Genomic DNA, 576,716 nt, shown 5'->3' with positions numbered 1-576,716 from the left:
ACTTTACACACTGTCCTTCCTCCACCCTCTGTCGCTCCTCCTCCACACACTGTACTTCCTCCTCCACACACTGTTCTTCCTCCTCCACACGCTGTCCTTCCTCAATTACACACTGTCCTTCCTCCTCCACACGTTGTCCTTCCTCAATTACACACTGTCCTTCCTTCTCCACACACTATTCTTCCTCCTCCACACACTGTCCTTCCTCCACACACTGTCCTTTCTTCACACACTGTCCTTCCCCCACACACTGTTCTTCCTTCACACACTGTTCTTCCCCCCACACTGTCCTTTCTCCACACACTGTCCTTCCTCCTCTACCCACTGTTCTTCCTCCTCCACACACTGTCCTTCCTCCTCCACACACTTTCCTTCCTCCCTCACACACTGTCCTTCCTCCTTCACCCACTGTCCTTCCTCCTCCACAAACTGTACTTCCTCCTCCACACACTGTACTTCCTCCTCCACACACTGTCCTTCCTCCTCCACACACTGTTCTTCCTCCTCCACACACTGTCCTTTCTCTACACACACTGTCCTTCTTCCTCCACACACTGTTCTTCCTCCTCCAAACACTGTCCTTCCTCAACACACTGTTCCCCCTCTTTTACACACTGTTCTTCCTCCTTTACACACTGTCCTTCCTCCTCCACACACTGTCCTTCCTTCTCCACACACTGTTCTTCCTCCTTTACACACTGTTCTTCCTCCTTTACACACTCTTTTTCCTCCTTTTCACACTGTCCTTCCTTCTCCACACACTGTCATTCCTCCTCCACACACTGTTCTTCCTCCTTTACACACTGTCCTTCCTCCTCCACACACTGTCCTTCCTCCTTCACACACTGTTCTTCCTCCTTTACACACTGTACTTCCTCCTCCACACACTGTTCTTCCTCCCCCACACACTGTCTTTGTGCCTTTACACACTGTCCTTCTTCCTCCACACACTATCTTTCCTCCACACACTGTCCTTCCTCCTCCACACACTGTCCTTCCTTCTCCACACACTGTACTTCCTCCTCCACACACTTTTCTTCCTCCTTTACACACTGTCCTTCCTCCTCCACACACTGTCCTTTCTCCTCCACACACTGTCCTTTCTCCACACATTGTCCTTCCTCCTCCACCCACTGTCCTTCCTCCCTCACACACTGTCCTTCCACCTTCACCCACTGTCCTTCCTCCTCCACAAGCTGTACTTCCTCCTCCACACACTGTTCTTTCTCCTTTACACACTGTCCTTCCTCCTCCAAACACTGTCCTTCTTCCTCCACACACTGTACTTCATCCACACACTGTCCTTCCTCTACACACACTGTCCTTCCTTCCCCACACACTGTCCTTCTTCCTCCACAAACTGTACTTCATCCACACACTCTCCTTCCTCTACACACACTGTCCTTCCTCTACACACACTGTCCTTCCTTCCCCACACACTGTCCTTCCTCCTCCACACTCTGTCCTTGCTCCTTTACACACTGTCCTTCCTCCTCCAAACACTGTCCTTCCTGCACACACTGTCCTTCCTGCACACACTGTTCTTCCTCCTCCACACACTGTCCTTGCTCCTTTACACACTGTCATTCCTCCTCCACATACTGTACTTCCTCCTCCACACATTGTCCTTCCTCCTCCACACACTGGCCTTCCTCCTCCACACACTGTTCTTCCTCCTTTACACACTGTCCTTCCTCCTCCACACAGTGTCCTTCTTCCTCCACCCACTGTCCTTCCTCTACACACACTGTCCTTCCTTCCCCACACACTGTCCTTCCTCCTCCACACTCTGTCCTTGCTCCTTTACACACTGTCCTTCCTCCTCCAAACACTGTCCTTCCTCCTCCACACACTGTCCTTCCTTCTCCACACACCGTTCTTCCTCCTTTACACACTGTTCTTCCTCCTTTACACACTCTTTTTCCTTCTTCACACACTGTCCTTCCTCCTCCACACACTGTTCTTCCTCCTTTACACACTGTCCTTCCTCCTCCACACACTGTCCTTCCTCCTCCACACAGTGTCCTTCTTCCTCCACCCACTGTCCTTCCTTTACACACACTGTCCTTCCTTCCCCACACACTGTCCTTCCTCCTCCACACTCTGTCCTTGCTCCTTTACACACTGTCCTTCCTCCTCCAAACACTGTCCTTCCTCCTCCACACACTGTCCTTCCTTCTCCACACACCGTTCTTCCTCCTTTACACACTGTTCTTCCTCCTTTACACACTCTTTTTCCTTCTTCACACACTGTCCTTCCTCCTCCACACACTGTTCTTCCTCCTTTACACACTGTCCTTCCTCCTCCACACACTGTCCTTCCTCCTTCACACACTGTTCTTCCTCCTTTACACACTGTACTTCCTCCTCCACACACTGTCCTTCCTCCCCCACACACTGTCTTTGTGCCTTTACACACTGTCCTTCTTCCTCCACACACTATCTTTCCTCCACATACTGTCCTTCCTCCACACACTGTTCTTCCTCCTTCACACACTGTCCTTGCTCCTTTACACACTGTCCTTCCTCCTCCACACACTGTCCTTCCTTCTCCACACACTGTTCTTCCTCCTTTACACACTGTTCTTCCTCCTTTACACACTCTTTTTCCTCCTTTACACACTGTCCTTCCTTCTCCACACACTGTCATTCCTCCTCCACACACTGTTCTTCCTCCTTTACACACTGTCCTTCCTCCTCCACACACTGTCCTTCCTCCTTCACACACTGTTCTTCCTCCTTTACACACTGTACTTCCTCCTCCACACACTGTCCTTCCTCCCCCACACACTGTCTTTGTGCCTTTACACACTGTCCTTCTTCCTCCACACACTATCTTTCCTCCACACACTGTCCTTCCTCCTCCACACACTGTCCTTCCTTCTCCACACACTGTACTTCCTCCTCCACACACTTTTCTTCCTCCTTTACACACTGTCCTTCCTCCTCCACACATTGTCCTTTCTCCTCCACACACTGTCCTTTCTCCACACATTGTCCTTCCTCCTCCACCCACTGTCCTTCCTCCCTCACACACTGTCCTTCCTCCTTCACCCACTGTCCTTCCTCCTCCACACGCTGTACTTCCTCCTTTACACACTGTTCTTTCTCCTTTACACACTGTCCTTCCTCCTCCACACACTGTCCTTCTTCCTCCACACACTGTACTTCATCCACACACTGTCCTTCCTCTACACACACTGTCCTTCCTCTACACACACTGTCCTTCCTTCCCCACACACTGTCCTTCTTCCTCCACAATCTGTACTTCATCCACACACTGTCCTTCCTCTACACACACTGTCCTTCCTCTACACACACTGTCCTTCCTTCCCCACACACTGTCCTTCCTCCTCCACACTCTGTCCTTGCTCCTTTACACACTGTCCTTCCTCCTCCAAACACTCTGCTTCCTGCACACACTGTTCTTCCTCCTCCACACACTGTACTTCCTGCACACACTGTTCTTCCTCCTCCACACACTGTCCTTGCTCCTTTACACACTGTCATTCCTCCTCCACATACTGTACTTCCTCCTCCACACATTGTCCTTCCTCCTCCACACACTGTCCTTCCTCCTCCACACACTGTTCTTCCTCCTTTACACACTGTCCTTCCTCCTCCACACAGTGTCCTTCTTCCTCCACCCACTGTCCTTCCTCTACACACACTGTCCTTCCTTTCCCACACACTGTCCTTCCTCCTCCACACTCTGTCCTTGCTCCTTTACACACTGTCCTTCCTCCTCCAAACACTGTCCTTCCTCCTCCACACACTGTCCTTCCTTCTCCACACACTGTTCTTCCTCCTTTACACACTGTTCTTCCTCCTTTACACACTCTTTTTCCTTCTTCACACACTGTCCTTCCTCCTCCACACACTGTTCTTCCTCCTTTACACACTGTCCTTCCTCCTCCACACACTGTCCTTCCTCCTTCACACACTGTTCTTCCTCCTTTACACACTGTTCTTCCTCCTTTACACACTCTTTTTCCTCCTTTACACACTGTCCTTCCTTCTCCACACACTGTCATTCCTCCTCCACACACTGTTCTTCCTCCTTTACACACTGTCCTTCCTCCTCCACACACTGTCCTTCCTCCTTCACACACTGTTCTTCCTCCTTTACACACTGTACTTCCTCCTCCACACACTGTCCTTCCTCCCCCACACACTGTCTTTGTGCCTTTACACACTGTCCTTCTTCCTCCACACACTATCTTTCCTCCACACACTGTCCTTCCTCCTCCACACACTGTCCTTCCTTCTCCACACACTGTACTTCCTCCTCCACACACTTTTCTTCCTCCTTTACACACTGTCCTTCCTCCTCCACACATTGTCCTTTCTCCTCCACACACTGTCCTTTCTCCACACATTGTCCTTCCTCCTCCACCCACTGTCCTTCCTCCCTCACACACTGTCCTTCCTCCTTCACCCACTGTCCTTCCTCCTCCACACGCTGTACTTCCTCCTTTACACACTGTTCTTTCTCCTTTACACACTGTCCTTCCTCCTCCACACACTGTCCTTCTTCCTCCACACACTGTACTTCATCCACACACTGTCCTTCCTCTACACACACTGTCCTTCCTCTACACACACTGTCCTTCCTTCCCCACACACTGTCCTTCTTCCTCCACAATCTGTACTTCATCCACACACTGTCCTTCCTCTACACACACTGTCCTTCCTCTACACACACTGTCCTTCCTTCCCCACACACTGTCCTTCCTCCTCCACACTCTGTCCTTGCTCCTTTACACACTGTCCTTCCTCCTCCAAACACTGTGCTTCCTGCACACACTGTTCTTCCTCCTCCACACACTGTCCTTCCTGCACACACTGTTCTTCCTCCTCCACACACTGTCCTTGCTCCTTTACACACTGTCATTCCTCCTCCACATACTGTACTTCCTCCTCCACACATTGTCCTTCCTCCTCCACACACTGTCCTTCCTCCTCCACACACTGTTCTTCCTCCTTTACACACTGTCCTTCCTCCTCCACACAGTGTCCTTCTTCCTCCACCCACTGTCCTTCCTCTACACACACTGTCCTTCCTTCCCCACACACTGTCCTTCCTCCTCCACACTCTGTCCTTGCTCCTTTACACACTGTCCTTCCTCCTCCAAACACTGTCCTTCCTCCTCCACACACTGTCCTTCCTTCTCCACACACTGTTCTTCCTCCTTTACACACTGTCCTTCTTCCTCCTTTACACACTCTTTTTCCTTCTTCACACACTGTCCTTCCTCCTCCACACACTGTTCTTCCTCCTTTACACACTGTCCTTCCTCCTCCACACACTGTCCTTCCTCCTTCACACACTGTTCTTCCTCCTTTACACACTGTCCTTCCTCCTCCACACACTGTCCTTCCTCCTTCACACACTGTTCTTCCTCCTTTACACACTGTACTTCCTCCTCCACACACTGTCCTTCCTCCCCCACACACTGTCTTTGTGCCTTTACACACTGTCCTTCTTCCTCCACACACTATCTTTCCTCCACACACTGTCCTTCCTCCTCCACACACTGTCCTTCCTTCTCCACACACTGTACTTCCTCCTCCACACACTTTTCTTCCTCCTTTACACACTGTCCTTCCTCCTCCACACATTGTCCTTTCTCCTCCACACACTGTCCTTTCTCCACACATTGTCCTTCCTCCTCCACCCACTGTCCTTCCTCCCTCACACACTGTCCTTCCTCCTTCACCCACTGTCCTTCCTCCTCCACACGCTGTACTTCCTCCTTTACACACTGTTCTTTCTCCTTTACACACTGTCCTTCCTCCTCCACACACTGTCCTTCTTCCTCCACACACTGTACTTCATCCACACACTGTCCTTCCTCTACACACACTGTCCTTCCTCTACACACACTGTCCTTCCTTCCCCACACACTGTCCTTCTTCCTCCACAATCTGTACTTCATCCACACACTGTCCTTCCTCTACACACACTGTCCTTCCTCTACACACACTGTCCTTCCTTCCCCACACACTGTCCTTCCTCCTCCACACTCTGTCCTTGCTCCTTTACACACTGTCCTTCCTCCTCCAAACACTGTGCTTCCTGCACACACTGTTCTTCCTCCTCCACACACTGTCCTTCCTGCACACACTGTTCTTCCTCCTCCACACACTGTCCTTGCTCCTTTACACACTGTCATTCCTCCTCCACATACTGTACTTCCTCCTCCACACATTGTCCTTCCTCCTCCACACACTGTCCTTCCTCCTCCACACACTGTTCTTCCTCCTTTACACACTGTCCTTCCTCCTCCACACAGTGTCCTTCTTCCTCCACCCACTGTCCTTCCTCTACACACACTGTCCTTCCTTCCCCACACACTGTCCTTCCTCCTCCACACTCTGTCCTTGCTCCTTTACACACTGTCCTTCCTCCTCCAAACACTGTCCTTCCTCCTCCACACACTGTCCTTCCTTCTCCACACACTGTTCTTCCTCCTTTACACACTGTTCTTCCTCCTTTACACACTCTTTTTCCTTCTTCACACACTGTCCTTCCTCCTCCACACACTGTTCTTCCTCCTTTACACACTGTCCTTCCTCCTCCACACACTGTCCTTCCTCCTTCACACACTGTTCTTCCTCCTTTACACACTGTACTTCCTCCTCCACACACTGTCCTTCTTCCCCCACACACTGTCTTTGTGCCTTTACACACTGTCCTTCTTCCTCCACACACTATCTTTCCTCCACATACTGTCCTTCCTCCACACACTGTTCTTCCTCCTCCACACACTGTCCTTGCTCCTTTACACACTGTCCTTCCTCCTTCACACACTGTCCTTCTTCCTCCACACACTGTCCTTCCTTCTCCACACACTGTCCTTCCTCCTCCACACGCTGTCCTTCCTCCTCCACACACTATCCTTCCTCCACCCACTGTCCTTCCTCCTCCACACAGTTCTTCTTCCTCCACACACTGTCATTTCTCCTCCGCACACTGTTCTTCCTCCTCCACACATTATTCTTCCTCCTTTACACACTGTCCTTGCTCCTTTACACACTGTCCTTTCCTCCTCCACACACTGTCCTTCCTCCTCCACACGCTGTCCTTGCTCCTTTACACACTGTCCTTCCTCCACCCACTGTCCTTCCTCCTCCACACAGTTCTTCTTCCTCCACACACTGTCATTTCTCCTCCGCACACTGTTCTTCCTCCTCCACACATTATTCTTCCTCCTTTACACACTGTCCTTGATCCTTTACACACTGTCCTTTCCTCCTCCACACACTGTCCTTCCTCCTCCACACGCTGTCCTTGCTCCTTTACACACTGTCCTTCCTCCTCCACTCACTGTCCTTCCTCTACACACACTGTCCTTCCTCCCCCACACACTGTCCTTCCTCCCCCACACACTGTCCTTCTTCCTCCACACACTGTCCTTCCTTCTCCACACACTGTCCTTCCTCCCCCACACACTGTCCTTCCACCTCCACACACTGTCCTTCCTCCTCCACATGCTGTCCTTCCTCCTCCACATGCTGTCCTTGCTCCTATACACACTGTCCTTCCTCCTCCACACACTGTTCTTCCTCCTCCACACACTGTCCTTCCTCCACACACTGTCCTTCCTCCAAACACAGATGTTCATGTAGGACAGTGTTTGGAGAAAGGCAGTGTGTGGAAGAGGAAGGACAGCATGTGGAGATGTTGTCTCTGGTGAGGGGACCGGGTTCACTGCATGACGTACTGGTTTTTCCATGACATTTTGATGATTGTTTCCAAATGTCAGTAATAATGTAGCTAAACACTAAAAGCTCTATTAGTTTCACAGTAAACCCGATTCTCTGACCTGCAGGAGCCGACGGCTCAAACCAGCTCATAAAGACAACAGTCTGAAGAGGGAAAAGCAACACTGGGAGATGATGAACGGCCTGGTGAGAAGGAATGGAATGTATAGAAAGATGGAAGTGGAAGGAGGAAGTGATTCAATCTGTTTTCCTAACTGACAAATTGAAAAGCATAACATTATTACAGTCCGACTAATATTAGGATAGATATCGTTAAACATGAGGCAGTTCAGCCACTCGGCTGGAACTTACTGAAATGTTTTCTTTAAACTCCTTCACTTTTCAGTCCACCTTATTCTGCGTAATGATAAGTGTTGTGGAGTTCCATATAGCCTACAGTACTTCCACCACATTCCAAACATCTGGACTTTACATTTAGAATTTAGCTCCATCAACCACAGATGTAGCTCCCATTCTGTGGAAGATGGTGGAGATAAGTTAGCTAATGCTTCAAAAAAGTCATAAAAGTAGATAAAGAGAACCCAGTTAAACAAATGAGACAAAAATATTATACTCACTCAGTTATTTATTAAAGAAAATGGTAAAATATTACATATTTGTAATGTTACATCTCTAAAACATGGTGGTGGTAGTATCTTGGTTTGGGCCTGTTTTGCTGCATCTGGGTCAGGACAGCTTGTCTTCATTGATGGAACCATGAATTAATAGTGAATTTAATCATAGAATTCTAAAGTTAAATATCAGGATATCTGTACATAAACTAAACCTCTAGAGACGTTGGGTAATGCAGCAGGACAATGAAACATTAATAAAGTTAATGTTTTAGAAAGTCCTGATCTTAATCTAATGTAAATGTTGTGGGCGGAGCTGAAGTGATCAGCTAATGTGAGGAAATCCACCAGCATCCCAGACTTGAAAGTGACCCAACAGCCACAACTGCGGCAATGACATTCAGTGAGAAGTGATGCCCTCCTTGAGTCATCCTGTTGTGCCAGGGCCGTTGGCAGACGGCTGCACGACGAAGGACCACAACCCCAATTCCAATTAAGTTGGGATGTTGTGTAAAACATAAATAAAAACAAAATACAATGATTTCCAAATCCTTTTCAACCTATATTCAATTGAGTACACTATAAAGACAAGATATTTAATTTTTAAATGGATAAACCTTTCTAATTGTGAATCTGATGCTGTAATACATTCCAAAGAAGTTGGAACAAAAGTTGAGAAATGTTTAAAAACACCTGTTTGGAAAACTCCACAAGTGAGAGTCATGATTGGGTATAAAGTAGCATCCCTGAAAGGCTCAATCGTTGACAAGCAAGGTTGGAATTCAGGGATTTCATCATCTACACATTAGATTGTTTTTGGAGATCATGGACGTCATGTCCCCCAGGCCAAAGAGAAAAAAGGACTGTCTGACTGTTCTCAGAGTTCTAAAGCAAAGTTCTAAAGCAGCATCTCTGATGGTAAGGGGTTGTGTTAGAGACCACTTTTTAAAGATGTCCCCAAAGTCTGCAACAGCATCCAAATTCCCAATTTATTGGTACTGGTCAAATAGATCCTGTTGTGCCAGTACCGTTGGCAGACGGCTGTATGACACAGGAATACATTCACACAGACCGTTAACCCCGACTGCCCTACATCAGAATCTGCGGAAACTGCATGTGAATATTGGAGCTGCCTGGGATGGTTTATCGCAGGACTCCATTAGGAACCTCCACAATGTGTAGCTCAATAACCACCGCCCATATCAATCTAAATTATTAAATAATCATAATCATTTACTGTTTCCGGTATCTTTTCTGCTCCTTCTATACAGCATCAGGATCCCACACTTCTCTCAGGGTGCATCTATTTTTTGTAAGTCTTGTTTACACAGATTCTTGGCATCATCCCAGAAAAAGCCCGAACTTGTTGTCTCTGGCTCATCGCTCGTCTGAGGACACAGATCAGCGCATAAAAGTATACAGGCTTTTTTCATGGTCGCACACAAAAATGCAGATCTGTGAGGACGATTGTTTATCCTGGGTGATATTTCAGAAAAGCCCAGACAGCAAAAGCAAACACACTGATAAAAAAAACACTACATGCCCTAAATAAACTTCAACTATATATGGCAAACAAACAGGACAAGGTCAGAAATGTAAGAAATATTCATTTCAATGGAAATAGTGACTGTGTACTTCGTCATAAAATCAACATTTGTATTCCAGCTGTGAATTTTTAGAGGTAATCTGATGTGATTTCACCTCATGCGTGCATCCAGGAGCATCTTCCACAGAATAGATTGGCTTGATGCAGTCTTATTGCATCCCCAGACCATCATGCCGCCTCCACCATGCTTGACAGATTGCACATTTTTTATTGTTTGTCAAATAAACCTCACACATGTTCTAATCTGTTCACAACACCTTCCAATATTTGATTGCCCAATGTCTTTTCTCTTTGACCCATTGCAGTCTTTTCTTTTCTTTTAATTGGTCAGTGTGAGATGTGTCTTTTTTGTCAACTCTGCCATGAAGTCAATCATCCTAAAAGGTTCCATTTAGTACAAACTGTGATGCGTCTTTGTTTCAAACTGCATCTCTAAGATATTTATCTTCCTGCACAGTTGTGCATCGGGGGCTCCCACTCCTTTTTCTGTTTTTGTTAGAGCAGTGCTGTTTGTGCTGCTCTTCGGCCATATGCCATTTTATATCTTATCCATGATTTTTTATAAATAACAGTAGTTATCAAACTTGCACTACTGACTGGATCAGCTTTCGGGTACCGAGAGATTTTACTGAACGGTGAAAATCTGCGTGTAGCTACAGGATATTTGAAAACTTTACAAGTCAGTCTGCTGTCACTAAATCATTTTAAACTTTTAGTTTCTAACCACCTTCAGACAACATGTAACTGCTTTGGTTGAGTATTTATTTGACATTTTATTTATTTTGTCTCTTTATTTATCTAATTTTCTGTTTTACAGTTTAACCTTTTATTTATTTTATTCATTTCATTATTTTATTTTTTGTTTTCCTTGTGTTCTTTTTGACCTTTTAATATTTTATTTTATTTATCCTTTTATTAATTTATTATGTTTTATATCTATTATATTATTCTAATTATTTATCTCTCTATTTTATTGCTATACATTTTAACCTGTAAACTTATACTTTTATTCTTAATTATACCACAGTTAGTTCTGACCCTGCAATGTGATTGGCTGAGAGGCATTCTATTGGTGCCGTTATCAGCCGGTTATGCACTGTCACCGAAGCTCTCTGTGTATTACTCCGCCACATACAGGTAACCTAGCAAAGATGCAGCGCTTACAAGCCAAACAGCACAGCTACAAACAGAGCAGCAATGGAACTATTTTAACTGGTGGAGTGTTTATAACCAAACATATCTTATTTTCTCCTCCTCTTTAACTCAAAATCTTTCAATAAAGAGTGATAATGTAACTGTGGTATAATCACATTAATACACTCGAGGTTCGTGCTATAACGTGTAATACAACATCAGCACAGCAGTGCCAATATTACACCTTATAGCACTTCCTCTCATGTATTATTGCCTAATTATTTTGTTTCTTCTTAACTAAATATTATAATGTTTGCTTGTTTTTCTAATGCTTTTACTATTTAATTTTTTTCATGAAGTTCCTTATTTTAGCTTAACCTTGATTTTAATTGAAAATAAAAAAGTGAAAATAAAGGTTGATTGATTGAAAGGAGTATTTACTGCAACAGCATAGCAAGATGTTTTCAGTTTCTTTGCAATATGTCCTTTCTTAATACAACAAGAGACTATATAAGGGTGTCTTTAGAAAGTTGGACAGAAAGTAGTTTGCCTTTATCTTCTGATTGATATGAGACAAAAACAATCTCTAACTTCACCAGGGGAGACAGGTGGCTTTAAATATTTGAAAAAGTGTAAAGTTTGGTGGAGGGGGGATCATTATGATTATAGTGTGGTGTTGTTTTTCAGGAGTTGGGCTCCTCCCCTTAGTTTCAGTGAAAGGAACTCTTAATGCTTCAGAAGACCAGGAAGTTCTGGACAATTTCATGCTCGTGTCTTGTATGTTTAGGGTCATCGTCTTGCTGGAAGGTCTCAAGTCTTTTACAGCCTCCAACAGCTTTTCTTCTTCCAGGATTGTTCTGTATTTATTTATCTCCATCCATCCATCTTCCATTTATCAACTCTGACCAGCTTCCTAAATCTGTCCCTGCTGAAGAAAAGCATCCCCACAGCATAATGCTGCCACCACCATGTTTCACAGTGCAGTGGGGATCAGGGTGTGTTCAGGGTGATGAGCAGTGTTACTTTTCTGCCAAACATAGTGCTTTACTTTTTTACAAAAAGTTCAGCTTTGTTCTGATCTGTGAACAGAATCTTCTTCCACATGTTTACTGTGTTCCTACATGACTTGTAGCTACAAACTGCTAAACTGAACTTCTTACGTCTTTCTTTTAATAATGCTTTTTTTATTATTCCACTCTTCAATTAGTGCTATTTAAAACAAAGTGTAAAGTTTGGTGGAGGGGGGATAATTATCTTTGGGATAATTTGGAGCATCAGTGTTTTATCTCATGAATGCGCTTCTGGAAGAATGGTCAAAAATTCCCATAAACACCATAAGCACACTCCTAAACCTCGTGGAAAGCCTTTCGTAGCTGCTCATTTCTTCTTAAACTCTGTGGAACAGGAACGGGATGTGACTACGGACTGGAAGCGCTACTTTTGTACTTTTTCTGCTTTCTTTATCTCTTTTTCAGAATCTACCAAAATCCCCACATTAATTCTGGCTCAATTAATCCCAAATCCACTGTGATTGGAGGGCAATTATTCCGCCCGGCTGATCTGAAGGCCATTGTCACTGTGCAACTTCAAGGGTTCTTTTGTACAGCGGAAGAATGGGAAGCTGACCCCCAAATGCCACAGATCAGGGCCACCGAGCAGTGTGTGTGTGTGTGTGGATAGTGTTTCTTGGCGCTGAATGACGGGGCGAGAGAGGGATCCTAAACCTTATAGCTCTGATGATTGAAGTGATACAGACAGAATTAATTGGACGGAGGGGTTTGAGAATTATGGGCACTTTTTTCAATGTTGAAGTAATTATCACGTATCAAGTAATTATTTAACTCTGAGATAAAAAGGGTTCTAAACTGTTTGGTGCGCTGTTGCTCTTTTTCTTTGGTAAAAAATGAAAAAAAAAAATCAGCTCTTTTACTGACTTTTATAAAAGTATATAAAAATATTACACTACAAGCTATACAAAATAAAACTGTGATGTACTAGATTTTTTTGTTGGTGAAACATTTTTACATTTTTTAATATTGAGACAATTTTGAAGCTGTGAAACCATTTATATATAGGTCTGATTTTGCTATTTATAGGTTTATGTAGTTTGAACAGTGTTGTTTTATTATATAAACTACAGACAACATTTCTCCCAAATTCCAAATAAAAATATTGTCATTTAGAGCATTTATTTGCAGAAAATGAGAAATGGCTGAAATAACAAAACAGATGCAGAGCTTTCAGACCTCAAATAATGCAAATAAAACAAGTTCATATTTATAAAATTTTAAGAGTTCAATATTTGGTGGAATATCATCATGTTCTCCTCCACCAGTCTTACACACTGCTTTTGGATAACTTTATGCCTTTACTCCTGGTGCAAAAAAATCGACCAGTTCAGTTTGGTTTGATGGCTTGTGATCATCCATCTTCCTCTTGATTATATTCCACAGGTTTTTAATTTGGTAAAATCAAAGAAAATCATAATTTTTTAGTGGTCTCTTATATTTTTTCAAGAGCTTTGTATATAAATAGGACAGGGAATGAATGACCTTAAATTACTTAAATTATTAAGCTTTACAGTGTGTACAGCTGTCAACAGTAAATTATTTATAATATATAATATAAAATATTTGAACTAACTAGTTCATTCATTTGAATTATTTGAACAAAACGTAGTAAAGTTGAATGAACTTACTATATTATGTCTTTAAAATTGAATTGAGTAAAATTGAGTTAACCATTTTTTTCTGTGTACTGTATGTCTAAATTGGTCTCCTTTTATTTAAACTAACTTTTGCACCTCTAATGGAAACAAGTACAAAAAGTCATTTTTGTGTTTTACAGTATGCAACATTATACAAACATTTAATAATGCTTTAAAAAGTAACATATAGAAGCACTATTAGTAACATTCCCAAAACTAAAATATAAGAAAACTAAAATTTGGTTAGCTAGGCACATATAGCACCAGTCAAAAGTTTGGACTATTTTTTTTTATTTAAAATGTTCTGTATTGTAGATTAATACAAACTCATCCAAACTATGAAGAAAAAAAACATATGGAATTATAAAATAAAATAAAAAAGTGTTAAACAAACCAGAATATGTTTTATATTTTACATTCTGCAAAGTACAGTAGCTCCTCTTGTTTAGATGATAATTTTTCCACATCTCTGCTGGATTTATGAGGTAGAGTCACCTGGAATTCAGGCTTTCAGTTAACAGCTGTGCTGAACTCATCAAGAGTTAATTACTTGAATTTCTTGTCTCTTAATGTGTTTGAGAGCATCAGTTAAAGTAAAGTAGTGAAGAGGTAGAGTTACAGGTATACAGTGAATAGTGAATATTTGAGTAATGTTCTAATCCAGATTATGAGAAGCAACAACTACTCAACCATCACATATATCATGATGAAACTATTCATTTACTATGTAGGAAAAGGATGATAATCCATCAAAAGTTTGACAGTTTGACTGACAGCTGGTCTCAGTGGTACTCTGGGCCGGTCGGCCTGGTCTCTGAACTTTGCCCTCTTTTTGAGGAGCTGTGTTTCTCTGAATGTGAGACTCTGAGTTCTGCAGGGCTCCTGATGGAGTGTGAAGGCCACAGTGTTTCAGAAGCTCTGGCCTCGGGGGGATCTGCAGAGAAGTGTGTCCAAGCGAAAGACAGACAACCGCCCACTCAGACAAACCAGACAAACGCTGCAATTGATGGATTATAAATTAGCTCTGACTCTGCTGTCTGTCCCCGAGACTGAGACTGTTCAGATCCTCCACAACCACCAGTTTTACCCACGGAGAACCACAGTGCCCCTGACCTGGCAGAGTTCCCTGCCCCCTCCGGAGCCCCAACACGGCACAACTACACTACTCTCTATGAGCCTGGATAAGCTCAAAACGTTTAGTTACTATACCTAAAAAAACTTGATTTAGGGTGTGTCAGTGTGTCTTTGCTATCGTAACAATGGGAAAAGTACACCTTGCATAGTTCAAAACGTAAAAGAAAAAAGTCATGTACTAATTCTCTTAATTAATGATGGGTGTGTTTAATTTTGGGCGTGACATGAAATAAACCAATCAGAGTGTCTCTCGCTCATCATTCCCTTTAAGAGTCAGGTGAGCTCTGACTTTGGCGGATTGCTATTTTAGAGGTGCAGCTACCTGGACGTGTCCAACAAATGCTTCTCAGCAGAGGAAACTGAGCTGCTGGTTCATTTACGGGTACAGCAATGTTATTTTATTTGCTATTCTCTTTATTGTTGATGTAAAAGTTAGGTCCTGTGCACTGCTGCCGAGATAGCGATGAACGTCTGTCTAGGTTGTATTCAGTCAGTGGAGCTCCTGTGTTTTCTGTTACCAAGATAAACAAGCAAAACTCCAGAAATGTACCTGAACACACCTCATTTCCAGACCACCACGCCCATCAGTGTAGATATATTCAGAAGCTCTGCTGCTATTTAAACCAGGCAGGAGGATGGAGGACTGTTTGTGGGGTGTAAGATAGCAATGAGCATCACAATGCACCTTGTGCAGGGTGTAAGAGTTAACAGTAAATTACAAAAAATTACAGCTCAGAAAATGTTGTTTGCTCTTATAACCTACAACATAGACATCTGGCATATTATCATAGTATATGCTATACAATTTACCTAAGGTAGCCTGGGGAAAATGACTACACACTAGTGGTGGCTGTCAGAAACTGGGGGACACACCTAGTATGCAAATTTTTTTTTTCTTAAACAGAACTAAATGTACTTGATTTTAAACAAATTAAAGGATTATAGTATTTTTGTCATACTTACATTTTTCAGATTATCAAACAAAATTTAATATCAGACAAATATAACCTGAGTAAATATAAAATATAAAAAGCATTTTTTTAAATAATGATTATATTTATTGAGGGGAAAAAAATCTATCCAAACTAATCTAACCCTGTGTGGAAAAGGTTTTGCCCCCCCATAAATTAACTGTGATATGCTTTAAATTTTTTACTATAATCAATAACATTAATACTAATCAAGTTAATGAAGTATAATCAAATGCATTATGATACTACGGTAGGCAACATGGCTTGACATAAAGCACACTACTAACCACAACCAGACCTGATTACTGATTACAGACCTGTAGAATCAATGAATCACTTAAATAGAATCTGTCTGACAACATGAAGCAGGTAAAATATCTCAAAAAGTAGCACATTATTAAACCCCCATCTGAAGAAACTCTGATTGAGATGCTGTGGATGATCTTAAACAGGATGTTTATGCTGGAAAATCCTCCAATTGTGTCTGAATTAAAATAATTCTGTAAAGAAGAGTGGAACTAAATTCCTCTACAGAGATGAGAAAGACTCATTAACAGATATCAGTAAAGCTTGATTACAGTTTTGCAAACACTTTTTTCACACAGTGAAAAAGGATTGGTTTGGATAGTTTTTTTTCCTTTAATAAATAAAATTATTATTTAAAAAGTGATTTTTATATATTTAGTAAGGTTATCTTTGTCTGATATTGAAGTTTGTTTGATAATCTGAAAAATATTAGTATAACAAAAAATCAAACACTAAACAAATCTGTATATGTGAAATATGTGTCAGTTCCTCCCACAGGCTAAAAACACATAGACCGTAGTCCAAAATTCATTGGAAAAGCACTGGATGCCCTTGAAAGAATACCTAACAACCCCCCAGTCTGCTGCCTCCACAGCTATAATGCTGTTCGATGATTGGTTCAGGAGTTCAGAAAGTGACAGGAAGGCCACTCACGTTCATCTAAGAGAGAGTGAGGGATACGGTCAGGGCCACGCCCTGGTCCACGCCCTCACTGACCCTGACCACTGGCTGTAATCAGACTGTTTTAGGTTCATTTCTCATTTTTCTCCCCTTGGTTTTGATTCTGCTTTGAATATAAAATGGCTTGCATCTCTGTCACTTTGCCTCTTAACTCTTTGCGAGAGTGATGCTATAGTGCGTATGGGCTGTTCAAAATTATGTAAACTTTTTTATGATTCTAATCCCTCATACATTTCTCAAAAAATCTATTTCCAAAAACTATGTAAAATGTATAAAAAATTAGATCTAAATGCTTATAATAAGCAAATAAATCTGTCAATGGGATAAGCAATTTTTACTTGGTAAAATTTCTTAAGATAAGCAGTATTAGCTAGGCCTTTGCTTTGCACTTAAATGTCTTAAAACTAGTAAGAACGTGTGCAATTAAAGCATTTTAAACTCAATAAAAGCCAAAATCATCTTCCAAAAACTAGACAAAATGTATAAAATATGAGATGTAAATGCTGATATTAAGAATCATATAAAAATATAAAATATAAAAAATGCCAATGAGGTAAGCAATTTTTTACTAGGTCTTTGCTTTGCACTTATATGTAAATAAAGCATTTTAAACACAATATTGTGCCCAATAATAAGACCCAAGGGCGTAGGAGCGGGCTTGATATTGGGGGGGACACATTTGCCAATATGAACCCAAGCCCACCCAATAATTTCCTAGAACATTTGTGGAAATTACTTTTAATTAAAAGTAAATTATTATTATAAGGTGATTTTACAACCTAAACATGTTACTCCACATTACAGCTACTGTTGTTAGAAAAATTATGCAAGCAATGTCTGAGTTATCACCTAATATTTAAAATAATATAACAGATTATTATTGTTATTATTATTATTATTATTGTTATTATTATTATTATTATTATTATTATTATTATGTATTGGCATGTCAATTCTGTTGTATATTTACATTTTCTCCAGCACTTTTATTTTTTTCTACTGAGAGCTCTTCTTAAGATGGTGTCCTTTTATGTAAAAGAATGTAACTTTACGTTTCATAGAGACTTTTATAAACGTCAGGATATGTGGTCTTACTGTGAACTACAAATGAACAGAAGTCACGTTACAGCAGTGTTTCTCAACCCAGTTCTTATATATTCTACTGCATATTAAAACTGTTCTGCATATTCTAGAGCTTCCTCTGGTGGATATACATGATTAATTTAGGCTCCATAGGGGGCTAAAGGATTTTAACAGGTAAACTCAGTAAATGACTGTTTATTAGCTGATCAGGTGGAAAACACTAGTTTAGGGCAGTGATCGGGGTTAAGTAACTGCTTTAAACTACCAACTTAAAGTACTGTACGAAATTCTGGCGATCATCTACATCCAGCTTCTAGATAACTAGTTAGTTAAATCAATGTTCGTTCATTATAGCTCACAGTAAGTCCTGTAATCCTAAATGAATAAACAGTTTGAAAATTAAAGTGATTAGTTGATCAGGTAGAGGGAAACATTACATATATATTTTATTTTTTTCCTTTAACCCTGACTCCCAATCTAGCTAATTCCAAAGATAAGCTTACACACTAACACAGCTGCAGTTTATTAATCACAGTGTGTTTAATCTGTGTGCTGATTCAGAGACGTGTATTTTTAACCAGCTATCAGAAACATATCATCACAGTTGAAGTGGTTAGCCTATCGTTACCTTTCTCTTAGAAAAATCTTCGTATATCCATATCTGTTTTAAAATCAGCTGAAGCTGCTGCGTCCCGATCCCGCTGCTAAATCTCACAGCGAGGGGGCGGGGCTTCCCCAACAGCAAACTGCCTCTGCTCCGCGCGCCGCAAAACCAGCAAGCTGATTGGCTGTTTCTACTGAGAGGCGTGACTTAATACCTGAACCGGCTCCGTGATTGGTCCGGTCTGTCTCCTCATTAATAGTACAGCTGACCTGAGCGAACTGATATCATTTTTGGGGGGGACAAATCCACCTGTTTCTAATATCCCCCCCGGTTCCTACGCCTATGATAAGACCTAGAGACTCTTTTTATTATTAAATTTCTCTCAAACAAGTCTTGATTGATCAGACTAAGTGATAAGTGTACACTTACTCAAATTAAACCATATAAGTGAAGTATAGAAGTATATAGTGAAGAAGAAACAGAAAATCTGAAATTTGTTGCAATTTTTTTATTAACTAACAATTGTAAAACATACATGTAAAACATTTTTTTACGTTTTTACAAGAGAGAGAGAGAGAGAGAGAGAGAGAGAGAGAAAGAGAGAGAGAGAGAGAGAGAGAGAGAGAGAGAGAGAGAGAGCCCAGGCTGCCCTTTATAACCTCCAATCTTCACCCTGGTGCTTCCTGCTCACATAACACTTCTTCAGCTGGTTGAGCATCATTCATGTACTTATTAAAAAAATGAGTACAAAATATTTACAAGTAATATTTAAGTAATTTACTGTAGGCAATCTGGTTACATGACTTAGATACTTTGAATAAGTAAACTGTAAACTGCGTACTCAAATAATCTCTACCTCACTTTATAACGAACCTCTTTCTAGAACAAAAAAGGTAAATTCTGAGGGGACTCTAACCATCAGCCTATATTGCATTAATGAAAAATCACAAGTTATGCGTTATGCACAAAATATGTATTTCCACACAAAATAGTTACACCTCAATATACAACCAATTTTAGTCATCTTGCTCTACTTCACCTTATCTTACTCTACTTCACTCTATCTTGCTCTATTTCACTCTATCTTGCTCTACTTCACTCTATCTTTCTCTACTTTACTCTATCTTGCTCTACTTCACTCTATCTTGCACTACTTTACTCTATCTTTCTCTACTTTACTCTATCTTGCTCTACTTTACTCTATCTTGCTCTACTTTACTCTATCTTGCTCTACTTTACTCTATCTTGCTCTACTTTACTCTATCTTGCTCTACTTTACTCTATCTTTCTGTACTTCACTCTAGCTTGCTCTACTTCAGTCTATCTTGCTCTACTTCACTCTATCTTTCTCTACTTCAGTCTATCTTGCTCCACTTTACTCTATCTTTCTGTACTTCACTCTATCTTGCTCTACTTTACTCTATCTTGCTCTACTTTACTCTATCTTGCTCTAATTTACTCTATCTTTCTGTACTTCACTCTAGCTTGCTCTAATTTACTCTATCTTGCTCTACACTGTAAAACATTACAGCCACATTAAGTTATGTGAACTTATTTTTTCTTTTCAATTCCAATTGCCATGACAAGTTTAGTATATTGAACTCAAGTTCCTTCGTTTTACATAAAAATTACTTAAAATAACATATTGTCTTAACTTCCTGTGAGTTATTCAAATTTACCCAAGTTTATTCACTCAAGTTTATTTTTAAGTTATTGGTTAAAAAAAAGAAAAATGGGAAGAGAGGTAGAGTGATAGGCAGCAAGTTAGAAAAGACTGGAGTACTTTTTACAACTTTAAAACCCTGGGCACATTGGGCTAAACATTTTTTAACCGACGCATAGCAATTAATAATAACAAGGAGCAAAAAACTAAAGGGGATTACTTTCAGCTGCGCAGGGACACGCCTCACTCTATCTTGCTCTACTTCACTCTATCTTGCTCTACTTCACTCTATCTTGCTCTACTTCACTCTATCTTGCTCTACTTCACTCTATCTTGCTCTACTTCACTCTATCTTGCTCTACTTTATTCTATCTTTCTCTACTTCAGTCTATCTTGCTCTACTTCACTCTATCTTGCTCTACTTTACTCTATCTTGCTCTACTTCACTCTATCTTTCTCTACTTCAGTCTATCTTTCTCTACTTTACTCTATCTTTCTCTACTTCAGTCTATCTTTCTCTACTTTATTCTATCTTTCTCTACTTCAGTCTATCTTGCTCTACTTCACTCTATCTTTCTCTACTTCAGTCTATCTTGCTCTACTTTATTCTATCTTTCTCTACTTCACTCTATCTTGCACTACTTTATTCTATCTTTCTCTACTTCACTCTATCTTGCACTACTTTATTCTATCTTTCTCTACTTCAGTCTATCTTGCTCTACTTCACTCTATCTTTCTCTACTTCAGTCTATCTTTCTCTACTTTATTCTATCTTTCTCTACTTCAGTCTATCTTGCTCTACTTCACTCTATCTTTCTCTACTTTACTCTATCTTTCTCTACTTCAGTCTATCTTGCTCTACTTCACTCTATCTTGCTCTACTTTACTCTATCTTTCTCTACTTCAGTCTATCTTGCTCTACTTTACTCTATCTTTCTCTACTTCAGTCTATCTTGCTCTACTTCAGTCTATCTTGCTCTACTTCACTCTATCTTGCTCTACTTTACTCTATCTTTCTCTACTTCAGTCTATCTTGCTCTACTTCACTCTATCTTTCTCTACTTCAGTCTATCTTGCTCTACTTCACTCTATCTTGCTCTACCTCAATGCCTCACTCAACCTCACTCTGCCCACTGTCTGTAAACTGAGTACTTAAGTAAACTCTTCCTCACTCTGCCTCTCTCTACTCTCATTTTGCCTCGCTCTACCTCTTTCTGCCTTGTGCTAAATCACTCTACCTCAATCTACCTTACCTCTCACGCTGCCTCCCTCTACCCCTACTTTACCTCACTCTGTCACACTCTACCACACTTTGCCTTGCTATTCCTTACTCTACCTCCAGCTTCATTATGTCACATGAGCACAGTCTGTAAACTGAATATTTAAGCAAGCTCTACCTCACTCTACCTCTTCATACCTCACTCTGCCTCACTCTAATATTAATTCATCTCACTCTGCCTCACTCTACTTTGCTTCATCTCACTTTACCTCACTTTACCTTGCTTTATCTCACTCTACCTTGCTTCATCTCACTCTGCCTCACTCTATCTTGCTTTATCTCACTCTATTTTGCTTTATCTCACTCTACCTTGCTTTATCTCACTCTGCCTTGCTTCATCTCACTCTGCCTTCCTCTACCTTCCATCTACCATCATCACTCTACCTCAGTCTACCTCACACTGCCTTGCTCTACCTCAATCTAAATCACTCTATCTCATCCTGCCTTGCTTTACCTCTGTGCCTCACTCTACCTCCAACTTCATTACGTCATGTGAGCACAGTCTGTAAATTGATTACCTAATCAGTAATTGCTACCTAATTCTGCCTCTTCCTTCCTCACTTTGCCTCACTCTACCTTGCCTTAACTCACTTTACTTTGCTCTACCTCTATATACAGTGGCATGAAAAAGTATTTTGCCCCCTACAAGTTTCTTTTGTTTTTGCTTTTTGTGTCATACTGATATTTTTCTGATTATCAAACAAACTTTAATATCAGACAAATATAAGGGGTCATCGTCTTGCTGGAAGGTGAATCTCATTCCTAGACTCAAGTCTTTTACAGCCTCCAACAGGCTTTCTTCTTCTTCCAGAATTGTCCTGTATTTATTTATCTCCATCCATCTTCAATCCATCAACTCTGATCAGCTTCCTAAATCTTCGTAAATTTCGTAAAAAAAAAGTTCACCTTTGTTCTGATCTGAGAACAGAATCTTCTTCCACATGTTTACTGTGTTCCTACATGACTTGTAGCTACAAACTGCAAACAGCACTTCTTGCATCTTTCTTTCAACAATGCTTTTCTTCTTCCACTCTTTCATAAAGACCAGATTTGTAGAGAGACAGATTCTCCTGATCCACCTGAGCTGTGGATCTCTGCAGCTCCTCCAGAGTGACCATGGGCCTCTGCTGAGGTTCACCAGAGTAGAAGCAAGGGTTCTCTGGTGATGATAAGAGAATCTTATTGGTAGGATTACTCACTGTAGCCTCCTCTAGCAGAGTCTTCTGTATGAACAGGTCCAGACAGTCCAAAACCCATCGCCATGAAGGCAGTCGGGGTCAACAAACACTCAACAACCAACCAATCAACAACCAAAATATCAAAGCAGGGGTCAAAAAACAAAAGACCCAATAAACAAGAAGAATGCTTAGAACTCAGAACTATAAACACGGCGCTTTCACAAGAAACATTTCAAACTCTCTTTGTCTCTTTTGAAGAGTCCTCATTAGTCCTGGGATGAGTCGCCCCAGGTCGGGGGCGGAGCTTCAGGGAAGTGCATTGGAGCACATTACTCCCTCCACTGTATGTGGGAGGATTTCTGTAGTTCTGGAATCAGACTTAGAGAGCGGAGGCCATCAGTCAGAGAACTGGAGGGATTGAAATCAAGGCTTTCTTAGGCTACGTTCACATTAAAAACCACTTAGCTCAAATCTGATTTTTTTGCTCAGATCAGATTTGTCGGTCTTGACGTTTCACATTTACAAATGTAAGTGATCTGTATCTGTGTGTAATGTGAACGAATCTGTCCCTGAAACTCCTCACATACTGCACATTGATACCTGTATTGATACAACAAGAGTTGTGTGGGTACGAGAGAGAAGCACGTAGCGCTAATGCTAATGCATAAAAGGAAAAAGATGCATGAATTCAGATTTGACCGTTTACATTCATGTCGCATGTTCATGGATTGGACCATGATTAAATATCTGATTTAGGACCACATATGAAAGGGACTCAAATCTGATTTAAAAATCAGCCATGAAAAAAAAACAGTTCTAAGCCACATTGAGCAAAAAATTTGATTTGAGTCACTTCCTAATGACGTCACCAAATGAAAGTCAAGTCATATCAATATATGCGTCATTCCACCGAATGGGTGCCATTTGTTTGTTGTAACTCTTAACTCTAAGTTAAACATATTTTTTTTATCTTTTTACAACTCTAACCATACAAATCTAATAACACATATATTTAACTATTCAAAACATGTACTGGTCAAACTCTTTAAGCTTTACCTTTTTACAAGGTTTCTAATCTGAAGATGTTTACAAAACTCATGTGACATTTAAAAAAACATTTAAAAAACATGTTTAAAAACAAGACCACTAATTCCTTTAATCTTCTCTCAAGAAAGTCTTTATTTTAAAGAAATGGTTATAGACTGCATGTTTAAATAATTGATATTCATGACAAAAAAAAATCACTCCTGTTACGTTTTATGTTTCGAGTAACAGGACTGAAAGTAACAGGAATTAGTTTTTAGCATAGAATTAGCAAAAACATGAAAAATTGTTAAATGGCGGCTATGCTAATAGCATGAGAACACTGAGCACATTCTAGTGATTTTTAAAAAAATTGTATTTTAAAAATAAACCAATAAGATCTAAGAATTAATTTAGATAACAGGACTGAGTGTTGAGATTGAGCTCCTCAGTCATCGTTACAATAACATCAAATATACAGAAAAACTAATGAGGGAACTTAATTCTGGTCTTTCCATGATCTTCAGAAGAAGCAGCTGATGTCACTTCCTGTTGTAGATGTGACTTTCTGTTGTAGAATGTTCCAGATGTTTCAGATGTTCAGGGTAATGTGTTAAGGTAACAGGACTGAGTTACCTGGAACATACCTTTTTTTTAAAGCATAGATGGGATTTGGAGTCACACAACAATGCAATATATATATATATATATATATATATACATCTCTGAAGTATTTTAAAAATTATATTTCATGGTAAAGTTTATAGTTAGAGAGTGGGGAGAATGGGTAACAAATGCTATTTTTTCAGTGTTCTAAGTAGTTTTTTATTAATGTTTTTAATTACATATCTTACATTTGCAATCAGTTCAATGTATAAGACACTATGATGAATAATAAAAAATGTATTTTAAAGTTATTTTGTGTGCACAATTATACATGTCATTTCCTGGGAAAAGAAATCAATCAATCAATCAATTAATCAATCAATCAATCAATCAATCAATCAATCAATCAACCTTTATTTTGACTCGGAAGCACATTAACTAAAATAGAATTAGAATAAAAAGAAATAATTATTATAATAAAGCTTGGTTTAATTGATAAAACATTAAAATCAAAAGAATATAAGATTAATACAACACTAAAAAAGCAATACTAATAAAAAAACTATTTTAAAAGTATATAATAATAATAATAATAATAATAATAATAATAATAATAATAATAATAATAATAATAATAATAATTATTATTATTATTATTATTATTATTATTATTATTATTATTAATGGCACCGATTTGGCGGAGTGTGCAATTTAACAACACTGCAGAAGTTACTTTGTAGTATATTACATTTTAATATCAAAAATCATAAATCATAAAAAAAGTTTAAAAGGAACGTATTTTAAAGAAAGAATTGACTTCATTTTAACACATTTCAGAAGTTTTTAAATAAAGAATGCTAGTTAAGATCACAGTCTAATGCGTAAAAGAGCTGTATAGTTTATTGTATTGGGTTTTATATTGAATATTGACAAGTTTTCTGTCTGTTTTTGATAATTTCCTGATGCTGCTCTTTATTAAATAGATCTACATGATCTTATCATTTATCTCATGATAAACATGCTGTTGTTGGCTGGATTTCTCAGCACTGTCGCTCGGCCGTGGCTGTTTGTACAGCTGATGTTTCTCTGCAGTGTAATATACGGCCGTGTTTGTTTTCAGAGACGGCCCTGGAGCTTCGCTTGAAGTTCATATTTATTTTATGAAGGCGATTCGTTCACACTGAGCCAAAATCACACTTTCTGTTCCATCACTGCTGCTGTACTACACCTCCGGAGTGTTTTCCTGTGATAAAATTGAAGTATTAACCCTTTCAGACCTGATGTAAGGATGCTGTTTTTTTGTCTGAAAAAGCACAGAAAAGAAGACTCTAACATTCTACTATAAAATCTATATAGTAAATAAATCCAATTAACTAAAATATGTAATAGTTTGTGTGTAATATTTTATATTTCATATTTCATACTGACCTTTTAGTTTCGTAAATCATCCCTGAACAGGATTAAAAGATTAAAAAATGTTCTAAGTCACAATAAATTAGTAAAAATGATCTGTTACTTTGCCTTAATGGCTCTAGTACTACTGTTCTTTCAGGGTTTTTGCAGTGGGCGGGGCCAAGTTACTGTTTTATTGGTTTATAAACATGTTCATTGGCTGGTTCCTGGTCTATTTTAATAAACAACAGCTCTCAAATAGTATTATAAACAACAAAATATTTAAAAAATAAAGAAAATACATGATGTCCATAATAAAGGGCACAGGGTCTGAAAGAGTTTAAAAGAAGATATTATGTCCTTTTACAAAAGTTATAATTGTTTGTTTTATAAAAAAAATATGTTTATGAATTTCTTTACACAAAAGATCTCACCAGCTAATCTATTCTTACAAATTTCAGTCCCTTCAGAACGAGCCGCTTAAGAGCTCTGACACTTTTATTTTAAACACCTTTAAACGTCTTTAACCGCCTTAGTTTATTTATTTGATTTATTCTTTTTTTTATTTAATTAATTAATTTTTAATGATTTTTGGGATGTTTTTGGATTGTTTTAAGTCTTATTTTAGTTAACTATTAATTACTTTTAGTCCATGTTTTAAGTTTTATTTATTCATTGTTGCATTCTTATTTTTTAATAATAATACCTATGATTTTTTGATTCTTACTAAAATCCTTATTTTGATCTTATTTGTTGTATATTTGTTGTTATTTTAAAATATGTTATATGTTTTAAAATGAAAATGCTGGGTCTTTTTTTTATTCTTATTTTATTTTTTTACCATCCCGTCCCTGTGTACAATGTAACTCACCCTGAGTGTACTCTGAATTTAAATAAAGGTTGATTGATTGATAAATTGATTGATTAATTGATTGATTGACTGATAAGCTATCGCGTAACTGTGATAGAAGCGCAAAACTCTACTGACTTGCCACAGACAGTAGGTATAGATCCCTCACTCAGACGAAGTCTGCTGGCTAATCCTGCTGTGCACTCCTGTTGGAATTCTGTGTGTAATATTTTATATTTCATACTGACCTTTTTATTTCAAAAATCATCCCTAAACTGATTAATGATTAAAAATGTCTCTAGCACTACTATTTTTCCAATGCGGTGGGCGGAGCCAAGCTACTGTTTCAGAACGAGCCGTTTAAGAGCTCTGACACTTTTATTTTAAACACATTTAAACGTCTTTAACCACCTTTAGACAGCCTACGACTCTTATAGCTGATTTTATATATTTACTTTTTAATGATGTTTGGTATGTTTTTGAGTTGTTTTTGGTTCTATTTAATTTTTAGTTAACTATTATTTTTTTACTCCTTACTCCTTTACTTCTTTTCAGTTCTATTTATTCATCTAAAGTTGTATTCTTATTTTTTAATAACTATGATTTTATGATTCTTACTAAAATTCTTATTTTCATCTTATTTGTTGTTAGATCTTATTTTCAAATATGTTATATATTTTAAAATTAAAATACTGGGTCTTTTCAGTGATTTACTCTTTTCTTTTCCTTTCTTATGTATTGGCTCAGCTACATTGTAAATGAGGGCCACCCACTCTGAATTTAAATAAAGGTGATTAATTGATCAATTAATTTATTGATTGATTGATTGATTGATTGATTGATTGACTGATAAACTGTTTCTGGCCACATTCTGTCACAGTGTTAGTTTCTGCTAAATGGCAAACAAAAACAAGCTAGTTCATGTGTAACTGTGATACAAGCACAAAACTCTACTGACTTGCCACAGACAGTAGGTATAGATCCCTCACTCATTTTTCATACGATAAAATGTGGTATCTCTATCTTCCATTAGTGCAGGGGTCTCGTTGGCGGCTTGTTGGGGGGGTTGAAATGGATGCTATGTTCATGTAATTACCCTTAGTTTTCCCTTTGAAGTACAAGAATCAGAAAATTACTGGCTGATTTCCTTCAGCTCATAGCTGGTAAAATTACTGCCTTCACCCCTTAAATCACTTTGTTCACACCTGCTCAAAGCAACGCCTTCAGGCCGCTTCCATAACGGCAAATTGTTGTAGCTTAATGTTTACGTGAATTCTCCTGCTGTTATTAACCCTTTCAGTCACACGCAGAATTCCTTTCAAAAAAACAGATTTACTGATCTGGACAAATTATAAACCATTTAACTAAATCAGATTAGTGCTGTGATTGTTCTCTTCGCTTGAGTACCATAGAGATTGGATTATGTGCTAAACAGCTTATAAAATGTCCACATTGAGCTATTTTACTAATACTAAATATATTAAAAGATTAAGCCTAAAATCAGATGTAAATAATCAGATAAAAATAATTTAATTACTAATGATTTGACGCCATTATAAAAAAAAACTAAAATTAAAAATATAGCCAGGAAAATGAGTTCCTTTTGTTTTTATTTGGAGCATTTCCCCCTCTGCTTGGTTTGTTTTCACACATGCAAAAACCTAAATGCACCACAATGTGCCCAGCAAATCACATGAGCGGGTTCTGTCCTATGATTGGTCAGAGCTGTATGAGGTCAGAATAAGAAAGTAAATGCAGTAAGAAGAACCTGTGTTCCAGACTAGCATATACAGCTCTGGAAAACAATAAACAATAAACAATACATAAAAAAATTATGAGTTTCTTTGATTTTACCAAATTGAAAACCTCTGGAATATAATCAAGAGGAAGATGGATGATCACAAGCCATCAAACCAAACTGAACTGCTTGATTTTTTGCACCAGGAGTAAAGACATAAAGTTATCCAAAAGCAGTGTGTAAGACTGGTGGAGGAGAACATGCCAAGATGCATGAGATTAAAATTGTGATTAGAAACCAGAGTTATTCCGCCAAATATTGATTTCTGAACTCTTAAATCTTTATGAATATGAACTTGTTTTATTTGCATTATTTGAGGTCTGAAAGCTCTGCTTCTTTTTTTCGTTGTTATTTCAGCCATTTCTCATTTTCTGCAAATAAATGCTCTAAATGACAATATTTTTATTTGGAATTTGGGAGAAATGTTGTCTGTAGTTTATAGAATAAAACAACAATCTTCATTTTACTCAAACATATACTTATAAATATCAAAATCAGAGAAACTGATTCAGAAACAGAAGTGCTCTCTTCATTTCTTCCAGAGCTGTATATATTCCCATTCATTACTTTGTAGGTAAAGGGTACTGAATACAACTGACTGAATACAACCTAGACAAATGTTAACAGTCAGATGTTTATTGCTAACTTGGCAATTCAGATTTACTGAACTTGAATTTTTCTTAAACTATTTTTTCTTTACTTAGTTGAGTAGTTGTTGTTTCTCATAATCTGGATTAGAACATTACTCAAATATTCACTATTCACTGTATACCTGTAACTCTGCCTCTTCACTACTTTACTTTAACTGATGCTCTCAAACACATTAAGAGACAAGAAATTCAAGTAATTAACTCTTGATGAGTTCAGCACAGCTGTTAACTGAAAGCCTGAATTGTGACTCTACCTCATAAAACTGACTGAGAAAATCCAGCAGAGATGTGTAAATCTGCTCATCTAAAACAAGAGGAGCTACTTTAAATAACCTAAAAATATAAAACGTGTTCTGGTTTGTTTGTTTCATATTCTGGTTAGTGGATGTGAGGCAGTAATAGTGCAGTAATGCTGGTGTGTAGAGCGGTTCACCAGTACAGTGTTGGCCTTGTTTCTGTTGCTGCTGCTGCTGCTGCTTACTCTCACCCGGCTAGACAGATCCTCCTCCTCCTCTTCATCCCCCCAGTTATTAGGGGAAGTCCCAGTGAGTAATGTAACTGGGGAGTGGGTGGAATGGGTAAAAGGGCCAGCAACAGGCCCACACACACACACACACACACACCTATCACTAGTTGGACTGGTACCACAGCTGGGCTGGGCCCACATACTGGGACAGAGCCTTTGGACTCTGCAGCAGACTGGAATTTTTCCATTTGTCAGAAGATTGAGAAAGACTTCACGCAGACAGACGTTTACTACAGACACCATTACTGTAACACTTTCATACCACTGAATACTTTCAGATTTCATGCATGTAAATATGACCTGAAACATCACCAGATTCTCACACAAGTCCTAAAAGTAGATAAAGGAGAACTCTGGTGTAAAATGCACTTTTGTTGTAGTAAAACATGATAAAAAGTTCTTACCTTTGATCAATAGCACACCCCCGTTCTCCCACAGTGTTCTGAAATCTAGTAATTTAAACAGTTTATCCAAACACTCTTCAGACGGGGCATAATTTACCCTGATAAATCACTTTTTACACCGTTATCCAGCTCAAAGTAGCTCCACACCTCCTTACTAGAATCTGGAGAGTCCTGACATAAAACGAGGCATTAATAACTTAAAAAGTGAACAAGAAGCTCATTAAAAAGCTTCAGCTCCGAGCGCCAACATCACTGTATTGATAATGACATATATATATATATATATATATATATATATATATATATATATATATATATATATATATATATATAAATATAACTCTTTATATACGTTCATTGACTTGCAGTCTCAGTCTGATTTCTGGTAAATCTAGATTCAAACCACATTAGGAGTTCATTTGAAATGGTATTAGAATCTGATTTGTACAGATATGGTCAAATGTAGGATTAACATTTCAGAAACGTCATATATAGTTTATAGTGTTCGAATCAATAATGCACAAAAACACAATTATTCAGATTTTTCCACAGCTAGGAGGTGCTTCCACATCATACTACTGTCCTTCGCTCTCCACACAACCAGCAAGCTGATTGGCTGTTTTTGCTAAAGGGCGGGACTTTATGTTTGAACGGGCTCCATGATTAGCATTACGAGAAATCCCATTTATACAGCGGTCAGTGGTTTTTCTCATTAATTAAAGGTCTCTGATCTGATTCACTTTTACAGTGTATAATGTGCACTGTAAACCCATAAGTTGTTTGAAGTCAAATTATTTAAGTCTGTTTTACAAAAAATTGGATATTTCTAAACAATACTCTACTAACTATTTTGAGTTAGCTGAATGTTTGTGGGAACATATACATTTAAACTGAGATATTTGAGTTAAACCAACTAATAATAACTGAGTTTATTCTGTTTGTATTAGCAGTTTCTTTTCTATTGGCTTCTGGTACAATCTATTTGCATACTAAGTGTGTGTCCCCTAGTTTCTGACTAACACTCACCATCAGTGTGTAGTGATTCCCCCTAGCTACATTAGATAAACTTGTAGATGATATATTATAATGAAGTGTCTGGTCTCTGTGTTGTAGGCTGTAAGAACAAGCAGCATTTTCTGACCTGCAGTAACTCTGTGTTGCTGTGCTCTCAGTACTGTTCATTCTATACATTGTTCATTTGAATTAATTAATGGTGATGTTATTACTTTTTTTTAGTAGTGCCCCCTTAATTTAGAGTACGACTACAATATGCAAATGTTGAGTAAAAATAATTTAATATAATCACTGTAATAAACTTAAAGACGTAAGATAGATCAGTTGTTTTGTTTAATAGTTGCTTTAATTTAATTTAAGTTCAGTTTCAAGTTCATCACATTTTGAGTGTGAAGTTCTTGTGGTTTATCTGTTGAACTTAAAGATGAACGTCAAAAAAATAATTCATTTGATTCAAAGATAAACCTGCAGTAAAACCTGTATTAAGTATACCCTACATATTGAATTAATTAACAAAAAACTTAAATACTACAGAAATTTGGAATCACTTTAGCTGATTAAGTCAAACACACTCAAAACTGAACACTCGACATACAAACTCAACTCATTCATGTACACTGAATTTTTTTAACAACCATGTTATTTAAAGTGCGTTTTTATCCATTCCCTATTAAAACAACTTAACATAAATCATTTAACTCCAATCATGTTTTTTACTTCATTTCGGAGGTTATGACATCAGATCACTCCTCCTGCAGTTTTGCTATCAGTCAGTCTCACTCTTCTCCCATTACTTCCCGTAACCACTATTCTCCTCAGGGTATCTTCTCTGAGCTACTGAGGGAAGGTTTATATAATGGATAAATGATGATATGCATTAAGGAATAAAATCTTGATTAGAAACTTTAGCTTTCGGCTTCAATTTTACTTAATGTTAGAATATTAAGTCGTTTTGACTTACCCTAACATAATTTAATATGTTTTATACTTTAGAGTTTAATAAAAAGTATATAAATAAGTAAAGCATTTTGGCTGAAAATTCTGAAAACTCAGAATAAAATTATTTAAATGAAAACTATACATGGCTATAATAGAAAATATCATTATAAAAAAAAAACAGTACAAATAAAAAAGTGTAAAAAAAAAACTTTTTTTTTTCTCTTTGTTTTAAAGAATTTTTTGGTGCTTGGGTAAAATAATATAAATATAATATGTTGATAGATTTTAAATCAAAATAATAGATTCTAGCTGAATCATAAATATAAGTAAAACAAAAACTAATATATTTAGCTGTCACAAATTAGAGTATCTCTTTTTTAGTGCAGGTATTAAAATGATCTTTTTGGCATATTTTGAGTTAATGTGAATTGATTCAGTTTAGTTAAAGTGGTTTCAGTTTGATTCGTTTCAGTTAAATATGGTGAACATTAGAGTGTTTAGAAAATCACCTTTCTCATTGGTTTCTGGGACCATTTATTTGCATAATGATTGTTTCTTTCCTCTTTATTGCTCACCATCAGTGTGTAGTCATTCCCCTCAGGCTACCTTCCCTTACGTGGTTAATTAAAGTACTGTAATCTTATAACGTGGGTATTTGGTATGAAAGTTAAAGGCTGTAAGAGCAAGAGTTAACTCTTTCATTGCTGAAAATTTTTGTACAGGAGGTCATTTCTGCAAAAAATTCCTTAATATGTCCTTAAATGGGGAGATATAGTTTATTTTAATATTTTGATTCAGTGTAATGTTGTCGTTTGACTACTAGTTGGTACTGGAAGTGTCTTCATATGAGGCCAAAGGGTCAACATGTTAACTGATTAAGTATCATGATGCAGAGAAGCAGTAATGTCCCCATTTGAGGACGCAGGGTCTCAGGAGGATATAGAGATGACATTCAAAGAAAGTGTTACCATATATTTTGCAGCACTGTAAATATATTTAATTAGCCAGTTAGTGTTGCATCTCCAGAAATAACAACGCCCAGGACTGGATACTGGATTTAATAGATTTAAAAAGCACTGTTTAAGTAATTTTAACAGGTGCATCATTTGTACTCAGATCAGTGTGTTTTTTAAACTCAAATTATTTACATTATTAACTCTTAAATGGTTTAAGACTCTTCATTTCCTCAAACCACTTGTTTACTTCACTTAGAATTTTTTTTTACATTTAGGTTTTACAGTGCAGTATTGTCATATATATATATATATATATATATATATATATATATATATATATATATATATATATATATATATATAAATATTTAATTTTCCCCAATTGTTAAATTTTTCTTTATTTTTGCAACTATTTTGCAAACTTGAATTTGCATTAGAGCTAGATGAGTTAAATTTACCGTTGTGTTGATTTCCCTGCTGTTTCTGCTGTATCAGGTCTTGTAGCAGGCTTGTTGGAGGTGAGATAGACGGCTGTATCTGTGGATCACTGAGTGTTTTGAGGAAATAAAAGCCAATATTTGGATACAGGATTAGCGTTCGCCGGCAGACGCTATTAAACGGATGCTAATCTGCTTACAAACAGGATCTGAGAGAAGGATTCTGATAGACGACGAACAAACAGTCCTGAGAGTCGACCTCCTGAGATAAACAGGAAACCTCCACCTTAGTCTCACGCTGTGCTTCTCAGGAGATCAGGCCTGAACTAATAAAGTAATAAAGTTTAATGATGTTAGAGTTAAAGATAACCTGAGTAAATATAAAAAGCACTTTTTAAATGATGATTTCATTTATTAAAGGAAAAAAAAAAGTTATCCAAACCTACCTGGACCTGTGTGATAAAGTAACACAGTAAGAGCTATTATTCACAAATGGAGACAACATTACTCCAAAAGGGCATGAACAACTCATCCAGGAGGTCACAAAAGAACCCAGAACAACATTTAAAGAACTGCTGGATCTCACTCGCCTCACTTAACCTTCCTCTAGTGTTAGGGACGTGACCGACCCGTTTTAGATTTTAAATGCATAAAAATTCTACATACATTTGTTTATTGCATCAAGACTTTTTGACTTTGTCAGGAACTTATTTTTAAACAAAATTAAATAAAAAAAGAACTATTTTACTAAATTGTAAAATGCTCTCGTTAAAATTATAACCTTTGTGTTGTTAGGGTCAATTTCGACCCAGGTATAATATAAGCTTTAAAAAACAATATTAAGTCCCAAAACTGAACTCAAACACAATATAAACCAACAGCCCACAGCCAGATCTACCTCCAACAACTTGAGTTAGGTACATGTCCATGCATGTATGGCCAAATCAGTTTAAAGTTGGTGCTTTGCAGAGTATGCATCTCCAGTTTACAGCATGTGACAATGAGAAAAAGATTTGATGTAAGCCAAGTTCTGGATCATATATTTGATGGTAACGAATCAGAGGACACACAGCAGCAATCTGATACAGATGAGTAGGTTTCTGAGGAGGAAGATGATGTGGATTATTGACCGGAAGACACAGACACATCTGATCAGTCTGATGAGGAGAACATCAGTGCTAAAACTGCTCCCTTTTGTGACAAAAAGCCCAGAATCATCCAGGACTATAACAAAAGCTCAAAAACAAAGGAGCAGTGGACACCCTGGACAAGCTGACTGCCACCTACACCTGCTAGCGAATGACCAGAAGAGGGTCAATGGTTGTATTTTACAACATCCTTGATGTGTCTGCATACAATGCATTCAACATCAACCACAACAGCCACAACCCCACAGTAACCACCGGATTCAAAAAGAAAGAGGTTTCAGGTCTGCCCTAGCAATAAGGACAGAAAGACAAACACATTGTGCTTCACCTGCAAAAAATACTTCTGCAAAGAACACACAAAAAGTGTCACTTTTTGCCACACATGCACCTAACAATACTAATGCATCTAAAAACTAGAACTTGATTTCTGTTGGTTTGATTTGCTTCATTGGTTGTTTGTTTGACCTGATGGAAAATTTCCATTTTATTATTATTATTATTATTATTATTGTTGTTGTTATCATCATCTTTTATTTAAATTAAAGTTCTATATATAAAAAAAAAGGATTTCTGTTCTTTACTTTTCTTAAAGTATTTTATATATGGGTCAAAATTGACCCGTAACACCATAGATGTTACTAGAGTTAATATTATAAAATATATATATATGTATTTATTTTTTTACATTTAAGAAATGTGTTCTAAAACCCTTCAGTAATAGTCAGGGAATATAACAACCTTTTTTAAAGTTTTATTATTCTCTTGAGGTTCATTTGACAATATTTTTATATTGAAAATCAGGGGTATGCTCTCAAATGAAAGGCCCAGGGGGCCACAACAAAAATAAAAAAAATAAACCTTTCATGGATGATAAACCCTAACAAGGTAACTAAGAGGTGAGAAACAAATTGGATCATAAATAATTGTTTTTAGGGTATCTTAGGGCTGATTTAAGACACGGGTCAAATCCGACCCATTAACATAAGCAATAGTAACAGAAAGCTAACACTAGAGGAAGGCTAAGATCAGTTAAGGCCAGAACTTTGGGTAAATATTCTTTGCATGACTGGCGAGACAGAAGTGGAACTTTCAAAAGATCATCATACTGAACGTAGTAAAACATGGTGGTGGTAGTGTGTGTGTGTGTGTGCGTGTGATGGTCTGGGGCTGCTGGATAACTTGCTGTAATAGATGGAAGCAGGAATTGTAGGTTCTTACTTGGGTTCTGCAGCAGGACAATTTTCTGATCACCTTAAACTCCATAAGTGTTAAGTAACGTAGTAAAAATACTTCCTTATGTTACTTAAATATAAATACTTTGCTATCTATACTTTACTGGAGTAATTCTTTTACATTTTCACACAATTATCTGAACTTTCAACTTCTTACATTTGAATAAAAACAGCCTTGTTACTCCTATTTTTTTTATTTCAGCTGGTTTTCATTCCAGATTCACATCGTTCAATAAAAGCCCTATCCAGATAAATCTCTCCATCCAGATAGAGTGAATCTGATTGTGATTGGATGTAGAGAAGTATAAACATTGACCATTCCGACTCCCTATTGGTTTATACTGTGATCCATCACAATTGCACACTTCTTCAAAACTCCAAATTTAGTAAAAGAGTTGGATATTAATTGAATATAAAGGGCAGTAGAGTATGATTTATTGATTTGAGATCAGCTCCTTTCTTTTGACCACATAAATAATGAAAGGCATTGTTGCCAGTGTGAATATCAGGGAGAAACCCCCGTTTTTCTCAGAGCATTAATTTGGTTGGACTTCCGCTGCAGGGAAAAGGTTGGCGTCTGAACAATCGGAGCATTGAGACGTGTGAGAAGCTCTCAGGCCACAGAAAGGTCGAAAAGTCCGCCGTCTGCGTTTCCCAGGCCAGGTTTATCAGAGCGGAGCATCACTACAGCCTGAGAGAACTCAGAGAACATCCACACAATGCAGCAGCTCAGAGACTCACACTCACTTTCACCATCAGGAGATCTTGTATCAGCTGGAGATTGTTAGCAATGATTAATAAAAATAAACTATTACTAAACTATATTTATCCCTTAAAAAGAATTGAGGAAACTGGTTGCCTTAAAAAAGTTAATTTATATGCAATGAAAACTTAAGTTAGCAATACTCAAAGCGACACTAAACCCCCTGATTTAATCTGACTCCACCCTCAGCTCAAATCTGAAAAATGCTAAAAATGTGAGGTGCAGTTTGGAAGAGGCACTGGGTGATGTATGGGTTTAGGGGCGGGGCACGAGGAAGAGCTGATTGGGCTGAGCAGTGTGCCTATTACTTATTATTACTTATTACTTCAGAGAAACAAATTTCAGTTATAAATGAAAATAATATGATTTAGGGTTTAGCTTTAGTTTAGTAAAAAATTATTGAACTTTTTTTTTGTTACACCAATTAATTTCCTCAACAATTCTATTTAGTATCTTATGTTCCTAGTAAAAGAAAATGTTGAATTCTTCTTTCTTTTCTTTTTAATTGTATTATTTTATTTTTTTTCAGTAAAAATACTTATTTAATAAAACAAACCAACAATCCTAGAATTTTGAACGGAATTTCAGTTCAAAAGTAATTATTTGAAATACAACAGCCATTTCTCTTGTAACTGCAATACTCTTAAAAGGTAACTGAACCCTTCTGATTTTATCTGACTCCACCCTCAGCTCAAATCTGAAAAATGCTAAAAATGGGAGGGGTAGTTTGGGAGGGCACTGGGTGATGTATGGGTTTAGGGGCAGGGCAGGAGGAAGAGCTGATTGGGCTGAGCAGTGAGCCTATTACTTATTATTACTTATTACTTCAGAGAAACAAATTTCAGTTATAAATGAAAATAATATGATTTAGTTTCACCAATTCATTTCCTCAACAATTCAACAATTGTATTTAGTATCTTATGTTCCAAGTAAAAGAAAATTCTTGAATTCTTCTTTCTTTTCTTTTTAATAGTTTTTTTTTAGGTAAAAATAAAATAAATAAAACAAACCAACTATCCCAGAATATTGTTTTTCAGTTCAAAAGTAATTTTGAACTGAAAGGGACAGCTGATTGGTCTGAGCAGTGCGTCTCTGGTAGCAGTGAGACGCAGATGATTGGATGTTATACATTTAAGCAGGACCAGTATGTTTAATTACTGACAAGGAACACATTTCCGTTGTTAATGAAAATAATATGATTTAGGGTTTATTTGCTCTTTAAAACATCAAGTCATTACAACTGGAAGGGGGGGTTGATTTAACCTTTTTTAGTTTTGTTACAGCAATTCATTTTCTCAACAATTCTGTTTAGTATCTTGTGTTCCAAGTAAATGAAAATGTTGATTTATTCTCACTGTTCTTATATAGAGCCTCAAACACTGTAAACCTGAATACATCTAGTCACATCATTTAGTGGTTGCCTTAAGATTTCTAAGTAATGTTCACTAAAAACTGAAAAAAGCAATTAGACTAAAAACTTTTAGTAATTACGTCTAAATAATAAATACATTTCATAGTTTTTTATTGTGTTTATTAATTGCTTTGCATAAGGAATTCGACTTTGTATGTTATGGTTTGTTGACTACAACTGCATTTAGTTTTTTCCTTTGATTTCATTTAAGAACAATTCAGATTTGGATAAAAATAAAATGCAAGAGAAAGTACTTAGAAATCTTCATTTGATTGAATATGTATTCGCACTGTGAAACATGGTGGTGGCAGCATCATGGTGTGGAGATGCTTTTCTTCAGCAGGGACAGATTTAGGAAGCTGGTCAGAGTTGATGGATGGAAGATGCATGGAAGAGATAAATAAATACAGAACAATCCTGGAAGAAGAAAATCTGTTGGAGGCTGTAAAAGACTTGATACCTTCCAGCAAGACAATGACCCTAAACATACAGCTAAACAGAGCTACAGTGGAATGATTTAGATCAGAGAATATTCATGTGTTAGAATGATCCAGTTAAAGTCCTAAAGAACTAAATCCCATTGATCTTCTGTAGAGAGACATGAAAACTGCTGTTCACAGACGCTCTCCATCCAACCTGACTGATCTTCAGCTGTTTTATAAAGAAGAATGAAGGAAAATCTCTGTAACTGCAGTGAAAGGTTGATCTATTATTATGTGTAAAATCTCAATAAAATATATTTAAGTTTGTGGTTGTAAGGTGACCCAGTGTGAACTTTGTATTCTAAAGTCTCATAAATATGATGCATTAACTTAAAAATCCCAATTATTTTGCTTTATTGTAATAAAATATACGTTCTGAAACGTGTATAATGACCAGCAGTGACTGGCAGGCCTCCACGTGGAGGAAACTGGGCTGAGGTCAATCAGAATGTGTAGAAGTTACTGAGTGAAGTGGAGAAAGCCTGCAGACAATAGAGGCTCCGCCGAGTTTTATGGTCTCACCAGGAAAGTTCTGGAGGTTTCTCTAAGTGCTGTAATGGCTCTTTTCCTCCTTCTTTAACTCACCAAAGAGTCTTGGCTTATTTATAACTCCAGGATCATTTTCTCCATGACTGCCTCGACAAATGAGGCCAAAAATGAGGAGTTTAATTTCCAAAATCTCCTCCACCCACCCTTTACATATCTCCATAAATCCCAACCGAGCAGACTCTCCATCTGAAAGAAGCTTTGTATAGATCTGCTAGACGTTCATGACAGAATCTGTCAACCAGTGATTCTTTAAAGAACTATGTCCTCAAACTTATAACCATTTATAATATGAATCAATTACAAATATTAATTTGGTGATTAATTGCAATTAATTACAATTTTTTTTCTCCTGTATTAATGTGTAGGTGTCTCAGAATCAAATACTCACCATCATTGTGTAATCATTCCCGCAGACTATCTTATCAGACTAAAAGGTGCGCTTAAAATCCTGTAATTTTCCCAAAATTCGACAGTGCTCCTTATATATGAATTCTACCAGTCAGGTGTTAAGGTGTTCACTGAAGTACAGAGTTATACAGGTGTTTCAGTTTATTTATTCTCCAGCACTGAGACTAGAGCATCATTAGCATTATCATTAGCATTAGCCGCACTGTTGCCGTTCAGAGGTGAGTATGAATAGTGTGTAAAAACAAGCTATGTGGGACGAACCACTAGATAATATCCTCCTAAGTTCCCGGAACACTCAGAGTTCCTCAGTGTAGCGCAGCTAGTGCTAGCAGTTAGCTGCTAATGTTAATGCTGCTGCATCCAGCCTTAGTGAAAGTTTTCAGAAGAGAAATCTGTGTAGATTAACATCCAGCACTTCATTGACTTTGAAAAAAAAGTTTTTTTTAAGAATTACAGTTTTATTTACTTAGCTTAGCCTTACTTACCTTAGTTACCCCACCCCCACCATCACCCAGCGATGAGACCTGCTGAATTACAAAGGAAACATGGAGACACCCCTGTTCCTTACTAGTGTCGCTTAAAATGTGTTCTATACTCCAGTGCAACTTATAGTTTACACAAATTTAACCCAATTTTGACCCAGATTTGCTCAGCAAAAACTGTAGAGTTGAGGTTAAATTCGATACATCAACTCACAGATGCAGCCTTGTGCTGATCCCCATCACCCTAGGAGTGATGAGGGAAAAGAGAGAGCGTCATCTACTGTACCCACCCAGAGAGAGAGAGCAAGAACAATTGTGCTCTCTCGGGGCTCCGGCAGCTGATGGTGAGCTGCATGACCGGGACTCAAACCAGCAATCTTCTGATCATAGTGGCAGCACTTTGACCCGCTGGACCACTCGGCACCATGAAAAAAAAGAAGAATTTAAAGAACTTTGAAAGTTCTTGAAATCAAAAACCATTACACTGATGAAACTGGCCCTCATCAGGGCTGCTTCAGGAAAGCAAAAGAAGAGCAAGAGTTTCCTCTGTTGTACAGAAGTAGTTGATCAGCCTCAGCCTTCATCTTTTCTTAAAGCAATTGTTTTCTTTTCTTTTTACCTCATAAAGCTGACTGAGAAAATCCAGCAGAGATGTGCAAAACTGAAAAATGTAAAATATAAAACCTATTCTGTTTTATTGATGACTGGTTTGTGTATTATGTGCTGTGTGAGTGTGTGTAAGTCTGTTTTAGCTGGAGGGGAATGAAGATGGCTGTTAATCTCAGGAGTCTGGAGGTCTGGATGGAATGGCGTTAGTTAGTTAGGGAATGCGTAATTACGCTCTCAGCTCTTTGATCCCTCTGTTTCCAGCAGGTCTGAATAGTGGTGAGATTGAGCGGAGCTGCAGTGTATCCCTGAGCACTCGCTCGCTTTCATCTACACCCAGCCCAGCCTGAAAACTGAGCTGCTGCCTGGCCTCGCTCCAGCGCCGCAGTGAGCCCCTCTTCTGTTGTTGTTGTGTGTGTGTGTGTGTGTGTGTGTGTGTGTGTGTGTGTGTGGTGTGAGTACACAGGAACAAGTGGGAGGCATAGTTTCAGGTTTTTTTGCCAAATATGTGTGTGGGAGAGAGTGTTAAACAACAGCCTGGCTCTTTGATTTCAGTCTGTGTGTGTGTGTGTGTGTGTGTGTGTGTGTGTTAATGTATGTGTGTAACATGCTTTCCCATGTAAAGTTAATTTTTTCAAGAAACATCAATAATAATATGCGCTGTAACACGCTTCTTGTAAATTGTAAAATTACAGCATAGTACTGTATAACTGTACTGAATTTACTTAAATACTTTAAATCAATTCGTTGACTTAATTAGACTTTAAACTTTTAGTTATTAAGCCTGAATTGTAAGTTAATTAAACTGATGATTTCTATTATATTAATAAATGCTTTGCACAATGCGTCTCTTTTAATTTAATTTAAGTAAAATATAGATTTGAAATAAACATATGCAACTTGAGATAAAATGAGGCAGAGTGAGGTAGAGCAAGGTAAGAGTGAGGTAGAGTGCGGAGGAGTGAGGTAGACAAAGGTAGAGAAAGGAAGAGCCAGTTTAAAATGAGGTAGAGAAAGGTGAAGCAATGTAGAGCAAGGACAGTGTGAGGTACAGTGAGTCAGAGTAAAGTAGAGTGAGATAAAGAAATATTAGAGTGAGGTAAAGGGAGTTGGAGTGAGCTAGAGTGAGGTAGAGAAAGATTAGAGTGAGAGTGAGGTAGAGTGAGTTGGAGTGAGCTGGAGTGAGGTAGAGTGAGTTAGAGTGAGGTAGAGTGAGTTGGAGTGAGCTAGAGTGAGTTGGAGTAAGGTGTAGTGAGTTGGAGTGAAGTAGAGTGAGTCAGAGTATGGTAGAGTGAGGTAGAGTGAGTTGTAGTGAGTTAGAGTGAGGTAGAGCGAGTTGGAGTGAGTTAGAGTGAGGTAGAGTGAGTTGTAGTAAGGTAGAATGAGGTAGAGTGAGTTAGAGTGAGGTAGAGTGAGTTGTAGTAAGGTAGAATGAGGTAGAGTGAGTTGGAGTGAGCTGGAGTGAGGTAGAGTGAGTTGTAGTGAGGTAGAGTGAGGTGGATTGAGCTAGAGTGAGGTAGAGTGCGTTGGAGTGAGGTGGAGTGATCTAGAGTGAGTTGGAATGAGGCAGAGTGAGCTAGAGTGAGGTAGAGTGAGTTGGAGTTGACTAGAGTAAGCTAGAGCGAGTTGGAGTGAGCTACAGTGAGCAAGAGTGAGTTGGAGTGAGCTAGAGAGAGTTGGAGTGAGCTAGAGTGAGGTAGAGTGAGCTAGAGTGAGTTGGAGTGAGGTAGAGTGAGTTGGAGTGAGCTAGAGTGAGGTAGAGTGAGTTGGAGTGAGGTGGAGTCAGGTAGAGAAAGATTAGAGTGAGGTAGAGTGAACTGGCGTGAGGTAGAGTGAGTTGGAGTAAGGTAGAGCGAGGTGGAGTGAGGTAGAGTCAGTTGAAGTGAGCTAGAGTGAGTTGGAGTAAGGTAGAGTGAGGTAGAGTGAGGTGGATTGAGCTAGAGTGAGGTAGAGTGCGTTGGAGTGAGATGGAGTGATCTAGAGTGAGTTGGAATGAGGCAGAGTGAGCTAGAGTGAGGTAGAGTGAGTTGGAGTTGACTAGAGTAAGCTAGAGCGAGTTGGAGTGAGCTACAGTGAGCAAGAGTGAGTTGGAGTGAGCTAGAGAGAGTTGGAGTGAGCTAGAGTGAGGTAGAGTGAGCTAGAGTGAGTTGGAGTGAGGTAGAGTGAGTTGGAGTGAGGTAGAGTGAGTTGGAGTGAGCTAGAGTGAGGTAGAGTGAGGTGGAGTCAGGTAGAGAAAGATTAGAGTGAGGTAGAGTGAACTGGCGTGAGGTAGAGTGAGTTGGAGTAAGGTAGAGCAAGGTAGAGTGAGGTGGAGTGAGCTAGAGTGAGGTAGAGGGAGTTGGAGTGAGGTAGAGTGAGTTGAAGTAAGGTAGAGTGAGGTAGAGTGAGTTGGAGTAAAGTAGAGTGGGGTGGAGTGAGATAGAGTGAGTTGGAGTCAGATAGAGAAAGATTAGAGTGAGGTGGAGTGAGTTGGAGTGAGGTAGAGTAAGTTGGAGTGAGGTAGAGTGAGGTAGAGTGAGTTGGAGTGAGGTAGAGTGAGTTGGAGTGAGGTAGAGTGAGGTGGAGTGAGGGAGGTAGAGAAAGGCGGGGAGAGGTATATGTAATTTTATATAGAATAAAAATTAAAATGAAGCTTTTCCAGAACTTTATCTTCCATATCGTTTATTTACAGTTTTTTTTAAGTATTTTATATTACATTGGTTTTAGTAAGAATTAAATAAATTTTTTTGTTTCATCAACTGCTTTGCATAATAATTCTACTTTGAATCTGATTATCAGGTGAATACAACTTATAGATTGGTATTTAGTCTTTTCTTTGATTTCCATCAAGTATTTTTTTTTTAAATACTCGTAGAAAATTTGTTAAAAACACTTAAATGCTACACACTTACAAAATATAGATTTATTTTTTTTAAGTCTAACATAATGCAAAAATATTTTTCCATTACCCCTTGTCAATAAGAGACAATGTGCAATTATTTGTAAATACAGTTTTTACTTTTCAGTCTTTGCAGTTCTTTATTTTGTATATATTGTACTGTTTATTTTATCTATTTTTTGCCTTGCTCTCCCTTTGCTGCTGTAATACTGTGAAATTCCTCACAGCTGTAAAACAATATTTTATCTTATCTGAAAGAAAAAACATTTGCATGAAAGCACAGCAACATAAAGTTACTGCAGCTCAGAAAATGCTGCTTGTTCTTACAGCCCACAACACAGAGACCAGACACTTCATTATAGTATATCATCTACAGGTTTATCTAATATAACCCAGGGGGAATCACTACACACTGATGGTGAGAGTCAGAAACTGGGGGACACACCCAGTATGCAAATAGATTGTACCAGAAGCCAATAAAAAAGAAGCTGTTAATGGAAACAGAATAAACTTAGTTATTATAAGTTGATTTCTCTCTCTCACTAACTCTCTCTCTGTCTCTCTCAGTGTGGTGGATCTCAGCTGTCGCTGGTTGTTGAGCAGCTGGTGGGATTTGATTGATGTTGTGGTACAGCAGCAGCAGATCTCACGACCCTGTGATCAAACCATCCTGCACTGCTTCCTCCCCAAACCCAGCTGCTGAACACAACAGCACCAGTGACCTTCACCCAAAAACACCCAAAAACACCCAAAAAAACACCAAGAAGCTCACAGAAACTCACACAAACACAGTGTTAGCCAGCATTTCCTAACAATATTCACCCTCATAAAAGAAAAGAGCGATTAAAGAGCCACTAAACCCTAAATTATTTATTTTTTCATTAATGGTTGATATTAAACAAACCACTCCTGTTTAAAATATTTGATAAACATTTCCTAACCTTTAAAAAACACTTTTATTGTAGTAATTTCTGTCTCTGCAGCACCCCCACAGCTTCAACTGTACTATAGGCGAGGATGATGTTTCCGTGTACTTTGGTACACAGACACTCACAATATGCAAATCAGTCAGTTAATCAATAATACCAACCCACTGCTGACATCCAACCATCTGCTCACCATCTCACCGCTATCAGAGGCGAACTGCTCCGCCCCTAAACCCATACATCACCCAGTGCCCCTCCCAAACGGCTCCTCCTATATTTTTTTAGCCATTTTCAAATTTGACCTGAGGGTGGAGTCAGCTAAAACCAGGGGGTTTAGTTACCCTATGAAGTATATTCTGTATGTGAAAAGATATATGAAACATACTTTTAGCATTAAAATGTGAGCATACTTAAACTCAGTTTGGAACACTTTATGGCAATCTAAGTTTATTTCATTTATACTTAAGCTATATTTGTTTGCAACTTAAAAGCATTAAGTTTTATTTTTTGTAACAAACTATGCAAAATATGTATATTTTGTATATAACATAAATATGAATAGATTTAAAGCATATTATGAATGTACTACTTTGTGTACTGATGTACACATTGTTTTACACCTTTATGCTACTAAAAATAAACTACACTAAACTAAGTGCACTTTAAGCTGCAATTGATGCCATAAAATGTAGAGTGTATATTAGTATATTAATGTGATATAATTACAGATTATCCTGTGATATAATCGGAACATTCAGTTTAGTGTTGATTATTCTTTTGTTTTCTTTGTTTTAATAGTGAAAAAACAAAATTTTGATTTGGATATATAGATATTTAAGTTTTTAAATAATTTTAGTATCAGATTTTCAACATATTTCAAGTATTACCAATATAATATATTTGCCATTTTTGAAGGTAATGCTGTGTAAGATTATTGAGGAAAACAAAGGAGGTACAAAGGAGGCTCTATTCTGAACTATAAACCCATTCGTAGTTTGAACTAAGTTGAATTAAATCTGTTTTACATAAAATTGGATATTTATAAAAATTACTCAAGTATTTTTAGTAAGCTTTTGTTCTTAATGGTTTTATTTTTTCTCCTTTTATTACGTTTAATTTTATACTTTAAGTAGTTTTAAGACCAGTACTTCTACACTTTTACTAAAAGTACTAGTATCTATACATATCTATACGTATTATATATTATTGTGATGTTACCAGAGCCCCACCCACTTGAAGAAATGTTACCATTTCGGTCTGCTGGATAAGAACTTTAGACAGTACACAGCAAGATTAGCCAGCAGACTTTGTCTGAGTAAGGGATCTATACCCCACTGTCTTTAATATATACTACCTGAGTAATGAGTAGAGATACTTTTCACACCAGCAGTTTACAGTGGCAGATCCCTGAAAACTCATTGCTTCTGTTCAAAATAAATTACACGAGACTCAGAGAGGCGAAAGGAAGCGATGCCAAGGCTGGTGCCAGCGAGAGGTTGGCAGTCTGCCCCGTTAAGCCACAGATCAGTGTCTTTAATTGGCAGATAAACAGTATAACTCTTTCATAATCTGAATTTACACTGCTGCTACAGCCAGGCTGGAACATGCTGACAGAGCGAGTTAACAGCAAGCAGAGCTGCCTCCCTCTTTCTTTTTATAAAGAAAAACACAGGTTTTTAACAGTACAACACAAACGTATAGTGAACAGTATTATCTACGGCCGGGCCAGAGGAATTCTGATTTAGACTCAGATTCAGACTCAGAGCTTCAGTCAGTATTTTCTTATTTGAACTGTGTGGTGCATTATGGTAATCCACCAAGACCATTTCCACACCCCGGCTGCCAGGTATAGAACACAACAGCGCAAAGCGAGTGTGCTGCAGCCATGGAAACGAGCAAGTAAACAGATTTAGCTGAAGAAGATTTAGGTTCTACACAGCCTGAAAAGCTTCAGCATGTGACTGTTTTAGTCAAGGTTTAACTTATTTTATTTCCTGTTTTACCTTTTTATTTTTTTTTATAGATTTTATTTTCTGTGTTACTTTTTGTCCTATTACCTTTCTATTTATTTTATTTATTTATTCATTTTATTTTATTTTGCCCTTTTGGCTTTTTACCTTTTTAATTATTAATTATTTAATTATTTTATTTATTTTGTCCTTTTATTTGTATTATTTTCTCGTTTAACTTTTGGCCTTTTACCTTTTTTAATTTATTTTTTACCTTTTTTGTTTTTTTTGTGTTACCTTTTGGCTTTATACATTTTTGCTTATATTATCTGTTTATTAATTTTATTTTCAGTTTTCCCTTTTTATTTATTTTATTTATTTTTTTTACTTTATTTTACTTTTATTTTATTTTCTGTGTAAAATTTTGGCTTTTTTACTTTTCTATTTATTTTATTTATTCTGATCTTTTATTTGGATTGTTTTCTCATTGAACTTTTGGCCTTTTACTTATTTTTTTTCTGGTATTGATCTTATTTTCTTATTGAACTTTTGGCCTTTTACCTTTGTAGTTATTTTATTTATTTTGTCCTTTTATTATTTTATTTTATGTTTAACCTTTTGGCCTTTTTCCTTTTTTATTTATTTTATTTATGTTTTTCTTTTATTTGTATTATTTTCTCGTTTAACTTTTGGCCTTTTACCTTTTTATTTACTTTATAATTTTTTTTCTTTTATTGATTTTATTTTCTGTTTTACCTTTTGCCCTTTTAACTTCTTATTTATTTATTTTTTGTGTGTGTGTGTGTGTGTGTGTGTAAAAAACATGGTTTTGTACTTGTGACTATAAAAATATATACATACATAATGTATTTTGGCTGAAAAGGAAATTATGGAAAGTTTATAAAATTGACTAAAAGAATTAAAATGATTTAATTAGTTTGTTCAAATGAAAACCTGTACATGGCTGTAATAGAAAATTATTTTAAACATTTGTGGGAACATAAACATTTAAACTGAGATCTTTGAATTAAACCAACTTATAATAACTGAGTTTAGTTTGTTTTCATTAACAGCTTCTTTTCTTTTGGCTTCTGGTGCAATCTATTTGCATAATGGGCGTGTCCCCCAGTTTCTGACTCTTACCATCAGTGTGTAGTCATTCCCCCTTACCTAGGTACCTTAGGTAGACTAGTACTCTAGTACTAGTACTCTAAATTCACTTTTTCCAGGACTTTAGTGTGAATATTTTGAAAATAAAATTGAGTTCAAAAGGAAATTAAGAAGGAGTTGACATATTTATCTTTTTAGAACACCAGATATTGAGCAGAATTTTGGAGAAAATTAATTGGTACAATAATACAAAATTAAATCAGTTTCCCTTTTAATTGTAATAAATAGATATTTTATTGTATTCTAAATTACTTTTTAAGGTAATTAATTAGCTTTTTTTTTTTTTTTAGTGAATTCAGTTTATCCAGGCTCACAGTGTGCAGTCTCTCTCACTCTCTGAGCTCCTGGGTTTCTCTCAGGGTGGTGATAAGTCTGTGGGATCTGCGGTGGTAATTTATTGGTTGGAGGTGTGTGTGTGTGTGTGTGTGTTTGAGACACTTGATCTCCTGATAGATGATTGATACTGGGTGGAAGTTCTCCCTGTAGAGCGGCCCTGCTTCTTCCCTTCACCCCCATCAGTTAGCATTGCCTCAAACATCTGTCTGCTATTGGGAGGGGGAGGGGGGTGGGTTGGGGTGCGGGTGTTTCTCTCCAAGGTGAAACACAAGGCCCTCACGCTTTTAACACTATAAAAAAAGAGCAATGAGAATTCACACTGCAGAAACGATTCACTGGCTTAATATAAAATAACACAAGTTAACAGTAGAATATTCACACAAAATAAAAAAAATAACTGAATAGAGAATTCTGAGTAAAATCTACACTGTTGCAGTAAAAACTCATTTCAGGAAAGTCTTTAAAGGGCAACTAATGCTGGCCTTACCCTAACCATTTTCATAATCGGGATAAAATCACGAGAGTCTGTTTAAGCTGTCCATACACTACACGACTTTTAAAAAAAAAAAGACTCTAAAAAGAATTTTGACAGACTGAAGTCTGACTCTCTATTACATCTAAAGACTCGTCACAGACTTTTTACTCACAGACTAAGATTTTACAAAGACTGGGAATCACTCACTGCAAAACTGCAACTAGATTCTATCTGAGATTATTTCCCATCATGCTTCTGGTGGATTCACCATCAGTGTGTAGTCTTGCTCACCAGGGATACCTTACCTTGGCTAGGCAGACACGGCTTAAAAAATGTTAGACTGATGGTCTAAAATGTTGTAGGTTGTCAAAACTAGTTATGTTTTTTTTGTAAGTGCTTTTGATGAGAAAATTGACTTGTAGAAATGAAACAGATAATGTCATTCTCTGTTACAAAATAAAAACACAAGCTGAACTACTTTCACGCTATAAAAACTTTAAACTTGGATTAATAAATAGGCTTCAGGAAAACATACATTTAAAAAAAAAAGTTACTAAAAAAAATGTTACTAAATTGTGCAACTTACGTATCAAAAACAAATTAGTAGAGTTCATCTCTTATTTTAAGTGAGACACAAAAAATAAGGTCAAATTTATCGTACATTTCTTAGTGAGCGACACAAATATGTAGCTTTCCTATTGGCTCCTGACATCATTTATTTGCATATTTGCAATTTTCTTTAGATCTTTTTCACGTTGGATTAATTTTCCCTTTTAATGGAAAAAAAAATTATCCTGTGTTACAAAATAAAGACACAATCTATCACAGGTTAATAAATATACTTATATAGGAAAATATACTTCATAAAAGTCTACTAATATTACTAAATTTGTGCACATTATGCACTAAAAACTAAAAGTAAAACACTCACTTTATTTGAGTTGTGTAGAGTTCATCCCATATTTTAAATGAACCACAAAAAGCTTTCCTATTGGCCCCTGACATCATTGATTTGCATAAGGGGAAAAATGTGTGTTCCCCAATCCTGACTGATCAGTATGTAGTTTTGCCCATCAGGCTTCCTTCACTTGTGTTTTCATCTGTTTTTAATATAGCTGTTCTCTGATTGGCTGTAGTGCTGCAGGTTTGGATATGTAGGTTATGATTTTTTTTAGAAGGGCTTCTTCATATTTGAATAAGTTTTGGTTTGAAACAGGTTTTATTATTTTTATCCTGTGTTACAAAATAAAAGCACAAGTCAAACTTCTTTATTTGAGTAAAAAAGAGTTTACACCATATTTTGGTTGAGATAAAAAAATAAGGTAAAATTAATCTCTTATTTTCTTTTCTTATTTCTTAGTGTGCGGCACAGAAAATTCAGCGTTCCTATTGGCTCCTGACATCATTTATTTGCATAATGGGCAAAATGGGTGTGTCTCCCCCCAAACCTTGACTCACTATTAGTGTGTAGTCTTGCCCAGCAGGGTTACGTTCACTTGGGTATTCCTATATGTATTTATAAATGTAACCTTTTAATTAGAGAGTTTAGTTGGTTAAAAGGTAACAGCTCATTGTTTTTTTTTTTTTTTCAGGAAGTTCTCTAAATAGTACTAACATTGTGAAATGTATGTGCTGGAAACAAACTTTCTAATAGCACTGCACTGCCTTTATTTGAGTTGAGTAGAGTTTATGCCATTTTGAACTAAGCAGATTTTGGAGTTCAATAAAACCAGCAAAATAAACGTTTATTAAATAACTCTAATAAATATACAAAGAACAAAATCAATACCATGAATTGTAAAAGTTATAAGAGATTTTACTGCAGTAATTTGTAGTAATGGGAGGTCAAAACTTAGGAAAAATGTCTATTCAGTTTTGAATAAACCAGATTTTGGAGTCCAATAAAACCAGCAAATCATACTTACCAAGTAACTCTATTAAATCTACGAAGAACACATTTCATACCATTAATTGTGAAAGTTATAAGAGATTTTACTGTAGTATTTTGGAGTAATTGGAAGTCAAATATAGGAAAAATGTCTATTCGGTTTTGAATAAACCAGATTTTGGAGCCCTTTAAAATCAGCAAATCAAACTTTTATCAAGTAACTCTATTAAATCTACGAAGAACACATTTCATACCATTAATTGTGAAAGTTATAAAATATTTTACTGTAGTATTTTGGAGTAATTGGAAGTCAAATATAGGAAAAATGTCTATTCGGTTTTGAATAAACCAGATTTTGAAGTTCTATAAAAGAAGCAAATCAAACTTTTATCAAATAACTCCATTAAATATACAAAGAACACATTCCATTCCATTAATCATAAAAGTTATGAGAGATTTTACTGTAGTATTTGGAGTAATTGGAAGTCAAATACAGGAAAAATGTCTATTTGGTTTTTGAATAAACCAGATGTTGGAGTCTTTTAAAACCAGCAAATCAAACTTTTATCAAATAACTCCATTAAATCTACGAAGAACACATTCCATACCATTAATTTTAATTTTAAGTTTTGGAGAATTGAGAGGTCAAACTTAGGAAAAATGTCCCTTTTTGGAACAGGAGCATAGTGCACTCATAGGGGTAGACACTTTTTTACACAACTGAATCTGCCTGAGATATTTAAGTGTTTAAGTGTAAACCCGTGAGGAGCAGGAGGCATATTTATAGTGAAAGAAACACAGAACAGAAGCCCATCCACTGCCATCTGCTCTGAAGTTCCCCTGAGATAGATCTCCATTAAGCGCTCAATACCAGCCCAGCTGACCCGGCCCTTTAAATCTGATCTCAGCTCTGCACAGGCCACGCCCCCTCTCTCACATCAATCCAAACACGGTTACTGTCACCACAGCGACAGAAAACACCACAATTACAGAGCTGTTCACCAGAAGCTGCAGATCACAGTGACCTTCATTATCCCATTAAAGAGGCACTAAAACCCTTGATTTCATCTGACTCCTCTCTCAGTCTCAATCTGAAAAGGCCTTAAAATTGGGTGATGTATGGGTTTAGGGGCGGGGCCTATAGCACAGTTGAACCTGAGAGGAGCTTAAGAGGTGGAAATCACCACAATAAACACGTTTTTTTTAAGGTAAGCTAAGTTTTAAGCTGGACTGATATGTTTTATGACTTTAAATAAATACATTTCAGCTATTAAAATGATTAAAATAAGTTTTAGGGTTTAGTAACTCTATAATTTTTATTTAATCTATTATAGATTTCCACTTTTTACGCTAAGAAAAAAGGCTGTCAACTGATGAATTTAAGTTGAAACCTCAAACTCAATTTGATGAGTTAAGATACAGGAATAAGTAAGTTTTTATGACTTATAGCTCAGATATTTTCTGCAGTTTACACTGTTATCCAGGATACGTTGAATTTATTTGAAGAGTTTGAGTTTGAGCTCATTCATTGCCTCATATTTAGTAAGTTATGTTTTACTGGAAAAAATGAGTTATTATGCCTAAATTGTTTTTTAATTTTAATTTAATCAATGTTTTGTTATATCAAAAATATGTGCTTTGAACATTAATTTGACTTTAGACTTCTTAGACACTTTATACTTTATATACAGGAGAATAAAATAGATTTGTATTTAGTCTTTTCTATGACTTAAACAAAATCCACAAGCTAACCTCAAAAAACTTTGAATATCATTGAAAATTTGCTTTATTTCAGTAATTCAGTTGAAAATGTGAAACTCATATATTATACAGATGTATTAAACACATAGTGATCTATTTTAAGTATTTATTTATTTTATTGTTGATGATTGACTTACAGCCAATAAAATCCCAAAAATCAGTGTCTCAGAAAATTTGAATATTATATAAGATCAATTGGTACTTTTGGCAGTGTGCTGGAAAATAAAATCCGCATCTTCATCACCATCACTGATTGGTGGAAACTTCACACTAGACCTCGATCAGCTTGTACTGTGGTCTCTCCACTCTTTCTCCAGACTCTGATCCCTTGATTTACAAATGAAATGTAAAATTTACTGATGATCAGTGATGGTTTAGAGAGCATTAATTTTTGTTTTTTTATTGGCTGTAAGCCATAATCATCAACAATAAAGAAATAAACACTTAAAATAGATCATTCTGTGTTTAATACATTTAAAGCAACTTTTCAATGACATTCTAGTTAATTGAGATGCACCTATAGATATCAGATACTCATAAGAAGAAATTAACCAGATAAAGAAAATGATATAGAATAAACAGTGAGGCTCAATCCCATTTCACCCCTTGTTTTTGAGTGTTACCCTTCCCCTTAGAACAGAATTAGAAGAGGAAGTGGTGAAATCCTCCCGCTAGAAATTGGGAAAATCTATGTCATCAGCAGAGGTGGAAAGTAATGAATTACATTTACTCAAGTTACTGTAATTGAGTAGATTTTATGAATTATTTGTCATTTTTAAAGTAGTTTTTAAAATAGGTAATTTTACTTTTACTCAAGTACATTTTGACACAAGTAATTTACTTTGCTACATTGGAAACTTCCCTGTTACTAAGTAAAAAAAAAAGAGGGGAAAAAAAAACAATTGTCTGAATAAAAAAAAAAATTGGCATGGATGCTTGCGTGTGGAATAACGAGGCAATTACGTCCTCATGCAATACAAAATGTGCCCCGCCGGACAGAGCTGTTCAGCTTTCCAAACTTCCACATCAAACCTGCTAAAGTATGTGGTGTAAGTATTTTTATCATTAAACAATCTGATTAAATGTTTAAAAAGAATATGTAAATAACGGTTAAAGCACAGCAATGGCAAGTTAAAAAATAATAATGAACTGTAAAACTATAAAATTACAGTTTATAGTCACCTAAATTACCATAACTTTTTAATAGTAAAGAAAAAATGGATCATATGCCACTTGTTTTATGGGGTGGTCTAAACAAATACTGCCGGAAAGGTCCAAATTATTATGTGAACATTTTAATTTATGATTTGTTTGTACTTTTTTACATCAAATAATTAAAAGTAACTATGTAACTTTTACTTAAAGTACATTTTAAATTGAGTGCTTTTTACTTTTACTCAAGTAGATTTTTAGTAAAGTAAACGTACTTTTACTTAATTACAATTTTCAGTACTTTTTTTACCTCTGGTCATCAGGAGCGCTAAACTTCAGTAATCTAGCTGCGTACTAGCTACATTTAGGGTATTGTATGACTTTAGAAAGGTAGGGAGATGGTTTCTTAATTCCTCTGTGATGGGGAGCTGAAATTAGCTTTGATTAGCTTTTATTTTATTTTTCCGTTCCGCCTTAAATGCTGCAGCCCCTGCCGGCTGCTACACTATTTAAGGTGGAATGGGAAGGTTAGCTAGCTAGCTACTGAGACAAACTACTAGTGATCTATCTTTTTAATGCTTGTTATGAAGAATTTGGTCATATAGAGCTAATCGTCACTTTTAACAGGGAAAAAAAATGAAATTTCTGGGTTTCTTACCAGTGATTCTCATATCCCTCTGTATCTAAAAAATCTCTGTATGAAGAGTTAAGAAGCCACATCCCTTCCCCTAACCTACCCCTCCAGCCTAACAAGAATCAGGACACCCCTACCCCATGCCAAGGGAGAGTTAGCAGTTTACAGTTAGTTTTAATAAATAAATTCTTGGTAACACTTCCTATGAACCCTGTATTCATAATGCATTATATGACATGCATAATACCTTAAAGCTAGTAAAGAGCACTCATTATGCTCTATAAGACATTACATAAGGCATAATAACATTCACTTCGCATTTTAAAAAAAATAAAGCATATGAAAACTCACTTTATTTGAAGTCAGTAATGATTGTATATAAGGCTTTATAATGTGTTATACACTTTTATAAAAGCCTAATTTGAGAAATCATAGCTGCAGATTATAATGCATTATACCAAAATATACCAAATATGTGTTATAGTGCATTACAACACACAACATTGTGCAATGTTCTTATGAACAGATATTATAAGGCATTATAAGCCCTTTCTTTATAAACCCTTACAGTTTATAATGTGTTATGAATTTCACTGTAAGTACTTATGAGTTATTATACAGGCTTATTACAGTCATTGTAAGCTGTTATGCATGTCATATAATGCATTACAAATGCATTCATAAGGCATTTTGAATACAGGCTTCATAGAAAAGTGCTACCACATTTCTTCTTAGGTAGCCTGGAGAATGACTACACACTGATGGTGGGTGTGAGAAACTGGAGGACATCGGTTTACTCATTAATAATGTCTCTTAAATTAATGACAGGTAGTGTGTGTGTGCGTGTGTGTGTGTTTGCCTGAGAGTTCCCACCATTTTCCTTGTTTCCCCCCAACAGCGACAAATATTTAGAAACGAATTTTACTCTACAAAATATTTACAAACACACGCATCCGACGAGCTCAAGAGAGAAAGACCTGCTACTGACTCCAACTGCAGTCAAAAAATAATAATAAAAAAATAAAAATGACCTGATGGGTACATATGCATCACTTCTCAGATAAATCACAATTATTTAATTTTTATTTGTTAAGTGATAAGTGATTTTAATATTAGTAAAAGTGAAAGTATATTAGAGTTTATTGGGAACACTGTTAAGGTACGAATGAAAGGAGACTCTAGTCTAGTTGGATATAAGATGGGATTGAGAGGGTTGGGTATGGAGGTTCTACAGGTTCTGTATGGATCCTGCAGCACATTTACCCACAGATGTTGCTACAGCTGGGCCTGTAGATCCTGTAGCTCTACACTCGTAGGTTGAAGCTGAAGCTGCTCCATAAATAAATGCTGAATTGGTGATAAATCTGGAGAGCGGCAGGACCAGGAAGTGCTGCAATCTGGTGGAGACGTTCCTGGGAAAGGCTTGCTGTCTGTGGTTGAACATTATCCTGCTAAAAAATGCTGTTAGTGTTCCTCATATTCCTACAAAAACTACTGAACTACTGAAAATTCACCATAGTAATATTAATAATAATAGCAAAGTGTGCATCTAAACCATGCATAGTTCAATTTCACTACTAACCACATTCAGGCCTGATTACTGATTACAGACCTGTAGAATCAAGAAATCATTTAAATAGAATCTGTCTGACAACAAGAAGCCGATAAAAGATCTCAAAAAGCAGCACATTATTAAACCCCCATCTGAAGAAACTCAAAAAAAATAAGTTATTGATCATCTATCAGTCTGGAAAAGATTATAAAATCATTTCTAAAGCTTTGAGACTCCAGAGAACCACAGTGATTCACTATTATTCACTAATGGAGAAAACATGGAACACTGGTGAACCTTCCCAGGAGTGACCGGCCGACCCAAATTACTCCAAAAGGGCATGAAGAACTCATCCAGGAGATCCCAAAAGACCCCAGAACAACATTTAAAGAACTGCAGGATCTCACTCACCTCGTTAAGATCAGTGTTAATGATTCAATAATAAGAACAAGATAAAAACACTGCTGACCAAAAACAACACAACCACCCGTCTCACATTTACCAAAAAACAACACAACCATGATCTCCAGAACTTTCTTGACTGACGAGACAAAAGTGAAACTTTTTAGAACGTTTGTGTCTCGTTGCATCTGGCGTAAAACTATAAAACACATAATTTCAGTAAAGGATCATCATACTGAACATAGTAAAACATGGTGGTGGTAGTGTTATGATGATCTGGAGCTGCTGGATAACTTGCTGTAATAAATGGAAGCAGGAATTCTGCTGTTTATCAGAAAATCCTCCATCTGTTCCTTAGTGAAGCTCAAGCTCAGGAGTACTTTGGTTCTGCAGCAGGACAATGACCCAAATCACACAAACAACAAGTTCACTGTCTCTGAATGGATTAATAAACTAAATTAAGGTTTTGGAGGGTCTAGTTAAAGTCTGATTGAGATGCTGTGGATGATCTTAAACAGGACGTTTATGCTGGAAAATCCTCCAATGTGTCTGAATTAAAACAATTCTGTAAATATTTGTTGTTTTTTCTTGTCTGTATATGACTGGAACGCTATTTGGTTATCTTGTGCTTTGTAATTAGAGAAAAATCAAAGGGAGCTTCTTCTTCTCACGGCCGGCTCGTAAATCTGGAGCTACAGTGTGGTCTCCCACTAGTGTTTTAAATAAGAAAAGAGAACAAATAAGAAAGTAAAAAAATGAACCATAGTAATGAGAAGAATGTTTTAATTGCAGTAATTAGTGTCTGAATATGTAATTACACTCCCTGCATTCCTTATACAAGTATTGTATGTCTGGTATGGCTGGGTTGTGTGGGTTGATCACTGGGGGGTCTGTGTTCTCTATTTTCTATGTTTTATGTTTTATCCACTAAAAAAAGTCAAGTGCTGAATTAACTCCCACAGAGATCAACTCTTTTCATATATCTCCACAATCCTCAGAGTTAAATTAACACTTTCAGAATAACTTATTTACATACATACAGTTGTGTTTCATTGAACTCCTTAATTCATAAGCCAACGATAAAAAGAATGAAGTGTAGTTGTGTGGAAGTCTGTAGTTGTGTTCTGGTCCACACCCCTGATGTTCTGTTTGATTTTGGTGCACCACCCTGAAATAAATTGGTGTTATGGAGGGGATTTTCTAATACTCCCTCACTCTCCATTTCCCTCAAAGGAAAAACAACATGCTGTGTGGAATTCTCTCATCCACGCGTCCAATCAAATGTTTTCTTTACTCTCTTCTTCTGCATGTCTGGAATTACCTAAGACCTAATTCAGTCTTCCTCTTGCTTTCTAATAACCACAGCTGGGCTGAACAACTTTATAATGTATGCTCATTGCTATGTTACACCCTGTGCCAACAGTGTATTTTCACTCCTTCCTCCTGTCTGGTTTAAACAGCAGCAGAGCTTCTGAATATATCTACTAATGAGGTGTGTTCAGGTACATTTCTGTTTTATTTCATTTTTTGCTTGTTTATCTTGGTAACAGAAAACAGGAGCTCCACTGACTGAATACAACCTAGACAGACGCCAACAGTCAGACGTTCATCGCTATCCTAGCAGCAGTGCACAAACCCAACTTTTACATCAACAATAAACAGAATACTAAATAAAAAAAATGAGCTGCTGGAGCTCCTTCACGCCATCAACCAGCAGCTCAGTTTCCTCTGCTGAGAAGCGTTTGTTGGACACTTCCAGGTAGCTGCACTGTTAAAATAGCAATCCACCAAAGTCAGAGCTCACCTGACTCTTAAAGGGAATGATGAGCAAGAGACGCTCTGATTGGTTTATTTCACGTTACGTCCACAATTAACCACACCCATGATTAATTAAGAGAATTATTAGATGGTGTAGTTTTTACTGGTACTGTGACAAATCTAAATCTAAAATAAAAAAGTTGAGAAAATTCAAAACTTTAAGGCAACTTACTGCCCTATATTTTTCGAGTTTTGAGGCTCAACCACATGTGGTTTGCCAACTAGAAATCTTTAGCCCAGATAATTAATTTTTTATATGTATTGAATCATCAAATATTACCTCTCACCAACTTAAACATTTAATTGTATCTTTCGTTGGCCTGATTTAAGTTTTACGAAATGTGCATTGTATAAGACTATCCTTTAGGATCAACTAAAAAAAATAAGTTGAAAAGGCGTACATTCATTTAATCATCTAGCGGGTGCAACACTATATTTTGGTTAATTTAACAAAGCAACTGGGGACTTGGAATTTATTTAATCTATTTCATACATGCTTTTAATATAAGATTGAAAATAATGCAAATGTTATCAGCTAGACTCAGCATATAACAGCATATAACTTTCCCCACTTCACCACTTCACAGGCTGTTAATAGTACTGTATATAATACATTTGCAAATTCCATGGGAAGGCAGTCTGTGGGGAATGACTACACACTGATGGTGAGTGAGAGATATCGGGAGGACACGCCCAATATGCAAAAAGCATGAATTTAGAGTACATTTCAACATTTTTTGTTCAGCTGACTTAAAAATCACCTGAAGGAGTTTTGTTTTTTTCAGTGTACTGGATTCCAAGTCAATAAAACCTTGGATGTTTCCTATAGCCACAGCAACTGTTAGCATTAGCGACCATGATATGCTCATAAGATCCTTTGCTCTTTCTGGCCCTGGTTTAGCAACATAGCAGATGAAAAAAAAAGAAACTGCAACCTGGCCAATCCCAGAGATTAGTGAATAGTGAACTACAGCATGTTCCACTCAGTGTTTCTGTATTTTCTGTATTTTCTGGTGGTTGTTTTTTATTAGTTGTTAGTTCTTCTCCACCATGGATGTCTCTTTTTTACCTCTTATCTCCTAATAAGCAGCTGTTTTGCAGATGCAGGAGCGGACGGGGTGGTCGTGCGAGAGTAACAGAGCTGCTCTCGCGCTGAGGGGGAGCAGCACAGGCGTGGTGTGACAGAGCAGAGTTACGCCGGGGTTCAGTGTGGGTGTCGTGGCCCCGGGGCCGAACTGATTCACAGTCTTCTTTAAAGGATGGCATAAAGCACCGGGTCGGGTTCGGTTTACAGTGTCTTTTGATGTGTAATTATTCCTCACGTTACCTTATTAACCCTCTAACTCTCTCACGCTCTCTCACGCTCCCTCACGCTCTCGCGCTCACGTCTACCTGACATGTGCCAACCCTGTAATATACGGCGGGTCGGTTCCTCCCGCAGTCATTTGTTTCAATTAGCACCGCGGCGTAACGCGGAACACGTGTGCGGCGCTGGTGTAATGAGGTGGCGGAGAGCTCGGCCTGATCGTGCGACTCTACCTCCCTCACATCTGGGGACCTTTTTTCACCACTCCTCTGTTATTCAGGGGGACATTCACCACCATATTACCCCTCAGACCCCCACTGAGATCCTGCAGGATGAGAAGAAAAAAGAGCAAAATGTCTCATTTGAAGACATTAACAGAAGAACCACATTTCATTTATCTAAAAACATGCTGTCAATGGTGAGATCTACAAATATATTTGTGGCTGTGTGGGCAGTGTGCCAAGTCCTGCTGGAAAATGAAATCCTCATCTCCATAAAAGTTGTTCTCAGCAGAGGGAAGCATGAAGTGCTGTAAGATTTTGCGGGAAAACAAAACTGCACTGACTTTAAACTTGATAAAACAAGACAATACAAAGAAATATACTCATATACAGTATTTTTCCGTTTGTTTTACATCAATGTAGCTTAGTGGTTAGCATGTTGGCCATGCATGTGGCTGGGGTCTTGGGTTCAAGTCCCTGTCTGGGTCTGGGTGGAGTTTCCATGTCCAAAAACATGGAGATCAGGTTAATTGGATTCTCTTAATTGTCATGGTGTGTCTGATGGGTTAATTGGATTCAGTCCTCCAGATAAAAACAAATATGTTTTTATTTGGCCTAATATAGGTTCTATAGAATGTGTATTGCAAGTTTTGCTGTGACCATTATATGTCCTAATCTATCTATCTATCTATCTATCTATCTATCTATCTATCTATCTATCTATCTATCTATCTATCTATCAGTTGTATAAGCATGTGATAACATAAATGTAACAAGCTACACTCAGCAACACAAAACACAGTAACTTGCTCTTACAGCCTACAACACTGAGACCAGGCAGTTATTTAAGCTATAATGTGTAATATTGGCACTGCTGTGCTTTGGTTGTAGATCAGCAATATTGCACATTATAGCACGAACCTCGAGTGTATTATTGCGATTTTATCACAGTTCCATTACCAATGTTCATTGAAAGATTTTAAAGAATTAAAGAGGAGGAGAAAACAGGATCTGTTTGGTTATAAAAACTCCACCAGTTAAAATAGTTCCATGGCTGTTCTGTTTGTAGCTGTGCTGTTTGGTTTGTAAGCGCTGCATTGTTGATAGGTTACATGTATGTGGCGGAATAATACATGGAGAGCTTTGGTTACCGTGCATTACCGGCTGATAGTGGCACTCATAGAATGCCTCTCAGCCAATAAAGTTGCAGCGTCAAATATAAATCCCAAGAGAAGGCAGCCTGTGGGGAATGACTACACACTGATGGTGAGTAAGAGGTGAGAGAACACAACCAATATGCAAATACCTTCACCCCCATCAGGTGAAAACTCCTGCAGAATTGCTCAGCATGTGCAGTAGTGTAGAGTAGTTGGCTCGGTCTACAAAAACCCGCTATTTTGAGTTGGTTAATTCTTTACAGAAGCTAACTAGTAGTGATGGGCACAGCAGCTCTTTTTAGTGAAGGAATTCTAATGATTCAGTTCATCTAAAAGATTTGTTCATAAGATCCGTTCATTCGAACGAATCTTTTGTTCTGTTCGTCTGTGCTGTACCATTGTGTGTAGAAGCTCCGGTGAGTTCAGATAGTTCCAGATAAAGTCAGATTATAAGTAATTCAGTGGGTATTTCTGTTTTGTAAGGAGCTTAAAATGTTAATAAGAGAGTTAAAAGGTTATTAAAACAACCAGAGTGTAAATATGTGAGGTATAAGTTGAGTTAAAGTATTTGTTTTAACTGCTAAAGCTGTAGGCTAGCAGGCGGAAGCTAGCAGCGATTAGCATTTGGGATTAGCATTAGCAATCGGGTTAAATGTGTAAATATATCACGTTAAGGGTAAAATATGGCTGTTTTTTAGCTTAGCTAACAGTAAATTGCCCCAAACTGAAATATACATTGTAGTCTGGGGCTTGTAAAAGCTGATTTTACTGATACTGTGTTTTTGTTTTAATATTATTTCATGCTGGGCTTGTTTGGTGGTGAGGGCTAACAGTGCTACTCTGTTTAAAACACACTGTTTTATCAGTTGCAGAAGAAATGTCTTGTTTCAGTCGTGATTACAATAAAGTAAACATTTCATGCTAAAAGAGACAAATTGATGATGGTTGTAATTATTTTCGTGGGCTTTTTACTTTCTGATGGAAAAAGTAGCAGAGGTGGGTTTACATTTATTAACCTCTGCAACTGTAGGGGGAGCCCACGAGCAGAAAATCTCAATCCTACCTAGTGGAGCTTTAAGAGTCTATATTAGTTCAACTTTTGGTGATACTCATTTAACTTAGAATTAAGGGCTATAAAAACAACTACAATATCCAAATGCCAAATGAAAATACTTAATACTTAATGTAATCATTGGAATAATCTTAAAGAAGTAAGATAGCAGACAAACCAAGTCTCCCTGAAGCTGCGGGAGTCTCCCACATTTTGGTAGCGGCTCCCTGATGCCCGCGAGTCACATATAATCTCCCGGAATTCAGAACGAGTGCCCCAAACGCGCACACAGGCCACAGACTTTTATTCTCTAATCGCGTGTGGGAAGAGAGAAAACAGAGAGGGTTCTGATTGACCTGTTCTCTGCAAAGAGTCTGTGAGACAGCCAATCAGTTTTTAGTGTGGGCGGGCAGTGGAGCTTTCTGTCTGTTGGTGGTGGTGCAGGGAGGGTTCGACTGGTTGCTGGTGAGAAGATGAAGGGAAATGAACTCATTGGTGGGCCTCCACTCCACAGGTCCAACATCACTGCCCTCTAATTACCAGCAAAATACCTCCTCAAACCAGACCCCCGCTGTTCCCCCACCTTACACAGACACTATATAACAAAAGTAATAACTCTGGGGTCTGGGGGGTAAACACACACACACACACAGACACACACACACACGCACACACATGCAGAGAACCTCTTTGAGGTTTCCTCAAACCAGCTGCTAATAACAAACGGGGGTCTCCAAAGGGACAGAGCTAAACAAATAAAATAGTGCGAGGGAAATAATAGTTTGCATCCCAACGTTATTGAAACGTTTCTCAAAAAACGTTCCCAGCAACATAAATACTGACGTTCTTAAAGCGTTAAACGTAACAGTCCAAAAACTAAAACTTAAAACTTTAAGTAAAGTAAAGTTGACTTTAACATTAACATTAACTACATGACTGTTTGAGTTGCCAGTTGTTGTGATGTTTACATTACACAACTGTTTAGCAACACAGGGTCAAAAAAATAGCAGAAAACATGTTGTAGAAAATCTGGATAAGCAGATTCAATACTCTGTGACAAGGAACAGAAACAGGGGGGTATTTATACAAACATGACCAGGCGTAGACAATCAGAAGTTTGGTGAGTTAGAACATCATAACGTCAACCGAGTAAAATCAGAGTTTATAAATGTCTAATTAGTTTTACACTGAAATATGATCTTACATCCTCAACACAGAACTATATCAAAGGTTTCAGCACCACAGACATAATGTTTTAATCTTTTAAACTCCCATCATAAATCTCAGTGCTCTGACTGTATCTCTAGCATTAAATTATCAAACAGCCAATCATCTCACAGTAGCAATAAATTACTAAATCCTATTTACTGTAGAAAAATTGACATTTTCCAGTACAAAATAATAAAATACATTATTCTACTTTCTAAAATTAAATACATACTCAGAACAAGTTATTAATTACTTTAAAGCTTTTAGCTTTTAGCTCCATTCGCACCATTCATAGAGGACTCACTCTAGTGTTTAACAGTGATTTATGATAAAACAGGGAAAATTCTTTATAAACATTTTGCTCTGGCCATGCAGACAAAGGGTTTTGGACCCTTGGTTCGCTCTTTGTAAATAATCCCATTGGCTGTGGGTAGCCCTGCTTTTGACTCCTAGTCGCCAACTGGATCAGGTATTTAGCATGCTGAATACAGCGGCTCGGCTACTGAAGCGTTTTTCAGTAGCTCACACAGCACGACTGAGGTTTTGTTTTGGGATCAATAAAAAAACTGTCTGCGACTGAAAAACTGGGCTAAAATCGTGTAGTGTGAACATGGCATTAAAAACCTTAATTAATAGCATTCTTAAAGGAGAGCTCTGGTGTAAAATGGACTTTTGTTGTAGAAAAACATGATAAAAAGTTCTTACCTTTGATGAATAGCACACCTCCGCTCTCCCACAGCGTGCCGAGATCCAGAAATTTTAACAGTTTATCCAACAAACACCCTTCCGCATAGCCTATCTCTGCATGCGGGGTCTATGTATATATATGTCTATGTTATTATCAGTACAGTAAACAGTGGTTTTTAATAAGCTTCTTGTGCACTTTTTAAGTTATTAATGCCTCGTTTTAAATGTCAGGACTCTCCAGATTCTAGTAAGGAGGTGTGGAGCTGGATAACGGTGTAAAAAGTGATTTATTAGGGGAAATTATAACCCGTGTCGCCCAGTCTAAAGGGTGTTTGGATAAACTGTTAAAATTACTGGATCTCTGAAAGCTGTGGGAGAACAGAGGTGTGCTATTCATCAAAGGTAAGAACTTTTTATCATGTTTTACTACAACAAAAGTCCATTTTACACCAGAGTTCTCCTTTAATAACTGTTGGAAAACTAGTTTGTTAGACACAAAACAAAAATATGCAAATTATTACTGGTGTGGTTTGATTAAATAACAGGAAGTACTTTTCTACCAAAAGGCCAGTTTTCACCAGTTTTAGTGGAATCGTCAAAGCGTCACACCATACGTCATCAACTAAGGGCGCTGTACAAACAGACACGCCCACAGATGTCGTCACGGTTCACCCTGAAGAACCTAGTATTCTTCAGTTAATGCTGCAAACGAATGTTCCTGATTCTGAAACCTACTTTTTTTGGTGGAAACTGTTTTAAAATTAGGTTTGCGAACCAGAATGGTGCTGGAAATGTGATGAGTATAAAAGTCCCTGAAGCTACCTTTGAATAGATCTTGTGTACCAGACATGCCTCTACGTTTCCTCTACAATGTTTGGAGAAAGGAAATCACTGCATTCTAGCATAAGAACCTTCTCCCATCTGTGAAACATGGTGGTGGTAGTATCATAGTTTGGGCTTGTTTTATTGCATCTGGGCCAGGACAGCTCGCCTTCATTGATGAAACAATCATTTCAATCAATCAATCAATCAACCTTTGTTTCTGCTCGGGAAAAACATTGAGGGTGACCCTCATTTACAATCTTGCAGAGCATTTATAACATCAAAGCAATTGAAAACATTTTATAATAAATTAGAAATAATTAGGAATAAAATAGTAAAAAAAAAAAAAAATAAAAAATAAAAGAAGTACTAATTTTAAATCAACATTTAATATATATAAATGAAATATATATGTAAAACAGAAAATTCTAAAATACCATAAAAACAAATTAATGCATAAAAAGTATAACATTTATAAAATATGAAATAAGTAAAAAGATAATATTAAAAGTATAGTAAAATGTTAAAAATGATAAGAAATGATAAAATCAATAATAGAACTAAGAACAAGAATGAAAATCTAAAACATTAGTATACAAACATAAAAGTAATAATAAATAAATATAAATAAAAAATTAAAATAAGAAAAATAAACGAATAAAAAAATCATTTAAAACACTCATTTAAAAAATTTAAAACAGAAACTAAAAGTATAAAATGGTTCAGTGATCCCAGTGAGTTGAGCTTTAATGTGTGAATTTGTGAATTATATTAGAGAATTCTAAAGGAAAATATCAGGATATCTGTACATGAACTGAATCTCAAGAGAAGTTGGGTCATGCAGCAGGACAATGACCCTAATCACACAAGTCGTTCTTTTAAAAAATGATTAAGGAAGAATAGCGTTAATGTTTTGGAATGGGGCCAAGTCAAAAGCATGTAGTAAAGTAAAGTATACATGGATTTACTTTGAAAAATGACATTAAATAATTAGCACTGAGTGTGAGCAGCAGGACCGGTTGATGGAAGTGGTTTCTTCCTGTAGCAGCCGTTGCTGGAGCTTAGCGGCCAGCTGTGAGTATTATTATAGTATAGCTGCAGAGCGCAGGAACACACCTGAGTAAATACTGCAGAGTTCAGCATGAATAAGTAGATTTAACTGCTGTTACACTTCAGACTTTATTCTTCTGCAGCAGATGATTGTAGGATTGGCCTGAATCCAGTGAGTCGTTTCAGTTTAGAGGATCTATCTTTCAGCAGAACATCTATCCACCAATCAAAGACCTCGCCTCAACACAACATTCCTCAAATCATACCAGAGCTTATACACATTATAAACACTGTAAACCCACAATTAGTCTAAAATCACATAAATTAAATTAAAAAAACATTTGTGGGCACAGAGATATTAATCTATAATGTAGAAAATAATTAAAAATAGTGTGTCCAAACTTTTGACTAGTACTGTAAATGTAAAATACACTCAATATTTTGATACTGAACAGCTGAGACACTATAAAATAAGGTAAAGCTTACTTTGCATTTCTAGGTACAAAAGTACATCTTTCCTATTGGCTTCAGGTATATATTCTGGTGTATATATATATATATATTTTTTTTATATATATATTTAAGTATATATATGAGTTTAAATAAAGGTTGATTGATTGATTGATTTGCATAATGGACGTGCCCTCCAAACCCTTAACCCTTTACTCACCATCAGTGTGTAGTCTTGCTAGGGCTCTCAAGTTTTGAAGTTTAATGTGAGTGAGATTGGGGGGGGGGGGTAGGTTCGCACAGTTCTGCTTCAGTTGTTCATCGACGTGTGTTTCAGAACTTTCGAATCGGACAATTCTTCGCGCCTGACACTCTGGCTGAAACTCCACCCTTTTTGACTAGGTCTGCCTAACAACAGAGCGATCTATATTCTGATTGGCTCAACCAGAGGTGGAAAAAGTACAGAAAAATTGTAATTAAGTAAAAGTACCTTTACTTTGATAAAATTCTACTCAAGTAAAAGTAAAAGTACCTATCTAAAAGTCTACTCGAGTAAAAGTTAAAAAGTACTCAATTTAAAATGTACTTTGAGTAAAAATTACATAGTTACTTTTAATTATTTGATGTAAAAAAGTACAAATCATAAATTAAATAATTATTAAATTAAATAATTTGGAACTTTCAGGCAGTATTTGTTCAGACCACCCTATAAAACATTTTCAAGAACAAGTGGCATAGGTTTCTATGATCCATTTTTTTCTTTACTGTTAAAAAAGTTATCGTTATATATGTGAATATAAACCATATTTTTATAGTTTTACAGTTCATTATTATTTTTTAACTTCCAATTGCTTTGCTTTAACTGCTATTTAAAAAAAAATAACATTCAAGCACATTGTTTATGTTAAAAATACTCACCACCACATGCTTTCGCAGGTTTGATGTGGAAATTTTGAAAGCTGAACAGCTCTGTCCGGCGGGGCACATTTTGTATTGCATGAGGACGTTATTGCCTCGTTATTCCACGCGCGCGCATCCATGCACCAATTATAATTTTTTTTTTTTATTCAGACATTTGTGCTTTTCTAGCATTTTATTTTTTACTCAGTAATTGGGAGTTTTCAAATGCAGCAAAGTGAATTACTTGTGTCAAAATGTACTTGAGTAAACGTAAAATTACCGATTTTAAAAACTACTTTAAAATTGACAAATTACTCATAAAATCTACTCAATTACAGTAACTTGAGTAAATGTAATTCATTACTTTCCACCTCTGGGCTCAACGAGAGTACATGATAATATGCAGCCGATGGATGGGCAAGCATGAGAAATACTGAGGTGCGTGTGTCACACGCTCAAAGTGTGAGACTTGAGAGCACTGTCTTGCCCACAGTGACTACCATCCGTTTGGGTACTCAGCAATATGTTATATGGTGGATTACTCGTTGACTATTGTGTTGTTGGCTATATGAGCAAGTTACTATTTTCTTTAGTGTGGTTTCATGATTGTTATTAGTTAAAAATAAAAAAAAAACTCTTCCAGGGTTTGTTTCCCTAAAGCATAGTGGTTAACTACCTTAGTAACTTACGTAGTTGGACGATGCAGTTGCTATGTGAGTGTTTTCCAAAACCGTAGTCTGAAGCAGGGAGGTAACGGTGTTAGTAACCAGCGAAGTCAGATCTATCGTTAAATCACACTGGTGTTTCCCAAAACTGTATATCCACCCAACGTTCACAAACGCTGTCGTTAAGTTGCTTATTTAGAACTACGGCATAAGAGCTGTAATTAAAGTTTTAATGTTTCTCCTGATTAAAGGAGGACGCAGTAAATGGAAGCATGTCAATAAGCTGAAAACTATTATTAATCCTCTGATCGGAACATATAAACGTAAATATTATACTTCTTGTGGGACATTCCAGGATTTTGGTACATTTCAGGGGTGGTCACTTCTGAAAATTTGATCTCCAATTTGATCATTTTTAGTAATTTTTTAATAGACTATCAAAAAGTTTGATTAGTCAAGCTCAGGTATCAAAGCAGTTTTTTAATTAGATTATGCAATATATTTGGTAACTTACAGTAACAGGGTTGCGAGTAACAGGGTTGCAAATCTAGGCTAAGTTGTGGTTTACCGCAGGAACAGATGCTAACTGTAAAATGTAGCTATGTTTACAAGATCAAGGACAAACATGGTTATATAAGTATATAAAGTAAATTCTGACTCTACTCATTATTAGTCTTACAATATGAGTAACAGGGTTGCGTTCACTGAGTGACACACACAACTTGGACAAACATATTTGGAAAAAAAACTTGAAAATTGTTAGAGCACTTACTCTTGGTCTTGCCATGTGGGCAGAAAATGTCCTTGTGATGTCACTTCCTTTGTGCCAGTAGACAAATATTTTTAACTCTTTCTCTGCCAGGTAAAATTCCTTATGGTAACAGGGTTGAGCGCATGTCGTGGGACACAACTTAATATCATAAAAACTGTAACATGCAAAACAATGTAGACCAAAGAAGTTGTTTTAATAAGTAAAGGAGACGCATATCAACAATATACAAGAGGAAGTCATTTATTTAGAGCTTATTTTAATTGTTAAGGAGTTGGTCACCCAATGTGTGGGACAAGAGAAAACGGCCATTTTTTGAGGTGGTCCAAAGGTATTCGGTCTTTTGAATAATATCTAAGCAGCTTATTTTTCCACCATATTTTACAGTTTGTCTTATAACAAGTAGATTTTTCACAAAAAATTGTCATTTAGATATTTTGGATATGTACATTTGAAATTTAAGTGGTGGGACAGGAAATGTACCAAAATCCTGGAATGTCCCTTGTATGTATTTCTCTGTTAATCATCATGGTTGCAATCATCAAATTCCATCGCTACAGGACATGTGTGCACCGGCTGTGTAACGAAATCCAAACTGTCCTTTAATCAGTCGATTAATCAGTGAAAACAATCGTTGCTTTTATGGCAGAGAAACATGTTTTCAGCAGCAGGGATTTGAAATCACACTTCGTGATGTAACTTGATTGAAAATAGTCTATTTTTTCCTCTGAAAGCAAGTTTACAATTATTTTTTTTGTATTTGATTTGTTGATTTTATACATATTATTGGTGATTGTGCTGAGTTGTATGATTGCAATATGAAAAAAACACTTTATAATAAGAGTACATGTCATGACATTAATTCAGGCATTCATTAAGGATGACGTCATGAGGAATTATACAGGAACAAATACATGAGTTATGTTTTAAACATTTAATAACTGTAAGATTAAATTAGTCACCATTAACTAATGTCTGTATGAATGAATGTAGATGAATGGAATGAAGGCTTTATTCAGTGCATGAATATACCAGGAATTAATGTGTTAATTAAGCCCATCCTCATTTAATTCTGTAAAACGTCTGTCTTTGTAGCGTTTGTGGGGTTTTTGTTAGCACCACCCAGTCATATTTTTATTTTTTATTTAATTTTAACATTTTTAATCATTAATATATGAAAATATACTTATAAGAACATAAACTTACATGTTTTAAGCTGTTGTTGAGTATACAATATACACCCACCTGCATGTCCATCCTGTCTTCTTTTCCAGAATGCTAGTTTTCTATATCTATTACTACAGTACACATACTTACAGGTGAATGCCGCACAAAATGTGGTGGTCATTTCAATATCATTGCTTGGCAGAATTTAATACTGTTTTAATGTTTTCCCTTAATATAAAGTGTTCCCAGAAGTGAGTATGTCCTGAATAATAGTATTCGCGTCACAGTTCTCATATTTTGGCACAGCATCACAAAGTTGGTGAGTTTTTTCCCATTTCTCTCTGTGGAAATCAGTCCAAACATGTTTAGAAACATCATAGTTCGGACTGCGGTGCTTCAAACCAACATAGTTCAAACTACAGTGGTACACAGCAAAAACAGAAGAGTTTAAATTTCAGAATTAAACAGCTGAGAGTTTATTTTCACTCTCAAAGTGTAATTTTAACTCTTTCAGTGTTAAATGGTTTTCAGTGTTGGAGTTATTTGACAGAGTTGAATATTTCAGTGTTAATCCCACTAAACCCAATAAATACTGACCAACTCCACAGAGATTTAATTAAACTCCGCCCAGTTAAACATGTTATTTGCATAATGGGTGTGTGCCTCAGATCCTAACTTACCATCAGTGTGAAATCTTGCCCACCAGGGCTACCTTCCATTGGGTATTGTGTTATATTGGGGACTATGTTTAATGGTTGTTTGTCTAGCCAATATATTGTAGGCTATAAGAACAAGTTACCATTCTTTGTACAGTAAATTGTGATAAAGTGTTGGTAATGCACTAAGAAATGAAATGGAAAATTATACGCTAACCTGTCCTGAATAATAATGAAATAATGAAAAGTCATATCAATTGACTTATCTTCTTTTCATTTATAATTTTTTTTAACTCTTTCATACAAATGTGAGTTAAAAAGGAGCTCTGGCAAAAAGTTAAATGTTTAACTATTTTGAAAGTGTTGATTTAACTCCCTGAAAAAGAGTTTAAATCAACTCTGTGGGAGTTCATTTAACACTTGCCTTTTTGCTGTGTACATACTCCAAACGGTGTAAAATTAACACTTTAGGTGTTGCTATAGCACTAATGAACAACACCAGCATAAGTAAATAGTACACTGCACAGTGTCATATTAACACTAAACATTTAACACTGCTATCAGACTCATTTTTACTGTAGAGTGGAACCATATATGCTCCAAAGGAGTGTTAAAGTTAACTCTTTAGGTGTTGATCCAGCACTGCTAATTTTACATGAACAAAGTATGATGTTTTGGGGAAACAGCAGTACTTCAGATGTTTATTAGTTTAAGAATTGCACGTTACCATGTTGGTTTAATGGTTGCCTCTGTTGTTGTACAGGAAACACACTTCTGAATGAAACTCATTATTATATAGATGAATAAATGCATACTGGCAATCTCTCGCCTCATTCTTCTTTTGAGTATTAAACAAATGTCCAAAGGTAAGATAACCCTGGTAGACAAGACAAGACAAGACAAGACAGAGTGAGTTAGGGGTGGGGCTACAGCTTTTGTGGCCAACAGGGAGGATGAACTCTTTGTGTAACATATTAAGAAAAAGACTTTAGGTCATATTTTCTCACTATATGGCGTAAAATCTACTGAAATAAAGTAGTTTAACAGTTATATATAGATGTGGGTGATTCCTGGCCTCAGTTCTCTCTCTCTCTCTTTTCTCCTCTGTTCATCTGGTTTTGATAGATGCCAGGCCGGTATGGGAGGGTATTAAAGTGAGCTGGCTCAGGCAGCAGGAGAGGTAAATGGAAGGTAGTGAAGCCTTTTGAACCTCTGTCACATTACAGAGCCATCTTAAACACATCCAGCTGCCCAAAGTTCACCAGAGACATTAAAGTGTTCTCCCAGAGCATGATAAAACCTCCCAGACTCTCACTGTGATCTCTGTGGAGGAATTTAGTTCCTCTCTTCTTTACAGAATTATTTTAATTCAGACACATTGGAGGATTTTCCAGCATAAACGTCCTGTTTAAGATCATCCACAGCATCTCAATCAGACTTTAACTAGACCCTCCTAAACCTTCATTTAGTTTATTAATCCATTCAGAGACAGTGAACTTGTTGTTTGTGTGTTTTGGGTCATTGTCCTGCTGCAGAACCCAAGTACTCCTGAGCTTGAGGTCACTAAGGAACAGATGGAGGATTTTCTCCTTCAGGATTTTCTGATAAACAGCAGAATTCCTGCTTCCATCTATTACAGAAAGTTATCCAGCAGCTCCAGACCATCATCACACACACAAAAACACACACACACACACACACACACACACACACACACACACACACACACACACTCTACTCTACACACTACCACCACCATGTTTTACTACGTTCAGTTTTGGAGTAATTTGGGTTGGCCGGTCACTCCTGGGAAGGTTCACCAGTGTTCCATGTTTTCTCCATTAGTGAATAATAGTGAATCACTGGATTTTATAATCTTTTCCAGACTGATAGATGATCAATAACTTTGTTTCCTCATCTGTTGTTGAGTTTCTTCAGATGGGGGTTTAATAATGTGCTGCTTTTTGAGATCTATTATCTGCTTCATGTCTTAAATTCATGTTTAAATAACTACTATAATAAGAAGTCCAAATTAGAATAAAAAGTGAGGTTAACCTAAAAAATGAGGTAATGTCTGCTAACATTTCTTAGAAGTATTATTATTTATTTTATTTTTTTCCTCCCAGTTTATCTGGCCAACTTCCTTATCCATTGAGCTGCTACTCAGCTGCATATCCCCTAATTACTAGTGATGCTGCAACACCAGGAAGGTAAAAAAGACTAGTACACGCCTCCTCCGATACATGTGAAGTCAGACTCTGCCTCTTTTTGAGCTGCTGCTAATGCAGCATTACCGAGTAGTATCACAGCGCTAACGCTCTGAGGAAAGCGCAGCGACTTGGTTCTGATACATCAGCTCACAGACGCAGCCTTTTGCTGATCCACATCACGCTAGGAGTGATGAGGGGAAAGAGAGAGCGCCATCTACTGTAACCACCCAGAGAGAGCAAGGACAACTGTGCTCTCTCAGGACTCCGGCAGCTGATGGCAAGCTGCATGACCGGGATGATCAGGAAAGCCTGGGTATATTTTTATTACATGAACAAAAATCTCCACTGGCTCCTGGAGCGAGACCTAACAGGGCTAACAGGGCCATTATCCACAGATAATTAGAGATAATGATGATGTGGAGATAGAGAGAGGGTTCTGTTGTGACCTGTATCTGTATGAGGCTCATCTTTATCCAGCAGGTTTAATCATGTCTATCAGCAGCCTGAGGATTAACCTGCCAACTAGCTTTCTTTAAAACTCAAAACGTCAAAACATTTTGAGTAAAAATGCGGTATAATTAAATTCTTGAGCTGGATTCCAACTCACACAGCAGATAATGGAGAATTTTACTGTTGAGAGTTGAGTATTTTTTTAGTGTTAACCCAAATAAACCAATATACTGCCCAACGAACCATCCCTTAAACTCACAACACTCAAAAAATAGCAGTTGCTTTTATTAACCACAGATAAAGATAGAATTAAGAGAGCGCTTCTGTTTCTGAATCAGTTTCTCTGATTTTGCTATTTATAGGTTTATGTTTGAGTAAAATGAACATTGTTGTTTTATTCTATAAACTACAGACAACATTTTTCCCAAATTCCACATAAAAATATTGTGATTTAGAGCATTTATTTGCAGAAAATGAGAAATGGCTGAAATAACAAAAAAGATGCAGAGCTTTCAGACCTCAAATAATGCAAAGAAAACAAGTTCATATTCATAAAGTTTTAAGAGTTTAAAAATTAATATTTGGTGGAATAACCCTGGTTTAATCACAGTTTTTTTCATGCATCTTGGCATCATGTTCTCCTCCACCAGTCTTACACACTGCTTTTGGATAATGTTATGCCTTTACTCCTGGTGCAAAAATTCAAGCAGTAAAAATTAAAAATAAGAACACTGAAGGAGAATGTGACCAAACTTTTGACTGGTACTATATACATTAAAAAGTAATATAAAAATAAATAGTACAGTGTTCGTTTCAATGGAATGTAATCTTAGAACAGGTGACTTGGCCTGTGGTCCTGCAGCCTGACGGCTTGAGGGAAGAAACTGTTTCAGAACCTGCTTGTTCTGGGCTTCATGCTTCTTAAAGCAACTTTTTCTCGTTTGGTGGAGCCCAATATGATCCTTCTGGTGCTCAAAAGTTCCGGTTTAGGTCTGGAGACATGCTTGGCCAGTCCATCAGCTTTATGCTCAGTTTCTTCTGCAAGCCAGTGGTCGTCCTGGAGGTGTATTTGGGGTAATTATTACACACACAACTACTGTGCCCACCACGATGTAGAATGACTGTACTCAACTGTACTCTCTCTGAGTCCGGCTGCTGATGGAGAAGTCTCGGATCATAGTGATAGTGCCTTACTCTGCTGGACCACCCAGAGACTGATAAAATGATCTTGTTTTTTACAAGAGTTATTTTTTTCACAGTGTACTGCACTTCACACAGCTCCTCAGCATGCTCCTGCCTCAGTCTCCTGCCACTGACCACCAGCGTTCTGATGATGAAGAACTCTCCTAACTCTCTGCTCACTCGCGGTCAGTAGTGGTGAACCACATCAGAGCACTCCTGAGGCAGCGTGGTTCCACCACACACTTATATTTACTGTGTGCGGTGCCGCCGTGCCACAGTGGAGACCACAATAACACACATGTTCCCAACATGGAAACTAGGAATACAGTCCATACGTACAAAACCACACCATCTACTGAACCTTTCACTCCCTCGCTCTCACAAACACTCTTACATCCTCCATTCTTTACACAGGCAGTTCACTGCATTCCAAATTATTATGCAAATGATTAGTGCTGGACGATATGGCCAAAATTTCTATCACAATATATTCCTTAATTTCGGTCGATACGATATAATTTCAATATCGATATAAATACTTTTTTTAAGGCCACAGAAAAACTGCTAAGAATCCCTGCAATGTAAATCTGTACACTACTGTCTGAAATTTTAACTTAGGTCTTTAAAGCCTCCTCTCACAAAAACTGTATAATACTTTAGGAATAAAAAATGGTCAGAATAAATCAATGCTCACTTTTATTTGCATGTAGTAAAATAAAAACCTGACATCTCTGTCAAACACAAACCTATAACCTATATACATATTACCAATATAATTAACTTTACGTTACAACAGAGGCAGAGCTTCTTATTCTTTTGTAAACAAATTTAACAGATCAAAACAAAAGTGCTTCAACCAGGATAAGGAATACAAAAAGCCTTCATATATATAAAAGGAACATGGTATCCCCGTCAAATAAACAAACCTATATACCAATAACTATGAATAACTTAGATACTGGATTTTAGGTGTGGACCGGAGCGCGGCGGAGCTTCATTGCGGGGTATTTTAGGGGCGGACCGGAGCACAGCTGAGATCCGCTCGGTTATGGTCAGTTTCGGTTGGTTTCGCTCCTTCGTGGGGGATTTTAGGTGCGGAGCGGAGCGGGGCCAAGATCCGCTCGGTTAGGGTCGGTTTCGGTTCATCGCGGGAGGTTTTAGGTGCGGACCGGAGCGCAGCCGAGCCTTATCGCGGGACATTTTAGATGCGATGCGATGCGGAGTGGAGCCTAGCCTAGCCTAGCCTAGCCTAGCCTAGCCGTCTACGTGCCTGTATGATTACGTCATTACGTACTGACGTAGCCCAGCTACGGAGGCTGATTCTGTTCAGCTCTGCAGTGAACTGACACCGCTAAAAGAACGCCTGTCTGTGATAGATTCTGTAAATAATACATATCGATATGCCTCAAAAAATTATACTACCATTATTGAAACATTTCTGATCGCGATAAATACTGATATCGAAATATTGTCCAGGCCTACAAATGATATTTTCCCTGATTTTCCTAAATGATCGACGCATATGACAGTCAGTATAAAAAAAAGTCATCACCCGTTCAAATTTTATTGAACAAACCTCCCTCACTCTCTGACAGTGTACTGTACTGTACTGTACTCATATAGAGTCACTGATAGTGTGCTGTACTGTACTCATATAAGCTGCGTTCCAATCTGAAGGGAGCTGCCTAGGTAGTCATTGCCTTCAAAGGCAGCTCCCTCGTTCGGCAGCATTTTCATCCATAAGGGATCTTATAAGGCAGCGCATTCGGGACACGCTCTGGAGTCAGCATACGCCATCACGTCTAGTGCGCTGCGCTCGTGAGCTGTTTATAAATAACTAAAGTTAATGATCACTTACCTCGGGATAAATCTCAATTATTTCTCTTTTATTCATCCAAATATTACAGATAAACTTAAATATTCATGATTTACTCACTTCATACTCAGAGTATGGTCAGTTTTATTTATGTATTTAATTTATTTTTGATTAGATGCTTCGTAGAAATGCATGAGTAATGAAACCATAATATAATAAATATTTTGTATAAGCTATCAGTAAATTATCAAACTAAACTACGTTTCACACAATAGTACATTCATACACAGTCAGCTAATTTATTTTTAAATCACTGAGTTACAGGTTATTCTACAGTTGTTCCCTCTAACAACTAAACTATTTACGCATTAAATCACTGAATTACAGGTTATTCTACAGTTGTTCCCTCTAACAACTAAACTATTTACGCATTAAATCACTGAATTACAGGTAAATCTAGTTATTCCCTCTAACAATTAAACTATTTACACATTAAATTACTCAGTTATACGTAACAGTGACTTAAAACAGTTAAAACTTTTTTATACTGGACGGCCAGGGTATCTTTGTTTCCTAGCGGGGGTTTCCTCAGCGTGTACTGTACTGTACTCATATAGAGCTGCTGATTGTGTACTGTTCTGTACTCATATAGAGCTGCTAACAGTTTACTGTACTGTACTGTACTGTACTCATATAGAGCTGCTGACAGTGTACTGTACTGTACTGCACACATATAGAGCTACTGATAGTATACTGTACTGTTCTCATACAGAGCTGCTGATAGTGTACTGTACTGCACACATATAGAGCTGCTGATAGTGTACTGTACTGTTCTCATACTGAGCCGCTGATAGTGTACTGTACTGTACTGCACTCATATAGAGCTGCTGACAGTGTACTGTACTGTACTCATATAGAGCTGCTGACAGTGTACTGTACTTTACTGTACGCATATAGAGCTGCTGATAGTGTACTGTACTGTACTCATATAGACCTGCTGATAGTGTACTGTACTGTAGTCATATAGAGCTGCTGATAGTGTAGTGTACTGTACTGTAGTCATATAGAGCCGCTGAAAATGTATTGTACTGTACTCATATAGAGCTGCTAACAGTGTACTGTACTGTTCTGATATAGAGCCGCAAATAGTGTACTGTACTGTACTGTAATCATATAGAGCCTCTGACAGTGTACTGTACTGTTCTCTGACAGTTCTCAGACAGTGTAATGTACTCATATATAGCCGCTGACAGTGTACTGTACTGTACTCATATAGAGCCGCTGACAGTATACTGTACTGTACTGTACTCATATATAGCCGCTGACAGTGTACTGTACTGTGCTCATATAGAGCCGCTGACAGTATACTGTACTGTACTCATATAGAGCCACTGACAGTATACTGTACTGTACTGTACTCATAAATAGCCGCTGACAGTGTACTGTACTGTGCTCATATAGAGCCACTGACAGTATACTGTACTGTACTGTACTCATATAGAGCTGCTGACAGTGTACTGTACTGTGCTCATATAGAGCCACTGACAGTATACTGTACTGTACTGTACTCATATAGAGCCACTGACAGTATACTGTACTGTACTGTACTCATATAGAGCCACTGACAGTATACTGTACTGTACTCATATAGAGCCGCTGACAGTATACTGTACTGTACTCATATATAGCCGCTGACAGTGTACTGTACTGTGCTCATATAGAGCCACTGACAGTATACTGTACTGTACTGTACTCATATAGAGCTGCTGACAGTGTACTGTACTGTGCTCATATAGAGCCACTGACAGTATACTGTACTGTACTGTACTCATATAGAGCCACTGACAGTATACTGTACTGTACTGTACTCATATAGAGCCACTGACAGTATACTGTACTGTACTCATATAGAGCCGCTGACAGTATACTGTACTGTACTCATATATAGCCGCTGACAGTGTACTGTACTGTACTCATATAGAGCCGCTGACAGTATACTGTACTGTACTATACTCATATATAGCTGCTGACAGTGTACTGTACTGTGCTCATATAGAGCCACTGACAGTATACTGTACTGTACTGTACTCATATAGAGCCACTGACAGTATACTGTACTGTACTGTACTCATATAGAGCCGCTGACAGTATACTGTACTGTACTCATATAGAGCCACTGACAGTATACTGTACTGTACTGTACTCATATAGAGCCGCTGACAGTATACTGTACTGTACTGTACTCATATAGAGCCGCTGACAGTATACTGTACTGTACTGTACTCATATAGAGCCACTGACAGTATACTGTACTGTACTGTACTCATATAGAGCCACTGACAGTGTACTGTACTGTACTCATATAGAGCCGCTGACAGTATAGTGTACTGTACTGTATTCATATAGAGCCGCTGACAGTATACTGTACTGTACTGTACTCATATAGAGCCGCTGACAGTATACTGTACTGTACTCATATAGAGCCACTGACAGTATACTGTACTGTACTGTACTCATATAGAGCCACTGACAGTATACTGTACTGTACTGTACTCATATAGAGCCACTGACAGTATACTGTACTGTACTGTACTCATATAGAGCTGCTGACAGTGTACTGTACTGTACTCATATAGAGCCACTGACAGTGTACTGTACTGTACTGTACTCATATAGAGCCGCTGACAGTATACTGTACTGTACTGTACTCATATAGAGCCGCTGACAGTATACTGTACTGTACTCAAATAGAGCCGCTGACAGTATACTGTACTGTACTGTACTCATATAGAGCCGCTGACAGTATACTGTACTGTACTCATATAGAGCCACTGACAGTATACTGTACTGTACTCATATAGAGCCACTGACAGTATACTGTACTGTACTCATATAGAGCCACTGACAGTGTACTGTACTGTACTGTACTCATATAGAGCTTCTGACAGTGTACTGTACTGTACTCATATAGAGCCACTGACAGTGTTCTGTACTGTACTGTACTCATATAGAGCCGCTGACAGTGTACTGTACTGTATTGTTAGCATGACAGACAAGATCATACAACATGAGATCAGCAGGCAGGAATTCTAAACTGGAGCCAAACACAGAGCACCATACAAGGAGTATCACTTTCCCTCTCACACACACACACACACACACACACACACCTGTGAGATTCTGGGTGGTGCGGTGGTGCTTTGAGAGGAGTTTCATGTGAATGGAAGACGTCTTACACACACACACCCTCACACACACACACACACACACCGCTTTTGCAGCTGCTGCCCTCTTTGTATTGTGAGCTGACACGGCAGGAAGTATTCACCCAAATCTGTTTGGACATGCTCCCTGTAGCACAAATCCCTCACACCCAAGGTTATACAGCAACACACACATACACACACAACTGCTATAAACACATCATTCAGACAGTTAGAATAAGTGTGTGTTCTATACAAAAGTCTCTATTCTTACCAGTTTCAGACCCTTACAGAATGAGCAGTTTAAGGGTTTTTATGCAAATAAGCTGTCGCTGACCACGCCCCATGTTATCGCTGAGTGTAAGCTAGTTCATAATTCACAACAAAATTTACATCTCCCTAATCTGCTAACTCACCACAGTGGTGAGTTAGCAGATTAGGAAGATGTAGGGAGATGCAGATACAGATCCCTCCCTCAGACGAAGTCACAAACAGAAAGACGGATATTCTCCTTCGGTATTGTCTGGTAAACAGTAGATTTCCTGCTTCCATCTACAACATCTACTCCAGCAGCTCCAGACCATCACACTACCACCACCATGTTTTACTACGTTCAGTATGATGATCTTTTACTGAACTTATAATATAATATTTAATACCAGATTTAACGGGACACACACCTTCCAAAGTGTTTACACAAAATAAAATAAATGAACGTACTTACAATTTAGGTATAATAACTAAGAGGGTTTAGTCTAATTAATACAAGTTTCCTTACATTATTTAAGAAGATTACAGTGTGAATATTTATGTTATAAAATATTAAAAATATATATATTTACCTAAAATGAAAATAAAAAGAAATCAGTAAAAATAAGATTTACTTGGAACTCAAGATGCTAAGCAGAATTGTTGGGCAAATTAAGTTATACTAACTAAATTAACTAAATTAAATTTTCATTGCCCATTATTTAACTTTTTTAAGGCAACCATTTTCATCATATTTTATAAGTAAATTTAATTAACCCTCTGACGCATAGCGGTTACTACAGTGGACAGCTGTTTAAATGTCATTTTTTCCTAAACGCAGTGGTTTCTATGGTGGAATTGCATATTAGTCCTTAGAATGCTCTCTACTGCCCTCCTCCATTGAGGTTCATTCAGTGGTTAATTGTTGTAACTACAAGTAAACATCATTGGAATCCGAGGTGGCCGGCAGAAAGATACTTTTGTTGACCTCTTCTGGACTTTCCTGTCAATTCTTCTTTTCTAGAAGAATTCTAGAAATAAAAAATATCCTGCTATGCAGGAGTATCTAAGTAACAATATTATTATTTTAGTTTTTATAAAAAATATATTTTTATTTTATTTTTAAGTATATTTTTTAACATAAGTCAAGTAGTTAATTTATGTTTTTGTTATGACTGTTTTGGTTGCAATTCGATTTATTTTGGGTATATCTATAAATAGTAACACTTTATTTTAAGGAACACAAATTAGGAACACAAATTATTATTTGCTTAATAAAGCCTTAATTAGACATTTGTAAATTATGTATTCACTACTTATTAGGCTTTATTCTGTGTAAGTGTTATTGGTGCTTAAGTAGGGGTCTGTTATGTGGAAATGATTAATAATGGCTGTATTAGTTCTTATAGTGCACAATAAACAGCTATGTTGGCACCCTGTTAAGCAGAATATTAAACATTAACTAATAGCTAATTCTACATGTTATTAGTGTAGAATCGGCCACAGTTGATCTGTGTGAGTTTGGTAAGGTTATGGCTGTGCTGCAGTTTATTGAGTTAATAAGAGGTTAATAAGTCACTAATAAACCAAGATGTGCACCATATTCTAAAGTGAGGTTCTGTTCATCACTAGTTAGACACTTAAAAGAACTGAATAAATATTTAATCAATAACAGACCCCTAATTAAGCACCAATTACACTTATACAGAATTAAAGCCTAACAAGTAGTGAATACATTGTTTACAAATGTCTAATTGAGTTTTTATTAAGCAAATAATAAGACATGAATAAGCGCCTAATTTGTGTTCCTTAAAATAAAGTGTTACCCTATAAATTAATTGTAAAACATTATGTTTTTTGCAGATTAGTTGTACTTTGTGTTAGTAAAAATTATCTTTTTGTCATATTTGGTTGCAATTCGATTCATTTTGGGTATACCTATAAGTTAGTTTGTGTTAGAAAAATTATCATTTTGTCTTATTTTTAGACCACAAGTGCAGCAAAGATAAGATAAGATAAGATAAGATAATCCTTTATTAATCCCACAATGGGGAAATTTACCATGTTACAGCAGTGCAGAGTAAAGGACAGAGAAACAGGTCAGGAAAAGGTAAATACAAATAATGATAAATCTATATATACAGAAAACCTATTGTAGGAAAATATATAAAGAGTTTAAAAAATTATATATAGTAAAAGAAAAAAAAATATATATATATATACATCTAGTGCATAGAGATATGATTATGGTAGGGTGGACCAGTATTATTGCACAAGAGTAACAGTGAATAAATATCAAATAAATAATAGATAAAAACAAAAGTGAGAAAAAAAAATATTGCACATTAAATAAATTGCACAAATGATGATCACAGTACTCGTAGTGAGATGGATATTGCACACGGTAAGCATTACAGCTACACTGAGTAGTATGTAGGTTTGTATGAAGTCCTGAGATAGTAAACTAGTGTTTACTGGGAGCGCGGTGTGTTGTAAAGTCTGACGGCGTGTGGAACGAAGGACCTGCGGTATCTCTCCTTCACGCAGCGTGGGTGCAGCAGCCGGGTACTGAAGGAGCTGCTCAGTGCTGTCAGAGAGTGATGCATGGGATGGGACAGGTTCTTCAGCATGTTGTTAAGCTTAGTCCTCATCCTCCTGTTTCCCACCACCTCCACTGGGTCCAGAGGACACCCCAGGACAGAGCTGGACTTCCTGATGAGTCTGTCCAGTCTCTTCCTGTCAGCGGTGGAGATGCTGCTGCCCCAGCAGACCACTCCATAAAAGATGGCTGATGCCACCACGGCATCAAAGAAGGTCCTCAGTAGTGTCCCCCGCACGCCAAAGGACCGGAGTCTCCTCAGGAGATGCAGTCTGCTCTGACCTTTCCTGTAGAGAGCAGCCGTGTTGTCAGTCCAGTCCAGCTTGTTGTTAAGGTGGACACCTGGGTACTTGTAGGACCTCACTATCTCAATATCCGAGCCCTGGATGTTCACAGGCACCGGAGGAGAAAGAAAGAATACAGAATTATAGAATAGTCGAGAAAGTTCAGTAATAATAGGTATAGTAACAGCATTAATGAGGAGTGGCTGATATAGGATAAAGACATCCTATATAGAATGATGAGGGACCTAAGTAAAATGTGAACACAGTACCTGCCCATAGAAATGTTAGCAAGGCATCTGCCTGCACTCAACCTCGCAAATATGTCTGGAAAGTCCAAGACAACGACTTTGATGGAGACTTGCCACCTTTTCTAGCATACAATGTAATATGTGCTCATGGATTTATGATAAAACTCAGATTGATTAATTATTCCATTAAGTTTATACTGTTTTATGTTGGGTGCTGAAGCGCACATAGTCCACTGTAGTGGACATGTCTGTAACTTCCTAAAAAAAAAATACATATTTAAATACAAAAAGTTCACATTTGTTTTTGTCATGCTCTAAGAAGAGTAAAGACACATAAAATAAAAATCTTGACTCAGGATTCATAATTCATGCATCAGAGGGTTTAATCTAGGTTTACAGTGTGTGGTTTTAAATCTTCACCGAACTCAAAGTAGTTGAGTAATGTTTTGATGTTGTTTTGCCCTTTAGAGCTCCAGTAGGAAACAGATCAGGCGAGGGAGGCTGGAGTTAGGAGGTTACAGCACCTGGATGTTATTTGCTTTAATGGACTCCAAGCTTGCTCACCAATAGCTGACCTGGGGGGGTGTTGCTTTGTTGGGGTTTCTCCTCCTCCTCCTCCTCCTCCTCCTGCTTCTCTCCACGGCTTTGTTCTTCAGTGATTCCAGCATTTTTCAGTCTCCAGTTGTGTTTAATGATCTTTCACCAGGACATCCTTCACTATATTACACTACACCAAACACAATCACTGTACAGAAACGTGAGGAATTTACTGACACATCAGGCCAAAAAATACTGACATTACAACTGTTACGCTCATTCTTTAAAAATAACCCATTAAAATAAAAATGATCTCAGGCAGGTATCCATCAAAATCAGTTTTTGAAACCTTCTTTCTCTTTTAAAGCACTGTAAGCATGTTTTAAACCCATATTTTAAGAACATTAAATAATTCAGAAACTCCTACATGTCTGTCTCCACACTGCAGCTATCTTTCCGTGTTTTTCTCGCCCTCCTCCCCGTTTAACAGTTGGACCCTGACATGAAGGATCAGTCAAACATCGCATTTCAACATTTTTCCATTCTTTAATTTTCACCGCAGAACTTGACATGTTTTAAGAGGTGCAACCTAATATTGCCTGAACTCCAGGACCCACCACAAAGATCTCTGGGTAAAATCGGGGGGGGGGGGAGGAAGTGCTCAGACAGGAAGACGGGTGTGTATGGAAAAGCACACTGTACTTGGCTGCAGAGTGCCCTTAAGTAACAACACATGGCAGTGATGGAATTCTAAAACCGTGGCGTCGCCGGTGTTCACTCTGGCCCGAGATCCAAATACGGGAGAGGGGATCAGGACCATCAGAAAGATCAGGACCATCAGGACCATCAGGATCCGTTTATTCAGACACTGGGCATCACAATGGGCAGAATTCACGGGGTAATTCTGCCAGTTTCTGACTCTGCTCCCACTTCAGTCTGGGAAGAATGTGATCTCACAATAATGCTCTTTCAGGAGGCCCATCCCTCTCTTCCCCTCCTCAGAACTGAAAAATACCACTGTTCTGAGAGAGAGAGAGAGAGAGAGAGAGAGAGAGAGAGAGAAAAGGAGGGGAAAAGGGGAAAGAAGAAATAAGAAATGGAAATAAAGCTTGTGGTTGTACAGTACATGTACGCTAGTTTCCGCAGAAAAAAAGGCTGCAGATAAAGCGCCTTGCAAAAGTATTCATACCCCTTAAACCTTTCAAACTTTTGACACATTTTAGGCTTCAAACATAAAGATATGAAATTGTAATTTTTTGTAAAGAATCAACAACAAGTAGGACACAGTCGTGAAGTGGAACGAAATTTATTGGACGTTTCAAACTTTTTTTAGAAATAAAAAGCAGCTGAAAAGTGCCGTAAAAAGTGCAAAAGTATGCAGTATTTTTTCTGAGTGCAACCGAATGCATTCAGAAGTTCATGCATAAATACATTCACAATAAATTTCAATGAAATAGATTCATGTTTGTGGTTGTAAGGTGACAAAATATGGAAAAAGTTCAAGGGGTATGAATACTTTTGCAAGCCACTGTAGATGTCAGGCTAAATACAGTTATATCTACAAAAATTTGTATGTAATTAAACTCAAATGTAATTAAAGTAATTAATGTGTAGACTTCCCGGTTTAATTCAAAGGGTTGAACAAAAGTATTTTACTACAAATCCTCAGCATTACAGGAGCTTAAAACTAATTGGATACTTTTTTAATTTTTAAAACGTTGTTAAGAATACTTTGCAGGCTATGACTGTCTGAAGCAGCTTTCTTCAGTATTCTACTTTTTTATCTTAAATAAACTTCTGGGTTGCTTTCAAAGTGTGTTTTTAGAGCATTGTCCATCTGTACTTTGAAGATCCATCCAATCAGATTTCAGCATTTGGTCGAATATGAGCAGAAAGTTAATGAAGTCTGGAACTTCAGAATTCGTCCTTCTGCTTCTGTCTTCTCTCCCATCTATAATAAACACTAGTGACCCAGTGCCACTGGAAGCCATACACGCACATACCACCATACTACCACCACCATGTTTAAGGGTGTACTCACACTAGGCAATCCGAACCGTGCCCGGGCACGGTTACCTCCCAAAGCACGGTTCGTTTGGCTAGTGTGATCGCTCCGAACCGTGCCCGGGCACGGTACGCTGAACCGGTTCACTTGGACCCGGGCACGGTACAGATGCAGTGTGAGCGCAAACCGTGCCCGGGCACGGATCAAGATGACGTCAGTGATGCGACGCTACTGTAAACGGAGGACGTTTTATACACAATTCTGCATATAATATTTTTGAAAAGGGTTCTAAAGAGCACCATAATGGTTAGTGTTACCCATAATAAATTAGGACTACTATCTACAAGTCCTAAACAACAAACACATTTTATTATTACTTGAGTTTTATGTTTCGCTCCTTTGGTCACTATTTATGTATATAGCAAGTACGTGTCTTACCTTACTGATGAACGTGAATTATAGTCCGCGAGTAAAGCTGCAAATTTCTCCCTGGACGTCTGCTGCTTGTGTAAAAACCTTTTTACACGTGCAGCACGATTAGCAGTAAATCGCTGTGTTGCACAATCAATGAATCTCTGGTTCAGTTGCGTATTTGCACGCCCAAAACGACTCCAGAGAAACAAAAACAACAGTACAATCCTGAAATCCATTGTTTTGCGCGTGCATACTGTTCTTCAAAACAAAAGTCACCTGTTGATGACGAAAGCGTGCTCGGGCACGGATCGTTTAGCGCAGTGTGAGTGCCGGCCTGCGGGGGAGTGGGGAGGGGGCCGAACCGTGCTCCGGCACGATTCAACCCAACCGGGCCTAGTGTGAGTACACCCTGACAGAGGATGTGGTAAGCTTTGGGCTAGGGCTACCTTCCCTTGGGTATTCAGTTATATCTCATATAATGGTTGTTTGCCAGGCCACAGTGTTGTAGGCTACATGAGCAAGTTACCAGAGGAAGCAGACACATTCTATCCAGTGCAGTGCCTTGCAAAAGTATTCGCCCCCTTTAACTTACAACCACAAACTTTAATGTATTTTATTGAAATGTTTGTGATAGAACAACACAGAACTGAAATGAAAATGATGTAGAATTTAAGGTGGAATACCTATAAAGGTAAGTAACCGAGATGTAGCGCTTGAATTGAACTCTTTGTCTCCTTCGGTATTTAAGATGGACCTTATGCCGTTACAGGTGAAGAAATTTAAGGTGGAACTGAAACTTTCTGAAGGATTCAGTTTAGCAGTGAGAAGTAACTTATTCACTTAAGGTTGAATGGAGCATGGAGGACTATTAAGGGGAGTTTATATTAGTACATTTAATGAGTACACAGGTGAAGCTAACTGCTGGTCCCGCAGCACAGTCTAGGTTTTGGTTTTTCAAATTACAGATGCAGGTCTTTTGTAGTTTGTCTCTAACCAGATTTTTGGTGATCTAGAGGCGATTGCTCTAAGACTGCAAGGGAAGCTCAGCTTCCTCTAAAATGTCAAAAAAAGTAAGTGATCAAATATATACTGTTGTGTGTATATGTAATTGACAAAATATGCGCTACAGCGCGCTGAACTTTAATTCAGAATCAGCTTCTTATCACTGGTAACGACGCAACTTTCCTCTAATTCATTCCCGCTGCTTCACAGCGCCGCTATAAACAGTGTGGACGCTGAACGTCCACAGAGTTCAATAGCGAAGCAAAGCGTGCAGCAAAACGAGACGAGTCATTGGATATATGCTGGGCTTTGTCCCACCCATCGGAAGCTCAGCGTCTCTGGGGGTCTATGGGGCAGTGGTGAACGCTCAGCTCCTGCATGATGATTGGATGATCTGTCTGAGGCTGAATCCCTTTTTGATTGACAGCTAAATGAGCGAATCAGCAATCTTTTGTGTAAACTCGCTCCCTGCTCTGCTCCCTGCTCTGCTCCCTGCTCTGCTCCCTGCTCTGCTCCCTGCTCTGCTCCCTGCTCTGCTCCCTACTACTCTGGTCTGCTGCTGTGCTGGTCTGCTGCTGTGCTGCTCTGCTGCTGAAAGCTTGCTTTAATCTTCAGCTTCTACACTTTTCTCTGTTTTCTTCTCTTTTACTCTCTTCACACTTACTAATCCACTTTTAGTCTGCTTCCTCTTTGCTCTACACACCTATTAATCCACTCTCAGTCTACTTTTATAGACTTTTTCCTCAGGTTTGCTGGATTAGCTGTTTGCTGCTGCAGTTTGTTTGTGTAAGTTTCTAATTTCAACTGAAACAAGGTGAGTGCTTTTTTTCTCCATGGCTTCTGCTCAGGTTTACACCTGTTTAGAGTGTGGCATGTATAGCTTAGATCCCTTATCCACCGATACTGGTAACAATAGTGGTATTTGTACTAAGTGTGAGATAGTTAGCTCCTTGGTGGATAAGGTGAATAAGTTAGAGCTGCACGTCCGGGGTTTAATAAGGGATAGACAGCAGGATTCACTGTTAGCAGCCCCGGGTGTCTCAGGGAGAGTTAGTACCCCCTCGACTCCGGCCTTAGAGCCCTCACAGCGGGGCGAATGGGTAACGTCTCGGCGGCATAGTCGAAAGGCTAAGGCTAATGCTACCGCAAAGGCCACAGCCAGCCCACCTAAACACCACGCTCCCCCAGTTCACGTGTCAAACAGGTTTGCCCCGCTCAGTGAAGCACCAACTGAGGAGCCTGTTAAAGGTACTCTGGTGATAGGAGACTCTATCGTCCGACACGTGAAATTAGCTACTCCTTTAGGGGCACCAGCGGCAACAGTTACTTGTTTACCGGGAGCCAGAGCACCGGACATTAGTGGCAACCTTAGGTTAGGGAATAGGAGATATTCGAGGGTAGTAATTCATGTAGGGGCCAATGATATTCGTCTGCGGCAGTCTGAAATAACTAAGGCTAATATTAAAGAGGTGATTAAACAGGCCCAGACGCTGTCCGAGGAGGTAATCTGCTCTGGCCCCATCCCAATGAGGCGTGGTGATGAAGCTTACAGCAGGCTTTCTTCGCTGAACCGCTGGATGTCCAAGTGGTGTGCAGAAAATCATGTGGGCTTTATAGACAACTGGCTACACTTTGAGGGCAAGCCTGGTCTTTTAGGTAGGGATGGTGTCCACCCCACGCGGGAGGGTGCTGCCTTACTTTCATGCAGCATAGCTCATAGTCTTTTAGTTAGTCGGCAGAGTAGTATTAGAAGCTGCTGACAATCCAGAGCCGGGACCAGGCCGCAGACAGAGAGGCTTAACCGACCGTCTGCGAGCTGCAAAGAGACGTTACCTAGATACCAATGTATTCAGACTGTGTCTGTCCCCCGAGTCAAACAAAAACATCAAAAAACTAAAACAGTAAATCTAAATAACTTAACTTATATTAAACAATCATATCCAGACTGTAGTACTAACATTTCAAGCCTAAAGATTGGTTTACTTAATATTAGATCTCTAAATTCAAAAGCAGTTCTGGTGAATGAAATGATAACTGATCAGAAATTCGATGTTCTGTGTCTGACAGAAACCTGGATTAGGCCAAACGAATATGTAGCATTAAATGAAGCCACCCCTGCAGGCTATAATTATATACACAATCCGAGATTGTCCCGTAGAGGAGGTGGGGTCTGCATATTTTTCCAAAGTACCTTAGTTAGCAATCAGAAACACTATGAAAATTTTACTTCTTTTGAGCTTCTTTACACCAGTATAATTAATCCAGTTACAAAAAAGAATGCATTTTCTTTAATTAACATCTACAGACCACCAGGGCCCTATTTAGAATTTTTAAAAGAATTTAGTGATTTTGTCACAGACTTAGCAGTAAGTAATGATAAAGTGATTATAGTTGGAGACTTCAACATTCATTTCGAAAAATTGGATGATCCATTAAAAAAGGCATTCACATCGATTTTAGACTCAGTTGGTATTATTCAAAATATAACAGGACCTACTCATTACTGTAATCATACTCTGGATTTAGTTTTGACCCTGGGTGTGAGCAAAGATAACCCGAATATTCGTTCTCAAACCTCCGCAATTTCAGATCATTACCTTATTTCATTTAAATTACATCTTAGTCATAATATACGTACATCCCCTAGCTACTCTGTAAAACGTTCAATTACGCCTTTTACAGCCCAACAATTTACAGATAAGCTTCCAGACTTATCAACTCTAATGTACTCTCCTGTAGACCCAGTAGAACTAGACAAACTAACCGAAGGTTTAGAAAATACCTTTCGCTCTACCTTAGATGTTGTAGCACCCCTTAAACACAAAATAGAGAGACAGAAAAAGCTCGCACCGTGGTACAATGATCAAACTCGTACCTTAAAGCAGTTAGTACGAAATTTAGAGCGTAAATATCGATCAACTAAACTGGAAGTGTTTCACTCTGCGTGGAAAGACAGTCTTGTTAAATATAGAAAAGAACTTAATAAAGCCCGCTCAGCATATCTGGCCTCACAGATCGAGATAAATAAAAATAATCCTAGAGTTCTCTTTAGTGTTATTTCCAAATTAACTAAAAACCAGGCAGGTACTGAACCTCAGATTCCAGCCATTTACACCAGCAACGATTTTATGGACTTCTTCAATAGTAAAATTGAAAACATTCGGGATAAAATTAAACAGATAAATATTACATCCTCTCTGTCATCTGGTCTGGCTGATCTAGAACAAAACCCTGTTACTGAAGTTGGAAGGTTGGAAGTCTTTAACCCACTTCCACAGCTAGAACTAGAGAAAATTATCTCCTCTTCAAACAGCACAACCTGCACACTTGATGCTGTTCCCACAAAATTATTAAAACAGGTACTGCCAGATATAATTAAACCTCTGTTAATGATAGTAAACTCATCGCTCACCCTGGGCCATGTACCCAAAGCCTTTAAAACAGCTGTAATTAAACCTCTGATCAAGAAATCAAATCTTGATCCTAGTTTACTGTCTAACTATAGACCTATTTCAAACTTACCGTTTATTTCTAAGATTTTAGAAAAAGCTGTAGCCCAACAACTTTGCTCTTACCTGCAAAGAAACCAGATCTATGAAAAATTTCAATCTGGATTTAGGCCTTATCATAGCACTGAGACAGCTTTAGTTAGAATAACAAACGATCTACTTATAGCCGCCGACCAAGGCTGTGTTTCCCTACTGGTACTTCTGGATCTGAGCGCAGCCTTTGATACAATAGATCATACTATCCTTTTAGAAAGACTAGAGAACATGGTCGGTGTAGCCGGAACTGCCTTAGCATGGTTTAAATCGTACTTAACTGATCGCTATCAGTTTGTGAGGATAAATGATATGTCTTCCAGTTATACCAAGGTAAGATATGGAATTCCACAAGGCTCTATATTAGGACCGTTATTATTTACATTATATATGCTCCCACTGGGCAAAGTTATTAGAAAACACAATGTGAATTTTCATTGTTATGCGGATGACACGCAGCTCTTCATATCAGCCAAACCTGACGACAGAGTGAGATTAAAGAAAATCGAGGATTGTGTAGAAGATGTAAAATCATGGATGTCGCACAACTTCCTCCTATTAAATAGTGATAAAACAGAAGTTCTCCTATTAGGCCCCAAAGCTGCTAGAAATAAATTATCAGACTTAATGCTAAATCTGGCTGACTTCTCAGCCACCCCTGGTTCAGCAGCTAAAAACCTTGGAGTTATTATAGATTCAGATCTAGCATTCGATAAACACATATCTAATGTTACTAGAACAGCTTTTCTACACCTCCGTAACATCGCCAAGCTAAGAAATGCCCTATCACTGCATGACGCAGAAAAATTAGTACATGCCTTTATTACCTCAAGGCTAGATTATTGTAATGCGCTACTGTCTGGATGTTCCGGCAGTAACTTAAATAAACTTCAGCTAGTTCAAAATGCTGCAGCCAGGGTCCTTACTAAAACGAGAAAATTTGACCATATTAGTCCAGTACTATCAGCACTGCACTGGCTTCCAGTCAAATTCCGCATAGACTATAAAATTCTCCTGTTAACGTATAAAGCCCTACACGGACTCGCTCCTGAGTATTTACAAGACCTCATCTCCTGTTATGAACCACCGCGATTACTCAGATCTCAGGGTGCTGGTTTATTAGTAGTTCCTAAAATTCAGAGGAGCTCTGCAGGAGGAAGAGCTTTCTCTTATAAAGCGCCTCAACTCTGGAATAATCTCCCCGAATATGTTCGGGACTCAGACACAGTCTCAATCTTTAAGTCTAGACTGAAAACTTACTTGTTTAGTTTAGCTTTTGGTAATTAATGTTTTTCCCTTTAGATAAGGCTGCAGATTCAGGGGTTCATGGACAGAGGAAATTGTGGTAAACTGAGATGCTGGTGCTGTTGTTCTCCCACTGCACACGGTCACTCAGGTTTGTGGACGGTGGAGTGGGTGGATGCTGGTGTTTCAGGGTGCCTCCATGTCTATGTTACCTTCTGGCTCTCTGCCTTTAGTTAGGCTGTTTTATTCAGTTCTGCCGGAGTCATTTGCCACACTCTGATAATGTTTTAATATTCTCAGTTTTGCATAAATCCAGTCAAAACTAATTCCATCTCTCTGCCTTCCTCCGAGTTACTGACTGCCCACCTGTCTGACCCGATACCGATGTTGGACCCTCAGGCTCTCGCGTCTCCTGTCCGGCCAGACTGATGGAAGTTTCTGAAGTCAGCTCTTCTCCACCACCACCACAGATCAGCTGCTCATCGACCATCTTACTCTCCACTACAGATTACATCCAAGCCATTAGTGGCGCTATTACACTCCTGAGTACATAAAACCTATATGGATGTATAAAAGACTTTTTAAATTTTTATTTAAAAGCCGTTTGACCAGTGGTAGGATGGTCCCCCCTTTAATGTGAGTCTTGGTCCTCCCAAGGTTTCTTCCTCCTCCTGCAGCTCTGAGGGAGTTTTTCCTTGCCTCCGCGCTCACTGGGGGTTCTGTATTCTGTATTTTCTATGTGTAATGTTTTGCCTGATTCTTTGTCCTGTAATCATGTTTCTGTAAAGCTGCTTTGTGCCAACACCTGTTGTAAAAAGCGCTATACAAATAAATTTGATTTGATTTGATTTGATTAAACATCCGCGCTGGGAGCATTTTTATTTTTCATTCTGTTCTGAGTTGAACCTGAGACTTTCCTAATTCTCTTAACGGCATTTTCTTTATTAAACACGACAAGACACAAATCGACCTTCTATTTCTGGTGTTTTTTTTCGTAGCTGCTTGTGTTTGGAGACTGACTTCTATCACTCTTTTTGACTTCTATTGCAGTTTCTGTCCAGCGGGTGCTGCTGAGAGTGAAACAGCAGGGCAGATCAACTCCTCAGATTAATTTAGTGTAAAAGGTGGGGAAAAGTAACAGGTCTTTTCAGCTGTCCTGTTATGACAAAGTGAGCTGTCTGACTGGAAGTGCTGTAACAAATAAAATGTACTGTTGGCCATCATGCCTCTTGATGAAACCATCTCAGAGAGGGAAAAGTTACATATAAATAAACTGAAACATTTTAAGATGAGATTTTTTACTCAATTCTTCTTTATAAAACAGCTGAAGATCAGTCAGGTTGGATGGAGAGCGTCTGTGAACAGACTCTGTAACTCCACTAGAGGGAGCTGCAACACAGGGAATCAGACCCTGCATATTGGTTAATACGGTCTGTAGCATTTTATAGAGATTTGGGAGACAGATTTTTAAAAGATAAATTAAGGCTTTTTTTTAATAGCTAAACAAATTCAAATCAAATCAATAAAATTAATTTGTATAGCGCTTTTTACAACTGGTGTTGTCACAAAGCAGCTTTACAGATACATGATCACAGGACAAAGAATACAGAATAAAAAAATACAGAATACAGAACCCCCAGTGTGCACGGAGGCAAGGAAAAACTCCCTCAGAGCTGCAGGAGGAGGAAGAAACCTTGAGAGGACCAAGACTCACATTTAAGGGGGGACCATCCTACCACTGGTCAACCAGCTTTTAAATTAAATTTAAAAAGTCTTAATACATCCACATAGGTTGTATATATTCAGGATGTAATCTGTAGTGGAGAATAAGATGGACGATGAGCAGCTGATCTGTGGTGGGTGGTGGATGGAGAAGAGCTGACTTCAGAAACTTCCATCAGTCTGGCCGGACAGGAGACGCAAGAGCCTGAGGGTCCAACATCGGTATCGGGTCAGACAGGTGGGCGGTCAGTAACTCGGAGGAAGGCAGAGAGATGGAATTAGTTTTTACTGGATTTATGTAAAACAGAGAATATTAAAACATTATCAGAGTGTGGCAAATGACTCCGGCAGATCTAAATAAAACAGCCTAACTAAAGGCAGAGAGCCAGAAGGTAACATAGACATGGAGGCTCCCTGAAACACTGGCATCCACCCACTCCACCGTCCACAAACCTGAGTGACCGTGTGCAGTGGGAGAACAGCAGCACCAGCATCTCAGTTTACCACAATTTCCTCTGTCCATGAACCCCTGAATCTGCAGCCTTATCTAAAGGAAAAAACATTAATTACCAAAAGCTAAACTAAACAAGTAAGTTTTCAGTCTAGACTTAAAGATTGAGACTGTGTCTGAGTCCCGAACATATTCAGGGAGATTATTCCAGAGTTGAGGCGCTTTATAAGAGAAAGCTCTTCCTCCTGTAGAGCTCCTCTGAATTTTAGGAACTACTGAGAAACCAGCACCAGCATTCAAGCAGAGGAAATTCATAAGGAAAAGCGTAACTCTGATTAATCACAACGTTTTCTCCTTAAGACGAAACTTTTAATAATAGGTATTTTAATGTTGATAAAATAATCAGTTTTAGATTGTCAATAAAATGTAATTATATTTATATTAATAGTGGCAATTACTTAAAAAAACTTAAAAAATAATTGCACTGATCACAACAACAATTTGGGGTTTATTCATGAATAAATTCATGGTTCTTGTTTTAAATGTTTTAATGGAAAGACATGAAAGACAGTAATAATAGTATAGTGTGGTTTAGGTCTTTTAAATGAGAATATTGTACTGTTCTGAGTTACTGAGTTTAACTCAGCGTTTTAATGGAGGAAATAAACATTAGTGTAGCTCCATATTCCACACTCAACAACCTGAAAAGAGGAAGCATGCCATTAGCTGTGTGTGTGTGTGTGTGTGCGCGCAAGTTTAACTAATATTTAGGCATTTATATTGCACAATGATTTATATATATATATATATATATATATATATATATATATATATATATATATATATATATATATATATTTTTTTTTTTTTTTTTTTTTTTCCCCTTGATTAACTTAATTATCTTTGGGTCATTATCCTAGTGCATCTCACAATAAGTTTGATTGCATCTTTCTCTGTCCAGTGACTTATGAGTTCACTGATGTGAAAAATAATCTGAAATATTTATTTTATTCATTTTTTTTATTATTACTTTTATTTTTTTATTTAATTTTAATGTCTTGTATTTTCATTCTTGTTCTTAGTTCTATTATTCATTTATTCACTTTTTAATATTTTACTTTACTTTTACTATTATCTATTTACTTATTTTATATTTAATATATTTTTTACTTTTTATGTCAATTTTTTTATGGTATTTTAGAGTTTTCTGTTTTACATATATTTTTCTATTTTATTTCTTATTTTTTCTAAATTATCATTAAAAGTGTTCAATCCCTTTGATGTTATAAAGGCACAGCAACATTGTAAATGAGGGTCACCCTCAATGTTTCTTCCCGAGTGAAAATAAAGGTTGATTGATTGATATGGACATTTTGTCTCAGAATCATCTTTTATCTTTAAAGCACTGTATAATATAAACTTCAAAACATTATTTGCTAATCTTCTCTTAATAATCTGTTGACCTACTTCATGTGGTGCCCCCGATCCCCATCAAACAATCCCCTCCACACCCCATTCCACACAAGTGCAGGCTGCAGTCAGTGTGTTAATCTCTGCTTTTATAATCTGCTTTATCTCTGCTGCTCCACTCTCTCAGTTATCAGTTCACTATCAGCGTAATGTCCCTCAGTCTCCACATCGCTCTACGCTTTTCACCATCTGTTTCACCATTTGTGACCTCGTTCAGGATCTCAGTCAGTGTGTCGGGCTCGTCTGGGCGGCTCTGGCTGTTTTCGTCTCCACATCTGCGCGGTCCTGATGCTGAACGCCATCCTCAGCATCATCTCAGCATCATCTCAGCATCATCTCACTACTATAACTCACTATAACTCACCAAATCTCACTATTATTTTGCTCATTTGAGGAGAACAGAAGAGACAGACGAGATCATCTTCACCTCTTCACTACATTTCTTTTTTCTTCTATACTTGAAGAAATGAATTTGATGGAATTTATCAGGAGATAACAGGGATGTTCATCTTCTCTAAGGTATGTGTTGCTTTGGCTGTGAATATTGTAAAATATAAGTCTCTTAAATATAAATACCTGAACATGTGTGGGCACAAATACATACAAATACATTCAAACAGATATCTTTGAATTAAACCAACTTATAATAACTATAATAATAACTAATCTGTTTTGCCATTGGCAGCTTCTTTTCTATTGGTTTCTGGTACAATCTATTTGCATACTGGGCGTGTCCCCCAGTTTCTGACTCTCACTATCAATGTGTAGTGATTCCCCCCTGGTTACATTAGATAAACTTGTAGATGATATATTATGATGAAGAGTCTGGTCTTTGTGTTGGAGGCTGTAAGAACAAGCAGCATATTCTGAGCTGCAGATCATTTATGTTAATTAATGATTTTAAGAAAAGAGTACTAATGTAAGCTTGTTTTTCATTTACTGCATCTCATTAGTCTGAATCTATTAGTCTAGAGCAGGGGTCACTAATAGGCGGGCCGCGGTCCGGATCCGGACCCAAACCGATAAACTACTGAAAAAGATTTATTTCTGACTGTGTTCATTAAAAGCGGCGGAACGTTTATTGTCTTTATGGTTTACGTGCTTTACAGCGCATTAAACTCACAGACCAATCACGTGTGCTGTAAGATCACCAAACGCTCTCCTCTCAGATCTGTGCAGATGCGAGAGCGCGGAGCCACACAGGCGAAGCAGGCGGTGAGAAGTGGGAGAATAAAGTGAGAAAAGCTAATACAGATGGTGCGCACCAGAAAAAAAAACATTAAAATACTACCTTTATAAAACATACTAGTACTTGTGTTACTTGGAGGAATTAAAGAGAAACAACCGAGACAAGAGTGCAAAATATTTTATTTTACTGCACCTGATCAGAACTCCTCAGCACGCTCACAGGCGCGCTCTCTCTACTCCCAAACAACCCTACCTCAACACTACAGCAAACCCCAGGGGACAAAAAGCATTGGCAACTTCCCCCATTAGTTTTACCCATATAATAAAGTCTGATACAGTAATAATATTAAATTAAATAAAACTGCAGACAACAATATTAAATAAATGAAAAAAACAGCAAACATTTCTCCATATATTATGATTTATCCGTCATGTAATTATTATTATGACAGGCAGGCCTACATCTAATATAAATAAAATCAAATTGAATAAATAAAGCATTTTGAAACAAAGTGAACATACAGATTCACATTAATAGACTCGATATGTTAAATTATTGAGGGTGTTTCTATTTATTTTATATTCAGTTGATAATGTAATAATTGTGACAGGTCTATTTAAAACAATAAATATTGTTGAAATATACTAGTATGTGTCATTTGTTTTGTCTTTCAGTTGTTGATGACATAAAACACTGACAGAACTACTATAGGCTTCTTCAGTAAACAGTATATAATACTGAATCATGAAGCAAGTTAAAATTGGCAACGGTCCGGACCTCGGTCTGGAGAAATCTTCTCTAACTGGACCAAGCTGAATTCTAATTAATTACCCCTGATATAGAGTCTATATTAACTCAACTTTCCTTTGAGTTTATTGTTTACTTAGATTTATTTAGTGGTGCCCATTTAGTGTAGATTTTTTGGCTATACAACATTTGCAACTACAATATGCAAATGTTGAGTAAAAATAAGTTAATATTAATCACTGTAATAAACTTAATGAAGTAAGATAGAGCGGTTGTTTTGTTTAATAGTTACTTTAATTAAAAAAGTGAAGTTTCAGGTTCAGCACATTTTGAGTGTGAAGTTCTTGTGGTTTTTCTGTTGAACTTAAAGATGATCGTTTGTTCAACTTCATACAGTTTTATAAATTACTAAAAAAACTGAATTTTAACTTTTTGAACTTATTTAAGGAAGCGAATTACCTCCAACTTATTAGGGTTTAAAGTGTAGAAAGCATACTTATACTACATTAAACCTCTACACTAAACAGGGTTAAACAATTAAAAATAACACAAGTTAACTTTGAAACATTTACAAAAAATAATTAAGTAAGCAACTGAATGGAGAATTTTAAATAAAATCCACACTTTTACTGACTTTCTAGCAGTAAAACATACTTTAGGAAAGCCTTTAAATGTCTCATTCCATAGTTTTTTTATTAATCTAGTTGTGTCTCTTTTATGACTTAATGTCATGTGAAGAAAAAGTGCTCCGGTGATCCGGTATAACACTGCTTTAGTCTGGTGGAGGAGGGGAACGATGGGATTTTGGTTCTTGCTCATGAATATTCATAAATGCAGACATATCACCTCTGATTGGCGAACAACACTGCAATACCAGGAAGCAGCGAGACGGACAACAATTAGAAACATTTTAAAATAAAGACATTTTTACACTAAAAAAAGTCTTTACAATGTCATATATTACGTTACAACATGTGTAATAATGCCCTGCTAAGTGCAGTTCAGCCCCTGACCTAGTCTTAGAGTCTCTGTAAAACACCAAATCCACCGGAGATCCTATTTAAACCTATAGTTATTTACACACAGAGGTGGGTAGTCCAGGTCCAGAAAGTAAAAATCCATCCTTTCTTCACTGAAAGCATGCTATAAAGATTTCATGCTGGTTTAGTTTTCTCCTTTAATGGGGAAATAAGGGAAGCAGAGTGGTTTTATTCTGTTTTAAGAAGCAAAAACACAAAATACTTTCTCTGAATAAAAGCTAGAATACATAGAGAATGAATCTTGTTCCTCAATCCTCTTTTAAATACTAACTGAATAGCCCTGAAGGGAAAGACTACACACTGAAGGTGAGGTAGAGGTGGGGGTACGCCCATTATTCAAATGAATGATGACAGGAGCCAATAGGAAAGATGTAGGTAAGTTTTGTATATATATATATATATATATATATATATATATATATATATATATATATATATATATATATATATATATATATATATATATACTGCTCAAAAAAATAAAGGGAACACTCAAATAACACAATATAATTCCAAGTAAATCAAACTTCTGTGAAATTAAACTGTCCACTTAGGAAGCAACACTGATTGACAATCAATTTCACCTGCTGTTGTGCAAATGGAATAGACAACAGGTGGAAATTATTGGCAATTAGCAAGACACACTCAATAAAGGAGTGGTTCTGCAGGTGGGGACCACAGACCACTTCTCAGAACCTATGCTGTCTGGCTGATGTTTTGGTCAGTTTTGAATGTTGGTGGTGCTTTCACACTCGTGGTAGCATGAGACGGACTCTACAACCCACACAAGTGGCTCAGGTAGTGCAGCTCATCCAGGATGGCACATCAATGCGAGCTGTGGCAAGAAGGTTTGCTGTGTCTGTCAGCGTAGTGTCCAGAGGCTGGAGGCGCTACCAGGGGACAGGCCAGTACACCAGGAGACGTGGAGGAGGCCGTAGGAGGGCAACAACCCAGCAGCAGGACCGCTACCTCCGCCTTTGTGCAAGAAGGAACAGGAGGAGCACTGCCAGAGCCCTGCAAAATGACCTCCAGCAGGCCACAAATGTGCATGTGTCTGCACAAACGGTTAGAAACCGACTCCATGAGGATGGTATGAGGGCCCGACGTCCACAGATGGGGGTTGTGCTCACAGCCCAACACCGTGCAGGACGCTTGGCATTTGCCAGAGAACACCAGGATTGGCAAATTCGCCACTGGCGCCTTGTGCTCTTCACAGATGAAAGCAGGTTCACACTGAGCACATGACAGACGTGACAGAGTCTGGAGACGCCGTGGAGAGCGGTCTGCTGCCTGCAACATCCTTCAGCATGACCAGTTTGGCAGTGGGTCAGTAATGGTGTGGGGTGGCATTTCTTTGGAGGGCCGCACAGCCCTCCATGTGCTCACCAGAGGTAGCCTGACTGCCATTAGGTACCGAGATGAGATCCTCAGACCCCTTGGTGCGGTTGGCCCTGGGTTCCTCCTAATGCAGGACAATGCTAGACCTCATGTGGCTGGAGTGTGTCAGCAGTTCCTGCAAGATGAAGGCATTGAAGCTATGGACTGGCCCGCCCGTTCCCCAGACCTGAATCCGATTGAGCACATCTGGGACATCATGTCTCGCTCCATCCACCAACGTCACGTTGCACCACAGACTGTCCAGGAGTTGGCGGATGCTTTAGTCCAGGTCTGGGAGGAGATCCCTCAGGAGACCATCCGCCACCTCATCAGGAGCATGCCCAGGCGTTGTAGGGAGGTCATACAGGCACGTGTAGGCCACACACAATACTGAGCCTCATTTTGACTTGTTTTAAGGACATTACATTAAAGTTGGATCAGCCTGTAGTGTGTTTTTTCACTTTAATTTTGTGTGTGGCTCCAAATCCAGGCCTCCATTGGTTAATAAATTTCATTTCCATTGATGATTTTTGTGTGATTTTGTTGTCAGCACATTCAACTTTGTACAGAACAAAGTATTAAATGAGAATATTTCATTCATTCAGATCTAGGATGTGTTATTTGAGTGTTCCCTTTATTTTTTTGAGCAGTGTATATATATATATATATATATATATATATATATATATATATATATATATATATATATATATATATATATATATATATATTAAAACTGTTCAATTTAGGTAATAGTTACTCAAAATATGAGGTAAACTCAATTATAATTGCAGGAAACAAAAGGTTCATTTCTTGTTTTCTATTGTTTTGAGACTATCCTGGTCTCTAAATGTTAAATGTTTAATAGTTTCCTATTAAAACCAGCTTTATAATCTATTTCTAAACTCTCTAAGATAAAACGATGCCAGAAGTAAACCTGGATTTTATATCTAATTAAAATATCTCATAAAAATAAAATAAAATACAGTCAAAAGTTTTCTCCTCATCCAGTGTGTTTTCTTCATCTTTTCTTTGTCTTTTTTACACAATAAATTTAATATTGAAGACTGTATTAAAGTTGTACAAAACACATGCTGAATTATTTTTTAATAATAAACTAGAATCTGTTTTACAATTTAGATTTATCTGTTTTCGGACAGATCTGCAGACTCTTGGTATTGTAATCTCAGTATCTTCATGAGGGAGAGACACCTGGAATAGTTTTCTTAGCATCTTAAAGGAAGGAGTTTCTGGAGGTGCTGAACAATAGTTGCTGTTTTTTTCCTTCAGCTCATCCCAAATAAATCACCTCAAATCACCTTCTCAGTTCATCAGGTTTAGATCAGGGGAATAATGTGCAGGAATAACTGTTTACTGTTTACTACATAATTCTATATGTGTCCCTTAATCGTTTTCATAAATAAAAATAAAAAACACTGAATGATGATGAGTGACTTCTGCTCATCCTCATCCCTATGTCTTCAGGATGGTATAATGACTCGTCTTTCTGTAGATTCAGTGTGATCTGTGGAGTGTGATATTGGGATGATATTGTTGAAGCATTGCTGCCACCCAGTGGCACCTCCTGCCAAATCTCTCAGGCGGGGGGGGGGGAGATATTACAGTGATATGATTTTTATAATGACCTGTTCAACATTAACAGCTGTATAACTAGACACATGGCCACCAAATATTGCATATTTCCACTCCTCCAGCTGGACTGATTATGTATATTTATAATATCTTATACATTACTTGTTATTGTACCAGTGCTTATTTTTTGTACTCTCCACTGGATTGATTATTATGTATTGCATTTTTGCACACCTCAAACTGGACTAATAACTTTTGTAATATTGCATTTGAACAATACTCCATTGAACTGTTTATAATTATATATATATATATATATATATATATATATATATATATATATATATATATATGTGTTTATATATATATATATATATATATATATATATATATATATTGTTTCTAAGTCTATTTATTACTTTTTTTAATTTGTTTTAATCCGGGTTCCGAGTGGTCCAGTGGTCTAAAGCGCTGCCACTATGATCAAGAGATCAGTCTGCATCCCAAGTCGCTGCGCTTTCCTCCAAACGTTAGCGCTGTGATGCTACTCGGCAATACTGCATCAGCTGCAGTTCAAAAAGAGGCAAAGTCTGACTTTACATGTATCGGAGGAGGCGTGTGCTGGTCTTCACCCTCCTGGTGTTGAGGCATCACTTGTAAATTTGGGAAAATGCCTAATTTTTCACTTTTTTCTAACTTTTTTTTTACAGTGTAGTATATACAGTTCTGTAAAAAAAAAATGAAGAGAGCACTTCAGTTTCTGGATCAGTTTCTCTGATTTTGCTATTTATAGGTTTATGTTTAAATAAAATGAACATTCCTGTTTTATTCTATAAACTACGGACAACATTTCTCCCAAATTACAAATAAAAATATTGTCATTTAGAGCATGTATTTGCAGAAAATGAGAAATGGCTCAAATAACAAAAATGAGGCAGAGCTTTCAGACCTCAAATAATGCAAAGAAAACAACAAGTTCATATTCATAAAGTTTTAAAAGTTCAGAAACAATATTTGGTGGAATAATCCTGGTTTTTAATCACAGTTTTCATGCATCTTGGCATCATGTTCTCCTCCACCAGTCTTACACACTGCTTTTAGACAATTTTATGCCATTACTCCTGGTGCAAAAATTCAAGCAGTTCAGTTTGGTTTGATGGCTTTTGATCATCCATCTTCCTCTTGATTATATTCCAGAGGTTTACAGTTTGGAAAAACTCATCATTATTAAAGGTGCTCTCTTTTTTTTCCCCAAATGCTTTCCACATCGGGGGGCAGGTGATCATGCATTTTGACTAAATATGTCATCTCGACGTCCTGTGAGGGCAAAGAGCTGTTCTAACTGTTTAACATATGAAAGATGCCTAATTATATCGCAGTGTTTATCTCAAGTGTTGATCCATCGTGAACCAATCCTCTTCCGTCCCACTGCTAAGCAACACACACTCATCCCAGCGCATTAGCATAGCGCTAAGTGTTTCCTCCTCCTGCTGGAGGAGGTTTGTAGATCAGGGCTGTGTGGAGAGAAACAGCAGTGCCTACTTGTGTTTCAGGGACGAGGGTTAATAAAAGAGATTAGAGCTTAGTTTCGATAGCTTGCTGTAAATGAAATCAGGTTAAATGGGAGACTGAGGAGGAGAAAATTCATCAGTAGCGTCGCTATGAGTTTCCTGTGCTGCTCCTGCTATTGGACGGGTATAAAAGACTGTTTTAACTTGGAGCCTGATGAAGAAAATGTGTCCTCAACTGGTGGCCCTGGTGGAAGTGGAGAAAACATTCATATTGTTGTGGAAGATCTCGGGGTGGACAACCTCAGCTTCATCCTCAGAGAAGTGGAGGACTTTTCTAATTTACCTGCTCAGAAACCGCAGATGAGTCGCTCGGCAAGTTCGGTCTCTTCGTTTCAGAGAGGGCTGCGGAAGGTGAAGTTGGCGCCGTTGTCCTCGATGCCTCTCCAGTCCAGAACCAGAACCCAGGACAGCCTGACCAGTGACGAGTACGGATCCGCTGTGGATTATCTGCTGTTTAGGACAAGCAGTTCCAGTGATGGAGGTCTGCTCACGCCTCCTGTGATCAATCTGATTCCTCCTACGCCCTCGGACGTCTTGGACGATGATCAGTTTTTTGACGTTAACTCGGAGGAGGACAGCGTGGCTCACACGTCTGGAAGTGAAGGCGTGGACAGCGTGGGAAGCATTGCCACCACAGATAATGTACCTAAGGTAGATGTAGAGGAAGCTCAGGAAGAAGATCAGAAAGCTGAACCAGAGGAGCTGGATACTCTCGACCCTCAGAATGAAAATCCAGAGACTAGTTTAAAACAGAGAGCAGATATCAGCGAGGAGGAGAAGAAGAATCAGAAGAAATTCTTGCGCTCCTCTTTCCAGGTGCCACCGTGTCCCATCCTGTTCCCACGAAAGCGTAAGAGCCTATAAACAAAACTGTATGAATATATACGTAAGATACAAGACTTTTATTCTATTGCTAGGGATTATTTTACTTGTTGGGCGTCAAGAAAGGTCTGTGTTTATATTGGCAGGAAGCTTCAATGCCGGAATCAATTTACTGCAGTTTACAGAACACAACCTGGGTGAGTCTGTATGCAGTCGAGAGTATCGTTTATACACACTGTAAAACCCAATGAATTCAAAAGACTTGCAAGAGAAAATGCTGTGTAACGTACTGTAGAGTGGGAAGGATTCCAGGGTGAGGTTTGTAGTACTGGTGGGAATGCTGGCCACACCACGTAAAGGCACCAGTTTTGAAGGGCATGGCTTAAAGGAGAACTCTGGTGTAAAATGGGCTTTTGCTGTAGTAAAACATGATAAAAATTTCCTACCTTTGATGAATAGCACACCTTTATCCAAACAACCTTCAGACTGGGCGACACAGGGCATAATTTACCCTGATAAATCCAGCTCAAAATAGCTCCACACCTCCTTACTGAATCCGGAGCCCTGACATTTAAAACGAGGCATTGATAACTTAAAAAGTGCACAAGAAGCGTATTAAAAACCACTGTTTACATCCCATATAACACTAGCTTCAGCTCCGAGCGCCGCCATCACTGTACTGATAATAACATAGACATATATATACACATAGACTCCGCATAGCGTAGCAGTCGGCACCAGCAGTGATGGCGGAGCTTGGAGCTGAAGCTACATGGCGTTATAAGAAGTAAACAGTGTTTTTAATAAGCTTCTTGTGCACTTGTTAAGTTAATAATGCCTCATTTTAGATGTCAGGGCTTTTTTCGGATTCTAGTAAGGAGGTGTGGAGCTACTTTGAGATGGATAACGGTGGAAAAAGTGATTTATCAGGGTAAATTATTTCCCCAGTCTGAAGGGTGTTTGTTGGATAAACTGTTAAAATTTCTGGATCGCTGTGGGAGAACGGAGGTGTGCTATTCATCAAAGATAAGTACTTTTTATCATGTTTTACTACAACAAAATCCATTTTCCCCTTTACATCCATTTTTCTCCTTTAAGTACTGGTCTGGATTGTAGGACATGGCTTGAAAATAGGCCAAAAACTAGCAATTAGCATAAGTGAAGCTCAGTGATGATCAGTGATTATCTGTACTTTAATTTCGCCAATAATGACAAAGAATTTGGCAACAAATAAAGTTTTTTTAACTTTTTACTTTAGGTTTATATCTGATAAATAGTTGATAAACTGTGCTTTTTCTTTGTTCAGATGATCTGAGCAGTAAGGACAGCTCTAATCGAGACTTGCTCATGACGAAGCTGAGATTACTAACTTTCCGTGACAACATGGATTCAATTCTTCTACAAAAGGTAAGAAAAATTAGAGAATTGTACACAAAACATGAAATTTAACAACAGCCCTGCTCCCCATTCACACCTGAGACCTTGTAACAGTGAAAAGTCACATGACACCAGGAAGGGAAAATAGCTAAATTCTCTTACAGTTTCTGTGATACTCTGTAATTGATGGAGTATATTATACTAATCCTTCTTTATCTTTATTGCTTGATTGAGACATTACTACTTTATGTTACCAGCTATCCTTGTAGATCAGGTCATAGTAAACATAAGGGCAAAGTAGATCATTTTCTACACTGAAGATATTTGATAAGCAACATAAGTGTTGATTTGATCTAAAACTGGTCAAATGTTCTATTTATCTGATTATCTACCTGTATCATATCTACTAGAGGCAGATTATATTTACCCAGTATTAGGGATGTCAATATCAATGTGCAGGTCCATAAATATTTGGACACCTAGACAATCTTCTTGTGTTTTGCTTTGCATGCCACCACACTAGGTTTAAAAAAAAAAGAAGATGTAATTAAAGTGTAGATTTTCAAGCTTTTAGAAATTACAACCAGTTTTTTTTTTTATAAAAAACACCCTTATTTCAAAAGTAACCAAACAGATGAACTTTGTTGAGAATCCTTTGCAGGCTGAAGTCTGTCTGAAATCTGAAACCTATGAACATCACACTCTAAAAAACAATATGAGTACTTTTTTGTACTCAAAGGTACACTGTTCATAGTTGTACCCTCAATAGTATAATATTGGTCTTTACAGAGTCAAATTTGTTCCCTTTGAAGTATACAATCATTCCTAACAGCAATAAGTACAGATTTGTACCATTTAACCAGCCAAAAGGTACATTCAGTATTCTGTATCACTGCACTAATAAACAATATATATTTTATTTGCACATTTTTTATTTGAAAGCCAGACAATTTTGGATCATCAAGTTTTTGAGCCATATTCAGTTGATGATGATGTTTATAATTTTTATAATCTTTACTGGCACAAAAAACATGGGTACAAAAAAGGACTTTCACTGAAAGGTACTTTTTTGTACCTCAATATAAGGTACAGCCCCAGCGACAAGCTTTGTACTCTTTTAGGTACAAATCTGTACTTACTTTTCTTAGTGTGCACTATACGCTGAGTTTCCTCCTTTATAATGCTTTTCCAGGCTTTACTTGTTGCTGAAGACAACAAGTAATTTTACCTTAAACAAGATATGACATGGATTTAAGTGCATTGGTGAAAAAAGTGGGAAAAATATCATTAAAAATTGTGAATTCTGGTGAAATGTGGGAAAAAAAATTCTATATCGCTATATATATATATGGCAAAAAAAAGGAAATGCATTACATTTTTTTGTCCCAATATTGTTTAATTAGGTTTTCTCATAGGATCATACAGCTCTGGAAAAAAAGAAAGCACTTATGAGCAATTATGAGCCTCTTTGATTTTAGCAAATTATAAACCTCTGGAATATAATTAAGAGGAAGATGGATGATCAAAAGCCATCAAAGCAAGCTGAACTGCTTGATTTTTTGTACCAGGAGTAAAGCAGCATAAAGTTATCCAAAAGCAGTGTGTAAGACTGGTGGAGGAGAACATGATGCCAAGATGCATGAAAACTGTGATTAAAATCCAGGGTTATTCCACCAAATATTGATTTCTGAACTCTTAAAACTTTATGAATATGAACTTGTTTTCTTTGCATTATTTGAGATCTGAAAGCTCTGCATCTTTTTTTTGTTGTTTCAGCTGTTTCTCATTTTCTCCAACTTATTCCGTTTTTCATGTCTATTAAGAAAATTGTACATATTTTGGTCTGCAGGCGACAGCTACAAGATCCTGCAGTTTGGGAGGAGTTCCACAGAGTCACACCTTTCGATCTGTTCATCACAGAGCAGAGGATTCTTCTAAAAATGATGGGTCTCTGAGGCAGAGGAGAATAACCGTCGGTAATGAGACGTTTGGTTTATAAATGTGTTTATCTTTGCTTACGTCCACAGTGTGATTTTCTCATTTGATGAAGATGAACATTTCCATAACTATCAAAAGCATATACATTTATTTATATATTTATTTATTTAATTTGTTTCAGCATCATACATCCCTCAGCCGCAGGACCAGAATGGAAAGTTTGAGGAACACACAAACCAGGTAATGCCTAGTTTTACAGTATATCTCTGTAACTACCTGTGTTTAACAGCTTTAAACTGACAGTTTGTGGAAACTACCTGTGAAAAGTATTTAAAAAAATGTTATGTTAGCCAATTATATAAGAAATATGCAAGAAAGTGCCTGTAAAATGGTAATGATCTCTAATCAAATCTAATCTAATTCTTGGTTGAACAACACACACTGTTGTGGTAAGACTACACACTGATGGTGAGTTACAGTAGCATTGAAGGGGTGGGCACCAATTATGCAAATAAATGAAGCCAGGAGCCAATAGGAAAGATGTCATTTTTGTGTTATGTACAAAAGAAAGGTCGGTGTGTGTCATAACTCTCCAATTTTTCAAGTGTGACCCTTTCCCTTATAAGGGAGGAATCCTCCCACTAATAAAATAATTGAGAAAACAGGCAACCCAATGTAGGAAATGTAGGAAAACAACTCAGTTATTAGAATCACCCTTAGGGGGCCCCTACTGACAGCAGAATACAACCAGACTGGAACATGTTCAGCAGCATCCATGCACACCAGCTGTTCACTGATACCATAGCAACACCTTAGCAACCACCTGGCACCAGAAACTACATATATATATATAAGAAATATGCAAGAAAGTGCCTGTAAAATGGTAATGATCTCTAATCAAATCTAATCAAATAAATGAAGCCAGGAGCCAATAGGAAAGATGTCATTTTTGTGTTATGTACAAAGAAATGTTAAGTTACATTTACCTTAATTTGTTTAGTCTATCTCAGATGTTTAGTCTAGATAATGTTTACTCAGAACTCCTACAAATTAATGCTTTACAATACAATACACAATGTTTAGTCATATTTAATATAGTTCCAGTCAAAAGTTTGGATACACCTTAAAGTCAGTGTTTTTTCATTATTTTTAAATGTTATTTGTTGTAGATTCATATTAAACTCATCCAAACTATGAAGAGAAACATATGGAATTTTTATATTTTAGATTCTTCAAAGTAGTTCCTCTTGTTTAGATGATCAGTTTTGAACATCTATGCTGGATTTTTGAGGTAGAGTCTCCTGGAATTCAGGCTTTCAGTTAACAGCTGTGCTGAACTCATCAAGAGTTAATTACTTACTTGAATTTCTTGTCTCTTAATGTGTTTAAGAGCATCAGTTGTAAAGTAGTGAATAGGTAGAGTTACAGCTATACAGTGAATAGTGAATATTTGAGTAATGTTCTAATCCAGGTTATGAGAAGAAATGAAGGTTATTTAATCCAGAAAGAAGAATTTCAAGATGTTTGAATGTATACTCAAGTGCAGTTTCAAAAACACAGTAAATCATGTAATAACGATGAAACTGGCACTCATCAGGACTCCAGATAAGAGAACCTAAAAGCTTCTTCAGAGAGTATTTAGGTTTTAAGTTACTAAATGATTCCTTATGTAGTCTGGATCACTCCTCTATTCATTTACTATGTATATTATATTTATGATTTTGTATATATTAACCCTAATAAACGTTTCTACAATGTGTCTGATGCTTTCTGAAAGCTGATTGGTTGTGTGAATGTTTCAACAGCAGAACTTAATTGAGCTTCGACACAAACCGCTGGTGGAGATGAACACGGAGGAGGTGTGCCAGTGGTTCAGCAGCATCGGCTTTCAGAAGTGCCTGCCTTTCATTAGAGGTCAAATCTGGAGTTTACTGTTTATATATTTACTACACTGTAAAAAGAGTATTTGAGTAGTAGGTGAAGTAATGCAATATTGTATTCTACAATATCTAGCAATACTGTGCTCTACTGCAGCTGCTGATCTCAGTGTTTTAGGCTGTAAGAACAAGTTACTCTTTTCTCTGCTGCAGAGAAAATATATTTATTTTATATTTACTGAATATCACAGCCGAAACTCACGCAGAATTATGATATTAATACCTGTAACATGATAGATTTAAGTCTTATATCAGTAAAACTGTGTTCCCAGTTCTGATCACATTTTAACCCCTTCAGACCACGTTTATCACAACGGACATTATATATTCTTGCACTCAACACAGATTGAGACCTATTGTCCATCAGAATAGACGTTTATCAACCAATCAAACAGCAGTTTAGCCCTGAAAAGTAAAGCATGACTGCATCCTAGATAATCAGTAAACACATTTATTTATTTTACTGTGTAAGGACACTTTATAAAATAGAAGAACTTATATTGAATTAAAAGAAGTTATAATTATTTTACTGCTATGGACATAAAAAGTCAAATAATACATATGAATTTTATTTATTTATTAATTGAATTTTTATTTTTGATTGCATTACATTATTATTATAACATACATACATTATTATATATATATTTTAACACTAAAATATAATTCAGCTCTGAAAGTCTGGCCAGTTATAACCACACCCACCAAATATTACAAATCCAGCACTGGATCCTGGATTAAAGATCCAGATTTAAAATAGTTCTTTAAGTAATGAATAATAAATTATGTAAAGTTAATTATTTCCTAAGACACTTAGTTCAGTGTCTTAATTAATATCAAATCATTTGAGTTATTAACATGTAAACTATTTAAGGTAGCTTTCTTTGCATTTCAGTTGCGTTAATGCAAACTGTTAACTTGAAAACAATCAGATGAAACAGGCTGATCTGACTTAAAATAACTGTGTTCATTTAATTTGTTAACTTGATTCAGAAAAACTTAATTTAGAGATGTGTTTCCAATTTTCCATGGAATTAATTTTGCAATCTGTTTCCCTATCCTACCTATTCTCATGTTTATTGCTCATCAGTTGACTTATCATGATTTAGGCCCAATCATATTTCTCTTTTGTACACGTATCTCCAATTTTTCAAGTGTGACCCTTTCCCTTATAAGGGAGGAATCCTCACTAATAAAATAATTGAGAAAACAGGCAACCCAATGTAGGAAATGTAGGAAAACAACTCAGTTATTAGAATCACCCTTAGGGGGCCCCTACTGACAGCAGAATACAACCAGACTGGAACATGTTCAGCAGTATCCATGCACACCAGCTGTTCACTGATACCATAGCAACACCTTAGCAACCACCTGGCACCAGAACCTACATAGGACACTAACACTTTCCCAACCTCACATACATTCAAGTACATTTACTCATGATTGGGTATTCACATAATCTATCTATCTATCTATCTATCTATCTATCTATCTAGTAACCAACACGGATACCATAGCAACACCTAAGCATCCACCTAGCAACTGCTTAACAACACCTTAGCAACCACTACAGACACTATAGCAACCACCTAGCGACCAATTGGCAACAATTTAGCAACCACCATGTGTTCCATAGTAACACTTTAGCAACCACCCACCAACTATTTAGGAACACCTTAGCAACACCCTAGCAACCTCCAGGGACACCAAAGCAACACCATAGCAACCCCCATGAATGCCATAGCAACACCTTAGCAACTGCCTAGCAACCACTTAGCTAAAAAAGAGACAAGGAACAGCACATTACACCTCAATCTTGTTCAAACAACTATATAAGATTTCAGGTGGTTATAGTGTTTTTATATATGAGTGCTTTGCTGTTTGAATTACACTTGATTTGGTGGGGTATACTTTGCTTTGGGCCCCTAAGTGCTTTAAAAAGGGGCCCTGGATATACAGTAGCTACAGCAATGGAACGCTAAAGTTCAGCAGCCTAACTGCTGCTGCTGCTTAACTAGTTTACTTTAGGGCGTATTTTATCGTATGTCTTTAGAAAGGCAGGGCAGGCGGTGCAGGAATTAGTTATTATTGTCTGTTCCTTAATTGCTCTGTGATTTGGAGCTGAAATTAGCTTTTATAGCTTTTTTATTTGCTTCTGTTGCATTTAAGGTGGTACAGGAAATTAAGCGAGTTAGCTAGCTAATGAGATAAACTACTAGTGATTATTTATGCCTAAATATAAAAAAAAAAACATTGAAACTACACATTTAACTATAGTAATATAGTGGTTATCATAATTTTTAACAAGGTAAATCTTTAAATTTGTGGTGGCGCCTGAAAAACTACCTAAAGGTTCCTAATAAACTAACTGCACACTTTTAAAGTTCTTAGTGTCTTTTTTTTTTATTTTGTAAAAATAATGATTTCTTAGAATGGGTAATTCTATGCCCTGATCACTAGCACTGTAAGCCTGTTTGGAGCATCGGATAAAAGTGCTGTATTTAGGAATGCTGGGGGTGAACGGAGGTGGAATATTTGACAAAAGTTTATACTCCTTATCACGTTTTACTATAACCCAAGTTCATTTCACTCCAGACTTCTCCTTTAAACTTACTGGTATTTGTTACAGAGGCAGAACTAACAGGTTCCCACATTACCTGCATTGACCTCGATCTTCTGGATGTTCTCCGAGTGTCTGGTCTGGAGGAGCGAGAGCGACTTCTGTCTGCCATCTACAAGGAACTTCACCCACCCAACACCACCACCCAGAAACTGGACATCCTTCTAGGTAACAGACCATAATTATGACCAATCCGAAGGAGCTTAAATGGGGTATGACCTATTTCATTAAATACTTGTTAACAGAAAACACAGGAGCTCCACTGACTCAATACAACCTTGACAGACGACAACAGTCAGGCATTCATCGCTATCTTGGCAGTAAATTGTCAACAAGGCATCCAGGTACCTGCACTGTTAAAACAGCAAAAAATCTGCCAAAGTCAGAGCTCATCTGACTCTTAAAAGTAATGATGAGTAAGTGACACTCTGATTGGTTTATTTCATGTTACGCCAAAAATTAGTACATGCTTTTTGAAGAGTTTTGAGCCGAGCAAGTTGTACTTTTCCGTCATTACAATAGCAAAGACACACCAATGTAGGGCTTTATACGCTAACAGGAAAATGTTATAGTCAATATGAAATTTGACTGGAAGTGTAGTGCTCATAGCTGATAGGACTGTGATAGTATGGTTAAAGATCTCATTCTATCATTTTTTAAATTAATTTTAAAATGTCTAGTTGCGTCTCTAGTATGAATTAATATCATGTGAGCTGGTTTTTGTGAAAAAAAAAACTGCTCTGGTGATCTGGTATAACCTTGCTTTAGTCCAGTGGAGGAGTGTGTGGGGGACGAATGGTAGGATTTCGACTCTTGCTCATGAATACTCATACATGCAAACATATCGCCTCTGATTGGCTAACAGCACTGCAACACAAGGAAGCAGCAAGGCAGACAACAGTTAGAAATGTTTTAAAATAAAGATATTTTTACACTAAAAACAGTCATGTTAATTTACAACATGTGTAATAAAGCCCTGCTAAATGCAGTTCAGCCACTGACCTAGTCTTAGAGTCTCTGTAAAACACCAAATCCATCAGAGATCCTATATAAACCTATAATTACTTACACACAGAGGTGGGTAGTCCAGGTGCATAAAGTAAAAATCCACCCCAGGAACAAAACCCTGAGGTGGATTTTTACTTTTAACTAGTGTAACTGTTTTATCTCCATTGTACTTTGCTGGTGGTGTTTCTCCACAGACCATTCTAACAATTCTAACCATTTGTTTCTTAGCTCTGAACTACTGGGTAAAGTATATAAACACTGATGTGTTATTCACACAAATAACACAGGAATTAACTGCACTGTTAGCACTGTTAGCTCCTATCTGACGAGACAGCGTCGCTGCCTGGCTTAAGCTCTGCCTGTGGGCGGTCCTGATCTGAGGTGGGCGGGGCAATGAATACTAATTTGCGGGTTGACGTAGAAACGGTGCTTTTCCTGATCGACTCATTTTTCTGAATATTTTCTTTTACTAGTTACTGCAGACAATGGAGGTTGAGGAAGAGTTTGATGTGCAGCATCATAAACAACTCAGAGAGACCTGCTGTATTTCACAAACAACAAGAACAAGAGGATTTTAGTGGAAGTAGAACTTTAAATGTTCTAGTTTTATTAAAGGGGAAGGACCCTTTTAGAAAAAGAGACTCACAGGGATCCATTAAGACTTATTCTTTTTGTATTTTAACTTTTTCTTACACAGAAACGTTTGGTCCGAACCATATCGACAGATTTACAGCTGCTTTGGTGTCTCTGACCAAGTCAAAGTCTTCACCCCAGATCAACTGTCTGACAACCAACCAAAATTCACATAAATTCAGGTACGAGTAAAATAACCCTAAATAATATATACAGTGTATAATTTCTCACAGATTTCCCTAAAATACGTATTTTCTCTTATACCTCATGCATTTATATTTTACAGACAAAAAGGACAGCAGTTTGGGGCTCACAGGAACACTCATCTTGTAGAAATCACAATTTATGGTAATGTTTAATATGATGATAAAGGCTAAATACTGTATCTCACACAGATCACTGAATATATGATACTTTAATACAGTGTCATATCATAGTCAGTGTACAGATACAGTACAGATACTTCTTATAGGCTTAGGCCATTTTTATTTAGAGCAACAATTCTGTTCCTCACATCCTTAGAGAGTTCTTTGCCATGAGGCGCCATGCTGGACTTCCAGTGGCCAGGTTAAGAGAATTTAACCTAAAACATCAAATTTACCAAATTTAACAGCCTGGCACTCTTTCACACCTAAGACTCACATGTCTCGTTAGTGACATTAGTGTCGCATTTTTGTAGATAAAATATACTTTTGTGAGATATTGTACATATAATCGTGTGTGCATGTGTTCCTTCATAATATAAATACAAAGAGGCTAAAGCAGAAACGTCTGGCAACTATTAGGAGGTGATGATCTGATGTATAATCCATATATACAGCTCTGGAAAAAAAATAAGAGAGCGCTTAAAAATGATACGTTTCTTTGATTTTAGCTAATTAAAAACCTCTGGAATATAATCAAGAGGAAGATGGATGATCACAAACCATCAAACCAAACTGAACTGCTTGAATTTTTGTACCAGGAGTAAAGCAGCATAAAGTTATCCAAAAGCAGTGTGTAAGACTGGTGGAGGAGAACATGATGCCAAGATGCATGAGATTAAAACTGTGATTAAAAACCAGGGTTATTCCACCAAATATTGATTTCTGAACTAAAACTTTATAAATATGAACTTGTTTTCTTTTTTTTTTTAATCTTTTTTTTTGTTATTTCAGCCATTTCTAATTTTCTGCAAATAAATGCTCTAAATGACAATATTTTTATTTGGAATTTGGGAGAAATGCTTCCTATATATTCCTCTGCCTATTCATGTCCCTAAAATATTTTATATGTTAATGATGTAGGCAAAGCTACAGAAGAGAAGTGGGAGCACATTGTATTTATTTAATTTAAAAACTATTATTATTATTATTATTATTATTATTATTATTATTATTATTATTATTATTATTATTATTATTTCCTGATTTAATATGATAATCTCTGATCTGTTTGATGTGATATGCTGTATTGTGTTTGAGACTAAGGGCTTTCTGGTGTTATGTTAGCTTTAGAACGGATAGTACATTTAAGAACGCCGAAAGATACGAGTGTTGGGAAAGTGATGGAGTCCTGCCTGAGGATGCTCGGAATAAACGAAGATAAAGATCAATTCAGCCTGAAGAGCAAGCAAGGTATGATATATATATGTCTAAAATAAGTGAATTACGTGAAGATAATGAGCTAGAATAATGTTTTGTTTCTTTGTTTCTGGAATATTATCTCAGTTTATTACTGTATGATGATGTAATTGCTAAATCTCTGCCTTTATATATTTTATGATTTCATTCAGAATGGCTCATAAACAAAACAGTAAATCATTCATTTAACTTTCATTAAATTTAACAGTGTAGAAATGTTCAGACTGAATAAGCTAAGATAGAGGTTTATGAATACTATAAAACAGAAATAGCCAGTTGTTTCAAATAAAACTCAATAAAACTCTGTCTAGTTTTTTTGTTTATTTATTGATTTAGAAAGTTATCCAACAGTAACTTGAGTCATTAGTGATTTTATTAAACGATGAACTAAACCAAACTGGGTTTAGTGAAAGTAGCTACTGTAGACGCACCCAGGCGTAATTAAAGCTGTTTTCATGTGGGTCAGCCAGACGTCTTCCTGTAGCAGTTTTCTCCAGTTTCTCTTTTGAAGGTGTATAAAACTCACCGCTCTGATGGTGAAAGTGTGAATGTGTTGTGTGTAAGTGTGTAAATGCTGCTGTAGTAGAGCTCTTTTTAACAGTATATGATTTTTTTCAGTTTTTAGTTGATTTGTTTTTCTAAAAGGCCCCATGCCAAACTTTCTACACTGGATTCTGTACTGTTTCTGGTTATTGGCTGGACCTAAAGAGCTTAATTGGCAAAAAGTAAGGAGAGAAAAAAGATCTAAAACTTTTTACCAGTAGTGTATATTAATATCAATGTAAATTTGGCTTAAAGATCTCCAAAATTACAGCACACTGTGATGTAATTATAACCAATTCTGAATAATTATTATGAATTTGTCACATCTTTGCCCTGTTTCCTGTCTGTTTTCATGTCTCTGTGTGTGAACCCCACTTGTATCATGCTCCTCTGTGTTGTTCCCCAGTAATTTTCCATTCACCTGTGTGTAATTTGTAGCTCCGCCCCCTAGCCCCAGGTGTTTCTACTTCCTGTGTGTGTTTCCTGTTTGTATATATAGTCCTCCTGTATCAGTTTGTCTGCGGCGGTCTTTGCACTAACCCCTGTTGTTTGTCATTCCCGTGTTTGCTTTCTCGTGTTCTCAGTCATTGCCCTTGTTTATTTTTTGTTTATTTCTCCTTGTTTATGTTTTGTTTATTCGTTTGTTTTCCTTGCCCAGTTTAGTTTATTTCAGTCTTGTTTCAGTTACTCGTTTGTTACTTTGTTTAGCCTCCCTGTTTGTATGTTAGCTTTATCTCTCGTTTGTTCTGGTTTATTTCTTTATTTCTTTGCTTGCTTGTTTATTTGTTTAATAAATACTCCCTTACCTTCTTTTTTTACGTTCACCTCCACATCTCCCTGCTCCTGCAAATCCTGACAGAATTAATGAATTAAATGTTATTTATTGTGTTTCAAAGTGTTTTTCCTGTGTTTTATTAATTGTAATTATGCTTGGATGGATGGTAATCTTTTTTATTATTATAATTTTTAAAGATTCTTCAGAGGAATTCTCTGTGGAGCAGCAGATGGGTAACCTGCCGGGTTCAGAGACCAGACTACTGGAGCTGGAGTTGTGTAAAAAGGTACAAAAAGCAGCAGTGTTTCAATCAATTACATTATAAATACTTTATTACCTATACCTTCATTATATATACACTTTACTGGAGTAATTATTTTACATTTTCACACAATTATCTGAACTTTCTACTCCTCACATTTTAATAAAAACAGCCCTGTTACTCCTATATTTTTTTTCATTTCAGCTCATTTTTAATTTCGCTTCTCATCGTTCAATAAAACCACTATCCAGATAAATCTCTCCATCCATATTCCAGAGTGAATCTGATCACTGATTGTGATTGGATGTAGAGAAGTATAAACATATACCATTCTGACTCCCTATTGGTTTATACTGTGATCCATCACACCTGCACACATCCCGCCCCTTTTATACTTTAAGTAGTTTTGAATCCAGTACTTTTTTAAACACTTTTACTTAAAACGTAAAAAGCTTGAGTTAGTTCTTCAACTTCTACTGAAGTATTTTATTCCACTGCAAAAAAACTAAATCTTAGCAAGTGAAATTGTCTAAATTTAAGGCAATAAATCTCTTTTAAAAATGTTCTTCTCTAATAAGATTTTTTGTCTTACTAAGTATTAGATTATTTTGCTTATTTAGGGATAATTATCTTAATCATTCTTACGTAGAATTTGTACCTTATTTTAAGTAATTTAAACTCAAAATCACAACTCACAATCAAGCAGCAATCAAGTTATTCTGATTCTTGTGTCCAAAAACAGTGACTTTTTTGCTTGATTTAGGTGTTACTTCACTCATTTTGAGACTTTGCCATGGCTTTTTGTAAGAAATCTTACTAAGAATATTTTGCTTACCCCATTGGCAGATATTTTTGCTTCAAATACATATATTTGTCTTAATTTGCATATATTTTGTCTAGTTTTTGCCAATGGATTTTTTGCAGTGTAATATATTTATTATATTTAATATACTTCTACCTACAGGGTAATAAATGGAGATACGTTTCACACAGATCAGAGACATACTACTAAATACTGAAACTGATGAGTAAAGTATTTATTTTATCTACTATAACTATAGTAAAATGTTGTATAATTTAAGGTGGAATAGCTATAAAGGTAAGAAACTAAGTTGTAGCACTTGAATTTAACTATTTGTCTCCTTTGGTATTTAAGGTGGAACTGAAAAATCTATAATGCAGAAGGTGAACATTTGACAGCTATGAAAGCTGCAGCACTTAAGGTGGAACTGAAACTTTAAAGGACTCAGCTTAGCAGCGGGAAGTAAAAAAAAAACCCTTTTTCAGGTGGAATGGAGGACTATTTGTGGGAGTTTAAACGAAATGTTTATAGAAGAAACATTATGCTTTTGTTTCCCTGTTTTTTTCTCTTTTGCAGGAGAAACCGAGTAATTCTCCAGAATCCCCTGAATTCTGCACATTAAATACGGCTGAAAACAACGTCCAAATAATAAACCAGCAAATCAGAGATGAGAAGCTCCAAGAGCTAAATCAACAAGTAGACTTCCTCCAAAATATCATCCTGCAGGTAAACTTTTTACATCAATTCCATTTATATTTTAATCTCTTCACAAAGAGAAAAAAAAATAGACTAGACTAAACCACACAATGAAGGAACACATAAGGAATCATGTAGTAACTTAAAAGTAAAGTTAAATAAACCAAAATACTCTGTGAAGAAGCTTGTAGATGCTCTTATCTGGAGAGCTGTTTGTTAACTTGTGGTTTCTGAGGCTGGTAACTCTGATGGTCTTTGCAGTGACTGCACTTAAGGATACTTTCATAGTTCTTAAAATTTTCCTTTTCTGATTGACTGACCTTTCATAAAGTATTTTTATATATATTTTTATTTATTTGAGTTGTTGTTGTTGCTTCTCATAATCTGGATTAGAACATTACTCAAATATTCACTGTATACCTGTAACTCTACCTCTTCACTACTTTACTTTAACTGATGCTCTCAAACACATTAAGAGACAAGAAATTCAAGTAATTAACTCTTGATGAGTTCAGCACAGCTGTTAACTGAAAGCCTGAATTCCAGGTGACTCTACCTCATAAATCCAGCAGAGATGTGTAAAACTAAAGAATGTAAAATATAAAACATATTCTGGTTTGTTTAACACAATGTTTTTCTTTATAGTTTGGATGAGTTTAGTATTAATCTACAATACAGAACCTTTTAAAATAATGAAAAAACACTGAATTTAAGGTGTGTCCAAACTTTTGACTTCTACTGTACATGAAAAATATGTACATACTACACCATGCCAGTAGGATTCTGCTGTTTTGATTATGCACTTTAAGCTTGGATAAGTTTAATTTAATTCAATTATTTGAGAAAAAACAGTTTGTGACATCAGTTGCTTTGCACAATAATTCTAAGGTAAAAAATAAGGTAAAAATAGCTTAGTATTTAGTCTTCTGTTTGATTGAAATGAACTAAAATATAGATTTGAAATGCTACAGAGTGAACAGTATAGAGCACACAGCCAACACAGAGTTATCTCCTACAAGCTCACCAAAGATAGTCTACCAGCCAGAGGGAATGACTACACACTGATGGTGAGCGTCAGAAACTGAAGGACACTCCCAGTATGTAAATAGATTGTCCTGAAAGCCAACAGAAAAGAAGCATCAGACTGGGGTTATTAAATACGGTTATTAGATTATGATTCGATTTAATGGACAGGTACATTTAAAAAAAATAGAATATCACTGAAAAGTAACTTTATTTCAATGATTCAGTTGAAAATGTGAAACTCATATATTATATAGATGTATTAAACACAAAGTGATTTATTTTAAGCATTTATTTCTTTTATTGTTGATGATTATGATTTACAGAAATGAAAACACAGAAATCAGTGTCTCAGAAAATTTGAATATTATATAAGAGCAACTGGTACTTTTGTGGGCAGTATGGGCAGTGTGTCAAATCCTGCTGGAAAATAAAATCCACCAGCAGATGACATGGAGAGACATGTCATCTGCTGGTGTTGATCCACTGTGTTTTATTATCAAGTCTAAAGTCAGTGCAGCTTTGTTTTCCCACAAAATCTTACAGCACTTCATGCTTCCCTCTGCTGACAAACTTTTATGGAGTTTTTTTTCTAGGGATTTTTTATGGATTATTTTCCAGCAGGACTTGGCACACTGCCCACACTGCCAAAAGTACCAATTAGTCTTAGTACAAATTCAAAGCTCTTACAATCGCCTACAAGGTGATGACAGAACAGGCTCCTTCCTACCTGCACTCGCTCCTGAACGCTTACGCTACCTCCCGGCCGCTGCGCTCCTCCAATGAATGTCGCCTCGCTTTGCCAAACACTCACACAAAGCAATCCAGACTGTTCTCTTACAGAGTTCCACAGTGGTGGAACAAACTACCTTCCACTACCAGATCAGGAGAATCTCTCGCTATCTTTAAGAAACTCCTGAAGATAGAGCTCTTCAAAGAGCACTTACTCTCCTAACACCCCTAACAAACTAACTAATTCTAACCTCATCTCCTTCTTCCTCTTCTCTACTCCTCTATCCCATTATTTCCCTCTGACCTCCTTAAGGCCCTATCTATAGATGTTTTATTTTTAACTTCTATTATTTTTGTACTTAACCTCTTCTATTATTTGCACTTCAATATTGTAAGTCGCTTTGGATAAAAGCGTCTGCCAAATGTAATGTAATGTAATGTAATATCTTACATTTTTTAAATCTAATTAACTCAAGTTTTCATTGGGCGCCGAGTGGTCCAGCGGTTTAAAGCGCTGCCACTATGAGCGGAAGGTCGCAGGTTCGAACCCCCACTCATGCCGCTTTGCCATCAAGCTGCCGGCGCTCAGAGGGAGCACAATTGGCCCTGCTCCCTCCGGGTGGATAGATGGCGCTCCTCCCCACATCACTCCTAGGGTACAACACAGGGCGTCTGTGAGCTGATGTATCGGAACTGAGTCGCTGCATTTTCCTTCGTTCGCGCTAGCCGCTTGACAATGCTGCATCAGCAGCAGCTTGAAAAGTAGAGGCAGCTGACTTCACATGTATCAGAGGAAGCATGTGTTAGTCTTCACCCTCCTTGTTGGGGCATCACTAGTGATAGGGGGAGTCCTAATGAGTCGGTTGGGTAATTGGCTGTGTACATTGGGAAGAAAATGGGAAAAATTAGAAATTTCTATAGTTTTCAGTAAACTTGTGATTAATGACTGTGTATTATACTGTATATATAATTCTCAGGTGCAGGAGCTTCACCAGGGTCTGGTGGTGTTTTGTGCGGAGCTGAAGAGCACTGATGGACAGCTGGACACTGAGACGCTGGACAGTCTGGAGCTCCAGAGACGTCTCAGCCAGGCTCAAAACCAACTGCAGGAGAAGAGACATCATCTACAGATGCTGAGGGACAACACAGATATCACACCTGTGCAGAAATACAGGTATTATTAACACTGCGTTTAAACTGGAGATTTGTGGAGAGCAGAGGCCTTCAGTTGCTTAGAATTACCCTGGGGTCCTTTAAGACCTTACCGACTATGGTGACACACTTGGAGTGATTTTGTTGGTTGATCACTCCTGGAGAGGGTAACTTTGGAGTCTAAACCCTTTACAGATTATTTAATAACCTTCTCCAGCCTGATGAGCATCAATCTACTTTTTTATAGACGTGTGTGCAAATCTAATGATGTTTTAGATCATACTTATGCAGAAATATAGAAAAGTGTTCATAGATTGTAACGTGTATTTGTATATGTGGAATTGCAGGAGAGCAGAAGTGTGTCTGCTTGAGAGGATGAGACTGAACTGTCAAGTGTTTAAAGAAGAGATAACGCTGGTGCACCTGAATCGACACATCGCTCATCTTCACTCAGCGCTGGAGGAAATCCACAGAAAGGTGAGATAAATCTAAAATATTTACCTTACAGCACTACTATATAGGATATTTTCAGGAGATTCTGGACATGAAGAGTCACTACACTTCAATACATTCTAACATTAATAGATGAAACATGCTGCTCTGTAATAATAAAATATACCAGCCCTGATTAACATGATTAAAAATGAGATGCAAATATGAACAGAATTTAGATATATTAAGATTTTGATAATTTTTTGACCAAAGGTTTGCTTAGTGAAGTCCAAACAGTACAAAAATAAAATAGTAAAATAAATAAATAAATAAAACAGTAAAAATAAAATTTAAATAAAAAAGGAAAAACAATCCATATAAAATAAAATAGTCAAAATAAAAAAGTAGTACAAATAAAATAAAATAATACAAAAACAGTAAAAAAAAAATTAAGACAGTCCAAATACAATAAAATAAAAAAAGGTAATATAGTAATAATAAAATGGCCAAATAAAATAAAACTGTCCAAATAAAAAATGGTCCAAATAAAATCATTGTCCAAATAAAAAAAGGGTTAAATAAAAAAGTGGTATAAATAACAAAAATGGTCCAAATAAAATAAAATAGTAAAAAAACAAAAAATAATAATAATATAGTAAAACAAAATTGTCCCAATAAATAAAATACTGTATTTTCTTTATTAATTTTAGTATACATCTTCTCATTAAAACACTCTGACCAGGGGAATTTTATTATGAAAATGTTAAAATGTTGATGTTTTACGTGGTTTTCTGACTGTAGGGTTAAATCTGTGAGATCTTCTGTGTGCTGTAGTGGCTGTTTGTGTTCTCCATCATCCAGTTATTAAATATATTTATACCTGTATCACCTGCAGGAAAGAGCAGCCAATCAGACGGCTTCGTTGGGTCAGCTGGTGTCTCCGCAGTGTCCGGCGATGCTGGTGGCTGTAGAGGAGAGCGCCGGGCCGGACGGGCGCTACACCTTCACTGTCTGCAGGGTGGAGGGAGGAGGACTTCAGGTGGAGAACGCTGGAAACAGCAGCCTCTATCTGAACGACAGGTACTTCTTTTACTCTACGTTTCTGTACACCTGACCTTCTGTACGAATCTGCCTGAGATCAGTTCATGTTAGCATGTTGTAGCATTCTTCTGCGCTAGTGGTGCTGACACTTATTGTGATTATACCACAGTTCCATTATCACTGTTTATTGAAATAATTTAAAGAGTTAAAGAGGAGGAGAAAATATGATCTGTTTGGTTAAAAAACTCCACCAGTTAAAATAGTTCCTGCCCTGTTTGGTTTGTAAGCGCTGCATCGTTGTTAGGTTACCTGTATGTGGCGGAGTAATACATGGAGAGCTTCGGTTACAGTGCATTACCGGCTGATAATGGCACTCATAGAACGCCTCTCAGCCAATCACATTGCAGGGTCGCAACTAACTGTGGTATATTATACTGTATATTCTTCAGAACGAAAGAAGCTGGGCATGTTCAGAGCATTTAAAGACTAAAGTGTGTGTGTGTGTGTGTGTTTCAGGCTGGTGGAGGTGAACGGGGTGAGTGTGGTGTGGAGCAGTGAGGAGGATTTAGCTGCTCTTCTTCAGAGACCGGTTTCTCAGCTGGTTATTCTACGTCAGCCGGCGTCTCCACCCTCTGTAGATCAGCCCCAGCAGCCCCAGCCCTGCCAGCCCTCAGCCGTGGGTGGATGCCAGGATGGAGCAGAGGCACAGTGACCCCGGCACGGGTCTGAACTCATAAAAAAATAAACTGAAAGAAAAGTGACACTACAGATGTTACAGAAGCAGGAATTAAATCTGTAGTGAAAGTTCAACTAGGAGACGCTATGTCACGTCTTTATCCAACCAATCACCAGCTTCCCATGCTACCATGTCTACCTGCGTCTTAATTAAACCAATTCTGTACAGAAAAGTGGAACTAAATGTGAAAAACTTGTAACTGCAGTTGTTGCCGCCAAGAGTGACACAATCAAGTTATTTGATTTTAGTGGGTAAACATTTTTTCACACAAGGTTTGATTGGTTTGGATAGTTTTTTTCGTTTAATAAATAAAATTATCATGTAAAAAGTGTGTTTTATATTTACTCAGGTTATATTTGTCTGATATTAAAGTTTGTTTGGTAATCGGAAAAAAGATCTTATGACAAAAAAGCAAAAACTAAAGAAATCTGTAGGGGCCAAATACTTTTTCACGCCTCTGTATATTTGCTTTATCACTCTTATGAGTGATGACCAAATTCCTGTGACTGTCTGCCACGCCCACCTTAGCAACCTCATAACAATCAAAACTATTGTTACATGTAAACGTGTTGTTGCTAATGTTGCTAAAGTAGTGGCCCACTTAAACAAACTCCACCCTATAATTAATGATACTTTAATGCCTATGAATGTTGTATATGTACTTTATTATGAACCATTTAGTTCACTTAAATCCATTTTTATTTACTGTAAATAAGCAGTTTTGTAATTTTTGTTGCATATTTGTGTTGGGTATTATACTGAATACACAACATTCAAATACATTTTTATAAACGGGTTGTAATGTGGCATTTTTATCATGCACACATTATAGGTATGGATTGTTATTTTTCTTTCATCTAGATTGAACAGCATGAAAATAGTGAGATATTGCTGGTTCATGTACTGCAAAATAATAGTACAGTCATGGCAATTAGAACAGAATGTATGGCTAATTCATAATCACAGTATTCTTTAAAGCATGATATTGATAGATTTTCATTCACAAAGTAAAGGAGAGAACTAAGCTGTTAAAAGCTGCCACTATATTCACAATCACACCAATTCCACCTTAAAAGCTGCCACAATATTCACAATCACACCAGTTCCACCTTAAAAGCTGCCACAATATTCACAATCACACCAGTTCCACCTTAAAAGCTGCCACAATATTCACAATCACACCAGTTCCACCTTAAAAGCTGACAATATTCACAATCACACCAGTTCCACCTTAAAAGCTGCCACAATATTCACAATCACACCAATTCCACCTTAAAAACTACAACTATATTCACAACCACACCAATTCCTCCTTAAAAGCTGCCACTGTATTCACAATGTCACTAGGTCACCATAAAGGCTACAACTATATAAGAGGCTGAATTTAGCTTCTTATTCGCCAGTATCTTTTTGAGATTTCCGTTCCACCTTAAATGCTGGCTGAACAAACATTCGGCCGCCTGTAGATGGCGCATTTTAACAGTAAAAACAGCATGTAAGCAAAGCGCTGTGCAAACACTCTGAATAAAGGAGAGAAGACAATGCGAGGGACAGAGTTTAACTCTGAGTGAAATATAATGTAAATAAAATTAGATATGAATTAAAACGTTATTGCTCTCACTTTTGGCCTAATTCCCAGGCCATTATATCTTCAGTCTTAAGTAATCTAGAAAACTATCATACCTAATACACAATACATAAGACTGTCAAAATCCTGAAGGACAAATAATACTGTTGACTTTTTTCACAATGACCTTGTGAACACAGCATGTTATATAATATTAAATTAATATTAATAATGAATGGTGAAATAGCACTTTTTGCCTAATTCCAAGACCATTATCTCTTCAGTCTTAAATCGTCTCACAAAAATGACTATCAGACCTAATACCCAATACCCCACGCTGTCTAATTCCTCAAGAACAACAAATATTACTGTGGAATTTTTCCATAATGACCCTGTGAACATAGCATGTAATATAATATAATAAATAGTGAAAGCACTATTAGCCTAATTCTATGACCATTATCTCTTCAGTCTTAAATCGTCTCACAAAAATGACTATCAGACCTAATATCCAAAACCTTACACTGTCAAAATACTGAAAAAGAACAAATTTTACTGTACATTTTTTCCATAATGTCACAATCCTAAAGAAGAACAAATTTTACTGTGGTTTTGTTCCATAATGACCCTGTGAACATAACATGTAATATAATAAAATGAATGGTGAAATAGCACTTTTCTCATAATTCCAAGACCATTATCTCTTCAGTCTTAAATCGTCTCACAAAAATGACTGACACCCCTAATACCCAATACCCCATACTGTCAAAATCCTAAAGAAGGATAAATATTACAAACAGTACTTTAGACAGTCTACTCATTCTCCGCATTAAGTTTTCATGTTGCCACCGTTGGCTTCTAAATTATGATGTGATTCAGTTGCACACCTTAAATGACCTTTTATCTCATTATTATATTAATGTTAATAGACTTTTACATTCCTACAGAATAAGAAATTCAATTCAGAAGTTCATAGTGAATTCACTATTTACCTATCGTACTATAATGGTCTTAGAAATAAGTGAAAAGTGCAATTTGCCTATTCATTCTATTATATTACATGCTATGTTCACAAGTTCATTATGGAAAAAGTCCACAGTAATATTTGTTCTTTTTCAGGATTTTGACAGTGTGGGGTCTTGGGTATTAGGTCTGATAGTCATTTTTGTGAGACGACTTAAGACTGAGGAGATAATGGTCTTGGAATTAGGCGAAAAGTGCAATTTGCCTATTCATTATATTATATTACATGCTATGTTCACAGGGTCATTGCGAAAAAATCAACAGTATTCAGGATGCCTACATCTCAGACAAATTTCTGGAGCCCGACCCGACCCGGCCTGAGGAATGTGGTGGAAAATCTCGGGTCAGGTCAGGTTCGGGCAATCTAAGCTCTAATTTAGCCTCTAACAAACAGAATAAAACAATGGAAATCAGCTGCAATTACCTGTTAGCTTCAAAACTAAAGAAGGACATTTAGGACAACAAACAAAACAAGTAATAAAGAACATTCTCAGATACTGTTCACTGAATTCTCACTTTAATCAGATTAAAACATTAGAGACATGACTCTGATAAGTGTACATTTTATAGTCCATATAAAATCATACAACATAGAATTAAACATCTGCTGCAGCCCAAAAATATTTTGCCCTTAGCCCTTGGAATATAGTGTAATTAATATAATTAACAGATCTACAGCAAGCTAGTATTTATAGCACATAGCGGCCTGATTTCTTCTCAATCTAGACAGATTAATCACTACCCGACCGATCGATCCATTTATTATCTGCGCAGGAAAACGCTTTTACTCGAGTGTAATTAATTAATATTTTACTTAATAATCATTTTTAATAATAATGAATTAAAGTTTAAAGTTTTAGCATTTTCTCTGTACAAAAACTATATTTAAAGTATATTCAATGTACTTGAATATTTTTTTTTACTACTTCACTACTACTGTAGTAGTAAACTACTACAGTACTAGTGATACTAGTACTGATACTACTGATAGCCATTGCAACAGAGATGGAGAAACATGGCCTTTAACAGAAACTGAGATATTCTGAAATTCTCTACTGCTTCATATAGTGATTTGTTTACGGCGTTCCCAGAAAAATTGAAAAAAAAACAATTAAACAAATTCAGTGCAATTCTTGTTTAGATAAATGAAAATTTAAAACAAGGCTAAATGAAATGCCTAATAAATAAAATCTACACTTTTCTGGTGCTTCCTTTGTATGAATTCTATCAGTCAGGTATTAAGGAGAAGTAAGCCCAGCTAGCACTGCCGGAGCAGCATTAGCATTACCCACTAACCACTAGAGGTTAGCCGCTAATGCTAATGTTCTAGCCTCAGTGCTGGAGAAATTCGGTAATCTAAGGTTACTGTAAATAAACAGAAGCACTTTACTCACCCAAATAAACAGTTTTCAGGAGAGAAATCTGTGTAGATTAACATCCAGCACTCGTTTACAAATAGTATTTTTATTTATTACAGTTTTGTTTGTTTAGCCTAGCTTTACTTAACTTAACCATTCTTTAATGGTTTAAGGTTTTAATGAAAAATGGCTTTAAGCTTTTAATAGTTTCAAAGGATAAACGTATATAATACAGAAAATTAAAAAAAGAACCATCAACATAAAAACCTCATGTCTTAGACACTGCTTATAATGTATTTACTATTAGCATATTGCTGCTGAAAAACAAGAATTCATGTGCATTCATTCATTTATTCACTCATTTATTCATTCATTCGCGACTCCTAGCCGACACACTCCACCTTCAATCGCCAGTGATTGTCCCGCCACAGCACCAGGGGGCAGTCTGGATATATGAGTCTGAGGAAGTAGAGATTTTCACACGTTTACAGTTTTAACCTTTTTATGTGTTTTTCATGATAATTCTGTTTTTTGAACTACCTAACTAACCAGCTATCACATTAGTACCCATTCTATCACTAGAGAACTATTGAATACGGCTAGCCATATGTATGTTTTGTTTTTTTGCCATAGCTAGCTGCAGTGTTTAAAATGGGGGATTACATATATTTTTTTTTTATTAACCTAAATTAAAGCTTTGCAGGAGGTGAGACAGGTAAAGGTAACTAACTGTACTGTATTGTGCAAGTTGTCGTACCTTGGCTTTGCTGTCGTGGGCAGACATATACCCAACACACATACTCTCGGTAGTATGGCTCCAAAGGAACTCTACTAAACACAGAAGAAAACTGCATTGTGATTTAGTTCATCTTCTACTATTCCAGTCATTTCAGATTAGTCTGTTTAGTTTTTGAGATATTTAGGCAGGTATCGTATTGAGTGGGGCTGCACGATATATCGTTTAAGCATCGTCATCGCAATGTGCGAGAATGGTCACATCGCAGGATGGGTGATTAAATCAAACACGTCATGTGGTAATGTTTTGATTCTTGACACAAGAAGTAGATACACAGCACTGTCACTGTGTCTGTGTGAGTGACAGGCTGCTGCTGCCTGAGAAGCGTGAGGGGGAGGGGCAGGAGTGAACACGAGGTAACCATATGGCCTCCATCCACATGTTTGGGCACGTGCTTGTAAACATGAGCACGTGTGGAAAGCTGTGCACCTCAGTCCAACACAGCTTTGCGGCGCAGATATTTCCAGTTACAGCTGAAGTCACGTTTTTAATCCCAGAAAAACAAATGCTCTTATTTACCTTTTAAAAAGCCATTTAAATGCCTGGTTTAAGGGCCGATTACTCTTGTTTTGCTGTTTTCCTCTGGTTTTAAGAGCTCTGCGCTGAGCTCTTGATTGGTCCGGACGGTGTATGGGTGGGGCGGTGCTGGTGACCAGTGATGGTATAGTTACTTTGAAAAAGTAACCCGATTACTGATTACTGATTACTCCTTTAAAAAGTAACTTAGTTACTTTATGGATGACTTGATTTTAAAAGTAACTAAGTTACTTTACAAGTTACTTTATTAGTTACTTTAAGCAGCTGCAGACACATAAACGCCGCCTTAACATAAACATTATAACCAGTTTTGCCAGTACTGCCTTTTTTGGAAAATGGATTTTAACAGCAACAATGTATCTCTTGACATTTAAAGCTGAACTTGCCAGTCCCATTTCCATACCTGGGCTGCCAAGTATAGAACACAACAGCATCCAAACAGTGTGCTGGAGCCATGGAAATGAGCAAGATGGCCATTTTTCTGCTAAACAGGTAATCACTCGTATTCGCACTGCCCAGCACTGATTGTTTCTACAATGTTATATTGTTATTGTATTGTGTTGATGAGTAAGATGACGTACCCAGTAGATCCTGAAAATCGTCAGTACTCTGCTCATCTCCATGTTTGCAGCATTTCAGAACAATTACTCCACCTAGAACACCATCCTCATTGACCAGGAACGGTGAACCTGCAACACACACTTAACTGTCAACTGTGATTAATCACACTTTTTTTTTTAGTTTAATTTCACTACTAACCACAACCAGGCCTGAGTACTGATTACAGACCTGTAGAATGAAGAAATCACTTAAATACAATCTGTCTGACAACATGAAGCAGATAAAAGATCTCAAAAAGCAGCATATTATTAAACCCCCATCTGAAGAAATCCAATAACAGATAAGAAAACAAAGTTATTGATCATCTATCAGTCTGGAAAAGATTATAAAATCATTTCTAAAGCTCTGAGACTCCAGAGAACCACAGTGATTCACTATTATTCACTAATGGAGAAAACATGGAACACTGGTGAACCTTCCCAGGAGTGACCGGCTGACCCAAATTACTCCAAAAGGGCATGAAGAACTCATCCAGGAGATCCCAAAAGACCCCAGAACAACATTTAAAGAACTGCAGGATCTCACTCGCCTCAGTTAAGATCAGTGTTAATGATTTGTGATGCATTACGTACCTATGAACTTGTTTTGCATTGCCTCCAGCAGGGCTTGATGTGCATCTTCAGTCTGCACAGCTGAGGAACATTCTCTGGCTAACATGGTGCGAATGAGGTGCTCCCCACAACCTGCAACTCACCAGAGTAACACCATCAGCACACCATCATCATGACACCATCACCATAACACCATCAGCACAAGCCTGCCAGGCTCCCAAAATTACTTTATAGAGTTTTAATTACCGGAAAAAAAGAAAATGCTTAATAAAAATTCCAGCCAGCAGGACCTGCTTCTGTGCTACGTGGACAGAGAACTGGATATAATGTTAAGAATATACATTTTTATTTTATTTTTTTTTATCAGCATGTGTTTACAATATGTTTGTCCAACTCAAAAATATTACATTATAATGCAGTTTAATTTCCTGAGAATTTTGAAGATTAATTGTCACTAAAAGGATAATACATTTTTTTAGAACAGGGCTAACCTAAACTAAAGCTTTACTAGATGAGTTTTGTTATTACTTGCCATTCTCAGTTAACTGTTAAAATATTAATCTGTCTTATGCTATACGTTTTTAAATGAATAAAAATCTGCCAACTATGAAAGTTGCAGTGAAAAAATAATGTTCTACTATATATCTTTCCTTTTTTAAATAAAACTTTTTTTTCTGTTTTTGTTTTTTTTAACTAAATATTGAGCACTGCTAAACACTACTGAGATATTATAATTCAGTTAATTTAGTAAAATTCAGTGAATTTTAAAATAATCTTGTCTGCCAGCTGTAAACCCCACTACACTATTATTACTGCCCACCTTCTCAAAAATACAGGTAAATACCAACATTTAAACATATTTAACATAATCATGATTAATTACAGAACTGAATTAAAAAAAACTTAAAAACATTTTGTTGTACGAAATCTCTACCACATATCACTCCACAAAGCACAAGCAACGTAATTCAGTTTAGTTAGGTGGTTGCTGTGGTGTTGCTAGGTGGCTGCTGTGGTGTTGCTAGGTAGTTGCTGTGGTGTTGCTAGGTAGTTGCTGTGGTGTTGCTACATTGTGTTGGTAGACAGTGTTGGTAGACGGTTGTCGGGTGTTGCTAGGTGGTTGCTGTGGTGTTGCTAGACAGTTGCCTTGGTGTTGGTAGACAGTCACTCTGGTGTTGCTAGGTGATTTCTGTGGTGTTGCTAGGTGATTTCTGTGGTGTTGCTAGGTGGCTGCTGTGGTGTTGCTACATGGTTACTATGGTGTTGGTAGACCGTTGTTGGGTGTTGCTAGGTGGTTGCTGTGGTGTTGCTAGACAGTTGCTTTGGTGTTGGTAGACAGTCACTCTGGTGTTGCTAGGTGGTTGCTGTGGTGTTGCTAGGTGATTGCTGTGGTGTTGCTAGGTGGCTGCTTTGGTGTTGCTACGTGGTTACTATGGTGTTGGTAGACGGTTGTTGGGTGTTGCTAGGTGATTGATGTTGTGTTGCTAGGTGGCTGCTGTGGTGTTGCTATGTTGTGTTGGTAGACGGTCTTGGTAGACGGTTGTTGGGTGTTGCTAGGTGGTTGCTGTGGTGTTGCTAGGTGGTTGCTGTGGTGTTCTTTGACAGTTGCTGTGGTGTTGCTAGGTGGTTGCTGTAATGTTGCTAGGTGGTTACTGAGGTGTTTCTAGGTGGTTGCTGTAATGTTGATAGGTGGTTATTGAGATGTTGCTAGGTGGTTACTGTGGTGTTGCTAGACAGTTGCTTTGGTGTTGGTAACCAGTCGCTGTGGTATTGCCAGGTGGTTGCTGTGGTGTTGCTAGGTGGTTGCTGTGGTGTTGCTAGGTAGTTACTGAGGTGTTTCAAGGTGGTTTCTGTAATGTTGCTAGGTGGTTGCTGTGGTGTTTCTAGGTGGTTGCTGTAATGTTGCTAGGTGGTTGCTGTGGTGTTGCTAGGTGGTTGCTGTAATGTTGCTAGGTGGTTACTGAGGTGTTTCTAGGTGGTTGCTATGGTGTTGCTAGTTGGTTGCTGCAGTGTTGATGTGGTGTTGCTAGGGGGTTACTATGGTGTTGGTAGACGGTTGCTTTGGTGTTGCTAGGTGGTTACTATGGTGTTGGTAGACTGTAGATGTGGCGTTGCTAGGTGGTTACTATGGTGCTGGTAAAAGCTGCAAAGTATGAAAGATGCAGTGAAAAAAAAAGTCACTTTATAGGTCAAGCATGTAGTATAACCTTTTCTTTTTTTAATGGAAAACTTAATAATATTATAAAATAATATTATTAACACTAGGCGGCCCTGTGAAGGTGATGAAGAGTTGTTCATACCTGAGGTACTCACAGCTGTAGCGTAAGGCTTGGAGTCGTGTGCGTTTTCAGCCCAGCAGCCGCAGCCGTAATGAGCCGCCTTAAACAGAGAGACAGAGAACAGAACGCTGTTTTACTGAGAATATAATTATTCGCAGTGCCAAAACCTTTGCTTAAAAGCTGGGTGGTTGCTAAGGTGTTGCTATGGTATCCATGGTGGTTGCTGGTTGGTTGCAATGGTGTTGCTATAATAAGTTTGTTTATTTGTAGCATTTTCTCCCTCGGTTTGGTTTGTTTTCACACAGGCACAAATCTAAACATCAAAATGTGCTTCAACGATCCAACCCTGTGAACACGTTCTCTCCTCTGATTGGTCAGAGCTGTCTAGCGTGGGAGCAGGATAGTAAATACAGGAAAAAGATTTCAGTAGTTAATTAGTTAATAGCTGTAGTAATGCATTATCTGAGTAATAAATCAGTTTAAACTGCACCTGAACAGCCGTTTAGCTCAAACATGAGGAGACGTATATTAGATAGTCGTGTCGGTATAATGGTCATAAACGTTATAATACTGAGAGGCCGCGGCGTGTCAGGGTCTCACCTGGCCGACTCGGCCGGGATGTTTCATAGCTAAACCTCCACTAGAGACGGCAGCCGCCACGTTCCCATCCTGATCCACGACCACCGCGCCCACCGTATCCAGAGAGGACGAGAATGACTGCTTAAACTCACCCACCTGTACACAAAAACACACAGCTTTACTAAACACAGCTTTACTAAACACAGCTTTACTAAACAGAGATTTCTTAAATACAGCTTTACTAAAAATACAGCTTTACTAAAAACACAGCTTTACTAAAAACACAGCTTTACTAAAAACACAGCTTCACTAAACACAGCTTTTTAATAACAGCTTTACTAAAAATACAGTTTTACTAAAAATACAGCTTTACTAAACACAGCTTTACTAAACACAGCTTTACTAAAAACACAGCTTTATTAATAACAGCTTTACTAAAAATACAGCTTTACTAAACACAGCTTTACTAAACACAGCTTTACTAAACACAGCTTTACTAAAAACAGCTTTACTGAACACATCTTTACTAAACACATCTTTACTAAACACAACTTTACAGAACACAGCTTTACTAATAACAGCTTTACTAAAAATACAGTTACACTAAAAATACAGCTACACTAAATATAGCTTTAGTAAACACAGCTTTACTGAACACAGCTTTACTGAACACAGCTTTACTGAAAACAGCTTTCCTAAAACAGCTATGCTAAAACAGCTATGCTAAAACACAGCTATACTAAAAACAGCTTTACTGAACACAGCTTTACTGAACACAGCTTTACTGAACACAGCTTTACTGAACACAGCTTTACTGAACACAGCTTTATTGAACACATCTTTACTAAACACAGCTTAACTAAACACAGCTTTACTAAACACAGCTTTACTAAACAGCTTTACTAATAACAGCTTTACTAAAAATACAGCTACACTAAAATACAGCTACAATAAATAGAGCTTTACTAAACACAGCTTTACTAAAACAGCTTTACTAAAACAGCTTTACTGAACACAGCTTTACTAAAACAGCTTTACTAAACACAGCTATACTAAATACAGCTTTACTAAATACAGCTTTACTAAAACAGCTTTGCTAAACACAGCTTTACTGAACACAGCTTTACTGAACACAGCTTTACTAAAACACAGCTTTACTGAACACAGCTTTACTAATAACAACTTTACTAAACACAGCTTTACTGAAAACAGCTTTACTAAACACAGCTTTACTAATAACAGCTTTACTAAAAACACAGTTACACTAAAACACAGCTACACTAAATATAGCTTTACTAAACACAGCTTTACTGAACACAGCTTTACTGAACACAGCTTTACTGAAAACAGCTTTACTAAAACACAGCTATACTAAAAATAGCTTTACGGAACACAGCTCAGCTTTACTGAACACAGCTTTACTAAACACAGCTTTACTGAACACAGCTTTACTAAACACAGCTTTACTAAACACAGCTTTACTAAACACAGCTTTACTAAATACGGCTTTACTAAAACAACTTTGCTAAACACAGCTTTACTGAATACATCTTTACTGAACACAGCTTTACTAAAACACAGCTATACTGAACACAGCTTTACTGAACACAGCTTTACTAAACACATCTTTACTAAACACATCTTTACTAAACACATCTTTACTAAACACAGCTTTACTGAAAACAGCTTTACTAAACACAGCTTTACTGAAAACAGCTTTACTAAACACAGCTTTACTAAACACAGCTTTACTGAACACAGCTTTACTGAACACAACTTTACTAAAACACAGCTATACTAAAAATAGCTTTACTGAACACAGCTCAGCTTTACTGAACACAGCTTTACTAAACACAGCTTTACTGAACACAGCTTTACTGAACACAGCTTTACTGAACACAGCTTTACTGAACACAGCTTTACTAAAACACCTTTACTGAACACAGCTTTACTGAACACAGCTTTACTGAACACAGCTTTACTGAACACAGCTTTACTGAACACAGCTTTACTAATAACAGCTTTACTAAAAATACAGCTACACTAAAATACAGCTACAATAAGTAGAGCTTTACTAGCTTTACTACTTTACTCTCTCAGTCTGAATTAACTGAATAAAATGTGTGCCCTCATTTCTTGGACGGAGGGACCAGACAAAAATGCAGAGAATTTGTGCAAAACCAGCTGAATAACTGACTGACCCAAATAAACCTCCACGCAGTCCTTCTACAGTTATCAGGCAAGGTGAGTCCTTAATTTAAACAGTTGCAAATCATAACACAGTTTAAAGAATACACATGCTAATAATAAGGCTAAGTATTTTTTTAGCAATGTAAAATTATAGTGATGTGTAAATTCTTGCTAAACTGCTTAGTCTACACAATTTAAGTTATGAGTTCTAACTAGCTACCTTAGCTTTAATTTAACTAACTAACCTAGCTTTATTTAACTAGCCAACCTAGCTTTAAGTTACATAACTAACCTATCTTTAATGTAACTAGCTAATCAAGCTTTAATTTAACTAGCTAACCTAACTTTAATTTAACTAACTAACCTATCTTTAATTTATCTAGCTAACCTAGCTTTAAGTTCTCTTTCAAGCATTCGTTTCGGTGTCTCACTATGGGATACGCCCCTTCCACGTATGCCTCAGAAGCTCTATTCCACTACGCCAGCCAATGAGGCTGGCTGACAGCTGTGACGCTCATGCTCCCACCCCCCCTATATAATACGGTGGCACAGCGTCACCTCCTCATTCAAAACTTTCTTCTCGCTTCACTCCAGAAGCCTCCACACACACACTCTCTCTTCTACAGGCCGCCTAAGCTAAACAGTCCACAGACGGAGTTAATACCTCCATCGCCGGGCGCTTAGCGACTTTGAAGAGAAAGAGGATTTATTTAGGTCTTCACCATAGACCGAATATTTTCCTGTTTAGTCGGGTTGTCTCCAAACGACGGCTAAACGAACTAGCTTAGCTAACGAGCCAAGCTAAGCTAAACACCAAATTAGCTTTAGCGCTGCGGCTAGTTACTAGCTCCCTGTGCTAACGGTGAAATAGATTGGCCACCACGCCATCGTCCCCCGAATAGCGCAGTTTAGCACAAATTAGCACACCAGCTAATTGTTAGCAGCAATGCAGGCAGTGCCGAGTGGGGATAGTGAACCCGCACGGTCGTGTCCCTGCGGGAATAAAATATCTAGCAGGGACACGCACCACATATGCGCCGCTTGCCTCGGGCTGCGACACGCCCAGGCAGCGCTGAAAGATCCCGGTTCGTGTGATCACTGCGCGCGGTTCACTGTCAAAAGCCTACGCCGCAGGCTGGCACGCCAAGTCAGCCTGTCGAGCGGGGACCCGCTCATATCAGGCGATGCGAATCCGCCCAGTACACAGCAGGTCGCCATGCCCGCTGCATCATCCACTCCCGCGGGGTTAAGCTGGGGTGACCAGCTAGACACCCTCGCCCCCCTCCCCACTCTGCTGGATGCAGAAGAGGATGAACTGGAGGGAGAAGAGGATGATTTGGACGACGGATCCGAATTTCTCATCTCTGACGAGGATGATGAATTCAGTGATTCCCCGTTCCTCCCCTCCGCCCAGATGGCTACATTCCCATGTGCCATGGAGCTCACTGATGAATCGGGAGAGACACCACCCTCTCAGTTTCTGAATGTGGACCTCCAGGATGTGCTCAAGCGTGCAGCTGAAAAGCTGAACATCCCGTGGCCGGCCGTGCTAGCGGAGATCGCTAAGTCACGCTACGAGGGAAAGAGATTGCCTAGGGCGAAGCGGGCAGCGAGACAGCTACTCCCCATATTTCCAGAGCTTATGGAGGAGTTAGCTACATGCTGGAAGGAGAAGCCCTTTACGGGAAAAACTCCTATCCAAGGAGCATCTGCTCTTGATCTGGAGGGTATGGAGAAAGAAGGCCTTCTTCGCATGCCTCCCATGGAGCCCCTGGTAGCAGCACACCTGCACCCCAGCCGCTCAGCAGTCTCCAGCCCCACGCTGCCCTCCAAAGCAGACCGCTTTCAGCCCAGCATGACCGATCGGGCTTATAAAGCGGTCGCCCTGTCTGTGAGAGCCCTTAACGGCATCTCCATGCTTACAGCCTACCAGGCTGAGCTGCAGGACGACACGTCAGCCACGCCAGGGTCACCTCAGTGGGAGGAGATTTGAGTGATTACGGATCTCTCCCTCCGTCTTCAGAGATGTGCGGTCCAAGCGGCAGGCAAAGCCATGGCCACTATGGTTGTCCAGGAAAGAGGCAGGTGGCTGAACTTAGCGAGTCTCTCAGACAGGGAGAAAGAGGCCATTCTGGATGCACCAGTTGTGCCCGGGGGCATCTTCGGCTCCGCTCTCGAGCTGATGCAGAAGCGGTGCGAAGAAAAGAAACGGGATGATGAAGCGCTCCAGCTGTGCCTACCCAGGAAATCACAGCCTGGCCCCTCACCCCCCCCCCCCCCCCCGCTCTACTTTCACGCAGGCGGCGGCCCGTCCAACTGTCAGCTTTCGCATCCTCAAACGGCCGTAACCCCAGATGGACAAGCCGGGTCAAAGCGGAAGCGCTGAAAGTAAGGCTGCTTGGTCTAGGAAGCCCCAGCCACCCCCACAAGCTGCCCAGCCGCCCTCCAACCCACCTACGGGGATAGTGAGGAGGCAGAAGAAGTCAGCCTGATGGGTATCTGGCGCCAGGAGGGAGCCAATCTACCCCCCGTTTAGCTGGCTCCCCTCCCCAATGTTCAGGCGGAACGCAGTTCCAGCGCTCCCGTATGTTCTGTGTGCCAAACATGCCCAGTTCGCACACCAAGCACACCCTCACTCATTGTAGCAGTGATGTGTTAAATAAAGCGAAGTGTTTCTGTGTTTTATGCTTGTCACATGTTATGAGTCAAAATAAAACACAAAATGTTGCAAAACATAAAATGCTTAGAACAAAAGCTTCAGAAAGTTTCCCTGCTTTCTGGGCTAGAAAGCATCACACACGCGATCCTGACACGGTCGTGTCGCGCATGCGCAGTGGACGGCAGTTGCAGTTGCACTCCGTTTCCGCTAGAGGGCGCGAACGCCCCATAGCTGAACAACGGGAGCACATGCGTCTTATCTCGCGAGGTGCTCAGAGCAAAGCGAAATGTCTGCAGGCTGCAGTTCAACATTCAGCCTCCCCGTTTCAGGGGTATTTCAGGGGTAAATTTCCCAATTACTGAAGGAAAGAGCAATGAGAGTAGCATCACCCAGACAAGTTCGGGGCATGTTCTACTCCCGGTTCTTACTAGTGAGACCTATTTTGCATTTACATGCTCTAAACAATCATTTACGGACAAGCACGTTCAAAATGATAGTTTATTTAGCTCTGCTGAAGCTTATATTCCCACCTTTGGGCATGATGGCCTCAGTTATAGACGGTGTCCCTCTGGACCGATGGTTCATGAGGGAGTTTCGGCGCTGAGTGGCCTCGCTCAGGTTGGACCAGTTACGTCACATGCGCTAGAAAGTGAAAATCACCCGAACGGCGCTGATGGCTTTGTGTCAGTGGAAGCGCGAGCGCTTCCTAACACAGGGTGTCCCTATGCGCACAGTACATGCCAGACAAGTAGTGACAACAGATTTGTCTGTTTGGGGGTCATGCACAAAGAGAGGACAGTGGATGGCAGGTGGAATCACCGGCAGCTATATATGCACATAAACTGTCCGTAGATGCTGGCGGTTCAGCTAACACTCAGACTTTTTCTCCCTGTTCTAAAGAGATGCCACGTTCTCGTGAGGACAGAGAGTACGGCAGCAGCGGTGTATGTCAGTCGCCAGGCAGGGCTGCGTTCCCATCCGGTACGCACGCTGGCACGCAGACTGATTTTATGGAGCAGTGTCTAACAGATTTCGTAGCGTTACGGGAGAGTAACGCTGAATCTGTTTGCGTCACTAGTGAATGCATAGTGCCCTCTGTTTTACTCGCCGCACAATCGGAGTGCCACTCTGGGGGTCGGCGCTTATCCACGCGAATGGATGCACACACTGTTTTATGCGTGCCCACTGATAATGTTAATCTCCCCAACTCTAGCCAGAGTAAGAGAGAGAGGTCTGACTGTAATCTTAGGGGTTCCACATGGGCCGGACAAGCTTTGGCTGACGGCAGTGGTGTTCAGATAAACTTGAAACTCCGTTTCAATGTTCTGTGGGGGTTATACTGTCTTTCCTCCAAGACCTGATTGATAAAGGCAGGTCTTTCTCCACAGTTAAGGTTTACCTCGCAGCTATTGCTTCGTGCCATGTGGGATTTGAAGGGAAAACAGTAGAACAGCATCCTTTAGTGTGCCGCTTTATGAAGGGGGCACGGCGGTTGCTACCAGTCTCCAAACCCTTGTCTCCATCTTGGGATTTGTCATTGGTGCTTGAAGCCTTGTCGGCAGCACCTTTTGAACCTCTGGACCAGGTAGACTTTAAGATCCTGTCTATTAAGACAGCATTCTTGTTAGCCTTGGCCTCAGCTAAACGCGTGAGTGAGATACATGCATTTTCTGTGCACTCCTCATGTATGCAGTTTTCGCAGGGGGATACAAAGATATGTTTGCGTCCAAACCCTGTTTTTATTCCCAAAGTCATTCAGCCTTGTCTCCCTTTGGAGCTGCAGGCATTTTATCCACCGCCTTTTACCTCACATAACCAGCAGCGGTTAAATGTTAAATGTCCTGTGCGAGCGCTGCGTATCTATGTGGATAAATCTAAAAGCTTTAGGAAGAGTGATCAGCTTTTCGTATCTTGGGCTAAGCCGTACACAGGGAGAGCTATTACTAAACAAAGACTATCGCACTGGATTTCAGAACTGATCGCTTTGGCATACACCAGACGGGTGCTAGCAGTCCCGTCTGGCATCCGGGCACACTCCACGAGAGGCATAGCGACCTCATGGGCGGTCTTTAGTGGCCTTTCTATTCAGGAGGTGTGTGCAGCGGCGAGCTGGTCCTCGCCTCATACGTTCACCAGATTTTATAAACTGGACATAACAGCACCTACTATAGCACATGCGGTGCTGAGCGCCGGCTCGGGGAACAGTCTCCACTGTGAGGCTTAGCTGGTTGACAGTGTGTTCAGGCAGGCTTGTCTGACAATACAGGAGTTAGGATATCCCATAGTGAGACACCGAAACGAATGCTTGAAAGAGAACTTTAGGTTACTTGCGTAACCCCGGTTCTCTGATAGCATGAGTGAGGTGTCTCACCAGACCACCCTCCTTGCAGCGTGAAGCGAGGAAGAGGTGTGCCTGTTTTTTGAATGAGGAGGTGACGCTGTGCCACCGTATTATATACGGGGGGTGGGAGCACGAGTGTCACAGCTGTCAGCCAGCCTCATTGGCTGGCGTAGTGGAATAGAGCTTCTGAGGCATACGCGGAAGGGGCGTATCCCATACTGAGACACCTCACTCATGCTATCAGAGAACCGGGGTTACGCAAGTAACCTAAAGTTACCTAACTAACCTATCTTTAATGTAACTAGCTAACCAAGCTTTAATTTAACTAGCTAACCTATCTTTAATTTAACTAGCTAACCTAACTTTAATGTAACTAACTAACCTAACTTTAATGTAACTAACTAACCTAGCTTTAATTTAACTAGCTACCTTAGCTTTAATTTAACTAGCTAACCTATCTTTAATTTAACTAGCTAACCTAACTTTAATGTAACTAACTAACCTAACTTTAATGTAACTAACTAACCTAGCTTTAATTTAACTAGCTACCTTAGCTTTAATTTAACTAGCTAACCTAGCTTTAATTTAACTAGCCAACCTAGCTTTAATTTAACTAGCCACCTTAGCTTTAATTTAACTAGCTAACCTAGCTTTAATTTAACTAAGTAACCTAGCTTTAATTTAAATAACCTAGCTTTAATTTAACTAAGTAACCTAGCTTTAATTTAAATAACCTAGCTTTAATTTAACTAACTAATCTAGCTTTAATTTAACTAGCTAACCTAGCTTTAATTTAACTAACTAACCTAGCTTTAATTTAACTAACCTAGCTTTAATTTAACTAGCTAACCTAACTTTAATTTAACTAACTAACCTATCTTTAATTTATCTAGCTAACCTAGCTTTAATTTAACGAGCTAACCTAACTTTAATGTAACTAACTAACCTACCTTTAATGTAACTAACTAACCTAGATTTAATTTAACTAACTAACTAACTAACCTATCTTTAATTTAACTAGCTAACCTAGCTTTAATTTAACTAGCTAACCTAACTTTAATGTAACTAACTAACCTACCTTTAATGTAACTAACTAACCTAGATTTAATTTAACTAACTAACTAACTAACTAACCTATCTTTAATTTAACTAGCTAACCTAGCCTTAATTTAACTAACTAACCTAGCTTTAATTTAACTAACCTAGCTTTAATTTAACGTTACCAAACTTAGCTTTAATTTAACTAGCTTACCTAACTTTAATTTAACTAACTAACCTATCTTTAATTTAACTAGCTACCTTAGCTTTAATTTAACTATCTAACCTAGCTTTAATTTAACTAACCTAGCTTTAATTTAACGTTACCAAACCTAGCTTTAAGTTAACTAACTAACCTAGCTTTAATTTAACTAGCTACCTTAGCTTTAATTTAACTAACTAACCTACCTTTAATTTAACTAACTAACCTATCTTTAATTTAACTAGCTACCTTAGCTTTAATTTAACTAACTAACCTACCTTTAATTTAACTAACTAACCTATCTTTAATTTAACCAACTAACCTACCTGTAATTTAACCAACTAATCTACCTTTAATGTAACCAACTAAGCTACCTTTAATTTAACTAGCTAACCTAGATTTAATTTAACTAACTAACCTAACTTTAATTTAACTAGCTAACCTATCTTTAATTTAACTAACTAACCTAGCTTTAAGTTAACTAGCTAACATAGCTTTAATTTAACTAACCCATCTTTAATTAAACTAACTAACTAACCTATCTTTAATTTAACTAGCTAACCTACCTTTAATTTAACCAACTAACCTATCTTTAATTTAACGAGCTACCTTAGCTTTAATTTAACTAACTAACCTACCTTTAATTTAACTAACTAACCTATCTTTAATTTAACCAACTAACCTACCTTTAATTTAACCAACTAATCTACCTTTAATGTAACCAACTAACCTACCTTTAATTTAACTAGCTAACCTAGATTTAATTTAACTAACTAACCTACCTTTAATTTAACCAACTAATCTACCTTTAATGTAACCAACTAACCTATCTTTAATTTAACTAGCTAACCTAGATTTAATTTAACTAACTAACCTAACTTTAATTTAACTAGCTAACCTATCTTTAATTTAACTAACTAACCTAGCTTTAAGTTAACTAGCTAACATAGCTTTAATTTAACTAACCCATCTTTAATTAAACTAACTAACTAACCTATCTTTAATTTAACTAGCTAACCTACCTTTAATTTAACCAACTAACCTATCTTTAATTTAACGAGCTACCTTAGCTTTAATTTAACTAACTAACCTATCTTTAATTCAACTAGCTAACCTAGCTTTAATTTAATTAACTAACCTATCTTTAATTTACCTAACTAACCTAGCTTTAATTTAACTAACTAACCTATCTTTAATTTAACTAACTAACCTATCTTTAATTTAACTAGCGACCTTAGCTTTAATTTAACTAACTAACCTAGCTTTAATTTAACTAGCTAACCTAGCTTTAAAATATGTTATAACTAGCTTGCCTAGCTATCTAGCGTTATCCCATGAAATAGCTATGCTAATTTATTGTGTAGTAAGGATTTAACTGTACATTATTAAACAATCAGGTTAAATTAAGCTTGTTACGAACGAGTTCCGAATACTTCAACTAAGAGTATTCTGACCCACTTGGTAACTAAGTAGCATTGTGTTGCTTGTTTGTTTATTTCTCATTTTCTTCCTTTGATATAAGATGAAACTGGGGAAGGAAGGCACCATCACTGTCTCAGCCCATTGTTGGAAGACTGCAAAAGCACAAGCTACAGCCAGTGGGACGGCACGAGTGCTACTGATGGAACCCTTTAATGTTAATGTTCTCCTGAACTTAAAGCATACCTTCATCTGTTTTTGTATTATACATATAGTAGTATGTGGTAGTATATATTCTTGAATATATAGTTAAGTGTATTGTTAAATATGTAATTAAATACATTGTGATATATGTGGTAATATATGGTATGTGTATTATAGATTGTAATATTTGGAGATATGTTTTGGAATATATAGTGATGTGTATTGTTCAATATATAATAAAATACTTTGTGATATATATGGTATGTGTATTACTGACAGTAATATATTAAAATATGTTCTTGAATATATAGTGAAGTGTATTGCTTAATATATAATTAAGTATATTGCAACATATATGGTAATATATGGTACATGATCTGGTAATATGTGGAAATATGTATGAATAAATATATAATTCAGTGTATTGTAAAATATACTGTTCGGTACAACTAAATATATGTGGTAATATTTAGTAATATATATGGTTAAATAAATAATTAAGCATATTGTTACATATAAAACTAAACATATTATATATTACATTCCCATATATACAATATATGAAAAGCAGCAATACCTTATGTATTTTTAAATATATTGTAATATATTAATTACTATATAACACCATATATTAGTCAATATATTTTCAGTATTTTTTTATCTAATATTTTATCTTTTTTCAGTCACATATTAATCAGTAGCACATACGGTATCCATTAAAATGATTGAACTTGTTGGATCTTTCTAATTAACCAGTAAATTGTGAAATTAAATAATTCCATATATTGACAGTTAATATATTGGGACATATATTTTCCTTCCGTAAGGGTAAACACAGCTTTACTAAACATAGCTTAACTAAAAACAGCTTTACTAAAAACAGCTTTACTAAAAACAGCTTTACTAAACACAGCTTTACTAAATACAGCTTTACTAAAAACACAGCTTTACTAAAAACAGCTTTACTAAACCAGCTTTACTAAAACAGCTTTACTAAAACAGCTTTACTGAATACAGCGTTACTAAATACAGCGTTACTAAATACAGCGTTACTAATAACAGCTTTACTAAACACAGCTTTACTAAATACAGCTTTACTAAACACAGCTTTACTAAACACAGCTTTACTAAACACAGCTTTACTAAACACAGCTTTACTACTGAAAACAGCTTTATTGAAAACAGCTTTAAGTCACCATTTCTGAGATAAAAGATACAAAGCTTTTGCATGACTTCAGCAATATGTATGTTCAAAAAGGCTCAAAAATCACTGATATAACCTTTTTACTAGACATTAATCACAGATTTATAGTCGTTAAATTGTTAAATGTATGTGTAGAATTAAGCACTTTCATTTTCTAATTATTTCTATTTATAGAACAATAATAGTGCAGAAAAATAATTAAAGAACAGATAATTAGTGTTTTTCTAGAATTTATATTTGCGTTAAATTAAATTACTCACAGTTCTACTGGAGGTTCGCTGCTTCTTTAGAACTGTATGTTCTGTTTTCTCTGCCAGCTCCATCTTCCTCTTGTTCCTCCTGTAAGCAGCCAGACTAAATTCTGGAAAATACCAAAAATAAAATCTTAATATTTCATAAACTTTGTTTATTTCATAAAGTTTGAATTCTGACCCATCATAATCTGGTCACTGGACTTCCTAAACTACTACTGGGATCAGGATTAATTTCACACAAGAAATCAGAAAAATGAAATTTTATAATTAAGGTGTCAGGTATTCAATTTTAGGGGAAGAAATCTTTGTATAAAATACTGTATTAATCACCAGTGCACCTTATAATCTGTTACGCCTTATGTAGGAATGGTATATAAGGAGCAGTAAAGGCTTATAAACTTATACAAGAGTTTTAATGAAGTTTCTCCAGCACTAAGGCTGGAGCAGTATTAGCATTACCCGCAAACCACACTAAGCGCTAGCTCTTTCACCGTTCAGAGGTGAGTATTTTGGACTGTAGTCTGTGTTTACACCGTGTTAAAACAAGCTACATGGGACGGACCGCTAGCTGATAGCACTATGGGTTAGCGCTTAAAATGCGCCTTATAATCCGGTATGGCTTATATAAGAAAATAGACCAGAAAATAGAGCTTCATTGATAGTACGCCTTTTAATTCGGTGCACCTTATAGTCCATAAAATTCGGTAGATTGCAGTGCTGATACATGGGTGTTGCTATTGTGTCTGTGGTGGTTGCTATGATCTTGCTAAGTAGTTGCTTAGTGGTTGCTAAGGTGTTGCTATGGTTTCTGTGTGTATAAGCAGTTTTTTTAATAAACTAACTGTGCAATTTCAAATTTCATTGAAGCTTAGTGCTTCATTTTAAATGTTAGGGTTCCCAGAATTCTACCAATGAGAAGTGTGGAGCAGCTTTTAGCTTGTTAATGGTGTAAAAATAGTAATTTCTTTGCATCACCAGCGCTGTAAGCCTGTTGGGAGAATCGGCTAAAATCCTTAGGTAAGCTATCAACCATGCAGCTTGATTTAGGGCGTGTCATTGTGTCTTTGCTATCGTAACAACAGGAAAAGAACACCTGCGCAGCTCGAAACTCCCATAAGTCATGTACTAATTCTCTTAATTAATCATGGGTGTGGTTAATTTTGGGCGTAACGTGAAATAAATCAATCAGAGTGTCTCTTGCTCATCATTCCCTTTAAGAGTCAGGTGATATCTGACTTTGGCGGATTGCTATTTTAACGGTGCAGCTACCTGGATGTGTCCAACAAACGCTTCTCAGCAGAGGAAACTGAGCTGCTGGTTGACGCTGTGAAGGAGCTCCAGCAGCTCATTTACGATAACAGCAATGTTATTTTATTTACTATTCTGTTTATTGTTGATGTAAAAGTTGGGTTTGTGCTGCTGCGTGTGTTCACACGCACTTGTGGTGCTAAGATAGCAATGAAAGTCTGACCGAATTACCGGTTGACTGTTTCCAGGGTTTAAATCCGTCAGTGGTGCACCTGTGTTTTCTGCTGCCAGAATAGCAATAGGCAAAAAAATCTACACCTTCAAAAGACTCTTGGAAACTGGAGAAAACTGCTACAGGAAGACATCTGGCTGACCCACATGGAAACAGCTTCAGCTGACAGCAGTGTATATGTAAAATACTCACTGGTGGCCATCTTCTCTGAAGGACATGGAGGTATTCCATGACTGAGAGCCCATTGCTGAGCTCCTATTCCCACTAAAAAGCTGACAGACAGACAGACAGACAACAGAAATAAATCTATTTGGAACATAACTACATTTTCAATTATGCTGCAACACAGGAAAGATCTCAAATTATCAAAAAACGTGAAGACAAATCATTTAGTTTTGGATTGGTATGTTATATTGGATGTGGTAACACATTAAGGAAATATTAAACTTGCTCATTTATTTATAGAGGAAAATGATCCAATGGTGAAATTAGAGTCGTTTTTTTTTTTTTTTTTTTTTTTACATAATAACAAATTGTTATTATCTTGCGATGTAAATCTTTGTTTATACTGCAATAAAGGGTTAAATAGCTTTTAAATTAAACATTATAAACTCATTTCTACCAACTATACAGCAAGATATTAAATGATTTAATAATCGCTCACCAGGGAGGGATCCTGCCAGCAGAAAGCTTCCCTTTTTGTGCTTCACTCAGTAATCTTCTAGCCACCAACACCGGATTCCTGATTCCTAAAAATAACAATGTTGGATTAAATGGTTAATATATAGTAAAGTGATCTATCAGACTATGAAAAAACACATAAGGAATCTCAGCTTAGACATGGAACTACAAATATGGGCATAAATAAGAAATTTTCTTTCCACTTTGCTCAAATCCAAATCCAAATTTGTTTATCTTGACGGTTCACATTCACTGTAAATGTAAGTGATCTGTATAATATATGTGTAATGTGAACGAATCTGTTCCTGAAAGTCTCATATGTGGAGCATCTTTAGCTGGAGTGGAGGGTAAACAGCTGCTCTGAAGTTCATGCTCAGGTCCAGGAGGTAAAAAGAGGTCAGGTGGTTTGCTTTTGCTGTTTTTGCAGCTATAGCTGCACAGCTGCACCAAGAGATGCAGTGTGGGTACGACAGAAAAGCACGTAGAGCTAATGCTAATGCTAATACTAATGCATAAAAGCAAAAAGATGCATGAATTAAGATTTGATCGTTCACATTCATGTCGCATGTCCGTGGATCGGATACGTGTCTGATTTAGAACCACATATGAAAGAGACTCTGATTTGAAAACATCTGATTTGGCTCATTCACACAGCCATGAAAAAATCAGATCAGAGCCACATTGAGCAAAAAAATCTTTTGATTTGAGTCACTTCTTTATGTCCAAGCAAAAGTTCATTTTAACAGTTTCAGATTTAAAAGCTCTATTTGTTTCGGTTAGTGCTTTGGTTTTGTACAGAGTTTGGTCTCTACTACTACGTGTTAATTCATCATTCTCCAAACAGAACACGTGCTTCTAAAGCATTACCAAACCCACCACTTAAAGCGCCCACCGCTCCATAGTCTAATGATTTCCCGTCCATTATACTCGCGTCACACTCCACACCCCCCGACAGGTTCAGGTTAGAGCCGGTACCAGCGTTGGTGAACGGTGAATCCTGCAAACAAACAGTAAAACAACAAACAGTTAGAATGTTCTGACTCAACAATTATGTGCAATAGAACTACTGCTTTACATTTTACTTGTATATTTAGATACTAGTACATCTCAAACAATTTATAGAATATTATTGAAAAGTTACTTTATTTCAGTAATTCATATATTATATAGATGTATTAAACACAGAGTGTTCTATTTTAAGCATTAATGAAAACCCAAAAAATCAGTGTCTCAGAAAATTAGAATATTATATAAGACCAATTGGTACTTTTGGCAGTGTGGGCAGAGTGCCAAGTCCTGCTGGAAAATGAAATCCACATCTCCATAAAAGTTGTTTTCAGCAGAGGGAAGCAGGAAGTGCTGTAAGATTTTGTGGGAAAACAAAACTGCACTGACTTTAGACTTGATAATAAAACACAGTGGATCAACACCAGCAGATGACAGACATGTCTCTTCAAACCATCACTGATTGTGAAAAACTTCACACTAGACCTCAAGCAGCTAGGACTGTGTGTCTCCACTCTTCCTCCAGACTCTGCTCCCTTGATTTACAAATGAAATGTAAAATTTACTGATGGTCAATAATGTGCCCAACCCTGTGCTGAGTCATCAATAGTGGGCCACAATATACACAGACTGCATTTAGGTCATTTTGTTTTGCTTCAGCCAATCAGAGGTGGACTTGCCGGTGTGTTTTGGGTCATTGTCCTGCTGCAGAACCCAAGTACGTTTCAGCTTGAGGTCACTAACAGATGCCAGATATTCTCCTTCAGGACTTTTTGATAGAGAGCAGAAATTCATGATTCCATTTATCACAGCATGTCTTTCAGGCCCAGACCATCACACTACCATCACCATGTTTTACTGTAGATAGGACGTTCTTTTTCCAAAATGCGGTGTTACTTTTAAGCCAAATGTAATGGGACATACATCTTCCAAGAGGTTACATTTTTTACTTTTAATAAATCATTAAGATGTTTTCTGGTAAAACTGAGATGAGTCTTAAAGTTCATTTCCAAAAGTTTTGTTGTTTGGGGGATTTATTGCCTTTTCTGGTGAGAATGGGTAATTACACCAAGCATGCGGAAGAATCATTTTAAACTGGGCGAGTGTGATGCAGTCTCCTTTCTGAGCAGATGAATCTGATTCCAGGTTATTTTTAGTCAGAGAGAGACAGAAAGAAAGAGAGAGAGCTCTCAGTCAGAATCTTCACTTCTTCATTTCTTTGCTTTTACTATGAGTGAATGAGCTACTGAGCTCTTAGTTTCCTCTTCTGAAGTCTCCATTGCTCCACCAGCCGCTCACTTTCAGTAAAACTGAACCGGATCCTGTTTTAGAGGATGTATGTGTGACGTAAAAATGTAAAGACGCGTGACGTAGCCAGAAGAAGAACTTCTGCGTAAAAGCGACCCGACACCCCAGTTTTTACAATTAATATATTATTAGGATTAGCAGGGATGGTGGTTCCAGCACACTGGTACCATTAAACACTATATTTTATCCATATTCTACTCCACTCAGAAATTCTTCTGCTTTCAGTTTAGAAACTAAATAATACGGACTGACACTTTAATATTCCTTTTTTTTTGGAATGTTTTGTCATGGATGCTGAGCGCGAGTGAGGCCTGCAGTTCTTCGGATGCTGTTGTGGGTTTTTTGTGACCTCCTGGATGAGTCGTCCCTGAACTTTTAGAGTAATTTTGGTTGGCCAGACACTCCAATAAGCTACTTACATTAACATCAGTTCAAATTTCATAATATTTATTATGGGTGTGATGAGATATCATGCCACGAGATCTCGCGAGATTAAATGTGACGATATTTCTCGTCAGGCCTAAACCTGTCTCGCGAGAGAAAAAAAAACAGTATAATGTGGACTTTTTAAGAGGGATCTGGCAACCCAGTAGCAGCGAGTGTGAAAGCAGCTCTCAGCAGAAGGAAAATTCAGGCATTTTTATAGAACAGAGGTCACTAATGAGCGGACCGCGGTCTGGGTCCGGACCCAAACGTTGTCCAATGCAGACCCAAACCGATAAACTACTGAGAAGGATTTAATTGTGTGGCGCAGTAAACTCACAGACCAATCACGTGTGGGGTAAGACCACCAAACGCTCTCTTCAGACAATCAGATCTGTGCAGACGCGGTAAGGAAAAAAATAAATAAACACGCGGGATCGAACCCGTGTTGTCAGATAGGAGATAGGGAGCCCGAGAACGGGTGGAAAAACGAGAACGGGCGGAAACTAGTCACGCCGAGCGCGACAGAGAGACAGGGGACAAATGTAAACAAAATCTGTCCAGAGACGCATTTCTTCTTCTTCTTCTTCTTCTATATTTTTACATCATTCAGTTCAAACAACCTTACAGGATATAACACTTAATTATTTAATATAATTAAATACCCCTGATATAGAAGATGTTTCTGCTACTTTTAAGTTGTCTGGCTGCATTTTGGCTCCAGTGAAAACAATAAACGGTAACAGAGTGACCAACAAGACACAAACCATATGTAAATACTGTAAGTAAATCCTACACGTGACTGTTTCATAGGCAGCTGTACTAATCCCTTAGCTCTGTACTGTATTTAAAAAATGTTCTGTCTCTGTTTGCACTTCAAGCATAGTCTTAATATGACTGGTTATGGTTATGCATAGTTAAATTACAAGAGATTTAGGAGAAAAAACACAAACCATAGACTTAATATAACTGCTTGTGGTTTGCACTTATTGTTTGCACTATATAAGACAAAGAAAAGTTTTATTTTTATTTTTTATTCTTATTTCTATTCCTTATAGAATCAATGTGTGAGAGAAACCAGTCTGTTAAGTTTGCGGTATATGATTTTGTCCAAAAAAAAAAAAAACATAGTTTTCTTTAAAATTTAATTTTTAAATCTCATCTCGTCTCGTTATCGTGAACCCAATATCGTGTCTCGTCTCGTCTCGTTATCGTGAACCCAATATCGTGTCTCGTCTCGTCTCGTGGTATTAGTGTCTCGTCACACCCCTAATATTTATTCAATAAATATAATCACCTCTAGCTCTGTGAGAGCTGCAGTCACTGCTTCCAGCGCCATGGCTCCCGCTCTCAGTCTGTCCACCGCCTGCAAAACACATTAAACACGTTTTATTATTTTTGTTATGCTGCTTTGTTCTTTTGGCACCTTGTTCTGTATTATATTCAATAATACATTTAGATTTCCTAAAATTATTATAATTACCGCAGTATTTCACTGCGACAGGGTGGACAGCTTAAGCTTTACCTCTTTAAAGGACCAATAAGGTTTATATTTTCAGCAGTAAATCATAAAATGATCAGAATGTGTCATCAGATATTAAGTTCAAGCTTTAGCCAGTATTTTCTAACTAGAACTGTGCAGTATGTGTAGCAAACAGATCTTAGCTGTTACACAGCCTAAAAAGCCTCAGCATTTGTTCAAAAAGTTCAACAAAAAAAGAATAAAACGAGAGTAAATACTGGCAGTAAATTTGACAGATTGAAAAGACTTCAATCCTAGAAGGGCTACAAGACAGACTCCGAGGTGCTACTTTTCTCCTGAACAGGTAGATAAGCTACTTTAGCCAGGTAATTTATCACAACCACCTCTTTTGCCCAACAGTAAACATTACTCATGACCATTCCTAGCAGCTAGTTAACATTAGCTATTTATCTATCTGTTTATTTCCAGTTTTCACTTTCTTTACTTGAGAAAAGCAAGGGCAGGTCATACGTGAGATCTAGATCAGGCTACAGATTTATATGTTATCTGATTAACTAAGCAGTTTATTATTACTTGGATCTGTAAAGTAGTAACTCCAGCTGTAGGGTGTGTATTTTTAAAGCAGCAGAATTTTTCCCGGTATAATAGAATTGGCGTAGGTTAATGCAGCTATCATAAAGCTAGCTATCTAACTGCGGATAAAGTTATATAAAATCTACATGAGCTGGTTTATAATGTTGCAGTTTATTATTACTGGGATCTGTAAAGTAGTAACTCCAGCTGTAGGGTGTGTATTTTCAGAGCAGCAGCTGGTATAACGTAAGGCTAAGGCGTAGGCTAATGCAGCTAGCATAAAGCTAGCTAGCGAACTGCGGATAAAGTTACATAAAATCCACATGAGCTGGTTTACAATGTTGCTTGCCAGGGTAGAAGTTACTGAACTCGTCTTGGACTTGTTTGTGTAGATTTAGTGTCCTCAGCCTGGCAACCCGAGTGAGCTTCGATTTTGTGGAGGGGTTGGCGTGTCTGTGGAGAGGGTTGGCGTGTCTGTAGAGGGGATGGGCGTGTCTGTAGAGGGGGTGGGCGTGTCTGTAGAGGGGGTGGGCGTGTCTGTAGAGGGGGTGGGCGTGTCTGTAGAGGGGGTGGGCGTGTCTGTAGAGGGGTGGGCGTGCCTGTAGAGGGGGTGGGCATGTCTGTGGAGGGGATGGGCGTGTCTATGAATGGGTGGGCGGGGTAGACAACTCTGTCTGGTGTTTTGAAATTGGACTGTTGTAGAGATTTCACACTCAGTATGGAGAAAATATGAGAAAAATTAAGTGAATTAATATTAGTCATTGCTGAACATGCAGCACCAAGTGTCTTCAGTAACAAGAAAATAAAACGATGTGAAGGTTGTGATGCCACTCATATCAAAGACTTCTTTCCTAAAGGGGTAGAGTTATCTATCGATGATATCATGAACAGGGCAAATATAAAATATACATACATTTACACACACATTTTAAATAGGCAAGTTGTTAACTCTAACTGATGCAGGAGGTAGCTTCTCATTTGTTAAACAAACATGTAAAAAAGACTCATCCTGTGGTCTTCAGAAGAGTCAATTTATTGACATGCATCACAATCATGCAACGAAAATATCTAAGGAGATTGTAGCTGAAACTTCTAAAATTGGGTTAAAAACTGCCCAATGAATTATAAAAAGTGGAACAACATTGTCCAGGAAGAAATGTGGTTGGAAAAAAAATCTACTTAAACATTTAGTGAAATAAATCAAATAGTATAAAAGCAACAGTGATATGTTGTTTAATAGTGAAAGTAAGAGCTTTACCATACACACAATGCAGTGAAGAGAACTGAAGGGATTAAATGGACTAAACAGCTGTGTAGCTTTAAGAAAAGCTTGAGTTTAGTAGACAGAGTAAAGATCAGACTCTGGAGGAATGAAAGAAGATCATGTAAAGGACTGATGAGTTCAGATTTACCCTGTTGCAGAGTGATGGAGCATCAGGGTAGATTGTGAGAGTGTGTACTTACCTTCAGGCAAGCTCTTTTGCACACATGCTTATATTCCTTGGCTTTGGATTCAGAATGATACCCCGCCCCTAAACAAGAAATAAAGAAAAAGAAAAAAAAAAAAACGTATTTTTACATATTTCTCTATTTAAACATAAGCTATTCTCAACCAAACAAATACAGTGCTGTGAAAAAAGTATTTGCCCCTTACATATTTCCATTGTTTTTACTTTTTCAGATTTTTTCAGATTATTAAACAAACTTTAATATCAGACAAAGACAACCTGAGTAAATAATATAAAAATCACTTTTAACATGATAATTTCATTTATTAGAGGGAAAATACAATTTAAACCAAAACATTATAGGGAAAATACTATTTAAACCAATTTAGTCCTGTGTAAAAACTGTTTGCCCCCATAAATTATCTGGGATTAATCACACTTTTTTTGGAATCTAATTTTTACTACTAATTTTACTACTAACCACAACCAGGCCTTATTACTGATTACAGACCTGTAGAATCAAGAAATCACTTAATAGAAGCTGAGATGTTGTCACTGAAACAACATGAAGCAGATAAAAGATTTTAAAAAGCAGCACATTATTAAACCCCCATCTGAAGAAACTCAACAACAGATGAAAAAACAGTTATTGATCATCTATCAGTCTGGAAAAGATTATAAAGTCATTTCTAAAGCTCTGAGACTCCAGAGAACCACAGTGACTCACTATTATTCACTAATGGAGAAAACATGGAACACTGGTGAACCTTCCCAGGAGTGACCGACTAACAGAAATTACTCCAAAAGGGCACGAAGAACTCATCCAGGAGATCCCAAAAGAACCCAGAGTTCCAAGACAAAAAACAGGATTAGGATTAGGATTTCGGCTCTTGCTCATGAATGTTCCTACATGCCTCTGATTGGCTAACAGCACTGTGAGGCAGTGAGATGGACAACAGTTAGAAACTTTTTAAAATAAAGACATTTTTACACTAATAACAGTCTTTCCGATGTCATATGTTACTTTACAACATGTGTAATAATGCCCTGCTCAGTGCACTTCAGCCACTGACCTAGTCTTAGAGTCTCTGTGAAATACCAAATCCACCGGAGATCCTATTTAAACCTATAGTTACTTACTCACAGAGTAGAGGTGGGTAGTCCAGGTCCAGAAAGTAATAATCCACCCCGGGGTTTGGCTGAGGTGTATTTTTACTTTAAACTAGTGTAAACAGAACTGTTGTAAACATACACCTATCTATCTCAATTGTACTTGGCTGGTGGTGTTTATCCATAGACTAATTCTAACCATTTGTTTCTTAGCTCTGAATTGCTGGGTAAAGTATATAAACACTAATGTGTTATTCGCACAAATAACACAGGAATGAACTGCATGCTGTTCCTAGCGCTGTTAGCTCCTATCTGACGAGATGGCGTCGCCGCCCGGCTTCAGCTCTGCCTGTGGGCGGTCCCGAGCTGAGGTGGGCAGGGCCATGAATGCTAATTGACGGGTTGACGTAGAAACGGTGCTTTTCCTGATCGACTCATTTTTCTTTTTTTTTTTTTTGTAGTTACTGCAGAAAATGGAGGTCGAGGAAGAGTTTCATGTGCAGCATCATAAGCAACTCAGACAGACCTGCTGTATTTCACAAACAACAAGAACAAGAGGATTTTAGTGGAAGAAGATCTTTAAACTGAGCTAAAGGATTTGCCAACAACCAGGACAATTTTGTAAAAAGTGCAAAAAAAAAAACAAACCTGCGTGCACCAACACGAACCCCGCCGCTCTGATCTCACTGCTGGAGACGGTGTTGTTCTGCTTGGTTCCTGAACAGTTCAGTGGGAACACAGATGCTGTGCAACCTGTGGAGTTCAGTAACTTTTCCATGACCTGTGTGAAGCAGCAGTTGCATCTTGGCCCATCAGTCACTCACAGCATAAACATACCGGTTCCTCATGCTCTGAAAACACAAAGCACAATAAATGTAAAATACACCCCCTCATTTAGTTATTAAACAAAAAACAACCATTAAATAAAATACAATAAAATACATGGTATGACTAATAATGAATATCACTCTATTTTTCAAGATTCTGACGGTTTCGCGGTATTCACAGTATTTTTATGATTTTATTATTTTGCATGACTGGGCTAAAATATAGGTCTGTGAGTTACTGTACTGTTAGGAGTTTTATATATAATATAAAAAAGGCTGTAAGTTAAGGCTTTGTATACTATTCTAAAATAGACCTTAAAAAGAGATACACCAACAACTTTAACACTTTAATTAGATATTTCTTAAAAACTCTATTTCATAAGTTAGCCATTAGAGCAGGGGTGTCCAAACTACAGCCCGCGGGCCATTTGCGGCCCGCTTCCTTTTTTGGAGCGGCCCGCGAGGTATTTTAGAAATAGAATGAAAGTTGGCCCGCTGTTAAGCAGGTTTTTATAATGTGAGATTCAAAGTTTAACGCTAGGTGTCAGAAACGGGCCACAGAGTCTAAAAGCGGAGAGGGTGCGCATTTCTAGCGCAGAAAAATGGGGCAAGGAGTCTAAAAGCGGAGAGGGTGCGCATTTCTAGCGCAGAAAAATGGGGCAAAGAGTCTAAAAGCGGAGAGGGTGCGCATTTCTAGCACAGAAAAACGGGCCAAAGAGTCTAAAAGCGGAGAGAGTACGCATTTCTAGAGCAGAAAAACGGGCCAAAGAGTCTAAAAGTTGCTGTAATTAAGGAGTTTAATATTAAGAGACATCATGAAATTTAACATCAGTTTGAAAAATCTTAGTTTACACAACACTGTCAAAGATAAAGATAGTCAGTCAAGTAAAATGGTGTGTAAATGAAATAATCAGGAAAAAAGTATTATTTAAAGTGGTATGATTCATTATTTGTTTTATTACAGAGTCTGTGGCCCGTGACTCCTTCTGGCCCCCAACAAAGTTTGGACACCCCTGCATTAGAGGCATTACAGTACTAAATCAGCCACAATTTCCTTTTTTATCCAGTTAACAATTACATTCAGTTCAGTGTGCAATAAAAATATCCCTCAAGCTACAGTATTAATATATTTAAAAGGGCTATAGTTACTTACCTTAAAGCCTTTCTGCACCTCAAGTTTTAGGGAGTTTTATCTCTTGTCCTCAATAAATGATTCTTTATACAGTACTGATTCTGGGTTCGTCTGGGGGACAAGAGGAACTTTTCTCAGAGCTGTGCATCAATTGCGTATTTCCATTTATCTCTTCAATTCCTTCTGAGTGAAAAATAGCTGTTTGCTTTTGTTTTTCTAATTTATTTAGATAAAAACACTCTTAAAGTGAGTAACAGCAGCAGGAGCTTACAAAGACTTTGTAAACTTTCAATGAAAGTCAATGTAAAAAGAGTTTATTTCCCGTCATTTTGAAGAGTTTCTATTGGTCTGTTCATTAAGAAATTTTGGCACAGTGTAATGGACCGTTTGTCTGTTCGAATTGTGTAGTAAAATAAAAATCAACAAAAAGGAGATATGTGTTTTTCATAGGACAACGACGATCTGCTTCTTTGGGGGTGCTGTTCTACACAGCGCTCTGCAGCACCTCTAGCAGTATGGCGGTATGTGAAAAATGTACAAAACATTTGGTTAAATTCTAAAGTCCAAAAAGATTTGGCTAAAAGCTAAAGTACAAAAACATCTGGTACTTTGGATCAATGCTAAAGTCCAAAACATTTTGGCTAAAATATTGGAATGCTAAAAATTTAGTATGAAACAGAAGTCTCCAAAAACCTTTGACTCAAAGCTAAAGTACAAAAACTTTTGGCTAAAATCTAAAGTCCAAAACATTTGTCTAAACTATGGCTAATAGAGCAGCGTACAAAGTCCTTGATACATGGTTGCTATGGAGTCCTAGGTCATTGCTAAGTGGGTGCCATGGTGTTGCAATGGTTTACCAAGTGGTTGTTAAGGTGTTGTTAAGTCGTTGCCACGGAATTCCAGGTGCTTGCTTAGGTTTTGCTAAACTGATGCTAGGTGATTGCTATCATATCGGTGGTAATTCCAAGTGGTTGCTAAGGTGTTGATAACTGGTTTTTTTAAACAATAAAAAACAAAAATAGTTACTAACCACTCAGCCTGGATATTTGTTTAATTTTGAATGGATTTACTTCCATTAAAGCTTTTAAACATCGACTGTACTAAAAGCGTACAATGTATCGCTTTAAAAACCAAACCTAATTTTAGTGATACTACCATAAAAACTGTGGGGCACACCAGTTGAGAATCGCTGTTCTAATCCATATTAGCAAAAATTACTCAACTAAGTAAAACAATGAAGGTCAGTCAATTCAAAAAGAAGAATTTTAAGAACTTTAAAAGTATCCTTAAGTGCAGTCACCATAAAGAACATCAAAAATATTATAATAGCCCTCTACGGATGAGATTAGTTTCTCAGGAGGTTCTGGGGTAATTTTCTCTTTTATGGGGAGTTTTTTATCCTCTGTGATTTTATTTGTGTATGTGTTTTTCTCAGACGTCCTCTGAGAAAATTACAGGTTGAATTATCTACTGTTTTTCTCTGAACTCTGTGGTCCTCCGGTTTTGTCTCCTTGCGTTTAATAAAATAGCTATTTGTCCACTGCCGTGCACCATAATTACATTTTGGGCAAGCGTTTCCACGGAGATCCATGTAAAAACACAACAGCAAGTGGAAATGGAGGAGCTACTGAACCTGATGTCATGTGACCGAGAAAGCTTAAAAACTCACTGGTCATCCTGTTTTTTCAATTGCTGTTGTGTTTTTCTCTGAACTCCGTGTTCCTCCGGTAATTTAAGTTGCGTCTGGACGCACATCTCTGAGTAGAATGTGAAATATTTTTCACAGAAGTCCCCCTGAGAAACTAATCCCGTCCGGATAGGGCTAATGATAAAACTGGCACTCATCAGAAGGAAAGGAAGAGCAAGAGTGATTAACCTCAGAAACAGCTCCCATAATAAGAGACAGATAATTTTGGTTTCCTCAGTATTAATTTAGATTGTATTAATAATATATGAATAATAAAATAATAATAAAATAATAAAACAATAATATTAGCAGTGGGTGAGGAGGAGAGTCCTGCAGTGATCTGCTCCCGATCCAGCAGTGATTTATATCTGCAGAATAACTGAATAAAGAGTGAAATAATAGAGAGAATAAATAAATAGAGAGAATAATAGAGAGAATAGAAAGAATAAATGAATAGAGAGAAGAGAGGAGCTCAGGAGGGACAGATCCGGATCTGTAACTGTTATTAACCCCAGTCTCTGAGCTCGTGCAGCAGAGCCGCGGCTATAGACGGGTTATATAGAGATTAAACACGTACCTGCGCTGCGCACGTGCTGAATAAACACCTGGATAAAGGTGATAATCTGAGCTCGCGCCGCCGCTCCTCCTCTACCTGTACTTTTCCTTCAGACCCAGAACCCCGCAGCTCCACATCCCCCTCCTGCCGCCTGCCGGCCCGGAGCGGAGAACCGCGGCTTTACCTCAGAAAAACCCGCTTTATTCACCTAAATCACATTTTATAAACCTTTATTATTCCTCATGATCTCAAAACAGAGCCGCGTAAATAACGCAGTATCGAATAAATCACGTTTAAACCTTTAAAACTCCACTTATAAGCGTTTAAACCCACAGCCCGGTGTTCCACCGAAATGTGCTACCCGTCGAAAAGTGCTTCTTAACGACACTGCGCATGCGCCGATCACGTATATACAGCACTGGAAAAAACGAAAAGAGCGCAAAAGAGATTTTTAAATTTTGTTATTTATAGGTTTATGTTTGAGTAAAATGAACATTGTTATTTTATTCTATAAACTACAGACAACATTTCTCCCAAATTCCAAATAATATTATTGTAATTTAGAGCTTTTATTTGCAGAAAATGAGAAATGGCTGAAATAACAAAAAAGATGCAAAGCTTTCAGACCTCAAATAATGCAAAGAAAACAAGTTCATTTTCATAAAGTTTTAAGAGTTCAATATTTTAGAATATTTTAGAAATCAATATTTGGTGCAATAACCATGGTTTTTAATCACAGTTTGTATGCATCTTGGCATGTTCTCCTCCACCAGTCTTACACACTGCTTTTGGATAACTTTATGCCACTCCTGGTTAAACCACAAAAAGTTTGAATGTTATTTGAATCTAAATAAACTACCTAAAAAGTATAGTATAGTATCATATACTAATAGAATAGAATAGAATAGAATAATATAATATAATTGAAAAGTTACTTTATTACAGTAATTCATTTTGGAATACATCTATATATTATATCGATGTATTAAACACAGAGTGATCTATTTTAAGCGTTTATTTATTTTATTGTTGATGATTATGTCTTACAGCCAATGAAAACCCAAAAATCTCAGAAAAGTAGATTATTATATATAAGACCAATTGATACTTTTGGCAGCGTGGGCAGTGTGCCAAGTCCTGCTGGAAAATGAAATCCGCATCTCATTAAAAGTTGTCAACACTTATCATTTTATTTGCATTTAAATAATTACTATTAAAAGCTTTAAGTCTTAAGAAGGTGAACACGTGCAATTATTAACAGAGTTTTGATGTGATTAATCCGATTAAATTTTTTAAGTCAATTTATATCAGCATAGAGAATAACTGCGAACCACCGATAGAGGGAGCCCGCGAGCCCACAATAAAATAGTACATATTAATATATAATATAATAATATTAATTAAATTAAAAATAGTTAACTAACTACTTAGCCTGGATATACAAAAAAAAAAGAAAACTGATATAGGTCTAAATATTTTCAAGCAGTAAAGCCTTTCAATTAGGTATTAATATTTTTTTGTTTACTTTTCCGCACCTCACATAGAGCTTTTTACTGTTTACTGTGTTCCTACATGACTTGTAGCTACAAACTGCAAACAGCACTTCTTACATCTTTCTTTCAACAATGGTTTTCTTCTTCCATTCTTCCATAAAGATCAGATTTGTGGAGAGCAGGACTTTTATTTGTCCTGTGGACAGATTCTCCTGATACACCTGAGCTGTGTATCTCTGCAGCTCCTCCAGAGTGATCATGGGTCTCTCGGCTGCTTCTCTGATCAGTGCTCTCCTTGCTGGATCTGTCAGTTTGGGTGGGTCATGGTCATGGTAGGTTTGTAGAAACATTTTTGGATGATGGATTGATGGAACAGAGCTGTTTGGGATGATCAAAGCTTGGCAGATAAAATGACAAATCATTTTATTTATGACTTGTTTTACAGGTGTGTACAGGTGTGTAAAATAAATATACACTTAAAGAAAAAAAATAACCATTTAAAAACTCAATATTGAACATTATGAAGAATAATTTTCCACGGTGTATCACATCGTTCTTTTCATTGTTGGGGAACATTTAAAACAAATGAAGGTATGAAGAGATTGTTAAGATTGTGGATTAAAGAAAGAAAGTCTATTGGTTACAGAAGAAAACATGAGTCCTGATGTAACTGAAAACAACTCTGAAATACTTTAATTATCATTTTATAGTTTAAAACACCCTGAAATGAATGGAAGTGCATGTAGTGCTTTTCATCTCCTTGGAATGGAGAGAATGGTTTTCTCGTTCCTCAGCAGCTCAATCTGAAGGCACACCTAGGAGGAGCTGAGGCTGGTGGAGGTCGGTGGAGGCTGGTGGAGGCTGGTGGAGGTTGGTGGAGGTCGGTGGAGGCTGGTGGAGGTGGGTGGAGGTGGGTGGAGGTTGGTGGAGGTGGGTGGAGGTCGGTGGAGGCTGGTGGAGGTCGGTGGAGGTTGGTGGAGGTGGGTGGAGGTTGGTGGAGACTGGTGGAGGTTGGTGGAGGTGGGTGGAGGTTGGTGGAGGTGGGTGGAAGTTGGTGGAGGTTGGTGGAGGTTGGTGGAGACTGGTGGAGGTCGGAGGAGGCTGGTGGAGGTGGGTGGAGGTGGGTGGAGGTTGGTGGAGGTGGGTGGAGGCTGGTGGAGGTTGGTGGAGGTCGGTGGAGGTCGGTGGAGGCTGGTGGAGGTGGGTGGAGGTTGGTGGAGACTGGTGGAGGTTGGTGGAGGTTGGTGGAGGTTGGTGGAGGTTGGTGGAGGTGGGTGGAAGTTGGTGGAGGTTGGTGGAGGTGGGTGGAGGTTGGTGGAGGTTGGTGGAGGTTGGTGGAGGTGGGTGGAGGTTGGTGGAGGTTGGTGGAGGTTGGTGGAGATTGGTGGAGGTTGGTGGAGGTGGGTGGAGGTGGGTGGAGGTGGGTGGAGGTTGGTGGAGGTTGTTGGAGGTGGGTGGAGGTTGGTGGAGGTGGGTGGAGGTGGGTGGAAGTTGGTGGAGGTTGGTGGAGGTGGGTGGAGGTGGGTGGAGGTTGGTGGAGGTGGGTGGAGGTTGGTGGAGGTTGGTGGAGATTGGTGGAGGTTGGTGGAGGTCTCCTGTATGAGGAGCAATATTTATTATTCATTCTGTTTAAGAAATAATGTGTTTGCTGAGCAGCTTGATGGCATAGTGATTGTTTTAAAATATATTTTTTATTAGTTTATCTTTTTCTTATTTTATTTTTTAATTTATTTGTATTTATTTATTATTGCTTTTATTTTTTATTCGAATGTTTTTTATTTTAATTCTTGTTCTTAGTTCTATTGTTCATTTTATCATTTCTTGTCATTCTTAACATTTTACTTTACTTTTACTATTATCTTTTTACTTATTTTATGTTTTATACATTTTTACTTTTTATGTGTCAATTTGTTTTTTATGGTATTTTAGAATTTTTTAGAATATATTTTATTTATATATAGTAAATGTTGATTTAAAATGAGTTCTTATTTTATTTATTCATTTATTTTGTTACTATTTTATTCCTTATTATTTCTAATTTGTTATTAAATGTTTTTAATCCCTTTGATGTTGTACATGCTTGGAACCATTGTAAATGAGGGTCGAAAAAGACATTTATTTTGATAAAAATATTTGATTACTGCTTATTGATTAGCCCTTTAAAAAGTGACTTAGTAACGTAGTTTAAGTTACTTTTAAGTTACTGCCGCTTCAACATAACACTTTAGTCGAAACTCACGTTATTGGAAGCTTTCCTCAACCTTTGCTTCTTGTTCAAATTTGACGTTGTGTTTTTGAAGCTAGGTAGCAATTTGGCGCAGCACAGAATGAACAACCAATCTTGATACTGTCATATTTATCATTTTATTGTCACCGACAGCAACTATTGTAAGTTTCAGCAATAAAGCGATGACTTTTTATAATGTTCAGATTGAAGCTACAATACCTTTTTCCTAAGGAAAATGACAAAAAAAGTAGCGCAGAATGACTTGAAAAAGAACCTTTATCTGAACCTAAACCTTGAGTGTATTATTATGATTATACCACAGTTCCATTTTTGCTGTTCACTGAAAGATTTTAAAGAGTTAAAGAGGAGGAGAAAACAGGACCTGTTTGGTTATAAAAACTCCGCCAGTTAAAATAATTCCATTGCTGCCCTGTTTGTAGCTGCGCTGTTTGGCTTGTAAGCGCTGCATCGTTGCTAGGTTACCTGTATGTGGCGGAGTAATACATGGAGAGCTTCGGTTACAGTGCATTACTGGCTGATAATGGCACTCATAGAACACCTCTCAGCCAATCAGATTGCAGGGTCGGAACGAACTGTAGTATCATAACAAATAACTAACACGTTACTGACATAACTGGATCTTACAGCAATGTGTTTGGTGATCTGAATTGAGTCAACAGCTTAACGAATTAATATTACACGGCTGTACATACTTTAAAGAGCATTAAAACCACATAAAGCCACTAATCTTAAAACATTATCAGCAAAATACACTATGTTACTGAATAAGGTCTTCCAATCCAATCCATGGCAGCAGGTGTGTAAAACAGTAGTGAAAGAATGAGCTCAGTTTATTTATCAATATACTCACAGAAATGTGTTCATGAAAACTGCTGCTTTTGTTTAGAGTCCATGCTAATGCCGTCGTCTGCAGACAAAAAAAAAATCAAACCAAATTAATTCCAGTCAGAAAATTACAATTAAGTTACATTTTGTTTTACTAATAAACACACTGTCAGAATAGACTACTGTAATGTATTAAGAATGAGGTGTTTGTGACACAATGGTGCCACCTCCATTAATCACCATTATGATATGGTGATAAGGTTCTCCTAAAGCGCAATCATCAGGACAATGTGAATCCACACAGATTGTGATCTAGTATGGAACAGGAGCCTGAAACCCTAAGTATTTGCCCATACAGTTTTTTTGTACTTATATTTTTTCAGATTAAGGAACAAACTTTAATATCAAAGACTTTAACTAGATCTATTTTTTATTCTATTTAAATTATTTCTTGATTCTACAGGTCTGGCAGTAATCAGGCCTGGTTGTGGTTAGTTGTAAAATTGAACTCAGCTAATTTTAGATTTACTGATCTAAATTTTATGTTACTAAAATTAACTTGTATAGAATTATATTTGACCAAGAATGAAATCTGAGGTGAAGTCTTGCTGCACTTCTTCAGCGCTGAGCAGCACTTTAGGGACCGTAGGAAAAATACCAGCCAAAAAGAGGAAAACATGACTCTAATTAACTTTCTCAAAATGTAAACTTGTGATGTCAAACTAACGGTAAAACATATGTGCACATTTCTTTGTAAGGTATCGTTGTTTTAACATCACAAAGTCACATTTTGATAAACTTAAACTAATTTATTCATTACTCATTTTGTTTGTTAATTCGCCTACGGTCCCTAAGGTCCAACTCCAACCCCAATCTTGGCCAAATATAATCATATAAAAGTTAAGATTAGTCTAATAAAAGCTAATTTCAGGGGGGCGCCGAGTGGTCCAGCGGTTTAAAGCGCTGCCACTATGAGCAGGAGGTCGCAGGTTCGAACCCCCTGCTCATGCTTTGCCATCAAGCTGCCGGCGCTCAGGTCGGTGGAGGTTGGTGGAGGTGGGTGGAGGTTGGTGGAGACTGGTGGAGGTTGGTGGAGGTGGGTGGAGGTTGGTGGAGGTGGGTGGAGGTGGGTGGAAGTTGGTGGAGGTTGGTGGAGGTTGGTGGAGACTGGTGGAGGTCGGAGGAGGCTGGTGGAGGTGGGTGGAGGTGGGTGGAGGTTGGTGGAGGTGGGTGGAGGCTGGTGGAGGTTGGTGGAGGTCGGTGGAGGTCGGTGGAGGTTGGTGGAGGTCGGTGGAGGTCGGTGGAGGCTGGTGGAGGTGGGTGGAGGTCGGTGGAGGCTGGTGGAGGTGGGTGGAGGTCGGTGGAGACTGGTGGAGGTTGGTGGAGGTCGGTGGAGGTGGGTGGAAGTTGGTGGAGGTTGGTGGAGGTGGGTGGAGGTTGGTGGAGGTTGGTGGAGGTTGGTGGAGGTGGGTGGAGGTTGGTGGAGGTTGGTGGAGGTTGGTGGAGATTGGTGGAGGTTGGTGGAGGTGGGTGGAGGTGGGTGGAGGTGGGTGGAGGTTGGTGGAGGTTGTTGGAGGTGGGTGGAGGTTGGTGGAGGTGGGTGGAGGTGGGTGGAAGTTGGTGGAGGTTGGTGGAGGTGGGTGGAGGTGGGTGGAGGTTGGTGGAGGTGGGTGGAGGTTGGTGGAGGTTGGTGGAGATTGGTGGAGGTTGGTGGAGGTCTCCTGTATGAGGAGCAATATTTATTATTCATTCTGTTTAAGAAATAATGTGTTTGCTGAGCAGCTTGATGGCATAGTGATTGTTTTAAAATATATTTTTTATTAGTTTATCTTTTTCTTATTTTATTTTTTAATTTATTTGTATTTATTTATTATTGCTTTTATTTTTTATTCGAATGTTTTTTATTTTAATTCTTGTTCTTAGTTCTATTGTTCATTTTATCATTTCTTGTCATTCTTAACATTTTACTTTACTTTTACTATTATCTTTTTACTTATTTTATGTTTTATACATTTTTACTTTTTATGTGTCAATTTGTTTTTTATGGTATTTTAGAATTTTTTAGAATATATTTTATTTATATATAGTAAATGTTGATTTAAAATGAGTTCTTATTTTATTTATTCATTTATTTTGTTACTATTTTATTCCTTATTATTTCTAATTTGTTATTAAATGTTTTTAATCCCTTTGATGTTGTACATGCTTGGAACCATTGTAAATGAGGGTCGAAAAAGACATTTATTTTGATAAAAATATTTGATTACTGCTTATTGATTAGCCCTTTAAAAAGTGACTTAGTAACGTAGTTTAAGTTACTTTTAAGTTACTGCCGCTTCAACATAACACTTTAGTCGAAACTCACGTTATTGGAAGCTTTCCTCAACCTTTGCTTCTTGTTCAAATTTGACGTTGTGTTTTTGAAGCTAGGTAGCAATTTGGCGCAGCACAGAATGAACAACCAATCTTGATACTGTCATATTTATCATTTTATTGTCACCGACAGCAACTATTGTAAGTTTCAGCAATAAAGCGATGACTTTTTATAATGTTCAGATTGAAGCTACAATACCTTTTTCCTAAGGAAAATGACAAAAAAAGTAGCGCAGAATGACTTGAAAAAGAACCTTTATCTGAACCTAAACCTTGAGTGTATTATTATGATTATACCACAGTTCCATTTTTGCTGTTCACTGAAAGATTTTAAAGAGTTAAAGAGGAGGAGAAAACAGGACCTGTTTGGTTATAAAAACTCCGCCAGTTAAAATAATTCCATTGCTGCCCTGTTTGTAGCTGCGCTGTTTGGCTTGTAAGCGCTGCATCGTTGCTAGGTTACCTGTATGTGGCGGAGTAATACATGGAGAGCTTCGGTTACAGTGCATTACTGGCTGATAATGGCACTCATAGAACACCTCTCAGCCAATCAGATTGCAGGGTCGGAACGAACTGTAGTATCATAACAAATAACTAACACGTTACTGACATAACTGGATCTTACAGCAATGTGTTTGGTGATCTGAATTGAGTCAACAGCTTAACGAATTAATATTACACGGCTGTACATACTTTAAAGAGCATTAAAACCACATAAAGCCACTAATCTTAAAACATTATCAGCAAAATACACTATGTTACTGAATAAGGTCTTCCAATCCAATCCATGGCAGCAGGTGTGTAAAACAGTAGTGAAAGAATGAGCTCAGTTTATTTATCAATATACTCACAGAAATGTGTTCATGAAAACTGCTGCTTTTGTTTAGAGTCCATGCTAATGCCGTCGTCTGCAGACAAAAAAAAAATCAAACCAAATTAATTCCAGTCAGAAAATTACAATTAAGTTACATTTTGTTTTACTAATAAACACACTGTCAGAATAGACTACTGTAATGTATTAAGAATGAGGTGTTTGTGACACAATGGTGCCACCTCCATTAATCACCATTATGATATGGTGATAAGGTTCTCCTAAAGCGCAATCATCAGGACAATGTGAATCCACACAGATTGTGATCTAGTATGGAACAGGAGCCTGAAACCCTAAGTATTTGCCCATACAGTTTTTTTGTACTTATATTTTTTCAGATTAAGGAACAAACTTTAATATCAAAGACTTTAACTAGATCTATTTTTTATTCTATTTAAATTATTTCTTGATTCTACAGGTCTGGCAGTAATCAGGCCTGGTTGTGGTTAGTTGTAAAATTGAACTCAGCTAATTTTAGATTTACTGATCTAAATTTTATGTTACTAAAATTAACTTGTATAGAATTATATTTGACCAAGAATGAAATCTGAGGTGAAGTCTTGCTGCACTTCTTCAGCGCTGAGCAGCACTTTAGGGACCGTAGGAAAAATACCAGCCAAAAAGAGGAAAACATGACTCTAATTAACTTTCTCAAAATGTAAACTTGTGATGTCAAACTAACGGTAAAACATATGTGCACATTTCTTTGTAAGGTATCGTTGTTTTAACATCACAAAGTCACATTTTGATAAACTTAAACTAATTTATTCATTACTCATTTTGTTTGTTAATTCGCCTACGGTCCCTAAGGTCCAACTCCAACCCCAATCTTGGCCAAATATAATCATATAAAAGTTAAGATTAGTCTAATAAAAGCTAATTTCAGGGGGGCGCCGAGTGGTCCAGCGGTTTAAAGCGCTGCCACTATGAGCAGGAGGTCGCAGGTTCGAACCCCCTGCTCATGCTTTGCCATCAAGCTGCCGGCGCTCAGAGGGAGGAAAATTGTCCCTGCTCCCTCTGGGTGGGTAGATGGCGCTCTCTCCCCACATCACTCCTAGGGTGATGTCAGCAGCACAGGGCATCTGTGAGCTGATGTACCGGAACCGAGTCGCTGCGCTGTCCTCTGAGCGTGCTGAATATTGGGCAATTGGCCGTGTAAATTGGGGAAAATATGGAAAAAATTAGAAATAAAAAGATATATAAAAAAAGCTAATTTCAGTAGAGATTGTTAAATATAAAAGATAGATTGAGGTGTTACTTCATTAACATTAATAACATTAATCAATGACATTAATAACATAATAATAATAATAATAATAATAATAATAATATTTGTTGAGAATAAAAAACAGCCCACATTAAGGGAGCTTGGGGGTCCCAGTTAGAGCTTATATTGTCTGCCTGAACCCGACATGAACCCGACCCAACCCGAGGTCCGAGTTTTTATTTTATATAAAGCTATGGCATGATAATCACAATATAGCTAAATAACAAATCGAACTGTTTATTTTTTTAAGTTGCACAATTGCGCAGTGCACACTGCACTTGTCCTTGCAGTGCATAGCCTTATTATTGTTTTTTTTTTGTGTGTTTTTGCACTTAGACTATAAGCTCAAAATAAAAAGTTTGTTTGTTTAGAATGTATTTTCTATTCTTAAACCATGTTAAATTAGATTAGATTAGAGGAAAATCATTCAGACATCATTCTTGTAGCCAAATTTACCAATGTTTAAGCCTGTGGATCATTGTTTAATAATAGGTCTATACTTCTTCAGTGCTGCAATGTTAATTAACATCATTCTGAACAGATTTAGCTTATTCAAACAGCCTGAAAATGATTTTACAAAGTCCAGTTTTAACACTTTACTTATTAAAAAAATGTCTGGATTTAATGGGGCTCGGGCTTAAAATGAGCAGAATGCGGAGGGCTTGGGCCTGGTCGGGCTGGATATTTTGGGCCCGATTTGAGACCTTGTGAACTTACTGCGTAATGGTGCACTGAGGCAACAAATGAAAAATACATGTTTTAGGACGTAAATGAAAACAAAAATCAAATATATACTTTGGACAGTGTAATAATCAAAAAGTGGTTTGTAGAGGGTTAAGTAAACTTGCAGATCATATATTATGATTAAGAACAAACATCATTTTCTGAGCTGCAGTATATTTCAATATTCATGTTTATATTTAATCCTCACAAACAGTCGTCTTCACCACAGAACAGCCTTCAACACGAGTCATGAGGTGATTAAGTGTTAGGGAGGTGAGTCAGGTCAGTCATGCAGAACTCCAGACACAGACAATAGTGAGTAATAGTGATAAAAAAACAGGGTCATCAAGAGATCAGAACACACCTCCTTTAATCATCCACTTCTCCAGATCCTCCATCTCCAACTCCATTACAGAGGGAACGTCATCTTCAAACATCGGCCTGACAACACACACACACACACACACACACACACACACACATAGAGTACACACACACACACACACACACACACAGAGAATACAGAGAAAGATTAAAGAGGAATTGCATGTTTTTTTCTGCATTATTCAGCTGATACTACTAACAATACATCTGTGCTTCCACTTACTGTGGCCACATTATTGAGAACACCTACTACTACCTTATGCTTCCACTCACTCAGTGTGGCCATTTTATTGAAAACACCTACTACTACTACTACTACTACTATATAGTAGTAGGAAACACCTACTACTACTAATATTACTATTACCTTGTGCTTCCACTCACTCAGTGTGGCCATTTTATTGGAAACATCTACTGCTACTACTGCTACTACTACTACTACTATCTAGTAGTAGGAAACACCTACTACTACTAATACTAATACTATCTTGTGCTTCCACTCACTCAGTGTGGGCATTTTATTGGAAACACCTACTATTACACTACCTTGTGTTCTCACTCACTCAGTGTGGCCACTTTATTGGAAACACCTACTACTACTAATACCTTGTGCTTTCACTCACTCAGTGTGGCCACTTTATTGGAAACACCTATTACTACTACTAACTTGTGCCTCCACTCACTTACTGTGGCCATTTTATTGGAAACACCTACTACTACTTCCTTGGGCTTTTACTCACTCACTGTGGCCACTTTATTGGAAACACCTACTACTACTACTACTACTACTACTAACCTGTGCTTCCACTCACTCAGTGTGGCCACTTTATTGGAAACATCTACTACTACTACTACCTTGTGCTTTTACTCACTTACTGTGGCCACTTTATTGGAAACACCTACTACTACTACCTTGTGGATCCACTCACTCAGTGTGGCCACTTTATTGGAAACCCAGATTGTGTGTTGTGTCAGACTGGAATGGATCAGTAATGCTGTAAGATTGTTCTAGAAGGATGTGAGCTCATGTTACACCCACATGTATGCAAAATTACACACACACACAGAGCTGGTGCAGTTCCTGTTTTAAAGTAACGAGTATCAGGCGGAAGGTTTACTGCATTTCCTCTGTAGGAAATATCACACTTCCTGCTGTTCTCTCGCAGTTCAGAACATTCAGACTGATGAAACTCTTTTTACTAAATATTTTTCACAAGAGTTTATCCTTCTGAGTACCAGTCAATGTTTGAACACACCTGCTCATACAGGTTAATTCTATTTACATTTTTATTTTTATTTTTTTTACATAGTAAATGAATAGTGAAGTAATCTATCTATAAAGGAACACATAAGGAATCATGTAGTAACTTAAAAGTGTTAAACAAACCAAAAAACACGGTTAACTTGCGGTTTCTGAGGCTGACAACTCTGATGAACTTATACTAATGAGTGCCAGTTTCACCATTAGAATGTTTTTGAAGTTTTTTTTAGGTGACTGCATTAGAGGATAGTTTCAAAGTTCTTGAAATTCTTTTTTTTGGATTGACTGACTGTATTAATTGAGTATTTTTTCTGTAATTAGTTGAGTATTTCTTGCTTCTCATGACCTGGATTAGAATATTACTCAAATATTCACTATTTACTGTATATCTGTAACACAACTCTTCACTACTTTACAACTGATGCTCTCAAACACATTAAGAGACAAGAAATTTAAGTAATTAACTCTTGATGAGTTCAGCACAGCTGTTAACTGAAAGCCTGAATTCCAGGAGACTCTACCTCATAAATCCAGCAGAGATGTGTAAAACTGAACATCAAAACAAGAGGAACTACTTTGAAGAATCTAAAATATGAAACATATTCTGGTTTGTTTAACTCTTTATTACAGTTTACTAAATAATTCCATATATTTTTCATCATAGTTTGGATGAATTTAGTGTTAATGTAATGCAGAAGTTTTTAAAACTGCTGTAACACTGCATTATTCCCTGCTGTGGGATTAAAAAAAGGATTATTTTACCTTCTATCTTAAAATACTCATCACACACACACACACATATATCACTGCACATCAGAACAATTCTGTATTGAAGGATCATCTTACAAACCATTGTGCTCTTCATGCTCTTCATTACTTATAACACAGTGTGTTTTTAGTGTTGTGCTGTTTGGCAACCATAGCCTGCTGTACCAAAAAAAAGGAAAGGCTGTGTTGCCTTTACTATTCTGCAATTACTATTAATAAATTAATGTATTCATTTGAGAAATACTGAATTTTATTATGATGCATTTTGTAGTTATTGTTTTTTATGACAATAAGCCACATATGGATGTGTGTTCATTGTTGTTTCAAATTAAAAAAGAATATGTTTTATATTTTATATTCTTAGATGATCAGTTTTGCACAGGTATTGAAGAGGTAGAGTTACAGGTATGCAGTGAATAGTGAATATTTGAGTAATGTTCTAATCCAGATTATGAGAAACAACAACTATTCAACTAAGTAAAGAAAATGTAATGAAAATAAAGGTATGTAATAAGGTAATGTTGAGACTCACATCGGCACTTTCTCTCCTCCTTCAGCATCCAGATATGGATCCTGCTTTAGAGCTGAAATAACAGAATAATAAATTCCTTAATTTAGAGTTATACCAGTTACACACATCTCAATGAATTAATCTTAATCATTTTCTATAGAGCATCATCTTTAATATTAGATCAAATAAAAAATACAATAATAATTTAGTTCAGTTTTGTCACTGTTTAAAATGTTGACCCTTTGATCTACTTTCATCTAGTGGTCAAATGGCATCATTACACTCAATTGATTAAAAAACAAGATGACAGGAATCCCAGTCAACAGTCTCTACAGCCAGTCCAGAGAGAATCACCTATAGATCTTAGCTATATGGTGTGCATTTTTGACAAATCACAGCAATAATAGAAAGCTACAATAAAAAAATATAAAATGAAATAAAAAACTGTCCCCATATGTGGACATTGTTTTGTGCAAAACAACTTCCTGTACAAATACAAAAAAAAGTTTTTTATATATAGTGTTTGGACAATGAAACTGAAACACCTGTAGTCATTTTAGTGTCTGAGGTTTCATGGCTAAATTAGAGCAGCCTGGTGGCCAATCTTTATTAATTGCACATTGCACCAGTAAGAGCAGAGTGTGAAGGTTCAATTAGCAGGGTAAGAGCACAGTTTTGCTCAAAATATTGCAATGCACACAACATTCAAACGATTCTGTGCCTCCACTCAAATTCTGCCGTGTTGTGTTCAGCCGTGGTTTTATGTTTTTTTAGATACAGTCCGGTTTAGCACCGGAACATCCCTTTCAGACAGCTTCCTCTTACAGCATCCACAGTTAATCCTTTTGGATGTGGTTCGTCCTTCTCGGTGGTATGCTGACATTACCCTGGATACCATGGCTCTAGATACATCATAAAGACTTGCTGTCTTGGTCACCAACAATTGCACCAACAATTTGTCCTCTTTTGAACGTTGTCCTCGTTTGAATGTTGTGTGCATTGCAATATTTTGAGCAAAACTGTGCTCTTACCCTGATAACTGAACCTTCCCACTCTGCTCTTACTGGTGCAACATGCAATTAATGAAGATTGGCCACCAGGCTGCTCCAATTTAGCCATGAATCCTCCCACACTAAAATGACAGGTGTTTCAGTTTCATTGTCCAACCCCTGCAGTTTCACTGTGTCTAACGCCATATTTTTTAATTGATCGACACCACTAACCGTAACACATGCCATGGGTCATTTAACATGTTTAGGACACACATTTTCACATGAAATTTCTCGTTATCATTGCATTAAAACTGTGTGTGACAGTAAAACAGTGAAGCATAAATATTAACATTAACATTAATAATGTATACTGGTGATGTAATTGTGAAAATCTCACCAGCTTCTTTCTCTCTCCTCTTCTTGCGGTTGATCAGAACGCCGGCCGCCACCACCATGGCTGTGATGACGAGTGTTATCACCAGCAACACCACGATAATGATGAAAACGTCCCCCCCATACCCCAGCGTCGTGTGAGGAGCTGCAGTTGTGCTGTAATTTTTCACACCTGCGCGTACTCTGTGCTGCGGTGGTGAATCTAAACCAGGTTGTAAAACAGTATTCATGTTTTAAGATCATAAAAAGTTTTAAAATATACACATGTAAAACATCTGAGATGATGTCTAAAGTTCGGCACACCTTTTAAAATGTTGTGCATCGTAGATTAACACTCAAATGATGATGAAACTAGCACTCATCAGGACTTTGCATCAGAAAAGCAAGAGCAAGGGCCCTATCGTACAGCCTGCGAAAGGTGTGTTGCGGTGCTCGTTGCTATCTTAAACCCCGTCGAAAGTCTATTTTCACGCCTTGCGCACACGTCCTTAAAATAGTGTTGGACTTTAGGAATATATCTACACTGATGGGAGTGGTTGGCTGGAAGTGAGGTGAAGTGTTCAGGTACATTTCTGGTGTGTGGAAAATAGAGCTGCGCAACTAACCGAGTTAAACCATGACAAAAGTCAACAGTATACCCTATCTGATCACTTCTTTATCACAGGAAGTAAACATCTCACCCAGAGCCTTCAGTAATCAACTATAAAATAAAATATACTTAAAAAACAGCACAGAAACTATAAGTCATTATTAGTTATATATTTTTCTGACATGTATAAGGTTTTATATTTATGTTCAGTACATGGATATAATAATTGTAGCTTAATATAGCAGACCCAGGCATTCTGCTGTTTTAGAATTCTGTTTTTAATCACTCAAATGCTGGAGTTTTGGAAATAAAACTCCAGCATATGACTTCACTATTATTTAACTGAAATTCACTTTAATATTTTCAATTACTGTATATACAACTTTAAAAAAGTGAAATACACAGATCTATAAAGTTATAATATGTTAGTGTTCATTTCTTTTCACCAGGGCACATTTATTAAAATATAAAATATATTAATTTATTAATTAAAGTCACTTCAAATTAAAGTCACATAAAATATTGTCAAATATAAAGGATATGTTTTGATATAAAGGTGGAGGTTTTGGTGTTCTGTTTTTTTTTCTATGATTTGAAAGTTAAAAGCAAACCCAGCTTTTAACGCTTTTAACAACAAACAGAATAAAGTAGAATAAAATAACATTACTGTTCCCGTAAATGAGCTGCTGGTGTATCTTCACACTGTGAACCAGCAGCTCAGTTTCCTCTGCTGAGACGCGCAAAGGAGCTGCACTGTTAAGATACAAATGCGCCAAAGTCAGTGCTCACCTGACTCTTAAAGGGAATGATGACTGGCACCCTGATTGGTTTATTACACTTTACACCCAAAACACACCCATGCTTAATTAAGAGAATTAGTACATGCTTTTTGCGTGTTTCAAGCTGCACAAGGTGTACTTTTTGCGCTTTCACGATACCTAAGACAAAGGACACGCCCCTAAATCAATCTGCGCAAAGTGGAGAGTGATGGGGTACCTGTGGTTCGGGTGAGGTTCTGTTTCTGGGTCACGTTTTGGTTTTGTGTGGAGTTGACTTTACTCTGGATTGTGGCTGAAACAGATAAACAAAACAATATATATATATATTATCAAAATCAATATCTTATCAAAATGTTTATTACTGCAGTTCTACTCCTGTCGTATTGACTCTAATTCTTCTCTTCTCTGCTGAAACTAAGACTCAGTCCTTAATCATGTTAATCTGAGCTAAAGGCTAAAGCTGCTGTTTTCATGTGGGTCAGCCAGACGTCTTCCTGTAGCAGTTTTCTCCAGTTTCTCTTTTGAAGGTGTAGGAAACAGTCCTCACCGCTCTCTGACTTCATCTGTAATTTCTCTAAAGAATAATAGTTACAGAGTTCTCTTTGTTTCTTTGTCTCTTTCTAGTTATTATGATGATGAAAGTGTGAATGTGCTGTAAGTGTGTAAAAATCACCTCCTTTTTTAATGGGGGTGTTATAAAACGTTTGACCTGTAGTGTATTCAGCTCTGAAAAAAAAATAAGAGACCACTTAAAAATGATGAGTTTCTTTGATTTTACCAAATAAAAAAACTCTGGAATATAATCAAAAGGAAGATGGATGATCACAAGCCATCAAACCAAGCTGAACTGCTTGAATTTCTGCACCAGGAGTAAAGCAGCATAAAGTTATCCAAAAGCAGTGTGCAAGACTGGTGGAGGAGAACATGATGCCAAGATGCATGAAAATTTTGATTAAAAAACAGGGTTATTCCACCAAATATTGATTTTTGAACTCTTAATACTTTATGAAAATGAACTTGTTTTCTTTGCATTATTTGAGGTCTGAAAGCTCTGCATCTTTTTGTTACTTCAGCCATTTCTCATTTTCTGCAAATAAATGCTCTAAATGACTTAAATATTTTTATTTGGAATTTGGGAGAAATGTTGTCTTTAGTTTATATAATAAAACAACAATGTTCATTTTACTCAAACATAAACCTATAAATAATTTTCCAGAGTTGTATATATATAATATTTCTTTATGCTAATTAATCATAAGAAAGTTAACTGAGCCTGGTGATATAGTTTATTCATTTAGTGATATAACACAGTGCACAGCATCACTTACTGCTGAGTTCAGAAGGTAGATTACTTTTTTAATTATGCTGAAATGTAAAATATATGCTCTCTCTCTCACTTGTGCGCACACGCACACACACACTCACACACACACACACACACACACACACACAGTAAATGCACATTTGCTCTTTACAGGAGGTCAAGTGTGGAATATGGAGTTACACATGTGTTTATTTCCTTTCTTAAAACTCTCAGTTAAAGTCAGTAACTCATAAATCAAATTACAATATTCTCATTTAAAAAGCATCAAAACCACCCTGAGATACAGTATGTATTATAATACAGTAAAAAATTAAGCAGACTACACTGAAAAAAATGACGAGTTAAATTTTACTTTAAAAAGATTCGCAAACTTTCTGCACTTGCATTTTTTAAAGAAAATTTAATTTAAGATACATTTAAGTAACTTCAACTCGATTTCAAGACTTAAATGTTACTTAAATGAGTAAATAAGTGAACCTTATTTATTTCAGTAAACTTAACTTAATTTATTTTTACTGAATCAATCCTTTCTTTTATTAACCTTAACTTAATTTATTTTTACTGAATCAATCCTTTCTTTCAGTAAACTTTACTTCATTTCTGCATACAATATTAACTAATTACAATTGCTTCATTTATACAATATTACTCAAATAATTTATGATACATAATATATTATACGACAAATTTAAATAATTTAAATTAAAACACACATATTACACTGTCTCAACACATGGATGGCATGTAATATTTAAATTCTTGTGATCTTGTGATTTAGTCATGATTTTAATCATGACTAAATCACAAAATTGTTAAATACTCATTATTAAAAACCTTAGTATTAAGGAGAAAAAGACTGATTAGTCGTGACTAATAGCAGTAATAATATAACAATAATAATAGGATCAGTACTTCTGTGCAATGCATTTGTTAGTTTGTAAACTATTTCTTATCTTCAATCTGCCTCCATCAAATCTAGTCACTACAGCTCCCATAATCCTCTGCTTCCTGAAACCAAAATCATGGGAAACTATGAACTAATCTGAGATAGATTCTCAGATTTGCATCTCTGAATGACTAATTTCTTACAACTGTTTATCTACAGTATTTTACTGTGGACTACATGCTGTAGAAACCTGATTTTTTTTTACTCTTTTATTGCGAAGTATTGCCAACTTCATTTTATACATTTAATCCAGCATTTTTCTCGAGTTTGTCTGATTTTGTTTTAAGTTTTTGTACCCTGAGGTTTGATTTGTTAGTCTGCTTGTGATGGTTGTCTACATGTGGATAAATTAAATCAGTCTAACTCATTCTGACGAATTGACTTACATGTTTTTGTTGAGACAACCTGTGGATATGATTCAACAGCCACTTTCTCCTCCAGGAGAACTGGAACTGAAAAACAGAAACACAGTGCTACTGATGTGAAGCATCAAAAGATTGCTTGGTTGGAACAGTAAGGATGATTTATATGAAGAATCAATACGAATATTGATTCTTCATATAAATATATAATATAATATAAATTATTATATTGCCACTATATATAAAAAATTATGCTAAAATATAGTCTCTATTTCTCTCTCTTTCTCTTTAACCTGTGGAATATGGAGCTACACTTTATTTTATTTTTTCTTCATTACAACTTTTAGTTAAACTCAAACTCAAATCAAATTACAATATACTCATTTAAAAAAAAAACATAAAATGTTCTGTATTGCAGATTAATACTAAACTCATCCAAACTATGGAAATAAAATATATGGCATTATTTACAAACTGTAAAAAATTGGTTAAACCAGAATATGTTTTTATTTTACATGTAAAGAAGTGAATAGGTAGAGTTACAGGTACACAGTGAATAGTGAATATTTGAGTAATGTTCTAATCCAGATTATGACTACTCAAAAAAAAAAAAAATACTTAAAGCTCAGTCCATTTCAAGAAATTTGAAAGTATCCTCAAGTGAGGTCACTGCAAAAACTACCAAAATTATTATACTGATGAAACTGGCACTCATCAGTAGTTTCCATTGTTGTAGAAGATATCAGAGTTACCAGCCTCAGAAACCACAAGTTAACAGTATTTTTGTTATGTTTAACACTTTTAAGTTACTACATGATTCCTTATGTGTTCCTTCATAGTCTGATAGATCAGTTCACGATTCATTTACTATGTAGGAAAAATAAAATAATAAAAACATTGAATAAGAAGGTGTGTCCAAACTTTTGACTGGTACTGCATTTGACGCATATCTACATATATATATAGAAAGACTTACATGTTTGTGGTGTGAGAGTTTGTGGATATAATTCAGTGAAGGCGGTTTCATCCTGCAGGAGGGGGGCTGTAAAACAGAACACAGTGTCACTGAAGTGAGGCACCAAAACCTAAGCTAAAAGTACTAAAAGCTCTTATAGAGAATCATCTAGCACCTGTTAAACATGAGGCAGTGTGTGTCATCATCCTGATTTTAATTTTACAGAATATAAATTTTAATTTAATTTTACAAAATAAAAAACACAATTGTAACCAGTATAATGATAGATTGTGCTTTAATCTGCATTTCTAAACTCATTTACAGTTATTTTGTGTTATTTTGTATTTTTCACAGCAGCTTTTACTGTACAGTGCAGTCTATAAATATTTAGTCATGTTTTTTGTAACTATTCCATGGACTTAAACAATCAATATAAGTAGTAGTAGGCTTATTTAGAGTAGTATAGGGTGATTTAGAGTAGTATAGGGTGATATAGGGTAGTATAGGGTGATATAGGGTAGTATAGGGTGATATAGGGTAGTATAGGGTGATATAGGGTAGTATAGCGGGATATACGGTGATATAGGGTAGTATAGGGTGATATAGGGTAGTATAGGGTGATTTAGAGTAGTATAGGGAAGTATAGGGGGATATAGGGTAGTATAGGGTGATATAGGGTAGTATAGGGTGATTTAGAGTAGTATAGGGAAGTATAGGGGGATATAGGGTAGTATAGGGTAACACAGGGTAGTATAGGGTAATATAGGGTAGTATAGGGTGATACAGGGTAGTATAGGGTGATTTAGAGTAGTATAAGTTAGTATAGGCTTATATAGGGTAGTATAAGGTGTTTTAGAGTAGCATAGGGTAATATAGTGTAGTATAGGGTAGTATAGGGTTATGTAGAGCAGTATATGGTGATATAAGGTAGTATAGGGTTATATAAGGTAGTACAGGGTGATATAAGGTGATTTAGAGTAGTATAGGGTAGTATAGGGGTATATAGGGGAGTATACGGTAATATAGAGTAGTAAATGGTATTATAGGGTTATATAAAGCAGTATAGGGTTATATATAAGGTAGTATAGGGTGATATAGGGGGATTTAGAGTAGTATAGGAGTAAATAGGGTAATATAGAGTAGTAAATGGTAGTATAGGGTTATTTTAAGTAGTATAGGGTTATTTATAAGGTAGCATAGGGTTATATAAGGTAGTATCAGGTAATATAGGGTAATATAGTGGGACATAGGGTAGTATAGGGTTATATACGGTAGTATAGGGTTATATAAGGTAGTATAGGGTTATATAAGGTAAATTAGTGTTATATAAGGTAAAATAGGGTTTTATATATAAGGTAGTATAGGGTAGTATAGGGATTAAAGGGTTGTATACATTAATAGTATGCTAATTGTAATGTTCAGAAAATGTTCTCTGTAGTAAAAGTCTTTTTATGTCTGAGAGAAATATTGTTTATGTTTAGATGTTGTCCATATTCTAAAGTAAAAGCTTATCTTCTCTTTTTGTATCTTATTATCTGGATATGAGAGATATTTATAGCTGCAACATGCCTGAAGTTTGTGTTTTTATCTCGTTTCTCACTTAAGGAATTTGTTTGCACCCGTTTTTCCTTTAGGAGAGCCTGAGAGTAAACTGTCTGCTAAACACAGTAAAACCAGGTCATGACACGTTTACACCCACAATGTACACACACACACACACACACACACACACACACACACACACACACACAGACCCAAGCTGGGACATTTTACAACTGAACAGCAGGAAGTGTTTTCTCTGAAGTCCACATATAATAGATTAATGCAGTAGTGGGATATCTTCAGAAACTCAGATGTTCATAAAGGATCCTAGTTTTAGAGTCTCTGATTGGATCATTTTGATCATATAAAGATACTGTAGATAGTACAGGCTATGATTTGAACAGAGGTTACAGATGTTTGCGTGTGGCTTGATTGAACTGTGTAAAACACTACAGCAGCAGTAAAACTGTGCTCTGTGCACATCAAAGGTCCAATATGGTCACTGTAGATAAATTATGTGAAACTGTGTTTCTGACTGAAGTAAGCTGTTGCTTTGACAATTCATTAGAGGAAGCATGCATGCCTGTTGTGCTCTTTTAGGCGTACTTTTCCTGTCATTACGATAGCAAAGACACACTGGTTGCCAGCTTGCCAAAAGGTAAAAGCTAAAATATGGCACAAGATGTTTTGAGTAAATTAACACAGCTATCATTTTTTGATCGAATTGGACTGTTTGTTAACAAATCACGCCCTACATTGGATAAATAAATCCCTATATATGGGTTATACTACATTTCCAATATCGCAGCCCTGAATTAATTTGGGGTGTTTTGAGGGATGTCAGTCTTTTCAATCCAGCTCAGTGCACAGCAGTATTGGCTCGCGAGTAATTTGTAGCATTTCCATATAGTAATATTTCACAATTTAAAGTTTAGTAGACATCCCGAGAAATCTCACCTCTTCTGAGACTCATTGGATTCTCCTGCACAATGATAACAGCTCCATACTGTCCACAAATCATTGCACCGTGTTGTTCACACTATAAGGTGCACTTAAAATCCTTTAATCTTCCCAAAAATCATCAGAGCTCCTTATAATCCGGTGCTCCTTATATATGAATTCTACCAGTCAGGTATTAAGGAGCAGTAAAGCCACTCCACTGAAGTACAGAGTTATACAGGAGTTTCAGTAAAGTTCTCCAGCACCGCGACTGGAGCAGTATTAGCATTAACCGCTAACCGTGTTAAGAGCTAGAGGTGAATATATAGGACTGTAGCTACAGCTAACCCCGGCTAGCACTGCTGTAGCACCATTAGTATTAGCCGCTAAGTGTGCTAAGTGTTAAATCTTTCACTGTTCAGAGGTGAGTATATCGGACTGTAGCCTGCTGCTGCTGGAACACCATTAGTATTAGCCACTAACCGTGCTAGCTCTTTCATGCAACAATCACTCTTTGTAAAATAATAACATGAAATAGCTCTATTTGATCATTGGACCTGGATGGACCTTTTTCATAAATGCTAGACTTTTATTAGGCATGTTATTTTAGAGTTCTCTGTGAGGTAGCTAGAATTAGCACTACATGTTGTTTGATTAATGCCAGGTAGGTTAGTGATGGAAGAAGACTCTATAATGATTCTGACTTCTATAACTAAATACGTCTGAGTAAACTACACTATACTTCTGAGTCTTTTATTAAAATATTCAGCTTAAATGCTGATTACACTGTATAACTCATGCTTACTAAAATATACATTAGTTTCTGTATGTTAGTAGATTTGACTAAAATAATGTAGCATCATATTAACCTATGCATCTTCCCTATTGGCTCCTGGCATCAATTATTTGCATAATAGGTGTGTGCCCCCCAATACAAAATCAGTATCAGTGTGAGAACTGACTGAGAACTGCAATGGAGGAACTCTGAAACTCTGAGCTGGATTACCTTTAAATAAAGAATAATGATGATGATGATGATGATGATGATGATGAATGCTCTTGTTCTCTTTTCTCTTTTAATTAAATAACCAGCAGAAGGCCGCCCTTGTTGATAAGACTACACACTTATGGTGACAGTGGTGGAGGGACACACCCATTATGCAAATGAACAGAAATGTCAGAAATCATTAGTTATACTACACTATAACTTTGGTAATATTTTATCAACACTTAGAACACTTCGAAATTATGATTTACAGTTAACATCCTTATTGAAAGTCAGTAAATGAGTAAATAGAACTGCATTTTAAGTAGAGTTACAGTAAATAGTAAACATTATATTTACTTTCCTTTTCTAAGGGCTTTCAGTTTCACAAATTCTAATAGGAAAAATAAACTTTTACAGTGTGTGTATTTCACAGATCTCCTTTCCTCTGTCTTTGGGCCCTATTTTAGTGATCAATAGGCGAGCCATCAGTGTGTCTTCGCTATCATAACGATGGAAAAAGTACACAATATAAAGGCATGTACTAATTCTCTTAATTAATCATGGGTTAATTTTGGGTGCAACATGAAATAAACCAATCAGAGTGTTTCTTGCTCATTATTCCCTTTAAGAGTCAGGTGAGTTATGACTTTGGCGGATTGCTATTTTAACAGTGCAGCTACCTGGACGTGTCCAACAAACGCTTCTCAGCAGAGGAAACTGAGATGCTTGTTTGTTCTGTTTATCGTTGATGTAAATTTAATTAAATTTGGGTTTGTGCTCTTGTGAGTTCATGTGTGTGTAACAAGCGCATCTGTGTTACAGAGATAGCAATGAGCGTCTCACTATTGGCGTCTGTCTAGGTTTTATTCAGTTAGTGGAGCTCCTGTGTTTTCTGTTATCAAGAGAAACAAGCAAAACTCCAGAAATGTACCTGAACACACCTCATTTCCAGACCACCACGCCCATCAGTGTATATATATTCACAAGCTCTGCTGCTATTTAAACCAGGCAGGAGGAAGGAGTGAAAATACACTGTTGGTGGGGTGTAAGATAGCAATGAGCCTCGTGATGGTGTAAGATAGAGCCCATATTGTTTGTAATCTAAATTAGATCATCAGTTCCTGTATTTTGTAAAAGGAATCTACACTGATTGACAGTGAGTAATGAGGAGTTACTCACAGGGAGCTTCTTCAGTTTCAGCATCTCCAGAATCTTCGTCCTCTTTACAGTGAACTGCAGAGAAAAGCAGGACATGGATCATGATTTTGATTATTATTATAAATATAATTATGATTATGATTATGATGAATGAGGCTGTAAAGCATGAGACTTTAGACATAGGATCAGTCAGGACCTGCTGAAATTCAGAGGAAAGATTTTATCTAAGAGAAATTCTTAACAACCACCATCAACTTCTCACACTCAGTTTCACCACAGAGAAAAAAAACACAGTGTCTTATTTCACCTTTAAAACCACAGGCGTGTTATTGATTTCTAAATAAAAAAAAAAAGATTTTTTAATTGGTACCTGTTTTCAGTTATTCAGTTTCTACTGTGAATGATTTACTTTCAGTTACAAATAAATCAGTGTCTACAAGAAATTATTCAGTGACGTATTCAGTATATAATAAAAAAATATTCAGTATCTATGAATTATTCAGCATAAACTATAAGGCATATTCCTCAGAAATGGTGCAATTTCTGTTTCCAGGAATATATATACGTATATGTATATATATACGTATATATATATGTATATATATATAAAACTACTTAGAACACTGAAAAAATAGCATTTGTTACCCTTTCCCCCCACTCTCTAACTATAAACTTTACCATGAAATATAATTATTAAAATCCTTCAGAGATGTCATTTTTTTCATAATAAATCCAGAATATTTAAGTTAAAATACACATTTTATTTGTGTCACTGGATTTCACTCAGTCTTGTTACCGTAACACATTACCCCATCTGAAACATCTGGAACATTCACCAACAGGAAGTCACACCTACAACAGGAAGTGACATCAGCTGCTTCTTCTGAAGATCATGGGAAGACCAGAATTAAGTTCCCTTATTAGTTTTTTCTGTATATTTGATCTTATTGTAAGGATGACTGAGGAGGTCAGTCTCAACACTCAGTCCTGTTACCTAAATTAATTCTTACATCTTATTGGTTTATTTTCAAAATACGAAATTTGCGAAAATCATAGCTACAAAGCCGTAATTAAGTTATTTTAATGTTTTTGCTAGTTCTATGCTAAAAACTCATTCCTGTTACTTTTATTCCTGTTACTCAAAACATTAAAAGTAACAGGAGTGAGTTCCAGTAACAGGAGTGAGTTCCAGTAACAGGAGTGAATTCCAGTAACAGGATTGAGTTCCAGTAACAGGATTGAGTTCCAGTAACAGGAATGGGTGCTAGTTTTTTTCATAAATTATTTACAAGCAAATAGCACCCATCCGGGAGAATGGACCATAAATAATTGCTTAATTATTTTGTATCTATGGGAAATTATTCAGTTCCTACTGGGTTTTTTTCATGCTGTAGTAAGTATTAGTCAGTACCTTCTATAAATGATTCAGTATTCTTTATGAATTATTCAGTACCTCTTACGGATTAGTAAGTACTGTATCTACTAAAAATTGTTTAGCATCAAGTGTTTTAATTGTAAATTATTAAATTACTCAGTACTTACTATGAATTAATCCATATCTACAAATAATTGTAAAACAGCTATTATTATTTATTCAGCATTAGCTATGATATTGTAAATTATTAAATATTTTTCAGTATAAATGATGAATGCATTCATTATAAATTGTGAATTATTCAGTATTCACTGTGATGTGAATTAGTTTAATTAGTTTAAGTCTTTTATTTAATTTTTATGTATTGTATTTCATGTAATTTCTGTTGTAAATATACAGTAACAACAGTTATTGATTCAGTATTTACTATTAATTATTCTAAAACATATTAATTATTCAGTAACTACAAACAATCATTCCCAATTAATTAAAATACTACAAAGAAAGAATAATGTATATAATAATATTATAGCTTTTTATTTCAAAATCTGTTAAATGATGTTCTGTTGTAAAACTGTAGAATGCAATGCATCTTGGGATGCCCTATGAATTATTTAAATTATTTTCATTATTAGCAGCTGCCACCTGTATATATTACCATTACAGTTAAAGTAAAATGGGTGATCTGCTGTATTCTGAGACTAAACAACAGGCAAAAACACATAAATCTGCCACATACTTTTTTTTTTACTGTTAAAAGTAAACTTTACTACCTACTTAATAAATCTGTTGCAACAACAGTTTGTTTGGGAAGCGTTTAGTCCATATTTTGAGACAATATTATCTAAATATAACTTGATCAGCTAGAATAAACATTTATTAGTAGTACAGTAACACAAAAAATACCTATTGCCCCTGACATCCTTCATTTGCATAATGTGTATGTATTTATGTTGTATAATAATGGTCGACTGATTGATCAAGGTGTTGTAGGCTATAAGAGCAAGTTACCAATTTGTTTAATGCAATGCAGTAAAGTTTGTAGTGTCTCTACTGACAGTATTTTACTGTTAATTCACACTAAATTCTTTATAGTCTATGGATAGCTATACAGTACCAGCTATATAGTACCAGTGCATAATGTACACTACCCGTCAAAAGTTTGGACACACTTTAAATTCAGTGTTTTTCTCATTATTTTAAAATGTTTTACATTGTAAATTAGTACTAAACTCATTCAAACTATGACAAAATTATTTAGTAAACAAACAGTGACTGGATTTTCTCAGTCAGTTTAATGAGGTAGAGTCACCTGGAATTCAGGCTTTAAGTTAACAGCTGTGCTGAACTCATCAAGAGTTAATTACTTGATTTTCTTGTCTCTTAATGTGTTTGAGAGCATCAGTTGTAAAGTAGTGAAGAGGCAGAGTTACAGGTATACAGTGAATAGTGAATATTTGACTAATGTTCTAATCCAGATTATGAGAAGCAAAGAAAGAAATACTAACTAAGTGAAGAAAAAAAAACTTAAGAAAAACTGAAGGTTAATCAATCTAAGAAGAAGAATATCAAGAACCTTTAAAGTATCTTCAAGTGCAGTCACCGCCAAGACCATCAAAAACATTATACTGATGAAACTGGCACTCATTAGAAAAAACTAGAAAACTAGAAAATTTGACCATATTAGTCCAGTACTATCAGCACTGCACTGGCTTCCAGTCTAATTCCGCATAGACTATAAAATTCTCCTGTTAACGTATAAAGCCCTACACGGACTCGCTCCTGAGTATTTACAAGACCTCATCTCCTGTTATGAACCACCGCGATTACTCAGATCTCAGGGTGCTGGTTTATTAGTAGTTCCTAAAATTCAGAGGAGCTCTGCAGGAGGAAGAGCTTTCTCTTATAAAGCGCCTCAACTCTGGAATAATCTCCCCGAATATGTTCGGGACTCAGACACAGTCTCAATCTTTAAGTCTAGACTGAAAACTTACTTGTTTAGTTTAGCTTTTGGTAATTAATGTTTTTCCCTTTAGATAAGGCTGCAGATTCAGGGGTTCATGGACAGAGGGAATTGTGGTAAACTGAGATGCTGGTGCTGTTGTTCTCCCACTGCACACGGTCACTCAGGTTTGTGGACGGTGGAGTGGGTGGATGCTGGTGTTTCAGGGTGCCTCCATGTCTATGTTACCTTCTGGCTCTCTGCCTTTAGTTAGGCTGTTTTATTCAGTTCTGCCGGAGTCATTTGCCACACTCTGATAATGTTTTAATATTCTCAGTTTTGCATAAATCCAGTAAAAACTAATTCCATCTCTCTGCTTTCCTCCGAGTTACTGACCGCCCACCTGTCTGACCCGATACCGATGTTGGACCCTCAGGCTCTCGCGTCTCCTGTCCGGCCAGACTGATGGAAGTTTCTGAAGTCAGCTCTTCTCCACCACCACCACAGATCAGCTGCTCATCGACCATCTTACTCTCCACTACAGATTACATCCAAGCCATTAGTGGCGCTATTACACTCCTGAGTACATAAAACCTATATGGATGTATAAAAGACTTTTTAAATTTTTATTTAAAAGCCGTTTGACCAGTGGTAGGATGGTCCCCCTCAAATGTGAGTCTTGGTCCTCCCAAGGTTTCTTCCTCCTCCTGCAGCTCTGAGGGAGTTTTTCCTTGCCTCCGCGCTCACTGGGGGTTCTGTATTATGTATATTCTATGTTTAATGTTTTGCCTGATTCTTTGTCCTGTAATCATGTTTCTGTAAAGCTGCTTTGTGCCAACACCTGTTGTAAAAAGCGCTATACAAATAAATTTGATTTGATTTGATTAGAGTTTCCAGCCTCAGAAACCACAAGTTAACAGTTCCACAGATAAGATCACCTAAATACTTCACAGAGTATTTTGGTTTGTTTTACACTTTTAAGTTACTACATGATTCCTGATGTGTTCCTTCATAGTCTGATAGATCACTTTACTATTTATTTACTATGTAGGAAAAAAATAAAAAAATAAAAACACTGAATGAGGTGTGTCCAAATTTACTGTACAGTATTTATTTATGGTAAAAGCTGTAATACAGTGAGTTACTGTTTTTTAAGACAGACTCAGGAACAGGTAACAGACACAGGAAGAAGAGATTAGAATTAGTCAGTTTTGCATGAGGATGACGAGCAGTGGGGGAGTGTTTTGCATTTGGAGGAAGGCCAGCGTTAAAATACTCAGCCTTAAAATAGTCTTACATACTCTCCCCTAGTGCACACGGTGCACTATACTGCATTCTGATTAAAGGATTTTATTTATTTTATGTTGTAATGTTTTTAAATTGTTGTGTTTTATTTTATTTTTTTTTATTTTTCAGAATTGTTTATTTTCCCTTTTTATTTATTTTATTTAGTCTTTTTATTTGTTTTATAACTGGTTTTACTGTTATTACTGGCCTTTTACCTTTTTATTTCATTTATGTCGTCCTTTTTTATATACTTTTTTTAACTTTATTTTAGTTCCATCATTTACCTTTTTTATAATTTCATGTTATTTTAGTCCTTTAGTTTCTTTAATTGTGTTTTTTATTTAAATTATTTTATTGCTTTACTTATTTATTTTAGCCTGTATGCATATCCTTTTATTATGAATTATTTTATGTCTTCTTAATTAAATCTCCTCTTTAAATATTGCTTTTTTTTCTTTTTTTAAAATTCTTAATTTTTTTCCCATTTTCTCCCCAATTTCCAAATATATTTGTCTAGTTTTTGCCAGTGTTTTTTTTTTTTTTTTGCAGTTTATTGTTTTTTGTTTTGGTAAAATGAAGGCCCATAAGCCCAATGTGATCATGTGAGTCTGAATTTATTGATCATTTCTGAATATATAACTACATGGTTTTTAACAGTTTGTCAAAAACATCGCTACAAAAAATGCATTTACAAAAACCTGAAAAGCAAAAATGCATTTATTAAGCAAAAAAATATCACAGCAAAAAATAAACTTTTCTTAGTAAAATTTCTTGAATCTTTTAAATTTTAACAAAAGTCTGCATTTCTCTAAAGTTTACTGGTGATTTGTGTGCTTATTTTGAGTTTAGATTACTGAAAATAAGGGGAAAACTTTAATGGAGACTGATTAACGTTGTTGTTCCAAAAATAAGCAAAACAATCTTACACATAGCTTAATAAAACAAAAATTATTAGAGAAAAGAATAAAAAAGTAGAGTAAAAAATAAGATTACTTCCTTAGAAATTTGATAATTTCACTTGGTAAAATGTATTTTTTGTATAGTATTTGTATTTTCTCCACAATTTACACGGCCAATTAACCCAATCCACTCACTAGGACTCCCCCTATCACTAGTGATGCTCCAACACCAGGAGGGTGAAGACAGACTGGCAGAGACTAACAGAGTTCAGAGTTCAAACAGAGTTCAAAAAGAAACTCCACCTCTTTTTGAACTGCTGCTGATGCAGCCGAGGAAAAGCGCAGCTCGGCTGCATTGGAACTGAGGTTACTCTCAATGTATTATCGAGGGGAAATAAAGGTTGACTGATTGGTCGGTTGGTTGGTAATTTAATTGGTTGATTGATTGATTGATTGATTGGGTGGTTGGTTGGTTGGATGATTGGGTGGTTGGTGGGTTGGTTGGTTGATTGATTGATTGATTGGGTGGTTGGTTGGTTGATTGGATGGTTGGTTGGTTGGTTGATTAATTGATTGATTGGTTGATTGATTGATTGGTTGGTTGGTTGGTTGGTTGGTTGGTTGATTGAGTGGTTGGTGGGTTAGTTGATTGATTTATTGATTGATTGATTGATTGGGTGGTTGGTGGGTTGGTTGGTTGGTTGATTGATTGGGTGGTTGGTTGGTTGGTTGGTTGGTTGGTTGGTTGGTTGGTTGGTTGGTTGGTTGGTTGGTTGATTGATTGATTGATTGATTGGGTGGTTGGTTGGTTGATTAGTTGATTGGTTGGTTGGTTGGTTGGTTGGTTGGTTGATTGGTTGGTGGGTTGATTGGTTGGTTGGTTGATTGATTGATTGATTGATTGATTAAATTATTGTAAATTATTGTATTATAACAGTGCACTACAGTTCACACTTAGTCTGTTGTAAGTCGCTCTGGATAAGGGCGTCTGCTAAATACCATAAATGTAAATGTAAATGTCTGTGCTCTGGCAGGTTTTTTTTTTGTTTTATTGTAAACAGAGCTCAGATAAGCTGGTTCTCACGACTGCTCTGCGTGTGCCGTCTTGCCTCAGAATCGTCAGTAAAGCTGATAAAGCTTTAAATAAGAACACGAGGAGAAAGTTTTAACAATGAACCTCCTCACACCCAGCAGCTCAGTGCAGAACAACGACTCTATACAACAGAAAACTTGGTTTTTTTCCATAAAAACAAAGAGTCTTCAGGCTGATATTTTCAGTTTTTCACTCTTACAGAAACTTTATTCAGCCGGTTTTCACAGGATTAAACTGTTAACACATTCTGCTGTGTGGATAATCATTATACTCTGGATCAGCATCTACTGTAAAAAGAAATTATTATATAGTTCTCTGAACTTTACTGCTGACTTTTTGTGCTTATTTTAAGTTTAAATTACTGAAAATAAGGGAAACAACTGATTAAAATACACTCACACAATGCGTAATAAAACAAATATTCTCAAAGAAAAGAATAAAAAAATAGAGTACAAATCTACATTTTTTTTGGCTAATCATTGGATAAATTGGATACTGATTATTTGGATAATCATGACACTTTGGATCAACATCTACTGTAAAAATAATTATTATATAGTTCTTACTTTTATTCATAATTTAAGTTATATTCCACAATGCAAACAAATACATCTTAGCAAATGTAATTATCTAATTTCAAAGCAATAAATATAAATCTTTTGTTTGACAATAATTTTTGTGGTACTTAGCATTATACACTGCAACAATCCATTGGCAAAAACTAGAAAAATTCTATGTGAATTGAGGCGTTTATGTTTATACTAAGCAAAGAATCTGCCAATAGGGTAAGTTATTTTTTTTTACTACGATTTCTTAAAAAGTCACTAACTTTTGGCTTTAATTTGGACATTGGTGACTTTTTGTGCTAATTTTTACTTTTAATGACTTAAAATAAACTGACCAGATCAACAGGAAACCTTCTTAAAACTTTCAGCAGAACTCAATGACTTCCTGATAAAACTGGCTCTTATCAGGACCGCCCCATAAAATACTTGTTTTTAGAAAAAGCTTTTATTTTAAGTCATTTTAAGTCATTTCCATTGGTCCATTCATTACAATTCTAAATAAGACTGAGTAAGATCATTATTTCTAAAATCAGAATAATCGTACAACTATTCAAGGAGAGAAAGCTTAGTTATCAGAGAAAAGAAATAAGACGTATTACCCTGAAATTAGATATTTTCTCTTGCTAAGATTTAGTTTGTAAATGTGTAAAATTATTATTATTATTATTTCTGAATTTATAACTACATGTTTTTTCAACAGTTCCTCAATGTCCCCAAAACATACCTACAAAAATACATTTACAAAAACTTAAAAAAATAAAAAATAAAAAAAAACATGTAAATTTTAAACATGTTAAGCAACAAAATCCAATGATTGACTGACCTTTACTGGTGACTTTTTGTGCTTATTTTAAATTTAAATTACTCAAAATAAGGTGAAAATTAGATGAAAGTTAGACTGATTAACGTTGTTGTTGCTAAAATAAGCAAAACGATGTTACACTGACACAATGCTTAGCAAAACTAAAACTTAAATAACTTAATTTTCTAAAGATTTAGAAAAAAATAGGATTATTTCCATTGAAATTAGATGAGTTCACTTGGTAAGATTGAATGTTTGACATTTTTAGCATTTCTCAGGTATTCTGATCTAATGAGAGGACCAAGGGAAATGACCCAAAATGACTTGAAATAAAAGCTTTTTTCTCATGTCAAGTCCTTCCTGGGGTGGTCCTGATGAGAGCCAGTTTCATCATAAAGTCATTGACGTCCATTCAAAGTGGACATTTGGAGATACACTGCTAATTTCAAGGTAATACATATTTTTTTGTCTCTAATATGAATTTTTGTCTTACTACTTTTAAGGTAAGTGTAAATGTAAGTTTGAGTTTGTTTTGCTCATTTTAGAATAAACCTTAAACAGTTTTTCTTAGAATTTTGCGATTAAGGGACACATATTGAATTACTGTGTGTAGTAAACAGTAAAAAAGTGTTATTCCTCCACATTAATCCCCTGATTTAAACCTGATGAACTGAGAAGGTGATTTGAGGTGATTTAATTGGGATGAGCTGGAGTTTCACAGCATGAAGGAAAAACAGCAACTATTGTTCAGCACCTCCAGGAACTCTTTCCTTCAAGATGCTGAGAAACCTATTCCAGGTGACTCTCCCTCATGAAGATACTGAGCTCTACAGTGGTCCTGTAGAGCTTAAATATAGTCTAAATATTAAATTTACAATGTAAAAAATATATAAAAAGAAAGAAAAACACATTAAATGAGAAGAGGGAGAGGCGTGTCCAAACTTCAGTCTGGTACTGTCGAGTTTTTATATGTTTTACAGTGTAGGAGACTTTTGAGTGTCTGCGACATTAAAGATATTGAGTATAATGAATGAAGAGAGAGATAGAAAGTAAGAGAGAAAGAGATAGAGATATAAAGGAAGAGAAACAGAGGAGTTGAGTCCTACCCTGCTGGGTGATCAGGTTGGTCTTCAGTACCAGAATCAGTAGCAATAATTTGAGAGTCATTTCCAAGAATCCTATTGGGCAGAAAAACACCTCAGCCCAAACTCACCTCCGAATCCCTCACTACATCCTCCTTCCTCCCTCTCTCTTTCTCTCTCTCTTTCTTTCTCTCGCTTTAACTTGCTTCCTCACTTCCTTCTTTCTCTCTCTCCTCCCTCATCTTTCTATTACTCTCTTTTTCCTGCTTCTCTTTCTTTCAGCATGTTCTGAGCTGTACAAGGAAATTAAAACTCTCTCTCTCTCTTTCTGTCTGTCTCTCTTTCTCTCTTTGTCTGTGTGTCGGATGTGATGCAATCAGTAGTGAACTTGTTGCTGCAAGTCGAGCTGCTTCCCTGTTAGCTGAGAAAACAAATTCCAGCAGACGAGGTATGCAGCCTGACCAAAAGAGAGAGAGAGAGAGAGAGAGAGAGAGAGAGAACAGGGAGTGGGATAGTAATTAAACACACAGAAACAGCTGAGTGAGAGTGTGCTCCAAACAGCTTGATTTAGGGCGTGTCAGGGTGTCTTTGCTATCGTAACAACAGGAAAAGTACACCTTACGCAGCTCAAAATCAGTTGGAAAAAAGTCATGTACTAATTCTCTTAATTAATCATGGGTGTGGTTAATTTTGGGTGTAATGTGAAATAAATCATTCAGAGTGCCTCTTGCTTATCATTCTCTTTAAGCGTCAGGTGAGCTCTGACTTTGGCGGATTGCTATTTTAACGGTGCAGCTCCCTGGTCGTGTCCAACAAACTCTTCTCAGCAGAGGAAACTGAGCTGCTGGTTGTCGCTGTGAAGGAGCTCCAGCAGCTCATTTACAGGAACAGCAATGTTATTTTATTTACTATTCTGTTTATTGTTGATGTAAAAGTTGGTTTTGTGCTGCTGTGTGTTCATGTGTGTGTAATAAGTGGGGGTGTACACTCGGCTTGGTGCGCCTGTGTTACCGAGATAGGGATGAGCGTCTGACTGTTGGCGTCTGTCTAGGTTGTATTCAGTCAGTGGAGCTCCTGTGTTTTCTGTTACCAAGATAAACAAGCAAAACTCCAGAAATGTACCTGAACACACCTCATTTCCAGACCACCACGCCCATCAGTGTAGAGCAGATCATTCCACGGTGCTGAAGCCGAGCTGACAGAGCCAGACAGAGGCTTGTTCCACGGCGCTGAAAAAGAGAAGCTGCAGGCTAAGCGCATAGAGGGATTTTTAAAGTGATTGTTTCCCAGCTTTTAAATGCCTTATTTTCCACTTTCCTCTGATTTTCAGAGATTGAGTGAATCAAAACAGCAACCAATGACTTATTTTATTGAGCTCTAATTCCAAACAAGAGTGAGCATAGGGCTGGGGCTGATGACATCACTGATATTTCTTTCTATTTTTTCAGTGATTTCCTGGTTGGGAGGGGCTCTTTTCATTAGTAGATAACTATCAAAGAAATTCCATAAACTTATTATGTTGACTCAGTTTCCCAGCAGCCTCTGGCTCAGAACTACAATGACTCTAAGAATCACGTGACTCTCAAGTGCTCTACATCACCCAGCTATTGACTGATGGCTAATCATTTCCACCTGGTCTAGCCAGTATAAATACTCCCTGTATTTGTTTTGACTAGCCTTTACCCTTTGGCCTTATCCCTTTTGTATCGTTTGATTTACTGTTATCGACTTTTTTCTGACTACTCTCTTTGCTGCTCACTGCTTACTGGATATTTTGTGTACCGAACTCTGCTTGCTTGCTGACTACTCTTACGTATGTTTTTATTTACTGCTGCCATTCTGGTTATTTATCTGCCTGTTTTGGACTATTTTTATTTGACAAACCCTGGTAATAAATCCGTGTTTTCTAACCAGCGTTTGTCTCCTCTGGTCCTGGTCTACGTTACATATGCTCTTACTGCAAAATAAAGAATAAACATCATTGCATCATTATCTTTTGTGTTTGTTCTTTTATTATTAATAAACAAACTAATAATATAAAATGCCCTTTTGGATCTTCACACACTGCTATAAAGCACCAGGTGGCCTGGATCAACCCATGATTCATAACACAGCAAAAATTAGTAGTGCTGGATCAACACCTAAACACTACTTCGGAGCATGAATGATATATGGTCCCACTCTACAGAGAGTAAAAGTAACACTGATAGCAGTGTTAAATATAAAACGTATCCTTTTTTATAGTTTAGGTTCTTGGTATTTTTATTTAAAATGCATCACATTTAAACACATTCATAGATATGAATCAAGTTGCAGTAGGACATAACAGACGTAATATCGAACACAGCGCAAAACTTACCTATTGCGTAGTTTAAGGTGGACCAGAAACAAATCCACCTTAAACGGTAGCTACAGAAGTTATCTAGCTAGCCTATATGCTGGGACTTCAAATACCAGAATGTAACAATCGTGCCATTTAGCTAGATAGCTAACGTTGGTTTCCTGAAAGAACTTTTTAATTTTACCTCAGCTAGCTAGTTAACTTTAGGTTGTTTCGTGCGTTAAGCTGGCCATTTCACGCAAGCTAGGGCTAGCTAGCTAGCTAGGTTAGCTAACCTAGCTTTTTTCTGGCAGAGTTTCCTCATTTAATTCAAGTTAATGCTAGCTAACGCTACTTTAGCTGTTTCTTTTTGTTTAACTTGTGATAAGTCTTCCGTCTCACGTCAGCTAGCTGACCAGCTAGATTAGCTGTTTCTTAAGAAGAAGTTTCTATTTCACATCAGCTAGCTGAGCAAGTTTAGTTGTTTAGGAGAATGTAGGTTAATTCTTTTCATTAGTTAGCTTGGCTAGCCAGTTTATTGTAAAAAAAAAATTCCCGTTTTACCTCAGCTAGCGTTAGTTAGGTTAGCTAGCTAGCTAGCTTACTAACTAAAGTCATTCTCTGACTTTGTATTACTACAAATGGTAGAGTCTCAGGCTAGCTTGCTTGCAAAAACATACACTAGAGCTAGGAAAAAAGGTAGCCCAAAAAAGATTCCACAGGATTAATGGAAATGCATTTAAACAATATTTAGGATAAAAACACACATTTAATACATGGTAAAACAATACAAAATATATTTAATGTCTCTACTTGTCAAATTTGTATGGAAGCCCATTACCGCCACCTAATAAAAAATAAAAATAATCCAGCACATTTTTTTATTATTATTACGTAACTGCTATCTCAATATTTTGAGATGTCAATATTCTGAGATAGTAAGTCATTATTTTGAGACAGTAAGTCATTATTTTGAGATACTATCTCATTATTTTGAGATACTATCTTAATATTTTAAGATGTACAGAGACAGAAGAAACAAAGCAAAGACGCAAAATGGATACTATCATTGAGGACTACTTCAGACGTGGATTCACAAATCATGAAATACTAGAGCTTTTAGAGGAATCACACAATATCAAAATAAGCCTCCAGACCTTGGAGAGTAGAGAATCAATTAATAACACACTGGACTCCTATTTTAGTGTGTAGAAGAGTGTGACTGTGGCTCCGACTGTGCTGTATGTTTTATATGTTATATGTGTGTCACCACTTGAATAATAAGGCCGAACAGCGATGTGGAACAAAATTAGTCAACTATTATTATTATTACAGCAGAACACAGCTCACTCCCCACCATAGACATAGGTCGGGCGCCCCCTGCTGTTCGGTTTCAGAAAGCTGTGTAACCCCACCCACCCCCATAGGTTTCAAAACAGGCAAAACAGACAACTTTCAATCACGTTTTTTTCTAATATACTGTAATTCTACCGCCATTATTTAAATGCAACAGCTAATGTAACCTCTGCTTATATTGTCAATCTTTAGATCCACACAGAATTAGTTTTTTAAAACGTTATTCAGCTCCATTCAAAAAGGTGTGGCTATTTTAAAAGGGCTGGGTTACACCTAGCCGGGGTGGGACCAATGACTGTATGGGCGGGATCATAGACTGTGTGAGCTCTGTGGAGGCAGCCCTCAGGGGCGGGGTTATTTAAATGAGTAGGCTGTCTCTCCACAGTCTTTCTCCCTCCTCTGGTCCCTACTGCGCAGAATCGGGTGTCAGGATCGCCAACATGGCGGAAGATTTTGGTTTAATTTTCATTGAATGAATGGGAACGGCGACACGGTGTCCATCTTTTTTACAGATCCTAAAAAACAGCACTATTGAGATAAGATTACGAGCTGGCAGAGTGTGTGATGGGTGGCTTCTTGGTAAGCATTCAAATGAAAGCATTTAACATTTTCAGCTCAGAATAATTCATTTAAAACATGGGTAACTGTTAAATTACTTAGGAGGCAGCAACTACACACTCAAGATATATATATACTGTGTTTACTGTGTGTGTGTGTGTGTTCAGCCAGGGGCTAGTATTAGTCTGTTAGCTTGTTAGCCTGTTGTAATTTGCCGTGGTTGCAGCCAGCAGCAACTATTGTAAGTTTCAGCAATTCATCAATAAAGCAACAATACTTATACTTATCTTTTTACTAATGAAAAGGACAAAAAAGTAACGCACAGTGACTTGGATATCTCATTACTGCAAAAAATGGTGAGAGTAGAGTAACCCATTACTGTACGGCAGGGGTGTCCAAACATTTCTTGTTGGAGAAATATATGTGCAGTCAGGGGCCACAGACTCTGTAATAAAAGAAATAATAAAATATACTACTTATAATAATACATTTTCTTGATTGCTATTATTTGCACATCATTTTACTTGAGGTACTATCCTTATCTATCTTTGACGACGTTGTGACTTTTTTTGTTTTTTTTGGTGGATGCGGAAATTTTAATAGTAGCCCCAAAAAAATGCACCCCGCCACCCCAGAATTTTTACCCGAGACTGGATTTATTAAACAAGCCCAATTTGGCTGAAAGGAAAGGAAATAAAGGAGTGTTTTAGATTGGGTTTATGTGATAACGTCACCGAGCGTTCAAACTTTGAATCTCACATTTTAAAAACCTGCTTAATAGCGGAGCAACTTTCATTTTATTTCTAAAATACCTCACAGGACATTCCAAAAAATGAAACTGGCCGTAGTTTGGACACCCCTGCTCTACGGTGTCTCGGAAAAGCATGCAGCATGAGAAACACATTATAACATGACGCCATCAAAGTGTAAATAATACATTAACTCAATTTTTCTGCAGTAAAATTAGAAATATTCATGTTGAAAAGGTCGGTGTCTAAAGCCTGTAAAATTTCAAATGTTTACAGGCTGAAAGGAGACCCCTGGTGGCATGAGCGTCAACAGCAGAAAGTGTTGTGCTTTATTTGTGTTTAGGACTTGTGTAAAAAATCTAATGATGTTTTAGGTTGTATTTATGCAGAAATATAGAAAATTCTAAAGCTGTAAAGCTAAGCGTGTTAGAGAAGCTCACCTTGCTGCCCACACAGCTGGTCATGTCCCAGGATGAGGCCACTTCTTGAACGGCGTCCTCGCTCCAGCCGGACTGCTGGCCGTGGGCCGCGAGTTCTTGGCACGAGAAGCTATTTTGGTAATTACCGTTACCTGCGATCAACAAAAACATCACCCTCATTTTTTATTCAGAAGATGGAGAGAAAAGCTGAAGGAAATTTAGAGGGAGGAAGAGAAAGAGACTCTCACCAGGTAAAACGTAGCTGTTCTGAGGGCAGTAGGAGTATGGGTTACTGCACTGACTGGCTGAGTTATTCCAGGGGAAACTTCTAAACACACAAAACAACACAAATTCATATAGTCAGATATAGGCCTGTCACGATAAGTTATCAACTTATATGATCATTTTTTAAATCGTTGAATCATTTAGGGTAGTCCAGTCCGAATGGACTTTGTTTTAAAGTTCTTTGGCTCCAGTGTGGGAGAACTATCAATGTGAATGAGCTACTAACCTTAGAACCCTAACAACCATCCAGCCAAATTTTCAGAGCTGAATATTGAATATGAATATTGTTCCCCCAGAGAGATCCTGCCTCAACCCCACACAGTAAACATGCTGGTGTTCCTTACTTGGAATTGGTTAAAATACATACTAATTTGTGTTTTATTTCCTATATATGATCAGAAAAAAAGAATCTGCAAGTGCGTTTGGGTTATGTGCAGAGTTACAAAAAAAGTTGATTTAATGCAAATATTACTTTAATCTATTTGTTGTTACTTAATGTCATCCTTTTGCACTCTTTGTTAACAAGGAGTTAATTTTGTTATAAAGGTCTGTTAAATATTTAGTGCAGTTTTCTCAGAACTCACAGAGTCCCAGTGTGGTTGTACTTTATTTGTTTTATTTATATAGGATATTCAAATATTGGAAGCCCAATATCTGTTTTTAATAATTAAATGTTAATTTCACGGTATGGTGTAATAGTATTATTATGCTAGTATATTATTACTGTGGTACATTGTACCACAGTAATAAGCAGAAGCAGAAAAAAAAGACATTTATCATTTATCGCAATAATTCAAAGGGTTTCATAGTAATTCATAGTAATTCACAGGTTATAACAGCTTCAGCTGTTCTGAGAAGGCTTTCCACAAGGTTTAGGAGTGTGTTTATGGGATTTTTTTTACCATTCTATTTGTGAGATATGATATGATGCTCTAATTTACAGTTAGTTCCAACCTCACAATCTGATTGGTTGAGAAGTGTTTTAGCCGTGCTGATATTTGTGATAACATCACAGCCTTCTCACACTAAACCTGTATCAAACCGCCGACGCGTTGCCGAGTAACATATACACACGTATATACACAGGACACCCACAGCAGCGTTAGCTTAGCACAGGCAAGCGCTCAGCCACGGCACGCTCGCCCGCAGCACTGGCTCGTCTTTCGTAGAAAAAAGGGAAAGAAAATCGTTCGGCAAATGCCGTCTGTCAGCCAAAACGCTAACCAGCCAGGCTAGGCTAAGCTAAGTTAATGCTGAGCTAAAGCAAGCTACGCTAACCTAACCACAGTCCAGCTGAATAGTTAAAACCAAAACCACCCAGCAAAACAAGCAGAAATGTTTAAAAAATGAGAGTATTAGCGTTATTTCACGGTCCTAATGTTTACCATCTTCTCTTATGACCCATTTTTGATTTCAAGCTAACTTTCGTGGTGTTAGTCTGTATGAACCATACACTGTTTTGTAGTTAAGTTTCAGTTTTGTTACAGTTGTTGTTGTGGAACTGCTTTTTGGCGGAAGGCACAGTCCATATTAAAGCATATTCAAACTGAATTTCTTAAAGTTCTTTGATTTATTTTCTTTATTCATTTTGTAAAAAAATAAACTGTTGTATAAAAGCAATAGAACACGAGAGGTCGTGTGTTATCACGAATAACATCACAGCTGTGATCATCTACGGCGAACGGATCACAGCCGTGATGTTATTCGTGATAACACACTCCCTCTCGTGTTCTATTGCTTAATTATTCCAAATGTATTCCAGATAATTTCTTACCTTCCAATAATCCATATTATTCCTGAATACAAGAGTTTACAACCCTAATGTTACTGTTATTACAACACTCATAACTGCACAGCAATCAGAGATATGACAATCCACATTATTCCTGAACACAAGAGTTTATAACCCTGCTGTTACTGTTATTATAACACCCATAACAACTCAGAGCAATCAGACATACAACAATCCAGATTTTTCCTGAACGCAAGAGATTATAACCCTGCTGTTACTGTTATTATAACACCCATAACAACTCAGAGCAATCAGAGATACAACAATCTAGATTGTTCCTGAACGCAAGAGTTTATAACCCTGCTGTTACTGTTATTATAACACTGATAACAACTCAGAGCAATCAGAGACACAACAACTGCAGAGTAATCAAATATATATAAAAATCCAGGTTATTCCTGTACAAAAAATCTTATAACCCTGCTGTTACTGTTATTATAACACTCATAACTGCACAGCAATAAGATACACAACAATCCAAATTATTCCTAAACACAAGAGATTATGACCCTGCTTTACTGTTATTATAACACTCATAACAACTCAGAGCAAATCAAAGATACAACAATCCAGACTATTCCTGAATACAAGAGTTTACAATGCTGTTGTTACTGTTATTATAACACCCATAACAACTCAGAGCAATCAGAGATACAACAATGCAGGTCATTCCTGAACACAGGAAATTATAACCCTGCTGTTACTGTTATTATAACACTCGTAACAACTCAGACCAATCAGAGATACAGCAATCCAGATTGGTCCTAAACACAAGAGATTATAACCCTGCTGTTACTGTTATTATAACACTCATAACAACTCAGAGCAATCAGAGATACAACAATCCAGATTAGTCCTGAATACAAGAGTTTATAACCCTGATGTTACTGTTATTACAACACTCATAACTGCACAGCAAATCAGAGATACAACAATGCAGGTCATTCCTGAACACAAGAGATTATAACCCTGCTGTTACTGTTATTATAACACCCATAACAACTCAGAGCAATCAGAAATACAACAATCCAGATTGTTCCTGAATGCAAGAGATTATAACCCTGCTGTTACTGTTATTATAACACCCATAACAACTCAGAGCAATCAGAGATACAACAATCTAGATTGTTCCTGAACGCAATAGATTATAACCCTGCTGTTACTGTTATAATAACAATTAACAACTCAGAGCAAATCAGAGAAACAAAAATCCAGATTATTCCAGAATGCAAGAGTTTATAACCCTGCTGTTACTGTTATTATAACACTGATAAAATCTCAGAGCAATCAGAGACAGAACAACTGCAGAGTAATCAAATATATATGAAAATCCAAGTTATTCCTGAACAAAAAATCTTATAACCCTGCTGTTATTATAACACTCATAACTGCACAGCAATAAGATACACAACAATCCAGATTACACCTGAACACAAGAGATTATAACCCTGCTGTTACTGTTATTATAACACTCATAACAACTCAGAGCAAATCAAAGATGCAACAATCCAGACTATTTCTGAGTACAAGAGTTTACAACCCTGTTGTTACTGTTATTATAACACTCATAACAACTCAGAGCAATCAGAGATACAACAATGCAGGTCATTTACTGAACACAAGAAATTATAACTCTGCTGTTACTGTTATTATAACACTCATAACAACTCAGAACAATCAGAGATACAGCAATCCAGATTGGTCCTGAACACAAGAGATTTTAACCCTGCTGTTACTGTGATTCTATCACTCATAACAACTACGAGCAAATCAGAGATACAAAAATTCAGATTATTTCTGAACACAAGAGTTTATAACCCTGCTGTTACTGTTATTATAACAGCTGTAACCCCAACCCTATTCCAACTGTCGTATTAATCCTAGCTGTTTTGGTTATCATAACCCTAACCCTAACCCTACCCCTAATCTTCAGCTGTAACCCTAACCCTATTCCAACTGTAAACTTAACCCTAGCTGCTTTGGTTATCATAACCCTAACCCTAACCCTACCCCTAATCTTCAGCTGTAACCCTAACCCTATTCCAACTGTAAACTTAACCCTAGCTGTTTTGGTTATCATAACCCTAACCCTAACCCTAATCTTCAGCTGTAACCCTAACCCTATTCCAACTGTAAACTTAACCCTAGCTGCTTTGGTTATCATAACCCTAACCCTAACCCTAGCTTCAGCTTTAAATAGAACCCTGTTCCAACTGTAGGCTTAACCCTAGCTGCTTCAGTTATCATAACCCTAACCCTAACCCTACCCCTAATCTTCAGCTGTAACCCTAACCCTATTCCAACTGTAAACTTAACCCTAGCTGCTTCAGTTATCATAACCCTAACCCTAACCCTACCCCTAATCTTCAGTTGTAACCCTAACCCTATTCCAACTGTTAGCTTATCCGTAGTTGCTTTGGTTATCATAACCCTAACCCTACCCCTAATCTTCAGATGTAACCCTAACCCTATTCCAACTGCAAGCTTAAACCTAGCTGCTTCGGTTATCATAAACCTAACCCTAACCCTACCCCTAATCTTCAGCTGTAACCCTAACCCTATTCCAACTGCAAGCTTAAACCTAGCTGCTTCGGTTATCATAAACCTAACCCTAACCCTAATCTTCAGCTGTAACCCTAACCCTATTCCAACTGTAAACTTAACCCTAGCTGCTTTGGTTATCATAATCCTAACCCTAACCCTAATCTTCAGCTGTAACCCTAACCCTATTCCAACTGTAAACTTAACCCTAGCTGCTTTGGTTATCATAATCCTAACCCTAACCCTAACCCTAGCTTCAGCTTTAAATTGAACCCTGTTCCAACTGTAGGCTTAACCCTAGCTGCTTCGGTTATCATAACCCTAACCCTAACCCTACCCTTAATCTTCAGCTGTAACCCTAACCCTATTCCAACTGTAAACTTAACCCTAGCTGCTTTGGTTATCATAACCCTAACCCTATTCCAACTGTAGGCTTAACCCTAGCTGCTTCGGTTATCATAACCCTAACCCTAACTCAACCCCTATTTTTCAGCTGTAAGCTTAACCCTTTTCCAACTGTAAGCTTAACCCTAGCTGCTTTGGTTATCATAACCCTAACCCAAACCCTAATCTTCAGCTGTAATCCTAACCCTATTCCAACTGCAAGTTTAACCCTAGCTGCTTTGGTTATCATAACTCTAACCCTAACCCTAGCTTCAGCTTTAACTTTAACCCTATACCAACTGTAGGCTTAATCCTATCTGCTTTGGTTATCATAACCCTAAGCCTAACCCTAATCTTCAGCTGTAACCCTAACCCTATTACAACTGTTATCTTAACCCTAGCTGCTTTGGTTATCATAACCCTAACCCTAACCCAAACCCTAATCTTCAGCTGTAATCCTAACCCTATTCCAACTGCAAGTTTAACCCTAGCTGCTTTGGTTATCATAACTCTAACCCTAACCCTAGCTTCAGCTTTAACTTTAACCCTATTCCAACTGTAGGCTTAATCCTATCTGCTTTGGTTATCATAACCCTAAGCCTAACCCTAATCTTCAGCTGTAACCCTAACCCTATTACAACTGTTATCTTAACCCTAGCTGCTTTGGTTATCATAACCCTAACCCTAGCTTCAGCTTTAACTTTAACGCTATTCCAACCGTAGGCTTAACCCTAGCTGCTTTAGTTATCATAACCCTAACCCTAAGTCTAACCCTAATCTTCAGCTGTAACCTTAACCCTATTCCAACTGTAGGCTTAACCCAAGCTGCTTCGGTTATCATAACCCTAACCCTAATTTCAACTGTAACCCTAACCCTATCCTAACTGTAGGCCTAACCCTAATTGCTTCAGCAACCCTAACCCTAACCTTAGTTACAGCTGTAACCCCAACCCTATTCCAACTGTCGGATTAACCCTTGCTTCTTTGGTTATCATAACCCTAACCCTAACCCTAATTTCAGCTGTAACCCTAGACCCTATCCCAAATGTAGGCCTAACCCATGAAAAATAAAAGCTTTTTTCTTATGTCAACTCCTTCCTGGGTGAGATGAGAGCCAGTTTCATCTTAAAGTCATTGACGTCCATTCAAAGTGGACATTTGGAGATACACTGCTAATTTCAAGGTAATACGTATTTTTTTGTCTCTAATAAGAATTTTTTTCTTAGCACTTTTAAGGTAAGTGTAAACGTAAGTTTGAGTTTGTTTGGCTCATTTTAGAAACAATCTTAATCAGTTTTACTGAATTTTGATTAGAAGACATGAAAACGATTAAGGGACACATATGGAATTTCTGTGTGTAGTAAAGAGTAAAAAAGTGTTATTCCTCCACATTAATCTCCTGATTTAAACCTGATGAACTGAGATGGTGATTTGAGGTGATTTAATTGGGATGAGCTGGAGTTTCACAGCATGAAGGAAAAGCAGCAACTATTGTTCAGCACCTCCAGGAACTCCTTCCTTCAAGATGCTGAGAAAACTATTCCAGGTGACTCTCCCTCATAAAGAAACTGAGCTCTACAGTGGTCCTGTAGAGCTTTAATATAGTCTAAATATTAAATTTACAATGTAAAAAATATATAAAAAGAAAGAAAAACACATTAAATGAGAAGAGGGAGAGGCGTGTCCAAACTTTAGTCTGGTACTGTCGAGTTTTTATATGTTTTACAGTGTAGGAGACTTTTGAGTGTCTGCGACATTATAGATATTGAGTATAATGAATGAAGAGAGAGATAGAAAGAAAGAAAGAGAGAGCGAGAACAGGAAGTGGGATAGTAATTAAACACACAGAAACAGCTGAATGAGAGTTGGCTGGGGCTGATGACATCACTGATATTTTTTTTATTTTTTCAGTGATTTCCAGGTTGGGAGGGGCTCTTTTCTTTAGAAGATAACTATCAAAGAAATTCCATAAACTCATTATGTTGACTCAGTTTCCCAGCAGCCTCTGGCTCAGAACTACAATGACTACAGAGGATCACGTGACTCTCAAGTGCTCTACATCACCCAGCTATTGACTGGCTAATCATTTCCACCTGGTCTAGCCAGTATAAATACTCCCTGCTGCTCACTGCTTACTGGATATTTTGTGTACCGAACTCTGCTTGCTTGCTGACTACTCTTAGGTATGTTTTTATTTACTGCTGCCCTTCTGGTTATTAATCTGCCTGTTTTGGGCTATTCTTATTTGATAAACCCTGGTAATAAACCTTTGTTTTCTAACCAGCGTTTGTCTCCTCTGGCCCTGGTCTACGTTACAAATGCTCTTACTGCAAAATAAAGAATAAACATCATCGCATCTTTATCTTTTGTGTTTTGTTCTTTTATTAGTAATAAACAAACTAATAATATGTAGTGCCCTGTTGGATCTTTTGGAAACCTCTTGGAGGTTTTTTGACGTGGTATTTCAGTATCAAAGTCAAATGTCAGAATTTCGGTGTTGTGACAAAACAAAAGTGAAAAGTGCACACTTTATGAAAGTTCATAACTAATCCATTCCGACATGCACAAGTGAACTATTCTGATGAAACTCTGTGCTGAGTTGGGTCCAATATTCAGTCTCCCCATCCCCAGTTACGTTACAGGTGCTGACAACACTCAGCTTCCTGGAAACTGGCAACTCGTTACAAACAGAACCAGCAGACTGGTCGGGGATGTCCCAGTCATCTTTGAGCCACATGATGCTGTTGCAATTTACAGCAAGAGCCGCTTTTCCTAATGTAATCTGAGCGATCGGCTGCACACACACTGCTATAAAGCACCGTCTGAGGAGGAATTTGCTCTTGCACGGTGGCCTGGATCAAGCCAAGATTCATAAAACAGTAAAATTATTAGTTCTGGATCAACACCTAAAGTGTTAATTTAACACTACTTTGGAGCATAAATGATATATGGTCCCACTCTACCAAGAGTAAAAATAACACTAATAGCAGTGTTAAATATTCAGTGTTAATATAACACTGTGCAGTGTACCATTTACTCATGCTGGTGTTGTTCATTAGTGTTATAGCAACAACTAAAGAGTTCATTTTTACACCATTTTGAGTATATATGGTCCCACACTACAAAAAGTAAATATCACACTATTAAAGTGTTAAACTTAGCATTAATAACACTAAATAGTGAAAATGAAATAAAATAAAGACAAAAACCTATCCTTTTTTATTATTCAGGTTCTTGGTATTTTTATTTAAAATGCTTCACATTTAAACACATTTATAGATATATAATTCAAGTTGCAGTAGGATACAACAGAAGTAATATCGAACGCAGCGCAAAACTTACCTATTGCGTAGTTTAAGGTGGACCAGAAAAAAATCCACCTTAAATGGTAGCTACAGAAGTTATCTAGCTAGCCTACATGCTGGGACTTCAAACACCAGAATTTAACAATCGTGTCATTTAGCTAGATAGCTAACGTTGGTTTCCTGAAAAAACATTTAAATTTCACTTCAGCTAGCTAGTTAACTTTAGGTTGTTCTTGTGATAAGTTGCTTGGTTAGCTAACCTAGCTTTTTTGGCAAGAGGTTCCTCATTTAACTCAAGTTAAATCTAGCTAACGCTACGTCAGCTGTTTCTGGATCACACTTTCCCCGCATTTTTGTTTAAATTGTAAGAAGTCTTCCGCCTCACGTCAGCTAGCTGAGCAAGTTTAGTTGTTTAAGAGAATGTAGGTTAACTATTCTCATTAGTTAGCTTGGCTAGCCAGTTTATTGTGAAAATGTTCCCGTTTTACCTCAGCTAGCGTTAGTTAACTAACTAACTAACTAAAGGGTATTCTTTGACTGTATTTCTACAAATGGCACCAGGTAGCCCAAAAAAGATTCCACAGAATTAATGGAAATGCATTTAAACAATATTTAGGATAAAAAAAACACATGATAAAAAATACATGGTAAAACAATACAAAATATATTTAATATATCTACTTATCAAATTTGTAGGGAAGCCCATTTCCGCCACCTGATAAAAAATTAAAATAATCAAGCAATTTCTTTTATTATTATTATTACGTAAAACCATATTCAGACATGACATTATCATTCACACACTCATATATATACACACACACACACACACACCGATGCACAGACAAAAACTATATATTAAAAATTTTATATTTTGAGATACACTACCGTTCAAAAGTTTGGGGTCACATTGAAACGTCCTTATTTTTGAAGGAAAAGCACTGTACTTTTCAATGAAGATAACTTTAAACTAGTCCTAACTTTAAACAAATACACTCTGTACATTGCTAATGTGGTAAATGACTATTCTAGCTGCAAATGTCTGGTTTTGGTGCAATATCTACATAGGTGTATAGAGGCCCATTTCCAGCAACTATCACTTCAGTGTTCTAATGGTACAATGTGTTTGCTCATTGGCTCAGAAGGCTAATTGATGATTAGAAAACCCTTGTGCAATCATGTTCACACACCTGAAAAGAGTCTAGCTCATTACAGAAGCTACAAAACTGACCTTCCTTTGAGCAGATTGAGTTTCTGGAGCATCACATTTGTGGGGTCAATTAAACGCTCAAAATGGCCAGAAAGAACTTTCATCTGAAACTCGACAGTCTATTCTTGTTCTTAGAAATGAAGGCTATTCCATGCGAGAAATTGCTAAGAAATTGAAGATTTCCTACAACGGACAGCACAAACAGGCTCTAACCAGAGTAGAAAAAGAAGTGGGAGGCCGCGTTGCACAACTAAGCAAGAAGATAAGTACATTAGAGTCTCTAGTTTGAGAAACAGACGCCTCACAGGTCCCCAACTGGCATCTTCATTAAATAGTACCCGCAAAACACCAGTGTCAACATCTACAGTGAAGAGGCGGCTGCGGGATTTTGGGCTTCAGGGCAGAGTGGCAAAGAAAAAGCCATATCTGAGACTGGCTAATAAAAGAAAAAGATTAAGATGGGCAAAATAACACAGACATTGGACAGAGGAAGACTGGAAAGTGTTGTGGACGGATGAATCCAAGTTTGAGGTGTTTGGATCACAAAGAAGAACGTTTGTGAGACGCAGAACAAATGAAAAGATGCTGGAAGAATGCCTGACGCCATCTGTTAAGCATGGTGGAGGTAATGTGATGGTCTGGGGTTGCTTTGGTGCTGGTAAAGTGGGAGATTTGTACAGGGTAAAAGGGATTCTGAATAAGGAAGGCTATCACTCCATTTTGCAACGCCATGCCATACCCAGTGGACAGTGCCTGATCGGAGCCAATTTCGTCCTACAACAGGACAATGACCCTAAACACACCTCCACATTGTGCAAGAACTATTTACAGCAGAAGCAGGCAGCTGGTATTCTATTGGTAATGGAGTGGCCAGCGCAGTCACCAGATCTGAACCCCATTGAGCTGTTGTGGGAGCAGCTTGACCGTATGGTACGCCAGAAGTGCCCATCCAACCAATCCAACTTGTGGGAGCTGCTTCTAGAAGCGTGGGGTGCAATTTCTCCAGCTTACCTCAACAAATTAACAGCTAGAATGCCAAAAGTGTGCAATGCTGTAATTGCTGCAAATGGAGGATTCTGTGATGAAAGCAAAGTTTGATGTAAAAACAATGTTATTTCAAATACAAATCATTATTTCTAACCTTGTCAATGTCTTGACTCTATTTTCTATTCATTTCACAACATATGGTGGTGAATAAGTGTGACTTTTCATGGAAAACACAAAATTGTTTGAGTGACCCCAAACTTTTGAACGGTAGTGTACTATCTAATTATTTTGATATACAAAGTCATTATTTTAAGAAACTATCACAATATTTTGAGATAGTAAGTCATTATTTTGAGATACTATCTGTGGCTCTGACTGTGCTGTATGTTTTATATGTTATATGTGTGTCACCACTTGAATAATAAGGCCGAACAGCGATGTGGAACAAAATTAGCCAACTCTTTATTATTACAGCAGAACACAGTTCACTCCCAACTCTCACTGCTGTCTTACTCTACCCTCTCTCTACTCTTCTCTCTTCACCCACTCAGCGCCCCCTAGTGGTTCACTTAGTATTTCAAAATAATGAGATAGTATCTCAATATAATGATTTACTATCTCAAAATAATGACCTAGTATGTCAAAATATTGAGATAGCAGTTTACTTAATAATAATTATAAAAATGTGCTGGACTATTTTTTTTAGGTGGCGGGAATAGGCTTCCATATATTGGAGAGTTTGAGGGAAAAAGACACACCTGTTGGTATCTATCTGTGAATCATGAATAAAATACCAGCTGATGAGCTTTGAGTGTAGTAAAATTTGGAGGCGGAGCTTGTGAGACAGAATGAAACTGGCAGGAGTTGAAATCTGTTAACTCTGGCAAATAGTTCCAACTTTTTGTGAATTGTAACACTGAGAGTTGTTAGGAGAACACCCAGGGAGTCAAAAAATATGTTTACACTGTGATTTTAACACTATAGATTTTACTGTGTACATCCTAACAAACAGCATGGTTGAGATAAGATTACGAGCTGGCAGTGTGTGTGATGGGTGGCTTCTTGGTAAGCAACTCATTTAAAGCATTTAAATGAAAGAAAGCATTTAACATTTTCAGCTCAGAATAATTCATTTAAAACATGGGTAACTGTTAAATTACTTAGGAGGCAGCAACTACATACTCAAGATGTGGCTGATGACCCACCTTTGCGATACTCCTGTATCAGCCAGAGGGGATGTGGAGTCCTGCACACTGTTGGAGGTGGTGGAGCAACCAGCGGACCCAGAGCCAGGACCAAATATTGCTTAGCCTAACCCAGGTGCCATATAATTAAAGGAACAAACCATAGCTACAGTATAAAAAGGTAAGAGACAGCATTCACTTTTTAACCAATTTCTTTTATTGAGTGGCTGATGCTAGTGAGCGCATCACTGATATTTGATAAGGTGTGTATTAATTGCTCTGATGCTCCTCACAATCTCCTCCTGTGACTGCAGTACAGCATGAGTCAGGACCCGACCTGTGGGCTGAGATTCAGCACTGGACGTGGAGGCTGCAGAAACACCAGACACACTGGGGACAGCTATCAGGGCACATATGGGCTCAGCTGGTGAGGACTGTGTGTGTGCCAATGGATGCTGCTGTGTAGAAATATATAACCAACCAACGTAGCCTTCTTACGGGCAGCTATTAAAAAATAAATAAAATAAAATATATAGTGAACTATACCCGGTATCCAGGGTGACATCAGTGTCTTCTTTACCTGCTGACACCACGCCAGAGAGGAGCACGTCGCCCACAACAGCCACCAACCTTTGCTGAAATGGTGTGAGCTCCTCCACCCCGGTTCTGCTGCCTGTCCTTTCTTCATGGGCAGAAGTTTGTTTCTTTACGCCGGACCATTTCTTTTTCATGTTCATTACAGATCAATTTTTCATTAATTCATTTGTTCCTCAGTTAAATTTATTCGAGTTGTACAGTTTACAGACAAACCAAGTCTCCCTGAAGCTGCGGGAGTCTCCTGCATTTCAGTAGCGGCTCCCTGATGCCCGCGAGTCACATATAATCTCCCGGAATTCAGAACGAGTGCCCCACAAACACGCACACAGGCCACAGACTTCTTTTCTCTAATCGCGTGTGGGAAGGAGAGAGAGAAAACAGAGAGGGTTCTGATTGGCCTGTTCTCTGCAAAGAGTCTGTGAGACAGCCAATCAGTTTTTAGTGTGGACGGGCAGTGTTTTTCCCCTCCCGGACGGGATTTGTTAAGAGAGTGAGAGAAAGCAGATCATGGCGGAGGCAATATTAATAATTATTGTAATATGATATGAAATGTTTTTGATGTTGTGCAATTTTTTGTGATATTGTAACTGTCAATTTTTGTCAAATAAGGGCTTTAAAAAAAAAAAAAAAAAGAAAGAAAGCAGAGGCAGGGCCTTCCAAAAAGACAAATGTTAACTCATTTTACCTCTGAATACTTTAAATACTACAAAATTAATTAATATAAAAGTAAAGTTTCATTATCCTTTGGTGTGTGTGCAAGTTTTTTTTGTTTTTTTGTCTGAGTTTAAAACACTCTCTAAGCGAAAAGTGATGTATGTGATTGATTTACAGCACTAAAATTAACAGCTGTTACCTCACTTCTGTCAGTTATGTTAGAATTTTTCCTAATTTATCCATTTTACCTTAAATGCAGCAGCAGATACATTTAGAGTAAAAAAATCTATCCAATTCAATCAATGTATTACTTCATAATAAATGTAGAGCCTCATCATCATTGTGTTTTTGATTGTGTCTGCAGTAACCACACTTGAGGATACTTTCAAAATTCCTAGAATTCTTCTTTTCGGATTGACTAACCATCATATTTTCTTAAAGTATTTTTTTAAAGTATTTATTTAGTTGAGTAGTTGTTGCTTCTCATAATCTGGATTAGAACATTACACTAATATTCACTATTAACTGTATATCTGTAACTCTACCTCTTTACTACTTTACAACTGATGCTCTCAAACACATTAAGAGACAAGAAATTCAAGTAATTAATGAATCTACAGTGCAGACTGATACTGTACAGTTATTTTAATAACTATGTAATAATGTTAAATCACTTCAAATGAAGACACATCCAAGGAAAGCAAAACAAGTTCTGGTACAAAACTTTTTTTTAATTTTTCTATTGTTAAATCTGCAAAACATCTAGAAAAATATACAACAAAATGCTTAACCGCACAACAACGAACAAATTTCGTTTCTTTTTTTGGAGGGGAAAAAAACAGAACGTAAAAGAACAAAAGAATATTCACATTTTTTCTCCTTTATCGATAAAACCACATTCGTCTGGTATTCCGTTTTCCTGCGCGGGTTACGCGGGGTGTGCGTGTGCAGGGGGGCGGGGTCAGGCGTCTCCACAGTAGCCCGAGTCGTTGGAGAGCTGGGAGTTGGAGCTGCGGTTGCTGGAGGAGTTCCAGATGTCCAGGTTCATGTGGGGGCCGAAGGGGTTGAAGCTGGAGTAATGTTTGGTGGGGCAGGGGGCTCCTGGCTCGCGGCTGAAGGGTGTGTTGAGGGTTGTATGTGTTGTGTGAGGTGTGTGAGGGGTGTGTGGGGTGTGAGGTGTGTGTGGCGAGACGGGGGCCGAGCGCTCGGGCTGGAAGTGGCTCTGATAGGGTTCACTCTGGGGTGTCCAGATAGAGCCGAACAGACTGGAGGAGATGGGCGAGAGACTGCGAGTGCCTGAGAAAAAGGGCTGAGAGAGAGAGAGAGAGCAAAAACAAAAGCAGCATTTATAACCTCGCATCAGTCTATAAATCATTCATTAAATACCGTATTTTCAGATTAAATGGCGCATTTTAAGCAACATTTGTAAGGAACAAGGGTGTCGCCATGTTTTCCTTCCAATAGTAAAGATGGGGGAAGCGCCTAAATAAACATGTTCAAAAGGTCGGTGTTTCAACATGTTGAAAAGGTCGGTGTCTAAAGCCTGTAAAATTTCAAATGTTTACAGGCTGAAAGGAGACCCCTGGTGGCATGAGCGTCAACAGCAGAAAGTGTTGTGCTTTATTTGTGTTTAGGACTTGTGTAAAAAATCTAATGATGTTTTAGGTTGTATTTATGCAGAAATATAGAAAATTCTAAAGCTGTAAAGCTAAGCGTGTTAGAGAAGCTCACCTTGCTGCCCACACAGCTGGTCATGTCCCAGGATGAGGCCACTTCTTGAACGGCGTCCTCGCTCCAGCCGGACTGCTGGCCGTGGGCCGCGAGTTCTTGGCACGAGAAGCTATTTTGGTAATTACCGTTACCTGCGATCAACAAAAACATCACCCTCATTTTTTATTCAGAAGATGGAGAGAAAAGCTGAAGGAAATTTAGAGGGAGGAAGAGAAAGAGACTCTCACCAGGTAAAACGTAGCTGTTCTGAGGGCAGTAGGAGTATGGGTTACTGCACTGACTGGCTGAGTTATTCCAGGGGAAACTTCTAAACACACAAAACAACACAAATTCATATAGTCAGATATAGGCCTGTCACGATAAGTTATCAACTTATATGATCATTTTTTAAATCGTTGAATCATTTACAGTAGTCCAGTCCGAATGGACTTTGTTTTAAAGTTCCCATTTACAGCACAACCATCCAGCCAAATTTTCAGAGCTGAATATTGAATATGAATATTGTTCCCCCAGAGAGATCCTGCCTCAACCCCACACAGTAAACATGCTGGTGTTCCTTACTTGGAATTGGTCTGACAGTTAAAATACATACTAGTTTGGGTTTTATTGCACATATATGATCAGAAAAAAAAATCTACAAGTGCCTTTGAGTATGTCCAGAGTTACCAAAAAAAAAAGTTGATTTAATGCAAATATTACTTGAATATATTTGTTGTTACTTAATGTCATCCTTTTGCATGCTTAATTTTGTTATAAAGGTCTGTTAAATATTTAGTGCAGTTCAGTTTTCTTTATTTCTTTTGTTTTATTTATATAGGATATTAAAATATTGGAAGCCCAATGTCTGTTTTTAATAATAAAATGTTAAAATGGTGTAATAGTATTTTTATGCTAGTATATTATTACTGTGGCTTATTGCCTTTTTTTTCTTTTTTTCTAATTTTCCCCAATTTCTCCCCAATTTACACAGCCAATTACCCAACCCACTCATTAGGACTCCTCCTATCACTTGTGAAGCCCCAACACTCGGAGGAAAGCACAGCGGCTCGGCTCAGATACATCAGCTCACAGATGCCCTGTGCTGCAGACATCACCATACGAGTGATGTGGGGAGAGAGCTCGATCTACTCACCCAGAGGGAGCAGCCAGAGGGAGAACCTGCAACCTCCTGCTCATAGGGCCCAACTCCTGAAACAACCCTACACCATAATCATAATGATCCCCCCTCTACCAAACTTTACACTCAGCACAATGCAGTCAAGCAGACAAGTAATCAGCCGTTCCCCTGGCAACAAAAAAAAACCCAAGACAAAGAAGCATGATTGGTCAATCCAGAGTACACGTCTCCACTGCTCTAGAGTCCGGTGATGATGTGCTTTACACTAGTGCATTGCGTTTCTTGAGTCTTTCTACGCTCTACTGTTTGTAATCTAATCTGAAGCTACATGAAGTTTGGAGGACTGTAGTGACGGATTCTGCAGAAAGTTGGCACACTATATAGTGTGGAAATTTCAGGACTGGACTTGTTGCATGTTGTTGGTTTGAGCTCAGGGATTTGTAGATTGGTGAGTGAATAATTTTTTAAATACTGTATTCACAGACAGAATTAATGAAGAACAGAGTGGTCCAGTCTTACCCGCTGAATGGGCTGGGGGCGGAGCTTTGTGACACTACGTTGAGGGGGTCGGGCATGCTGTACCTAAAGCCATTGGTCAGAGGAACTGAGGGAGGAGCCCACATCTCTTCCTGAACGTACGCACTGCTGGGGTCTGAGGAAAACAAAATATGAATACATTAGTACAGAATTAAAACATGTCATAAACATATCAGTTCTGTATACCAGTCAAAAGTTTGGACACAAACTCAGTATTTTAAATACTATCATTATTTTAAAATGCTCTGTATTGCAGATTAATACTAAACTCACCCAAACTATGAACAAAATCATCTGGAATTACCTTTTTTCATTTTGAGACCTCCTCCTGACTGTGATTGGTCCTAATCATTACATACTTTATAATAAGATGTACCCCTGATTATGATTGGTGTGTATCACTCCATCAACTTACTATTGGACCTCCCCATGACTGCAATTGGTCCTTATCGAGACGTCCTGATCTTGATTAGTCCTTTTCACTTCCTCCATCGTTTTTGAGATCTCCCTTTAACTGTGACCAGTTCTTATTGAGACCTCCCCTTCACTGGGATTGGTCCAAATCACCACCTCCCTTGCTTTGGACCTCCCTCTGACTCTGATTGTTTCTTATCTCTTCCTCCTTTGCTAATGGACCTACATCTTACTGTGATTGGTTCTTACTGAGACCTCTCCCTCATTGTGATTGGTCCTAATCATAACATACTTTATTATAGGACCTCCCCCTGACTTTGATTGGTTCTTATTGAGACCTCACCCTGACAGTGATTGGTTTGTATCAGTTTCTACCTTACTATGGGACCTCCCTCGGACTGTAATTGGTCCTTATAACTACCTTCCTTATTTTAGGACCGCCTTCCGACTCTGATTGTTGCTTATCTGTTTCTCCCTTGCTACTGATCCTCTCTTACTATGGAAAAACCCTCTGACTGTAATTTTTCTGTTTTTTATTGCTTCCTCCTTTGCTAATGAATCTACGTCTTACCATGATTGGTTCTTATTGAGACCTGACCCTGATTGTGATTGGTTCATATCAGTTCCTCCCTTGTTATGGAACCTCCCTTTGACTGTGATTGATCCTTATCAGTTCCTCCCTTGCTACTGGTCCTCCTTTTAACTGTGACTGATTATTATTGAGACCTCTTGCTAATTTTGATTGGTCCCCTTTTTTTGTGATCTCCCTCTGTCTCTGATTGGTTCTTAATTGCTTCCTCCCTTTGACTGTGATTGGTTCTTATCAAGATATCCTTTGTTATGAGCCCTTAATCTGACTGTGATTGGTCCTAATCATTACATATTTTAATATGGGTCCTCAGTCTGACTATGATTGGTCCTTATCATAATCTCCCTTGTTATGGGACCTCCTCCTGATCGTCTTTAATGAATAGTATAAAAATCAGGACATCAGGACGTTTCTTTATCTGGCTGAGAAATAAACATTGATCATGAGTAGAGTAATCACCTGAGGCTCGGTCTAGTCCTGCAGCCACATCAGCAAAGCTGGGGGGCAGAGCGTCTGAGCTTTTCTCCTCCATAAATAGATTATTCATGCTGTGAACACAAGAAAACAAAACAGGTTATTCACAAAAAAAAGGATCTGTATTTCCACAGTTTCCCTTCTTACCCAAATTCAGTCACCTAGATTAACCTGGGCTCTGAGGTACATTATGACTAATGACATGCTGAACTCATCATCTCACTCTCTACTTCTATGATTGAGAAAGTGGGTAATAGTAATAGTAAATGTGATTCTGGATCTTCTGATACATATTGTATATACAGTATGTGTGATGTAAGGCGTTGCTCGCTGATGTACCTCTGAGTTTTGGAGCTGCAGTTGGCTGGGTGGTAGCCCTCTCGCTCTGCTGGATATACACTGTACTGAGCGGGATCTCCTGCAGGAATTAATACAGGTTAAACAAAAGAACGACCTGAGTTACAACAGCCTTCCGAAAAGCACTTTAACCATTCAACAAAAAAAAATTATATATGTCTACCATTTTCCAATCGGGCCACCTTTCTATGTGTTTGTTCTCTCTGCATGTGATTGAATCAATTAATCAATTCTGAATTTGGATATTCTAAATTTTGGAATATTATGAAAATATAAGCCAAATAATTATATAAAAGTGTGTTTTGGCACTAAATATACTTGATATAACACAGTGGATCAACACCAGCAGGTGACATGTCTCTCCAAATCATCACTGATTGGTGGAAACTTCACACTAGACCTCGAGCAGTTTGGACTGTGTGTCTCTCCACTCTTCCTCCAGACTCTGCTCCCTTGATTTACAAATGAAATGTAAAATTTACTGATGATCAGTGATGGTTTGGAGAGACATGTCATCTGCTGGTGTTGATCCACTGTGTTTTATTATCAAGTCCAAAGTCAGTGCAGCTTTGTTTTCCCTCAAAATCTTACACTTCATGCTTTCCTCTGCTGAGAACTTTTATGGAGATGCGGATTTCATTTTCCAGCAGGATTTGGCACACTGCTAAATGTACCAATTGGTCTTATTATATAATATTCTAATTCTGAGACTCTGATTTTTAGGATTTATCATTGGCTGTAAGCCATAATCATCAACAATAAAATAAATAAATGCTTAAAATAGATCAATCTGTGTTTAATACATCTATATAATGTATGAGTTTCACATTTTCAACTGAATTACTGAATTAAAAATGTAACTTTTCATTGATATTCAATTTTTTTAAGATGCACTAGTAGATTCGTACTTGGTTGTAAAGAAATACATCTCTAATAATAATAATAATTATGATGATGATGATGATAATATTCAGTGTGTCTCTTACGTTTCCTGTTGCTGCAGTGAGCTCTGTTGGGGTCTTTTTCTCCCTCAATACTGCTGGTGCTGCTCCAGCTGCCCCAGGACCCCCGGCTGGCCCGAACGCTGCCCGAGGAACTGCCCGAGTCAGAGCCGGACTCCCACTGCCTCCGCTCCGGAACCTTCCTCCGCACACGACCCGCACACACACCTGATACCACACACACACAATATTGTTGTATTTTTTCTTGATACTGACTTCTATCTTCTCAACCAGACATAGTAAATAGGGGCAGCTCCAGATGTATTACTCAGCACCAAAGCAGATCCTGTTCAGGGATTTGACCTTTGACCCAAGATCCTAACAATAGGTTATCTTATTAACTTATTAACTCCAGAGCAGAACTGACACAGGAAATGCTTTGACTGGTAAACTGACAATAATTTGAATATTATATTCTACAATATTATACTACTATTAATGAGAATACGCTGTACATGCTGTCTATAGGAATGTACCAAACCGAGAGCCATAATTTCATTATACTGTGTACCTGTACCTGTAATGACAATAAAAGCCTCTTGAATTGTTTTTGCTTGAATCTAGTCTTACTTTAGTTTTTTTGACATTTTGCTTTTTTATAAGAAATTTTACTAAGAAATATTTGCTTAGCCCATTTGGCAGATTATTTTTTACTTAATATAAACAAATTAATCTAAATTTTGAATATGTTTCTAGCTTCTACAGTGGATATTCCTCACCGTTCTGTTTGATGTCCACCACCGGTGCTGATGCTGCTGCTTTGGGGATCTCCAGCCTCATGCTAACGGCGTAGTTCCGGTTTTTGCCAGAGTTTCGAGCATCTCTGCCCTCAGCCTCCCTTTCGCTCTCCGTCACCATGACAACGCTGTTCTGAAGGAGCCTGCGTAAACACCAGCATCACACGACATACGGAAATAAGCAACCGTGATACTTCTTTAATACAGGGCTGCGCCGATCAGTCGACATAATCTATAATGCAGATTTTAACAATTAGTTCTTTTTTCTATCTGTGTGAGGATGCCCCAGAGGTGCTCAATTAGGGTTAAGTGAGTTGAATAAGTTGAATTCAGCACTGTTCTAGATAGGGCTGAGACAAAATATCAATATTGCAATATACCATATTGCTTTCAGTTGCGATACATTATGAAAATGTGTTATTAAATATCAATATGTTTTAAGTTGCTGCTGCATTACTCCACATGGTGGCGCTATAATCTAATGAATAGGGATAATAAATCTGTGGTAAAGAATTTTTTATTATTTTGGAATATTTCACAAAATCACTCTCACATAGAGAGATTTCACCAGCTCTATTTTTTCAGAATAAGCCGTTTAAGGGCTCTGTCACTTATGTTAGCATTAGCGTTAGCTTGTGCTTAATGGCAAAACATGAACAAGCTAGTTCATGCTTAACTGTGATAAAAGCACAAAACTATCTTGCCGTGAACAGTATATACAGATCCCTCCCTCAGAAGAAGTCTGTTGGTTGATCCTGCTGTGTACTGAGGTTCTCAACCAGCAGATTGAAATTGGTGTTTTTTTTTTCAATTAGAAGATCAAGTGACTCCAAGCGGCTCATAGAAGCAAATGATAGCTAGATGAACTGAGTTTTGCATAACAGATATTACATAAAATCCCCTTTAATAAGTCTAGCCTGAAATAGCAACACTCCCCCTCACTTACCCAGGCACTGTTTCTGCTGTTCTTCTTCGGCTTTTGACAAAGATTTTCTTGGCTTTGTTGCTGGAGGAGGAGGAAGATCCTCCCAATTCATAGTCCTTCTCAACTCTCTTCTTCTGAGAGCTTTCACTCTCTCTCTGCTAAAAAAAAAAAGGGACAAAACTTAATATTATTATGTAAAAGAAAACAGCAGTCAAAGGAACACATTTTTATGCTTTGATAAATTGATAAATGAGACACGGAATATGATTAATTTTAATAGCAGCATTATAAGCATTATAATGTTGGGCTGTCGTATGGTTGAGCTGTGGAATAATGAGACGGACAGCATGCATGTTTTTAAGATTAAAGCAGCACGTTTTTTCATTTTAAATTAAAAGCAGTAGTGTTCCTGGGTGAGGAGAGGGCGAAACATTATTATAATAAATATTGGGTTCAGTATGTTTTTGCTACCATTCTTGCAGAGCCACATATAATCATTCTAAAAACAGGGAGGTCTGGTAAGTCACAGGACCCTTTTTCTGGATACAGCAGTGTTTGTTGGTTATCTTACCTTCAATAATTACTAGACATTATAATGTTAAGCTGTAATATGGTTGAGCTTTGGAATAATGAGAAGGACAGCATGCATGTTTTTAAGATTAAAGCAGCAGTCCTTAAGCTCCACTGACTGAATACAACCTAGAAAGACATCAACAGTCAGACGTTCATCGCAATCTTGGCATTCAATTGTTAATACAGGTGTCCAGGAGGCTGTGCCTTCAAAATATCAATCCACCAAAATCAGAGCTCATCTGGCTCTCAAAGGAATGATAAGCAGGTGACACTCTGACTGGTTTATTTTTTTACATTACGCCCGAAATCTCCACACCCATGATTAATTGTTTCGAGCCGAGTAAAGCAGTACTTTTCTCGTCGTTGTGATAGCAAAGACACACTGATATGCCATAAATTAAGCTGCACAGTGCATGATCTTCATCAACATCGAGTAATTTTACACATATTGTTGCATTTTCTAATTAAAATGTGTGTTAACATGAGCTTTACTCTACCTCCATGTCTGCGTTTTCCCTTTTTTCCTCATCCCTCTTTCTGCTGCACCTGTTTTCCATCTCTCCATCCATTGGCTGAGGCACTTGATTGGCCACAATGATTTCAGGGAATCCAGGAAGTGTTTCCATGGGAAACATATGGTTTGGCGAGGGCTTCTCCTCCCTGACGGGGGCGCTGTAGAGCTCCTTCTTCTCGGCGTGGAGGAGGTCCTCGTGGTTGTTGTTGTTGTTGCAGATGTCCGGGTCCTGCTCAAACGCTCGCTCCTCGCGCTCCTCGTCTGTCGGCGGGTTGAAGGTGCCGGTGTTAGCCGCTACGCTAGCCGACGCCGAGCTGCTCTTATAGCGGCTGTACAGGAAGGAGACTTTGTGTGTTTGTTTCTTCTGAGGCTGGGAGGAGCCTCCTGAACCTTTCTTAGAGGAAGACTGAGAACGAACGGTCCCATTGGCTACTGCCGTGGAGCCCCGCCCCTTTCCTTTGTCAGAGGTGTGGCACGTGTCGGAGTAGCTTTTGCAGCTGCCTTTGCCTCTACTGGAGGAGAAAAATAATGAATATTATATATAGTGACAACTTATAGGAAACACCAAACTGTAATTAGTACTACTGTTACAGAACTACATTAAGTTTTAATACAATATATTTAAATATTCTAGTATACATTAATAATGTGAAATATCAACATGTGCAACACATGTGTAACTGATGCAGATATTGATGTAAATATTTTCTACAGATCTCCTGACTGTTTGAATATTATTTTTTATACTGTATTTTTCACACTATAAGACACACTTAAAATCCTTTAATTTTCCCAAAAATCATCAGTGTGCCTTACAACCCCTAACCCCGAGTAGCAATGCAGGAGCAGCAGCATTAGCATTAGCCGTTAACCATGCTAGCACTTTTGCCGTTCAGAGGTGAGCATATTGGACTGTAGTCTGCGTGTTCACCATGTTAAAACAAGCTACATGTGACGAACCTCTAGCTAATAGCGCCCTGGCGTACCGGAACAATCAGGGTTCCTCAATGTAGCGATGTCAGGTGGCATTAGCCGCTAAACACTAGCGGTTAGCCGCTAATGCTAATACTCTAGCCTTAGTGCTGGAGACATTCAGGAATCTGGAAGCTTACTTTAAATAAATGGAAGTGCTTTACTCACTTAAATAAACAGTTTTCTTCATTTAACTTTAAAAAAAGTCTTTTTTTTTACAGTTTTGTTTAATTAGCTTAGCTTTACTGTACTTAATTACATAGTTCACATACTCATATCCTTACAGATATGGAATATTAGATCATTTCTATCTACTTTTAGGACTTATGTGAAAATCTGATGATGTTTTAGATCATATTTATCCACAAATGTAGATAAACATAGAAAAGATTTACCAAGGTTTAATCACTGCTGTATATGGTTTCACATTTGTGGGCATGGTTTACCTGGCGCTGTTTGAGGAGCTGTGATTGGCTGAGCCGTTCTCTCGGGGGGCGGAGTTATGGTTGCTGCGTGGTGTTGGGGTGGAGAACTCGCGCAGGATGTACTGAGCCTGGTGAAACGCCATGAGACACACTCCGGCCAATGAGAAGCTAAAACACACAGAACAGCACAGAGTTACATTAAACCCTGATAACTCTGATATAAACTTTATTTACCAGAGAGAAACACAAACTGCACCCATCAGAGCAACAGAGACACTGCAGAATGCAGCTACTTTTTCAAAATAGTGCTATTTCTTTAGTTAAAATTTGAGAACAATGCTAATTCTGTAGCTTTAATTTCAGAACAGTGCTATTTTTTTAGATACAATTTTTACAACATGGCTAATTATATAGCTGCAATTTTAGAATAATGCTAATTTTGTAGCTACAATTTAAGAACAATGCTAATGCAAATATTTAAGAATTATGCTAATTTTGTAGCTTTAATTTTAGAACAAACCTAATTCTGTAGCTACAAGTTTACAACAATGCTAATTCTGTAGCTACAAGTTTACAACAATGCTAATTCTGTAGCTACAATTTAAGAACAGTGCTCATTCTTTAAATACAATTTGATAACACTGCTAATCTGTAGCTACAATTTTAAAACAATGCTAATTTTGTAGCTACAATTTGAGAACAATACTAATTCTGTAGCTAAAATTTGATAATGCTAATTCTGTAGCTACAATTTAAATCAAAGATAAAATTTCAGGACAATGCTAATTCTGTAGCTACAATTTAGGAACAATGCTAATTGTGTTACAATTCCAGAACAATGCCAATTCTACAGCTACAGTTCCAGAACAATTGAAATATGTAGCTTTTACAATTTTAAAGCAATTTTACTTCTTTAGCTAAAATTTAAGAATAATGCAAATTCTGTAGCTACAATTTTAGAACAAAGTTCATTTTCTAGCTACAATTGTGTTCATATTTAATTTTATCACTGCTGTTATTTCCTTTTGGCTTCTTGTTGGTGTGTTTTTTTATAATTTATTTTTTTAGAAAAATAAATGTATATTTACAAATGAAAAACTTTAATGTGAAGATCAGACGCAATAATAATAATAAGGAGATAAAGTCTGACCAGGTGAAGACGAGAGTGATGACCCAGAAAGACTCCTCCCAGCTAGGTCCGGGCACCACCTGGGCGCAGAGCGGCAGCATGTGGTGGGGTAGCGTTACATTGAGGGTGAAGGGGAAGGCAGAACCTCGCGCTGTGATCAGAGTCAGATCTCTAATTACCCACGAGGAAGTGAAGTCTGGAGTAAACCTGCAGAAAACAACACAGAACAAAAGCGTTTAACACGTTTTCACTGAACACAAATGTTAAGGTAGGTGATGCATGTTTAATTTCTTTTTAAACGGGTGATTAATGGAGTTCAACACGCTTGAAGAAGAGCACTAACCACCAACTGTAACAGATTATATATATGTGTTATATATATGTGGTCTAGCATTGCTTGTTCTGGCTACTGCGCTTTCGCAGATCTCCATATCTAGGTGGGTCCAGGAGAGTGTGCTAGTGTAGAAGCATTGACCTGCCTAGATCTGTGAAATCGCAGAAGCCAGAACAGCGGAAAAGTGATTTTTTTTTTTTTTTGTGCATTTTTGAGCCAAACGCTACAAACTTTTGATGAATTTTTTGTCAGATTTTATCAGTGATTTTAGAATATAGTGTTGAATTGGTAATTAGACTTGAAGTTTAAAGTATTTTGGTCTCTCTCCTTTCAAAGCAAGGAAGTAACTCTGGTTAAAGAGATGTATAACAATATAACAAGATCATATCATATCATGATACATTTCTTTATTGTATCAACAATATGTTATAATAAGCATATTATGAATATCAAAAGGCTAAAAGAACTTTAGGGTTTAAAAAATCCTGTTGAATTTTATGGAGATTTCATTTTCCAGCAGGATTTGGCACACTGCCCACATTGCCAAAAGTACCAATTGTTCCAACTGATTTTTGGGTTTTCATTGGCTGTAAACCATAATCATCAACAATAAAACAGATCACATATAGTTTAAAATAGAGTTTTATATATTAGAACGAATAACTTTTCAATGATACTATAATGTTTTGAGATGCACTAGTATTTAAAAATGTATTTGAAAAGCAGTTTTTTTTAGGAATTTGTAACTTGAGGATGCATTGTGTCTGACAGAATACTGCAATAAACACGGTCTTAAAAACGTGTAATAAGATGATATATATATTATATTGGTAAAAATTCTGACACGATAAAAAATACTTTTAATTGTTTGCCGTTTGCATGCATTAAATATGCTACACTTTAATATTGTGCTAGACTTGTGTTGTTATATTACTTTGTTTTTGTTATAGTTTTTATTTTGCTACAGTATTAAAATGTTATACATTTATACATTAGAATTATATTGTATTGAATAAATGAAGTAATATATAATACATTTTGCCATATCGTCCAGCCCTAGCTCACAGAGTGACTAGTTGCCTATGAAACCTCTGAGTGCACTAAATTTTAGTGAACTGGAAAAACACTGCTTTTAGCTACAGTGCTGAATTTCACTACAGGAAATGTTTATTCATTTTAACCTTTCAGTTTCTGATCATCACTAGAAAACCTTTGATTGTTTTAACTGAGTTTATCCTTTCTCTTCCATTTTCATTGTTCTAACTTTTATTTATTTATTTTTGTATTTTGATTCTTATGATCTCAGTTCATAATATTCATTTCATTATTTCTTATCGTTCTCATCATTTTATTTTATCATTTCATTTTACTATTAAGATTTTTACTTTATTTTGTGTTTTATAAATTCTTTACTTTTTACGGTCATTTTATTTAGCTTTTCCTATTTGTTATATGTATATTTCATTCGTCTATATTAAATGTGTTTATTTAAAATTTGTATTTCTTTCTTTTTATTTTTCCTATTTCTAATTTCTTATATAATGTTTTTTTTATGTAATTCAGTGTGAAAATAAAAGATAATTGATTGAATTATGAGAGAAAAGAATAGACATTAGTTTTTTTTCTAGAACCAAAAAATGAAACAAAAGAGCATCATCTTTTTAATCATCATCGAACGTATATAATTTCAGCTGCACAGTATTCACCACGACAGTGTTTGTGTTAATCACATTAATACAGGGAAGTGTGATGTGTAGAAGTGCAGACGTACGCGATGGTGATCTCAGAGGAGGAGTTGTAGTCCACGCTGAAGGATCTGCATGGCAGCACCTCGAAGCCGAAGCCCTGGCACTTATAGCCGTTAATGTTCATGGACATGACTGTTAGCGGCAGCTCTCCAGCATTCTCCACCTTAAAACTCTTCTGAATAGCGAACAGGGGCTTAGTGTGACTCCGCAACCCTGAGATACACAGAAAAACCAGTTCAGGATACACCGCGTTATCCCAACTCTACAGAGAAAAGACCACCAGTATTACCAGATCCCATCTAATAACGACACAAACACTGTAGAGAACTCTGTAACTACTAAAAGTAGAAGTTGTTTTCTTTAGAGAAATTACAGATGAAGTCAGAGAGCGGTGAGTTCTGTTTCCTACACCTTCAAAAGAGAAACTGGAGAAAACTGCTACAGGAAGACGTCTGGCTGACCCACATGGAAACAGCAGCTTTAGCTTTTAGCTCAGATTAACACGATAAAGAACTGAGTCTCAGTTTCAGCAGAGAAGAGAAGAATTAGAATTAGAGTTATTCTGACAGGAATAGAAAAACTGCAGTAATAAAGTTATTAATAATAAAGATAAAAATAAAATAATAAAGCAGCTTGTACTGGACAACTAAAAATTAGAGATGAGTAGTCTAAAATATTTGACCTTTAATATATCCTGAATATATTCATACATTAAAACAGAGTTCATGATAAAAAGTACCGCATTTTTCACATTATACGGCGCATTTTATGCGGCACTAGTAAGGAACAGGGGTGACAGCATGTTTCCCTTTCTAATTCATCAGATCTCACCGCTAAGCTGAGTAAACAATTACTATTGTATGTGCTTTGGGGTTGTTTGTCACTACCAGCTTTGATGATCTAGAGACTTTAAAGATTTTTCCTCCGTTCTTCTTTATAAAACAGCTGAAGAACAGTCAATGGAATTTAGTACTTTAGGACTTTAACTGGATCATTCTAACACATGAATATTCTCTGATCTAAATCATTCCACTGTAGCTCTGTTTAGCTGTATGTTTAGGGTCATCGTCTTGCTGGAAGGTCTCAAGTCTTTTACAGCCTCCAACTTCTTCCAGGATTGTCCTGAATTTATTTATCTCCATCCATCTTCCCATCAACTCTGATCAGCTTCCTAAATCTGTCCCTGCTGAAGAAAAGCCTCCCCACAGCATGATGCTGCCACCACCATGTTTCACAGTGGGGATCAGGGTGTGTTCAGGGTGATGAGCAGCGTTTCTTTTCCTCCACATAAAGAGCTTTTTTACATTTAGATCTGAGAACAGAACTTCTCCACAACTTTATCTTTGACTTGTCCGGTGAGTTTTTTGGTCTTCATGATGCTGTTTGTTCACTAGTGTTCTCTACAAACTGCTGAGGTCTTCACAGAACAGCTGTATTTATACTGAAACTAAATTACACACAGCTGGATTAACTCTATTAACTCATTAAATAATTTCTAAACGTTGTTGATTGCACTGGATTTTATTTAGGGGTTTTAGAGTAAAGGGGGCTGAATACTTTTGCACAACACACTTTTGTGTATCATTTTTGTTCCACTTCACTATTATGCAATACTAGGATTTTAAAGGCACCTTAAAGTGCGAAAAATACAGTAAGCAAATGATCTCTTTTGTTTAAAGAGTTCATGTTTAAACATGTTTAAAGCTCTAAATGCATAAAAAAAGAATTTATGCATTAATAAAATGCTTTTGATTGGCTGTTAAATATGAGTGTAGGTCTCACCGTCTCTGCATTCCATCAGGGTGGACTGAGGGACGTTAAAGCGGAGTGAAGCTCCAGCTCCCGGAAGTTTCCCCCCAACACGCAGGAGCTCCTTCGCCCCAAAGCCCTTCACCAGAACCAGGTCAAACACCGTCAGATTATTCCTGAACACAAGAGTTTATAACCCTGCTGTTACTGTTATTATAACACTCATAACAACTCAGAGCAATTAAAGATACAACAATCCAGATCATTCCTGAACACAAGAGTTTATAAACCTGCTGTTACTGATATTATAAAACTCATAACAACTCAAAGCAATCAAAGATATAACAATCCAGCAGCTACAGCTTTAAAAGAACACTAATCTGTAGCTACAAATTTACAACAATGCTAATTCTGTAACTACAAAAGCAAAACAACGCCAATTCTGTAACTCCAATTTAAGAATAATGCTATTTCTGTAGCTAACATTTTATCACAATGCTAATTCTGTAGCTGCAAGTTTAGAACAATGCTAATTCTGTAACTCCAATTTAAGAATAATGCTATTTCTGTAGCTAACATTTTATCACAATGCTAATTCTGTAGCTGCAAGTTTAGAACAATGCTAATTCTGTAGCTACAATTTCAGAACAATGCTAATTCTGTAGCTACAATTTAGAACAATGTTAATTCTGTAGCTACAATTTAGAACAATGCTAAATCTGTAGCTAAAATTTCAGAACAATGCTAATTCTGTAGCTACAATTTTAGAACAATGTTAATTCTGTAGCTACAATTAAAGAACAATGCTTATTCTGTAGCTACAATTTCAGAACAATGCTAAATCTGTAGCTACAATTAAAGAACAATGCTAAATCTGTAGCTACAATTTAAGAACAATGTTAATTCTGTAGCTACAATTTCAGAACAATGCTAATTCTATAGCGCCAATTTTAGAGCAATGCTAATTCTGTAGCTACAATTTTATAAAACTAATTCTGTGCTACAATTTTAAAACAATGCTAATTCTGTAGCTACAATTTTAAAACAATGCTAATTCTGTAGCTACAATTTTAGAACAATGCTAATTATGTAGCTACAATTTTAGAACAATGCTAATTATGTAGCTACAATTTCAAAACAATGCTAATTCTGCAGCTACAATATGACATTAAACATTAGCAAAAATATCACAAAATTACTGAAGACTGCTGTGTTGATTTGAAGATCACGGTACCTGATGAGGATCATGGAGGTGACGGGTTTGTGTTCAGATGGTTTAAACACCACAGAAACACTTTTCGACTCCCACGGCTGCAGAACCACCCTCTGCACCCCGCCGCCCCCTCTGTAACTCCCAGCAGACTGACCACAACAAAAACACACATATTAAACATTCACACTTTAATCACTATTATTATTTTACTATACATTTACAAATCTATCACTATACAACTACACTAACAGCATTCATTTTTGTGCTCTATTTGACTGTAATATTGACTTTTTTGGTAGTAATACAGAAAAAAATTAAGAACAATAGCAAAAAAAATGCAAAAGCATTTTTTTGTTAAATAATTAAATGAACACAGAAAAAAGTTAATTTGTGATTCTTCAACTTTTTACTTTCTACTGATTTCAATCTGAAATTATATATTTTTTCTTTTATATTTGTTAATTCGTTGAATTAATATTAAATTCCATATAAGAATCCAAATTTATGCACAGTTCACAATCCAATACAGAAAAAACCTGCCTCCGTAGGTTAAGTCTTAAAGTGGATAGAACTGTGCAGATTTTTTTCTATTTATAGGTATATATTTGAGTAAAATAAACATTGTTGTTTTATTCTATAAACTACAGACAACATTTCTCCCAAATTCCAAATAAAAATATTGTCATTTAGAGCATTTATTTGCAGAAAATGAGAAATGTCTGAAATAACAAAAAAGATGCAGAGCTTTCACACCTCAAATAATGCAAAGAAAACAACAAGTTCATATTCATAAAGTTTTAAGAGTTCAGAAATCTATATTTGGTGGAATAACCCTGGTTTTTAATCACAGTTTTCATGCATCTTGGCATGTTCTCCTCCACCAGTCTTACACACTGCTTTTGGATAACTTTATGCTGCTTTCCTCCTGATGCAAAAATTCAAGCAGTTCAGTTTGGTTTGATGGCTTGTGATCATCCATCTTCCTCTTGATTATATTCCAGAGGTTTTCAATGTGGTAAAATCAAAGAAACTGAGTATTTTTATTTTTTTTAAGTGCTCTCTTATTTTTTTCAGACCTGTATATTATAAATCTTTTTTCTTCATTGAGGTTTTACTTTGCGAACATTAAACATTTATTACAACAAAAAATATGTAAACATTAAAGATTTTAATAAACATTTTACTGTTAACAGTTGTAATTATTTTATATTTTTAACACAACAGAGCAGCTCCAACTCTTTTAAAATGTATGTAAACATATGTATGCATGTTAACTCAAAAAGTATTGCATATTTTATTCACTACATTGATTGACTACTGCAAGCAGCCGTTATATTGGTTACTTGCTTATCGTCAATTATTCTCATTTATTATGAAAATCCTCAAGTTGTAAATATCTTAAGTAAATTACGATTGCTAAGCGCAAATTTCTTCTTCATATCTTAAAAACTTTTTTCCATCATAGTGGAAAAGCACTAATTCTCATTGCTAATCACTGATTAATTGATTCGTTTGAAAAGGACTTTTTAAATAAATAAATAAATAAAAGAGAAAAGAGAGAATAAGGTTTGTATGTAAATTGCAAAGCTTAAGCTTATAACTCACCTTATAATCAGCAGCAAAGAGAGAAAACTCGGTTGTAGTGATGTTCACTGAGAGGGGACTGATGTTAAACCTGAGCAAAAGAGGAATGAATCACAAAATCACAAATATATTTTTACATTTAATCACAGATATCAACAGCCTAATGTAAATGCCACAAGCTGCATTGCTTTTCCTCACTAACATGCAGAATATGATCCAGAATGAAATGCAAAACCACTATTACATTATATTTCAATGCACTTAATCTCTTTACTAAAAAAAAATACACAAGAGAACCTGACCTGATCCGAGGACCGACCCGAGGAATGTGGTGGGAAATCTCAATTTCGGGTCGCTCCTCGGGTCAGGTCGGGTTCTCTTGTGTATTGTTTTGTCGGGCTCCAGAAAATAGTCTGAGATGTAGGCATTTGTTTTTAAATTCTATTTTTATTTTATATAAAGCTCTGGTGTGATAATCACAATGTTGCTAAGTAACCAATTTTTATTGTTTACGAAAACGAACGAAATAACGAAAATTGAATGTGAAAAAACATTTGTGTTAACTGAATCTAATAAAACCAATAATTAAAAAAAAAAAGGTAACTAACTGGAACTGTATTTTGTGTTTATAAAACTAACTAAAACGAACTGAAATTACTGATAGAATTTCCCTTATTTTTGTGTTTAATTTATTTATAAGCGCTTTTGTACAGCAGAGTTGTATAGTGGGCGGTGTTGTGCCGATTCTGTTCGCAAAGCGGAGTCGGATTCAGCGGGGAGTCAGATTCGGCACAACAGCTGCAGCGTGACAGAAAACAGTGAGAAACTGCAGAATTCTGTTTGGGATTAGAATATGAGCTCGAGGTAGATGAAAGAGAAACAGGAGATTCAGTATGTGAGAACATTTACCTGTGAGTAGCTCATACACCAGAACACGCAAATCTCTCCCTCTCTCTCTCTCTTTCTGTCTCTCTCTCTCTTTCTTTCTCTCTCTCTTGTTTTTTAGATTGATCTTTCTGATGTGTGAAAACTAATAAAAACTAGCAAGCCCAATCTAAAAACAAATCAAAACTTACTGAACTGTAGGAGAAAAAAATAAAAACAAAATAAAATTAACTAATGAAAAATTAAAAATTTAATAACCACGTAGCTCTGGACGCATGTGAACTCCGACATGTCCGCGTTTGACTTGCAGCACTGTGTGTAGCTGTTCTTAAAAATCATTTAAATTAAATAATAGTTCTATGCTTCTATGTTACAGTGTTAATTAACATAATTCTGATTATATTTCGCTCATTCAAACAGCCCGAAAACAGCCAGTTTATGGGGCGGATCGGGTCAGGCTCATTATGACAATTTTTGGTTCGGGTTAGGTCAGGCTCGGGCAGAACGTGCACAGGCTCGGGCTGGGTCGGGTCGGATTTTTTCGGCCCAATCTAAGCTCTACTGTGTAACGCTGTGAATGTTGAAAGGCAAATCACAATGCACAGGATTACAGTTCGTCTAGGAGCAGCGCGGTATTCATGTGAAAATGAAATGCAATCAATCTCCAAATAGAACCCACTCAGAGTAACCAGTCAGAGCAAAACTTAAAATAAAGAGAAGCATCACATAAAAAAATTAGCCAAACACAACCACACCACCCCACTGTGCGGACCCGGGCTCAGATCATTTCCACACCCGGCATGGTCCAAACCAGCGAACGCTACTCTGGACTAGGGGTGTGTCATATCGTATCGTACGCAATAAGATGGTCAACATTTTTGAATATGGTGAACGATATTATACCCTGAAATATGGCGCCATATCACACACCCCTAATTATCACATCAGGGTACTACTTTTTTATCAAAAGAAAACATCACACTGTTCACATTTCTCATTATATATCTACTAGAGGCAGATTATATTAGTCCAGTATCATTTATTTTACTTTAATCCTGGATATATTTAGATATATGGAGTGCATTATTATAAGTATCCTGACATTATGGATCATTGACTTCTGTCAGATTGAAATCTGATAAAATTGTATTTATATATATATATATATATCTAGACTAATGGAGCTCCCACTGTTTTGTGAACTTTCTGCGCTGAGACTAAATCCATATGTTTTTTTTTTTTTACTGACTGTTTTCCTAAAATAAGAAAAAAAATCAAAAATCTGAATACATCAACTTCACATCAATATCACGGTACATCACAATACCGTAGTGTGAATTGTGAGTCCTGTATCGTAATACATATCATATTGTCAAGTTGTTGCCAATACACAGCCTTAATCTATTGTGTGTGTGTGTGTGTGTGTGTGTGTTTTCAAACCATTTGGTAAGCAGGTCTAAGGCCTCCAGAGGGGCTGGATATGAAGAGAGGGTTCTGATCTCCACAGAAACTACAGAACCAGTCGGGTTCTTCAGAGTAAAGTTCTTAATCTGGAACACAGAGACACAGTGTGAACAGGAGTATTCAAATCTAGATAAATATCATATTGTTATATAATAATACAGTAAAAGGAATTACTGTGTTTTTCTGACTATACCCTGTACTTAAAATCCTTTCATTTTCCCAAAAATCACCAGAGCTCCTGATAATCCGGTGCTCCTTATGTATGAATTCTACCAGTCAGGTATTAAGGAGCAGTAAAGTCACTCTACTGAAGTACAGAGTTATACAGGAGTTTCAGTTTAGTTCTCCAGCACTAAGGCTGGGTGCAGCAGTATTAGCATTTGCCGCTAACCGCAGCGCTAGCTCTTTCACCGCTCAGAGGTAAGTATTTTGAACTGTAGACAAAGCGTTAGCTGATATCGCCCTGCGGGTGACCGCAACACTCAAGGTTCCTCAGTCTAGCCCTATCGTGCGGCATTTACGTCCCACTAGCACTGCTGCTGGTTAGCGGCTAATGCTAACGCTTCTGCACCGAGCCTTAGTGCTGGAAAACCTTGACTGAAAATTCACACTTAGTCAAACTACTAGAAAACTAAGTTTACTGTAAACAAACAGAAGTGCTTTATTGACCCAAATAAACAGTTTTTAGGAGAGAAATCTGTGTAGATAAACATTCAGCGCTTGTTATATATATATATATATATATATATATATATATATATATATATATATATATATATATTATATTTAAAAAAAAAAAAAAAAAATATATATATATATATATATATATTTTTTTTTTTTAAGAATTACAGTTTTGTTTACACTATTATTACTGTCTCCTCTCATAAATACATGGAAACACCAGCATTTAAATCATGATTTAATTATCACAGAATATTGAAATAATACCTTGCTCTCATTGACGGGTGTAGCTCCAAAATCTAGAGAGGTAGAAGGATCTGCAGGAAGTCTGGGCCACCTACACACACACACACAATCACAACAATATTCTGTGATTGACTGCAATTAATCTCAGTTTTTATAGTAGATATTTAAATGTTAATAAAATAAAAAATGTAAGAAATGTAAAACATAATTATATTTATTTTTCTGGTGTCTAAAATTAAAATACTCTTTTAGTATATACTCGTATGTTTGATGGGAGATAAAATAAAACCATGTGGCACTAAAATAAAGAATGCATGATAAATTGAATAGAGGAAACTTTTTTTACTCTATTATAAATATCTCAGCTTGGTTGTAAGGATTTCTAAATTAGTATAAAGTATAAAAGAGCATTTTCACACCTGTAGTAGTAGTTTTTACGTTTCTATGATCTGAGTTCTATGACTTGATGAGTTTGTTTGTTTATTTGGAGCGTTTCTCCCTCTGCTTGGTTTGGTTTCACACAGGCATAAATAAACTTAAACGCACTAAAATGTGCACCAATAAACCATGTGAGCACATCAGAGTCTCCTCGGATTGGTCAGAGCTGTCTGGCTCTGTGTAAAAAAGTTAATATAGTAAGAAGATTCTGTGTTCCAGTGTGTTTATCTGTATATCTGTGCAGTATGAAGCTGATTTAACACAGAACACTGAGAATCTGCTGCTGCTCTTTTAAACACAGTGTTTTCAATAGGATGTGAGCAGGGAACGCAGCACTTACCGTGCTCTTATAGTGTAAACAGCATGGAGCAGCAGAGACAGTGTTTGATCATAGCAGTATATTATCAGGCTAATATATCAGATTAAACTGAGCCTTATCAGCAGTTTAGCTCAATTAAAAGTATATAAGTTTATTTGATAGCTGGGTCAAACTTGGTGGTGTAATTAATTAAATAATAAAACGTTACTGATTTCAAGACGTGTGAGAGGTGTGGTGTGTGTGTTTACCTGCAGTGTAGTTCTTTGCTGCAGTGCCAGCGGCTGCACAGCGCTGAGGCCAAATTACTGTCGGTCCTCCAGAGAGCAGAGGAGGATTCTGGGAGGAGAGACTGCTGCCATTCTAAACGTCCTGTAATGAAAATGTTCCCTTTAGATAATGCTGCAGATCCAGGGGTTCATGGACATAGGAAATTGTGGTCAATTAAGATACTGGCTCTGTTGTTGGCTGGGTGGATGTCGGTGTTTCAGGGAGCCTCCGTGTCTATGTTACCTTCTGGCTGTCTCCCTTTAGTTGGACTACATGTTTTATTCAGATCACTTATCACAGATACACTGCTAATACTGCTGCTGTTCTTATTTAACTAAATACATATTAGAGCTGTGTGGATTTATAGTGACTTTTTAACATTCATTTATAAGTTGTCTGACCAGAGGAGGATAGGTCCCCCCTTTATATCGTATATTATTATATATGATAGTACAAGGTATATGTCTTCAATTATCAATTATCCAAAAAAAACTCAGAAAAATAATCCAAAACAAATCAAATAGATAAGAATTGTGACTAAAAGGTGCAAAAATCACTTCAGTTTCTGAATCAGTTTCTCTGATTTTGCTATTTATAGGTTTATGTTTGAGTAAAATGAACATTGTTGTTTTATTCTATAAACTACAGACAACAATTCTCTCAAATTAAAAAAAAAAACATAATTTAGAGCATTTATCTGCAGAAAATGTGAAATGTGTAAAACAACAAAAACTTATCAGACCTCAAATAATGCAAAGAAAACAACAAGTTCATATTCCTAAAGTTTTAAGAGTTCAGAAATCATTGTTTGGTGGAATAACCCTGGTTTTTAAACAGTTTTCATGCATCTTGGCATCATGTTCTCCTCCACCAGTCTTACACACTGCTTTTGGATAACTTTATGCCTTTACTCCTGGTGCAAAAATTAAGCAGTTCAGTTTGGTTTGATGGCTTGTGATCATCCATCTTCCTCTTGATTATATTCCAGAGGTTTCCAACTTTGTAAATATAGCATTCTTTGATTTTACCACCAATCTTTAGGGAGTGAGATTTACACTGACCTGGTTTAGAGAGGCGGAGAGGACACAGCCTTTCACATTCACTACCTGCCTCAAACACCACCTCCCCCCGCTGAGAGAGAGACAGAGAGAGACAGAGAGAGAGAGAGAGAGAGAGAGAGAGAGAGAGAGAGAATTTTATAAGGCTTTTCAAAACATAATAAGCATTAAAACTTTTGTACACAAAAAAAATGTAAACAGCTGAAAAAAATCAGTGTCTCAGAACATTAAAATATTAATATATTAGAACAATTGGTACTTTTAGCAGTGTGGGCAGTGTGCCAAGTCCTGCTGGAAAATGAAATCCACATCTCTTTAAGATTGTCAGCAGAGGGAAGCATGAAGTGCTGTAAGATTTTGTGGGAAAACTAAACTGCACTGACTTTAGACTTGATAATAAAACACAGTGGATCAACACCAGCAGATGACATGTCTCTCCAAACCATCACTGATCACCAGTGAAGTTTCCACAATCAGTGATGGTTTGCATCTTTGACTGGGTGGAGAAGGTATGAACTGGGGGTAAAGAACAGTGAGGAGTATACAGGCGTGGTGGAGCGTACCTTTGATTGGGTGGAGAAGGTATGAACTGGGGGTAAAGAACAGTGAGGAGTATACAGGTGTGGTGGAGCGTACCTTTGATTGGGTGGAGAAGGTATGAACTGGGGGTAAATAACAGAGGAGTATACGGGTTTGGTGGAGCGTACCTTTGATTGGGTGGAGAAGGTATGAACTGGCAGCTCCAGGGAGAAGCCCAGGCTGGTGCTGAGTTTTAATGCAGTGATGTGATTGACAGGCAGCGTTCTGTTGAGGAGATGGAGCGTCAGCAGTTTCCAGCAGCCAGAGGCCACGCCCACTGTCTTAGAGACATTCACTACCTACAAAAAACAAAACATGCACGATTACACACAACTATACACAAAGCCTCCAACAGCTTTTCTTCTTCCAGTATTGTCCTGTATTTATTTATCTCCATCCATCTTCCATCCATTAACTCTGACCAGCTTCCTAAATCTGTCCCTGCTAAAGAAAAGCATCCCCACAGCATGATGCTGCCACCACCATGTTTCACAGTGGGGATGAATGGTGTGTTCAGGGTGATGAACAGTGTTACTTTTTTCCTCCACACATAAAGAGCTTTTTTGCATTTAGACCAAAAAGTTTAGCTTTGTTCTGATCTGAGAACAGAATCTTCTTCCACATGTTTAGTGTGTTCTTACATGACTGCAAACAGAACTTCTTACGTCTTTCTTTCAACAATGGATTTCTTCTTCCACTCTTCCATAAAGATCAGATTTGTGGAGTGCAGGACTTATAGTTAGATACTTATAGTAGATTCTCCTGATCCACCTGAGCTGTGGATCTCTGCAGCTCCTCCAGAGTGACCAACATTTCCACAACTTTATCTCTGACTTTGGTACATCACAGATGGACATCACATGTACAGATTTTTATTTAATTCAAAAATTAAAACCCTTAGTGAATCAGGGGAGAGGATTACCTTAAAGAGAGTGTGTGCAGACTGGGTCAGGGACACATTGGTGATCCTGAAGCTGAAGGGTAGAGGATTTGTGAACCACAAATCCACTCCTCTCTGCTTCTGTCTGAACTGAAGCCACGCTGCAGAGTTCAAACTTCTACAGAAAGAGAGAGAGAGAAAGAGACAGGTAGAGAGAGAAAGAGAGAGACAGGTGGAGAGATATGTTACAGACTGTCATAACCTGAGGGACAACCAGTGTGGACAAAACCGCACAATATAAATTATTATAACTAAATTCTAATATTAATGATTTATTGCTTATTATCACACATTTATTAAGTCTTCACACTCTTATTTCCTTATTTGAATTATCATTAATAATAATTGTAAGTGTTAATCCTGTAAATAATAATACGTCCTGTTGTTGTAATTGTATGTATGTAATCTATCTTTTAATTAATTATTATTATTAATTATTATTATTATTATTTTTGTTTGTTTTCTGTTTTATGCTTTGGCAATAGTGTTGATTGTTACATTCATGCCAATAAAGCACTGTTGAACTGAACTGAGAGAGACAGGTAGAGAGAGAGAGAGAGAGAGAGAGAGAGAGAGAGACAGGTAGAGAGAGAGAGACAGGTAGAGAGAGAGAAAGAGAGAAAGAGAGAGAGAGACAGGTAGAGAGAGAGAGAGACAGGTAGAGAGAAAAAGAGAGAAGGGAGAGGGCAATTATGGCCTAAGAAATAAGATTTGTTCTCACAATAAATCAAATTTTGATTCTAATCAATTATTGTCCCCTACTAAAAATCAAACTACAGGTGACAAAGTAAAGGTTCAAAATTAGATTTACCTGTATAAAAAATATATGTATATAATAATTGTATATAATATTTATATATCTGTTTGGTGTTCAGATGCTTGGAGTCGACTCATTGAGTGAATGTGTTCAGATCATACGCTGACCTCGTATCTACACAACCGAGGAAAAACTCTGACGGACGCTTTACTTTAGAACGTGAGTTTGTGATTGAAAATAGAGAAATAATGCACTTAATGAGTCACAGAAGAAATTTTGAAGAAGAGATTATTATTGTTTTCCACAATTAATCACAGATCCTCACTGAGGGGCGATGACGCTGCAGTTTTTAGAAACAGTAGGATTTATTTCTAGATAAATATATGCTTTATCCCAGCAGGATAAGTGCTGGAACAGGGCTGGAACTGTTTTCACTATGAGCTCAGTCCTCAAACTGAGTGTTTGAAAAATATGTGCAGGTTAGTTTGTGGGAGGCACTGGAAACAAAGATAAGATGGATAAACACTTCAGAAATGAGGAGCGTTTTCAGATATTTTACATTTAAAAGATGAAAAAGTCTGTATGTAAAATTGGCATTAAAATCGCATTAAAACTGTAAATCGAATTAACCAAATGAATGGTGAAAAAAAAACGCCCAGCACTAGCTGGTAGTGATGTGTCTGTTACCTGTGTGAGGTATCCAGCCAGGGAAATGTGTGGACTGTACTGTTGCCCAACATCTGCATGCTGATCTGACTGGAGCATTTTCTGCTTTGAGACGACAAAGAACCTGGGAGAGAGAAGAAAAATAAAATAAACGTTAAATATCTCAGAGTGTAAAATCAGCACTTCCCATGTGCTACCATGTTTATATTAAAGGAGAACTCTGGTGTAAAATGGACTTTTGTTGTAGTAAAACATGACAAAAGGTTCTTATCTTTGATGAATAGCACACCTCTGTTCTCCCACAGCGTTCTGAGATGCAGTATTATGTGCACTTTATGCAGATAAATCAGTTTTTACACAGTTATTCAGGCTAAAGGTAGCTCCACATCTCATTGATAGAATCCAGAGAGCCCTGACTTTTAAAACTAAGAACATGAAGGCATTTTGAGCTTTAAAACTGCACAAGAGGTTTATTAAAAACACTATTTACACAGCGCAGGTAAATATGTACTGATCATGACTTTACATTCACCCCCCTGCTATCCTTAAATTCAGTAACACCCTTTAATTTCTGGGTCAATACGATTCCAGCAATTTCACACACCAGAAAACTATTATAATTACAGATAATTCAACATTTTAGCAAAGTTTATCCGACAGTTTCTGTATGATTATTTGACAAATTATCAGTGGTTCTGGCATTATTATAAGTGTTTTATTAGTATAATATAAGTATTATAAGTATTGTTAAGGAACATTTAGAGAAGGATTATAAAACTGAATGTCACATTGAAGTTCAAACATTTAAAACATCTTATTTTTTACTTAATGTCTTTACCAAATTAAGAAAAGACAATAAATATGAATCACAAAAAAGTGATTTATCGGGGTAAATCATACCCAGTATCACCCAGTCTGAAGGGTGTTTGTTGCATAAACTGTTAAAGTTTCTGGATCTCGGAACGCTGTGGAAGAACGGAGGTGAGCTATTCATCAAAGGTAAAAACTTTTTATCATGTTTTACTACAGCAAAAGTCCATTTTACACCTTTAAGGGTGGGACAATATAGCGATAACATCAGGGGTCGGCAATTAAGTTTGGCCGCGGGCCAGATATTTTCCGAGCCACAAAAAAAAAAATCTGTTTTGTAAAATGAAGTGTAATGCGATAGAGACCGTCAGCTCTTCTGCCCAGAGGGTTGTTGAACCCAATTGTAGAACAGTTGATCTCAAAGCAGGTAAACCCAAGAAAAAAAGAATAAATAAATAAATAAATACACACACACACACACACACACACACACACACACACACCGCTCCTCAATCGTGATCCAACCCATGTCGTCAGGGTAGCGCTCCAATACACTACCACTGCCCTGGTTAGTGAATTGGGACACGACCGGGGAAAAACGCCCTTATAAGGAGATAGGGAGCATGAGAATGGGCATTTATTATAGTTCAAACAACGTCACGGGCCACCTATTGCCGACCGCTGATGTATAATTTTTTTTTTATTTAAAACTAAATAAAAAAAATAAAATAGCTTACGTCTGCAGGACAGCATGGCCACCTGAGTGAGATTACTGGCTGAAGCTCTGAGTGGAATCTGGCTGATCTCTACAGAGCTGTCTGTTCTCGACAGGATCTGAATTTCCTGAGGAAATCAGAAAGAAAGGGTTTATATTCTGGTGCAGATTATTACTCAGTGATTTAATGAGAGTGAGAGTTTACCTTGACGGAGAGCTGTTTAACCCCTGAGTTCAGCATGTAGACTCCTATTCTGGGATCTGCTGTGGACAAAGCAAACAGGTGATGATGAGCTCTGAAAATTAGCACACGCACTGCAACACCACAAACAGCAGCCAGGGGGCAGCCTAACAACACCACACTCACCTCTATAGCAGATAAAACAGAGTACTGAGTAGTGAAGCAGTAAAGTTTTAGTTTTATAGTCACTGGCCTACTGAAATTACTCCAAAAGTGCATGAAGAACTCATCCAGGAGATGGAACTGCAGGATCTTTTTCACCTCGGTTAAGATCAGTGTTAATGATTCAATAATAAGAAAGACTGTAGCCTGTCTTTATTGAAACTCAGACCATCATAGGTAGCTTAAAAATGTGTGGCTGCTTGTGGACAGGCATCTGTGTAAGCACAATTAGTTTGAGATCACCATGTACTTTCAAGATATGACGATTTGTGTGGGTGAAAAACAGGCAGATTTCCGTTCATTTTTTTGAGAAATTATCAAAATATGTGGTTATAGTAAGAGGTTTTTAATTTACCAAATAGAGAAAAGTTATGTACATTTTTAGTGCGCAAGTACCTACTTTTACTTTTACATAAGCCATTAATCACCAGGTTAGAGTGTGTTTTTTAAAAAGAATATTCTAAGCTGAACTAAGGGACCCTTAGGGAAAATTGCATTTCATGGCTACTGTTAAAAGGGGTTAAAGCCAAACTCTGGATATTACTCTGAACATGTGGTCTTAAATTCTTTGGTCGACCTTGGAGTTCTCAGCAAAACCCATCCTGGAAAACCGCTGTATGATTATGGCCATTGCGTTGCAGCTGCCCACGCCATCTTTGTGGAGAGCAACGATTCTGTTTCTCACATCATCAGAAAGCTCTTTGCCATGAGGTGCCATGCTGAATTTTCAGCAAGCAGTAACACCAGATTTAAACTTAAATTAAAAAAAGTAGACTGTGACCTTCTGAAGCATGTTCCTCTCCCTTCTGAAACTGGTTTTAGTTTTCCAACACAGTAACGACCCCAGAAATCAGAAACACACCTCTCAAACAACCACAGCTTTGCTAAAGAAACTAAAGAAACTTTGCTAAAGAGGGTAAAGGCGATGGACTGGCCAAGTATATCTCCAGAACTAAACCATACTGAGCATCTGTGGGGCATCCTCAAACGGAAAGTGGAAAAGCACAAGGTCTTCAACATCCACCACCAGTTCTGTGACATTATGGAGGTGAAAACCTGTGAATCTCTAGTGAACTCTATTAGCAAGGGAGTTAAAAATAACGGTGGCCAGAGAAAATATAAACACTTTGGGCACAATATGTCCATTTTCACATTTTAACTAAGGCTTGTATCACTTTTGTTGCAGTGTTTTAGACATTTAAGTCTGTGTGTTGAGTTATTTTAAGGGAACAGTATATTTACACTGTTATACTGTAGCTGTACACTAACTACTTTACACTGTATCAAAGTGTCATATCTTCAGTGTTTCCCACTCAAAAATCTACTGTATTTTTCTGACTATAAGCTGCACTTAAAATTCTTTAATGTCCCCAAAAATGATCAGAGCTCCTTATAATCTGGTGATCCTTATGTATGAATTCTACCAGTCAGGTATTAAGGAGCAGTAAAGCCAGTCCACTGAAGTACAGAGTTAAAGCTGCTAACCACTATTTCCCTGTTCAGAGGTGAGTATATCGGACTGTAGCCTGCTGCTAACCCAGCTATCACTGCTGGAGCAACATTAGTATTAGCCGCTAAACACAGCGCTAGCTATTTTACTGTTCAGAGGTGAGTATATGAGACTGTTTATTTAGTCTGTATAACATGTGTTTACTGTGTTAAAACAAGATACATGGGACAAACTGCTAGCTGATAGCGTCCTGGCTTACCGGAACACTCAGGGTTGCTCAGTGTAGCGCTGGTGGCATTTACTAGTGTTAACCGAAGTTGGAACTAGCTGTTAGACATTAATGGTAATGCTGCTGCATCCAGCCTTAGTGGACATCTGGAAATCTAATCTTACTGTAAACAAACGTCAGCTTAACTTAAGCTACCCCACCACCACACAGCGGTAAACTTATAAATAAATAAATAATAAAAAAAAACATATGTACATCTTTCGTATTATGTGCTGCTACTTGATGCCTAACAATCTATTATCTATCTCATTGTCTGCAAGGTCTGCAAACTCAGTGGTACGTACATGTGGCTCCACCTAGTGGTGGGAGGACTAGCAGCACCATGATGTTCTCCAGCACGTAGGGCTTGAGTTTATCCAGATGAGCCGGCCTCTCTCCTCTCTCAGCCAGACTGATCTGAAGAGACAGACGACCTTCCTCCTCAGCTCCAAAACACGAGCTCTGAGAGAGACACAGAGAGAGAGAGAGATAGAAGAACTCATTAAAATCATGTTACTGTAATCGCACACACATACAAAGACCACTAGAGTTTCTGAATCAGTTTCTCTGATTTTGCTATTTATAGGTTTATGTTTGAGTAAAATGAACATTGTTTATTCTATAAACTACAGACAACATTTCTCCCAAATTCCAAATAAAAATATTGTCATTTAGAGCATTTATTTGCAGAAAATGAGAAATAGCTGAAACAACAAAAACGATGCAGAGCTCTCAGACCTCAAATAGAGTTCAGAAAACAAAATGTGGTTGAATAACCCAGTCTTTTAATCACAGTTTTTTATGCATTTTGGCACCATGTTCTCCTCCACCAGTCTTTTGGATAACTTTATGCCTTTACTCCTGGTGCAAAAAATTCAAGCAGTTCAGCTTGGTTTGATGGCTTGAGATCATCAATCTTTTACATTACATTACATTACATTACATTTGGCAGACAACAGCAACCGGTAGCCAGTGGAGCTCAATGAGCAGCGGAGTGACATGTGCCCGTTTTGGCTGGTTGAAGACCAGACATGCTGCTGCATTCTGAATCATCTGTAGTGGTTTTACTACACAGGCCGGGAGGCCAGTTAGTACGGCATTGCAGTAGTCGAGGCGTGAGATTACCACAGCTTGTACCAGGAGTTGGGTGGCCTGTTGCGTCAGAAACGGTCGAATTTTTCCAATGTTGTAAAGCGCAAAGCGGCAGGATCGAGCAACTGAGGCCACATGGTGCGTGAAGAGAAGCTGGTCATCAACCATGACACCCAGGTTACCAATCTTCCTCTTGATTATATTCCAGAGGTTTTTAATTTGGTCAAATCGAAGAAAATCATCATTTTTAAGTGCTCTTTTATTTTTTTAGAGAACTGTATGTATTTTTATTCTGTATATATTTATCTGATAGTCGGATCAGCTGCACTGCTGAATTCTCCAGAACGTCTGGGTCACGCTCTATATAACCCACAATCCTGAGTAAGTAGGTGACAAAGACCCGAGATCAACGTCACAGGATTAACACCACCACCTAGAAACACACAGCTGAACACCACCTCATGAACTCCGGCTAAACCAACAGCAAACACAACACTTACAGATTTAGAACTGCTAACACTCACACTGATGACTAAAAACAAACCAAAAACCAAAAACAGCATCACCCTCATAAAATCAAGCGTAAAAGTCCCCTTATTTTGCACCAAATACCTGTACTGTCAATCAAAAACCACCATCCCCAAAACAGAACAACCACTAGCACTAAGTGCATCTCAAAAAATTTGAATATCATTGAAAACTATTTTTTTTTAATTCAGTTCAAAATGTAACACTCATATTATATAGATGTATTACACACAGAGTGATCTTACAGTGTGAAAGACTACAGCAGCAGCAAAACTGCAGTCTGTGTTTGTGTGACTTTTGTGTAAAGATAAAAGCATACAGCTCTGGAAAATAATAAGAGAGCACTTAAAAATGATGAGTTTCTTTGATTTTACCAAATTGAAAACCTCTGGAATATAATCAAGAGGAAGATGGATCATCACAAGCCATCAAACCAAACTGAACTGCTTGAATTTTTGCACCAGGAGTAAAGCAGCATAAAGTTATCCAAAAGCAGTGTGTAAGACTGGTGGAGGAGAACATGATGCCAAGATGCATGAAATTAAAACTGTGATTAAAAACCAGGGTTATTCCACCAAATATTGATTTCTAAACTCTTAACACTTTATGAATATGAACTTGTTTTCTTTCCATTATTTGAGATATGAAAGCTCTGCATCTCTTTTGTTATTTCAGCCATTTCTAATTTTCTGCAAATAAATGCTCTAAATGACAATATTTGTATTTGGAATTTGGGAGAAATGTTCTCTGTAGTTTATAGAATAAAACAACAATGTTCATTTTACTCAAACATAAACCTATAAATAGCAAAATCAGAGAAACTGATTCAGAAACTGAAGAGCTCTCTTAATTTTTTCCAGAGCTGTATAGTTACCAATCTATTATTAACTAAAATATTCTTGTCTATAAACTATAAACAATAACTGCTTTGTTATGGTATACTATTAACATTATATCAGTGGCATTTACTGGTCTTAAAATAACAATAATTTTGTTTATCGCAATAATGTCTGGAATAATATATTGTCTACAAAACATTGTTATCATTACAGACCTACCTACCAAACATGCTTTATCATGTCTTAATGACATCACTCTCCAAACACTACAGTCCATCAAAACTCCATTAAACTGCTTTAATGGATCTTTAAACCATTTGCAGATGATACTTGACAGAATCTTTCAAACTGTGTTTAGAAACAGCACTAAAAGTAATTCTTCTAAAACTCCTAAAACTAAAAAAAAGTGTGAGGGGTGTACCTGTGGGTGTGTGCGGAGAGCTTTGGGGAGAGTGCAGTCTAGCAGCAGGCCCAGGATGGTCATATTTAGAGCATCCTCCTGTTAAAAAAAAAGAGAGGAAAAAACAACATTAATGCAAGAAAACAAGATTTCTATCTCCATCCATCTTTCCATCAGCTTCCTAAATCTGTCCCTGCTAAAGAAAAGCATCCCCACAGCATGATGCTGCCACCACTATGTTTCACAGTGGGGATGGATGGTGTGTTCAGGGTGATGAACAGTGTTACTTTTTTCCTCCACACATAGCGCATTTTTTTACATTTAGGCCCAAAAAGTTTAGCTTTGGTCTGATCTGAGCACAGAACCTTCCTCCACATGTTTACTGTGTTCCTACTGTAGCTTGTAGCTACAAACTGCAAACAGCACTTCTTGCGTCTTTTGTTCAACATTGTTTTTCTTCTTCCACTCCATAAAGATCAGATTTGTGGAGAGCAGGACTTTTAGTTGTCCTGTGGACAGATTCTCCTGATCCACCTGAGCTGTGGATCTCTGCAGCTCCTCCAGAGTGATCATGGGCCTCTCGGCTGCTTCTCTGGATCTGTCAGTTTATTTATACTGAGACTAAATTACACACAGCTGAATTAACTCGATTAACTCATTAAGTTAAGACTAATGAAGGCTCTGAATTGATTGCACTGGATTATATTTAGGGGTTTCAATGTAAAAATCACTTCTAGATCCCAGTGTTAGTATATCAAGAGCATACTGTGTGTTTATATCTGGACGTACATAAAGTTAGAACTCTAGAAAGATGAAAAGAAAAAGGAAGAGAGAGAGAGAGAGAGAAGCTGTATGTTCATGTGTTCTGCAGTAAAACACATACTTCAAAACAAAGCAGAGATCTATTTAAATCTATGCTAGAAAAGGGAAACCACACAGACATCTACATCTTCTCCCAGCGCGGCCGGGGAAACCCCAGAGCCTCCCACAGTACTGACGCTTTCTGGTGGTTATCAAATATTTAAGAATTAATTTAATGATTAAAACACGATTTAAAAAGAAATTAATGAAGCCATATTAAATGCATTTTATAGCACATTTAAAGGATCACAGTGGTGCTTGGAAGTTTGTGAACATTTTAGAAACTTCTATATTTCTGCATTTATATGATATAAATCATCACCAGAAGTCTTAAAAGTAGATCATTTATTTATTGAGGAAAATTATACAAAAACGAACCTTTGTTTTCAGTATCTGCTGTGGTTTTCCTCCTTCACAGCAATAACTGAACTAAACGTTTTCAAGTTAAAATCTCACCCCATCTGTGAAACATGGTGGTGGTAGTATCAGTGTTTGGACCTGTTTTTAAACTAAATCTCAAGAGAACGTGGGTCATGCAGCAAGACAATGACCCTAAGCATGATGTGTTTTTTTTAAAGGTACCAACAAATTTTAGATGTAGTTATTGCACATACTTGTGCCACTCATAGATATAATGTAATTTTGTATTATCCTACTATTTTTGTACTTTTTATATATCTTCATAAAAATTGATAAAAGATCAAATTTATGGACAAATCTAGACAAATTGAAAGGGTTTACAAACCTCAAAATCATGCAGTGCAGCTCTTTAATCCAGATAACTGAACTTTATCTAATTGATTGTTGAACAAACTCAAATTAATTGATTGTTTTTGTTATGTTTGGAGAAAGGAAAACTATGCATTCCAGCCATAAAACCTCATCCCATTAGTTTAGCCACTTATAGATATAATGCAATTTTGCATTATCTTACTATTTTTGGACTTTTTATATAGTTTAATAAAATCTGATAAAAGATCAAATATTTAGAGTGCTTAATTGATCATTACAAAATTGATCGTTAAATAAACTCAAAATAATTGTTTGTTTGGGTTATGTTTGGAGAAACGAAAACACTACACTCCAGCCTAAAAACCTCATCCTATCTGTGAAACAAGGTGGTGGTAGTATCATGGTTTGGGCCTGTTTTTCAGGACTGTCTGTGAAGTGAATCTCAAGAGAACGTGGGTCATTCAGCAAGACAATGACCCTAAGCATGATGGTCTACTAAAGTGTACCAAAAACTTTAGCAGTAGTTGTTGCTGCACCACATACATATTTTTGCCAGAGATCTTGCCACAGATCTGTCATAGATTCATTGTAATTTTCCACAATAAAGTGTATTTTGCATCTCTATCAGCACATAAAGCAGCTCTTTAATCAAGATAACTGCAGTTTATCCAATTGAATGTTGAACAAGCTCAAATGAATTGATTGTTTTTATGTTTGATGAAAGGAAAACACCACATTCCAGTGTGAAGCACGGTGGTGGTAGTATCATGTTTTTTTCAGACCTGTTTTTCAGGACTGTCTGTGAAATGAATGTCAAGTTTAATAAAATCTAATTAAAGATCACACATTTATGGGCAAATACAGAAAAACTGAAAGGGTTCTTAAACTCCAAAATCATGCAGCGCTTTATTAAAATATATTTTGCATCTCTATCAGCACATAAAGCAGCACTTTAATCCAGATAAGTGGTGTTTATTGAATGAAGGAATTCAGTGAGAGAGAGCAGAGCTGCTGCAGCGCGGCGGCGCTTTGAGCCATGCTAATAAATAAATGATAACATGCAAACCCAGCGGAGGAGAGACGCTGCTAACTGACATTTGACTGTGGTCTGCGTTCACCACTACACCACACACACTCTCGCACACTTCTGCACCACACAGCCTGCGAGACGCGAGAGCGCAGCGTGAGAGTGAGAGATGAGAGAGCAGGTCCACTGTCGCCTCGGTTTCAGCAGCAGATCCTGCATATCTGCATGTCTGATGCACATGCAGTAGATCTGCAACAACTAATCAATTAAACTGATTCAAATCAATTATTAAATAGTCGCTAAACTAATTTAATAACTGAAGTATAGATACTCGGGTTAATAGTAATAAAATACTTCTGTCGAAGCTAAAAAAAAGGATCAACTCAAGCGTTTTACTCTTTAAGCGAAAGTGTTTTAAAAAAAGTACTGGTTTCAAAACTACTTAAAGTATAAAAGTAAAAGTAAAAAATAAAGCCATTAAAAACAAAAGCTTAGGCCACGCCCACAGAGTCCTATAGTGCACTATTACCCCCCCTCCCCAAAACACATTTTACTAAAAGCCATAATGTATAACTACAATGTTAAAATATTTAAATATTAAATATTTAATTGTTGATAATATAATTTGGGATTTTTGCACCAGGCTGTTCCCTAATGTTTCAGCTGCATATATGTTTATTAATAATGAATGTATTTTAGTAGAATGTAAATATATTAATGTAGAAGCTTAGCTGGACTGGAGTTTGTCTGGAGTTCTCTTGCTGGAGTGTGTGTGTGGGGGGGTGCAGGTGTGATGGATCACAGTATAAACCAATAGGGAGTCAGAACAGTATGTGTTTATACTTCTCTACATCCAATCACAATCAGATTCACTCTGTCTGGATGGAGAGATTTATCTGGATAGGGCTTTTATTGAACAGGGCTGTTCTTAAAATGTAAGGAGGAGAAAGTTCAGATAATTGTAGGAAAATATAAAATAGTATAAAATAGTAGAGATAATCTACATTTACATTTGAATATCATGCAGTGTGTGTGTGTGTTTTACCTGAGTTTGTGTCAGCTTAATGCTCTGAATGTGAGGAAATATCAACACACTGTCTCTCTTCTGCTCATCTTTAACTGAGCCAGCACTACTGACTCCCACACCAAACACCTGAGAGAGAGAGAGAGACAGACAGAAAGAGACAGAGAAAGAAAGAAATTTTAATAACTACACATAAATATAAAACAGGAACAGAGTGTGTGTGTGTGTGTAATAAGTGATCTTACACTTGCAGCTTTAAACTATTATTGTGGTTGTGCTGTAATCACGAGTCCTTCAGTGGTTGTGATGTTCACACTACATGACTAATCAGTGACAGGGGGTCACAAATTACACAATTATTCACCATGAGAAATCGCACATAGAACACACCAGAACTAAACACACGATAACTAGTGTCTCTCTGAGAAAAAAGAAAATCTCTACATTAAATTATTTTTAGTTTTTAGCATTAGTTTTATATTAAAATATGTACTTATGTCAAATGTTTAATTACTGCAGACATAATGTTTTAAGCTTTTAAACTCCAGTTATAAACCCTTTAAACTCCCAGCATCAGATTACCAAGCAGCCAATCAGCTCACTTTAGCAATAAATGACTAAATCCTGTTTATTGTTGGAAAAGGAAAATTTACAGGTACCATTAAACACATTATTCTACTTTCTAAAATTAAAGGAAAACTACTTATTATTTTAACTAGAAAAAATTGATTCACTCCCATTCTTACAGGACTCACTCGTGAGCGCCCTCTACAGTTTAATAGTGATTAAATAATAAAACAGGGGACAGAAATTGCTCTCCATTATTGGCTCTGGTCATGCAGAAGATGTGTTTTGGACGCATGATTTTCTCTCTGTTGGTAGCCACCGTTCCTGACTCCCAGTCACCCACTGGATCAGATATTTAGTATGCTGTTTATTTGCCGGGCAATGAGATATTGAGTGAATAACTGGTCTGAAATCGTGTATCGTGAACCTGCATTACTGTATGAAGTGTAATCTCTGATCAGCTGACAGAACATATCTCACCTGGTATGTTATGACCCCGTGGGTTGATGTGTTAATAAATAAAGAGTTTTCTACATTGCCCTCCTCTGTCGGGAGGAAAACCAGTTTAAAAGAAGTCTTCCCTCTGGGTGGAATCACCTGCAACAGCACAGAGAATACAAACAGACCGTCACTTATAGCTTCAGAACTCAGGAATTCAGCAGATTTACTCCAGATTTACTTTAAATACTTTAAATCACTTATTTATTGTGTCTTAAAAGTTAAATGCTAATATACACAGAAGCCGGCCTTGACTGGGCTGAGTGGATTAGCCACAATGCTAACAGCCAGGCTACAGCTGCAATAATAACAGACATCCCAAGTTGCAAAAGCTGATTTCAGGGAGGTTCCAATCCCCCCCCCCCCCCCCCCCTCCAAAAAAAAAAAAAAATCAACCTACAAACCAAAGGATAACGTAACTTTCATCTTATATTAATTAATTTTACGTTTTTTTTTTATAAATTTAGAGTATTCAGAGGTTAAATGAAATGAGTTTTATCTTTTTTTCTTTTTGGAAGACCCTGCCTCTGCTTTCCTGCCTATGCTTTTTTTTTTATTTGACAAAAATTGACAGTAACAATATCACAAGAAATTGCACAACATCAAAAACATTTCATACAATATTACAATAATTATTAATATTGCCTCCGCCATGATCTGCTTTCTCTCACTCTCTTAACAAATCCCGTCCGGAAGGGGGGAAAAACACTGCCCACCCACACTAAAAACTGATTGGCTGTCTCACAGACTCTTTGCAGAGAACCGGCCAATCAGAACCCTCTCTGTTTTCTCTCTCTCCTTCCCACACGCGATTAGAGAAAAGAAGTCTGTGGCCTGTGTGCGTGTTTGTGGGGCACTCGTTCTGAATTCCGGGAGATTATATGTGACTCGCGGGCATCAGGGAGCCGCTACCGAAATGCGGGAGACTCCCGCAGATTCAGGGAGACTTGGTTTGTCTGTAATAAGTTTAAGTACAATGCTAACACCCAGGCTAAAGCTGCAATGCTTACAGACACAGAAGCCGGCCTTGACTAGGCTGAAAAGAAAAATCAACCACAAGACTAACACCCAGGCTAAAGCTGCAATGCTAAGATTAGCCACAACGCTAACAGCCAGGCTATAGCTGCAAAGGTAAGATTAACCACAATGCTAAAAGTCAAGCTAAAGCTGCAATGCTAATAGACACAGAAGCCAACCATGCAAGCATGTGCAACCATGCATTAGCTGTGAGGCTAACAGCCAGGCAAAAGCTGTAATTCTAACAGACACAGAAGCTGACGTTGACTGGGCTAAAAACAGATTAGCCACATCCCTAACAGCCAGGATAGCTATGCTAACAGAGCCAGAAGCTCTCCAAATGTCTTTGTTTGGGTGCTTTTCACACACTGATCTCACAATAAATCAATTACCATACACAATCTGAGGTAGGACATGATTCAGTCAGTGTGCACATGCACACACAGACACGCACGCACACACACGCACAGGCACACGCACACTCACCCGTCTGTGGAAGGAAGGCATGTGGAAGTGTGTGCTGGTTGTGTAGATGGACTGCAGGGTAACCGGCAGCTCTGCACTGGGGTTATGAATGTATATGGTTTCAGCTCGCGGGAGTCCGACGGGCCTGCAAGCAAACAAACAAACAAACAAACAAACAGACAAACAAACATTAGTTGTGAGCATCTGACTGCATGTACCCATAACAACATTAGTTATTAGGTACGGTATGTTCTGGCACTCAAACCCATCCTAAAGCTATTGGCTGCAGCTAGTGATTATTCTGGTGGTCGACTATTTTTATCTGTCGATTATTTTTCCGATTAGTCGATTTTGTCAGTGATTATTTTTGCTTTAAAATGACAGAATCATCTGAACATGTGATTTTTACATATTTAGTAAGTAAATAAGTAGTTATGCACAGTGAATTTTGGAATCAACACATTTTTATAAACAATATTTTATCAACGTTTGCTTTATGAACGTTTGAGTGTTTCTTGCATAATTACAACATTTCATATTCAAAATAACATTTTATTGTAACTGAAATTTCCCTTAATTAATTGATGTTGAATCGAATCGGGACCTGTCACAATTAACCATGAAAACACTCCACGTGTGATGTCACAATCAACAATAACACTACTTCATGTGTGATGTCACAATTAACAACGACATTCTGCATTTGATGTCACAATTAACCATGAAAACACTCCACATGGGATGTCGCAATTAACCATGAAAACACTTTACATGTGATGTCACAACCATGAAAACACTCCACATCTAATGTCACAATTAACCATGGAAACACTCCACATGTGATGTCACAATTAACCATGAAAACACTCCACATCTAATGTCACAATTAACCATGAAAACACTCCACATGTGATGTCACAATTAACCATGAAAACACTCCACATCTAATGTCACAATTAACCATGGAAACACTCCACATGTGATGTCACAATTAACCATGAAAACACTCCACATCTAATGTCACAATTAACCATGAAAACACTCCACATGTGATGTCACAATTAACCATGAAAACACTTTACATGTGATGTCACAACCATGAAAACACTCCACATCTAATGTCACAATTAACCATGGAAACACTCCACATGTGATGTCACAATTAACCATGAAAACACTCCACATCTAATGTCACAATTAACCATGAAAACACTCCACATGTGATGTCACAATTAACCATGAAAACACTCCACATCTAATGTCACAATTAACCATGGAAACACTCCACATGTGATGTCACAATTAACCATGAAAACACTCCACATCTAATGTCACAATTAACCATGGAAACACTCCACATGTGATGTCACAATTAACCATGAAAACACTCCACATCTAATGTCACAATTAACCATGAAAACACTCCACATGTGATGTCACAATTAACCATGAAAACACTCCACATGTGATGTCACAATAGAAAATAGCACTACTCTACAATGACAGGAGGAGAGTGAGGAGGGGGCGGGGCTAAGGTAAGGTGTTGGATGTGTGAAATCTGATGTTAAGGTGGTCTAACCACTCAGGACGTGCTGTGGAGAAGGAGCTAAATATATATATTTGATATATGTCAGGATTTTAGTGATAAAGCTGTTCACCAGTGCAGTAACGTACTCTAATCACTGAGTATCAGAAGCTGGTATCATTCATGCCTTTCTAATTACATTATAAACACCTGTCTCTCTGTTTCTCACCACACCTTCACACCACTATACACACTCACACACGCAGATCTGCAGCACCTGTGGAGGAGATCACAGTGAGATCATACGCTGCACCTACAGAGATAAAAGCTGAACAGCAAAGACCCAGACCTCTATTAAAAGCCCAGAGTTCCACTTTCAGACTCAGCCTGACGGGGCACGAAGGTCAAAGGTCATCATCAAAGCTGCAGAGGAGGGGAGATGCTAAAATGCTAACGCTCCTAACAACACATAGCTTCAACACAGTCCTAACAACACACAGCATATCCTGTGCATCACTCAAAATAACATTTTGACACACAAAAACAGACTAGTGTTGTATCTCGATTAAAACAATTATCAATTTAATCACAACACAATCCAGAATTCATCAACAGTGTCCACTCAATCAACAACAGCCCTCCACGTGTGAGATCACAATCAACAATGACATTTAACATGTGATGTCACAATCAACAACATTCCACGTGTGGTGTCACGATCAACTACTCCACATTTGTTGTCACATTAACAACACTCGACATGTGATGTCACAATCAACAATGACAGCTCTCAGTGTGTGATGTCACAATCAACAATGACAGCTCTCCATGTGTGATGTCACAATCAACAACGACAGCTCGCCGTGTGTGATGTCACAATCAACAATGACAGATATCAGTGTGTGATGCCACAATCAACAATGTCAGCTCTTAGTGTGTGATGTCACAATCAACAATGATAGCTCTCCGTGTGTGATGTCACAATCAACAACGACAGCTCTCCGTGTTTGATGTCACAATCAACAAAGACAGCTCCTCATGTGTGATGCCACAATCAACAATGACAGCTCAGTGTGTGATGTCACAATCAACAATGACAGCTCTCAGTGTGTGATGTCACAATCAACAATGACAGCTCTCCGTGTGTGATGTCACAATCAACAATGACAGCTCTCCGTGTGTGATGTCACAATCAACAATGACAGCTCTCCGTGTGTGATGCCACAATAAACAACAAATCTCCACTAGAGGTGGGCAATATTATATCATATACAATATATCGTGATGCAGAAATATCATGATATTAAAAATCCATATTGTGATAACAGGGCTGTTCTGTCTTAAAAGTAGTCTATAATTTACTGTGAAGCTTTAGGTGTATTTATTGTATAATTGTTTTAGTTTGCAGTTTATATGCATGCACTAAATATTCTGCAATATTATTTGCTGCATTATATTATTTTATGCTATATTATTTATTTTGCCACATTATGATTATACTGTTAGACTATTATACTATATTCCTGAAATGAATGAATTATTTTAGTTTTCCTATCGCAAAAATACCCTGAAATATCATGATATTATTTTAGAGCCATATCGCTCACCCCTAATCTCCACATGTGATGTCACAATAACAACAGTCCGCATGTGATGTCACAATAACAAATCTCCACATGTGGTGTCACAATAACAACACTTCACATGTGGTGTTATAATAACAACACTCCACATGTGATGTCACAATAACAACACTCCACATGTGATGTCACAATAACAACACTCCGCATGTGGTGTCACAATAACAACACTCCACATGTGGTGTCACAATAACAACACTCCACATGTGGTGTCACAATAACAACACTCCACATGTGGTGTCACAATAACAACACTCCACATGTGATGTCACAATAACAACACTCCGCATGTGGTGTCACAATAACAACACTCCGCATGTGGTGTCACAATAACAACACTCCACATGTGGTATCACAATAACAACACTCCACATGTGGTATCACAATAACAACACTTCACATGTGGTATAATAACAACACTCCACATGTGGTGTCACAATAACAACACTTCATATGTGGTGTCACAATAACAACACTCCACATGTGGTGTTATAATAACAACACTCCACATGTGATGTCACAATAACAACACTCCACATGTGGTGTCACAATAACAACACTCCACATGTGGTGTCACAATAACAACACTCCACATGTGGTATCACAATAACAACACTTCACATGTGGTGTCACAATAACAACACTTCACATGTGGTGTTATAATAACAACACTCCACATGTGGTGTTACAATAACAACACTTCACATGTGGTATCACAATAACAACACTCCACATGTGGTATCACAATAACAACACTTCACATGTGGTGTTATAATAACAACACTCCACATGTGGTGTCACAATAACAACACTTCATATGTGGTGTTATAATAACAACACTTCACATGTGGTGTTACAATAACAACACTTCACATGTGGTATCACAATAACAACACTCCACATGTGGTATCACAATAACAACACTTCACATGTGGTGTTATAATAACAACACTCCACATGTGGTGTCACAATAACAACACTTCATATGTGGTGTTATAATAACAACACTTCACATGTGGTGTTATAATAACAACACTCCACATGTGGTATCACAATAACAACACTTCACATGTGGTGTTATAATAACAACACTCCACATGTGGTGTCACAATAACAACACTTCATATGTGGTGTCACAATAACAACACTCCACATGTGGTGTCACAATCAACAACAACTCTCCACATGTGATGTCTCTATAACAACAGTCCACATGTGATGTCACAATAACAAATCTCCACATGTGGTGTCACAATAACAACACCTCTCCACATGTGATGCCACTATAACAACAGTTCACATGTGATGCCACTATAACAACAGTTCACATGTGACTGAGACAGAGAAAGAACAAGTAGTCTTATTTCTCCTCTCTGCTAATTTCATCATCCCTGTTCCTCTACACACATGCCTCTGCCTGTTTACTAGCCTGCAGAACACACACACACACACACACGCATGCACACACTTCTTACTGCTGCTGATTTAGAACTACTCTTTAACTTTACGTAGAAGTGTGTGTGTGTGTGTGTGTGTGTGTGTGTGCGTGCGTTCTGTTTAGTGCTGGGCTGTGTGTTGTTGTGAATACGTCCTGCTGCCAGCGGTTGCACTGCTGACCTCTCTGTTTATGATGTCACTAAGGATGCACCGATCATAACAATTATTGACTTATACCATAATCAAATGTTTGTGATTGTGACATTACACGTGTAGTATTATTGCTGATTGTCACATCACATGTGGAGAGTTTTCATTGTTGATTGTGACTGAACACCTCCTTAAAGGGGACTTCATCTGAGGGAGGGATCTATATCTACTGTGTGTGGCAAAGTCAGCAGATAAAGGAGATGTTAGAACTTTCAAATAAGATAAGATAAGATAAGATAAGATAAGATAAGATAAGATAATCCTTTATTAATCCCACAATGGGGAAATTTACCATGTTACAGCAGTGCAGAGTAAAGGACAGAGAAACAGGTCAGGAAAAGGTAAATACAAATAATGATAAATCTATATATACAGAAAACCTATTGTAGGAAAATATATAAAGAGTTTAAAAAATTATATATAGTAAAAGAAAAAAAATATATATATATACATCTAGTGCATAGAGATATGATTATGGTAGGGTGGACCAGTATTATTGCACAAGAGTAACAGTGAATAAATATCAAATAAATAATAGATAAAAACAAAAGTGAGAAAAAAAAAATATTGCACATTAAATAAATTGCACAAATTATGATCACAGTACTCGTAGTGAGATGGATATTGCACACGGTAAGCATTACAGCTACACTGAGTAGTATGTAGGTTTGTATGAAGTCCTGAGATAGTAAACTAGTGTTTACTGGGAGCGCGGTGTGTTGTAAAGTCTGACGGCGTGTGGAACGAAGGACCTGCGGTATCTCTCCTTCACGCAGTGTGGGTGCAGCAGCCGGGTACTGAAGGAGCTGCTCAGTGCTGTCAGAGAGTGATGCATGGGATGGGACAGGTTCTTCAGCATGTTGTTAAGCTTAGTCCTCATCCTCCTGTTTCCCACCACCTCCACTGGGTCCAGAGGACACCCCAGGACAGAGCTGGACTTCCTGATGAGTCTGTCCAGTCTCTTCCTGTCAGCGGTGGAGATGCTGCTGCCCCAGCAGACCACTCCATAAAAGATGGCTGATGCCACCACGGCATCAAAGAAGGTCCTCAGTAGTGTCCCCCGCACGCCAAAGGACCGGAGTCTCCTCAGGAGATGCAGTCTGCTCTGACCTTTCCTGTAGAGAGCAGCCGTGTTGTCAGTCCAGTCCAGCTTGTTGTTAAGGTGGACACCTAGGTACTTGTAGGACCTCACTATCTCAATATCCGAGCCCTGGATGTTCACAGGCACCGGAGGAGAGTGTTTGGTCCTGCGGAAGTCCACCACCAGCTCTTTGGTTTTTCCTGCGTTGATCTGCAGGCAGTTCCTCTGGCACCATATAATGAGTTTTGTGCTTCTATTGTTCTTCTATTTAGAACATGCTAACAGTAATGTGTGGTAAAAACGCTCAGTGTAAACATGGGGCGTGGCCAGCAACAGCTTATTTGCATAAAAGTGACAGAGTCCTTGAACGGCTTATTCTGAAAGGGACTGAAAGTGGTAAGCATAGAGCTGGTGAACATAGATCTATTCTTCTATTCTTTTATAGAGGAGAAAATTATGACATTTTTTTGAGATTATTAAACAAACTTTAATATTAAACAAAGATAATCTAAGTAAATATAAAAAAGCACTTTTTAAATGATTGTTTGATTGATGTTTTTATTTATTAAAGTTAAAAAAAAAATCTATCCAAACCAATCGAGCCCTGTGTAAAAAAAGTATTTACCCCCTAAATCGAATAACTTGTTTTTTCACTCTTAGGATCAACAACTGTAATCAAGCTTTACTAATAGCTGATAACGAGTCTCTCTCATCTCTGTGGAGGAATTTAGTTCCACTCTTCTTTACGGAATTATTTTAATTCAGACACATTGGAGGATTTTCCAGCATAAACGTCCTGTTTAAGATCATCCACAGCATCTCAATCAGACTTTAACTAGACCCTCCTAAACCTTCATTTAGTTTATTAATCCATTCAGAGACAGTGAACTTGTTTGTGTGATTTGGGTCATTGTCCTGCTGCAGAACCCAAGTACTCCTGAGCTTGAGGTCACTAAGGAACAGATGGAGGATTTTCTCCTTCAGGATTTTCTGATAAACAGCAGAATTCCTGCTTCCATCTATTACAGCAAGTTATCCAGCAGCTTCAGATCATCTCACACACACACACACACACACACACACACACTCTATGATGATGATCTTTTATTACTGAAATTATGTGTTAGTTTATAGTTTTACGCCAGATGTAACGGGACACAAACCTTCTAAAAAGTTCCACTTTGGTCTCGTCAGTCTCCCATGGAGACCATTTTCACCCAATCAGTTTTTTTTTTACACAGGGTTAGATTGGTTTGGATAGTTTTTCTCCCTTAATGAATGAAATTATCACTGAAAAAGTGTGTTTTATATTTACTCAGGTTATGGGAAGAAAGGAAAAGTGTTATAATATGCTGAGTGCGGTATTGTGGTCACTTACTGTGTTCCGAAGTCCAGCACGGACGGCTGAAATCGGAGGGGTCTCCCATTGTCCCTCACGTAAAAAGAGGAGCTGAGAAACAGAAAGAATTAATAGCATTAGCACTGCTAGTTGTAAGTTATTATTGCAAAACTTGGAAATACATGCATTTTAATACAGAATTATCGGTCATTAATGTAATAAAAATGTCAGCTCTACACCTTTAAATAAAGTGTTTAATAATACACGCTAATAATAGTACGCTAGTGTGTTGTGAAGCGATTGCTATGGTATCTCCGGGAGATGCAAATGATGCTGTTAGGACAGGATGTTGCTATGGTGATTTAGGTGGACACTGCAGTGTCAGGAGGTTGCTACAACCCCTGGCAAAAAGTATGGAATCACCAGTCTTGGATGAGCACTCCTTCAGACATTTCATTCTGTAAAACAAACTCTGATCAAAAACATGATACAATAATAAGGTCATTCCAAAGTGCAACTTGTTGGCTTTCAGGAACACTCAAAGAAATGAAGAAAAAACATTGTGGAAGTCAGTGAATGTTACTTTTATTGACCAACCACAGGGAAAAAAATATGGAATCACTCAATTCTGAGGAAAAAAGTATGGAATCACTCAAATTGAAGGTAGAAAATAAGGACATACCCAGTCAATTTCCTTTCCCTAAATGGACACCTGCCTCAGAGGTCTGCAGTTAAAAACACCTGCAGTCATGACACCTTGGAGGGCTGCTGGACGAATTAGAGTGGCAAGAACCATGGCTCCAACAAGAGAAATGTCTCTTGAAACAAAAGAGAAGATTGTGAAACTTCTTGAAGAAGGTAACTCTTCACACATGGTTGCTAAAGATGTGGGCTGTTCACAGTCAGCTGTATCCAAGATATGGACCAAATACAAACAGCATGGAATGGTTGTTAAAGCCAAGCGTACTGGTAGACCGAGAAAGACATCAAAGCGTCAAGACAAGCAACTTAAGGCCATTTGTCTTGAAAACCGAAAAAGTACAACTAAACAGATGAAGCATAAATGGGAAGAAGCTGGAGCCAATGTATGTGACCGAACCGTAAGAAATCGCCTAAAGGAAATGGGATTTCAATACAGGAAAGCTAAAAGAAAACCATCATTGACACCTAAACATAAAAGAACAAGACTGCAGTGGGCTAAGGAGAGGCAATCATGGACTGTGGATGACTGGATGAAAGTTATCTTCAGTGATGAGTCAAGAATCTGCATTGGACAAGGTGATGATGCTGGAACTTTTGTTTGGTGCCGTTCCAGTGAGATTTATGAAGAGGCCTGCCTGAAGAAAACAACCAAATTTCCACAGTCCTTGATGATATGGGGCTGCATGTCAGGCAAAGGCACTGGGGAGATGACTGTGGTTAATTCTTCTATCAATGCACAAGTTTACATTGACATTTTGGACAGTTTTCTCATCCCTTCAATTGAACAGATGTTTGGAGATAATGAAATAATTTTCCAAGATGACAATGCATCGTGCCATAGGGCAAAAACAGTGAAGGCATTCCTTGGAGAAAGACACATTCAGTTGATGTCATGGCCTGCAAATAGTCCAGATCTCAACCCAATTGAAAACCTGTGGTGGAAATTGAAAAAAATGGTCCACAAGAAGGCTCCGACCTGCAAAGCTGATCTGGCAACTGCTATCAAAGAGAGTTGGCATCAAATTGATGCAGAATACTGTTTGTCACTCATCAAGTCCATGCCTCAGAGACTGAAAGCCGTTATAAAAGCCAAAGGTGGTGCAACTAAATACTAGTGATGTATTTTGAATCATCTTTTGTTTATCTGTTTTTCATGATTCCATACTTTTTTCCTCAGAATTGAGTGATTCCATATTTTTTTCCCTGTGGTTGGTCAATAAAAGTAACATTCACTGACTTCCACAATGTTTTTTCTTCATTTCTTTGAGTGTTCCTGAAAGCCAACAAGTTGCACTTTGGAATGACCTTATTATTGTATCATGTTTTTGATCAGAGTTTGTTTTACAGAATGAAATGTCTGAAGGAGTGCTCATCCAAGACTGGTGATTCTATACTTTTTGCCAGGGGTTGTATAAGGGGTGTGCGATATGGCTCTAAAATATTATCACAATATTTCAGGGTATTTTTTACGATAACGATATACTTGCCGATATAACAGAAAAATAATTAATTAATTTCAGGAATATAGTATAAGAGTATAACAGCATAATCATGATGGGGCAAAATAAATAATATAGCTTAAAATAATATAATGCAGCGAAAAATATTGCAGAATATTTAGTGCATGCATATAAACTGCAAACTAAAACAATTCTACAATGAATACACTTAAAGCTTCACAGGAAATAATGGACTACTTTTAAGACAGAACAGCCCTATTATCACAATATGGATTTTTAATATAACGATATTTCCGTGTCACGATATATTGTATACGATATAATATTGCCCACCCCTAGTTGCTATGATATTCAATATGATTTATAAAAGTAAGTAAAATGTATACATCACTTGCTGATCTTTCCTTTTATATTATGACTGCAACTATTCTTACAGCTCTGTTAAAAATGAAGAGAGCACTTCAGTTTCTCTGATTTTGCTATTTATAGGTAAACGGACAACATTTCTCCAAATAAAAATATTGTAATTTAGAGCATTTATTTGCAGAAAATGAGAAATGGCTGAAATATGAAAAAAGATGAGGAGCTTCAAATAACTTTAAATAATGCAAAGAAAACAAGATCATATTCATAAAGTTTTAAGAGTTCAGAAATCAATATTTGGTGGAATAACCCTGGTTTTAATCACAGTTTTAATCTCATGCATCTTGGCATCATGTTCTCCTCCACCAGTCTTACACACTGCTTTTGGATAACTTTATGCCTTTACTCCTGGTGCAAAAATGTCAAGCAGTTCAGCTTGGTTTGATGGCTTGTGATCATCCATCTTCCTCATTTTGGTAAAATCAAAGAAACTCATCATTTATTAAGTGCTCCCTTATTTGTTTCCAGAGCTGTATGTTATACACTCGTTTATTTGTCACTTTATTTCTATCACTCGTTCTTCTCATTGACTCCCATTCGTTTTCGCCCATACCAATCCCAGTCTTCCTTTTTCCAGACAACCACCAAACTGCCTGCAAATGGCAGATCACCTAGCAACCACTACGGATACCATAGCAACATCTTAGCAACCACTTAGCAACACATTCAAAGAATGTCTGTATATACAAACTAATAATAATAATATATATCGTAATATTAATTTGAATAAAGGAAAAGTTTACTTTTGAATCCAATCAGAACATCTAACGACAATACTGCTATCTAGTGGGTGGGGCTTAAGCACAACACTAAAAGAACCACTTCTGACACCAATCTATACTAATCTATACTATCTAAACTAATAATAAAAAATGAATACTGCGTTTTTGAAAACCTAAATATTATTTAATGATACAATGTGTTTAAAAATCACCACTGTTGAAACACTTTGTATTGAAATTTGAATTGAACTTTATTGCCCAGCTCTAAGATGCGTAAATAAATCCTGACTGGCCAGATAAACACATGATATAAGGTGTTTAAGTCTTGTGAACAGTTCTGCAGGAGTTAATAAGTAAGCTGCAGGTGTTTAAGGGTTAAATTCCTGGCGAGGCTGAGGGGGGGGCGTGGCGGGACACACCCGAGTTACAGAAACGCTGCAGGACATAAACACAAGAGCAGAGATGGAACCTGTCAGAGTTAAACTCATCACCGTACACCAGAATCTCTACACACAACAATCCTGAAGCCACGCCCACTTTTACAGCCCTCAGACACCGACACTTAGCTGTAAATTATTATACATATCTGCTGGTAGACCCGGAGAAGACCATTAAATGATAATAAAGTAATGATAAGGAAAAAGACAACACATTTTAGTTAATCATAGTTTGGGAAATATATAGTTTTTTCTTCTACTACTGCAGAATTCCACACTGTGTGAAAGGAGTCAGTTACTGAAGCACTGACTGATGTCAAAATGTAAAACTCATATATTATATTGATGTATAATTTCTACTTCTGACCCTGCAATGTGATTGTCTGAGAGTCGTTCTATGAGTGCCATTATCAGCCAGTAACGTACTGTAATCGAAGCTTTCCATGTATTTTACTACAAAAAGAGCAGCAATGGAACTATTTTAACTCCTCCTCTTTTAACTCTTTTAGTAAGCAGTGATAATGGAACTGTGGTACAATCACAATGATACCTTTGAGGATCGTGCTATAATGTGTAATATTGGCACTGCTGTGCTGATCTATGGCACTCGGCCTTTAGACGACACGTTAAAGCACGAACCTCGAGTGTATTATTTATTGTTTATACCTCAATTTCTCTGTGATAGGGAGCTTTAAAAAAAAGCTTTTATTAGCTTTTTATTTTATTTCATTTTTCCATTCCACATTAAAATGCTACAGTCTCTGTCATCTGTTGCTCCATTTAAGGTGGAAAAGTTATCTAGCTACCTACTGAGGAAAAACTACTAGTGACTTTTATTTTTCTGCTTTTTGTTATGAAGAAAATGGCCATAAAACATTGAAACTACACATTAGACTATGGTGATATAGAGGTTAATGGTATTTTTAACAATGAAAATACTGGAATTTGTGTGTTTTTAAGGACCATGTAGCCCCAAACACTTCCCCTAACACATCCCTCCAGTCTACCAAGAATCAGGACACCCCTACACCTAGACATGGACACCCAAAACAGAGCAGTAGGGCTACGTGTTAGGAACAAGTGGTTGATATGTTGTTCTAAGTGGTTATTAGGGTATTATGTTTTATGTTGTTACTTTACAAGCAGCACCAAGCAGCACCTTTCCTACAAGCACCCTGCTGACATTGTGAAAGAACAGCATGAGCAACAGTGTAAAGCTGAAGCAGGGTCATCTGAACACAGTCATAAAGCAGGACTGTGCAGGCGGTGGTGTGAAGGCTGTGAGGACACGCCCCCTCCGAGTGCGTGAGCCTGTGAGAGAGATGAAAAACGAGCAGCAGGCCTTGTTGACACAGGGCTGACACAGCTGTTCCCTGCGGCAGATAAGAGTGGCTAACACCTTGCATGCTAGAGTTGTGTGTGTGTGTGTGTTTAAAGTGCAGGCTCTCCGCAGCAGAAGCACCATTAGATCCTCCACGTTCTCAGAGCAGTGCTGACAGATCCCACCTAAACCACCAACTGCTCCTGTCCTGCAGAAACGCTGAGTAAAGTCCAGAGAAAAACACACACAGCCTATAAACACCACGCTAACCGCTACCAGAACATCCTGCAGATACAAGCCAGCAGCTCCAGGCATGTTCACACCAACCACACAGCTCTGGATATCTCTGCAGAAAACTCAAAGAAATGTCAAACCAATTCTGTTCATCAAGAACAGAAAGCTGAGGCTGCAAAACATTTACAGGATCTGCAGGATCTACAGGTTCACTACAGTGGCTGTAAACTCTTGAGCTTTTACACTTGCTGTCATATTTATGAAGATATAATAGAACAACACTGAGTAGCACTTAGTGATCCATGGTTTAACAAAAAAAATCAAATAAATACCCTATAGAAGTGTGTAATTTAGTCTCAGTATAAATAGAGCTGTTTTGCAAAGGCCTCATTGGTTTTGTTAAAGAACACTAGTGAACAAACAGAATCATGAAGACCAAGAAACTCACCAGACAGGTCAGAGATAAAGTTGTAAAGAAGAGGTTTAAAGCAGGGTTAGGTTATAAAAACATCTCCCTAGCTTTGACCATCCCAAGAACCACTGTTCCATCAATCCATCATCCAGAAAGTGAATGAAAAAGTACTCCAAGACATGGCCATGATCCAACCAAACTGAACAATCTAGCATAAAGAGCCAAGAGACCCATGATCACTCTGGAGGAGCTGCAGAGATCCACAGCTCAGGTGGATCAAGAGAATCTGTCCACAGGACAACTGTAAGTCCTGCTCTCCACAAATCTGATCTTTATTAGAAAGTTAAAAAGAAGAAAACCACTGTTAAAAGACAGACGTAAGAATTGTCACGTACGAAGAAGGTTCTGTGCTCAGATCAGACCAAAGTTAAACTTTCTGTTCTAAATGTAAAGCAAAGCACTATGTGTGGCATAAAAGTAACACAGCTCATCACCCTGAACACACCCTGATCCCCACTGTGAAACATGGTGGTGGCAGCATCATGCTGTGGGGCTGCTTTTCTTTAGCAGGGACAGATTTAGGAAGCTGCTTAAAGTTCTGAGATTTTCCTTCAGTTTTTATTGGTACACAGTATTTTACACACTCTATGTTAACAGATAATAATAAATCTAACATCTACATAATGCTGTACATACTGTACATACAGTGCTCAACTACACACTAGTGTGTCCATTAGAAGCGTATCACTATCAGAGCTGCTCACACACTGTTTACAGTTACAGTTACAGGCTGCTCATTATCATAGCGATAAAACAGACCTGACTATTTCTGTTATGAACATCCTCCACCCAGCCAAACCATCTGGGGACATGCAGGGAGTGTGTGTGTGTGTGTGTGTTTAACACACAGCTCAGGTCAGCTACCACACACACTGACACCAGGGGTATGAAAGCTGTGGACGTATCTGATAGCCTGGCAGTGAAGAGGGTCAGCAGAAGGTCAAACTAACTATTCCTGCCACGACTGGCCAGAGAAAACACAGCATTATACCGACACGGCCTCGCGCAATCCCCTGCACCACTGGGGGTGAGGAATATGGAGACGGTTATTCTTACTGCCTTGTCTGAATGCATGTTTTTGGCCAATCTCAAAAACCTCTCAAAAAAAACCTCTAAAAAAACAGCAAGAAGAGCTCATTAAAGAACCACTAAACCCTAAACCATATATTTTTTTCATTTATAGCACATATAACACATTTATAATGTGTTTCTCTTAAGTAATAAAGTCATGTTTAAAATTTTATAAACATTTTCTAATCTTTACATTGGTATGCGGACACTTACAATATGCAAATCAGTCAATCAATTAAACCACCCCCCCTAGTGACGACAGCCAATTAGCTCTTCCTCCTGCCCTGCCCCTAAACCCATACATCACCCAGTGAACACATACATCACCCAATGCCCCTCCCAAACTTCCCCTCCCATTTTTATGCTTTTTTCAAAATTTGAGCTGAGGGTGGAGTCAAATATATTCAGAGGGTTTAGTTACCTTCTAAAGCTAATATGATTGTGTTTAATTATTTAGAACATGAAAACATTTTTATAATCCAATCCTAAAGTCTAAATATTCTTAATTGAAAATAATGGATTGATTGTGTGTTAAAATAGCAAAATTACATTTTTACATTAATTATTATTATTATTATTATTATTATTATTATTATTATTATTATTAATCAATGGGGAAAAAATCAAGTCAAAAGAACATAGTCAAGAAAAATCTGTTTTCTTTTTAATGGACGGGTCTAATTGATGTCTTTCTGTACGAGGTATTATTACATCATACTCATGCTTATGCTCATTTTTTCAGGGGGAAGAAAAACTCGCTTAGATTATTTTCTCGCTTATAAAGACACCTGAATTCAAGTGGATATAATTTAGAACCTTAGTGAACTTAAAGTCTTAGACTTTACAGGGGACTTCGTCTGAGGAAGGCATCTATAGCTACTGTAAGTGGCAAATCAGCAGATTAAGAGATTTAAGAACTTTCCAATAATTAGAAAGTTTTGTGCTTCAATCACAATTAAGCATTAACTGGCTCATGTTCGTTTTTTGCTACTTAGAAGCTAAACACTAATGTGTGGTAAATAAACCCTCAGCATAAATATGGGGCGTGGCCAACAACAGCTTGTTTGCATAAAAGCGACAAAGCCCTTTAAAGGCTTAAAGGTCTGAAAGTGACTGAAACTGGTAAGAATACAGCTGGTGAGCTGATATAAGAAGACATAGCATAGTGTTTTCAGGTAACAGATAGTTTTGACGTTGTTATTTAATGTTCGTAGCTTTTTTTTATACTAGATTAATCAAATTTAAGTCAAATCATTAATCAAAACAGCAGATATTATAAAACCTCATGTTCTACTTTATTACAGTTAGTATACACTGGCCAGGCTCTAGTTATAAACCTATTTTTTAAATGTACAGTAAATCAAATAAACTGGATTAAATCAACATCTACAAGAATATTCACACACGTACACACTCACTCACACACACTCAGCCGTGTTGAAGTGCAGGGATTATGGTGAGTGGGGGTGTTTAGGGAGGTCAGAGAGGCTGTGGCTGTTTAAACTGTGCTGTACTCTGATAGCGGCGCTCGTGTGTCTGATATGGTGCAGATGTGCGTAATCAGCTAATCCTAGAAGCAGCTCATACATCTCACAGCACACCGCTACTGTACCAACTGCTAACACACCCCAATCACAGCCAAATATAACCGGAGTAAATATAAAAAAAAAAAATGTTTTAATTAGCATTTCATTAATTAAAGGTAAAACAAAATCCAAACCAATCTAGCTTTGTGTGAAAAAGTGTCCCCCCACCCCAAATCTAATAACTTTAAAAACTGTAATCAAGCTTTACTGATAACTGTGGAGGAATTTAGTTCCACTCTTCTTTACAGAATTATTTTCAGCATAAACGTCCTGTTTAAGATCATCCACAACTCCTCAATCAGACTTTAACTAGACCCTCCAAACCCTTCACTGAGTTTATTAATCCATTCAGAGACAGTGAACTTGTTTGTGTGCTTTGGGACATTGTCCTGCTGCAAAACCCAAGTACTCCTGAGCTTGAGGTCACTAAGGAACAGATGGAGCAGAATTCCTGCTTCCATCTATTACAGCAAGTTATCCAGGAGCTCCAGATCATCACACACACACACACACACACACTACCACCACCACCATGTTTTACATTGTTCAGTATGATGATCTTTTACTGAAATTATGTGCTATTTTATAATTTTACTCAAGATGTAACGGATGGACACACCCCTTCTAAAAAGTTTCACTTTTGTCTCGTCAGTCTAAAGAATATTTACCCAAAGTTCAGGTTGTGTTGTTTTTGGTCAGCAGTGTTTTTTATCTCGTTATTATTATTGAATCATTAACACGGATCTTAACTGAGGCTAGTGAGATCCTGCAGTTCTTTAAAGGTTGTTCTGGGTTCTTTTGGGATCTCCTGAATGAGTTCTTCATGCCCTTTTGGAGTAATTTCGGTCGGCCGGTCACTACTGGGAATAATAGTGACTCACTGTGGTTCTCTGGAGTCTTAAAGCTTTAGAAATGATTTTATAATCTTTTCCAGACTGATAGATGAGCAATAACTTTGTTTTCTCATCTGTTGTTGAGTTTCTTCAGATCAGGGTATAATAATGTGCTGCTTTTTTGAGGTCAGGGACAGGATTGTTTGGAATCAGGGGGCCTCTGTGTCTATGTTACCTTCTGGCTCTCTCCCTTTAGTTAAGCTGTTTTATTCAGATCTGCTGGAGTCATTAGATAGATAATCACACCCTGTATATTATGTGTTTGTTTGAGGTCAGGCTGAGCAGCTCGGGTTTGCATACGGTCTCCATGGTCACTGGTATCCGCCCAGCAGAGCTGTGAGTAAAACCTGGTGTCAATTTGTTCCGACATGACTGCTGCTAAACAAACAAATACACACACACACACACACAGAGAGAGAGAGAGAGAGAGAGAGAGAGAGAGAGAGAGATAAACACCAGCAGTCGCTAGAAACCAAACTCCAGTGAACTGACTGATAGGTATATGCTCCAAATCCAGTGTGTAGATCCTATGAATGTTATAAAGCATTATACCATAGTTAGTTCTGATCCTGCAATGTAATTGGCTGAGAGGCGTTCTATGACTGCCGTTATCAGCCGGTAATGCACTGTAACCAAAGCAGCTTCATGTAATTACTCCGACACATACAGGTAACCTAGCAACAATGTAGCGCTTACAAACTAAACAGCACAGCTACAAACAGAGCAGCAATGGAACTATTTTAACTGGCGGAGTTTTTATAACCAAACAGACCAATTTTTGTCCTCCTTTTTAACTCTTTAATATCCTTTTTAATCTTTCAATAAACAGTGATAATGGAACTGTGGTTTAATCACAATAATACACTCGAGGTTAGTGATATAAACTGTAATAATGGCAATGATCTACCAATATTACACGTTAAGGCACTTCCTCTCGTGTATTATTGCTTAAGTATAGAGCTCCCCCTACGCTTCCTGTAGTGTATTACAGTCTGTCAGAATGAGAACTCGGAGCATATGAACATTATAGAGCCACCCCTACACAGCACTACAGCAAAGCCACAATTTCAGGGAATAGCTCCAAATGCACCATTCACTTACACTTACCTGCCTCAGGTGTAATAATCACCTGACTCAACTGGGCTGATTGCACAGGTCAGGCCTGCTGATTACAGGTCTTAGACATGATGATTATCTGGTGCAGAATTGTTGATTACATGGCTTAAATGATCTTGTTACCTGGAAATCCACGGAGCTATGATTTTATGCACTGGAAAAGAATGAGGGAGATGGAGCTGTGTGTGTGTGTGTGTGTGTGTGTTATGGAATGCAGTGTGTGCCAGTGCAGAGCTGCTGCTATTTGTGGGTTTGGCAGAGGGCAGAGAGAGGCATGAGAGGACGTAACACAGCAGGAGAGAAAGAGAGAGAGAGAGAGAGAGAGAGAGAGAAAGAGAGAGAGAAAGAGAGAGAGAGAATGAGAGAGAGAGCGAGAGAGAGAATGACAGAGAGAATGAGAGAGAATGAGAGAGAAAGACAGAGAGCAAACGTGAGAAAGAGAGAGAGCGTACGAAAGAGAGAGACAGTGTACAAAAGAGAGAGAGAGAGAGAGAGAGAGATACAAAAACACAGAAAAAGAGAGAAAGAGAGATAAAATAAGACAGAGAGACATACAGTGAGAGAGAGAAACAGAGAAAGAGAGAGAAACAGAGACCCACTGAGTGAATCAGATCACAAATCGAGTGCAAACTGGAATCAATGATTCAGAACATTGTTTAGAAGTCCATGTGCTGATAGGAAGTTGAGTAGTGGGTTCTGATTGGACAGTGACTACATTTCATTGTGGCATGAATTCCGCAGTGCTCCTAGATGAACTGCAATCCTGCGCATTGTGATCTGGTTTTAAACATTTGCAGCACCACACAGGAGAATACAATGCAGTTGAGCTGATCGCATTTTAAATGCAATAACAACATGAATTCTGTGTTTGATTTCAGTTCAGTTCAGCAGGTCCAGCAGGTCTGAACAATGCTCTCTGTAATGTGTCTGTGAGCCAAATTCTGGCAATCATTTGTTTATGCAAAATCTCCTCCTCCAAATCACACAATCACAGGGATTATCTTCTACTCTGAGCTGATTTGAATTTATGTCAGGATACAGGATTAGACAGGTCTTTATCTTCTCTATATAAAGCTGCTGAAGTTAATCCAACATCTACTCTATTAGACCTGAATTACTGCTGTCAAAACGTTTATTTAGATTAACTAATCACAGAAAAATAACGCTATGAACACTGATAAATCTTTTTCTCTGGTTGTCTCAGCGCTATAGTTCTGTTCACTGTAAAGTGACAGAGGCAAATGAAACGCCTCTCAATTGAAGAGCACAGTGACATCATCCTGATATTAAATATCAGCCTCTAATTCAGCTCAGAATATAGTTGGCCAAGTTATGCCATAATGGGCTTCATCATAAAAGTTCCCAGGCCAGATTGTACTTACAAAAAGATCAAAATATGTCCAAATATCTAAATATAAAGCACTATGTGTGGAGGAAAAGTATCACTGCTCATCCCCCTAAACACACCCTGACCCCCACTGTGAAACATGGTGGTGGCAGCATCATGCTGTGGGGATGCTTTTCTTCAGCAGGGACAGATTTAGGAAGCTGGTCAGAGTTGATGAAAGATGAAAATGGATGGAGATAAATAAATACAGAACAATCCTGGAAGAAGAAAAGCTGTTGGAGCCTGCTTGAGACTTGAGACCTTCCAGCAAGACGATGACCCTAAACATACAGCAAAACAGAGCTACAGTGGAATGATTTAGATCAGAGAATATTCATGTGTTAGAATGATCCAGTAAAAGTCCTAAAAACCTAAATCCCATTGATCTTCTGTAGAGAGACATAAAAACTGCTGTTCACAGACGCTCTCCATCCAACCTGACTGATCTTCAGCTGTTTTATAAAGAAGAATGGAGGAAATCTCACTCTCTAGATGATCAAAGCTGGTAAAGACAAAGCCCAAAAAGACCTGCAGCTGTAACTGCAGCGAAAGATGGAGCTACTAAGTATCGATATTAATAAATATCAAAGTAGGTGCAACTTTATGTTAATCTATCACTTTAAATCTCAATAAAATACAAAACGTGACACAAACAAACAGAAGGCCTTAATTACAATGTCCTGCTCTCACACTTCCTCTTACTGAAATCTTGGTGAGGCTATGCTATGTGTGTATGTGTGTGTCTGTGTCTGTGTGTGTGTGTGTGTGTGTGTGTGTGTAAGCAGCGTTACGGTAAAGATGGTTCTTACAGGAAGTGAACAAATACCCTCAATCTAGAACACCAGCAGCGTTCAGCCATTTCCTGTTTTAAGCTGTTTAGAGTCCAGTGCACGCTTTCATCTGTATTTCATCAACTTATCCTGTACTGTACTGATCCTGATGAGTGCCAGTTTCATCTTATTATAAGTGACTGTTGAATTTTTTTTTTTATTTAGTTGAGTAGTTCAAATATTCACTATTCACTGTATACCTGTAACTCTACCTCTTCACTACTTTACTTTAACTGATGCTCTCAAACACATTAAGAGACAAGAAATTCAAGTAATTAACTCTTGATGAGTTCAGCACAGCTGTTAACTGAAAGCCTGAATTCCAGGTGACTCTACCTCATAAAGCTGACTGAGAAAATCCAGCAGAGATGTTTTTTTTACAGTTAAATAAATAATTCCATATGTTTTACTTTACAGTTTGGATTACATTTTTTATTTGTATTCAACCATGCACAACATTTAAACCACACTTTTTGACTGGTAATCTATATTAAAACATTTGATATAGTTCAGTGTTGAGGATATAAGCGCATAATTCAGTATAAAACTGATCAGACATTAATAAACTCAGATTTTACTCAATTGCTCCATATGAACTCATTCATTTTGGACTCACTTCAGGCGGGTATTCTCCTGTATTGAGATTCTCTGCAGGTTCAGGTGTGTTCTCGTAACAAAACGTGTTTCTGACAGCAACCAGATGAGTCTGTCTTTTCACACGGTGAAAAAAGGTGCAACTGGTGAGCTGTGTTACTAATCACTCATGTAGTGTGAAAACCACAACAAGCGAAGAACTTGCGATCACAGAACCAGTCATGTTTTGCAGTGGAGCTACGAGGCTAACGTACCTAACAAGCAGTGAAATCACACCATCTAGTGATTAGCATGATGCTAACTGCATTCTTAAATCACCACATGCGTATCTAAAACCCAGTGGAGCTGTTTAATGATCTTTAATAATCTTGTTATAATGAGCTTTCTGTCCCTTTATGACTCACTTATCTATAAACAAGAAGTGAAGAACATTACTCATGCTGAAAGTAGCTCTGACGCTAACAGCGCTCAAGCTAACACTCAGTATTCAATGCTGTCATTCTCAGAAATGCTTCTGTTTTTAGTCATTAAGTTAGTGGATCTGATAACTAAAAGCCCTACAAAACACACAACACCTAACGTGCAGATGTTACACTGCATAAGGTCGATTACCTACATATGCAAATATGCTTGGGCACATTTTACACATATCAAACTTAAGCTTCATGGCTTCTTTGTTATTTTAATCCAAATAATTACTATAAAACTCTAAACACAATGTAATAAGTGCATAAATAAAGATAATGCATATCCTTAAAACAGCAGACTCTGTACTAAGTTGCAGAAATCTAGAAGTTGTCAAGGCTTTGACTTTTATTCTGAAATTTGAACACTGTGTTAAAAAAGAGAAAGATACAATCTGGACTACTTTGTACAACAGCAGAAGCCAACAACTTCAGAACCTAACAACACCAGAAGCTAACAACAGCAGAAGCTAAAAACATCAGAAGCTAACAACAGCAGAAGCTAACATCAGAAGCTTACAACACCAGAAGCTAACAACAGCAGAAGCTAACAACAGCAGAAGCTAAAAACATCAGAAGCTAACAACAGCAGAAGCTAATAACAGTAAAGGCTAACATCAGAAGCTAACAACAGCAGAAGCTAAAAACAGCAGAAGCTAAAAACATCAGAAGCTAACAACAGCAGAAGCTAACAACACCAGAAGCTAACAACACCAGAAGCTAACAACAGCAGAAGCTAAAAACATCAGAAGCTAACAACAGCAGAAGCTAATAACAGTAAAGGCTAACATCAGATGCTTACAACATCAGAAGCTAACAACAGCAGAAGCTAAAAACATCAGAAGCTAACAACAGCAGAAGCTAACAACAGTAAAGGCTAACAACATCAGAAGCTTACAACATCAGAAGCTAACAACAGCAGAAGCTAAAAACAGCAGAAGCTAAAAACAGCAGAAGCTAAAAACATCAGAAGCTAACAACAGCAGAAGCTAACAACAGCAGAAGCTAAAAACATCAGAAGCTAACAACAGCAGAAGCTAATAACAGTAAAGGCTAACATCAGAAGCTTACAACATCCGAAGCTAACAACAGCAGAAGCTAAAAACATCAGAAGCTAACAACAGCAGAAGCTAAAAACATCAGAAGCTAACAACAGCAGAAGCTAACAACAGTAAAGGCTAACAACATCAGAAGCTTACAACATCAGAAGCTAATAACAGTACAAGCTAACAACAGCAGAAGCTAACAACAGCAGAAGCTAATAACAGTAAAGGCTAACAACAACAGAAGCTAATAACAGTACAAGCTAACAACAGCAGAAGCTAACAACAGCAGAAGCTAACAGTAGAAGCTAACAGCAGCAGAAGCTAATAATATAACTAATTCATTAGTATATTAATTGAGATATTTGTTACAGATTCTAGATTGTTAACTATGTTTATTTGTTTTTAGCACGTGTTAGCTTGTTAGCTAACTGACATTTTTGGCTAGTTTAAGGAGTTTAAGTTATGAGGTTATTAGGTTGTTCCAGTTGTAGTCAGTTGAGTGTAATGGTAATAGTAACACTGTAAATACTGAATTTAGCTTTGGTGTTAGCGAAGTAGCTAAGCTAGGCTGAACTTGAACAAAAAAAATATATTTTTTAAATTCTGCTACAACTATTGTTGCTAAACATTTATTATGTAAGTGTATAATATAAATGATAAATTTTTTATGTTAAACATTTAGTCGTGTGATCTGTCCTCGTGGCTGTATGTAAACATTTGCTTGGTTTGTTTATTGCTGTGATAAAACTGGCAGACCGGGTTTTGCTAACGCTAAAGCCTCAGTCTCCACAAACACAACCACACCACAGGACTTAACCGACTGTACTGTACTGTGATGGAATGGTTATTACCCCGTTATAACACATCAGCATTAATCAAACTGTAGCGCAGTGGAGTCATGAAGTCGTATACATGCAATCACTCACACATAAAGAGTTTTAACAGTTTTAGTCCCTTTTAGAATGATCCGTTTAAGGGCTCTGTCACTTTTATACAAATATGCTGCTGCTGGTCACACCCCATGTTACGCTAAGTATTTTCCACAGGTTATTGTTAGCTTGTGCTAAATGGCAAAATGTGAACAAGCTAGTACATGCTTAGCTGCAATAAAAGCACAAAACTCATCATTTAAAATCTCCCTCATCTGCTGACTTGCCAAGGACAGTAGCAACAGATCCCTCCCTCAGAAAAAGTCTGGCTAATCCTGCTCCGCACAGTCTGACGTTCTCAACCAGCAGACCCAAACGGAAACGTTTTTTTTTTTTTAACTAGAAGATCTAGTGGGTGGGGTTCTAGTGGGTGTTGATGGGTGAGGGGTGGTGCAGGGTAGTTTTATGCAGGTTCCCTTATTGTGATGTCATAAGAAATCGTCATAAGAAATCGTTAGTGCACCTTATAATCCGGTGCTCCTTATGTATGAATTGTACCAGTCAGGTATTAAGAAGTAAAGCCACTCCACTGAAGTGCAGAGTTATACAGGAGTTTCAGTTTAGTTCCCAATTAGCATTAGCATTAGCCGCTAACCACTATTTCCTCGTTCAGAGCTTATCGGCCTGTAGCCTGTAGGCGCAGTATTAGCATTACCCTATAACCACGAAAACTCTTCTTTTGTTCAGAGGTGAGCATATCGAACTGTAGTCTGCGTGTTTACCGTGTTGAAACAAGCTATGTGGGAAGAACCGCTAGCTAATATCACCCTGGGCTTACGAGAACACTCAGGATTCCTTAGTGTAGCACTGCCAGGCAGCATTAGCTGCTAACTGCTAGTAGTTATCCACCAATGCTAATGCTCCAGCCCTAGTGCTGGAGAAATGTGGTATTCTAAGGTTACTGTAAATAAACGGAAGCGCTTTACTCACCCAAATAAACAGTTTCAGAAGATAAATCTGTGTAGATTAACATCCAGCACTAAGAATTACAGTTTTGTTTACTTAGCTTAGCTTTAATTAACTTAGTTAACAAGACCTGCTGAATAGACCAGAAAATAGACCTTTACTGATAGTGCGCCTTATATTTTGAAAAATACGGCAAATTTGTGCTTTAGGAAGACAGTGGTAACTGTGATGACGTGAGATTTTTCTGGAGACAGTTATCGTACTGTGGAAATCTCATACGGCTGCAGTAATTGGTCGGATTCTCGGCACGTTTGAGGCAGTAGTGAGATTAAAGTGAGCGGCGAGAGCACAGCACAGTTCAGATCTAACAGACTAACAGCTCATAACAGAGCATGTGATCAATATTACACAACAGCTGCTGCACACACACACACACACACACACACACACACTCATCAATACCAGCAAACAGGGCCAAAGTTCAGAACAGACTGCTGCACTGATTCTGGAACTTTACACACTTCTATTCAATAATAGAATCAACACTGAGAGTGTTTTTACACCTGTAGTTGGCTTCAATGGTCTGAATCGGTTGATGATTTTATTTACTTCAAGCGTTTTCTCTTCGGCTTGGTTTGTTTTCACACAGGCACAAACCTTAACGCACTAAAATGCGCCCCAATAAACCATGCAAGCACACAGTCTCCTCTGATTGGTCAGAGCCGTCTGGTGCAGGAGCAGGAAAGTAAATACAGTAAGAAGGTTGTGTGTTCCAGATCCAGCGTGTATATTTGTGCGGTGTAAAGCTGTGGTGTAGCAAACTGAGTTGTGTGGCTGCGAGCAGTGAACGCTGTACACACACCATGTTCAGTGTGTAAACAGCTTAGAATGAAGCAGCAGAAAGAGTGGCTAATAAATCAGGTAAAACTGCAACTGAACAGCAGTTTACGTAGCTACAAATAATAAATAATATTTGACAGTTGGGTCGATTCAAGTCTTACTTAAGTTATCTTACAACAAAACATTAGTTACCTCATTAGCAGATTTATTAATATTGCTTAATATAAAGCTCTGCAAAAAAAATAAAAAAATAAAATCCAAATAAAAATGGTCATTTAGTGCATTTATTTCCTGAAAATGAGAAATGTCTGAAATAACATAAAAAGATGCAGAGCTTTCAAACCTCAAATAATGCAAAGAAAACAATTTCATATTCATAAAGTTTTAAGAGTTCAGAAATCAATATTTGGTGAAATAACCCTGGTTTTTAATCACAGTTTTCATGCATCTTGGTGTCATGTTCTCCTCCACCAGTCTTACACACTGCTTTTGGATAACTTTATGCCTTTACTCCTGGTGCAAAAATTCAAGCAGTTTAGTTTGGTTTGATGGCTTGTGATCATCCATCTTCCTCTTAATTATATTCCAGAGTTTTTCAATTTGGTAAAATCAGAGCTTTTTTATATTATATTACAATATTATATACAATATGCCAGTGCAGTGACTCATTTGCAGTGCACACCCACACGTACAGGAGAGTTCAGCATGCGCTCCAGTGCAAAAAGAAGACAAAAAAGACAACGGCTGAAATTTGATAGTCAAAGCAAATTTGAATAAACAAAGGTCTGGTAAACAGTGAGAATAAAGCCTTTACACACAAACTACAAACTACAGCGTAAAACACACATTAAAACTGAAGCTGCAGAGCAGCTCTTTAACTATAGTGTGTGTTAATAAACCCAGAGGACATGAAGAGATATAATGGATTTTGTTCAGTGTAAAAATAGCCAGTATGGATATTAATGGAGCTGGTGGTTTTCAGTGGAAAGCTGGAGTCTGTAGAGAGGCTGAGTCACTACACTGAATAAAATGAATGAACACACGGTTATTCATCAGGTGATTTACAGCTGCAATTTACTTAAAACTCAAACAGCAGCTGATCAGGAAAGACGTTTTTTTAAGGTTTATGCTGCTTTAGATTTAGTAATGTGATAATGAGAGTTTATGCTGCTTCAAGTCCACGTCAGCAGTTGGTCTTTGTGGGTTTAGAGCTCCTAATGACGATGTGGTCTCTGTTCTCAGTGTAGCGCTGTCTGGTGGCATTTACTAGGACTACCACGTTAGCTGCCTAAGTGGAAATCTGGAAATCTAAGCTTACTGTAAAAAAAAACGGAAGAGCTAGAATTACAGTTTTGTTTACTTACAGTAACTTAGCTTTAACTTAACCTAGTTAACTGCTACCCGCCTCCCCCCACCACTACCACCACCCAGTGGCGAGACCTACTGAATTAGAAGGAAACATAGCAATACCCCTATTCCTTACTAGTGTCACATAATGCATCTTAGATTTTGGTGAGCCCTATAGTCTGTAAAATACTCTATTTATAATTACTACAAAAAACAGAGTATGAGCGATGTTAGGTAAGCCATATTTGTACTTGTTATTTTGTTTCACCACAACCAGCACGTCCATTTCATATCAGCGTTCTCCTTTAGGTAAAGAAGACATGTCTCAGCTGAGAGACTGTATCTACTGCGAGTTGGATTTTTTGGCCAGATTTTCTTTAAAACGTCTATTAAAAGCAGTGTGTGTGTTTTTATTGCAGTTGTTTATCTGGCCCCAGTGCTATGTCTGAATTCCTCGAGTCCATTCCCAGAGCGCAGTCCGTACACTGCAGCTCCTGCTGGATAAACATTTGCCTCTCAACGATCTGTGTGTGTGTGTGTGTGTGTGTGTGTGTGGGTGTGTGTTACAGAGGCTGGGCTGCTGAATACTCTCTGTAGAGACTGGCCCTATGAAAATCCATTATATAGTTTTTCCACTTCAATGTTTAGGGCATTATTTTCTTCTGACTAACAGATGTATTATTATTATTATTAACTTAACTAGTTAATTAACAGCTATGCTAACATTACAAACACTATTAATACAATTCGATATTTTAGTTGGCATTAGAGGTGGGAAACACACTGCATCTCACAATACACCATTATCACGATACTGTGATTCTGCGATACTCGATATGTCACTGGTGTTGCACAGAATACAATTCTTCATCATTAAAAGCAATACAATAGCCCATTTATTTAGTATTCTCAGCTTAATAACTCAAGAATGTTTACTCCTAGGGTGATGTGGATCAGCACTAGGCTGGGTCTGTGAGCTGATGTATCAGAACCGAGTCGCTGCGCTTTCCTCTGAGCGTTAGCGCTGTGATGCTACTCAGCAATGCTGCATCAGCAGCAGTTCAAAAAGAGGTGGAGTCTGACTTCACATGTGTCGGAGGAGGCGTGTGCTAGTCTTCTTTACCCTCCTGGTGTTGTGGGGGATATACAGCTGAGTAGCAGCTTAATGGACGGGACAATTGGCCTAGCTAATTTGGGAGGACAATGAGATGAAATTAGAAATTAGAAAAACAATGACCCAACAAGCCTTATAGTCTGCTGTGAATTAGAACAGGCACAAAAATCTAGATTTAACATGCCAGAACTATGCTACATTCAAACCTGTTAAACTAAATAATATAAGCTTACAGAAACTGTAAACAAAAAATATGAAATATTTATCACAAATCAATGACATATAACAAGCAAAAATCATTTGATGTATCGGTGTATCGCTATATCATCACTCCTCTAGTCATAGAATAGCTGCCTGATTACTGATTAAGAGTTATTTAGGATAGAAGTTAGATAGCATCAACGCCGCCATCACTGAAACAAACTGTAAACACACACAGAGCTGTGTAAAACAGCTCCAATGTTTTTTTCTCTGTGTGTGAGAATGTGAGTGTGTGTGTGTGTGTGTGTAAGAGAGTGTGTGTGTATGTGTGCCTGTTCAAACAAGTGTGACATAACCCTTCCATTCCCTCTGGTTAAAGTGTAGGAGAAACAGTAGAGAACTGTGAGGTGTAATTCAACCCAACCCAAACCCAACCACAGGCCATCTGTGGATTCCTGCCAACTGAGAGAACCTTCACAAGAAACTACCTCAAAAACACACACTTAGAGTCCTGCTAAATACACCCCCCCCCACACACACACACACACACACACTCCAAACACTTACATCAGCATCATCATGACAGTGTACAAGTTAGTAGTGTTGTCACAAAACCAAAACTGAGACTTTCAATAAGATGCCTGCCCAAATATCTCAATACCAATACTGAAACTATACCACAGCAAAACACAACAGAAACTAATGCAAAAATAAAAAAAACAGGGAACTAAAGAAATTAGTAAGAACATAAAGGGGTTATGGGATTTCTTTGATAGTTAACTTTGTGAGTTGTTTGAGAGGAGAGCCCCTCCCAACCAGAAAATCTCACACATGCTCCCGTTTGGAATCAAATCAAGAAATGTTTAGTGTTTTGATTCACTTGATTACTAAAAATCAAAGGAAACTAAGTGGAAAATAAGGCATTTAAAAGCTGGGAGACATTTAAACTTTAAAATATGTTGATATTTCCTGAATTATAATCATGTGATCTGGTGCTGTTTGGACACAATGTGTGACTCAGTGAATCGGTTCAGAAGTCAAGTGCAGATTGGAATCAATGATTCAGAACATTGTTTATGTGATCATGTGTGGATATATGAGGCTCTGATCTGTAAATAAATTCAGCCGTGGGAAAACTCAAAGACGACACAGAGCTCTCCTCAGACACTGGATTATAGTTGATAACTGAAAACTGAGAAATAAAGCAGTGAATCAGCCACAGAAACTTACTGTGATAAAACTCTCAAGTTATACAGTGGATTAATCACAAATCATTAACAAAGAGCGACAACTCTGCAGTTTATACAAATGCTAGCATTTCTTTCTAGATCCTTCAACTCATATATATGCTTTATGCTGATGAGTTTAGAGGTTCTTAAGTTATTAGGCTGAGAAAACAATAAGCTGCAAGACTGTAAATTAGTATTAGTAATTATTGTAGGTTTATATTTAGTAAAGTGAATAAACAGAGGAGTGCTGGTCACTGAAGGTGTGCCTGTCTGATTAGCGCTCTGCAGCCAGTAGTGCTAACCACAGTGTGCTGGAGATAGATAGTGGGCCTATGAGTAGCTGTGTGTGTGTGTGTATAGACAGCAGTAGAGGATGTGGGGAAAGTACAGAGTAAAGTGAAAGTAACGATTCTTCTGTTTTCTGTGAGCTGGATGATAACAGTCTGTGCATGCATGCACGGCTGCAGGGGAGGGTGGGATCCCATTCATTTTATTGCAGAGAGCTGCTGTGTGCCACGGTACTGAATTAGACATTACTAATTAGTTATAATCTAATTATAAAGTTATAAAAGACAATGACGATTACTTTGACTAATCGTAGCTTCATACTATAGAATACAAGTCTACAGTGTGAACGAGAGCAATTAAGCATTTAAGCTAGATTAAAATCACCTCAGAAATCACCCTGAACACCATAGCAACCACACCAACCTCGTATCTACTAAAATACCACAGGAACCACCTAGAAAACCATAACAAGTACAAAAGGCCAACACGAATCCAAAATGTACTGCTGCAGAACCCAAGTACTCCTGAGCTTGAGGTCACTAAGGAACAGATGGAGGATTTTCTCCTTCAGGATTTTCTGATAAACAGCAGAATTCCATCTGTTACAGCAAGTTATCCAGCAGCTCCAGATCATCATCACATCCACACACACTACCACCACCATGTTTTACATCGTTCAGTATGATGATCTTTCACTGAAATGATGTGTTTAATAGCTTTACTCCAGATGTAACAAACACACACCTTCCTAATAGTTCCAATTTTGTTGTTTTTGGTCAGCAGTGTTTTTTATCTCTTTCTTATTATTGAATCATTAACACTGATCTTAACTGAGGCGAGTGAGATCCTGCAGTTCTTTAAATGTTGTTCCTGGTTCTTTTGGGATCTCCTGGATGAGTTCTTCATGCCCTTTTGGAGTAATTTGGGTCGGCCGGTCACTCCTGGGAAGGTTCACCAGTGTTCCATGTTTTCTCCATTAGTGAATAATAGTGAATCACTGTGGTTCTCTGGAGTCTCAAAGCTTTAGAAATGACTTTATAATCTTTTCCAGACTGATAGATGATCAATAACTTTGTTTTTCATCTGTTGTTGAGTTTCTTCAGATGGGGGTTTAATAATGTGCTGCTTTTTGAGATCTTTTATCTGCTTCATGTTGTCAGTCAGATTGTATTTATGTGAATTCTTGATTCTACAGGTCTGGCAGTAATCAGGTCTGGTTGTGGGTAGTAGCGAAATTTCTAAAAAGTGATTAATCCTAGTTTATTTATGGAAGGTAAACTCTTTTTCACACAGGGCTAGATTCGTTTGGGTAGTGTTTTCCCCTAATAATTGAAATTATTATATAAAAAGGGCTTTTTTGTATTTACTCAGGTCACTTGTTTGATATAAAGTCAGTTTGATCATCTAAAAAAGTGTAACAAAAGCAAAAACAGGCAAATACTTTTCACAGCACTGTACTTTACACACAAAACTTCTGTACGCTGCGTAGTTTAAATTGAGAGAACATTAAAATAACTAAACACTCCACAGCTCAAGTGCCATCAGCTGATTGGCCAAATCAATTCAGTTTGTTCAGAGTTAACACTTGCCAGGACATTTTTGTCTTAAATATGTACAAAAATAAAACACACACACAGAACGCAGTGTGCCCATTTTAGGTGTGGTGAGGCACAGTAGGAGTGTATCAGGAAGAGGGTCTCACACACACACACACACACACACACACACACACAGATCTGCTATTTCCATTACTGATGCTAACCAGCAGCAGCTGTGACAGCTTTCTACTAACCACACACACACACACGCACAAGCACGCACGCACACGCACGCACACGCACGCACACACAAAATATTTATCTATTACGTGCTGGGCTAAAATAAGCTCAATATACTGAAATGAAAGAATGAATTAAAGTGAAAGTTTGATAAAATATTCCATTCAGAGTTCATTCATGTTAAGCATGCTGAGCAGATGCTGATCCAGGATCAGCTTCCCAAAAGCAGAATGTCACACACACACTCTCTCTCTTAACACTAGTAGGCCTGTTATGATAATTACATCACTTATCGTAGCGTGAATAAAGAAATAAACGGTAGCAGAGAGTTCTCTTTTCTTTGATCTGTCTGAGGAAAGGATGATTCCGCGAGCACAGCACCCGCTATCCCTCCTCTCCTCCCCAGACACAGTGTGATGTAATCAGGGATAACTGTGGCGTGTAGGGGTGTGTGTGTTGGGTGTGTGTGTGTGTGGGGTGTGTAAAACTCACCTTTCCTCCTGGGGGAGACTCTCAGGACTCCTCTCCTCTACAGCCTATACAAAAATAAAACACACACACACACGTTATTACATCACACAGGTACACACATCTGATTATCACACACATATAACCACTTTACTTACTTTCCATAACATGGACATGACATTAATAATATGTGATAATGGTGATATTGGTCTATAAACAGTGCAGAATTCTGCAGTAGGTGCAGAATAAAGCATATATTTAGATTTTTGTGTCTTTAAATGGATATAATTGCTTTGTTATGCTATTCTATTACCATTATTATTACTTTAGTATCATTTATCAGTCTTAAAATTACTTAAAATTATTATTTTCAGGGCGGATATATCATCCACAATAAATTGTTATCATGACAGTAGCAAATATGAAAAATACGTGTTTTAGGGACTGTTTCTCTTCACAATAATCATTTCGGTCTATAATAACTTTCTGCAAAGGAAGATTTAAAAACATTAAACTCTTCTTCAGACGTGCGAGTCCATTCACAACCATTGTGACTGGGTTCACCACACTGAAAGGGCTATAATACTTTAGGGCTTGGTATGATCACTGATCCCCCAAAATCAATTTGATTCCGATTTATTTTTCCAATTATTCTGACTACTGCACTTACGCAGATCTCCACATCATCATTTGTTCACATTAAAGACACTAAAGAAAGATTCCTTACTCGATACTAAGGCTGCACTCAAATGATATATCGTGCAGCCCTACTCCCTATACATCACAAGACAGTTCTCTACGATACTTTAAAGCATCTGTGACACTAAACAGGATAAATAACTCCTAAATAATCAAATTGGTGTCAGTTTCACAGAAATTACCAACCAGTATTCTTCACAGCAGGTTTATTAACCCTATTTATTTGATTATATTTTTGGTTAACTGTAGATCTGATCAGTTAACCTCAACCTGATCAATCCAACCTGTGACCATTACTTAACCCGATTAGTTAAATCTTGCAAGTAGTGGTGAAACGGCCACAGATAATCCATGGTCTATACAGGAGTAAAATAAAAATGGTTTGTGTGAGTAAATGAGGCTGAATGTGAATGAGGAGTGGTTTATATACATTTTTTTGGAATTGAGGAAATACAAAAGAAAGCACGCAAAGATTAAGTTTTGCTTAATATGTTCCCTTAAAGTACTTTACAGATACTTAAAGCCACCAGATCTCTAATGCAGCACAGATATGATTTACCCAAGCTCAGAACTTCAATCACAACATGTCTGTTTATTATAAAGCAGAGGAAACACTGCTGTGTGGAAACAGCTCTTCTCCTTCTACATACACACTCGTCCATTACGTAACATCCCACAGCTCTGGCTACCGTTTCACACAGCACTGTTTCATTAAAACAATCCCCCGACGCTAACCAGCACGCTATATGCTAACTCAGCCCACCTGAAGCTCTGATTCCTACAGGAACCTTCTCACAAGAACAAAGCCAAGAGCTCCTCACCAGGGCTCGGAAATTACAGGACATCTTTATAATCTACTGTATCGCATTTTTCACACTATAAGGTGCACTTAAAATTATTTAATTTTCCCAAAAATCATTAGAGCTCCTTGTGATCTGGTGTTCCTTATGTATGAATTCTACCAGTCAGGTATTAAGGAGCAGTAAAGCTGCTCTGCTGAAGTACAGAGTTATACAGGAGTTTCAGTGAAGTTTCTCCAACACTAAAGCTGGAGCAGCATTAGCATTAGCCGCTAACTGCAGCAGTAGTAGGACTGTAGTCTGTGTGTTTACCGTGTTAAAACAAGCTACGTGGGACGAATCGCTAGCTGATAGTGCCCTAAATTACCAAAACACTCAGGGTTCCTCAGTGTAGCACTATTGGGTGGCATTTACTAGCGCTAAGCGCAGCTACTAACCACGATAAACTATTGGAAATCTAAGCTTACTGCAAACAAACAGAAGCGCTTTACTCGTTTTCTGGAAAGAAATCTGTGTAAATGTACATCCAGCACTCGTCTGACTTTAAAAGATTTTATTTGTTTTAAGAATTGCATTTTGTTTCACATTACATGGCGACACCCTTGTTCCTTACTACTGTCACTTAAAATGCGCCTTATAATTGGGTGCACCTTATAATCCGTAAAATACAGTATATACTCTCAGCAACAAAAAAAACGCAGTAACTTGCTCCTATAGCCTTCAACACAGAGACAAGGCTATAGTTAACAATACGATATATAAACCCCAGGAAAAGCAGCAGCAGTGTGGGGAATTACTACACACTGATGGTGAGTTAGAGGTATTGGGAGGACACGCCCATTATGCAAAAAGCTTGTCCAACCTCAGGTGAAAACCCCTGTAGAATTGCTCAGTAGACCCTGTTTAACTAAAGAGTTAAACTGAGCATGTGCAGGAGTGCAGAGTAGTTGTCTTGGATTTAAATAGGGTTAAACTACAATTATTAAGATAAACTTTTACCAAGAAACGTATTAATGTTAATTAAGGCTATAATTTTGCTATAGTTACCATGCAATTCAATATTTATGTTCAGCTGATTAAAAAAAAAAACATAAAAGAAAAGTGTAGCATGTTGAACATGTTGAACAATAAAAAAGTGAAAAAGTTTATGAGGAGGTCAGTGATCTCAGATGTGATTACAGTGAGCATCTTCAGCACTGCTGCTGCTTTTTTCTGTATGGCTGAGATACGCTTCTCTCAGTGCTGGTGTTGTAGCTAGGTTATGTACGTATGTTTCAGAGTTGATGGGTAAACACAGTTTTATGTCTATGTGTTTACATTAGCTTAGCTTTTTAGAATGCGCCTGAAACAACTGCACCTAGATTGTTTCTGCTATCTCTGCAATGTGCAGAATAATAATGTTAACAGAGTAAACAAAACACCAGGTGTGAAATGGATTTGGGGTATATAATGAGACAAGATAGCCAAATTTTTACTTGTGCTGAATAAAGGATTCTGTTCTCATGACTGATTCTGGGCTCATTAGGGGGGCAAGAGGAACTTTTCTCTTTCCTCTTTTCTCTGCACAATTCCATTTGTCTCTGTTCTTCTATTTCACAGGGATGAAAACACTGAGGAACAGCAGCAGGAGCTCCTCAGATAAAGTGCTGTTCTCATTTCTCTTCAGGCAGGACAGAGCGAGACAAGCATTTGACTCCAAAGAGCTGAGCTACCATTACTCCATTGTATTAGCTTGTTATGTTAACTGGCTAGCGTTAGCTAGGGAGCTTCTTTGGTGGTGCGGTTGTACACGGAGCTCAGCAGCGCCTCTATGGCGGTATGTGACAAAAGCACACCGGTTTTAATTTCCCCTTCAGTATAGTGGATGAACCAGTACACCCAGCAGCATAAAATTCAATCTATAAAAATAACAACATCAACAACAACAATTAAGCAATAACACACTCAAGGCTCATACTATAAGTGAGATATATGCACTGGTGTGCTGGTCTACAACACAAGGATTGGAAAGGAAACGTTAGAAGGAAAACAACTGCATCTTTTAATGTGAAAACGTTGCAAAGGTTTGGGGTAAGAAGTTCCCCAGACTAGAAGCCCACTTTAGCAATAAATATCCACTATAAAGACTTGTATATTTAAAAGTTTATTGAAGTTTATTTGCACCTTGTTTCCAGAGTTTTAGGGAGTTTTATCTCTAGTGCTGAATAAATTAATCTGTACCCAGGACAGATTCTGGGCTCATCTAGAACTTTAAAATTTGGCATTTACACCATTAAAAACTGCGTCGATTCACCCCAAGTACCACTGAGCAAAGAGACTGCTGTTTATTGATCAACCGATATATTGGCCGGCTGATTAATAGGGCAGATTATTGCCATTTTGTAGAAAACCGGCATTGGCCGATATTTAATTAATGCCTTCAGGCAACACTCTTGTATGTTGTGCTGTTGGTAAGCGCTGTTAGAGCACCACTTGTGTCTATTAAAACACTCAAATTAACTCAACAACCATGATTTTATTATTTTTTCTTCTTTTTTTGTCAGTGGCAGTTTGAAACTAAGCTATGTTAGAGAATGATTTCTAAAAAGTTACATATATTCTCATTATTCAAAATGGTACAGTCTGCCATCTTATCCACAAGCTTCTTTCTGGATGCACTTAAACTACAAAGGAGACATTTAAGTGAAACCAAAATAAAGGTAAACCATTCCTTTGTCATCTGTAGTTTGATTTAATAGGGTATTTATATGTAATATTACTGACTGACTAAGGTTAGATTGTATTGTTGGACTTATATCTGTCAGTATTTTACCCATATTCTGTTTGTTTTAAATAAAATGTAAAAGTTCATTCTTTTTGTACATTGCACACTTTCCAAACCTAAAGGTTATTATTATCATTATGGCAGAAAAAATAACTAAAATGCTGTTGTGACAAAAAATATCAACTTTATATATCGTCCACTTGTGCTCTCTAAATATCGGCATCGGCCACTTAAGGAAAAAAAAAACAGTATCGGACGATCACTACTGCTGTTCCTGTTTACAACTTCCTCACAGACATGCACTTTAGCTTCACAGAAAATGAGTTTTTCCCTAAGGGGGGGCACCTCCCTCCCACACACACACACACACTTTCACAATTCTTTAACTGCCAACTTCTTGCCAAACCCAAACATTTATTAAAACAAAACAAACCAAACTAAAAGAGCGTAAAACGATCACATTAAATTTCCATTCTGTTTTATTGTGGTCGTCCTCAGGGCCGCAGCACAGCTAGCGGTTAGCTCATAGTTCCTACGCTGTATAAACAGCACACCACAGAAACAGCACGTTCGCTAATCGCTACGTACGAGTGGAACAATTTCTCACCACCTGTTTATGAGCTATCTCCACCGCCTCAGACGCAGCGCCGCAGCGTGAAAACGCCACAGCGCCGGCATTAGCATCTGAGCTAATCCTCACATCCTCACCACAACAACATGTTCAGCATTCCTCCTCTCCCCGCTCACTTCCTAAAACACCGCACTAATTACACAACCGCAAAAATCAGATTACAGTCTGAGAGACCCTGACCCAGCCGGCCTGTACATCTCCGCACTCAATATCACACTAACAGCGTTAGCATTCTCACATTTACACAACAAAAACAACAACTAGCTTCTTACAGCATCCTAATCAGTTACTTTAAAGCATCAGGATGGACCATCAGATATTAGAGAAACTATATTAAACTACATAGAAATATCATTTAACTATTCCATGGTTCTTGCTCCATGTTAAAGGTCAAATTTAATGCTTTTTAAAGACCTTTTTAAGACCTCAACAAATATAATTAAAGGCCCAAAAATGTAGTCATGACTTGTTAAGCAGAAAATAATTGTATTGAAATGAAAACTGTTTCCCATTTGTTATCAATTTTCTTTTTCAATTTTGTTCCATTGTAATGCACAACATGTTAGCATGTTCACTAGCTCAATACTAATGTTAGCTAGCTCTACGTTAACCGTAGTTCTCTCCCCAGTAACACTAGCTAACTCGCCCCTAACATTAGTGTGTTAGCTAGCTCACTGCTAATATCAACTCTGCTAACCTTAGTTCTCTCCTCATCAACATTAGCTAGCTCTATGATAATGTTAGCTAGCTCTATGCTAACTTTAGTTCTCTCCCCAGTAATGTTAGCTAGCTCACAGCTAATGTTAGCTAGATTTACGCTAACCTTAGTTCTCTCCCCCAATAATGTTAGCTAGCTCTACGCTAATGTTGGCTAGCTCTATGCTAACCTTGGTTCTCGTCCCAGTAACGTTAGCTAACTTGCCCCTAACATTAGTATGTTAGCTAGCTCCCTGCTAATGTTAACTCTGCTATCCTTAGTTCTCTCCCCGTTAACATTAGCTAGCTCTACACTAATGTTAGCTAGCTCCATGGTAACCTTAGTTCTCTCCCCATTAACGTTAGCTAGATAGCCGCTAATGTTACCTAGCTTTACGCTAACCTTAGTTCTCTCCCCAGTAACATTAGCTAGCTCACAGCTGATGTTAGCTAGCTCTATGCTAACCTTAGTTCTATTCCTAGTAACGTTAGCTAACTCGCCCCTAAGTATGTTAGCTAGATCGCTGCTAATGTTAACTGTGCTATCCTTAATTCTCTCCCTGTTAATGTTAGCCAGCTCTATGCTAACTTTAGTTCTCTCCCCAGTAACGTTAGCTAGAAAGCCGCTAATCTTAGCTAGCTTTACGCTAACCTTAGTTCTCTCCCCAGGAAAAAATAGCTAGCTCACAGCTGATGTTAGCTAGCTCTGCACTAACCTTAGTTCTCTCCCCAGTAACGTTAGCTAGCTAGCTGCTAATGTTAGCTAGCTTTACGCTAACCCTAGGTCTCTCCCCAGGAAAAAATAGCTAGCTCACAGCTGAGGTTAGCTAGCTCTGCAATAACCTTAGTTCTCTCCCCAGTAAGTTGCCGCTAATGTTAGCATGTGTTTTCTCACTGGCTTTAAACGCACCATATAAAAGTGTAATACCTACAGCAAATTTACAGTAAATTTAAGACAATTTAAGGCATTAATTATCAAGATTTTAATTTAAGATATTTAAAAAAAAATTAAGGACCCGTGGAAACCCTGTATTCAAAACATGTACTGGTTAATCTCAGACAGCTTTACTTTATTACAAGGATTCTAATCTGAAGATGGTTATGAAACTCATGTGAGATTTAAAAAGCATGTTAAAAAGCAAGACCACTAATTCCTTTAATTTTCTCTCATGAAAGTCTTTATTTTAAAGAAATGGTTATAGACTGCATGTTTAAATAATTGATATTTATGACAAAAAAAACACTCCTGTTACTGGAACTCACTCCTGTTTTTTATGTTTTGAGTAACAGGAATGAAAGTAACAGGAATGAGTTTTTAACATAGAATTAGCAAAAACATGAAAAATAGCTAAATGGCAGCTATGCTAATAGCATGAGAACGCTGAGCACATTCTAGTGATTTTCCCCAAATTTGTATTTTAAAAATAAACCAATAAGATCTAAGAATTAATTTAGGAAACAGGACTAAGTGAAAACCTCTTTTTAAACAAGTATACCGTAGGTCTATAAACTTACATAAAATCACTCTCACATAAAGATAAAGATCTCACCAGCTAATCTATTCTTACCAGCATTAGTCTCTTTCAGAATTAGCTGTTTAAGGGCTCTGACACTTTTACACAAATTAGCTGTTACTAGCTACGCCCCATGTTTATGCGTCAAGAGTTTATCTATCAAAGGTCAGTGTTAGCTTATGAAACTGGAAAAAACTGCTACAGGAAGACATCTGGCTGACCCACATGGAAACAGCAGCTTTAGCCTTTGGCTCAGATTAACATGATTAAGTTGTCTCAGTTTCAGCAGAGAAGAGAAGAATTAGAGTTAATTTGACAGGAGAAGAACTGCAGTAATAAAGTTATTAATTAGATAAAGAGAAAATAACTAAGCAGCTTATCTGCTTATACATGCTTATACGGCATGGTACGCAGTAGTTTATATTAATTAAATGGTTTTATTTTAAGAAATCTGATACAATGTCTATTATTTCCACTTTCCAATTTTACAGTGCCTCCAAAAGTATAGGAACAGTGAGGTCAATACCTTTATTTCTGCTGTAGACTGAAAACATTTGAATTTGACATTAAAATATGAATATGAGAGAAAACAAATCAACATTTCAGCTTTTATATCCAGGTGTTTACATCTGGATTTGATACACACTTCAGAAAATTCAGCACCTTCTGCCAGAACACACCCAGTTTTATTATGAGCAAAAGTATTGGATCATGTAACTGTGGTGTGTTTTATCTGTGCAGACTGAGGAGTAATCAGTAACTTGAAAACCAGAGAGCTGAGAGTCTTTGAGGGAAAATCAAGCAACTGTAAAGCTGAGAGAAAATGGAAAATCAGAATCATTAGAGCACAAATATTGTTCATAGCCAGAACAACTGTGTAGAATGTCCTGAAGAAGAAAGTCGCCACTGGTGTACTGAGTAACAGGAGATGAACAGGTAGACCAAAGGAACCAAAGCAGTTAATGACACAATATTGTTTTCAGTCTACAGCAGAAATAAAGGGATTGACCTCACTGTTTCAATACTTTTGGAGAGCACTGTATATTATACAACAACAACAACAACAAAACATTGCAACGCTAGTTTTTGTCCAATATTGCGCAGCTCTAGTTCTGATGACCATATAAAGTAAATGACCGTAAACACAGAACAGCACTGACTACTGAGCTGCAGTGAAGGAAACAGGCCGAGTTTAAACCGCCTGCGCTCTTCACACCCCGCTATACTGCACCAACAAAGGGGAAGTATTTTTAAACACACGACGAGCTGAACTCACACCCTACTTCAACTTCTACACAGGAAGACGGAACAGCAGCAGACCACAGCTCATTTACACAGCACCCGGTTATCTACACAACACATACTGCACTATACTGCACTGTACTGTACACTCACATACAGCTCCAGTCAAAAGCAATTTAAAATGTTGTGTATTGTAGATTAATACTAAAGTCGTTCCAACTATGAAGCAAAAACATTTGGAATTATTTCATGAACTAAATGCATTAAACAAACTAGAATATGTTTTATATTTTACATTCTTCAAAGTAGCTCCTCTTGTTAGATGCTTAGATTTTCTCAGCCAGCTTTATGAGGTAGAGTCACCTGGAATTCAGGCTTTCAGTTAACAGCTGTGCTGAACTCATCAAGAGGTAATTACTTGAATTTCTTGTCTCTTAATGAGCTTGAGAGCATCAGTTGTAAAGTTGTGAAGAGGTAGGGTTATAGGTATACAGTGAAGAGCTCTATGTTTTAATACATACTCAAACAATAATACATACTTGAGGTTCGTGCTATAACGTGTAACATTGGCACTGCTGTGCTTCGGTTGTAGATCAGCACAGCAGTGCCAATATTACATGTTAGAGTTTAAACCTCAGTTCTATTATTACTGTTTACTGAAAGATTTAGAGTTAAAGAGGAGGAGAAAATAGGATCTGTTTGGTTATAAAAACTCCACCAGTTAAAATAGTTCCATTACTGCTCTGTTTGTAGCTGTGCTGTTTGGCTTGTAAGCGCTGCATCGTTGCTAGGTTAACTGTATGTGGCAGAGTAATACATGGAGAGCTTCGGTTACATGTATTACTAAGGATGGGTGTAGCAGTATTAGCATTAGCCGCTAACTGCAATGCTAGCTCTTTTGCTGTTCAGAGGTGAGTATATTGAACTGTAGTCTGGGTGTTCACTGTGTTAAAACAAGATACGTTGGATGAACTGCTAGCTGATAGCGACCTGGGTTAGAAATCTGTGTAGATTAACATCCAGCGCTAGCATATAATCCAGTGCATAACAAATAACAAAATAATCGCCGACTTAAAAAGTTAGTTGACTATTAAATAGTCTTTAGTTGCAGCCTTCGTATCTAGTTGGCGGGGTTTAAACAAAGCACGAATAATTGCCCTTTCCATCAATGTTCGTGCATTTTCACCAGCATTTCTACATCACCAAACCATGAGCTGCTGTGACATATCCTCAGTTCCACTAAAACTGATTCACTGAAAAGCCCGAACTGAACCAGTTCCAGAAGAAAGGGTAAGCTCTATGAATTAATTTACATGCAAATTGGACTATTTGCATGTCGACTGCAAACTAAAAAATATCCCGATTCTTCAATATAAATACAGGAAAGTGAGGAAATTTGGAAGAAAGGATTATTTCTTGTAGATTGCATCAAATATTCTCTGCTGAACAGATTATTCCGATGTTGACTGGTTGTTGGGGTGTTTGAGGATCTTCTTTGGGTTTGGTTCTCTGACTCTTCAGTTTGGAGATACTGGTATCAGGGCTCTCTTGAAATAATGCTGTAACTTTTATGGTTTTGAGGAACACCAGCTAACCAGATTAGCCAATTGTGGAATGATGCTGTAGCAGAAGCCATGATCACAGGTTCTGCACCTGAAGAACCAGAATCTCAAAACAAGAGTCAATAGAAACAACAGAAAAAGAGTAAATTTGGTAGAGAAGATCTGGTGCAAATCACATTCTCAGCTCTGCTGCTCCTCCACAAATACATAAATAGGAGAAATTAAAAGACTTTCCAACTCAATAAGATTTATTACCAAGAAGCAACAAAGAAATAATCTACTAAACACACATTTCCTCACATTCTGTGATCTGTAGGATCTGTAAACTCTCCTCCACTGAATCCAGGATGCTCTTATTCGGGAATTACTTGCTACTGCATCTCAGAACTCTCTGCAGACCATCATCTCCAAAACTGCTGCTACTGACTGAGTGCTGCTGATCCATATCTGACTATAGGTGTTAATAGAGCAGCTAGAGGAGGTCAGACTGAGGGAAGACAGCCATGAGGAAGGAGCAGAGCTTACCTGAGGAGGCACCAAGAAATCCGCCTCTTCTGCCTGCCACACCTCCACCACACTGGAGATCTCTGACAGAGCTGTGTGAGAGAGAGAGAGAGAGAGAGAGAGAGAGAGAGAGAGAGAGAGAGAGAGAGAGAGAGAGAGAGAGAGAGAGAGAGAGAGAGAGAGAGAGAGAGAGACCAAATATCACTTTCAAAACTTTATACTGCTTAATACAAAGAAAAATTCACAATATCTACCAGATTAACAATTATGTACACCTAATACCATATACTATTACTACAATTACTGATCCAACAGAATGCAGTATTAATATCTTAGCATGCTGGATCATTCACTTCTGGTAAATCTGGCAATTATCTGCAATACATATATCTCAGAACAAGAATATATCACAACATATTTTTTTTTCCCCAATATCGTAATTTGAGCTCTAATGTAAGCTTATGTCTGATACATAAGATAAAAAAATAAATAAACACTATTTCATACAGGTAGATTTTTATAGACTTTCTGACGGTTTTTAAGGCTAAATTTGAAAGAGTAGTACAGAAATAATAAAGAAAAAAGGAATGGGTTTTCATCTGTTTTTCTTTCTTGTTTTTTACTTCTAATAAACAATCAGAAACTCAAGAAAACAAAAATGTACTATATTTTCAGAATTTTCTATTTAAATATAAAATATAATAATAGTAACAGTAATAATAATACTGATATAAACAAAATGAACTAGATAAAAAGTAACTAAATAAAAGTGAAACGTTTAAAGTTAAACATTTAGAAGAGTATAGAAAGAAGAAATGGGGTTCATCTGTATATTTTCTATTAAAATTTACTTGATTTTCAAATTGTTACATTTATAAATAAACAAATAGCAGCTAGATAAATAATAAACATTTTAAACATTGTTTTATAGACTCACATGTTCATACATTTTCTGACTGTTTTTAGGACTTTACTATTTCAAATTCAGACTAGAAAAGAAAAAAATATATGTTTTTATCTGTATTATTATTATTATTAAAATGTACTCGTTTTTCAGTTTTTTCCATTTAATTTTTGCATCTTGCAACAAAAATCTGATTGTATAATCCAACCTACTCAAAAACAGAAAATTAGAGAATTATAAGTAATTTATTTGAAATCAAGAAAGTAATGCACACAATTTTAAGCGAGGCGACCTCTCACGTGCTGATTTCATGTTTACAGTGGACTGTTTACACTCAATTTATTTACAATTTGGACAAAACAAACAATACCCACAATAGAGTTCCTTACTAATGTTCACATCTTATATTACTATTAGATTTTATTTAGAGCTGCAGAATATATTGCGATGTGGAAATGTGCAACAATCGCACTGCAGAACAGGGAGGGATGCACCGATATTATATCCAATTATATCCAATATTACACGTGTATATTATATCTGCCGATGCTGATACAAACATTTGTAACGTACAGAGAGACTGTACACACCCTGATATAACATTAGAAAACGAATGTAACATTTATATAGCTTACATTTTAGATTTTCACCAGCTGTACCCAAACAATAAAATAAAAAATATTCTCCTGAGAATTTAGATTTCACATCCTTTGATCCTTTACCCGAATTTGATAAATAAGCTCCATCCCTATTGCAGAATGTGCAATATATTTTCGCTGCTTTACACAAATGAAGAGATGTTATTTCTACATAATACAAAACTACTTTACTTTACTCCAATCTAGGACGCCAAATATTCAGCATTCAGCAAATTAATCATTTATACAAATAAAGCTTTGGCTGAAAAAACTGAATAATTCATACCAAACAATATATGTTTCTGTTCTATTTGGTTTAATCAACGGCACATCATAATTAACAAAAACATGCAAAAAAAAAAAAAAGTTTGTGTTCGGCATTGGCCTTTTTTTTTTTTTCATTTTGGTACATCCCGTTTTCCTACATAGTAAATAAATAGTAAAGTGATCTATCAGACAATGAAGAAACACATAAGGAATCATGTAGTAACTTAAAAGTGTTAAACAAACCAAAATACTCTGTAAAGTATGTAGGTGATCTTATCTGGGGAGCTGTTAACTTGTGGTTTCTGAGGCTGGAAACTCTGATCAACTCATCATGGGGTGGTCCTGATGAGGGCCAGTTCCATCATCACAGTGTTTTTTTATGGTCTTGGTGGTCACTGCACTTTGTGATACTTTCAAATTCTTTTTTTTTCTTTATTAAGTTGAGTTGTTGTTCCTTCTTATAATCTGGATTAGAATATTACTCAAATATTCACTATTCACTGTGTACCTGTAACTCTACCTCTTCACTACTTTACAACTGATGCTCTCAAACACATTAAGAGACAAGAAATTCAAGTAATTAACTCTTGATGAGTTCAGCACAGCTGTTAACTAAAAGCCTGAATTCCAGGTGACTCTACTTCATAAATCCAGCAGAGATGTGTAAAACTGAACATCTAAACAAGAGGAACTACTTTGAAGAATCTATAATATAAAACATATTCTGGTTTGTTTAACAATTTATTACAGTTTACTAAATAATTCCATATGTTTTTTTTTCATAGTTTGGATGAATTTAGTATAAATCTATAATGCAGTACATCTCATCTAATTCGAATGTGCCAGTTCCACCTTAAGTGCTGCACTATTTAAGGTGGAATGGAAAGAAAAACAGAAGAAAATCAGCCAATGCAGGAGTAGCTAGTTAGCTTGTGTGAGCCCATGTGTTCCTGTCTGCACAAAGACAGTGTACACACACACAAACACACACACACACACACTGCTATCTTATACACCCCCAAACACAACAATACACCCCCAATAATACTCCATATCAGCCTCAAAACAGCGCTAATAATCCACACAGGCCCGGGGAACTTTACCTCCACTGCACAACTACTTATAACACACACACAGACACACAGACACAGGAAACACAGCACAGCGGCTGTTCTCCCGCAGAAAGGCCAGCCGCGCTCCGCCACGCTCAGCCCGGGGCCGCAGCACTGAGAGCCGGCGGGCTGCTGTAAACACTCCGCCCGGGTCAGCGCGGCTCCGAGCGGCGGCTGGCCGCGGGAGAGGCGCTGAATTCGGGCGTACAGAGCAGCAGAGCCCGCTGCTCCTCCTCCGCCGTGCTGGAGCTCATCTCCCCCGTGTTTATCCGCGTTTCTCCCCCCCGCTCCCCTGAACCGCCCCTGACCTGCGAGCTGGGCTCCTCCGCGCGGGATCAGCGGCGGCATCAGCTGCAGGAGCCCCAGGATCAGGTTAATCCAGCTCTTTCTGTGGCCGATCTCGCTCCACTCCCTTTGGGTCGCCATGCTGGCGCGTCCTGCTCCGTGCGCGTTCACGACGGCCTATTATTACATTTCGTTTCCCACCTGCTTTGGGGAAGCCCCGCCTCTTCCGCGCTCTGATTGGTTGCGGCAGGGGCTCTCCTGCGTTGGGATTGGCTGGTGGCTCACGCTCTCTGTAGGGATCTGGTTCTCTGACGTTTGCGACGCACAGTGAAGGGGCTTTCCGCAAAACAGGTGGAGCGAATAGTAAAAAATATAGAAATATAATATTTTTTATACGTTTATACACTTTCTGACCCTTTTCAAGGCTGAATTCTAAAGAAAAAAAAAGAAACAAAGAAATGGGTTTCATCTTTTTTTATTCTATTAAAAGTTTCTTTATTTTTGGATGTTTAATTTATAAATAATATAAATTTAAAATACCCTTGTCAAGACTGAATTCGAAGGGAAAAATAGTTTTGAAAGAAATGGGGTTTAATCTGATTTTTTATTTATTAAAATGTAAATAATGTTCCAAATTGTTTATTTATAAATAATATAAATATAAAAATAAACGCTATTTTATATGATAATGCACTTTATCTCCGTTTTTTAAGGATGAATTCGAAAACATTATATAAAGAAATAAATAGATCTTGTGAGATCTTTATCTTTATGTGAGAGTGATTTTATATAGAACTTCATGTTTTGTGTAGCCCATAGACCTACAGTATTCTAACTTGTGTAAAAGAGGTATCATATGCCCCCTTTAAATGGAGAATTTAAAATGGATAGAGTTTTACACACTATTTTCTTATTTTTCTTATTTTCTAAGTTTTGAAGCCTTAAATGGACAGAAAAATGAACTGGTAAACGTAACACTGACCCTCCACCTTCTGCCTCCTGCTTTCAGTTCATCCCACTTTTCAGTTCATGCCTTGTTGTCTTGACCACATTTAGGCCTGTGATATTTTTATTTTGTGTGTTTGGATGATGTATTGCTTTTGGTTCCTCATCTAAGCCGATGTTCCCACCATAGAGGCATACGCTGTTAAAAAAGTACCAAAAGTACTAAACTTAATAAAGTTCAAATAAAATTAAAAAATGGACGTTCTTCATTGATTATAGTATACATCTTTATATTAATACGATTTGGCAATGGGGACATTTATTATGAAGCCCAAAATGGCAGATTATCCATAATGGCTAACTGGCAACGCTAACCTATTTTCGAGATTAATTAATGATTGATGTGTCATATCAAAATGATCTTCCTGTGCTGTTTGTAAGCACAGGTTCAAAGGGCACCAAGGAAAGTGATTAATCAGAGTTAATCTTTTGAAGTAGTTATTTTATTTTTGCTGTTAATTAATCAAAACTAATGTGTTTATTCGACACAAAACTAATGTGTTTATTCGATGTGTTTATTTCTAGTTATTTCTTAAGCTAAGGTTCTATGTAGAGCTATAACGACTTAAGGACAATTCAGTTACCAATTGAAACTTTGTATGTGTAAACTTAATGAAAAAAGACACTGTTGGTTCCTCTATTTTGGATATAAAATGGGATTGCGTGGGTTGGGTATGGAGGTTCTACAGGTTCTGTATGGATCCTGCAGCACATTTACCCACAGATGTTGCTACAGCTGGGCCTGTAGATCCTGTAGCTCTACACTCGTAGGTTGAAGCTGAAACTGCTTCATAAATAAATGCTGGATTGGTGATAAATCTGGAGAGCGGCAGGACCAGGAATGGCTGCAATCTGGTGGAGATGTTCCTGGGAAACGCTGTATGTGGGTGAACATTATCCTGCTGAAAAAAGGCCACGCCCCATGTTTACGCTGAACATCCACCTACCACACATCAGTGTTAGCTTGTGCTAAATAAACTAAACACAAATAAGCAAGTTCATGTTTAATTACGATAAAAGCACACAATTCAGTTTTTAAAAGTTCTTACATCTCCCTCATTTGGTGACTCTTTCAGCTGATTCACAGAAAACTGATTTTTTTGGTTATTGTGTGTATATAACAGAGCAGAGAGACCAAAGTGTAAAAGCACAATTTTTGCATAAATCAAAGACCCCCCTTTTTTAGAAGTATTCAGAAGTAAGACTGAAGTTCCATCATATAATAATATATTACATATATTTTTGAGCAATGCCATCGGAGAACCTCTCTTGATTACACGGTTTGTGAAAGAGATGTAATTGTATTTGTATTTCAGATATCAAATAAACTCTCACTTACAGTGAAGATCCTTAATCAGTTAAAGACACTTTACACTTTATAAATAATTGTTGTTTGAACTACAGTGTTATCAGTGTAATGGTTGCTCGGTTCAGCCATTCAGCCGTGATGACCACCTCATCCTCGACTCATCCCCATCTGATCCCCACCTAATCCCCACCTCATCTTGACCTTATCCCCAACTCATCTGCACCTCATTCTCGACTCATCACCAATTTATCTCCACCTCATCCCCATCTTATCCTCGACTCATCCCCAATTTATCTCAACCTAATCCCCACCTCATCTTGACCTCGTCCCCAATTCATCCCCATCTTATCCTCGACTCATCCCCAATTTATCTCCACCTAATTCCCACCTCATCTTGACCTCATCCTCGACTCATCCCCATTTTATCCTCGACTCATCCCCAATTTATCTCCACCTAATCCCCACCTCATCTTGACCTCATCCCCAACTCATCCCCAATTTATCTCCACCTAATCCCCACCTCATCTTGACCTCATCCCTAACTCATCTGCACCTCATCCCCAACTCATCCACATCTTATCCTCCACTCATACCCAATTTATCTTCACCTAATCCCCACCTCATCTTGATCTTATCCTCGACTCATCCCCAATTTATCTCAACCTAATCCCCACCTCATCTTGACCTCGTCCCCAACTCATCCCCATCTTATCCTCGACTCATCCCCAATTTATCTCCACCTAATTCCCACCTCATCTTGACCTCATCATCGACTCATCCCCAACTCATCCCCATTTTATCCTCGACTCATCCCCAATTTATCTCAACCTAATCCCCACCTCATCCAGAACTCATCCCCAATTTATCTCCACCTAATCCCCACCTCATCTTGACCTCATCCCCAACTCATCCACATCTTATCCTCCACTCATACCCAATTTATCTTCACCTAATCCCCACCTCATCTTGATCTTATCCTCGACTCATCCCCAATTTATTTTCAACTTATCTCCACCTCATCCTCCCCTCATCACCACCTTAACCCCAACTCATTGCCATCTTATCTTAGCCTCATCCCCACCTCATCCCTTCCTCAACTCCAATTAATCCCCACCTTATTTTAACCTCTTCCCACCTCATCCTGACCTTATCCTCAACTCAACCCCACCTTGTTAACCCTAAAGTACTGGACGGAGCTCCATTATTCCAAAGAACACAGTTGCACAGCACCACAGATTAGTACTGGGAGGTTTATAGCCCACACCAGGCATTAGGCACGAAGTCAACAGCTTCATGTTTATGCATCTTAAAGATGCAATGCTAAGAGTTTTCTGTAGTTAACAGTTAAATGAAGTGTATTACAGTATAAATCTACAGGAAACACACTAATCCATCCAGAGCTAAATAAACAGGAACTCCCCAACAGCGGTTTAATAAATTCAGGGGAAAAAATAACCATACAGAGTTTTGAGAATAAGGAAGAAAGTTCACAACAGTTTCCAGCAATCCTGAGCTTATTTAAGTTTATTTATCTAAGTTATTAAAGTTTATTTCATTCTGAGAAAACTGGTAAACTTATCAAAGGGGGACCAGTCAGAATTTATCATCATATTTCTAGCTCAGAAAATAATCTGAGGTATTTTATATTATTTGCTTTAGGGAGTGTGTTATTAAATTATTGGAGATTACCACAGTGTCTGTGATCTGCTGTAACACTGAGCAATAGCGTGTTATAACTGTTAGATCTGATTCTGTATCTGCTGGGTTGTTATAACATGACTCTCTTGGTCAGATGCCTCCTTTAGGGAACTTTCACAGCTCCCTTGTTTAGTCTGAACCAAAATAACAGGTGTGAACAGGAAGTACAGGAAATAGAGCCTATAAACAAACCAGAGGTGTGAAAAGTATCTCCATTCATTACTCTGTAGAGTATAGATACTAGAGTTCAATAAAATATTTCTGTAGAAGTTGAAAAAGTATCAACTCAAGCTTTTTACTCTTTAAGTGAAAGTGTTTAAAAAAGTACTGGATTCAAAACTACTTAAAGTATAAAAGTAAAAGTAATGTAAGGAGAAAAAACAAAGCCATTAAGAACAAAAGCTTAGGGACGTGTGCAGGTGTGATGGATCACAGTATAAACCAATTATATGGATATAATTTCAGTAAAAGATCATCATACTGAACGTAGTAAAACAAGGTGGTGGTAGTGTGTGTGATGATCTGGAGCTGCTGGATAACTTGCTGTAATAGATGGAAGCAGGAATTCTTAATTTAATCAGAAAATCCTGAAGGAGAAAATCCTCCATCTGTTCCTTAGTGACCTCAAGCTCAGGAGTACATGGTTTCTGCAGCAGGACAATGACCCAAAGCTCACAAACAAGTTTCCCTGTCTCTGAATGGATGAATAAACTAAATGAAGGGTTTGGAGGGTCTAGTTAAAGTCTGATTGAGATGCTGTGGATGATTTTAAACAGGACAGGGATAAATTGGTTTGAACATTTTTTTTTTTAATAAATAAAATTATCATTTAAAAAGTGTTTTTTTATATTTACTCAGGTTATCTTTGTCTGATTTTAAAGTTTGTTTGATTATCAGAAAAATAAAAGTATGACAAAAAAGCAAAAACAAAAGAAATCTGTATGGGGAAAATACTTTTTTACAGCACTGTATACATATACTCAGAATCCCCTTCATATTTTAATTACTGTGACACCCGGTAACTAATTGAGTATATTAAATTACTCATTCTGTAGATTTATTAGTATAAAGGAGTCAGAGTCGCTTGATGTTTCTCTTCAATAAACTATTTTACACCAAACTCACTCTGAATTACTTTGTTTGCATCATAAAAAAGTTTGATATCAGCCCTTTAATACGTTATTGGCTGATTTCACTTCATTTGCACTTTCACAGGTATACACTAGAACATCACTGCAGCCTAATGGAGATGCCTTTAAACAGCAGTAACAAACAAACTCACAATTATAGTAAATTATGAACTATTATTGTGCTGAGAACAGGTATTTTGGTATTTAAAGCCAGTGCTGAAGGTATGAACTGAATGTGATACACGGTCTGAGAATCATTATACTACTTGAACCCATTGAACATTTTCACATTTTCTCAGACTACAACCACAAACTTACTGAAAAATATATTTTATTGAGAATTAATTAAGTGATAGACCAAAACTGCAAACAGCACTTCTTCTGTCTTTCTTTCAACAATGCTTTTCTTCTTCCATTCTTTCATAAAGATCAGATTTGTGGAGAGCAGGACTTATAGTTGTCCTGTGGACAGATTTTCCTGATACACCTGAGCTGTGGATCTCTACAGATCCTCCAGAGTGATCATGGGTCTCTCGGCTGCTTTTCTGAGCAGTGCTGTCCTTGCTGGATCTGTCAGTTTGGGTGGATCTTGGCTATTTCTTGGTTGGTTTGTAGAAACAGTTGTAGAATGCTTTTTATACTAAGAATACTAAGTAAGTTGGAGAAGTGCTGGTGTAATCAGACTTTTCTCTATGTCGTACCTGTTTAAACTAAACCCAGCAGAGGACAAGTTAACACATGCTGCTGTTACAGGTCTGCTCCAGGAGAAAGAGGTTTCTCTGTGATTTCCTCAGAATCCTGCACCCATTTCTGCACAGATCAGTGCTGATATTGATCACTTTCACAGGATATTAAGAGCTATACTGTATGTGGAAGTATAAATGTGACGAAACAAAAGCCAAAAACAGCAACTCACCAGAGTTTTACAGTAAACACAATACGCAACACCTTTATTATTTATTGCATTACTGCAGAAACTCTGCACAGGCCATAATTTATTTTAGTAGAACAAAAACTGTCCACAGGCCACCTCAGACTCCGGCTGCTGATGTAGAAGCAGCATGACCTACTGTACTCTCTCTCTCAGACTCCGGCTGCTGATGTAGAAGCAGCATGACCAACTGTACTCTTTCTCTCTCTCAGACTCCGGCTGCTGATGGAGAAGCAGCATGACCTACTGTACTCTCTCTCTCTGACTCCGGCTGCTGATGGAGAAGCAGTATGACCTACTGTACTCTCTCTCTCTCTCAGACTCCAGCTGCTGATGGAGAAGCAGAATGACCTACTGTACTCTCTCTCTCTCAGACTCCGGCTGCTGATGGAGAAGCAGAATGACCTACTGTACTCTCTCTCTCTCTCAGACTCCAGCTGCTGATGGAGAAGCAGAATGACCTACTGTACTCTCTCTCTCTCTCTCAGACTCCGGCTGCTGATGGAGAAACAGCATGACCTACTGTACTCTCTCTCTTTCTCTCTCTCTCTCTCTCTCAGACTCCAACTGCTGATGGAGAAGCAGAATGACCTACTGTACTCTCTCTCTCTCTCAGACTCTGGCTGCTGATGAAGAAGCAGCATGACTTACTGTACTCTCCCTCTCTCAGACTCTGGCTGCTGATGGAGAAGCAGCATGACCTACTGTACTCTCTCTCTCTCAGACTCCGGCTGCTGATGAAGAAGCAGCATGACCTACTGTACTCTCTCTCTCTCTCTCTCAGACTCCGGCTGCTGATGAAGAAGCAGCATGACCTACTGTACTCTCTCTCTCTCTCTCTCAGACTCCGGCTGCTGATGGAGAAGCAGTATGACCTACTGTACTCTCTCTCTCAGACTCCGGCTGCTGATGAAGAAGCAGCATGACCTACTGTACTCTCTCTCTCTCAGACTCCGGCTGCTGATAGAGAAGCAGTATGACCTACTGTACTCTCTCTCTCAGACTCTGGCTGCTGATAGAGAAGCAGCATGACCTACTGTACTCTCTCTCTCTCTGCTGATTGAGAAACATAATACCCCATAGATTTTTTTTTTAAATGTGCATAGTATTTGGTAAAAAAAAATGCAATATTATTTCCAATATAGTGCAGCCCTACTTTCAAGCAGCAACATTCCTATTTTGGCTTTCAGAGGATCCAGGGATGTTCAGGAGAAAAGCATACACAGAATATATACAGTTCTGAACATATTTATTTACTATAAATGAGATTAGAGCGTCAAAAACTATGTGGATATTAGCAAAACAGAATGCAGCAACGATGCAACAATGCAGCAAATTCTTATTATTTTTTTATGAAGTTTTGAGGTTAATGCAGTCTTTCTTTAAATGAGGATTTATCTTATACACTGTGAAATTAACCCCTTTCTGGTGTTGGAACATTTAAACAAAAGCTATTTAATACTTGGTTTGTCATTAGAAATGTAAGCAAAGAGTCGGAACACAAACCTTCTACTATTATTGGAACATCGGGCCAAACATTGTCAGTGAAACCCTTATTCACCACTGTCGTCCATTTCCTCTCTCACCATCGCCTTTTATCATTCACAATAAAGCTGCATCAATTCAGAATCCACACAGTTCTGTTAGGTTACTCCTAATGATGATGCTCTCTGGTGGTGTACACACTCCCATTGTTTGCTAGCAACACCAGGCTCACAGCTCCATTGCAAAACTATAGAAACCCTTCAGACTTCAAACACCAAACACACCCTGACTGCATGAACACATGTGCGGCAGGGTGTGGAGTAAACTGGCCTCAGATCAGCATAAAACACTCTACAACCATTGCTGAACCCAGATGTGTATCTACAGTTAGGAAACGTGAACAATCAGTCAGTCCAGGTAATCAAAGTCCTCAGGAATCCCAAACGCTTTATCCAGTCGACTGTCCTCAAAGCTGAACTTCTTCTTCGCCCAGGACTTGATGGAAAACACGTTATCTGGGGGAAAAAAAAGATGTATTTAAAATGTAAATTTACATAATTAAAATAACTACTGTTACTCAAAACCTTCAATATGTGCTTCAGTATCTACTATCAAATAGAGGTCTGACTTAAAAAAAAAAAAATAGTAAATACAGTAATTCTTAATGATGCCTTAATGATTTATTATGATCTTTATTACACTGTAATCCCGGATAAGTTAAATTTACTTTAAAAAATTAAGGAAACCGCCTGAAAAAAGTTAAGTAATGGGGAATGAAAACTTAAATTAGCAAAACACAGAACATCAAGTTATCACAACTAAAGAGGAAGTTGATTTTTTTTTTGTTATATTGTAAGACCAGATAAGTTGAGTTTACTTTACTTTTTTAAGGCACCTGGTTTGCTCATTTTTTTTAAGTAATGGGGAATAAAAACTTGAGTTAGCATAAATCAAAACATCTAGTTATTACAACTAAAGGGGATTTTGATTTATTTCGAAGGTAGCCCAGGGAGAATCACTACACACTGATGGTGAGTGTTAATCAGAAACGGTTGGACACAACCAGTATGCAAATAGATTGTGATAGAAGCCAATGGAAAAAAAGCTGTTAATGACAACAGACTAAACTCAGTTATTTTAAGTTCAACTCAAAGATCTCAGTTTGAATAGTACAGTATCTGTGCCCACAAATGTTCAACTAACTCAAAATAGTTGAGTATTATTAAGAAATATCTAATTTCATGTAAAACAGACTTGAATCATTTGAGTTCAAACAACTTCTGGGTTTACAGTGTAAAACATATTTGTAAATCTCTGTGAAATAAACTCTTGTGTGATACACAAATAGTCCTGTTATGCAATATATTTAGTGATGTTTAGTGTCTAATAACTGATTCACATCAATTGCAAGTTTGGACATACCTTCTTTTTCAGTGTTTTTAGTATTTTATGTACTTTTCCTACATAGTAAATAAATAGTGAATAGTGATGCATACTAACTGTAGTAACTTAAAAGTGTTAAACAAACCAAAATACTCTGTGAAGAAGCTTTTAGATGCTCTTATTAAATGAGAACTCCGGTGTAAAATGGACTTTTGTTGTAGTAAAACATGATAAAAAGTTCTTACCTTTGATGAATAGCACACCTCCGTTCTCCCACAGCTTTCAGAGTTAACAGTTTATCCAACAAACACCCTTCAGACTGGGAGATACGGGGCACAATTTACCCTGATAAACCACCTTTTACATCGTTATCTAGCAAGGAGGTGTGGAGCTACTTTGAGCTGGATAACAGTGTAAACAGGTGATTTATCAGGGTAAATTATGCCCCGTATCACCCAGTCTGAGGGGTGTTTGTTGGATAAACTGTTTAAATGTCTGGATCTCTAAATGCTGTGGGAGAACGGAGGTGTGCTATTCATCAAAGGTAAGAACGTTTTATCATGTTTTACTACAACAAGTCCATTTTACACCAGAGTTCTCCTTTAACTTGTGGTTTCTGAAACTGGTAACTCTGATGAACTTATCCTGTACAACAGAGGAAACTCTTGCTCTTCCTTTCCTGGGGCGTTCCTGATGAGTGCCAGTTTAATCTTTATTTGAGGATACTTTCAAAGTTCTTGAAATTCCTCTTTTCAGATTGACTGACCTTGAATTTTTCTTAAAGTATTTTTTTCTTTATTAAGTTGAGTAGTTGTTGCTTCACATAATGTGGATTAGAACGTTACTCAAATATGCACTATTCACTGTGTACCTGTAACTCTACCTCTTCACAACTTTACAACTGATGCTCTTTAACACATTAAGAGACAAGAAATTCAAGTAATTAACTCTTGATGAGTTCAGCACAGCTGTTAACTGAAAGACTATATTCCAGATGACTCTACTCTCAAAAAGCTGATGTTAAAACTGGCCTCAGAAACCACAAGTTAAAAAACAGCTCTCCAGATAAGAGCACCTAAAAGCTTCTTCGCAGAGTATTTTGGTTTGTTTTACACTTTTAAGTTGCTACATGATTCTTTATGTGTTTCTTCATAGTCTGATAGATCACTTCAATTTTCATTTACTATGTAGCAAAAAACACTTTTGACTGGTTCTGTATTGTTGGATGGATTGTTGATATAAACAAAGAAGATCCAAATTTCCTCCTGAGTCTGCAGTGGGTTCCTCAGAGAGCTGTGCTTTTCAAGCATTTGACTCTAAATCAAAGTGAAAGCTTGGAAATGGATTAAATTTGTGTGACTGAATCAGGACTCACCGGTCCATCTGGATACAGCTTCCTTTGCAGTAATGTTCTCCTTCCCTGCAGAAAACAGAAAAACACGTTAGGGATCATTTTAGCTAAATGTACATCACAATTTACCCAGTTAAATACAGTCACTGCTGCAAAAAAAACTCCTTAAATTCTTCTTTTTCTTTAAGGGTTTTATTTTACAGCTGTAGTTTTTTTCTCAAGTTCAAATCAGTTATAACTTGTGTGTTTTCCTAAATGGTTTGGTTTGACACAAGGAAAATCGCAAGTGCATCAAAATGCATTTCAACAAACAACGCGAGCATGCTGCATATTGGTCACAGCTAGAAAGTAATCACAGGAAGTCGACATAAACAAACAACATAAAAATATGTTGATTTCATTGTCGATGCATTATTAATTTGTTTTGGGGAGACTACACCCTGTGGGAGGTGTAATGGTCTCACACAGTATGTAAACACACCAGATAAGAGACAAGACAACACCCGTCCTCACTGTATATCATCTCTTTATACATTTAAACATATTCTCAGAATTAAAATTTTATTGGCTTATGTTGTTTTTGAAGTAAAAAAACAAAAAACAAAAAAAAAACAGTTATTAAAATAACACAGACTGCAGCCAGTGTTGCCAAGTTTAGCAAAAAATCATGCCCAAAGTCTGTCTAAAACCCGCCCGGCAGAATCTTCAACTAGCCCAATGTCTAAGGTTGCCAACGATGTTCAAAACACAGTATGCTTTTATTTAGAACGGTTTACAATGAAGGTTTTTAAGCAGAACTGATGAAAATAACTGTATTCCAAAAACAAAACAAAAAAAAAAAAAACACACCCCCAAATTTCCAGTCTAGCGGGGAATCCACAAATAGTTTTTAATATTAAAATAGTCATTAGTTGTAGCCCTAGTCTGGACCTGCATGTGTATTTGGATTGTGTATGCAGAACAAAATTTTGTCGCATTTAATTTGTTATTATTTAATATTAATTAGTAATTAGGAAGTTGCTTTAATACTAAATGTAAAAAAAAATTGACATTGCGCTTTCAAACTATTGTTTTTTAATGGTAAAACATACTCCATGAGGTCGTGAGCAGTGAGTGCTGCACATACCATGTTCAGTGTGTAAACAGCTTAGCATGGAGCAGCAGCAGAGATTAACATTAGTTAATAGAGACACTGCAGTAATAAATTATCTGGGTAATAAATCTGGTTAAACTGCACCTGTACAGCCATTTATCTCAAACATGAGGAGTAAATATATTTGATAGTCGGGTCGGATGGAGGCCGGATTGCTTTCTTACCAAAAATAAACCACTCTGGGGTGTTTCAATTCTTGTTAGGCTTTATGGGTAGGTTAGGGGTTGTAGGTGTTGAGGCTACATGGTCCTTCACGCTGAGAGTTTTAGATCTAAAAACAGAGGACTGTGAGAATCACTGGCAAGTCAGAGCAGCACAATCGACCAAAAATTACAATAACCACTATATTACCATAATTTAATGTGCAGTTTCAATGTATTAAAAAAAATCAGTTCGTCTCAGTTGCTAGAAAGCTAGCTAACTTTCCCCATCCACCTTAAATGGTGCAACAGACGGCAGAGGATGCAGCATTTAAAGTGGAACAGAAAAATAAAAGAAAATAAAAGCTAATTTCAGCTTATTAACACAGAGGAATAAAGGAATGGACTGTGATAATTAATTGCTGCACTCCCTGCCCCTTTCTGAAGGCGTACACAAAAACAAACATTCAGTTAACTAGTTAATCAGTAGGGGTGTGAAAAGACACTAATACCACGAGACGAGACGAGACACGATATTGGGTTCACGATAACGAGACGAGACGAGATTTAAAAATTAAATTTTAAAGAAAACTATATTTTTTTTTGGAGAAAAATCATATACTGCAAACTTAACAGACTGGTTTCTCTCACACATTGATTCTATAAGGAATAGAAATAAGAATAAAAAATAAGGTCTTATATAGTGCAAACAATAAGTGCAAACCATAACCAGCCATATTAAGTCTATGGTTTGTGTTTTTTCTCCTAAATCTCTTGTAATTTAACTATGCAGAGCCATAACCAGCAGGGCCGCCGCTCTGCATACGCAGACAACGCAGCCAGCGTTAGGCCTCAACCATTTTGCAGTTGCAGGGAGCCAAATTGACTGAGAATGAAATGTGTTGAAATTATGACATTATTAAATTTAAAACCCAATGTGAATTATTTATGATACGCTCATCTTTTTTGTCTTTAAACATTGCATGGGGCACCTACTCTACTACTTAAAAGCGGCACGTTATTATTTTTGTGCATAATATAATGCCCCCACCCCTATTGCCTGAAATGGCACGGCTCGGTTTGCTCTGTTGGTTGTTGCCAGATGTGACATTTTCCAGTCAAATAAATAATCAAAAAATGCATGGAGGCGCTAAATCTTGTGCATGTTTAACCATTTTTAAAGTGTATGTGGCCATTCTATACAAAAACTTGTCCAGTGCAATATTTGTGTAAGTTAAAAACTTAAAATAAAATAAACAAATAGGATGAAAAATCGTAACTTATCTGGCAACCTTAGTCCTAACTAAAGTAGCAACGCTACTTGAGTTTGGCAGGAGACAAGTTCACCGCGCGAAGTTGCTACTAAATGGTAATTCAACTATGAAGCGACGGTTTGAGTCTGGAGCTGAGAAGAAGAAAAAGAAGCAGAAAGATGAGGCCCATGCATCCCTTTCTGGTGAGTAACTTCGATGATAAAGGTTTAAATAGTTTTGATTACTTCATGTTCAGTGGTGTTGCCTGAGCTAGTTACGTTGGCTTTGCTGATTTGGTAGCTTTAAACGCTTAACTAGAAACTAATCTGGGTATTGCAAGGCACGTGGCACGTTTGCAAATAGTAGTAGTGTAGTTTGAAGATTTTTAGTGACTTTAATAAAAAATTAATAAACAGAGTAGCCTACCTATTGACTAATGCCGTCAGTGCACTGTCCAAATGGTCTGTATGACAGCAGGATCAGACAGCTCTATAGATTTTGACAGGCTGATATAAATACACCACGAATATAAACGATAATTTCATAACCTTTAAGGCTGGCTTGTGTAAATGACGTGTCCACTGCTTAAAATAGACATGCATCGTTTCATTTATTATTTATACATTATAAATAGTACTCTTGTGCTGTTCTTCACTGTTATTGGCCTTACTTATAACGTTGTAAATATTCACAGTTACATGTGTAATTTTAATAAATAGTAAAATTTTGCGTAAACCTTTTGTGTTTGTGTGTGTGTGTTTTTTTTTTTTTTTTTTTTTTGGGGGGGGGGCCTCCCTGACCAGTTATGCTTAGGGCCTCCAAAACCTTAGCAGCGGCCCTGATAACCAGTCATATTAAGACTCTGCTTGAAGTGAAACAGAGACAGAACATGTTTTTAAATACAGTACAAAGATAAGGGATTAGTACAGCTGCCTATGAAACAGTCACGTGTAGGATTTACATACAGTATTTATATATTGTTTGTGTCTTGTTGGTCACTCTGTTACCGTTTATTGTTTTCAATGGAGCCAAAATGCAGCCAGACCTACAACTTAAAAGTAGCAGAAGCATCTTCTATATCAGGGGTATTTAAGTATATTAAATAATTAAGTGTTATATCCTGTAAGGTTGTTTGAACTGAATGATGTAAAAATATAGAAGAAGAAGAAATGCCTCTCTGGACAGATTTTGTTTACATTTATCCCCTGTCTCTCTCTTTCGCTCGGCGTGACTAGTTTCCGCCCGTTCTCGTTCTCCCTTTCTCCTTATAAAGGCGTTTTTTCACGGCCGCGGTTCCGCGACCCTGACAACACGGGTTCGATCCCGCGTGAGGAGCGGTGTGTTAATTTTTTTTTTTTTTTCCTTACCGCGTCTGCACAGATCTGATTGTCTGAAGAGAGCGTTTGGTGATCTTACCCCACACGTGATTGGTCTGTGAGTTTACTGCGCCGCACAATTAAATCCTTCTCAGTAGTTTATCGGTTTGGGTCTGCATTGGACAACGTTTGGGTCCGGACCCAGACCGCGGTCCGCTCATTAGTGACCTCTGTTCTATACAAATGCCCGAATTTTCCTCTTCTGCTGAGAGCTGCTCTCACACTCGCTGCTACTGGGTTGCCAGATCCCTCTTAAAAAGTCCACATTAAACTGTTTTTATTTCTCTCCTGCAGACAGGTTTAAGCTTGACGAGAAATATCGTCACATTTAATCTCGCGAGATCTCGTGGCACGATATCTCGTCACACCCCTATTAATCAGCATCAGTTAGGTTGCTGAACTTTAGTGCTCCACTGCTATAACGCTATATGGGCCCTATGGGCGCTATTTTAGCAATCTATAGCGCACTGGTCAATTGTGCATTGCGATTTAGGCCGTGTCGATGTGTCTTTGGTATCATGAGTGCGCAAAAAATACGACTTGTGCAGCTCAATACACACAAAAGTCAAGTTTTAGACGCTCGCTGACTGGCATTTTAAAGCGCACAGTAATCCAGTCATTGTTGCGCGGCTGACTGTTGACTGTTGTCAGGGTTTTAACCAATCAGTAGTGCACCTGTGTTTCCCGCCGCCAAGATAGAAACACACCACATATTTACTTAACCTATCAGCGTTAATATAGTCCTAAACTCCAAGGCTAATATATGGATGCGGGCACAAGGCGTGAAAATAGACTGTTGACGGGGTGCAAAATAGCAACGAACATCGCAATGCAACCTTAAGCACGGTGTACAATAGAACCATATATCTGTATCAGGTTCTTAAAGGGTTTCCTAAATCTTTTCACCCCTTCCTCTTCTTTTTTTTTTATAACTTTATTTCTAATTTTTCCACATGTTCTCCCAATTGTGTGCAGCAAATTACCCAACCCACTCATTAGGACCCTGTCTATCACCAGTAATGCCCCCAACACACCAGGAGGGTGAAGACTAGCACAAGCCTCCTCCAATAAATGTGAAGTCAGGCTCCGCCTCTTTTTGAACTGCTGCTGATGCATCATTACCGTAGCATCACTGCGCTAACGCTCGGAGGAAAGCGCAGCGACTTGGTTCTGATGCATCACCTCACAGACGCAGCCTTGTGCTGATCCACATCACCCTAGGAGTGATGAGGGGAAGAGAGAGCGCCATCTACTGTACCCTCCCAGAAAGAGTGCAAGGACAATTGTGCTCTCTCATGGCATGCTGCATGAGTGGGGGTTCGAACGCTTTAGACCGCTGGACCACTCGGAGCCCCTCCCCCCATCCTCTTTCAACTCTGTTCCAGGAGAAAGGGTTAGACTTGAAAACAAAAAGTAGTGGTACAAATTAAAAATGGGATTGGGTCTAAGTGTTTGTAAATGTAACTTGATTTTGAGGCTTTTCTATTGATCCACTGATCCTGTAATGTTTATACAGGCCTAAGAGCATTTTATTAAATGAAGGATTAAATGAGGTTTTGGTGCGATGGTACAGAAATGTTTGTTATTTTGAATGTGAGCATTTTGTGTCTTTGCGACTCCCACACCGCCTACATTTGGCCTGAATAATCTGAGTCTGAGGTAGAAGGCGGCTGCAGATCACAGCAGCAGATCCACCGCCGTCCGCCGGCTCTGTAGAAGCTTGTATTCAGACAGTCAGCAGAGCACCGCTACATGCCCCGGCTGCACATCCATTACAGCCCTGGAACAAACCCACACTGGAAAAACGGCAGATTAATGTGCCGGCTCAGTGAAACCCGGCACCTGGCGCTGCTGCAGAGCGGCGGGTCCTGGCACGGACGCCTGGACAGACTGTCAAGAGCCCCCAGATATTAACCCTTACTCTAACAGATACTGTCTGACCAACACTTCTTCAACGTCTCTTAATAAAAATCAAGGCTATTTATACTTTAGGCCAGGTTCACACTACACAAGTTCTTCAATTACATGACTGATCAGCGACACGGGGTCACAAATGACAGGATTTCTCACTGTGGGAAATCGCTGAATCACCTCACAGCTCTCAAGAAACACGTTTATTACGAGAACACACCTGAACTAAACACACACAAAAACAAGTGATGCCAAGTCAGAGAGTCTCTATAGAGGAGAAAACGCACTTGAAGTGAGTCTAAAATGAACAGGTTTGTATAAAGCAATTTTTTTCCTGGGCCGGGGGTCCGCAAACTCCATTTTGAGGTGGATTAAGGGGGCCGTGAGTTGCATTTTTTTCGTACTTTAATCTGTTTTTAATCCGTCTTTTTAAAAATGAATATTCAAATATTCGCTACCAATTAGTGCCGAATATCCGGAGCTCAAAAAACGCTATTCAGGCCAGCCCAGGTACGAAATCAATGTTTTGTCATAACGCCAACAAAAATACCATGAAATCTAGTGATATTATTTGAGGGCCATACTGCTCACCCCTAAATATATATATATATATATATATATATATATATATATATATATATATATATATATATATATATATATATATATATATATATATAGCTGTGTGTAAATAACATACCTGCTTTAAATGATTAGTCAATGTTTAATAACAGTAACAATCTATATTTCTCCAGTTTATTAGGGTTAATCCAGCTTGCTGCATATTATCTGCTGAGTCCTGATTAAATCACACGTGTTGTGTTTGTTTTAGCAACGATGTGAACGTGAGTTACACCTCAGTGCACGGCTTCACAGCAGCGAGCTGAGACACGCTGCAGCACAAAACCATAAAAGAAGTCTGGAGCAGGCGGGCGTGGCCTTCAGCACCCAGTAAAACACACAGCCGTGGTGTTAATCCTTACATACAGCTCTAGGTGAGAGCTCCAGTTCACCTCTAAACCAGTTTATGGCCAAGCGTGCCACACAGGAAGCCAGCAGAAGGTTCACGCTTACACCGACTTAATACAGGAAGCAGGAAACACAGAGGGAATTTATTCCACTGTTCTATTATAAGAGTTGCAAAGAGCTCTTTTATATATATATATACCGGCCTACATAGTGTAAATGAATAGAGAAGTGATCCGGACTATAAAAGAACCTGAGGAATCATGTAGTAACTTAAAAGTGTTAAACAAACCAAAATACTGATGAGAGCCAGTTTCATCATTTTAACAATCTTTCCAGACTGACTGACCTTCATTTCTTTTTAAAGTATTATTTTCTTTACTTAGTTGAGTAGTTCTTCTTAAAAATATTCATTATTCACTGTATACCTGTAACTTTACCTGTAACTTCTAGAGGTGAGATGCATATGGTTGGACATCAGCAGGGAGGCGGTATTATTGTTAGATTTATTGATTTGCATATTGTGATGTGTCTGTGTACCAAAGTACATGAAAACATCATCCTTACCTATAGAACAGCTGAACCTGAGAGGAGCTGCAGAGGCAGAAATTACCATAATTAAAGCGTTTTTTTAAAGATTTCATTTTCAAATTTAGAATAACTTTTTTCTGCTATTAAAGCTCCACTAGGTAGGATTGAGATTTTGTGATCGTGGGCTCCTCCTACAGTTGCAGAGTGTAATAAATGTTTCAGGCGGATTAGTTTCTCTTTCTCGTTTTCTGTCTTTCACAGTCATATTCGGTCTCTTTCCAGCTTCTGCCAGAGTGTCTGTATGTTAGTTTGTAAAGAATGAACCAGTAGTCCTTGTAGAACTGTTAGAACTAAAGGTCGGAAAGCAGGTCGCAGTTCTCGCGAGCGTTGGTCGCGGCCGCCTCAGAAAACTTACAGAGTCTAGTTTGAGCTCAGAGGAGCTCCAGCACAGACACGAGAGAGACGCTATTCCTCCTATTACACCTCAATGCAACGCTGCAGTGAGTTTCAAGCTGTAATTTTACTTCTTTAAAAAGATAAAAAATCAAGGAAATCCTACCTGGTGCTGCTTTAATGAAAAATATGTGGTTAAGGGTTTAAGTGGCTCTTTAAATTTGTTTGTAAAACTAAGGCCCCGTCCACACGAACCTGGGTATTTTTAAAAACTGAGGTTTTTGTCTCCGTTTTGGCCTTCCGTCCACACGAAAACGGTGTTTTCGGTCACTGAAAACACCTTCCAAGGTGGAAATTTTTGAAAACTCCGCCCCAGCGGAGCCGTGTGGACTGAGAAAACTGAGCTTTCTGAAAACACTATGTTTACATTAGCGTAGAGACCGTGAGGGGACTCTTTTCAGCGCAACAACAGCGAATTCCGGCATATTAAACCCAGCTGATCCAACTAATAAACTAACGTTAACTGCCCTCATTGACCCAACAGCGCGGAATTACCCAGAATCAGCTTTAAACGCTGTAAAGGGTTTTACCAGTGTAGCTTAGACCAGTGATAGTGGCGTATTCTACTCTATCGGTATGAGCTTTAATTATATTGATCCAACACCACCCTGGATATACTGACAGACCAGCTACACCAGAAACTCAAAATACATCATTTACTGCTACTGGAGCTCCCCATCCAGCCTGTTTCCTCCCCAGCCTCTCTGGATTTTACAGCGGGTCAGTAATGTGGGTTATAAGTTAGTGATTTGTTTATAGATTCTAATAAGTTTATTATGCAGTGAAAAAATAAGATGTTTGGTGTTTGTGGCTCGATGTTTAAGTAATTACATTTAGCCACGTTAAGATTGGTCCTTCATTGGAAAGAAACCCCACATTAAGCATTTTTACATTAAGTGATGCTTCAGTTAGCTGGGTTAGCTCTGTGGTTCTAGAGTAACACTGTAATGCTAGTTTTCCTGCTGCATTACTCAGCTCTCCTCAGTGAGGGCAGATAGTTAGTTGATAAGCTAGTTGTTAGTTGATTAGTTGGATCAGGTGTGTTGTATGTAATCAGTATAAACTAGTGACCGTAAAGCCTGAAACAGAGACAGCGCCTGGATTGGTTCTGTTCTCTCTGCAATGTGTGGATTAATAACATGTTCACAGCTTAATTTAATGTCACTCTCACATTACCAAACACAGCAGAGATAACGTTACTAAAATGCGCTGTGTGCAGTTTTTTCCGATCCTCCTGTCCGGAGGTAAGTTACAGATCTTACCGCAAACAGTAAAAAATTGTTGGGATAAATAAAAAAAATTAAGTAGTTGTTGCTGAGGAGTGACGAGAAAACGTCCAAGTGTCTAGAGAATCGCTGTTCATTTCAGCGTTTTTGAGTGGTATGGCTTTTCCCTGTGGACGGGGATATTTCTGAAAACGCTGCTTGTGTGGACAAAGATATTTTAAAAATAACGGAGACAAAAACCTCAGTTTTAAACAATATCCGGCTTCGTGTGGACGGATTAATGAATGGCTTTAAGGTGCAGAAAACGCAGTGGAACGAATGTATAGCGGAGCGACCTCTAAACCAGATGCATCTACATCTATGTTATGTCTACATGTGTGTCAGCGCTGAATCACGCTCCCTCTCATGCAGATGGTTCAGAGACAGCTGGCAGAAAGAATATATTCCAGAGCACAGAGCCGCAGGGAGGCGGAGTAATTAACACAGCACACAAGCCAAATCCGAGCACAGCTGAAAACCTAGACTAAATAACCAGCCTCCCGAGAATTAGCACAATTAAAACTGACTCCACATATTTCAACACAGACCACCAGAGTCTGGCACTGAAATTCATACTGGAGATGATCATCCTGAAGAGAAAGAAGCGGAGGAACAGCTGCAGGGAGAGAGGAGCAGCAGAACCGGGTGAAGAGGTGAGGAGAGGTCGCTGTCGTCCTCTCGCACTGAAACATTCACACCGGATACACTAACACAGAGACTGCATCGCTGAAAGATACATGCACAGACATGCAGAACATTACATCACTATCAATGTCATCAGTTTCTCTACCCCACACACACACTGCACGCTACAACCCATCCCTACCCTACTGAGAGAACCTGCAGAACTATCATCTCCATCCACTACAGAACAAAGCCTGAAGGCCCTTGGGGTTCATTCATTCATGTGTTCATATAAGAGGCAGGTTTATTAATCATGTGTTTGGGCAGAACATAATACTTAATTAATCTAATACTCAAAAATGGTTATCACAGTTTTTGGACTATAAAGCGCACCAGATTATAAATCGCATTCAATTTTCACAGTTTGTCCAACAAACACCCTTCAGACTGGGTGACACGGGGTATAATTTACCCTGATAAATCACTTTTTACACCGTTATCCAGCTCAAAGTAGATGTGAAGAGTCCATGTATAAATATATATGTCTATGTCATTATCAGTACAGTGATGGCGGCACTCTGAGCTGAAGTGTTATTGGATGTAAACAGTGGTGTTTAATAAGCTTCTTGTGCACTTTAAGTTATTAATGCTGGTTTTAAATGTCAGGGTGTGGAGCTACTTTAAGCTGGATAACGGTGTAAAAAGTGATTTATCAGGGTAAATTATGCCCCGTGTCACCCAGTCTGAAGAGTGTTTGTTGGATAAACTGTTAACATTTCTGGATCTCAGAACGCTGTGGGAGAACGGAGGTGTGCTATTCATCATAGGAAAAAGAACTTTTTTATCATGTTTTACTACAACAAAAGTCCATTTTACACCAGAGTTCTCCTTTAAGTGGCACTAGTAAGGAACAAGGGTTTCACCATATTTCCCTTTAATTCAGCAGGTCTCATTGCTGGAGGCGCCTAAATAAAAAAACTGTAATTCTTAAAAAATAACATTTTCTTTTAAAGTTAAACGAGTGCTGGTTATTAATCTACACAGATTTCTCTCCTGTTTATTTGTTAAGTAAAGAACTTTAGTTTATTCACAGTAAGCTTAGATTTCTAGTATTTTCAACAGTGCAGTTAGCTGCAGTTAGGGATATTGCTCTGCCTAAATGCTGTCCGGTAAGCCAGGGCGCTAACAGCTAGCGGTTCGTCTATTGTAGCTTGTTTTAACACGATAAACACGCAGAATTTAACTGTAAGCAGGAAGACAGCTCCAAAAATTAATATTTTAGATGCTTATCTGTTTAATGTCAGAAATAATAAGGAGCAGAGGGCATAAAACCATTTTTTTTTAACATTCTGCACCTTACCTTACAACACGACCACTAGGTCAAATATATTGTAAATATTAAAATACTGTATGTTTTTCCTCCTGTTTTCTGTTTGAAAGTTTTTCATCAGTTAGCTACATTGGGAATTGTACTGCAGAAGGAGAGGGAAGAAAGTAGATCTGCTTTTATACAGAAAAATCAGATGTTTAACTGAGAAAGAGTTTAATAGATCTCCTGTATTATAACTTAATTTAACTGATATAACAGATATAATTAATTAAAGCAGGTTTGATCTATTTATTTATCCATTCATCTACCTAATTAAAAGGGATGTAAATCATTTCCAATACAAGCTTAGAAATGTTTAAACAATTATTAATAGGTATTACTAAAACTCTGTCTCTAAACATGTAAAAACACCAGATAAGGGACAAGACGGCACCTATACTCACTGTACCTCAGCTCATTATACATTTAAACATATTCAAAGCATTTAAAGCCCACATTTAGTGGCTTCTGTTGTCTTAAGAACGCTAGAAAAAAGCAGAGACTGAGTTACTGAAGGCTGCAGCCAGGGTTGCCAGGTCCAACCAAAGATCCCGCTGCCCAAAGTCTGTCTAAAACCCGTCCGTCAGAGGCTTGAACTTGCCCAGTGTCTAAGGTCGCCACAGACATTCACAACATAGTACATTTTTATTTAGATTGCAATAAAGGTTTGTAGGCAGAAGCAAAAAATATTAAAGCAGCCAAAAAAAATTAATTGAAAGATTACTATTTGATGTTGAGAGATTTAGAATTCTGCACTCTCTCATAATTCATCCATTTAAAAAAACAGGCATCAATCAGTGCAGCTGCAGTTTCACTTTTAAATATTTAACTTTCTTTACTGAAATTCACTTTTATTTCACTCAATTAAAATTTGATATGATAATATTTGACCAAGATCGGAGCATCTTTAGTCTTTACTTTAGGGACAGAAGGAGAAATTAAAATTGATCCTATAAAACACGAAACATTAAAAATATTTCATGTTAATTTTATGTTTACTTGATTGTCATTAAATATAGAGTACAGAAAATATTTAAATTATTTTTGAGAGATTTTAAACATAAAACAGGGTCATATTGACCCTAAAGATAATAGAAGGGTTAAAGGAGCACAGAGGAAAAATGGCATTTCTTGCTAATGGGCTCCTCCTACAGACAGGAAGTGTAATTGGAGTTTGAGCTGCCAGTAAAAATATGCTTTGCATACAGTGGAGCTGGAAACTTTGTGCATCTTTTAGAATTTTCTATATTTCTGTATAAATATGATCTAAAACAGCATCAGATAAAGAGAACCCAGTTAAACAAATAAAACAAATATTATACTTATGTGGGTACGCGAGAGAAGCACATAGCGCTAATGCTAATGCATGAAAGCAAAAAGACGCATGAATTCAGCTTGGACCATTCACATTTATGTCACATGTTCATGGATCGGATACGTATCTGATTTAGGACCACATAAGAAAGTGACTCAAATCTGATTTAAAAAGAAAAAAAAATGGATTTGGCACGTTCACACAGCCATGAAAAAAATCTGATCTGAGCCACAATGAGCAAAAAAAACAAAAAAAAAAAACAGATTTGAGTCACTTCAGTCTGTTAATGTTCCCCTACAGACTAAATGTATTCTGTCTCTATGGGAACAACAGATTACGTTACGTGTTGGTGATTCTGTATCTACTGTAACTGTGGATTAAACCTTGTTTATAAACAAAAATCTGTTTTAATTTTGATTCCTGTTCTTAGTTTATTATTATTCTTTTTATTACTTCTTATCATTCTTATAATTTTACATTACTTATACTATTGTTTTATTTTCTTTATTTTAGATTTTATAATTTCTTTACTTTTTAGAATTTCCTATTTTATATTCTTTTTACATGCATATATTATACAAATACATATTTATATATTTTTTTACTATTTTGTTCCTTATTTGTTCTCTCATTAATTTTTCAATCTGTTTTAAACTGTAAACGCTCGGCTCCACCCTCGATGTGTTCTCGAGTAAAAATAAAGGTTGATTGATTGAAATAAAAGGTACCTGAGGGGAATCACCTACCCATAAATGAGGGAACAAATTCTGGCCGAAAAATAGTTTTAATTCGGCACAACACCTGGAAAAGCAACTTGCTGAACTGTCAGCATACAAACCAATTAACTTGAAGTATAGGGAGGTGGGGAAAATTATTCTGTAATAATGAATTACAAATTCAAAGCCGACCAATAGAAAACTTAAGCTCTATCCGGACGGGATAGTTTCTCAGGAGGTTCTGGGGTAATTTTCTCTTTTATGGGGAGTTTTTTTTTATCCTCTGTGATTTTATTCATGTCTAGAACAATCATGTATGTTTTTTTCTCAGACGTCCTCTAAGAAAATTACAGGCTGAATTATCCACTGTTTTTTTCTGAACTCCGTGGTCCTCCGATAATTTTAGTTGAATCCGGACACACATCTCTGAGTTTCGTCTCCTCGCGTTTAATAAAACAGCTATTTGTCCACTGCTACACACCGTAAATAAAATTTTGACATGCGTTTCCACAGAGATCCACGTTAAAAACACAACAGCGAGTGGAAATGGAGGAGCTACTGAACGCGATGATGTCAAGTGACCGAGCAAACCTAAAAACTCACTGGTCCTCCTGTTGTTGTTGTTTTTTCAATTGCAGTCCGGATGCAGGAGTTTTATCACTGAGTAAAAGTGTGAAATATTTTTACAGACGCCCCCCTGAGAAACTAATCCAGTCCGGATAGAGCTTAAGAGACTTTTTTATTAAACAAATCTTATTTTGGGCTTAATGACGAATCCTGCTTTGTGAGACACCTACAATACTGTGTTTCTGTTATATACTCACTCATCTCCTCCACCACTTCCGGATCACACTCTTTATATTTCTCCACCTCGGCTCTCAGCGACTCTCTCTGCTCTTTCAGAGACTGAAGCTCCTTCTGAAGAGTAGCTCTCTCTTTCTACAGACACACAAACGTTCATCATCAGGCATTTCCAGCAGATCAGATAATACTGCAGTAATATTACACCACTACTGGTGTAAAGCAGAGACTGTTAAAAAAGATGGACGCCGTGTCGCCGTTCCCATTCATTCAATGAAAATGAAGCCAAAATCTTCCTCCATTTTGGCGATCCTGACACCTGATTCTGCGCAGTAGAGACCAGAGGAAGGAGAAGGCTGTGGATAGCAACCTACTCATTTGAATAACCCCGCCCCTGAGGGCTGCCTCACGGTCACAGACTGCAGAGCGGGGCGGAGCGGAGCTGACGGTCTGTTATTGGTCCCACCCATAACCAGCCCTTTTACAATAACCACACCTTTTTTGAATAGAGCTGAATAACGTTTTAAAAAACGAATTCTGTGGGGATATAAAAATTTAACAATAAAAGCAGAGGTTACACTAGCTGTTGCATTTAAATAATGAAGGTAGAATTACAGCATATTAGAAAAAACGTGATTGAAAGTTGTCTGTTTTGCCATTGAAACCTATGGGGGTGGGTGGAGTTACACAGCTTTCTGCAGCCGAACAGCAGGGGGCGCCCGACCTGTGGTGGCTTCACTTTTAAGAGACGATGCTCTGTCCAGCTATATACAGTCTATGGTGTAAAGGGCCACGGATGATCCGTGATCCATATGAATCCGTTATAGCTGTAGGAATCGCTATAAGATTAAACAGGATATATTGCATTTGTTGCTGGATAATATGGGTGTAGCAACAGAATGCATTAAGTTGCATCGTGTTGCATCATAGTTAGGCAATTAGTAAAGACCTAACACAGCTTTCAGTGAACACGTTAGTGCTGGGAATAATCAATAAAAGCACAATGTTTTATTTCAGGGTTCTTGCACCATTTTAAAAGTCAAATTTAATGCTTAATAAGACGTTTTTAAAACATCAATAAATATAATTTAAGACCCCAAAACGTAGTCAATATTTCTTTGGGAGAAAATCTTCTTTATAAATAATTACAAATAATCTTCTACGAATACTTATTTAGACCTTTTAGTTAGCTAGCCTGCCGCTAATGTTATTATATTAGCATGTTAGCTAGCCCGCCGCTTAAGTTGGCTAGCTCTCCCCTTACCTTAGTTCTCTTCCCGGTAGCTTAACTAACTCGCTGGTAAGGTCAGTATGTTAGCTAGCTCTCCGCTAACCTTAGTTTTCTCCTCGGTAACGTAGCTATCTTGCCGCTAATGTTTGTAGATTAGCATGTTAGCTAGCCCACCGCTAAAGATGGCTAGCTCTCCCCTAACCTTAGTTCTTTTCCCAGTAGCTTAGCTAACTTGGCGGTAAGGTCAGAGTGTTAGCTAGCTCTCCGCTAACCTTAGTTCTCTTCCTGGTAGCTTAGCTAACTCGCTGGTAAGGTCAGTATGTTAGCTAGCTCTCCACTACCCTTAGTTCTCTCCTCTGTAACATAGCTATATCGCCGCTAACGTTATTATGTTAGCATGCTAGCTAATTCGCCGCTAATGTTAACTACCTCTCCGCTAACCTTAGTTCTCTTCCTGGTAGCTTAGCTAACTCACTGGTAAAGTCAGTATGTTAGCTAGCTCTCCACTAACCTTAGTTCTCTCCTCGGTAACATAGTTAGCTCGCCACTAATGTTATTATGTTAGCATGTTTGCTAGCCCAAATGTCACATCGCAGGACATGTGATGTCTCTAAAAGGCAATTAAATCAACCACTTCATGTGGTAATGTTTTGATTCTTGACAGAAGAAGTAGATACACAGCGCTGTCTCTGTGTCTGTGTGAGTGACAGGTTGGTGCTGCCTGAGAAGCGTCTGGTGACGTCATGGGCCCTGCAATGTTTAATATCACAATATATATTGCAGAAAAAAGAATATATATATATATATATATATATATATATATTTTTTTTTTTTTTTGTAATGTTTTTTTGTAATGTAACATATTCCCAGTATCGTGCAGCCCTAATAGGGAGTTAGATTCTTGTTGGGATAGAGGAGAATAGTGAAATGTCATTTAAATAGATTTTTTTTTTTGAGAAACATGAAAAATTTTCAGCAAGATGGTAGCGAAAATGCTCACAAATGTAGCATTTTCCTTGTAGTTTTATGGTATTATGGGACTTTTCTATAAAAAGGATAAAAAAAGAGAGTTATTGAGTTACGGTATCTTGTCGTCCATTTTTGGCTTTCTCCACAGCCTGTTGAAGAGCTGTCTTCCGTTGTTTTGATTCTTCATTCTGTACCAGGAGAGAAGAAATGAGGGTCTTTGATTCTACTGAATCCAAATTTAAACACGTAACTGTGAAAAACACAAGCTTGTGTATAATCATCGATATAATAATGCATTTGAAAAAAAAAACTGCTAACACTATTAATACTTTTACACTATTAAAATAAAATGTTTGGTATTTGTATTAAAGGATTGAAGTTATCAGGACTGCAGAATATGCTGCTGAAAAGTGATGTTTACAAAGCACAATTTGCCACTGTAAATAACAATCACTGCCAATGTCTAATTATAGCTTACAAAATGCAGAGAGCACTTCAGAATGATGAGTTTCTTTGATTTTACCAAATTGAAAACCTCTAAAATATAATCAAGAGGAAGATGAATGATCACAAACCATCAAACCAAACTGAACTGCTTGAATTTCTGCACCAGGAGTAAAGACATAAAGTTATCCAAAAGCAGTGTGTAAGAGTGGTGGAGGAGACCATGATGACAAGATGCATGAAAACTGTGATTAAAAACCAGGGTTATTTCACCAAATATTGATTTCTGAACTCTTAAAACTTTATGTTTATGAACTTGAAGCCTGAAAGCTCTGCATCTTTTTTATTATTTAAGCCATTTCTCATTTTCTGCAAATAAATGCTCTAAATGATCATTTTTTATTTGGAATTTGGGAGAAATGTTGTCTGTAGTTTATAGAATAAAACAACAATGTTCATTTTACTCAAACATAAACCTATAAATAGCAAAACCAGAGAAACTGATTCAGAAACTGAAGTGCTCTCTTCATTTCTTCCAGAGCTGTTTGTAGGAAATAGACATAAAAAAGATGATCATTATGTGTGTCTAATTTATTGTTTTTCTTAAACAGTCATTTTGTTCAAGGATTTTATTTTCAAAATTATATTTTAATAATGATACTGGAAATTCCTTTTTGATATTTTGAAAAGATGCAAAAATATGTTACCCAAAATATTATGTAAAAATGTGTATAATTTCAAATCGAATACTGTCATTTGCTGAATGAACAGATAAAAAAAATGACAAATTAAATCAAATGTTATATCTACAGATCAAATTATATATCAAGTGATATCTCTGAGTGTTGTCAGTATTGTCTCTCACAGCTGCTGGTTTGAGGTTTACTGACGCCCACCCTCCCAGATCTTTCTTTTAAGGATGCCCCACAGGTTCTCAATAACGTTACCAATACCGTCTTAATTCTGTGTGTTTACTGCGTTAAAACAAGCTATGTAGTAAAAACCGCTAGCTAATATCACCCTGGCTTACCAGAACACTCAGGGTTCCTCAGTGTAGCTCTGTCGGGTGGCTACCGCTAGCGGTTAGCTGCTAATGCTGCTGCACCCAGCCTTAGTGCAAATCTGGAAATCTAAGCCTATCTGTACTATAAATAAACGAAACTGCTTTACTCACCCAAATAAACAGTTTTCAGGATAGAAAATTGTGTAGATTAACATCCAGCACTCTTTTGACTTTAAAAGAAAATGTTTTTTTTTATACTTAGTTTAAATTTACCTAAATTAGATACCCAAGGATGATTAGAGGATCTCCCTTTCACTTTTTTTTGCATTTTAACTACATTTTACAACAAACTAGTACACGCTTTTCATATTTGGAAAGATGTTTCTATTTCCCCATATTGCAGCATAACTAAGTTTCTCTCTCGAGCAAATTAACCCACAAACCTGTCTGGGATTAATAAATGCTGTCTAAAAAAATACATGAAATAAAACAAGCAAACACTGTCTCTGAAACACAATAAAACACAAACGATCATTGTACTGATCATTTACTGATTTTAGATTTTATAGGAACAGTGAGACCAGTCCCTTTAATTCTGCTGTAGACTGGAAACATAAAATATGAATATTTTGGTTTTTATTTCCACATATTTACATCTGGAACTGATACACAGTTCAGGAAATAGCACCTTCTTTCTGAACCCACCCATTTCTCTTATGAACAAAAGAATTGGAACAGACAAAAAAAAAAAAAAACATAATTTAAACACAAGACATGCAAGCTTAAGCCATGACACTACCTCCAACGTGTTTCACAGATTAGCTGGTATGCTTGAGATCATGAGTAGATCCTTTATTTCTCCAGCCCTTTCCATCACACTGGTGCCTTATCTGTTTATAGTCCTTGTATTTTTCTTGTTAATAGTGGTTTAATCTTCTGCTGAAGCCTCTGTACTTTAGTTAATGAAGTTTTCTGTGAACATTAGATGTTGATTTCTTCACTCCTGCACTCTTGAGGTTGTTGCTGGGTGTCACTAATAGTTGTTTTAGGGATTTTATTTACTGAACTGCTGTGGTTTTCCTTGGTTTACCTGTTCTACATATGTTACTCAGTACACCAGTGATGACTTTCTGGCTATGGCCAGTTTCGGATCTGATTGATCAGAGCATCACAAACAGATCTCTGGTTTTCATGTTTGTTACTCTTCTAACAGTCTGAACACCAAGAAGCAAAACTTTCACAAAATAAGTCACTGACTTCAGTTTAGCACTTTCTACTGTTAGCATTAGCATCATTAGCTCACCTGCTTCTCCAGGTCCTCCAGTCTGTGCTTGCGAGCGTGCAGCGCTTTGCTGGGAAAGGCCCAGTAATAGTTAGAGGTGCCCACTCTCTCCGAATCCACCATGTTATCATCCACCAGACTCTGCAGCACCTCCTTCACTGACATCGGGGCTAAAATAGCAAAAGAAAAATAACATTATTTGCTTTCTTAAAGTGGAAGTTGGTATTTAAAATTCTTAAATACAGTATCATTATTTCCCTACATAGTAAATGAAGAGTGAAGTACCGTATTTTTCCGGACTATAAGGCGCACCGTATTATAAGACGCACTATCAAAGAACGCCTATTTTCTGCTATTTTTCCATACATAGGGCGCATCGCATTATAAGGCGCGTTAAGTTTCCCTTCCCCCACCGGGGGTGGTCGCTTGCCGGTGGAGCGTCTCAGTATACAAATCTAACTGTTAGCTCTTTCAAAGTCAAACGAGTGCTGGATATTAATCTACACAGATTCCTCTCCTGAAAACTGTTTATTTGGGTGAGTAACGTGCTTCAGTTTATTTACAGTAAGCTTAGATTTCCAGATGTCCACTAAGGCTTGCTGCACCAGTGTTAGCATAGCTATCCGCTAGCACGCTAGCTAGTCACCTAAACTAGTAAAGTTAACCCAAACTTAAACGACAGCGTTACACTGAGTAATCCTGCGTGTTCTGGTAAGACAGTGAGATATTAGCTAGCGATTCGTCCCCCGTAGCTTGTTTTAACACGGTAAACAAGCAGATTACAGGCTGATAAAACTCACCTCTGAGAGAGTTAGCGCTTAGCATCTAGCTAATGCTAGCCAGGCAAAGCAGCACAGACTTACAGGCCGATAACTCACCTTTGAACGGTGAACGCTTAGCGATTAGCATCTAACTCTAATAATACTGCTCCAGCAGTATTAAAAGTGCTAAATTTAGAAAATACTGATCTCTGAACAGTGAAAAAGCTAGCTAGCTAAGCGGTTAGCATCTAGCTAATGCTATTGCTGCTCCGGCCTCAGAGCGGCACGGCTCTGCACGGAGTGTGTGTTTACTGCTCCTTACACCTGACGGGTAAAATTTAGATAATACTGATCTCTGAACAGTGAATAAGCTAGCTAATGCTATTTGCTGCTCCAGCCTCGGAGCTGCACGGCTCTGGACTCTGTATAGCACTGAAACTCTGTATAACGCTGCACGGAGTGTGTGTTTACTGCTCCTTACAACCTGACGAGTAAAATTTAGATAATACTGATCTCAGTGAATAAGCTAGCTAGCTTAGCGGTTAGCATCTAGCTAATGCTATTGCTGCTCAGCCTCGGAGCTGCACGGCTCTGGACTCTGTATAGCACTGAAACTCTCTATAATGCTGCACGGAGTGTGTGTTTACTGCTCCTTACAACCTGACGAGTAAAATCCATACAAAAGGCGCACCGTATTATAAGACGCACTGTCAATTTTTGTGAAAATTAAAAGTTTTTAAGTGCGCCTTATAGTCCGAAAAATACGGTAATCAGACTACGAAGGAACACATAAGGAATCATGTAGTAACTTAAAAATAAAGTTAAATAAACCAAAATGTGAAGTATTTAGATGCTCTTATCTGGGGAGCTGTTTGTTAACTTGTGGTTTATGATGCTGGTAACTCTGATTAATTTATCCTCTATAACAGAGGAAACTCCTGATGAGTGCCAGTTTCATCAGTATAATGTTTTTGATGGTTTTTGTGGCGACTGCGCCTGAGTATACTTTCAAAGTTAATAAAATTCTTCTTTTCGGATTGACTGACCTTCATTTTTTCTTAAAGTATCTTTTTCTTTATTTAGTTGAGTAGTTGTTGCTTCTCATAATATGTATTAGAGTACTACCTCATAAAACTGACTGAGAAAATGCAGCAGAGTGCAAAACTGGTAATCTAAACAACAGGAGGAGCTACTTTAAAAATAAATACTAAATAATTCCATATGTTTTTTTATAGTTTGGATGAGTTTAGTATTAAAGCAGCACTAAGTAGGATTTTCTTGATTTTTTATCTTTTTAAAGAAGTAAAATTACAGTGTGAAACTCACTGCAGCGCTGCATTGAGGTGTAATAGGAGGAATAACGGTGCTCTCGTGTCTGTGCCGAAGCGCCTCTGAGCTCAAACCAGACTGTAAATTTTCTGAGGCGACCGCGAACAACGCTCGCAAGAACTGCGACCTGCTTTCCGACCTTTAGTTCTAACAGTTCTACAAGGACTACTGGTTCATTCTTTACAAACTAACATACAGACACTCTGGCAGAAGCTGGAAAGAGACCCAATATGTCTGTAAAAGCCAGAAAACAAGAAAGAGAAACTAATCCGCCTGAAACATTTATTACACTCTGCAACTGTAGGGGGAGCCCACGATCACAAAATCTCAATCCTACCTAGTGGAGCTTTAATCTACAATGCAGAACATTTTAAATAATGTAAAAAACATTTAATTATCATAAATGACACTACTTACTGATTCCTTTGGATTTGGGAGCAATTTTTTCAATGTCCTTCAGTTGAAAAACATCCTTCTGAAAAAATAATAATACAGTTTTAATCAGACAGTCACTGCAGTGGAAACCAGTTGGGGGCTTCTGTCTGCCTCCCAGAGCTGTAGAATTACAGTATGAGTCCTAACTAAAGCTGGAATTAAAAATCTCCAATAATTTAGTTATTTTTTAAAGAGAATACATCAGAAACACTGTAAATTTAACTGACAGTTTACTTAAAAAAACTAAATTAATTTACTTACTGTTTCAAAAAATATCTCCATCATACGAGACCTCTTCTCTTCCAAACTGAGTCCTTTCTTCTTCGACTGTTTCAGAGAGTAAAATTTTAGTAAAAACTGACATTATTAGGCAGATGACAACGCAATCTTAAAATCAACAAACACTAATAATTTTTATTATTTACATTGTGGCCAAAATAAAATTTCAAAAAGACTTAAAAATAAAAATCACCCAGAAGCTTCAGCCAGTATTTTCTTCCAGTAATGATTTCTTTTATGATATATTGTTTTAGGCTTTTATATGGTTTTAGGCAATTACGTGAATATTTTCTCCTTATTGATGTGTAAACTGCTCTTTTATTATTTTAAGATACTAAGTTATTACTTTGAGATACTATCTCACTATTTTGAGATGCTTCCCATTTTTAAGGGACTAATAATAATGAAATTTATAACGAAATAGCCTTTCAAAATAATGACTTTGTATGTCAAAAAAACAACTTACTTATTTCAAGATACTGTGTAATTTTGACATGCTATCTTGATATTTTGAGATACTAAGTCTTTATTTTGAGATATTAAATCTTTATTTTAAGATAGTAAATCTTTATTTTAAGATAGTAAATCTTTATTTTGAGATACTAAGTAATTATTCAGCGATACTAAATCTTTATTTTGAGATACTAAGTCTTTATTTTGAGATACTAAGTCTTTATTTTGAGATACTAAGTCTTTATTTTGAGGTACAAATTCTTTATTTTGAGGTACCAAGTCTTTATTTTGAGATACTAAGTCTTTATTTTGAGATACCAAGTCTTTATTTTCAGATACTAAGTCTTTATTTTGAGATACCAAGTCTTTATTTTGAGATACTAAGTCTTTATTTTGAGATACCAAGTCTTTATTTTGAGGTACCAAGTCTTTATTTTGAGGTACAAATTCTTTATTTTGAGATACTAAGCCTTTATTTTGAAATAAAGAAAGAAATAAAAACAGTATTATTGTGATTATTGTTTTACTGTTTGCTGTACTCTACTATCTCTGATATAAAATGATTAAGTTATTTAATTAATTTTAATGAAAAATGAAGACCGTGTTCCCGCCCGGTTTCGAACCGAGGACCTTTCGCGTGTTAGGCGAACGTGATAACCACTACACTACGGGAACTGATTACCACGTACAGACACTCCAGCCTTTAAACCGGTGGAGTAAAATAACATTTTATACGATTTATATATTTTAAATCACGTTATAAACACAGTAAAACACATAAAAACAAACTCACCTTTCACTGATTTTATCTGTTTAAACTAAAAGACTAAGACAAAACACCACAACCTGCAGTAACTAATAAACTAACGTTACACCAACAGCGGCTGTATTTAAGAGAACTCTGACTACAAATCCAGCAGATTAATAAAGTTTTTAAACTTTAATATAGATCGTTATTTATACTAAAGCGATGTGAGGCCTATGGTTTTCTCTTAGACTGTTAATTAACGCTGTTGATTTAGCTAAAGCTAAAAACAAACCCAAACAAACCACGCACCTAAAACTACCTAAAACTGTGTTTAATATCACACAATCCGCTCATTTTCACCTCCAGTAAAATGTTTTATTACTGTAAATCTATTAAAGTAGATATTAAACACAGTATTAAAGTCCTACCATTTTTAAATCACTCCTCTGACTGAAGCTCCTCTGATTCAGTTCTCAACCTGCTCCACATTTCCCGCCAACTGCCTTCATTCCTATACCGGAATCGGTTCTTTTCTTAGAATCATTCGAACCGAATCAGGTTCACAGGACACCATAGACTGTATATGCAGGACACAAACATTTCAGCCGGATTTTTGAATCGGTTCTTTTCAAAGAATCATTCGAACCAATTCAGTTTCACTTATGAACCTGAATTTATTATCTGCATGTACATGACACAAAAAAAATCTTCTGGATTTTTGAGTCAGGTTCAGGATTGAACCAGGGTGTATTATATACATATACAGGACACAAAAGATTGAACAGAATTGGTTATTTTTAAGTTTTATTATATACAGCTCTGGGAAAAATGAAGACACCACTTTAGTTTATGAATCAGTTTCTCTAAGTTAGCTATTTATAGGTTTATGTTTGAGTAAAATGAACATTGTTGTTTTATTCTATAAACTACGGACAACACGTCTCCCAAATTCCAAATAAAAATATTGTAATTTAGAGCATTTATTTGCAGAAAATGAGAAATGCCTGAAATAACAAAAAAGATGCGGAGCTTCAAATAATTTTAAATAATGCAAAGAAAACAAGTTCGTATTCATACATTTTAAGAATGCAGAAATCAATATTTGGTAGAATAACCCTGTTTTTAATCACAGTTTTCATGCATCTTGGCATCATGTTCTCTTCCACCAGTCTTACACACTGCTTTTGGATAACTTTGTCATCTTGTTGCACAATCCAACCAGTTCAGCTTGGTTTAATGGCTTGTGATCATCCATCTTCCTCTTGATTATTTTCCACAGGTTTTCAATTTGGTAAAATAAAAAAAATAATAATTTTTGAGTGGTCTCTTATTTTTATACAGAGCTGGAGGTTACAGTAGGGGGCAGCACTGAGTTTATACCGCCTCTCTCTCCGCGCTGCAGGCCGGAGTTTCCGCCGCCGTGTTTCCGGTGTGTGTGTGAGAGTGTGTGTGAGTGTTTAGCGCGGTGTGTTTAGTTTTATACAGGGAGTTTAAATCGAATTCTGATCCGGATTCAGCTTTAATTCAGAACTACTGACCCAGAGCAGCAAAAGCAGCAGCATGGCGGAGGTAAGGCGGTATTATTATTATTCACGGGACAGACCATAATACTCTCCTCTCTATTCACTACACCCAGTTCTACTCTCACCTCTTTAATAAAACACTTATTATTATATATAATTATTATAATACAGACCACAATACTCTCCTCTCTATTCACTACACCCTGCTTTACTCTCACCTCTTTAATAAAACACTGATTATTATACCGGTTATACAGTAATCTGTTACATAATCACACTTAAATAACCAACAGATCCCGTTATTAGTGTATTAATATTCACATTAATAACTCAACTAACTAACGTTCCTGTTTTTTAAGCTTAACACCAGCATTACATTCGCTTTATAACTAGAGAACACTAACTTACTCTAATTACCTTTATTCTCTGTTCACTGAGATATGTGTCTGATGTTGGCCCTTTAAACAGGTTCAGTATAGTTTTGTTCATTTTCTGAGGAGATCTATCTATTTAAAAAGAGACACAGCCACTGGGGGTTAATGTAGAGTAAATAAAGGATTAATCTGGTGTGAAATGGACTTGGGTTGTAGTGAAACATGATAATGATTATAAACTTTTGTAGAATACCCCACCTCTGTTCTTCCTTAGCATTCCCAAATACAGCACTTGCTGATGCTCCCAACAGGCTTACAAAATGCTAGAGATTAGGGCTGCAACTACTGACTACTTTAGTAGTCGAGTAATCTGCTGATTATTTGTTTGATTAGTTGATTAGTCACGATTATTTCTTGTCCTGCCCTCCATCTGTACTTCCTTCTAGTGAGAACAGCTAAACATTTAGTCCCCAAGACCAGCTTTGTCACTTATGTATTTTTTTTATTATTATTATTTTTTTTTTACTATTTTTCAAAGATATACCTCCCCAAAAAGATTTTGTCTCAGAAAATAAAGGTTTCTTTTTTATTAAAGTCTGTAGTTACTCTAATATATGACTTAATTTTAATGTAGTGTACAGAGGACATTATCTGTCTCTAACACTTATCCATGTTAATGAAGGAGTGAATCCTGTTTAAACTCTCCTCAGCAGTTCTCTGCAGTAATTTAACATTAACCACGGGTAATATAAAGCTCAGTGTTTAAACTGTACACAACCAGTAAAGACAGACTGTAGAGTTTTTTGTGGAGTTAAATGTGTTTAATGTTGTGTTTAATGGAGACAGAGCTGCTATTACACTGTATACTTGTCTCTCTCCTGCTCTCTCTCATGCTTTGCAAGTCCCACCCATACTGAAACCGCATTGGATAAATAAGCATGAGGAGAGGCCAATCAGAATACTCAGGATTTGTCACTCTTACTCAACAATGAGACTCTGCAACAACTACATTCTAGATAAATATGTTAAAGGGTTTAAAATGGCTCTCATTCTACTTTATTACAAGTAACTTAATTTATGGACTTATCTGATTGGATATTTTTGTATGTGTGGATTACTTGGATTGTTTCCAAAATCTGCTTGAAATTTCATGTCAGTCGCCCATCATCAAAACATTGATTCATTCAGTATTTTTTCTTGAGTTATATACTCTGCCTGTTATATAGCATCTGCCTTATTTGAATCAGTTTTGTGTCTGTTGTGTCTGCAGGAGGTGCAGAAGCACTCGGTCCACACTCTGCTCTTTAGATCTCTGAAGAGAACCCATGACATGTTCGTGTCTGATCACGCTAAACCAGTGTCCCTGGACGAGGAGAGGTGAGTCTCTGGCTTTAAAAACCTGAAAGATGAGCGTGGTCATTGGATCTATGGAATAAGGTCATGTGAAGGTCTGATGAGTCCAGATTTGCACTGTTCTGGAGTGATGGAGCATCAGGGTTAGAAGAACTAGAAGAAATCCAGAGTCTGATATTTACTCTCTCTAGCAAACTGAAGCATTTTTAGATGAAAAATGATTTTTTTTTTTTTATGGCTGTGTGAACGTGCCAAATCAGCCTTTTTTTAAATTAGATTTGAGTCACTTTCATAACGGTCAAATCTGAATTTATGCGTCTTTTTGCTTTTACGCATTAGTATTAGCATTAGCCCTACATGCTTCTCTCTCGTACCCACACTGCATCTCTTGGTGCAGCTGTGCAGCTATAGCTGCAAAATCAGCAAAAGCAAACCTCCTGGCCTTTTTTCTCCTCCTGGACCTGAGCATGAACTTCAGACCAGCTGTTTCTCTCCACTCTCCAGTTAAAGATGCTCCACATATGATCTGCTAACTCATCCATTTCCCTTTATAAAGCTACTAGTTTCTTGTCTCTCTAATATGAGGGTTTTTTTGTTGTTGGTGAAGAAGGAGGCATTTATACAGGTATCAGTGTGCAGCATGTGAGGCGTTTCTGGTACAGATTTGTTCACATTACACACAGATACAGATCACTTACATTTACAGTGAATGTGAACCATCAGGATAAACAAATCTGATCTGAGCAAAAAAAAATCTGATTTAAGCAACATGGCTTATAATGTGAACGTAGCCTAGGATGTTTTCCCTGCTTGATGCACGCCAATAATTTGACACGATCGCGGTCTATGTCTTTCCAAGTATATGTCTTTTAGAATAGCTGTATTTGCACATTAATGAGTTTACAAATGTTTATATAGAATTTTTTTCAGTGTATTTTCAATGTATTAATTATGGACCTGTGAACTTGTTTCCTCAGTCACAAGATAAAGATGGCTGCTAAGCTAAGAGCTGAGTATGGACCAGTGTTACACATGCCCGTGCTGAAAGAAGTCCGGGGAAAACCTCTTAACTCCTCTGATCCATTGGACAACCTGGGATACCCAGCAATCGGTGAGTGAGTTTTTTTTAGAGACACAGGAATGCACAAACATAAGATGAAAATTAAGTGTGCAACAGATCACAGTTTGCAAGATTGGGCGTTTTCATGACAAAACGATCCAGTTGTGAATAATCAATTAATTAGAAAAATAAATAAAAATCATCCGATTAGTCGACTAGCTTCTTAATGAAATTCTGGTTTGTGTATTTTTCTACAGAGAATATTTCTTCAGAGTATCTCATCACAGGAACCCATCCATACCCGTCTGCACCAGGTACAACTTCAGCCTTTTTAATAATCACTGATTTATTAAATATTATTATTAAACATTTTAAAATAGGGAAAAAACTCTGAATTAAGGTGTGTCCAAACTTTTGACTTTTGGTACTGTATGTTGGAAATTTTTACAACTAATAAAATAAAACAAAACAGAGCCTGATGGATATTTATAGATAATTGGTACATTCATATTAATGTCATTTATTTAATAAAAACATATATATTTTTATCGTTTTTTTTATAGGAATTTTTGAATATCTGCTCAGAGTTAGGTGTTAGCTTTGTGTTTCTCCTCTTTGATATTAATGTTAAATAGTATTAAGCTGGCAGGGGTTTGAGTAGTGATGAATCAGAGGTAATGCAGTGTTTTTATTGGCTGTACTGAAGCTGTGTTTTAATGTTGCTGGTTAGGTGTGGCTCTGACTGCAGACACTGGGCTCCAGAAGATCCCGAGTGAAGCAGGAGTTCAGTCCATGGCCCTCGCTCTGCCTCCATCACAAACAAGGTAACCGCCCGCACGCACACACACACACACACACACACACACAAACACACATTACTACACCAACTCTAAAATCTAAAGCTGTTTTTATTGCAGCACGGTTTAGTTCAGGAGACTAGATTAGAGACTATAATTGGTTTGTACTGTTTGTCCCAGATCAGAGTCCGTGAGGTTCAGGAGCAGTTTAATGTGATTAAATACCTAGACTGTTTATACACCGAACACACTGTGCAACATTCATGTAAAAAAAATACAAATAAAAAATAAAAAAAAGAAGTGCCCAATTTTAATGATCTTTAGGTAAGCCGCTAACCGTGCACCAGGTTTATTTAGGGTGTGTCACTGTGTCTTTGCTATTGTAATGATGGGAAAAGTACACCTTGTGTGGCTGTAAACGCTCCAAAGTCATGTGCTAATTTTCTTAATCATGCGTGTGGTTAATACTGATGTAAACTTGACTAACCTAAATTATAAAAAGCAAGATTTTAACACACCTTCAGTGGTGCTTGAAAGTTTGTGGAACCTGTACAATTTTCTGTATTTTTGCATGAATATGACTTAAAACATCATCAGTTAGTAGTGTAGGTGTGTGTTAAAAATATTGCTTTTTATAATTTAGTATCAGTATAATAGTTTAAGTTTATTTCAGTATGGTTATCGTAGTGTGCATATTATAGCCCCACTAGGTAGGATTGAGATTTTGTGCTCGTGGGCTCCCCCTACAGTTGCAGAGTGTAATAAATGTTTCAGGCTGATTAGTTTCTCTTTCTCGTTTTCTGGCTTTCACAGACATATTCACTCTCTTTCCAGCTTCTGCCAGAGTGTCTGTATGTTAGTTTGTAAAGAATGAACCAGTAGTCCTTGTAGAACTGTTAGAACTAAAGGTCGGAAAGCAGGTCGCAGTTCTCGTGAGCGTTGGTTGCGGACGCCTCGTGAAAACTTCTGGTTTGAGCTCAGAGGAGCTCTGGCACAGACACGAGAGCACCGCTATTCCTCCTATTACACCTCAATGCAGCGCTGCAGTGAGTTTCAAGCTGTAATTTTACTTCTTTAAAAAGATCAAAAATCAAGGAAGTCCTCCCTAGTGACTGATCAGTCTGAATCATTAATGTGTGTATAGTTTATGTGCAGTAGATGTTTTAAGCAGTCACAGTGTGTATCTGTGCTGGTGTTTGTTTTAAAGGCAGGACGTGGCTCGTACTGCAGCCAGTGTTGCAGATATCCACAGACACGCTGGATCAGCCGAGAGATCCCAGCCTCCACAGCACTCAATGGTAAGAGAAAACACAAACAAAAAATGACTTTGGGAAAGAATTAAGGTCAGTCAATCCAGAAAGAAGAATTTCAGAAATTTTGAAAGTATCCTCAAGTAATGATGATAAAACTGGCACTTATCAGGATAAGTTTCCAGTCTCAGAAACCACAAGTTAACAGCTCCCCAGATAAAAGCACTTCCATTTTAGTTTGTTTACCACTTTTAAGTTACTACATGATTCCTTATGTGTTCCTTCATGGTCTGATAGATCACTTTGCTGTTTATTTACTGTGTAGGAAAAAAAAATAACGAATGAAAACATTGAATGAGAAGATGGGTCCAAACATTTGACCGGTACTGAGGAAATTAATCCAAAATAAAAAATTGGCATACCAGCTTTATATCACTTTACCTCTGTATCCTAGCTTTGGTTTAAAGAGATTTGCTTTAAAACTGAAGTTACAGATGTCAGTGTGTCCCTTGATTAAACAAAGTGAAAGACTTCAGCAGCAGTAAAACTGTACTGTGTGTTTGTGTGTAGGCTTTGTGAAAACTTGTACTCTTATTGATTTACTGTTTGCCCACAGGCTCTAATGGAATCAGGAGGAATGAAGAATACAGCACTTATTCCCAGAAAAGCTCCCACCATGCCCAAACCCCAGTGGCACCCACCGTGGAAACTCTACCGGGTGAGCAGTCGTTGATTGATGTTGATAAGAACAATCGATTTTCAGTAATCTTTCAAATAGCTTCTCTTTGGCTACATTTACTCAGATTGTTTATGTCTTGTGTGTACGCCAAAATACACTGAATTCTGATTTATATATATGATTTATATATATGATTTATATATATTTGCAGTAACCAGACTTTAATTTTAAATCTGATTTTTTTCTTTTTGCACAAACAAAAAAAACAAACACAAACTGCGAATAGCAATAAAATACAGTGCAGGTAGAAGTAAAAACCTTACATGGGCTTAAATAAAGCCTCTACCTTTTTATAATATAAAAAAATCTATTACAACGAACATAACAGCAACAAAAGAATATCGCAAAAAACAATTAAAGTAAATGTTTATACAAAAAAATGATCACAATCGTTAATCAAATGTTCTTTTAAACATCTTTTATAATGTTTTACAAATTAACTTTTTTTTTTTTGCCAAATGGTTAAAATCATTCCAAAGTTTTGTCCCCCAATATTTTATCTTATCAAAAATTAACTCAAGAGAAATTAAGGATTGATGAGCTGAATATTTATGGATCTCTGCATTTGTAATTAAGTAATTTAAGAATTGTTCTGGGATATTTCCATGATTGGAATACATTTTATAAATAAAAATACATATTTAAAATATATGTTAATATTATAAATAGAGATAATCTGGAGTTTCTGAAATAAAGATGCAGATGGCGTGTATATGAATGAATACATTTGATCGTGTTGCAATACGAGCAAATCATTTCTGAAGAACCAGAATTTTATTAAGAATAGTAGAAAATGTTCTCTCCCCAAAATATGTTACAATATGAAAAATATGGATAAATATGTAAATAATAAATGTTTGAGTGTTAACCAGATGACTAACCCGCCTTATTGTACCTATAAATTTATTTATCTTTTTACTAACCCATCATTTTATTTGCTCTTTCCAGCTCAATTTTTCTTCAAAATGATTCCCAAAAACTTTTAATTTGGCACTTTAGGCAACACAGCAAATTCAATTGTATTTTTTATATGCTTTTAGAGTACATTTTTCTACCACTAAAAATATCTTAATTTGACTTTTTTATATTTAAAACAAGTTTGTTTCATTTAAACCAAGCAGCTAAACCGGTATTTGCATCCTTCATCATTTAATTAAAACTTTAATGGCAATTTATTAGAGTTAGATCACCTGCAAACATTATTGGGGAAAAATATGAAGTATTAGACAAGAAATAATAATGGTCCCAGAATAGAACCCTATGGGTCACCACAAAAAAGCTGTAGCTTTACTAGAGTAGCAAAACCATCTACACAAACAAACTGCCTTCTGTCTGAGATGTAGTTTTTTTCAGTAGATTATATGTAGTATCCTGAAAAACAGATTTATGCTACAGATTCTAAAAAAAAGCCATAAAAACTGGTTTATGTACAAATAGATTAAAGTGAAACTAAACGTGAAGCACTGTTCAGACAGATATGTCAGTAATGTGTCAGGTTTAAAATGATTGTGAGAAGAAATTGAATGTTGGTGACGTTTACCTGCTGTTTGGTTACATGGTTACGTTAGATTAATGTGTATTAATATGTCTCATGTGATTACCTGTGGTTGTGATTCTCTGTGTTTCAGGTGATCAGTGGTCATCTGGGTTGGGTGAGGTCTATAGCGGTGGAGCCGGGAAATCAGTGGTTTGTGACGGGATCTGCAGACAGAACTATAAAGGTAAATAATGCAGAATCTTCACTGTTGCTGTGTTTAGGGTTAGTGATGATTTATCTTTACGGAATATGCTGAATAATTCATAGTAGGCTATTTACTGTAACTATCGCATTTTTCTAATTATTAGGCACACTATCAGTGAACATCTATTATCTGGTCTATTTTCATACATAAGGCGCACAGGATTATAAGGCTCATTGTAAGCGTCACTTTTGGCACACTATAAGCGCTAAGCGCTGCTAAGGGTGGTTAGCGCTGCTACCTATAAGGTTTTAAGGAACAAAAGTGTCGTCATGTTTCCCTTCTAATTCAGCAGGTCTCGCCACTGGGGGCATGTAAGTAAACAAAACTGTAATTCCCCCCCAAAAAAAACATTAGTAGCAGCACTAACTGTGGTTAACACCACCTAATGCTAGTAGGGCGCTATCAGCTAACGATTCGTTTTATGTTAAACACGGTAAACACTACAGTTCGATATACTCCTCTCTGAACGGTGAAAGAGCTAGCACTGTGGTTAGCAGCTAATGCTAATGCTGCACCCAGCCTTAGTGCTGTAAAACTAAACTGAAACTCCTATATAACACAGTACTTCAGTGGAGTGGCTTTACTGCTCCTTAATACCTGACTGATAAAATACATACACTACCGTTCAAAAGTTTGGGGTCACATTGAAACGTCCTTATTTTTGAAGGAAAAGCACTGTACTTTTCAATGAAGATAACTTTAAACTAGTCCTAACTTTAAACAAATACACTCTGTACATTGCTAATGTGGTAAATGACTATTCTAGCTGCAAATGTCTGGTTTTAGTGCAATATCTACATAGGTGTATAGAGGCCCATTTCCAGCAACTATCACTCCAGTGTTCTAATGGTACAATGTGTTTGCTCATTGGCTCAGAAGGCTAATTGATGATTAGAAAACCCTTGTGCAATCATGTTCACACACCTGAAAACAGTCTAGCTCATTACAGGGATTTTGGGCAGAGTGGCAAAGAAAAAGCCATATCTGAGACTGGCTAATAAAAGAAAAAGATTAAGATGGGCAAAAGAACACAGACATTGGACAGAGGAAGACTGGAAAAAAGTGTTGTGGACGGATGAATCCAAGTTTGAGGTGTTTGGATCACAAAGAAGAACGTTTGTGAGACGCAGAACAAATGAAAAGATGCTGGAAGAATGCCTGACGCCATCTGTTAAGCATGGTGGAGGTAATGTGATGGTCTGGGGTTGCTTTGGTGCTGGTAAGGTGGGAGATTTGTACAGGGTAAAAGGGATTCTGAATAAGGTACGCCAGAAGTGCCCATCCAACCAATCCAACTTGTGGGAGCTGCTTCTAGAAGCGTGGGGTGCAATTTCTCCAGCTTACCTCAACAAATTAACAGCTAGAATGCCAAAAGTGTGCAATGCTGTAATTGCTGCAAATGGAGGATTCTTTGATGAAATCAAAGTTTGATGTAAAAACAATGTTATTTCAAATACAAATCATTATTTCTAACCTTGTCAATGTCTTGACTCTATTTTCTATTCATTTCACAACGTATGGTGGTGAATAAGTGTGACTTTTCATGGAAAACACAAAATTGTTTGAGTGACCCCAAACTTTTGAACGGTAGTGTACATATATATTTTAAGATTATAAGGAGCACTGACGATATTTGGGAAATGAAAGGATTTTAAGTGGCGTCATACTATAACCATAAATCTGTGTAAGACAGAAGGTCTTTTTGTAAAACACAAGAGATTTAGCATTCTCTAGTTGCTTCAGGTCCCGACTCTGTACATGTATAACAGTATATTGTTACTTTGGCAATTTAAGTTTAATTCCCAAAGTAATGTGTGTGTGTGTTAATATCAGTGTAGTGTGTGTGTGTGTGTTATTGTAATTGTACTGTAATGGTACTGATATTGATGATGTGTGTTGCAGATTTGGGATTTGGCCAGCGGTAAGCTAAAGCTGTCTCTGACTGGTCACATCAGCACGGTGAGGGGCGTGGCCGTCAGCTCCCGCAGTCCATACCTGTTCTCCTGTGGGGAGGATAAACAGGTTAAATGCTGGGATCTGGAGTACAACAAGGTACTAAAGCTACTGAGAAAGATTACAGAGCGTAGCTAGAACGCACAGCAGCTCAGGCTTTATTAGAGTTAATATTCAGATATTATTAGTAATAATAGTAGTAGGTGTATTAATAGCATCACAGATTGTGGCTGGAATGTACTTGATCTATAGGAAAGGATTTTTTTTATTTTTATAACATGGTTTGCACTGCATGAAAAACTAAAAAAATGACAGAATTAACAATAAAATTTTAGGCAAGCTACTTTATATTAGGGCTGCAACTAATGATTATTTTGCTAGTCGACTAATCTCACAATTATTTTTTCGATTAGTCATTAGTCATCCAGCTCTAAAAAAAAAAGAAAACAGCTGATCATTAGATTTAAAAGGCGCTTAAATGTCTAGATGTTATTTACACATGGGAATTACAAGTATTTAGTGCTTAAATATGTACTCTGTTAAGTATTCTGTTAAGTTGAGTGTAAACTGTGTGAGTAAGACATTTACCCATCTGCCATTTCGCTTCTGTCCCCAGCACTTTGTGTAATGCATTAGTCGACAATAAAATTTGTGGTTGACAAATTTAAATAATAGATATTGTCGATTATATAGACTAAAAGTCTTTATATAAAGTTTTTAAAGCTAAAAAAGCTGGATGCAAAAACAGCTAGAATGTACAAGTTACCTCTATACATTGTTTAACAGGAATATTAGCTTTATCTATTGGTTGTTTTACTAGTTACATTGATTCTTTGTAATCATTGACTTTAATAAAATTACTTTAATAAGTAGAGAAATAAGAATTTCAAGACCTTTAAAAGTATCCTCAAGTGCAGTCGCCGCAAAGACCATCATAAACATTATACTGATGAAACTGGCACTCATCAGCATCGCCTCAGGGAAGAAAGATGAATAGTTACCTCAGCTCCCCAGATAAGAGCCCAATTGGTTTATTTAATTGGTTATATTACTAGTTAAAATGATTCTTTATATAATATAAAATCTGTGTAGGACAGGTAGTCTCTAGTTCTCCAGTTGCTTTAGGTCTCTTTTCTCAAATTCAAGAGACAAGACACGGCTCTGTACATTCATAACAGCAGGTTAAAGGAGAACTCTGGGGTAAAATGGATTTTTGCTGTAGTAAAACATATTACTACTACTAACCTTGATGAATGGCACACCTCCGTTCCCCCACAGCTTTCTGAGATCCAAAAATTTCGTGTCTTTTGCCCAGCACTCTTTACAACAGCCTGATTTTAGGAGGCATAATTTACCCTGATAAATCACTTTTTACATCGTTTTCCAGCTCAAAGTAGCTCCACACCTCCTTACTAGAATCCGGAGAGCCCTGACATTTAAAACGAGGCATTAATAACTTAAAAAGTGCACAAGTAGCTTATTAAAAACCACTGTTTACATCCCATAACTTCATCCCGCTAACTTCAGCTCTGAGCGCCACCATCACTGTACTGATAATGACTTAGACATATATATACATAGACTCCACATAGCCTGCCTCCTGGTGCCCAGTGCATTAATTTACACTGAGGAAACTGTTTAATACACCTATAATAATCACAACTCTATTTTCACACGGTTGTAGTAATGATTCAGGATGCTGTTACACATTACAAATACCTGCTTTCATACTGAAATACTTTATATTATGCTCTTTAACAAAGACAGACATATGGTAGTATGGCATATTAATAATTATTAGCACAATATTACTGGATCTCAGAACGCTGCGGGAGAGTGGATGTGGGCTATTCAACAAAGATTAGTACTCTTTATCATGTTATGTTTTACTACAATTCAATTTAAAGGAGTTCTCCTTTAAATTTAATCCCCGAAGTTATCAAGAGTTTAGTTCAGTTTTGTTTAGTTAGAAAAACTAATTCTTTATTTTTCCAGTGTGTACTTTCAAGAATAGACATTTACAATGTACATTTTTTTTCTTTTCTTTTTTCGTCATCACTTCTGATATCACAATTATCACATTTTTATGCCTGCAACATAAATTATTGTGAAATAAAAATGAAGTAAAACCAATATATAAAGAAATAAAATATATGTTTTCTGGGTAGTAGTTTAGTCTGTGCTTCAATGAAATCTGGTCTTTCATTCTTCATGTAAATTGTACATTTTGACCATAGTTTTATAGCAACTTTTGACATCTGCAGCCTAATAGCATATGTAATTTTTTCCATTACATGTATTTCACTGACTATATTTATCCATTCTTCCATTACTGGGGGATCAGGTATATGCCATTTCCTTGTTACAGCTTTTTTACTTGTATTTAAAAGAATATTCCACAGATATCTATTTGATCCTGTTGCTTGAGGACTGATCTCTCCTAAAAATAAAATGTCAAATCTCTGGTTAATTACAAAGTCTAATATTTTTTGTAATGTATTGTGCAGATCTGACCAATAGGCCCTTCATTTTGGGCATCCCTAAAATTCTTAATATAGTATTAAGAATATATATGGACGAAACAAAGCAGTTTTGCGTATTTTTTTGTCTATAGTTCTGCCTGTATAGTTATAGTTAGATATAGTTTTTATATTTAGGCATGATTAACTTCATATGAATATTTATTTTTCCTGAAGGTAATTCGTCACTATCACGGTCACCTGAGTGCTGTGTATGACCTGGACCTCCACCCCACTATTGATGTGTTGGTGACGTGCAGTCGAGACGCTACAGCCAGAGTGAGTCCTGCGTGTGAAATAAAGCTGTATTATCAGGAGTAAATTCAGTGTGCAGGATTTAAAAGGCAGGATCTCTTATTGTGTAGCTGAATGATTTCTAACGAGGAATTGACTCTGTGCGTTTTGTAGGTTTGGGACATCAGAACCAAAGCGAACGTCCACACTCTGACTGGTCACACAAACACGGTCGCCACGGTGAAGTGCCAGAGTGCTGAACCTCAGATCATCACAGGTAAACACCTCCCTCTACATGTGTGTGTTACAGAAGGGATGAGAAAACGTAGGGGCTGAATAGGACAGGTACGTTTTAAAATAAAAGAAAGAAAGTTCTTATCTGTGCAGTATGTGTTTATTAGCTCAGTAAAACACATTACAGCATTACAATAAATACAAACAGCTATTTTACAAAAAGCAGAGCTTTTACAGCACTGTTTTTCTTAAAACATCTCCTAATCTCTCCTCATCTGAGTTTTACTTCTAGTTCTCATCATATTAATCAACACCTGGTTTGGTAACTTACTGGTAAATGTGGTAAATCAGGTGAGCTGCTGACGGAACTGAACATTTACACACGCTGGCTGAGGAGCATCCAGGAGTTATCTGGAACTTTGCATCTGTTTAAATCATATAGCTCATGTTGCTGAGATAAATGAATATGTTTAATTTGCTTAGGTGCCTATAACTTTTGCACATTTATAAAGTGGATTATAAAGTGCATTTTAAGTGACAATAGTAAGGAACAAGGGTGTTGTCATGTTTCCGTTCTAAGTCAGCAGTGTTAATCTACACAGGTTTCTCTCTTGAAAACTGTTTATTTAGTTAATATAAGGAAAGTGCTTCTGTTTTTTTTTTGTTTTTTTTTTTTACAGTAAACTTAGATTTCCAGTATTTTCAACAGTGCGGTTAGCAGAAGCTCTAGTCATAGTTAGCAGTGCTTAGTGCTAGTAAATGCTGCCCGATAGTGCTACACTATGAAACCCTGGGTGTTCCGGTAACCCAGGGTGCTATCAGCTAGCGGTTTGTTCATTTAGCTTGTTTAAACAAAGTAAACACGCAAATTACAGTTAGGGGCTAATGCTACTGCTCCAGCCTTAGTGCTGGAGAAACTTCATTGAAAACTCACACTTATAACACTGTAGTTTAGTGGAGTGGCTTTACTGCTCCTTAATATCTGACTGATACAATTCATACATAAGGAGCACCGGATTATAAGAAGCACTGACCATTTTTGTGAAAAGCTCAAGATTTTAAGTGTGGCTTATAGTGCGAAAAATACAGTGTTTGGAATGGATTTGATTACAGCAGTTTACTCTAAATGGAAAACTTAAATCTGACTTAAAATCTTAATTGTATCTCTAATACTCGTGTGGAAGATGTTTGTGGAAAGACCAAGTTCTGACCTGTTTTCTCTTGTTTGTGGTGTTTGTTCTACAGGTAGCCACGACACCACCATCAGACTCTGGGATCTGATCGCTGGAAAGACCAGAGCCACCCTGACCAATCACAAGAAGTCTGTCCGAGCGGTGGTTCTGCATCCGCGACAGTAAGATTATTTAGAACAAGCTCACCTGGTTGATCTCGCCTGTTTATTGCCAGGTTTAGCAGCAAAAATCATAAAAAAAATCATCCCATCTTCTCCAGTTTACATCATTAAAGCTCATACTATATCCTAGTTATAGATAATATAATTGACATAAGTATTTACATTCAAGAAGTGTGTATATACAAGAAAGCATTTTAACATTAAGTTCTAAAAGATTCAAGAATTGTGTGTCTTTGCTTTTGTCATAAGAACGGGAAAAGTATGTGTGATTCAAAACACACAACATCATGTCCTAATTCTCGTAATTATTCAAGGGTGTGGTTAATTTTAGGGGGAACATGAAATAAACCAATCAGAGCGTCTCTTGCTCATCATTTCCTTTAAGAGTCAGGTGAGCTCTGACTTTGGCGGATTGCCATTTTAACAGTGCAGCTACCTGGATGCCTGTGTTGAAAAAGATAGCGATGAACATCTGACTGTTGGCGTCTGTCTAGGTTGTATTCAGTCAGTGGAGCTCCTGTGTTTTCTGTTACCAAGATACACAAGCAAAACTCCAGAAATGTACCTGAACACACCTCATTTCCAGACCACCACGCCCATCAGTGTAGATATATTCAGAAGCTCCTCTGCTGTTTAAACCAGGCAGGAGGAAGGAGTGAATATAGACTGTTGGTGGGGTGTAAGATAGTAATGAGCAAAGCAACGCTCCTTGAACAGGATGTTTAATAGGGCCACTGTCTGTATTTCTCTCCAGCTTGTGGTGAAAGAGACTCAGAAATGTTGATCTTGGTCTTTCAGGTACACGTTTGCCTCCGGCTCCCCGGACAACATCAAACAGTGGAAGTTTCCGGATGGAAACTTCATTCAGAATCTGTCCGGACACAATGCCATCATTAACACCCTCGCCGTCAACTCTGATGGAGTGCTGGTTTCTGGAGGTTTGCAACTTCTGCTTCACATCACACTCTTTTAATTAGTCTCTCTCTCTAATTCTTCTCTTCTCTGCTGAAACTGAGAATCAGTCCTTAATCATGTTAATCTGAGCTGAATCTGAGCTGAAGCTGCTGTTTTCATGTGAGTCAGCCAGACGTCTTCCTGTAGCAGTTTTCTCCAGTTTCTCTTTTGAAGGTGTAGGAAACAGAACTCACCGCTCTCTGACTTCATCTGTAATTTCTCTAAAGAAAACAACTTCTACTTTTAACAGAGTTCTCTGTGTTTCTGTTTTCTTTTTCTAGCTATTATGATGGTGAAAGTGTGAATGTGCTGTGTGTTAGAACTCCATCTGTTCCACCACTGCTTTACTACAGACAAAGGTTTTCAGAAATGTACTTTTTTTTATTTTTTTTTAATATACCTCCTCATTTCTTTCTTCCTCTCCTCCTCTCAGCTGACAACGGTACGATCCACATGTGGGACTGGAGGACGGGGTATAACTTCCAGAGGATCCACGCTGCGGTTCAGCCCGGCTCTCTGGACAGCGAGTCTGGAATCTTCTCCTGTGTGTTCGACCACTCTGAGAGCCGACTCATCACCGCAGAGGCTGATAAAACCATTAAAGTCTACAGAGAGGATGATACTGCGGTGAGACAGCTCTCTCTCTCTCTCTCTCTCTCTCTCTTTCTCTCTCTCTCATAAACACACACAAAGAGGTGGTTGAGTGGAGAGATGGAAGGATTGCTTTATGAATGGAGAAACAAAGATGGATTGATAGATTAATGGACGGATGGGAGGGAGAGAAGTGGCTGGATAGATAAAGAGAGAAATGGATGGATTATTTTATTAATGGTGAGATAAAGATAAATAGATGGGGAGAGAGAGATGCAGGTAGAGATGGGATGAGAGAGAGGTGGACTGATATACAGGTAGAAAGCAGTGTATAGGACTGATGGATGGGGTGAGAAAGAAAGAAAGATGGATTAATAGAAGGTTGGAAGGGGTAGGAAGGATGAATGGATGTGGTGAGAAAGAAGGATCAGGTTGGATAGATGATGAAGGAATAGATGATAAAACTCTGTGGATAGAAATGATACATGGGGTGAGAAAGATGGATAGAATGAGAAGGAAGGATGGATGGATATAATGAGAGATTGATAGATAAATGGATGGAAAGTGTTTTATAAGATGGATGAATGGATGGATGGGTGGGGTGAGAAGGTTGGATGGATGGATGGATATGATGAGATAGATAGATGAATGGATGGAAAATGTTTCATAAGATGGATGGTTAAGGAGGGAGAGATAGATGGATATAAAGCAGTGTATGGAATTGATGGATGGAGTGAGATGGATAGAAAGCAGTGTATAGAATTGATAGATGGGGTGAGATGGATGGATGGATGGATGGTTAAGAAAAATGGTGGTTGAACTGCAAAAAAATGCATCTTAAAAAACAAACCAGATAGAAAACTTCCTACAGCAACTGGGATATAGAATAAAATAAAATAAAATAATTGTATTTATTGAGTAAATATAAATGTTTTATTTATATATTATATATATATGTGTGTTTAATATAAATGTATGTTATATAAATGTGTATATTTTTGTGTTTCAGACGGAGGAGAGTCACCCAGTGAACTGGAAGCCGGAGATCATTAAGAGGAAGCGTTTTTAATCTGTGTTTTATCTTATTTCTTTTCACTGTTTTGATGCCGTGCTGCAGTGTGACCTTATACTGAGCTCATCTTCAGTCAGTCAGCTGTCAATCACTGTGTTACCGGTCAGTGTCCGCTCCGCTCCTGTAGTCTCAGGCTGATTAAAGTTCGGATTAAAATGCTTTAACTGTGGAATTCAGTCATTCTGTTAGTTGTAAATACAGTTTACAGTTAATATCAGGCTTCATCATTCTGATTTTATTTTACTTTTTCTTTTTTTGACTTTTTTGGAAAGAATTGACTCTGCTAAAATGACCTTTATCATGAATGCAGCATTTTGTAAAAAAATAAAATACATAAAACAAGTCACCTGTTTCAGTCATTAATGATAATCACACTGATGATCTGTTTGTATTTCATGCTGTAAACCTTTTTAAAGAGACACAAACAATATAAAATGTTATAATTGATACTGAGTGTGTTTTTTATATATACAGTTGCAAGAAAAAGTATGTTAACCCTTTTTTAATTCATTTTTACGTTGATGACTGCAATCCGTCCAGGCCCTGAGGCAGCAAAGCAGCCACAAACCATGATGCCCCATCTACCATGTTTCACAGTTGGGATGAGGTTTTGATGATTGTGTGCTGCTGTGCCTTTTTTTCCATCTCAGTTTTGGTTTCTTCTGTACACAGTATATTTAGCCAGTAGTGCTTTGGAACATCCAGGTGCTCTCTTGCAAACTTCAAACATGCAGCAATGTTTTTTTGGACAGCAGTGGCTTCCTCTGTGGTGTCCTCTCATGAACTCCATTCTTGTTTAATGTTTTCCTTATTGTAAATTTGTCAACAAAAATGTTAGCATGTGCCGCCGATTTCTGTATTCAGTCTTCAGCTGACACTCTAGGATTCTTCCTCACCTCATTGATCATTCTGCGCTGTGCTCTTGCAGTCATCTTTACAGGACTTTACCACACCTAGAAAGAGTAGCAACAGTGCTGAACTTTCTCCGTTTGTAGAGCGTCTGTCTTACCGTGGACACATGAACATCAAGACTTTTAGAGATTCTTTTGTAACCCTTACCAGCTTCATGCAAGTCAACAATTCTTGAACGTAGGTCTTCTGAGAGCTTGATCTTTTGTGCGAGGCATGATTCACATCAAGAAATGCTTCTTAAGAACAGCAAACTCGAAAACTGGTAGGTGTTTTTTTATAAGGCAGAGTAACTTTAACCAACACATCCAATCTCATCTCATCACATCCTGCCTCCAATTAGCTCTTAGAAAAGTCCTTTCCCTCTCACTGTGAATGTTAACATGTGTTTAATAAAATAATGCAAACATATCATATAGTTTTTTTGTGTGGTATTAGTTTAAGCAGACTGTATTTGTCTATTGTTGTGGCTTAGATGAAGATCAGAACACATTTAATGACTAATTTATGCTGAAATCCAAGTAATTCCAAAGGGTTCTCAGAGAGAGAGAGAGAGAGATTTTAACCAATGAGTATTACTGTTTCTACATGTAAAAATATATATATAAGACCAATTGGTACTTTTGGCAGTGTGGGCAGTGTCCTGCGGGAAAATGAAATCCGCATCTCCATAAAAATGGTGATCAGCAGAGGGAAGCATGAAGTGCTGTAAGATTTTGAGGGAAAACAAAACTGCACTGACATAATGATAAAACATAGTGGATGATAGACATGTCTCTCCAAACCATTACTGATTGGTGGAAACTTCACACAGTATGTTTACTGTTATTATGATTACTGTTATTATGATTATTGTTGTTATGATTATTGTTGTTATGATTACTGTTATTGTGATTATTGTTGTTATGATTACTGTTATTATGATTATTGTTGTTATGATTACTGTTATGTTTACTGTTATTGTGATTACTGTTATTGTGATTATTGTTGTTATGATTACTGTTATGTTTACTGTTATTGTGATTACTGTTATGAGGATGGTGTTGTGGTGTGTGTAAGAGGGTTGGGAGGGGTGCAGGTCCGGCAGGTGGCGCTGTAGCTCTGCAGCAGTGGGTCTGAGTCTGTGTTTACTGTTACTGGAGCTGATTAGTGATTAGTGATTAGTGAATACTGTGTGCTGAACAGTGGAACCCCCAGGACCACAGAAACAGACCCCCAATTTACTGTGTTTAATCCACATTACTTTATTTATGTAGAGAGGGATGACATGTCTCTCTAAACCATCACTGATCATCAGTAAATTTTACATTTCATTTGTAAATCAGGGGATCAGAGTCTGGAGGAAGAGTGGAGAGACACACAGTCCAAACTGCTCGAGGTCTAGTGTGAAGTTTCTACAATCTTGGTTTGGGGAGACATGTCATCTGCTGGTGTTGATCCACTGTGATTTATTATCAAGTCTAAAGTCAGTGCAGATTTGTTTTCACAGCGCAGTTTTTTTGAGAACCTGTAGAGTACGTGTGTACTGTACGCAATAGTATCAAAAAAAATTGTAACAATAAAAAAACTCCATATTATGATATTAGCGATATTCTTGACAGCAGTATATATTTTTTTCCTTTGCTAATTCTTGTAATTAAATTTAAATTTGTATTTACCTACACTAAAACTGCTGCACTTTAAGTTTGTGTCATTTTTTATTATTACTTTACTTTATCTTTTTCTTCGTTTTATTTTTTTATACAGAATTAGGGTCTTGGTAAGTTACTATTTTAAAATAGACATTTTTTTGCAGATGTGTGTAATGCATGAATTACGGACATAAATCTCTCTCTTTCTCTCTCATTCGCACGCACGCACGCACACACACACACACACACAAACACACACACACACATACTTGTGGGTCGTCCTCGCTCGCACGTCACCTGACTGATTAAGCCCCGCCCCGCCTGTGAGCCGCGCGCTCTGGTGTCTGAAGCTCAGTCTGCGCGGGGCTCGCGCTGGAGCTGGAGCTGAGGATCAGAGAGACGGAGAAACAGACAGACAGAAAGAGTGACAAACAGACAGACAACGGCGGCGGCGTTGTGCAGTGAGGAGAGACCTGAGAGCGCAGAGGTGGACAGGTGTGGATCATGAGTGACAGCACGCGCGTGCGTTGTGTAGAGTTTTGGAACCTGGCCAGGTGAAGATGCCTCACCTGTGCACTCTGCTGCAGTGTGCCTTACCTGTGCTCGTGCTCACCTGGAATGGCCTGAGCGCTCAGGTGCATCACCTGCGGCTGCAGGTGCAGGAGGGTCTCCCAGCCTCCACGGTGGTGGGGGACCTGAGGGCCGCCCTGCCCTCGGGGTCAGGGGTCAGCGGCTTCTTCATCTCCGAGAGCAGAGACTCGGAGGTGTTCCGGGACCTGGAGATCGACTCGGACTCTGGGATCATCTCCACGGCTGCCTCGCTGGACCGGGAGCGCAGGGACAGGTATGAGTTTGCCGCCGCCACGCTGACCGGAGAGGTCATCAGGGTCACAGTGGTGGTGAAGGACGTAAATGACCACTGGCCTACTTTCCCCGCGGAGGCCGTAGAGCTGAACGTGTCCGAGTCGAGTCTTCCCGGCTCGCGGTTCGAGCTGCCCGGAGCTCTGGATCTGGACGAGGGTCAGTTTGGGACTCAAGGTTACAGACTGCTGACAGGTAGAGCAGAGGAGCTGTTTAAGGTGGAGCTCCGCACTGGTGGAGGAAGCACCATCCTCAACTTTGACCTGGTTCTCATGGAGAAGCTGGACCGAGAAGGTCAAGATCTCTACAGCCTGACCGTTGAGGCCTTTGATGGAGGTGTTCCACCAAAAACAGGTCATCTGCAGGTGCACGTCAATGTTCTGGATGAAAACGACAACCCTCCTGTTTTCAACCAGAGCGAGTACCAGGCGGTGTTGTGGGAAAACGCACCACTGTTGACCCCTGTGTGCCAGGTGTTCGCTGTGGACCCCGATCTAGGGAACAACGGCCTGGTCACCTATGAGATCAACCGGCGTCAGAGCGACCCAAACGAGTTCTTCATTGTCGACAAGAACACGGGAGTCATCCTCCTCAACAAGCCTTTAGACTATGAAACCCAGACCTTCTTCGAGCTTGTCGTGACGGCGAAGGACCACGGGGTCCAACCTGAGTCCAGCAACACTTTCGTGGGCATCAAGGTTCTGGATGTTAATGACAACAGCCCCAATATTAACCTGCTGTTTCTGAGTGAAAGCGGAGATCCAGAGGTATCGGAAGGTGCTGCTTACGGGGAATACGTGGCCAGAATCGCCATTTCTGATCCAGACCTGGGAGAGATTAAAAAGGTATGTATATAAACACATAAATATAATATAAATAATATAAATATCTTGATAAATGTAGCTTATTCTTACAGCCTACAACATAAAAATCATCTAGTTAATCATAAGATATCATGGCCCAGTTTGCCTAGAGTAACACGGGGGAATGACTACACACTGATGGTCAAAAAAAAAAAACAGTGAGTGATGGTCAAAAAACTGGGGGACACACCCAGTATGCAAATAGATTGTGCCAAAAGCCAGAGATCTCAGTTTGAATGTATGTCTCACTGTAAAACCTAATAAGGTAACTCTACTCAAATCATTGGAGGTCATTATTTTCCTCAAATGAATTAAGTTTTTAAAACTCCGTTTTATTAGTAATTTATAAAACGGTGTGAGGTTGAACAAACGTTCGTCTTTAAGTTCAACAGACAAACCACAAGAACTTCACACTCAAAACGTGATGAACCTAAAACTTTTTAAAATTAAATTAACTATTAAACAAAACAACCACTTTATATTACTTCTTTAAGATTATCACAATGATTACTTTAAGTTATTTCCACTCAATATTTGCATATTGTAGTTGTTTTCATTGCAAAAAATTCTAAATTACAGCCTACAACACAGAGACAAGATACTTCTTCACAATATATCATTTACAGGTTTATCTAATGTAATCCGGAGGGAATCACTACACACTGATGGTGAGAGTCAGAAACTGGGGGACACGCCCAGTATGCAAATAGATTGTACCAGAAGCCAATAGAAAAGAAGCTGCTAATGGAAACAAAATAAACTATTATAAGTTGGTTTAACTCAAAGATCTCTGTTTGAATATTTATGTACCTACACATGTTCAGCTAACTCAAAATATTTGAGTAATGTTTGGAAATATCCAATTTTAATAAAAATAAAAATACAATATTACTTACTCAAATTATTTGAGTTATACTGACTTTAAATAGCATAGTAACTCTAAATGGTAATTTAACTTTAAGTTGGTTAAGTTAACGGTTGGTTCCCATCACCATCAGTGTGTAGTCTTGTTAACAACGACTACCTACTTTTGGGTATAAACTTGATATTTTTTAACTCCTACATTAAATCAATTCCAATTCTTAGCTTATATAAAATCACACATCACTGTATAAAACTAAAAAAAGTTATCTTGCACTTAAGACTTGCAAAACTTGGTTAAGGAAATTTGCCATTATATAATATATGAAAAACGCAAGTGAAGGTAGCCCTTTTGGCCAAGACTACACATTGATGGTTAGTGAGTGGTGGGGGACACACCCATTATGCAAATACATTATTTCAGTAGCCAATAGGCAAGATGAATGATTAAGTGTTGGTATATTTTTATATTTTATAAAAATTTACTAAGGTACAGCAATTAAAACATACTTAATAAGTGCGAGTGACAGAGTGTGAATTATCATTTATATTAAATAATTTATCAATATACTTACTAGTATATTTACTTACAGAAATGTTTATTGGAATATTATGAAATAAAGAAGAGACACTAATGTTATTTGAAAAATTAAGCTACGTTCACATTAAAAGCCACTTTGCTCAAATCAGATTTTTTTGCTCAGATCAGATTTGTTTATCTTGACGGCTCACATTCACTGTAAATGTAAGTGATCTGTATCTGTGTGTAATGTGAACGAATCTGTTCCTGAAACGTCTCACATGCTGCACATTAAAACCTGTATAAACACCTCCTTCTTCACCAACAACAAAAAAACTCATATTAGAGAGACGAGAGACTCGTAGCTTTATAAAGGGAAATGGATGAGTTAGCAGATCATATGTGGAGCATTTTTAACTGGAGTGTGTAGGTACGAGAGAGAAAAGCAAAAATTCCCATGAATTCTGATTTGACCCTTCACGTTCATGTCGCATCGCCATGGATCGGATACGTATCTCAGTTTCTCAAACAATTGCTCTCATATTCACTTTGCATTAATATGTATGCTTAAATAGGTTTTTAAAGATTATTTTTCAAACATAAAAGTTGGTCAGGAGTTAATGATTACATTACGTTACATTACATTTGGTTGACGCTCTTTTCCAGAGTGATATTACAAGGTTTTTCTTGTTACTTGTTAGAAATCTTGACTAAGGACTCTTATTGGTGTAGCGCAGAATAGTCACCCAAACCTGGAATTGAACCCCAGTCTCCCACATGGTAGCTCACTGGCTACACAGCACTAATAAAACTTCACTTTTATTTACATTGAATTTGAATGATGGATGTTGTATTTCTACTGACATTAGACACATGCAACTTTCCAAAAACTCAAAGTTCACTGTTTCTTTCACTGATAAAATGACCATGAGATGTGAGATGTGGGTCCTGGGCTGAGACCAGCTGAGAACCCCTGGTTTACAGTGTATGAATTAATGCAACAAAGTACGAAACATTAAACCATTGCAACTACAAACCCAATCCAATCACACGTGTTTCTGAACTCCAACAGGTCAGTGTGTTTCTGGAAGGTGGAGATCAGAAGTTCACCCTGAAGGCGACGGATGAGTTCCTGTACGCGCTGTGTGTGGACGGCCCACTGGACCGGGAGCAGAAGGACCTGTACGAGCTCACCGTGGTCGCCTCGGATTTTGGATCCCCCCCTTTGAGGAGTGAAAGGACGTTTCTGCTGCAGGTGACGGACGTGAACGATAACCCCCCCAGCTTTGAGCAGAAAGTGTATGAAGTCAGCGTTCCCGAGGACCTGCCGGCTGGAGGCTCCGTCCTGCAGGTGAAGGCCCTCGACAGGGACCAGGACTCCGGCATCTTCTACTCCATCCTGCGCTCCACTCAGGACCACCTGCTGAACATCCACCCTCAGAGCGGCATCATCAGCACGGCTGCAGGCCTGGACCGGGAGAGGGAGGCTGACCTGGCCTTCCTGGTGGTTGCTGTGGATGGAGGGTTTCCTCCGTTAACCTCCACAGCCACGGTGAACATCCACGTGGAGGACATCAACGACAACAAGCCTGTGTTCACCCAGCAGCTCTACAACACCACCATCCAGGAGCACCTGCCCAACGCAACCTGCTTTCTACAGGTAAACCCTACACTCTGTACCATATTAACATCATACATATTTATAAAAACTTAAAACAGCTTACTGTGGCTTACAAAACTATTCATATATCAACTCCTATATCAACACCTAGTAGATCCACCTATTTGGGGGTTTATGGGATTCTTCTTTATAAAGCAGCTGAAGATCAGTCAGGTTGGATGGAGAGCGTCTGTGAACAGCAGTTTTTATGTCTCTCTACAGAAGATCAATGGGATTTAGGTCTTTAGGACTTTAACTGGATCATTCTAACACATGAATATTCTCTGACCTAAATCATTCCACTGTAGCTCTGTTTAGCTGTATGTTTAGGGTCATCGTCTTGCTGGAAGGTCTCAAGTCTTTTACAGCCTCCAACAGCTTTTCTTCTTCCAGGATTGTCCTGTATTTATTTATCTCCATCCATCTTCCATCCATCAACTCTGACCAGCTTCCTAAATCTGTCCCTGCTGAAGAAAAGCATCCTAATTAATTCTGATTTTGAAGGCAATTGATTGCAATGGACTTTATTTTTGGGTTTTCGAGTAAATAGGGCTGAATACTTTTGCACGTCACACTTTTGAGATTTTTATTTGATTGAAATTTGGAAAAAAAAAATACAATTTATGTTCCACTTCACAATTATGAGCTACTTTGTGTTGGTCTATCACTTAAAATCTCTATAAAATAGTAGTAGTAGTTGTAGTTGTAAGGTGACAAAATGTAAAAAAAGTTATTTTGCAAGCCACCGTAAATACTAGAAAAATTTCAGATCAAAGTTTTTTATATATACATTTTGAGTTTAAGCTCTATTGATTCTGTTAAATATGGTGAACTTTGCGGTGTGCCCTAAGTTTGAGCACTGCAAACCTGATAAGTTAAAAAAAAACATCCCATTGGCTCCTGGGACCTGTCTGTGTTTTTCTTTTTATTACTCGCCATCAGTGTGGAGTCATTTCCCCCAGGCTACCTTTTGGTATGGTGAACGTTGGGGTGTATTTTGTGTGATGGCTCCTGCGACCATTTATTTGCATACTGGTGGTTTCTTTTCCTCCTTTACTCACCATCAGTGTGGAGTCATTTCCCCCAGTCTTTTCCCATGTGTGTTCACTTGTTGAACTGTGTATGCTGTGGTGTGGTTACTTAACAGCAGTGTTGACCACAAGTAACAACAAACAGAACATTATGTTGTCAATGTTTAAAAATGAATAACTGTAAGTAGTATTAGTAACCTGTACAGTACTTATCTAGTCCTAATCCCAGGTCTGGCAAGGTTTAACATTGGTTTCCTGTTTCCAGTATATTTAGGAAGTACTAAACGTAATTAACCTACCGAAAATAACAAATATCTAGAGGTAAAGAGCACTCTTTGAGTAATGCCGACTGGAATAGAACCAATAGAGCTCACTTGGTCTATGTTCACATTAAAAGCCACTTTGCTCAAATCAGATTTTTTGCTCAAATCAGATTTGTTTATCTTGAAGATTCACACTCACTGTAAATGTAAGTGATCTGTATCTGTGTGTAATGTGAACAAATCTGTTCCTGAAACGTCTCACATGCTGCACATTGATACCTGTATAAACACCTCCTTCTTCACCAACAACAAAAAAACCCATATTAGAGAGACGAGAGACTCATAGCTTTATAAAGGGAAATGGATGAGTTAGCAGATCATATGTGGAGCATCTTTAGCTGGAGTGGAGGGTAAACAGCTGGTCTGAAGTTCATGCTCAGGTCCAGGAGGAGAAAAAAGGCCAGGCGATTTGCTTTTGCTGTTTTTGCAGCTATAGCTGCACAGCTGCACCAAGAGATGCAGTGTGGGTGTGAGAGAGAAGCACGTAGCGCTAATGCTAAAGCTAATGCTAATGCATAAAAGCAAAAAGATGCATGAATTCAGATTTAACCGTTCACATTCATGACGTATGTTCGAGAATCAGACAAGTATTTGAATTAGGATCACATATGAAAGTGACTCAAATCTGATGTGAAAAAAAATGATTTGGCTCATTCACACAGCCATGAAAAAAATCAGATCTAAGCCACAATGAGCAAAAAATCGGATTTGAGTCACTTTAGCCTGGTAATGTAAATGTAGACCCAGTTTACTTAACAAGTGCTTTGTTAATTTATCTGAAAGCATTTATGTTATTAAATGGTCTAGGAGAGCACAGCGAGAACACAGAGATACTGCAGCTCAGTAAATGAGGCTTGTTCTACAGCCACAACACAAGCATTTAAATATAATATATCATCTACAAGTTTACCTACACTACACACTGATGATGAGAGTCACCCAGTATGCAAATAGATTGTGACAGAAGCCAATGGAAAAGAAGCTGTTAATGGAAACAGACTAAACTCAGTTATTATAAGTTGGTTCAACTCAAAGATCTCAGTTTGAATGTATACATGCCCGTAAATGTTCAGCTAACTCAAAATAGTTGAGTATTGTTTAGAAATATCCAATTTTATGTAAAACAGACTTAAATCTGTTTATGGGTTTATATAGTGCACTTATCTTTTCCAGTTTTACAGTGCACTATAAATCCACAATTAGTTAGAACTCAAATTAATTAAGTCTGTTTTATGTAAAATGAGATATTTTTAAACATTCAACACCCAACTATTTAGAGTTATGTTAACGTTAAATATTTATTGGCTCAACGTAACTTAAATCATTTTGATTTGACTCAGTTAAGTTGTAAATATATGCAAATATAAGTTAATTCAACTAGATGTAGATCAACATACTGCAAAACCAGAAAAACAGAATAAAGGTGACTTGCTTTTATAGCCTACAACACTGAGACCTGATAATCAACACATATCAATATATATATACACACGTATATACATACACTGATGCACGACTAGGATCAGGTAGCTTTGGGCAACAGACAACACAATGAAGGTACGTAAAGGCCACATCCAATATGCAAATATGCAACTATATGGTGCCAGGGGCGAATGGGAAAGCTGTATGAAACAACACTATAGAAAGAGCATTGAAACGTGTAGTATAGTAAAAGTTTAAATTTTATCAAATTATTATTATCTAAATATTAAATAAATGATATTAAAAGAGACTAAAACATATTTCTTTTTTCATAAACATTGTTATGGAATGTGAAGGCAACTGGGTTTCTCAAATGGAGGAGTTAAAGTAGAACTCTGGTGTAAAATGGACTTTTGTTGTAGTAAAACAGGATATTTGATGAATAGCTCACCTCCGTTCTCCCACAGCATTTAGAGATCCAGAAATTCCAGTTTGTCCAAACACCCTTCAGACTGGGTGATACGGGGCATATGGTGCTCGGAGCTGAATCTAGTTTTATGGGATGTAAACAGTGGTTTTTAATAAGCTTTTTGTGCACTTTTTTTAAGTTATTAATGCTGGTTTTAAATGTCAGGGCTCTCCGGATTCTAGTAAGGAGGTGTGGAGCTACTTTGAGCTGGATAACGGTGTAAAAAGTGATTTATCAGGGTAAATTATGCCCCGTGTCGCCCAGTCTGAAGGGTGTTTGTTGGATAAACTGTTAAAGTTTCTGGATCTCTGAACGCTGTGGGATAACGGAGGTGTGCTATTCATCATAGGTAAGAACTTTTTCTCATGTTTTAATACAACAAAAGTCCATTTTACACCAGAGTTCTCCTTTAAGTAAATTCAGCTTCTTCAACTCTCTGTTTTCAGATTATTTAGCAGCAGGTTTTCAGTGCGGCTGGTTGTTACTGCAGTCGGGGTCTGAGGGGAGGTTAGTTGGTAATCTGATGGTTGTGGGACGACAGAAGCTATAATTAGAGCTGCTTAAAGGATCTGAGGCTCTAAAGAAGACCACTCAGTAATTCAACAACTTTATAAAGACATGGCCTTCCTCCAACCACACACACACACACACACACACAAAATAACACACTCTTCCTCCTTACACTAAACTTACAACAGCTCACTTTCACCAGGAGGTGCATTTTCATCTATAAATATTACCTACATTTTGAAACCTACCTAACATTTTTTAAGTTTTAAGTTACACAAAACATATTTTTTTTAGTACATGTGATTGCAGGCCGGAGAACCAGTGGGTATGGCAAAAAGGGGTGGATCATTTTGTGCATCAGCCAATCAAAAGTGTGAAGTACCTGTCTGTCATTTTGTACATCAGCCAATGGTTTAAAGGAATTTGGAAAAAGGCGTTAAGTATTTCTCATTCTTTAATGTGGAGAAGAGTAATGCTGCAGACCGGAGACCTAAATGGGCGGGGACTCAAAACAAGAACCTGTCAATCGTGTTTTACATCAACCAATTTAATTATTGCTTTTAGCCGTCAATCACATTTTACATTGGCCAATTGCAGAGAAAAATGCCCCATTCATCATTTTTTGCATCAGCCGATCTAGACATTATTTAACTCCAAAATTTGAGCCTGATTCTTTTACCTTGCCTTCTAATATTTATAATTTACAAAAATCTTCTTAATTATTCAGCATAATTAGAATAGAAAGTTTACATTTGGAAGTGTCATGCAATTCTTAATTAACGAATAGATCATTTAATTTATGAAATAATTTAGCTGTGCATTTTTACACTGACATGCGATTTCCTGACATTTCTATCTGTTAAAAATGGTATGGTTTAATAAAAGTATAAATTCCATCAGTTTTACATTGCAACTGCAAAACAATATTATATACAGCTCTGGAAAAAAAAGTGAAGAGATATCACTTCAGTTTCTGAATCAGTTTCTTTCATTTTACTATTTATAGGTTTATGTTTGAATAAAATGAGAAAATGAGAAATGGCTGAAATACAAAAAAAGATGCAGAGCTTTCAGACCTCAAATAATGCAAAGAAAACAATTTCATATTCATAAAGTTTTAAGAGTTCAGAAATCAATATTTAGTGCAATAACTCTGTTTTTTAATCACTGTTTTCATGCATCTTGGCATCATGTTCTCCTCCACCAGTCTTTTGGATAACTTTATGCCTTTACTCCTGGTGCAAAAAATCAAGCAGTTCAGCTTGGTTTGATGGCTTGTGATCATCCATCTTCCTCCTGATTATATTCCAGAGGTTTTCAATTTGGTAAAATAAACAAAATCATAATTTTTAAGCGCTCTCTTATTTTTTCCAGAGCTGTATATGACATAGTCGAGTTAATGATGTTCAGTGCAGTAGTGCTGAGTTGATTCAGTTAAAAATGGTGAAATTTTGGATGTGACTTAAGTTTGAGCAGCGCAACCATGATAAGGATAGAGACACCCATCCGATTGGCTCTTGGAACCATCTATTTGCATACTAGGTGTGTTTTCCCCCCTTTACTCACCATCATATCATATGAAGTCACTGTTAAAGGCTGTAAGAACAAGTTAACACTATTACATCTGCCGCCACTTATATAGAATTATGTTGTTAATACATGATATTTCTTAGAATGTTACTCAACACATAATTTGCCTTTTGGGTCCTGGTTTTGTTTATTTGCATAATGGGTGTGTCCTCCAAATTCTAACTCACCGTAAGTGTGTAGTTTTTCCTTCCAGGTGTACCTTCCCTTTTATTATTATATTTTATTGATTATAAGGTGCAATTTTTTCTAAATTTCCCCAGTAATCTTTAGTGTGCCTATTTATAAATTCTACCAGTCATGTATTAAGGAGTATTAAAGTAACTCCACTGAAGTACAGCATTAAAAGGGTAAGTTTTTTTAGTTTCTCCAGCATGGAGGCTGGAACAGTATTTAATCAATCAACCTTTATTTAAACTCGGAGTACATTGAGGGTGGCCCTCATTTGTAATGCAGCTGAGCAATTACATAGGGAAGGGATTGACAGAAACAACAAAAAAGTAGATTGAATAAAATAAATAATAAAAAACATAAACAAACAGCATTATAATAAGGTATAAGAATTATTAAAAAAACAAAAAAGGATAATAGTTTTTAAAATATTAAGATATAAAACAAATAAGGTAAAAATAATAATTTAAGAGTAGGAATCATAAAATCACAGATAAAAAAAGGTAATAGAACTAATAAAAATTCAACTACAGATGAATAAATAAAAACTAAACACATAAAAGAGTAAAATATAAATAAGCAATACCTATGAATAATTAAAGAAAAGAAAGAAACTGAAAAGAAATTAGAAAAAAAAACAGCTAAAACAAACCAACATTAAAAACTAAAAAGTTAACTAAAAAATAATAACAATGAATAAATAAAAATAAAGAAACTTTTAAAAACACACCAAAGGTAATAAACACTAAAATGAGCTCAAACAGTGGCAGGCTGTCTGAAGGTGGTTAGAAACTAGGAGTTTAAAATGATTTAGTATTAGCTTTAGTCACTAACTGCAGCGCTAGCTCTCAGTCAGAGCTGAGTATATCGAACTGTAGTCTGCATGTTTAACGTGTTAAAACAAATACCACCTTGGGTTACCAGAACACTCAGGCTTCCTCAGTCTAGCACTATCAGGCGGTGTCTAGCGCTAGGCGCTGTGGTTAGGGGAAACTTCACTGAAAACTCCCCTTTAGACAAAATATTGGAAATCTAAGTTTACTGTAAATAAACAGTTTTCAGAAGAGAAATCTGTATAGATAAACATTCAGCATTTTTTTGACTAATAATCCGGTGCACCTTTTAGTATAAGAAAATACGATAAATTAGATCCGTATTCAGTTATATGTAATATAATGGTTGTTTACTGGGCTGCAGTGTTGTGGGCTGTAAAATAAAGCTAATGCTTTATTACTATACATTTTGACAGTGCTGGCTGTGCATTAAACCTGCATTAATTTTCTTCTAATTCATTTTTTAACCATGTTTTAGTGTTTAGAGTTAAACAAACACAACTATGAGTTAAAAGGAACTCTGGCGTAGGTTTAAGTGTTTAACTGTTTGTTGAGCTTCTGTATATAAACCTGACTTTTAACTTGTTGTGCGGCTTGTACTGTGTGTTCAGTCTAATCCAGGGCTCTGATTGGCTAATCCTCTGTATCAGTGCCGGCTGAGTGTTGGAGTTGTGATGTTGAGTTTATGACAGAGGGTATCAGGGTTTTATTGCTGTGTATTTCTGCTCTGGATCTGATTGGTCGCTGGGCTGTATAGCTGATACCGCGGCGAGGTTTATAGGGCGTGTGGGTGGAGCACCTCGGGTTAAAGTCTGCGGGGGGAATCTGGAACTGCTGTATAAACTCTGCCACATCATCCTGAGACAGATTACAGCAGGTCAAATCAATCAAAGCTTTATGATAACCTCTAATTTGTACATATATATTTAAATTGAATATACTGCCCTATATTTCCTAATTTTAAACTTTTTAATAATAATAATAATAATAATATTAAATAATAATAATAACAATGCTTTCATATACTATATTTACTAATATCTATATTATTTATATATATATATTTCGTCACATTAAAAGCAGTAATAGTAGTAGTAATAATAATAATACAACACCAAATCAGAATTTAAATTAAGATAATATAAAAAACGTTTTTTTTTCTGAATGATTGGTTGCGCAGCTAATATGATTGCTGATTGCTATGGTATCCAGGGTCATGGTGATGATGTTGCTAAGTATCTGTGGCAATTTCTATGGTGTTGCTAATACGTTGCTTGGTGGTTGCAATGGCATTGCTAAGTTGTTGCTAGGTGGTTGCTAGGTACTGCCAGGTGGTTGCTAAGCTGTTGTTATGGTGTCGCTAAGTGGTTGCCTGGTGCTTGCTAAAGTGTTGTTAGGTGGTTGCTAAGATGCTGCTATGGTATCTGTGGTGATTGCTATGGTGTTGATAAATGGTTGCGAAGGTGTTGCCAGGTGGTTGCTAACATGTCGCTAGCTAGTTGCTAAGATTTTGCGATGGAATCCGTGGTGGTTGCAGTGGTGTTGCTAGGTGTTTGTTAAGGTGTTGCTAGCTGGTTTTGTGATGGTATCCATGGGCGGTTGCTATGATGTTGCTAAGGGGTTGCTAAGGTGTTGCTCTTGCTATTTTTGGTCATTTATATGGTGTTGCTAAATGGTTGCTGGATTGTTGTTAAGGTGTTGCAAGGTGGTTGCTGAGATGTTCCTAGTTGGTTGTTAAGGTGTTGCTAAATGGTTGTGTACAGTAAAGTTGTAAGTGGTATTAGTGAATATAGTAACTCTGTATTGTAGTAGAGAAGTGGGCGGAGCTTCTGCTCTTACCCTTTACACACTAAAACTCTTTTTCATTACTCGAATGGTTTAATGATATTATGGGATGTATAGGGAGAAATATGCAAATCCTTTCCAATCTTTCTTTAAAGAACAAAATGAAGTAAAACCTATTAAACCTGACCACAGATGGGTCTTTGCTTCTTAGCTAGTTCCTCGGAATGTTCCTGGTGACCTTTGTACAGATAGTGATGAGCTCTTCTTTACGTCTGAGCTGCTGATTGCGTTTCTGCTCTTCTCTGAGTAGAATCTGCAGATTATGTTGGATTTTCTCAGTCAGTTTTATGAGGTCACCTGGAATTCAGGCTTTCAGTTAACAGCTGTGCTGAACTCATCAAGAGTTAATTACTTGAATTTCTTGTCTCTTAATGTGTTTGAGAGCATCAGTTGTAAAGTAGTGAAGAGGTAGAGTTACAGGTATACAGTGAATAGTGAATATTTGAGTAATATTCTAATCCAGATTATTAGAAGCAACAACTACTCAACTTAGTAAAGAAAAAATACTTTAAGAATAAATGAAAGTCAGTCAATCTGTAAAGAAGAATTTTAATAACTTTAAAAGTGTCCACAAGTGCAGTCGCCGCAAAGACCATTAAAAACATTATAATGATGGAATTGGCACTCATCAGAAGCACCCCAGGAAAGGAAGAGCGAGAGTTTCCTTTGTTGTACAGGATAAGTTTATCAGATTTACCAGCCTCAGAAACCACAAGTTAACAGCTCCCCAGATAAGAGCATCTAAATGCGGTATTGCCTGACTCTTCTCACTCAGCTGCTGTTTGTACCAGGCAACAGTGGCAGTACCAGCCTACAACACACACACACACACACACACACACTGCTGCAACACTGCTGTCTTTGTGTTGAAGAGAAAATAAAAAAAACACTGTTGGTTTAGCATCGTCCTAACTAGAGGGGTTTTATCAAAATACTTTACGCAATTCACAAAACCACCACACACCCAAACTGCACTATATATCCTCATATATCCTGTAGAATAAAAAACAGCAACCAACGTACAGTATTATCACAATCAAACTTTTACACCAAATACCTTCAAATACTTCATTTACAGTGTATCACAAAAGTGAGTACACTCCTTACATTTCTGCAGATATTTAAGTTTATCTTTTCATGGGAAACTCTGACAAAATGACACTTTGACACAATGAAAAGGAATAGGACATGGTTCCAGTGATCCATGTCCTTTGTTGGCATGTCTTCAGCAAACTGTTTGCAGGCTTTCTTGTGTACAGACTTCAGAAGATGCTCCCTTCTGGGGTGACAGCCATGCAGACCAATTTGATGTAGTGTGCGGCGTATGGTCTGAGCACTGACAGGATGACCCCCACCTCTTCAATCTCTGCAGCAATGCTTGCAGTACTCCTGCGCTTTCAAGGACAGCATGTGGACGTGAAGCTGAAAACGTGCACTCAGCCTTTTTGGACGACCAATGCAAGGTCTGTTCTGAGTGGATCCTACTCTTTTAAAACGCTGGATGATCTTGGCCGCTGTGCTGCAGCTCAGTTTCAGGGTGTTGACAATCTTCATGTAGCGCAACAATTGGTCTTTTAAGATCCTCAGAGAGTTCTTTGCCATGAGGTGCCATGTTGGAACTTTCAGTGAGCAGTATGAGAGAGTGTGAGAGCTTTACTACAAAATTGAACACATCTGCTCCCTATGCACACCTGAGACCTAGTCACACTAACGAGCCATGTGACATTTTGGAGGAAAAATGACAAGCAGTGTTGAATTTGGACATTTAGGGGTGTAGTCCCCGGTGGTTTAGACATTAATGGCTGTATATTGAGTTATTTTAAGGGGAGAATAAATTTACACTGTTATATTTTAAGCTGCACACTGGCCACTTTTCATTGTGTCAAAGTGTCATTTTGTCAGAGTTTCCCATGAAAAGAACTTAAATATCTGCAGAAATGTGAGGGGTGTACTCACTTTTGTAATACACTGTATGTTATCAGATTTATATCTAACCACCTGCAACACACTGCTGGATATAATGAAAAACTCTCTCGTATTGAGTAAGCTTTACCCTAATACTAAGATATTATAAAAAATAATAATATTAGAAAATCTTTGAAAAGTTTGAAAAGTACTTTATTTTAGCAATTCAGTAAAAAATGTGAAAGTCATATATTATATAGATGTATTAAACACAGAGTGATCTATTTTAAGTGTTTAGTTATTTTATTGTTGATGATTATGGTTTACAGCCAATGAAAACCCAAAAATCTCAGAAAATGAGAATATTAGACCAGTTGGTACTTTTGGCAGTGTGCCAAGTCCTGCTGGAAAAGGAAATCCGCATCTCCATAAAAGTTGTTTTCAGCAGAGGGAAGCATGAAGTGCACTAAACAGTACACCAAAATAATACATCAGAAACTGAAAATTAGACCCTGAAAGAAAAAAAAAAGCGCTCCAGGAATCCTGTACAACGCTGCTTTAGTCCGGTGGAGGAGTGTGGGGGGGGAGAACTGATAGGATTTCAGCTCTTGCTCATGATTATATATTTATACATGCAAACATATCGTCCCTGATTGGCTAACAGCACTGTAATACCAGGAGGCAGCGAGACGGACAACAGAAACATTTTAAAATTTAGACATTTTTACACTAATAACAGTCTTTACAATGTTATATGTTACTTTACAACATGTGTAATAAAGCCCTGCTAAATGCAGTTCAGCCCCTGACCTAGTCTTAGGGTGTACTCACACTAGGCCCGGTTTGGTTGAATCGTGCCGGAGCACGGTTCGGCCCCCTCCCCACTCCCCCGCAGGCCTGCACTCACACTGCGCTAAACGATCCGTGCCCGAGCACTCTTTCGTCAACAGGTGACTTTTGTTTTGAAGAACAGTATGCGCGCGCAAAACAATGGATTTCAGGATTGTACTGTTGTTTTTGTTTCTCTGGAGTCGTTTTGGGCGTGCAAATACGCAACTGAACCAGAGATTCATTGATTGTGCAACACAGCGATTTACTGCTAATCGTGCTGCACGTGTAAGAAGGTTTTTACACAAGCAGCAGACGTCCAGGGAGAAATTTGCAGCTTTACTCGCGGACTACAATTCACGTTCATCAGTAAGGTAAGACACGTACTTGCTATATACATAAATAGTGACCAAAGGAGCGAAACATAAAACTCAAGTAATAATAAAATGTGTTTGTTGTTTAGGACTTGTAGATAGTAATTTATTATGGGTAACACTAACCATTATGGTGCTCTTTAGAACCCTTTTCAAAAATATTATATGCAGAATTGTGTATAAAACGTCCTCCGTTTACAGTAGCGTCGCATCACTGACGGTACAGATGCGCTCACACTGCATCTGTACCGTGCCCGGGTCCAAGTGAACCGTGCTCGGGCCCACCTCTCCAAGCGGGCCCGGGCACGGTTCAGCGTTCACACTAGCCAAACGAACCGTGCTTTGGGAGGTAACCGTGCCCGGGCACGGTTCGGATTGCCTAGTGTGAGTACACCCTTAGAGTCTCTGTAAAACACCAAATCCACCAGAGATCCTATTTAAACCTATAGTTACTTACTCACAGAGGTGGGTAGTCCAGGTCCAGAAAGTAAAAATCGAATTTTTACTTTTAACGAGTGTAAACAGAACAGTAGGTGTAAACACACACCTACCTATCTCAATTGTACTTGGCTGCTGGTGTTCATCTATAGACTAATTCTAACCATTTGTTCTTATCTCTGTATTACTGGGTAAAGCATATAAAACTGACGTGGTATTCGCACAAATAACACAGGAATCAACTGCATGCTGTTCCTAGTGCTGTTAGCTCCTATCTGACGAGATACTTTTATAGTATTTATTTTGACTCGGAAGTACTGTCACGCCCTTGCTCTGTTGTCCTGTGTTTCCCAGTACTTTTCCAGTCACGTGTGTGTCATTTGTAGCTCCGCCCCTCCTTACCTGTTTCCCCAGGTGCTTCCTGTATGTATATATAGTCCCCTTGTGTCTGTGTTTACTTGTAGGTCTTTGCACCTTCCCCTGTTGTTTGTCATTCCTGTGTTTGCTTTCTCATTTTCATAGTCATTGCCTTTGTTTATTCCTTGTTTATTTCTTGTTTATTCCTTCTTTTATGTTCCTTTCTCTGTTAGTTTATTCAGTCTTGTTTTAGTTCTCCCTTTTTGTTTATAATTTTCTCTCGTTTGTTTTGGTTTACTTTCTTTGTTCCTTGTTTCTGTGTTTGTTATTTATTTATTAAATATTTATTATTTAATAATTTATTATTGTTATTTATTTATCTTACCTGCATTTACATCCGCCTCTACGTCTCCCTTCCTGGCCAACCCTGACAAGTGCATTCAGGGTAACCCTCATTTCTAATTTAGCCAAACATTTACAAATACAGGGATTGACATGACAAAGAAAATAACAACTACATTTATTCATTTAAAATAACAGCAAATAAAAGATAAAAATAGATCAAAATAAAAATATAATAATAATAATAATAATAATAATAATAATAATAATAATAATAATAACAAAACTTTAATTGATAAGAAATTAGGATCAAGAAAAGATAAGATTAATACAATACAAAACAGTTAAAATGAAGCTAAAACTAACTTTTACATAGTACATTAAAAATACAAATAAATAAATGAACAAAAAAATATATTAATAAAAAATAGTAATAATAAAAGAAAGTCTAAATAAGTTAAAAAGTGTTATACTATTTAAAAAATTATAAATAAATAATAAAATAAGTAAATAAATAAAAAGGAAATAAATAAGTAAGAGAACTAAAATAAAAAATAAAAGTTAAGAATATATAAATTAAGTAAAACAGATACAGGCTGTCTGAAGGTGGTTGGAAAAAGATATTAAATGTTTAAAATGATTTCTAGTATAAAAAGACACTATCATATTTTTTTAAAAATCAGTAAAGGAAAAACTTTACTTTATATACACTCCAGCCTCATTGTGAAAATAACATTATTCATCACTTTCTATAAACTTTATTTCTAAGCTTTTATTATCCTGCAGACATGTCCTTTTTCTGTGTTCCGACCATTTTATTAGAAACACTGTAAAACACTCGCTGGCTCCACTGATGTCATCCAATAAAGGTTAATTATTAATCAGAGCTCACCCTTAATCATTTATCATGTTGTGTAATTGCTGTTTACAGCTGAGTGTGTCTGTGTGTTAAACTCACACTCACACTCTGCGGTATTCAGATAATATATGAATATATAAGTCAGAAATTGTGATAAACAGCATGAATGAATAGATCCTGGATGTGGGTGTTTAATAGAGTGGGCAGATTTTTGTGACTTTGAGGTGCTTTCCGTTATCTAATAAGATTAAATGATTAAATTTCACAAAGCAAAAGTCGACTAAAACTAGGGATGCACTGAATATTCACCAACCAGCTCTAAATAGACTGAACTGTGAACCGTGCATTGTGCAGTTTGATTTAGGGCGTGTCTGTGTGCCTTTGCTATCATAACGTCAAGAAAAGTACACCTTGCGCAGCTTGAAATGCGCAAAAGACATGTACTAATTCTTTTAATTAATCATGGGTGTGTTTGGGACATAACGTAAAATAAACCAATCACCACGTCACTTGTCATTTCCTTTAAATTTGGCTATTTAACAGCACAGCTACCTAAACATATCCAGTGCTTTACCTTACATTTATGTAATACAACAATGACCGATATATTATGTGTTGATGTAGAATAATACTACTTTATTTTGTATTCTGTTTACAGTTGATGTATAAATGTCTTTTATAGCTGCGCTATGGGTTTGTGCACTGCTGCTGAGCTTCATAAGGTTTCTTATCATCATTTAGAAATTTAGAACCAACATTAGCGAAGTAGAGACGAGCATTACGGACGTTAAAACGTTAAAATTCACTGATCAGCTACAGAGTAAGACTTGAGAAAACTCAATGCAGTGTTTGGAAATTAAACTTTTGTAGCTGTTTCACACACTTCTGTTCAATTCAGAAGTAAAAAGTGGACAGGCTAAAAATTATATCAGTCAAATTAAGAGATAAACAGTTAAAATAATATAAAATAACAAACTCAAATAAAAAATAACAGAAGATTATAAAAAAGTAAACAGTAAAAATAAAATAAATTAAGAAAAAACAGTTCCAGGCTGTCTGAAGGTTAGAGCTAGAAATGAAAAGTTTTAATTATTTAGTAAGTAAGAGTTTCCTGTAGTGAATTCCTGCACACGGTTGCACTAGAGCTAAAAGCAGATTTACCCAGTTCAGTAAAAACTCTGATTGCCAGGCAGGTAGCTAACATAAACATTACCCATAAACAGCTCTGAAAAAAATTATTACTTCAGTTTCTGAATCAGTTTCTCTGATTTTGCTATTTATAGGTATATGTTTGAGAACAATAAACATTGTTGTTTTATTCTATAAACTACAGACATTTCTCCCAAATTCCAAATAAAAATATTGTCATTTAGAGCGTTTATTTGCAGAAAATTAGAAATGGCTGAAAAAATAAAAAAGATGCAGAGCTTTCACACCTCAAATAATGCAAAGAAAACAAGTTCATATTCATAAAGTTTTAAGAGTTCAGAAATCAATATTTGGTTGAATAACCCTGGTTTTCAATCACAGTTTTCATGCATCTTGGCATGTTCTCCTCCATCAGTCTTACACACTGCTTTTGGATAACTTTATGTTTTATTCCTCTTGATTATATTCCAGAGGTTATTAATTTGGTAAAATCAAAGAAACTCATCATTTTAAGTGCTCTCTTATTGTTTTCCAGAGCTGTATGTTTCATAACCAGTCGTTGTCTTTGGTTGGTTTGCTTGCCCTGTTGTAATGGGGCTGCTAGTGAGAACCAAACCAGCTTTACTGTACAGTCTGCAGTGGTGATAAACTGAATCCAGGTTATTTGTTGAAATGTGGTACGAGGCTCCTGTGTTTACAGAGCGGAGAACATCTTTTTAAGAAACACTTCTTAAGGTGTCTGCAGGTTCCTCCTAATGCTCTCCGGCTCCAGCTCCCTTAATCACGAACTTTAATCCGCTGCCTCCCAGCGTGTGTTTCCTATCCTGGGTCATCCTGTTGCTGCTGGCACACTTCCTGCACACGGACACCTCTGTGCCGACACAGCGCTAACGGGCTAATGGGATTGGACGAGGCTGGCATGCTCAGCTTGGCACACTGTGTGTAAAACAGCAGAATTAAGGTGATGTTATAATCACAGGTTACAGATTCAGGACATCCGGTACTTAGACCCAGTTTTAATAGAGAGAGACACGGCAGCAAAGCTGTGAAAAACAAACTTATCTATCAAATTAATATTCTTATGATCTTTATGGTCTGTTTATTATTTAATATGCACTATGTGATGTTCTGTAATGTGAACATGATTTATTTTATCAATGTGATGGGTTGCAAAACACCACAGAAAGTGTAGGAGGCGTTTTTTTCATTTATTAAGCACACAATAATGTTTTTTCATGTATGTATGATCATTATGTGCATTGTGACAGATTGCAATACACCAGAGGAAGTGTAGGGGCGATATAACATTCTTTTTTAATTTAATAAGCACTTCATAATGCTTTATAATGTGAATATGAGCCATTTGGTCATAGTGACAGATTGCAGTACACCCCAGGCAGTATAGGGGGCAGTATGACATCTGTTGTTTCAATTGATAATCACTTTAAAATTCTCTATAATGTGAATATGTTTTTATTATCATTGTGACAGACTGCAATACACAACAGTAGTAATTGTAGTGTGCAATATAATGTCTGTTTTTTATTTAATACACTATATAATGCTCTATAATGTGAATATGTGCCATTTTGCCATAATGACAGATTGCAATACTTCACAGGCTGTGTAGGGGGAAGATTATTGTCTGTGGTTTCATTTAATAAGCACTTTAAAACCCCCTATAATATGAATATAACCCATATTATCATTGTGATCAATTGTAATTCTCCACAGGAAGTAGGGGTGCTCTATAAAGTAATTATGATTCATTTTGCCATAGTGACAGATTGCATTACGTCACAGGAAGTGTAGGGGGCAATATAATGTCTGTTTTTTATTTAATAGACACTATATAATGCTCTATAATGTGAAAATGATTTATTTTGTTACTGTGACAGATTGCAATACATCACATGAAATGTAGAGGGAGATATAACATCTGTTTTTTTTTATTTATTAAGCATTTTTAAATTTGCTATAATGTTTTTTATTGTTCATATGATAAATTTTGTCATAGCAATAGATTGCAATGGGGGCAGTATAACATCTGTTTCTTCATTTAATAAGCACTTTAACATTTCCTATAATGTGAATATAATTCATTGTCATAGTGACATGTTGCAATACACTGCAGGCTGTGTAGGGGGCAGTATAACATATGTTGATTCATTTAATAAGCACTTTAATTGCTTAATTTAAATGCCTATAATGCCTATAATGTGAATATATATACATGTTAGTATTGTGACAAAGTGTAATACTCCACAGGCTCTGTAGGAGGCGATATAACATCTGTTTTTTCATTACATAAGCACCACATAATGTTCTATAATGTGAATATAAGCCATTTTACCATATTGACGGATTGCAGTACACCACAGGCAGTATAGGGGGCGATATAATTAATGTCTGTTTCATTTTGTGTATAATTTTTCTAAGTGTAATTTGTGTATGATGTGAATATAGTGTGAGTATGATGAGTGTATGATGAGTGTATAATGTGTGTATATGTGTGATGTTTAGGTCAGTGCTGAGGATGCTGATGGAGGAGAGTATGGAATGGTGCACTATTCGTTTTCTGATGGCTACAACGGTGAAGACTCACATCCTCTCTTCCACATTAACCCGGTAACTGGGGACATCTGTGTATCTCAGGATATTGACCGAGATGAGGGCCTGCTCACCTTCGACCTTCTGGTGAAAGCAGAAGATCAGGTTAGTAAATAATAGTAAGGGACAGTGGTTCACAATCGCTGTTTAGATGTTGATTAGTGTTCAGCTACGTATAGTGTTACAATAATTTATAAATAATTTGTTGATATTTCATAGTAGATACTGTTTGGTAGATCAACAAAAAAACTCTATAGGCACTATTTTAGCTTGATTTAGGGCGTGTCAGTGTGTCTTTGCTATCATAACAACGGGAAAAGTACACCTTGCTCGGCCTGAAACACTCAAAGGCATGTACTAATTTTCACAATTAATCTTGGGTGTGTTTTGGGCGTTGTCACTTCCATTCCCTTTAAGAGTCAGGTGAGCTGCACCCTTGCACAGGGTGTACGGCCCTAAGTATTAATAAACTTTCATAATAATTAAATTTATTTAAAAAATATTCTGAATATTTAATGTAATACAACTTTATTCTTTATTGTAATTAAATTAGAACTTTATTCTGAATATTATTTTATAGCTTGTTTAAATAAATTTTCTCTTTATGCAGTGTATTATACACTGTAACAAATTACTTTGTTTTTTTATAGTAAAATCATACAGTAAATAACTGTTAAACAATGTTCTTCTTCTGTAGAATGGTATGTTTTGGACGTAAATCTTGGGATGCCCTATAAATACCATTGCCACCTGTACAGTATATATGACGGTAAAATTTCATGTAAAACTGGTGATTATATTTAAGATATTTCTCAGAAGACATAACACCAGGAAAAAACACATAAATCTAACACTTCTTGAATTTTTACCTAATTACAGACTGTAAAAAGTAACATTTTAAATCCAGTCAATACATTTGAAGCAATATATTTCTATTTTTGGGGTTGTTTGTTTGAGTTTACTCCATATTTTAAGTAAATATTAACATATTTTTGTATCTTACACAAAAATAACATCCTTTTTTTATTTACTGGTCTCATATTATTTATTGCACAATGGGCACGTCACCCCCCACCCCCCCCCCCCACTCCTAACTCACCATCAGTGTGTAGTCCACCCACCAGGGTTACTTTCCCTTGTGTATACAGTTATATTTTATGTAATGATAGACTGCTTAGCCACAGTGTTGTAGATCGTAAGTGCACTCTAGTGAAAAAAAGTAGATTAAAGTGTACTCAGAGGTGGAAAGTAAGGAATTACATTTAGTCACGTTACTGTTATTGAGTAGATTTTATGAGTAATTTGTCATTTTTAAAGTAGTTTTTAAAATAGGTAATTTTACTTTTACTCAACTACATTTTGACACAAGAAATCTACTTTGCTACATTGGAAAACTCCCCGTTACTGAGTAAAAAAAATGCTGGGAAAAAAACGAATTGTCTGAATTTAAAAAAATTGCGCCGACCAACATTTTTTGTATGATTTCCTGTTTTTAATGATTTCTTAAGTTTTTATTGGGAACATTAAACAATCTGCTCAAATAAAAAAATAAAAAAACATGTAAATAGCAGTTAAAGCTAAGAAAAAGTAAAAAAAAATAATAATGACCTGTAAAACTATCCTATATTACCATAACTTTTTAACAGTAAAGAAAAAAAAGGGATCATAGAAACCTATCTCACTTGTTCTTGAAAATGTTCCAAATTATTATGTGGAATAATAGTTCATTAAAAACGATTTAATTTATGATTTGTTGTACTTTTTTACATCAAATAATTAAAAGTAACTATGTAACTTTTACTCAAAGTACAGTTTAAAGCAAAGTAAAGGTTCTTTTACTTAATTACAAATTTTTTAGTACTTTTTCCACCTCTGAGTAAACTAAGCATTATTATAATGCTACAGTGCACTAAAGTGTTCTTGTAGCCACTTTATTAATCAGTATATTAAAGAGTGCTAAAATGTAACAACCTTTTTTGTACTTATTATACTTTAATTGTATAAAAACAATACAAAAGTCTTACTTAAATTGTGCTAAGTGTACCTAACTGTACTAAAATGGAACTATTTTAAATAATCCTTAAGTAACATTTAAACATATGAACTACTTCATGTATGTAACCCCATATTTTAAACATGCTTACAGTAAAATTATAATACATTTAATAATGAGAATTACAACTGTATAACTATTTATTATACACCAGGTATATTAGAGTATATGTACTAAGAATTGATGTTAAATATATAGGATCTATTTACATTAGAGTACAAATATTCTTCTTGTTCCTGCCTTTTGTAAGTAGCACACTTCTAATATACTTTGTTGGGTATAAAAATATATTTTAATATACTGTTCTACAATTTTTAGTGTGTTACAAATTAACTTTTTTAAATGAGTATTAGTGTTTAAATTTACTTTCTAAAAGTTACATGAAACATTGTACTTTAATTGAACTACTGTAACAGCTGTTTTTAACACACTTTGTTAAAAATGTACAAAAGTATATTTGGAAATTTGTATTTTAGAAGTATACTGAATTACATTAAACTAAAAGTTTACTTCATAGTAGTCTATATATTTTAAAATGCACTATATTTTATACTTTTTAAAAAGTATGATCAAAGTTGACTTTCAAACATTTGATGAAAGCATTATATTAATGTACTTTTAATATATTTTAAATAAGGGCATAAATCTGTTATAAGTGTAATTACAGTATACTTAGAAATAGAAATAATTATTTGATCCCTTGCTGATTTTGTAAGTTTGCCACTCTGACAAAGAGAAGAACGGTCTATGATTTTAAGGGTAGGTTAATTTTAACAGTGAGAAAATCACATTGTATAAATATATTCATTTATTTGCATTTTGCAGAGAGAAATAAGTATTTGATCTTTTACCAACCATTAAGAGTTCTGTCTTCTACAGACCAGTTAGACTCTCCTAATCAACTCGTTCCCTGCATTAAACACACGTCTTAAATTATCAACCTGTATAAAAGACTCCTAATCACAGACACTTTAATTAATCATTCAGACTCTAGAAGCTCATAGACCTGCACACGGCAGGTAAGGCTCTGGGAGAGAAGAAGACAACTGTTGGTGCAATTGTAAGAAAATACAAATGCAGGAAGAAATACAAAATGACTGTCTATCAACATCGATCTGGGGCGCCATGCAAAATCTCACCTCATGGAGTATCCTTGATCATGAGGAAGATGAGAGATCAGCCTATAACTACACGAGGGGAACTTATTAATGATCTCAAGGTAGCTGGAACCACAGTCACCAAGAAAACCAGTGCTCGTAAGCTCCCACTGCTCATGACGGCATGTGTGCAGGCCAGTCTGAAGTTTACAGAGGGAGGTGAAGCTCCAAGTTGCCAAATCTTAATATTTTGATGATTTGTAAAATTATCTGTAAAGAGGAGTTGACCAAAATTCCTCCTGACATGTGCTCAAACCTCAACATCAACTACAAAAAAAAAAAAAACGTCTGACCGTTGTGCTCTAAAACAAGGGTTTTGCCACTTAGTATTATGTTTGGTTTTCCAGAAGGATAAAATAAGGATTAAAAATTAGTTTCTCTCTACAAAATGCAAATAAATGTATATAATTTATACAATGTTATTTTCTTGATTTTATTTTTTGATATTCTATCTCTCACTGTTAAAATTAACCTTCCCTTTAAAATTAAAGACTGTTCAAAACCAGCAAGGGAACAAATAATATTCCTTTACTGTAGGTCAGGATTCATTTTTCATTACTAACTTAAGACCTTAAAAAGTACAGTTTTCTGTGTGTTTATATGAAGGAACATTATAATTTCCACTGACTTTCTTGCCGTCTTTCTCCTCAGGGAGGTCTGTGGTCTCAGGCGTATCTTCATATCGATGTGGAGGATGTAAATGATAACGCTCCGGTGTTTAATCCAGAGAAATACGTCACTAGTGTGAGCAGTTACACTCAACCCGGAGCCGAGATACTCAGCGTCATCGCCACCGACCGAGACTCTGGACACTACGGACAAATCACATACGAGCTTTTACCTGGAGACTCCTCCTCCCTGTTCTCAGTCCACCAATCCACAGGTACATGATTTAGATTACTGCACTTCTTCACCTTTACGGATTAGTTTCTCTTTCTCGTTTTCTGGCTTTCACAGACATATTCGGTCTCTTTCCAGCTTCTGCCAGAGTGTCTGTATGTTAGTTTGTAAAGAATGAACCAGTAGTCCTTGTAGAACTGTTAGAACTAAAGGTCGGAAAGCAGGTCGCAGTTCTCGCGGGCGTTGGTCGCGGTCGCCTCGGAAAATTTACAGATTCAGGTTTGAGCTCAGAGGAGCTCCGGCGCAGACACGAGAGCACCGCTATTCCTCCTATTACACCTCAATGCAGCGCTGCAGTGAGTTTCAAGCTGTAATTTTACTTCTGTAAAAAGATCAAAAATCAAGAAAATCCTACCTAGTGCTTTTTAAGTGAAATTAAAATATAAATTATGTAGTAAGTATACTAGGATCAATGTACTTGTAGTAGACTTGCAAGTGTACTATTTCAATTCTTCTTTGGACTAAATTGGCCCAATTTTATTTTATAAAAGTATATTTTAAGCACGATTTGGGTGTACAAATTGTGCACTTTGAGTATACAGCTAGTTAACAAATTTGGATAAAAATAAAACTTACATATAAACTACTAATGTACTCTAACTTTACTACTCATACACTTAAAGTAAACTTTACTAAATCTACTTTAGTTCTACATTTAGTAAACTTTGAGTGCTCAGGTTTTATTTACATCTAAGTTTAATTTTGTAGTTCAGGTAACTTTGAACTATACTAAAAGTGAAATTGTAAGTGTACTGTTAGTTCACTACTTATAAACTTCTATTCTACTTTTAGCTTTTAAAAATACACTTTTAAGTATACTCTCAGTAAGGATATTAGTCTAGGGGTTTTTATATTTAAAGCATATATATACAGTTGCAAGAAAAAGTATGTGAACCCTTTGGGATTTACTTGGATTTCTGAATAAATTGGTCATTAAATGTGTTCTCATCTTCATCTCAACAACAATAGACAAACACAGTCTGCTTAAACTAAAATCACAGAAAAAATATATGATATGTTTGCATGGTTTTATTGAACATTCAGTGTATAATAATAAATTAAATGAAACATGAAGTTGGGCAGGTGAAACATGAAGTATCTTGAGTTTATATTGCCTGCACTCAAATATAAGTTAGAATAAATTAGAAACCCTGGGGTTTTTACTTGCATTTTCCATAATATTTTTAAATATTTATGTTTTACACATTTCTGATTTTACTGTGTTAGTTTGGGGCTAAAGTTTGCTCTCTTACCCCTTCCTCCTGCCTGGTTTAAACAGCAGCAGAGCTTCTGAATATATCTACGCTGGTGGGCGTGGTGGTCTGGTGTGTTCAGGTACATTTCTGTATTGCTATCTTGGCAGCACAAAACTCCGGTGCTCCACTGACTCGACATTTTCTAGGTTGTATTTTCTAGCGAAAATGAAGAATCAAACATATTAAACATGGAATATCTGCTACATTACCAGCTTTTCTTCTTCTACCTTTCACTAATGTTCATTTGTACTGGTTCCATTTGCACAAGTATTTCTTAAACAGTGATTTACTGGCATCCACACTTTAACCATGATAATTAGGACTTGACATCCTCAGCGTGAATCACAAGGCATACAATATTATTACAAAATTTATCCCACGATAATGAGGATATCATAATACTGGGATTCTGTGATACTCAATATATCACTATACAATACTTTACCTTTATCTGTGTTACTGAAGAGGATAATCAAATAGGAATTATGGATTTATTGGTGTTTTCAGTTTCACAGAAATGAACAACCGATATTCTTCACCGCAGGTTTATTAACACTATTCATTAGATTATAATGAACCAGTATGATTATAATGAAGCAGTAAGTGAAGTAACCCTTAAGTAAAGGAAATATACTTAAGAACATTAAAGGTATTTTCAAATTAGGTAAAGAATACTAAAAGTACATTTTCAATTTAATATACTTTATGACGTTGTATTAATAGAAAAAATATATATATAGTGCAATAAATACTGCTGAAACTGTGCTAATTTTTATTTTTACAATATAATTTAAGTGTATTAAACATTATGTTTAAAAAACACACAATGTTACTTAAATCTACTTAAGTTTGCAGAAGATATACAAAAAAGTGATCCAAAGGACAGTTATATATATAGCTTAGTAGTTGTAGTTGTAGTTAAATATATAGCTTAATTACAATTAAAATATATACTAATTTGTTCCAAAATAGTACATTTAGTATGTATTTATGTACAGATTAATTTCATGTTAAATGTATGTACTTTTACAGGTTAAGTATTCCTAATGCTCTTTTCTTTTATAAGGGAGGTCTAATTGAGGGGTGAGTGTTAAGAGGATCCAGAGCTTCTACAGTATGTTTTAATAAAAATATATCTATTTATTTGACGCTATGTATTAATAATGTATTGCAAATGAGAATTATACCGTATATCGTAATATTTATATATTATCTCGCCCTGTGTTTCCATTGGTCAGTACAGAACCTGCTTATACCACCATCCACAGAGTTTTTTGTCTCTGTTGTTCAGATGCCGCAGCCAATCAGGCGCGAGCAGATGATCGTTTAACGGCCGCAGGGGCCCGAGACGTTCTTTCACTCTATAAGCTTTAGTGAATCAGGGGCTCCTGGTAATCCATCCTCTTATCTCCCGCCGGGGGGTCAGAGGGGGATTAGTAAAAAGGGGGGGGTTAGAACTCAATGATGTACAGAACTGCCAGCTGTACTGTTTATACAGTACCAGTCAAAAGTTTGGACACCCCTCTTCTCTCTTATTCAGTGTATTTTCTTCATTTTTATGATTTTATGATTGAAGATTATACACAGTAAAATTAGCAGTGCTGGATCAACACCTAAAGAGTTAACTTTAACACTCCTTTGGAGCATATATGGTTCCACTCTACAGTACAAATGACACTGATAGCAATGTTAAATGTTTAGTGTTAATATGACACTGTGCAGTGTACTATTTACTTATGCTGGTGTTGTTCATTAGTGTTATAGCAACACCTAAAGTGTTAATTTTACACCGTGTGGAGTATGTACACAGCAAAAAGTGTTACATTTACTCCCACAGAGTTGTATTTCTTGTATTTCTCCAACACTTTATCACAATTTACTGTACAAAGGATGGTAACTTGCTCTTATAGCCTACAATATATTGGCTAGACAAACAACCATTAAACTAAATATAACACACTACCCAATGGAAGGTAGCTCTGGTGGGCAAGATTTCACACTGATGGTAAGTTAGGATCTGGGGGACACACCCATTATGCAAATAACGTGTTTAACTGGGCGGAGTTTAATTAAATCTCTGTGGAGTTGGTCAGTATTTATTGGGTTTAGTGGGATTAACACTGGAATATTCAACTCTGTCAAATAACTCCAACACTGAAAACCATTTAAATCTGAATGAGTTAAAATTACACTTTGAGAGTGAAAATCAACTCTCAGCAGTTTAACTCTGAAATTTAAACTCTCAGCTGTTTAACTCTGAAATTTAAACTCTCAGCTGTTTAACTCTGAAATTTAAACTCTCAGCTGTTTAACTCTAAAACTCTCCTGTTTTTGCTGTGTATTAACCCTATAAAGGAACACATGCAGATTTTTTTTTAATAATAAATCAGAATATATGTAATACTTTAGATTTATCTGTTTTCGGACAGATCTGCACACTCTTGGTATTTTAATCTCAGTATCTTCATAAGGGAGAGTCACCTGCAATAGTTTTCTCAGCATCTTGAAGGAAGGAGTTCCTGGAGGTGCTGAACAATAGTTGCTGTTTTTCCTTCACGCTGTGAAACTCCAGCTCATCCCAATTAAATCACCTCAAATCACCATCTCAGTTCATCAGGTTTAGATCAGGAGATTAATGTGGAGGAATAACTGTTTACTGTTTACTACATAATTCTATATGTGTTCCTTAATTGTTTTATTGTTTCTAAAGAGTAACTAAAGCCCCTGATTTTTTAAATTTGAAAAGGCTACAAAATAGGTAAGTTTTGGAGGGGCGCTAGGTGATGTATGGGTTTAGGGGTGGGGCAGAAGGAAGAGCTGATTGGCTAAGCTCCAGCAGCAGCAGTGTGCCTCTGATAACGTTGAGACACAGTAAGATGCAAAAATTACCACAATAAAAGGGTTTTTAAAGGTTAGGAAATAAATAAAAAATAGGACTGCTATGTTTTATTACTTCTTTATTTAGGGTTTAGTGTTTAGTGGCTCTTTAATATTTACCTTCAATGTAGAAAATAAATTAAAGAAAGAAAAACACTGAATGAGAAGGTCTGACTGTTGGTGTCTGTCTAGGTTGTATTCAGTCAGTGGAGCTCCTGTGTTTTCTGTTCCCAAGATAAACAAGTAAAATTCCAGAAATGTACCTGAACACTCTTCATTTCCAGATGACCACGCCCATCAGTGTAGATATATTTAGAACTCTGCTGCTGTTTAATCCAGGCAGGAGGAAGGAGTGAATTTACACTGCTGGTGGGGTGTAAGATAGCAATGAACATCATATCGCAGCTTACACAGGGTGTAAGAGAGGACCCTTTGACTTATGCCTAAATTAACACTATAAATACTCTGAAATATGTCAAATTAAATCATTTCGACATTTTACACTTGATGCTGTGAATTTTATATTAATCATTTAAAACAGTTTTACAGTCAAACAAAGAAAAGTGAACACTGAACAAATTTTTATACAACAAAATATGCAATTTTCTATGTTTACCATCCTATTAATTTAAATTCTTACAGTATTATTACTTAAAACATTCATAATAAACTCTATTACAAGTTTTCTTCAAGATTCCAGTGGAGTTATTTGATAATCCTTTGATTTTCTTATTTTATAGAAGTCTAAATTCTGGTCTACAACTAAATAGCCATTTTATCTAACTTTGCCATTCCATAACTACAAATTCCTACAGTAATATCATTTAATATTAAAACATACATAGCTAATACTATGGAAAGGGTTTTTAAAGACTTTTTAAAGGTTTCATTAAATAACACTTTGATTTTCGTCTTTAAAAAGACTTAATACTGTGGTCTATAAATAGTGTAATGTTTAAAATATATTGGAGTTAACCTGAAAACAGGTGTATTTAATGTTTAATAAGAGAAAGGTCTGTATATTCAGAATGTTTCACTGTTCTACAGATGGTAGTTGTTGTGTTTATGGTGTTTATGTGTTGATTAAAGCTGATTAAATGATGTTTATTAGGTGTAAAACTCGTTTCTGCAGGAGAAGCGAGCGCAGCTTTCTCCCCCGGCTCTGCTGTGAACACAGATACTGTAATACACAGTTTATACACTCACTCACACTCTCACACAGATTCATCTTTTACTACTATTTTAAATATGTTGTTATTATGATTACTATTATTTTTATGTTTTTTTAAGTGCACTGTGTTGTTAAACAGTGTTATTTAATGAAGGAGACTAAGAGAAAACTCAGCAGCACTGTGTTGCACTGCTATTGGCGGCGGCAGCAGCCACACCAGATCTACTGACACTAATCCGACACTGTGATTGGACCATCTGTCCAATTCCAGAGCCACCATGCTAATAAGCCCTCTGTCCGAAAGGCTCTTCCATCAGTTCTCCACAGTTTACTTAGATTTTAAGGTAAATTCAGGTGAAAAACATTAGCAGGGTCCGCAACCATCTGCCAGCAAGGGTCCAGACACTAAACCCCGCCTGCTGAACCTCTGCTGACCACAGGAGGCCCCCAGTCTCTGACCTTCACTGACCTTCACCTCTTCACCTGCATCTCTAATCTTCAGAGACTGGAACAGTTTAAAGCTTTGTAGACTCATATTAGCATTAGACACATTCAGTTACTTTATAATAGTGTAAAAACATTCAACATACAAAACCCTCCCAAAGTGAACTTTACTGTCAACTAAACAAGATCAGAATCAAGAAATCACTTTATCAAGAAAAGCAGATAAAAGATCACAAAAAGAAACAAAATTATTCCCCAACCTCAAGAAATTCAACATCAGATGAGAAAACAAAGTTATTGATCATCTATCAGTCTGGAAAAGATTATAAAATCATTTCTAAAGCTTTGAGACTCCAGAGAACCACAGTGATTCACTATTATTCACTAATGGAGAAAACATGGAACACTGGTGAACCAAATTACTCCAAAAGGGCATGAAGAACTCATCCAGGAGATCCCAAAAGAACCCAGAACAACATTTAAAGAACTGCAGGAGCTCACTCGCCTCACTCTCATACTGAACGTAGTAAAACATGGTGGTGGTAGTGTGATTAGTGTGATGGTCTGGGGCTGCTGGATAACTTGCTGTAATAGATGGAAGCAGGAATTCTGCTGTTTATCAGAAAATCCTGAAGGAGAAAATCCTCCATCTGTTCCTTAGTGACCTCAAGCTCAGGAGTACTTGGGTTCTGCAGCAGGACAATGACCCAAATCACACAAACAATTCACTGTCTCTGAATAGATTAATAAACTAAATGAAGGGTTTGGAGAATCTAGTTAAAGTGTGTGTGTGTGTGTGTGTGTGTTGTACAGGTACAGTCTCGTTGTCCTCTCCTCTCTCTGCTCTGGGTATCGGCAGCTTCAGGCTCGGCGTTTCTGCGCAGGACAGCTCAGGTGTTGCTGCTGTTCGACCTGCTGACATCATCATTAACGTCCTGCACACAGACTACGCCCCCGCGCTCTTCCACCAATCACATTACACCTTCTCTATCCCAGAGGACACGCCCCCGGGCACAGCTGTTGGGGCAGTGCAGGCCATCAAACCACTCAGTAAGTCTACACAGCATCCACCCTTATCAACTTACTGTACGGCTTCAACTCATACAGCGGCTTGCAAAAGTATTACTACCCCTTAAATTTTTTCACATTTTATCAACTTACAACCATGAACTCATATTAACTAATTGTGTTGGTCTATGAACACAAGGGGTATGAATATTTTGCAAGCCACTGGAAACAGATGGATAAATGGATGAGTGGATGGATGGATGGATGGGTGAATGGATAGACAGTTGTATGGATGGATGAATGGGTAAATGAATTGATAGATAGTTGGATGGATGGATGGATGGATGGATGGGTGAATGGATGTATGATTGGATGGAAGAATAGATAGATGGAAAATTTGATTGATAGATGGTTGAATGGATGGATAGACAGTTGATTGGATGGGTGGATGGATGGATAGATGGATGGATGGATGGATGGTTAGACTGATGGATGGATAGGTAGATGGATTATTGGATAATGGATAGTTGGATGAATAGATGGATGGATGGATAGATGGCTGTATGGATATAGACGATTGGATGTATGGATAGACACTTGTATGGACGGATGGATGGTAAATGAATTGATAGTTGGATGGATGGATAGACAGTTGTATGGATGGATGGATGGGTGAATGGATGTATGTTTGTATGAAATAATAGATAGTTGGAAAATAGACAGTTGAATAGATGGGTGGATGAATGGATGGTTAGACTGATAGATGGATAGATTGGATGGATTATTGGATGATAGATGGGTGGATGGATGGATGGATGGATGGTTAGACTGATGGATGGATAGATTGGATGGATTATTGGATGATAGATGGTTGGACAGTTGGATGGATGGATAGATGGCTGAATGGATGATTGAATGGATGGATGTTTGGATGGATGGATAATTGGATGGATGGATAGGTAGAACTTGAACTTGTTTCATCATTATAATGTTTTGGATGGTATTTTCAGTGCAGTGAATAAAGATGGGTTTGTGTGTGAGATTTTCTGTTCAGTGTTAATTCAAGACACACATTAGTGGATGAGTATTTACTTTAGCTAGACGGTCATTTGAGGTTGTCATTTAGATTATCTGATTAGCTCTTTCTTTGCAAATCAGAGGACAGAATGTGTGTGTGTGTGTATGTGTGTTATGTGTGTGTGTATTGAGGGAATGAGCAGATCTTTTAATCACTGCAGATTTACCTTCACTAACCTTTTAAATCTGAGATGCCAAACAATCAGACAAATCAGACAAACCCAATCAGCTGCACTGCTGTAACCATAATACACACTAATACAGTCTAATCAGGGTTTCTGATAAAGTGGCCAGTGGTTATTTTAAGTGTTTTTTAATGAAAAACATGTATATTTTTCTCCACCTGTAGATTCAGTGGAGGCTCTTTCGTACCGTATCTCTTCTGGAGACCCCCTGTGTTTGTTCTCAGTGGACCCCCGGTCGGGAGTTATCTCCACCAGCCTGACTCTGGACCACGAGTCCACGGCCTACACCCTGCTGACCCTGCAGGCCCTCACCGGCTCCCTGCCCGTCTACAGCACCACCCAGGTCAACATCACCATCACCGACACCAACGACAACCCGCCTGTGTTCCCCAAGACCTCCGACTACATCACCATATCCCATAATACTCCACCCGGCACCATCCTCTTCCTGGCTCACGCTCACGATGCGGACAGCGGCGAGAACGGGCGTATCCATTATTCTTTACGCCCTCAGAGCGAAGTCTTCTCAATCCACCCTCAGCTGGGAATGCTAACTCTCAACGGCTACATCTCCAGAGATGCTAATCGCAGGTACAGGCTGAGCGTGGTGGCTGAAGACGAGGGAAGTCCATCGCTTAGCTCTTCACTCAATCTGGTGGTGGAGCTGGATTCCTCCAACCCTGCAGAGGAAACCTTAGCGTTTGAGACGTTAATCTACCAGGTGGAGATCGGAGAAGGAGCTCAGAGAGACACTCGAGTGATTCAGGTCCGAGCTCACGCCAGCAAGACCCGGCGAGGGTCGGATTTAACCCCGGTTCTCAAATATTCACTGGAGCCCCTTTCCAAACCCCCGCCGTTCCTGCTCCACCCTGACACCGGCTGGCTGTTTGTGGCTCAGAGTCTGGATTACGAGTCAGAACCTTCCTACAGGTTCACCGTCCGCGCAGAGGCTCAGAGCGCCGCTGCTAATCTCACCGCTACGGCCACGGTGGTGGTGACGGTTCAGGACGAGAACGATAACGCTCCTGTCTTCAGCAGGGACAGGTTTTTCTTCAGAGTTCCAGAAGGACCTTCTCCTCACGGGCTGATTGGTGCGGTGAAAGCTACGGACAGAGACTCCAGAAAAAACGGACAGCTGTCCTACATCCTTCTGTCTGACGGGAAACACTTCAGAATCAACTCCAAAACAGGTCAGACATGACCAAATAATGTTTCAGAACTCAACCCCATCACATTCAGCTCCATCACAATTAGCTTTGTCACACTCAACCCCGTCTCACTTCAACCCCGTCACATTCAACCCCGTCACATTCAACCCTGTCTCACTTCAACTCTGTAACATTAAACCCTGTCACATTTAATCCCGTCACATTAAACCCCATCACATTCAACCCCGTCACATTAAACCCTGTCACATTAAACCCCGTCACATTAAATCCCGTTTTATTAAACCCCGTCACATTAAACCCCATCACATTCAACCCCGTCACATTAAATCCCGTCACATTCAACCCCGTCACATTAAACCCTGTCACATTCAACCCCGTCTCACTTCAACCCCGTCACATTAAACCTGGACACATTAAATCCCATCAATTTAAATCCTGTCACATTCAACCCTGTCACATTCAACCCCGTCACATTTAACCCCGTCACATTAAACCCCCTCACATTAAACCTCATCACACTCAACCCCGCCACACTCAACCCTGTCACATTTAACCTCGTTATACTCAACGCCATCAAACCCAACCCTGTCACACTCAACCTCGTTATACTCAACGCCATCAAACCCAACCCTGTCACACTCAATCCTGTCACACTCAATCCTGTCACACTCAACCCCGTCACACTTAACACCGTCACATTCTTAATCCTCAGTATTCAGAAAACTGGGAAAAGTTCCTGTTAACTGCTTTACAGTCAGATTGTGTGGGATTTTATACCTGAGGCAGAAAATCTATTTACATCTATTTTTTTTATTTGTTTTTCATGATGAATATGATTCAAAAGGCACCCGTATCAGAGAATCTCTCAATAATAAGTAATGAGCTGCAGAAAGTACTAACTTCTTTTTCTTCCATCTATTTCTTTATAACTTCATCCTCTCTCTCTCTGTCTCTCTCTCTGTCTCTCTCTCTGTCTCTCTCTCTCTCTCTCTCTCTGTTGTCTCTTTTTCTTAGGAGAGATCATTAACTGGGTGGCTCTGGATCGTGAGGAACATTCTCACCACACTCTGAGAGTTCTGGTGACTGATAACGGTCATCCTCGTCTCAATGCCTCTACGACCGTACACATCCTGGTCTCTGACATCAACGATAACCCACCTGAGTTCACTCACCTGCCCGCCAACAAGCAGCTCAACGTTCAGGTTCTACCAGTTCTTTTACTTCCTTATCTGCTTACAGAAACGCTGATTATAAAATAAATTAGTTTATTCACTTATATCTACCCATCTGAATATGTACATATGGGCATCCCATGCATATGTGTCAGTAAGTTAGGGTGTTTTAACAGAAATAAATGTCACAAACTGAAAGTAATTCTCCATATTGAGTAATAACTCCAGCTGCAGAGTATGCATTTATAGAGCAGTGTTTTTTTTTGGATCATAGTCATAGACCATCAAGCTAACAGAGTTAAATAAAATCCTCATGGGTTTCTTTATAATGTGCAAACAACAAAAATAATGCAGGACTTGTCATTGCTTGCCACTGTGTTAATCTGGCAACCCGAGTGAGTTTGGCATCTGGGGAGTGAAGGTAGGGAAGAAAACTCTCTCCAGTGTTGGGCTGCACTTGCTGGACCCTATTTTTGTAGCGATCTATGATTGGATTTAGGACCTGTCAGTGTATCTTTGCTATCGTAATGACGGGAAATGTACACCTTGTTCGGCTCAAACTCTTAAAAGGCATGTACTAATTCTCTTTATTAATCATGGGTGTGGTCAGTTTTGGGCGTAACATGAAATAAACCAATCAGAGTGTCTCTTGCTCATCATTCCCTTGAAGGTGATCTCTGACTTCGGCGGATTGCTATTTTAACATTGCAGCTACCTGGACATGTCTGTACTATTCTGTTTATTGTTGATGTAAAAGTTGGGTTTGTGCTGCTGTGTGTTCATGTGTGTGGAATAATTGGGGGTGTACGCTCGGCTCGGCGTGGCGCGCCTGTGTTGCTGAGATAGCAATGAATGTCTGACTGTTGGCATCTGACTAGGTTGTATTCAGTCAGTGGAGCTCCTGTGTTTTCTGTTAGCAGGATAAACAAGTAAAACTCCAGAAAAGTACCTGAACACACCTCATTTCCAGACCACCACACCCATCAGTGTAGATATATTCAGAAGCTCTGCTGCTGTTTAAACCAGGCAGGAGGAAGGAGTGAATATACACTGTTGGCGCGGTGTAAGATTAGAGTCATTTAGTACTGATTGTTTGTTTTAGTAAATGGTTTTAATGTAATTGTGTAAAACTCTCTGGATTTCTGTGTGTTTGCAGGTGTGGTCTGGACTTCCAGAAGGATCAGTTGTAACCAGTATGTTTGCGAAGGACCGAGATGCAGGAGAGAACGCCACCGTCACGTTCTCTCTCATTTCAGGTAAAATATGAAGTGAATGTTTAGTGGATAACCATCCCCGTGATTATCATGTATCCAGACCTGAATACGGCACACGTCATTCACACAATGTTGCCAAATTAAAGATTTAGCAACTTCTCAGACTATTTCGGAAAGTAGAACGTTTTCTGAACGTTACAGTTAATGTTCTCAGAACATTCCATCTGTCAAGTTTACTGGATGTTCTGGAAATGTCACTGCGCAGTGACTTAAGTTTTGGGAATGGTACTGATAAGTGCCAGTTTCATCATGTTTTTATGTTCAGTGCAACTGACCATTCATTTCTTACTCATTTCCTTCATTTCTTACATTTACATTTAAAGTATTTAGTAGACGCCCGTATCCAGAGACTTACAACAGTGCTTCGATGTTACTTCAAATATCCAAAGCTAGTTTGTAGACTAGGATCAAGAGATACACAGAGCTTGATCATTTTTAGAACCATTTTTTTTTGGATTAGTTTAGGAAAAAGATCTTCTGTCGACGTTTGAAGAGCGCGAGTGACTCTACTGTTCTGACAACCAGTGGAAGTTCATTCCACCACCTTGGTGCAGCACAGAGTAGAGTCTGGATGTTTGTATTCTGTGTGTTTTGAGGGATGGAGGTTCGAGCCGAGTCGTACTGGAAGCTCTAAGATCTGGCGTTTCCCATTGGCATCAAGTATGAAGGAGCTGGTCCGTTTTTTGCCTTGTAGGCCAGAGTTAGGGTTTTGAATCGGATGCGGGCGGCAACAGGAAGCCAGTGGAGTCACATGACTGAACTTCGGAAGATTGAAGACGAGTTGTGCTGCCACTGATTCTGAATTAATTGTAGTGGTTTGGTGGCTCGCAGTGGAAGACCAGCCAGTAGAGAGTTGCAGTAGTTAAGTCTTGAGATGACAAGAGACTGCACAAGCACCTGAGTGGCTTCCTGAGACAGAAACGGTCAAATTCTTCGAAAGTTGGAGAAATCTGCATGGCCGAGTCAGATTTGCAATATGGCTCGAGAATAATAACTGGTCATCCAAGGCTTCGTGCTTCTGCCGATGGAGTGACCAGTGAGTTCTCGAAAGAGTTGGAGAGATTGTGATGAAGGCTCATAGTTCCTGGGATAAACAGAAGGTCAGTCTTGCTGGGGTTGAGTTTTAGATGATGAGAACTCATCCACGAGGAGACATCACTGAGACATGCTGAGATGCGGGATGAAACCTGAGTGTCAGAAGGAGGAAAAGAAAGGATTAGTTGAGGGTCATCAGCATAGCAGTGGTATGCATGAGAAGATATTATTTCACCCAGAGAGCGTAGAGTATAGAGTAAGAAAAGAAGAGGACCAAGCACCGAGCCTTGTGGAACCCCAGTGGAGAGTCTGCATGGAGCAGATGTTGCCCCTTGCCACGTTACCTTGTAGGAACGGTCCTCCAGGTACGATGCAAACCACTGCCATGCAGAGCCAGTGATTCCAAGACTGATGAGGACGAAAAGGATAATCTTGTGGTTGACCGTGTCGAAAGCAGCAGAGAGATCAAGTTTCTTAAAATGATTTTATTCTTACTCAAACATTACTCAAATAGCCAGACATGTATAAAGTATTAGAAAACTAGACTTCAGTAAAAGTACAAGGCTCCACACTTAAGTGGAAGTACTAAAGTATTCAACATTTTTTTGTACTTAAGTATTGCAAGTAGTTTACTGTAAAATATACTGTTACTAAAAGAAGTAAAAGTACAGTATTGTATTGTGTAGTTATTACAGAAATGTTCTTTGATGAATAAGGTTGCACATTGAGTGTAGTCATCGTATGATCTCCATTTTTAATGAAAAGTTTGTCCGTAGTTTAAAAACCTAATCTTTGATCTCAGAAATGTGTGAACACATGATTTTTGCAAAGAGATGCAAAAAAGATGCAAAACATTTGCAAGATGCAAAGCTTTTGTTACAATTATTTTTATCTATTGCTCATAATTTGTCACACCATCAGCCTTTGTGAAATGTATAAGGAGCTCAAAAAAGTCATGGGTCTGTTGTGATGAGAAAATGTTATATTTTTCTGATTCAATTGGTTAATTTGATTAAATCTCCCAAATTTAAAAGTCCCTGTTAAATTCTCTGCATGTTTGGAAGAGAAAATGGAAAAAGTTCCCTCCCTCCAGGCCAATTCAACTGAAGTAGCAGTGTATTGTAATATATTCTAGTAGCAGTGTATTCTAGAAGTAGTGAATTAACTAATTTATCTAACATTTGATAAGGTTTCTTTACCACATACAATTACGCATCCAGAGTTAATAAGTTCAGCTTTTATTCAGTTTAAATTTGGATTCTAAACATTGAAACACTTACTTGCAGCTGGATTGAGAAACTCACAAACAGATTCAATATAACCATCCAGCTCAGTTATAGAGGATTTTCCCGCCTTTAGGAGTGGGAGATACCATTACTGAAGTTGGGCGGGGAGGGTTTAATAGTGAAGACTTGTGTTTCTGTCGTATGTTTGATAGAAACGTTTATTTTGTTCTGCTTCAGTGTTTATATTATTTGGGTTTATAGCCTTTAAGTTCACTATTAACTTTACCTGTATGATAATTTAGTTTATTAAAGCTTCTTTAGGTGGATTTGGATTGGCCTGGAAGGGGGGAGGAGCTTAGGGTTTAAAAGGGAGACCCAGGAAGTAGTGATGGGCAGATGAGGTCTCATAGACCACTGAAGTCGTGCGTCATTCTGTAGTCATCGTACGGCTTCCGTGTCTAAGCGTTTTTTCCCTATGAGGAAAATCAATATGGTTTAAAAACCCGCCTCTATCACATTCTGTGGTAAATAAATCTGTTCAGACCCCTGTACGTTTTATTCTGTGTCCATTTTACTCCTGAAAAACACTGGATCCTCTGAATTACGAGATCGTTTAAGAGTTGTAATGAGAAAAATGCTAACTGTAAGCTAATGCTACAGCGGAGTGAACTGAACTCCCGGCGCTGCCTCAGAGTTCAGCAGCCGCTGTGCTGTGACGTCAGTTAGGCATTAGCTTAAAGTTAGCATTTTTCTGATTACTCCACTTAAACAATCTCGAGTTTTTGAAAAGCCCATTCAAAATTCGAATTGACTTGAACCGCTTAGACACGGAACCCCAAAGGAACCCCAAATATGGGCATGAACAACATGGAGCCGACTACAAAATGACGACACGACTTCAGTTTTATTACACTATTAGGTGTATGGCATGCTTCCCAAACTGTGTTGAAACTGTGTCATTTAGGCCCCGTCCACACGAACCCGGGTATTTTTAAAAAGGTTTTCTGACGTCACACAGCGAGTCTGCGCATGTCTGCTTTTCGCTTACGATCTGGAGGGGACTCTTTTCGGCGCAACAACAGCGAACTCCGGCCGTTTAAAGCATATTTACACCCAGCTGATCCAACTAATGAACTAACTGCCCTCTGCCCTCGACATCTGCTGGACTTAAAAAGTAATTGCAAGCAACTGTATGCAAGTAGCTGTATAGGTCACGTGGTTTCTCTTACCGCGATACGCGCACCGACTTCTGTTTTCTGAACTCTAGATAGACTGATAGTTTTTAAACTAATTATAATTTGAAAATAATCTGTTAAAATGTAAGTCTGTGGTGCTTTTATTTATTTTATTTTTTTACATATACCAAGTCTGAAAACTACATACATATTTAATTACACCTTCAGAGATAATGCCATGAATGAATGAATGAGTGAATGAATAAAAAAATAAATAAGTAAATAAATAAATAGAGCCAGAACACATTTATTCCCATAGTCTTTATCTAACTAGCAGTTTATCTTTTTGTAATCTAGATAGACTGGGAGATAAATTACAAACATCAACCAGAAAATTATGTTTTTTTTACTTGATCAGATAATATATAAACTGTGCATTTTACGCTTTATCAATTTAGTATTAACGGGTGTATAAGACATTTTAGAAATTTAATTAGTTTACCATTATAACAAACCTGTTTGGGTTATACCCATCTTATGGGGGGTGGTATTTGACCAGTTGTAGTATTTCTCAAGCTAACAAAGAATTTATGTATAAAAAAAAAACTTTTTTATTCTTAAAAGACAAAGCAAATTATTATAAATAATAGCTGCCTGGACCTGGTTCTGCATGCGTCAAACAACTAACACCAGTTAATCCCTCACTGAAATTCTGCATGCTACATTTTATCAGCAAGCTCATAAATTTGCCAAAACTCTGTGATTCATGTTTAGAAATGGGAACCAAATACTATGTCTCTAAATGTGGTCCTGAATCAATATGCTACTAACCATTAAAAATGAGGTACAACACACTCATCAAAATACCAGTTTATTTTACTCTCAGAGAAAGCATGAGAGCGAACCCCCATTCCTCTCAACACACACACCACATAAACTACAGACAACATTTCTCCCAAATTCCAAATAAAAAGATTGTCATTTAGAGCATTTATTTGCAGAAAATGAGAAATAGCTGAAACAACAAAAACGATGCAGAGCTTTCAGACCTCAAATAATGCAGAGAAAACAAGTTCCTATTCATAAAGTTTTAAGAGTTCAGAAATCAATATTTGGTGGAATAATCCTGGTTTTTAATCACAGTTTTTATGCATCTTGGCATCATGTTCTCCTCCACCAGTCTTACACACTGCTTTTGGATAACTTTATGCCATTCCTTGCGATAGGAAACATTCAAGATGGTGTTTCTCAAAACCAAACCAAGTTCCATCATTATTTGGAGTGAGCCCTGGTTACAGCAGAAAAAACTGTTTGGTAGTGAAGATTTGGCAAATTTTTCATGGGGGTAGCAAACATACTCATGTTCCTCACAAATGTGGCTTTTCAAGCTCTCCAATGGTTTTCAAAGATTGTTGGATTTATGGATTTACTTACACTTGTCATTTTTTGTCCTCCATAGTGCGCAGCTTCTCAGTCACAAACAAGTGTGTGTAGAGTTATAGTGCTGTGCTTTGATTACTGTATACAGTGTTTAGTAAAGCACAACACTGTTAGTGCTTTAAATATCCAATGAACATGAATCAAAAAGAATTAGAGAAGTGCTAAAGGTCCATCACATCAGTATCACTATTCCACTGTTCCATCCACCCTCCTCCACACAGTGTTTTTAAAATACATAAGTTTAGGATTAGGGACTTAATAAGGGTAACTCAATAATTTAGAAATGAGTATGATCATTTTAGGTTTGGCTAGGCAAACATTACGCAATCACAGAGACTGAATCTCTAAAAGTTTAAATATCTTTAGAGTTACACAAGATAAATAGTACTAACTAATACTACTAGTACTAATAGTATTAACTGGAGTAAAGTAGAACCCTTTCAGTGATTTAATGAGTGAATAAAACAAGGGCGACCATTTTTCATTAAAAAAATAAGATAATCTAACAAACTGATACAGATTTAAAGTAAATAGTTTAATTTGAATCACAATGTTTTGATACACTTCTTTGAAGTTTGTTTAAAAGTGTAAAAAGTCACATTTCCAATTTTTGTGTGTTTTGGTCCGTGATTAAGCAGCAGATCTGAGATCAGAATTTTGTCTTTTTTGTTCAAGGATTTGATTCCAGATCGATCCATTTTCAAGTCATACACATTCAAAAATATTGAAAAAGAAATATTGGTTTCCAAAGATTTATTACTAAGAAGCAACAAAGGAATAATCCACCAAACACTCAATTTCTCACTTTCTTTGCTGTGTTTTTATGTATTTAAAGTCTCTTGTTTTTCTTTTTTTCTGTAGGAAATGGTCATTTTGATATAGACGGTGAGAGTGGAGATATCAGGGTCACTGCTGGATTCCTGTTTAACCCCTACACTAACTACACTCTCACTGTGGTGGCCAGGGACAGCGGCCCCGTTCCTCTGGAGCAGACTGCACTCGTCCACATCCAGGTGATGCTTCTGGAACCCTGGAAATATTAAATATCCTGTACAACAGGATCCTCTTACTCTTTCCTTTTCTAGAGCGGTCCTGATGAGTGCTGGTTTCATCATAATGTTTTCGACTGACCTTCATTTTTTCTTAAAGTATTTTTTCTTTACTAAGTTGAGTTGTTGTTGCTTCTTATAATCTGGATTAGAACATTACTCAAATATTCACTATTAACTGTATACCTGTAACTCTGCCTCTTCACTACTTTACAACTGATGCTCTCAAACACTTTATTAAGAGACAAGAAATTCAAGTAATTAACTCTTGATGAGTTCAGCACAGCTGTTAACTGAAAACCTGAATTCCAGGTGACTCTACCTCAAAACCGACTGAGAAAATCCAGCAGAGATGATCAAAACTGATCATCTAAACAAGAGGAGCTACTTTGAAGAATCTAAAATATAAAAAGAATATTTAAAAAAATGTTTACTAAATAATTCCCGATGCTTTCCTTCATAGTTTGGATTTCTTCATAATGTAGAACATTTTAAAATAATGAAAAAACACTGAATTTAAGACATTTTGACTGGTACTGTAGCTCAAACCCATGGATTTATTGGTGTCAGTTTCACAGAATCTTCACTGCAGGTTTATTAACCTTATACATTTCAGTATAGCGCCACCATGTGGAGTAATGAAGCAGTAACTTTAGTAAGTCTAATCGGGGGCAAGTCTCAGTTTAGAGTTTAAAGCTCCTCTGTTTCAATAACAGGATCCATATTTAAAGCTAAGTATTAATATAATACAATACAGTACAATATAATGTTATTGAGAACCAGCTGTTCCCCTGGTCTCATATTGTCTGATGTACTGATTGATTTCGATAATTGTGTTAATTTCAGGTGCATGCTTCACCAAAGCAGAACGATGTTCTGGGTCTCAGGCAGTTTACAGTGAAGGAGAACACCCAGCTGGGAACCGTAATTGGTTCTTTCCAGGTTTCTGGATCCTCCAGCACTCAGGTGCGGTACTCCGTTGCCGAGGGCGACGGGAGTTTGCACTTCGGTATTGACTCGTGCAGCGGTGCTCTGTACGTAGCGCAGCCTCTGGATTATGAAGCTACGCAGCGCTACTTCCTAATCGTGCGAGCCGAGGCCCTGCCGGCGGTGAACGCCACTGTGCCCGTGTCTGTTAGCGTCGAGGACGTCAATGATCACTCCCCTTGGTTCCCAGGCAAGGACAGCATCGTGGTGATTGGTGTCGAGGAGGATGTTGCCGTGGGAACGGTGGTGTACACCTTTAACGCACGGGATGGGGACGGTAGTGTTCGTAACAGTGCGATTCATTATTCCATGACCTTCGACCCGGACTCTTCTGTAGAGGAGGAGCCACCCTTCCGCATTGACCCCGACTCTGGATCTGTCTCAACCACAGCGGAGCTGAATCGAGAGCGTCTGCAGAGTTTCTCCTTCACCGTCACCGCCGGAGACCGGGCGGAGAACACCGACGCCCAGCGGTTCACCTCCATAACCGCCCAGGTGTTCCTGCTGGATGTAAACGACAACACACCTGTCTTTGTTTCCACGGAAACACTTCAGGTAGCAGAGAACGTCCAGGTGGGAAGCCTCATCTTTCACCTGCTGGCTACGGACGAAGATGAGGGAGAAAACGGTCATGTGACTTACAGCCTGATTGGTGGAAACAAAGGTGGACACTTCCGCTTGGAGAGAACAGGTACAGATAAAGCTTCTACATCTCAAACATCTCAAGTTTTAAACCGTCAGGTGTGTTAACGATGTCTCATCTCATAGATAATTCTATTTCTATAATAATTCTAATTCTATGTTTTTTAAACCTTATTTTTACCCAGGTTACCTGTACCTGAATTCTTCTCTGAACTACGAATCCCAGCATGCCTTTAGTCTCACAGTGCAGGCCTCAGACTGTGGGCTTCCGTCTCTCTCCAGCACTCAGACTCTCAGCGTGGAGGTGCTGGACGTGAACGACGAGGTGCCGGTGTTCCAGCGCCGCGTTTACCTCGCCAACGTCTCCGAGAACCGAGAGCCGGGAGAACCTGTGGTCAGAGTGACCGCTGTCGACCTGGACTCAGGTAATCACACCTGCACTCAGGTAAAAACGTGTACTCCCCCGGTTGCACTCAACCCAGTCACTCTCAACCTCTTCACACTTAAGACTGCCGCTCTTAACCCCTTTACACTTAATCCGTCACTTTCAGCCGTGTAGCACTCAACCCCGTCGCAATCAACCCCGTTGTGCTCAACCCCTTTGCATTGAACCCGCTCGATCCCACTCAACCCTGTCGCACTCAACCCCATCACACGCGGCCTGCCAAACTTAATCCTTTTTTTTTTAGTAAAAACGTAAACTGTTTGTGTGTTTTTATCACAGAAGAGAATGGGATGGTGAGTTACAGCCTGTTACCCGGTTCTGGGTACGAGTTCTTCACCATCGACTCTCACACTGGCCTGATCAGCACCTCCACCCAGCTGGACCGAGAGATTCATCAGAGCTTCACGCTCAGAGGTGAGTTCTACAGGGATTCTACAGCGCTTAGACTTGGGCTGAAGACCACTACCCATATTCTACAGTGCCTCAAAGTATTTATACACGCATTTTTCAATACATCCGCTAGCTTAAATGTATTTTATTGTGATTTTATGTGATGGGCCCTCACAAAATAGCAAGTAAGATTCTCCCACCTGAGCTGTTGATCTCTGCAGCTCCTCCAGAGTGACCGTGGGCCTCTTGGCTGCTGCTTCTCTAATTACTGCTCTGAATGACTGGGCTGCAGTCCTGCCGTACTCCTTCCATTTTTGAATGATGGATTGAACAGTGCTCCTTGTTTTTATAACCTAACCCTTCTTTAAAATTCTTCTGCACAACTTTTACTTCCTTGGAGTTCTTGGTCTTCATGATGCTGTTTGTTCACTAGTGTTCACTAACAAACCACTGAGGCCTCCACAGAACAGCTGTATTTATACTGAGACTAAATTACGCACAGCTGGATTAACTTTATTAACTTATTTAGACTTCTGAAGGAGATTGCACTGGATTTTATTTAGGAGTATCAGAGCACAGGGATCTAAATACTAATTATAGTATTCAGTCCTGACTCACATTTACCAACTAACATGACACTCGATGATCTCTAGAACTTTGGGTAAATATTCTTTAGACTGACGAGACAAAAGTGGAACTTTTTGGAAGGTGTGTGTCCCGTTACATCTGGAGTAAAACTATAAACTAACACATAATTTCAGTAAAAGAGCATCATACTGAACGATGTAAAGCATGGTGGTGGTAGTGTGTGTGTGTGTGTGTGTGTGTGATGATCTGGAGCTGCTGGATAACTTTCTGTAATAGATGGAAGCAGGAATTCTGCTGTTTATCAGAAAATCCTGAAGGAGAAAATCCTCCATCTGTTCCTTAGTGACCTCAAGCTCAGGAGTACTTGGGTTCTGCAGCAGGACAATGACCCAAATCACACAAACAACAAGTTCACTGTCTCTGAATGGCTTAAAACAAAAACTAAATTAAGGTTTTTGGAGGGTCTAGTTAAAGTCTGATTGAGATGCTGTGGATGATCTTAAACAGGACGTTTATGCTGGAAAATCCTCCAGTGTGTCTGAATTAAAATAATTCTGTAAAGAATAGTGGGTTATTAGATTTAGGGGTAAATACTTTTTACACAGGGCTTGATTGATTTGAATAGTTTGTCTTTTAATAAGATAAATCATCATTGATTATCTGAAAAATACCAGTATGACAAAAAAGAAAGAAAAAAACAAAAGAGATCTGTAGGGGGCAAATACTCTTCATGCCACGGTAGCTGTGTCTGTTAACGTACTAGCTGCCTAGCCTGCTTGATTTTTGCAGTGTTAAAAGTCTAAAAAGTTCATTCTGCCTATGTTACACTTCAAATACTGCTTATTTTAAAAAAGGGGTAGTGAGTATAAGCCATGTTCAGCAGGTAAGTTAACATTACCATTAACTACTTAAATACATTTTTAAAAAGTAACTACATTCTAATAGAGTTTTACATTATAGCTGAAATATGGTACTCTGTAATAATAAAATATACCAACCCTGATTAACATGATTAAAATGAGACGTGAGTATTATAGCAGCATTTAGATATTTAACCATATTTTGATCCATAGTTTACTTAGTAACGTCTGAATAAAATAAAATACTTGATATTTTTATAGTTTATTATGCTTATTAATGCTTAATGCTAGCTAAGATTTGGAGGGTGTTAGCTTGTATGCTAACTGTTTTTTAAGCTAAATTAAAGGCTGGTGTTTGGTATTAGAATGATGTTACAGTACGTTACTCAGCTCTTCAGTTATGAGGCGTTAGGTTTGTCTCAATCGCGTTGTTCTGACAGCCCTGGTTGTTTTATTTATCTTCTTGTCTCTGATTGGTTGTTTTGCAGTTCAGGCAGAAGACAGCGGGGCCACGCCTCTCTCCAGCACTGCCACCGTTCTCTGCTCTGTACTGGATGAAAATGATAACGCTCCTGAATTCTCCCAGCCCTCCTTTTACATCACAATACCGGAGAACCTCCACCCAGGAGCCATTCACACCACCCAGGCCTCCGACCCCGACCGCGGAGTCAACCGAACCCTGCGGTACTTTATACAGAGTACGTCCTACACCTCCTCCCCCTCCTCCTCTTCCTCCATATCACTCCATATAACATATAACATCACTGCACTCATTATATATATATATATATATATATATTTTTTTTTCCTACACAGTAAATAAACAGTGAAGTGATCTATCAGACTATGAAGGAACACATAAACACTAGAAACACAACAACTACCTACCTGTAGAACAGCGGAACATTCGGAATATACAGTTATTTGTCTTATTAAACATAAAATATATATATATGTTTTCAGCATAAATCCAATATATTTTAAACATTACGTTATTTACTGTAGAGACCACAATTTAAAGCCTTATTAAAGATGAAAATCAAGATGTTACTAAAATAAAACCACTGAAGTCTTGAAAAACACTTTCCATGGTATTAGTCATGTTAAGTTTCAAATGATATTACTGTAGGAATTTGAAGTTATTTAATGGCAAAATTTGTGTATAGAACAGAATTTAAACTCTTAAAAAATAAAAAAAAAATCTAAGTATTGTCGAACAACACCACTGACGTCTAGAAGAACACTTGTGATAGTATTTATAATGCATGTTTTAAGTAATAATACTGTAAAAATTTGAATAAATGAGACGGTAAATGTGGACAAATTGCTGATTTGGTTGTATATAGAGTTCTATAAAACATGAACTCAAAGAATTATCATATCACACCACTATATTTATAAAACTATCATTCTCATATATGGAATTGATAAGTTTCAATTTATTTTACTGTAGTAATTTGGAGTAATGGGAAGTTAACTTAGGAAAAATGTATATAATTAAACTGTTATCAAATGACACCATTAAATTCTTAAAGAACACTTTCTATACTATTAATATTAAGTTTGAATTGATATGATATTATGATATTACTGTAGTGTTTTGGAGTAATAGGAGGTTAAACTGAGTCACTCATTAATTCATTAGATCCAGACGGCCGTTTCTCCGTTGATCCGGTGAGCGGAGTCGTCAGCACTCTGAAAGCTCTGGACAGAGAAGAACGCTGTAACTACACTCTGATCCTCACCGCCAGCGATCAGGGTCCATCTCCTCTAACCTCCACCACCCTGCTCTCCATCTCTCTCTCCGACCAAAACGACAACAGCCCCGCCTTCAGCCGTAAGAGCTACCGGGCCTCGGTCAGCGAGGGGCTGCCCGTCGGCTCCCAGATCCTCCAGCTCATCGCCAGCGACCCCGACGAGGGTCCGAACGGAGACGTCACCTTCTCGCTGGCCGAGGACACGTTTGGAACGTTCTCCGTGGATCCTGAGACGGGTGTGGTTCTCCTGACCAAACCTCTGGACAGAGAGACGCGCTCTCAGCACACGTTCCGCGCCATTGCTACAGACAACTGCAGCCAGGGGCCACGGAGCTCCGTCACCATCGTCACTGTACAGGTGGAGGACCTCAACGACAACCCACCTGCCTGCTTCAAAGAACCCACCCAGATTATAATCAACACCAGAGGTGAGTCTTGTAACTTTAAAGCCGTAGATTGCTGGGTCGACTCTAGGTCATGTAGCCTGCCATTAGCTGCCAGAGTCCCCAGAGAGCACAGTTGTCCTTGCTCTCTCTCTGGGTGGTTACAGTAGATGGTGCTCTCTTTTTCCCCTCATTACTCCTAGGGTGATGTGGATCAGCAGAAGGCTGCGTCTGTGAGCTGATGTATCAGAACCGAGTCGCTGCGCTTTCCTCCGATTGTTAGCGCTGTGATGCTACTCGGCAATGCTGCATCAGCAGCAGTTCAAAAAGAGGCGGAGTCTGACTGGCTCACTACTGATGGGGGATATACAGCTGAGTAGCAGCTGAATGGGTGGGAGAAAAATTTATTAATATAAAATTTAGAAGAAGCTCTTAGGGTTGAGATATACTCGCATATGATGGCTGCCTCGCATATTCTGCATCTGTCTTGTGAGTTGGTTGGGCACAACCTTTAGAAATTGTCTACAAAGTTTACACAAGGTGCAGTACACACAAAACTGCTAGGGGGCAGTCTTCAGATGCCTGAGCTGCCCTCTAGTGTAAGCGTCCAGTAACTAGCGTAGCACACAAGCAAGTATGTAAACAGTTATGTTTGCAGTGCAGCCAGTCGTCTATGCAAATACATAGCAAGTACAGAACGTATTTTTCCCAGAAAATTAATGCAATTACACATGTTTGGTTATACACTATGAGTATGTTTATTTCATTTGTGTGTACTGGAACAACACAAAAAAAACTGAGGGAAAAAATCTAATTTGACATATTTTCACGCAAAACTAATTTTCTGGCTAAATATCTTTTTCTTGAATCCAGAAAAAAGGGAGAGAATTTACTAGAGATGAATCGATCAGTGTTTTTGGGGCCGATTCCGATCGCCGATCGTCTTTCATCTCGATCGGCCGATCGCCGATACCGATCTTGGGCGGGGCCAAATGTCACATTACTGCCACGCAGGTGCCAGGCAAACCTGGTACAGATTCCCCTAATTACATCCACGCCTAAAGCAAACACTGGTAATTTACGCTGATAGTAAATAAACAGAAGAGTGTTACTGACCAAAAAAACACTTTTCAGGAGAGATATAAGTTATAATAAATAAATATTAATATTTATAAGACACCAGAATATTTATATTTATATGTCAATACCGCAGGAATGTGTCCCAACATCAGCCGCCTCACAGCCTGTTTTGTCAGCTTACTGCTTAAAATATCTCACTTACTGTTCATATATATGAATAATAATATAATATTTTATTAAGAACAACAGTAATCCATCGCTCCAACTAGAGTTTAGATTGGGCAAAAAATCAGCCTGACACTGCCCGCCCTCATAAACTGTAATTAAGAGTGCGGACCTGATTTAAACTCCATATTTTTAGTAAGTAACGTTACAGCAATAAAACAGAGCTTTTAACTAAATTCACAAATAGTTGGAAAGAACGAAATCTGTTTTAATGACGTTAGTAAACATCACTGTGACGGCGCTAGTCGCAGTTTCACCGCAGCGAGGGACGAGGACGTAAATCACTTATCTAACCAGCCTGTACTGATTTCTGCCCCCAATAACCCTTTTAATAACCTCCAATAGCCTTTAATAGTCTTCAGTAGCCTTCAACAGTCTAACCTGGCGGCCGTGGTGTGTCCACTAAACTCTGTAGTTATAAACATCCTGAGGTTAGCAGCGCGCTAACTGACCTGTTTATGATGTAATCCGAGTCAGTGACTGGGCTGTAGGTCTGACTGAGTGAAGAGAGCGGGGCTTTTGCTGCTGCTGCAACTCTGGCTAGTGGTTGGATGAGGAACTGCAGCTTCCTGTAAGCGAGCAGTTTCACCGCCCAACCACTCACAGCACTGCTTCACTGCTTAACCGTAAACTCCTGAATCGGATCGGCTAAAATCAGAGGAATAAAGTTCTTATTGCTAGGATGCAATGTTTTCATATTAGCCAAGGCCTTCAGTTGCTCAGAACCTACCCTGAAATGCTTTAAGACCTCCCTGATTATTACACTCTTTGTTCTTGGAGTGATTTTGGAGTGTCATTTGTCCGTGCTTCATGATGCACTTCTACTAACACGTGTTTTGAAGAGCAGACTTGTTCTTTATCCTTGTTCTTTAAATCATTTAGATTCTGCCCACTCACACCTGATTATCACCCCATTGATTAAAAAAAACACCTGACTCTAATTTCTAATCCTCGAGGTTCACATACTTACATACTTTTACCCTCACAAATATGTAATATTTGATTGGATTTTTCTCAATAAATAAATGAGGTGTAAATGAAGTTTAATATTTTTGTTAAACATCTGATGATGTTTTTGATCGTATTTATGAACAAATATAGAAAATTGTAAAGGGATGTATGTAATCTGTTATAACTTGCTGTTTAACGCTTCCTCCCACTGCAGGTAATGCATATCCAGGCCAGCCAATCACCACAGTGACAGCATATGATCCAGACTACCGGGAAAACGGAACAGTGGTGTTCGGTCTGGAGGAGGAAGATGAGCTGTTTCAGGTGGACAGGTTATCTGGAGAGGTTCGGCTGAAGACCACGCTGTCCGGGGGAGCATCAGGAACCAGGATGCTGTCGGTGTTGGCTTCAGATCAGGGAACACCTGCCCTCACCTCCACCTGTCTGCTGCTGGTCCAGCTGAATGGAGAACAGCCCCTCCTGCAGTTCACTGAGACGGTCTATGAAATGAGTTTACCTGAGAACAGCAAGACAGGTGCACTTTAGTGTCTTCTTCATGACAACACACCTGATATACAACTGTCTTACACTGTAAAACGTTTATTCTACTTTTTACAATGAGTAAACCGCAAAAAAGTTGCCAGAAAGAGAAAAAAACATCATAGTACTGTATAATAAGAATGGTAATTTACTTAGAATATTACAGCTTTGTTAAGAGAACATTTTGGCATAATACTGTAATTATTCTTGACAATAACCATATGTAAAATTATAGCTAGACATAAGTTATATAAGTAAATGAAAAATGAAATACTGGCAGCACAGACTCTGAAAAGTTACTGCATTGCAGTTCTGAGTTTGCATGAGAAAATGGTAACTTGCTCTTATAGCCTACAACACTGTGGCCAGACAGTCCACCACTATATAAAATATAACTTCATACCCAAACAATGGTAGCCCAGGGGTGGGGGGATGCACCCATTATGCAAATATATTATAATTAGGTATAATAAGGTTAAATTTAGCTCTAGCATTTAGTAGATTTATATGTTTTACCTGGTGTTTAGTTTTACAAAGCAGCAGCTTTTTTATTAAACAGTTGTTTATTGTTTGAATTTACTGTACAAATGCATCAGATGCATACAGTAAATTATATAGTGCTATGTTATATAACATACACTCATCTGGTGACTGACAAGACCAAGTGCATGCTGCAATCTGGGGTCGATTTTTCTGGGAAAACTTTGCAGTGTGTGGATGAGCATTATCCTGCTGAAAAAGTATTAAAGCATGTTAAAACAGTTCAACCAGACCAAAAGCAGACCAGATTTCTAGTCTACAACATCAGTGTTAGTGATTTAGCTAACTGATGCACAGATTACCTCATGGGTGTGGTTAATTTTGGGTGTAATGTGAAATAAACCAGTCAGAGTGTTTCTTGCTCATCATTTCCTTTAAGAGTCAGGTGAGCTCTGACTTTGGTGGATTGCTATTTTAACGGTGCAGCTCCCTGGGCGTGTCCAACAAACGCTTCTCAGCAGAGGAACCTGAGCTGCTCATTCACACTCGTTTATTTTAAAGAAATTAATAGAGTTTAAAAAGATCAATACTTTTTTTATTTAATCATTTATTTATGGTCCTCTGTAGTAGTCATCCAAGCCATCCAGACTATGTAGGAACACATAAGGAATCATGTAGTAACTTAAATGTGTTAAACAAACCAAAATACTCTGTGAAGAAGCTTTTAGGTGCTGTTTGTTAACTTGTGGTTTTTGAGGCTGGAAACCACAGTTCTGATGAACTTATCCTGTACAACAGAGGAGCCTCTTACTCTTCCTTTACTGGGATGGTCCTGATGAGTGCCAGTTCCATCAAAACGTTTTGCATGATCTTTTACTTTCAAAGTTCTTGAATTTGCTCAGATTGCCTGACCTTCACTACTTTACAACTGATGCTCTCAAACACATTAAGAGACAAAAAATTCAAGTAATTAACTCTTGATGAGTTTAGCACAGCTGTTAACTGAAAGCCACCTTAATGATTGATTAATTTGTTAGGTTTTTATCTGGGCAGATTTGGTTCTTCTTATTATAATGAAGGTAAACTGGAATCCGGGAAGACTTTTTAGAGACTTTTTGTTTTTCTGTACAATACCGTGCTTTAATATCTGCTTTTAGAAGCGTTGAATTCTTTAGACATTTATTTTCTTGATTGGTGACTCTGAATTACCTATTTATGTCTGATTATGCAACTACAGTGCCAAAAAGTATTCGGCCCCCTTGAACTTTTCTACATTTTTCCACATTTCACAAAACAATTCTTCACAAAAAATTACAATTTCATATCTTTATGTCTGAAACCTGAAATGTGGCAAAAGGTTGAAAAGTTCATTTGAAAAGAATACTTTTGCAAGGCCCTGTAGATGAATAAATACGCTGGAATTCCTCTTTAAGGCTGGTTGTAATTTGTTGTGTTAAACTGTTTACAGGCTCCTGGGTGGGGAACGTTGTGGCTCATGATCAGACTGCACAGAGAAGCTCAGTCAGATACAGCATCTTCAGTGGCAACGAGAACGGAGCGTTCAGCATCAACCCCAGCACAGGTGAGAGTAATACCTGTACGTTTGGTGGACAGGAAGTACAGTACCATGTGACCAAATATTATATTCATGTTATTCATCAATTACAAACATGAGGTGATTTTTTTTCCTAGCTAAAACAATAAACGTTTCCAACAGCTGCTCTTATGCTGCTTTCCATTTACCTCGGATGCTGGATGGCAGAGCTGGGAATGATGTCATACCAGAGTAGACTGTTCCATAAGCGTTCCACAAACATTCAGATATCGGATATCATTTTCAGCACTGTCCCAAGTTAAAATTGCTTAAAAAAAAACAAAAAAAACAAATAATAAAACGTGTCCACAGATAGAAGCTGTACAGAACAGTGTGTGTAGGCTGGTGAAAAATCATCATAATAAAAGTAATTATAATAACAATATATTTACAATGTAAATATGTAAAGCAGGTTAATAGATATGAGCAATACAAAAGTAACGTGTATGCTCATGTGGACAAGCAGGACATTGGAAATTGGACTATTGGAAAACTGATTTGTGGACGGGTGAGATCAAAATACAACTTTTTGGTTTAAATGAAATGCGCCATGTTTGAAGAAAGGAAAACAAGAACCTTGTCCTATCTGTAAAACATGGTGGTGGTAGCATCACAGTTTCGGCCTGTTTTGCTGCATCTGGGTCAGAACATCTTGCCTTCATTGTTGGAACTAGGGTTGGGTGGTATTGAAGTTTTTCATACCGTCATGCCGTCGTCAGATTATATGGCGGTATACGGTGTTACCGTCATGCTGCCACTGCTTCTTCTGTTCTATAGGTGTTGCATCTCATAGCGCTGGTAAAGCTTTATATTCTGTCTTTAAGCTGCTGCTTTGAGATCAGTACAACTTTGGTGGGTCTTAAATTGTTGTTTTTGTTCATTTCTTTGTTTGGTCTCTTCGCACAGACGCAGGTCATTTATATTATCTTTTTATTATCGGAGTCTTCATATTATCTTATTATTACTTAAATGTCACTATTTGTTTTGATATTTTAGAATTTGTTAGATTGTATTTCTTTTAGCATTTTGAGCTTAGTTTAGTTGGTTATTTTCCTATTTTATATCTATTTTTCTGTTTTTATTAAATGTTGTTATTAGCTTATTAGCTTCTATCTTGTTGCTGCCTTCTTTGTTATTTAGCATACAGAACGTCTCCCTGGTCTTTTCAATGAATGTTGATTTATTCATTTAATAGCTATATCTAACTATTTTAAGACAGACAGACACTGTGTGATTTTTTAAGCGGGTGCAGAGAGCTCATCCACACGTTTGAATGGTTTGTCCTGTAGGAAAACGCACGTGATTTATATGCTAACAACAGTGTGATTTGTTATATTGAACTTTGTTCTACGTCACGTCACAGATCATTTTCTTCAGCCGAACCCGACAGCGCACCAGGAAAGCGGTGAGAATTCTCACCGGCACAAATTCGGGCATCGGGTCAGTCAGGCTCGCGTTCAGGCTCGCGTTCGGGCAGACAATCTAAACTCTAGTATGCAGAACTATATTATTATTGTTATTAATTTTCCATTCTTTTAAATAGCAGAATACTTTGACTTTTATTTCTCTGCCCGCTGTTTCCACTCCAGCAGTTTAACAGCGGGTGGTGTTGTGCCGTTTATGCTCGTGAAGGGGAGCCGGATTCTGCGGGGGTCAGATTACGGCAACACACTGCAGCTAGCCGCGAAATAACGACAGAAAACCCTGAGGATACTGCAGAATTCTGAATGGGATTAGAATATGAGCGCGAGGGAGATAAAAGCATGTGTTCTATAGAGAAACAGGAGATGAGGAGTCCATTTGAGAAGCAGCTGTAACTTTATCTATGAGTAACTCATACACCAGAACACCCCACGCTGCAGGATAAACTTATATATCTGATCATATTGGTGACAATTTGTGAAACCTGTAGAGTTTATTGAGTTTTTGCTGTATGATCTCCTCAGTGAGAATCCCCACCCCATAACCAATCAGTGGGCTCCAACTGCTTACCCCTCCCACTGCTCTTTCATTGTGGATGCGCAGAATGTCTAAAATGTCCCGTTTTTCAAAGTACAGATTTGGCACGTCACGTCATGTGGTTAATATACCGTCACCATATTTAAATACCATGGTATACCGAAATACCGTCATACCGCCCAACTCTAGATGGAACCATGAATTCTGAATCTCAAAACATCTGTCCATGATCTGAATCCAAACAGAAGGTGGGTGATGCAGCAGGACAATGACCCTAATCACACAAGTAGTTCTACCGGAGAATGATTAAAGAAGAATAAAGTAAATGTTTTGGAATTGGGCCAAGTTAAAGTCCTGATTTTAATCTAATGTAAATGTTGTGGGCGGAGCTGAAGTGATCAGTTAATGTGAGGAAATCCACCAACATCCCAGAGTTGAAGCTGTTCTGTACGGAGGAATGGAGTTAAAGTTCCTCCAGAACTCCTCTACAGATACCGGAAACTTTTAGTTCAGTTATTGTTTCACATAATTTTACCCTCAGAAATAAATAAAGGATCAAGTATAATATTTTTGTCTCGTTTGTTTAACTGGGTTCTCTTTGTCTACTTTTAGAAATCTGATTGTTTTAGATGTAGAGAAATGTAGAGAATTCTAGATCGATTATAAACACCACCGCTCTCTCTCTCTCTCTCTCTCTCTCTCTCTTATCAGGTGATATAACTGTGAGAGACCCGGCTCTGCTGGATTTTGAGGTGGAGCGCAGGATTCACCTGGTGCTTCTGGTGGAGAACGGCCGTCAGTCGGCCTACGCCAGAGCGAGCGTCTCCCTGCAGGACCTGAACGATAACGCTCCTGTATTTAAACAGAGCCTCTACAGAACTGCAGTGTGGGAGGGGCAGATCCACAACACCTACATCATGCAGGTACACAGCTCCACACACACAGTACTTTTCTTTTCAGCACTGACATATATATTGATTTTTATATTGCATTATTAAAAATGACAGATATTTTCACCAGATGTTACCACATTCACTAATTCAGTGGTTACTAATACTGACCTTTGTAATTTCTTCATAGATTTTCATTAAAGGGCCACTTTTTTACCATTGAATGAATTAAATTGCATACAAATTATTTTTGTAACTTCACCCATTCTGGCACTAATATATTCCCATCTCCAACTTATAAATATAAGCTATTAGAATATTATACATATAATTCACAAGCAGTAAACTGTAACTATAGCATGGCTCAGAGTGTGTTCATAATTAGACAGCTAAACACAGCTTATGATGCACTGTGATCAAAATTCATAATCATAATGCATATTAAACATGGCATTAATTAAATAGCTTTTAATTAATTAACATTTCTTGTCAACTTCATTGTTCTGTATGTATTACTTTCTTAAGAAAAATGTCTTCTTTAGTTATTTAGACAAACACTAAAGCCTTTTTATTTTTGCCATTTTTGACAAAATAATAATTTCAGAACCCTGAATCAAATATATAATTTATACACTGCAAAAAATCCATTGTGTAGTGGTTACAAGGGATACCGAACTATTTACCTGATATCAATATTAATTTTAATATTAATATTAAAGGTTAATAGGGCGCCAGTAGCGGCTAGCTACAAAATTTATATTTAACCTCAGGGTGAGTTCTTGTCGGTTTCAGAAAGTCTTTGAACCACGGGAGGAACACACTTAAGTCAAGAATTGGCTAAAACAAGTAATGTTTATTTAGAATAAAAGTAATACATGGATATATGCAGAATTAGATAAGGGGCATAATTCAAACAACAATTTGAGAGTGAAATTCAAGCACGCTGATGATAACAGTCTTACAACCAAACCTTCTCATCGCATATATGAATAACTCAAAACACTTTAGACCCAAACAACAGAAATGTATAAGTAGATAAAAATAAACAAATCAATACCCAGTTTAATATACCAAAGGGGAAGTAATTATGATAACCCACTAGGAGATAAACCTAAATATGAATAACTAAACCCACTATAAGAATATTAGGAGATTAAACAAGATTATAAGTGATTATATACTGCTATAAACGAACTAACTACTAAAGAAGCAAAACGCTCTAAATCCAAGCTAATTGAGTTAAACTAGATTACATTAGAACTATGGAGCTGACAGAGATCCCACCATCTCTCAACCGGGAATAACTATAACTGAAAACTTAGCAAGACTCAACCTAACCAGACCAACAGAACGCCACCAGAGAATTAGAGATTTAACCAGCGCCTCACTTTGCGTTGACCGGCCTCGGGCAACCGGTGTCGTCTCTGCCGCGAAGGGAACCGTTGGTGTCGACCGCCAGGAAGGGTAGCTCGATCCAAGTGGCCGAAGCGGGTTCTTCAGGTGGACTTCACGGTGCAAGCAGGGCTTCGGTTCCAACGGCAAGCGGGAGCGATCGCTCCGGGCAGCTGATTGATTCAGGATTCTCTTCGCGTCTGGGTCTGGTACGGCGAGCGATGTATAACGCTAAAGATGAGCGGTGAACTATAGGCAGCTCCGTAGCGCTAAGGTGGTTTCAATAGCTGGAAGCACCTAATTCTCTAATTCTGTTGATAATCGCTGGACTTGTGTTGGTCAGCGCGGATGCGCTGCAAGCGCAGCTCAAGCTAAGATCTATGACTCAAAAAACTTAAGAATCACTAAGCTGAATCTAAGAGAAAGTAAAACAAAAGAGAGAGTACAAAATTCTAACTAAACTCTAAGTTAAAATTACTTCTAAGAAAAAAAATTGAACTTAACTAAACCTAAAAAGCGCACGAACTCCGAACCGCGAACCACGAACTACGAACTGAATGAACTAACATCCCCCTTTATTGGAAAACACGTTCCCTTCGTGACGTATTGGCCCTCACTTGTGATAGGTTTCCTAACTGCAAGTATAATCTCTAAAAACCCAATCAGCTCCAGGTAGGTGGAGTCTTGCCTGGACGACTCCCCCTTTTTTCTTTTATTAACTTAAACCTTAACATTCTTAAATGATCAGATTAAACAATTGCTTATTTAAAATATACTTTGACATAGAAAACCCACAATTTCCCCACATTCACCCACTGTTGCATAGCATTTTAGTGATATGAATAAACATCTCAGAACTGAAATCCTAACCAGACAATTAGATAATCATAGTTGATTTTGAGGTGTAAGAATGGAAAGAAATATAACACATGACCAGGGAATACACTACTTCCACGCATCGGACTCTTAGAAAGGAAAGAAAGAAACTCGTTATGAACTTTAAACTTATTAATTCAAGATTTGGTTATTAACCTGATTAAAGTATTGTGGAAACATGCCCTGATAGCTTTTAAGTAATTATTTTAACCAGACTGCTAGTTTGTTGCCATCCGTATTCTTTTTGTAGTTAATGTTCATTCACGTCTTAAGAACACATTTTGTTTTTAATGTTTTAACATTTTTCAGCCTTAAATTTCCTTTTTGAAAAGGCAGACTCTCTTGTGTATTTGAAGAGATAAGAACTCTGGCCGTCGTAATTCACACCTCTCCCCCACTAAGGAATGCGGGTCTCATTGCTCTGGTTAACATAATTTCAGACCTCTTTAAATCAGAAATTCACTATACCTTTATACTTTCATACTTTGTTCTTTACTAAACAGGAAAATGTATCTATATAACCAAAGCAAAGGTTAAAATTACGCTGACTAGTTGCAATAGTTCAACCAATGACAAACAAGACATAATTCTTCAGCCTGGAACCTGTAGAAGAAAATGAAGGTAAACCTCAAAATTGTTCTCTTGATTAGAAAGTGTTTCATCACATTGCTTGATACCCTGCTTCTCACAATATTAGAATTAACCAACAGTTATTTAAGTTATTGTAAAAACATATACATATGTAATTTTTCGATCATAGCCTCGTGCTCCAAGAAAAGTTCCTTTCTTCTCCTGCGGGTGGCAGTATTGTCTTGTTAAATGGTCCACGGGTCCTGGGCCAGTAAAAGGGTCATGCTGTGTGCGTGAGTGTGTAAATTAGATGTGACTGTTTAAGAGGTGTGCTCCGAAGATAGCGGATCAGCAGGTGACATGTTAATCCCCAAAGTTTATGGGTCTTTGTTCAGATGCTTTTAGCGAGACAGATGTTTTCAGCAAATGGTCGTAAAAGTCGTTAAAGTGTTATCATTCAAGGTTGGGGGGAATCACCCTCTGCTCTCCAGTGGAATTTCTTAAGTGGATCTAAGAGTGTGATTTCACAATGAGACATCAAGCTATCTGCTACATATCCCCCCCCATCGGGTGATAATCAGCAGAGATCCAGGTTATCAGTCGATGAGATGACGTAGATAGCTGTGGACAAAAAGGTTACTGGGTATCTCAACTCTTACTGGTGGCATTTGCTGGTCAGTACACAACAGGCTGCATTAGCGTTATCCAAACCAGAGCTAAACCACTTCCCTTACTGCAGCTACCTGCATAGGTTCATCAGTTGCGTCCTCCTGAGTTTCCACTGACACTTCTTGACCCCCCCTTCTACGTCTCACAAATCTAACCACCTTACCCGACCATGAATCCATTTGTCTCTGTAGCTTCACGGTCTTCCTACGATAAAAACACGTTATACCAAAGGTTGCTACATACCCCAGACATACCAGCACAGCTAACAAGGTATCGGGCAATGACCAGGAGTATCTTACAGGTTGGACTGTCCATGTGGGACGTGCCTCGATCTCTTTTAAGACATTATTGATGGGGGTCAAATCGATAGACTGGGGACCCTCATACTGTATCCGACCAAGGGTGTCAGGGCTGAGTTCTAAGGAGTGGGTAGTAAAGAAATCAGACACCTCAATTTCACTCTCATATTGATCAGGTACTAAGTGGTACAGGGACCATTCCCCAACATGCAGAGTAGCCCCAGGTGGTACGTCTACCCAAAATGTTTGTTCCGGAAGGGGAATACGTTCATCGATATCATGCTGGTCATAGGACAACACCGCTTCCCGTGCCGCAGTATTTACCAACCACCGGCTCCCTACGATTTCAACCTGAGTCTCGACCTGTTGGTACCTATGAGTGACAGTGGCAGGACACTGGTCCTTAGTGAGCATGGGCTTAAGGCCACAAAGATTGCCGGCACCCTCTCGAGTGAACGGTTTACTGGGACAGAGATAGTGTATATCCTTGGACAGGGTACACATGCGCAAATTTGGGGCCAGATAAAGTCCAGGATTGATGTCTTGGTAAGCTACCAAGGTCGGAGTCTGAATTTTGATGTGTGCTTCTTTTTGCCAAAACCCAACATTTACCACTTCTTTTAAGCGATAAATGTTTTCCGCAGCTATTATAGGTAAGTTGACCAGAAAAGCTACTTCTCTATTTTCTGGATTGACATAAAGAGGTACTGCACTTCCGAGTGTATAGGCTAAATGTGCTTGGAGATCAGTAACTTCCTCTCGGGTAGCCCGACTGAGGATTTCCTGTACCAGGGTTAAAGGCACCAGATAAGCTGGTATCTTGCCCATAGCTAGACTGTCTACTGAGGATCCCACTTCCTGTAGCATGTCATTCAAAAGCATGTTAATCACTTGGATGTGAGCCATATCTGTCTGGATTGCCCGGGTCAGGGAGGTGATCGTTTGCAGAGTTTTGTTTAAAGCTACCGTGTGGGTATTGAGGACCACAATGGTACCCTGTAAAGTTTGTCCAATTGCTTGTAGCTGTCTCTGTTGGGTGTCTATTTGGTCCTTGATGTGTGGTAGTTCTGCCTGTAGTTCCCCTACATTACGGCGGACCGTGGCTAGGCCCACGGCATTAACAGCGGATGTGCCGACGCCAAGGAGTGAGCCTACAGCGGCGGCAGCAGTTAATAAACCTGCAAGAAACCGTTTGGATCTCTTTTGAGCCCCATTCAGTTCAGACTGTGTGACCGCAAATTTTTGCAGCTGTTGTAGCATGTGGGTGGTGTCTCGTTCGGCATGGCTTACTGCCTCTCGTACCCACCAATGCCCAGCCCACCCCACTTGGCGGGACCAATCAGGGAAGTTCTTTTTACATACTTCCTCCGGGTTCAGTCGTACAAACACCCTTTGGGTATGTAACCGGCAGTTTGTGATTAGTAGTCCCGAATTATCCCTAAGAACTACTCCTGAGGTAGGTCCGGGGGAGATCACATCAGGGGCCGCGACGATCGTCCCCAGCACGAGCGTCAGGAGCAGGAGAGTCCTCATCTTCCTAACGAGACAAATATACATGATTAACCTGGGTGTACTAGTGTGAACCACCAATGAAGTAGAATCTAACAGATAAGTGGCTAACAATCAGTGATATCCTATTCCCAGGCACAAAATGATGGTTCTGTTGGCTGGCTCGATCGGCAGATGTGTAATGGTACTTGGGTTGAAATTGCAAACAACAGACTACTGTATATGGATCAAAGATCAATGTATTCCTAAATTTTAAAAATGAAGTTATTAGTTTAGTTGCCAGTTGTACAGCTAGGAGTTGCTAAACACCTAGGGGTCTAGCAGGGGTTTTGTCCACCTGATTAGACTCTAATCAAGGCATTGGCGGCCCCGACTTGTCCCATAGGGCTTTGGTGTGGCTTAATTTGGTTGCGGTGTACCCACTTGCGGGTTGGCTCCTTAGAACCTTGGCTGATCTGGATCTGGTACACCACCGGGGACAATTTGTCCGTGATTGTGTGGGGTCCAGTCCAGCGAGGCATGAGTTTGCGAGCCAGCCTACCCGTATTCGATTGGGGTTTCTCGACAGGTTGAGCGAAAATGTAGTACCACACCTTATCTCCCACCTGAAGCTCGTCATAGGACGCCTTCTGATCATAGTAGGCCTTCCGACCCTGGGCACTTCGTGCCATGTGCTGTTGGGCAAAAGCAAAAGTGGATTTTAGGTGTTTCTGCAAATCGTCTATGTACTGCTGTGTTGTGTAGGCAACTGAGGTATCTGTTCCACCTGGCTGATATAACAGATGTAGCGGAAGTGTCATCTGTCTGCCTGTCATCACCTCGAATGGAGAGACGCCGGTGGAATCGTGAGGAGTTGCCCTAATGGCCATGAGTACCAACGGCAATTTCACATCCCAGTCGCGGTGATGCGTGGCCACAAATTTCTTGAGGATGCTGACCACTGTGCGGTTAGCCCGTTCGACCTGACCAGAGGACTGGGGGTGGTAGCTCACGTGCAACTTGGCTTTTACACCGAGGACGTGCCACATTTGTTGCATGACTTCTGCCGTGAAATGAGTACCTCGATCTGAGTCAACCCTACAAGGAAGACCAAACCGGGTGAAGATATGATTAACCAGGAGACACGCTGTGGTTATAGCGGTGTCATTGGCGGCTGGAAGACACTCCACCCACTTGGTGAAGGCACATGTGACTGTGAGGAAATATTTGTTCCCTCGAGCAGACTTTGTGAGCGGGCCCACCCAATCCATTTGCAGATCCGACCACGGGAAGGTTAACCCCTTTCTCTGTAAGGGAGCCCTGTGCAGAGGATTCGCCGGCTGGAACTGGCAGCACACCAAGCATCCTTTAATGTAACTAGCTACATGCTCCCGCATTCGTGGCCAAAAGGCCACCTGTTTGAGTGTCCTATAGGTTTCCTTGATCCCTTTGTGACCTGCTGATGGAGAGTCATGGGCGTGCCCCAACATTACCCCCCTGTGGCACGGAGGCACCACGAACGCAGGAGAAGTGTGGGTCTCAGTGACATGAACAAGCAAGCCCTTGACCACCTTCAAGAATGCACGGTTGTCCAAGAGTTGTTTAAGCGGAATTGATGCCTCCAGCATTTGGCTGGTTATGGGATTGTTGGTGGGATCAAGCAAGAAAGCCTTAATAGATTTGATGTCGGGGTCTGCGTCTTGTAGCGTGATCAAATCAGCATCTGTGATTTCTGGATCAATGGAGACCGCAGCGCAGGGTGGGATTTCTGTTGTTGAGGTTTGTTTAGCTTGTGCTCTAGTCACGGCTAAAACAGTGGGGTTGGGTTGGGTTGGGTATTTCAACGGGTCAAAGACCCATGAAACTCCTTCCAAGGCACCTCTTTTGGCCAGTGAATCAGCTTGGTCATTGTATGTCTTGTCTGTTCCTGGGACACGTGAGTGTCCCCTCACCTTTTTCCAGTAGACAAGCATGTCGTGTCGAACTACCAGGTAGTCCGCGGCTGTGAACAGCTCTGTGTGTTTGACTGCTTTCCTGCCAGATGTGAGAAAACCTTTGGTTTTCCAGATTGGCAAGTGACATGTGAAACTTAGACGTGCGTAGTTGGAATCTGTACAGATTAACAGGGTTTTTACCCCCTGGTCGATAGAAAGTTGAATTGTGATGAGTATGGCAGCGATTTCGGCATACTGAGAAGTTTGTGATCCTAGTTTGAACTGTTGTGGTTCGCAAGGGTTGTCATCAAGCCAGACGATTCCTGCACCGGCTTTGAGGCCTTCTTGGTCATGTCGGAAAGAGCATCCATCTACGTAGACCGTGGGAATGTTTTCACACTCCTTGGGGTCAAAGTAACGATGGTTTGTGGGTTTTTGGGAGGCGAGATTGGGAATGGGCGTTGATGTGGCCGGTATGTCAGTTTCACATCGCTGACATGCCGCCAGATCAGTGCCTAGAGGTAATCTCGAGTTTTGCGCATAGCGCACCTCAACCTCAAAACTTTGTAGGGCCATTAACCAGGAGGCGACTCGTGCGTTGGTGACCACACCTTCTCGAATGCGCTGACTGTTGAGAAAGACCACTGGCTGGTGGTTCGTTTCTACAATGATCTTTTGTCCCCCAAGGTAGTTGGAGAAGTGTTTCACTGCCCAGACCGTGGCCAGAAGTGCTTTCTCACAGTCAGAGTATTTGAGTTCCGGAGCCATCAAAGCTTTGCTTGCATAAGCCACCACTCTCTTGTCTCGATCGTGTACCTGGTATAGACCAGCACTCACACAGTGCTCTGAAAACCCAACTTGAAGGTAGAATTCTCTGCTGTGGTCCGGATAGGTTAAACAGGGTGCCGATGCCAGTTTGTCTTTGAGGGTTTGCATGGCTTGTGCCTGGGCCTCACCCCAAACGAAAGGTACATCCTGCTTTAACAGCTGGTACAGTGGCTTGGCCAGTTCCGCAAAGTTTTCAATGAACTGGCGGGAGTAGTTGCATACCCCCAAGAAGCTGCGAAGGGCGTGGATGGTTTTTGGTTCCGCGATATCCACGATGCCTTGGGCACGACATGGTTGCGGGAGAACACCATCTGGACCAACCAAAAGGCCCACATAGTTGACCTTAGTTTTGCACCACTGACATTTGGCTAGGGATATTTTCGCACCTGCTTTTGTGAGCTGACCTAGCACGTGATCAATCTCTTCCAAGTGAGCATCGAGAGAATTGTTCCGGATAAGAACATCGTCGACATAAATCAAGGTTCCTCGTTCCCTTGCATCAGGACAAGCTTTGTTGAGAAAGATGTTGAATTCAGCTGGTGAATTGGAATATCCGAATGGGCAGCGGGTGAATGTAAATTGACGGCCGGCGAATGTGAATGCCAGTTTGTGTTGGTCTTCCACATGGACCGGAATGGTCCAGAACCCCGATGCCACATCTAAGGTTGAAAAATATTTGGCATCTCTGACCCTAGGGAGTTCTTGCTCCAATTGGGTCATGGGCCATCTAGAAAGAGGGACCTGGTCATTTAGGCGGCGATAGTCAATAGTCAGACGCCATTTGCCATTGGGCTTCAACACCGGCCAAAGTGGCGCAGAGTAGGTGCTGTTGCATGGTCGGATTATTCCTTTGTCTAAGAGATCATCTATGATCTCTTGCACCGGCCCGTATGATGCAAGTGGAATCTTGTATTGGCGAACGTAAGCAGGAGCAGCGTCGGGATGCGTCGGAATACGAATCATATGGATGTGGGTCAATCCACAATCCATAGAATCTTGAGAGAAAGACGCGCGATACTTAGTCAGCACTGTTCTGAGCTTTACACGCTCTTCGTCTGATTGCAATGCATCCGCATCTAACAGCATTTGCTGTAGTTGCTTCTCAAACTCTGTTTGGGTTGAAGGAAAACTGTCGGCCTCCTCCTTCTGCTTCACCAGGACTGTGTTAGTGCCAGGTGATGGGACAGAATCGAGACTAAGGACAGTGACTGTATCCAAGACCATTTGGTCCCTGTGGGTCAGATCAATGCGGTACAACGCATCTTCATTGGTCTCCAAGACAGGAAAAATAGCAATTGCCCCAGACGGTCGGGTGTATAATGTCTTGGACTCTTGCTTTGGGAGCAACTGCTGAGGAATCGGACCGATGACTGGAAGCCGCAGTTCAAAGTCATGAAATTTGGTGCTAACCAGCCAACCCAGTTCTGTGAGTTGGGGAATCACTATGTCCTGGGTTGTACAATTTTGAACGAACAAGTACACTGACCTAGCACGTAACTCCACAAGAGGTGTGGCTTCCACGGTCAGACCAAGATCAAAGAATCGATGTGAGGGTTGGAACAGTGCATGGGGGTGACATAGTTGTTGTCCAGGTAGGATGGTCAGGTAGAGGCCGATATTTTTGGTATTTGCCGGTAGGGTGATGGCTTGGTTGTTTGCCACCTGACAAACTTCAGGTATGGTCTGACCCGAGTGCAGATACTCTGGTTCAGGGTAAGAGCCATCTGCCTGAGTGTCTGTGAGGGACCAAAGGATGTTATTGATGGTGTCTACCTGAACATCCAACCTGACCAACACGTCACCGCCCACATAGATGGAATGAGGTAAGTCTGGGACCACAAGAAAAAGCTGGGTGAACTCTTTCTTGTTCCAACGGACGGTCAAAGAACAAGTGCCGACTGCCGGCAAGGTGGGTTGAGGAACGGGCCCAAGCGGAAAAGCTCCCTGGGATTGAATGAGATGAAAGCTAGCATGGGTTGCCGATAATGAGTTTACTAAGTCTTGGCTGACTGCGGATTTGTCCGACCACAGGGCGATGACCACGTCATCCACCTGGAAGTCGTCCAATGTGACCCCCTTCTCCACTCTGGGACAATATTCCCCAAGATTTTCAGATGGGACCATGGTACACAAGAAGGTGTCACGTTGTTCCAAGACTGAGCTTGGAGGCCAAGAAGGATTTGTACACTGTGAAACGGCGGCTGTAGGCCCTTCCTCAATCTCCATAGGAACCACGGGGTCGATCAGTTCCTTGCATGGTTGGAAATGTCCACAAAGACGGTAGCACTGGATCTCCTCCTCACGAGAGGGAAGAACAGGAAGGGGTTGCCGAACCTGCGCCCAGATCTTAAGACCTTGAAAGTCGATAAGGGGCTCGAACCGATTAAGAAGATCTTTTCCTGCGAGGAATGGGATGGACTCCAAGGGAGACACATGAATTGGATGAACAACAGTCACGGGCCCAATCGTAAGTTGAATTAGGGCCATCGAATGTATGGTGATGCCCGTGTGTGAGTAGGGCTGGATATTGAGAGAACAGTTACTCAGCTGTATCTCCCTATTCCGTTGCCGAGCGGATGCCCGCACTCGGTTAAACAGGGACATGGACATCAGTGTGATGTCTGATGCCGTGTCAAGAAGAGCATCTTGCACAAATTCATCCTCCAAAGTAGTAGCAAGATAGAATTTTCTGGCCACCCCCCTTTCGCTCAGATGGCCCAAGAACTGTCGGAAAGGAAGCTCCCCCCGAATTAGAAATGGGTCTTCTTCCTTGAGAGAGTGGTCAGTGTCTAGTTCCACAACTAGGACTGCACTAGGTGCAGTGTCTTGGGCATGCTCCCAAGTAGCTCGTTTGGGGTCTTTTTCATGGGGAGCAGTGCTCGACTGCTCCTGGATGTTGCGCCCTTGGTTGAGGTTACCCCTTTTCTCCTTGCGCATTTGGTTAACCCATTGTAGGATTAACTCAAGATCCCCTGCCTCCAGGCCGTTAAGGGTTTTGTCAAGTGATGATTTAGGGCTTTTTGCAGTCTGGTTTGGTCCAGAGTGCCTGTTATTCCCATGATGGTGTGGCCTGCCACCACGTTGATGGTGGGAGGCTCGACCTCGATGGGGTCTGCCCTGGCCGCGATTCACCTTATAAGTAGGTGAGCGGCGTCGCTGTGGATCGACCTGCTGACTTTGGGCTGGTTCTTGTCTATAGGGTCTGGACCCGTGAGTCTTATCTGTTCCCTGGAAGCTGTGCTTCCCCTCTAGTTCCATACAAGGGTTACTGGCTACTGCAAGGACCTCGGAGTCGGTTTTTTTACCCAAACTTTGCTGAACTTTTGCAAAACCTCTAAGAGCTAGATCTCTTAGCTGCCGACTAGTCAGGGTGCGGGGACAAGCCGAGACACCTAAATGGTGGCTGGTTGAAGGATGGAGGTTCTGGACAAACAGGACCTTGAAATTTTCGTCCTCCTCCATCTCTGGTTCATTCTTGAAGCCAAAGTAAGCGCGCCTGAGGCGATAGTAGTACTGTTCGGGACCCTCCTGCCTGTTCTGCCTCACCGTGAATGCAGCGGAGAGGCCTAACTGGGTTGAGAAGCTAGAGAATTCTGCCTCCAATGCTTGGCAGAGAGCCCTATAGTTCCCCCTTACGTGTGGTGGTTGGCGTTCAATGAAACTGCTAACGTCGCGGCTGGATGTTATTTTAATGAGATAGATTCTGTCGTCTATGGTGGCCAGAGGGAAGCGCCGTAGATAGTAATCAATGTCATTTAGATAAAGGTGGATATCATTAGGGCAGCCAGGCTTAGGTTCAAACCGGCTGATATTGCGGGCAACTTTATCCAAATCTCTATCTGAGGGTGTTATGGGCCTGGCCATATCTGCATTTGTTTGGGGTCGTCGGGTGTGTTCAGATTCGTCCCAGCCAAACAGGGTCCGGTTCACCTTTTTGGGGCCAGCCGGTTCCGGTTTGACTCTGATGGGTGATCGAGGAGCTTCAGCTCCTCCCTGGTAACCCATGGAAGTTACGGGCGTAGGAGTATGTACCTCCGTCTTAAAGAGATGTGGGGTCGCTGGTCTACCCTTTGTTGGGCTTACCTTTGACCCCCGGGAATATGTCTCATCCCGTTCTAATTTGAACTCTGCCAACTGCGTTTCTGCATCCCTTTTTTCTATACGAGCTAATCTTAAAGCACTCATAGCCTGTGTTAGTTCAGCCTCGAGTTCGGTCTGCTGCTCCTGGGCTTCCTCCAGCTTACCTCGTGACTGGATGGCAAGCTTTGTGGCTGTTGCGGCCTCTTCCTGCAGTGACTTTACTTTATGTTCAAGGGCTTCTTGTTGGGATTGTATCTCTGAACCAGTATTATGCCATTGCGCCAATTCGTCCCTGAGTTTTTGGTTAGTTTGCTGGAGAGCTGTACAGTGGTTAGTAGCATGTTGCTCTCTCTCTTGTGAGAGTTGGAGTTGTCTCCAGAGTATGAGGGACATTTTGTATACGGTGTCTATTTGTTCTTTTATTTTAAGGGATTTAGTTAGGTGGTCGTCCACACAGCTAGTCATCAAACTCTGAAGGTGGGCATCATCTGCCTGTTGCACGCCTTCAGCATAGTCTGGAATGCGGCAGCTTACTAAATCAAGAAGAGTGGCTTCTACTTGGTCCACCGACTCAGCCTCGCTGAGGAGCGGGGACCCTGCCTCTCTTGGAGAACTCATTTTGACTTGACGAGGGTCAAGCGATGCGAGCTGTATTGGAAGCCAGTCCCGGATGGGTGACTTAGCACTGCTGCTGAGATTGGAGAGATTGATGCTAGGGTAACAAACCTTGATGCGTAGTCCCTAGTGAATCTAATAAGCCCAAAAGTGTAGTTTTTTTTTTTTTTTTTTTTTTTTTTTTTTTTTTTTCAATGGATAGTTATTATTTTAATTTTATTTGGGTGACCTTGGATAGGTATAAGTTTTAATAGTTTGCATGAAAATTGTCAAATACCTATTAGTAATTAATTAATTTATTAACTAGATGGTAACTGACAAGGTTTGAATGACTGTGGATGAATTAAAGATAGCACTGCTGTCACCAAACACCACAGTCAACTCCTGTCAAAAACCAGCATAGAGCGGATGTATGTATGTCTATGAGGCTTTGATTTATTTAGAAATTCAACAAAGTGACTCAGACAGAGTCTAAGCTACCTTCAGTATTAGCGAGCAGATTTTTTTTTTTTATTTTTTTTTTTATTTTTTTATTTTTTTTATTTATTTATTATTTTTTTTATTTAATTAATTAATTTATTTATTTATTTATTTATTTTTTTTTTTTTTTTTTATGGCCAAATAGGATAAGGATTATATGCCTGTATTTAGAATAACAAGAAGAAGTGGATAAAATGCTTGACAAAACAAAATAATGAATGGCTACTATGGATTACCTAAGTAACAGGTATTTATAGCAACAAATGATTATAACCTGAATGTTTTAAAAATACTGGATATTATGGTTAGCTCAAATGAATATATTTAATGTAAGCAATGTGAGTAGAACAGCTGACAAGCAAGTTAGCTTTGAGAGTTGACACTATGTTTGAAGTAGGATGGCTACATAGAACAAAATAGTGAATTATTACAATTGAGTTATCTAAATGTATCTATTTGAAGTGAATTCTATTTTGAATATATACTTACTAGTAATTAAGAATGGAAATGGCACTTACTAGTATTAATAATAACTAGGACGATACAACATTTAAAATATAACAGTAACCAAGCAAAGAAAGCAGGGGAAGAGGGTATCTCGATTAAGGTATGCCAAAACTCATATGAAGCCAACACCAACCACACGTAAACACAGTTTACTACAAGAATTTCCCAAAATAGCGTATAAATGAACTGCAACCCCCTTTAACCTGAGTATTCACCCAAACGACCAGAAGAGGGCAGTGTAGATATAGCTTTACCCCTAGAGGCACGAAAAGGTAAGACAGCCTTGAGGCAAGATGTAGCTGATACAGTTGACCACGAGATGGCGACTAGAGGCCACGGGTGGGGAAGGCTCCGCCTACCGGTGACACAACTGAGTCCCGCCCCCTTGAGTGGGAGGACAAACCTCAGCTCCTGAGAGCTCAGTTGCTTTCAAGCTTTGTGGGGAACACAACGGTCTTGCTGACCTTAACACAGAGACACAGAGAGGAACACAGCACGCAGGAATTTACTTCACACAGTCTGAGTCAAGCGGGGCTTCCGCTGAGGGCGTGATCCTCGCCCGTCGCGTTTTCGCGACTGTAAACCTCTCTACCACCTAAAAGGATAGCGTTACGCCGCGGTTTGCAAAGCCGCGGGGCACACGAGAGGGTCCCAGTACGACCGGGGTGCGGAAATCCGCGCACACGGGCCGTTTAAACTGGGAAGCGGGTTTACTGCACTGGAAATCCGCAGCTACAGCAACCTCGCTGAGGCCTTTACAAATAGCGCTGATATAATTCACGTGATAATAGTTGTCGGCTGAGCCTGTTTAGATACCCCGGGTAAATGTAAAGCACCAATAACAGTGATAATGAAAGCAGACGCACAGCGGCGTCTACAATACACACACGCGCTCACACTGATCAGCTCTTTGGCGAGTAATATGAGGCGTTTCACAAGTGATTACCAATGCTCTTTAAAACACATACACATAAAGGAGTTGGATATATATAGATGTATATAGATGTGCGCGCACACAGACAGAGAAGTGACTCGGTTAGCTTTCGCCAGCCCGCTGGCGTTTTACTAACGCGGAGCGTAAGGTAGATATTTAATAAACACAACACACCAATACGTTTCTTAACTCCGTGCTTTCTCCCGTAGATCAGAGATGTGACGTTGGCCCCACGTTGGGCGCCAAATATGTAGTGGTTACAAGGGATACCGAACTATTTACCTGATATCAATATTAATTTTAATATTAATATTAAAGGTTAATAGGGCGCCAGTAGCGGCTAGCTACAAAATTTATATTTAACCTCAGGGTGAGTTCTTGTCGGTTTCAGAAAGTCTTTGAACCACGGGAGGAACACACTTAAGTCAAGAATTGGCTAAAACAAGTAATGTTTATTTAGAATAAAAGTAATACATGGATATATGCAGAATTAGATAAGGGGCATAATTCAAACAACAATTTGAGAGTGAAATTCAAGCACGCTGATGATAACAGTCTTACAACCAAACCTTCTCATCGCATATATGAATAACTCAAAACACTTTAGACCCAAACAACAGAAATGTATAAGTAGATAAAAATAAACAAATCAATACCCAGTTTAATATACCAAAGGGGAAGTAATTATGATAACCCACTAGGAGATAAACCTAAATATGAATAACTAAACCCACTATAAGAATATTAGGAGATTAAACAAGATTATAAGTGATTATATACTGCTATAAACGAACTAACTACTAAAGAAGCAAAACGCTCTAAATCCAAGCTAATTGAGTTAAACTAGATTACATTAGAACTATGGAGCTGACAGAGATCCCACCATCTCTCAACCGGGAATAACTATAACTGAAAACTTAGCAAGACTCAACCTAACCAGACCAACAGAACGCCACCAGAGAATTAGAGATTTAACCAGCGCCTCACTTTGCGTTGACCGGCCTCGGGCAACCGGTGTCGTCTCTGCCGCGAAGGGAACCGTTGGTGTCGACCGCCAGGAAGGGTAGCTCGATCCAAGTGGCCGAAGCGGGTTCTTCAGGTGGACTTCACGGTGCAAGCAGGGCTTCGGTTCCAACGGCAAGCGGGAGCGATCGCTCCGGGCAGCTGATTGATTCAGGATTCTCTTCGCGTCTGGGTCTGGTACGGCGAGCGATGTATAACGCTAAAGATGAGCGGTGAACTATAGGCAGCTCCGTAGCGCTAAGGTGGTTTCAATAGCTGGAAGCACCTAATTCTCTAATTCTGTTGATAATCGCTGGACTTGTGTTGGTCAGCGCGGATGCGCTGCAAGCGCAGCTCAAGCTAAGATCTATGACTCAAAAAACTTAAGAATCACTAAGCTGAATCTAAGAGAAAGTAAAACAAAAGAGAGAGTACAAAATTCTAACTAAACTCTAAGTTAAAATTACTTCTAAGAAAAAAAATTGAACTTAACTAAACCTAAAAAGCGCACGAACTCCGAACCGCGAACCACGAACTACGAACTGAATGAACTAACATCCCCCTTTATTGGAAAACACGTTCCCTTCGTGACGTATTGGCCCTCACTTGTGATAGGTTTCCTAACTGCAAGTATAATCTCTAAAAACCCAATCAGCTCCAGGTAGGTGGAGTCTTGCCTGGACGACTCCCCCTTTTTTCTTTTATTAACTTAAACCTTAACATTCTTAAATGATCAGATTAAACAATTGCTTATTTAAAATATACTTTGACATAGAAAACCCACAATTTCCCCACATTCACCCACTGTTGCATAGCATTTTAGTGATATGAATAAACATCTCAGAACTGAAATCCTAACCAGACAATTAGATAATCATAGTTGATTTTGAGGTGTAAGAATGGAAAGAAATATAACACATGACCAGGGAATACACTACTTCCACGCATCGGACTCTTAGAAAGGAAAGAAAGAAACTCGTTATGAACTTTAAACTTATTAATTCAAGATTTGGTTATTAACCTGATTAAAGTATTGTGGAAACATGCCCTGATAGCTTTTAAGTAATTATTTTAACCAGACTGCTAGTTTGTTGCCATCCGTATTCTTTTTGTAGTTAATGTTCATTCACGTCTTAAGAACACATTTTGTTTTTAATGTTTTAACATTTTTCAGCCTTAAATTTCCTTTTTGAAAAGGCAGACTCTCTTGTGTATTTGAAGAGATAAGAACTCTGGCCGTCGTAATTCACACCTCTCCCCCACTAAGGAATGCGGGTCTCATTGCTCTGGTTAACATAATTTCAGACCTCTTTAAATCAGAAATTCACTATACCTTTATACTTTCATACTTTGTTCTTTACTAAACAGGAAAATGTATCTATATAACCAAAGCAAAGGTTAAAATTACGCTGACTAGTTGCAATAGTTCAACCAATGACAAACAAGACATAATTCTTCAGCCTGGAACCTGTAGAAGAAAATGAAGGTAAACCTCAAAATTGTTCTCTTGATTAGAAAGTGTTTCATCACATTGCTTGATACCCTGCTTCTCACAATATTAGAATTAACCAACAGTTATTTAAGTTATTGTAAAAACATATACATATGTAATTTTTCGATCATAGCCTCGTGCTCCAAGAAAAGTTCCTTTCTTCTCCTGCGGGTGGCAGTATTGTCTTGTTAAATGGTCCACGGGTCCTGGGCCAGTAAAAGGGTCATGCTGTGTGCGTGAGTGTGTAAATTAGATGTGACTGTTTAAGAGGTGTGCTCCGAAGATAGCGGATCAGCAGGTGACATGTTAATCCCCAAAGTTTATGGGTCTTTGTTCAGATGCTTTTAGCGAGACAGATGTTTTCAGCAAATGGTCGTAAAAGTCGTTAAAGTGTTATCATTCAAGGTTGGGGGGAATCACCCTCTGCTCTCCAGTGGAATTTCTTAAGTGGATCTAAGAGTGTGATTTCACAATGAGACATCAAGCTATCTGCTACAATTGGCAAAAACTAGATAAAAAATATATGCAAATTAAGACAAATATATGTATATTAAGCAAAAAAATCTGCCAATGGCGTAAGCAAATTTTTCTTAGTAAGATTTTTTACAAAAAGCAATGGCAAAGTCTCAAAATGAGTGAAGTAACACCTAAATCAAGCAAAAAAGTCACTGTTTTTGGACACAAAAATCAGAATAACTTGATTGCTGCTTGATTGTGAGTTGTGATTTTGAGTTCAAATTACTTCAAATAAGGTACAAATTCTAAGTAAAATTGATTAAGATAATTATCCCTAAAATAAGCAAAATAATCTAACACTCACAAGGCTTAGTTAGACAAAAAGTCTTATCAGAGAATAAAATAAGATTTATTTCCTTAAATTTAGAAAATTTTACTTTCTAAGATTTTGTTTTTTGCAGTGTATACAGTCCCCTCCAAAATATTTGGAATGGCAAGGCAAATTTCCTTGTTTTTATTGTTCACTGAAGACATGAGACAAGAGTTCAGAATCACAGCTTTTATTTACTGGCATTTTCTTCAAAATATGTCAAGTAAATCTGGATTTATCACTGTTTGTATTACACCACACCATTTTATACATGAGTAAAGGGACAGACAACGTTGAAATGAATTACACTCAGTATTTGGTGGAAAAACCTTTGCTTTTAAGCTTTTAACTGTCTCAAGCCTGCGACCCATAGACATCACCAAACTGTTGCACTCTTCCTTTGTGATTCTACTCCAGGCTTTTATGGCAGCTTCTTTCAATTCTTGTTTATTTCGGGGGGATTCTCCCTTCAGTCTCCTCTTGAGGAGGTAAAATGCATGTTCAATCGGGTTAAGATCAGGTGACTGACTGACGGCCAGTGTAAAGTTTTCCGCTTTTCCCCCTGATGAACTTCTTCTTTGCTGTATGTTTTGGGTTGTTATCCTGCTGCAAAATGAAACTCCTGCCAATTAGTTTGGTAACATTCCTCCTGACACTGGCAGACAAAACTTGTCTGTACACCTCTGAATTCATTTTGCTGCTACCATCATCAGTTACATTGTCAATAAATATGATTTAGCCATGACATTACCACCACCATGCTTCACAGATGAGCTTGTGTCCTCCACACTTTGGCCTTTCCATCACTTTGGTAGAGGTTAATTTGGTTTCATCAGTCCATCAGACTCCTCAGGACTGTGTTCCAGAATGTCTGAGGCTCATCTCTGTACTTCTTGGCAAATTCCAATCTGGCCTTCTGATTCTTGCTACTGATGAGGGGTTTGCATTGTGCTGTATGTCCTCCATAAGTCTGCTCTCGGAGTCTTCTCCGAACACTGGACTGGGATTCCTTCACCCCTGCTCTATGGAGGTCGCTGGTGATCTGGCTTACTGTAGTTTTTGGGTTCTTCTTTACAGCTAGGACAATTCTTCTCTCATCAGTGGGGGTTGTTTTTCTTGGTCGACCTGTTTTGAAGCCTGTTGCTCAGTACACCAGTGCTTTCTTTCTTTTTCAAGACATTCCAGATGGTTGTGGTTGCTATGCCCAAGGTTTTTCCAATGGCTCGGATAGATTTCCCCTCTTTTCTGTGTTTCAGAATGACTTGCTTTGCTCTCATAGACAACTCTCTGGTCTTCATTGTGGTTTATCTTCTTTTACAAATATTTTACTGTCTGTATAGGTTTAACCAAAGCCAAGAAGGAGAGTAGTCATGCAGACCTTTTCAGTGCTTTAACAAACAACATTAATTGCAGCACCTGGTTAACGAGAAACACCTGTTTCTGTTTACTACTTCCCCTGTATCAAACACACCTTTAATAAACTGTGGTTTTATCTGTATCTGCAAGTGTCTGAGTACTGTACGAAATATGACAGGTGGGTTTCAAGAAAGGGTGGTATGTCCTGATTGGTTTATCACATTCATCACATCTGATGAAAACTACCAGGAAATAAAAGCTGAGAACTCTAGAATAAAATATAAATATACTAATATTATAATAAATCAGAAAAAACTTGTGTTATCATAAATTCAATTTGTTTAAAACTTTTGTATCAGGTCTGAGCTCATATTAGAGCTGTACGATACTGAAAAAAAATATATATACAGTTTTTTAACACATTTTGCTAGAAATCAATGATCCAACATGTCATGATATTATTAATGCAATCTATCAATAGTTAAAAAGAAAATCATATAATCTGGTAGTTATTGTAATGTAAATTGAGAATAGTGTGATTTTTTTTTCTTTGTATTAAGCAGCATAAAGTTTTTTAACCATTAATTTGACATGTGAATGTTGGGTAGCACATACAGTAAAAGGGCTTTATTAAGAGGGATAATCCAAAATACAGCAGGTAATATCAGTAAGAAAAGGTGGTAAACATACCAACCAAGAATGGTGAGACAGTCCATGTCAAATGTATTGCAGTGGTATAGGAGGACAAGGTGAAAATCATGGTAAAAAACAGTCGTAAACACAGATAAAACAATAACATGGGCAAAATAAATGCGTTGTAAAGACGGACTGAACCAATCTAATACTCTCTCTGTTCCCCTGTGTTTCTCCTGTAATTTTCCGTCACGTGTGTCTAATTTGTAGCTCCGCCCCTTCCCCAGGTGTTCAGTGTTTCATGTTCCTATATATAGTACACTTTAGTCCATGTTTATCCGTCGGTCTTTGCACCTTCCTACGTTGTCTGTCTCGTCACGTCATTGCTATAGTTTTGCCACGTTTCGTTATCGCTCTTCTCTACGTTTCTAGTTCTTTGTTTAGTTTATATTATTTGTTTATATCTCTTGTTTGTTCCCATTCCTTGTTTTGTATATTATTTACATATTGTGGTAGGCCCTGGGGTTAGGGGCGTGACCACTGTGACCCGGAAGGAAGAAGCGCACAGATAACACAGACACGGGGAGTAAATGAACTCAAAACGTACCTTTTATTTGGCTTTTAAACGCCCTCCACCACACCCAAAACAACTCAAAACATAATTATGGCCCAATGGGGCTCTAGAGTCTGTAGAATGAACTTTAGTCTTCTTTTTAGAGTCTGTGCAGCCTCAGCCCTCAGCTCCCCAGTCAAGAGTTCTCCCTTCAGTGAGCTGAGGCTGAGTTTTATACCTGTCCCAGCCGGCTGCTTAATCAGTCCTGAATGCACACCGGCTGGGACAGACATGGCTGTGAGTTCCGGCGTGGGGCGGACCCACGGTTCCCCCGCCTCCTCACGCCACAATATTTATCCCTTGTATATATTCCCTAGCCCTGTTTAGTCACTTTCTGTTTAGCTTAGCTCTTTATTGGTTTTCCCTGTTTGTTTATGTATATAGATATATTCGTTATTCCCCTGTTTGTTTATCTGTTTATCTGTTATTTATTAAAGTCTGTCTTACCCGCATATAAATCCGCCTCCTGTCTGTTCCTGCGTTACAGCTGAAACAATATGTATTGTGCAGCACTAGTTCATATATGTTATTATAATGCATTGTAAGCTGTGCTTGTAAAATGTTATACATTTAATATCTAAAATATCATGTATCTTGCACTTTTTATTTGTTCCTATGCTTGACATGATGTCACTGTACCACACTTTCTAATATATTAATTATTAATGAATATAAGCTATTATAATACATATATTTACATATATTATATACATATTTAATTTGAGTGGCAAACAGTAACTATAGCATTAATTGGTGTGTGTTCATAAGTAGGCAGCTTTAAGCACAGCTTATGATGCATTATGATCAAAATTCATAATCATAATGCGTACTAAAGATAATATAAGGTAATCCTTTATTAATCCCACAATGGGGAATTTGCAATATTACAGCAGCACAGAGGAAAGGACAGAGAAACAGATCAGGAAAATGTATAAACAAATAATAATAAAACTATATATACAAAAGATTTACAGAAAAATATAAAAATACTAAAAATATAATATAATAAAAGAAAATCCATACAACTAGTGCAGCTAAGATAAGGTCAGAGTAGATATGATTACAGTATTAACAGTATTATAGTAGATTAAATAGTAGATGAAAAGGTGAGAAATATTGCACATTAAACATATGGCACAAATGGTGATAAAGAGATCACAGTACACAGAGTGAATTGAATATTGCACATAAAAAAGCATTACAGCCATACTGAGTAAGTATTTTTGCATGTAGTAATAAAAACATGGCTATAATGTTTTTTATGTCTACATTTATAGCCATATTTATTGATTTCAGTATATTTATAGAGTCTAAAACACAAGACATTACTGAAATATTCATTTAATTCTATTTATTCAGTTTCTGGTTATTTTAATGGTCTGTTGTGTTTGTGTTTGTAGGTGATGGCGATGGATTATGACAGTGGGCTGAACGGGCAGATAGAATACTCCATTGTTGAGGGGAATCACAACAACGCCTTCATTATCGACTCGGTTCGCGGGATTTTGGCCACTAATGCCGTCCTCGACCGAGAGATCACCTCCTCTTACCGGTATCCAGATACTTTTACTCACTGTAACCCACAATCCATTCAAACTCAAATAAATAAAGTTTGTTTTGCATAAATGTAGGCATTTCCAGGCATTACTCAACCATTTTAAGTTTGAGTTGAATATAAGTTCAAATGGAGATTTTGACACTCACCATCAGTGTGTAGTCATTCCCTCCAGGCTGCTGTAGGTAAACTAGATCGTAGACTGTATATTATAATTATTAACTGCCTGGTCTTTATGTTGTAGGCTGTTAGAGCAAGCATCATGTTTATTTTTCACCTGACCATAAAATTCAAAGTAGAATTCTTGTACAAAGCAAAATTGATATAACACCTATGTAGAATATAGACTTCGCTATAGAATGACTTCCTATACCTAAAGCTCGTGTTTTAAGTGTTTAAAACCTGAGATTTAACACAGACAGTTTCTACACTACAGAGGGGAAACAGTCAGTCACTCGTATTAAATGTATTAAATGTATTAAATATGTTCTATATATTGTGTGTATATGTGTATTATGTGTTTACTGTGTGATGTGATTGGACAGGTTGGTTCTTGAGGCAAAGGACTCGGGAAGCCCCCCCCTCACTGGGTCCTGCACTGTTCGGGTTCAGGTTGTGGACGTTAACGACAACAGCCCAGCAATACCAGCAGTGGAGCCCCTAGTGGTGGCAGAAAGTAAATACACTCTTTCTTTACCTACTTTAATCCTTTATACTTAGGATGTGCTGATATAGAAACTGCAGCTGATTCTGATTTGTTTATATCATTCTGATATTTTAAATGCTTTTTGCTAAAAGATGCAAAAGGTGAGACATGGTAAATATACAGCTTTGTAAAAAATTAAGAGAGCTCTTCAGTTTCTGAATCAGTTTCTCTGATTTTGCTATTTATAGGTTCATGTTTGAGTAAAATGAAGATTGTTGTTTTATTCTATAAACTACAGAGAACATTTCTCCCAAGTTCCAAATAAAAATATCGTCATTTAGAGCATTTATTTGCAGAAAATGTGAAATGGCTAAAATAACAAAAAAGATGCAGAGCTTTCAGACCTCAAATAATGCAAAGAAAACAAGTTCATATTCATAAAGTTTTAAGAGTTCAGAAATCAATATTTGGTGGAATAACCCTGGTTTTTAATCACAGTTTTAATTTCATGCATCTTGGCATGTTCTCCTCCACCAGTCTTACACACTGCTTTTGGAAAACTTTATGTATGCACTTCTGGTGCAAAAAATCAAGCAGTTCAGTTTGGTTTGATGGCTTGGGATCATCCATCTTCCTCTTGACTAAATTTCAGAGGTTTTCAATTTGGTAAAATCAAAGAAACTCATCATTTTTTGTGGTCTTATTTTTTCCAGAGCTGTATATCTATATATCTATATATGATTAATTTAGGTATTGTCTGTCATTCATTTTGCTAAAGCAATAAAAGCTTTTGCTCATGTTTACCAGGACCACTATTTGATAACTGAGTACTACATATATTTGCATATATTTTCAGAGATTTCTTATGTACAATAAACAATGGCATGAAAAAGGATTTGCTCCTCTTCAGATTTCTTTTGTTTAGTTTTCTTGTCATACTAATCTTTTTCAGATTATTAACAACTTTTAATATTAGACAAAGATAACCTGGGTAAATATAAAAACACTTTTTAAATGATGATTTTATTTATTAAAGGAAAAAAAATCCAAACCAATCTAGCCCTGTGTAAAAAAGTATTTGCCCCCTAAATTTAATAACTCGGTTGTGTCACTCTTGGCGGCAACAGCTGTAATCCAGCTTTACTAATAACTGGTAACGAGTCTTTCTCATCTCTGTGGAGGAATTTAGTTCCACTCTTCTTTACAGAATTATTTTAATTCAGACACATTGGAGGATTTTCTAGTATAAACATCCTGTTTAAGATCATCCACAGCATCTCAATCAGACTTTAACTAGACCCTCCTAAACCTTCATTTAGTTTATTAATCCATTCAGAGACAGTGAACTTGTTGCATTTGCAGCAACAGTTTGATCCCACTTTTTTTTTTTTGTTAGAGTTTACTCCACCTGGTGCGGTTTGCTTGTGGTAAGAACATCATCTGGTCTTGATCTGACCCAGCTATCAAATATACAATTTTTTAATTGAGCTAAACTGTTGATAAGGTGCAGTTTAATCTAAAATATATGTGCCAGATAATACACTGCTATGATCAAATGCTGTCTCTGCTGCTCCATGCTGTTTACACACTGGGTACGGTATCAGCAGCATTCACTGGCAGGACACTCTGTTTAATACATCTGTGCTGCACGTCCCGTTAAAAACTCTGTGTTTAAAAGAGCAGCAGCAAATTTTCAGTGTTCTGTGTTAAATCAGCTTCGTACTGCACAGATATACAGATAAACACACTGGAACACAGAATCTTCTTACTATATTTACTTAATTACTCCCACACCAGACAGCTCTGACCAATCAGAGGAGACTCTGATGTGCTCGTGTGGTTTATTATTTTATAATCAAATAATTAAGATCTAATTCAGAAATCCTGACATCCAAGCTGATATGTTATATGCTTATATGTTAAAAATATTCAATTTATCATGCATTCTTTATTCCAGCGCCATACATTACGGCTTTATCTCCCCTCAAACATACAAGTATACACCAAAATAGTATTTTAATTACCACCAATGATATAAATATAATTATATTTTACATTATTCTTTTGTTTGCATTTAAATATCCACTTTAAAAACTTGTGTCTTAAAGACACACTAGGTAGGATTTCCTTGTTTATTAAACTTTTTAAAGAAGTGAACACACATTACACATTGAAACTCACTGCAGCGCTGCATTGAGGTGTAATAGGAGGAATAGCGGTGCTCTTGTGTCTGTGCCGGGGTCCTCTGAGTTTTCCTAGGCGGCCGCGACCAACGCTGCGTGAACTGCGCCTCTTTCGAGAATTGCGACCTGCTTTCCGACCTGTATGTAGTTCTAACAGTTCTACAAGGACTACAAAAACCCACTATTTGGAATTGGTTAATTCTTTACAGAAGCTAACTAGTAGTGATGGGCACAGCAGCTCTTTTAGATGAACTGAATCATTAGAATCCGTTCACTAAAAAGATTCGTTTAAAAGATTTGTCCATTGTGCTGTTCGTCTGTGCTGTGAGTTCAGATAGTTCCAGATAAAGTCAGATTATAAGTAATTCAGTGGGTATTTCTGTTTTGTAAGGAGCTTAAAATGTTAATAAGAGAGTTAAAAGGTTATTAAAACAACCAGAGTGTAAATATGTGAGGTATAAGTTGAGTTAAAGTGTTTGTTTTAACTGCTAAAGCTGTAGGCTAGCAGGCGGAAGCATTTGCGATTAGCATTAGCAATCGGGTTAAATGTGTAAATTTATCATGTTAAGTGTAAAATATAGCTTAGCTTGCAGTAGTTTGCCCCAAACTGAAATATACATTGTAGTCTGGGGCTTGTAAAAGCTGATTTTACTGATACTGTGTTTTTGTTTTAATATTATTTCATGCTGGGCTTGTTTGGTGGTGAGGGCTAACAGTGCTACTCTGTTTAAAACACGCTGTTTTATCAGTTGCAGAAGAAATGTCTTGTTTCAGTCGTGATTACAATAAAGTAAACATTTCATGCTAAAAGAGACAAATTGATGATTGATAATTGATGATTGTAATTATTTTCGTGTGCTTTTTACTTTCTGATGGAAAAGCTTACATGCAGGTGGATTTTCCACTGTTTATGTAGTACATAACAGTCTACTGTATATATGTGAAACAAATTATATATATATATAAAACATGTAATCCACAATATTATGTTGGAGACGGAGGGGGGGTTTACGACAGTGCTGTATACATTTATTAACCTCTGCAACTGTAGGGGGAGCCCACCAGCACAAAATCTCAATCCTACCTAGTGGAGCTTGCAGTTAATCACAGAATATTGTTTTTTATTGACTGACACTACTAAATATTGTCCTAAAATGAATAGCTGAGACACACTAAAAATATAAAAATGTAACATGTACGTCACACAGAGATTTCCTATTGGTTCCTGTCATCCTTTATTTGCATAATGGGCTTAAACATTTTAAATAAAGTTTAATTGGCTGGCCACAGTGTTGTAGGCTGTAAAAGCAAGTTACCATTTTCTTTACTGTAAAGTTTGACTTTAAGCTGGCTAAAAACTGCAATGCATTAACTTTCCCTGTTCATTTTAATTATTTAGTGTATAGTTAGCTATAAGTTCATAGTACTTCACTGGCAATTAAAGTACATAAGATTATTGTAAAGAATAATTACAGTATTATGATGTATTAATTCATGCCAAAACGCACTTTAAAAGCTGTAATACTCTGTGACTTGTTTACAGTTAATTACAGTTTGAATTATAATATTTCTCCGCAAAAAAATTACAGTGAACTTTTTTTTACAGTGTGTTTGAATTATAAAAGTCTAATATATAAAGTTGATTTATTCTCTTCTCCTTTTTAAACACTCAGATCTTCCAGCTGGTCACATGGTCACTCAAATCATGGCCAACGATGTGGACCTCAACTCAGCCATCATCTACAGCCTAGCAGGACATGGAGAAGAAGACGGGAGCTTCGCCATCGACCGTTACTCCGGGGTCATCACCACAACCAGGACTCTGGATTACGAGGAGCAGGTTCTCCACACCCTGAGGATCAGAGCTTCAGACTCCATCCATCAGACAGAGGCGGAGCTCACCGTCCAAGTTCTGGATGTGAACGATAACGCCCCCATCTTCTCTCTGGAGTTCTACCAGGTTAGACTCTTAGATTTACTCCACATTCATCTGTTTTTTTACTTTTTGTCTTCTTACAACCATAAAATTTGTATTTTATTGAGATTTTAAGTGATGGACCAACACCAAAAAGCCCATAATTCTGAAGTGGAACAAAAATTATGATTTTTTATCAAATTTTAGCTGCAGTTACAGCTGCAGGTGTTTTAGAGTTTGTCTTTACCAGCTTTGATCATCTAGAGAGTGAGATTTTTTCTCCGTTCTTCTTTATAAAGCAGCTGAAGATCAGTCAGGTTGGATGGAGAGCGTCTGTGAACAGCAGTTTTCATGTCTCTCTACAGAGGATCAATGGGATTTAGGTCTTTAGGACTTTAACTGGATCATTCTAACACATAAATATTCTCTGATCTAAATCATTTCACTGTAGCTCTGGCTGTATGTTTAGGGTCATTGTCTTGCTGGAAGGTCTTAAGTCTTTTACAGCCTCCAACAGCTTTTCTTCTTCCAGAATTGTCCATTATTTGTTTATCTCCATCCATCTTCCATCCATCAACTCAGCTGGACTCTATTAACTAGTTAAGTGACTTCTGAAGGCGATTGATTGCACTGGATTTTATTTAGGGGTTTTAGAGTAAAAGGGGGCTGAATAATTTTGCACGTCACAGCTTTCAGATTTTTATTTGATTAAAATAATGAAGTCCATGTTAATTTTTTATTCCACTTCACAATTATGTGCTACTTTGTGTTGGCCTATCACTTAATAAAATCTCAATAAAATACATTTAAATATGTGGTTGTTAGATGACAAAATCTGAAAAAGTTCAAGGGGTATGAATACTTTTGCAAGCCACTGTGTCTACTGTGCAAGTTTACCTAAAGTAGCCCAAGGGGGAATGACTACACACTGATGGTGAGTGACAGAAACTTAGCACAAACACAGTATGCAAATAGATTGTGCCAAAACCATGAAAAAAAGGAACCAATAGAAAAGAAGTCAATGGCAATCAACCAATATTAGTGAGTTGGTTTAACCCAAAGATCTCAGTTTGAATGTATATGTGAACACAAATGTTCACCTATGCCAAAATAGACGAGTAATGTTTGGAAATATCCAAATTTACGTAAACCAGACTTAATTTATTAGAGTTTGTACTAATGTACATGTGCTTATTCTCTTATTAATCATGGGTGTGTTTTGGTCGTAACGTAAAATTATTATCAATCAATCACCTTTATTTTAACTCGGTAAAAAACATTGAGGGTGATCCTCATTTACAATGTTGCCGAGCCTTTACAAAATCAAAGGGATTTAACAACATTTATAATAATTTAGACATAATAAGAAATAAAATAGTAAAAAATAATAAAATAAAATAAAAAAGTACTAATTTTAAATCAACATTTAATAAAAATATATATGTAAAACAGAAATTTCTAAAATACCATAAAAAACAAAACAAATTTGACCCAAAAAGTAAAAAGTGTATAAAATATAAAATAAGTAAATAGATAATAGTAAAAGTAAAGTAAAATGTTAAAAATGATAAGTGATTAAATGAATAATAGAACTAAGAACAAGAATGAAAATATAAAACATTAAAATGAAATAAAAAAATAAAAGTAATAATAAACAAAAAATAATTAAAATAAATGAAGAAAAAAAATTATAATAAAAATATAAATAAAATAAGAAAAAAAGATAAACTACTAAAAAATCATTTAAAACACTCGCAGGCTTTCTGATGGTGATTAGAAACTAAAAGTTTAAAATGGTTCAGTGATCCCAGCTGAGCTTCAGTGATTCCTGTAGTGAATAATTTCAGCTCGCTGGTGCTGCTCTCTGTAGCTAAAAGCAGAATTCCCCAGTTCACTAAAAACTCTTGGTACCTTACAGGTGATCATGCTGCTGGAGCGAGTCTGATATGCATTATTATTAAGTGAGATCAGTGAAGAGATATAAGCTGGCAAATGCCCAGAGAGTGATTAATAGATAAAAATTAGCCAATGAGATTCTCTTTGTGCAGCTAGTGACTTATCAGTGTACCAGTTGTGAGCTCTGACTTTGGCGCATTCGTATCTTAACAGCATGGCGCTGTGTGTGTCTCAGCAGAGGAGAATGAGCTGTAAAGGTACGCCAGCAGCTCATTGTAAGGGAACAGCAATGTTATTTTATTTAGTATTCTGTTTATTGTTGATATAACAGCTAGATTTGCACAATACAGAGCATTTATGTGTGTAATGAGTTGCGGTTACACACATACATAAACTGCATGGCTAAGATAGGATTGGGTGGCTGACTGTCAGTATAACTGTAATCAGTCAGTAAAGCACCTGTATTTTCTGTTACCAAGATAAAAAACACGCCAGAAATGTACCTGAACACACCTCACTTCCAGACCACCACGCCCATCAGTGTAGATATATTCTTAAACCTGGGAGCAAGATGTGAAGATAGACTGTTTACGGGGTGAAAGATAGCAACCTGTACAGGGTGTACAATAGGGCCCATTGTGTTCTCACAGTGTAGAATATAATTGTAATATTTATTTTTTCCACATGTTATATTTCTGTTTGTCTGTAGGTGTCGTTATCTGAGCTGACGTCTGCAGATTCATTTGTTGTAGCCGTTTCAGCTACAGACAGAGACTCTGGACTGAACGGGAAGATCTCCTACAGGCTGCTTTCTTCACTAATGAAAGGCTTCTACGTTGATGCTGAAAATGGTAATGCTTTTAAAGATAGGGATGCATAAAATGGTCTCTTTTTTAAATAGAGTACCAGGCAACAAAAGGGTACACCATAAATTCGGTGTTTTTTATTGTTATTTTAAAATGTTCTGCATTGTACATTAATACTAAACTCATCCAAACATTGTTTACTAAACAAAAAAGTGTTAAACAAACCAGAATACGTTTTATATTTTACATTCTTGAAAGAAGCACCTCTTGCTCAGATCCTTAGATTTTCTCAGTCGGTTTTGAGGTAGAATCACCTGGAATTCAGGCTTTCAGTTAACAGCTGTGCTGAACTCATCAAGAGTTAATGACTTGAATTTCTTGTCTCTTAATGTGTTTGAGAGCATCAAGTAGTGAAGAGGTAGAGTTACAGGTATACAGTGAATAGTGAATATTTGAGTAATGTTCTAATACAATCCAAATCTATTCATGAAAGTGTAGTCACCGTGAAGACATTCAAAAGCATTATACTGATGAAACTGGCACTCATCAGGACCGCCCCAGGAAAGGAAGAGCAAAAGTTTCCTCTGTTGTACAGGATAAGTTCATCAGAGTTACCAGCCTCAGAAACCACAAGTAAACAGCTCCCCGGATAAGAGCACCTAAAAGCTTCTTCACAGAGTATTTTGGTTTGTTTAACACTTTAAAGTTACTACATGATTCATTATGTGTTTCTTCATAGTCTAATAGATCACTTCACTATTTTTGAGAATGAGAAGTTGTCCAAACTTTTGACTGCTTCTGTATACTATGTAACATAGCACGCTTCTTTTTTAAAATCTGTTTGTCTGTCCAGGTTCTATATATACCAGCAAACCTCTGAAGTACGTCACCAGTGATCACCACGTGATCAGACTTCTGGTGGAAGCTCGGGATAGTGGAGACCCCTCGCTCTCTAGTATTACGTCTGTGGACGTACTGGTGGAGGACTGCAATGATCATGCGCCGTTCTTCCAGAACAACTCGTACCAGGTGAGCGTTGGTGAAGACACACCTGCTGGGAGCTTACTCCTTACCCTGCAGGCTGAGGACCAGGATTACTCAGACCAAAACACCCATCTGGATTACACCATCACCGCGGGAAACGAGCAGAGGCGATTCTGCGTTGAGGTCGTCAGTGTGCCATCAGAGACCCTGCAAAGGACTGTGGGTTATTTGATTCTCTGTGCTGGTTTGGACCGAGAGATCACAGAGGTGTACTCGTTAACCGTTACGGTGACGGACAGAGGAGTTCCTCCGCTCAACAGCTCAGCTACAGTATCGGTCTTTGTACTCGATGTCAACGACCACGAGCCTGTTTTCAACAGCTCAGAATACCATGCACAAGCCAGTGAGAACAGTCTGGTTGGCACCATCCTGGTCCTGGTCTCTGCTCAAGATCTTGATCTTGGGGCGAACGGCACTGTACAATACAATATAATCTCTGGGAACAGCAAGGGTCTGTTCAGGCTGGACCCTCAAACAGGTTCTCTGGAGGTCAGTGACACTCTGGATTATGAAGAAGATACGAAACATATTTTAACAGTCCAAGCTTCAGATGGAGGCGTTCCAGGCGACAGGAAGGTATCCTTTGCAGTCATCTTCATCACAGTGCTCGATGAGAATGATAATTCTCCTTTCTTCATGTTCTCAACCATCAACTGCTCGGTTGCAGAAAACCTACCTGCGTTTACCCCAGTGTGCATGGTCCACGCTGTCGATCAGGACGCAGGAACGTTTGGCCTGTTGACTTATTCAATCCTAACCTCTTGTTTCATGGACTACGGCAGTGGAAACCCGGACAGAAAGGAAGCTTTTGCAATTGACCCTCTCACTGGAGACATTCATACAAGGCAAACCTTTGACTATGAACGAGACAGTGAATACTGTTTTCTCGTAGAAGCTCGGGATAAAGGAGATCAGACGGCTACGGTGAAGGTTCAGGTCGATATTGAAGGCATGGATGAGTTCAGTCCTGTCTTCACTCAAAAGGTCTACCAGTTTGCTTTGCCAGACAATGCCAGAATTGGTGAAAGTGTTGGACATGTGATGGCCATGGATCATGATGGGGGTCTGGACGGGATTGTACAGTATTCTTTAGTCAATCTGTCTCCCTTTTTCAACATCAACAAAACTACTGGCAGCGTTTATATCTCAAACCCTGTCTACCGAAGAAAAGGCTCTGCTTTAAATGAAGAAGTTGAAGACTTGTCGATTCTGGCCAGCAGTCCAAAGCTTGATTCCAGATCAACAGCCTGTCGTGTCATTGTCAACATTTCCAACTCTGCTGAGGCACTAACTGGTACGTCTCTCAGTGTGCAGACGGTCAGCCTTAGTGTCTCCTTAACGGTATTCCTTCTGCTTTTGATAAGTTTTGTTGCTCTAGTGTTGAGGTACAAGACCAAGGAGAACGCTCTGAAGAAAGCAGCTTCATTAGCTGCAAATCTAAACCACGGCACAGGAAACTTTGGGCGATTGGGCAGCTATCCTCAAAACGGCATAAGCGCTATAAATCTTCAAGATCTGCACGCCCCTTTGGACATGCGAGCGAAGAGGGACATTTCTAACCCCTTGAGAAGCTCCGGCTCAAGCGGTCGAGGCTCAGCAGAAGGTGAGACTGCCGAGGACCAGGAGATTAAGATGATTAACGAGTACCAGCGCATGAAGCAACCTGCCGCAGTGATGCTTGAGCCAGACACTGGAATCCCTATCGATTCAGATCAGCTTTCCTGCCACTCTGTTGATGCACATGTAGTCGCTGGGGCTAATCTGGGTGCAGGCCATATGGTGGAAATGGCCAGTGCTGAGAGCCTTCATACCTTCAAGGAAGAAGGCGGGGGTGAAGGGATGCTACCTCGCGTGGTCAACATGAGGGAGATGGAGGAGATTATGAGATGCTGCATGCCTTTGCCAGACCACCAGGATTCCATCGAAGGCTCCCTCACCAATCTGATCTGCCCAGAGGAGCAGTTGCGTGGAAGCTACAGCTGGGACCACCTCCTCAATTGGGAACCTCGATTTCAACCGTTGGCATCTGTCTTTACTGACATTGGCATGCTTCCTGACGAGGAAGCCGGCGATAAACCAGCAGGGCCTGCAGAGTTCCACAGCCTCCTGCGCCCGCCTCCGCTCATCACAGGGGTGGCACAGCCAGGCATTCGCGCCGTACCTCCTCGGATGCCTCAGAGAATAGTATCCCTGGGAAGAAAGCCCTCCTACCCCAAGTATGCTTACTCACCTTTAGCAAGAAACACGGGACTAACGCCTTCAGTCATGACCCCCAGCTTCTCCCCTTCCCTTTCCCTCCTGACTCTGAGGACTCCTAATGCCTCGCCTGTGGTTTCAGAGACCGGCGTGGGCAGTTTCCCCAAGGTGGCGCCGCTGCCTGGAGATATCTCTGTGGAAGCAGAGATAAGGGTGTAGCTGGTGCTCTGATTGCTGTCTAACTCTGTAATGAATGTGTTATGAATCTAACCACTTCCAAACTCAGAACGTTTATTCAGTTTATACACTTTACTATAAGGGTTACAATTAATAGAACTTAACGGTTGAAATAAACATTGCAAAAAAATGGTATGGCAAAAAAGTATTTGTAGACGTTATTAAACATTACCAAAATGGGTAACACTTTACATTAAGTGTTGACTAACTAATATGATGTAATTACCATGAATAAGACATGAGGTAATACACTAACATTGCTTGGATAATGTTATTAGACATGGAAAAGCAGCATTAATCAATGTTACTTTTACATTACAAGTGAATCATTTGTTTAGATGAACAATAAATAATTTACTTTATTATCATATACTTTACTAATGTAGGGTAAACAAGTAACAACTGCATTAGCCCAACTTCTTGTCATTTGCTTGTGTACTGCAGTTATGCATACAGTAATCGTTAAATATTTATATTAAGTAAATATTAGTCTGGATGGTGCTTATGCTTCATTTCATCATGATGTATTTCCAATAGAAGTAAAAGTGTAAAATATATATTATCATATTAGTTAACTGACATCAGTAAATAAAACAAGTGACTGCATAACCACTGCATAAGTGTTATCACAACCAAATATATTTATAACTAATATTTAATGAATACATATTTAACAATGACTGCATGCATAGCTGCAGCATATAAGCAAATAACAAGAAGAGCAGTTGTTACTTGTTTACCAAACAGTAATTAACTTAATTATTAATGAAGTGTATGATTTATTGTTCATCTTAACAAATGCTTTAGTTCTAACGTTAGTTAATGTGAAAGTAACATTAATTAATGCTGTAGTTCTGTGTTTAATTTACATTAGCTAAGCATTGTTAATGTATTACCTCATGTCTTATTCATGGTAACTAATGCATTCATTCATGTTAGTTAGTCAACACCTAATAAAGTATAAATAAAGTAAATGTAATGCTTAAAAATGTTGTACATAATAAATAATTAAGGCGTTCTGTTTTAAGTACTGTTAATTAATGCACCCCTATTGTAAAGTGTTACCATTTGTTCTTTTCTTCAGAATAGAACTGTGTTTTTTGAGAGTTTGCCTGGGGTGCCTGGGGTTGCTCAATTCTGGTCCTGGAAATCAGCCCCTCTGCAGAGTTTAGGTCTAGCTAAGGATGCACCAAATATTTGGCAACCAAAAATATTAAACCAAAAATCTCCAAAACGTTTGTTTTTTGGTGCATGACTCGTCACACTTTATATCCATTTACTACCTTCACAAACTTTTGCCGTGTTCAGAAACTTTCTGTCTTCCAGTTATAATATATAAACTGTACAGGGCTATGAGCAGGTGAGTGAGAACTTACATAATTAGCCCTTATTAGCATTTCTTTGTTGGCGTAAAGATTGGCTGCCTTTCTTTTTGTAAAGTTCACTCACTCACATGTGACTAGGGTAGTGGTCCTGAGAACATATATGATTAGAATAGCACTCCTGAGGTAGATTCATGATCAGAATAGCAGTGCTGAGGAAGATTCATAATCAGAAAAGCACTGCTGAGGAAGATTATGATTAGAATAGCACTGCTAAGGTACATTTATGATTGGCATAGCCCTTCTGAGGTAGATTCATGATCAGAATAGTACTGCTAAGGTAGATTCATGATTGGAATAGCACTGTGGAGATCGAATTTATGATTAGAATAGCACTGCTGAGGTAGATTAATGATTGGAATAGCACTGCTGAGGTAGATTCATGATCAGAATAGCACTATGAGGTGAATTTATGATTAGAATAGTGCTGCTAAGGTAAATTTATAATTAAAATAGCACTCCTTTGGTAGATTCATGATTAGAATAGCACTACTGAGGTACTTTTATGATTAGAATAGCATTGCTGAGGTAGATTTATGATCAGAATAGCACTGCTGAGGTAGATTCATGATTAGAATAGCATTGCTGAGGTAGATTCATGATCAGAATAGCACTGCTGAGGTAGATTCATGATTAGAATAGCATTGCTGAGGTACGTTTATGGTTAGAATTGCATTGCTGAGGTAAAGTTGTGTTTTGTTGGTTTGTATTCTGAGATATTTAATAGTTAATACTGTACAATTTTACCGTTGTAGTTTATTTTAAGGTTATATTTCATTTATTTAGCGGTAAAAAATAGCAAAAGTAAGTTTCTGAGGCAAGTGTGTTGGATCTAAACTTTCCAGATTTGTTTTCCAGGACATGGATTGGGTACTTTTAAAATAACCTACAATAGAGGGAAAAGCCAGGAAATACACTTTACAATGAAAATGAGTTCATGGTCTTTGTTTTATATCATTAGATCAATAATTTACGTTAATTCACAATATTATGTATTAATATAAGAACATTTAGTATGATCCTGCCATTACAGATGTTTTAGGCACATCAGTTAAATTTATTGAAGTCTTTATTCCCAGAAAACAAAATTACGTAAAATGTCTTATTCCTTAAAGAGACTGTGTGGAAGATAAGGCATGTTTGGATTGTGTGTATAAACTCAGAGGAGCACTTTATTGTACAGTAATTGATATCTGGATTTGATATCAGACGTTGTTTTATACTGAATAATGTGAAATAATGTTGGTTGTAGTTTTACTTTGGTCATTTTTTAAATGAGGAGCCTCATAAACATCACTGATGTTTATTTAGAATCGTGGATATGTTTTTCTAATTATATGAAGAAATTAACATTTGTTTTTGATTTGTTTATAAAATAATTTTGCACTATTTCTTGTTATTTTGGAAAATGTAACATATTAATAAATGTTTAAATCAGTACCGTCCTGTGTTCTGATTGGTGGGTATCATTCTTTTTTTATATTTTTATTAATTAATAAATTTTTTTATTATATTAAAAGATTTCCGTGGTGTTGGTGCAGGTTAGGGCTGGGCGATATATCGAGATTTAAAAAATAACGATATATTTTTATATGCGATATAAGACGAGACAATATCGTTTATATCGATATAGACTACGCTGCGTTACAGTGAGCCCCGCCAGTTCTCCCGCTGTCTCTCAGCCTCACCTAGCCCCGCCCCCTCCCTCACTAAACACACTCCCCCTCCCCTAGCCCCGCCCCCTCCCTCACTAAACACACTCCCCCTCCCCTAGCCCCACCTCCCTCCCTCACTAAACACTCCCCCTCCCCTAGCCCCGCCTCCCTGCCTCACTAAACACACTCCCCCTCCCCTAGCCCCGCCTCCCTCCCTCACTAAACACACTCCCCCTCCCCTAGCCCCGCCTCCCTCCCTCACTAAACACCCCCCCCCCTCATCTAGCCCCACCTCTCTCCCTCACTAAACACACTTCCCCTCCCCTAGCCCCGCCTCCCTGCCTCACTAAACACACTCCCCCTCCCCTAGCCCCGCCTCCCTCCCTCACTAAACACACTCCCCCTCCCCTAGCCCCGCCTCCCTCCCTCACTAAACACACTCCCCCTCCCCTAGCCCCACCTCCCTCCCTCACTAAACACACTCCCCCTCCCCTAGCCCCGCCTCCCTCCCTCACTAAACACCCGCCCCCCTCATCTAGCCCCACCTCTCTCCCTCACTAAACACACTTCCCCTCCCCTAGCCCCGCCTCCCTGCCTCACTAAACACACTTCCCCTCCCCTAGCCCCGCCTCCCTGCCTCACTAAACACACTCCCCCTCCCCTAGCCCCGCCTTATTTTGTAGAGCCGTATTTTGTAGAGCGGGGGTTAGTAATAGGAGGACCTGGTCCACTATTGAGAACTAGTTCATTTTGACAGGGTTTATTTTGAACTTTACTAGCCGTTGACGGAGGTTTTGCAGTGCAAGAAACTCAAAGTCCAATCGCCTGCATTCTAAATAAAATGTGGCGCGCGAGGTGAGATACGGAGCTCATTCAGACGCTGTTCTCTATAAAAACACACAGTGACGGCAGAACCCGACTTTTCAGCGAAGCAGCAGCACGTCTCATGTCCTGAAGCATTTCCACTGAACTAAACACTGATCTTTACAGCAGACACACTCACTCTAACCTGAACTGACCAATCAGCTCCTTCACATGTGTATGAGAATAGACCTGACACCGTTTCAGCCCAGATTTACAGAAAACTCAAACTGCACTTTTTATTTATTTTTTCTTAAGCATTTTAGATGCTCTTTTTCCAAACGCACAATGTAATTTTTTATTTATCCCTTGTTTTTAGGCTACTTTAAGTGCAAAAAAGATTTTATTTGAGGAATTGTCTAATATATATATATATATATATATATATATATATATATATATATATATATATATATATATATATGTGTATGTTATAATGTTATGATATATGTTATAATAATATATAATGTTTATAATTAGTATAATTTGAAATGACTTTCGGTTGTTGAGGCTACTCTAATATACAGGATATGGCACTGACTTTTAAAAGTACCAATATAAAATTTGGAACATGCAGCTTTGTCTCAAAAGTATCTTTTTGATATTACCTTATGGGATGAAAAAAATATCGAGATATATATTGTATATCGCAATTTAGAAAAAATACCGAGATATAGTTTTTGATCCATATTGCCCAGCCCTAGTGCAGGTGAGGTTTGGTAAGGTTTTGTTGTATTTTAGATGTTGATACACTCTGGCCATCGGCAGCAAGCTTTCTGAATCGAGGGCCCTATTTTAGCCATCTGTAGACAAGCCTGATTTAGAGCATGTCAGTGTGTCTTTGCTATTGTAACAACAGGAAAAGTACAACTCAAAACCTGCAAAAGGCATTCACTAAATATCTTAATTAATCAATTGATCATGGGTGTGGTTGATTTTGGATGTAACGTGAAATAAACCAATCAGTGTCTCTTGCTCATCATTCCCTTTAAGAGTCAGGTGATCTCTGACTTTGGTGGATTGCTATTTTAACAGTGCAACTACCTGGACATGTCCAACAAAGTTGGGTTTGTGCTGCTGTATTTTCATGTGTGGGTGTACGCTGAGCTCGGTGCCTGTGTTGCCAAGATAGCGATGAACGTCTGACTGTTGGTGTCTGTCTAGGTTGTATTCAGTCAGTGGAGCTCCTGTGTTTTCTGTTACCAAGATAAACAAGTAAAACTCCAGAAATGTACCTGAACACACCTCATTTCCAGACCACCACGCCCATCAGTGTAAATATATTCAGAAGCTCTGCTGCTATTTAAAACAGACAGGAGGAAGGAGTGACAATACACTGATGGCGGGGTGTAAGATAGCAATGAGCATCAAACGCACAACATCACAACTGCTACACATATTAATACTGGTTCATGTGTTCTACACTGGTTATTTCCCATTTCTAAACTTTTTAAATTCAGATCATTAATTTATTCTGTATGCTGTACTTTATTTAAACACATAGTAAACTTTATTAAACGTATACACACAATAAAAAGACAAAAAAGTACAAATACACCCCAAACTACACAATTCTTTCACACACCATAATTCTAAACCATAATTACAGTTTCAAAAAGCAAAAGCATTACCTGTGAGATTCAAACTTAGTCACAGTAAATGATTTTCCTTTAGAATTTCAGTAAAATAAACATGAATTGTGTGTAAAATCTGCAGACACATATGAATTTGTAGAGTAAGGGGGTATTGAAGGTTGTTGATATTTATGGCTTTTAATAATCTCACACATTGTGATAAATCACCCAGATTTTATTCATCAGGATTCAGATGTGATTTTCCCCAGTAAGAAAAGACGTGCTATATAAAACAGTATAAAGCAGTATAAAGCTAAGCATATTAGCTTGTTTTTGTAAGATAAATATCCCATAGGATTCTACTCGACTGGATGGATTTTATACATTATGGATTAAATAAAAGCTCTTGTAGAAAATGTAAGTCACTTAAGTTTTACATATTTTGTTTGCAGCAGTGTCCTCACTGTTCACACTTTCCTCCACCTTCTGAAAAACGTTCCCGTCCGGCTGCAGCCTCAGTGTCACCGTAGTGTTGTCTGCCATCCCATGCTTCTTCAGCTCCTCCCAGATCTGAAAAACATGGAGAGTTGATTTGTTTTTTTTGTTTTTAGTTTTTTACAGTTGTACCATTTTATGTACAGACAATATACTAAATATATATCAGTTCTAATTTCTTTTACAAAAACTATGACAAAAATTCTTCGTTGACTATTTTTTTAATGATGAAAACGAGATGAGACATAAAAATTAATACTTGAAAATGGCGAAATGTATTACACTTTGTCAAATAACAGACAAATGGGACAATAATTTGGGGAAACAATTTGTAATAAATTATATTATTGAGCAGTGATTGGTTCCCCCGAGCCCCTCACTCTAAACCCCACACAGCTGATTTACCCAGCAGCTCCTCCTCTCCCACTTACTAAATAAACCTCATGTGTTCAGCTGGGCTCCCATAGAAAATAAAACTCTAAATGTGTGGCATGCGTCTCGTCACCAAGATATTCAGAAAGCTTGTTCAGATTTGTGTAGCTGCATATGAACGGAGCAAACACTGCTGTTACTGGGCAGGACGAGTTTTTTTACTAACATTACTACCTGGTGTTTAAGGTGGTGATCTGCATGCATAATTCCCTTTAAGTAGAACGTTAAGAATAACGACTGGGTCAGGTTACTCGTTAATCTGCGAGCGAGTTTACGTAGTACTTTAGTTACGCATGGGTTTGGGAAACACTCTTTAACTAATGATCAATCTTAAGTACGAGTTTACTAAGTTCTTAGCGTTACGAAGCTTTTGGGAAACCGACCCCTGATCATAGAGTAAACTCTACAGTAGATGCTGTTCGGCTGAAAACCCTCAAGATCAGCAGTTCCAGAAATACCAAACCTCAAAAAGCTCATCATATCAGTATGTTTACATGCAACTGCAAAAAAACAAATGTTGTCATTAATCTGATCACTTCAAATAATGGATTTTCTGAATTTCTATTCATTTAGACCATAATTTCAGTTCACCAACTCACCAATGCTAAAATAGATGATTCCAATCCAGAGTCAGCACTCAGACCAGATATCACTTTCAGTTTCACTACATCTTGTACCGTCATCGGTGGAACTTCAGAAAGTAAAGAACACAAAGAAAGAAACACAAAAAAGTCTATATCAGAAGTTTTGTAAGCATGAATTGAGCAGTGTTCAAATGTCTTAGTCAAAAAAAATAATATGTAAATCAGAAAAATGCAAATAAACCATCTATTTTAATTCCTTGAGACAATAAAAGCACATTTATACTCACTTATACTCGCATAAAAATGAACAGCCAATCCACCAAGAGAAAGGATGGCCAATTGTGCAGAGTAGCATAAGCACATACCCAAAAATAGAAATGTATTATTCACTATTCAGTGTATTATTTATTTAGATTGAATCTAATGTTATAGAGTGATTTACTATAAGAAAGGGTCATTTACACATTTACAGAATCAATGTAACCAGTGTGCTGGATTCAGTCCTGTTACTTATTGCGATAAACAATTATTATTATTATTATTATTTATTTTTTTTTTAAGTTCATTTAATGCCACTGCTATAATGGTGACTCACCTTCTCTTGAGATTCAGTTCATGAACAATGATACCTGATATTTTACTTTAGAATTATCTAATATAATTCAAAATTCATTGTTTCATCAATGAAGGCCCAAACAATCATACTACCACCACCACCATGTTTCACAGATGGGATAAGGTTCTAAAGATGGAATGCAGTGTTTTTCTTCTACAAACACAACACTTTACTTTAAACCAAAAAGTTCTATTTTAAACTCATTTTTTCACAAAACCTTCTTCCAATGGCTTTTTAGCTCATCCACGAGATCTTTTAAACTGTAGATTGTGAGAAATGTTCTTTTTGGAGAGCAGTGGCTTTGCAGCGCTGCTATGCTCAGCGTTATTGTTTAGTGTTCCCCTGATGGTGGATTCATGAACATTAACAAAGTGAGAGAAAGAGAGAGAGAGAGGCCTTCAGTTGCTTAGAAGTTACACTGGGGCTGACTATTACACCCTTTGCTATTGGAGTGATTTTTATTGGTAGATCACTCCTGGGGGAGGCTAACAATGGTCTTACATTTCCTCTATTTGTAGACTGTAATCTGCCTGACTGTTGATTGGTGGAGTCTAAACTCTTTACAGATGATTTAATAATCTTTTTGTCACACCTTAGCCTGTGTCTGTCCAGTGTCTTTCCTTTTTTGGTTCCTTCCTGCTCCTGTCCTCTGTTCTCTTGTTTTGTTTACCTGTCATGTTTCCCAGCCATGTGCTAATGTTGTGTTTTGGTCCTGTCTCCGCCTTAGCCCCGCCTTGTCATCTGTAACCCCTCCTGTCTCATTTGTAACTCTGCCCCCTTGTTAGCTCCCACAGGTGTCCCATGTGCTCCTTTGTTATCTGTCGCGCTTTTTGTCTGATCTTGTCCTGTTACTCAGATCTTGCTTATCTGTTTTGTTTAACCTCAGACCAGCTGTGTTTTTTGTCTTCAGAGTTTCAGGTTTGCTTTTTGTAGTTTGTTTCTTAATTTGTTATTGTTGCTTGTTTGTTTCATCTTTTAGTTTATCCTCTGTTTTTTAGTGTTTTGTTTTTGTTAGTTTAAATAATGGAAAATAAAGACTCGCGCTTGCATCCTGCCTCCTCTCCGTTACACTTTTCCAGTCCGATGAGCATCAATAACTCTTTCTCTGAGCTCCTCAGAAATCTCAAAATTTGTTTATGCTTCATGATAAAGAAACTTCCACAAACGTGTGTTATAAAGAGCAGAGTTTGATAGATCCCTGTTCTTTAAATAAAACAGGCTCCGCCCACTTACACCTGATCATCATCTCATTGATTGAAAACAAGTTTCATGTACACTACCCCTTAGGATTAAGTAATACTTTTAGGAAATCTGATGATGTTTTAGATCATATTTATGCAGAAATATAGAAAATTCTAAAGGGTTTTACAAACTTTTAAACACCAGTGTAATGGGACTCTCTGCTTCCTAATTAAACTACAGTTGATTTATTTTTTTTATTTTTGTTATACTGTAAGACCTGATAAGTTGAGTTTACTTGTAGAGGTCTGCACTCCCGCGGGAATCGTGGGACCCTTCAAAATATCTTGTGGCACTGGACAGAACTGAATTGTTATTGGCAGGACCGGGAGTTTAATCAGTCCAGGCGATGCGGGGGCAGGATCACATTAACATATAGTCCTGCTCCCGCAAATCAATAAATAGTTAAGACAATCATAATAATGATGCTATGGTTCCCATGCAAGCAACAAACAACCCTCAAGAAAAATCTCTCAGAGGATGAACCAACACACGCACACACACATACACACAGTGGGAGATTTTTAGCATCTGCAGCAGGCATGTGCAGAGGGGGGGCGGAGGTTGCTTGAGCACCTGCTCGTTTGGGTCTTTCTCACCTGAATTATTCCGCCAGCACTCACCCCCCCCCCCCACCTATAAGGTAGCCCAGAGGGGAATCACTACACGCTGATGGTGAGTGTCGGTCAGAAACTGTTGGACACACCCAGTATGCAAATAGATTGTGACAGAAGCCAATGGAAAAAAGCTCAGCTATTATTGGTAAGTAGTAAGTTGTTTCAACTCAAATATCTCAGTTTCAATGTATTGGATGTGCCCACAAATGTTCAGATAACTCAAAATAGTTGAGTAATGTTCAGAAACATTAAATTTTATGTAAAACAGACTTAAATCATCAGAGTCCAAACTACATACGGGTTTACAGTGAACACAGCAAAAACAGGAGAGTTAAACAGCTGAGAGTTTAAATTTCAGAGTTAAACTGCTGAGAGTTGATTTTCACTCTCAAAGTGTCATTTTAACTCTTTCAGTGTTAAATGGTTTTCAGTGTTGGAGTTATTTGACAGAGTTGAATATTTCAGTGTTAATCCCACTAAACCCAATAAATACTGACCAACTCCACAGAGATTTAATTAAACTCCGCCCAGTTAAACACGTTATTTGCATAATGGGTGTGTGCCAACTTACCATCAGTGTGAAATCTTGCCCACCAGGGCTACCTTTCATTGGGTATTGTGTTATATTGGGGACTATGTTTAATGGTTGTTTGTCTAGCCAATATATTGTAGGCTATAAGAGCAAGTTACCATCCTTTGTACAGTAAATTGTGATAAAGTGTTGGTAATGCTCTAAGAAATACAATGAAAAATTACACACTAACCTGTCCTGAATAATAATTAAATAATAAAAAGTCATATTAATTGACTAATCTTCTTTTCGTTTATAATTTTTTTTAACTCTTTCCAGTGTTAGTGTAACAATTTAGGAAGTTAAAGAAATACAAATGTGAGTTAAAAAGGAACTCTGGCAAGGTGTTAAATGTTGAACTATTTTGAAAGTGTTGATTTAACTCCAAAGAGTGTGGAGCTATATAAACCCTGAAAAAGAGTTAAAATCAACTCTGTGGGAGTGAATCTAACACTTGCCTTTTTGCTGTGTAGTGTTAATACGCTAGTGTAAATATCGTATCAGTGAAGATTTACCAGTGTGGCAGAAGAATGGGAGGAAGCCGCTGCAGGGAACATCAGTGATGATACTGTAGGTCACACTCCCACAGTTCTCATATCCTCCTGAGTTATCAGGACTTCCCACTGCCCAGTTAATGGAGGAAGCGTTGCTCTGATCCGACCACTTCCACGGGTCCCTGAACAGCCCGAACCAGGCGCTCCACTGCCCTGAGACCAGGTTCTTCAGTATCAGGTTATCTGATTCGTTGTAGGAGGTTGCCAGGTCAGTGTGGAACTCGCGGCAGTACGCCTGAGCGTCCGACCACGACTTCAGAACAGTGATGCTGAAGAATCTTTTGGTGGAGTTTGCTGCCAAAAACATAATAATGATACAGTATAATCATTTAATAACACACAATAACATAATTAACAGCTTATTAATGTCTTATTATTTGACTAATAAAGCCTTTTGAATAAATGATTTATTCACTACTTATCAGGCTTTATTCTGTGTAAGTGTTATTGGTGCACCCTGTTATGTTATGTTGGCACTATTAGCTAATATTACATGTTATTAGTGTAGAATCGGCAGCAGTTTAATCTGTGTGAGTTTGGTAAGGTTATGGCTGTGCTGCAGTTTATTGAGTTAATAAGGGGTTAATAAGTCACTAATACACCAAGAATACCATATTCTAAAGTGAGGTTCTGTTCATCACTAATTAGACACTAAAAAGCACAAAATAAACGTTTAATAAGTCAACCGCCATCAAAATGTAGCTAATACAAGTTAAAAAAGTCACTAATAGACATGTACTATATTCTAAAGTGAGTTTCTGTTCTTCACTAATTTGAGACTAATAAGTACAAAATAAACATTTAATCAGTCAATCTCTATCACAGTTTAACTAATAAGAGCTTAATAATCACTAATACACCAGGAAGTGCACCATATTCTAAAGTGAGTTTCTGTTCTTCACTAATTGCACACTAAAAAGTACTGTGTGTTTAACTTCCCATGTACAGAAGGTAATTTTTTAAAAATGCAGTTGTCTGAATGAAATAACAGAAAACACATTTTAGCACATTTATTCTCTACTGAATTCAAGCAGGTTTATTTTCTGTTGTAATGTAACTGTTTTCTGATGTAACATAACTGTTTATAGTGCACCATAAGAACTAATACAGCCATTATTAATCATTTCCACATAACAGACCCCTGATTAAGCACCAAAAACACAATAACACAGACAGACACATAACACAGAATAAAGCCTAATAAGTAGTGAATAGATCATTTACATTTACATTAAGACATTTGTAAATGAGCAAATAATAGAGCAAATAATAAGACTTTAATAAGTGCCTAATTTGTGTTCCTTAAAATAAAGTGTTACCCATAATACATGTACACTGTAAAAAAAAGCATTGGTTTAATTATGTTCTGTGAATATAAAAATACACATAAGCACAACATGAAATATAAAAACTGTCACCCCAAAAACAAAAAGCAGCATTTTTATTATGCAACATGCAACTTTATATTCAGTGAAACAACATCTGAATAAAAAACACTCAGACGGGTGAGCAACAATGAAACTACCGCGCATTCGTACAAGAGGGGCGTATTTCTGGAGCTTTCTGGACCAAAATGAAGTCGAAAAAGCTTCAAGAGACATTCATGTATGTTCGAATTTTAAATGAGTTCTTAGTCAAACATACACTTAAAAACTAAAGTTAAAATTGTTCTCCTTAATGTGATTTTCAGCTGAACAATAAATATTGAATTGCATTATAAACTATAGCAAACTAATCACCTCAACTATCATTATTCCATTTCTTGTTAAAAGTTGGTGTCAATAAATAATTTGCAAAATTTACAAATTGAAGGGTCCAACTCTAGTTGAGGCTGAGCCAACTACTCTGCTCTACTGCACTACTGCACATGCTCAGATTAACTCTTTAGGTAAGCAGGGGCTTTACTGTTTTCAGCCTCCAGTCTTTACTAGAATGAGTCATTTTAGTGATTCACTAATATCAGAACAACTGATGCTTTTTTCTCCATTGATAATGATCATGAGATCATGAGGCTCTCTGCAGATTTTTACCAGATTTCTTTATTATGCTCAAAGCAATTTAATTTATGAAGTTTAATTATTATCCAAGTGTCCAAATGCTAACTGTGTCCTAAAGCCTGCATTTTAAGCTTGGATAAGCAGAATTTACTTTAAATTTACTTTATAATATGAGGCAATTTGTTTGTTTAATTTATGTTTTTTGTTGTATTAATTGCTTTCAATTTTATTGTCCGGAGTTAGTATCTTGTTCTTACAGCCTACAACATATAGGCCAGTCAGTTAATCACAATATATGATCTACAAGTTTATCTAAGGTAGTCTGGGGGAAATCTCTACACACTGAAAGTGAGTGTTAGTCACAAACTGGGGGACACACCCAGTATGCAAATGATAGAATATAGAAATAAGCCTATAGAAAGAAGCAGTCAATTCCAACAGACTAAACTATTACTAAGTTATACAAGTTGATTCAACTCAAAGGTCTCAGTTTGAATAATTGTATAAGTGGCCACAAATACAGTAAAATACTGTAAAAAAATTGAAAACCTCAGACAGTGCACAGCAGGATTAGCCAGCAGACTTCTTCTGAGTGAGGGATCTGTATCTACCGTCTGGGGCAAGTTTGCAGATGAAAGGGGCTGAAACTGGTGAGAATACACTGTAAACCCTAATAAGTTAAGTCTACTCAAATCATTTGAGGTAATTCGTTGCCTCAAATGAATTAAGTTTTGAAAACTCATTTTTTTTAGTAATTTGTAATTACTGTATGGAGTTAAACAAACTTTAATTTTTAAGTTCAACAGACAAACCAAAAGTACTTGACACTCAAAATGTGGTGTAGCTGAAACTTAACATTGTAAATTAATGTAACTTTTGCACACTTATTTGTTTAAGTTTATTGCAATGATTACCTAGAGTTGTTTTTACTCAACATATGCTTATTGTACACTGTAAAACCCGATAAGTTGACTAAACTCAAAACTTTTGTTGTAACCGATTACCTAATAAATTTTAAGTTCATGTAATATAATTTTAAAGTACAATGAACTTAACAAATACATATACATATATATTTAAAATTCATATTTTCCTGAACTTGTATTTAGTCTTCTTTCCGGTTTCATTCAACATTTTTTAAAATACTCTTAGAAAAGTAGATGAAAGAAAATAGTAACGAATTAAAAGAACTGAGAGCACAGTGAGAACACAGAGTCACTGCAGCTCAGTAAATGATGCTTGTTCTACAGCTACAACACAGAGACCAAGCATTTAATCGTAATATATGATCTACAAGTTTACCTAAGGTAGCCCAGGGGGAATCACTACACACTGATGGTGAGTGCTACAAACTGGGGGACACACCCAGTATGCAAATCGATTGTGACAGAAGCCAATGGAAAAGAAGCTGTTAATGGCAACAGACTAAACTCAGTTATTATAAGTTGATTCAACTCAGAGATCTCAGTTTGAATGTGTATGTGCCCAAGAATGTTCAACTAACTCAAAATAGTTGAGTATTGTTTAGAAATATCCAATTTTATGTAAAACAGACTTAATTTGTTTGAGTTCAAACAACTTCTGGGTTTACAGTGTAGAGCTGCTGAGATCTTTATCTTTATGTGAGTTTTCTAACTTGTGTAAAAACAGGTATAATAATGTATGTTTCCTTTTCATTTAAGAATAAGAGAAAGTTTACTCACCATCGTAACACAGGAAGGGTTTTAGAAGCTCACAGTCTAAGTCCCACCAGTATCCGTACATGTCCATTGCACCACAGGACTCATGCCCTCCCAGGTTGTTGGGCTCTGCTCCAGACCACTTCTTCAGTTTCAGAGGGGCGCTGTTGTAGGACCAGCGCCAGCTGTCGATATCATTGTAGAGTCCGATCCAGGCGGTGGCGAAAAACTTACTGTTTGTTCCTAATTTCTTCAGCCGTGTCCAGTCAGAATCGCTGGTGACGGTTGCCAGGTCTTCATAGTTCTTCCTGCAGTAAGACTGAGCGCTGTTCCAGGTCATTGGAGTCATGATCAGATAATACAGGTGAGGAACAGGAAGTGGAGCAGAGAGGACCCCTGGGAAAACCCCTGCTAGAAACAGTAGAGAGTATTAAAACTTGTGAACCATCACTGAGGCTCAACACACCTAACGGGCACAATAGATTCATTCTCATTTTCATTAATTTGTGTTTTTTTTAACCACACTTTTCTCCCTTTTCTCACTCATTCATATCCCCTTTCACTAGTGATGCCTCAACACCAGGAGAGTGAAGACTAGCACACGCCTCCTCCCACACATGTGAAGTCAGACTCCACCTCTTTTTGAGCTGCTGCTGCAGCATTGCCGAGTAGCATCACAGCGCTAACACTCGGAGGAAAGAGCAGCGACTCGGTTCTGATACATCAGCTCACAGACGCTGCCTTTTGCTGATCCACATCACCCTAGGAGTGATGAGGGGAAAGAGCGCCATCTACTGTACCCACCCAGAGAGAGCAAGGACAACTGTGCTCTCTCAGGGCTCCGGCAGCTACCCATTCATAGCGCTTTTGCACCAGAAGAACTTTGGTTCTTGAACCAGAATGGTGGTGCTTTTCAGTGAACCAGTCCATGTTTCCACCAGTTTTAGTGGAACCGTCAAATTGTCACATTATACGTCATCAGCAGAGGGCGCTGCACAGCGTCAATGAACAGAAGCAGTCACAATTCACACTGAAAACTCTAGTATTCTTCACATCCCACTGCAAACAAACGTTCCTGGTTCTAAAACCTACTTTGGTTGTTTTAAATTTAAGTTCACCTACCAGAATGTTGCTGGTTCACCATCTGTGTGTAAAAGCACTACCAAAGAGAGCAATGTTAATTGTGCTCTCTCAGGGCTTCGGCAGCTGAGGGCAAGCTGCATTAACGGGATTCGAGCCAGCGATCCATTCATTTGTGTTTTTACTAACACTACTATTTTTGTATTTTTGCGGTTAAACTGACGTGGACATATTTACTCCAGGCATCAGTGAATAATACCGATAAAAAGGGGTTATAGATCCAGTTCGAATCCTGATCATGCAGCTTGCCATCGGCTACCAGAGCCCTAAGAGAGCATAATTGTGCTTGTTCTCTCTGGGTGGGTGCAGTAGATGGCGCTCTTTCCCTTCATCACTCCTAGGGTGATGTGGATCAGCACAAGGCTGCATCTGTGAGCTGATGTATCAGAACCGATACATCAGCTTTCCTCTGAGTTGAGCGTTGTGATGCTACCCGACCAAAGAGGCGGAGTCTGACTTCACATGTGTCAGAGGAGGCGTGTGTTAGTCTTCACCCTCCTGGTGTGTTGGGGCATCACTAGTGATAGGGGGAGTCCTAATGAGTGGGTTAGGTAATTGGCCGTATAAATTGGGAAGAAAATGGGATAAAAAAATTAAAATAAAGTTATATAAAAAAGTGCTGATAGACTGTAAACCTACAGTTAGTTTGAACTCAAGTAGTTGTGTAATGTTTTGAAATATGTAATTGTGCGTAAAGTGGACTGAATTTATTTGAGTTCAAACTACTTGTTGGTTAACAGTGTAAGGAAAAAACATTTTTGAAAAAAAAAACTGAATTAAGGTATCATTCCTGACCCTCTATTACCCACAAAAATAAAACTGTATTGTATTGTTTAGAGCAGAGTTTGCTTTAAAATTGTTAGTTTTGCTGCCCAACGGCAAAACTGGGGACATTTCTTGTAAAATTACCACAAAGCCTTTTCAGATCATTCTCAATTCGAGCACATGACAGAGCTGTACGAACAAATTAAGTCTGTTTTACACAACATGTGACATTTTCAAAAATTATTTTAGGTTTTAAAATTACAATTATTGTGCAAAGTAATTGATAAAACAAAAATACATCATGCTAATTATCTTAACATTTTGGCAGAATAGCAACGTTTTAAATCTAATTTACATTAATAAAAAATAGCCAACAAATACCTCAGATTATTTAAGTAAATTCAATTTATCCAGGCTTAGAGTGTATTTTATTGAAAAGACCACATATTTTGTTACATATGTAAAATGTGTGAAATTCTATGATGAAGAGATTATTAGTAAACTCACATTTACTTTATTTTTCTTTGGCAAATCACCCAGGTAAATGATTATTTTTAGGTAATTTCATGGTTCAAATGAATGAAATAAAAGTAAAGAAGATAAAATAATTTTGCACTCACCCGATAAATACAGTAGAGAGAGAATGATGAGCCTCATGATAAAAGAACAACTAGAATAAAAGAAATTGTAATGAATTGTAAAAGAATTGGAGTTACGTGGTTACGTGCTAAACGTAGGTTATGTAATGTGGTTACACAACTCTGTAATTAATCCCACATTCATGCAATGACATTTGCATCCTCTCTTCACAGAGTCACTGTAGTTTTCTGTTTGTTTAAGTGATAAAAATAACTAATTATGTTTAAAACATGTATGCATTTTTTTCTGCAAACCAAGTATTTATAGTTAAATATAGAAAGTCTTTAAACACTTTAAACTAAAGCAGTAAAACATATACAGAAGGTTGGTTTGGATTGCTTTTTCCCTTAATAAATGAAATTATAATTTAAAAAAAAATTTTATATTTAGGTTATATTTAATATTAAATTAGTTTGATACTCTAAAACAATGTAACTTTAGCATTATGTCAGTATGTAATTATTGTAGAGAAATTTATGAGATACAGTTAAATTTGAGTGAATTGTGTCAGTGATATTCTATCTGAGAATATCTGATATGCCCCCATGCAGCCCATCATGTCCTAAAGTGTCCAACCAATAACAATAGAATGCAAATGAAAGAGACAGCACATACTGTAATCCACAGGAGGCTGAGGACCAGACCTGCTGCTTCTCCTAATCCCCGAGCTCTTCTCAGATCTTCTTCAGTATCTCCTCTTCCTCTGATAGTCTCACCAGGCTGCTGAGATCTTATCAAACCAGACGTCTTATCTTATGCAAATCTCTGCATCTTCCTGCTGAACGGTACGGACCAACGCATGGGCAGAATTTACAACAGCACGGCGCTGGAGACTGATTTCCATCAGGCTCTTTCCCCGAGACGCCTACCTCTTTATTTAAATACAGGCAAACCTCATGCAAAGACCCGGCCTCGCTCAAAGAGAGTGAAATCCAAACAGAGAAGAGAGGGAAATTCTGATTTAGGGTGAAATTAGAATGAAAAGTTGTAGATATTTCCATTTCCATCAGAGTAACACTCTCTCACTATCACTCTTACAGGGAATGTTACTTTTAGAGGACATATTATACCTGTTTTCAGAAGAGTTGAATAGAATAAGTCTATATTTTATACAAAACATGTTCATGTTCACAAGTTCTTTATACTAAATCTCTCTCACATAAAGAGATAAAGTTAAAAATCTCCCAGCTCTATTTATACCAGTTTCAGTCCCTTTCAGAATGAGCTGTTTAAGGGTTCGGTCATTTTATACAGCCAATAAGCTGTTGCTGCCCATGTTTACACTGAACGTTTACCTACCACAGATTAATGTTAGTTAATGCTTAACTACAATAGAAACACAAAACTCATTATTTGAAAGTTCTTAAACCCCTTCGTCTGCTGACTCGCCACGAACAGTAGGTACAGATCCCTCCCTCAGATGAAGTCTGCTGACTAATCTTACTGTATACTGTCTGAGATTCTCAACCAGAAATGTTTCTTTAACTAAAAGATCTAGTAGGCGGGGCTCTGGTGAGGGTTCACAAGTGAGGGGTGGAGTCAGGGTGGTTCTATGCAGGTTATCACAATTATGAAGGAGCTTCCAAACAATTCATAGAAGCAAATGATTCCTGACATCAACCTCTTTCATCTGATTTTACAGAAAATTAATCGATGGGTTTTTTCATGCTTGATGTGTTTATAGGGTTCAATAGAGATATTTTTAAATGAAGAGGAAAAGCATTTAAAATGCACATAATATTTATGTATTTTATTTTTTATTTACTTAATTTATTTATGATTTTAAGTACAACTCAGTAACTCCATATTGCACAGACATGTAATAATAATTATATTATTATATTATAGCAAAATAATATATATTATTATATTCTAGCATGATAATGTATAAGAATATATATATATATATATATATATATATATATATATATATTATTTTATAAAAAAAATAATTTATATTATTATATTATAGTAATATAGTGTATAATATTATAGCAGAATAATGTATTTTATTATTTTATAGCAATTATATATTTTTTATTATCACAGAGTAATGTATACTGTATTATAGCAGAATAATGGTTTAAACTCTAAAATAAGTTATGCTAGTAATCACACAGGGAAACATGTGGTTGTGTATTTGCTCATGAAACTGTTTTCTGAATTTACATGCTATTTGCCAGACTAACACATGGAGGGTCTTATGTAACTCAAACTGCCTCACAAATCAGTTCACTATTAACTGCACTCCACACCACAAGAACACAAACAGACATTATAAACCTATTTTTTTTTATATATATATTTATATAACATACAGTGCCAGTGAGAATTTTGACAGCTTTTTTTCATTATTGTCACACCTTATCCTGTCGTGTCTGTCCTGTGCTTTTCCCTTTTTTGGTTTTCTGTGCTCCTGCCCTGTTTTCCTGTCTTGTGTCCCCAGCCATGCTTTTTTGAGAACATGGCATTGTTTTGTTATTGTCCTGTCTCCGCCATAGCCCCGCCCTAGCCCTGCCCTAGTCATCAGTGTTATCACCTTTCTCATTTGTAACCCCGCCCCCTCTTTACCTCCAAAGGTGTCCCTAGTATGTGCCTGTGTATAAATACCCCATGTGCTCCTTTGTTAGCTGTCATGCTTTTTGTTTGAATGTGTCCTGTTACTCTGCTATGTTTTTTTGTCTTAAGTGTTCCATGTTTGCTTTATGTAGTTTGTTTCTTTATTTGTTATTTTTGCTTGTTTGCTTCAGTCTTTTGGTTTATTTGGTTTTGTTTTAGTTACCTTTTCTTTATATTATTTCATAGTGTTTTGTTTTTTGTTGAGTTTTGTTAAATGGAAAATAAAACTGACTTGCGTTTGCATCCTGCCTCCTCCATGTTACAATTATTTTGAAATGATCTGCTTTGTAGATTAATACTAAACTCATCCAAACTATGAAGAAAAACATATGTAATTATTTAGTAAACAAAATTTTGTAAACAAACAAGATTATATATTTTACTTTCTTCTAATTAGTTCCTCTTGTTTAGATGATCCATTTTGAACATCTCTGCTGAATTTTCTCAGTCAGTTTTATGAGGTAGAGTCACCTTGAATTCAGGTTTTCAGTTAACAGCTGTGCTGAACTCATCAAGAGTTCAAGAGTAACAGGTATACAGTGAATAGTGAATATTTGAGTAATGTTCTAATCCATCCAGGTCACTTAATTCGAAAAGACAAATTACAAGAACTTTGAAAGTATCCTCAAGTCCAGTCACCGCAAAAAACATCAAAAACATTAGAATAATGAAATTGGCCCTAATCAGGACCGCCGCAGGAAAGGAAGAGTGAGAGTTTCCTCTGTTCCTCTGAGTTTCTAGCCTCAGAAACCACAAGTTAACAAACAGCTCTCCAGATAAGAGCACCTAAAAGCTTCTTCACAGAGTATTTTGGTTTGTTTAACACTTTTAAGTTACTACATGATTCCTAATGTGTTCCTTCATAGTCTCATAAATCACTTTACTGTTTATTAATAAAAATAATAATAAATTATATATAATAAATTAACATTAAATGAGATTTTATGTACAGGGTATCGGGTGCTCTAAACAGAGCCCTGGTTTAGTGTCAGGGACTCTGAGGAGGAGATGATGCTGGATTGAGATATTTAAATGTTAAAGTTGCTGCTCAGTGCGATGCTTCCTTTGTTATGTAAAACCTGATTTGTATCTGTGTTTAAAGTTGTAGAGGCTACTGTATAAACTCGTCTTACTCTTCAGACCAGCATCACACAACAGCGCTACTTTTTATTTGTTAAGAAAATGTAGTCAAATAATTAATCCGGCCTCGTGAGTTTGGTTACTATGTGCCATCTCAGAGATCCACCCCCCCATTTAAAAACACCTTCTGAATAAATATACAGCAGATTTTAATCATGACTGCTCAGTAAAAGACAATATGTCAATAATGAAAACATGGAAATAACTGTAACCTTAATCATAGATCATGCATTTATAACAGATCTATTTGGAGAAATGTATATTTACATTATTACTATAATCAGAGTCAGAACCACCCTAACACCCATTAATAGAAATTCACACTTTAAAAAGGTGCTGAACAGCTTCCTTTAACACAGTTAATGTTGTATCCACATATCATACTCTGATCCCTATAGTATACCCTGTGCCAGGCAGGTTGTGTTGCTCATTGCTATCTAAACCCAGGGGCGGATTTGGAAGTTTGGATTCTTTTGTATAGCAAAATGCTATATTAAGGTTTCATACCTTTTACAGGGTAAAATTCAAGCACGTTTCAAGGCCCATTTTTAATTTTTTCCAGCACTTTTCAGCTGTGTTAAAATGAATGATAACAGTGATATCTCAAAACTGTGATTCTACTATTGTCCACACTTCACAGCAACTATGCTATTGATAAACAAAATACTTCTAAGTAAGTAAATAGCAGGAATTATGTATTTACTGCTGTCAGTTTCACACAATTTAAATACCAATGTTCTTCACCGAATGTTTACCCATTTCATTTGATTGAGCAGTTACTGTATGTCAAATTTAGGAGTGAGTTAAGAGTATACATACATATACTCAAAATTATTGATTAGCTTTTTGTCACACTGTCAGAGATGGTATTATGTTGATGTAAACACAACCAGAATTGTGTTTGGTAATAGCAGAAGGAGATTAAATTAAAGCAAAAATGTTTTATGATTCTAAAATGTGTCACCTATCTGTAGAGTATCCAACTTGATTGGGTCAATAATAAAACTATAACAAAAGATCACTAGGCAAATAACCTTCAATCAAACCTTCAATCAATCACCACCGCTGAGATAAGACCCTCGCCTAGCTTAACTTGCATGTACGGTGTCTCTTTGGTGTCAAACAAAAAAACAAATAATGCGTTTCATTTTTGTTTTTTTCCGTTTTTCTTTTGCCAACCTTTTGGCCAGCAATTGCGTGGTCTGCGTGATGTTAAAATCCGCCCCTGCTTAAACCCTCCCAACACTGATGAATGTGGTGGAAATGAGGTGTGTTCAGGTAAATATCTGGTGTGTTGCTATTTAGGCAGTGGAAAACAGGAGCTCAACTGACTTATTAAAACCCTGACAACAGTCAACAGTCAGACTTCATTCCTATAGGTGCACCATGCTGCAGAGCACAAACACAACTTTTAACTCAACAATAAACAGAATAAAGAAGAATAAAATAACATTGCTCTTCCCTTAAATGAGCTGCTGGCGTATCTTCACAGTGTGAACCAGCAGCTCAGTCTCCTCTGCTGTGTTTTGCTATCGTAACGACTGGAAAAGTGCACCTTACGCAGCTCGAAACACGCAAAAAGAATGTACTAATTCTCTTAATTAATCATGAGTGTGGTTAATTTTGGGCATAACATGAAATAAACCAATCTGCATGTCTCTTGCATTATTCTTTAAGAGCCAGATGCACTCAGACTTTGGTGGATTGCTATTTTGAGGGTGCAGCTACCAGACCGTGTCCAATGCTGACTGTTGGCATCTGTCTAGGTTGTATTCAGTTAGTGGAGCACCTGTGTTTTCTATTACCAAGATAAACAAGTAAAACTCCAGAAATGTGTCACAGGCAACCGACTAAACCCAGTTATTATAAGTTGATTCAACTAAAAGGTCTCAGTTTAAATGTGTTAAATGTATATATGGTTATATATATATATATATATATATATATATATATATATATATATATATATATATATATATATATATATATACACATACAGTATATACATATATATGTATATATATATATATACATATATATATATACACTCCATATATCCAATTTTACTTCAAAAAAAATTAATTTATTCCAAGTTAATAAAGTTGAGTTGAGTTACTCTCTGCAAGCAATACTAAAATGTTAAGTGAATCAAAAAGTTGCAAAAACAATGTTGCTGATTCAACAACGTTGCTAAGATACACAGAACCGACAATTATTTGAATGTATTTTATTAGCAAATAGAGTTTAGCACTCTTCTTTAGTGTGTGATAAAAGTGAAATCACAGTGTGGACACAAACAAATCACATACACACACACACACACACACAGTGGAATTTACAGCAATTCAGATATAAATAATGTGAATGCAGAGATCCACTGCAAACTAAATCTCTACAACATTTAACATACGTCTCTAATAAATGTACAATTTTAAATAACAGCACGAAAAAACTGAACATAGCCGTGAATAAGTGTGTAAAATTCAGTTTATTCAGTCATTATTAATCTCAGTGTAAGAATTATTATTATAACAAGACTCACTTTATAATAATGTTACAGGTAACGTTGTTAGAGCGTTCAATATGTCAAGTTTTCTGGATCTTCTTAAAATATTTTTATTTGAAGTTTTTAAACTTGTAATTATGACATTATCTCATAACTATGACCTACCATCTCATAATTGTGACTTTCTATCTCATAACTATGACTTATCATCTCATAATTATGACCTACCATCTCGTGACTTTCTATCTCATAATTGTTACTTACTCTCTCATAATCATGACTCAGTATCTCGTAACTATTACTTAGTACCTTGTAATTATGAAATAGTATCTCATAATTTAAAAACATTATGAGATAAAAAAAACTTACTGTCTAATAATCTTGACTTACTATCAAATAATTATGACTCAGTATCTCTTAATCATTACTTATTGAAGGACCCTTATTTTTATTGTGTGTTATTAGAAAAATCTTTTTTGTATTTAATGGAGTTTTGTTCTTTTTTTGCCAGAAATATAATTTTTTATATTGTTGAATTTGGGGGTTAGTAAACATTTTGTTCATCTTATATGATGATCTTTTTATTTGTTAAAGGTGTCCTTTCGCTAAAATCTACCTTTTCTTGTTTTTTTGTGAAATACAGGTAAACGAGGTACCTGGAATTCAAGCACTAACTTGGTAAATAGCTGAATTCAGTAAACAGTGTAAATTAGCTAATTAATAAATATTTAGAGCTTCCCATTATCTCACTGTTTTATTATTTACAAATGAAATAGTTAACACTAGCTATCTTGTGTAAGCAGAGGTGGGTAGTCCAGGTCCAGAAAGTAAAAGTGTTGTTTGTTCCAACTGCCTCTGCTGCGGTTCAGCCAACAAAATCCCGGGGTGGATTTTTACTTTCTGGATCTGGACTACCCACCTCTGTGTGTAACTATAGGTTTATATAGGATCTCCGGTGGATTTGGTGTTTTACAGAGACTCTAAGACTAGGTCAGGGGCTGAACTGCACTTAGCAGGGCATTATTACACATGTTGTAAAGTAACATATGACATTGTAAAGACTGTTATTAGTGTAAAAATATCTTTATTTACTTTTAATATGTCCATAACATTAATAAGCTATAGTAGCTGGGAACATGTGTGAGAAACATTCTTATAACGATGTGATGAAAACCATTATGGCGTCACATGTTTTCTCAACGTTCCTGGAACATTATTTCTGTAATGTTACAGGCTAACCTTCCTGGAACCTTTTCAAAACCTTGGTAAATGTTCTTATATTGTTCCCTGTTACTTGTGAATTAAATTGAATGTGTGTAAATGTGTGATAGTCTAGATGGAAACAGGGGTCCACAAGCACATAGTGGATTTTTTTTCCCCACCAGTTTTTCTTAATCTTTGAAGTGACAGGTAACAAGATGAAATAATGTCCCATGACATTATTTTTAACCCTTTAATGCATCTATCCCAATTCCGAACTGGAAAAAAATTGTGAAGAAATTGGCATAACTTTGAGTTAACAACCTATACAGTCAAATGAGCACACTTTTCCATACAATTCTGGAATTTAACAGAAGGGTTATTTTTAAGTTTTTGACACATTTTGAATGGGACAATAATATAAGAAAATAGCAGAAAACTTTACGTTTGCCTGTATGTTTTCATGAAGTTTACATTACAGTAAATATCACATATGATACTAGAACACTTCAGCCTATCACAGCTCATCTTGTGCTCTGCTCTTCTTCTTCTGAAAGACGTTTCCATCAGGTTTCAGCCTCCATGTGAGCGTAACGTTCCCCTCCATCCCCTGATCCTGAAGCTCCTGCTGGATCTGAAGAACAGAACCGGTGGTTTATTATCATCTCCGTTATTCCAGCGCTCTTCTGTTCATCATTTTACTACCTTCAGCTGTAATATGATCACCTACAGATACAGTTCTACAGAATGCAGCCATTATTCTCAGCACTGCAGTGATTAGCACTGATTAGCATGGTGGTGGTGTATGAGGTGTTACTGTGTGTTGTGCTGGTTGGTTGCTATGGTGTTGATAAGTGGTTGCTAAGATGTTAAGTAGTGGCTAAGGTGTTGCTATGATATCTGTGTTGGTTGCTGTGGTGTTGCTAAATGGTTGCCAGATGGTTGCTAAAGTGTTGCTAGGAAGCTGCTAAGGTGTTGCCAGGAGGTTGCTAAGGTGTTGCTATGGTATCCGTGTTAGTTGCTGTGGTGTTGTTAAGTTGTTGCAAAGGTGTTGATATGGTATCCATGTTGGTGGCTATAGCGTTGTTAAGGGGTTGCTAGGCGGTTGCTAAGGTGTTGCCATGGTGTCCGTGTTAGTTGCTGTGGTGTTGTTAAGTTGTTGCTAAGTTGTTGATATGGTATCCATGTTGGTTGCTATAGTGTTGTTAAGTGGTTGCTAGGTGGTTGCTACGATGTTGGTATGGTATCTGTGTTGGTTGCTTTGATGTTGTTAAGTGGTTGCTAGGTGGTTGCTAAGTTATCAGTGTTGGTTGCTATTGTATTAATAAGTGGTTGCTAGTTGTTTGCTAAGGTATTGCTATGAGATCCATGTTGATTGTTATTGGGTTTGTAAAGTGGTAGCTAAGGTGTTACTATGGTTACTGTGTTGGTTGCTTTGGTGTTGCTAAGGTGTTGCCAGTAGTTTGATAAGGTGTTGTTATGGTATCCATGTTGTTGTGTTTGGTATTTTTAAGTGGTTGCTAAGATGTTTCTATGACATCCATGTTGGTTGCTATGGTGTTGTTAGGTGGTTGCTAGGTGGTTGCTATGGTATCCATGTCAGTTGCTGGGGTGATAAGTGGTTGCTAGGTGGTTGCTAAAGGGGGAGGGGGGTCTCTGAGAGAGTGTATCTGAAAAGTTTTAGATTCAGACCTTTTGTAAAATTCCCTCTTTTACTGCGGGATCATTAATGTCCTGATCAGACTGCAGCTCTAAACTCAGGATCTGCTTCCTACCAGTCACCTCTGTAACACAACAACACACACACACATAAACACACACCCACACCCACACAGCAATACACAAACACACACACAGAAACAGTTAATATAAAATGATAAATCGCACCTGACATGGTCTGATCATCATCTCTGTAACACAGGAACACTACTGCTTTCAGTTCTATAAAATGATGAATCTTACAGGCGGCTGCTTTAAAGCGTACCTGCCGTGGTCTGATCGTCATCACTGTAACAGAGGAAGGGCAGGGTGGTGCTGCAATTCTCCTCCTCCCACCTGTAGAGGGCGCTGGGATTAATCAGAGCGCAGTCGTGTCCCGGGTCGGAGGTCTCCTCTCTCAGCCAGTTCCTGAAGCGGGACGGGTTCAGGTTGGTCCAGCTCCAGGTGTTCCTGCTCAGGCCGATCCAGGCCGGGACGTCCGGGGTCAGGAGTCTCTGGGCGTTAGAGTTTTCCCAGATTCCGCTCAGAATCGCCAGATCTGTGTAGAAACTTCTGCAGCGACTCCGAGCTTCAGACCAGCTCAACCTCACCTCAGTTATATAATACGAGTTAGGAAGAGGAATTAGACCTAACAAATACATAATCATAAAAGATAATTATACCAGTTCTGTTCTTCATTAAAAGTCTTTAACCAGCAGTGTCAATCCATCAAAATCTTAAAGATATTCCATGAGTTTTTCAAACTTAAATGTTTAATAATGGATATTTACCAAAAAATAATATATTTTATAATGCAATCATATTTATATTAGTGGTGTAAATCACTTGTTTAAAATAATGGCTTTAATAACAACAATATTTTGTGATTAATCTTGATTAATTGAACTTCTTCTTCTTAATCATTAAACATTACATCATTGATATTTAAATGTAAATAATAAAATTTCAAAATTGTAATTTATTTATATTAGTGGTGTAAATGGCTTAAAATTATATCTTAACATTACACAACAGTAAAAGTTACTTACTGCTAGTAGAGATTTTAATAATATCAATATAAGAGTTTGGTCTAGAATAGAAGATTTGGGGGAATTTGTTGGGGTGTAACTATAATTTACAGAATTGAGAAATTAAGCTGCTATTATATATATAGATATATTAAAGATATAATAATGTCTTTGTTATTTGCAACAGTCAAGGATTCAAGGATATTGTATTGTCATTTCTATGTTGGTAACAGAGACGGACCGAGCGTACACCCCCACTTATTACACACTTAAAACACAGCATTTTTTCTCTCTTCCTAATTAAATTGACTGCAACATATTATAAAGTGGTTAATAGTTAATAACTGCAGTGAGTTTCTGAGTGATATAATGAAGATTAATTGATTGATTAATTGTAATAAAATGAGGTTTATTGGGTTGTATTAACTCTTAAGGAGCAGTGAGTTTCTGAGGGATAATGAAGGTTAATTAATTGATTCATTGTAATAAAATGAGGTTTATGTTGGGTTAACTCTTACCGAGCAGTGAGTTACTGAGTGATAATGAAGGTTGATTGATTGATTCATTGTAATAAAATGAGGTTTATTGGGTTGTATTAACTCTTACTGAACAGTGAGTTACTGAGTGATAATGAAGGTTGATTGATTGATTGATTAATTGTAATAAAATGAGGTTTATTGGGTTAACTCTTACCGAGCAGTGAGTTGGATCTGTAGCAGATAGACGGTTGAGGGAGGCTGCAGTCGGTGCTGATCCACCTCCCGTTTCCCTGCATCGCTCCGCACATCTTCTCCGGCCGGCTGTAGTCCGGTTCCTCTGGGTTCCAGTTCTTATAGGTGAGGTATTTGGGGCCGGTGGTGGAGGACCAGCCCCAGGTTTTATTCAGGCCGATCCAGGCTCTTTCTGTGACGTTCCTCAGAGCTTCAGTGGAGCGCTGAACGTCCTCAGAGCTCAGGATGGAGGCCAGGTCCGTGAACCTGCTCCTGCAGTAACTCTGAGCCTCAGTCCAGGACTTCCTCTCGGGGATGTAGTGATATTGAAGAGATTGAGGAGATGCAGATTGCAGAGCTGCAGATTAGTAACATGCTGTTATTGATACTACATTACATTAATCTTATCTTGTTTGCCAGATAGAAATTCACCTATTTAACAAACATGTTACTAACAAACATCATCCATCGCCTTGGTAACTCGTAGCCAGATTATTAGAGGTAGAAGTCTGTTGATGTGTGGATGTATCGTGACTTTCAACATGCATTCATAAATTGTCAGAACTGAGGAGTAGGGTTTGAGGATTTGATAGTACATGTGATAGTACACGCAAAAGTATGTGATACTTCATGTGACAGCACATGTGACAGTACATGTGATAGGAAATGTGATAGTACATGTGTTTTTGAAAAGCTGCGTCGTGACATCAGTTGTAAAAAGCATGTGAGAGCACATAGATGTGATAGCACATGTGATAGTACAGGTGATAGTTCATGCGATGGTACATGCGATGGTACATGTGATGGTACATGTGATAGTGCATGCGATAATACATGTGATAAGAAATGTGATAGTCCATGTGGCAATACACGTGGCTATACATGCATTAATAATGATAGTGCATGTGATGCTAAATGTGATGCTGTGATACATATGATAATAGATGTGTTAGTAGATGTGATATTGCATGTGATAGTACATGTGATATTGAGTGCGGTAGCACATGTGGTAGAACATGTGATAAAACATGTGATGATAAATGTGATAGCACATGTGATGATGCATGTGATTGTACATGTAATAGTACATGTGCTGGCACATGCGACAATGCATCAGGTAGTACATGCTGTAGTAGAAGTGATAGTACATGTGAAAGCATATACAATAGTAGATGTGATGTACGTGTGTTAGTATATGCACTGGTACATGTGATAATACATGTGATACAGTGGCGTGCACAGACATTTTGGGGGGCAAGTGCTCAGAGGGGAAAAGGGCACTTTTTAGCACAAGTGAAACACTTCATTATAAAAAAACGTTATCTATCATTGATTTGGGCTAGAGCGGCTAGTTTATCTGGTGACCTGTCGGCTAAAGATGCTTTGTAGTTTGGTGCTGAATGAGACATTTTACTGCACAACAAAATGATTTCACGTTGGCTTTAGAGGGCAAACGGTAGGATTTTACTTGATGTGTATGTTAACTGGCTGGTGGGACACGGGGGAGAAGCGTGTTGTGAAGCCGTGCGTGCTGTGCTGAAGACTTGCTGTGCCTTGCGCGCGACCGTGCGGGGTCACGTGACAGAGGAAGAGAGAGGTCGGGTGTGTGCGAGCTGATTTCAGGGCATTCTGTCATCATTTCAAACTGGCCTCAGTAAAATCTTCATAATTATAATATATATATATACACTGCTCAAAAAAATAAAGGGAACACTCAAATAACACAATAAAACTCCAAGTAAATCAAACTTCTGTGAAATTAAACTGTCCACTTAGGAAGCAACACTGATTGACAATCAATTTCACCTGCTGTTGTGCAAATGGAATAGACAACAGGTGGAAATTATTGGCAATTAGCAAGACACACTCAATAAAGGAGTGGTTCTGCAGGTGGGGACCACAGACCACTTCTCAGAACCTATGCTGTCTGGCTGATGTTTTGGTCAGTTTTGAATGTTGGTGGTGCTTTCACACTCGTGGTAGCATGAGACGGACTCTACAACCCCCACAAGTGGCTCAGGTAGTGCAGCTCATCCAGAATGGCACATCAATGCGAGCTGTGGCAAGAAGGTTTGCTGTGTCTGTCAGCGTAGTGTCTAGAGGCTGGAGGCGCTACCAGGGGACAGGCCAGTACACCAGGAGACGTGGAGGAGGCCATAGGAGGGCAACAACCCAGCAGCAGGACCGCTACCTCCGCCTTTGTGCAAGAAGGAACAGGAGGAGCACTGCCAGAGCCCTGCAAAATGACCTCCAGCAGGCCACAAATGTGCATGTGTCTGCACAAACGGTTAGAAACCGACTCCATGAGGATGGTATGAGGGCCCGACGTCCACAGATGGGGGTTGTGCTCACAGCCCAACACCGTGCAGGACACTTGGCATTTGTCAGAGAACACCAGGATTGGCAAATTCGCCACTGGCGCCTTGTGCTCTTCACAGATGAAAGCAGGTTCACACTGAGCACATGACAGACGTGACAGAGTCTGGAGACGCCGTGGAGAGCGGTCTGCTGCCTGCAACATCCTTCAGCATGACCGGTTTGGCAGTGGGTCAGTAATGGTGTGGGGTGGCATTTCTTTGGAGGGCCGCACAGCCCTCCATGTGCTCACCAGAGGTAGCCTGACTGCCATTAGGTACCGAGATAAGATCCTCAGACCCCTTGTGAGACCGTATGCTGGTGCGGTTGGCCCTGGGTTCCTCCTAATGCAGGACAATGCTAGACCTCATGTGGCTGGAGTGTGTCAGCAGTTCCTGCAAGATGAAGGCATTGAAGCTATGGACTGGCCCGCCCGTTCCCCAGACCTGAATCCGATTGAGCACATCTGGGTAGGGGTGTCACGATCTCGATATTTTATCGAAATCGAATCGAAATGAGGTCACGATCTCGAGTATCGAAGTCAAAAAGAGGATCGACGATCCCTGCCGCGCGCGCTACGCAAATAGCGCAGCGCGCTACGCAAATGGCGCGGCACCAACACAGCGCATCCTATTCATTTAAATAGAGATAGCCACTGCATGAGCGCAGTCGGCGGGAGTGTGATCACTGTTTTTATCTGTCCAACGGGGGAGGGGGGGCGGGGGTTGGGCGCGCAGGTTTTGTATCTGTATCTAACGGAGGGGTGGGTGCGCGCAGGTGAGAGCGTGTGAACTCGCTGAAATGCGTGTGTCAGTGTGGCTTGAGAACACTGACTATAGATCACAGTGAGGTGGATTAAAAATCTTAAACTTATAATTGACTACACCTGTTGCTTTCCATTGAATTAAAAAAACATCTTTCTCTCAGATAAAGTAAACACAAGCGTGTTTCTGACTAAAATAAAAGCTTTTCAGGAGAGATATAAGTTATGTGTAAATATTTATAAGACAATACCCACATCACTTATCTAACCAGCCTGTACTGATTTCTGCCCCCCAATAATGCTTTCAATAACCTCTTGTAACCCCTGGGAGCCAGGGGTTACACTCTAATAGCCTTTAATAGTCTTCAGTAGCCTTTAAAAGACTTAACGTTACCTGGCGGCCGTGGTGTGTCCACTAAACTCCGTAGTTATAAACATCCTGAGGTTAGCAGCGCGCTAACTGACCTGTTTATAATGTAATCCGAGCAGTGCCTCCGTGTCGGCTGTTCTAACCTGCTGCTGGTAGCTGCTTGGGCTGAAAGATGAACTGTAGTGAGCTGTATTATCCGGTTAGTGGGGTTAAAACCTTTATTTGTTTACAGAAACAGTAAAAACGGACTGGCTGAGCTCTGTAGCCCGTGGCTGGGCTGTACTGAAGTAGTGACTGAGTGAAGAGAGCGGGGTGCTGCTGCTGCTAGTGGTTGGATGAAGAACTGCAGCTTCATGTAATGAGCAGTTTCACCAGCCATCCACACACAGCTCTGATAAACTGCTTGTTTTAATAGTGCACACTGTTGCTACCAAAAAAAGTCACTAGATGGCATTACCATATATATCTTAATAAATAATAATAATAATATTTATAATATTTATAATAATAATAATAATAAATATATTATTTAAATTTTATGAGGCATAAAATAATAACAAGAAAAAAAACAAGAAAATCGAGAATCGAATCGAATCGTGACCCTCAAATCGAAAATGAAATCGAATCGAGGATTTAGAGAATCGTGACACCCCTACATCTGGGACATCATGTCTCGCTCCATCCACCAACGTCACGTTGCACCACAGACTGTCCAGGAGTTGGCGGATGCTTTAGTCCAGGTCTGGGAGGAGATCCCTCAGGAGACCATCCGCCACCTCATCAGGAGCATGCCCAGGCGTTGTAGGGAGGTCATACAGGCACGTGGAGGCCACACACAATACTGAGCCTCATTTTGACTTGTTTTAAGGACATTACATTAAAGTTGGATCAGCCTGTAGTGTGTTTTTTCACTTTAATTTTGTGTGTGGCTCCAAATCCAGGCCTCCATTGGTTAATAAATTTCATTTCCATTGATGATTTTTGTGTGATTTTGTTGTCAGCACATTCAACTTTGTACAGAACAAAGTATTCAATGAGAATATTTCATTCATTCAGATCTAGGATGTGTTATTTGTGTGTTCCCTTTATTTTTTTGAGCAGTGTATATATATATTAAAAACAAAAAAAGAAAGTTTCAAAAGGGCACTTTGGTTGATAAGGGCAGAATTGGTGTCTATGTCTGCACGCCTACATCACATTATACTAAATGTGATGTACATGTGATATTGCATGTGATACTATATGTGATCAGAAATTTGTTAGTGCATCTAATAGTGCATGTGATTGTACTTCAACATGTAAAACCTGTAAACATTTTGAATTACATGGTTAAAATCCAACACACACACACACACTAACCTAAACACAGCAGGAGATGAAGGGTTGTTTGCTGCATGGTTGATGAGCCGTCAGGAAGAGACACAGTAAAACCCTGTGAAAAGACCACACAGAATATCAAAATAATACAATCAGTATTAAAGCATCTTTATCCTAAACATTCTTAAACAAGCACAGCACTGACTGTGCTCTGTCTCTACACTCTAAAAAGTAATTCTGATGGCCAATACTTGTTGTACGAATTTGGCAGGATTTATATTTTTATTTATTGTTTTATTAAGTTTTTGTGACATAAGAAATGGAAGTGTTGTCCTGACGAACCCCGACTAAATATATTGCATTAAAATACAATAATTGGAAAGAGTGTTAGATCTCACTCTGGAGAAGTACACTGTACACTTAGAAGTTGTTTGAACTCAAACAAATTTAGTCTGTTTTACATAAAATTGGATATTTCTAAACAATACTCAACTATTTTGAGTTAGTTGAACATTTGTGCGCACAGATACATTTAAACTGAGATCTTTGAGTTGAACCAACTTATAATAACTGAGTTTAGTCTGTTTCCATTGGCAGCTTCTTTTCCATTGGCTTCTGTCACAATTTGCAGTATTTGCATACTGGGTGTGTCCAACAGTTTCTGACTAACACTCACCATCAGTGTGTAGTGATTCCTCCGTTAGGTAAACTTATAGATCACATATTTTATTAAAATGCTTGGCCTCAGTGTTGTAGGCTGTAGAACGAGCATCATTTACTGAGCTGCAGTAACTCTGTGTTCTCGAGAACTGTGAGAACTGTGCTCTCAGTACTTTTAATTCTTTACTGTTTTCTTATCTACTTTTCTGTGAGTATTTAAGAAAATAGTTGAATGAAATTAGAAAGAAGACTAAAAACAAGTGCAGGAAAATATTCATTTTAAATATATATGTATATGTATTTGTTAAGTTCACTGTACTTAAAAATATATATTACATGAACTTAAAATGTATTAGGTAATTGGTTACAACAAAAGTTTTGAATTTAGTCAACTTATCGGGTTTTACACACTTAAAAAATCCAACTTGCATTTACAGGCTATTTAAAGTAGAAACAACTCAAGTAAACTGTGTAGATTTAACTATGATTTGAGTACATTTAAATAGCAAGCATAAAGTGAACTTAACTTGAAAATAACAGTTATAATTGCTTAACTTTTTCAAGGCAACCGGTTTCCTCATTTTTTTAAGTAAGATCAACTTATCACATTTTACAGTGTAAAGAAGCTCCACCACAACCAGGTTTAGGTAAGTGAGGAATGAGCAGTGTGACCAAAGTACTAAATAAAGTTAATCATACTGTTGAATATTGACAATATAGGAGCAATAGAGAAGGTTAAGAAGATATATTATTAGTTAAACAGGGTCTACTGAGCAATTCTGCAGGGTTTTCACCTGATGTTGGTCACGCTATTTGCATACTGGGCGTGTCCTTCCACCTCTCACTCACCATCAGTCACCATCACTGTTGCTGCTTCTATAGGGATTTATATATATGTGTTATATAGTAACTGCCTGGTCTCAGTGTTGTAGGCTATAAGAGTAAGTTACTGTGTTTACTGTAGCTGAGTGTATATAGATTATATGCTGTCTGAGTTCAGCTGGTCATATCTGCATTACTGCAATACTTACATGACTGATTATAAGAAAGATAAATAATAAACATGAATTCTCATTTGCTAATTTACATTATAAAAAATGTTGTGTTGTGATCATTGTGTGAGTTTGATTTATCCAAATATCTGTTGATAGTGAAAGTTATGAACTTTGTGGTATTTAAAAATGCTTTCTACTATAACTGAAAAACTAATTCACCACACGTCTATGTTGTCTATCATTCTTTAAAAGAGAAAAAAAGATGGAGTCTACCATCTTTTAAAACAAAAAAAACATGGAGTCTACCATCCTTTATAACAGAAAAAAGAGAAAGAGTCTACCGTCCTTTACAGCAGAAAAAAGAGATAGAGTCTACCATCCTTCAAAAACAGAAAAAGGAGGTAGAGTCTACCGTCCTTTAAAACAGAAACAAGACACAGTCTACAATACATTAAAACAGAAAAAAGAGATAGAGTCTATCATCCGTTAAAACAAAAAAGACCTAGAATCTACCAGATTTTAAAACAGAAAATAGACATAGAGTCTACCGTCCTTTAAAACAGAAAAAAAGAGAGTCAACCATCCTTTAAAACAAAAAAAGACATAAAGTCGATCATCCTTTAAAACAAAAAAAGAGATAGAGTCTACCATCCTTTAAAACAGAAAAAAGAGTCTATAATCCTATAAAACAGAAAAAAGACCTAGAATCTACCATCCTTTAAAAAAGAAAAAAGAGATAGAGACAACCATCCTTTAAAACAGAAACAAGACACAGTTTACCATACATCAAAACAGAAAAAAGATAGTCAACCATCCTTTAAAACAGAAAAATGAGCAAGAGGCAACCATCCTTTAAAACAAAGAAAAGATCTAGAGTCTATCATGAGTTAAAACAACAAAAAGAGTGTACCATCCTTTAAAACAGAAAAAAAGATAGAGTCTACCGTCCTTCAAAACAGAAAAATGACCTAGAGTCTACCTTCTTTTATAACGGAAAAAATCTGTAGAGTCTTCCGTCCTTTAAAACAGAAAAAGTCTAAGAGTCTACCGTCCTTTAAAATAAAAAAGATGTAGTCTAGCAACTTTTAAAATAGAGAAAAGACATAGAGTCTTGCGTTATTTAAAACAGAAAAAAGAGTCTACCATCCTGTAAAACAGAAAAAAGGCCTACAATCTACCATCTTTTAAAACAGAAAAAAGACATAGTCTGCCATCCTTTTAAACTGAAAAAATGACCGTCCTTTAAAATTGAAAAAAGACTTAGAGTCTAGTCTCCTTTAAAACAGAAAAAAGATGTAGTCTACCATCCTTTAAAACAGAGAAAAGATGCAGAGTCTGCCTTCTTTTAAACGTAAAAAAACACTGTAGAGTCTTCCGTCCTTCAAAACAGAAAAAGACGTACAGTCTACCCTTTTTTAAAACAGAAAAAGACATATAGGCTACTGTCCTTTAAAACAAAAAAAAGATGTAGAGCCTACCGTCCTTCAAAACAGAAAAGAGACCTAGAGTCTGCCTTCTTTTAAAACAAAAAAGACCTAGAATCTACAATCTTTTAAAACAGAAAAAAGACATAGTCTGACATTCTTTAAAACTGAAAAAAGACGTACAGTCTACGGTCCTTTAAAACTGAAAAAAGACAGAGAGTCTATCATTCTTTAAAACAGAGACAAGATGTAGAGTCTACCATCCTTTAAAACAGAAAAAAGACATAGAGTCTGCCTTCTTTTAAATCGTAAAAAACCCGTAGAGTCTACCGTCTTTTAAAACAGAGAAAAGACGTAGAGTCTACCGTCTTTTAAAACAAAAAAGACCTAGAATCTACAATCTTTTAAAACAGAAAAAAGACAGTCTGCCATCCTTTAAAACTGAAAAAGTCTTACAGTCTACCGTCCTTTAAAATTTAAAAAAGAGATAGAGTCTACCATACTTTAAAACAGAGAAAAGATGTAGAGTCTACTGTCCTTCAAAACTGAAAAAAACTAGAATCTACGTTCTTTTAAAACAGAAAAAACCCGTACAGTCTAGTCTCCTTTAAAACAGAAAAAAGATGTAGTCTACCATCCTTTAAAACAGAGAAAAGATGCAGAGTCTGCCTTCTTTTAAACGTAAAAAACCCCGTAGAGTCTTCCGTCCTTCAAAACAGAAAAAGACGTACAGTCTACCCTTCTTTAAAACAGAAAAAGACGTATAGGCTACCGTCCTTTAAAACAAAAAAGAGATGTAGAGCCTACCGTCCTTCAAAACAGAAAAGAGACCTAGAGTCTGCCTTCTTTTAAAACAAAAAAAGACCTAGAATCTACAATCTTTTAAAACAGAAAAAAGACATAGTCTGACATTCTTTAAAACTGAAAAAAGACATACAGTCTACGGTCCTTTAAAACTGAAAAAAGACAAAGAGTCTATCATTCTTTAAAACAGAGACAAGATGTAGAGTCTACCATCCTTTAAAACAGAAAAAAGACATAGAGTCTGCCTTCTTTTAAATCGTAAAAAAACCCGTAGGGTCTACCGTCTTTTAAAACAGAGAAAAGACGTAGAGTCTACCGTCTTTTAAAACAGAAAAAGACCTAGAGTCTACCGTCCTTTAAAACAGAAAAGAGACCTAGAGTCTACCTTCTTTTAAAACAGAAAAAAGGCAGTCTCCCATCCTTTAAAACTGAAAAAGTCTTACAGTCTACCGTCCTTTAAAATTTAAAAAAGAGATAGAGTCTACCATACTTTAAAACAGAGAAAAGATGTAGAGTTTACTGTCCTTCAAAACTGAAAAAAAAACTAGAATCTACGTTCTTTTAAAACAGAAAAAACCCGTACAGTCTATTGTCCTTTAAAACAGAAAACAACGTAACATCTACCGTCCTTTAAAACAGAAAAAAAGAGATAGAGTCTTTTAAAACAAAGAAAAGATGTAGAGTTTACGGTCCTTTCAAACAGAAAAAAAGAGCAAGAGTCTACCATCCTTAAAAACAGAAAAAAGACCTAGAGTCTACCATCATTTAAAAGTAAAAACAGATGTAGAGTCTACCGTCCTTTAAAACAGAAAAAAAGACCTAGAGTCTACCATCTTTTAAAACAGAAAAAGACGTAACGTCTACCGTTCTTTAAAACAGAAAAAAAATAGTCTACCATCCTTTAAAACAGAAAAAAGACCTAGAGTCTACCATCCTTTAAAAGTGATAACAGATATAGAGTCTACCATCCTTTAAAACAGAGGAAAGACGTAATGTATACCGTCCTTTAAAAAAAAGAAAAAAGATAGAGTCTACCCTCCTTTAAAACTGAAAAAAGAGATAGAGTCTACCATCTTTTAAAAGTGAAAACAGATGTAGAGTCTACCGTCCTTTAATACAGAGAAAAGACGTAATGTCTACCATCCTTTAAAAAAGAAAAAAGATAGAATCTACCCTCCTTTAAAACTGAAAAAGAGATATACTGTTCTTTAAAACAGAAAAAGATAGAGCCTTCCATCCTTAAAAAGACCTAGAGTCTACCATCCTTTAAAAAAAAAAAAGACGTGGAGTCTACGTCCTTTAAAACTGAAAAAAGAGAATCAAATATACTCAACCTGTATTTAATGTGTTAATGAAGATCCCCCTTAGAGGAACGTTGTGGGCCGCATGATATCAGATTCTCACTGAATAACAGCTCAAGACCTTCTATCTTTCATAGGACTCCCCAACAAGAAGGAGTTTGAAGTCTGCTTCAAAGAACAAAGAGCTTTCACAACCTTCATCAACAGTTTCACCAACAACACTGACAAATGAAATGATTTTGAAGTCTTGTCTCCAAATGAAGAAGAAGTAAAGAACATTATAATCACATTCTGGACCAAAAGAGTTCAAGAAGAAGATGTTTAAACATACTTAAAGAGATATTGTGAAATCTTGAAACCTGTCATCAAACCAACCGACAATCCTGGTTCTTGGTATGGAGTAAGAAAATATGTGGTCAAGATGAAGAAAGCAAATGGACAAATCATGCAAATTCCCAATTCAGTTTTTCTGGGGCCCTACACTGGCAAAATCAGCTATCCTGGACAAGTCTCTTCATATGTAATTCAACTGAGCATCAGGCAAGAGAATGCTCAGAAACAAATTGCTGGAAATGTGGTAACCTTGGGCACAAATCTAAAGACTGCAGCAGTGTATCTTTGTGCTGCGTTATGACCCTGTAGGTCATAATTGCTGATCATTGTTTTTTTTCTATTTTGTTTAAGTGTGCCTTCCTACTGCAGGTTGCTGCTTGATGCCACTTAACCAAACTGGTTGGTCACCACCAGGGCGAACCAACCATAAAAGGACACAGGAACAGGAAGTGCGAGGGTGGTGCTTGGCTTCCAACATGGCTCCTGTGTGTTCCTGGTTCCCTGCCGCATGGTCTATCCATAGTTTGTAGCCTGTTAAAGTGTTAGAACTAAGCTGATGGTAAAATCATGTTCTTTGGTGTGAACACTGTTGTTTCTGGTCTCTCAGTGGGGAGAAAATGAGCTCATTCCTACAAGGTCTTTCAGTGGGAGAAAGAGTTTTCTCTTGATTCTTGATTTGTTTAATTAGGGAGTTAGGTAGGAGATTTGTATTTCATTTTCTTTTCTTTGTTAGGTAAGTTAGTTTTCTTAATCTTTAAGTTAGCTTTGTTTTGTTTATTATTTTCTCTTTCATCCCTAACTGTTGTCTCCCCTTTGATTTAAGCCTTGTATTCTTTACAGTTTGTTAAATAAACTAAACCTTTTGACTAACAGGAGTATGTGTGGTTGGGGAATCAGGAGGGCATGGGGGCCTCTTTTTCCTATGTTACGGGCTGACCTAGACCAGGTCGTAACAGCAGCCTGTGCAGAGAAAAAGGGAATAATTATTTGAATTGCCCAAATTCTTACGCAAACAGATCTAGAATGTCTCACAACACTCAGACAAGTACATCAAGTGATCCAACACTGTCTGCAGCTACAAGACTAAGAACAATCACATCCAAGACCAAAAACTTAAAAACAAGCAGCAACATGCAGAACTGAAGAATTTCCACCTCTTCCAAGATCAAGCTTACCAGTAAACGACATCCCAAAAAGACATTAGTCACAAAGTCAAATCTACACATCAAGATAAAGCCAAGCAAAAGATCAAAGCTACAAGTGTCCAACCTGCAACGCAGATCAGTACTTCAAAATCATCACCGAAACACTGCACTCATCATTAAAACAACAGAGACTCTTTAACATTCCAACCATCAGGACATTTCACTCACCACGGAACAAAGAGTCAACAAAAGACACTGACCAATGACGAAAATAACGCATCATCTCTATATCAAATTATAAGCGAAAGATACATTCGTCAACTGAAAAGGAAGGTGGTAAATCAACGTCGCAACCAAGACCCAGTAAACCCATTCCATGAAGATCCAGCTTAACTCTGATTACACCTGTTGTGATTTTATTTCCTGGATTCTATCTGCTTCTCTTCCGGTTTGAAGGACGGCAGATTCGATCTGCATCTCTTTGGATTTAAAGTACTTTGGATTCTATCTGCTTTTCTTACAATCTATAAGATTGCCGCAGTTACACCTGTCCTTAAAAAAACAGGCCTTGACCCATGTGATTAAAATAACTATCATCCTATATATATCCATCCCTTTCTGTTTTAAGTTCTTGAACGAACAGTCAGCTACAGGAGTACCTTTCACTTAATAATCTTTTCAAACCCTTCACAGTACGCAAAAAGCTCTGATGCTGGTGCTTTAAACATTCTGTTGCGACTTAAGTGCCTTTGACACAGTGAGTCATTCCATTCTCCTGTCTAGGCTGCATGAACTGGCCGTTACTGGTTTACATCCAACCAATAGGCAGCAGTTTATAATAATAATAATAATAATAATAATAACTTAGTTTTATATAGCGCCTTTCATGGAACCCAAGGTCACTTTACAAAAAGGAGATGGGGCTAAGAAATTGAAGAAGGGAAAGGGGAGGGTTAAGGGCCATAGGCCGCCGTAAAGAGATGTGACTTGAGGTGCTTTTTTAACATAGTCAAAGTGGGGGCTTGGCGAATGTGGAGTGATAGACTGTTCCAGAGGGTGGGGGCGGCAACTCAGAAGGCTCTGTCACCAAAAGTCCGTAGCCTGGAGCGGGGGATAACAAGCTGGTCCTTGCCAGAGGACCTCAAGGACCTAGGTTGGGAATAGAGCTGGAGGAGATCAAAAAGATACTGGGGAGCAAGGTCATGGATTGATTTGTAGGTGAGGAGTAAGATTTTGTAAGTAATGCGGGATTTCACTGGGAGCCAATGGAGCTGCTTAAGTGTGGGGGTAATGTGTTGCGACCGCTTTGTATGTGTGAGCACCCTGGCAGCAGAGTTTTGTACACGCTGTGGTTGATCCAGGACTTTAGTGGACAAACCATATAAGACACTATTACAGTAATTCAGGCGGGAGGTAACAAAGGCATGGATCAGAGCCTCTGCCACAGAGTGTGACAAAGAAGGACGGAGTCTGCAGATGTTCTTGAGATGGAAGAAGGCGGATTTGGTGGTGTTTCTGATGTGGGCCTGGAGTGAGAGTGTACAGTCCAGGATGACACCCAGGTTACGCACCTCATTTAAAGGCTTGATGGTACAGCCATCCACATTCAGCAGGATGTCACCAACTTCCTTAGACAGAGATGGAGGGGCCACCACCATGAGCTCTGTTTTGCTGTTATTTAGTTTAAGTAAGTTAGCAGCCATCCATGTCTTTATATCATGCAGGCAGTGGACAAGTGATAAAGGAGGGAGATGAACAGATGGTTTGGAACTGATGTACAACTGGGTATCATCAGCATAGCAGTGGAAATTAAGTCCATGTTTACGAATGATCTGACCAAGAGGAAGCATATAAATGGTGAACAGCAAGGGGCCTAACACTGAACCTTGGGGCACGCCATGGTTAACTGGAGCTGGGGTCGAGTTGGAGTTGGAGATATATTGTGTCCTACTAGAGAGGTAGGAGTGGAACCAGGAGAGAGAAGTGATCATGAAGACGGTGGAGCAGGATAGTGTGGGAAACTGTATCGAAAGCTGCAGACAGGTCTAGGAGACTAAGAAGGCTGATGAGGCCGTTGTCAGCAAATTAGTTTTGCAGCATCAGACGGTTGGGGTGCATCTGGAGGGTGGAGAAGACGGTTGACAGTGGAGAAAGGCTGCTTAGGGTGGTTCTGTTGATTATTGATGAGAGTGGAGTAATATACAATTTTTGCCTTAGAGAGAGCCTTCTTGTAGTTGCTGACATGGTCTTTGTAGGCTTAATGATGTACAACAAGTCCTGTTTTTTTGGAGAGTCTTTCGAGCCGGCGCCCTGCTGCCTTTAGGAGGCGGAGCTCGTGGGTAAACCAGGGGGCAGACTGGCTGAAGGAGACGGACCGAGTCTTTAGGGGGGCTACAGTATCCACACTGAGTGAGAGAGCTTTGTTGCAATGCTCAGCAAGGGCATCGACAGTGTGGCCAGATTGATAGGAGGCAAGATGTGATGCCAGCATGCTCGATAGTGCAGGTACAGACACACGCTTGATGTTTCTGAATGTGACTGTACGTTTCACACACAGTCTGGGTGGAGGCTCAGGAACAGAGAAAAAGATGGCATGGTGATCAGATACAGCTAGGTCCAGGCACTGGAGATCGAGCGGGGTTATGCCAGTGGAGCACACTAAATCCAAGGTGTGCCCTTTGACATGGGTAGGACCATGCACATGCTGTGTGATGTTTAGAGATTCCAGGAGAGATAAAAATTCAATAGCAAAAGGGCAGCTATGCGAGTCAACATGAATATCACCCTCTCTGGTCACACTTCCTCTACCTCTGTGGTCCCTCATGGATCTGTCCTTAGACATCTTCATTTATTGGATATATTTTCCCCCTTGGGCACATACTGTGTCGTTACAATCTGGATTTTCACTGTTATGCAGATGACTCCCAGATTTACCTCAACACCAAATCATTTAAAAATCCACCACTTTCTCACTTAGAGGCCTGCCTGTCTGAAATCAAGAGCTGGATGAAACAGAACTTATGTTAAATAGCGCCCAAACAGAAATCATTCTCATTGGATCCAAATCCACCCTCAAGAAAACTTCCGCTCTTACTCTTTGCATTAATGATGTAGTTATATCTCCCTCCTCGGAAATCTAGATGTCATAATGAGTAAAACTTAAACTTTATTTAGATGTTATAAATATGATGGTGTGTTTTTATACTGTGACACTTCCTAAAATTTGATTTAAACTACTGTAATATACAGGTTGTCCAGGGCTACCTTCCTTCAGCATGTTTTTTTGAAGGCTTTGGATGTTAATCTACACAGATTTCTCTCCTGTAAAGGTTTTATTTGGGGATGGCATCTGTTTATGTACAGTAACCTTAGACTTCCAGATTTCCAGTAAGGTTGGTAAGTTCCGGTAACCCAGGGCGCTGCCAGCTAGCATTTTGTCCCACGTAGCTTGTTTTAACGCGGTACACTCAGTCTACAGTCACCTCTGAATGGTAAAAGAGCTAGCGCTGTGGTTAGCGGCTAATGCTAATGCTAATACTGCCCCAGTCTGGGTGCTGGAGAACTGAACTGAAACTCCTGTATAACTTCAGTGGAGTGGCTTTACTGCTCCTTAATACCTGACTGGTAGAATTCATACATAAGGAGCACCGGATTATAAAGAGCACTAATGATTTTTTGGGGAAAATTAAAGGATTAAAAACGTGATTAATTTTGCTTTTTCTAGCTTGAGTTTTATTCTAAATTATGAGCAAAACTGCTTCTCTTCTGCCAGTGTGCTATTACATGGAAAAATAAAAAAATCACTGAAAGAAAAAAGAAGTTGTAATTTGGTCACATGACCTATAACACAAGATAACTAAGATAATCTCAGGACCCAGGGGGAAATAAATTATTATGGTGCACATGTTTAGTAATATTTATTGGCTTATTTATTTTGTGTAAATATTACAGTTTACAATACTTTTACAGTACCAATCTCCATACAGTATTATAAATTACTAAAAAACTAAGTTTTAAAAATGATTTAACTTATTAGGGTTTACAGTGTAGAGATTGAATCATCAGTCAGAGTTAAAGAAAATAGTAAAACCAATTTGATTTAACCTTAAACTTAAAAAATATTTTTATTATTTTTTCAAAACTTTCAAAACTTTTGTTAGTAATTTATTAATCTGTATGGAGCTGAACAAACGTTCATCTTTAAGTTCAACAGACAGATCACAAGAACTTCACACTCAAAATGTGGTGAACCTGAAACTTAAACTGAAACTAATGAACAAAACAATCACTCTATCTTACTTTTTTAATTTTATCACAAGTTACTTTCATTCAACACTCGCATATTATAGTTGTTTCTATATCTGATCATTCTAATTTAAAGGGGCACCACCAAAATTTAACTCTTATCAGGGTGCAGAAGATGAATCAAGCTTTTCTGAAAAATCATTAATTAACATAAATGATGTATAGAGTGAACAGTACTGAGAGCACAGCAACACAGAACTACAGAAAATGCTGCTTCTTCGTACAGCCTACAACACAGAGACCAGAACCTTCATCATAGTATATCAGCTACCAGTTTATCTAATGTAACCCGGGGGAATCACTACACACTGATGGTGAGAGTCAGAAACTGGAGGACACACCCAGTATGCAAAAAGATTTGTGCTAGAGGCCAGTAGAAAAGAAGCTGCCGATGGTAAAACATACTAAACTCAGTTATTATAAGTTGATTCAACATAAAAATGCGCTTTAAATCAATGACGTGGTTTTTACACTTTTTTTGTGCAGGATTTAAAGAAACTTAATTCAAGTTAAACAATGATAAACATTTAAATATTAAAATTAAAACTACGCACCACTTTTAAAGTGGGTGAAATGTTTGGCTGCTCTTTACAGGAGAAAGGGAAGGGGAAAGACACACCCAGTATAAAAAAGATGTTGCAATGCAAACACAAACTGACTATATATCACTGAACAGCTCATCTGACTGATTTTATGAGAAATGTGAGAAAAATGATTAAAATCAGTACATTTTTTATATTTTTGTGGGTTTTTTTTAAGCTTGCCGCTGTTAAACATTTAACCTCTTTTATAAATTAATTCAATTAAAAGAACTGAACTATCAAATGACAACAAATGTTCACCTAACTGAAAATAGTTTAATGATAATTGATATTAATAAGTTTTTACACTCACTGTAAACCAATAAGTTGTTTCAACTCAAATGAACTCGAATTGGAAATTTCTGAACGTTACTCAACTATTTTGAGTTATGTGAACATTTGTGGCCACAAATACATTCAAACTGAGATCTTTGAGTTATTTCAACTTATAATTACTGAGTTTAATCTGTTTCCATTAGCAGCCTCTTTTCTATTGGCTTCTGGTAAAATCTATTTGCATACTGGGCGTGTCCCCCAGTTTCTGACTCTCACCATCAGTTTGTAGTGTTTGCTGTACAAGATAAACTTGTACAGCATATATAGTGACGGAGTTCTTGTGGTTTATCTGTTGAACTTAAAGATGAACATTTATTCAAATTTATGCAGTTTAATAAATTACTAAAAAATTGGGTTTTAAAGCCTTAATTAATTTTATGAAACAAATTACTTCAAATGGTTTGAGACTTAATTACTAGGGTTTACAGTGAACAGAGAGAGCTTTAACCAGTTTAAAGTTAACTTAACTTCTTCCAAATGTCCACTTAATTGAACTAAGCTTAAAACTCAAGTAAAAAGACTTAAATCTCAAAACTTAATTTGATGAGTTAATTTAAATGAATGAAGTGAGTTATTGTGTTAATGTCTTTGAGAGCATCAGTTGTAAAAGTAGTTACAGAGTTACAGGTATACAGTGAATGGCTGTATTTGAGTAATATTCTAGTACAGATTATGAGAAGCAAGAACTACTCAACTAAATAAAGAAAAACATCCTTTAGGAAGAAATGAAGGTCAGTAGAATTGTAAGAACTCTGAAATTATCCTCAAGTGCAGTCACCGCAAAGACCATCAAAAACATTATACTGATGAAACTGGCACTCATCAGGACCGCCCCAGGAAAGGAAGAGCGAGAGTTCCCTCTGTTGTACAGGATAAGTTGATCAGAGTTACCAGCCTCAGAAACCACAAGTTAACAAACAGCTCTCCAGATAAGAGCATCTAAAAGCTTCATTATTTGTATTTTGGTTTATTTAACACTTTTAAGTTACTACATGATTCCTACCTTTTTTTCTCTCCACCAACTTTACTCTCTCTCATGATTTTATGTCTTGGCGTTTGTGATTGGATGGAAAGTGGAGTCAGTTGTGTATTTTTCTCATTCTCTTTAGTCTATTTGCAGCTCTACAGACTCATTATTCAAACTAAAGCAAATCTCATGTAAATAAATGAAGAAAAAATACATTATTATTTGCACTGATGAGCTTCTCTGTACTGAGGAACAGGTGAAATGAAAGATTGGAAATGTAAAAATGATGTGTTTCTGCCCTCTACTGATAACTCTGAGCACTACAGGTTTCTTTTACCAACCAAAACCAATATACTGACTATATCAGTCCTACTGTATTATATTTTACACATTACTCTAAATAACAAATGTTCATTGTACTTGTGTTTGTAAATGTTGTATGAGTATGTTCTTGTGCTTTTCAATTTAATTTATTCTAAAGAAATAAAGACATTTATGGGAATAGAAATATATATATATATATTTAAATTTGGTTTGTAGTGTTGGCTAAATAAATAGCACATTAAATATATGAGTTTAATAGAGTTTAATATGCTTTAATCATATGAACTTGCAAAACTATCCATGTTCATCATAAAAAACATAAATAATTACATCAAACCCTTTAGAAACATTTAAAATCCACACAATCAGTACAAATCAGTCAAAAGTTTGCCCACACCTTCTCTTTCAATGTTTTTATTTTATTTTATTTTTTTTCTACATAGTAAATGAATAGTGTAGTGATCTATCAGACTATGTAGGAACACATAAGGAATCATGTAGTAACTTAAAAATGTTAAAAAGACCAAAATACAAATAATGAAGCATTTAGATGCTCTTCTCTTATCTGAGAGCTGTTTGTTAACTTGTGGTTTCTGAAGCTGGTAACTCTGATAAACTTATCCTGTCCAACAGAGGAAACTATCGCTCTTCCTTTCCTGGGGCGGTCCTGATGAGTGCCAGTTTCATCCGTGGTATGTTTTTGATGGTCTTTGAGGTGACTGCACTTGAGGATACTTTAATGATCTTTGTTTTTAAATATAAATGAAAGTCACTGATTACTTGATTCAATGTTTCACAGCTGTTCCAGTACACTTAAAAAAAAACTAGACTCAAGTCATAATTTTGCTTTGACTCAGTTGAGTGTATACAATATACAATGCATGCAAATTTAAGTTTATTCAATTTAATGGAGTTTTATTCACACAACAATGGTTTATTCAACTCTACAGTTGTTTTCATGTATTTTGAGCTTAATAAATGTTGCTCAATTGACCAAAAAACATATGCCTCCTATTTCTAAAGAACCGCCAATACTGAGAACACAATACTGCAGCTGTAACGCACGACTAGGATGAGGTAGCTTTGGGCAACAGACAACACAAAGATGGTAAGTAAGGAAGAGGACACACCCAATATGCAAATATATGGTGCCTGGAGCCTATGGGAAAGCTGTATGAACCAACACTGTAGAAAGAGCATTGACACATGTAGCATAACTAAAAGATGGTTAAAATCACATTTTGTCACTGGCTCATTAAGCATTTTATGTTTTCAGGTTGAAGTTCTTCTGGTTGGTAAATTCAATCAACTTTATAATATTAATTCTCATTACTTAAACTCAAAATCACATTTTAGAGTGAATCACCAGCCATAACTTTACCTAAGTGCTAGTTTAAGATGTTAATCATTTCTATTTTTTTAAGATTTTAAAACAATGATAATAATAATACTGGACAAAATCCAAAAATTACATATGAAAGAAAAGTGACATTTAGAATTTAAAAAACACTTTTAATGACTTTTTCTTAGAAAGAATATTAGTGAGCATGTGCAGAGTATGTGTAATCACACTAGCTTGTTTCTGATTGGAGGATTTTAAGATGTTACAGCTAAACCTGGGCCTCCAAACTATAGCGCCCTTTTAAGAATCACAACCTCAAATTGTATTAAATGGAAAAAAATGAAGATAATTTATGATGGACCAAAACACCACTAAACCACAAAACACAGCAGCACAATCACTTCAAATCACAGTGATCAGGTGATGAATCCTACCTGAGATCCTGATGTACAGGGAACTCCTCCACGCTCTGCTTCTCCTCTCCAGCTCTCAGACCTTTTAACCCCTATTAAATGACATCCATCATGCAAAACGCCTCCATATTCAATTTCTGTTTCCATATTCAAAGATCACAAAACAGCATTAGCACAGAAACTGCTTTCCCTCATGGAAATACGGCTAAACTGAGCTGCTTAAGAAAACAAGTACAGCACCTGCACTCAGCCTCCTTCACTGTAAACATAAACTACATATTTATACTAAAATAAAATCATCTTAAATAAAATATCAGAAATTTTATATTATTACAAAAGTATGCCAACAAAAGTATACTGATAAAATGACCTTTAATAAACAAACAAAAAAACATGTAGAAACAAGTTTAAAATCTAAATATTCTTATTTTTTTTAGTGTAGAGTTGAAATTTCACAGTTAAACAGTGGACATTGTAGTTTTAGCTCATTGGGATTTATTTAATTGACAGAATTAAACATTTCAGTGTTAACCCACATAAACCAGTATACTGCCCAAAACTCCATCCACTTTTTAAAATTACTTTTCAAGGATTCAAGGAGATTTTATTGTCATTCGCAACACATGTGGTACATGAGGTGGAACGAAATTGTGATCTCACGATCCAGTTTACACCCAAGAGCTGTTGTTAAAATAGATATATAGATAAAATAAAGAATACAATAAAAATAGAATATACAAAATAGATAAGATAAATACCCCCCCAAAAAATAAATAGAGAGAGTAGACAGGTTGCAGCAACATGAAGTGCATGTGCTGGGTGGGTGGGATCCTTCCTGATGCAGGTGGCCCTTTTCCTGCATCTGGAGGTGTAAATGTCTGTGGTGCTGGGGAAGCTAACTCCAACAATCCTCTGTGCAGCCTTCACCACCCTCTGCAGAGCTTTCCTGTCTGCAGCAGAGCAGCTTCCATGCCACACATTGATGCTGGAGCACACAACGCTCTCCACCACACATCTGTAGAAGGAGGTGAGGACTGCGCTCCCGAGTCCAGCCCTTCTCAGCCTCCTGAGGAAGTAGAGCCGCTGATGTGCCTTCCTGACCAGATTGGAAGTGTTGTTGCTCCAGGTGAGGTTGCTGCTTAGGTGCACACCCAAATACCTGTAGCTGTCGACCACTTCCACCGCAGATCCTTCAATGTGCAGGGGGAGGTGGGCATGCTTGCCCCTTCTGAAGTCCACAATCATCTCCTTCGTCTTCTTTACATTGATGCAGAGGTTGTTCTCTCTGCACCAACCCTCCAGGTGTTCCACCTCCTGCCTGTAGCTGGACTCATCTCTGTTCGTGATGCATCCAACCACTGCCGTGTTTTCCGCCACCTTTACAATATGACAGCCTGGATGGAGAGGTGAGCAGTCATATGTGAGCAGTGTGAACAGGAGGGGGCTCAGCACACAGCCCTGAGGGGAGCCAGTGCTGAGGATTATGGTGGGGAGGAGATGTTGTGAATCCTCACAGACTGCGGCCTGTTGGTCAGGAAGTCTAGGACCCAGTTTTTGGTTGAATACAAACATGTTAACAAATTATAGACAAAACCCAAATACATCACATAATCTACTGAAAACATTTGAAGCAACAATTTGAACTTACATTGATTGGTTACACTTATATGTTCAGAAAACTTTTTTTATTTTATTTCTAATTTTCTCTTGTTTGTTTTCCCTAATTTATCTGGAAATTGTTTCACCATTTAGCTGAATGAGTGGTGATGCGCCAACACCAGACACGTAAAGTCTCCTCCTCTTTTTGAGCTGCTGCTGCTGCAGCATTGCTGAATAGCATCACAGCGCTAACGCTCAGAAGAAAGTGCAGCGACTCGGTTCTGATACATAAGAGATGGAAGTCTGGGAGAAGAGATGCTCATGGATAGAGAGGTGGGGGCGACGCCCAGTATGTAAATAAATAAGCCCAGGACCCAATAGGAAAGGAATTTTATTCATTAATGCTGCACTTCACAAACATAAGACACTCAACCCAACTCAATCAGTCCACCTTAAATCAAACAAACCCAGAAGCTGATCTGATATAAATGATCTGGGTGTTTATCTCAAATAATTATTTTTGAGTTTAATTTTGATCTTCTCAGATTAAGTTTTCCCAAATTTCTGTTGTATCTAATGTACAACAACAAGTCCACAGTCGACAGAAAAGGAGGGGCTTCCTCCAGATCTTCCACTCTGGACTGAGCACTAAATTTTGGGGCATAGCTGTTCTCATTTCTACACACTAAAAAATAACACCTTGGGTCAACAAAAAAATAATAACAAAATTAATTCTGAGTTGTGTCAAGTTCTTGTAGCATTCCATTGATCCAATAAAGTATTTATGGTTTTAGTTTTTCAGTTATAATAAAAAAAGCAAATTTTTAAATAGCATGAGCTTCATAACTGTCACCTTCAACATATATTTTACATTAACTGCACAAAAAAAATCAAGTTGCCTTTATTTATATAATTAAGTACAATATATTATAATAACAATTATGTACATTGTAAATATGTACACTGTAAAAAAATCTAAGTTGAGAAAACTCAAAATTTTAAGGTAACTAACATTACTGAGTTTAAGGCGGACTCAAACTCAGTTCCTCAGTTCAAATAATTTTTTATATGCATACATATTATATACAACTTTAAATTTTAAGTCTCTGCAACTTAAAAGATATATACTTTGTGTTGTTATTTGACATTTAGGTTCTATGAAATGTGTTTTGTAAGTTCTGCTGATTATTCTTTAGGATCATGTTTTACATGAGCACAACACTAAATTTTTTAACATAGGAATTTATAACTTTTAAACAGATCTGTTATATAGCCACACTCACCAACACTCACCAGAGTAACTTACTCTTACTGTTTACAACACTGAGAGATGACAGTTATTATATAACACATATACCAATACCAATAGAAGCAACAGCAGCAGCCTGTGGGGAATGACTACACACTGATGGTGAGTGAGAGGTGGAAGGACACGCCCAATATGCAAATAGCTTGACCAACATCAGGTGAAAACCCTGCAGAATTGCTCAGTAGACCCCATTAAACTAATGAGTTAAACTTAGCATGTGCAGTAGTGCAGAGTAGTTGGTTTTGACTCAGCTAGAGTTCAACTACAATTTGTAAATTTTGCAACGCAGATTATTTCTTTAGGCCCTCTCTATTGCTCCTATAATGTCAGTTTTGCTGAAGGCGTCTAAATAAAGTCAAACAATCTTGATATTCAACAGTATGATAAACTTTATTCAATACTCATCCCTCACATCCTTAAACCTAGACAAAATGTTAGGCTTACTTAAGTCACAGTTATAAGGCTCCATTTCAGTCCTTTGAGTGTAAGACAATTTAAACACTAATGCAAGAACATAACATATTACCAATCATAGAAAGCCTCTTTAACATTTTAAACTGGTAGCACACTGCAACAAGTTAATAGTTTTTAAGACAACAGTGTACACAAAGAGCAAGTTTTTAACTTTTGTTTCTCAAAGGAATTAAAAATGTGCACATTCATTCACACTGAAAAAAAATATTGTTGGGCTCAACCTAACTCAGTCAAGTCATTGTTTTGTTTTGGCTCAGTTAAGTTGTAAATATTGTGGTGGAAATTCAGACAGAGGTTCTACACAAAATCTCTGAGTCTGGATCAAGAGTAGCATTTATTGGAGCAGATAGCACAACATACAACGTGGAATCCTCTTTTCTAGATGTAGTAACGACCACAGTGTTATACAGGGTTTCCACAGCCTTTGAGGGCTACATAACCCACTCCTGCAGGACCGGCTGGAGCTGGAGCAACCTGGAAACACAAAGTTACACAGGCAGTACAAACAGTCCATACATGGCTTTAGTGAATAATTTAGTGTCCTTATCTTCAGCAGAGCAGGTGCTCTGCAGGTGTGGAATGAACCCAAACCCCCGCATCCTGTTGCTCAGTTAACAGAGCTCTCTGTTAACTGAGGCCCTCCTTGATAGAGAGAATCACACAAACAAATCACAGTAAAATAATCCCTTTGCATTATTTGCAGCAAGTAATCAATACATGGCAAGAAGGTTTGCTGTTTCTGTCAGCACAGTGTCCAGAGCACGGAGCAGATACCAGGAGACAGGGCAGTACACCAGGAGACATGGAGGACCGCCCTCCAGGAGAGCAACAACCCAGCAGCAGGACCGCTACCTCCTTTGTGCAAAAAGGAACAGGAGGAGCAGTGCAAGAGCCCTGCAAAATGACCTCCAGCAGGCCACTAATATCCATAAACACACAGGTGAGAAGGGTTGAGCTGTGTTTAAAACTCCATTAACACACTGAACTGAGCTCTGAATTAAAGATAGTGAATATGCTGATCATGAAGTAATCTCTGTGCCTGATATATTTATGCTGTTTAAAAGATAATCTTCACATTATTGAACTACATTAAGAAAACCTGAAATTAACAGCGTACGCCGGCTCACACTGTTGCCAGATTGGGTGGTTTCATGCCAAATGCCAAGTTGTGTCTGAAATTCTCTGGAGAAAACGCTGTGCTAAGAGTTTAGGAATTTAACTTATCAGTGTTGTAGTTAGATATCTAACCTGGCAGGGACAGAGCTTTTAGTCCTGCTGATGGAAATTTGATGCTGTGTTTATGTTCGTTATTATATATGAGTATTTATTTCTTTCATTGCTTGCAAGCTTATTTTTATGTACTGTATTTACGTTTTTTGGTTCGTGTGTCCATTGATACAAGGCACAAAACACAGAATACAAACATGCAGATAAACTCAGTTAAATATGTTTTTTTTTTTGTAATGAGTGATATTTAAGATATTTAAGGTATTTTAGTTAAGATCATGTTGGAATAAACCCTGTAATATTGTTGATATGATGAACATGTTTGGGTGGTTTTCTCAGAATTTTGGCTTGGCTTGGATTTGAAAACACGTTTTACCCAGTGAATTGGTTTTATCCAGAGACTGTAAAAAAAGATAGACGCCGTGTCGCTGTTCCCATTCATTTAATGAAAATTAAGCCAAAATCTTCCGCCATGTTGGCGATCCTGAAACCCGATTCTGCGCAGTAGAGACCAGAGGAGGGAGAAAGACTGTGAAGAAACAGCCTACTCATTTACATAACCCCGCCCCTGAGGGCTGCCTCGCATCCCAAGATTCATTGTGCTGCGGCTTATTTCAGCACGAAAAGGGCGGAGTCAGCAGAGGAGTCGGCTGTATTATGTAGTATTATGTAGTTTACAGACATATAAATACTTATAGATATTATAAATATTATTTTTATATTATATAATTTGTATTATTTAGTTTATATATATAAATATATAAGCATTATTTAGTTTATATATGTAGTGTCATGTTTATGTTGTTATATGTTAATAGTTTATAGATATAAATACTTATATATTTATTTACATAAAATAAACATAAACTAAAATAATACTATATTATATATATATAATAAATTATATAACATATTTTTTTATTCCAATTTATTCTCTTTTTTCCAACTTCATTTCAAACGCCCTTTTATTTGTTTATGTTCAGTTCCACCCGTTCACATTTAAAACATTTAATGAAACTGCACAGTTAATTAACCTGGACTTAATTAATTTGGTATTTTGTGATCTAAAGCAAAACTAGAATCAAAATCTCTGCCTCGTTTCTCAGCTCTGACTTTGGTTGTGGCGGGTAGAATCTCAAACAGGAAACAGGAAATACTCCGTAGGGTGGACTGTCCCATTTCAGTACTGCCATCGCAGCCTGTCCATCCTTCGAAGGACACACCTTCGTAGACCACGTCCTTCGATGCAGCCGGATGTTTACTATAAATCATGCTGCATTATGGGAGTTTTTAGTGCCCTCAAAATCACGCTCGAGACATGTATCTGTTCCTGCCAGACGCAGCTGAGTTCCACAGAGTGAAGGTCTTTCAGCAGTCACCTTAGCTTCCAAGAATAAGATATCTAGAAAATCCCGTTCAAACCAGTTTCATGCGTATCACATCAAGCTGCAGGGCAGCTTCTTCAACAAAGATGCAACATAAGGATCGTGTTTCAAAAATACATAGACTGGTAATTCCACTGTTGCACTCGAGCAAGTCTGTATATACTGTAAATGTATATTATAGACTGTTTTTTATTAAACTGAATTTCCAAATGGATATTTTCTGCAGAAATAAAATAAATATACATTGGTTCTATATATTTACACTTTGCAAGAGTTGCTAAGGTGTTTCAGGTGGTAGCTTAGGTGTAGTACACCATATGGTTGGTTAAGTGTTACTAGTGTACTAGTGTACTTGTGCCGCATGCAAATAGGAAAGGTGCATAAACTGTGCACTCCATTTATTCAATCAGGAGAAAAAAATCAGGAATAATAATATTTTGAGAACAGTCTCATATTAAAGAAGGACCTGCCCACAGATCCAGGCACATGTATTCACTGTCCAGTAAATATGATCATATGATGTAAAGTTATACACTTATTAATTATATTTAATAATTTAGATTTTTATACACTTATCATTATGACACCTGTTTATTTCAGACAGGGTCAACAAAAGTTATATTGAAATTGTCTGAAGAATTTACTGAAAATGATTAAGTAATTTGTGTGTTTAGGTGCCAAGTGTGGATAATCAGAATTAATTACCTACATATTTCAGAGAGAAAACTTCTTAATTAGTTCAATTCAACCACATCTGATACCAAGTATAGACGAATGTGGTGAAAAAATTATAATGATACAAATCAGATTATTAGTCACATGATGCGACCAGGTATAAGATCTAAGGGTTCATTTCCTGAACAGGGATAAGGTGTAGTGTTGGACTACACATCATTTTAAATGGATGTTTCTCATTGAAATTACATTTAGTTTTGGACCATGATGTATCCTTTCTAGTAGGGTTGGGACTAATGCGATTTATGCTGTTACTGTTGTGATGCAATTTTATAATGGGAAAATGGAGATTGTACATCTTTACATATATAATCTGTCAGAGGGAATCTCAGATAGACATTTGTTTCAGACAGGAACCTGAACCTAAACAGAAGGAGATTATGTTTACACTGTGTTTAATATAAAAGCTTCTGTGAGGTTGAAGGGAGCTGCTTACTATTTGTAAAAAAAAAATTGCTCATATATTTGTAAAGAAGTTTTGTATCACCCAACTCTACTTTATAGATCTTTATACACCATAAAAAAGTTTTTTTTTATCACAAAACTAATTTAAAACTAAATGACCTACAGGTGGCGTTGTTGAATCAAAATCCTTAAGTAGCCTGCTCACCCTTAACCTCCTTACTTTTTTTTCAATCCTGACTGAAGTGAGGTGGGCCTGCAGCTGTGTTCAGTTCAGAAGCTCATCAGACATGTAAATGTGACTCCAACTACAATCGTGGCAACCGCCAAACCCGGTGCAGAACCTGTGCAGGCAGAAATAATGCAATATTTGATAGTAGTTTGTCCTGGTTTTGCTTGTCCCTAGTTCTGACAATCAGTTAATATTGTCCAGGGTGTCCTATTGACTGTCACAGACATCTGGTGCAAGACCTTATTATTAAATAAATAAATCAACAACGCATGTAAAACTGGTTTAAAATAAAAACATGCCTGCAGTGATTTAATTCAAACATTTAAAAAAATTTTTATTCACAATGCATTTTGGGACACATTTAGCTTGCTTAGTAAGCAGTGTCACTACCCGATCTGTCCCCCCCTGCCCGATTTGTGCTGCGCATGCGCACTGCAAACTGAGCAGGAGGCACAGATCGTGGCTGCATCCAGAAACCACAAAAGTGTCTCCTTTTTCCTACCGATCCTCCTCCTCTCCTCTGTGACCCGGAAACTGATTTCGTGACGCCATCTTGCCGCCTGTCCGAATACCGTAGGAGACGAAAGAAGCCACTTAAAATCCACCTGTAGTAGGCTTCCAACGGAGGTTACATCAGTGTATCCTACTCCGGAAGACTTTTAAGGATTTTCCAATGACATCACTGCATCCACGCCCACAGAGCACGCGAAAATGGGGAAGGCAACGCCCAAATATACGTCATAAACATTAATTAACTAGGTTCCTTATCTAATTAAACAGCCAGTAAAGCAGTAATATAATGTATAGTTTAGATAAACTGTATGCTCAGTAAAACTATATTTATGACCCTATGTGTATCATGTTATACATATAAAAACATATATTATTCATAATATATATATATATATATATATATATATATATATATATATATATATATATATATATATATATATAATTGTAATTAATTCATTTATTTACTTATTTATTTTAACTTAGGGACTGATGAGGAACTGAATCCCTCATAAGGCTGAGGTCAGACAGGGCTGCCAGAGTCACTGGTCAGAGATGCGGCCTAAAATGCGGCTGGGAGTAAACAGGATTTTATTGGAATATCTGAATTTTTAGCTGTGTGTGATAGTAATGTTCTGAAACGTGCTGAAAGTGAGCGTTGTGATTGGCTCAGTTCAACGGTAGTCAACATCCTATCTAAAAGGGATCAGCTGTCCCATTTCCACAATTACAGCTCCTTCCCTCCATTCCTCCTCTCCTCTCCTCGATTCCTCCACCTACTTCCGGGGTAGGAGAGGAGGAGTAGGAAAGGAGGAGTAGGAGAGGAGGAGTAGCAAAAGTTTCTGGACGGAGCCCGGGTAGCCGCGGCTGTCAACAGTTTTCAGCGCTGTGAGATCGCTGATCAAGCTTTACTTCCGTTTTCTGAATTCTAGATAGACTGATAGGTGTTTAAACTAATTATATTTCGAAAATATACTGTTAAAATGTATAAGCCTGTGGTGTTTTTATGTATTTAATATATACCAAGTCTAAACTACTTCAAATTTTATTACACCTTCAGAGATAACATTAACATCTACATACCCAAGTGTCAATTTAGAATACTTGTCATGAATAAATGAATGAATAAAAAAAAAGTAAATAAATAAATAAATAGAGCCAGAACACATTTATTCGCATAGTCCTTATCTAACTAGCAGTTTATCTTTTTGTAATCTAGATAGACTGGAAGATAAATTACAAACATCAACCAGAAAATTATGTTCTTTTTACTTGAGCAGTTAATATATAAACTGTGCATTTTACGCTTTATCAATTTAGTATTAACGGGTGTATAAGACATTTTAGAAATTTAATTAGTTTACCATTATAACAAACCTGTTTGGGTTATACCCATCTTATGGGGGGTGGTATTTGACCAGTTGTAGTATTTCTCAAGCTAACAAAGAATTTATCTATATAAAAAAAACATTTTTATTCTTAAAAGACAAAGCAAATTATTATAAATAATAGCTGCCTGGACCTGGTTCTGCATGCGTCAAACAACTAACACCAGTTAATCCCTCACTGAAATTCTGCATGCTACATTTTATCAGCAAGCTCATAAATTTGCCAAAACTCTGTGATTCATGTTTAGAAATGGGAACTAAATTTATTGTTTTAAATAAATATTCTATTTGTTTAAATTGTCCTTTCATCTTTTTATCTTAAAATTGTGGCACTGTCACTAAACTGCACTTTCATGACGTGAGAGAGAATGAGTGACAATAAGCATCAAGTGTATCTGTCTAATTCTCAAACGGCAAAACAAAGTAAGCATGAATTTTAATCCTTATAAATGTAAGAAAAAAATATAGCTAGTAACTAATAGTTACTGTGCACATTTTAAGTAAGTTTTATTGTATAGTTAAGGTTGGTAAACAGAGGCGTCTCCGCTTTCTGACGCCGGTCAGCAGGCAGTAGGCGATGTCTTCAGGATTTGCAAAAACCTTTTTTTTTTCAGCGCATCATTTAAGCTTCCACAGCAGCAGTGTTTAGATTATCAGCCCGAGACTGATCCGATTCCTGACCCGAACTCACACATGCGCTCCTCCATTCCGCATTACGCACTTGTCTTGCAGAGCTGCTTGTAGCTAAATAACCAACAAAATGGACTCTTCTGAAGTGAGGAGAAACATTACATAAGGTGAGCTAAATTTGGTCCAATGCGAAGGACAGTCAGAGGTATGGAGCTAATTCAAGTTAGTTGTTGATAGAAACAACACGTGTGTCGGCTTCGTAGTGTGTTAAAGCAGGGGTTCTTAACCTTTTTGACCTCGGGGCCCAATTTGTTGAACACGAAGTGGCCCGAGGCCCAGTCAGTTATTACCGAAGTCCTGATCAGAATTATAATTATTCTAAATCTTGGTTTAATTCTTTTGTACTTGCATTGTAATTAAATTAAATACACTTACAGTGTAAAAGTAAAAATCCTGTCAAATAATTACAAGAAATGATTATGACAAACATATTTCATATTTACTTTTCCATGAAAAGTATTTGAACAAATCCAACAGTCAGTCAAAAGGCTTATCAACACAAAAATAACTTTTTTTTTTTTTACATTTTAACAAAAATAGACAAATTCAATAAATAAAATCACTGCCATAAAATGTTCATGTAAATGTTTAAAAAACATAAAATAAATTTGATAAAGTGCAAAAAATAATACAGCCATTTTAAATGTTTGTATGGTAGAACCAGAAGATGCTATTCTTATTAGTGACAAAACAATAACAGTAACAGCTTTTTGACACATTCAAAATTCAAACATTTTTAATACATTCAAAATGTCTAAAAAATAAACTATAAAAATGTATTTGATAAAGTGCAAAATAAAATACAGCTGTATATGCAAATAATGTTTTGAACTTTTGAAATATTGAATGGTAGAACCAGAAGCTGCTCCTCATATTAGTGACAAAGAATAACAGTAACATCAACAGCTTTTTGACTATTTTAAAGTAAAAAAAAATACACTCAAAAAAATTAATAAACTATAAAAATAAACTTCATAAAATGCAAATGAAAATATAGCTGTATCTGCAGTCTTTTGAACTTTTGAAAAGTTAAATGGTAGAACCAGAAGCTGCTATGCAGATTAGTGATAAATCAACACCAGCATTTTGACAAGTTTCAAGTTTCATTTTCTGTTAACTTCTTAATGAGACACTTGGGCCTGCTTCTCAAACATGATCAGATCCAGTCTGGGAGGAATAGGGGAAAGGCTCACTCTTAGAGTAGCCTCCAGTGTTGCTTTGAGTCTGTTTCTAGCTTTGGTCTTGGTTGTGGCCACAATGGAGAAGCCTGACTCACACAGGTATGTAGTTGTGAAAGGAAGCAGTTGTTTCACAGCCCTCAGTGCCAGACTAAGGTACTCCTTAGAGACAGAAATCAAGAAGGAACCCAGGTCCAGTTTGCTCCATTGCAACTTTAAAGTGCTGTCAGTGGAAACTTCCAAAAGCTGGGATTCCAGATGTGAAGGCAAAGCAACATAATTTGCTGTGGGATCCACAGAAAATGGGTCCAAAATCCACATCTGTCCCTCCCTGGGATCTTCAGGAAAAATATTCATCAAATTTCTGTGCCAGTTGTGAGAGGTGCTGGGAGACACAGTTGCTGATCTTCACCTGAGGGGAGTTTTCCAAAATCTCAGAAAGAAGTGGAAACATGTCCATTCTCTTTTTCTGTGCCCTTTTTGTCCACAAAGCAAGGTTTTTCTTGAAAGCTTGAACTTTGTCTGCAACAAAAAATATGTTGCTATTTCTTCCTTGAAGTGAGGTGTTCAGCTGATTTAGCAGTGAAAAAATATCACAGAGGTAGGCCAGTTTGGCTGTGAACTTTGGGTTGATAAAGTGATGAGCAAGATTAGATTTCTTTTCAGTAAGAAAAGAGAAGACCTCATTCCTCAGCTCAAACAAACGTTTGAGGACCAGTCCTCTTGAGAGCCATCTCACCTCACAGTGATAGAGCAGCTGAAGATGATCTGCTTCTATGTCCTCACAAAGCTTGGCAAAACATCTGGAGTTGACAGCATTATTTTTGATGTAGTTGATAGATTTCACACTAACATCCATTACCTCCTGTAAGTCTGGTGACATCTTTTTAGCTGCCAGGCTTTCACGATGAAGAAAACAGTGGGTCCACTTAGCTTCTGGTGCACGATCCAGGATCTGCCTGATAACACCATTATGTCTGCCAGTCATTGAGGCTGCGCCATCACTGCACACCCCAACACAGTTTTGCCAGTCCAGCCCGTTTTCAGTGAAGTAGCTGTCTATACAGCAAAAACATTCCTTAGCTGTTGCTCGTGTTGGGAGCTCTCCGCAAAACAGTATGTCTTCATGCAAACTACTGTCCCACCAATAGCGAACAAAAACCAGCAGCAGCGCAGCATTTGTGACATCAGTGGACTCGTCCAGTTGCACAGAAAAAAACGGGCTACCTTTTATTCTTTCCAGAAGCTGCTGCTTTATGTCTAAGGCCATATCTGCAATACGGTTACTCACAGTGTCATTTGAGAGTGGGATGGTCAGCAGCTTTTTAGCAGCAGCCTCACCGATCATCTCACGGACCATATCCACAGCGGCAGGAAGAGCAAAGTTCTCTGCTATAGTAAAGGGATGTTTACTTTACACGTCTGGCTACAAGATAGCTGGCTTTTAAAGCACACTTAGAGTTTAGAGTCAGTGACACAACAGACCTTTTCTGCACCTGTAGACCATTTTCTTTCCTCTGGAAAAATTCCACTGACTTCCCGACCAGTGTTGGATGCTTGGTTTCAAGATGCCGTTTCAGGCTTCAGTGCTTCATTAGACAGCATTAGTCCACACTCAACACACTGAGCTCTGTGTTATATTTTCTAACAACTTTGGCCTTTTTTGATGGGTTACCTTCTTTTTTGTCTTTCACTTTTCTCTTAAAATATGCTTCCATTTTCGGCAGTTAGCTAAGCTTCTTCTTCTACGTTTTAAATAAGTTGTTAAACATCTGAGTGACGCACTAGTGGTGAGAAAGTGTATTGCACCAAAAATCAACATGGTGCCGCGGCCCTCACGACCCAAAGTTAAAAACTGTTGTTCTTTTGAGGCCCTCAAGGTGGCGCTCTGCCTTTAATCCCTGTATTAAAGGCAGAGTGCTATAAGCTTAAAATAAAGGCTATAAAATTAGGGTATATGCTTAAAATAAAAAAATTGTTTGTTCAAAAAGTGTTTTATATTCTTAAACATTGTTAATTATATATTTATAAATTATAATACTTATTAATTAATTGTAAACTAATGAATTATTTATTATAAATTGTTACTGTTATTTTGGTTTAATGAGTGCGCAGGGCATAGCCTTTTTTTTAGCTTGTAATGAGCAACAAATTCAGGTCTACCCTGGAAAGACAATTTAAAGAGCTCCTCAGACAACTTTTCTTTAATAGTGTATGGCCCTGTGTAATGTCTCTGAAATTTAGGACACCTTCCCCTTTTTCTTGCCTTATCACGAAGCCACACTTTATCCACCACCTCGTATTTTGGCCCACGTACCCGTAAATCATAAAACTGTTTTTGTGCCTGTGAGGCTTCTTGTTGATGTTTACAAATTGCCTCTTGAACTGACTGGAGCCTACCCTCAAACTCTTTGACATAGCCTCCTACTGAAACATAGGGTTTGTTCACCTCAACATTAAACAATAAATCTGAGGGCATAGCTATTTCCCTACCAAAAAGTGCATGATAGGAAGAGAACTTTGTACTAGCTTGAATGCTACTCCTATACGCCATCATTACATATGGGAGGAGCTCGTGCCAATTCTTTTGGTTTGAATGTACAAACATTGAGAGCATTGTTGTAACCGTGCGATTTACCCGCTCTACCAGACCATCCGACTGGGGATGATATGGTGTAGTTCTAGATTTCTGGATCTCCAAAAGATCACAAATTTCTCTAAATAAAAGATTCAAAGTTCTTCCCCTGGTCAGTGTGAATGCTCTTTGGTGTGCCCCATCTAAGAATGAACTGCTCGACTACAACCCTAGCCACAGTATCAGCTTCTTGATCTTTTAAAGCAAACGCTTCACACCATTTGCTAAAATAATCAGTGATCACCAGTATATACCTATTTTCCTGAGAAGTAATGGGCAAAGGGCCTACAATGGCCTACAATGTCTATACCTACTCTCTCGAATGTGGTTCTCTTTTGGAACCACAACTCTTTCTCACGGATCAACCCCATAGAGACCCATCTGGACACTCTTCAAAACACCATCTTCTACGCTCAGAGTGCTCTACATATTCCAATAGCCCCGCAGCTGAGGATCTTGTTTCACTTCTAAGGGAGGCTTCTGTCCATTTTGCTTCACCCACACTTTCACTTTGTGAAGAGTCTCATCTTTGTCTTGTTCTGCCTTCCAATTCCAAGTTGGGGGCTTAAATTCATCAATCTGGTAGACTTGCTCTACTCCAGTGACTGGCTCAGTTCTAGATAATCGAGATAAAGCATCAGCGTTTCGATGGGATATTCCTGGGCGGTGGATGATGTCATAATCAAAGGACGCCAACTGTTCCAGCCACCTTGCAACTTGACCCTCAGGACAATCGAAACTATGGAGCCACCGTAAAGAATTATGATCTGTTCTCAGAGTAAACTTCTTTCCCATCAAGTAGTGTCTGAACTGTTTCATGAAGGTTACGACAGCAAGCAGTTCCTTTTTTGTGGTAGCATAATTCCTCTCCGTCCGACTCATGGAGCGACTTGCATATGCTATGACACATTCTTCTCCACCAACCTTCTGCAACAAGACTCCTCTGATGCCCGTATCACTTGCATCAGTATTCAACAGAAAAGCTGCCTCTGGGTCTGGAAAAGCCAAAACAGGTCAGTCGTTTCCTTGAGCTTGTCGAAAGCCTCCTGACACACTCCTGTCCACCTCATCTTGGCCCCCTTCTCTGTAAGTCGGTGCAATGGCCTAGCTACTTTAGCAAAATCCTTGACAAAAAGTCTATAATATGAGGCTAACCCCAGAAAACTCCAGACCTCCGTCTGACTCTTTGGAACTGCCCATTTTTGAACTGCCGTCACCTTCTCTGGATCCGTCTGGACTCCATATTTAGAGATCAAATGTCCTAGGTACTTCACTTGTCTTGCAAATAACTGGCATTTACTGGGCTTTACTTTGAGGTTGGCCTGACTTAGCCTCTCCAGCACAATCTGCAGACGGCCAAGATGCTCCTCGAAAGATCTGCCAAAGATGATTATGTCGTCGAGATAAATGAGGCAGGAAGTCCACTGTAAGTCTGCCAAGACCAGCTCCATAAGGCGCTGGAAAGTGCTAGGCTAGGCGCATTGCACAATCCAAAAGGAAGAACATTAAAATGGTATAAACCTGTCCTTGTCACAAAAGCAGTCTTTTCTTTGTCATTCTCATCCACTTCCACCTGCCAGTAACCACTGGCTAGATCTAAGGTGGAAAACCACTGGGTAGAAGCAAGAGAATCAAGAGCATCATCAATACGTGGAAGTGGGTAAGCGTCCTTTACAGTAATCAAATCAAATCAAATCAAATTTATTTGTATAGCGCTTTTTACAACTGGTGTTGGCACAAAGCAGCTTTACAGAAACATGATTACAGGACAAAGAATCAGGCAAAACATTAAACATAGAATATACATAATACAGAACCCCCAGTGAGCGCGGAGGCAAGGAAAAACTCCCTCAGAGCTGCAGGAGGAGGAAGAAACCTTGGGAGGACCAAGACTCACATTAAAGGGGGGACCATCCTACCACTGGTCAAATGGCTTTTAATCAAATGGCTTTTAGTAACGTCGTTTAAATTCCTGTAGTCCACACAAAAGCGCAATGTCCCATCTTTCTTTCTTACCAACACCACTGGTGCTGCCCAAGGACTGCAGGATGGACTAATAATACCATTAGTAAACATGTCTTGAACTTCTTTGTTCATTTCATCTTGGAAATGAATAGACACTCTTCTTGGGACCATTCTAATGGGTGGGGCATCTTTTGTGTTGATCCGGTGCGAACAGAGGGGGGTTCTACCAAGGTCATGGGGACCCATACTAAAAACAGACACATTTCACTGTACCAGTTCCTTAACTGCCTCTAACTGTTCTCCACTGAACCCTTTATTAGACAGCCCTAATTGACTAATTATATTATCTACTTGGCCAGCAGGGGTCATTTCAAAAGCATCATCAATGGATTGGCAAAGTTCTATATCTGATGTAAAACCCCCTAATGACATGGCTTTCTTTAACTCAATTGGTTCTGTGGAGATATTCATTATTCTAACAGGAGTTTCTCCCTGAATAACTTGACCGACAGAACGAGCAATAAGGAGGTCATGTCATTCTAGCAGCACTTCACTGGGCTTCACCAAGCCATAAACCTCACCCAACTGTACCCCTGGCACTAACCCAGACACCACTACCTCAGAACGGAGGGGAGAACTACATTTTCCTTAACCACAACTTTGCCCACCTCCCCCCTCCCAAATGCCCCAACTAATCGCAAACTCTTTCCTAGGAGTATACAGGTGTTTGCTTTCAAATCAATAATAGCCCCAAACTTGGACAGGAAATCAGTACCCAACAAAACTGACTGGTTGATATTTCCTCAAATTAAAAACACATGCTTCACCTTTAGCCCATCAAAAACAAAAAGACCTTCCCAAGTCCCCATAATATCCAACAACGCCCCATTAGCCGCTAGCACCTTCTCTTTATAAGTTTGTAATTCTACCAGAGCATTAACTCGCAAATCAGAAAAGAATGTGCTGCTTAAAAGAGACACTTGTGCTCCAGTGTCTATAAGACACCTGGCTGGCTGTTCTAACACCTTTCCATGGATATAAAATCCCATACCAGCGCTTTTTAAACACAACAGGGGCTGACTGGGCAGAGCTGGATGGGTGGGTAAGCAGCCCAAAACACCCACCCGTTCTAGTTTTCCGACGGCTTGGACTTTTACAATTTCTACTTATGTGGCCAAAGTCACCACAACGCCAACATCGCCGTCTAGACGGGTCTGAATCACTCCTAGACCTAAGCCCCCTATTCCCCATATAAAAGTTGGTGAATGTACCCTTTCCTCTTTTAATTTCCTAACCTCCTGTGTCAAATGATCAATGGCTTTCAGAACCTCGCTAAGAACACCTGCATCCCCCTTCTCACAAACTGCCTGAACACCCCGGACCTCAGAATCTTCTGGTACACGGTCCTCCCTCTAAATCCCGTTACACCTCAAGCTCTGTAGCTAAAGTAATAGCCTCCTCCAGACTTTTTGGTTTGGCTGCCCTCAACTGGACCCTTATATAGCCCCTTCCCACCTGACTAATAAAATGGTCCTTTGCCAGCATATCCACTACCTTACCTTCTACCCTGGATAAGCTCTCTGTACCAGCCTCCTCACTTTATTTCCAAATTCACAAGCAGACTCCCGACCCTAACGTCTATAAGTTTGAAAATTTAGTCACTCAACTTCTTCATTAGCTGTTGGGGTTAAATATTTCCCTAAGTGTGTCTTCAGCTGCCCATAATTAACTCTTGCATCAGCAGGTAAACCCAAAAAATCTTCCCAGGCCTTTCCTTTCAGTAACAATGTCATAAACTTCACCCTTAAATTATCATCCCAACCATTTAATTCAGAAGCTAACTCAAATTGTCTAAGCCAATCAAAAACATCTGGCATAAATGCAGGCCTAGAGACACATGTATTAGAATTACTCGGAGACTCCATCTTTATTCTAATCTGACCCGGCTCAGTTTGAAGTCCTCGCACTGGTTGGTTGTAATGTGATAATGTAAGTCAATTTATCCTGATTATTTATCATTACTATATAATATAGCATTCCTCACATGCAAATATGTTCCCTTTTGCATTGTTTTTCATTATCTACACACACAGGAAGACATTTAATCGAATTCTTTCAATATACTTCAAAATATTTTTTGAAATGCCTTATGTGGCACTATTCCTCATGTTTCACATTAAAGAGATTATGATTTTTTTAAAATCCTGAATGTCACACCATATGAAAGATTTAAGTTGTGTTGAATCATCACCTCCACCAGCACCAGCAGCAGCGTTAGCTTAGCACAGGCTAGCGCTCAACCATGGCATGCTCGCCTGCAGCGCTGACTCGTCTTTTATGGAAATAAAGGGAAGGGAAATCGTTTAGCTAATGCCGCCTGACAGCCAGAACGGTAACTTAACCAGCCAGGCTAGGCTAAGCTAAGTTAATGCTTTGCTAAAGCAAGCTACGATAATCTAACCACAGTCCAGCAGGTGTAACACCTGCATGCTAACCAACACCAGCCAGCAAAACAAACAGAAAAAAACAAAAAACCCGCTTTCGGCTTGTGCCTACGACCAAATCACAGCCGTGATTCTATTCGTGATAACACACTCCCTCTCGTGTTCTATTGCTTAAATATATTAACATAATAAATTAAGATAATGGGCATGCCCCCCCCCCTCCTCAATCCTAACTTACTATCAGTGTGTATTCTTGCTGACCAAGGCTACCCTCCATTGGTTATTGTAGTATAGTTTATATAATGCTTGTTTAATTAGCCAGTATGTTGTAGTAGGCTATGAGAGCAAGTTACCAAATTACTATAAAGTGCGAGCAATGCAGGATTAAAGTAAGCAGGGATGTTTTATCCTGTACTAGGAACCAAAAACACAAGCTTGGAATAATAATTCAATAATCAATAGTCATATCAATTAACCCTTTTGTTATGTTCCGGGTCAATTTGACCCATTTTAAAGTTTATAGATCTAGAAAAAATAGTTAAAAGTGTTTTTTTCAGTATGAAACTTCTTCTGCTTGCCTTAATTACATCCCCTGCAAAAACTAAAACTAAAACAGCATTGCAATGTTATGTTTAAATGTTATGTAAAACTATTGTTTCATGTGTTGGTGTTTGGTTTCTTATGGATAATCACCTTGGTGAATCACCTGCCCAAGCTAAAGCAACAGCATTTACATATCTACTGTCCCGTCGCTACATTCTGTTTAACTGGAAATCAGCGTGTCTTCCCGCACAGGGTCAAAGAGTAAAGAACACATTGTTCTTAAAGCTGTAGAAGCTAAAATATTCAAGTAGAGGATCTGTACAGAGAGTTTACAAAGTGTAGCAGCATTTCTGAATTATTTACATTTAGAATTCCAAGCTTTTACACTAAACAATAAACAGAATAAAGAATAAAATAACATTACTGTTCCCTTAAATGAGCTGCTGGTGTATCTTTACAGTGTAAACGAGCAGCTCAGTATTCTCTGCTGAGACACAGAAAAGCACCACACTGTTAAGATACGAACGCACCAAAGTCACCTGCCTCTTAAAGGGAATGACAACTGGCAAATTGATTGGTATATTTCACGTTACAGCCAACACATATTTGCAAAGCAGAAGCTATGCAGGAGAGAAATAAATCATAACTTTCAGTAGGAGGTAACTTGCTCTTACAGTCTACAACACTCTGATAATCAACACATATATTACACTAATGCACGGACAACACAAAGATACAATATGCAAATATATGGGATTTTTTTTACTGTGTATTTAATTTTTTACTGTGTACAAAATGTCTTTTGAGTATAAAATCAATAATCTAAAATATTTCACAACACATTTATGTATGTACTGTCTGTAGTACGTGTAACACTGAATACACAAATAGATCTAAATCATTACGATAATTGGAGAAGACGTGTTTTTTCATTGAGCTCATCAGTGTTCAACTGTTTCTTATTAATCTCTGTTCAAATGATGTTTGTGTTTGTCATCTGGAAACAAAACACCATTTTAAGAAGAAGAGAGAATGTAGATTTGAATGTAAAGTTTTGTTTTGTAGGAGGATTGAGGGGATTTGCTCATTGTGTTTGTTTTTATTTGAGTGTATATTCTGAGAATATGAGAAATGCTTTCAGAAAACAAACAATCCAGAAAAACTGTAAATACAGATCCCTTCCGGAACATACTGTTCTACCTGCAGTTTTTTAGAGTTATTTGAGTTTTAAAGGTCACCTTCTCACCGTCTCACACTCTTCATTTTGCATGAGCTGTTTACATTACATTTGCATATGAAGAAAGTACAAGAACATCATTCCCCAAAGTCGCGCATTCATCTGCTCCACTCACACCTGTAACAGGTAAGTGCACTGTTCACTGCTGTAAACTATAATGCAATTCATCTAAAATTGATTCATCTGTCTGAGATTATTTAATAAACATGTATTAATACATGTACTGTAATAAAAACACTGTGAAATGTACAGTTACTTTTCAACAGCAGTTAACCTGTAAGATGCTGCAGCATAATTTACAGTGAGCAATTACAGTACCTATAATATACTGCACTGTAATTACAGTATTACAGTATTTAGAACAAGTGGTGTGTTTTTATTACAGCTAATATTAGACTACTGTAAAAGACCTCACTATAAACAACACTGCAAAAAATATTCATTGGCTCATCTTAACTCAGTCGAGTTCTCATTTATATTTGACCCAGTTAATTTGAAAATACATACAATTTTAAGTTTATTCAACTTAACTGAGTTTTGTTCACATAATAGTTTAATGAGCTCAAACATTTTTTTTCAAGTACTGTGGTCTTAAAAAATGAGTTTATTTAAAATTCGTTTATATTATTGAATTGTCAATATTCTCCTTATAGCATTTGTCATAACACTGGGGAAGCATAAGAGTGAACTTTGTAGCTCCAAGTCAACAAACTGTTACAACTGGTAACTTGCTTTTACAACCTACAACACACATACATACACTAATCCACGACTAGGATCAGGTAGCTTTGGGCAACAGACATCACAAAGATGGTAAGTAAGGGAGTGGCCACACCCAATATGCAAATATATGGTACCAGAAACCTATAGGAGAGCTGTATAAATCAACACTAGATGCGTTATGGTCGGACTGTTATGGTCCCTCGTTAATCCATCATCAGGTCTGGAGGTTTGGAGATGATTACAGGTGTGGTATTTGCATTTGAAAGCTGTGAGCTGTGGCTGTGAACCACAACATACAGTTACAGGAGATCTCAATAGAAATTTCAGATTTAATTCAAGAAATATCCTACACTGAAAAAAATGTACTTTGGACCAATCTAAAAAAAATACTAAAAAAAATCAAAAACCTAAATATGTTTTCAGCTTATATTTATGATTTTGACAGATATTGCCTCCAAAGGATTCTCAACAGTGTATTAATAATGTGCATTTTATTTATGCATATTATTACGTTATGTCATCTGTCCGATTACTTATGAGCCTCTGAAATTAGGAGGATTTGTAGAAAATAGGTTATAATTCCTAAACACTTCGTAGGATATTTATTATTTGTTCAACCTTTTTAATTAAACCTGAAAATCTACACTTCAATAACTTCTCATTAGTTTCATGTCAAATCCAGTGTGGTGGCATGTAGAGAACAAAACATGAAGATTATTAGTCACTGTTTAAATAGTTCTGGACCTACTACTAAATATACGTTTTTAAAAGTAATATAATGTTTTTTGTTTGTTTTTTTGTCTTATAAGCAGGGTGTGAATTATACCATGATAATTGGGGTGTAAATGGAAACCAGTACAGTGCAGGCTTGTGCTGCACTAAACTGTCTTACAATCTTTACAGTAGTGTCTCGCTTCCTTACTGTAATGTCTACAGCACAAAAAAAAATAATCCACAGTTAATCCTGTAAAGATACACACATTGGCTGCTACTTTCCATCAGCTTTTTTGCCATTACATATTTATTCATATTCTGCAGCATCTCTTCCACAGGAATCATTTGTTATTTAATTCTAAATAAATAGAAAATAACAATGTAACTGAAAATCCCTGTAGATAAGGATTTTGTCCCTTATCTCATTCACATATTTTGACACACAATATTAAATGTTTAGGGGAGATGTAGCAATGCATTTATATAGCTTGGCTAATGCCGTTTAAAAAGCTTGGCTATTCAAATGAGCCTAATAAAAAGATTTAAAAAAAGTATTACCTTAAAAAATTGTAATACAGCAGTTTATTGTAAAACTACTCATCTGAGTAACTATTTTCTTACTAGGTTCTACTGCAGCGTGTGAAGCTTTTATTTGTTTGTTCATATTTCCATTCCACCTTCCCAACAGTTTCCCTGCATTAAAGTAAATTTATTTTCCCTGCATTAAGTAAAGTTATTTATGTAAGGAAAAGTGTTTTTAAAGTAAATATTTAAGAAAGCTAAGAAGATAGCGCTACTAACACGTAACGCTATAGCTTGAGCAGCTTGCGCACCTTAACTTAGACACCTGACCAACAATGATCCAGCAGGCAGGTAATGAACCAACCCACCCCACCCCCACCCTAGATATAATTCGCACCCTGCTTATAAGGCTAAGACACTTGATTTTATTTGATGTGTGTGTGAGCAATAAGTGCAACATAAGTAAAAAGTGCAGATATTTGTGTATAAATGTGTTTCTCTCTGTTTTTAGGGTAAATCATGATGAAATCAGAGGTTTTGCAGCACTGGATCCTGCTGGTCGTGGTTCTCCTTGGTGCGTTCTCTTCTTCTGATCAAACTTCTGCTTGTTTTTATTAAATAATTCCCAGGCGTTTATAAAATATCTTGTTTTAACAGGGATCTGCAGATCAGCATGTTCTGCTAATCAGTATCACTTCATATCGAAGGGCAGGTCATACTCGGAGGCTCAGCAGTACTGCAGGAGCACGCACACGGATTTAGCCACCATTAACAGCGAGGCGGATATGCAGAACCTGCTGGCCACGGTTTCGGGCGGCTACAGCGGGGCGGCCTGGATCGGCCTGTACCGGCAGAGCACGCCTCTGTGGCACTGGTCTCTGCCTGATCACCAGTATTACACTCACGGAGGAACCCAGTACAGGAACTGGCAGCCCGGAGAGCCCAATAACAGCGGGGGGAGTGAGAACTGTGGCAGTATGGGAGATAACGGAAAGTTCTCAGATACTCCCTGCACTGTAAAAAAACCCTTCATCTGCTTCAACTGTGAGTTTCTGGAACCCTAAACCAGTGTTATTTAACCACTTAACCAGATATTTTTACCAGGTAGCACTACAGACATCACAAAAAAAACATTAAAACAATATTTACTGATCTTTACAGTAAATGTTAAAGTTATATCTCTATACAGTATCTCACAACACCCCTCACATTTCAGTAAATATTTTAATATATATTTAAATTGTACAAAACTGAAGATAAAACACTGTGATAAAGTGTACAGTAGTCAGTGTACAGCTTCAGTATAACAGTGTAAATTTACTGTTCCCACAAAATAACAGACACTGCAACTAAAGTAAGACAAGCTCTGAGAGAAAATGGACAAATCGTGTAAAGATTATGTGGCTCCTAAAATTTGAGCACCTATGGGGCATCCTTAAACTAAAGGTGGAGGAGAGCATGGTCTTTAACATCCATTTTGCTAGTATTTCCCCACACCCATGACTGAAAGAGAAGGAAAAGAGAAGGGAGCGAACTCAGATGATTGGGCAGGAGTAGAGAAGTGGAGAAAATAAATGAAGGAGAAAGATGGGGATGGAGGTGGGTGCGAGGTTGTTCGACACGCAGGTAGAGAGGAAGTGGCGGTTTATATATGTTGGAGAGTGGGAGGAGTAAGGGCGTGGATCAAACTCCCAAATTTACGTTATAAAACTCCACAATAAAAAAAAAATAGTAATGGTGGCTACACAAAATATTGACACTTTGTTATACAGTGATGTTATAAATTGTTAAAAAACTGTTATACATTGTAAAGTTAAGTCTACTTAAATCATTTGAAGTAATTTGTTTCCTTAAATTAATTAAGTTTTTAAAACTCATTTTTTTAGTCATTTATAAAAGTGTATACGTGTATATATACGCGCTCACACATGTTCACCTAATTTATAATAGTTTAGTAATGTTTGGAAATATCCAATTTTACAGAAATTTGTTTGCTTGCAGCCGGGAACAAGTTATTAATGCCCAAACTGAATAAAATTCATTGGCTCAACTTAACTTAAAATGAAATCATTTTTCTTTGGCTCACTTAAGTTGTAAATATATACATTTTTTTTTTATTTAACTTAATTGTATGTTTATTCTACTTAACTGATTCAAAGCTAGATGATAACTTTAATAAGTTTTGTTCACACAACAACAGTTTAACTACGTTGTTTTTCAAGTACTGTGGGCTAAGTGTTCAGAATGTTTATACAGAACTGCCAATACTGAGAGAATACATAAGAGTTAACTTTGTATCTCCAAGCCAACATACTGTGACAACTAGGAAACCAGAATAGAGGCAAATTGCTTTTACAGCCTACAACACTGATGCACTGATGCACAACTAGGATAAGGAGATGGTAAGTAAAGGAGAAGCCACACCCAATATGCAAATATATGGTGCCAGGAGCCTATGGGAAAGCAGTATGAACCAACACTGTAGAAAAAGCATTGACACGTAGTATAAAATACACTTGATAATATTAGTTCTCCTGACTAAAACACTAAATCACTTTTTAGAGTGCAACTGGTGTAATGAGTTGCTTCTCATTTCTTCATGTGGAAAAGTTGTCAGTCAGTTTGAGAAATCATTGGTATGCATCAAATAATTGATGTGGGGTTGATGCTGCAGTTGGTCAGGTCTAGGTTCAGCAACAGTATGTGCTGAAAGAATGAGGTCAGCTGACTACCTGAATATACTGAATATAGACCAGGTTATTCCATCAATGGATTTTTTTCTTCCTATTCCAAGATGACAATGCCAGGATTCATGCGGCTGGAATTGTGAAAGAGTGAAACAGGGAGCATGAGATCATAATTTTCACACAGTCCAGATCTTAACCTCATTGAGAATCTTTGGGATGTGCTGAAGAAGTGCTGGTTTGTTCAGTGGTCAGACTCTACCATCATCAATGCTGCTGCTTGGTGAAAAATTAATGCAACACTGGATTGAAATAAATCTTGTAACATTGCAGAAGCTTATTGAAACAATTCCACTGTAAATGTGTTCAGCAATCAAAGCTAAAGACGCTCCAACCTTATATTCTTATCAGTACAGTAAACAGCTGAGAGGTTTAACATCATGTTAAAGGTTAAAGGATTCACTCTCTTATTTACCTCTTTTTTTATTTCTGTTTTGTAGCTCGTAGAGATCAGAAATACGTTTTGATAGAGACGCCAATGACCTGGAAAGAAGCTCAGAGCTTCTGCAGACTTAATCACAATGACCTGGTCAGCGTCACAAACCCGGAGGAGAACCTGGAGATCCAGACATTCACGATACCCAGTGAACGGCATTTCATCGGCCTGTTTAAGGATAATTTCACCTGGTCAGACAGCAGCACTTACGCTTTCAGGTACTGGGCAACCGGCCACCCGGCGGCTGGGAACGTGAGCGACTGCTGTGTGGGTTTGTGGGTTTTGAAGGGGCCGTGGGTATGTGGGAAATGCTCTGTGGCCATACCGTTCTTCTGCTACACCGGTGAGTGAGGGACAATTCTGTTTAATTCATTATAAAAATATCATTTCCTTACTTCCTTTTTGTGCTTCTCATTATATACGCACTGATAAACCATACAGAATGCACCGAGAATGAGCTGCTGTAATGTACTGAACCATTATCTGTGTGAACGTAATGATGATACAGCTTGCAAAAGTATTCATACTCTTTGAACTTTTCACAGTTTGTCACCTTACAAGCACAAACCTAAATGTATTTTATTGAGATTTTATTAAGTATTAGACCCACACAAAGTAGCACATAACTGTAAAGTGAAATACAAATTATACATGGTATACATGGGATTGAGAATTTTATATAAATTCTGATATTAACTTTTATATCAGCTGCAGGTCTTTTGGGGTTCTTCTTTATAAAGCAGCTGAAGATCAGTCAGGTTGGATGGATAGCGTCTGTGAACAGCAGTTTTCATGTCTCTCCACAGAAGATCAATGGGATTTAGGTCTTTAGGACTTTAACTGGATCATTCTAACACATGAATATTCTCTGATCTAAATCATTCCACTGGAGCTCTGTTTAGCTGTATGTTTAGGGTCATCGTCTTGCTGGAAGGTGTATCTCCTTCCCAGTCTCAAGTCTTTTACAGCCTCCAACAGCTTTTCTTCTTCCAGAATTGTTCTGACCAGCTTCCTAAATCTGTCCCTGCTAAAGAAAAGCATACCCACAGCATGATGCTGCCACCACCATGTTTAGACCAAAACATTTAACTTTGGTCTGATCTGAGCACAGAACCTTCTTCCACATGTTTACTGTGTTTCTACATGACTTGTAGCTACAAACTGCAAACAGCACTTCTTACATCTTTCTTTCAACAATGGTTTTCTTCTTCCACACTTCTATAAAGATCAGATTTGTGGAGAGCAGGACTTATAGTTGTCATGTGAACAGATTCTCCTGATCCACCTGAGCTGTGGATCTCTGCAGCTCCTCCAGAGTGATCATGGGTCTCTCGGCTGCTTCTCTGATCAGTGCTCTCCTTGCTGGATCTGTCAGTTTGGGTGGATGTTTGGTTCATGTCTTAGTAGGTTTGTAGAATCAGTTGCAGAATGCATTTTCCTTCATTTTTGGATGATGGATTAAAGAACAGAGCTGTTTGGGATGATTAAAGCTTGGGATATGTTTTTATTACCTTACCCTGCTTTAAACTTTTTCTCCACAACTTTATCTCTGATCTGTCCGTTGAGTTTTTTGGTCTTAATGATGCTGTTTGTTCACTAGTGTTCACTAACAAACTGCTGAGGTCTTCACAGAACAGAACTAAATTACACACAGTTGAATTAACTCCATTAACTCATTAAGCTTTCTGAAGGAAATTTATTTAGGGGTTTTAGGGTTATGGGGTTGAGTACTTTTTTAGATTTTAATTTTATTACAATTTTAAAAACCATGTAACATTTTCATTCCACTTCACAATTTCTGGTTGTTATGTAACAAAATATGAAAAGGTACAAGGGGTGTAAAAAAAATTGCAATTCACTGTATGCAAACTAACAGTTTTTATACATTTGTTTTTTAAAATATGTTATGAATGAACTTAATGGTTGTGAATGTGTTTATTGTTATAGAGAAAAAGAAGCAGATATTAAAGGTGGAGGTTCAGACAGATGATGATGCCAATGATCCTGTAGTGAAGGAAGCTATTTTGGAGAAGGTGAGTCTTGCTTTTGTTGTTTTATTCTATAAACTACAGACATTTCTCCCAAATTCCAAATAAAAATGTTTCATTTAGAGCATTTATTTGTAGAAAATGAGAAACACATTAATATTCTCTGATCTAAATCATTCCACTGTAGCTCTGTTTAGCTGTATGTTTAGGGTCATTGTCTTGCTGGAAGGTCTCAAGTCTTTTACAGCCTCCAACAGCTTTTCTTCTTCCAGGATTGTTCTGTATTTATTTATCTCCATCCATCTTCCATCCATCAACCCTGACCAGCTTCCTAAATCTGTCTCTGCTGAAGAAAAGCCTCCCCACAGCACGATGCTGCCACCACCATGTTTCACAGTGGGGATCAGGGTGTGTTCAGGGTGATGAGCAGTGTTACTTTTCCTCCACATATAGAGCTTTTTTTATAAATGTGTTTTTTAAAATATGTTATGAATGAACTTAATGGTTGTAAATGTGTTCAAGAATGGTTGAGAAATGGCTGAAATAAAAAAAGATGCAGAGCTTTCAGACCTCAAATAATGCAAAGAAAACAAGTTCATATCATAAAGTTTTAAGAGAAATGTGGTGGAATAACCTTGGTTTTAATCACAGTTTTAATCTCATGCATCTTGGCATCATGTTCTCCTCCACCAGTCTTACACACTGCTTTTGGATAACTTTATGCTGCTTTACTCTGGTGCAGAAATTTAAGCTGTTCAGCTTGGTTTGATGGCTTGTGATCATCCATCTTCCTCTTGATTAAATTCCAGAGGTTTTCCATTTGGTAAAATCAAAGAAACTCATCATTTTTAAATGCTCCTTATTTTTCCCAGAGCTGTATATAATAAAAACACAAACTTTTGGAATGATCTTGTGAAGAAATAACCTACTCAAATAGAGTGTATATATCTAAATACTCTATATGCCCAACTATCTGAGGACACACCTTCTATAATGAATTAATGGATTCAGCTACTTCAGCTTGTCTACCTCCTATAGACAAAGAAGCATTGCCAATAGAATAGGACTCTCTGCACAGCAGCCAATTTTATTGATTTTAACTCTTTCCCATGGTTTATATACTGTAGCTTCACAATCTACACAATAGTTAAACATTTAACACCTTTCTAGAACTCCTTTTTAACTCACTTTTGTATTTGTTTAACTCCCTAAATTCTTATGCCAGGGGTATGTAATTAGAATTCAGCTTGGTCCAGTTAGAGAAAAATTCTCCAGGCCGAGGTCCGGACCGTCGCAACTTGTGTTATGATTCAGTATTATATACTGTTTACTGAAGAAGCCTATAGTAGTTCTGTCAGTGTTTTATTTCATCAATAACTGAAAGACTGAACAAAATACACATACTAGTATATTTCAACAATATGTATTGTTTTAAATAGACCTGTCACAATTATTACATTATCAACCCATCATACAATAAATGGAAACACCCTGAACTTATCGAGTCTATTAATGTGAATCTGTATGTTCACTTTGTTTTTAAAATGCTATATTTATTCAATTTGATTTTATTTATATTAGATTTAGGCCTGTCTGGCATGATAATTACATGAATGACAGATCATACAATATTTGGAGAAATGTCAGCTTTGTTTAAAAACAGTAGTTTTATTTTATTTAATATTATTACTGGTAGGGTTGTTTGGGAGTAGAGAGAGCGCGCCTGTGAGCGAGGGAGTTTTTTTCGTGCTGAGGAGTTCTGATCAGGTGCAGTAAAATAAAATATTTTGCACTCTTGTCTCGGTTGTTTCTCTTTAATTCCTCCAAGTAACACTAGTACTAGTATGTTTTATAAAGGTAGTATTTTAATGTTTTTTTCTGGTGCGCACCACCTGCTATTAGCTTTTCTCACTTTATTCTCCCACTTCTCACCGCCTGCTTTGCCTGTGTGGCTCCGCGCTCTCGCATCTGCACAGATCTGATTGGCAGAGGAAAGCGTTTGGTGATCTTACAGCACACGTGATTGGTCTGTGAGTTTAATGCGCTGTAAAGCACCTAAACCATAAAGACAAGAAATGTTCTGCCACTTTAAATAAACACTGTCAGAATTAAATCCTTCTCAGTAGTTTACCGGACTGGGTCCGGATCCGGACCGCGGCCCGCCTATTAGTGACCCCTGTCTTATGCTATCACTGAAGAAAGTTAGCTTGTGTTTTTGGTCACTAAAACAGGATAAAACAACCCTGCTTACATCCAGTCAGTTTTTCTTTTCCCTTCTAGAATATCTTTATTCCTGCATTACAGTTCTCAGTGCATTACAAACACAGTTTGTAGTAAAGAAGATTGTAACTTGTTCTTATAGCCTACAAAATGTAGGTTAAACAAACAACCACTATACAAAACACAATAGAACACCCAATGGAAGGTAGCCCTGGTGGGCAACACTACACACTGATGGTAAGGATTGGGTGAAAGATGCCCATTATGCAAATAAATGATGCTAAATGTTTCATCATCAGTAGAGTGCTAAGATATTTTAGCTACACTTGACCTTAGTGTGTCTAAGCTGTTTAATGTTGGTAATATTCACTGATTATAAAAAAATATATTGTAAATTATTGCTTCAATGTATTGAGTAGATTCTATAGTTTTTTAGTGTAAATATTGGATCTATAACAAGATGGTGCTAACAGTTGTCTCCAACTAAATAAGTAAAATAAGTGGGCGGAGTTTAATAGTTTGGCAGTATTTATTGGGATTAAATCTGAATGAGTTAAAGTTATGTGGAAATTAGCACTGTAAACTCTAATTAGTTCAATCTATTCAAATCATTTGAGGTAATTTGTTGTTTTTAACAAATGTTTATAATTCATAAAACTGTATGGAGTTAAAAAAAAAGAGAAAAACCACAAGAAATTACTACAGCTCAGAAAATGCAGTGAAAATGTAGTGATTCCCCCCGGGTTACCTTAGATAAACTTGTATATGATTTATTATAATGAAGTGTTTGGTCTCTGTGTTGTAGGCTGTAAGAACAAGCAGCATTTTCTGACCTGCAGTAACTTGATTTGCTGTGTGCTGCACTGTTTCCTTCATTAGCATTTTCTTTTCTCTGTCTGATTTGTTAATGATTTTATCCCTGTTTCTGTTTTTCAGCTGTGGGCGGTGGTGAAGGAGAATAATATGGCACACAAGACCAATCTGAGCTGGATACTGCGGCCGGATGGAAACGTCTTTCACAAGAGGAAAACATTCATTGGTCCCACAAAGTGTGACTGAAACCGAATTAATTTCCTCACAAACTATCCACTTTATTAGAAACACTTACCCTCTGTTCACTGTTTCACTTCCTCACAGCACTAGGCTACAGTAAACCCAAGGGCGTAGGAGCGGGTTTGATATTGGGGGGGGGACACATTTGCCAATATGAACCCAAGCCCACCCTGTAGTTTCCTAGAACAACATTTGTGGAAATTACTTTTAATTAAAAGTAAATTATTATTAAAAGGTGACTTTACAACCTAAACATGTTACTCCACGTTACAGTTACTGTTGTTAGAAAAGAATATGAATGCAATGTCTGAATTGTATGCATATAACAAAAATGATCAGTTATCACCTAATATTTAAAGTAATATAACAAATTTGGTTATTATTATTATTATTATTATTATTATTATTATTATTATTATTATTATGTATTGGCATGTCAATTCTGTCATATCTTTACGTTTTCTCCTGCGCTTTATTTTTTTCTACTGAGAGCTCTTCTTAAGATGGTGTCCTTTTATGTAAAAGAATGTAACTTTATAGACGTTGTACGTTTCATAGACATGTGGTCACTTTGAGCTACAAATTAACAGAAGTCAGGTTAGATCAGTGTTTCTCAACCCTGTTCTTACATGTTATACTGCATATTAACACTGTTCTCCATATTCTAGAGCTTCCTCTGCTTTAAAGGCATTTAATAGAGTAAGTGGTGGTATGATGTGTTTAATACACTGCTGGATATACATGATTAATTTAGGCTCCATAGGGGGCTAAGAGATTTTATCAGGTAAATTCGGTAAATGACTGTTTATTAGCCGATCAGCTGGATCAGGTGGAAAACACAATTTTGGGGCAGTGATCAGGGTTAAGAAACTGCTTTAAACTAAAACATAAAGTACTGTACTATATTCTGGCTAACCACTACATCTGGCTTCTAGCAAACTAGTTAACTAAATGAATTTTCGTTCATTATAGCTCACAGTAAATCCTGTAATCCTAAATTAATAAACACAGCTTGACAAAATGAAATAGTGATTAGCTAATCAGGTACAGGGCAAGTTGAACATTACATATATAGTTTTTTTTCTTTAACCTTGACTCCCAATATAACTAATTCCAAAGTTAAGCTAACTCACTAACACAGCTGCAGTTTATTAATCACAGTGGGATTAAACTTTTTGCTGATTCAGAGACGTGTATTTTTAACCAGCTATCAGAAACATATCATCACTGTTGACGTGGTTAACCTACCGTTACCTTTTTTTTTTTTTTTAATCTCCTTATATCCAGATCGGTTTTTAAATCAGCTGCTGCTGCAGCCCGATCCCGCTGCTAAATCTCACAGCGAGGGGGCGGGGCTTCCACCACCAGCACACTGCCTCTCCTCCCCGCGTCGCAAAACCAGCAAGCTGATTGGCTGTTTCTACTGAGAGGCGGGAATTAATACATGAACTGGCTCCGTGATTGGTCTGGTCTGTCTCCTCATTAATAGTACAGCTGATCTGAGCGAAACAATATCATTTTTGGGGGGGACAAATCTATGGAGTGAATTTTGTGCCAAAAGTTTTACGTAAAAAAATAAAATCCACAATCAAAATTTTAAGAATCAAAAGTAAAACATGTATGTTGCAAATTCAAAAGAGAAAAAATATATATCATATATATATATTTAAATATACTTGGTTATTTTATTATTCTTTGCACTTATTTGAAAATTATTTTAGTTTGGATTTTGCCAGTCTTTGCTTTCATTTTTGGATTTTTTTGGATTTTCTGTGGATTTTTGTGGATTTTGCTGCTAAAGACTTTTGCTTCTGGAATCTCTCCTTTGCTTCTGCTTCATTTTTTTGGTTCTGATTTTTGGCACACTTTTCACGGGTGGGCGGGGCTTAGAAGAAGGCGTTCCCCTTTAATCTCTATTGGTCACCTACCCTTGAACCCTCGTCTGAGACAGACCACGCCCACCCCGCCAGCTTCAAGCGCTCTTCCAAACAAGGCAGAGCGAACGGGGTTCAGCTCACAGCAGCACCAGCAGGTACTTTTCCAATTAAATTTCATACAGACGTTATGTTTAATGTTATATTTCTTTTTTAAGTAAGTGTTTAACTCTATTAAGATGCTCATGTTAGCGGGGTGTGCTAAATATCCATGCTTAAATTATACTAGTTAGTTAGTGAACACTAACCTACCTAGTCAGTGAGTTAGCTAGTTTACCTAGGTCATCTGGTCAGTGAGTTAGTGGGTTAGCTAAGCTAGTTAGGTTACCTAGTCTGTGAGTTAGCTAGTTAACCGTAACCAGCACTTACTTGGCTTTACCCTGGGGCATAATAACTAGCTTAGCTAACCCACTAGCTCACTGACTAGGTAACCTAACTAGCTTAGCTAACCCACTAACTCACTGACCAGATGACCTAGGTTAAGTAGCTAGCTAACTCGCTGACCAGATAACCTAGGTTAACTAGCTAACTCACTGACTAGGTAACCTAACTAGCTTAGCTAACCCACTAACTCACTGACCAGATGACCTAGGTAAACTAGCTAACTCACTGACTAGGTAGGTTAGTGTTCACTAACTAACTAGTATCATTTAAGCATGGATATTTAGCACACCCCGCTAACATGAGCATCTTAATAGAGTTAAACACTTACTTAAAAAAGAAATATAACATTAAACATAACGTCTGTATGAAATTTAATTGGAAAAGTACCTGCTGGTGCTGCTGTGAGCTGAACCCCGTTCGCTCCGCCTTGTTTGGAAGAGCGCTTGAAGCTGGCGGGGTGGGCGTGGTCTGTCTCAGACGAGGGTTCAGGGTAGGTGACCAATAGAGATTAAAGGGGAACGCCTTCTTCTAAGCCCCGCCCACCCGTGAAAAGTGTGCCAAAAATCAGAACCAAAAAAATGAAGCAGAAGCAAAGGAGAGATTCCAGAAGCAAAAGTCTTTAGCAGCAAAATCCACAAAAATCCACAGAAAATCCAAAAAAATCCAAAAATGAAAGCAAAGACTGGCAAAATCCAAACTAAAATAATTTTCAAATAAGTGCAAAGAATAATAAAATAACCAAGTATATTTAAATATATATATTTGATATATATTTTTTCTCTTTTGAATTTGCAACATACATGTTTTACTTTTGATTCTTAAAATTTTGATTATGGATTTTATTTTTTTACGTAAAACTTTTGGCACAAAATTCACTCCATACAAATCCACCTGTTTCTAATCGGTTCCTACGCCAATGAGTAAATCTATTCAGATTCAGATCGCAGTTTCAGTACAGTTCTATTATAACCACTCCAGAGATAAGATCTCATTAAAAGATTATTAAAAAAACATATAAATAAGTAAAAGTCTTTGGTGAAAACCCATCCCCAGCCGCTGATCGAGCCTGAGAGGCAAAAGGATCATCCTGGAGGCGGTTTTATAGAATTAAATGATCGAATGACTGTTTTAGTAACTATGATTTATTCTGTCCTGCATCTGTCTTCCTAAACAAATAACAAACAATGAGCCAATTCATATAAAAAAGATAATTTTATTTAAAGAAATAATGTGGTTTGTTATGGCTACTGCACTTGCACAGATCTCCTTATCATGTGGGATGTCTAGCTCCACTCTCTGCACATCCAGCAAGCTGATTTGATGTTTTTGTTCAAGGGCGGGACTTGAAGACACTGGGTTCATCAATGGATTAAAACACTTTAAGCACATTAAATAATTTAAAACAAGGAAAAAGTGTGTAGGGTTTGGCTCAGCAATGCACAAACACATCATTTTTAGGTTTCTTGCACAGATCTCCTTATCATGTGGGACATCTAGCTCCACTCCTTGCACATCCAGCAAGCTGATTGGATATTTTTGTTGAGGGGCGGGGCCTTATACATGAACAGACAGAGGGTTCTGAATTATAAGAGTTTTCAATACTGACACCCACTCTCTGGTGATTCTGAGACTAGTGTAGTGTAATGTGGTACGCGTGTATCAGGCACAGCTGGGTTAGTTTTATATGTTAGTGTTGCTACATATCAGTTTAACTAAGGCTACAACAACATAACACAATAAATACAATCATTGTTTACATCAAGTTAACAAAAAATGAATTAAGAATAACCATATTTACTCTTCATGTTCTGTACACTAAACAGGTGAGACAGAAAAAAATAAGATAAAAGTTTATTTAACATTTCTTAATATATTAAATAAAAGTACTTCTTTCCTGTTGGCTCCTGGTATCATTTATTAGCATAATGGGTGTGTTCCCCGAAAGCGCACCTACCATCAGTGTGTAGTCTTGCCCACCAAGGGTGATCTTTCCTGTTGGTTTTTTTCATTTGCATTGCATTGCAAATGAGTGATGCCAGGAGCCAATATATGAGATTTCAAAATATGTAAATGTTTTACTACTTTTTACAATTTGAATTTCAGGGGAAAAAAAGCTTTTTTACTTTTGCATCTTGTAAAAAAATCTCGGTTAGTGTTTATTGGTTTAATTTTTGGACGGTTTGGGGCTAAATTCAAAACACTTTTACTTCTTTCCCCATTTGCTATAGAAAAAAAAATGATTTCATAACTGAAATAAATTTTTTACACAAATTTCGGATTTTCTCCCCCAATCTGATGTTATAATCCATAACAAAATACACAAAAGGAAAAATCAGAGAATGAGAAAAGATTCTTTTTTTTTTATTCTGATTGTGAGGGGCAGAAATAGAAAAAATAAATAAATTGAAAAGTGAATGAAAACTTTGTCCGTCTTTTCTTAAATGGAAATATTAAATATTTACACCTAATCAGGTTCCAATTCTAATCAGTGGAACCAGCTTTACCAGCTTTGCTATATGTTCTGGAGGTTCTAGATACATTATGTCACTGAATCTGAGTAAAAGCATGATCTACAGGTTCTACAGGTCACTGTATGATAATGCCAGGCTCATCATTTTGCATCGTTCTTTTCATACATTTTGCATTCCAGGGACATTTCACAACATCTCACTTTTTCCACCAAGCTTTTTTTTTTTTACCACAAGTTTTACCAAAAATAATAAAATCTGCAAATTAAATTTTAAGATTCTAAAAGAAAAATTTGTAAAAAAAAAAACTAATTCCACAGAAAATGTACAAAAACACAAGAGTAGGTAGTAAAATCCTGGACAGTGTAGTTTGTGTTTATTGAAGTTGTCATTCTGTTCATTACTTAAATAGTTTATTGCCGTTGGGTTGTGTAGGATTAAACACAAATGATGAACTTTAGTTTAAAATGATTTTTTATTTATTAGCAAAATTATAATTTACAGAACATTCTAAATTCCTCTTCATGGACACACACAGTTCTTTACACATATTTACAGGTTTTATTTGATCATCTGTATCAGTTTACACCAGTAACCCTATAAGAACAGGAGCAGAACGGCTGTTTCAATTCCTCACATGAATAAAGAAGAGAATCCAGGATTTTGGTGTTTAAAATAATAAACCAGAGGAGAGAATATGGAATTTTATGTCACACTTTTCCTACTTATTAATTAAAATTAAAACCCTGACATAAATTAAAACCCTGCTGTATTTATATACTCTCTATCAAAAATATTCTTTTTTGCTCCCAATTTTCTGTCACAAAAGTAAACTGATAAATGCTACACTGCCCCCTCCAATAAAATAGAGGAACTTCTTTGCTTCTTATAGTGGTTTTAAGTCCTCGCTCCTTAATGACCTAAAACTATTTTTTTATATTTTTCTCTAAAAGTAAAAATATGAAAAATAGAAAATCTCTCTGAAAATATGAAACTCTTTCACAGTTAAACATGATTTAAAACTTTCTGTTTCAGTATTTGTTGCTGCTGCTCTGTAGTCTTGCAGATAATGAAGCACAAAGACAAGCTCTGTGTCTCCCTCCCTGAAAACATCATCTCATATAGGGCTGGAAAATTAAAGCATATCGATGGATTTCTTATCACCCGGAATAAAAATATATATTGCAGTATAAATGTTGGAGTTATGGTCCAGCCCTAGTTCATAATCAGTAGAAATCAGAACACTGATTAAGAAGCAACAATCAAATGAACACAGTACTCAATGAGTACTTCTGTTTTACCTCTAAAGGTTTTACTGGAATTCCTAAACCCCCTAAATCTTTCTGGTATGTTGAATTTACTAAGCCTCTACCTAAAGACACAGTTATCTTTACCACCATTACTGTACTTGTATTGTTTACTCTAATCCATTTGTTCACTATTCTCTTCTTCTCTCTGATTGGTTCTTGGTTCCTCGTTTTCTGAGTGAACAGGTGGAGCTGCAGCAGGTGGTGTTGGGCAGGTGGAGTCAGTAGTGAAGGTTACTGCACCGACAGCATCATAACAAACTCTGCAGGATAAAAACACATTAATAATAGTGTACATATTTTATGCACAAAACACATTTTATATTTTATTTTTTAAACCATTGAGTTCATGTAGAGTAATTTTAGTAAACAAAACAATACACTGTCATTCAAATACTTATTTGACAACAAGCAGAATATAGCTGTAATATACACTGAATCAGCATAATAATTCAACCCCTGATGTAAGTACTAGTGTTAGCCCTGGTGTTAGCTCTAGTGTTAGCCCCAATGTTAGCTCTAGTATTAGTCCCGGTGTTAGCTCTAGTATTAGCCCTGGTGTTAGCTCTAGTATTAGCCCTGGTGTTAGCTCTCGTATTAGCCCTGGTTTTAGCTCTAGCATTAGCCCTGGTGTTAGCTCTAGTATTACCCCTGGTGTTAGCTCTAGTATTAGCCCTGGTGTTAGCTCTAGTATTAGCCCTGGTGTTAGCTGTAGTATTAGCCCTGGTGTTAGCTCTAGTATTAGCCCTGGTGTTAGCTCTAGTGTTAGTCCCGATGTTAGCTCTAGTATTAGCCCTGGTGTTAGCTCTAGTATTAGCCCTGGTGTTAGCTCTAGTATTACCCCTGGTGTTAGCTCTAGTATTACCCCTGGTGTTAGCTCTAGTACTAATCCTGGTGTTAGCTCTAGTATTAGCCCTGGTGTTAGCCCTAGTATTAGCCCTGGTGTTAGCTCTAGCATTAGCCCTGGTGTTAGCTCTAGTACTAGCCCTGGTGTTAGCTCTAGTATTAGCCCTGGTGTTAGCCCTAGTATTAGCCCTGGTGTTAGCTCTAGTATTAGCCCTGGTGTTAGCTCTAGTGTTAGTCCCGATGTTAGCTCTAGTGTTAGTTCTAGTATTACCCCTGGTGTTAGCGCTAGTATTAGCCCTGGTGTTAGTTCTAGTATTAGTCCCGGTGTTAGCTCTAGTATTAGCCCTGGTGTTAGCGCTAGTATTAGCCCTGGTGTTAGTTCTAGTGTTAGTCCCGATGTTAGCTCTAGTATTAGCCCTGGTGTTAGCTCTAGTATTAGCCCTGGTGTTAGCTCTAGTATTACCCCTGGTGTTAGCTCTAGTATTACCCCTGGTGTTAGCTCTAGTACTAATCCTGGTGTTAGCTCTAGTATTAGCCCTGGTGTTAGCCCTAGTATTAGCCCTGGTGTTAGCTCTAGCATTAGCCCTGGTGTTAGCTCTAGTACTAGCCCTGGTGTTAGCTCTAGTATTAGCCCTGGTGTTAGCCCTAGTATTAGCCCTGGTGTTAGCTCTAGTATTAGCCCTAGTGTTAGCTCTAGTGTTAGTCCCGATGTTAGCTCTAGTGTTAGTTCTAGTATTACCCCTGGTGTTAGCGCTAGTATTAGCCCTGGTGTTAGTTCTAGTATTAGTCCCGGTGTTAGCTCTAGTATTAGCTCTGGTGTTAGCGCTAGTATTAGCCCTGGTGTTAGTTCTAGTGTTAGTCCCGATGTTAGCTCTAGTATTAGCCCTGGTGTTAGCTCTAGTATTAGCCCTGGTGTTAGCTCTAGTGTTAGTCCCGATGTTAGCTCTAGTGTTAGTTCTAGTATAACCCCTGGTTTTAGTTCTAGTATTAGCCCTGGTGTTAGCTCTAGTATTAGTCCCGGTGTTAGCTCTAGTATTAGCCCTGGTGTTAGCTCTAGTATTAGTCCCGGTGTTAGCTCTAGTATTAGCCCCGGTGTTAGCTCTTGTATTAGCCCTGGTGTTAGCTCTAGTGTTAGCTCTAGTATTAGCCCTGGTGTTAGCACTTGTATTAGCCCTGGTGTTAGCTCTAGTGTTAGTCCCGATGTTAGCTCTAGTGTTAGTTCTAGTATTAGCCCTGGTGTTAGCTCTAGTATTAGCCCTGGTGTTAGCTCTAGTATTAGCCCTGGTGTTAGCTCTAGTATTAGCCCTGGTGTTAGCTCTAGTATTAGCTCTAGTATTAGCCCTGGTGTTAGCTCTAGTATTAGTCCTGGTGTTAGCTCTAGTATTAGCCCCGGTGTTAGCTCTAGTATTAGCCCTGGTGTTAGCTCTAGTGTTAGCCCTGGTGTTAGCTCTAGTATTAGCCCTGGTGTTAGCTCTAGTGTTAGTCCCGATGTTAGCTCTAGTATTAGCCCTGGTGTTAGCTCTAGCATTAGTCCCGATGTCAGCTCTAGTGTTAGCTCTAGTATTAGCCCTGGTGTTAGCTCTAGTGTTAGTCCCGGTGTCAGCTCTAGTGTTAGCTCTAGTATTAGCCCTGGTGTTAGCTCTAGTGTTAGTCTCGGTGTCAGCTCTAGTGTTAGCTCTAGTATTAGCCCTGGTGTTAGCTCTAGTGTTAGTCCCGATGTTAGCTCTAGTATTAGCCCTGGTGTTAGCTCTAGTATTAGTCCCGATGTTAGCTCTAGTGTTAGCTCTAGTATTAGCCCTGGTGTTAGCGCTAGTATTAGCCCTGGTGTTAGTTCTAGTGTTAGTCCCGATGTTAGCTCTAGTATTAGCCCTGGTGTTAGCTCTAGTATTAGCCCTGGTGTTAGCTCTAGTGTTAGTCCCGATGTTAGCTCTAGTGTTAGTTCTAGTATAACCCCTGGTTTTAGTTCTAGTATTAGCCCTGGTGTTAGCTCTAGTATTAGCCCTGGTGTTAGCTCTAGTATTAGTCCCAGTGTTAGCTCTAGTATTAGCCCCGGTGTTAGCTCTTGTATTAGCCCTGGTGTTAGCTCTAGTGTTAGCTCTAGTATTAGCCCTGGTGTTAGCTCTTGTATTAGCCCTGGTGTTAGTCCTGGTATAATAATATACCATTTACACTTAGCATATATAGAATTAAGACGCTATTTACACAAACCGTACTTAGTTACGCCACAACACTTTAATAGTGTGATGTTACACTTTGTGTAAATAACATATAAATACCATTTGCCTAATTATTACTGCATAGATTAGTGTACATTGTTTATAATATGTGTGTGTGTGTGTGTGTGTGTGTGGTTTGGTAAGGGGGGGAGGGAAGGGGGCTTGGGGGGGGTGTAGATGATTCAGAATCTACCATCGAAATCTACAGTGCCGTCTCCATTAAGGTCCATCTCTTTCAGGATCTCCTCCAGCTCTCCTTTCTTCAGCTTCTCTCCCAGTAAAGTCTTCACCGCCTCTTTCATCTCATCCGGAGTGATCTTCCCATCCCCGTCTGTATCAAACTATATAACACACAATCAGAGCCTAAAAAAATACACCATCTCTGTAGAACACATGAAGAAACACACATATGAGAGCGGAGGAATCTGAGCTACGTTAAATGCATTTGTATGAATTAAAATGATATTTATGTTTAAATTAGTTAATAAATGCTCCATTATTTACACTGATTTGTCTGTGTTGATTTCATTAATACTGGTTTCTGCCAACATCTGTATAAAGAATTCACATTAAAACCTTCAGAAATTAGATAATTAATATACCTTTCTCTATTAGAGATTTGAGATTGTGATATTAATGATATGATTTTTAAATCAGACTGATTGGCAGAGCTTTGGTGTCTTTGTGTAAAATACGTTTGCAGGCCTAAAACTTTTGTAGAACACTGTATATTTTATATTTATACTATTATTTGAGTAATTTTATGAGATATGCTTCTATATTGTCCAGTATGCACAGCTAATAAAAATCAGTTTTATTGAGTTAGGTCTTTATTATCAATTACTTTCCAGATATAACTAAACTAGGCACAGCTACTGTTTCAGTTTTCTGAATAAACAAAATCAAAATCATCAGTTTTTTTTTTTTTTTCGAGATCCACACCAATATAAACACATTTAACCTTGCAGATGTAGAATTTAAGGTGGAGCAACAGTAAGAAATCAAGTTGCAAAACTAAAATTCAACTCAATTATTTAAGGTGGAACAGAAAAATCAAATAAGCAACTGTCAAACACTAATTCTATAACAGCTGCAGCACTTAAGGTGGGACAAGAGAAGCCAGTGTAGCTGTTTATCCACATGCTTGCAGCTTTGTGCCACCTTAAATGGTGCAGCAGGCACCTGTAACTGCTTCAGTGTTTTTAAGGTGGAAAGAAAATGTCAAACAAGCTGTTAGTGTTATTGTGATTGTGTAAATACAGCTCTGAAAAAAATGAAGAGAGCACTTCAGTTTCTCTGATTTTGCTATTTATAGGTTTATGTTTGAGCAAAATGAACATTGTTGTTTTATTCTATAAACTATGGACAACATTTCTCCAAAAAAATAAATATTGTGATTTAGAGCATTTATTTGCAGAAAATGAGAAATAGCTGAAATAACAAAACGTTGCTTTTTTAATAGTTCAGAAATCAATATTTGGTGGAATAACCCTGGATTTTAATCACAGTTTTCATGGATCTTGGCATCATGTTCTCCTCCACCAGTCTTACACACTGCTTTTGGATAACTTTATGCCTTTACTCCTGGTGCAAAAATTCAAGCAGTTCAGCTTGGTTTGATGGCTTGTGATCATCCATCCATCCATGATTATATTCCTGAAGTTTTTAATTTGGTAAAATCAAAGAAACTCATCATTTTTACGTGCTCTCTTATTTTTTTTACAGAGCTGACTAATAACAGCATTTCAGGTGGAACTGAAACACCAAGTTACTCAAGCTAGCACCTAGACACAATTTTTAAGGAGCTTTTAAGGAGCTTCACTTTATGAGGAGCTTCTAGAGTGTCTTTGTGTATTTGGGGGAGTTTTGTTGATGATTGTTTACTGTGGATCTGTGGAGCTTTTAAGGTGGTGGAGAGCCGCTGTGCTCCTTTAACACTTATAGGGGGTGTCTGTCTCTCGCCCAATCACATTCCACCGCTCAGGTCCAAGGGGAGGAGTGATGCTATAAGTCTAGCAGTGGGGGGTAAAGAAGAGAAATGGAAAGTGTGTGGAAAAGTTTTTTTTACCTGTTTAAAGGAGCTTTTTAGCTCTTTTATTCCGAGCATATGAGCTGTTTCCATCATCATCCTCGGCCCCATCAGCTCACAAAAATCATCAAAGTCCATCAGACCACCCACTGCCAACACACACACACACACACACACGGATCAGTGACTGTAAGAAAAAAGATCAATAGAACGAGAATTGTTTTATATTCTAGAAGTTCATCTCATAAAATCAGAATATCATTGAAAAGTAACTTTATTTCAGTAATTCAGTTGAAAATGTGAAAATTATATATTATATAGATATATTAAACACAGAGTGAACTATTTTAAGCGTTTATTTCTTTTATTGTTGATTATTATGACTTACAGCCAATGAAAACCCAAAAATCAGTATTTCAGATGTGTTAGTGTTTTATTAAGTCCAAAATCAGCGCAGTGCTTTCCTGCAAATTCTTACAGCACATATTTTGTACAGATTTAATTTTCCAGCAGGACTTGCCACATTGCCCGCACTGCCAAAAGTACCAATTTGTCTTATATAATATTCTAATGACAGAATTTTGGATTTTGATTGGCTGTAAGCCATAATGATCAACAGTAAAAGAAATAAACGCTTAAAATGGATCACTCTTCATAAAATAAATTAACTTTTTAATGATATTCGTTTGTTTTAGATGCACTAATACATGTGCTACTAAATGGTTCTGTGTAGTTTTTAATAACTCTGTTTTTCTGTGGTGCATTATACAATCTGAGCTTAATGGCAAGGCAAAACAATGACAACACAAAAAATCAACAGAACTACATAACTACCTAGCTAACAAATTAGTGCCCATTCCACCAGTAGAGAAATTACACAACATCTAACAAACAGCAGCAAATCTGCTTTTTTTATTTGCTTTCTGAATGGTTGTTTCTAAGCTAAGGCTTAGCTACCCAGTGAACAAGTTAGTGTATATTCCACCAGTAGATAACTCCCAAATAGCTTAAGCCCTATCCGGACGGGATTAGTTTCTCAGGGGGACGTCTGTGAAAAATATTTCACACTTCTACTCAGTGATAAAACTCCTGCATCCGGACTGCAATTGAAAAAAACAGGCTCATCACATAACCAATTTTCAACACTTAAGCAAACATTTTTAGTGTAAAGAAATATTACAGCATCATACTACATAAAAAAATATGTAATTTATTTAAAAAATATTTTTGTCACAGATTTTGGTCACTGGTGTTATCAGGACTCTATATATTATATTTTATCATAGATATTGTTAGCTCTGTTAAACTGTTCCCTGGGTCACAGGTCATCAAATAAAAAAGCATCTCAAGGCATGAGAAGGTGAGTCCATACTTGCTCATTTTATTTTATTATTTGACGATAATTCTTTTTATCAGGTAGCACATAACTTCTTTGTGTCACTGGTGTTATGTGCTGTAATTGAAAAAAAATAACATATTTTTATATCAAATATATTGCCATGTCTTTTATTTCATTGATTTTAAGTAGTTACACATGATCTCTTGACTGCCAATGAGGCAGGCTTTTCACAAAATCCTCCATTTTAATTAAAATGTCACTGGTGTCACAGTCACTGGTGTTACAGATGTGTTACCATGTGGTGTTTGTCCTTTTTCATGATTTTTTTTAATTAAAAGTATCCTGCATGAAATGTTAGAATCAGTCTCTTATATCAGTAGTGAATTTTTCATGTTTCTTGAATAAAAATGTACTATTGTTTTTTTTTTATAGGAAGATGCCTTTAAGTATAAAAGAAGGCCGCTTTATTTTTGTTACTTTCAGTGCTTTTGTATAAACATACTTTGGTAACATGTTAAGTTAAATGGAATTTCTTTATCACATTCAGCCACATTGTAATTTAAATTAAAAATAAATAAATTGATGACAAAATAAAAACTTCAAGATGGTTTAACAGCAGTGACAAATCTTTGCATTTAATGTTAAAATATATTTGGAATTAAGCTCTCCATTTTGCATATTTGGTAAGTGGAGTTGTTAATAGACGTTTTAAGGTTGACGTTAAGACGTTCTGGGAAAAATTTAATTGATTTTTTTAAATGTATCCACTTGAATTCCCACTCCAAATGAAGAATGACCCATACATGAGAAACTAATCCCGTCCGGATAGGGCTTAATCGGCTTTGTATTAAGCATAGATCTCAATAAAGATCAGGTTTGGCTCCTTTAACCTCAGAAGTTTCTCATGCATGATTTTTGTCTAGTACTGTTCCTTTTAAGTAATTTTAGGAGAAACATCTGTGACACAGTTCCTCTCTAAATAAAACGAAAGTGAAAATCAAAAAATACGTCTCCTGAGACATCAAAGAGCAACATGTGAGAAATTAAATGATCCTCTGGGTTATGATGGGATGTGAAACCCTAGAATGAAATAAGGATGGTGAGGAACACTGATACTGGACACTCACACCTCATCTTAATCTGCTGAATTATCTCCAGCAGCTCCATCTCAGTGGGCATGTAGCCCATAGTCCTCATGCACTCAGCCAGGTCCTTATAGTTCAGATATCCATCCTGATCATAGTCAAACTCCTTAAACGCTTCTGCAAGTTCTGAAAAACACACACAGAGATCCTTCAGTCTCTCCACACTGTCTGTTCTGATTAACCATCAATCACCATAAACCAATTCATTAATTAACCAGCTGGAGGAAAGTTAAGAAGATAATACAAGAAGTGCTACAGATTTATAAAACCCCACTGACACAAATTGCGTCAAAAAACGTGCATTTTTTAATTACACAGGAATGCGTCAACACACCAACATGATTCCTACATTGTGACAAACAGGTACTCTAGTGTTTCAGAGAAATCTATTGTGAAATACTCCTAAAGAATGGGCTTACCTTCATATTTCCATGCTTTATTCTATTTGGCACTAATTTGTTTACCAAATATTTATTATTTTTCACTGTTTTGTATTTTGTTTTTCCAAAATTGTATTTACATTTTATTTACATTTGTATTATAATAAAACAGTATTTATCTGATAATTTTGCTAAAGAACTCTTTACTTTTATCATAAGCAGGTGATAAATGATCATTTTCATTAGGTAGGAATATTGGCCATATTGGCCCAAAGTACTCTAAGTCTTATTCTGTTATGTGGGTCAAGATCTTAGCAATCTGTATCCTAGAGGTGGGAATATCAAGAAAAATAAATCCGCCTGGTGCTGCTCGTGTATTCTGTCACAGTAATAGTAATCCTTATACTTTATAATCTAACTACTAATGAAAAGAAAACACTTGTGTGAATTGGTGTGAAGTCTGTAAATTCAAAAGTAAGTAAAAAAAAAAAAAAAAACAGGAGCAGGGAAAATTTTGATCAAAACATCATCAATTGCATGAAGATTTTCAAATTCTGGAAGCATTTACATCTTAAATTATGACATTTTTGAGCAGCTCAATGTCTTCTGATATAAAGAAAAACAATAGTATAACATATCTGTGTTATATAACAAGTGAAAGGAGAACTGACAAAAAAAACAGAGGAAAAAAAAACACTCCAAAATAGACTGGGGTTCAAAGGGTTAAAGAACATCGTAAATGTATCTCTTAAAGTACAAAACAGTCCTTAAGGTCCAGCTGTTCACACACATAAAGTACATACATTTGCTATTTGTTATTTTCATAACTTTTTAAAGTTAAAAACAAGAAAAAACTAAAATTATACAGTCATAACAAGAGCTTTATAATAGATCAATGTTCTGACTGAAGCCAGTAAAGTAACAGAATGTTAAATTTAGTACCTTTTTTCCCCCAACAGTAAATCATTTAAACCATTTCCTCCTGCACGCTAATTTATCAATAAAAAATCTAAATTCTCTAAATCACAAAGATTGCGTTTATTTTAAAATTCCTTTTATCGCATTGGTAAACTACAATAAATGTGAATAGCCAACAATTTAACATATAAAGTCGATTAGAACTTTATATTATGATTTAAGGCAAAATAACAATGCATTTTTTAAATAATATTTTATTGGAACAGAATGACTGAAAGAAAGGAAATTAGAGACCTCAGAACTGAATAATGTGTTTTGTATATTTTGTAATGAATGTATTTATTATTTCAGTCAACTGAGCCCTTTCCAAACATAAACATACATCAAGCATTTATGACTTTTGGGTTACTTAAGTAATTCTTTCTTTTTTTGTTTGGACAACTTTTATACATTAAAAAATAAAAACAAATCTGACACATTTAGACTTTTATTTCTTAAAGAACTGATTTTATTTAATATATTCTTATTCATTTGAAGGTCTCAAATAGTTTTAATAAATCTGAAATAAGGTACTCACCATCTAATTCTGGCTGGGACAATTCTCGTTCCTAAAGAGCAAACAGAAAACAAAGGTTAGATATGGAGAAACAGAGAGAAAAGAAAAGTAAAGGAGGAGTTTTGGAGGAAGAGATTAAACACAGCGGTTCTGGATTAGAGGAGAAGATCTGGGTCAGATTTAATTCGCTGCTGCTGGTTAAACTGAAGGAAGCAGCGTGTGATTAGGGACGGTCAGACACTGTTCCTGATTTAATTAAATATATTTAGGTTTACTCTGAAAACCTCATCATGGAACAGTTCATCTCCCAGGATTCACATCTCTTATCCAGAGTGACGAGTTCACTTCTGTTTATTCTTGTCACACCTTAGCCTGTGTCTGTCCTGTGTCTTTCCTGATTTTGGTTCCTTTGGTTCTGTCCTCTGTTCTCTTGTTTTGTCATGTTTCCCAGCCATGTGTTACTGTTGTGTTTTGGTCTTGTCTCTGCCTTAGCTCCGCCTTTTTTGCCTTCAGTTTTCCAGGTTTGCTTTATGTAGTTTGTTTCTTTATTTGTTATTTTGGCTTGTTTGTTTCAGTCTTTTAGTTTATCTTCTGGTTCATAGTGTTTTGTTTAAGTTACCTTTTTGTTATATTAATTCATAGTGTTTTGTTCTTTGTTTCTAAATGTCTAATAAAACTGACTTGCGTTTGCATCCGGCCTCCTCCTCCGTACAAACCTGGAAAACTGAAGGCAAAAAACACAGCAGGTCTGAGGCTAAACAAAACATATAAACACGATCTGGACAGAGTAACTGGACACGTTCAAACAAAAAGCACGACACAGAACAAAGGAGCACATGGGGTATTTATACACAGGCAGACTGGTGATTCAGAGTCATGGTTCAGAGTGGTGATTCATAATTTAGAGTCGTGTATTAGTCATGATTCAAAGTTGTGATTCAGAGTCGTGATTCAGAGTCTTAATTTAGAATGGTGACTCAGTGTGGTGATTCAAAGTCATGTATTAGTTGTGATTCCGAGTAGTGATTCGTAGTTCAGAGAATTAGTATCATGTATTAGTCGTGATTTGGAGTTGTGAATCAGTCGTAATTCAGAGTCGTAATTTAGAGGCAAGATTTAAAGTCTGGATCCAGAGTGGTGATTCAGAGTTGTAATCCAGAGTGGTGATTTAGAACCTTGATTCAGGGTCATGATTGAGAGTGGTGATTCAGAATTGTGTATTAGTCGTGATTCAGAGTGGTGATTCAGAATTGTGTATTAGTCGTGATTCAGAGTGGTGATTCAGAGTTGTGTATTAGTCGTGATTCAGAGTGGTGATTCAGAGTGGTGATTCAGAGTGGTGATTCAGAATTGTGTATTAGTCGTGATTCAGAGTGGTGATTCAGAATTGTGTATTAGTCGTGATTCAGAGTGGTGATTCAGAGTGGTGATTCAGAGTTGTGTATTAGTCGTGATTCAGAGTGGTGATTCAGAGTGGTGATTCAGAATGGTGATTCAGAATGGTGATTCAGAATGGTGATTCAGAGTGGTGATTTGGAGTGGTGATTCAGAGTGGTGATTCAGAATTGTGTATTAGTCGTGATTCAGAGTGGTGATTCAGAGTGGTGATTCAGAGTTGTGTATTAGTCGTGATTCAGAGTGGTGATTCAGAGTGGTGATTCAGAGTTGTGTATTAGTCGTGATTCAGAGTGGTGATTCAGAATGGTGATTCAGAATGGTGATTCAGAGTGGTGATTCAGAGTGGTGATTCAGAATTGTGTATTAGTCGTGATTCAGAGTGGTGATTCAGAATTGTGTATTAGTCGTGATTCAGAGTGGTGATTCAGAGTGGTGATTCAGAGTTGTGTATTAGTCGTGATTCAGAGTGGTGATTCAGAGTGGTGATTCAGAATGGTGATTCAGAATGGTGATTCAGAGTGGTGATTCAGAATTGTGTATTAGTCGTGATTCAGAGTGGTGATTCAGAATTGTGTATTAGTCGTGATTCAGAGTAGTGATTCAGAGTGGTGATTCAGAGTTGTGTATTAGTCGTGATTCAGAGTGGTGATTCAGAGTGGTGATTCAGAATGGTGATTCAGAATGGTGATTCAGAATGGTGATTCAGAGTGGTGATTCAGAATGGTGATTCAGAATGGTGATTCAGAATGGTGATTCAGAGTGGTGATTCAGAATGGTGATTCAGAGTGGTGATTCAGAATTGTGTATTAGTCGTGATTCAGAGTGGTGATTCAGAGTAGTGATTTGGAGTGGTGATTCAGAATGGTGATTCAGAGTGGTGATTCAGAATGGTGATTCAGAATGGTGATTCAGAATGGTGATTCAGAGTGGTGATTCAGAGTGGTGATTCAGAATTGTGTATTAGTCGTGATTCAGAGTGGTGATTTGGAGTGGTGATTCAGAATGGTGATTCAGAATGGTGATTCAGAGTGGTGATTCAGAGTGGTGATTCAGAGTGGTGATTCAGAATGGTGATTCAGAGTGGTGATTCAGAGCTCTGCGGTTGAAGATCGCGTAAACGTTGCTCTCTCCTGAGTAAATCCCTGCTGAGTGTAATTAGCCGAGGCACTGATCTATGCTAATGAGATATTACAGCAGACTGAGGAAGGTTAGCACAGGATTACACTTCCTGCACTGTATACAGCAGCACGTTACATAACACACACACACACACACACATGAGTGACTTTAGAAACACCACACCTGAGCTCTAATACAGCACTACATTGTTTACTAACAGCTGTGAGATTCCTATTGAGAATTATTGTAATTAGTATAATTATTTTCCCTTATGTGGAAAATACTGACTTCTATCTGAGGAGGCACGCGCTGGTCCTCACCCTCTTAGTGACAGGGAGTTTATATGAATGAGAAATGTGTAAAAAAAAAAACATCACTGAAGCAAAAACCTTCCAAGTCTCCATTTGCCCCCAAGTACTGAGCTGTGGAGCAGTGGAACTGTGTTCTCTGGAATGATGGAGCTCCATCCAATATTTTTGGACGGGATGAATTGAAGAATTGGGGATAAATTGGAGATGAGTTGGAGAGTTGGAGATGAGTTGGAGAGTTGGAGATGAGTTGGAGAGTTGGGGATAAGATGGAAATGAGGTGAAGAGTTGGGGATAAGCTGGAGATGAGTTGGAGGGTTAAAAAATGAGTTGGAGAGTTGGGGATAAATTGGAGAGTTGGGAATAAGTTGCAGATAAATTGCAGATTAGTTGGACAGTTGGGGATGAGATGGAAATGAGGTGAAGGGTTGGGGATAAGTTGGAGATGAGTTGGAGATTTGGGGATAGGTTGGAGAATTGGGAATTAGTTGAAGAGTTGAAAATGAGTTAAAAAGTTGGAGATGAGTTGGAGATGAGTTGGACAGTTGGGGATGAGATGAAAATGAGGTGGAGGGTTGGGAATAAGTAGGAGATGAGTTGGAGAGTTGGAGATGAGTTGGAGATTTGGGGATAGGTTGGAGAATTGGGAATTAGTTGGAGAGTTGAAGATGAGTTGAAAAGTTGGGGATGAGTTGGAGAGTTGGAGAGAGGAGCAGCCAGGCTCTTAGCCCTTTGTGGTACATGTTAAAGTCTCTAGATTAATTGTGTACATTTGAACGGTAACACAGACAGCTCAACTTTAAATTCATGTTTTGTTACGTCACAAGTGATCTGTTACATTTAGTATAAACCAGGCTTTAAAAAAATCAACATTATATAAATTTCTAAAACTTTAGGTTTCCTTGTTGTTTTCTAGCTGTGTATATTGTACACTAAGAGGATGGGGATAAGAATGTGTGTGTGTGTGTGTGTGTGTGTGTGTGTATAGCCCTGTTACAACAGGGCAAGCAAACCAATCAACTGCCTCGGGCCCCGAGCTGGCAATGACTGGTTATGAATCGAATGCACTGACAAACTGTGTGATGCACCTTTAAATTCTGTGATGGTCGATGCAGGAAAGTACAGCAAACACTGTTATCAGAATCCCCCTCAAGGGGGCTCCTCACACTACTTACTGACAGTAGTTAGCCAGCCAGGTTCATCATTCCGGCAGCCAACAAAATATGAACCTTCAGCACAGCAATCCATTCTGCTTAGAGCCTAAAAGGCCCTGAAACGGCTTTGTGTGTGTGTGTGTATACATACCTGTCCGAACACAGTGTTGAGCAGGTTTGTGTACACTTCTTCGTTGGACTTCTTGGCTTTCGATTTCTTTGGTGTTTCTCCTGACTGGGACTTCCGGAGGGCTGGCTTTAGAGAGGCTGCATCAGCTGATTGGGTAGATTTGGAACTAGAGCAACAGGAAGAGAGAAGCATTTAAAAATATATATACAGTGAGTCCAAGAAGTATTTGATCCCTTACTGATTTTCTTTGTTTGCCCACTAATAAAGACACTATCCTTCTGCACTTTTAATGGTAGATATATTCTAACATGGAGAGACAGAATATCAAGACAAAAATCCAGAATATAATTTTAAAGAATATATTTTAATTAATTTGTATTTCAATGAGGAAAAACACTCTTGCCAAACACACTCAATACTTAGTGGCAAAGCCTTTGTTTGCAAGCACAGCGGTGAGACGTTTGTTGTAGTTAACCACAAGTTTAGCACACACACCAGGGGGAATTTTGGCTCACTCTTCTTTGCAGATCCTCTCTAAATCATGAAGGTTGGTGGGCTGTCGCTTGGCAACTCTGACCTTCAGCTCCCTCCATAGATTTTCGATCGGATTGAGGTCTGGCGACTGGCTGGGCCACTCCATGACCTTAATGTGATTTTCTTGAGCCAATCCTTTGCTGTATGTTTAGGGTCATTATCATGTTGGAAGACCCAACCACGGCCCATTTTCAGATCCCTGGCAGAGGGGAGGAGGTTGTCCCTCAGGATTGTGCGGTACATGGCTCCATCCATCTTCCCAGTGATGCGGTGAAGTAGCCCTGTACCCTTGGCAGAGAAACACCCCCAAAACATTATGCTTCCACCTCCATGCTTGACGGTGGGCACAGTGTTCTTGGGGTCATAGGCAGCATTTTTCTTCCTCCACACATGGCGGGTGGAGTTGAGGCCAAAAAGTTCAATTTTGGTCTCGTCTGACCACAAAACCTTCTCCAAATAACTTGGTTAATCTTTCAAATGATCATTGGCATACTTGAGGCGCGCCTCCACATGTGCTCTCTTCAGCAGGGGTACCTTTCGGGCACTGCAGGATGTGAATTCATTGTTGCTCAAAGTGTTGCCAATTGTTTCCTTGCAAACTGTGGTCCCAGCTGCCTTCAGGTAATTTGCTAACTCCTGCCGAGTGGTTGCAGGACGATTTCTGACCGTTCTCAGCATCATTGCCACCCCACGAGGCGAAATCTTCTTTGGAGCACCGGGCCGAGGTCTGTTGATTGTCATGTTATACTCTTTAAACTTTCTGATAATTGCACCAATAGTTGTTACTATCACATCCAACACCTTACTAATCTTTTTGTAGCCCATTCCAGCTTTGTGAAGGTCAACAATTCTGACTCTGAGGTCCTGTGACAGCTCTTTGGTTTTACCCATGTTGGAGACTTGAAATCTGTGTGATCTGTCTGATTCTGTGGACAGGTGTTTTTCACACAAGTGATTAGTGAGAACAGGTGGCTTCAGGTCAGGTAACAAGTTGATTGGGAGTGTCTAACTGGTCTGTAAAAGCCAGAACTGCTAATGAATACTAAGGGATCAAATACTTATTTCACTCCATGAAATACAAATCAATTAATATATATTCCTTAGATTTATTTTCTGGATTTTCTTTTTAATATTCTGTCTCTCCATGTAAGAATATATCTACCATTAAAAGTATAGAATGATCATGTCTTTATTAGTGGGCCAACGAAGAAAATCAGCAAGGGATCAAATACTTCTTGGACTCACTGTATATATTATCCCTATAAGTTAGCAGAAGCTAGCTAACATCAGCTACAGTATCACCTCTGCCACGTGCTTCTCTTAAACCACTCGAGTTTCTAACCAAACTGTGAACACAAACTAAACCATCATCTGTATATACTGTACACTGTGTTCCAAATCATTCTGAACAGCACATTTTGCTTTGTTTTTCTTTGTTCAAGGATTTTCTTTATTCACAACAATGGATGTTATTCCAAGTGGATGTACAATACTGGAAATTCATTTATACAAAACACAAAAATATGCTCTTCCAAAATATTATGCAGAATCCAGCAGTTTAAAACATTCGGTGAGTCAGAAAACAATAACATTAATAACTCTTATCTATTGACCTTGTAAGTCAGTGCTGCCTCCCAGAGCTGCTGGTTGGAGATTAACTGAAGCCCACCTTCATAGATATTTCTTTTAAGGATGCCCCACAGGTTCTCAATAGGTTTGAGGCCAGAATAAGATAGTGGGCAAAAAACATGATGTGTGTCTTTATTTCTTTTACTTTAATGCCCATCACAACAAAGAAACGCATGGTGTGTTTTTTCTGGTCTGTTAGGAATTCCATATATCCTCTATCTAGATGATTTAAAACCCTCACGGACCCTAAAGGGAACTTCCATCTCACTTCCCAGAATTCTAGACCAAATCCATAATCAATATCATAACTGAATAATTTTCATCCTTAGAAAGATCTTCTTCCTCCCTATATTTCAGAAAAAATGAGATTTGCCTAATAATGTGGAATAATCTCTGTCTGTAAGTTTCTCTTTAATAAAGCTCAGTGTGCAAATTAACCCATAAACCTGTCGTCTAAAAATATACATGAAATAAAATATTCAAAGACTTGCTGAAATCCCATTTTTATGATAATTTGGAGCACATCATATTTTATGTCTGGGAGGTTAACTGAATTAATTTGATTAATGGAATTACTGCTTTATTTCAAAATGGGATAGTTAAGATTTACATCTTTACATATAGAAGCTTTAAAATTTATAAAGAACATATTTTACACTTTTCTCATATTTAACTGAAAAATAAGGAAGTTAATAATAATGATAATAAAGGAAACAATAGCTTGTGCATTACTTTAAACAGCGCTGTTTGTTTAGAAAAAAGTTCTTAAGTAAAAACTAAAAGTTTTTACACTTCTCCTCATATTTAATTGAAAAATAAGGAGGTTATGTTTGCATAGTGTTATAAAAAATGTAAAAGCTGAACGTAAGGTTGAAAACAGTACAAATAAATAAATAAGTAAGTTAAAAAATAAAGTGTTTTTTATTATTAAATGAAATGAAACAATAGCTTGTGCATCACTTTAAACAGTGCTGTTTGTTTAGAAAAAAAAAAGTTCTTATGTAAAAATTAAAAATCTTCCAGTTCTAGCGTATATTATGCGGTTTGTAACTGGTCAGGGGGTGCTTCCCTTAACTCAGAAGGATGCTATACCAGCAGTGGTGAAATTTAAATTGTGATTGTTTTAGATGGGGAAAAAACGTTTTTTAAATATGCATGGGAACTTGCAAGTGTGGCACAACATTCTAAGATCTAATGGCACTGCAGTCTAGATTATGACCCTATAGACACCACTATAGATACCCCTAAACCCCTACAGATACCTCTACACACACCCCTATAGGTCCCACTATATATCCCTCTATAGAGACCCCTATAGACACCCCTATAAATACCTCTATAGATACCCCTAAATCCGTACAGATACCCCTATAGATACCACTATAGGCACCCCTAGACCCCACTATAGACACCACTAAAGATATTACTATAGATGCACCTACAGACACCCCTATAGATACCTCTATAGACATTATAGATACGGGGTGTGAACAGGGTGTGTATAATGTTACTGTATTTTCTCTAAACAGAACGCAGATCATGTTCTGTACCTGTCAGTGGAGGCCGTCCTCTCTGATTTCTGCGCCATTCTGCAGGAAAGAGAGAGAGAACAGTGAGTCCTGGATCAGGTCCAGCTTCAGGACCCTAAATTAAGTCCCTCCTACAGAAACAGCAAGTACTCTTCCAGAAAAAAAACATTATAAATATAACACGTACACTGAACAGCCCTGCCCGTACATCTGTTAAACCTTTTAGGATTGTTTACATTTCTCTACGAATTTGGCCTAAAACCCGATGTTAACAAGAAGATCAGGAAAATCAAACTAAAAACTGAGAGAAAAATGTTAGTGTTGATCATTTATTTCCTGGCATCACACTACCTTATTAATTTATTTAGCATTATTTCTATTGGCAGATCTGGTACTCCACCTTTTTGGAGGAAGAAACTATAGGTAAATAAATGAATATACAGATATGCAAACTATTTAAATTCTCCACCTTTCTAAAACCTAGGGGGTGAATCCCTGCCTAATCTAAGGTTAGATTTTTGGGCAGCACAGGTAAAACTGATGAAATGAAAATGAAGAACCTTCTCTCTGAACCTGTACTTGTGAGCAAAAGTATTGGAAGAGATAAATTTAAAGTAAATAAGACTTAATATTTATTTGCAAATCATTTATTTGCAGTAACTGCATCACATCTGTGACCAACTGACATCACTAACTTTCTGCAAGGACCTCCTGTTCAGTTTAGTTTCATCTTTCTTTAAATTCACATTTTGTAGCGGATCCTTTCATTCTCCAAACTTTAGCCTTCCCATCACATTGGTAGAGGTTAATCTTTGTCTCATCAGTCCATAATCAGTCCAGTACTTTTAAAATTTCAGCCTGGTCTTCTTATTAACCTCGTTAAATAGTGTTTTTATCTTCTGCTGAAGCCTCTGTGCTTTTTGTCTTCTGTGAGCAGAAGATTGTGATACTTTCACTCCTGCTCTCTGGAGGTTGTTGATGTTACTAACAGCTGTTTTAGGGTTTTTATTTACAGAACTCACACTGTTTCTGTTTCATCATCTGCTTGGTTTCTCTTGGTCTACCTGGGGGCTGTTCCACAGAGTGAGCTTAAAAAAAACGGCACTTACTTGAGAAAGCCTCGCTTGAGTTAGTCACTTCCACTAACAAAATCCAGACCCAACCTGTTCCCACTAATTCAAGCCAGGCTTTTGTAATCAAGGCTCACGCACGTGCATACGGTATTTAAACAGCCTCAGTAATCGAGCCCTGAAAAGCTGAGAAAAATGTTAAAAGAGGTGAAGGAATGCACTGCTTTTTTTCTCTCCTGCTGAACATGAGTTACTTATACGTCTATTTGATGAATATAAAGACATAATTGCAAGGAAAGTAAACACTTCTTGTATTAAAAGCCAGAGAAGCTGCCTGGCAGAAAATTGCAGACCGGATAAATGTGTAAGCATATTATTTAATCCATTCACTGGCATTCCAAAATGTTGAACTACAATCAAAAATTTATATTTATATCCTGATTTAAAAGCAACATGGGGGAGTAAAAAGAAAACAACAGCAGTATATAAAATATAAAAATATACCAGAATGGTAGGTGCAATTCTAATTGGTTAGTCTAATGTGCAGGAAAATGTTAAACTATGTATTTTATTTTGTATTATGATATAAATTAACTGCATGAAATATTTTAGCAACCAGAAAGAAAACAGCTGTTGCTGCTACTGCTGGTGGAGCTCCTGTAGCAGCCCTTACTCCTGCAGAAAACCTAGCTTTAGAACAAAACCTCAGATGTCCCATTATTGCAGGAATTGAGGGAGGGACATCATCTGATCCTGTCTGTCCCCATGCAACAGAACCTTATGTTCAGGATAGGTTCAGTTGTTTTTGTAACCGTCCTCGCCGTGACAGATACCAGCCACGTTACCTGTAGGACTACTTGGTGAATTTGCCGTCGCGATAGCTGCCGCAGTCATACACACCACATAGTCACACCGACGTGGGAGCCAGCAGGCCACGGGATGCAACTCCTTACCTGAGGCCCACACCTGCAGCCACAGGCATCAGAACCTCTTCTTCAGTTCAACTTCACTATATGGACAGTGACAGGTCCTACGAAGAATTCCCTGCATCACCGCAGCTTTCTACGCCCCTGCATCAGTCTCCCACACAGCATAAGGCCAAACAGCAAGATGCATGCTGAGGATGAGGAGCCTCCTCCTCCTACCTCACTTCCGGTGCGACCAGACTGGGATCAATTTCCGCCACCACCTCCGGTGGAGTATTCTTGCCTAGGCAGTGCAGGACAGCAATCACGTCATTCATCTCCAGGACGGCTGCCTCCACAACTTGTGTCAGTGCTGACAGAGCACCTGCGCAGTACTCATCTTCAGCCACAAGATCAGCCTGCTCCTGTACCAGCATATTAGGCAACCACACCATCAATACCCACTCCAGATTATGTGTTGCCATTCACCCCACCACGCACCTCAACCGCTCACACTCACCACCCCCTTTGGCAGCAACCAGCAGACCAGAGGGTATGGGGCCAGCATTTTCCCCCATCCCAACCAATCATTCTCTCCACCACGACAAGAATCCACATTTCGTGGACCAAAACCACACATTCCTATCTTCATGGATGATGATCCTCGCCAGTTTGCTAGGCTCAAGTTAGCATTGGACAATCTCTTGCCTGCTGATGCTACGGAACAGTTCAAGTATCAGATACTGGTGGACCATCTCAAGCTGGAAGATGCACTGCTGGTAGCTGACTCATACAGCAACAGTCAGTTCCCATACACCAGGACCATGGCTGCACTAAGAACTGTACGGTCAGCCCCATAAGCTTGCCCTTCAGATCATCACTGAGGTGCTGGCTGAGCCACCAATCAAGAGGTAAGGTTAGGTAAGAGCTTTAACTGGCATGTTAGCTCAGCTGGGGAAGGAGGGAAGAACAAAGCTTGACTGTGGGTCACATGTATCACGCCTGCTATCTAAGCTACCACATGACTTGCGGGCTCAATTCAAGAGGTTCACCAACCCTCTCCGGATCCCTATTCCAACATTGCTGGACTTTACAGAGTGGCTGTGAAGCACCAATCCTCCACATCACAGTGCCTGTTCACCAGTTTGTCGCCCACGGCAGAGCTGCTCCACCATGTCTCTAAGCTTTGGCAGATGGATGTCCTGCCCTACCGGAATGAGAAGATCATCACACGTTCCAAGTAGGACACAGCAGCTGTCAGGATGCTGGAGGAGAAGACAGTCAGGGTGGAAGTGGATGGTATTTTCAGATATGCCACGCCACTCTTGTGGAACGAAGATGCCCTGCCACTTCGGGCACCCAAAGAATCAGTCCTAGGCCATCTGCGTGGGACAGAGAAATGGCTGGCTAAAGCTGACTCCTACAAAGAAGAGGTGAGAAAACTGTTGGATGCTGGCTATGTGGAGAGACTTGCACCTGATGCGGTCCGGATGAATAGCGGATCATGGTACATCCCTCATCACATGGTCAATCACAACGGCAAGGACTGCATCATATTCAACTCCTCATTCACATTTCAGAATGGAAACTTGAATGAACAGCTCCTTCCAGGTCCCACCTTAGGACCATCTCTACTTGGTGTGCTGCTCCATTTCAGGCAGTACCCAGTAGCTGTGAGCAGCGATATAAAGGGGATGTTTCATCAGGTCCGCCTTCTGCCAGAAGACAAACCCTACCTGCGTTTCCTCTGGAGGGACATGGAGCGCAGCCGAGGACCAGATGTGTACGAATGGCAGGTGTTGCCGTTTGGAACAACCTGTAGCCCATGATGTGCCATGTTTGCCCTCCAGAAACATGTGCGGGATCACAGCAGCCAAGATGAAGACATACGCCACTCCACAGAGAACCACTTTTATGTGGACAACTTTTTGCAGAGCTTCACATCTGTATCCGAAGCCAAGTTGTTAGTTGACAAGCTGCAGTCGTTACTCCTCTCTGGTGGGTTTGGGCTTCGGCAGTGGGCCACTAATGTACCCGACGTCATCAGCCACCTGCCAGCTGACACCAAATCTGACAGCTGTGATCTCTGGTTGCCACAAGATGCAGCTGACCCCCAAGAACGGACACTAGGACTGCTTTGGCACTGCATTTCTGATACCCTCACTTACCAGCTTTGCCATTCAGAGCATCTAGAGCTCACAATGTGCAGCATCTATAGGGTACTTGCAAGGCAGTGTGACCCTATTGGCTTTCTCATCCCCTACACCACAAGGGCTAAGATCCTGGTACAGGGTCTTTGGCGGAAGGAAAGAGACTGGGACGATCCACAGCTCCCAGAGGACATTCTCCAACTGTGGCGTGAATGGGAGAGTGAACTCCCATCAGCTCCCCTTCATCTATCTTCCGTGATGTTATATTCAGCCAGGATCTGACACATCAGTATCTCATCAAACCATACAAGTATTCTCTGACCCATCAGAGCGAGCTTACAGAGCAGTAGCTTATCTGCGGACAGTGGATCAGTCAGGCAGCATGCTGGTAGCCTTCCTGGCAGCAAGGTCATGGGTAGCACCAGTCTGACAGCAGTCTATCTCCAGGCTGGAACTCTGCGCTGCCCACATCGGGGCTCAGCTAGCTGTCGTATTGAAGAAGGAGCTCACTCTTGTCATTGCCAGCATCACACACTGGACCGACCCCACCACCGACCTGACCTGGCTTAAGTCTCAATCTTGCAGATATAAGGTGTTTGTTGGCACCAGGGTAGCAGACATTCAGGAGCTGACAGAAGACAGTCCCTGGCGATATATTACCTCATTGGATAACCCTGCTGATGACATAACCAGGGGTCTATTGCTGTCACAACTCTAAGGAAACCATTGCTGGAGAAATGGACCAACATTCTTATGGCAAGATGAGACAGCCTGGCCAGTCTTTCTAGATCCCTCAACCTCTGATGACCCGGCCGAACTCCGTAAGTCTGCATTCTGTGGACACCTCTCTATGTCCACTGATCCTCAAGTACCTGATGCCAAAGGCTTCCACACCTATCAGGAGCTGCTGGAGGCATCTGTCAGAACCTTTCATGGGGCGGCCACACCCACAGCAGAGGACTACAGACAAACTGAGATGGCCCTCCTCAGAAAAGTGCAGAGAGATTGCTTCCCTGAGGACTTTACTCTGTTGACAGCAGGAAAACCTGTTTCAACAAGCAGCAGGCTCATCACTTTGGCTCAAGAGTTTGATGGAGAGATGCAACTGATCTGTGTGGGAGGTCGACTCCTCAGATGCGAGGCCCTGGATGAAAATACTTTACATCCAATCGTGCTGGACCCACATCACCCCATAACCCAACTCATCACCCAGGACTTTGACAGCCGTCTCGCACATCCCGGACCCAACCGAGTATATGCAGAGCTACGCAGGCGATTTTGGATACTGTGAGGGAGAGCAGCTATCAAGAAACACCAGCACAGCTGTCTTGATCGCCAGAAATGGCACAGCAAGCCAGTCATCCCTAGGATGGACGATCTTCCCCCCTTCAGCCTGCGTCTCAATCAGCCTGTTTTCTGGTCCACAGGAGTGGACTGCTTTGGGCCATATATCATTAAGATTGGACGGTGCACCGCGAAAACGATAGGGCATAGTGTTTAAGTGTCTGACAACCCACGCTGTGCACCTCAATCTTCTCACTAGCATGGACACAGATGCTTTCCTGATGGTGCTCCGGACGAGCCCCATGAGCTGCTTGCTGATCAGGGCACAAATATCAAAGGCGGCAGCTCAGAACTTCAGGAGGCCTTCAAAGCACTCACGCCAGAGTTACAGGCACAGCTAGCAAGATTTTGAATTTAACCCCCATGTTCTGTGTGTGTGACTGGTGTGCGTGACTGGTGTGTGTGACTGGTCTGTGAGTGAATGTTCACGTGTGTGACGGGTGTATGTGTGACGGATGTGTGTGTGATGGGTGTGTGAATGTGCATGTGTGCGTGAACAGTTGATCCTGGGTTTGGGGCTGACTGAGCATGGACACCTGTGGGACATGGTTGCGTAGGGCGGGTTTTTGCCCTCCCTACCGCTCCACGCTGCTCTCCGCCGATTGTCACTGCCGTTCCTGGGGGGGTGGGCGTCCGTGGGTCCATGGGTGCGTGGCCGGATGCCCTAATGTGGTCTCTGGCCCGCCCCCTTGGTGGCCGTGGCCTGGGGGTGGCTTGGGCCCCCTTGGCGTGGGAGGGGGGGCCTGCCGGGTGTCGGGCTGTTCCCGGGTGCTTGGGATCTCGGGGGCCGCATGCTCGGCTCGTGCAGGGGGTGCTGGCCTGCCGGGGGGGTGGGCTGCTCGCTTCCTTTGGCTCTCTGGACTCTTGCTCTTTGCCATGGGGGCTTCGTCTGGAGTCTCCCCCGTCCTCATCTGGGGTGTGCACATGGTTACCATCGGGATGTGTGGCCGCGGGTCTTCTGGGCTCCTAATGGGCTGTGGATGGTCTGGGTCCACTGGGTTCTTCCCTATCTGCCTCTGGATCGCAGGGGCATGGTGGCGGTTTCTTGCCTCCATTGTGGTTGGCATTTCATGACATAATCCGTAACACATGACATATTTTTGCAAAAAACAATAGAATAGAAGTAACTGTGCGTGTGTGTGTATGTATTTATGTGTATGTATTAATATGTATGTATATTTATGTATGTGTGTATATGTATAAGCATATGTATAGTTAGATATGTGAGTATGTGTATATATGTATGTTTGTTTATTTTATGTTTATTTTATTTTATTATTATTTTTTTTTTTGTTTGTTTGTTTGTTTTTTTGTTTAGTTTAGTTTTTTTTTTTTTGTTTTTTTTTTCTCTTTTCTTTTTCTTCTTCTTGTACCCCCCTCCTGTACCTCACACTCCGATCCTTCCAACCCTGAACTCCCACAACTATATCCACACAAAATATATATATATATATAAAAAAATAAATAAATAAATAAATAATAATAATAATAATAATAAATAAAATAAATAAATAAATAAATAAAAATACAGTATTAATTGTCCTCCGAAGAGGGGGGGTGGTGGTTGGGCCAAAAAAAAAAAAAAAAAAGAATTTAACCCCCCTCATGCTCCACACTTTGTCAGATCCTGGGAGCGGGAGATCCAATCTATCAAATCTGCCCTTCACACCACTCTTGAAGCGCAGAGTGTATCAGAAGATGTCCTGATGACGGTGTTGGTTGAAGTGGACGGGATCATCTCCAAACCGCTGGGTTACACGTCGTCAGACATCGCAGACCCAGACCCAATCACACCCAATATGTTGCTGATAGGGCAGCGATATCTATCTCTGCCCCAGGTCATCTACGCAGAGACAGAAATCCTCAGTCGGCGCAGATGGAGACAATGCCAGGCACTAATTGACCAGTTTTGGGCCAAGTACATCAAAAGTTACTTACCATCACTCCAAATACGCTCCAAATGGCATCAGGAGAAGGACAACTTTACAGTTGGTACCGTTGTGATGATCGTTGACCAACAGCTCCCTTTGGGCCATGCGGCCAGTAGGCCTCGTCACAGCAGTCATCCCTGGGGCTGATGGCAGGATACGGACAGTTAAGGTCTAAGTCAAGGACCGGATATACACACGTCCGTTTGCCCGGCTCATCAAACTGCCATCCCTCCCTGACAGCTGATATGTGATATCCAGGACAACAACTTTGCTCCACAAAATTGGGGGCAGCTGTTTAAAATGGTGCAGTCCACCTGGCCACGCCCTCGCTGTGTGGGCCACGTAAGCTCCTCATGCACCCAGTATGACTGACCAATCAGGTGCTCCCAGGATTCCATGGGTGCGCATGGAGTGCACGTGAACAGCAGCAGAACACACTGTTTCCAGTCTCCCCTCAGACAGTTTCAAGGCACTCCAAATCAGAAGGATAACTTTCCACCAATCAGACGCCTTAATTACCTGTCACTCACGAATTCTTTCTGAGCCAGACCCGCCCCTACATCAGTGTCGGAGTATGCAGAGGACAACGGAGAACCGCTGGAGTGAAGAAAAACAGTCTAGTTCTCTTTATTACCGTGCGTCCATTTGAGGGTGAGTGTATGGTATCTTATAGTATGGTGTCTTATAGTTTATATAGTTATTTAGTTGTGTCATTCATCTTTGTTTGTAAATAGTAAGGATAGTTGTCATGTTGTTGATATGTTTCAGTAAATCACCTCTTGTGATCTAAGTAGATTACCTCTTGTAAGTGTATATATATAACTGCTGATATACATATCACTACTCAATCACAACAAGTCAGTGCATTTAGTGTGTTTAGTTTAGTTAGAGACTGTATTACTGTGTTATGCATGCATGTATAGTTATCATATATATATATATATATATATATATATATATATATATATATATATATATATATATATATAGTGTCTTTATTTAATTGTAATCTTTATGTATGTGTCTTAATTTGCTATTATAGAAACCACGGCTACTTTCACAGCTAAGCTCATAGAAAAGATCACGGCTGGATGTGTGGCATGTGTATGTGTATGATTCAATAAACCTTCATTTGGAATTGATGTCGGAGTTCTGACCGGACTTCCTGTGGTGTTTGCTGTTTACATGATATCAGCACTAAATCTGTATCATTTCACCAGTTTTACAAACCATCATTTACAATTATTATAAAATTAATTAGTATCTTTATTGTATATTTGATGGCTTTATATTTCACAGTGGATCTGTTCTGTCCTGGAATGACTTTGGAGCTGTTAGCCTGAAAGCTCTGTGCACTACCCGCGCTCCCTCATCTACTGGACTGTCTTTAAATGGGCGCCATTATCAATCACTGCCTACAGTCTTCAATGCTGGCCGCCCTTCTTATAGCCTACATTTTTTGCTAATGTATATCACCTGTATGCAAATATTGGTCTATATTCATTCACTTTTTGCATCATTAAGTTAATCAAACATTTATATTATGTATATTGAACAAATATGATCATATATGTGAATTGATATAATTTGTATAAACACTTGAATGAATCTGAACAAGAATTACAAGATTACAAATATACTTAAAGGTAACTTTATCTAAAGTACCCGGGCATCTTTAATACTAATACATGTGTTTTTGTGATTTAATACTGTATTTAATTTTACTCTGGCCTGAAATTGTTAAGATTGAACCAATAAATTGCGATGTGCAAACGTATTTCCAAAACAGTACAATACTTAATTAAATGTATACAAATATTATATGATATGCTGCATCCTCTACAATTTATTGGATAAAACCGTGGCAGAACCTTGTTCCTAGATTTTGTTTCCCACCTGCAAGGCTATGACGTCACATGGCTCATCCAATAAAAGCATTGCAGCTAAGCTAAGCGTCAACTCTAGCCTGGTACAGAGCAGGTTTGTACAAACGTATATGTTGCTATAGTAACTGGACGAGGCTTAAGTCTAGCCTCTTTCGTGGAATCGAAATTTGAGCAAAATAAGCCAGACTCGTCCTAAAAAGCCTGGCTTACTGAGTTAGCTTGCTTCATGGAACAGCCCCCTGTTCGACATCTGTTATTTAGTACACCAGTGACGACTTTCTTCAGGACATTCCATATTTCTATCTCTAGCTTCACAGTTGTTTGTTAGATTCTCACAGCTCTCTGGTTTTCTATAATATAAATGCACAGATTAAACCTATACCTGAAACTGAGCTTTCAGACATTCAGCGCCATATATTGTTTAAATAATTGATGCAGCAGGACACACCTGGGTAACAAAACACACCTGACAGTCATATGATCCAATACTTTTGCTCATAAGAAAAATGGGTGGGTTTAGACAGAAGCTGCTATGGAAATAAAAGCTGAAATGTTGATCTTTTGTCTCATATTAATCGTCTAATGCCAAATTCAAGTTTTTTAATTTTTTTAATTTATTTATTTATACACTGAATTTATTTTGCAGTTTGATTATTTAGAAGTATTTTATCCTCTTCAGGAACACAGATGCTGTGAGGTATCGTAGAGTACTGTATTGTAATATATATCGAGTATCACAGAATCACAGTATCTTGATATCAACGCTGTCGTAAGATGAACTGTGATTCCCATCTCTAGTCATTTCTGTACTTTTGCTTCTTTCTATTGTGATAGAAAGTAGATGGTTCTAAAAGAAACGAGACATCCATCCCCGCCCCATCCACCCCTCAGTTTCCTACCTTCAGCCACCAGAACAAAACAGAGCCAGGGGTTAATCTACGAGCTCCTCCACCGTCTCTCCACCGTACACTGTTCAGAAGTGAATGATCTGTCCAGATCTTCTGACTTCCAGACTTTCTCTCCTCCTCCTCCTCCTCCTCCTCCTCCTCCTCCTCCTCTTCCTTCATCAGGGACTAAGAGGTGATTATCTGGCTAAATGTGGGCAGATTAGAGGAGGAAACGTGCGGGCGAGTGTGCGACTGTGGAGCAAAGCCAGAGGGGAACCACAGGACATTCACACTACAGATAAGTGGATTGTCCGAATCAATATTTTAAAAAACAGATTATCATTATCATTAAAAGGTATTTATCAGTTAATAATCCCAGTTTACTTCATAATTTAAAAACACAAAATGTCCCACATTTCCCAAAATAAATGATTCAAAAGATATTCTCCAAAATGACCTGAAATAAAATCTTTTTAAATCGGCTTCCATTGAAAGTTAAGAAAGTTTTATCTTGGTGACTGTCACAATGAGATCATCCAACGTTTCTCATTGAACTAACGTTATTGGAGCGCTGCCGTGTATTTTACCCGTGTTGATTCCCGTATGTTTTATAGGAGGATATACTGAGAGATATAACCAAACTACAGGACTGTATATTAGTTTAATTACATTACAAACACAGAAACAGACCATCTTTAATCATAATCATCAATAATCTAAATTACCTATAAAGTTCCGCGGTATTAAAAAGAAAGGTCAGGCACTAGGACCAAGCGGAAAACAGACCGCCCACAAGCTCATCGATTGGCTCTGCCGTTTCTTCCTAACTTGTGATTGGCTGTCCCCGCTGTCACTCAATCTGGTTGTAAACAGCGCCTGAAAGGCAGCAACTGTTTAAAAAACACCAACAAAGACATTTTGTTAGAAAAAATACAGCAATCTAAAATTGTACACATTTATCATCACATTTATCATAAAATTTACACATTTATATTGTACGCGAATAAATTAATAAACACATAATACATTGTGTTTTTGTTCCTCAGAATTTAACTGTACCATCTTCTTCATACTTGTGAAATTTCCGTAAATGAAAACATATATTTACATTCAAAAATGAAACATAAAACATAAATATTCCACCGGGGGTCCAGTTATAGATCGTTGCACAGATTCATAAAACACTGATTAAACTGAATTTCTTCCTTTAAAACTGGACTTACTAGTCTTTTAGAGATGCTGCCCGTTTTAACATTTTAAGTGTTTATTTTAAGCACTTAAATATTCCCTCAAGTACTGAATTACCCTTACAGAGCCCCAGCAAGAGATGAGGGATAAAATACATGTAATTTTACATAGAGGAGAAAATAAATCCTGGTTGTAAAAGGACTTAATTTTTTATCATGGGATAATTAATTGTGAGGGAAAAATAAGGTAATTACCCACCTGTGGCCTGTAGATGGAGGCAATACTCTGTTCATTATCTTCCTAAACTCACTCAGTGTTTCTCTGCTGGAAGTTGATTCTGTGATTTACAGAACTCTAAAGGTGCTTACACACTGAACGCGACACTTAATGATCTCGTTTCCACACCTTAATTATCTCATTACCGCACTTTAACTCGTTCCCCTCGTTAATAAGTCATGGCCATGCATTTTTTTTTACATGATTTTACCTTAGGGGCTCCTTAGGTATTAGCTAAAACTGTAATTAAAATAGTGTTTAAGTCATTATTCTTGATATTTCTTTAATTTTATAAAATATAATAAAGTATTTTACTAAAAAAAGTAAAGAAAACTCACCAGTTTATTTCCATTTTTTACAGTAAGCAGGTTTTAGTCAGTTACTGCTGCTGTGAGCTGATTGGTTGGTGTGAGTTAATGAGTCAGAGCACTGAGTTTAAAAAGATTAAAACATTATGATTACAGAACTGATATATCAAAAATTATTGTTTATACAATGAGAATATAGTTCAGTATAAATTGATTAAACACGTATAAACTCTTGATTTTGCTCAATCGCTCCATAGGAACCCATTCATTTTGGACTCCCTCTGGAGCGCCCCCTAGTGTTAAGATAAACCCGGTGCAGTGCAGAGCAGAGTGAGATCTCCTCTCTACAGCTTCTCTGATACACTGAGAGAAGCGAAAGCAAAAAATCGGGCGTGTGTTTCTATTGTAGCGATAATTCTGTAAATAAGAGCGAGACAAAGGTCGAATTAGAATCAGATTCGGGTTTATAGTCTCTAAAACGAGCAGCGGATCTTAAATATCCTCTACTGGAGAAAACCAGAGGAGACTGAACTCTTTCAGAAGATCAGAAAACACAGGTAGGCCTGATCCACTGGTCCACAGTCAGCTCGCGGATTTCTGATCTGATCAATAATATAAATGAACCTAATAAACCCAGTAAACAGGAGGATCATCAGTGTGAGGGAAGAACCAGAACTTCTACACTAAAGATCAACTCTTTCAGCTACAAGCCTTTAATACTGATCTGCTCTAAAACTCTTTCACTTCAGGAAATAAAAAAGATATTTATGATTTATACAGTGTTTGGGGAGAAGGAGAACACTCTGCTCCTCTTTATATTATTTATTACAGATCTGCACACTCTAGGTATTTTAATCTCAGTATCTTCATAAGGGAGAGTCACCTGCAATAGTTTTCTCAGCGTCTTGAAGGAAGGAGTTCCTGGAGGTGCTGAACAATAGTTGCCGTTTTTCCTTCACGCTGTTAAGCTCCAGCTCATCCCAATTACACCACCTCCAATCACCATCTCAGTTCATCAGGTTTAGATCAGGGGATTAATGTGGAGGAATAACACTTTTTTACTGTTTACTACATAATTCCATAATTCCAATGTTGAAAATACATTAAATAAAGAAATGAAGAAAAACACTGAAAGAGAAAGTGTGCCCAAACTTTTGACTGGTACTGTATTGTTTACTTGTTTTTTTTTTTACTTATAATAAATAAGTATAATATATTGTGTGTATTCTATTCTAATTGTCTGTACTGTGTTTATTAGGGTTTTTAATGTTTATGCATTGTGAGCATAAATGTTTCCAAATTTTTCTTAAAAAAAAACTTTCTCTTTCACGTTCCAGTGCTTTGCAAATTCAGCTGTACCTACACAAAAATTATACATAATTTTCTGGACAACTAAGGTCAGCTACGGTTCGAATGTTTTTATTGTGTGTGTGTGTGTGTGTGTGTGTGTGTGTGTGTGTGTGTGTGTGTTTTACAGAAATGCTGTTGTGTGTGCTCGTCGTTTTGCTTTACTCTCAGTTCACTCTGGCCTCAGGTAAGAGCTTTTCTCATTTATACCTCACCTCACCATACCTCACTATACCTCACCATACCACACTATACCTCACTATACCTCACTATACCTCACTATACCTCACCATACCTCACTATACCTCACCATACCTCACTATACCTCACCATACCACACTATACCTCACTATACCTCACTATACCTCACTATACCTCACCATACCTCACCATACCTCACTATACCTCACTATACCTCACTATACCTCACCATACCACACTATACCTCACTATACCTCACTATACCTCACTATACCTCACTATACCTCACCATACCTCACTATACCTCACCATACCTCACTATACCTCACTATACCTCACCATACCTCACCATACCTCACCATACCTCACCATACCTCACTATACCTCACTATACCTCACTATACCTCACCATACCTCACCATACCTCACTATACCTCACCATACCTCACCATACCTCACTATACCTCACTATACCTCACCATACCTCACCATACCTCACCATACCTCACCATACCTCACTATACCTCACTATACCTCACCATACCTCACCATACCTCACTATACCTCACCATACCTCACCATACCTCACTATACCTCACTATACCTCACTATACCTCACCATACCTCACCATACCTCACCATACATCACTATACCACACCATACCTCACTATCATAAGTTTAAATATCATATTATATATTTCAAATGTTTCAGATGTTTAGGTTAAGGATGCTCACAATTCCTTAGGGTGTAACAACAGCACAAGAACAGGGAAGAGTACATTTACATAAAGTCTTAAACTAACTCTAGGAGGGGATTCTGGGATCAGAGGTTCAGGAGTGTTGATTACAAAAACATGGACTGTAAATGAATTTAACACATGAAGTATCAGTATTGGGACAGAACAGAATTAAAAGGCTGTTTAATATTCTGTACGTCCTCTCAGAGGAGAGAACGTACATTATCATTAGCGGTTCCTGAGCCCTTAAAAAGTACTGGCGACGCCCCTTTTAATGAGTAACGAAGTAGCACGTTAAAAATGTATGAGTGTAAAAGTATTACACTCAGTGAAAATATGTAGTGAAGTAAAAGTGGAGAAAAAAAATCAACTCCAGTAAAGTACAGATACAGCTTTTAACTACTTAAATAAAGTAGTGAAGTAGTTCTACTTCGTTTCTATACACTATCTCTGCACACCATTCAGTACCTTAGACCCTGTTCACCTATTTATAGCAATGTTCTTATAAATGAACATTTTACACCGAACTGCGCTGAGTGTTTAAGTGTTATTTAGAGCAGAGAGATGAATAAAGTAATTAATTCAGTCTTTCCATCATTTTATCTTAGATTCTCTGAAGGTGAACATGGTTGACAGTGTGACAGTGCGACACCTGGGTTCCTCTGTGGTTCTGCCCTGCTGGATCAGTCCACCGCAGGATGTTACGGCTATGGAGGTCCGTTGGTACCGTCAGAATAAATTTGGCACTCCGGTTCTGTTATACCAAAACCAGAAATTATCTACAGACAGTTTGGAAAACAGCTACAGGAACAGGAGCTCTCTGACGGTGCGGGATGCTCAGTCTGCCGGGCTGAAGAGTGGAGACGTGTCTCTGATGCTGGGAGATGTGAAGCTCGAAGATGCAGGGATATTTTTCTGCTATGTGAGCGGTGACAAAGCGTACAACTCCGGGAATATGACTCTTCATGTAGCTGGTAAGTGAAACTGCACCTCTTATTTTTGCTCCATCCAGGTAAAAGTAAATATGTGCATCTAAAGGCTAAAGACTGTGACACTGTTCACTTCCTGGCTCTGATTAAGTCACAGAAGTTTGCTAACACTCTGAAACAAAGCTACAGCATGATAGTCAAGGTCCCCAAGGTCGAGCAAGGAATTTGAGTCCACATGTTCAGCGTAAATATGATGCACACACTGCATCAACTGTGTCTGCATGGCACTGTCTGTCCTAAAAGGGGGCCTCTTCTGAAGCTGGTGCACAATAAAGCCAGCAAACAGTTTACTGAAGACAAGCAGACCAAAAGCATGAATGGAGTCTTAGATAAACTTCAGTGGCTCAGATGGTGTCCAGCGTGTGTGGTAATATCTTGCTGAAGAGTAACAAGTGAACAGTCCTTTGCTTGGTGGTGGAAGCATCATGGTATGGGGCTGTTGAGTGCTTCCAGCACTGGGAAGCTGATTGATCACCTACCTTTAGCAGTTTTTCAACAGGATAACAAACACAAAACACAGAACTGCCCTGCAGAAGAAGCTGAAAGTAAAGGTGATGGATTAGGTAAACATGTCTTCAGACCTAAATCTTATTGTGTATCTGTGGTGATGAGGTGATGTTACTATGGCAACTTCTGAAGCTCTAGTGAAGTCCATGCCAAAGAGGGTTAAAACAGTGCTGAAGAATAATGGAGACCACACAAAATATTGACAATTTGGGCGCAGTGTGGCTATTTTCTCTGTGTTTTAGACATTAATGATTGTGTGCTGAGGTATTTTGAGGGCACAGTGAATTGTTACTCCTCACCACCCTCCTCTCTCTTTGTGTTTTTTTCCAGTTCTTGGTTCGTCTCCTGTCCTGTCGCTGCAGCTGGTGGACGGACAGGTGAACGTTACCTGCAGCTCGTGTGGGTGGTACCCACAGCCCACAGTTAAGTGGACATCTGGAAGCAACACTCCCCTTTATCTTGGAGGTTCTTTTGACAGGAAAGACACAGATGGACTGATCTGTGTCCACAGCTGGGTCCTCCTGTCCCCCTCGGACCATCACCTCGTCTCCTGCTCGTTCTCCAATACTGCAGGAGACGAGCGGGGCGGCGCCGTGGACCTTCAGAACATTACCCAGTTTACAGGTGAGAATTCAGCCTGGGAAAGCAGTGTTAAATTTTATCATTACTAGAGGTCGACAATAATAATAATAATAAAATTAAATAATACATTTCATTTTTAATGCACTTTACATTTCAAGGAAATCTCAAAGTTCTACAGCGTAAATAAAATTAGAACAAACATTTAGAAACAAGTGGATAAAAACAACAAAAATTACACACATCAGAGATATAAATAAAGATGTCCTAGTAGGCCTTTTTGAATAAGAAAGTTTTTAGTTTTCTTTTAAAAGACTCCACGCTCTGTGGCGCCCTCAGGGAGTCTGGGAGAGCATTCCACAGACGTGGGGCAACAGCTTGAAAAGCCCGGGCTCCCATAGTGCGGAGTTTGGTCCGGGGCTGTTGAAGGCAGTGGGTTTTTGTTGAACGGAGATGTCTTGCAGTATTGTGCGGGATAAGGAGCTCTTTGAGGTAGGGTGGGGCATTACCATGGAGACATTGGTGATTTATGTGATCTATGTATCACAATATATTGTATTGTTTTGATCGTATCGTATCCATACAGGACGTCAAATATGGATATTTTTAATGAAACATGCTCACCTCCCTTAATTTGGCTTTACAATGCAAAACATTTGGCTGGAAACACGACTAAAAGACTCATTTACAGCAGCTCTAATTTTAGAAGTCATTATGTTCACTATATTACAGAAATATAGTAAGGAAAGTGTTTTAGTGTTTTTAGTGTTTATGTGACATTAATGATTTACGTATTTACCTTCAGAAAGCAAAATTATATTTTGTGTGTTTTGGCTGTACAATATTGGACAACAATCATATTGCTGTAGTTTTCTTTTCTGCAGTAAATATAAATTATAGGGCTGTCAACATTAAAGTATTAATGCATGCGATCAATTTGGAATCAGTAACCCATTATTATTAGTTAATTAAATTTGACTCCAACTTCCTGTGTAATCTGTCCCGCCCAACATGTGTATTTTTTTTTTCTGCAGTGATTCGCTTGTGGTAAGAATGTGATCTGATTCCGATCTCGAACCAGATATCAAATATACTTCTTTTTAATTGAGCTAAACTGTTGATAAGATGCAGTTTAATCATATATATTAGCCAGATAATATACTGCTATGAATAAACGCTGTCTCTGCTGCTCCATGCTGTTTACACTATCTGTATGTACAGCGTTCACTGCTCACATATGTGCAGCAGCGTTCAGACTTCTGTATAAAAGTAGCTTCACACTGCACACATATACAGATATACACACTGGAACACAGAATCTTATTCTTATTCCCGCGACAGATAGCTCTGACCAATCAGAGGAGACGATGTGCTCGCGTGGTTTATTGGTTTACATTTTGGTGCGTTTAGCCTTAACAGAGGGAGAATGCTCCAAATAAACGAACTCATCAACTGATCCGAATCATAGAAACCAACTACAGGTGTGAAAAACCTCTTTAATACTCAGTTAATTAAGTTCTAAATCAGAAATCTTTACAACCAAGCTGATATGTTTATAGTAAAAAAAGTTTATAATGCATCAAATGTATCATGTATTCTTTATTCCAGCGCCCCACGTTACCTTTATCCCCCCTCAAACATACAAGTATATGCTAGTATTTAAATACTAGACACCATTATTATAAATAATATAATTGCATTTTACATTTCTTACATTCATTCTTACATTTACATTTAAATATCCACAATAAAAACGTGTTTCTTAAGAAGAACCAGTTCCATTTATCGCAGTTAATCACAGAATATTGTTGTAATTATTTTGTATTTTTTTGTTCGATTGACACCACAAGTTAATTTATATTATGATATTAAAAATGACAGCGGAAGTCAATGACCCAGTGTATCACAATATTAAAAATTAGAGATGCACCCAAATAAAACTTGGTCAAAAACAAAACCGGCCAAGGGAGCAACCCCCCCACCCCCTTTCTTTTTATCATTAAATGAATTAAATAGCACTAAATAATGGAAATTGTTGTATTGTATTGTGTAGATATAATCTGCTTTTGGTAGATACTGTAAGTGAGTCATCAAAATGGAATGAGTGTAAACTTTACATTTGCTTAAAGCAGCAAATGCATTTTAATATTTAATTACATTTCACAAATGATTCTGCACATTCTAGGATTGGATACATTCTGTTTTAATGTCGATATTGAAGTGATACTTATTATGCAGATCTACTCCTTACAGTATTGTTTTAATCTGAGTATTGACTAGAATAATGACTGTATGTGTGTGATTAGTATAAATCAGATTAAATCTTATTTAATCTTCTTACTCCCTCAGGCGGCGCTGCAGGACCGTGGAAAGCTCTGTTTGTGGCAGTTTTACTGGCGTTGTTGGCCGCGATCGCTGTCGGTATCTTCATCTACAAGAAATATAAATCAGGTTAGATCTTCTGTTCTGTTGTGTAGTTGTTTATCAGTTTAATTTAATATTGGAATTAATATGAACTAAACTAAATCGTTGTTGGCCGCGATCGCTGTCGGTATCTTCATCTACAAGAAATATAAATCAGGTTAGATCTTCTGTTCTGTTGTGTAGTTGTTTATCAGTTTAATTTAATATTGGAATTAATATGAACTAAACTAAATAAACATGAGGAGCTGGAATATGAATAAATCAAACACCAGTTTTATTCTTCTTTCATACTGATAAAACTATTGAATTGTTTTACTTTATTTTAACTGTAATAGGTTCACTCAGGGGGACAGCACACTTTTGTGCATTCAATTAAACAATAACACACTCAAGGTTTATGCTATAACGTGTAATATTGTCATTGTTGTGCTGTGGTCGTAGATCAGCAGTATTACATTTTATAGCACGAACCTCGAGTGTATTATTGCGATTATACCACAGTTCCATTATTACTGTTTATTGAAAGATTTTGAGTTAAAGAAAATAGGATCTTCTTGGTTATAAAATCTCTGCCAGTTAAAATAGTTCCATTGCTGGTGTGCTGTTTGGCTTGTAAGCGCTGCATCGTTGCTAGGTTACCTGTATGTGGCGGAGTAATACATGGAGAGCTTTGGTTTTACCGGCTGATAACGGCACTCATAGTACACCTCTCAGCCAATCACATTGCAGGGTCGGTACCAACTGTGGAATGATTACCAGTATTGTTTCCCAATGAATTTAAAAATGTCACAAAATAGTTTAAGTTTAGATTAACTTACATTCTCTGGGGCTGGTTTTCTTCTCTCATGGTAATCAATGAACCTATTTTTAATAATAATTTTCATATAAGGATATTTTTATGCAGGGATATTAATATTTCCTGCTCCACCAGCAGAATTTAAACTCAGTTTGTTTCCTGGAGTTTCAGCCAGTTTAGATCTGTATTTAGGATGATTAACAGCCCCTGAGCTGTTTGTTGTTGGTTTCCAGCAGAGAAAGTAAACGATGTAGAACATTTTTATAATTACTAGTTTTTCAGGGTATATGACAATATCACAAAACAACTTAAAATATCATTTTAATTTCAAGACCATTAATTTTTTTCCTACATAGTAAATAAATAGTAAAGTGATCTATCAGACAATGAAGGAACACATCAGGAATCATGTAGTAACTTAAAAGTGTAAAACAAACCAAAATACTCTGTAAAGTATTTAGATGCTCTGTGGGGAGCTGTTTGTTAACTTGTGGTTTCTGAGGCTGGAAACTCTGATGAACTCATCCTGTACAACAGAGGAAACTCTCGTTTTTGATGGTCTTTGTGACGGTACCTGAGTTCTTGAAATGTTTCAAATTGATGGACTTTCATTACTTAAATATTATTTTCTTTATTTAGTTGAGCAGTTGTTGCTTCTTATAATCTGGATTAGAACATTATTTAAATATTCACTATTCACTGTATACCTGTAACTCTACCTCTTCACTACTTTACTTTAACTGATGCTCTCAAACACATTAAGAGACAAGAAGGTGACTGTACCTCATAAAGCTGACTGAGAAAATCCAGCAGAGATGTGCAAAACTGATCATCTTAGCAAGAGGAGCGATTTGTTTGAAAAAAAGAATGTTGAAAAAAGAATGTTTTACACTTTTTCTTTACTACATTATTCCATATGTTTTTTTTTCTTTATATTTTGGATGACTTTAGTATTAATCTAAAATGCCAAACATTTTAAAATAATAAAAAACACTCAATTTAAGGTGTGTTCAAGCTTTTGACTGGTACTGTATATACTGCCTGTGATTGGTCTAAATCCTGTACTGTAAAGGCTAGAACTGTTATAATAAACAGTGTTAAAATTCTCAATAGTAAAGCTGTGTGTATCTGCATGTCTGAGTCAAATTGGAGTCTTTAATGCTGAAGAGAAAATAAAACCATCATGAAAAAAATCTCCACAAATTGCAAAAACAAATCTGATATTGCAAACAAAGAACATAAGTTTTTTTTAGAATTAATCTTTTGCAACACCACTTTTTCTTTGCGCTTTGCGTTTCTTTTTTCTTTTTGCAATACTTTCCCTCCTTTACGTTCCTCCGTTTTGTTTGCGAGTCTATTTTGACCCCTTTTTGACATGGGGGCATGAAGAGGGGCGTGGCCAATATGGAAAGGCGGGTTATGGAGGAATGCGTCATCAGCTGGAGCCTCTGCTTTCATATGTAATGCTGCAGGACGGCCAGTTCAACCGGCCGCCCTGGCGGACGCCATCTTACTGTAAATAAACAGAAGCGCTTTACTCACCCAAATAAACAGGAGAGAATCTGTGTAGATTAACATCCAGCACTCGGTTAACTTTAAAATATATATATATATATTTTTTTTTTTTAGAATTATAGTTTTGTTTGCTTAGCTTAGCTTTCCTTAACTAAGTTACTACAACCTAAGTTACTTCTTTACTAATGTCCCTTAAAATAAGCCTTATAATCTGGTGCGTTTTATGGCATTATTTTCAGTATGGAGGATATCACCAGTCATGTTTAATTGTAAAAGTGGCCCCATGTCTGAATATAAGCTTAATATTAATATGGAATGTTTGCTTGAGGTGGAAAAAATGCTCATACTGATGTTTCTGTGTTACAGGATATGTACAGACTAAAACAGGTAAGAAACGTCTTTCTTTCTGTCCTTCTTTCCTGGTAAGTGATGTTTTTCTATAAAGATAATAACTGTGACTCTGATCTGATGGACTGTGTTTTATATTTTTAGATGAAGAAGATCCTTCTGCAGGTATGAACATATTCTGATTATGACCCAGGAATCTGTTCTCATTTCACATCTGTTCTTATTTCTTAACCACATTTATTAGCATTTTAAATATATTGCAGATTTTACATCAGTTATGTACACTATTTATTTTACCCGTCCAAACCACTGAATTTAGGTGTTCACTTTCATTATCACAGGTGTTTAATAAAAGCAGCAGCTAGGCATGCTGGGACTGCTTCTACAAACTCTCAGGAGATCAGTAAACTCCAGCACTCCAGACCTTCTTGACTCTTTAACATCAGTGTCTGACCTCATATATATGTTGGAAGAAAAAATCCCATAAACACACTCCTAAACCTTGTGGAAAGCTTTTCCAGAAGAGTTGTTATAGCAGTTATAGCTGTAAAGGGTGTACCGACATCATATTAAAACCCTATAGATTAAGAATGGAAGTAGGATAGTGGGATAGTGTTTATATAAATGTGATGTTCAGATTTACCAGTGAGTCACTTCTGTTGGGTTAATCTGTATAATCCACTTCATTTTCAGCCATCTGTTGTGCAAACATGGACGCATTGAGAAAAGATGCAGGTATGTTTTCTGTTTCTTCAAATACTCTGGAATATATTTTACATTTAAATGTTGAATTATTTGATAATTTTCATTATTTTTCTTTCCACAGTGAACATCACTTTAAATCGCTCAAACGTTCATGCAGATTTAAAGATTAATGTAGAAGGCAAAGTGGTTAGAGATGGTTGTAATGCTGCCGATAACAACAGAGGACCTGGTTTCCCTTACTTCTTAACTGTACCTGGAATCAACAGCTTCTCCAGCGGCCGTGTTTACTGGGAGGTGGGATTAACTGTACCTAGTATAGAGCCCAAGCAGAAGTGGCTGATTGGAGTGCAGAAAGCTTCTAATTTCTTATCTAATAATAAGGCTGATCTTGTTCCATCAAAAGGGTTTTGGTTTCTTTGCTCAGACGGAGAGAACGGCATCCACGTCAACACCGAACCCGAACTTTCTCTCCCTATACGCCCGACGCCTGAGGTTGTCGGGGTTTTATTAGACTTTGAGAAAGGCGAGCTTTCCTTCTTCAATGCTAAAGAGAGTATACATCTCTTCACCATTAAACACAAATTCCAGGGGGAAATAGAGCCTATTTTTAACCCAGGAATCGGAGATAAGGCTCCTCTTTCTATCATTACCATCAGCCAACCCAGCGCAACCTACAGTAGCCCCAGCCAGCCTGTAGAGGGCGATGGGCCTGAAGAGATTCAGATTAAATCCATTAATGACCTGCAAGAGTCAGAAAATACAAACGCAATCAACTAAAATTTACATTTTTACCTGAAAAAAGGCAATTACAGAATTGATTATTTTACTTTTTTTATTTTAGCAGCGGCAACATAAGGCAGCAACATTACGTGAAAAAGTTAATGGTCTGAGGACTTTCTATAAGCTCTGTACAGTAAATTCACTCATTTAATTTTTTTTGTTTTATAGGCAAAGTGTTGCTGTTGAGGAAGATACGACCCTAATGATTAACCATAGATCAATCCATATTATTGGAAAACTTGTACAATTCATTATTGAAAATAATATAGTTATAATATGGCTTTTTAAACCAGTACTCACTAGTGCTTTTAAGCAATTAAAAATAAACTAATTAATTACATTCTCTATGATTAATTAATCTAATAAGAAAGTATTTTAAACAGCACAATTCAATTTAATTTTAGGAGAGGAAATAGTGAACGAATGAATATCTGACACAGACTTCATCAGTCATCAGTCAGTAGCTGGTGCTGTAAATACTGTAAACGATATAATTATAAAAGACGCTCACACGTGCCAGAGGTCATTTTCAGGAGATTTTACACAAGTGAAATATACAGAGTAGCGATTTAAAGAGTACACTCTAATACATTTTACATTAATAGCTGAAATAAATTGCTCTGTGATAAAATATACCAGCCCGGATTTAAATGCTTAAAAATTAAATGCTAAAATGAACAGAATTGAGATATTTTACCATATTTTGATCAAAAGTGCCAGTAAAATAAAACTGGATGTTCTTTATTATTTGTAGTTTAGTTATTTTCATTAATACAGCCTGGCCTGGGGACTTTTATTATGAAACCCAAAGTGGGAGATTGGCCACAACTGGCGATGCTAACTGTTTTCCAAGTTGAGGTTTTATTACAGATGGTGCTGTGCGTTTTTTTTTTTTTTTTGTGCCTGTTTTTTCTGGGTTTATTTGCCAAGATTTTAAAGATTTGCCATTCATTTTTTCTAGAAGTGATACATAGTGATATGTAGTGACATGTAGTGATACAGCTTGTTCCACACTCATGAGTATGCTGTAAGGCCTCAGCACCCTCATATTGGAACCAGAATAGATTAATAAATTAGTATGGTTATCAATAACAGATGTTTCAGGCCTGAGGTAATCAGATAACTGTGAATAATGTTTGTATTTGGGTTTTGTTTACATACCGACCTGTAAAATTAAGTATAGTTGTTTTTTGTTTGTGTGAAGGGATGAAGCTACATTTAGATATATATGAGTGTAAAAGATGAGTAAGGGTACTGACCTGATGCAGGCAGGAAGCACAGGAGTAATGGTTTAAGAGCTACTACTGTGGGAGACATATGAAAGTATTTTTTTTTTACTTTCTTTTTTACATTTTCTTTGACTAGTTGATTAGTTCACTCAGCAATGTGGAGTAATGTAATTTTACTACACAACGTTGGAAAAATACATAACTGACGCGGGATAATTGAAGGGGATGGGAGCAGCTACTCGATTTACACACTGCCATCACCTCCAAAACAGTGTACTGAATCCCAATGTTATGTAAACCAGTTTTGTAGTAATACTGAACTATTAGTTACAGGTAACAGGTATGTTGGCTACATAGGCAAAGCTACACAACTTATGTAAAGCTGTGTTATCTGGAAATCAAATCAGGTTAATCTGCACCTTAACAGCTGTTTAGCTCAAACATGGTCAGTGTTTTTGATTGTCGGACCTCCTTTTGCAGGTCACGGTACGGTTATTTTGTTCTGAACCCGAGTTTTCACACCTACTAAAACAAACTGCACCAACAGTACAAACTAAACAGAGTCTGATTTAACCGATTTCTAAATAGTACTGATGTGAAAATGACCTAAATGTTAGCTTTAGCACGTGTATTAGCCATATTCTCTCTGCTATTGCAGATTGCCTCAAAAGGGGTGTATGCAAATATAGTGAGTTAAGTATTTGTACTCATTGTACTTGTACTCAAAATCGCAAAAGATACCACTTCAGTTTCTAAATCAGTTTCTCTGATTTATATGCTGTTATATTGCTGTTTATGTTGTTTATTCTATAAACTACAGATAACATTTCTCCCAAATTCCAAATAAAAATATTGTCATTTAGAGCATTTAATTGCAGAAAATGAGAAATGTCTGAAATAACAAAAAAGATGCAGAACTTTCAGACCTCAAATAATGCAAAGAAAACAAGTTCATATTCATAAAGTTTTAAGAGTTCAGAAATCAATATTTGGTGGAATAACCCTGTTTTTAATCACAGTTTTCATGCATCTCGACATCTTACACACTGCTTTTTTATGCCTTTAATCCTGATGCAAAAATTCAAGCAGTTCAGCTTGGTTTGATGGCTTGTGATGATCCATCTTCCTCTTGATTATATTACAGAGGTTTTCAATTTGATAAAATCAAAGAAACTCATCATTTTTAAGTGCTCTCTTTTTTAGTCCCAGATCCACAGCACAAGAGAGAGAGAGAGAAAGACTAATAGAGAGATAGAAAGTGAGAGTGATAGAGAGAGACAGAGACAGAAAGTGATAGAATGAGTTAGGGAGACACACTGGTCTGTACTTTTAATTCCAAGCAGTTCAGAAAACCGTCTTTAGAGCTTCAAAACTCCTAAAGGACTCCGCCCCCTGGCGTTCGTCCACCTTTACATCAAACAGTTCATACATGTAAATAATGCTGATCTATCAGGCTTAGGGCTGCCACCCGTCCCGTGAAATACAGAATCATCCTTCATTCGCCTGTAAAACGCTGTGTCCCATGTGGTCATGGCCCAGAGGAGCCGTGGTGGTGTCCCTTATTTTAATTTCTGAAAGGTGGCAGGCCAACTCCGGCCCATTTCAGTGACCAGACTGACCCACCAGCTGACAGTTTTTACTCTTTTTTACTTTTAAAAACTGCTTTTATAGCTACAGTGCAGTAAAGCTCTAAAACTCTGCACTAACACCGGATTAAAAATTTACTGACTCTAATACTTCCTTTACTTTCTTTTCATTATATTTTTACATTCACACTCTCATGTATTTCTATCGCTAACATAACACAGCTTTCTAATCCAGTTTAACTAATTGTCCCAAAACAGTAATAAAATTCTTGTGTTGTATTTAAATTCATTAAGAGTAAGGTGTGAAATGTGAAATATGAAATAATGGTTAAAAGGAGATTATTTTACCTGATTATTTTATCTAAGTGTGATCTTTTTTATATACTGTGTGTTTTGTAACTGTGTGTTGACTTAATAATAATAATAACTAAAACATGTAGATTTACTATTGTTTTAGTAATTTGATTTGTGTTTATGATTATAATTATGATTATGCTGCATTTTATTTGTACACTATTTTACTAATGTTTGGGGTTTTCAGCTTTATAGGTAATTACAATTACTCAGGTATGTTTATGGATTCATTAGTGCAGGTAAACAGAGGCCTAGAACTAAACCCTCTGATTTTATCTCCACGCTCAGCTCAAATCTGATAAAGGCAAAACATGTGAGGGTTAGTTTGGGAGAGGCACAGAGTGATGTATGGGTTTAGGGGTGGGGCAGGATGGAGAGCTGATTGGCTGAGCGTGCCTCTGATAGCAGTGAGATGCAGATCACTGGATGTCAGCACAGGGGCGGGATTATTTATTGACTGAACACATTTCAGCTATTAATGAAAAAAAAAATGGTTTATGGTTTTAGTGCCTCTTTAAAAACCTTTGGAATCTGTTGTTGCTGTTGTTCAGCATTAGAGTTGAACCAGTGAAAGTAAAATAAGCTTTTATTAGCTATTAAAAAACAAGAATAATACCACAGGAAACCTATGCGTAACCAGCATTAACTGTGGAAACTATTGTTATGAAGAAAAAAGATTATTAATCAGGAAAGTACTGGTAGGCAAAGGAAGACCACTAATAAAGCCTGAATGTTTTAGTAAAGTGTATTCCAGAGTTCACTGTGTTAATATTTTAGAATGTTTTTCAACATAATCCTTCTTTCTTTAGGGCACTGTAATATTTAAAACAGGCAGTAATATGTGTAATAAAGCGATCATGCTTAGTACATCATTGCTTATCTGCAAAGTCTGTAATGCAGATATATTTAGTTCTTGCTGGATTCGGGGGCCTTGTTCCAATATGTTTTTAGTTTAGTCTAAATTTTTTATTTTATGGTTTAAAAAATGTTTGAGATGATAATCCTGCTGTAAAATTAAACCCCTCCCGGTGAGTTTGCAGGAATTTACTGGAACTAGAGCAGATAGGATGCTTCAGTATACCTCAGAGTTCAGTGTGGTTCTGCCTTTAGCAGCTACATCATCAGTACAGCTCAGTGCACCAGTGCCATACATGACCCGCCACCACCATGTTTCACAGATGAGGTGGTGCGCTTACCGTAGGAAGTCCACATTTTGCTCTTGCCATCTTCATTTTCATGTTTCTTTAGGCTCCTTTAAAATCTTTTGTAAATGCATTCTGGCCATTCTGCCTTCAGTAGGGAAGTTCTTCCTTGACCCACCAGTCTCTTTGAGATTAATGAAATCACAAGTGTTTATTTCTTCTCAATTATATGACATTAAGATTTTGGTAATCCCAAACTTAGATCAATGCCTCTAATGGTTATATTCATGATTTTCAGCCTCATTATTCAAACTTGCATTCATGTTGAACAATGGAAACTCCAGATTATAGAAAAAATGTGTTTGTAAGCTTGGAAAGCACTAATGAATGAGTAATCAAAAACACTTATGAAGCTAAACGTCCCAAACATGAAATGAAGTGGACTGTACCGTATTATTCGCACTATAATTATATTATGTGATACTAGTAAGGAACAGGGGTGTTGCCATGTTTTGCTTCTAATTCAGCAGGTCTTATAATTCAGCATTCTAATACTGCTGGAGAACTAATCTAAAACTCCTGTATAACTCTGTAATCCAGCAGAGTGGCGTTACTGCTCCTTAACACCTGACTGGTAGAATTCATACGTAAGACGCACTGTCAATTTTGGGGATAATTAAAGGATTTTAAGAGTCAGGATTTTTAGTCTGTTTAGTGAGAAGATTTGAGTGTGTACTACACGTTCTACCAACTATGTGTAATCATGTTCTTAATTTTGTTATTGTAAGTATAAAATGTCATTTAATCTAATATCGTATTTTAGTTTAATTGTTGAATAAAGTTTATTATACCAATACTTATATTGTGTCATTTTGTTTTCAAAACTAGAAAAAAAATAAAAACAAATACAATAACTTATATTTAATTTATAATTATGGAGGTTAGAGGACACTGATTCAGACCATGTTTAGTAACTTGCAGCACAATTTAATGAAATATGTAAAAGTTTCAGATGTTGGACCAATTGGAATAATTAAGGCACAAATATTACTCAAAACTACACCTGAAAAAAGTATAATGTGCAAAGAAAACTGATATAGATTTCTTTATATGTTATAGAGTATCAGTTGTAAAGTTGCGATGAGGTAGAGTTGGTATACAGTGAATGGCTCTATTTGAGTAATGTTCTACTCCAGATTATGAGAAGCAACAACTTAACTTTACTCAACTAAGTAAAAGGAAAAAATACTTTAAAATAAAGATGAAAAATGAAGTTCAGTCAATCTGAAAAAGAAGAATTTCAGAACACTGAAATTATCCTCAAGTGCAGTCACTGCAAAGACGTTATAATGATGAAACTGGCACTAATCAGGAGCACCCCAGGAAAGGAAGAATGCATGGCCCTTTAAACAGAGATTTTTCAGACTAACATTTAAAACAGAGCATTTATTCGCAGAAAATGAGAAATGGCTAAAACAGAGCTTTCAGACCTTAAATAATGCAAAGAAAACAAGTTCATATTCATAAAGTTTTAAGAGTTCAGAAATCAATATTTGGTGGAATAACCCTGTTTTTTAATCACAGTTTTAATCTCATGCATCTTGGCATCATGTTCTCCTCCACTCTTACACACTGCTTTTGCTTTATGCTGCTTTACTCCTGGTGCAAAAATTCAAGCAGTTCAGTTTGGTTTAATGGCTTGTGATCATCCCTCTTCCTCTTGATTATATTCCAGAGTTTTTCAATTTGGCAAAAATCAAAGAAACTCATCATTTTTAAGTGCTCTCTTATTTTCTTCCAGAGCTGTGTATCAGTAACAGATCTTAAAGGGTTGTTCTAATTATTTTATTAGGGGGAAGATTTCACCCCTTTGTCTTCTAACTAGGGTGCACAGGAGAAATGAGTGTTTAAAATACTAACACTTTATAAAGTGTTAAAATAACTAGTAAAACCTATATACACACAGTGTTTTGAGTTTGCAGATTTTGCTGTGTATTGTTTTTACTGTTTTTACGTATTACTTTCATTAACAATAATTTATAGTAATATAGTAATACTAACTTTTTACTTTTAACATTAACATTAACACCTGTCTAAATTAAATAGTTGTGTTAGAGCACCACCTAGTGTCAAATAACACAAATTCATGTGGTGAGTTCTGCTATCCAGTGAAACTACAGTAAAATCCGGTTCCAGATATAGCTTCAATTTACATGAACTCATCAATCAATCAATTAATCAATCAATCAATCAACCTTTATTTCTACTTGCATACACAATGAACTAAAAAATAAGTTTAAATCATAAAAACAAGCAAACAATATAATATTTAACTAAGAAGAAATTAAATAACACAGAATAACGGGATATGCAGACATACTAAAATGTAAAGCAATAAAACAAAGGGATAAATAATTAGAATAATTAAATATTAACACAAAGAAATAGAGGTTTGAAATAACACCAATTATTTAAAAAGGCTCACATGGCATTTATTCATACTAGAGATCACAACTTATTTTTTTAAATGAATGAAAAAAGATGGAATCAGATCTTTAACATTGCTGCATATTATCTTTAGATGATTGGATGCATTAGAAAGCCAGTTAAGATTAAAATCCTCTAGGACCAGCATTTCTGAATCTGTATATTGTGATAAAAGCTCAGCTATTTCATCAATTGCTGAAACTGGAGCTGAAGGAGGCCAATTATAATTCCCAACCAATATAAAAGAGTCATTTTTCCCCGGAGATACTTCAAAGGATAGCAATTCAGAGCATTTGTCTTTTGCAAACACAGTTGATAATTTAGTTTGGAGATTTACTGTTATAAAAACATCTACACCACCTCCTCTAGATTTTCTATTAATTCTATAAAGGGTAAAATTATCTGTATAGTTAATGGTGAGCAAAGTTTCTGTTAGGATTAATATATCAGTATCATACTGGTCAATGATTTTTTTTTTTCTTGCAGTAAATTTCTAATTTCTAATATTTAAATAAATTATTCCAAGACCTTCCCTTATTTTGAAACTAACAGAATCCTTCATATAGTCTGTAGAAAGTTTTGATTGGGAATACAAAGGCATAGGTAGAGAATCAGTGTAAATTTGAAACAAATAAAATCTTCTTTGTTGTCTTATCTTATCTTATCTTACTTAAAAAAACTGGTCCTAGGTCTAAAACTAGTAACTACTGGGATAGCTAATGAAAAGTCATCAGTTTCACAGTCATCTAAGGTTAAGAACAGAATAAAACATGTTATGTCCTAAAATCTGTGACCCAAGCCTACTTGGATGCAGTCCATCGAATGTGTAGAAAGATGTCCGGTTCCAGAAGAGATTGAAATTGTCAATAAAAGTCAATTCTGTTTTAGGGTAGGTTTGTTTAAGCCAGCTGTGAAGATATAAAATACAACTAAAATGCCCTGCACCTCTGCCTAGGGGTGGTATTGGGCTAGAGATAAAAAAAAATTGCGGTCATCCTTTTTTCTTCTTTCATAATTGCCATGAAAATGAGGTCATCAATGGATGGAGCAATCTTGTTATCATTGCCTGTCAGCTGGAACACCTTCTGGCCTAAGCCATCCCATTCACTAGAAAGTGTTTCTGAAAGGCATGCATCAACAGACTCAGGGCAGTATTTCTTCTTTACATTGAGAACACCAGGACATGGCTTGAAAAGAGTGGGACGATTTCCTTCCAGGGCATTGGTGAAGAAAGTGTTCACACAAATTGGCTTGTGGGCATTCTCCAAACAAACATTACCCATAATCACCCATCCTAGATCAAGCTTCTGGTGGTCCATTATCATGCTTACGAACCTTGTGAAGCCTAATGACATTGTGACCAAGCAGAAGCATGATGAGAACGTTGGGCTGTAGCTCTGGAATGAGATGAGCTATTGGCTTCAGGTGGAGATAGAAGGAGGCAGCACTAGGTGTTGGAATCTCTGCAGTATCATCTGGTATCTCATTGCATTTCAGCAACCTTGGTAAACGTTGAATAGTTTTCCCATCCAGTGACTCAATGTAGAAGCCGGAGGCTGTCCTGCCCATATGCTCACTCGCACCTTAACAGGTTTTCAGAGTGTATGAGTATGTGGGGCCTTGCATGTTGAATGCATCAAAAAAAATCAGAGCGAGCGAGAGATTGATTGCTTTCTTAATCCAGGACAACATACATCATCATCACCTGGTCACGGTGTTCTTTAAACTCTGGCCAACAGAATCTTGGAGCAAGACCTGCCCACTGATTACACACCTGCGTGCACTGATTACTGACTTCTGGTGGCTGTGCAGAGTCTGGCTCCCCGCTGTGCTCTGTAGAGGGACGTATATCCTTGACCCATGGTGATGGTCCTGGATGGAGAGCAGAGGGGTGCAGACAACTACCACATTCTGTGCACTTCACAGTACACTGGCACTCTTTGGCAGTGCGTAATCTGGAGATGCAACACCTAAAACAGATCCCATTCCTTTTGAGGAAGTTATTGCGCTCCTCTATGGATTTTGTACGAAACACTCGACACTTCAGTAAAGAATGTGGTTTATTATGGACAGGGCATGTCTTGTCAGGGTCATCCTGTGCCTTTACTTCTCTGTCTTGATCTGAGTGCGCACCTGGTGAGACCTCTGTTTTGTATACGGAAACCTCTTTAGATCTGCTAGGCCTCCATGAAGGTTTATCCACTTTGCTATACTTCTTTTGAACTATGGGGTTGATTCCTCTGGCTGTGTCAAGATAGGAAAGGCCAGGAAGATCTCCCTCTACTCTAACTCCATCAGCAAATCACTGAGATCCCTCAGTTTAGAGAAATCTTTATTGCCAATTCTGGGGAAACTATCTAGTCTTTAGAACAGAGCCTTCTCGATTACCTCTGCCGAGCCACAACAGTCATTCAGTCTGTTCCATATCATCCAAACCTCTTACTGCATTCAGGAAAAAATACTTCCAAGCTGTGTAGCTTTCTGGCTGATCGTTGAATTGAAGCAGACCAGTAGTGACGAGTTTACGTCGTGCCAGAAACCTCACAAAGTCTGTCACATGGTAATCAGTAGCATGAGTGGGCTGCAACTTTGTGGATGGAAAGACCCAGCATTAGTGTTGTCATGTGGAGACTGAAACTTTGGTTGGCCTTGAGGAAGTGGCTGGCTGTACTGAGGGTATGGAGAGAGAAGTCATTTACATTAGCACACTCTAAGAAATGAAACTCTATATTTATTTAATCTAGTTATGTCAACCGGTCCCACAAAACTTGGTTGCTTAAATCAGTAAAATAATATACAATAAATTGCAACAATATATTCGAAGTAAATCTAACAAAATTGTTTTAATTAAATTCAACATCATGGAGTTATGTTGGATTAATATAACGTTGTTTTCTTGAATTCAATATTCACTATCGTAAATAAGCTATATTAATGTTTTAGGTTCATGTTGATTGCATTTAATGACTGAACCCTGGTTTGCTGCATTTAAGACTCTAGGTTAAATAAATACAACTTAAGTCACATTTATTTACCTGCACTGTAAAAAAGATAGTTATTGGCTTAACTTAACTTTCTTTTTGCTTTGACTCAATTAGGTTGTGAATACATAACATTTTAAGTTAATTCAACTTAACTGAGTCAAAGCTAGATGATAATTTGAATCAGTTAAGTTTATTCAACTTAACTGAGTTTTGTTCATACAACAAACAATTAATTAACTCAACAGTTTTTTTCTAGTTCTGTGGACTTAAATAATTTAGTTGATATGTATATACATATATATATATATATATATATATATATATATATATATATATATATATATATATATATATATATATATATATGTATATACATATCAGTGGCGGGTGCTGGTCTTTTCAGGAGGGGAAGCTCAATTTCGGCCTACATCTTAACATGTGTAGTTTTATTTATACGTAAATTTTACTCTCCCTGAGTTTTTTTTTTTTGTAAACAAAAGGCATTATTTTCATGTTTTCACTACACAACAAAAAGGTACCCATTCTTTACATTGAACAATTACATAAACTACGCTATGACATGAATAAACATAAAATTATCAGTAAAAAAAAACATTACGCAAAATCTTTAAAGATGCAGGTAAATTTATTTCCTTTTTTGACAGTTTTAATTTCCTTGAATAATCCCTTTAATATTTTTTTTTATTTTAATTATTTTTAATGATAACACAAAACTTAATACTGGCCCCTGTTCATTTATGTCCTGAGATAGTTTCATCAAGAGGAAACTGCTGAAAAGACCTGTTATTTTTCCCCACCTTTTACACTAAATTAATCTGAGCAGTTGATCTGCCCTGCTGTTTTACTCTAAGTTTTTTTTCGTAAGCAAGACTATCAAATGGCTTCTCCAAAATCCGTCCACAACATTAAAACTGTCTGACATTATGTTCAGGCTAGTGTGAAGTGTGTCCTTCTGTGAGTGCTTTGTGATGGGCTGAGCAGCACCCGCTGGACAGAAACTGCGATAGAAAGAGTGATAGAAGTCAGTCTCCAAACACAAGCAGCTACAGAAAAAAACACCAGAAATAGAAGCTGAATTTGTCGCTGGTCGTTTTTAATAAAGAAAATGGCGCTATAAGGATTAGGAAAGTTTCCGCTTCAACTCAGAACAGAATGAAAATGCTCCCCCGCGCATGTTCACACCACTTATTCGCTCATTTCGCTGTCAATAAAAAACGGACTCCGCCTCAGACAGATCATCCAATCATCATGCAGAAGCTGAGCGTCCGGGCCGGCCAAGGCCAGCCCACCGCCCCATAGACCCCCAGAGACGCTGAGCGTCCGATGGGCGGGACAAAGCCCAGCATTTATCCAGTGACTCGTCTCGTTTCGCCGCGCGCTTTGCTCCGCTATTGAAGTCTGTGCACTGTTTAAAGCAGCGCTGTGAAGCTGCGGGAATGAGTGAGAGGAAAGCTGCAGCGTTACCAGTGATAAGAAGCTGATTCTGAACTAGGTTCAGCGCGGTGTAGCGCATATTTAATCAGTGACATGTACACACAACAGTATATATTTAAACACTTATTTTTTACATTTTAGGGGAAGCTGAGCTTCCCTTGCAGTCTTGCAATCGCCACTGATATATATATATATATTATATATATATAATTTATGGTGCCAGGAGCCTTTAGGAAAGCTGTATAAATCAACACTGTAGAAAGAGCACTGACACGTGTAGTAACCAAAAGTGAAGGGCTAGTGCGTTTTAAGTGAGTTGGTTACATTTGTTTTAATCTGCAGTATTTTGTTGCATTGAAATCTTATACTATTAATTAATGCAATGAAACTTGATTATTTTGATTGTAATGTAAAAAAAAATGTAAAAGTAAGAGTAATTTCAGCATAATCATTTATGTAATGAGAACAATATCAGTGTTTCATTTCTTAGAGTGAAGGTGCAGAAGGTGGAAAAATGCTTTCAGTATCGAGATGTGGGTTGTATGCAGACTGCACCACAGATGGCTCTGCGTATGACCGCTTTGACTCATGTTGAAAGGTTAGATCCTCCTCTTGTGCTAAACTTCTTTCCTCGCATACCTTGGCTTGCTCATTCACATAGTCTTGTGTGCGCTGAGCAGACATAACTGATGATTCGACTGGGAGTTCAAAACTGAGTCTTCCCTCACTGGTAGCGGCTGCTGCCTCAAATGTCTCTGTCAGTGCAGTAGCAACAGCAATTTCTTTTTCTATGGCTAGCTTCTCCATTTTAGCTTCCAGCTCAACCTCCTCCATTCTCATTCTGGTCTCTTTCTCAGTATACTTTAAGCGTGCTCTGGCTGCTTCAGCTTTAGCCCTGGCTGCAACAGCAGCAGCATTGCTCTGAGAGGATGCACTAGACCTTGTAGGAATGAGACCTAGTCTTCTTAGATGCTGTCTTTTTTCCAGTAATCTACGGTTTCTAATGCAGTTGACATGTGATGGCTGTTATCACGATCTTCTGTTTTGCTTGGCGTCTTTTCACTGCTTCTTCTGCTCTATGTGAGTGAGAACTCTGACAGCAAGTGTAAACATCTTCTTTAAATCACGAAGACGGTAGGTTCCATCAACAGGTTTAATGACGTTTAGTGACATCACATTCTAACATGTATGCTAGCAACAATATAGCCGCAAGCGGCAATCAGCGGGTTCAAGTACCAGCTGGCACAATGGGGCCTACAAAAGAACACAGGATGGTGATGTGTAAGAAGGTCTAATATAATTGGAGACGCCCTGTCACATTTATAGATTTTCAAAAGTTTTTCACCTGTTATTAATGTTGAACAGAGGCCTTTCAACATGATCGGTGCTTAAATTCACATACAAATTGATATTTGTAGGATATTAATTAAGTAAGTTACAATTAGTCGAAAGGTTTCTACATGTCTACATGGTTTTTGATCTGAAGATTTCAGCCAGAATGTTCACAAAGTGGTGTTCAGATTGACCTATTGACCTTTTCAAAATAAGCTGACCTTTTTGACCAAACAAGTTTAAACTAACACCAAGGAGTGCATTTTCTGACATGACATGTAATAACAAAGTTATTCTAAATCTAGTTCTGAATTAAATGGCTCTTCATCACAGAGATTTGTACAGAAGTGTTTAACATTGTGAGATGTTTAGAGCAAATACTGCAGACTTACAGCAATTTAGCTTAGAAATTTGTTGTTTTTATTTGTTGACTATTTACCTGCAGACTCTACAGTGTGCAACAAGACCAGAATGGAGGTGATAGGCCAAATATCCAGAGACTAGTTAAACTATAGCCATTTTAAAACATTTAGCAGTTATGAATAAACATTTTTAAACATAGTATTTACACATTTGTTAGAGCCACTGTACTTAATATGGCAAAACCAATTAGATGTCAAAATATTACAGTATGAAGAAACACCAAAATCGGCCACTAGGTGGCAGGAAAATGCTATGCCATAGGCTGTAACAGAACACTTATCTTAAATTTATGAGATGAACAATCCCTATTGTGAGTTAAAAAGAAACACAATTAAGCATAATAATCTTAATGCCAGTTGTCCAGAGGTCCAGTATATGATGTGTTTGAATTTGGGAAGTACTGGGAAGTTAAAGAGATTGTTTAAGAAAAGTTTGGAAGTGTTTTTGCTCACAATGCATAAACGTTAATAAGCCTAATGAACACAGTACAGGCTATAAGAATAGAAAACAAACAAGATATGATATTTAATTAATATAAGTAACAAAACAAGTAAACAATACAGCACCAGTTAAAAGTTTGTGCACACTTTCTCATTCAGTGTTTTTCTTTATTTCTTTATTTAATGTATTTTCTACATTGTAGATTAATATTAAAGACATGCTGACGATTAAATGACACATGTGGAATAAGGTAGTAAACAGAAAAAAAGTGTTTTTTCGCCACATTAATCCTGATGGTGATTTGATGTGACTTAATTGGGATGAGCTGGAGCTTCACACCGTGAAGGAAAAGCAACAACTATTGTTCAGCACCTCAAGGAACTCCTTCCTTCCTGAGAAAACTATTCCAGGTGACTCTCCCTCATGAAGACATTAAGATTGAGTGTGCAGATAATGATAAATATGATAATGAGAAGAATCTAAATTAGAAAACAGATTCTGGTAGCACTTTTTCATTACAGAATAATTCAGCATGTGTTCCTTTCAAAGTTTTAATATAGTCTTCAATATTACATTTATAATGTAAAGAATCATAAGAAAGAAAAGACACTGAATTAAAAGATTTGACTGGTACTGTACGTATAATAGCCATGGTGTTGACTTTACTGTCCTACGGAACTCTTTTAACGGTTAAAGAGCTCCACACAACAGTAGGTGAGCTCCGCAAGACAGTTAAAGAGCTCTGAAGGACAGGTGGGCTCCACGCGACAGTAGCTGAGCTCCGCAGGACAGTTAAAGAGCTCCGCGGTACAGTTAAAGAGCTCCGCAAGACAGTAGGTGAGCGTCGCCGGACAGTAGGTGAGCATCGCGGGACAGTAGCAACAGGACAGGGCCAGTTTTTGCTCTTACTGCCTCTCGATTTTACAGTGTCTCGCTGGTTTAATTTTCAGCTAAATTCCAATTATTAAAATCAGTTGTCTGCTCCCCCCTTCTCTTTCTGTTTGTCAGTGGTGGAGCCGACCAAGAACTTTTGAGTGGACTGTTTTTATCCTTTCCTGTGCATTACTGTGTTGACTCTGCTGATCCGCAAAGTATATTTAAATATTTTTTAATTGGGTTGAGATTTTTAGCCCATTTTAAACTAAGCCGTCACATGAGTGATGATAACTACGTTTAATAATTTTAAATTAGGGCTGCAACTATTTAGTAGTCAACTAATCTGCCAGTTTTTTGTTTGCTTAGTCTGCCCTCAATCTGTACATCCTACTGGCAGGAACAGCTAAACATGTAGTCGTGTAGAGTGTAATGCAGTAATTTAACTGTCCACGGGTAATATAGCAGAGTGTTTAAACTGTACAGAACCTCTCCCGTTCTCTCACACGCTTCCACCCACTCACACTGAAACCTCATAGGCCAACTAAACATGAAAAGGGACCAATCAGGGTGCTCAGGATCCGATAGGTTGGCGAGCAGATCCTGGAGATACAGGTACAGCAAGTTTAAAAGGTTGGATTTGAAAACTATAAATTGTCGGCGGTGCTGAAACACGCGATATAGTTCTGCGTTGAGGACATAAGTACATATTTCAGTATAAAACTGATCAGATATTTATAAACTGATTTTACTCAGTTGCTTCATATGAACTCATTCATGTTGGACTCAAGTGGGTATTCTGCCCGCATAAAATAGTATGGGCAGTTCCCGTGTTTATTTCTGGCGTTATTCACTCGCTCTTTCTCTCTCTCTTAGTTTAAATTCAAAGAAAATGTAAATTAACAATGAATAAAAGATACAAATATATATAAATAAAACTTTGAGGTTTGATTGATAAGAAATTAAGAAAATAAGAAAAAAAAAAGAAAAACAATAAAATTAAGGCTAAAACAAACTTAGTACAATAACAAAAACTAATAATAATGATAACAATAATAAAATAAACAAATTAAAATAATACAAAACTATTAAAAAATTAAAATAAAAAAAAGAGAAGAAAACAAGAAATTGAAGTTAAGAATAAATAAGATTAAGTGAAACAGTTGCAGGCTGTCTAAAGGTTTAAGATATAGTAGATATTTCCTGAAGTGAAGGAGTTTTAGAGCAGATCAGTATTAAAGGCTTGTAGCTGAAAGAGTTGATCTTTAGTAGAAGTTCTGGTTCTTCTCTCACACTGATGATCCTCCTGTTTACTGGGTTTATTAGGTTTAATTATATAATTGATCAGATCAGAAATCAGCGTGCTGACCCTGGATCAGTGGTTAGTGGGAGTGTGTATCAGGCCTACCTGTGTTTTCTGATCTTCTGAAAGAGTTCAGTCTCCTCTGGTTTTCTCCAGTAGAGGATATTTAAGATCCGCTGCTCGTTTTAGAGACTATAAACCCGAATCTGATTTTGATCCGCTCTTTATTACCCTTTATTGTCGCTATAATAAAATACTTTCGCTTCTCTCAGTGTATCAGAGAAGCTGTAGAGAGGAGATCTCACACTGCTCTACACTGTCCGGGTTTATCTGAACACTAGGGGGCGCTCCAGACGGAGTCCAAAATAAATGGGTTCTGTGGAGCAAACTGAGCAAAATTTATAAGTTTATACGTGTTTAATCATTTTTACATCAAACAGTATTCTCAAGCTCTGTAATCATAATATTTTCATCTTTTTTAATTCCAGTTCTAAAGCTTTTCAGCTCACCAACTAATCAGCTGACAGTAAAACCTGCTTACTTTAGAAAAATGAAAATATACCGCTGAGTTTTCTTTACTCTTTTAGTGAAATACTTTATTCTAATTATATATATAAAATTAAAGTAAACTGCTTTAAACATTATTTTCACACATGGATTGTTTACCACAGAGTCCAGACCTTAACCTCATTGAGAATCTTTGGGATGTGCTGGAGAAGACTGCAGAGATCAGACTCTACCATCATCAATGCTGCTGCAAGATCTTGGTGAAAAAGTAATCCAGCAACCCTGGAGTTCTACAAATCACAGAATCAACTTCCAGCAGATGCACTAAACCCTGAGCGGGTTTTGGGAAGATAATGAATAGAGTATTTGTTCCATCTAGAGACCACATTGGGTAATTACCTGATTTTCCCTCAGATTTATTAACCCAAAATATTTAATTTAAGGGAAAAAAGTCAGTAATTTTACAAATACTTACTATGACTTTTTTTCACCCATGTTAAATTCCGTTCATGTCTTTCAGGGGCTCTGTAAGGTTAATTCAATACACTTACAAAAAAGTATACTTACATTTTAATTTATTTTAATAAGTAAACTTAATTAAAGTTGAAGTATATATGATGTAGTACGTATACTAGGATCAGTGTACTTGTAGTAGATTTGTAAGTGTACTATTTTAATATTTCATTGGACTAAATTGGCCCAGTTTTAGTATAAAAAAGTATACTTCTAAGTATACATTAAGTTAATACAATTAATAAAATAAAACTTAGATGTAAACTAGTAATGCAAGTTTAACACTTGTACACTTAAAGTATATTATTAAATGTTCTACATTTAGTAAACAGTTTAATTTAAAGTTTAAATTTGTAGTTCAGGTTTACTTTAAACTTTACTAAAATGAAATTTTAAGTGTACTGTTAGTTCAGTACTTATACATGTCTGTTCTACTTTTAACTTATTAAAATACACAAAGTATACTCTAAGTAGACTACTAGTCTAGTAGTTTTATACTTAAAGCATACTTATATATCTTTTAAATGAACTTGACTTAATGAATGAATACTTTCAGTGTGAAGTTTTTAACTGTTCTTTAATTAGATTTCCTATTAGACTACACATATAGAAGTAAGCTAGAAAAACTCATTATATGTATGTGGTAATGGATTATAATAGGAATGAAGCCTGTTACTAACTCTCACACCTCTATAGAATATATATTTGATATATTCTTTTATACTTTACATATAAGGCAATAATACTTAATTGTACTTTTCTTAATTATCTTGATCAAAAGTTAACTTAAGTATAATTATGTTTAGTATGCCACTAAAACGTATAAAAAAGTAAACTAAAAGCATACTTGCCTAATTTAAGCTTAAAAGGAGTACACTAATAGTACACTTGAATAAACTTCTTTTTTTTAAGGGATAGTAATGTTAAATACATTTAGCAAGTGTTTAAAACTATATTAACCACTGTATCACCATCGTTTAAAAATGGTGTACCAGATGGAAGAGGCTGCAGCACTTAAGGTGAAGCGACAAAAAAAAAAAGAAAAGAAAATCCATCACAGAGGCATTAAAGAATGAAAAAATATAATTAACAGTAATTGGTGCTCCACCTTCCAGATAGTGGTGAGAATAAATATTTCAGATAGTGGTGAGATTATTTTTCCTCCTCAAAAACACATGATTTTACAGAACTCCTCCAGTGCTGCTGATGGAGCTGCAGAGTCACAGTTTCTC

General features: G+C 37.7%; 12 protein-coding genes, 3 long non-coding RNA genes, 1 other non-coding gene and 1 pseudogene across 35 annotated transcripts; 7 read left to right on the top strand and 10 right to left on the bottom strand.

Moving 5' to 3' along the window:
- Positions 1 to 86,082: 86,082 nt before the first annotated feature.
- LOC125787829 (uncharacterized) lies at positions 86,083 to 91,256 on the top strand. Its single transcript, XR_007429569.1, has 2 exons — positions 86,083 to 86,425; positions 90,750 to 91,256. It is a non-coding gene; the product is annotated as an uncharacterized LOC125787829 (long non-coding RNA).
- A 10,280-nt stretch (positions 91,257 to 101,536) lies between these two features.
- On the top strand, positions 101,537 to 122,395 carry LOC103038221 (uncharacterized). 3 transcript variants are annotated; one of them, XM_049472583.1, is made up of 16 exons: positions 101,544 to 102,408; positions 102,527 to 102,577; positions 103,687 to 103,787; positions 105,607 to 105,733; positions 105,877 to 105,935; positions 107,504 to 107,609; positions 110,262 to 110,420; positions 111,958 to 112,075; positions 112,180 to 112,241; positions 113,384 to 113,509; positions 115,031 to 115,119; positions 116,474 to 116,623; positions 119,326 to 119,522; positions 119,848 to 119,977; positions 120,828 to 121,012; positions 121,490 to 122,386. In XM_049472583.1, exons 1-16 carry the CDS (start codon positions 101,649 to 101,651, stop codon positions 121,683 to 121,685), a joined length of 2,616 nt encoding a protein of 871 aa, XP_049328540.1. In that variant the 5' UTR covers positions 101,544 to 101,648; the 3' UTR covers positions 121,686 to 122,386. The 3 variants fall into 3 exon arrangements, with proteins under 3 accessions (XP_049328541.1, XP_049328540.1, XP_049328539.1); XM_049472582.1 differs by having other exon boundaries at positions 101,546 to 102,408; positions 107,501 to 107,609; positions 121,490 to 122,383; XM_049472584.1 differs by lacking the exon at positions 113,384 to 113,509 and having other exon boundaries at positions 101,537 to 102,408; positions 107,501 to 107,609; positions 121,490 to 122,395.
- Positions 122,396 to 124,799: 2,404 nt separating this feature from the next.
- tasp1 (taspase, threonine aspartase, 1) lies at positions 124,800 to 156,695 on the bottom strand. 7 transcript variants are annotated; one of them, XM_049472472.1, is made up of 15 exons: positions 156,266 to 156,695; positions 154,023 to 154,112; positions 152,691 to 152,893; positions 150,949 to 151,016; positions 148,726 to 148,794; positions 145,569 to 145,689; positions 144,676 to 144,760; positions 144,204 to 144,283; positions 142,538 to 142,638; positions 131,042 to 131,176; positions 130,463 to 130,541; positions 128,184 to 128,294; positions 127,572 to 127,679; positions 126,415 to 126,488; positions 124,800 to 126,116 (listed from the first exon to the last, which is right to left on the bottom strand). In XM_049472472.1, the coding sequence occupies exons 3-15, from the start codon at positions 152,818 to 152,820 to the stop codon at positions 126,024 to 126,026; spliced, it is 1,254 nt and encodes a 417-aa protein (XP_049328429.1). In that variant the 5' UTR covers positions 152,821 to 152,893; positions 154,023 to 154,112; positions 156,266 to 156,695; the 3' UTR covers positions 124,800 to 126,023. The 7 variants fall into 7 exon arrangements, with proteins under 7 accessions (XP_049328429.1, XP_049328432.1, XP_049328433.1 ...); XM_049472475.1 differs by having other exon boundaries at positions 126,415 to 126,485; XM_049472476.1 differs by having other exon boundaries at positions 131,042 to 131,171; positions 142,539 to 142,638.
- A 1,813-nt stretch (positions 156,696 to 158,508) lies between these two features.
- On the top strand, positions 158,509 to 162,304 carry LOC125787787 (uncharacterized). 5 transcript variants are annotated; one of them, XR_007429545.1, is made up of 9 exons: positions 158,509 to 158,577; positions 158,618 to 158,677; positions 158,708 to 158,767; positions 158,858 to 158,977; positions 159,208 to 159,297; positions 161,847 to 161,916; positions 162,017 to 162,086; positions 162,157 to 162,196; positions 162,227 to 162,304. It is a non-coding gene; the product is annotated as an uncharacterized LOC125787787 (long non-coding RNA). The 5 variants fall into 5 exon arrangements; XR_007429544.1 differs by lacking the exon at positions 158,858 to 158,977 and having other exon boundaries at positions 158,618 to 158,757; positions 159,218 to 159,297; XR_007429543.1 differs by lacking the exons at positions 158,509 to 158,577; positions 158,618 to 158,677; positions 158,858 to 158,977 and adding an exon at positions 159,008 to 159,097 and having other exon boundaries at positions 158,685 to 158,767; positions 159,218 to 159,297.
- tmem154 (transmembrane protein 154) lies at positions 159,244 to 189,340 on the bottom strand. Of its 4 annotated transcripts, none has more exons than XM_049472479.1 (10): positions 189,006 to 189,340; positions 179,957 to 180,010; positions 175,330 to 175,395; positions 174,378 to 174,443; positions 171,939 to 172,013; positions 170,358 to 170,555; positions 168,990 to 169,041; positions 166,409 to 166,485; positions 160,836 to 160,892; positions 159,244 to 159,332 (listed from the first exon to the last, which is right to left on the bottom strand). In XM_049472479.1, the coding sequence occupies exons 1-9, from the start codon at positions 189,064 to 189,066 to the stop codon at positions 160,846 to 160,848; spliced, it is 696 nt and encodes a 231-aa protein (XP_049328436.1). In that variant the 5' UTR covers positions 189,067 to 189,340; the 3' UTR covers positions 159,244 to 159,332; positions 160,836 to 160,845. The 4 variants fall into 4 exon arrangements, with proteins under 4 accessions (XP_049328436.1, XP_049328437.1, XP_022522931.2 ...); XM_049472480.1 differs by lacking the exon at positions 160,836 to 160,892 and adding an exon at positions 164,035 to 164,091 and having other exon boundaries at positions 189,006 to 189,339; XM_022667210.2 differs by lacking the exons at positions 159,244 to 159,332; positions 160,836 to 160,892 and adding exons at positions 162,432 to 162,531; positions 164,035 to 164,091 and having other exon boundaries at positions 189,006 to 189,339.
- Positions 189,341 to 194,203: 4,863 nt separating this feature from the next.
- tmem131l (transmembrane 131 like) lies at positions 194,204 to 291,322 on the bottom strand. 5 transcript variants are annotated; one of them, XM_022667220.2, is made up of 34 exons: positions 291,173 to 291,322; positions 287,965 to 288,035; positions 277,556 to 277,599; positions 253,713 to 253,784; positions 246,463 to 246,586; positions 244,942 to 245,058; positions 243,916 to 244,023; positions 240,272 to 240,349; positions 237,697 to 237,853; positions 235,476 to 235,534; positions 235,293 to 235,398; positions 233,767 to 233,869; positions 232,305 to 232,440; positions 231,511 to 231,681; positions 230,807 to 230,876; positions 229,727 to 229,847; positions 228,743 to 228,812; positions 227,771 to 227,880; positions 225,467 to 225,536; positions 223,883 to 224,010; positions 222,682 to 222,824; positions 220,923 to 221,112; positions 218,839 to 219,024; positions 217,710 to 217,856; positions 216,275 to 216,803; positions 215,226 to 215,362; positions 214,262 to 214,422; positions 213,528 to 213,710; positions 212,524 to 212,602; positions 212,170 to 212,258; positions 210,690 to 210,822; positions 209,281 to 209,360; positions 209,054 to 209,184; positions 208,033 to 208,631 (listed from the first exon to the last, which is right to left on the bottom strand). In XM_022667220.2, exons 1-34 carry the CDS (start codon positions 291,288 to 291,290, stop codon positions 208,284 to 208,286), a joined length of 4,569 nt encoding a protein of 1,522 aa, XP_022522941.2. In that variant the 5' UTR covers positions 291,291 to 291,322; the 3' UTR covers positions 208,033 to 208,283. The 5 variants fall into 5 exon arrangements, with proteins under 5 accessions (XP_049328514.1, XP_049328515.1, XP_022522941.2 ...); XM_022667223.2 differs by having other exon boundaries at positions 215,226 to 215,359; positions 291,173 to 291,321; XM_022667222.2 differs by having other exon boundaries at positions 235,476 to 235,531; positions 291,173 to 291,321.
- A 7,132-nt stretch (positions 291,323 to 298,454) lies between these two features.
- mnd1 (meiotic nuclear divisions 1 homolog (S. cerevisiae)) lies at positions 298,455 to 324,830 on the bottom strand. The gene is made up of 8 exons (XM_022667209.2): positions 324,677 to 324,830; positions 323,030 to 323,095; positions 322,751 to 322,808; positions 320,265 to 320,413; positions 317,628 to 317,702; positions 315,338 to 315,452; positions 301,466 to 301,510; positions 298,455 to 299,222 (listed from the first exon to the last, which is right to left on the bottom strand). The coding sequence occupies exons 1-8, from the start codon at positions 324,677 to 324,679 to the stop codon at positions 299,116 to 299,118; spliced, it is 618 nt and encodes a 205-aa protein (XP_022522930.1). The 5' UTR covers positions 324,680 to 324,830; the 3' UTR covers positions 298,455 to 299,115.
- Positions 324,103 to 324,175, bottom strand: trnav-aac (transfer RNA valine (anticodon AAC)). Its single transcript has one exon. It is a non-coding gene; the product is annotated as a tRNA-Val (tRNA).
- Positions 324,831 to 325,653: 823 nt separating the features above from the next.
- plrg1 (pleiotropic regulator 1) lies at positions 325,654 to 342,339 on the top strand. Its single transcript, XM_022667201.2, has 15 exons — positions 325,654 to 325,817; positions 327,416 to 327,522; positions 328,476 to 328,609; positions 328,816 to 328,872; positions 329,289 to 329,382; positions 330,563 to 330,653; positions 331,222 to 331,323; positions 332,973 to 333,065; positions 334,989 to 335,138; positions 337,736 to 337,837; positions 337,967 to 338,069; positions 339,272 to 339,380; positions 340,179 to 340,318; positions 340,768 to 340,961; positions 341,935 to 342,339. The coding sequence occupies exons 1-15, from the start codon at positions 325,809 to 325,811 to the stop codon at positions 341,992 to 341,994; spliced, it is 1,545 nt and encodes a 514-aa protein (XP_022522922.1). The 5' UTR covers positions 325,654 to 325,808; the 3' UTR covers positions 341,995 to 342,339.
- Positions 342,340 to 344,887: 2,548 nt separating this feature from the next.
- On the top strand, positions 344,888 to 435,735 carry dchs2 (dachsous cadherin-related 2). The gene is made up of 22 exons (XM_022667197.2): positions 344,888 to 346,243; positions 348,715 to 349,302; positions 366,269 to 366,460; positions 370,217 to 370,448; positions 377,027 to 377,263; positions 378,648 to 379,673; positions 380,667 to 380,854; positions 381,981 to 382,080; positions 387,836 to 387,987; positions 388,870 to 389,701; positions 389,838 to 390,077; positions 390,377 to 390,511; positions 392,424 to 392,633; positions 393,581 to 394,120; positions 396,546 to 396,866; positions 398,820 to 398,933; positions 401,616 to 401,827; positions 423,789 to 423,940; positions 424,489 to 424,619; positions 428,446 to 428,732; positions 431,293 to 431,434; positions 432,243 to 435,735. Exons 1-22 carry the CDS (start codon positions 345,098 to 345,100, stop codon positions 434,846 to 434,848), a joined length of 9,783 nt encoding a protein of 3,260 aa, XP_022522918.2. The 5' UTR covers positions 344,888 to 345,097; the 3' UTR covers positions 434,849 to 435,735.
- On the bottom strand, positions 404,857 to 417,860 carry LOC125787810 (uncharacterized). Its single transcript, XM_049472559.1, has 2 exons — positions 417,454 to 417,860; positions 404,857 to 407,137 (listed from the first exon to the last, which is right to left on the bottom strand). The coding sequence occupies exon 2, from the start codon at positions 407,131 to 407,133 to the stop codon at positions 405,349 to 405,351; it is 1,785 nt and encodes a 594-aa protein (XP_049328516.1). The 5' UTR covers positions 407,134 to 407,137; positions 417,454 to 417,860; the 3' UTR covers positions 404,857 to 405,348.
- Positions 435,736 to 435,746: 11 nt separating the features above from the next.
- LOC125787812 (uncharacterized) lies at positions 435,747 to 437,688 on the top strand. The gene is made up of 2 exons (XR_007429563.1): positions 435,747 to 436,838; positions 436,870 to 437,688. It is a non-coding gene; the product is annotated as an uncharacterized LOC125787812 (long non-coding RNA).
- A 2,563-nt stretch (positions 437,689 to 440,251) lies between these two features.
- Positions 440,252 to 452,443, bottom strand: LOC111191670 (macrophage mannose receptor 1-like). Its single transcript, XM_022667213.2, has 6 exons — positions 452,282 to 452,443; positions 451,648 to 451,697; positions 449,147 to 449,530; positions 445,408 to 445,740; positions 441,865 to 441,956; positions 440,252 to 440,908 (listed from the first exon to the last, which is right to left on the bottom strand). The coding sequence occupies exons 2-6, from the start codon at positions 451,682 to 451,684 to the stop codon at positions 440,765 to 440,767; spliced, it is 990 nt and encodes a 329-aa protein (XP_022522934.2). The 5' UTR covers positions 451,685 to 451,697; positions 452,282 to 452,443; the 3' UTR covers positions 440,252 to 440,764.
- A 5,965-nt stretch (positions 452,444 to 458,408) lies between these two features.
- LOC103041122 (macrophage mannose receptor 1-like) lies at positions 458,409 to 464,147 on the bottom strand. Its single transcript, XM_022662757.2, has 4 exons — positions 462,551 to 464,147; positions 461,116 to 461,478; positions 460,824 to 460,915; positions 458,409 to 459,765 (listed from the first exon to the last, which is right to left on the bottom strand). The coding sequence occupies exons 1-4, from the start codon at positions 462,642 to 462,644 to the stop codon at positions 459,649 to 459,651; spliced, it is 666 nt and encodes a 221-aa protein (XP_022518478.2). The 5' UTR covers positions 462,645 to 464,147; the 3' UTR covers positions 458,409 to 459,648.
- A 29,627-nt stretch (positions 464,148 to 493,774) lies between these two features.
- LOC111188877 (SCAN domain-containing protein 3-like) lies at positions 493,775 to 496,951 on the bottom strand (annotated as a pseudogene).
- Positions 496,952 to 517,900: 20,949 nt separating this feature from the next.
- Positions 517,901 to 546,412, bottom strand: si:cabz01076231.1 (calcium-binding protein 2). Its single transcript, XM_049472561.1, has 8 exons — positions 546,167 to 546,412; positions 536,003 to 536,041; positions 532,311 to 532,455; positions 528,202 to 528,232; positions 526,309 to 526,452; positions 523,882 to 523,991; positions 522,007 to 522,154; positions 517,901 to 519,014 (listed from the first exon to the last, which is right to left on the bottom strand). The coding sequence occupies exons 2-8, from the start codon at positions 536,038 to 536,040 to the stop codon at positions 518,986 to 518,988; spliced, it is 645 nt and encodes a 214-aa protein (XP_049328518.1). The 5' UTR covers position 536,041; positions 546,167 to 546,412; the 3' UTR covers positions 517,901 to 518,985.
- A 1,856-nt stretch (positions 546,413 to 548,268) lies between these two features.
- On the top strand, positions 548,269 to 564,019 carry cabz01076234.2. The gene is made up of 9 exons (XM_049472560.1): positions 548,269 to 548,483; positions 549,404 to 549,460; positions 550,821 to 551,186; positions 552,039 to 552,332; positions 554,637 to 554,738; positions 557,389 to 557,409; positions 557,515 to 557,535; positions 558,064 to 558,105; positions 558,197 to 564,019. The coding sequence occupies exons 2-9, from the start codon at positions 549,406 to 549,408 to the stop codon at positions 558,850 to 558,852; spliced, it is 1,557 nt and encodes a 518-aa protein (XP_049328517.1). The 5' UTR covers positions 548,269 to 548,483; positions 549,404 to 549,405; the 3' UTR covers positions 558,853 to 564,019.
- Positions 564,020 to 576,716: the final 12,697 nt, after the last annotated feature.

Source organism: Astyanax mexicanus, chromosome 25 (genome assembly GCF_023375975.1).
Source record: "Astyanax mexicanus isolate ESR-SI-001 chromosome 25, AstMex3_surface, whole genome shotgun sequence".
NCBI classification, from domain to species: Eukaryota; Metazoa; Chordata; class Actinopteri; order Characiformes; family Acestrorhamphidae; genus Astyanax; species Astyanax mexicanus.
The sequence above is the reverse complement of the archived record's forward strand: the minus strand, read 5'-3'. Positions and strand labels throughout refer to the sequence as shown.

Bases quoted from the DNA above. Each gene is read 5' to 3' on its own strand.
- tmem154 (XM_049472479.1), bottom strand. From the start codon at position 189,066: ATGACTCTCAAATTATTGCTACTGATTCTGGTACTGAAGACCAACCTG. The intron at 170,556-171,938 runs GTACCCCATCAC...AACCTGGTTTAG, and splicing joins GAACCTCACCCGAACCACAG to ATTCACCACCGCAGCACAGA. The intron at 169,042-170,357 runs GTGAGATTTTCA...CTGTTATTTCAG, and splicing joins GAGGAGAGAGAAAGAAGCTG to CTCTAAAGCAGGATCCATAT.
- plrg1 (XM_022667201.2), top strand. The intron at 327,523-328,475 runs GTGAGTCTCTGG...TTGTTTCCTCAG, and splicing joins GTGTCCCTGGACGAGGAGAG to TCACAAGATAAAGATGGCTG. The intron at 331,324-332,972 runs GTGAGCAGTCGT...TCTGTGTTTCAG, and splicing joins CACCGTGGAAACTCTACCGG to GTGATCAGTGGTCATCTGGG.
- tasp1 (XM_049472472.1), bottom strand. From the start codon at position 152,820: ATGGAAAAGTTACTGAACTCCACAGGTTGCACAGCATCTGTGTTCCCA. The intron at 144,284-144,675 runs GTGAGCGATTAT...TCTGTCTGTCAG, and splicing joins GCTGGCAGGATCCCTCCCTG to CTTTTTAGTGGGAATAGGAG. The intron at 142,639-144,203 runs GTGAGTATTTTA...GGTATTTTCCAG, and splicing joins TTCAGAGAAGATGGCCACCA to AATTTAGTCTGGCTGCTTAC.
- dchs2 (XM_022667197.2), top strand. From the start codon at position 345,098: ATGCCTCACCTGTGCACTCTGCTGCAGTGTGCCTTACCTGTGCTCGTG. The intron at 346,244-348,714 runs GTATGTATATAA...GAACTCCAACAG, and splicing joins ACCTGGGAGAGATTAAAAAG to GTCAGTGTGTTTCTGGAAGG. The intron at 379,674-380,666 runs GTCAGACATGAC...TCTTTTTCTTAG, and splicing joins CAGAATCAACTCCAAAACAG to GAGAGATCATTAACTGGGTG.
- mnd1 (XM_022667209.2), bottom strand. The intron at 317,703-320,264 runs GTGAGCTAATGA...CTCCTGGTACAG, and splicing joins TGGAGGACCTGGAGAAGCAG to AATGAAGAATCAAAACAACG. The intron at 301,511-315,337 runs GTGAGTATATAA...TGTTTTCTGCAG, and splicing joins GGAAGTGGTGGAGGAGATGA to GGAAGGAGAACATTACTGCA.
- tmem131l (XM_022667220.2), bottom strand. From the start codon at position 291,290: ATGGCGACCCAAAGGGAGTGGAGCGAGATCGGCCACAGAAAGAGCTGG. The intron at 253,785-277,555 runs GTGAGTTTTACA...TCTGTTTCTCAG, and splicing joins AGTCTCCCCCAGGAGGAAAG to CTCCTCTTTTTACGTGAGGG. The intron at 225,537-227,770 runs GTTTGAAAACAC...TCTTTTGCTCAG, and splicing joins TTAGACCTGCTTACCAAATG to GTTTAACATCAGTCCCCTCT.
- LOC103038221 (XM_049472582.1), top strand. From the start codon at position 101,649: ATGAGTTTCCTGTGCTGCTCCTGCTATTGGACGGGTATAAAAGACTGT. The intron at 107,610-110,261 runs GTCAAATCTGGA...TATTTGTTACAG, and splicing joins GTGCCTGCCTTTCATTAGAG to AGGCAGAACTAACAGGTTCC. The intron at 121,013-121,489 runs GTACTTCTTTTA...TGTGTGTTTCAG, and splicing joins AGCCTCTATCTGAACGACAG to GCTGGTGGAGGTGAACGGGG.
- si:cabz01076231.1 (XM_049472561.1), bottom strand. From the start codon at position 536,040: ATGGCGCAGAAATCAGAGAGGACGGCCTCCACTGACAG. The intron at 528,233-532,310 runs GTATGTATACAC...TTTGCTCTTTAG, and splicing joins TCAACACTGTGTTCGGACAG to GAACGAGAATTGTCCCAGCC. The intron at 519,015-522,006 runs GTAGATTCTGAA...TTTATCCTGCAG, and splicing joins CGGCACTGTAGATTTCGATG to AGTTTGTTATGATGCTGTCG.
- LOC111191670 (XM_022667213.2), bottom strand. From the start codon at position 451,684: ATGAGGCTCATCATTCTCTCTCTACTGTATTTATCGG. The intron at 445,741-449,146 runs GTGAGTAAACTT...TGTTTTTGGCAG, and splicing joins ACCCTTCCTGTGTTACGATG to CAAACTCCACCAAAAGATTC. The intron at 440,909-441,864 runs GTGAGTTGGTGA...CATGTTTTTCAG, and splicing joins AATCATCTATTTTAGCATTG to ATCTGGGAGGAGCTGAAGAA.
- LOC125787810 (XM_049472559.1), bottom strand. From the start codon at position 407,133: ATGAGGACTCTCCTGCTCCTGACGCTCGTGCTGGGGACGATCGTCGCG.
- cabz01076234.2 (XM_049472560.1), top strand. From the start codon at position 549,406: ATGCTGTTGTGTGTGCTCGTCGTTTTGCTTTACTCTCAGTTCACTCTG. The intron at 554,739-557,388 runs GTTAGATCTTCT...TCTGTGTTACAG, and splicing joins CTACAAGAAATATAAATCAG to GATATGTACAGACTAAAACA. The intron at 558,106-558,196 runs GTATGTTTTCTG...TTCTTTCCACAG, and splicing joins CGCATTGAGAAAAGATGCAG to TGAACATCACTTTAAATCGC.
- LOC103041122 (XM_022662757.2), bottom strand. From the start codon at position 462,644: ATGTGCGGAGCGATGCAGGGAAACGGGAGGTGGATCAGCACCGACTGC. The intron at 461,479-462,550 runs GTAAGAGTTAAC...TGTATTTGTTAG, and splicing joins CAGATCCAACTCACTGCTCG to GTCTAATTCCTCTTCCTAAC. The intron at 459,766-460,823 runs GTCTGAATCTAA...TCTGTTCTTCAG, and splicing joins AAGAGGGAATTTTACAAAAG to ATCCAGCAGGAGCTTCAGGA.